This window comes from Antedon mediterranea, chromosome 2 (genome assembly GCF_964355755.1).
Source record: "Antedon mediterranea chromosome 2, ecAntMedi1.1, whole genome shotgun sequence".
Classification (NCBI taxonomy): Eukaryota; Metazoa; Echinodermata; class Crinoidea; order Comatulida; family Antedonidae; genus Antedon; species Antedon mediterranea.
Genome location: NC_092671.1, coordinates 19,830,349 through 20,317,935, shown reverse-complemented (window position 1 = coordinate 20,317,935; position 487,587 = coordinate 19,830,349). Strand labels below are relative to the sequence as shown.

The following is a 487,587-nucleotide window of genomic DNA, read 5'->3' as shown; positions in this document are numbered from 1 at the left end:
CTTTCTTATAATAATTGTACAACACATGTATGTGCTACTAATTACTTCCTGGATAATTCACTGACTTGCTGTAGGCCTAATTGGTTTTAAAATATTGTTGTTTGTGTAGAAGTTTATGCTAAATTAACCAATCTGTTATGTCGATCAATTTAATGTGGAATTGATGTTTGGTGTCTGACTAATCAACATTTTACCTTGACTTTAAAAAAATTGAAAGTTTGAAAGTTATTATGCAGGAAAATGGCACACAAAACAAAACCTCACACATATCAATGTTAAAAGTGTATTTTTATTTCTAAATTTGCAACACAGTTCAAAGGTTCTATTGGTTTAAAAACAACATTATACATCTGACACTACTGATCTAATCGAAAATTGATACACATGAAATACTGTATTACTATTACTGGTAACATTTGAAAGTAAAGTACTAAAAACAGTGGAATAACACTAGATGTCAAAAAGTGACAATTTAAATATAAAAGATAATATGAAAAACGTTGTCTTGAAGCTTTTTAAGCAACAGATAGGCCCTATTTAATTTAATTTGTCAGAAAATGCGAAATAGTTGGTAGGTTCGTATTTACCTATAGGACAGGTATTAACAATTGTGGATAATATTGTGCAAACAAAAATATTTTTAAGAATAACACATAAATCAAGTACTAACTTACTTGGCAAATTTGACTATATGTATATTATGCTTTTACATTAAATGAGATTCATCAAGTTTCTGTTGTTTCCTTTTTTATTCTGACTTCTGTGTTCTTATTCCAAATAAAATATAAATGTTAATATGGTGTTAATCTATAAATATCTAATAAAGTTTTCTTTGCTTCTTAAAAAGCAAAAACTAATTGACTGTTACTTAAAACCATGAAATTAAACATTATTTAATTAAATTATAAAACAAAAGTTTAGGTCCAAATATCTTCAAGGTATCTGCCTTCTTGTCTTAGTTTCATAGTTACTGATTTTGCGTCTTCCATAGCAATACCTTGATGTTGGCTAATGATAGTGACAATGGTGTTATTGACATCTTTACTCATATTTCTTGCATCCCTTGAGAGGAAAACAAAATTGTGATATCACAACAAAGTTTTAGTCTAAATCAGCACAACTGTTTTTTTGGCGATTGATATGGTATATTTTTAGAGTGTATGAGGGCCCCTTGATTGTTAGCATAATATGCTGTTTAGGTCAAAATAAATAAAATACCTAGGAGCACTGGTGTTCTGAGAGATAGCAGAAATAACTAGAAGGGCATTCCGAGAGCGCAAACCTCTGCCCAGGCATATATATATATATATATTTTTTTTTTTTTAATTCAAATTCTCACAAAAAATGTACATACAAAGCAAGAAAAAGACATAACATATATAAAGAACAAAGTACATTCAGTGAAGGATGGGACCAACAGGTGGTAAACACCTCTAGAATCCCAAAAGTTAATAACATTATAATAAATATTTAAATATAGTAAATAGTAATTTATAAATTTGTATAATTTAAGATTAAACTAAGTTGGTCGACATTTACAGCAGCGACAACAGGACACCCATGTGCACATATTGCCAGTTTCATACGTATTGGTAAATAAGTCGTTAAAATATTTCTTAGCCCCTAGCTTAAACCTGTAAGACGTAGGTGCTTCTCTAGTAACTTGATCTAACTGATTCCACATGGGAACAATGCGTTGGAAATACATCCATTTATGTTATTCAGTATGACCATTTCTGACAGTAAGATTGAGGTCATCAACAGATGATCTTGTTGCACGACCATTATTGTCTCCGGAAAATGTAACAAAATCTTTGATATTAAGATCATTCATGTTAAGCAAGCATTGATGGAAGAAGTTAACATCCATATATTCTCTTCTATATGATAGGGGCAGTAAATTGAGCAAGGTTAGACGTTCTTTGTAATCTTGATCGGAGTAAATCAAAATGTATTTGGTAGCTTTACGCTGTACACTTTCCAAACGTTGCATGTTACATTTGGATGTGCCACTCCACAATGAGCTAGCATACTCAAGGTTGGTTCTAACCAGGGAGGTGAATAGCGTCCTAGTAATACTGATAGGGGCATTGTAACCCATAGCCCGTTTAATCATACCAAGTTTGCGATTACATTTAGAGACAACTTTGGTGACGTTCTCATTCCATTTCAGATGATTAGATATTTCGATTCCTAGATCATTGATACAATCAGATCTAGCGAGAGAAATACTATTCATCCTGTAGTCATATATTACAGGGTTTCGTTTTCTAGTAATAGATATTATTTGACATTTAGATGGATTAAAACATAGATCCCATGTTTTACTCCATTTGTACAACGAATTGATATCGTCTTGTAAAAGATTACAATCGGTCACTTGATTAATAGATTTCAAGCCTTTTGCATCGTCTGCAAAGAGAGCAATTGTTGCATTCTGCATATTTACAGTATTTATATAAAATTCCAAACATAATGGAAGCTGTCAAGAATATTTGAATTCAACTACTATATTTGATACAGTAGAATATCATTAAGGGAAAAAAATATACCACATAAGTATGGGTATCCCTAATAGGAGTTGTCTGTAGTGCTGATAGTTGCCAATAGTTTTACGAGAAAGTGTCACCGTAATAGGGGTTGTTGGAAAAATACTTACCCACATACATAAACGACAGCATTTTGTTCCAGAAGCAACTTACATACTGAATCAGAATGTAGAAGTATGTTATCTTGAACATATCGTGCAGAAGTTGAATTGTCTCGAGAAAATGAAACTGAAATATTTGAAAGTATGCCAACTTCATGAAATCTTTCTAGTTCAGACCTATATGATAAAAAAAAAATAAAAACAAATATATTTTGTTCAGTGATTTCATACAGAAATAACAATTACTAGCAGTAACCCGTGCTCCGCACAGTCTTTTTCTGCTTTAATATGTTGTTATATACTTTACATGGGCAAGTATAATAACAGCGCACTTTGATAAAAGTACTTTGACAAATTATTAAAATAAAAACAAATTGTATCACAAATAAAATTCGAAACTACTGTAAATACGGCCATTGGTTTGTTATACACTATTCCTTCACTTCAGCCTCAGAAAGTGAGGTAATGTTATCAAATTATTGGAATAAAAATGTAGTCAAAATTTGGGTGTATTTTTTGTTGATATTTTATATTTAGCGGAAACACGACATTTGGATTCGTTTTATTTTGGTTTTTTTTTTAGTTTGTTCATATACATTTTTTAAAATGTTTTGGGTGTGTATTTATTGGTATCTTTTTTGCTAGTTTTGTAATTACATTACAGTTTAGTTTTGATTTTTAGCTTTCAACGGTGATACTTAATTATTACACATGTCGCGGATTAAACTCGAACCTATACTAAGCATTGATATCAATGGTCCTGGCGATTTGCTCACTGAGCCAAACCGTGATTTACAAAATACATTCTGTTCCAAGGATAGGTGTAATTAATTAAAACTTCAACGGCGCGATCATTCGATACGGTTGACTAAAGACTGTTCATTTAGCGGCCCGGCATGATATTTGTAGATCGGGCCATGGCGGTACACAACAGAGGTGGCTGTGTAGTTTATACAGTGACGTAACATGGTTGCTGAGACGTAAAATTACTGCTATTTTTTGCCTTTTTTAGTGTTTATCCTTAAAATTCAGTGGTTTTGGAAAAGATACGTAAAATTATGCGAACAATTTAGTAGCATTAATATATAGATAGTAGTACTCAAAATAAGTTTTACAATACAATGTAGATTATGTACAGTAGGAATTAAATTTCTAAATTTTGTAGTCTTTCATTGGCTGTGTGAATTACATTGACTTGCTAGCTACTGTATTTAGTTTGTGATACATGTTGTTCATTTAATCTGTTAATCTTTTAATTTGCTGAAGATTTATTAGTGTGGACTGTTGATTTCAGGTTATGTGTAACAACAAGCACGAATGTGCGATACTCGGGGTACAGCAAAAGAAGTTGACGTCATAAGGCGGGATGTAACGTCACATACACATCAATAACCTCGCTACCAAATACGGATAACCCATTTTTTTGCTATTTCCGGGAGCATAAGTGACGTCACAATATCATAAATAGGTGCTTACTGTATGTATTCTTATTCTCCAAGTCAAGACCTTTGAAATTCCATTCTGTAAGGGGCAGGTTTCCCGCTGTTGAATGAGTATGAATAAAATAAAATAAAATAAAAATAAATGACATCAAAAACACGGCTATATTACAACGAAAATCGTTTGGCACCAAGGTACCATCCTCGAGACGTCATATGACTGCATCCGGTTTGAAATTAAAAAATCTGGCTCTATAGCCTTTAACCCATGCCAAATCCCAGCTCAGTACAACAAGGGAGGAGTAGTACTTTATAAATTGCAATTTTTTTGATTGGTACCATGTGTATGACGTCATAATTCTGCATCCGGTTGAAGTACGAACATTTTCTCTATAGTTTTGTTCACCTACTGTATTACCCTAGTATATGCATGCCATGTTTCAGAGACGTCACACGACGCGTAAAGAACTAGGACTTGAAAGTTGGCTCAATAGTGTCCGGATGAAGGAGGAAATGGAAGAGGAGAAGATGAGCGAGTCCTAGACCCGGGTACCCCGAGTAAAAACCCCGATGTCTTTCATGTAATTGACAGGTTCCAGAGCTGTAGTCCCCAGGTGATATGTGTATTTGGATTTTGTACATCAAAATGCATTGTTTTACACTTCGATTCGTTAAACTTGGGTAACCATTTCTGTCTCCATTGTTGTCATTTTGTAAGGTCAGCTTCGTTGTCAGAAATGGATTTAAAAAATAGCGGTATGCACAAGAGCTAAGATGTGTCTTTTTTGTGAGCTCATATACATGTGTTGAGACTGTGCTATTTTATTATTTCTACTGGAAAACTGGAGAAGTACTTGGAAATGTCCAACTCAAAGAAAAAGAAGCCAGAAACACAATATGTTAGACAATCGGAGAGATTGCAAGGCGATAAAAGTCAGACAAAGGACCATGCACCAAAAGTCACATAGTTAGTGTACAGTCGGGTAAGGAGGACATGCAGGGCATTAACTAAAAAAAAATTGAAAAGAACATTAGCGATTTAGATGAAGGTCTAGTTTTTGTAACTAAAGAAAATGAGGACATAAAACATAATCAAAAAGATAGTACCAGCCATATAATCAATGATTTAGAAAATAAAATTGATGAGTTGGAAAATCTAACGAGGAGAAATAATCTATTTTTTGGGGTATCCTGGAAGAGAAGGAAGGAAAAGACCAAGATTAAATTAGTTATCCATTGAAGGATAGAAGAGCAGATTCCATAACTTTTTAATTTGTTAATTAGTCGTAGATACGGAACAGTATCAAGACTTTTTTACAGTCGAGGTAAATAACGACTGGATCTCTGTCATGTCATCAGCTGCATTGTGAAGATCTTGAAAACATTCCAAAAGTTGGGTTAGAAAGCCATATTAGTGTATACCGAAAAAAATTTTTTTTTCAGTTTTCTTTTCTAAAATTGATTTATATTTTTAATGTATATTTTCTCTATTTAATCATTTTGATTACTCTTTGTTTTTACTTTACAATGTTTGTTAAGATATTTCCAATTTGAAAATCACTAGTACTGAAAGTGATTGCAGAATAAAGAATAAATAAATAATATAGAGGTAATGCCAGCACTAGACCACATTCTTTCAATACTTTAGATGAAAGACGTCAGGACCAGCACACTAATTTTCTTTTAACTGGTTGATAGCAGTTAGAACATCATCAGGTGAAAAAACAACATTGAGAATTTCCAGGGTAAAGTGGGTGTTAAACTGTGGAACTTCAGTACTATTTTCAAAGGGTACACACCTTTTGCGCAGCAGAGAATTTTAAAGTGTAAGTAAATTGTAAACAATTAAGCAAGTATGACTATAATATATTGTATTTTTTATATTAGTATAAAATATATCCTATGAGGTATTGTATATTTCTTCATGTTTTAATAACCACCTAAATCGTAGTGTCTATGTTGTATTCTGGTTTATGGCTTCTATTCAATGAATAGTCTGTCAAAATTCAAAATATTATAATAAGGTAAAACAATTTAAACAGTAGTATACTCCAATAGAATAGTCTATTGATAAAGAAGGCAAGGATTTAAAATCTATAAGCAGTTGAATATCTGCAATATGCGTAAGGAGTCTTAGTGGCAAAGTATAGCAAAGATTATGTTATTACTATTGGACACAGTCAAGTTAAAAAGTAAATTAAATTTAGATATTTTATATTAAAATGTAATTTATTTAAAAGCTGAACCTAGGTGAGTTATGTATTTAATTAAAAAACTATATCATACCTGTAAAGGTAATCCCGTTCGTTGTGCCTGCAACCAAAGAAAAGCCAAATTGGTCCACAAAGTAGATCTTGATATTGCTTAACCTGGGCTTCTCTGTGCTGCAAAAATCCAATAAATGGAGCGAGTCCTGTGCCTGCTCCAATTAAAATCATTGGAATAGATAAATCACTGGGAAGATGGAAGCTTGAATTCTTTCTTCCATATATTGGAATCTGAAAATTGAATTGCATGATAAAGCAGCTATCCATTGTCACAGGAGCTTGGCATGGCTTTTTTCTAATAGCGATAAAAATCAGAGTCTGTATTTTATAACAAGAAAGGTAATTTACTAAATGTAATTTACTGTACATAACAGTATTGCAATAGATTTATTTGTCATCATTGCATTGATGTAGAGTCATGGTTGATTAATACGGAAGCCTGTTTGGGCCACTAGTTAATTATATTTTAAGAGCTATTATCTGGTGTCCGCCACTTATTATCTGGCAGCCGTCACTTAATTATCTGATGTAAGCAAGATAACAGCTCTAAAATATATAATTAAATATTTTAAAACATTTATACTTTTTTTCATCAGAAAAATGATAAATAGTGCAACAACAAAGATTAGTTTGTATTCCCCATATGAAAATGTTGTACATTTCCTTCTTTAACTCCTTTTCATCAGAAAAATTGTAAATATTTCAACAACAAAGAATATTTGTAAATTATGTATGAAAAACTTTTTTTATGGCATTTCATTTATTATTATTTGAAATATTCCAAATTGTTCAAATTTATGTAATATGTTTCTTTGTTCAAATGTAGGGGAAAACCACTTTCTGTTATCATTCTTACCTTTGACTTATTATTACAATCTATTTGTGATGAACTTAACCAGCCAGTACAGACACCTTTGCGAGAATATTGTCGGCCTGATCCGGATGGTATTTCAACAATATTAAACACAAAATTGAGATGTTTTCTAGAAACCAGTGGTGAACTGAAGAAAATATAAAAGAAAATGCAACTGATTTCATTCTTTCTTACTTACTTGGCATTGCTTCACCCTCTGTACTACTGTATAGTGATGGTGTAAGCTACAGTATGAGCTCCTAGTGCCGATACATTGATGCAAAATTCCACACACATTAAAAAAAATGCCTCACGTGTAGGCTACGATGGGTTACGCATGGGAACGAAGCAGTAATTAATAGCTGTACTTTGGACAACAAATAACAATTTTAGTTTATTGTTGTTATTTACATATTGCATAGCTTAAGTAAATGCTAACATGTGATTGATCATACACATGATCATAAAGTGACAGATGATTTCTACATTGGATTGGGTCCCCTCAGCAAACATGCCAGGCAACCAGCCTCATGTAGCAATCAGATTCTAGGCCTACTTAATTTCTAAAATATGGCATCTTTAAGCTGACTTAAATCAATAAGTGGAGATGAAGAATAATTGACAAAAAGGATAGCGTAATAATTCATTGGTAAATTTGCCGAGTGAATATTGTAAGAGACATTCGAAAATTACACAGTACACAGCACCTGAGCGACGTACTGCACGTGTTCATTCTTCGCTGAGGCATGTAAGCTTAGGCTACACAATATAACAGATAGACTGCTTTTTTTGATGCATTATACAATTTGAGATCTTATTGGGAATCTATATATTAGAACCAATCAAATTTGAATCAATATTTTGGGGGAAAAATTGATTAGTTATGAAAATAGATGAACAGGTACAATGATAAAACTAATATTTCAAATTTTTATGAAACCTGTGACTACTATAATAATCCCAGGTTGAATCAAAAGCAGATAATATACCTGGAAATCGAATAAGGTCTTGGTAAAAGTCTTGGCAAATGTTCAAGTATTCTTTCTATTGGTGGGCAACATGATGGAAATGCTTTTAAAATGTCTAAAAGTGAAAGATTAGGCTCTCGAATAAAATGTGTATATTGTGATGATCCCTGCCTACTGCATAACTCTTGAAGACGAGCCTTCTCTAAAGTATTTGGTGTGTATTCTGCAAGCATCCGGATAAATCCCTAAGAAAAACAATATGGTGTAATTACATTTGTATTTGATTTGATTTGAATTGAATTTATTTGGAAAATCATCATAAAAAATACATACAAAGTGATAACATAAATTACGGACATTACAAATAATACATTTATAAAAGATTTTCCAGGATAGCCCAAAAAGCTTATCAGCTTATTTCCATTGGGATCCTTTTACAATCTAAAATAAAAAATATAAACATTACAAAGTATAGCATTAAACACGTAAATATAACAAAAACAATAATATAAAAAACAAGTTAAATTAAAGACTATGATTGACTTATAAAGTTATTTGGTAGAACAGAAATGTGATTTAACATTTTTCTTAAAATTAAATTTGTTTTCTATTTGTTGAATGGAATGAGGTAGGTTATTCCATGCCTTTATGCCTGTATAATAAAACGTTTTAGATATTTGACTATCAGATTTAGGAACTGAAAAACCATTGACACTACTTCTAGTCATATAATGGTGGTTAGATGAAACTCTTTGAAACTTTTCAGTCAAATAAGGTACTGATTTTCCATAAAAAATCTTATGAACATGATTAAGTTTGAGTTGGCAAATTCTATCCTCTAGACATAATTGACCGATTTGGTTCAGCTCGTCTTTACCAATATGTGCACGATTATTTTTATTTAATATAAACCTAGCAACTTTATTTTGACTGGTTTGGAGTCTTTGTTTAAGTTTTTTAGAAACACCGTAAAACCAGGAGCAACATGCATAGTCAAAGTGACAAGTAATCAGTGCCGAACATAGAATTTTACGAGAAAAGAAATTTAGACATGCAGAATGTCTATACAAAAATTTAAGTCTTGAATTAGTCTTACTAAGAACTTTTTGAACTATAGATTCTCCAGACAGGTCTTCATCAAGCAAACAACCAAGATATGAGATCATATTCTTCTTACATATCAACTTATTTTAAAACATAACAGCAAACTAGTTGGCCGGAAATGACGCACTTGCAATTAGCAAATGATCGTAGCATACTTTTTTGGCCAGTAAACACACACGGTTAAGGATAACATTTGCGTTCAATGTTAACGTCAAGGGGTTCTCCCGAACCATAACAAGTTTCCCCGGCTAGGGCCTGAATAACATCACTATGAGTGTAACATCATTTGGGATGGACCTGTTTCTATTGAATGTTCATTTTAACCAGTTGGTAGGTAAATCTCAACTAGTATATTCACAATAAACATGTGCCACGAGGGGCTGTGGCGAAATGAATTTAGTTCACTAGCACTCCTAGATGGCTGGAAATATTACTCTTAAATTATGATGAATGGCACCTCTGTTGGCCAGAAATGACACTCTCATAGCACGCTACAATATCTATACATTCCATTGGTAACCGAAATCATATAAAACAACCTAATGGTGGATAATTATTTGTCTGTACTACCTTTTTATGAGGTAGATTTTGTAGATGTATTTAATGCTTCATTTAAACCCTCTGAAATGTATATTAATTTTAACCCATTAATAATAGATGATGAATTTAAATTTGACCAACAATCTGATATGTTAATTAACCACATCAATTCCAGATCATCCACTCTTGACCATTGCAAATATTTCGACATTGACCAATTTAATAAACTTACAGAAACACTAAATAGCACTAATAATTTATCTCTTTTTCATCTTAATGTTAGAAGTGTTTCTAATAAGTTTGATAAATTGAATGAACTTTTTCATTGTATCAATCTCAAATTCTCTGTCATTGGTCTTTCCGAGACTTGGTTAAATGACCGAAAAGTATACCCATTTCTAGATGACTATACTTTCTTATGTAGTAAAATCGACTTGGTAATAAAGTAGGGGGTGGTGTCGGCATTTTTGTTAATAACTTAATTAATTTTAAAATAAGAAATGATATAGTATTACCTAATGAAATATGTGATTCCCTCTTTATAGAAATTGTTCATAAAAATAAAAAAAAAATTCCATAATTGGCGTTATTTATAAATCACCTGAATCAAATATTGAAAATTTCTCTAAATTAATAAATGAACTGCTTTCCAATATAAGCTCTGAAAATAAATTCTGCAATATAATGGGTGACTTTAATATTGACCTTATTAAATTTCATAATAAAGATCTAATTAATAATTATCTTAACGTTATCTTATCTAACTCTTTTTTCCCTACTATTTCCATACCAACAAGAATTACAAAAGATAGCGCAACCCTTATTGATCATTTTTATTCAAATCATATTAATTCTGAAATCGTTTCTGGTATTATAATTTCCGATATTTCCGATCATTTAGCAATTTTTGAAATAATTGATTATGATTTACAAACCAACACTAATACTATTGATTATTCATATTTTATTCGTGATTTAAATTCATTTAGTTCTGATCTCTCAGAAACTGATTGGTCCCATGTATATGATTGTAATACTAAATCCTCTTTTGATACATTTATTGAAATATTTTCTTCTGTTCATCAAAACCACATAGTCACCAAAGAAAAACCCATGCAGAAAAAGAAATGCAAACAGCCATGGATGTCACCCACTCTTCTTAAGTGCAGTAAGCGTAAACATAAACTTTATAAACAATTCATTAAATCTCGAAACATTCATGATAAAAGAACATACAAAAAATATAATAACTTGTTTACTGCTCTTTGTCGAACAGCCCAAAAAAAATATTATGAAGAAAAATTTAATCAAGTTAAAACTAACATTAAGAAGGTATGGGAAGTGATAAATTCAGTGATAAATCCTGGTAAAAAATCCAATAAACGACCGACAGTTTTGAAAATCGGAGATGAATATGTTTATGACACAAATTCTATTTGTAACTATTTTAATGATTATTTTTCAGAAATAGGTAAAATATCAAGTAACTCCATACCCGACAATAACATTGATCCGCTTAAATATTTACCACCTCCATCCCCAAATTCATTCTTCATAAACCCTGTAACAGAATCTGAAGTATTAAATATAATTTACAACCTTGATTCCAATAAAGGATCAGGACATGATTATCTAACACCATCAGTTCTTAAAAAAGTAATTCCTTTTATTCTAAACCCCCTAACAATTCTATTTGTAACTATTTTAATGATTATTTTTCAGAAATAGGTAAAATATCAAGTAACTCCATACCCGACAATAACATTGATCTGCTTAAATATTTACCACCTCCATCCTCAAATTCATTCTTCATAAACCCTGTAATAGAATCTTAAGTATCTATATATAAATTTACGTAAGGGCAAAATTCGGTAAATCGCGCCTTACTTTTAGAATTTTTACTCGATGGTATATAAAGTTGGTTCGTACTTTCGGTACTGATTTTAACCGCCTGATGTAACCCTGTTTACTAATTAAATTAAGTTAGATAATTAGTTATTGACGATTAAAACGAATTTAGGTTCAACGATTTGCCCCAAATAGGGGTGTTTTCCGATCGTGGTATACACTGTCTAATGGATGTCCATCTTGAAAAATACCCGCCACAAAAATGCGAGGAGGCTTCGCATTTTCCTATCTCCTCCTACGATAATTGTTTTTAATAGCTGAAAACCGGTTGAACAGCTCGAGTACAGTATCATAATGTTGAAGACAGGCCGATTTTCTTAAAAAAATACTATTTTGATAGATTTAATATACGTTTATGCAAATGTATTGATTTGAAATGAATGGAACATTCCAATCTCTGTTCCACAAGTGTCTATTCCCTCAGGCGTCGTAAAGGCAAGTACTGTATACTCATAACAGAAATTCGATCCATTTTTTTTTTCAATCTGTGCTGCAGAGGTTGGATATAGATATTTTTTAACGGATAATGAGCTAGCGTTTTCAGTCGCCGTATATTATGTACAAATCTTTATTATTGCAGTTAAACCACCCACGTGACATCATCACCCTTCCCTCACTGGCATGAGTAGCGTTGTAAAGCCAGTAGAGGATAGGCCTACGGTGCATCACATGCCCTAAACGCAGAACAACTTTGGTGGGTAGGGTTAGGAACCAACTTAAGTATGAATTGGCTCTAAGAAACAATTGAAACCCATTAGGCCTACTAATTAAGTTGAGTTAGATAATTTAATATTTATTACTTGAATTTATGGTTTGCCACGAATAGGGGTGGTTTTCACAAATTGTTTTACATTATATAAACATATTATACACGTCGTAGTGATGTATCGTTACATGTACTATACTATTTCAATCGACTAGGACGGTGATAGTTTCAACAAAGTATTACATCGCAATGTTTTACTGTGTTTAGTGGTATATTATTTGTAAAACATGAAAACAATTAATATTTCGTTACTACATGGATAAAGAATATATTTAAAAATTGTTCCTCTTTGCACCCATCCTCTTTCCCATCCCTCAACCCTAATGTTACATACAAAACACAAATTAAGTTTGTTTAAATTTGACTTAAACAATTGGTCTCATTTTGTGACAAGTTTCTCTTTCGGAAGTAATTCCCAGGGTGCTAATTTTAGTTCAGTACATAAATCACAGTGTCTATTTATTAGTTCCTGTAAACGACATGTATTATTGTCCTGCGGTACGTACATTTGAAATCGCCAGTTTTTTAACGCTGAAATTATTATGTATTCGAGAACCATCTGTGGGCACGACCTAGATGGTACGCGAGCGAAGCGAGCGTACCATCTAGTTAAATATAATTTACAACCTTGATTCCAATAAAGGATCAGGACATGATTATCTAACACCATCAGTTCTTAAAAAAGTAATTCCTTTTATTCTAAACCCCCTAACGCATGCTATTAATTTATCCTTCACCACAGGAATTGTATCAAATCACCTAAAATTAGCCAAAGTTATTCCTGTTTTCAAAACTGGTGATACTAACTTACTTAAAAATTACAGACCCATTTCTATTTTTCACAAAAAAAAATAGAAAAGCTAATGCATACTCGCCTTTACACATATCTTATTGAATATAATTTATTAAATAACCACCAATATGGATTTCGTAAAAATCATTCCACTAGTCATGCTATTCTTGAACTTATAAATTATGTTAATATTGCGTTTGAAAATAAACAATTTTTATTAAGCACTTTTCTTGATTTATCTAAGGCTTTTGATGTTGTGAACCATGATATTTTACTTTCAAAACTGTTTTGTTATGGTATTAGAGGTGTTTCATTTTCTTGGTTTAAATCTTATCTTAGCAATCGCAAACAATATGTTCAAATTGAAAATTGTAAATCATCGGCGAGCAGTATGTTGTGTGGTGTGCCACAAGGGTCCGTTCTCGGACCTTTATTATTTTTAATTTATGTTAATGACTTAACTTTAGTTAGTGACACTCTGCACACTGTCTCTTTCGCCGATGATACTAGTTTATTTTACTCCAATAATAATATTGATTTGTTACTTAATACATTTAATGATGAATTGTGCAAGATTAGTGACTGGTTCAAAACAAATAAGCTATTAATTAATACCTCAAAAACAAATTTTATTCTATTTCATAATCGCCATATTAAGCATAAGTTGCAAAACAAAAATGTTGATGTTTTTCTAAATGGTGAAAGGCTAGAAAGACGGAGCGAAACTTTATTTCTTGGGGAATTAATTCATGAAAATTTAAATTGGACTGGGCATCAAAAACGTATTTCTAATAAAATCTCTAAATACATAGGTATTATAAGCAAACTGAGATATTTTTTTCCTCAACATGTTCTACTTTCTTTATATAATTCGTTTATTCTACCATATTTATTATATTGCAACATTATTTGGGCAGCCGATTACCCTTCAAATCTACACAAAATTCTTATATTACAAAAACGTGTCGTTTGCTTAATAACTTTTTCGCCATTTAGAACGCCCTCTGAACCTCTATTTAAGAAGTTAAACATCGTAAAAATTAATGACCTTCACACAATTCAAGTTACTTCGTTTATGTTTCAGTACGTCAATAATTTGTTACCTATATCGATTTCAATGTTTTTTTCTAATCGCTTATTACTCCATACATATAACATAAGGAAACCTAATTTATTACTTGTCCCTTAAGACTGAGGAAAAGCCAATTTTGCATTACTTTTTCAGGTCCCACACAATGGAATAACCTAGATACAGCCACTATTAACGTTAAATCAATTAAACTTTTTAGAAGAAATATGAAAATGCAATGTTTATCAAAGTATCAGTCAGATGACTGATAATTATTTGCGCAATCTTTAGTTTTTTAGTATTTTATATTGGTTTATTTTCTTTTTGTTTTTTGTTTTTGTTTGTTTTTTATTTGGGGTCATTATGAGACTAAGTATTTTTACTTCTAATCTTGATCCCCTATTTATGGTCTTTTGTTTATCATTAATTGATTATATTGTATGTATTTTGTTTACATATGTATTGTTATACATTAATGTATTAATTTGACCATATTTACAAATAAATATATTGAAAGCTAATATTGATTTACCGTTATAAGAAGCACAATACAGTTTTTATCTTAAGAGAATATTTATATACTGACAAAATATAGAGCACTAGCCATAATGCACTTACTATACATATATTACATATATTTTCCAGTTCTGTGTGTTTCTAAATGGTTAACCGTCGCCGTTTGTGCTGAATTTGGTTTTAAAAAAAACATTTTATTTTTCCTGCTTTTAATCGTATTTGGATGTTTCTTGTACATTGTGATGTTTTGTGGATTTTGTGACTGTAATTTGGTGATTTTATTTTTTATGTATTTCTGCTAAGCCCGAGTCAACAATCTGGTACTAGTAGTATTCGAATCTGCCGCAGCAAATACCGGACTTCAAGTCGTCCATTGTTATACAAATCACGCAGCATGACATGCCTGAACCGGAGAGATGTACTGAACACAGACGAGCAGCTGTGGAATTGTAATTAAACTCAATACGAAGGAAATCGCGCCGATAATTTTGTCCAAGCTGGTGAATCGGAGACTGTTTATAGTAATACTATGTGTCTTAAACAGAGAGGTAGAAGGGGTGGAAGACACTGTCGCAGACCCATACGGCCAGTCATTTCTTGACGGGTCTATCGGTGAAACAAGGTACCAGGTACGAATTGAACCCTCGTCAATATTCCCCTCATTGATACCAAGGTGGTGTCTTTGAATAAGTTAAACGAATCAACACAACATAGTCCTAAGTCTATTCCAACACGCATTTCATTTCACGCAACGAACTTAACTAACATTACAATTGACTGCAATATTAGAACACACAAACAAAATTATTTGAATACTCATTTATGGAATGCGCATTCTGTGTGTAATAAAACAATAACAGTGTTCGATTATATTCTAGAATTTAATGTGGATATACTCGTAATTACGGAGACATGGATTAAAAATGGCAACTCTGTAACCACCAAGGAATTACACCTGATGGATATACATTCTTTAATATCCTGCGCAAATCAGATCCTTCTTCTTCTTCCAATTTAGTGCAAACTTCAGACTTGAAGACTATAGCACTTTTGGTGGGATGTGGTGCAAGTGAGTAATTTGCACAGTGGCTGTGTGTGACAGTGGCTGTGTTTGTGTGGACTAGTACACCGGGGTAACCCTACTCGTCTCGAAAGATGTACTAGGTTCTTTAAAGTGCGCATGAGCTATGTGTACACTGGACCTACGGTTTATAGTCCTTATCCGAGAAGACTCGTTCTACCACCAGAACCATGGAGCGAGTGAGCCTTGAACCCTTGCCAATGTTATGGCTACGTAATTACGGTTCCACTGTCTTAACCGCTCGGCCACTCACTCTGGTGAGATCAATATGGAGGTGAATTATTAATCATCTATAAGTCGTACCTGAAACTTGTAAGTTCACCACTTAAATCCGATTTTACTACATTTGAACATGCGTGCTTAACCGACCCATTGAAGACGTATCGTTTAGTCGCAGTCTACAGGCCCCCTACATCGCAAAGGAATGGACTTAAAACCTGCACATTTATCGAAGAATTCAATAATTTTCTGCATGAAGTTTTGGCTGGTCCGGAAATGCTATTATTATTGGAGATATAAATGTTCATGTGGACACTCTAGATAAATGGGATACTTCTAGATATTTTACCCTGATCCATGACCACAACTTTATCCAACTAGTAGATGGTCCAACACAGCAATCTGGTCACAATCGAAAGGATGACGGAGCTGTTTTAAATTGTGTAATATCACCTAACACTTATGGATCAGATCACAATATGATATCGTTTCGCCTACAAGCAGGTAACCCAGAACAATCAAAATTAACAGTAACATCGCGTTGCTTTAAAGGCGTATACATAGAGTCGCTTAAAAAGGATCTCGAAGCAGAAATTTACCCTATACTCGCAACTAATGACCCTAGCACACAAGTCAAACTTTATAATAAAGGAATTCACTGTGTATTAGACAAGCATTGTCCAGAAAGGACTATCATAAAAAAAGTTTCACAAAACCCATTGTGGTTTACCGACGATGTTAACCACGCCAGAATTGACCGTAGGAAAGCTGAGCGTAAGTGGCGGAAATCGAAGCAGCTAGCGGATAAAGTTATCTTCGACGAAAAGCAAAAGTTTGTCATCGAACTAATAAAGAAGGAGAAAACATTGTAGTATACGTCCACATTTGAAAATTGCGACGTTAAAACCATGTATCGGACTTTATATGGACTTTTAGGCAAACCATCTCACACGTTGAATATTTCTAACCATACTCTCTGTAACGAATTTGCCAAGTTTTTTAGTAAGATTTCTAAGATTAGGGCACGCATTGATAATCATGGATAATTTAGATGTTGTTCCTATCCTTCATATTAATAGATTTAATGATGATGACAATAATTGTTCCCCACTTGAACAATTCCTCTTCCTCCAATTAATGAGGATATCCGCTGTATTATTAGCAAAATACCTTCCAAATCCAGTCCTCTTGACAATCTCCCTATGTGGCTGATGAAAGAATGTGTTGATCCACTGGTTCCTTTAATTACCCATATTGCTAACTGCTCTTATGTGTCGGGGGAGTTTCCCTCTGATCTAAGAATGGCAGCAATAAATCCTATAATTAAGAAACCATCTCTCGACAGTAACCAACTTAGTAAAAATAGACCCGTATCGAATTTGCCAACGTTGAGCAAGATCATTGAACGTCCAATTGTTAAGCTATTTAATGATCATCTGCAAAGGAATAATTTAAATGAACCCCTCCCATCGGCATACAAACTAGCACATAGTACCGACACATCTCTATTAAAAGTTAAGACTGATATTCTCAATGAATTTGATAAATTGCGCGTGGTTATTTTAGTTTTATTAGACATGTCTTCAGCGGTCGACACTATGATCACGTTACCCTGGTTGATAGATTGAAAAATGATTTTAATATTAAGGACAAAGCTTTAAACTGGTCCAAATAATATGTAGTGAAACGGTATTGCAAAGTTACCATATACTTGGATCAGAATCAGAATGTACTCCTCTGGATCATGGAGTGCCACAGGGATCGACTTTAAGTCCATCATTGTTCACTGCATATACTAAACCAATCTCAGACATAATGCAATTACATTGTGTATCATACCATCTATACGCGGATGATACCCAGATGTATGTCAGTTTTGATCCCAGAAAACCATGCGATTTGAACGCAGCAGTAAGCAGGCTGAATAAATGTATTGACGATGTAAGGAAATGGATGTGTGTTAACAAGCTAAAATTAAATGACTGAATTAGTAATCTTATGTCCAACGAGGTGTAAGTTTGATAGGAAAAATATTGAAATTAGGGTGGGTGAACTCATTATAAATTCCAACAAATCTGCTCGCAATCTCGGGGTTGTATTTGATGAAGGACTTAACATGACTGCCCATGTTAGTTCAATCTGTAGTAGTGTTAACAACTGTCTTCGAGGACTAGGGAAAATTTGCAAATACATTGATGTGAATACATGTGCCCATGCTGTCCGTTCTCTTGTATTGAACAGGCTTGACTATTGCAATTCTCTCCTTGGCGGCGTCACTAAAGATAACATTAATCGTTTACAGAAACTTTAGAATCGTTCGGCAAGATTGGTCATACTAGCCCGTTTCTGAAAGAATTGCATTGGTTGCCAGTTGAACAAAGGGTTAAGTTTAAAATTTTAGTTCAAGTTTATAATTGCGTAAATGGTCAAGCACCGGTTTACATGTGTGACTTAATTAGTAGGTAAATTATCAAAGAGCAGGTTTTATGTCAGAACACGATCCGACTAAACTCAATGTTCCTCGTGTTCACCGATCATCTGGTGAACATTGATTTTCAAAGCTAAGCCCAGACCTTTGGAATAACCTTTCAAGCACAATTCGTGACTCATCTTCAATTATAATTTTTAAGAAACTCTTGAAAACCCATCTTTTCCCGAAATAACTATGTTCACCAGATGATTGGTCAATGTAAAGCGCTTTGATCCTTGTAGGCGCTATATAAATTGAAATGTTAATGTTAACAACCGAAAAATACAATGAAATCCTATATGAAAAATGAATGTCATTGTCATTTAAATAATCAAAATAAATTGCTCCCTTTCTAATATTGCTATACAAATTATAACGTAAATCTGAATAAAATGAGCATTTGATTAAAAAATGACATTTCTTCAATCTTCAATTTCGCATCTCAACATTGAATCGTAGAAAATAGTTTTCAGAGAAAAAAGAATTTTGAAATAGGCAATAAGTGCCCATCTTCGACTGATTGTTGTTGATATCATTAGTCATTAAATTAGGCCAACAAATAAGAAATTGTTCGTGTAACTGGTCATGGTCTAATTTTATGGTAACTTACACAGAACTAGATGAAGCTTTGAAAGAAATGAACCTCGACCAGTATCAAAGTTTCTACTGAAGGAAGGATGTGACAGCTTTGAGTTCAAGATGAATGCACCTTCCGCCAGTCACACAGGAGGTGTTTGTGACCGTCGGATATGCTCAGTGCGCAGAGTACTTGCATCAATAATGAAACAGGCCACCTAGTTAAATGATGAATCACTCAGCACAATATGTACGAGGCAGCCGCTATGGTGAATGGTGTCCATTAACAGTCAATGGTCCAGTCGATCCTTAAGTTTCTCGACGTTTCGATCAATATGCTTTGATCGTCCTTAGGAGTGAGAATGACTATGACATGACTATTGTTATATGTTATAGTTGACCCGGTTACCATTGTATATTCTATTGTTATATGTTATAGTTGACCCGGTTACCATTGTATATTCTATTGTTATATGTTATAGTTGACCCGGTTACCATTGTATATTCTATTGTTATATGTTATAGTTGACCCGGTTACCATTGTATATTCTATTGTTATATGTTATAGTTGACCCGGTTACCATTGTATATTCTATACTGATTTATATTGCTTCTTATTGTAGTTTTCAAGTAGCCTATTGCGAGAATAAATCAAGCAGCATCAGTCGAGACTCTTGCATGAAATTACAAATCTCCAGTGTTTTCATTTCTAACACACTGTTCTTTTTAACTAAGAGGCACTAAGTGTATTTGGTTTTGTCCAGATGTCACCTTAAAATTGAAGTAGAGTATCTAAACCACTGGACCAAGTAAACAGAGTTATTTGATTGCAAGTTTCTGTTGTCAAGCATCGAATTGATTACCAAAGAGTTAGTGTCTTTCATACATCATTGAGATTGAATTCAATTCAAAAGACACTTTTTTTAGGCCAAAAGACAAAGACAATAAGTCAATTTTTTGAAAAGAAATATTCCCCCTCCTAATTATTACCTTAGCGGTACAACACTTAATGTTGTTTCGTATATGAAGCTCCTTGGACTTATAATCCAGGATGACTTGAAATGGGATAATAATGTCAGTGACATGGTAAAAAGAGCATCCAAAAGGTTGTATACGTTATATATCCTTAGAAGGGCCAATGTACCAGTTCATGATATGATATCCGTTTATGTTTGTTATATTCGCCCAATCTTAGAATACGCCTGCCCTGTGTGGCATGGAAGCATCAATAAGGCCCAAATATCGACCATTGAAAGAGTGCAAAAGAGAGTTTTACGTATTATTCTGGGTCCCGCTTTCCTTACGTATGATTCAGCTCTTGAGCTTACTGATATGACCACTCTCGCATCCAGACGAGAGACGTTGATTCAAAAATTTGGAGAAAGGCTCTTGAAATCGGAATTGTACAGAACTATTTTGCCCGACTACCGCATTATTAATAGAGAGCTTAGATCAACCACGGTAGATAAACCCCTAATTAATATACCTGTTTGCAGAACTAACCGTCTTAAGACTTCGCCTGCCCTTACCATAAGTAGAATCCTTAATTCAAACAGTACCTGATCACGCTGAAGATGGCTATGTTATAAATATTTACATATATTGGCCTATGCATTTGTATATAAATTTTGTAATCTTTTTAACATAACATAATTTTATTTTTTTAACTGATTTTTTCAAATTTTTTAATGTTTTGTATAAATTTTTGTATTTTTTTTAAATGTTTCTGTTTCCATATATTTATATATATATTTTTGTAAATCAACAATTTCAGCCTTCGGGCTGCATGTTTTTTATTGTATAAACCTGAATAAATAAATAAAAAAAAAAAAAATAAAAATATAATGACAGATTGAGATTTAAAAAATATTAATTTAAGATAATAGTAGCAGCAGTATACAAGTTGAAAAAAATAAAGTAAAATTACATAGTAATGAATAAAAAAATTTCAAATGAACAAATAAATTAAACTAGCAAGTAATGTAACATGGAAAAATGACCAAGAACATATCTAACATATTGATTTAAATAATGAGACAAAAAGTGATCTTTAATTTTCTTGGAGAATGAGTAACAGGTGGCAGCACTAGAAATTGAGGGGGGGGGGGGGGATTGTTATACATGAGGAGCAGGGGTCGTCAAACTCACGGCCAGCCTGTGGTTCTTTTATGGCCAGCCTGTGGTCCGAGGGCGCTAGACATTTGGCCAGCCTGTGGTCCCGAGGGTGCTACACATTTCGGTCAGCCAGAGAGAGCCATAGACAGAGAGATGTAATAAGAACACTAGAGGGTGTACTCCAGACTGAAAAGTGATTCCAACAGGAGGGGGAACCAACAAGATGGCAGCCGTAAATGTGTCCAAAAACATTAAGACCCATAAATTACAACACATATTCTTGTCAAAGCACAGTGAAGTTTTTATAAAATGAAAACAGCTGTAGAGGGCTCACTTTAGAAAAGCATGGAAAAGTTGTCTAGCGCCCTTGGGACTACAGGCTGGCCAGTATGTCTAACGCCCTCGGACCACAGGCTGGCCAAAAAAGAATCACAGAGCTGAGACGGGCTGTGTGTTTTCATGCTAGCGCCCTCGGGACCACAGGCTGGCCAAATGTCTAGCGCCCTCGGACCACAGGCTGGCCAAAAAAGAACCACAGGTTGGCCGTGTGTTTGACGACCCCTTTAGTACATGAGTGGCCCAGAATATCTTATACTGTGTTGAAAGTAAAGTAAAGTTTTATTTACGAATGGTGTTATTGGGAGTGAACAGGTCGTTAAGATGACATGTGAGAATTGAATGGGTAGCCAAAAAATCGCTATTAGCTCCTCAAGAACGGCTATATTTTTTATTTTTTTTAAATATGTGGATAAAAATAATGATTAAATTCCTAAATATTCACAAAATGTTAAAACGTTCATTCGAAAAAACCACGGTGGAAGCCATCAGAAAACAAAAGCGTCAGCCAATCAGAGAGCGTAATTTATCTCTATAGCCAATCATAGTCAAGGATTCACACATTCTTGTTAGCAATTTTAGCAACCTAACAGCTTAATAAAACCAATTTCCATTGGCTAGATTAAAAAAAAAAATCTTGTTAGAAATTGTGGTAGCTGATACATTTTCGAACAGATAGGTACCAAACATGACGTCATTCGTGTTAGCGGTTTGTTTACAAAAGCGCCATAAAGAAAGTTGATTTTTTTAGTGAACAAAAATACAATTTCCTAATACATTTTCAATGGAAACGACTTAAATAATTGCAAAATAAACATACTTGTGATATTTTTTCATGAACAAGAGTTTGATATCTTAAAGATAAGTGTTTATAGTATCGTTTTTTATTGAAATTTTAAAATGGATAGGTTAGGCCGTTTTTCACATTCTGAACTTCAAGGCTAAATATCTCAAAAGTTCGGGTTGCGACTCTGCCCCTCATATGGTTTTACAAGTTTTAATTAATGTAAAGGTTCCCCAATATAGCTTGACCCAATGCTATGGATGTTGGTATTTTTCAAGTTCTGTAATAAATACGGAGACCATACCTCACTTTAGAAGCTTACTGTTGTAATGTTTTTACAGCCGTTACAAATGAACCAGATGGGATAAAGATAATACTCAGGTAGCTGCATTCTTTTCAATAACAGTATTATTGACAATCTACCAGTGGAGTTAAATATCATAACTTTGGTTTTGTCTATATAAACAGTCAATTTCCATTTATTACAATAAGTAGCTAATTTATTGAAAGATGCGTGTAGTCCCGTAGCAGATTCTGACATGATCATATAAAAGACATTAAACGATAATTTCTCACTCTTGATGGTTATTTGATCAGGCTAGGTTGATAAACTACAAGGTAAATCATAAAGGAATAAACTAAACAATAAGGAGCTGAGATTACACCACGAATTGAATTAAATGGATTTGTAATTTTGCCACCGCATTTGGTGGAGAATGAGATATCACTATAAATATTGCGAATAACGTTTAGGAATTTACCACTAACAACAAGATGAAGTTTAATACAGAGAGCATTGCGCTAGACGATATCAAAATCCAGTTATTTGACTGTGTAAATTGGTCTTTAGGGATAACCTGGTACTGTTTCATTTCAGCTCTTTTTGTTAAACACTGTGTTGGGCTGACAACCCTGTCAGGTCAAGTGAGCTTAATGAAGATGAAAAGGGATTAACTATCTAACTTACCTTTTTTATGGGTGTTCTAATATCACAGCATGTAACTAAAAGGTGTCTAATAGTTGTACGTGTTGGTAGGAATGGAGGGATGGCAGCATTCTTTTTTCTTGTTCCCTCTTTCAACTTTAAGTAACATACAGAATCTGCAACATTTGTAACTGAAAGCCTTAGTATAAGTTCTTCTACTTCATCTCTACTATTTTCGCAAACAATTCCAAAGGAGTCACCTGGTTCAAAGGTCATTTCAGATTCCTATTAACAACAACATTATTTGAGAAACTATGAAGAAGAGTTTTTAGCACATTTCTTATTCGAAATTTAATTAGCAGATATTATTGTAAAGAAAACATTATTAAAGTTCAGAGGTTTTTTATAGGGAAATAGTACACATTTCCATTGGAAAGATTTCTTATTACATAAAACATGTTGCAATGCATCACTTGACAATGAACTAAACTTATCTAATTGCCAATTTTCTTGAAAAACTCTCATAACATTAATAAAAATTCATTAAAAAAAGCATATACATTATTACTAAATCATCTATGCCTCTGGTTGTAACAATTTCTGTAAACCTTTTGACCATATAACATATGTATACTGTATATAATTTAAGTGGACACATGCCATTTTTCAACAAATACAATTTATATACAAAAACTGTATGCAAATACTATTGAACACACAAACATCAAATTTAAAGAAATAAAAATTACGATTTCCAAAAAATTAAGACTTGGATTCCTTTAGATATTAGGTTAAATATCAGTCTCTTTTGCACATAAATAATTTGGCCCTATAAACTTAAATTATTGTATGCAGACGAATCTTGTAAGTTACACTTTTTCCTGTCCCCAGGGTGTGTGCTTTTCTGTGTATATTAGCTTTTTTCATATGCTTTATTTCTTTTTTAAAGGATACCTCCAAGTTTAAAATGCCTATTGTTCATTATAAAATATAAACCACCTTTCCTACAAAATTGATAATATAACCCCAGGAAATTGTTACCTAGTTATGTACAGACATTACCGTAATTTCAAGTTGAATTTCAAGGGCAGTTTTCACAGCATCCTGTCTTGTTAATGTAGACACATTTACAATATTTGCCATAACTATATCTGTAGTAGCTGAGGGTAATGCTGCTCCGTTTTGAATACATAATGAATCAAGATCCTATTGATTGTAGATTAAAAAAAACATAAGGCTTGCAAATGAAGTCAAATGGAAAACAGTGGAAGGAAAACAAAGAATTAAATCTAGTATATTAAAATTTAATTATTTATTTATTTATTCTAAAACCAAAATATCAATGCATGTTAAATCACATATAATACTAAACTCACAATGCTTTCATCTTCAGAATAATGAACTTCAAGAAATGAATGAGGTAATGCTGGGACAACAATTTGTCCTTCTATTGGAGGTATACTTTTCACCAATGATGAAACTTCAATTGTTTTTTCATCAACCTTGATGTCAGCAAGTTCCTTTTCAGTTGAAACTATAGCTAAATCCACAGTTGTAAATTCATTTGCTACATTATCCTGTTTATTATCATCTTTTACACTATCAGTTTCATCTATCTGACGTTTTAAATTTAAATCTGTTTGTGGGTTTTTGTCACTTATCGCATGGTCCAATGATGATGATTTTTCTGAAAATTGAATTTTCAAAGCAGACAGCAAACCGTCGATCCATGGTTCAACAACAATTTCTAACCTGAAAAAAAAAAACAATTTTTCCCCATCCATTCTCTTAGGACATTTTAGTTGGTCTTCAGATGTCCTAACTACAATTGACTCAAATTTATTATTTCGTCTAGTTACAATTTTCTGATCATTTACAATGGTTCTTTTTTGGCTGATTTGGTTAATTGCATGAGGTTTGAGATGGGTCATTAAGTGAAAAATCCAAAATGGAAAAATGAATTTGTGTTAATTATGTTTTTTTTATCATGTTTTATTATGTAGCCTAAATAATACATATAATCTTTAATTTTAAATGGACACATAGCTTTTATTCTCTAAAAACAAAATCACTGCATTTTTTAATTTTTAGAAATCAATTCATTCATCCACATGCCAAAAAGTTTAAAAAAAAACACCCAACATACCCAATGGCATCATCTGCAAATCCCATTGAATAAAAATGTTGAGCTCCAAGCTGTTGAAAACGTAAGTCAAAGTTTTTTGGATTCTGACAAAAGTTTGAGTAGTTACTGTCACCAAGACCTAATATTATCAGCATTTAGAAAAGACAATATCAATAATCTTGTATAATGAAAGTTGTTAAATGAAAGCATAAAATCAATAAACATTAATTTACAGAACACATGTATTTTACTTAAAAGGAAATAGGTAAGTTTGAGAATATCTTGAGAGGTGCTGCACAACTTTAGTGAAAAATATCAACATTTTCAATCGCTTTTTTCTATGTAGAATTATTTTGTATTAATATTTGTATCCACCATACCTAGAATGGTATAGCGAAGATTACCAAGGTAATCGCTTCCCAATGTTTTCTTTCTTATTCTTCTCCAAAACTTGAGAGCTGTGTCTGGAGGTTCACCGTCACCAGTACTTGATATCACAAGCACCAATAAAGTCTCCTTTTCAATGTTGAACTGGTAAAAACAAAAGCAACATTTACCTAATCCAAATCATATATACCGTATATTTCGGTGTATAAGACACACTTTTGACGCGCAAATTTGACCTCTAAATTTTGGGTGCGTCTTATACACAGGTAACTTCCTCACGCACCCTTAAAAAGCTAGTTAACAGTGTACAGTAGCCTCAATAACTAGCTAGTAGGAGGCCTACGTAGCCTATTAAAATAGTGTACTACTCCTGTAATGTAGGCCCTAGCTAGTTACTCCTGTCTAATCACGGTGGTAACAAGTTTATTGAATTTTTAATTAAGGTAAATTGTCATCCTCGAGTGTATTAATTAATATTTACACTACTTGCATTAGATATTCTACCAGGCCAAGTACTCTCGGAACTTGCGGGTGTATATTCTAGAACCATTCAGCATCACAGCACAACACATTTATAGAAGAGTCCATTAATTACGGTGGTGTCATATTTTAATTACACAATAACTATTTCCCTTGATCACGGTGGTTTATTGTATTACATCTCTATGTCAACAATCACATAATTTTATAATAATGTAGGCAATAGTTCGTATGTCAAGTTATTGTGTTAAGTAGCTTCCCCTAATCTCATAATGTATATGGCCAACAGTGCTGGCCAGGCAAGGAGCACATGGTTAGGGCTCTCTTTATACATATACTAATGCATGCATAGGAAAGATTTTCATATACCGTACATAATATTCCTGCTTCATTTTCAGCCCAAAAAACTGAACATCGTTTAGATTGATTTTATATAATGGCCATACACACAATAAGAAGGTATATATTTAAATAATATGAAATTAAAGTTACTTAAGTAGACATAAGCTAGCCCTACCCACACAGTGCATAATAACTGAAAAAATATGGGGATTTCCCTTTTCATTGAATGTTCAGTTGAGAGACTGATTACGATGTAATAATAAAGGCACTCAAACAAAATTATATCATTTGATTTTAATAAATGTTTCAAATTTCATTGTTTTTATTAAAATACCATTGTTTTGATTGTAAAATGTTAAAATTTCGGCCTAGAAATAAGTGCGTCTTATACATCGACTACATAAAAAATACTAATATTTCAGTCTCCGTTATGGATGCGTCTTATACACAGGTGCGACTTGTACACCGAAATATACGGTATATATCATATATCCACATCACAAAATCAATTGATAATAGCAATCAAAAAAGAGGGATGACAAATTTAGTACCATATGGATATAATCCCACTTCCAACTTTATGATCCCAGTTAGTTAGTCCCAGTGTATAATTGCCAAACACAAGATATTAAAGACCAATTAGCGATGGCTTAGACCTTAAAGCTCCAGTATAAAGGTTGTTCGGATAAATTTCACGATTATACTAGGGTGGCTTAGATCTTAAAGCTAGTCTTTAGAACCCACTTTCTAAAGCATTGAGAAAAGGGTTACGTGTAATTTACTGAAATATCCTTAATCCGAATACAAAAAAAAACTCTAACTCTAACTACGTACTATAAAAACCTACTTCCTTACGTAAATGTATACATATACTCTTGAAATTGCCCAGATGGATCTCGAATACAGGAACTTTGGCATTAATTTTAATAACTGGAAATTGTAAAAATGAACACAGAGCAAATAAATACAGTCAAACACGATGTAATGTAGCCAAATATAATTGTCGTCATGAGAATTTTAATATGAAAAATAAACTTTAGACTTGTGTCTGTATTGCATGGTATCGGCCTGCCACATTCCTGTCTCATTATTTTATTATGGAGTTGTATCTTCATATTATAAAATTTGTATCAAACATGGATTGTTATTACAATCAATGTCTTGCAATTAAGGAATATTATTATATTACTACAGTAGCAGGTACCCGTCCAATGGGCGGGTATATTCTTAATGATTGTAAGGTTCAGGAATCAAAAAGATAATAAAGAGTAATATAGTAAAATGCTGTGTACACAAATCTATAAATGGATGTATAGTGCAGAGAGGTGCATTATACAGCATTTATATTAGAAGGAAGATAAAGTTAATAAGCATACTGTATACTGTACTGTATATTTTAAATACAAATGTACAGAGTCTTCGCAAATAATAGTGCTCACTGTAAAAAAAACAAACAGAATCTCGTTAACATCTGTATATTTTTCTTCTTATTTTATTGATTAATATTTAATTATGCCAGTTTCTTCCGTACTCATGTTTGGTGTAGGACATAATCCTGCATTTCATAGTCGTCTGGTAAATTTTCATGTTTGTAAAAGCTTCCAAAGTATGTTAATATCATTTCTGAATGAAGAACAGTGACTTAGTTTAATCTAGTTGAATATTCTTGCAGTCTCCTGTTGTTTAGTTAAATGTCTTGATTTGTGGTGGTAAGAATGTTTGGTGGTTTGTCTTTAAGATGAACAACAATGTATGTTTTCTGGTGGTGTAGGCCTAATTAGAAAGAAGTAAATATGATTGCAACTTCATCCTCCTTGTTTGTACGTCCTTGTAGGCCTACACCCCTTAAAAAAAATTACATAAAATGTATATAATGTTATCATAATGTACCCTACAATATTTCATGATAAAATATTGCCTATAGCAGCTTTGCAATATTATTTAGTAAGAAACATAACCTAGCCTAGTGTTATCACTGCATTTGTTGTTTGGAGAAATGGTAAAAGGGGTGCTCTTATGTTTGGGAGGTGCGAGAAACATGTGCAAGAATACAGATTGACACTTACCGCTCCTTTTACTTGGTGCACAGCCGCACTACCGAAATAATGTTTTGATTATTTGACAGTGAATTATTATAATACTGGCCTATGTTGACAGCAAGAACAAAGTCATTATTTTATTGAAAGAGATTTTACAGATTACTGTCTACAGCAAAGTTTTTGATTGACTGTCTCTCCCAGATGTGCTTTTGGGTTGGTAATTTTAGCATGATCCGTCCTAGTTTACAAATTACCAAAAATGTCGGCCTCTAGAACTATAACTGCTGCTTGCTTTAGCTTCTGAATGAGTAGTCCTCTTGGGACGTAGCTGGCTAAAGCAGCAGCGTGAAAATTTACAGTACTGTACAGTATGTGCAAAACTGTATAATACATAGGCCTAATTTCCTCTGGCCAAATTACTTAAACATCCTTGTACCTGCTTCTAAATAGTTGCCTATTAAATTTCTAGAATAGTGTCTCGAATCTCAAAATGCTTTTAGCAAAAAAACGGCCTGTTAGTGTTACAAATCTTATTCTTTGTCTACAGTACTGTTAAAGCTCCAAGGTAAATTTAACACTGTGGTAAAATATGCAAAATATTTTGAATACAATACCTTCTTTTCTGTCTCATTAATATTGTGTAGATCTGGTTGAAAGCCATGTTCAAGGGCCTTTTCAAATATCTCCTCTGCTACGGCTTGTGACTGTCCAGTTTGAGAACCAAATAGAAGCAAAAAGCGTCTCTCCATTACTAAAAAAGGGAAAACAATATATTATTGTTATGATTGGTATATACATTTACAAAACTAAGTTTCAATTGTTTATATACTGTAGTTTACATGCTACAGTGAATAAATAAACGGAGTTTAATTGCAAAAGCTCAGCACATTTTTAGACCCTCATGGTCATGTTCAGAAATCCTGGATCCACCAGTGACAATCAGCAACCATATGAATGCCAATGACTTTCAAGTATGTCTGAACAAGAATTGTTCAAGTAATAACTAACATATTGAAAATTGATAATGGATACATGATACATGCTCTCTATTGAATGTGATGAACTGTGACGAAATACTGTAGATAAAAATCCATTTTTTAGAATTAAGTTGGTCATATTGATTACGTCTAAATTTTAAATGAATTTCTATCCACAACTCATTGGCTTTTATGATAAGTTAAGTCGCCAGCAATCCTGAAGAGCTATAATTGATTAACAAAGTTTGCATAAGATTACCCATTTTCAAGAGCACAATTTTTACAGTTTGACATGGTATTTTATTAAACCGGTCAAGTGCACAACACATACACATTCATCTGCTGGCCAAGTTAAACTGAACAACTGCTTTCGTCATTTTAGAGATTTACAAAAAATGAGCATAAAAAATTAAAGGGAGCTATAGCCTAAAAAACCTACAAACGGAGAAAATGTATCTAGCATGCCCCATAAAAAAGTCAATTTTTTAAAATTCATTTTTTTAAAGACCCCTTCCCTGCAATTTTGGACGTTTTTTGGAAAATAATACATATATATCACTTTAAAAACATTAAACCATGTCATTCCTTGTCTTAAATGTACGTTTTATGGTAAATTATGATAAAAAGTGAGAAACAATGCACTACCTAAGTAGCTCGCGGCGATCAACCTCTCGTGGACGGTCTTAGGCCTAGCCTAGCTAGGCTTAGTTTTGTAGGCCTAGCTGGTAAACATCGGTAACGTACGAACATCGTACGCTAGCTATATACCTAGCCTGACGTTGTATAGTTGCTGCATTAATTGTCTTTCTATTTTTGCCAGACTCCGTTGATACAAATTGGGGAAAACCCGGTATTTTCGCTGAAAAGTTAGGAGTCTTCCATTTGTTTTGGCCTCACGATCGATCGAAAAGTGGGCGAATTACAAGTGAAAAACAAAAATATCAATCAGCGCGCAATGCATTTTGGGATTTATAGCGGGCCGCTATAATTATTAGAATCGACTTATTTTTCACATTTTTAACCGTTTAAAGACAAAAAAAAAAAAGACGATTAACTAACACAACTGAAAAAATATAATATACAGTACCCAAGTCTTAGTAAAATGTTGAAATTTTCAAGTATGCAAAATCATGATCGCTGAAACCACATGTAAAAATGGAAGAATAAATATGGTGTTCCTCTGTAGTGGTTAAAATGAGATCAATTAACGAAGTAGATGTAGTTGTTGTTCTAGTTGGAGATTTGATTAGCTGTGGTAGGTGAAAAATGTCCATAAGATCTTTAAGATGGTTATGATTAGTTGAGTCCATCTGGACATTAATGTTGAAGTCTTGTGTAATGACGACATTTTGTGACTGGTGTGTCCATACTGTGAAGCCTTTCTCAAGATCCACAAAAAACGATACATTTGAATTTGGCAGTTGGTATACTGTAGCAATAATGCTGCTGTTTCCGGATGGTGGTTTTACATGTATTCCTAGAGATTTGATAGTGGAACATTCAATTTCTTGAACTTGTTTAAAAATGACAAATTGGTGGATATACAGAGCTGCTACTCCTCCTCCTCGGGTTGGTATTTTGAAATGGTTTTGGTGTTAAATTGACCAGAAGGTACATGTTTGTATTTAATCTAACACAAAGTTTTTCATGAAACTTAACAGTTACCAAGATTTCTTTAGAAAATGTGTTTTTTTAGGACAAAAAGCATATAATCCATATTTTTGCAACCATACAGTCTATTGAAATAATTTTTGTGTCAAGTTGATCAGAAGATGTAGAAGTATATTTGCTTTAATAAAGATATTTCCGAGAAATGTAATTTGTATCAAAATACTTTCAATAAAAAGTAGTGAGTGAGTAATTTCACTTTTGAAATGATCGCTCAACCGTGACTTGGTGATGACATCACTTTCCTACACTTCTAGTATTGAAACATTTTTAGTGAGTATATTATACACACTTTAAAGTGTGTTTTTAGTTATTTTAGAATTATTTTATTAGTATATAATTGTAACCTAATACACAATAGTATTGTAAGATGAACTAGGCATTCATTATATAATGATAATAAGCTAGGCCTGCCTAAGCCTAGCCCAGATAGGTAGGATAGATAGATAGATAGTCTGCTCTGTGAGAGTGGGGATGGCCTACCTACCAGCCAAAACAAAATTGCAAACTTGCATTCAAAACCATGATATACAGACTAGACTAGGTTAACATCAAATTAAGTTATTTAAGATAGTAAATATGATATTCATGGTTGTATTCAGAAGTACTGATGAAATATGTTTTAATTTAATTTAATTTCCACCACATGCTATACATTTACATAGGCCTATATGTGCACGATTTATCATACTGCCCTGTGCTGTACATACAGTAGCAGCATTACTTGTGATGAAAAACTAAATTTAATCACAATTCCAATGTTTATTATTTTAAATTACATTTGTATTGTAGATTCTATTCAAATGTAGGTAACCTACTTAATTACAGATGATGATGATAAACAATTGTTTTATTCTTCAGGCAAAATGTCTTCCAAGAAGGTCAAAATTGTAACTGTTAATGGAGATAAGAGAAACATAACTGACTGGTCTAAATGTTTTATATGTGGGAATGAAACACCTGAACAATTAACAGATCCAAAGAAAATATACAATAGTCACTCATCCAAACACCAATCAAAGGGTCTTAATTCCATTTCTAATATGCTGATACAGTTTCAAAATACCGGTTTCATGCCAAAAGGAATGGAAAGTTTTAACTTAAGTAAAATTCATGAAGATGAAGAAGGTGTTGCAAAGACATTTAATCGAAAACAATGCAAAGTATCATGTTTCATGCCGACTTAAATTCTCCCAGAAAAACCTAGAGTCATGTAAGTGTAAACGAAAATCGGAATCATTGGATTATCAGTAGATACTTCACTAACTGAGCATGATAAAACCATGTGTTTTTTTTATGGCCCAGACAATCCATCATGTCCAGGAGAAGTCATTCCCGGTGACAAGAACTCAAGAAAGGCTTTAACAATTCAGATTACAGACCATGTTAAGAAATGTGCTTTGAGTTTGCGACATACAGCTCTAATAGCTAAACTAGCAAGATGAGATATGAGTGCTCTCGATGCTGTGTATCACACAACTTGTTTAGCAGGCTTGTATAATGAACAGCGAGCTTGTGAGAGAAAAAGAGAACGAGAAAACACCAACAGCATCTCTCTTCACTATCACAATCACTTGCATTTGCAGAAATAGTAACAGAAATTGAAGAAAAGAGATATTGTGAGGTTGAACCTGTTTTTATGCTGTCCCAATTGTATAACAGGTATTGTGATAGGGTGGCTGAACTAGAAACCAATGCATATCCAAGGAGAGAACCTAATAGAACACGGTTAAAAAAGAAACTCATAGAAGCATGTGGCTTGCGTGATGAAGTTGATGTTAAAGGACATGTCTTCCTTAGTTTTAAAAAGGGGAATTTGGCAAAGGCTCATCAGAATTTAGATGATGAAATCCTTATTCTAACAAAAGCTGCCAGTATATGTCGTCGTGATAAATTCTTTGACACCGAAACCCACTTTCAAGGCACATTCAACAGTGACAGCTGTCGTCAGACATCTAGTAATTCCTTGCTACTTCTATTGGATATGATCATTCGTGGACCATATACTACTCGGAAAAAGTTAAATAAAGATAATGCTCGAGCACCCATAATACATGGTCTATGTCAACTGATAAAATTTAATGGTATCAAGAAACAAAATAATGAAGAAAGGTCAATCCGCCATGCATCAAGTAAGGAATCACCACTACCTGTATTTCTCAGTTTGTTGATATACCAACATACCCAAAGTAAGGAGCTTGTTCAAAAACTTAACAGTTTGGGACTTGGCATTGACTACAAACGCGTCCTTCAAATTTTAAAAAATATTGAAAATCAGTTACTAAATATGTATGACAGTGCTGGTGCAGTTTACCCTACAAACCTACCAAGACAAGCATTTGTCACATGTCAATTTGATAACTTAAATAGACAGTCAAAAGCTAATAATGCATCAGAAGACTTCAATGGAACTGGTTTCAGTGTGGCATGTCATGTAGATGATGTTAATGCAGGTATATACATTGAGCCACCAAAGATTACTAGCGACTCAACAGGACACAGGAAACTGCCAACTAACTACACCAGTATCGTACCAGCATTCCTAACTGACAAACCAGTTATTCCATCAGTTCCTGATAGTCATGTATTACTTCAAGAACAAAATCTATATGGAGTAATTGATGATGAAGTTAGATGGCTGAATGAAATTTCAAATCCAAATTTCCCATCATGGATTAAATTTCATTCAGATTATCAATCTACCAAAACGGAGAGTACCAAATGCATTGGCCAAAATGTTACCTTTGTGGAAAGAAAAATCGGATACGCCAGCAATGGTAAAACATATGTTTAAAGTGTGTTTGAATGTAACGAATATTATCAATCCGCAGCAGGTGCCGATATTAACTGGGGATCAACCATTGTTTGCTATTGCAAAGCAACTTCAATGGCAACATCCACAGCAATTTGGTGAGGACAAGTTAGTAGTAATGATGGGAGGCCTGCATATTGAGATGGCAATCATATCTATGATTGGGATATTGCTCCAAAATAGTGGTTGGGCGGAAACATTGGCAGAGGCTAAATTAACTACACCTGGAAGAGCTGAATCACTAACATCTGCTAAGCATGTTAAGCGTGCTCGTTATGCACACCAGGTAACAATCGTCGCCTTAAAGAAATTAAAAGATGATGCGTACAATGAGAGATTGGATAAGGTTGAAGGAGAAACGAAAGAGACATGGGAAAAGAAATGCAAAAATCAATATCCACAATTCTTTTTCTAGGATATGATAATGAAACTAGAGATGGTCTATCTTGCCTTTGTTAGATCATTGCGACAACGTGATTTTCAGTTATACGTTAAAACCATCTCAGCTATATGCCCATGGATGTTTGCCTTGGACCGAAGTCATTACCAGCGTTGGCTACCAATACATCTTAGAGACATGGTGTCATTAGAAAAAAAGCATCCAGGTATATGGGCAGAGTTCATGAAAGGAAAATTCACAGCAAACAGGTCTTCAAAACAGTTCTCAAGTATGGCCTTAGATCAGGTAGGTTACTGCAGGTTACTGTCTATTTTATGCTTGTTACTTTATTTTAATATTACTTGTATTGTCAAATTCATTGTTAACAAGTCAATTAAATGCGAGACTGGAATTTTGGATAACATCATGAATGACAACCACAGGCATGTTTTAGAAATCGCTGGACCAAATGTTGCATGTGCTTTACAGTCATTTGTAAGGGTAAGTAAGGTATTATATTAAGGAAATACTTAGGAAAAATAAATTGTAATATCTGTCCTTAAATCAATCGAGTCATATTTAAAGTGATAATGTTTCTATTTCAGGATTCAAACACATGAACACTACCATAAACTGTAAACATCATGAAGATAATGATACATACAACAGTAAATTTAACTGCCATGTAAAAGATCTTTACGAGACGCTACAGAAACTAGGTAATCAATTTTCAGGGAACAGTTCCGACTTGATGAACATTTACCACAAAGACATAATGGATGAATCAGTAGCAACAGCATTGCAGAGCATCGAGTCTGCCGGACAAAAGCAATATCATGAGTATGTAGAAGCTATCATCGTAGATCGAAAGAAGTCACTTGCTGACAAAATTACAGCATTAAAAATCCCATTATTCTCTTCCAAAAGAAAAAAGAGATTGTCAAAAGAAAAGGTCGAAAGGACGCTGCTAAAACAAACCAACAACCTATTTGCAAATCTTTTCCTCTCATCTCAGGCCAGAGGCGAACCCCCAGAAAATGTTTTCAATTTTGAGAACCACGACGATCCCCCTTCACTTGGCTTCGGAGGAGAATTAAGATCAGGTCAAAAGTCCGAACTCATACAGTGTCTCACAACAGATGTTCAATGTATCACTATTCTACCAGATAACATCACAACCACTGTCCTTGATGGTGTAGCTATAGTCTATTTCATTGCTGGAAAGGCTGGTACAACATTTGCCGATTATGCCAAAGACTGTTTCATTCCATATGTGATAAAGCGCCTTTCGCAACAGGTAAATCAAACATTGTTAATTTTAATTCACTACAGCTAATTTAATAATGTATGCCCTTCTGCAAACACAGACACAACATTTCAATTTCCCCATCCATATTAAGCCAAAAGAAATCTGTTTTTTCTCAAGGTATTACGAGTTGATGTTGTTTTTGATATCTACTTACCTGAAAGTCTAAAACAACAGCAACGGAAGAAACGAAGTGCTTCAGTTGGAATAACAACTCGTCGGAAGGTCGAACCAACCTCAAAAATCCCCAAAAATTGGAATAGTTTTCTAAGTCTGGTAAGTGTTTTTTAGAAAATGTATTGATAAATTGCATGTACTGTATTTTTTTTTCATTGAACATGTAACAACTTTGAAAACCATAAATTTGTTTTTCACAGGATGCAAACAAAGAGGAATTGTAGTTACATCGTTAGAACATGTCTTTACTTCTAGAAATGTGGATGTGTCCTCTATAAGCCCGTGTAAACAAGAAGAGGCCGACAGTAGAATAATGTTGCATGTACAACATGCTTCAGCATGTGGGCATCGCTGTATTTCAATTCGAACAGTAGACACAGATATTGTGGTTATTGCAGTATCATTATACAACAACCTGAATCTGGATCAACTGTATATTGAGTTTGGCACTTAAAACAGTTATCGTGTTCTTGCCATCCATGAGATAGCAAATAGTCTAGGACCAGAGAGAGCCGGGGGATTGTTGTTCTTTCATAGTTTCACAGGGTGCGACGTTTCTTTCTTCAAGGGAATTGGGAAGAAATCTGCATGGAAAGTATGGACAGTCATGAATCTCTTTCATCCCCAACAGTATCAGATGAAATGTTGACGGAGAGTATGAATACACTACAGAAGTTTGTAATAGCTTTGTATTCCAGAACGTGCAGTCAAAATACAGTTAACAAAGCTCGCCATCAACTATTTGCAGCTGGTAGGCCTATAGAGAAAATCCCGCCAACTCAAGGGGCATTGCTCCAACATGCAAAGCGTGCAATCTACCAAACATTAGTGTGGGCGAGGAGTTTATGGAGAGAACAGAACTTGCCATCACCAATGAAATATGGTTAGACATCTACGGGTGTCACGAAAGCTCAGACCACGAAAGCTCAGACCCCCTAAGACCTAAGATCACGAAAGCTAAGACCCAACACCTAAGATTACAAATACTAATAAGATATACTACAGCTTAAAAATAATACTTGTTTATCCATACATAATTTTAAACACAGTAGGTTTTATTTATTACCATAAATATAATTTAATACTACCCCAAAACATAGATAAACTCACATTATTTTCGCCCGTTGAGTAAATGTATATTTTTTCTTTACAACAAACAAACTTGACGGGTTGTTTGTTGGTATATATTTACTCCATTGTGTTGCTTCAGAGGATGTTTTTCTTACGCACCTGCCTTTCTTGTATTTTGACTCCAAATTTGTTGACTAACTTTATCCTGAACACCACACTTTAAAATTAGGACTTATAAGTACTTTCAGAAGGAGAAACACATAATAACAAATAAATAAATCCTTTAAATTGATGATTTTACAGATGTGTTTCTTTGTATACTGTAATGTAACTCGTCGAGCTCCCCATGCTCAATGTTTTTGTTTCTATGGAGCGCCAAAAGAGCAACAATAATAGTACAAGTATAAAAACAGAAAGAAAACGAAACAAAAAAACTCATCATGATTTTTAAATTAAAATTTATTTGCCAGTATTTATTTCTTCGTACTTGCATGATTATACTATTATCATTACAATTTTAATTTTACATTGTTCCATCCACACTGTAGATGGACTCCACAGAGTTTTCAGCCCTCTATATAATTTTTGCTCTTTTGACGTTCCATAGAAACAAAAACATTGAACATGGCCCATGGGGTAGGCCTACTGTACTGTAGGCTAGGCTAGTCATTTTGTGTGCGAGAAAAACGTCTGTAAAATCATCAATTTAAAAATGTATTTGTTACTTTATATGTGATTCTTTTTCATGAAAGTGCCAATTCTAAGGTGTGGTATTCAGAATAAATGTTGGGAGTAAAATACAAGGCAGGTGCGAAAGATAAATATTTTAGGTGTTGGGTCTTAGCTTTCGTGATCTTAGGTCTTAGGGGGTCTGAGCTTTCGTGGTCTGAGCTTTCGTGACACCCGGGACATCTACAGCTAAGGGAGTAGATCCAAAATGGTCAGAGTTTCCAGTTGTATCAGATGCCATGCGGCAACTTGTAAATTGTAAATGCAAGAAGAGATGCACATGTTTGGGAATTCACATGTACCCCTTTGTGTGCCTGTTTAGGAAAATGTTACAAGGATTAGGTTTAAAGAGTTCGAAAACACTAACTAAACAAGGTAAAGTTCATAAATGACATTTACTTTCATTTATGAAGAACATGTTCCATTAGAGAATATATAAATATGTATGTTCTGAACAATTTGAAACAAATTACAAGTATTTCTGACCAGTAGTTCTTGAGATATAGTATACTAAGGTCAAAGGTCAAAAGTTCAGAAATAGCATTTCTGATCATTTTTGGGTGAAATGTTTCATTAGATCAAATACAAACATGTACCTTCTGGTCAATTTAACACCAAAACCATTTCAAAATACCAATCCGTTGTAGAGATATACCTGTTTTGGTGTTTTAGATAAAAAATACAAAAATTGAGGTCAAAGATCACAGAGGTCAAATCAGATTTCCAGTAACTTTGTTTTGGCATCCCCATATCATGTTCTATCAACATGCCAAATGTCACACTTGTATCCACTACGGTAATGTCATTTCCCCTTAGGGACCGGACTACTGGTTACGGGCCTGCTAATGCCTACATGGATGACACCCGATTGCAAAATTTTTTGCGAATGGTTACATATGATAATATCTAAAACTGTTGATGTATACAGTAATTCGAGTTGGTTCCTTTATCAGGTGGGTAAAGCTAAAAGTTTCAAGAGTTGTTTCTAACATTTTGTATATTGATGCAGATTCATTTTTCAAATTTCAAATCAATAACTTCTACATCAGGTCGAATAACAGCCAATATATTTTCAAACGAGTCAATAAATAGTTATAAATAGACGATAAATTGATCCAACAACAATAGGACGCGTCCTCGGAAACAAAATTTCCATCCAAATTGATTCAATACTTTCAGAATCCAGGTCCCGGCGTTCACGAATAGATAGTCTTTCCTTAACAAAAAACAAACACCTCCTCCAGACCGATTTCGATCTCAACGGAAAACGTTGTATCCTTCAATGTTGAGCTCCGCATCAGGAACAGTATTATCCAACATAGTTTCACATATAGAGATAACGGCTGCATTGGTTTTTATTGCAAGAAGGCGGAGTTCTGATATCTTTGGCAGTATTGCTAAGGTGGCAGCAGTGTGTCTAAATTGTTCTTGAATTTTCTTCTAAAATTTGCGTTGTTTTCTGATTTAAATTTCTTGATGTTGTACTGATTTTACTTTAATTGTACCTGTTGTCTGTTTTCCTAGTCTGGTGAAGTTTGAGACTTTTTTTTCCTTCTGTAACTTTTGTTCAAATTTACTACACTGCCTAGGCCTAACTGTTTACCTGAATATACTGAGGTTATATAGGAGAAAGTAGTCTGTTTGAGGCCTCCTGCTTTAATTCCAGACAAGCCTAGACTGACCTGTTGTTCAAGTCTAGTCATGCTCAGCTGATTCTTTTGTTTTAGCTGAACTGAACTTTCTGCGAACTCTGGTTTTTCATTGCATACAGTATTATCGGCATTTCTTGCTCGGAGTGAATGGCTCAACTCATCTGATTTGCATTCATTATGAAGTCACTTGTACGTTACACGTTGAATGAAATCAAGAATATTGGCAAACAAGTAAACAGACCACAATCTTTTAGTCAACAATTATGGCAGCGACTGAGTGACCTCGGTATTTGTAGAAAGACCGTACGAGGACGTAGAGCTGGCGTGAAAAAGCGACGACAAATAAAAGTCCTTACGACATCACGCTTTTCTGACACAACTGATGTATGCTCTCAGAGGAAGTTGGAACTTCGCGTCATTAATTATAATAATCTTGTGCAAATAAAAGCGGAGAGTAAAAAGTATCTCGATGTTCACTGCTGGAACGCACAATCTATCGGTAATAAAACTCAAACAATTTATGACTACATTCTCGACAAAGATGTTGATGTTTTGACTATCACAGAGTCTTGGTTGTCTGAAGAAGACCCTGTTATTATTGGTGAATGTACGCCATTAGGGTACTCTTTTTTAAACTTTCCAAGACCTGGTGATAGACACGGCGGTATTGCAATCATCAGCAAATCAAGTCTGAAGCTAGGTATTTCACCTACAGGAATAGATACCGTCACTTTTGAACATGCTTCAATAACTGGCAACTCAAAGTTTGTTCGTTTTATTGCTGTATACCGACCACCACCAGTGGCGGATCTAGGGGGGGGTGAATAGGGTGGCTAGCCACCCCCCTTAATTCTCAAAAAAAAAAAAAAAAAAAAGATGCAACCTAATCGCGATTGACCGTCGCTAGACGTGGATTAATCTTTTAATTAAGAAGAGTAGGCCTAGCTAGGCCCTACTAGAGCTAGGGTTAGCATTAATAGTTGTGTGTAAATAGGCCTACACAGTGAAAGAGCTATAGAGTTTAATTAGGTGATCATTTAGAATAAAATGATCACCTATTGTTATTGTACAAAATCTTTATTATTGTTATTATTCTTTCTGTACACTTTTTGTTCGTCAAATATCTCAAAAAGTTGAATAGCAATGATCACAACAATTTCACAATGTCTTTCAAATACTTTAACTTAGCCATAATAAGCTTTTCAGCGTGATCACTCATCCGTGACGTCACGTATACGCCATTTTGTGAAATCACATTATCAATCATATATCCATAATTCATTATCACATATTTATGAAATTCACTACACGTAAACTTCAGGTCAAGGGTAAAAATATTAGCAAGTAAAAACGCGCGCGCATGTAGGGTCATGCGCGTGGAATCGCGCAGTAAAAATTTAAAAAGCTCAAAATTACGTTTTAATCAATTTAGAGCATGAATTAGGCCAATTGCGTGTTTCAAAAAATTACTGCGCAAAAAAAATATTTTGCGCGCGCGATACTTACAAAGCGTAAAAATTGCAATTTTGTTATACAAATCGCGTTCTACTCACCATCCTTAGTACATTCACCAAATTTGAGTAAGTTCCGACTGAAAATAACGCTATACGAGCAGGTTAAAAATAACAAAATGCGCAAATTAATTGCATCAAAGTGCTGAAAATGGTGAAAAATAAGGCCTTTTTAAAATGAATATAACTCTTCAGAATGGCAGGTGACCCCCAATTTTTTTAACTTATTCGGGAAGCCATTGGGTTGTAGATACATATTCATGTACACATTAGACGTACAAAATGGTATGACGTCATCAAAGGGCCACTTCAATTTAAAAATTAGTAATTTTTATCTTTTTGTGTGGGTTATCACATTCAATAGAGCGCATCTCTGCTATTTGAGCCCGATTTTCGCCGAAATGTTAGTATGTGCTTGCTCAATTAATTATCTTTCTCAAGAGTTGTCAACATTTTTATTTTGATGACGTCATCATGTGTAAAAACTTTAATAACGTAGGTCGTGTAATTTCAGCTACACCTTACATTTGAATATATTATAGCTCTTCAGAATTAAAGGTGACCTTGAAGATTATAACTTATTATGAAAGCTGATGTAATGTAGATATGAATTAATATAAAAATTAAGCCTATCGGATGTTGTGATGTTATCATATGGCCAGTTGAAGTTAAAACGTTGTTTTTAAATTTCTTTAGTCGAAGTTATACAAATTTCAAAGAGCGCGCATTGCGCTTCTACGTGTCAAATTCTCTTCCAATCCTAATATTTATTTGCTCAATTCATTATCTTTCGAAATTGTCATCTTCGAGTTTATTTTGATAATTCCATCATACCGACAAATTTGAACATGATGTGGGTCCAGTAATTTCACCTATGCTACACTGTATATAGATACAGTATATACTGTACATAATAGGTACAACTCAGCACTATAAGTGTATATGCATCATGTCATAGGATGGCGTACATCAGCTTTTTACGATCGTATGTTAACGTACGTGCATGTTTAAAAAATGTTAATTTCATTAAAATGATAAAAATGATCACCTATAATTCGTCAAAGTGACGAATTAAATTCTAGTTACTATTTTAGTTGTGTGTAAATAGGCCTACACAGTGAAAGAGCTATAGAGTTTAATTACTATTATGAATTCAAGAGTTTAAAAAGAAAACACGATTTACAATCTTCGGAAAATACCCATTTTCAAAACACACGCACTCCTAAAACTACCAGCGTCACGTTGTCAAGCTCGCTCCTCGTGTGAATGCTGACGTCATCACTCTCCAAAATACACCATTTTCCATTGCAGTTAATTTCCGCCGCCCTGGTCCGTGTGTGCACAAAGCGTTGGCGTGGTATATTTACACCCCTGAGTGGAGTGTAATATCGGGAACTTTTTTCTCGCGCATGAAAGTTTTTTGTATAATATTATGGTATGCACTATAAACGATAAAAATAAACGAGAAACATGGTGTTCTTTTATTATTTTATAGGCATAAAATAAACATGAAAGGTCTTGTATGTACACACGGGACGGCCGAAAAAAGTATGTGGCGTATTTGGCGTTTTTTTTATTTGTGTTATAGACACGGCGATTACTGCGATCATTGTATACAAAATTACATTGAGTTATTCACCCGGCTGTAGGGTATACTGTATATCTCTGAGGTTAACAGACCACCACCAAAACACGGTACACAACACATGCACTCTATCGAGGCATTTTCGGAGTACCGCATTACCAAAATGTTCATTTTGTTTGAAGGTTTTTCGATCAAAGTTTATTATTAGTTCGTCGAAAAAGATCCGTACAGTATTTAGGAAGGATGTATTTAACTTTACATTATGTAATATTTGTTATTAAGTGTGATGGAAACAGTTTCTCTAGCCTATTAAACAGTGTGTAAGCATCTATTTTTTCAAAAATTTTCGGACCCTCGGGAGGGGGACACCCCCCCCCAAACCCTCCCCCGCTCGGTGCTACGCACCTCGTTTGCCATTTTCGTGGCCACCCCCCCTCGTCAGATCCTAGATCCGCCACTGCACCACCCTCAAAGAAAAATGGCTTTACACATAATCAATTTTTTGAAGAGTTTGACAGTTTCCTGGGTGTTGTATCTACACTCCCTGGCAAACCATTGATTATGGGTGATCTGAATGTTCATGTCAATGATCCTACAAAACAAGACGTGTCGCGATTTTTAACCTCTTTGGCAGAACACAACATGAAACAGTACGTCAACAGCCCAACGCATAAATGTGGAAATACGCTTGATCATGTTATTTGTCATCCAGAAGATGATCTTATTACATGCGAGTCATACATTACTGTATCACCATGCAGATATGGATCTGATCATAACATGATAGAGTGTAGTATCAATAGGTTTAAACCATGTCCCAAAAGAAGAATTATCACCCGTAGATCTTTTAAAGACCTAGACATGGAATCTTTCATACCTGATCTCGATCGTGCGACGAAGTGTATTCTTCTGACAAATGATCCCAATTCTCAAGCTGAGTTATATAATAGTTCTATTCGCGAAGTACTTGATAAACATTGCCCGGAGAAATCACGGTCCCTGAAGCTGATCAGACAACCTAAATGGTATACTGATGATGTAAAAGACTCGCGTCGTGAGCGTGGACAACTTGAACGCAAGTGGAGAAAAACTCTCTCTGGTGAAGATCGTGAAATGTACCTGAAGCAAAATGTTAAAGTTACTAAACTTATCAAGGAACGTAAAACCAACCTTTTCCAAGAAACACTAAATGGTGCAAATGCTAAAACAATGTTTAATACTCTTAATAGTCTGTTAAATTCATCTGTCAGTAAACGGGTGTCACGAAAGCTCAGACCCCCTAAGACCTAAGATCACGAAAGCTAAGACCCAACACCTAAGATTACAAATATTTATCTTTCGCACCTGCCTTGTATTTTAACTCCCAACATTTATTCTGAATACCACACCTTAGAATTGGCACTTTCATGAAAAAGAATCACATAAAAAGTAACAAATACATTTTTAAATTGATGATTTTACAGACGTTTTTCTCGCACACAAAATGACTAGCCTACAGTACAGTAGGCCTACCCCATGGGCCATGTTCAATGTTTTTGTTTCTATGGAACGTCAAAAGAGCAAAAATTATATAGAGGGCTGAAAACTCTGTGGAGTCCATCTACAGTGTGGATGGAACAATGTAAAATTAAAATTGTAATGATAATAGTATAATCATGCAAGTACGAAGAAATAAATACTGGCAAATAAATTTTAATTTAAAAATCATGATAAGTTTTTTTGTTTCGTTTTCTTTCTGTTTTTATACTTGTACTATTATTGTTGCTCTTTTGGCGCTCCATAGAAACAAAAACATTGAGCATGGGGAGCTCGAGGAGTTACATTACAGTATACAAAGAAACACATCTGTAAAATCATCAATTTAAAGGATTTATTTATTTGTTATTATGTGTTTCTCCTTCTGAAAGTACTTATAAGTCCTAATTTTAAAGTGTGGTGTTCAGGATAAAGTTAGTCAACAAATTTGGAGTCAAAATACAAGAAAGGCAGGTGCGTAAGAAAAACATCCTCTGAACCAACACAATGGAGTAAATATATACCAACAAACAACCCGTCAAGTTTGTTTGTTGTAAAGAAAAAATATACATTTACTCAACGGGCGAAAATAATGTGAGTTTATCTATGTTTTGCGGTAGTATTAAATTATATTTATGGTAATAAATGAAACCTACTGTGTTTAAAATTATGTATGGATAAACAAGTATTGTTTTTAAGCTGTAGTATATCTTAGTATTTGTAATCTTAGGTGTTGGGTCTTAGCTTTCGTGATCTTAGGTCTTAGGGGGTCTGAGCTTTCGTGGTCTGAGCTTTCGTGACACCCGTCAGTAAACTTCCTGCAAGTTCCTCTAACCTGGTTCTGAGCAATCAATTTGCACAATATTTCACTGATATGATAAGGTGTCTAACATTAGATCTGAACTTGATCAAATGTGCCATATAAATAATGATAAGAATGATAATGTATACAATGTCAGTCAAAACGAAATCTTAAATTCTGACAATAATATCCTTAGTGCAGGCCCGTATGCAGCATTTATAATGGGGAGGGGGGGGTGCGAGCGAAGCGAGCAACAATGGCTGGGGGCAAGGGGGCCGCCAAGGGCCCCCGGTCAGGGTCCAGGGGCCGAAGGCTCTGGAAAAATTTGCGTTATTTGACGTTCTAAAGACTGATGTAAGACTCTCTGTTGTGGCTTGGGCTAGTTGAACGATGGACACCAGAACTTAACGCTTTTATGATGAGGCCAACTCAGCATACAGGGGTGGCGCCAGGATCTTCCCGACGCGGGGGCTACATTCCCCGACGAGGGGGCTATGCGAGCGAAGCGAGCATCACTAGTCTGAGGGCCAGGGGCCGCCAAGAGCCCCCCCTGGAAGCAACGCGTTCTAGCGTCATTTGAGGTCTTTTTAATCAGATTTAGGGTAGCCATTTTTTCCATTTTTTATAATGCAAAAATAAAATACTGCGTGCAAAAAAACGATGCGCGATGACTGTTTCAATCCATATTTTTCAATTTAAAAAATAAAAGTTCAAAGAAAATTTAGAAAAATAGAGTTGGAGGTCGCGGAAATTGGACTTATTATACTTCAAAACATGAAAAAAAATATATAAGTCCCTATCATGGGTTGTGACTGAGCTAAGAAATGTTTGAAAAAATAGAGATGTTAGGTCCCGGAAAATGTACTTCTTGTTCTTCGAAATATGACCAGCTTTATTGTTGGGGCTGAGCTAAGAAAATGTTTAAAACTAGAGCTGCAGGTCTTCAAAAAATTGCATTTTATACTTTGGAAACATCAGGCCTAGAGGCTTAAAAAACGCAAGCGTAGACCTTTTTCAGTCGGGGAAAAAAGTTTATTCCTCCCAGGTGTATGCATGCGTACCATCTGGACTTCCGAGTGGTGAGAAATTCATGACATACAGGATATTGAAGATGTAATAACTATAGCTATAATGTTGGCTAAGCGAAAATGGCATGTTTTTTTGTTTAGTAATAGATGAAAAATTTATTTTAGGTGCCCCACGGTACAGAAGGTTACTTGTAAATTAAAAAATTGGTGAACAAACGAACAATTAACATAATTCGTTTTTGCTGTAGTGTAGCGTACGTCGACGCAGTACACGACGTAACCGTCGGTAAACTTCGCCTGGAAAATAACACATTACACATTTTGGTCCCTGGATGAAACTTGATATCACGTGTCTCGACCCAACGTTGAACGATTCGTACAAAGGGATACCGCCAGACAAGTGCGTACCTAGCTATTGTTTAGTAGTAAGCAAAGAATATAATCACAAGAATGAGTATTCCGCGATTTTCCCTGTAACAGTAATATTGTCCATGTGGTAGGGCGCCGCCATAAGTGTGGATGTATCTGGGATGTATACAACTTTTTGTGACGGTTTCACTAATCAAAGGCTGGACCACCAGTAGTATTTTCATGATAAAAAATGTTATCAACTACATGCCAACATCATGTTAAATACTATTTGAATATTTAATTGTTCGTTTTATGCAATTTATTTAGTAAAAACTGCCGTATAAACAGTTTGCTTTATCAACCGGGCGCTACGATAGCGTGACCGGGCGTGTTGGTGTTTACGCGTTTTCACGTAGGATAGTTTAATAATATTCCTATATTTAACTTGTTTCTGGTAAAACAAATAAATGTTAATGACATTTAACATTTTTTCCTATTAATAACATGTATCTTATACTAATTTATATCATAAAAACAATACTTAATTTACCGGGCGTAGAGTAGTACACGGGCAATGGTAAAGAATAGGCCGTGCTGAGTAAGAATTCGTTGACTTTTGGTGTTGCTGTGTTAGGCCTTTTTTGTGAACTAACTTAGCATGTTAGTAAATAATTGTCTGTAAAAGTGAATGTACACTAGTTTGTTAATAAATATGTATTATAAAATAGTTTACAATTGCAAAACTATTATCATAATTCTATTTAATGTGACATGTATAATATCTATTAAATCAAGTCTTATTTAGTATGTATACATCCGCCCTTATGAGGGCGGGCATCACTCTCTGGAGCTCTCTGTTACAAATTTCTCATGCAAAAATCACTCATTCTTGTGATATATATTCTTTGTAGTAAGTTAGATCGCTGGCAATAATGAATGCATATAAAGTGCATAATATCACTCTGACGTACTTTCACGGTCAATGAAACGTCGCGGTTTTCTAGGCGCTGAAGCTAGCTACGAAGTGAACGCGAACGCTTTTTACTGTATATTATATTCCCCGACAAAAAGTACACGTGTTCCCTTCGGTAACCGTCGGTAAACTTCGCCTGGAAAATAACTACATTACACATTTTGGTCCCTGGATGAAACTTGATATCACGCGTCTCGACCCAACGTTGAACGATTCGTACAAAGGGATACCGCCAGACAAGTGCGTACCTAGCTAATGTTTATTAGTAAGTTAGATCGCTGGCAATAATGAATGCATAAAAGTGCATATTAGCCCTCTGACGTACTCTCACGGTCAATGGAACGTCGTGGTTTTCTAGGCGCTGAAGCTATATGAAGTGAACGCGAACGTTTTTTACTGTATATTATATTCCCCGACAAAAAGTACCCGTATTCCCCGACGTTAAGTTGTCTGTATTTCTCCAGCAAACACTTTACCGCGTACCGCGTACATGAAGCGCTAAGCTATTGCTTGTCGTCACATGATCGACTGCGCATGTTTTACATCGAGTTTGTAGTCAGTTCAGATTCCGTAATTTAATTACCTTTTTTTTTTTCATTTTATATTAGCATATTTTTGTTTGTATACCATTGATAATGTAAATTTTGTATATATATAATGATATTGTCTTTAGTTAAACAAGACAAGAAAAAATACCAACCGAGGAAATAGTGGACCTTTTGGGACTTGGGGGGGGGGGGGGTGCGTCTGCACCCAACGCACCCCCCCTGGATACGGGCCTGTTAGTGATAAATTAAGTAAGTGTGTAAATACTTTTACTTTTGTAAAACTGAACGAGGAAGATGTTAGGAAAATTATCACTAAACTTCCTAATAAAACAAGTCCACTGGATCCTATGCCCACTTGGTTACTGAAACGCTGTATTGATACATTATTGCCGAGTATCACGTCCATTGTTAATAATTCTCTGAGAGCAGGGATATTTCCTATTATCCTTCGTCAAGCGATTATTACCCCTTTGATTAAGAAACCAACCTTAAATCCTGATGTGTTTAAAAATTACCGGCCTGTCTCCAACCTCCCAACGATAGATATTCAATTATTTTAACTAACGTTGGGAGGTCTCTAGTTTTAAAGAGCATCTCCAGAACAACGATCTTACTGAACCGTACCAATCTGCATATAAATCATCTCATAGTACGGAAACTGCCCTTTTGCGGGTTAAGAATGATATATGTTAAATGAACTTGACAAAGGTAAATCAATTATGTTGGTCCTACTAGATCTCTCCTCTGCATTCGACACCATAGACCATGACATCCTTGTAAATCGAATGCAGAGTGAATTTGGTATCTCCGGTACTGCATTAAACTGGTTTGCTAGTTACCATCATGAACGTGTAAATAGAGTCTGTGTTCTAGGTGAATACTCGCAGAATCATGTTTTGAGATATGGTGTACCTCAAGGGTCCATCATAGGTCCATCTATCTTTACTATGTATGCGCAACCTATTGCAGATATCATTAGGCGATTTGAAGTAGCGTATCACATATATGCTGATGACATACAGCTTTACGTTAGCTTTGATTAAAAGTCGGAGGAGGATATCTCCGCCGCTAAGTTTAAACTTACCGAATGCATTACTGAAATACGTTCGTGGATGATGATCAACAAACTAAAGCTAAATGATTAAAAAACTGAGTTTTTCGTGATTTCATCTAATAGGCATGTTAAGGCTATACCCCAACTTGATTTGAAAATCGGTGAATCTTTTATCACCCCATCCAGTAAGATTAAAAATCTTGGTATCATGCTTGATAACCAACTCTCTATGAAAAATCATGTTAGTACATTGCGTAGTAGGGTAAACTTCCATCTTCGTAATTTGAGTAGGATTCGGTGTTTCATAGACCGCTCTACTTGTACACATGCAGTAAGATCTTTAATTCTTTCCCGACTGGACTATGGCAACTCTTTGCTCGGTGGATTGGCTGTTTCAGACGTCCGACGTTTGCAAACACTGCAAAATAGCGCTGCACGTCTTATTTTTCAAGCTAGCAAGCGCACCACTGCGTCTCCTCTCATTGAGGAGCTGCATTGGTTGCCTGTCAAGCAGAGGATTGAATTCAAGATCTTAGTGCATGTGTACAACTGTCTGTATGGCTCAGCACCTGGTTATGTACAGGACCTTATAAACAAACACCATTCTGGTCGGCATGGACTTCGATCTACCCAAGACCATACCCGTCTTGCCATCCCCAAGACCAAGAGGTCATTTGGCGATAAGTGTTTTTCTGTCATCGGTCCTAGATTGTGGAATAACTTACCATCTTATATTCGTGAAGCCCCAAATGTGCAATATTTCAAGAAAATGTTAAAAACCTATCTCTTTCCTAAATAATGTTAATGAAATTACGGTAACTTTTTGTATAGGCCCTCATAGTTTTTTATATATATATTTTTGTATTTTCATTCCATTTTCTATTTTTTGTAAGTTTTGTTGAGTATATAGTATTTTCTATTGTACAGCGCTTTGGTCACTTGGAAAAGCGCTATATAAATCCAAAATTAAATAAAAATTAAATAAAAAATTGACCTTACGTTAAGATGAATGAAGTGAAGGCCCTTCCTTTAAAAACCTTGAAGTCTTCCTCCATATTGAGATGGATTCCGGGTCCCAGGTTTGGAAAAATATCACCACATTTAAGCAAGATAGCAAAGAGTAAGCCTTTCCCTCTAAGATCAAGAGTCCGGTGTATGTGGGACGTACTCTTCCTCGTTCGATAATTACCGGAACTGTAAATATAGGCAGGCGATACAAAAATGACACTTGTTGCAGCGACCGCAAAGTTAGCGTTGGAATGTTTGCATCTGGTAAAAATGGCTGATATGTCGTACCTCTCGTCGACGGTGGTGTTAAAAAACTGGTCAACAAGTTGAAAATGTTTCACATTGTTAATCCAAAAAACAAGCACTGATGCATGGATAATAAAGGAAGCCATACTAAAAGTCATACTGGAAGGTCAAATATTTGTAACAGAATATTTGTAACAGAAATCAAGACGAAAAAAATACAAAATTTGTCCTAGACTCGGGTACCCTGAGTAAAAGTCCGGCTCTATAGCTTTGAGGACATATTCATGCCAAATCCCAGCACAATACTACAACAAATAAGAGAGGAGTAGTACCTTTTACTCAATAGTGTCCGGATGAAAGAAGCAGAGGAAAAGATGAGAGAGTCCTAAACTCAGGTACCCCCCGAGTAATAAAACGAGATATACTCTATATCATATTACGTATACAGTATATTTCACCATTAAGGTTTAAGAAAAATGGGTTTCACCAGGGCTCGAACCGGGGACCTTCTGCGTGTTAAGCAGACTTGATAACCACTACACTACGAAACCTCTTACACCAAAAATGTGGGTTAAATAAAGTTTTTTAATCCATTTAAATTACAAATAAATATGGTAATAACTCAAAGCAAAATAAACATGTGTAAAGTGATAATTACCGATTACACAAAATCAGTATTTACAACACCGTTTATTTTTTATAGCTTTTTAAAATGCCTCTCAATTTACAAAATTTGTGTACAAAAGAATAGAGATTTTACTGTGTAATTTGAACTATCCCCCCACTGATAAGAAAGTGCTTCTTTTCAACAAGCTTGTGTAACACAAATAAAATCCCCAAAAATATAAAACATAGGGGAAACTATAGATCTATAATTATTAAAATGTATGATCAATAGAAATTTTTTGCCCGTACCTGGTGTCTTTAATATGTGGATTTTGGCGAAACTTTGACTTAAGATTTATGATTTATAAAATGTATTACATTTTTAGATATTGGTAACTAACTTGTTTTTATAGGCCCATCGATGCATTTATTTTACTATTACGATTTACATATTGATTTGAAAATCCTTCTTGGTACCATTGTAAAGCTTAAATCTTTATGATTATTTTAGTCTAAATTACATATAATCAGATCACATACATAGTTTCAATCAGCTTTAATAAAAATATCGAAATTGGCTAAAAATACTGGAAAAACCTCTGGCAGTCAATGTGTCAAGGATGTGTTAGAATCTTTTTTACAGATTTTTGTACAGTATATGGTCTGTAACTTGGATAAAACCAAAGCATAGATAGATAGGCTCGTAAAAACTGTTAAAAATGTTCAATGGCTCCACTATGGAGAAGAGTTTAATAAGGTTCTAAGTATATCTTTTTCAACAAAACTTAATTCTATCGAAAATTTGATCTTTCAGGAAAAAATAATTTTGTGGAAATGTAGACTTCTCTCTCTCAAGAAAATATTTCCATTGTTAAAAGCTTGATTTTATTTTTATTTTCTGTGTTTCCGTCACCCTCGGATTCTTTTTTCAAACAAATTGATTAAAAATAATATGGGTTTGTTTTGAATAATAGAGAGGTTTCGCAATCTTACGAATACATACAAAAACGGATTTGTCACGCACACATATTCCTTTTCGTAAGCCAGTAAAAATCTGTTTCGCATGGCAACGAAATATTGAGGGCGCCATCCAAATATGACTGTGGTAAATTTGAGCGAAGCGCAGGTACATGTTACTTGGCTGCCTAGGCCTAGCGTAACATCAAAGCGAGTGAGGACTTTAAAAACTGCTATTTATCAAAATTGACCTGGCATTTTAGTAAATTACTTTAGTAAATTACTTTCAATAAATCTATAATTATATAATTATGAATCATTCCTGATTCAAATGCAAAATGTGCAAAATAGATCAAAAACTATACTCGTTTTGTACTGGTGATATTCGTCAACAGGAATACGCTTTAAGAAAATGAAATGGGGATCAGCTCAAAAGTTTCACAAATGTGTGAAGTATCAGTTTTCTTTATCGTATTCGTAAGGTTGCGAAACCTCCCTATTGGCCCAAACAGAATTAAAAGAAGCATTATTGTTCGCACAATACAATAAGGCGTCTAAATATGCCTCATTTCACCTTCTTTAGTCAATCCTTTAAAAAAGTCAAATGGATTCACAAAATTGTAAAGGAAGATGAAGAAGTAAAATAGAAAGACCTTTTTTGGCTTCATATACAGTAAGCATTTTGGAGGTATACAAACATTAAAATGTAGTAGAAAACAGATTATTTTAGTGAAAAAAATTAAGAATCCTTTTTGGAAAGAATTATGTAAGATTTGGTAAACAATTTTTCCAAATCCACAAAACAATGAATGATCTTCTTTTTCAAACATTGTGGAATAATCCATGGGCGTGCCATAGATACTCTTATTTGGTTTAAGTTTTTGTTGCTAAATTCATTGATTTTTAACATAAATTTGGGATGATTTTTGCTATAAAAGTTTGGTTTTTATAATTAACTAGAAAGCCACTCCAAGAGTTCGTAACCTATTGTAAAATTCTCCTACATAAGATTTCTCCGGGAAAATATATATTTGGCTGTGTGTGATTTAGGCTAATTTCACTACAAGCATGTGTATGTGTACGTACATCACTTAAGCAAAATACAATGAATTAAAAATAAAAGACAATTTACAGTTTAAGTAGTACAGTAATAATTGAAAATACTGTACCAGAACTCAAAATAAAGAGATGTCAGTATAAAACTCTATACTGCAACAATACAAAACATTACATTCTATCTGTGGTATGGTTTTTCCCCAGCAACAAGGATTGACCAAGAGGATTAGCCTTGGTCAGGTGACTGGGCCAATATTAGGATATGTTCTCATGTTTCAATTCTCTTTTCCTGATTATGCCATCTGAAGTGCTGGTCAAGTATTACAAATTAAAATATGCGACTTTATTTAAAGCTAATACGTTTTACTGTACTACAGTATAATTACATTACCGAACCAAGTTTTAAGTTCGCGTTGATTGGAAGTTTGTGCTAGTTTGGCATATTGCACTCAAAAAAACTATATTTGATCGACTGTACTGTACATATTGAAGACTGTTCGTTGAATTTTAAATATTGACTCTCTGTACAGGTGAGCGTTTGAACACCAATTTACTTTGCTCTATATTTAAAGTTAATTATTGTATAAGTACATTACTGTTGTTATTGTTTACAGTTAATGCTGTTTTATGTCTACTATACTGTAATGACTTCCATTTTAATGGAAGTCATTACAGTAAAGTAGACATTGTTATTAATTATATTTTTATAAATGGAATGCTTCCATGATTGGTCTGTTAGGGCAGGGTTAGGGTAAGCAGGCTCAAGATAGACCTATTATATCATATAGGCATTGTATAGATCAGCAAATTGTTATTTTCTTCTTTTACTTATTTATTGTTCTTTAAAGGGGGGTTCCGGGTTTAAAATGAATAGTAAAAAATGTAAAATATATTTGTTTGTCTCTTGAACGGTAAAAGTTTCAATTTATATAAGCGCCCAGTGAAGCAGAACGAAGGCTGTGAAATGAGGCCAGATTACAAGTGCAGCTACGGCAAAATCACACTGTGGTTACAGAATACGAAATTCGTGAAATGGTCAATCTTCCGACGACTCGTTATCAATAACCATATCAATTACTTTTGTAAAATTATACTTATCTGATGTAATTTTAGTCGGTCTTCCCATTTATAAAATCAATTTTCTATGAAAATCCATCAAAACAGTGAAAAATTAGATAAGTTTGCACTTTACGTTTGCCGATTTTCGCACTGACTTAGGGAAAGCCTTCAAAATCAATGAAGCGTAACGTATACATTCCTGCTGAGCGAGGAGAGCGAGACGACGATACACGTGCTCTCTCTGCCCATGCCTGGCATCGTCACGTGATAAGCAGATACAGTATACAATACCAAACTGGTCGGGTCGAGTATACCCCGTCTATATCACAACATGAACGATGTACAGTATTTGATTGAAGGTCGACTCAACCTACCGGAATGGTATAGATAATATAGCTCGAATGAGAGAGTTGGAATATTTGTAAACATAAGTACAGTATTGCTAATTTTAACAAGTGTAGCCTATAGTAAAAGGCCTGGTAGTATCAATTCGGTCTACTACACTAGCTAGCTCAATTTTTAACTGGGCCGGATCGGCTAGGCTAGGCTAGGTCTCCTTCCTACTACCGGTCTACTTGCTTGATGCAGTATACGATTTTTTGGAGAGTAAACTAGGCCTACTTATTAGACCATACGTGTGGACGGCGATCGGACCTTGTTTTGCCTCAATATTTACAGCCGATTTTTGTAGAACGTTTTAGGTTTAGATTGTTTAGGAGTTTGGTTGATAGGATGGGTTTGGAATCCACTGAGTTTTGTTATTTATGGGCCAATCGTTTAGTAATAGGCTAGCTAGGCCCATGAATGATGGCCATCGTGGCATGGAATCCCTAGTCAGAAATGGCTCTCACCCCGGCATGAATAAAATGATTTAGTCTAGGCCTAGCCTAGTACGTGAAGCCGATATACGATCTGTTACTATTAATTCGAGGTATAAAAATAGTATAATGACTCCGTAATCTGTACTAAATTTTGTATTTCATTAAATGTCAAATAAATATATGCTACTGTTATTATTACACTTTAGGCCTAGCTTCTTAGCAAATCTACAAAAAATGTATTTCACAATGATCGGGTGGTCGTCGTTTGACAGAGGAGAGAGAACACAACGTACAAGCTTGACGTCGCGAGTTTGGAATCCACTGATGACGTGATTTTGTGAATATCTCATGAATATTAATGAGCTTCCCTAAGCTGCTGAAAAACAGACTTTCCATGAATTTACCCTAAAATGTATATGAAATTTAATTTTTTTAATTTCTCGTTATTACTTCTTCATTCTGACATGTCTATATTGTTATAATATTTTTTATTTAATAAATAAACGATATTTAAAAGCAATTTTAAACCCAGAATCCCCCTTTAAGACAATGTTTTATTTTACCTTTTCATTAGGTTATTTTTGAGACAACGATTGCCATAAGTCGTTTTTTGACTATTGCCATGTAAGTCTGATAATGTACTTATGGTACATTCAATGTTAAACTATTTTAGACAGTATACTGTATTATATAACACCTAAATAAATTCCTGTCATTTGATTGGACGAATGTGGGTCACATGGCGTTTAATAGTACGGACTATTAAACGATCGTTTAATAGTACTTTTTAGAACATTTTTGTGTACGAAAAAAAAACACGTTTCGCGGATGAAAAAAAAATCTAGTATATATTTTTACTGTGAAATACAACAGCGCCACCTGTCGTCTGGCCTCAGATTCGTTTGTAAACACAACCGCGAGATATGCAGCAGTAGATTTTTGTGTACGATTTGGAGATATATATGTACTAGTCTAATTTCATTCAAAAAGGCATTTAAATTAGCTTGAGATTGTTTTTAGAATTTTGATTAATTAATGGGAACATCTGTACAAGACGTGGAATCGTTGGAAAAAACATAATTAGCCTGGATTATTTCCAGTTGCCTGTCGAAGTTTTGTATTGCTGTCTTTCAGCCTAGGCCTAGTAGTAGGCCTTGGCCTGTTAGTATTAGGCTGGGCCTAGGCGTTTTAGCCTTGCTAGGCCTAGGATTGTTTGGTCGTTTGTTGACATAATTAACACTAAAAGTAGGTGCATTTATAAAATCCATTTAAATAATAATATCTAATATAATTATTAAAAACCAAATGTTACTGTTAATCAATGTGAAACAAATGTAGGCCTTGGGTAGGCCTACATTTTATTTCATCGCCTCGTTGAAATATAACCTTTCATCATTCACCTCGTGCCATTATTTGTACCATTACACTCATAAACATTCATTATTTGTATATTATTATACTTTTTTTGCCTCTCTGTATAGGCTACCGTAGAACCACCAGTTCTCGGACACAAAAATTATCTGTATAGACTGTATTCATCAACCGTAAGGCGAAAACCGCAAGACGGAGATCAAGATTGCCGTTGGAAGCGGTAGCTACCTTATCTTTAATAACCTTATCGGCGCCTTAGATAAGTTGGTCATACTTTCCGTTCTCTTTTGTTTAATTTTAATTTTATTCTAGTTGGGTTGAATAAACGTGTTCTGTAAAATTTATATTCTGATGTTTTTGTATTTGAATTACGTTTGCGCTATATTTATTCATTAAGATTAATTATAAAGTTGCAGAAACAAATCTGGGTTACATGTATGATTTATTATGAAATTACAAAAACAAAAGTTGATTAAGTCATCATTAATTGCATATTAAATTTGAAAAAATTAATTTCGAATCAACGAATTATAACATTTTCTTAGGCCGAAATAACAAACTTAACATTAACTTTCTTCCTTAACATGAATATACTAAAGGTTGAATTATATAGTTTGACATTGCATCATTTTTAAAAATTTTAATAATATATCTGCACCAAAGTGGTTACTGCATAGTAAATACACGGAAGAATCTTTATACAACTTTTAGTCAGTTGTGTATGGCTCGGTGGTGCTCGTGTCTATGGCATTCAAGGTACTGAGATCGAGTCTTACAGATGAAAAGTAACTTACAGTATGTCTTTATTATTATGTAACAAATGTGGTTTTATGACATTATACGCAGAGGGATCTTTGATTGGATTGTGATACCGGCTATTGTATTTGCATTAGCAAGATCCTATCATATAATATTATAAATAATTAAAGATTCTGAGAAAATCAATCAATTAATTTATTTTTATTTAAATCAATGCATATAAATTATATTTAATTCGTCACTATATGACGAATTAAATATACTTATAGATTATATTAAATTTTCCATTTTATTTTGTCAAGGCCTAGCTAGGCTAGCCGGTGAACAGACAATCAGGGCCAAGGACGATCGGGACCATCATAGAGACGATCGGGCCCATTTTTTAATGTTTCTTTTTTACATTTGGCCCGATCAGCTTAAAATTGGGCCCGATAGCCAAGTGCAGCCTTCGAAATTGGGACGAAATGACCTCGGCAAAAAAATGCCGACGTAAACGAAGCCCACCTCGGCAACACGTCGGCATTTTTTTTGTTCAGCCCCCAAAGCTATTTTTAGTATTCAATCACACACACATTAACTGTACTGTACCTAAAAATAGCTGTGTTATAATGTACAGCGCATTTGCGGCGCGGCTTGCTCTCTAAATAATAACCACGCAAACAAACCACGTGGTTTTCAATCCCCAATACAAGTTGGACTCTTCCATTCTCTCAGATCAGCCAAGTAACAATAAGTCATGTGATTTGTCATGCCTCACTAAACTCACATCATACGACGATAGAGCTGCTGAGTGTGGTTCGTTGTTGTTGTAAACGCCGGAGCGGTCTAGGCCTAGGCCTAATAATAGCTCCAACGTACAGTACAAATATTTAAAGATATATTTAATTCACTTGTAACGAAGGTAAATTTGAAAAAAACTGTAATACAGTAGGCATAAAACTATCTATTTGCTGTGTATGTGGTAGCCTTGATTTTACTCCAAGGCCTAAATCAATAAAAAGAGCCTCGGCAAATCAATGCCGTGGTAAGCTAGCAGGACCTCGGCATTTACCTCGGCATTGCCGAATGCCGAGGTAAATTTCGCGGGCTGCAAGTGTATCGTTTGTAAATCCTTTCCACTATAGTTTATAATTGAGTTCCCGGCAGTTGTAGTATTTTCTTTCTGTACTGTACATACTGAGATGAAGTGAAATACGTGTTTTTGACCGGGGATTTCCATTTTACATAAAAAAACATGCATTAATAGAGTGTGTGAAATAGACAACGCAATAATGATTTTTTCCATTAAACTACCGTACTGACGCGGGTATAAGCCCACCCCCCTTGAACATGAAATCACGTCAAGTTTGGGGGGTGGGCTTATACCCGAGGATCCAAAAATGCAGATTGTCAAAAACAGCACATGTATACACTGTGTATTCCACCATGCGAGCGAGCGCCCTCAAAATACACGAGGTGTAGAGTGTCGGAAAATTAAGCTTATACTTATAGTTCGTGTAATTTATCGTAGAATATCTTATTTTAAACATCAATTGAACAAGAATTTATCAAGCAGAAAAGCAAGTATACAATGTTCGTTAAATAGAAATGTACCAAAGAAATTTAATAAGCTTGTTTATGGCAGCCGATACCAAATAGTGGTTTTCCGTTTTGGCGACTTGTAGCGTGTGAAGCGATCTTCGACCGCGATGGAGTGTAAACAAAACAGGACCGCTAGGCCTCATATGGCGTATATTAGCCTAGCTTGGTTATGATCAAAGGTAGGTGTAGACGTCGCCAAATACAAAATAATGTATTACGACACACACACTATAGATCTTCGAATTAATGGTTGGGCTTATACCCGAGTGCCTCATTTTTCATGAAAATTAGTCAAAAGTCAGGGGTGGGCTTATACCCGAGTACTGTATGGGCTTATACCCGCGTCAGTACGGTATTAGCACTTTTTGCGTTCCATATTTGAATGAGGCCGAGTTTACCTAGTAATTTTTGGCCGATTTGATGTGAGGCCGAGTTGGCTTGAGGCCGAGATGACGTGAAGCCGAAAAGATTTTAGGCCGACTTGACTTATTAGGGCAGAGTTCACGTAGGGGCGAGTTAATGGTGGGGCCCGACTTGATTTTGGCCGAGACGGTTTAAGGCCGAGTTGACCTGACCTAATTCCTACCTTAGCTTTCAACATAGCCGTAATATTCTATGGCATATATAATAATAGCCTAGGGTAGAGGGCGCGCTACCCGGACATTGTTGTTACTCGGACACGTGACACTGTTTACTTATGAATGTATAAAATATTGACCAATCAAATAATTTTTCCTCATGAATTATTCATTACCGATGTCACGTCGCTGGGTAACCAAAAAAAATTACAATTTTCCATGAACATCGCTTCTAAAACCAATAATTTATGTAAGGTAAAGTTCAAGGTCACACATGATTTTGGGTTTTTAAAGAAACTTATAAGGTCATAGGTCTATAAAATCTACACCAAACTTATTTAAAATGTGTAAAAGTAACCCAAAATTTGATTTTAATAGTTGGTTCTTAACTCTTACTTCGTTGTTAAAAAAATAAAAAATGGCCGCTACACGTGGATATGGCTGATAGAGGGCTTCAAATACCAAGAACCAAAATGGTACCCCTGTTTTAGAAGTCGGACAGTAGGTGGCGCTTTTTTTTTTTTTATTTTATTCAATTTCCAGGTAACATACAAAAATCATAAACAAGGTACGGCATCATTCAACAAAACAGAACAAAAGTACTATCAGCACCTGCGGGTAACCAAAAGTGGATCAGTTCAAAAGAACTGCACTGTCGAGTGGCTTTCCCAACTAATAGTACGAAAAACGCAATAGACATAAAAACACAGTGATAGTCTAGATGAATTCGATATCAGTAATACATTTTTTCAAATCCCTTCTAAACCCCCCAAAGTTAAACAGGACTTTGTTACGAACTTCATGCGGGATACATTCCCATATTCGAGGGAAATTAACAAACAGGGAGTATTTAAATGCATTAGTTCTAGCATACATGTGTTTAAAGGTGAGGGACTCTGGATACCGAGAATTAATTGTAAGGTATTCAAATATATCAAAATCAATTAAATTATGCAAACACTTAACTACAAAAATTATACTATGAAATTTCATTCTTTGAACCATATCTGGTAAATTTAGAATCTTAAGCCTGTCAGTGAAATCGCCTTCAACACACAATTTAGTAACCCGTCTTAATGACTTGTTAATAGCTATATTATGTTGTTTTTGATGTGGATCCCACACAGGAGCACCATATTCAATAACAGGTCGACATAGTGCATTAAAAAGTCGTAGTAAAATTTCGGTGTCATTGAAACCTACAAACCGTTTAATAAACCCAAGCATTCTCATAGATTTCATCGATACATCATTAACGTGAGCAGACCATGTTAAATCACGTGAGAAGTTAATACCAAGATATTTATGTGAATTAACAGCTTCAATGGGATTGGATTCGATTGTATAAATAAAATGAGGGATATAATTACGTTTCCTAGTTATGTGCATGACTTTACACTTCTTTGCATTTAATTTCATTTTATTATCCTCACACCATTTGGAAATTTTACAAAGATCCTGTTGTAAGGTAAGTGCATCATGACGACTGAATACAGGTTTATAAATTACTGTATCGTCTGCATACTGCTTCATAACAGAAGAGGTATTTAGAGGTAGGTCATAAACAAAGAGATTAAATAGAAGCGGGCCTAACACGGATCCCTGAGGAACACCCGAGCCCACTCTATCCCAATCCGAATGCTCCTTATTAAGAACAACACGTTGGAATCTGTCACTGAGAAAGGAGTGAAGACACTTTAGGAGAGATCCACATACTCCCATGTTGTGCAGTTTCTTGATTACTAAATCATGGGGAACACGATCAAAGGCCTTCTCCCAATCAAGGAATATTGCATCAATTACAGGAGGTTGTCTAACATCCATTGTTTGTGACCAATCATGATATAACGCTGAGGCCTGAGTAATACACGATCTACCTGGATAAAACCCGTGTTGCGTGGGACTTATAAATCCAAAAAATTGAAGATGAAAAAGAATGTTATCTGCTATAATACGTTAAAAAACCTTACCTATAATAGAACATAGCGATATGGGTCGATAATTATTAACATCGTTCCGATTACCTGACTTAAAAATAGGAGTGACATTCGCGAGTTTCCAATCTTTTGGTACAAAGCCATCCGTTACGAACTTGTTAAACATTTTGCACAACACTGGGGCAATAATTGGAGCTGACATGGATAACATTTTAGGTGTAATCCCGTCTGGTCCAGGGGATTTGTTGGGTTTCAATGACAATAGAGCCTCGAAAATAGTTTTTTCAGTAATATTAATGTTATTAAGGGGAACAATATCTGGGTGAACACAATTACAGATCTCATGGTTAACATTGAAATTACGATTAGGTTCGTTAAAGTTTGACGCAAAGAAAGTGGAAAATGCATTTACCGCATCAATATCGGAAACCAAGGGTATACCGTTAAAAACAAAGTTTTTGACTTGTCCAGTCTTACGCCTAGTCTTAACATAACTAAAAAAACGTTTGGAGTCACCATTTACACAGGCGGCACTTAATTTCCTAATATATTGTAAATGAGCTTTTTTTGTTAGGTTTCTTAATTTATTACTAAACTTTCTATATTTGTCCATCTTACTTGGGTTATGAGGATGACGATAAGCCTCTTTTAGCATTCGTTTCTTTTTACGAGCCATGATAACCATTTCTTGAGTTATCCAAGCTGGCCTGTTTCTTTTTTTACTTTTGACTTTAGGGATACAATCGTTGATAGTGGCGAGAAAGAGGTCTTTAAAATTTTCCCACATTTCCTCAGTTTGATTGTTCCAGGCACAGTCCCCAAGGAACCGCCCCCAACGTTGTAAAAAGATCGTCATGGTCACATTTACTATATTGATAATAATATCTATCTACAGGTTTAACTTTACTGCATCTAGCGTTAATATTAAAATAAACCCCAAGGTGGTCACTTGTACTGAGACCGGGATGACTTCTGAAATTACATACAATGTCAGGGTTATTGCACAAGACCAGATCAATAATGCTACTTTTGGTGTTAGATACACGAGTAAAAAAAATCAACAAATTGTATAGTATCAAGTGGAGCAATAATTTCTTTAAATTTCTTATAAACTAAGGGACTATCAACACCGTAATCATAATTAAAATCACCAGTTAAAATTATACCACAGTACTTATGTAAAATAGATAGGATAAAATCAACGACATCGTGGAATTGATTGAGCCAATCGTCATTTGAACTCGGTGGCCTATAAACAGCACATATTAAAACGTTAAAATTGTTATTTACAGTTATTTCAATAATTTTGACCTCAATGTTAGTAGGAAAGTCAACAATAGAGGATTTAAATGCGTTCTTCAAAGCTAACAGAACACCACCACCGTGTCTTGAACGGTCTTTTCTGTACACAACGAATGAGTCTGGAAACAGTTCCGTACTATCAATAGAGGAGTCCAGCCACGTTTCTGTGACAATCAAGATATCCAATTCATCAATTGCGATACGCGCATGGAATTCTTCGATCTTATTCACCACACTTCTGGCGTTAAATAAAGCAACTTGAATAAGGTTAGTTTCAAAGATGGAAGAATCAGTTGATGTATTGCTGGATGCAAGTGACAATATACTGTTGTTGATCAATGAGTTGTAAAAAAATGAGTCCGATAGTTGTGGTAGGGAGCAGATGTTACACGCCCATGGATTATCTTGATAAAACACATAACTATCGCTGCTCATAGGTATGCACTTGATATGAAATATGTGATGACATTCACAGCAAATCAGACATTTTTGATTGCGTCTCGTCGTTTTAGCGCAAGATTCACATGTATTCTTCGTACTATTACCGTTTCCAATATGCTGGCTCTTGTTCCTATGCATCAGCTCTGGGCCTGGGTGAGGATGAATGTCGCCACTAACCAACAAACATAGGTTAAAAGTCGAATAATGATTGGCGTAATATCTCACAGGCCTACTTATATATCGTTTTCTTGTGGTGTTATTAATGCTAGCACATGTATGCAAAAAAAGAGAACATGACTCACCGACACGGATGTTATAGTGAACATTTTCGTTATGATAGCTGAGTTGACGAACCAGACAATCAAATGAACCTGGTTGAAATATGATTGATCTCAGAAATAATGTGCAGAGTAATGTCATCAAACAACTAAATAGAGCCATTATGTACATAATAACATGGAATATATAAAAACATGGAATTAATCACTAAAATTAATTAGTGGATCGCATTTTTTAAAGTAATTCAATATCTCTATAAAAATCAAATATTATAAAGAATAAAATGATTATATTTGTATATTAAAAAAAAAAAATTTTTTTTTTAATGAAATAATGTGAAATATAAACAAAACATTGAGGGCGTCCGAGTACCAAAAAACGCATCCGAGTACCGATCCTTGAAGGCTTAGGTAATCCAGGGCCCTTCTAGATATGAATTTAGTTGCTGTTTTTGGCGACACTAAATTATTATTACAGTTATATTTGTAAGTTTCTATTAAAATTCTAAAAGTTTGTCTAAATGTACAATTTTAGCAATTGTGTACATTATAGTGTTATCCGTTCGAGTACCGCACCCCCTACCCGGTAGGGGGTGCGGTACTCGGACAGTTTAGACGAAAATTAATATAATTACTTAAATTGAATATCTTTATCACTTTGAACAATATAACCGATAATATAATATGTGTTAATAATAATCACCAAATATCACGGGAAAAAACCATTGGGTAACTACAAGAGGGCCAAAATGGTACCGATGTCTTCTAGGCCCGGTACTCGGACGCGTGGTTCGTACACTATTTTATGTATTATACCGCGTTTTTCCTCGCTTTAAGATATTTTTATAGGTAACTTACCTCGTAAAAAATAATTATAGAATCTTTTAAATATTCTTTGATGTTATAAATATCTATTTAAAAAAAAAGTATTTTGGTATAGGCCTATGTACTCGGACAGGTGCGTTTCCGTATTCGGACACCCTCTATTTTATATATTATATCGCGTTTTTCTTTGCTCTATGATATTGTCGTAAGGTAATTTACCCAGTAAACAATAATTTTAGAATGTTTAAAATATTCTTTGATGATATAAATATTTAAAAAAAAAAAGGGTTAGTACTTATTGGTTGTTTTATTACCTGTATTTCGATTTTCCGTTTGTTTGTTATAGACAATTCCTGAACGTCATTATCGTGATATATTTTTTACAAAGTTTATGTTCACATTATTTTCATTTTCTTCACAGATGATCGATGGTTGCAAATGCGTTTCATGCCCAAAACAAGTTTATCCCTGATGTATAGTTAATTACTGACGAAAGTTATTTTCAGCGTTTTATCATTTCTTAGTGAACTTTTATTAGTGTACACAAACACCACACTACACTATAATCCAATTATAGCTGTATTATTATAATGTAATACTAATGATTCACAAATCATACTGTAGACCTACATATCATTTATACAATATATTTATATAATATATTGGAAGCCAGATTCATTATTATTTTTATCATTTATTTATATAAAGACGATGAGATTTGTGCATAAAATTCCAGTTTATATGTACCGATATCAAAAGTGTTAATTAGCGTGATTCTTAACATTTAATTTAAACCTGACAAACACATTTATTACAAACATTGATCACACTTCCAGTCCAGGTCGTTAATGTCGTCGTCCGTCAGATCATCTACGTCCATTATGTCGGTACACTGTCGGTGGTACCATCGTAAACATCCTTCACATCCAATCCAATTGTCAGGGTCGTCGTCATAGTTCTCGTGGCACTTGGCACACTCATTCTCGTCAATCGTTGTTTCCTGTCGCGTTGTCTTTGTTTTCTTTATTTTTTTGCCATTTTTTGATTTTTCATTTTTTTGTTCTTCTATTTTTCTTCTTCTTTCTTCCTTTGCTTGTTCTTCTTTTTTCTTTTGTTCCTTTTCTCGCAGCATCTTCATGTAAGCCTCCCCGGATATTACATGAGGGAGGCTCTTCTTTTTCTCCTGTGGCATGGCCCGTTTCGGGTATACAAGATGTTCTTCCAACGCCAGCGACACGTATGTTTGATGATCAGGGTGTCTGCCCATTGATGAGGATGGAGGGGGGTCCTGGTCTTACTGGGCCCCGACCTCAGAGTTAACCACGTTTCGTACATGTGGTCAGGGATATCATACCCCTCCATCTGCCGGCGTTGGAATTGGGAGACCGTTGCTTCCCCCATGGCTGCTTCGAAAGTACGAAGTGCGGCGACCTTGGATGCAGAGGACGACGATAGCGATGCTGTCTTTGATGATGTCGGTCTTGCTGGTGAATGTCGTGTTGACGGTGTTGTGGGTGCTGATAGTGGTTGATTTGGTTTTGATGTAATTGGCGTTGATGGCCCGGCTGTTGATAATGGTTCTGTCCTATGAAAAACAGAAGAAGGTGCAAGCTTCGCTTGATCGATGGCATCTGGGTTAAAGGGATACAGCCCACTTTTCCGGAAACCAGAAACTGCGTGCTCCTTCTTGGCACCTTCCTCCCAAGCCAAACCAAAAACTGAAGCAAAAGATTGCTTGGTTACATATTGTCCGGGATGGTCAATCATCCATCCACGGACGGCCTTACCCCAAGAAGCCTTAACGGTCTTGTAAACGGCCACATCCAAAGGTTGAATAAGGTGGCTAGAATGTGAAGGAAGACAGTATAAAACTATCTTCTCCCTTACACACAACTCTGCAGTCTCGATGTTGATGTGAGACGCATGGCCATCAACAAATAAAACAATTGGAAATGAAACATTTAAAGACTTAACGTAAGGCAAAAAATGATTAGAGATATACTCAAAAAAAATTTCGGAATTTACCCACCCAGTTTTTGATTTGGCAAAGGAGGAGTGCTCGGGAGCACCCTCTAGCGGATTGTATCCGAATCTCACCCCCGGAAATATAATTAGGGGTGGGATAAAGGACCCAGCAGCGTTGCAACCACCTACTACGGTTATTTGGTGACGTGTTGAGGATGTCTGCTGAAAGACATCCTTTGCACCCTTGGCCGCAAGCACTCGTTCGTTCTTGACACCCAGAGGGAAGCCCGTTTCATCAACATTATACAACCGGGTCGGATCCGCAAACGCTTCTTCTAACTTTTCCTTCGCTATGAAGCGTTGGCATTCTTCAAACCACCCCGCTATCTTTTCTTTTGAGACCGCAGCCCTCTCCACTCCTAGGGACTCTGGGAGTCTCACAGCCAGGTCGGGGTGGCGTTTCATAAAGTTGCGCTGCCATTGCCGTCCCGGCATGTTGTCTTTGAAAGGAGTCTCCCGGCCGTCACTCTCTACGATTTCTTTCACCGTGAGCTTTAGCTCATGGTGAGTGCGGCCATACCCTATCCGGGCCATGCTCTTTAACCATTCAACGACTTTATTTTCCTCTGCCACAGTTAGATATGGGTCTGGTTTTGGAATTTGGTAAAGTTTGGCGGCCGATCTCACTGATATTTCACCATTTCTGATGCGCCTTACTGCAATTTCAACTCTTTCCCTGGTGTAACCACCGAGTTTTCTCTTTGTGAAGTTCTCTTGTCCAGGCATTACCTATCAGGTTTTTATAAAAACAAATTACTGACACAGGTATATTGAATTGGTCTTTCTTTACAGGACATCAAAAAAGTTCTTTTCATTAGTTAATTATTTTTAAATTAGTTAATTATTCATTGAAAATAAACTATACAACATTTTGAATACAAAACAAATCAAATTATGATACTCAAAATAAGTTTCATTATAGAAAATATCTATTTGCATTGACTGCAATCTTTTTAAACATACTACTACAATTCGGCGAACTTCGATTTGTAAAAATCTAGATGGGCAGGTTCAAAATCTGGAAGGAAAAAAAAAAATTAAAGTATAATACATTATTGTCCTGATTTAGGTACTATATATAATATATATAAGTATTTATTAAATATACTAATGTTTAACTATTATACCTACATAACAAACAAAAAAAAAAAAAAATAATAATAATAATAATACAAAAACCGATTATCAATAAATAATCAACGCCTAAACAGTACGTGTGGTATTTAAATATATAGCGCCACCTACTGTCCGACTACCCAAACACACACGTGCATTACGTCATGGTAATTTGACACCCCCCTATCGGCCGTATCCACTAGCAACCTCAATTGTTGACGTTGACACCGAAGTGCAGACAACTAAAGGGAACTCCAACATTAGATTAGGGTGTAAATCTACGTTATTTATTAAAGGGGGGTTCCGGGTTTAAAATGAATAGTAAAAAATGTAAAATATATTTGTTTGTCTCTTGAACGGTAAAAGTTTCAATTTATATAAGCGCCCAGTGAAGCAGAACGAAGGCTGTGAAATCAGGCCAGATTACAAGTGCAGCTACGGCAAAATCACACTGTGGTTACAAAATAGGAAATTCGTGAAATGGTCCATCTTCCGACGACTCGTTATCATAAACCATATCAAATAATTTTGTAAAATTATACTTATCTGATGTAATTTTAGTCGGTCTTCCCATTTATAAAGTCAATTTTTTATGAAAATTCATCAAAACAGTGAAAAATTAGATATGTTTGCACTTTACGTTTGCCGATTTTCGCACCGACTTAGGGAAAAATCAAAATCAATGAAGCGTAACATATACTGTACATTCCTGCTGAGGATCGAGCGAGACGACGATACACATGCTCTCTCTGCTGCCCATGTCTGGCATCGTCACGTGATAAGCAGATACAACAATACCAAACTGGTCGGGTCGAGTATACCCCGTCTATAATCACAACATGAACGATGTACAGTATTTGATTGAAGGTCGACTCGACCTACCGGAATGGTATAGATAATATAGCTCGAATGAGAGAGTTGGAATATTTGTGTAGTGCAGCCTATAGTAAAAGGCCTGGTAGTATCAATTCGCATAGGGTCTACTACACTAGCTAGCTCAATTTTTAACTGGGCCGGATCGGCTAGGTCTCCTTCCTACTACCTGGTCTACTTGCTTGATGCACGAGTATCCGCTTTTTTGGAGAGTAAACTAAACCTATTTATTTTAGGCCTACTTAGACGATCGGGACACCATACGTGTGGACGGCGATCGGACCTTGTTTTGCTTCAATATTTACAGCCGATTTTGTAGAATGTTTTAGGTTTAGATTGTTTAGGAGTTTGGTTGATAGGATGGGTTTTGTTATTTATGGGCCAATCGTCTAGTAGTAGGCTAGCTAGGCCCATGGGCCCCATTGTTTTAACGTAGCCATCGTGGCATGGAATCCCTAGTCAGAATGGCTCTCGCCCATATTATTATTAGGCTAGGCCTAGAGTAGTATTGTACGTGAAGCCGATAATACAATCTGTACTATAGAGGTATAAAAATAGTATAATTTATGACTCCGTATCTGTACTAAATTTTGTATTTCATTAAATGTCAAATAAATATATGCTACTACCGTACTGACGCGGGTATAAGCCCACCCCCCTCGAACATGAAATCACGTCAAGTTTGGGGGGTGGGCTTATACCCGAGGATCCAAAAATGCAGATCGTCAAAAACAGCACATGTACACTGTGTATTCCACCATGCGAGCGAGCGCCCTCACGTGTACGACGTTGCCTCTAAATACACGAGGTGTAGAGTGTCGGAAAATTAAGTTTATAGTTCGTGTAATTTATCGTAGAATATCTTATTTTAAACATCAATTTAACAAGAATTTATCAAGCAGAAAAGCAAGTATACAATGTTCGTTAAATAGAAATGTACCAAAGAAATTTAATAAGCTTGTTTATGGCAGCCGATACCAAATAGTGGTTTTCCGTTTTGGCGACTTGTAGCGTCGTGTGTGAAGCGATCTTCGACCGCGATGGAGTGTAAACAAAACAGGACCGCTAGGCCTCATATGGCCTAGCGTATATTAGCCTAGCTTGGTTATGATCAAAGGTAGGTGTATTCGGTGTATGGACGTCGCCAAATACAAAATAATGTATTACGACACACACTGTAGATCTTCGAATTAATGGGTGGGCTTATACCCGAGTGCCTCATTTTTCATGAAAATTAGTCAAAAGTCGGGGGTGGGCTTATACCCGAGTATGGGCTTATACCCGCGTCAGTACGGTACTGTTATTATTACACTTTAGGCCTAGCTTAGAAAATCTACAAAAAATGTATTTCACAATGATCACAATGGTGGTCGTCGTTTGACAGGGGAGAGAGATGTAAATATTAGTTGACAAACACAACGTACATGACGTCGCGAGTTTGGAATCCACTGGTGACGTGATTTTGTGAATATCTCATGAATATTAATGAGCTTCCCTAAGCTGCTAAAAAACAGACTTTCCATGAATTTACCCTAAAATGTATATGAAATTTAATTTTTTAATTTCTCGTTATTACTTCTTCATTCTGAAATGTCTATATTGTTATAATATTTTTTATTTAATAAATAAACGATATTTAAAAGCAATTTTAAACCCAGAATTCCCCTTTAAGTTATGGCCTAAATAGTCTAGGCCCATGTTCTTTTATGAAATTCATAATACGTTAAAATTTTAACTCACCTTGACCTTTTAACTGGAGAATTTTGAATTTAATTTTATTGTTGTGAACGTCACTGGCTTTTCTGGCGATCGGCTCAATGACGTATACGAGCGAATTTTATCAATGAATGCCTCAGCGAATAAAACGATTTGATTGGTCATTTTTTTACAGAGTGACATACATATTCATGATGGTCCTTTAACCCGGTGTCCGATTACCAACAATGTCCGGGTAGCGCGCCCTCTACCCTAGTAGTATTAATTACCCCGCAGGCATAGGCCCCCTATCTGAAAATAAAGTTTGGGGAAAAAAACTTATTTTGTGCTTATAAAATGCATATCAAAGCCGATAAATTTAAGTGTGCCGAATCGTCTCAGGCCGAATCGTCTCGCTCAGGGCCGAATTGTCCCGTTACCAACCGGCCTAGGCTAGCTAGGCTTACTACTATCTAGGCTACTAGGCCTACTAGTACTAGGGGCCTTAGGCCTAGCCTAGAGTTTTAGGCTAGGCCTATTATATTATTAAATTAGTAGAGTCCATTTATATGCGGTTTTAATTAAACCATACTTTAAGCCTAGCCTACCTAGCTTAGACTTACTGTTCAATTGTCAAAGTACAGTTTTATTCTTTGCCTTGGCTTGACGGGAATCCGGCTTGACGTAGGCCTAGGTAGGCCATGAAGATGTCACACTCAAAGATACGAACTTTGGTCACATTCTCCGCTCCCTCTGCCGCGGCTCCGAGCCTCCCGCCGTTTTAAAACATTACAGAACCGCTCGAGATAGGGCGCCTCTCACGACTAGTAGGGATAGAGAGCTGTGAGAGAGAGAGAGTGGGGGAGGGGGGGGGGGGGGGGGAGAGAGAGACGACGAGACGACAGACGAATATCCCAAACATGAGAATCGCGCAATTTAGTCCAGGGGCTATGTCATTTTGTAGGCTTTTGATGTTAATTGTCGGCACCAACGATTTTCCGACTCAGAATTTTCCGCTGAACAAGAAAAACTTTGGTGCCATTTTTTTCGACCATGGCAAGTGGGCGTGTAGGAACTTCACACACGTACATATTTGCGTGTGTGCGCTCAACGCGTAAAGCTATGCAAATTGCTGTTGTAAATATAGCGAACGCGCAACGAGCGATCTCTCTCTCTGTCTGCGTCTAGTTTTCAACGAGAAGACATCGACATTTTTATGAGCAAACCATTGCGAGTTTTAGTACAAGTTTTACGATAATAATTAGTTGTCCTAATTATTAGCACTATTACATTTTGATATTTAGCGTTTTAACTTTACATATTTTACTACGTGTTACTGTATGTTATCGTCTTTCAATTATTGTACCGTTGTATATATTATTGTCCTGAACTAGCCTACCCTAACCTTACACTGCGCACGTACGTACGCGCTTTGTGTGGATATGTGGTTTCTACACTCCGTATAGTTTATTTACTTCGAGCCTAGGATACTTCCAGCTTTGGACATCGTTTGACTGCTACAATACTCCATTACCGTATTCTAAATAGGGTAAGTAAAGACCGAATTACTTATTCCCTAAAGTGGTGACCCCGACGTGATTCGTATGGACTACTACTAGTGGAGTATCTGTAGGCTGTAGCCTACTTCTTGTATGTAACATTTGTATTATTAGCGATACTCGGCCTATCTATGTTTTGAAAACATTTCTGTTACACAGTTTACTTTTAATTATAAGGTAGGCCTAAAACAATTATTAATTTTTTGAGGCGAAAATGGAAGATCCTCCTCCAGCCGAAGCAGCAGTTGCTGTGGATCAAGCGGGAGGTAATGCTGGGGTACCAGTCGCCACGCAACGCGCATTACCTTTAGCGGCATTTACCCTCAAGCTACCACCATTTTGGGCTAACGATCCCGCGATATGGTTTGCCCAAGTGGAAGCGCAGTTCGCAACTCGCAATATTACCACGGAAGCTACGAAATTTGCCTATATCGTGGCGTCGTTACAGCCTTCGATCTTTCAGGAGGTACGTGATCTGCTCTTAGCTCCTCCTGCTGAGGGGGTCCATACAGCAAGTTAAAGGAAGAGTTAATTAAGCGGACCACTGCTCACTACGGAGGAATTGGGTGACAGAAAACCAACACAACTATTGCGCAAAATGTATCAGTTGCTAGGCAGCCGCACATTAGAGGATTCGATCTTGAAACAGTTGTTCATTCAGCGATTGCCCAATAACGTGCAACTGATTTTAGCCGCAACAGGCGGAAACGTTACCGTCGCTCAGATAGCGGAATTAGCCGACAGAATTTTAGAGGTGTCTCCCAGCCAACCCAGAGTAGCCGCAATCTCTAACCCCACAAGTGCTAACGCCGACCGAAACGAAATTCAAACGCTACGAGCTGAAATTAACAAGTTGACCGCAATGGTATCATCCTTGGCAAACGATCAACATCGGGATAAGAGCAGGAGCAGAAGCCGAAATCGGAACCGTTCTTCCAGTGCTAAACGAACACAAACCAATGAAAATGACTCAGAGCAGTGCTGGTATCACACCCGGTTTGGCAAGGCAGCACGTAGGTGCAGGTTGCCATGCAGTTTCCCAACTTCGGAAAACTCCAAAGCCGGCGAATAACTGCGACGAATTCGTCCGGCACCGTTTCTGATAGTCGCTTATTTCACATTTATGATAGAGATACTGGACTAAAGTTTTTAGTAGATACAGGAGCCGAGATTAGCGTCCTTCCTGCAACAAAACAAGACCATCAACAGCGAAAAAGTGATTTTGTTTTGCAAGCAGTTAACAACTCTCAAATCAACACCTATGGTGAACGATCTTTAACACTTGATTTTGGTTTTAGACGGACATATGCAGATGGGTGTTTACTATAGCCGATGTTCCCTCAGTAATTGTCGGCGCAGACTTTCTGCAACATTTTGGTTTGTTATTCGATGTTAAACACCGCAAGTTAATTGATTCTACTACTAATTTAAGTGTGCAAGGTACTGCATCTAAGCTCTGCTCGCTTAGTCCTGTTTTGCCTCGACCTGTGATTGATTCACGTTATGAATCAATACTAGGTAAATACTTTCCCAAAATTACACGTCCGAGTTTCAAAGAGGCCAAACTAAAGCATGATGTCACTCATCGTATAACTACCAAAGGTCCATCGATCGCTGCCCGACCTTGGAGATTGGCTCCACAGAAACTCAAGATCGCACGAGCTGAGTTCGACCATATGCTTCAGCTGGGCATTATTCAACCGTCAAAAAGTTGCTGGTCTTCGCCGCTTCACATGCGAAGCAAACAGAAGGTGATTGGAGACCATGTGGAGACTACAGAGCCCTCAATAATGCTACAGTTTCGGATAGATATCCAATCCCTCATATTCACGATTTCACAGCTACGCTTCAGGGAAAGAAAGTTTTCTCTAAGATTGACCTGGTACGAGCCTATCACCAGATACCTGTTGCACCAGAAGATGTGCCGAAAACTGCAATAACGACACCATTTGGGATGTTCGAATTTTTAAGAATGCCGTTTGGACTTAGAAACGCAGCACAGACATTCCAGCGGTTCATCGATAAAGTTTTACGTGGTTTGGATTTTGTATACGCATACATCGACGATCTTCTCATAGCCAGCAATGATGAACAATGAATGAATTCACCTCAAGTTGTTGTTCGACCGTCTTGAAGAATTTGGTATTGTAGTTTATCCTGTCAAATGTGAATGGGGAGTTTCGTCTTTGACATTTCTGGGACATCATATCGATGACATGGGTATCCGACCACTACGTTCCAAGATAGAAGCTATCGAAACATTTCCTGTACCCGACACAGTCCGTAAACTGCGTGAATTCTTAGGATTAATCAACTTCTACAGGCGTTTTATTCCTCGATGTTCAGATATAGTTCATCCGTTGACTGATTTACTGGCAGGTAAACCTCGAAAATCAATTACATTACCACCGACGGCGATTACGGCCTTTGAGACTGTTAAGGTAGCACTTGCAGAGGCAACTTATCTGGAACATCCCGATTCATCCGCCACATTATGTTTAATGGTTGATGCATCTAACTTTGCGGTTGGTCGTGTGCTACAACAGATGGTAAAAGACGTCTGGCATCCTATCGCATTCTTCTCGCGCAGAATGAATCCAGCTGAAACAAGGTACAGCACATTCGGACGAGAACTGTTAGCCGCTTACCTTGCTATCCGACATTTTCGTCATTTGCTTGAAGCAAGGGAATTTTTCATCCTCACAGACCACAAACCGCTCACATTTGCACTGAAAGCAAGCTCGGACCGCTACTCACCTCGAGAGATTCGTCACCTAGATTACATTTCACAATTTACCACCAATGTCCGACACGTTAAGGGTTCGCAAAACGAAGTTGCAGACGCATTATCTCGCATCAATCTTAACACCTTTAACACACCTGTCCTTACTGCAAAGTCGTCAGATGTCATTGACTTCACAGTCATGGCCGAGCAGCAGAAGAATGATGAGGAGTTACTTCGTCATTTGCAGGAGTCAACTTTTGATTTACATGACGCACCAATAGCCACCAGTGATAGAACTATTGTATGTGACATAAGTACGGGCACTCCTCGACCTTTCGTCCCTAAGGAGTTGCGCAGGGCCGTTTTCGATTCGTTACATTCACTATCGCATCCTGGAATTAGGGCTACATTGAAGTTAGTGAGTACTCGATACGTTTGGCCTAGCATGAATCGAGACGTACGTAACTGGGCGAAGTGTTGTGTTCAGTGTCAAAAGGCAAAAGTACATCGCCACACTATTACACCGTTGGGAACTTTTGCCACACCAGACGCGCGTTTCGATCATGTCCACATCGACCTTGTTGGTCCGCTTCGACCGTCTGATGGCAACAGCTACCTATTGACATGCATTGACCGTTTTACGAGATGGACAGAAGCCATACCTATTCCCGATATTTCGGCAGCAACCGTCGCTAAAGCTTTCGTTTGTAAATGGGTGTCCATGTTTGGGGCACCATCGACCATTACTACCGATCGTGGCAGCCAGTTTGAATCATCGCTGTTTAATGCGCTAGTGAACTTACTGGGTACGAAACGCATACACACTACATCATACCACCCAATAGCAAATGGATTAGTAGAAAGGTTCCATCGCCAACTCAAAGGTTCGCTTAAGGCCCTCGACGACCCTCAGCTATGGTCAGATGCTTTACCGCTAGTACTTCTTGGTCTTCGCACGGTGGTCAAGGAAGACTTGGGGCTATCGTCAGCAGAATTAGTTTTCGGCACCACGTTACGTTTGCCAGGGCAGTTTGTTACGCCTTCTTCCACTAATGCTGACTTGGACCCTAGTAACTATATTCATCGACTGCAGCGCATTATGCAAAACATACGTCCAACACCGACGCGACAAAATTCTCGTAAGGTACACGTACATACAGATTTAGCTATGTGTACACACGTTTTCATTCGCTGTGATAAAGTCCGCAAGCCTCTACAGTGCCCTTACAATGGCCCGTTTAAAGTTGTTAGCAGGAGCGACAAATTTTTCGTTGTACAACTTGCAGGAAAACAGGACACAGTACTGACTGAAACCGGCTTACTTAGATACGGATCAAACTAATTCTACGGACCTAGTCAGGCAGCAACATCATATACGACAGAGACGCACATTGCAATCGCACCGTCGCCACCCCGCCAAACTCGCTCTGGACGACACGTACATTGGCCACAAAAATTCAATGAGCATGACTGTACCTGAATACTTTTTACTAACTTTATGAACTTATTTTTTTCTATCGCTCTCACCTAGCGGCAAAGAGCTAGGGGGGAGCTATGTAGGAACTTCACACACATATTTGCGTGTGTGCGCTCAACGCGTAAAGTTATGCAAATTGCTGTTGTAAATATAGCGAACGCGCAACGAGCGATCTCTCTCTCTCTGCGTCAAGTTTTCAACGAGAAGACATCGACATTTTTATGAGCAAACCATTGCGAGTTTTAGTACAAGTTTTACGATAATAATTAGTTGTCCTAATTATTAGCACTATTACATTTTGATATTTAGCGTTTTAACTTTACATATTTTACCACGTGTTACTGTATGTTATCGTCTTTCAATTATTGTACCGTTGTATATATTATTGTCCTGAACTAGCCTACCCTAACCTTACACTGCGCACGTACGTACGCGCTTCGTGTGGATATGTGGTTTCTACACTCCGTATAGTTTATTTACTTCGAGCCTAGGATACTTCCAGCTTTGGACATCGTTTGACTGCTACAATACTCCATTACCGTATTCTAAATAGGGTAAGTAAAGACCGAATTACTTATTCCCTAAAGCCGCCATTTTGATTTTCAAGATGGCGGACTAACTTTAACAAAAATGATCGTGAGTAGTGGTATCATTGGAAAGGGAATTAAATACTGATCATTTATTTCCATTACACCAAAGAATATTATATTACAAGAATGAGTAATCCGCGATTTTCCCTGTAACAGTAATATTGTCCATGTGGCGCCGCCATAAGTGAGGATGTATCTGGGATGTATACAACTTTTTGTGACGGTTTCACTAATCAAAGGCTGGACCACCGGTAGTATTTTCATGGGTGTCACGAAACCTAAGACCACGAAAGCTAAGACCCCCTAAGACCTAAGATCACGAAAGCTAAGACCCAAGACCTAAGATTACAAATATTTATCTTTCGCACCTGCCTTGTATTTTAACTCCCAACATTTATTCTGAATACCACACCTTAGAATTGGCACTTTCATGAAAAAGAATCACATAAAAAGTAACAAATACATTTTTAAATTGATGATTTTACAGACGTTTTTCTCGCACACAAAATGACTAGCCTACAGTACAGTAGGCCTACGCCATGTTCAATGTTTTTGTTTCTATGGAACGTCAAAAGAGCAAAAATTATATAGAGGGCTGAAAACTCTGTGGAGTCCATCTACAGTGTGGATGGAACAATGTAAAATTAAAATTGTAATGATAATAGTATAATCATGCAAGTACGAGGAAATAAATACTGTCAAATAAATTTTAATTAAAAAATCATGATAAGTTTTTTTGTTTCGTTTTCTTTCTGTTTTTATACTTGTACTATTATTGTTGCTTTTTTGGCGCTCCATAGAAACAAAAACATTGAGCATGGGGAGCTCGAGGAGTTACATTACAGTTATACAAAGAAACATCTGTAAAATCATAAATTTAAAGGATTTATTTATTTGTTATTATGTGTTTCTCCTTCTGAAAGTACTTATAAGTCCTAATTTTAAAGTGTGGTGTTCAGGATAAAGTTAGTCAACAAATTTGGAGTCAAAATACAAGAAAGGCAGGTGCGTAAGAAAAACATCCTCTGAACCAACACAATGGAGTAAATATATACAAACAAACACCCCGTCAAGTTTGTTTGTTGTAAAGAAAAAATATACATTTACTCAACGGGCGAAAATAATGTGAGTTTATCTATGTTTTGCGGTGGTATTAAATTATATTTATGGTAATAAATGAAACCTACTGTGTTTAAAATTATGTATGGATAAACAAGTATTGTTTTTAAGCTGTAGTATATCTTAGAATTTGTAATCTTAGGTCTTGGGTCTTAGCTTTCGTGATCTTAGGTCTTAGGGGGTCTTAGCTTTCGTGGTCTTAGGTTTCGTGACACCCGTATTTTCATGATAAAAAATGTTATCAACTACATGCCAACATCATGTTAAATGCTGTTTGGATATTTAATTGTTCATTTCATGCAATTTATTTAGTAAAAACTGCCGGACAGTTCGCTTCTTCAACCGGGCGCTACGTATTGGTGTTGGTATTTACGCGTTTTCACAAAGGATAGTTTAATCATATTCCTATATTTAAATTGTTTCTGGTAAAACAAATTTAATGAAATTTAACATTTTATCCTATTAATAACATGTATTTTATACCAATTTATATCATAAAAACAATACTTAATTTAATAGGCCGTGCTGAGTAACGATTCGTTGATTTTTGGTGTTGCTGTGTTAGGCCTTTTTTGTGAACTAATTTAGCATGTTAGTAAATAATTGTCTGTAAAAGTGAATGTACACTAGTTTGTTAATAAATATGTATTATAAAATAGTTTACAATTGCGAAATATATTATCATAATTCTATTTAATGTGACATGTATAATATCTAATAGATATTGAGTTTGTCAGTGTTTTGAATAACGTTCTGCAGTCTGGCAACATTATTTCAATGAATGATGTCACTAATACTTTAGACTTGCCCCAAGTCTGTATTTATTGTCTTTTTTTATATTTATTTGTTTTTATTTCGACCGCAATTTTCTCTGAAAATACAGACTTGTGAAACACGTATAGAAATCGATTTGCAGACCGCAAACATCCGATAAGAATGACGTAGGTTATCATACCGTATTTGGCTATATGGGGCGGGCGGTATGTAAATATGGATTTCGAATCAACCAATGATCATTTTGTTTCAAAATGAAAAAGATAGAGTACGTACAGTGCTGAATGTACGATCGAGACTGAACAACTGTTGAAATATAAAATCGTGTTGCTGTTATGCGCGATTTGAACGATTTGCGCAATTTGAAATTGCGCAAAAAAAATCCTTGCGCAATTTGAATTGAAACATGTGTTTCAAATTGCGCAAGCAACGTATTAAATTGCGCAAGTAATCTGCAAATTGCGCAAGGTTTTTCGACAAATTGTGAAATCATGCACACCCAAATTTTTATAGTAATTTCTAAGAATGATTCAAAATTAAAGATAAATATCGCATTTCCTTATTTTAGTAGTGCAAATATTGTTGTAAGTTAGCATACCGTCGAAGAACCGACGAAGGAAAACGAAGCGGTGGTGTTCCACCAGGCGGGCGCGGCGCGGGCGGCCGGCTATACTACTCTAGCCTAGCTAGGGTCTGGACTACTGATACTGACTAGGTTACATGGCCTAGCTTAAACTAATATTAAAAACTTAAAAAGTGAGTATTAAACATTATCTTCATTGAAATGGTCTTATTTATTTATAATAAAATACTAAATTTTAAACTCCTTGAAAATTTACAGTTCGTTTTCAAATTGCGCAAAGGTGTCATATTGCGCAAGAACTATCTTGCGCAATTTACAAATTGTGCAGCGCAATTTGAAATTGCGCAAAGATTTTCTTGCGCAATTTGAAATTGCGCAAGTTGATTGCGCAATTTGAAATTGCGCAAAACAATCCTTGTGCAATTTTAAATTGCGCAAGAATTCTTTGCGCAATTTCAAATTGCGCAATTTCAAATTGCGCAAATCGTTCAAATCGCGCATAACATTGCCAAGTTGTTTTGTTTATTAATTGTTTAGTCCTGGCCTAGGCCTCCTTCGTAGGGATACTCAACTCGTACGTATGACCTGCCAAATAGAACCCCAATAAGGTACATACCACCACCGACCGGCACACAACAGGGCTACACCGGCACACAACAGGGCTACACCACCACAAAGAACAGGACAGGGTATGGATGGGTGGGAAATAAATTAAATTATCTCCGCATAATAAATGATCCATTCAATGTTTGATTTGCGGAGAAGCTAGGCTATCATATCAAGACGAGTTTTCATGTTCTTGGGAAAAATCCCATCAAATGTTTACCAGACTACTAGGCATATAAAATCATTTCTAGCTTTCAGAAACTTTCATCAATGTACCTAAGTACACATTGTCTAAACGTAATATAGCGCATGCGCATCGTCTTAGATGTTGAGTCTTTGAAATTCTGAGATATGAATATTAAAACAGTGTACGAGTGAGTAGCCAATCGCATGCAGCTGAAACGAGTCAACCGGATAATCGTATGCACCAAGAATTCTTGGTGTCAAACCACGTGACTTGTGCGTGTTTCCCCAGACGGAGTATCCAAACTCAAGTAATACACGTATGAAACGCCATATGTGCAAAAATATTTATATTTTTACTAATATTAAGACAAAACTCCGTCTGGAGCCCAGACTAATACTTATACTGCCATCCGCAAAATGCATGGTTTGGAAGACAAGTCTATCGGCAACAAGTATGTGTTAAAAACCTCATCATGACCCGCATGAAAGATATCAAATTTTCCCGGCCAAACAAAAGAAAAGCTGAAATGGTATGCTCCAATAAGGCCAAAAATAATGCCATCAAGAAGGAATCTGAAACACCAGAAGAGGATATGAAAAGTATTTTCCACAGTGAGAGTATTTTAAGAAAAGATATCCTTCAAAGCAGAGAGGCGCCATGGTTGTTTGATGGGACATTAAACAGCGATGAAAGACACAACAACATTCCGGCGTCCATAAAGACCTTTTTGAGATGGCTAATTCAAGGTCCATCGACATCAATGAATAGTTGCCGTTCAGAACAGATAGAGAGGTCATGTCTAAACATTGCACAAAGCATCATATACTAGGTCAAAACTCAACGGCAAGTAGCCCATATACCTAAAAGCGACAACAGGTACAGGCACACTTGTGGAAATGAAAACGTCCTTGCAGTTGGTTTGAAAGTCCATACATACAGCAGTAGCAAACATTTGGTTTCTTATCTACATTCGTTGGGATTGTCAGTCAATTACAGTCAGATACTACGCATTGAAACTCAACTGGCCGATGCCGTAATTTTACGAATGGCTGCAACTGGTGGTATCTACATTCCACCAGGGCTTCAGTATGGTAGACCATTGTTCTTTGCTGCGGATAATATAGATTTCTCAGAAGACACCAACGATGGGAAAAATACCCTACATGCTACTGTCATGGTTGCTTTTCAACAGGCCGCTGAACGTAATTTACCTGCTGACAAATTAATCATTTCATCTGAATCATCATCCAGATCGCTGAAGGGCTAACAGGAGTAAAAACATACGATAGTGGTATTTGTGGAAATCCCAAACCAAGTAACAGTCCAAAATATCCGGATTACACAAAACAACAGCAAACAAACAACTTCAACATTGCAATTAACATGGATCGTTCCTAGCTTGTAGCTAAGTATAAAACTAATGAAGAAAACCATCATTCTGAAAGCTCATCGACTGAAACTGTAAACACTGATTATCAAACGTCAACCACTGAGTTTATACCACCATGGGCGGCTTATAACTCTATTGTAACAGATGATGAGAGACCATTTACACAAATACAAACCCTTCCACTATACCAGCACCTGCTCATGAATGGTCCACATTGCTTACTGTGTTAAAGCATGCGCCGCACATAAATTGTCAGATTGTTGGACCAAACAGAAAGACCATTGTTACATTGGACATGGACCTGTATATGAAGGCAGTCAAACTACAATCCCTAAAACCTGAAATGACAAAGAACTGCATTTTAAGAGTAGGCGAATTCCATACAGTTCTATGTGCACTTCGTGCTATTGGTAGTTCTATAGAGGCCAGTGGAATTGATGATGCATGGATTGAAGCTGATATCTATGGTCCTACAACAACCAGACAAATACTTGAAGGGCGACATATGAAAAGAGGCGTAATAGCACATATCATTACGCTACAAGCGTTGCATGATCTTCTAATGGATGAATACCAATCCTCCAACGGGTCACTCCCCGAGACACTTACTGCAAAATCAGATCTTCTGCAGACAGCATGTAGTGAAAATGATTCAAGCACAGCAAAAAAGATCTCAAATGATCAATTTTAGTCAGTGACCTACAAAAGAAATTGCATTTATTCACTACACAACGTAGCGCTTCTTCGCCAACATTCAGAGTAATGTTAATGTACATGGACATGGTTCTCACTCTTATGCAGTTCATAAAAGCATCCCAGCAGGGAGACTGGATTCTTCATCTCACTTCACTGGAGAAATTATGTATCTATTTTTTTAGCCAAAATAGGTTAAAATATGCACAGCACGTCCCAGAGTACCTGTCAAAGATGTACAGCCTACAAACAACTGACCCTGATGTATGGAAACAATTTTTAGAAGGGAATTTCTGTGTTAAGAAAACAGACCTCAGTTTCTGTAGTTTGGGTGTGGATCATGGTTTAGAGCAAGAGAACAGGCGATTGAAAGTTTTTGGAGGCTTAAAGGGCATTACACAGAAGCCGGCAGCTCTGCAGCGGTTCTTCCTAATTGCACCAGAATTACAGAAATTATCATCTGAGACAGGGATTTTATCGAGAAAAGCGTAGCGTACATCATGAAATGTCTCCCACAGTTAATCGAAAACAAGAATTAAAGGTTACAAAATTGAAATCTGTACTACAGGAAATGAATCCATTTTGGCAATCAACTAGTCAATGTCATTACCAAATCTGTTATACCAGACACAATTCGAGATGACATTCTCAGGCAAGAGACTTGTGGAATCGATGCTTATAACGACTTTGTCCAAAAGAGAATCATTGGCGATAAAAGCTTATGAGATAAAGTCACAAAGGTTAAATTGCAGCGCTGGACATCCGCAGGAAAAAAATGTTCTGTGACATTTGCACAACAATCATTTGAATTGAAAGAGAATCGATCGCTTTTTGCCCGTATGGCAATTGTTGCAAGGTCACGTCCAGAAATTGATATTGAAAGCGCAGTTGGTCAGTATGAATTTTCAAATGTAGCTCATTCATTGTTTGCAGCAGATGGTACACTGTTACCTTGTAACGATAAGTACAAGCTTATGGACGAGTTGGAAGATTGTACTGTCAATAATGAAAACCAAATGGACACATTTGTACCACGCCAACAAGCTCTGGTTATTGTTCAACAACTTGGATCAAGTGACACGACGTCATGCAAAATTTTAGCTAACAAAATTAATCAATGGTTAACCAAAAATATACAAAGTCACCAGTCTGTTCACATGGTATTTGACCACTATGATGTACCAATTTCACTGAAGCAACAAACCCGAAATCGGTGAATGACAAATACAAAAACTGGCGTGGATAAATCACATATATGTACCGATGCCACACCAATTCGGACAACGTTCAAGCAATTCATAGCACACAACATGACAAAGGCTAGTTTGACCTACTATTTAGCAAACACAATTATATCACACTTTGAATCACATAACACAGAAGTAATTGTATCAACAGAACAAGGAGCTATTTCTAACAAGGGCGATGTTGATAATCTTTCAAGCACACAGGAAGAGGCAGACACATTACTAATACTTCATGGAGGGTATTCACTAATACCCTCCATGTGGCCAGTTTAGATAAAGAGGTCAAAATAATCTCACCATATACCGATGTTATGTTGCTTGCATTAAGGCGATATCCCGACTTAGGACAGAATCCTTCATTCATTACAGGTGTTGGCAACAAGAGGCGCACTAGACCAATCTATGAAGCAATAGGTGCTGTTCTGCCAGGCTTCCACGCATTTACCGGTTGTGACACAACTGGTCGTTTTGCTGGAAAAGGAAAAACAAGATGGTGGAGACATCTAAAAAAGTCATGTGATAACGTACAATCAGTATTCGCACAACTGGGCACCACAGACACAGTTTGTTCTGAAATGAAGAGAACATTAGAAACATTTGTTTGTCAGTGTTATGTACCAGGTACTAATATGAATGAAATTTCATCAGTCTGATGGCAAATGTTTAAAAAGTCGTTTGCAGAATCCGAAAAATTACCACCAACAAAAGGCGCACTCGAACAGCACATTAAGCGTGCTCATTATCAGGTGATGGTGTGGAATCATGATAGAATAGCAAAGCCACAACTACCAGATCCATCAAACTATGGATGAACCATTGACGACAAAACATACCGTCCTGTCACCTGCACCAAAAGCTGTCCTCGAACTTGTCAGGTGCAAGTGTGCCAAAAACAGATGTTCAACCGCACGCTGCTCCTGCAAATGAGCAAATGTTGTTTGCACTGAAATGTGCATGTGTGAGGCATCAGAGGAAATGTGAAAACACTCAACCATCTACCGCCTCTGATTCAGAGGAAAGCAATGTTGAACTTTGATCAGGTTAGCTAAGTGTACCCAATACACAATATTGTCAGTCAGTTTGGACATGGTCACGTCAGATATGGAAATGTTATTATCTTGGTATATTTTATATATCCCACTGAAGTACTATACATGGTGACATACTGTAGGCTTCATTTATACAACTAGAGGGTGAGCTCGCTTCGCTCGCTCCCCCTCTAGGAAGTGTAGACGATGGTTCTCGGAATGATAATGTTCTCCTTATACGTTTTCTGTCGGTTACCATTATTGAAAATGCTTGACATTCGTAAAACTAAACTACTTCGTTTCACAGTGTTAGATGATTAATAACATTTGAAAGTATAGTTTTTATTGTTTGGTAGGGCCCTTTGTGGAGGCGGATGTCATTTGAGGGAGGTGCTTATTCGAGGGATATATGTTAAATTTTTTAGTTTTAATAATGGTAACATTTATAATCAAATGAAATCCTCTAATAGATATGAAAAGTGGTAAAAAAGAATAACAAATGCTTGGTAAATTGTAGATAACAGTGCGGTGAATTCTACTACAAATAGTATAATTGTGTTATTATAAATATGTGGATGGACGTTTATTAGATAGTTGGGTTGGGGGTGGGGGGGGGGGGTTATTATTCAAAGTGATGTTTTATTGGAGAGGCGTTTATTCAAATGAATACCATCCTAATAATTATTAATACATTATTTAATTTAATCATCTTTTGAAACTAACTGCCGTGACAGAGTGGGCCCAAGAAAGAAGACATGGGCAGACATCTCGGTCCTAACGGGACACAGGAAGATAGCCTACAGTTATGCCTGCAAGCTTACTCAATAAAACTCAGCTATCAGGATTTCACTCGAAAAATGTCTTATCATCAAATCTCCCTATGTAATTTTATAATACTATTCCCCACAATATATTCTGATTCTTTATGGCGTATATTTAATTTGATCTTTATTAATTTGCAGTATAATTCCTATTATTTAACTACTGTACCTTCACACATGCGCGCGGTATGTTTTAAAATAAACCAAAAACTGAAATGGATATATCTGAGTTTTTTTTCGTCTTCCAAAGGGACACTGTATTGATTGATGGAAAGTGCCTGTTTCCAGTCACCTTTAGGGTCAAATCTATTATTTTAACTGCTCCCTTGTGTATAGAAGAGAGAAAATATTTGAAACCAGGTTGTTGCAGTGAACTTATCTTAAACCCGGAAATTACTTTGACCGGGAAGAATTGAAATTGAGATGAAAATCTAATGTTGAAATCATAAATTGTGTTAAAAAACTCTTTATAACATCTTCCTAAGATAGAAATATGGAACAATAGCGTCGCTGTGAACACTAATGTTATCAAATCTACGTTTCGCGGTACATCTCAGATAGATAAGGTAGGTATCCAAGGCGGAGATTTGTACCGAAGTTTTTGCATTGTGCTCGCCTATGTCAGAATTAACCATAATTTATATATAGATTATTAATTATATATTAAAATACTAGGTTTAATTATTATTATCGTTAATTATAATTTGCAGTTTATTTTATATTAGTCTTATTCTACTCCAATTTGCATTTTAGGTATATTTAAAACTTGTCGGTAAACGACCCAGTCACGAGGAGTGGAAATGGTTCCGTAGATCCAGGTTGTTCGGTAGTAATCCATCAATTCGCGAAGTGCTGAAACATATCAACCACCTCATCCTCGTTGTCCATGTACACTTGTTCAACATATTCAACACAAGCAACAGGCAGTGTAATCAGGCGGCGAACAATCATGCGAGTGCCAGGATCCGTCCGTTATGCTTTTTCTATACAGGAAATGAAAATCCAGCAAGGTTACGCTGGTTTTAGTAGCGACAGATTTCAGATTAACTATATAGTTCTTCCCACTTTATTTTTGTTTTTTGCCCTTTAATTTGGAATCAATTAGATACCAATATTGTTAACTCTTCCTCTCTGTAATGTATTGTATTCATGATCATGTAGAATAATGATACAGCGCCCTCTATCCGATGTGGATTGATGTAATTGGTTGGTGAATAAAGCACTCCAGCACACAAGGCAAAATGAGGTGTCCATTGTATTTTTTTTTTCATTAGTGAATCACACATATTAAACATAATATCGGACATTGCATGGTGTCAGAAGTACAGGAACTGTGAAGTAAGTACTGGTGACCACAAATATGGCGGAATTAACAGGAATTCCAATACCTACGATAGATTGGAAGGCACAGAATTTGCCGGAAGCACTAAAGAAGTTCAAGCTGATCTTCGAGGGCCCACTGACTGACAAGCCAGACAAAACCAAACTACTACTCCTCCTACTTTGGGAAGGCGAAACGGGACGTGACATTAAAAATTCTTGGAACCTGGCAGATGGGGACGAAACTGTGGATAAGCATTGGGAGAAATCCGAAGCATATGTCACCCCAAAATCAAACTTCCGGGTAGCACGATTTCAACTCAGAGCGTTGAAACAGAAGGAAGGAGAAGCTATTGACAGTTTCATCACAAAAGCCAAAATCATACTGGCAGACTGCGATTATACAAACAAGGAGGAACAGCTGCTAGACTGTATCATAGCCGGGGTTCACAATGAAACCACCAGAAGGAAACTCATCGCAAAGGCCAAGAACATGACGGTAGAACAAGCCCTGACCATGATCCGAGCACATGAATGTACAACCCGTCAAATGAACGACATTCAAGAAGCCTAGTTCATGAAAAAGCAAGAGCAAAAAAAAAATAGATACTGGCTCTGAAGCTAATGTCATCTCATCTGATGTAATGTCTTTAATTGATGCTGAATTTCAGTGAAAATTGATAAAGAAACAGGATACAGTAGGTTATTTGGTGACAAAATAGTCAAACCAATGGGCCAAATTCAAATTCTTTTTAAAACTAAAGTATCAAAAGCAAATGTTGAGCAGATGCTAACATTCCAAATTATAAAGGGGCCTTGTTCGCCTATACTTAGTTTAGAATCATGTGAACAACTAGGCATAATTAAGCGGGTGGAATCCATTGAGAAAGAACAAGTAAATTATAATGCCAAAATCGAGTCACTACTACAGGCAAACAAAGATTTGTTTGAAGGGTTTAGGCTGTCTTAAGAACTGTGAATTCGACATTAAGGTAGACAAGTCAATACAGCCCAAGCAACTCCCACCACTTCAATTACCGCACAGAATCAAAGATAAAGTTAAAGAGGAGTTAGAAAGAATGACCAAACTCGGGGTAATAGAGCGCGTTACTGAGCCCACAGAGTGGGTCAGCCAAATCACATCTGTTGCGAAGAAGAACGGTAAAGTTCGAATATGTTTAGATCCTAGAGAATTGAATAAGGCCATATTTAGACAACATTACCCAATGAAAACCGTGGAAGAGGTTGACCTGAAGCTAAAATGGGTGCCCGGTATTTAGGCGTCATCTACAAATTATTTCAGACCACAGAGACGCGTCTGAAAACTTGCAACCCATCAGACGCGTCTGTCCAATGCTGAACCTCATTAACGATCTATTATGAATATTCATGAGCTACCCAATCGCGGCGAAGACGCGTCTGTGTGATTAAAACCCGTCTTCCCTGTTTAGTAGGTAAAACAATAGAAAACGCGTCTGAGTGATTAAAACCCGTCTGTATTGCTTGTATGGTGAAACAACATTGGTATCATTTCACAGAACCAACAAATCTGAGACTAGGCCTAGGTTATCCTAATTTGGACGGAAATTTGCCGATGAGACGACATCGGGCCTGGCCTGTGGACCTCAGCTCATGCAGAGAGAAAGAAAGTCTAGTCTAGCCTAGTTTCGGCGGCCTAGGCCTACACTAGGCCTATAAATTATTTAACGCTCCTACCTTGCCTTGGGTTAGCGAATTATAAAAACAACGACACCTAGGCCTAGGCTAGGATATGAAAAATAAATATATATTCCATATTAAGATTTAACATAGGCCTTTTAAAATGATTACGACATGTGTAAAGAAAAAGGCGCGACCAGAATTTGGAGGGGTAAAACATGTGAGCAGTTTAGAGCTAGAGGAGAGAGTATTATGTTTCATGTCATGTGACACAAAATCCAGGTACACGATCTTAATTACTGTTTTATCGTCGTCAGACGCACGGCAGCCGCCAGAGTATCGCGTTTCATGCCATGTGACAAAAAAAACTAGGTCTGTATTTATTACGGTCTTCTGTCGGCAGTCTTTTTGAGCGACCGACTGAAAACGTTCTGATACTATATTTAGAATGAATTGTTTACGATCTTTTTTTCTCGGCATCATTCTGGATGGACTGGACATTCGCTATAATATGTTTATTAGTTGGCCTGTTCGTTGAGGTTCACCTGTGTTGGATCGCGCGTCTCTACGTTTACATCGTGGGAAATTTATATTTATATTCGCCGTTGAGTAGGTAAACACGCACGAAGGAAACGATTACGATTAAAAAAATATTATATATTTACAACTTGGTCCTCCGCCAGTTAAATTTAACACATTAATTTCACACCTTCTTACTTCACTAAGAACATCGTAGGGTTGTTTATTTAGGTTACGAAGTTCAGAACATAGCTCATTGAAAGTTGTTTATTGAGGTTACGAAGCCAAACAATGGAACCTACGAAGCCAACAACGTAGCCTACGAAGCTACTTCGTAGGTAAAGTTGCAATATTTTCTTTCTGTACTGTAGGTCAATAGTTTGAGTGATTCCATGTTCCAAAAGTTAACTTTAACGTTTTTGCATGTGGTAAATTCACTCTTTAGCACAAGAAAAATAAAATCGCAAAAATAAAAGGTCGCGAATAAATAGAAACGAAAATTTGCGCTTTACAGTATACTCTGTCGGCGGTTAAAGGGTATACCTGTACTGATTTGTTTGTCTTACTGCCGGTTGTAAATAATAATTTAATATCACGCTCTCAATGAATTCACTTGTAATTTGTATGTAGCGCGTTTAACACCAGTACAGAGTATAACAATGTGCAGTCAGCCGTATATAGGGGCGGGGCCATAGTCGAACATGCATATTGGCGTCTAGACGCAGCCAAATCAGACGGGTTTTGAGACGCGTTTTTGGGTAAACAATAGAAAACGCGTCTGGACGCTGATTTGTGGTCTGAAATAATTTGTAGATGATGCCTAAAGACAATGTAATCGCGGATACATTAAGTAGAGCAACCCTTAACGATAAACCGAAAGACAAAGAAGAAGACAGCCGTTAGTGTTAAGCGTAATCTCGCAACTACCCATCTTTGATGAAAAGCTCCAACAAGTCAAACTAATGACAAATAACAACAAAACACTCGCACAAGTTAAGACATTAATTCAAGTGGTTGGCCGGAACACATTAAAACCCTAGCCAATGATTCGCCAGCAAGGCCATATACAGGAGCTACCTCTCATGCTGCGACGACGTCATATTTAAAAATAATCAAATAGTTATCCCAAGAAAAATGCAAGAAGAGATGCTAAAAAAGCTACATGCAAGCCGGGTGTCACGAAACCTAAGACCACGAAAGCTAAGATCACGAAAGCTAAGACCCAAGACCTAAGATTACAAATATTTATCTTTCGCACCTGCCTTCCCAACTCCCAACATTTATTCTGAATACCACACCTTAGAATTGGCACTTTCATGAAAAAGAATCACATAAAAAGTAACAAATACATTTTTAAATTGATGATTTTACAGACGTTTTTCTCGCACACAAAATGACTAGCCTACAGCACACTAGAAGTAGGCCTACCCCATGTTCAATGTTTTCGTTTCTATGGAACGTCGAAAGAGCAAAAATTATATAGAGGGCTGAAAACTCTGTGGAGTCCACCATCTACAGTGTGGAGGGAACAATGTAAAATTAAAATTGTAATGATAATAGTATAATCATGCAAGTACGAAGAAATAAATACTGGCAAATAAATTTTAACTTAAAAATTATGATAAGTTTTTTTGTTTCGTTTTCTTTCTGTTTTTATACTTGTACTATTATTGTTGCTCTTTTGGCGCTCCATAGAAACAAAAACATTGAGCATGGGGAGCTCGAGGAGTTACATTACAGTATACAAAGAAACACGTCTGTAAAATCATCAATTTAAAGGATTTATTTATTTGTTATTATGTGTTTCTCCTTCTGAAAGTACTTATATAAGTCCTAATTTTAAAGTGTGGTATTCAGGATAAAGTTAGTCAACAAATTTGGAGTCAAAATACAAGAAAGGCAGGTGCGAAAGAAAAACATCCTCTGAACCAACACATTGGAGTAAATATATACCAACAAACAACCCGTCAAGTTTGTTTGTTGTAAAGAAAAAATATACATTTACTCAACGGGCGAAAATAATGTGAGTTTATCTATGTTTTGCGGTAGTATTCAATTATATTTATGGTAATAAATGAAACCTACTGTGTTTAAAATTATGTATGGATAAGCAAGTATTGTTTTTAAGCTGTAGTATATCTTAGAATTTGTAATCTTAGGTCTTGGGTCTTAGCTTTCGTGATCTTAAGTCTTAGGGGGTCTTAGCTTTCGTGGTCTTAGGTTTCGTGACACCCCATGCAAGCCACCAGGGTATGGTAAAATCTAAATCAAGGCCTAAAGGGATAATGTTCTGGCCAGGAATGAACGCCCAAATAGAAGAAATCGTCTCACAGTGTGAAACATGCATGGAGATAAAACCACAAAGGCCAAAAGAGCCGGTGATTCCACACGAGTTGCCAGATGCACCCTGGGTTAAAATAGGAACAGATTTGTTTGAGATTCAGGCAAGGAACTGATACTAACAGACTATTACTCGAAATTCCCTGAGGTCATAGAAATACCAGATAAGACTGCAAGCTCAGTATTAAAGCTATTGGACGTCTTTGCAAGACAAGGTGGACCACAAATTATCATTAGTGATAACGGTCCGTGTTATTCGAGTGAAGAATACTCAAACATGATGAGAGAATGGGGCATTATAAGCATATTACAATCAGTCAAACCCACTCTCAATCCAATGGTCAAGCCGAAAACAATGTTAAAACTGTAAAAAACATAATCAAGAAGTGCACTAAATCGAACGAATGTGTTTATAATGCCCTTCTCGAATTGAGAAATACACCACTGGATGGAACATACGGATACAGTCCAAGCCAGTTACTAAATGGAAGACTTTTAAGGTCAAAGCTCCCCACTAAACCTGGACTGCTAAGACCACAATACATACCAATTGTGTACAAGCAACTATGTGCTAGACAGGACAAACAAAAGTACTATTATGATCAACATGCATCTAAGCCCATACCTCTATTGAATGAAGGACAGAAGGTTAGATTTCAAAACGGAAACAAATGGGAGTATGGAAAGTAGAAAGCAGCAGATGTAGAAAATTCAAAAGAAATAGCAAGCACATTCATCCAACAAAAGAAAAAAATGGACCGTTAGATAGCAGTAAGATAAGTAGTGATGTTGAGGATGAGCCCAATGAAGGCCCAAGTACCACTATATAAAAACCAATAATCAGAAGTATGACTCTGTGTCAGCGCGATCTAACGTAGTAATAACAAGGAGTGGGCGTGAGTCCAAGCAGCTAAAAGGCTATATATAAGGAAAGCGCATAAAGAAAGCAAGTAGTAAGTAGTATCTTAAGTAGCAATTGTTAAAATGTAAAATATAAGAAAATGCCACAATGCAATAACTCATACTATTGAACATCTTTTCAAAATGTCAGTTTATCACAAACTACTGTATGTACAAACTAATTTTTTTTTAAATATTAAAAAGGGGCATGTATTCATGATCACGTAGAATAATGATACAGCACCCTCTATCTGATCTGGATTGATGTATTGGTTGGTGAATAAGGCACTCCAGCACACACGGCAAAATGAGGTGTCCATTGTATTTTTTTCACACATATTAAACATAATATCGGACATTGCATCTCTCATTGCAACTTTTCGTAAAAAACTAATTTTCATTGTACTTAAACTAGACCTTTAAACTATTTTTGTCATGACCTTTTTTATTTTATATATATAATACATACAAATTTATCAACGATCTTCCTTTAAAATTTAATCATTCCGAGTCTCTTTTATTTGCTGACGATCTGAAATTGTTTAAAGTGATTACCACTCCACAGGATGCTTTTTCACTTCAGGAGGATCTGGATAGTCTCGTGGAATGGACGGAGAAGTGGGGGATAAAACTTAATGCTAATAAATGCAAATATTTATCTATAACACTTAAAAAAAGGCCTGTGCTCTTCAATTATAATCTGAGTGGACATGATCTTGAGATGGTTTATGTATGGAAAGATTTAGGTATTTTTATTGATAGTAAATTAAATTTTTGTTCACATATTAATCATGTATTACTGATATCGAATTCATCTAGACTATCACTGTGTTTTTATGTCTATTGCGTTTTTCGTACTATTAGTTGGGAAAGCCACTCGACAGTGCAGTTCTTTTGAACTGATCCACTTTTGGTTACCCGCAGGTGCTGATAGTACTTTTGTTCTGTTTTGTTGAATGATGCCGTACCTTGTTTATGATTTTTGTATGTTACCTGGAAATTGAATAAAATAAAATAAAAAAAATAAAATGTGTTGTCAAAAGCTAATAGAATGATGGGCTTAATATGGAGAAATTGTAGGTTTATGAACGACGGCAGGGCACTTTTATCTTTATACAAATCTATTATACGTCCTCACCTTGAATATTGTTCCGCAATTTTCAATTCAATTTCTCCATGTCAGGCCCGTCGAATCGACACTGTTCAACGGAAGTTTGTTCGATTCCTGTCTTATAACTGTGTTAATTTTGCCTTTTCCATTGATTCTGTCAGCAATCGTCGAACGATATCTGATATGGTTTTTTTATATAATATTTTAAATTCTAAATATGACTGTTCATTAATTTCACTATTTAGTTTAAATGTTCCTGGTCGTACACGAAATAGACATTTATTGCATATTCCTTTTAGCCGTGTCGACTGTACTAAGAGGGGACTTTTTCATAGACTACCTTATACATTTAATAATCTAAATAGCAATCATATCGATATTTTTAATGATAGACTTGGTTATTTTAAGAGGACGATGATGTGTTCACTTCTTGAACAGCCTGCATAACCTGTTTTAATTGAAATTATTTATGGCATGCCAATCTATGTTTTATATATATATATATATATTTTGAGATCAAATAAGTTAAAACTGCCTCAATATAGATTTATTTTAACGACATGTTTCGGGCATAGCCCATCATCAGGTGAAAAGAATTGTAACAAAGGATAACATATATATGTGACTTATATATGTTATCCTTTGTTACAATTCTTTTCACCTGATGATGGGCTATGCCCGAAACATGTCGTTAAAATAAATCTATATTGAGGCAGTTTTAACTTATTTGATCTTGATTTTTTTCTATATCCTGCCTATGCAGCTCTTTGATTTATATATATATATTTTATCTGTATTTTATTGTTAACCGTTTTTGATGTTGTATTGTTTTATGTTTCAAACCTGTTAGTGGCGGTATTTATCGCTGTTGGTTTTGATTGAATAAAATAAAATAAAAATAAAATAAAAAATAAAATAAAACATTCTTTTAATCAAGTATCTCTAGTGGACAAATTTTTGTAATACCTCGAATTACATCTCCATTGTTAGTTTTCACCTTAACTACCCTTACATGACCGTCTGGTCCTTTATATATTTCTTCTATGCTACCCAATGGCCATTGATCACGTACCCTACCTTTCTGAACTACTAATACCACTTCATCAACCCTAAGATCCCTCTTGGGTTCCCTCCACTTGCATAGTCTACTGCGACTCTAGTAAACGCCTTTAAACTCTCATTTCTAGTTCTATTCTTAGGTAATGGAGCCATTATTTGCTCCCCTTGTTTAGCTAATCTACGCCTACATCCCATACAATTTTTTTCACATTCTCTTATTTTTTCTCTAGCCGCTTGTACCCAGTACTTCTCAGATAATAATGACAGTGTATGATTTGTACCTATTACATGATTTCTTAACTCATGATACATTTTTACAATTAATTTAGTGACATGATGTTTCCTCGGTAATATAATGGGATATCTTACATCATATGATATCGCCTCATTTAGACTTAAACGTCCATTTGCTCTAAGCAAATAATCAACATCCATTCGAGGATTCAATCCACTTATATTACTCTTTGTACTTAGTATTTCACCCTTACTTAATCTCTTAATTTCGTCTGAGAACTCATCACCCTGTGCCTTTTGAATTATGGCAATTTCCGAGTCCTTAACCTCATCTACATTTAATGGTCCTCTGACTTTGTCTTTTAACCTACAGTTATTTATAAAACGCATCACATACACAAATACACACACTAACTTATTCCAACTAGAGTACCTTATTGGGTTTAATCTCCAGTTATCACTTTTCACTCTTGGTACCACTTTACTCAATAACGTTTTCGTTCTTTTCTTAATCTCTATTTCATCTATCACTTTCTCAATCTTATTTTCTGGCCATTGCATCTCACAATCACTCAAGAATTCAGGACCTCGCCACCAAAGTTCATTCTGCTGCAACTCTATAACAGTACATCCTCGCGAAGCCACATCCGCAGGGTTTAATTTAGTGGGTATATATCTCCATTGACTAGGTTTTGTTTGACCTTGTATTTCACCAATTCGATTAGCAACGAACGGCTTAAAATCTCTACTATGACCTTGAATCCACCACAATACATTCATACTGTCACCCCAAAATTTCACTTCCTTTAGTTGACATTGTAACGGATTTAACAGATTTCACAAGCTTTAAACCTAACATTGCTACCATCAACTCCAGTCTGAGGATACTCATGGATTTAAGAGGAGCTACTTTCGTTTTTGACGCGACTAATCTTACATTTCTTTTTTTAACATCGTTATCATTCTGTGACACTGAATACAAAACCGCCGCATAAGCGTCATTTGACGCGTCAACAAATGTATGCAACTCTTGATTCTCGCGCTCACCTGGGTTTATACATCTTTCTATTTCTATATCTTTTAATTCGCCCAAATTTGCTATCCATCGTTCTAATTTCTGACCTACATCAGGGGACAAATCTTCATCCCAGTCTAATCCATTTGCCCAAATCTCCTGCATTATTATCTTGCCTGCGACTACTACAGGAGCCAAAATCCCTAGTGGATCAAGCAATTCTACTCAAAGCTAATCTCTTGGTTAACTTACAGACATTAGAAGGACCAGAACCTCCTTGAAACTTAAATGTATCTTCCTCGGCTTTCCATATTAAACCTAAGGTTTTTGCTGAAGGTAACTCGTTCCCACTTAATTTGATTTTTTTAGCTCTATCTACTTCTGGTATTTTTTCCAGTACCGCTTTTGAATTTGAAACCCATTTTCTAGCACTCATACCCGCGTTTCCCCATAATTCTTTCAGCTCTCTATATAACTCTATTGCCTCTTGCTCATTTTTAACCGAGGTCATGGTATCATCCATGTAGGTAGAGTCTAAAACAGCCTGTGCTGCTAGGGGATACTCTTTAGAATTTTTTCGTGCATGTTCCTGAGTTACAAATTGAGCTAAGAATGGCGCAACATTAAGACCAAACACTAGTCGATTGAACTCATAAATTTCTGGCATCCGCTCTGTGTCTAAATCTCGCCACAAAAACCTACCGTAAGCATTTTCCTATCTTCCGGTTGCACTCCAATCTGGAGATACATTTCTGCAATATCGCAAATAATCGCTACCTTTTCCTTTCTAAATCTTAGTAACATCAAATAAATCGTTCTGAAATTTAGGCCCGGGATAGATCATATCATTCAAACATCTTCCCCCATAACGCGCCGCGGCGTCAAACACTAACCTAACTTTCGTTGTTTCCCTATCGGGTTTAACTACTGGGAAATGTGGTAGAAACCATTGATTTAGTTCTGTTAGGGATTGGTCTATTTTTCTGACATAGCCTTTGGATCTGTAATTATCTAAAACGTTCTGATAATTATCGCCTAACATCTTGTCTCTAGTTAATTTTCTTTCTAGACACTCTAATCTCTTAAAGGCCATCTCATAATTGTTATCCATATTTAATCCTTCTTCCCGCCACAGAATATTCACACTGTATCGCCCATCAACAGCTGTCAATGACTCTGACACTTTTTGAATCACTATTTCATCTTCAGCTTTATATATTTTAAAATCACTTACTCCATAACTATCTACTTCCCAAAACTTCCTCATCAACTCGTCCACATCATTACTTCGTTCCCTACTGGTTTTGTAAGTATTCACATGTAGTGATGTTGTTCGCCAACTTCTACTCAAAGGACCAACACACGTCCAACCTAACGGTGTTCTTCTCGCAACAGGTTTTCCGGGACCCCCACATTTTTCTTCTAATGCTGTATGCAACTCTGGACAATCCACTCCAATTAGTAAATCTATCTCTTTTCTCTGAATACTTATCACAGGAAATTCTATGTCACTCAAATGATTCCAATCCTTACTAACACCACTCCAATCTGACGCTTCTTGTCTACAAGTAACATCACTTTATATAGTCACTGCATTCACTTTGATCCATCCAACGGTAATACAAATATCTCAACTGGCGTAGTCACAAATCTTTCCTCCTTACCACTTAACAAACTCACAGCCATCTCTTCTGTTACTCCACTGAGACCCAACTCTCCACATAACTCTTCATTAACATATGTCTGAGTACTACCATCATCTAATAATGCATTCACCTCTATTCTTTTCTTTCCATTACTAACTATGATTGGTATGGTTCGCAAAGCAATAGATTGGTTTTTACTTAACAATGTAGTGTTTGTCCCTGTTTCTGTTTTAGTTACTTTATGCTCCCCTTCCCTGGCAACTCCTACCTCTACAGTTTCAAAATTACTTTCTTTTTTAACTTTTTCTCTATGTAACAACCTATTATGGTCATTCTTACACCCATTTATACCACAGGACATAACCCGTTTACAATCAACTGCCCTATGTTTACTTTACATAGACACTTAAAGCACAATTTTTCTTGGCTAGCAATATTCCATCTTTCATTGATGGATAGTTGTCTGAATTTTACACATTCCCATAACTTATGGTTTTTCTTACAACATACACATGTAAACAAAGGTGATTCACTAGGCTTTTCCCTTGTGCACAACTATGACTGTAAGCCTTTTTACCTCTAAAATCTGTGTTTACTACTCGAAATTTATTACTCTTATTTTCATTAGCTGTCAGGGGCGGATCTAGGATATTTGAATAGGGGGGGCGTAGCTTTGCGAGCGAAGCGAGCAAACATAGGCTGGGGGCCAGGGGGCCGCCAAAGGAAATTTTGGCGTTCTAGCGCATTGTAAGTCGTTTAAAACGATTTAAAACATCTCATAATGCCATTTACCAAACACTCTAAAGCTCGCAAATTACGACATGTGGAACATGCAGCTGATACTTTCCCAGGGTACCAAAGCAAGCTAACAACTTGCCTGTACTTTACATCTAAATTTTTACAACGCGACGATGTTTTTCAGCTTTTTATAAGCATTAAACTTGTCCTAGCCTAGGCCGGTATTATTTTCTTACATGCCGGGTCGATCGACGATCGCGGTTGCATGTGTGTGTGTGGCCGGCCTGGTTTAAACGATCGTTTAAAAATTAGCGGTCCGGCTCGATCATCATTAACATTATATTTAGTGATTTTAAAAAAACAAAACACCTGCAACTCTTTTGTCATCGCGATTTGTTTACGAGAAATGATCGACGGAACAGCAAATAAAACAACAATGGTCATGAAATGCTGCAGCATTGTTAATATTTTAATAGTAATACGTTTTAATAAAATCCAGGCCTAACGGGATAATTTTCATTGCACATAGGCCTACCGTCACCAAAAAAAAAACCCATTTACGTTAGACTTATCACATTAACGGACTCTACATATCTCCAAGTGGATTGATGAAGAGCATTCTTCTAGGGTGTCTTCTGGCATACATATCTATAATTTTATCAAAATCAAGATTTATGTCTCTGTGTACAAACATCGATATTAGGGCATTCAGGCGTGGTTCGCTCATGCGGCTACGGTATTGGTTCTTAATATATTTCAGTGAGGAATTGGCCCGCTCAACACTTGCACTTGTTGACGGCATAGTTAGAAGTATCCTCAATATTGCAAGTATTTTTGGATACAAGTTTTCCAAACCGTTATGCTGTACCATATTTAGGGTTTCTATGATGGTATCAGGTTTCGTGGAAGATGGCGGGACCATAACCTTAACTCCTGGCTAAAGTTTGAAGTACTGGGCAGGTCGTCCTCATAATGCTCAATTATGGGAGCCTCAAAACTATCGCTTTTTCCTAAATTATTTGGTATAAGGTAGAGAGCCTTCATTGCAGATGATGCTCTACCCAGAAACCTGGCATTTAACTGACTAATGAGACAGTCAATAAACGGAAGAAATACTGTTCTTCGCCAGTACTCTTCCGGTGATGTACTCTCCACATTTGAACGCAATGTCTGATAGATTACAGTGCGCGGTTTTGTAACGACTTTTCCAACTTTCTCAGCCATTTCTGTACAAAGTTGAAATATTTCACCAAACTCTTTCTCTTGTGAATGGCGGACTGCTTCAAGTTCTTTTGTTACTAAATCAACATGTTCGTATGCACGAACAATGTCCATAATTGTTCCCTGAAGTTGAACAGAAAGCGATTTAGTGAAGCCCAAAAGAAACCGGCATACATAAAAAGAAACAAAGAATTTCGATTCAGTGAGCTGTCTATGGATTCCATTTGCCTCTGTCACTGACAGATCCCACATCCTATCGGCATTGCGGGAAATGCGGATCATGCACTCTACAATATATTCATAGAGAATGTGTAAATCTTCAAAGGCAGTATGGCGCTCTACCCATCTTGTTTCACACAACGGCTTTACCTTTTTCTTCATGACATTAAAGCGCTTCTCATCTACTTTACTTTTTATTATCTGTTCAAGAAATCCTTGGCGTTTCGCAGAATTAATAAAAAATCTTCCTAAGGTTTGAAGAAAGCAAACCATGTTATACACTTCTGGAACCTTGGTTGACTTGGATAATGCAAGATTGAGCTCGTGAGAGGCGCAATGGTAGTAGTCGGCCTTTTCATTTCCAGTTTTTACTTTGAATTGCGCAGCTGCACCGTTTTGCTTGCCAGCCATATTTCCGGCTCCGTCATAAGTTTGTGAACAACAGTACATTACATCAAGCCCAGCGTTATTCAAACAAGTAATTATGAGATCCGCAATAGTTGCACCTCTAATGTTCTCACACTTCACATACTCTATCAACTTCTCAACTGGTACATTATCTTTCCTCACATAACGAATAACAATACCCAACTGTTTCCAGTTAGCACTGTCATTTACTTCATCGGCAATAACTCCGAAATAAGGGCCGTTTACCTGGCTTTTAACTTGATTCACAATATCTGCCTGTATTGAATCCCGAATGCAATCTAGAAGGTTGTTTTGGGTAGTTTTTGAAATGTAAGATGCATTCTTGTTGCATGTTTCTAAGTGGCAGCGCAACGATTCGTCTGTCTCACACATTACATTTAATAAAGCCTTAAAATTCCCCTTGTTTATGTTATCTTCGAGACCTACTCCGTCGTCCCGATGCCCCCTAAATGCTAATCCTTGCCTTCCCAAATATTCAACAGCCCGCAAAATAGATTTCAAGAAACGTCTGTTTCTTTCAACAGCAGCGGCTGCTCCGACAGATATACTTTGATCAATGCGAGTTGGAGGTTCATTATAGGTAGACATAAATGAGTTCATCCTAGTTAAAGAATCCTTATGGTATTCATGTAAAGAATGTGTTGCAAAATGTTCTAGCGCTTTTTTCCAGTTTTGATATGGCATTTCAATAAGATTTTTTGCACGTGTTCCTTGATGCGCATTTACAGGGAAAAGTACGCAGCAGATACAAAAAAGACCATCCAACGCGGATGAATAAGCAAGAATTTGTATTTATCAAACCATTCGTGCTTACAGTGTCGCTTCATTTCACCAGATTTGTTACGTTTATCTTTATAAATTTTCGCTGGAAACTTAAATGCTTGTTTAGGTTTCCTATTGTTGATAAAATAAGCCTTCATTTCATCGTTATCTACATTTATGGTTCCATCCACGACATATGCGATGTCCTGATTTCGAACCTCCTGTATTGGCTCTGAAATTCACGAGAAGATTCATGAAAGAATGTATCCGAAATTATTATAAAGTTTAGTACAGAAGACGAATATTATTAAATTCAATGAGAGTATGTGGGTATGAGGAAATGGTATGTGTCTGCTCACACACAATTTTCTTAAAATATCTAAAAAATGAAATACCTGTATTTGGTTCGTTGTCACGGCCCACGATTTGTAAATCGGCACCAGTTTCCACTGTCATCAGATGAGTCCTCAACACTAGTATTGTCATCCTCCTCTACTCTAGCTGTGATGGAAATTAATATAGTATATTAAAATTGTTATAATACAGGCGTGAGCATTTCCTATTACCTGTATTATTTGAATTATAAGAGTTCAAGTTAACTGTAAATCCTACCAAAAATCTAGTCTAGACCACAAAATGACATGTGGATATAGGTCTAGAGATCCTAATGAGTCCGGGTTTGAGTAAAAACTGATTAACAATGATTACCTACCAACTTTAGGCACGAAATATGCCGTTAGTGAAGTCTGTCCACCACGTTTAGCAGCCATCTTGGCTTGATGAAATATTAATAAATATAGTAGGCCTATACCGGTATCAAAGTCGTTCTAATACAAATCATGTATTCGGACAAAATGGTGAAAAACTGAAATCTGCAAAGTTGGTATGTGTATATATGTAGATCAAATAAACCGCAGTACGAATATTTTTGACATAAACAAATGAGAGAAATAGAGATAATATAAATTGTATATAATTATACCTAAATGAACAATGTCTTCTCTGTTGCATGTGGTTAAACCCTCTCAATCAAATTCGATAACACCCTACATTAACATGCTGTTTATATCAGTTTCTAACGACGTCACTTTCGTTTTCACAACGCGCGCCACACGTTTCTACGTGCAGCAATTTGGTCCAAAACAACATATTAACAGTCATTTATGCACACTAGATGACAAAATGATATTTAAACCAAATATTTTAATATAATAAGGCCTAGCCTTTGTTTTTATTGTACTTAATAATAAATGGGCGCGTAGTATAGTAGCACTTCGTGAAAACTGACCACGTGGCTTCCTCAACTCTATTAATTGACTGTGATTGATCGTCGGAGGTACCGCTAGTCTACAATACGGGAGTGACGATCACAAAGGATGCCGACCTGCTTATTAGTGGAACGCGACCAAGCTCACACGTGGCTTTTATCAAATTGCTTGATCGTTGGTAACGCTAGAGATTGATAGTACACAAGGGATGTCGACGTACCAGCTTGGTGGAATGCGATCGAGCTGACAATGTGCTTTATCAATGTACAACATATTATTTTCACTATGAAAATGTGCAAACCATCGTTGATTGATGACCGTCGAAACAAAAAAAATCTTACAAAAATAGGGGGGGGGGGGCATACGCCCCTTAAGCCCCCCCCCCCGCTAGATCCGCCACTGGCTGTAGTGCTAATATTTCTTCCAAACATATTGCTGTTTACTGCAGCTTGACTCTCTACAAATTTTAACATATCCAAGAAACTTGGTTCCCTTTCACTAAGTATTGATTGTGCAGCATTAGCCCATTTAGCTTGCCTTCTTCTCCTAATAGAGGACAACTTACTATACTTTCCTTTGCCTTATTTTTACATAACTTTAGAAGGTATTGTAATTTTGCATTATCTGATGTTAACTTACTTGCTACATTTATCTCAACATTTTGTATAAAAGCCCAATAGTTTCCCGGATCCCCATGGAATTCTCTCACTTCCGCTTTTGGAAGTTCTAGGGCTAATTTGAATGCGGCCATAGCATCCATATCATTACTGTTAACCTTATTATTTCCATCTTTCTCTGATCAACGTTTTCACTGTCCTCTTCTACTATAACTTTGTCAGTCTCTTCTGTCACTGTTCCCCTGACTGGCGGCTCCAGCACCCTCTTAGTCTCATGTATCACCTCTAGAAAATCCCTTTGGCAATCTTGCATCCACTTCTCCGCTTCCTCAAATTGTTCTTCATCTTCCAAGTTTATCATTTCCACAATCTTGTCGTGAGCCCTCTCTACTGTTTCAAATACCTCGTTTGCTTTCTTAAATAAGTTCTGTATTAACTCAATGTCTCTCTCTAGTTCCTCCTTCTGACAGAAAACATTTATTGTGTTTGTAATCCTTGTTAACTGTCCTTTTCTATTTCTTCGTAGTATTTTTATATCTTTTTTTCGTTTCTCCATGTCTTACATTTTGTTTATGACGTTTCGCTAGAAGCATGCACATGCACTTTACTCACGTGCTTCGTTGCAACTATAGGCTCACAACTTTCAGCCTAAAAATGTTGGTTCTTTAAAGTTTAATTTGTTTTAATTGGTCTATCTAACCTCGCTAGCTCTGCTACCATTTTCTTGTACTGAAGAAAGGCCCATAAATAATATATATGCAAGAACTTTCTGATTTTTATTATCATTTACAATACAATACAATACAAATCTTTCTTTATTCTGGAATAGCTCTTTCAATACACAAGTACTGGTCTCCCAAGAGGTCCAGATTTGGAAAAAAATACAAGAAAAATAAAAGTAAAAGCAATATTAAAACTATGTACAATAGAAGTTATACAAGATGTTTAAATTCAACTTGACTAAATGTCTCATAATTTTTACGGATATGTACAGGAAGATTATTCCATAAGGTTGATGCTCTATAATTAAACATTCTCTTTCCATAAATATTGTTCCATGCTGGAACATTTAGAGTTTTAGTTGATTGACTTCTTGTATTTTTTGTGTGAAAAGTGTCCATAAATTTGAATAGATTTGCTAAATAAGATGGTGCTAAACCCTGTATGCATTTAAATAACGTAATTAATAAATCATTTTCCCATCTGTCATGGACACTCTTCCATTTTAGTGAGGACATCAATTCTGTTATAGGGGTGTACATATCAGCATAAAGAATGATTCTAGCTACTCTATTTTGAAGTACTTGAAGACGATTAACAAGTTCTAAGTTACAATTTGACCAAACATTACTACAGTAATCAAAACAGGGTAATACTATTGCATTAGCAAGTAGTCTTAAAGCAAAATTTGGAATATAATATCTTAATCTACGAATAATACCGATACGTTGTGATACTCTAGAAGCTACTTGTTCAACATGCTGTTTCCATGACATAAATGAATCAAATGTAAGTCCAAGATATTTAAAATTGTCAACTCTTTCGACATCATTGCCATTAATAGAAACAGAAATATTATTGAATTTACTAAGTGATATTCTAGTTCCAAATAACATAAATTTTGTTTTCTTTATATTGAGGGTTAGTAAATTGTTATCAAACCAGGTAGTGAACTTACTAACATTTTGATTAATCATGTTCTGTAGAAGAACTGGATCAGATGAGGAACATAATATTGTTGTATCATCTGCATACATGATACATTTATTATTTATCACATCTGGTAAAGAATTAACATAAATTATAAAAAGCAATGGCCCAAGAATTGACCCTTGTGGTATACCAACAGTAATAGGTTTAGAAAATGACAAAGATGATTTGATATTTACAACTTGTGATCTTCCTGATAAGTATGATATAAACCAATTTAAGGCATTACCATGCACACCGTATTGTTTTAATTTACTAAAAAGCAGATTATGATTTGTTGTGTCAAAAGCCTTTTGCAAATCTAAAAAAATAGCAGCTGTAACATTACCTTCATTTATATTTTTTAGAATGTAGTCAGAAAAATCAATGAGTGTTGTATAATTAGTTGAATGGTTACGTCTAAAACCAGATTGACAAGGGTTTAAAATATTATTTTCCGACAAGTAGTAATAAAGTTTATTGTGTACTATTCTTTCAATTATCTTTGAAACTATAGGCAATACTGAAATTGGTCTGTAATTTCCAACATCAGATGTATCTCCTCCTTTGAACACTGGGGTAACTTTAGCAGTTTTCCATTTACAAGGAAATGTTGCTGTAATAAACGACAAGTTTATTATGTAATTAAGTGAGTGACATACAATGGGACCAGCTAATTTTAAGAGCTTAACATCAAAACCATCCAAGCCTGAAGCTTTGTTATTTGAAAAGCTATTGATTATATCAAATACACAATCAGGAGTTACAATGTGAAAATCAAAATTGTTTAAAATAATGTTAGTAGGGTTAGTGTTAGTATTACAAGGTAGATTATGTTTCTTAGCAAGATTATTACCAATAGAAGAAAAATAATCATTAAATTTATTAGCTATTTCTTTATCATTATTTGAGAGTCCACTACCAACCCGAACAGAGGAGATAGCTTGTTTTTTATCAGGAATAATTTTTTTAATGGTTTCCCACAATTTTTTAGAATTTGTGGTATTTGCTGTTATAGCATCTGTACAAATTTTCTTTTTAAGTGATCTATTTAGTTTATTTGCTTGATTCCTCAAACTTTTTGCCTTATTCCAGTCTGCCTCATCATTTGTTTTATGAGCTTTCTTAAAATAATAGTCTCTATCTTTTGTTAATTTTAGGTATTCTTTAGTAATCCATTCAGGCATTGAAGTTTTTACTCTCTTAATTCTACGAGGTGCATGTTTATTGCAAGCATAATTAAATAAATTTGACCAAATATCCCAAGCTTTATCTACATCAGAACATTCCATGACTAAACTCCAATCTTGTTTTTTAACAGAGTCAATGAAATCGTTCTCATTAAACTTTTTAAAAGACCTAGAATTTGTTGTTTTTGGTTGACCTTTTATTTTTTTATACTTGCGAATTAAGTAAATTAATGAATGGTCACTTATTCCAAGACTATAAACTCCTGATTCAGAATACTTCTTGAGATTTGAAACAAAAATAAGATCTAATATTGTTTTACTTGAATCGGTGATTCGTGTACTCTCATTAATTAATTGTTTTAAGTTACTATGATTTTCTAAATTCTTAATTTTAGTTTGATTTACCTTTTTGGAAATATCAAGGTTGAAATCTCCTAGTACAATTACTTCATCATATTCAGATGTATAATGTTGGAATAAACTATCAATGTCTGTTATGTAATCTATATTGGCACTCGGGGGTCTGTAAACTGTTCCAACAAGAAAAGGCTTAGTATGTGGTAAATTAATTTCTATCCATAGACTTTCAACATTGTCAGCAATGTTATTTGTTATTATTTTATGTACAATACACTCTTTAATATAACACAAAATTCCACCTCCTATTTTGTTTTTCCTATCAAATCTACAAATATTATACCCATTTATAGTGAGCTCTGTGTTATCAATATTCTTATCAAGCCAACTTTCAGTTAAACATAGTATGTCAATGTTATTTTTATCTAAAAGTACATTAATTTGATCAACTTTGTTTCGCAGGCTTTGAATATTTAGATGCGTAATTTTAAGCCCTTTACCAAGATACAGATCATTGTTTATAGGATCATTAAGAAATGGTAATTCAGATACAGTATTTTTAATAAAGCAGGCGGAACACCACCAATTGTCAAAGTTATGTTTAACCATTACGCAGTTTACATGAAAATCTAATGTGCAACATTTACATGAAATATGTGATTCACATGATTTTATGTACTTTAAACAGTCGGCACATGTACCAACTGTTACACCTTTATTTGTTTGTTGAGATTGCTTTATGTTTGCAGGATGTTGTATGCAAGATCTCTTAAAAAAGCAATATAGTTCATTGCGATAAGTTTAATACCAGACCCATTCAAGTGAAGTCCATCCTTGGCAAGATGTTGTAGACTGATGTTTGAGTTGTCAATGAATGCCCAGTTGAGTGTACTGCACTTGTCATGTAGCCTAGCATTGAATTCCTTGACCCAAGCATATCTACCTGCGTTTTGATGCATAATTAACGAAGAGATTGCAATATGGATAGATGTGTCGGCGTCCCTGATACAGTTACATAACAAAGTAATGAGTTTGATGCATTTCATCGGCATACAGTCATTTGTGTTGTTTGTTCCACAATGTATAATAACGCTTGATGGGTTTTGCTCTTGTATTAACACAGGTGCTAATTTGATCCACATTTCCAGTTTGCTTCCTGGGATACAGCAGTTGATCACTCTCATACGACTAGACATTCTTCTCCCAACTAAATGTTTTGGAATAGAGTCACCGATTATGAGCACAGTTTGTTTTCTACCACCATGTGATGTTTTAATTACTGGTTGAGGATGAGACGGGGGTGCTTCATTGTGACGGCTAGTCACTGCATCTGTTGATGGATCTTCACAATTCTGCGTACACTGCTGAACATCAGATTGATCATTTGATGACGGTCTCAAAGGCATAGATTTTGAAGGCTTTGTTTCAGGTATATTCATCACTGTAGAAGTGACCAACCACGCTGTCGGTATTTGTTTTCTTTTTCTTTTCTATCTATCTATCTATGGCACGCCAAAACGGCCTTTTACACATTATAAAATAGCGCCCTCATTATTCTTTTGTTGTTCTTCAGAACAGTAGCCCTTGATGGTTCTGAAAACAAAGAAGTAAACGTCGAAGGCAGGGGCGCAGCCAGTCACAGGGTCCTGACCCCCTCCCCCCTTTTTTTTTGGAAAAAAAAATAAAAACTTGAGACAACAATACAGATCAAATCATCCTGGAGACACTGTGGAAGATTACTACTGAGCAGTATTACAATTCAACTTCTTGATCATTTACAAACCAAGTTAAAACAGGCCATGCTTTAAAATATTTGGCGTAGCACCCGAGTCTATGAATTTTGGTACGATGATCTGCCAAGACACGAACATCTTCATTACGAGCTTCAGCGATGGAAGCGACTGTGTTCGCAGCATCAAGAGCTTCCTGTTACAGTACATTAACGGAAGCAATTGTAAAATTAACGGATCCTGATGTGTTCCCGAATATGTGCGTTTACTTCTTCAGCTTGGTTCCCACTAGAACGTAACGCAAGAACGCAAGAACGTAAACACAACGCAAGCGATTTTTTATAGACAGTTAGCAATCACAAGCGAATAAGCCATAAGCTTGTGATTGGTCAATTCACTTGCGTTGCGTTACGTCCTTGTGTTGCGTCGCTAGTGGGAACCACGCTTTCTAATCGCATGTGTACTGCCCGTAACGTCTGCTGAAGCTGAGCGGAGTTTTTCGACTTTACTTAGAACGAAAACCTATTTGTGAAATCACATTTCTTATGAGCGGCTTTCGGGATTGTGCCTCATGAAAATTAATACAAAGAAAGTCATTCGCGAATTCTGTCTACAAAAGCCAAGAAGAATGTTAACAAATGCACACTTATTGTTTAAAGATGCATCCCGCGATGTCTAGAGCGTCGTTAGTAACTAAAGTAAAATGTATAATACTAAAGTTAGTTATTAGAATTATGTATTAGGTATCACCTATACTATACATTCGAACAAAATAGGTATATTTTTAAACAAAATATTGTATGTACATACATGCGATAAATATGTTAGTGTAATGCGTATAATACGGATGGGTATGAAGCGTCCCACATACACACGGAGCCAAGATAGCTTCTTGGACTTGCACAGTGTATGGACTCTAACCTTACAGTACGGTTCTCATTTCACTCCACTATCATTCTAATTTCTTTTTCCAAACTGTTGCATCTCTACGTTTATTTCATGCAACTTTTGTATTGAGTGAAAAGGGAGGAATTCAAATAATTCCTTCTCTGAGTTTACAGACTCTCTACCCAAATCAACAAACAAGCAAGAAAAAAAGTATTTGTAGGCTTTCTGTGGCAGCCTGGATTTTAACAATGTTCTGTAATGAAAATGAGAGTTGTTTTTTGTTTTTTTTTGTTGCAGTTTATTAGTGTTAACATTGTCATATTTGTGTGTGCGTAAACCGATTCAAATGATCTAGATTTCCCTAGACCACCAAAGCTTCCAGGGGGCTTCGCTCGCAAAATACTCACATATTGGATGACACCCCCCCCCCCCCCCGCCTTTATTTCTTTGCTGGCTGCGCCCCTGATGTGATGAGATTTTCAGTAAACAATTTTATTTTTGGTGGTACATACAGGCCATTCTTGGCTACACATAATATACATACACAGAATTACAGTATAAAGAAATGGCAAGTATTTTATCCAGTTGATTTTACAACCAGACCATTTAGTATTATTTATTATTAAATATTTTCAGTGATTTATTTAATAATTTGCTTGATTCTTATCTAGCATATTACATCCATGTAATAAACAAATAAATATAAATTATTTTGCTTAAAACATAAACATTTTTTTTAAAGGGGTATTACTATCCTTCATTTCTTTCTCACAAATGCATTTAAAATCAAGGTAAAATATTATTTTTAATTTATTCTTTTTTTTTTTTGGGCAGATTAATTTCAAATTACTTATTATTAATTTATTTGCAACAGTGATGGTGATAAAAACATTTGCGAATTTGAAAAAAACAACCATATTTACATTTTAATTAGGTCTATCTGTAGCTTTTACTTACTAAACCAGGTACTGTATATTAATAATAATTATTATTATAGTGTGTGTTGTGAATGTAGAGTACAAACAACTCATTAAACCAAAAATAACATTCTTTTGTAAATTGACCATCTGTCTCTGTTTTCCCATATTTCATCACCTACTACCACAAGAACACAACAATGTCAAGCCTCTGCTGTCTGTATTTACATATGATAGTTTATAGTTATACAATCATGTTAATAATAATATTTATTAATAAATATTATTAGTTTACATATGATACTTTTAAAAAAGCAATATTAAATTCAAAAGAATACCAGAAATATGTTTTCAGACACTATATTTTTTTCCAAACAACTCAATAAGAACATAGAGCCTGGTATATTTATTTATTTGATACCCACAGCATTGTCATCTTTTCCACTAATTTGCATTTAGATATTATAAGGGTATTCATTCTAATAAAAGTATTGGAATTATTTATAGAGTAAAACATTTACTAAATACATCAGCTTTATTTAAATTATATAATTCATTAGTTTTGCCTTATTTTACATATTGTTGTGAAGTCTGGGGTAATACCTTTAAAACTAATTTAAATTGTTTATACATATTACAAAAAAAGGCACTCAGACTTGTTATGAAAGTCCCATACACCAGTCCAAGTAAACCAATTTTAAATTTTTTTAAAACTCTTGATCTTTATAATTTAATAAAACTATATACCGTTTCTCTAATGCATAAAGCTTTTCATAACTTACTCCCAGTGATTGTTCAAAATAATTTCATTTTATGCTCAGCTATCCACGATAAATACACGCTACAAAAACACCATTTCTACCCACAATTTAAAAGAACCACTCAAAAATCATTAAGTTTAGTTAGTAAAGGGGTTGAATTTGGCGTGATATACCTGAGACTCTTAAGTTACTTAAGAATCCTATAACTTTTAAAATAAAATACAAAAATAAATTACTTTTGCAATACTCTGATTAGAACAAGTTTTTTTCTTTTTACAATTACATCTTACTCTCTGAGAAATCTTTTTTTTTAAGATAAAAAAAAACAAGAAACTTGTTTGCTTTTTTTTTTCTTTTTCTTAAAAGTTACATTTTGTTTGCCTATGCCGTTGTGCCTTTTTTTCATATTACTATTTATAAACTGTTTTGTAACAGGGGGTTTCTACTTATAAGCTGTGCTTCAGAGATTCCCCCTTTCCATTCTTTCATTTTTGTAATGAATATTTATGTGTGTTAATGGTTTTTTTTTTGTTGTGAATGGAAATAAAGAAACAAACAAACATTCAAGAGAAGTATCAAAACTTTTTATTTAATAAGTTTGATAAGTAAGTTTGTATTTCCTGTCTGGTTTTTATTTCAAATTTTAATAACACCACTATTGTCACGCAAAAACATGAAAAATAAAGATTAATAAAAATCAGACTTTGAATAGATTATTTTGTAGTTTTAATAAAGTAAATCACTTTCATAGAAAAAAAAACCTGAAAAAATTAATGTTTTCACTTATAAAATAATATGATCCAATTTTTGGTGACATAAAATGGCATATTCAAAAAAAGGACAATATTAAATTAATCTGGCTAATTACTAAAAAAAGAAATAGTATTTTACCTTGATTTTAAATGCATTTGTGAGAAAATAAATTGAGGATAGTAATACCATTTTTCATAAATAGCTTATTGTTTAAGCAAAATACATAACAATTTATTTGTTTATTACATAATGTAATATGCAAGATACCCGGATTTTAAATGCATTTTGTTAGAAAGAAATGGAGGATAGTAATAATACCCCTTTTTAATAAATGTTTATTGTATTTAAGCAAAATAATTTAAATTTTGTTTTCTTTATATACTGTAATTGTGTGTAGGTATGTATCACCAGAACATTAAAAAATGGTTTACTGAAATTCTCATCCACATCTTAGAAATAAACCTCTTTTTTATGTAATAGAATAATCTAATTCTAACCATTAAAAAGTCACTAAACATACATTACCCTTGATATAATGGTACAACCTACCATTAAAAAAAATGTTAGGTCTTAGTTTTCTAGATATTAGTTTTCTAGACACCCCTCCTCATCAAGGTATGACTGGAAAGTGGCTTGTACACGTAATGAATCTCAAAATAATGTTTTTCTGAAAATTTGTTATGTCTAGAGATATGGTACCGTATCCATACTTCTAAACACGGTATGGTAATTAAAAACAGCGTTACATGGTAAGCAAATAGGTTATGGAAGTGGTTTCTTGCAAGCCAGCTGTGTGGCGTGAGGCTATGGCCTAGGGTTTTCGGGATCGATTCTCTGCTAGGCCTCACATCTTGCTAGGCCTGCTAGCCTGATCCTCTAGATTAGTCTAGGCAAGGCCTAGCTAGTGACCACCTGCATGGTCTACAGTAAAGTAGACAAACACGGCAGCTACGATGTATTTCGGGGTAAATTTAAGGTCAACCTTTCGGTCCCGTACCGTACGTAAAATGAAGGTTCTACTGTATTACTTTTCCTCGGCAGAGATTGTCCTGAAGCACTAAAAGTAAGAGAATTTATAAACGAAACTAGAGGCACACCGTGAGCCCAACAAACCAACCTTAGCTGGACAGTCTCCGGACAAATATGTACCGGCGTAGCTGATGGAAGACCACACCCTCTCAGTCAAATATTCACTATTATTATTATTCAATGATCAGAAGGTCCCTTTATCGTGGAAAAAGGCAACTGTAATACCTATCTTTAAAAAAGGCAAAAAGGAGGACCCGGCTTACTACAGACCGGTTAGTTTAACGTCGGTTATAGGGAAAATGATGGAAAGGATTATTAGGGATAAAGTATCTTGAGAGAAATGGTCTTTTGTGCAATGAACAATTTGGATTCAGACAAGGTAGATCATGTGCATTACAACTACTTGATGTCCTTGAGAATTGGACTACTAACTTGGATAACTTTGATAGGTTTGATTGTGTTTATTTATGAGACTATAAAAAGGCTTTTGATAGTGTGCCATACCAAAGGCTTCTTCTAGTCAAATTGAAAGGTTTTGGTATTACGGGAAATCCACTAGGTTGGTTCTCTAATTATTTATCGAATAGAACACAACGAGTTAGTGTTAATGGTCAATTTTCATCACAGGCTCCAGTATTAAGTGGAATTCCACAGGGTAGTGTTATGGGTCCAATTTTATTTTATTTATCAATCTTCATTAACGATTTACCTGATGTTGTTTAGTCTAGTTTTCGTTTATTTGCAGAGGACACTAAGTTGTATAGAGTGGTCAATAACATTGAAGATGCGGATTTATTTCAGAGGGACATTGAGAGTGTCATTAAATGATTGACAAAAAAATTAGACCAATGGGAAGCACTAAGTGTAAGGTATTTCACGGGTGTGACGAAACCTAAGACCACGAAAGCTAAGACCCCCCTAAGACCTAAGATCACGAAAGCTAAGACCCAAGACCTAAGATTACAAATTCTAAGATATACTACAGCTTAAAAACAATACTTGTTTATCCATACATAATTGTAACCACAGTAGGTTTCATTTATTACCATAAATATAATTTAATACCACCGCAAAACATAGATAAACTCACATTATTTTCGCCCGTTGAGTAAATGTATATTTTTTCTTTACAACAAACAAACTTGACGGGGTGTTTGTTTGTATATATTTACTCCATTGTGTTGGTTCAGAGGATGTTTTTCTTACGCACCTGCCTTTCTTGTATTTTGACTCCAAATTTGTTGACTAACTTTATCCTGAACACCACACTTTAAAATTAGGACTTATAAGTACTTTCAGAAGGAGAAACACATAATAACAAATAAATAAATCCTTTAAATTGATGATTTTACAGATGTGTTTCTTTGTATACTGTAATGTAACTCCTCGAGCTCCCCATGCTCAATGTTTTTGTTTCTATGGAGCGCCAAAAGAGCAACAATAATAGTACAAGTATAAAAACAGAAAGAAAACGAAACAAAAAAACTTATCATGATTTTTTAATTAAAATTTATTTGCCAGTATTTATTTCCTCGTACTTGCATGATTATATTATTATCATTACAATTTTAATTTTACATTGTTCCATCCACACTGTAGATGGACTCCACAGAGTTTTCAGCCCTCTATATATTTTTTGCTCTTTTGACGTTCCATAGAAACAAAAACATTGAACATGGGGTAGGCCTACTGTACTGTAGGCTAGTCATTTTGTGTGCGAGAAAAACGTCTGTAAAATCATCAATTTAAAAATGTATTTGTTACTTTTTATGTGATTCTTTTTCATGAACGTGCCAATTCTAAGGTGTGGTATTCAGAATAAATGTTGGGAGTTAAAATACAAGGCAGGTGCGAAAGATAAATATTTGTAATCTTAGATCTTGGGTCTTAGCTTTCGTGATTTTAGGTCTTAGGGGGTCTTAGCTTTCGTGGTCTTAGGTTTCGTGACACCCGGTATTTCACTATGGTCGTGATAATTCCAATTTCTTGTATTCAATGGCTGGTAATTTATTACATGAGGTAAAGCAGGAGAAAGATCTAGGTGTAACCTTTGATCCTGGTTTAATCTTTAATTTGCATGTAGCGGATATTTGTAAAAGGGCTAATAAGAAATTAGGAATAATTTATAGTCATTTAAATTCCTGAATAAAGATGGATTTTTGAAGCTGTATAAGTCTATTGTCAGGCCAACACTTGAATATTGTAATACTGTATATAATCCTATTAGAAAAGCGAGATCAGGATTTACTAGAGAGATTCAGCAAAGATTGATTCCTCATTACCGTAACATCCCTTATGAACATTGTTTGAGAATTCTTGGTCTTCCACCATGAGATATCGAAGGCAGGGAGCGGATTTTATCCAAGTTTTTAGGATTGTAAAAGGTTTTGATCGTATTTCGATTACAAACTCTCGTACCCGGGGGCACCCATATAAACTCAAGTTTAAAAGCTCTTGTCTTATATAAGGAGGGACACGTTCTCCAGGAGAGTTATTCTCTTATGGAATGCTCTGCCTACGGATGTAGTTTCATGTGCTACGGTAAACTCGTTCAAAGCAAAACGTTGCATGGTCCAACCACCCGCTGAAGTTTTTATCGTTAAGGGGGGCTTTAAGCACTGAGTGCTTCGCCTCGATCCTGTAGACGAAAGTGTACGGGGAACAAGTAAACGCTGCGGTCAAGCAAACAGTCTTAAAAAACACCGACCAATCCACAGCCACAAGTGTAAATCATATCTACGACATACTCACATCCAAAGTGGTAACCCTGCCTGATATAATTGTAGAAACAACTGGTGACAACAGAAAGGCCATGTCGGTAGAAGACCACAGATTTAAAAGACAGATGGAAGATGGCGCAAATACCAATGAACATAGAAATTTGGAGTTTCCATTACCTTTTACATGTTTGCTGAACAACCGAAGCCAATCTTTGAAAAATGCTTCGGCGCAAGCCTGAGATGATGAAAGAATACAGAAAATTCTTTGAGAAAATATTCTCTAAAAATCATGCTTCGCCAGTACCAGAGAACGAACGCCGTGCACCACATGGAACTGTCTTACCGTACTTACCGTACTGACGCGGGTATAAGCCCACCCCCCTTGAACATGAAATCACGTAAAGTTTGGGGGGTGGGCTTATACCCGAGGATCCAAAAATGCAGATCGTCAAAAACAGCACATGTACACTGTGTATTCCACCATGCGAGCGAGCGCCCTCACGTGTACGACGTTGCCTCTAAAATACACGAGGTGTGGAGTGAGTGTCGGAAAATTTAGCTTATAGTTCGTGTAATTTAACGTAGAATACCTTATTTTAAACATCAATTGAACAAGAATTTATCAAGCAGAAAAGCAAGTATACAATGTTCATTAAATAGAAATTTAATAAGCTTGTTTATGGCAGCCGATACCAAATAGTGGTTTTCCGTTTTAGCGTCATGTGTGAAGCGATCTTCGACCGCGATGGAGTGTAAACAAAACAGGACCGCTAGGCCTCATATGGCCTAGCGTATATTAGCCTAGTTTGGTTATGATCAAAGGTAGGTGTATTCGGTGTATGGACGTCGCCAAATACAAAATAATGTATTACGACACGCACTGTAGATCTTCGAATTAATGGGTGGGCTTATACCCGAGTGCCTAATTTTTCATGAAAATTAGTCAAAAGTCGGGGGTGGGCTTATACCCGAGTATGGGCTTATACCCGCGTCAGTACGGTACTTACCATATTTTTTCCGTCTGCCATCACAAGAAATCAAGTATAAAGAGTTTTAATACTGAAGACCAAAGTGTTGAAGTCAAAAAGGGTAAACAAGCAGCAAGATGTGACAGAACAATTGCCAGAACAGCCGTTTTTGATTGAACTGCAACGTGCGAAAATGATCATACTAAAAGAGGTCCAGCACCAGTCCTTCAGCAAAGAAACATTAGAACTGACAACCGAATATGAAATTCAACCTACGATCAAGACTGGCCCTCTTCAAAAATTAAGTCCCTTCATAGACCAAGATAAACTGCTCAGAGTTGGTCAGCGTTTTAAGACCTGAACTGACCTCGAACTTGGAGGCAAACTCCCAGTTCTCCCGAATAACAGCTACGTCTCTAAATTGGTCGCAGAACACTTTCAATAGCAAGTGCAACATCAAGGTCGTCAGCTGACAACTGCCGCTATTCGATCAGGAGGAATGTGGATACTTGGAGCAAAAAACCTGGTAAACAAGGAGATTTCGAAGCCAGTAAAATTAGACAAAGAGAAGTGAGACGAGTAATTAAAAGAGATAAGCAGAACTATGCCAAACACATTGAGGACACATTTAAGTCAGGTGATATCAAGAACGTTTGGAAAAGTATGAATAAAGTTACGGGTAATTACAAAGTTGCAGTAAATAACAGTAAGGATACTGACATCAAAGCGGATAACCTAAATACTTTTGATGTCAGGTTTGAAAAAAGTGACTTTTCGGATTTAAGGGAAAAACAAAATGAAAATATTATGGGCTAAATCAGAAAAGAAGGAAATAACAATATCCTAATTAATATAACTGATGTGGAACAAACCCTAAAAAAAGTCAAGTCAAAGAGAGCCACAGGGCCAGATCAAATCTCAGGGAAAGTTCTGAAGACCTGTTATTTTCAATTAAAGTATATTTTTCATTACCTATTTCAGTGGTCGATTGATGTATGTCATGTACCAAAACTTTGGAAGTCTGCTATTATCACACTGATTCCAAAAAATGATAAATGTACTGTTTGCAATGACTATAGGCCAGTGGCATTAACAGCCATCCCCATGAAATGCTTTGAGAAAATTATAAAAAATATATTAAATAATGAGACAAAGGGTATGATTGATAGCAACCAATTTGCTTATAGGGAAAAAAGGGGCGTAGTTGACGCAGTTATGACGCTCACGCAAAAGGTGTATGGTCATCTTGAATATCCAAATAACTATGCTAGAATATTATTTTTAGATTTTTCTGCAGCGTTCAATACAATTCAGCCTCATTTACTTACAGATAAATTATTAAAGTTAGGAATAAATCCACGATTAAATCTCTGGATTTCTGATTTCCTAAATGAAAGAACACAGATTGTTAAGTTTAGGGGTAGCGTATCTAAGCAGTTAACTTGTAATACAGGTGCACCACAGGGATGCGTTCTCTCACCCTTACTTTTTTCATTATATTCTGATTTTATAGTGATATTGACCCAAGTAAATCATTCAATGTTAAGTTTGCAGATGATACTTGCCTAGTTGGTTTAATTTCAAATAATAATACATCCCTGTTTAATGAATATGTTGAACATTTTGTAGTCTGGTGTAAACAAAATTTTCTTGAACTAAATGCCAAAAAAACTAAAGAGGTTATTGTCGATTTTAGAAGGAAAAATAAAACTAATCATGTAAATATTGAAATCGATAATGAAATTGTTGAAATAGTAGAAAGTCATAAGTACTTGGGATTAATAATTGATAATAAACTAAATTGGGAGAGCAACACTAAAGAACTCGGTACCAAGGCTAATAAGAGAATGTACTTTATATACAAAATGAAACGGTTTAATGTTAGTTCTCATCTCATTCATATGTTTTATTCCTCTGTTGTTCAATCAATCTTTTCTTATTGTATTATTGTTTGGTTTTCTCATATCAATGTAAACAGTAAAAGTCAAATTCAGAGATTAGTAAACAAGGCCAGCAGAGTTATCGGTGTAGAAGTGAAATCTTTAGATGAAATGTTTAATATATTCATACTTAAGAAATTTGACACAATTATGCAAGACCCATCACACCTATTACATTCAGACATCATTATAAGTAGATCAGGAAGGGTTAGACTGACACAGGAAAAAATATCCGTTTCAGATTTTCACCAATGTACATAGCATGCAATTTATTTAACAAAAACTTTTCAAGATAGTCACTTGTATCATTTGTATTTATTTATATAGTTATCACATCGTATTATTTATTCTACTCAGGTACAAAACATATCTCGAAATTGTTAACAATTTTGACAATAAAGTTATCTTGTATCTTGTAAGAAGTATCGTGAACAAGTGTGTTGTGTGCAGAAAACAAATGGCAGACTTACCCAAAGACAGACTAGAGGCAACTCTGCCATTCACTGACGTATTCGATCCATGGCCTCTTAAAACAAGAGAGAGAAAAGAGACTCCAAGAGATAGGCTGCAATCTTCAAATGCCTCTGCAGCAGAGCCGTTCATGTTGAAATAATTGAATCAATAGATACATCAGCCTTCATTATTATATACGTCGTTTTATTGTATTATGAGGACCAGTTTCCAGACTCAGAAGCGACCAAGGCACCAACTTCATTGGGGCAAAGAACGAGCTTGACGCTTCACTTAAACAGATGGATCAGACACTTGTTGAGAGGTGGATCTTTAACCCACCACATGCATCACACTTCGGAGGAATTGCATCTTAGAAACAATGTTTAATCAACTGGGCGACAACCAACCGACACCGACATTAATGGCTGAGGCATGCGCAATTGTTAATTCACGTCCCTCAGCCCCTCCATGCCACTATACATCCACCCCAGGAAACTTTGTAAAGGAAGATATCTATGGAAGGAAGAGATGGCGTCAGGTCCAGTACCTGGCAGACCAGTTCGGGGCTCGCTGAAAAAAAGAATACTTCCAAAATCTTCAATCTAGACAGAAATGGTTCAAACCAGGCATTTCAGATGATGATGTCATATTTCTTCATGAAAAAGACGACCCTAGATGCAACTGGCCACTCGGACGTGTAATTGAGACATACCGGATCGGAAATGTCACTATAAAGTGATGGTCGTACGCTACCGCTCTTTACCAGCTAGGCCTACAAAACTAAGCCCAACTAAGCTAGGTCTATCAAAAATGACATGTCTTGTGTAATATCATGAGCTCAGGCATGAAATATGCAAGCCCTATACTTTCTGCCTTTAACCTAATAGGACAAAATTCCCCCTTTCCCCCAGCCTAATGTTGCTCGCTTCGCTCACAAAGTATTTCATTTTTATACGTTCCCCTTCACCCCTCCCACTATTAAAAACGGATCTGCACCGTTGCCTGGAGCATCCTCTATCGTGTCTATCATTACTGAATTCATCTATGGGCAAAACATGAAGGAAACAATCTACAATACGGAGGATCAACACTTTATAGAGACTGGGACACTGGACAGGAAAGTGGCAGTTGCAACTGGTGTTGTAGCAGGAGTGTCATACTTACACAAGGATAGTCCTCAGATAATCCACCAGGATATAAAGTCTGCCAACATTCTTTTAGACAAAAAGTTTCAGTCAGCTAGGAAGTCATGTGGTGCTGCATCAATTATTAGTTGGGTTGAAAGGGTTACTTATGTGCAATTTGTGATGAAACATGGCTAGTTATTTTTAGTGGGTCAAAGTAACCCAGAAAAAACGCTTGCCCAATCTGTAACCCTATGGGGGTTTCCAAATATTAAAATAACTTATCTTCATAATGGCTCTATCTCAGTAACTAATAATCTGAGAGACATAAAACAAATGCAAATTGCTCAGGGCAATTATTATATTAATATTTAACTTTTTTATCCAAAAGTGAATAGAAATATTTTTATTTACCTTTGACCCTGACCTTCTTCTATATCGATAACTACTGGTCATAGAGACATATATTTGGTCCTAAATTGTTCAAAACAGGTATATTTATATTCATTCATTCATCAAAATTTGGCATAAAATTACTATATTGACCTTTGACCTGGGTTTTCTTGTATCTTAATGTTATGCTGGTCACAGAAAGATAATATTTGTCTTTAAATCCATTAGCCTATTCTTTATCACTGTATTCAAGTATACCAAAATGACTGTGGTTGAGAACAGTTAAACAGCATCGTACATTAATGTTATTTGTTGTATTGTCGAGAACAGTGTTAAACTGCATCGTACGTTTATGTTCTTTGTTGTATATTTTAAGTTTATCCTATTCTTTATGACTGTATTTAAGTATACCAAAATGACTATAGTTGAGAACAGTGTTAAACTGCATCGTACATTAATGTTATTTGTTGTATATTTTAAGTTTATCCTATTCTTTATCACTGTGCTCAAGTATACCAAAATGACTATAGTTGAGAACAGTGTTAAACTGCATCGTACATTAATGTTATTTGTTGTATATTGTTAAAGATGTATTGTCCCTTTGACTAATTGCAAAAAAAAAAAAAAAAAAAAAAAAAAAAAAAAAAGTGGGTCATTTTGAAGTATCAAAATAGTTTATCTGAAATACAGACGTTTTTTTGGTTAAAAAAATAACTTTGACTTCCAGTCAAAGTTTTCGATCATAACATATCTCATAATGCAACACGCTTTTTTTGGCTACTCTGTATGCATAATCATAAAACTTCCTCGCAATCTGTGTGAAAACACCTTCTTAACCATGACGAGTTGTAAAAAATCCTAATTATAGCATCATGTATAATGCATACTCATGGTTTGAAATCTTTGTTTACTTTCGCTCATGACTTTTTTCCAGACGAAATGTAATCAAATTATTTTACCTGTTAATTACGTAAACTTGTTGTTTTCGACTTGAATAACTTTAATATTACTTTGATATGGCCCATTTAAATTTAGAATATTTTGACCTTTATTTTTTGTGTTTCAAGGGACAATACATCTTTAAGTTTCCTATTCTCACTGTGCTCAATATACCATACCTTGTTGTATATTGTTAAGTTTATCCTATATTCTTTATCACTGTGCTCATGTATCAGGCACGGGTCCAGAGCTTTTCGGAACTAGAGATAGATGTGTTGCATCTGGCAAAATGAAAGGGGGCTACCTGTACATTTATAGATGTTGTGCCACTGCACAATAATTAAAAGATGAAGGTGTTTGTTGAAGGCATGGTGAAGGGATTTCAATCTACTGGTACATGTCTTGAACTGTTTTGATGTTGCACATAATTTTTTGTGTTATGCTCCTGTGCTTGGAGAATGATTTTGTTGTTGATGAAGAATTCTGGTGGCGAGAGGATGGTGCACTCTGGATCCGCCACTGTACTTGTGTTATTTATTGTATATTGTTAAGTTTTTCCTATTTTCTTTATCAATGTGTTCAAGCATGCCAAAATGACTATTTTCTAGATAATGGTTGCAGGCATAGGCCTATATCTTCCAGTACATTTACTTTACTACCAATCAGAATTCAGTAATTAAATGTACCCCTAAGGTTAACAAGGAAGTTAGCCTATACGATTATACCAGTAGACTTTGTCATACAGACGTACTGTGGCAATAGTCAAGAATTCTCAATAGTCAAATATTTTATATATTTGAATGTACATGGCTGTTCTTGTGACCGGCACCTTTGAATGAACGAACGTGCACATGGAAGTATATTTTGTAATTTAACTATACCAAATTATACAGATGATGATTGAAGAAGAATTGCGGCCATTACTGGAGAAACAATAAACAAATTTGCGTGAACCAACTGAATATAGGAAAAGACTTGCAGTCGCAATATGGTGGTTTTAACACCTTCCGAGTACCAACAATTGTAAATATGTTCGGTATTGGAATTTCAACACTTTGTAATATTGTTTGGGAGGTTTGTTCGGCAATCATAGAAAATTTGTTTCACCGTTAAATTTCTCTACCATCTGAATACTGATTAGACAAAACAAGGATTTGCCAGCAGGGTTATCCAGTATCCATTAAAAAATGGCTATGAAAGGATTCAGTTACAACCAACGTTCATCAAAAACGTCCCATTCCCTACGTTTTTAGATCTAATTTAAGGTCATAAACTACATTTAATAACCTAAAAATAAATATTATATGGTCCTATTGAGATAAAATTTTTGTCTTAATAAAAGGTTAAAAATGTGAAAAATAAGTCGCGGCCCGCTATAAATCCCAAAATGCATTGCCCGCGGATTGATATTTTTGTTTTTCTTCTGTAATTCACTCACTTTTCGATCGATCGTGAGGCCAATACAAATGGAAGACTCATAACTTTTCAGCGAAAATACCAGGTCTGGCAAAAATAGAAAGACAATTAATGCAGCAACTAGGTTTTAGCTAGTGTACAATGTTTGTATGTTACCAATGTTTACCAGCTAGGCCTAAAAACTAAGTCTAGCTAGGCTAGGCCTAAAGACCATCTACTTTTTATCATAATTTACCATAAAAGTACATTTAAGACAAGGAATGATCTGGTTTGATGTTTTTAAAGTAATATATATGTATTAAATGTAAATGGTAGTGAGTTACAAATGTACATAGATACAAAAGCTGATGACACAATAATGAGTATCAATATTTACAATAAGAATTTTAGTAATATTGCAATCACTATATGATGATATCATACCGCTCAAAACTTATAGTGGAGAAAGTTTATAAGTAAAGTGTAATGTTATTGATTGTGATGGTAATGTACACAACTTAACTGCTAATGTGGTTGATTACAGTAATAAACCTACACTACTAGGACTAGATTGGCTTGCTGTTGTAAAGTTAAATTCGAAAGGGTTAAACTCTAAAACTGTAAATAGCAAAACGAGAATGTAGAACAACATAACACATCTGTAAATACGGGTAAAAATGATGTTACAACGTTGAATGGTTTACTGAACAAATATGGTAAATTATTTGAAGATTTGTATGAGGGCATGAAACATGAGCTTGCTCACATTAATGTTAAAGAAAATGTTACCCCTGTGTATGTTAAAGCAAGATTTGTCCCCTATGCCAACAAATGTAAAGTTGAAGATGAGCTTAAAAAGTTGGAAGAAAATAGTGTGATACACAAAGTAGATAAGAGTGATTGGGCAACACCAATCGTAGTTGTTCCAAAAAGTGATGGCACAGTTAGAATCTGTGGCGATTATAGTGCCATTATATAGCCTTCTAAGCTCAGATTATTTATATGCAGAGTTAGCGGGAAAATGATTTTTACTAAATTAGATTTATTCCATGCATATGCTCAACTAAATCTAGATGATGAGAGTCAAAATTATGTTACAATTAACACCCATAAAGGTCTTTACTCATACAACAAACTACCATACGGTGTAAAACCAGCCTCAAAAATATTCCAGGGTAAAATGGATAAGATTTTGAATGATATTAATAATGTGTTATGTAATCAGGACGATGTGCTGATTAGTACAAAGACAGTCAAGAAAAACTTGGCAATAATCGAAGAAGTGTCTCGACGATTTGACCATGTTCGTTTGAAGAAAGCGAAATGCAAATTCCTAGAAGATGAAGTAATATATCTTGGACATAGAGTTGACAAACAAGGAATCGCACCGATTGACGACAAAGTTTAACCAATCAAAGATGCAGCGAGACAAGAAACTGTTACACTTCGATCATTTCTTGGCATAATGCAATTTTATTCAAAATTCATGCCAAATCTGTCTACACGCATACAACCGTTGAACATGCTGTTTTGTGACGATGTCGAGTGGCTTTTAAATAGTGCAAAGAAAGCCTAAGCAGCGAATCATATCATGTCGGACACACTATGATACAAAGCAAAAAATAATTCTTGAATGCGATGCTAGTCAGTATGGAATCGGATCGGTAATAATGCATCAGATGGATGATGGATCGAGGTTACCCATACACTATGCTTCAAGAACATTAACCACTGACATGAAATAAATTACAGCATGATAGAAAAAGAGGCACTTGCCATCATCTACGACATCAAACAATTTTACAAATATCTTATGGGTAGAAAGTTTACCATCAAGACGGACCATAAAGCACTTTAGTCCAGATCCCTATGTATTTTCGTGTGCAGATCATGGGGAAAGTGTAAACATTGTGTTTTATGAATATTTGAATCATGCTTGTTATAAAAACCCATGTTGTCAAATTTCTAAAATTCATCTTTGACCTCTGACCTCAATTTGAATGTTTTGACCCATTGAAAACAAAATGATCATATCTTTGCAACGCTTAGATTAAATGAAATAATTTTAGTGTCAAATTATTTGGGAGATGCATATTAATATTCATTCTAATGGAAAAGTTTGTCCAAAAATGGCTGGAAGTATGATTTTTGGCATATTTGACCTTTGACCTACATATCATATAACTCCGTAACTAATAGTTGGACAAACTTTAAATAGGGCTCAAATTTATCTGAAGGTATATGTTTCTATTCAGTCCTATAAGAACTTTTACAAGAAAATGACCTGAAATATTTGTATTGACCTTTGACCTGTACTGGTAGTACATATTTCTATAATCTCAAAAACTATTGGCCGTAAAATGGTTGTTTTTGTGAAATGGTTCGAACAATTTACATTTATATGTTGTATAATAACAACATTTTATAGAAATGTAAAAGAATTCTATTTATGATCACTAACTTTATAATTTATTAACATCACTAGCATTTGTTATAATATTAAAATGTGTTATATTTGCTGATTTTAAGCACTTCAAATGAATTTATCAGAATTATGTGTATTTAATATAAAGTTTTTTTTTTTTTATATAAAGAAAATTTAATTGTCTATCAAATAAGACTATTTTCAAATTATTATGGCTAAAACTTAATTAGATACAGGCAAAAAAGTGTATTTTTACTTGTGTGAACAGTGCCCTCAATCTTCATTTTTTCCCAAAAAATACCACATTTTTATGTGTTTTCCTGAACTTAACAGGTTATAACTTTGTTTTAAAGACTTTTTACAGTAACCTGTAATTTACATACCTCTTTTATAACGTACTAGGTCAGTTTATGAAAAAATTGAGAAAATATTCCGATAGCTTGATATTTTTGTTGAGGTTATTACATGATACACACAAAAAAAAATATTTTAATTTTGAGCTAAAAGTCCATCTTTTTGGTTTAATAAAATCTATCTAGCAGATATTAATACACAAAATTCATATTTTATTGGATGGATATTATGATTATCTTTCCAATAAAATATGCTGTTTGTGTAAGATTGGCTGTACAAGATTGTTTGTACTGGACCAAAAAGATTGATTTTTAGCACAAAATCAAAATCTTTTTTAGCATGCACCATGTAATAACCTCAGAAAAAATATCAAGCTATAAAAATATTGTTTTCATTTTATCTCAGAAACTTACTTAGTATATGGTAGAAGGTGTATGTAAGTTACACGTCACTGACATACAAATCTTTTAAAAAGTTACAACCAGCTAAGTTTATGAAACCGCATAAAAATGTGGTATTTTTTGGGAAAAAATGAAGATTGAGGGCGCTGTTCACATAAGTAAAAATACACTTTTTTGCCTGTATCTAATTAAGTTTTAGCCATAATAATTTGAAAATAGTCTTATTTGATAGATAATTAAATTTTCTTTATATAAAAAAAAATAAACTTTATATTAAATACACATATTTTCTGATAAATTCATGTGAAGTGCTTAAAATCAGCAAATATGACACATTTTAATATTATAACAAATGCTAGTGATGTTAAAGCCCCATTCCCTACGTTTTTTAGATCTAATTTAAGATCACAAACTATATTTAATGTAAAAATAATACTATATGGTCCTATTGCGATAACTTTTTTCGTCTTTAAACGGTTAAAAATGTGAAAAATAAATCGATTCTAATAATTATAGCGGCCCGCTATAAATCCCAAAATGCATTGCGCGCGGATTGATATTTTTGTTTTTCACCTGTAATTCGCCCACTTTTCGATCGATCGTGAAGCCAAAACAAATGGAAGACTCCTAACTTTTCAGCGAAAATACCGGGTTTTCCCCAATTTGTATCAACGGAGTCTGGCAAAAATAGAAAGACAATTAATGCAGCAACTATACAACGTCAGGCTAGGTATATACAGTAGCTAGCGTACGATGTTCGTACGTTATCGATGTTTACCAGCTAGGCCTACAAAACTAAGCCTAGCTAGGCTAGGCCTAAGACCGTCCACGAGAGGTCGATCGCCGCGAGCTACTTAGGTAGTGCATTGTTTCTCACTTTTTATCATAATTTACCATAAAACGTACATTTAAGACAAGGAATGACATGGTTTAATGTTTTTAAAGTGATATATATGTATTATTTTCCAAAAAACGTCCAAAATTGCAGGGAAGGGGTCTTTAATAAATTACAAAGTTAGTGATCATAAATAAAATTCTTTTACATTTCTATAAAATGTTGTTATTATACAACATATAAATGTAAATTTTTCAAACCATTTCACAAAAACAACCATTTTACGGCCAATAGTTTTGAGATTATAGAAATGTGTACTAGCAGTACAGGTCAAAGGTCAATAAAAATATTTCGGGTCATTTTCTTGAAAAAGTTCTTATTAGACTGAATAGAAACATATACCTTCAGATAAATTTGAGCCCTATTTAAAGTTTTTCCAACTATTAGTTACGGAGTTATATGATATGTAGGTCAAAGGTCAAATATGCCAAAAATCATACTTCCAGCCATTTTTGGACAAACTTTTTCATTAGAACGAATATTAATATGCATCTCCCAAATAATTTGACACTAAAATTATTTCATTTAATGTAAGTGTTGCAAAGATATGATCATTTTGTTTTCAATGGGTCAAAACAATCAAATTGAGGTCAGAGGTCAAAGATGAATTTTAGAAATTTGACAACATGGGTTTTTATAACCAGCATGATTCAAATATTCATAAAACACAATGTTTACACTTTCCCCATGATCTGCACACGAAGGCACTTTTTTTGACATAGGGATCTGGACTACTTCTGAAAATCTTTGGTCGAACAAATGAAGTCTCAGTAATGGCTGCAGGACGTATCCAAAGATGGGCTCTTCTGTTAAGTCAATATGATTATGTAAGTCCCATTTATCACCCAGCTAGCAAGGGTGCAGCTGAAAGGGCAGTGCAGGTTTTCAAAAGTGCATTAACTAAACAGGTACTAGATAGAAAGAAGTACACTATGAAACATAGATTAGCTAAATTTCCTATTAAGGTATAGACTCCACACACTCCACTACAGGACTTACTCCTGCTGGGTTATTAAGGAAACCCAAGTTATACATACACGACTATCCTTAGTGAGTCCAAACATGGCTCAAAGGGTCGAAGAAAAACAAAAGTCACAGAAAGTGCAAAGAGATAGTCATGTTAATCAAGAAAGACAATTTCATATTGATGATGATGTTTTAATTAAGAACATGCGACTCAAATCCAAAGAAGTGGTTGAAGGGAGTCGTAACCCAATGTTTAGGACCTAGAAAGTATAAAATCCACACTTCACACGGTGTCAAAGTGATGCACCCTGATCATATGATTGTTGATACAGGTAGTACACAATCTACTCAAAATGTTGAGAGGAGTGATGTGAATGTATTTAAAAGTCCTTATACTAAACCACACAGAATTAAGTGACCAAGAAGCAGGTTGATCGAAGAATAATTTTATTAAAGGTTCAAATTAAAAGTGTTGGTTATTGTTCGAAGTGTTTAACAATGAATGAAAATGATTTTAAGTTTTATTTTAGTTTTAAGACATATGCACTGTATCATGTACTTCACCGTAGTTATAAAACATCACAATAGTATGTACAGGTACTGTAGTTTTAGACTTTATTTATACAAGAATACGAAAGGCATATGATTGTTATCGTTAGTGTTACATTACAATGAAGTTGTATGAGTTTTATAATGTTTTGAAGTTTTGGTTTCGTTTTAAACAAGGTAGAATCTGACATAACTCGTAAAATAATAAACACTGTCTGTCATACTTGTAGAAGGAAGTGATGTGATATATCAAAATAACGGCTGTAACATAAAGTCTAGTTACAAAACACATTCATCATGGCGCATAACCACGAGTGTCCGTGTGACTGATTCTGCATAATACAAACCGTTGTCTTCATCATAACCCACAAATATAACACGCACTATTAGGAGGATACAAAAATACCTTTCCCGAGATGCGACAGACTGTGGTATGCTTTTGTGACCTCATGTTTGGATTTTGGAAATTCCCTCCTTCATGGTATTACTAAGGCAAGTATCCAGCGCCTCTAACTGTTGCAGAATACAGCTGCTAGGATTAGGGACAAGCAAATTTGAACACATCACTCCAGTTTTACAGGAGTTGCATTGGCTCCCTATCCGTTATAGTATAGTATTTTCAAGATACTCCTGATTACATTCAAAACACTAAATGGTGATGGTCCAGAGTACTTTCGCGAGCTGCTCATTTGGTACATACCTTCTCGAAGACTTCGATCCGGTGACAAGTTTCACCTTGTTGAGCCCAGATCTGCATGTTCATGGGGTGATAGGTATTTTTCTGTTTCAGCTCCTCGTCTGTGGAATCGGTTACCTCTACACATTCGTTCAAGGAAGTCTACAGTTTCTGGGGCAGATCCAGGGGGGAGGGGGTCCTCCCCCCTAAATTTTAAGGGTGCCCTTTTTTTAGAGGTTCAATATTTTATTCGTGTGACATATTTGTGTGTATATTAGTATGCACAGAGTAGGCTACACTAACCCCAAAAATAAAAACAGAAATTTATCACAATGCGCGCGATGTTAAGTTACGGCGGCCAATCAAAGAGCATCGTGAGAGGTGGTGACGCGTGATGATCTCTACTTAAACTTCTAAAAATAGATCGTTTCACATCCTACAGAGGGCGCATGTAAATTTAGAATTAGAAACGGAAAAACTGCTCATTTAAATCAAATAAATTCAGTAATCAACATGAAAACAATGTCGAATGATAGATTACATGCATCATCAATTGATAATAATGAATTATTATCATTTATGACCGTATCGGAAGTACGTTCATCTGGGACTTCCCCCGATGTCTGCATTGAACGCAACAAAAAAAGATGTATCTATTGTTAGTCGCCGCGTGCTTAGGCTTTAGTCTATGCTCACTTTGCTGTTTGCCAGCTAGCGCGCTAATAAAGTGTCATTTCCGGTGAACTAGAAAGGTGCCATTTATCATGGATTTTGCGTGCGAGAGTACCATTTCCGGCTCCTCAAAGACTGAACCTCTTTGTCGTTAACGCGTAAAGACGTAGACTTCCAGTGGGGAAGTGAACAGATCGATGCATTCCAAAATATTAAAACAGCTCTTCGAGAAGCACCAACAATGGCCTACTATGATATAAATTTACATACCGAGTTAATAGTAGATGCATCTCCTGTTGGGTTAGGAGGAATATTGGTGCAATATGATGCAACAAAAATCCTCAGAGCTCAATCACTAACACCCACTGAACAACGTTATAAAAGCCAAATTCAATGTGAAACGTTGGCGGTAATATGGGCATGCGAACACTTTCATATTTATATTTTTGGAGTACCCATAACTGTTATCATAAGCCACTAGTAAAGCTTCTAGGGAATCCGAACGCAAAGTTACCGTTGAGATTAGAGCGATGGCGGTTGAGATTGTTGCTGTACGACCCAAAGGTCATGTACAGGCCGGGAATAGATAATCCGTCTGACTATTTGTCAAGACATCCGGTAGACTCGGGAAGTAGCTCTCGGGAAGAAAAAGTTGCCGAACAGTACGTTAATTTAATGGAACAAGCGAGCATTCCAAAAGCTATGAATCTAGTAGAAATTGCAGAAGCTACAAATGATGATCCAACTTTAAGTGCTTTAAAGTCACTAATTGCGACAGGCCAGTGGAAATTAATCAAAACAAAGTTTGAAAATTCAAAAAATGTAAACATCAATGATTTAATGATATTTAGTAGAGTTTCAAACGAGCTCACTATTACAAATAATGGACTAATTTTCAGAAACACTCAAGTTATTATGCCGGAAAAGCTAACAAATAGAGCCTTGTGTTTGGCGCATGAAGGCCATCAAGGCAAGGTAAAAACAATAGCACTTCTAAAAGAGAAGTTTCGGAACTCATAGATAAGTGTGTGGCATGTACTGCTACAACAGACAAAAAACCAAGAAAACCACTGAAAATGTCTGAGCTACTGTACCAAATGGTAAAAACAATCATCTAGCCGCAGATTTTTATGGTCCACTACCATCGGGCGAGCACCGGCTAAAACTGTAATTCCAGTTATTGACAAAATATTTTCGTCTCAAGGAATTCCTGTTACATTTAAAACAGATAATGGTTCCCCGTGGAACAATGAAGAGTTTAGAAATTTTGCGGATTATATGGGTTTTGAACACCAAAAAGTAATAACATACTGGCCAGAAGGCAATGGTTTAGTGGAAAGGTTCATGAAAACCTTAGGTAAAGTATGTAAATGCACAAATACCGAAGGGAAAAGTTGGAAGCAAGAGCTTTACATATTCCTACGATATTGCAACTATTGCAAATGGTGAAGCATTAAGGGTTAAGCTACCACAAATGCAAACAAGTATGTCTAAAGCTAAGACCCACAAAGAGTTAAAGGAGAAAGACAGTGCTTCTAAAGCAAAAATAAAAGAAAACGCTGAAAAGCGAAGAAATATCCAAAACTCTAATGTTAGAATAGGAGACTATGTTCTGATGAATAATATTAAGAAAGGAAAGTTAATTCCTCTGTTTCAAATTGAACCCTTCAAAGTAGTAGACATAAAGGGTGATATGATTGTAGCTAAAAGAGGAGAAGAGAAAGGCAAGAAATAAATCCCACTTTAAAAAGATAGTAAATTCTAAACATGGTCACAAGAAACAATTAACACCTATAAAACTGTCAATAATAGACCAAGAAGAGTGGTGAAAGCACCCAATAGATTTGATCTGTAATCAGTAAATGAACAGATATTGTTATGTGTTATAAAATATGTTTTGAGTTTTATAGTGTTAACAAGAGTTTTGAGTTAATTTAGTTAAACAAAGAAATACTGTATGTATGGAAAACTATTATTCACAATATGAAATACTGTATAATAATTCTAACTAAAGTGGAAAGTGGAGATGTAGTATTGTGACAAACCATAATTATAGTAAACCCTAGAGGGCGGTAGATGTAGGACGGGATAGTACATACAATGGACATTGTGGTTGCTAGGGACAATGCTTTAGTGTGTCTGAACTGACCTGGACAACGTGGAATGCCTTTGACTCCATCCTTTCTACAAGTATAACCTCGCATATTGCCAACTTCATAATCGTACCACAACCAAGGACTTAACAATACATCATGTTCAAGTTATCTTTTAGCAATGGAGTGGGGTTGATATGTGTACCGAGGATTGGGGATGGAAGATAAGATGATGGAAACATGGTTCCTCTACACACAGACTTAAAGCTAGCATCCGAGTATCTTCTTGAAGCATTCAGGGGTAACTAGAACTATATGTGGTGAATGCAATGGCATTGCACTGTACTAATACCCGAACAAGAAAGTGATACTGATGACATATAAGTTGTGAGTCCTTTTCTATTTGAAGAATTAAACAATATATAGGTTAATACATTGATACTTATATCATCAAAAATCTATATAGTATAAAATCATGATTTGTTGATTCTAAATTATCAAGAATCAATAGTACATACCGCTAATGAATTTCAATGTTCTTCTAGCTAGCATCATTTTTCCTATTTCTTATGACGATAGGTACAGAAAAAATACAAGTTTCATCAAATACATCGACAATTATGGAATATGACGTTGCAGTCAATGACCTTTTGACCTCTAGTTACGTGTAACTGTATTAATTGATTTTTAATGTATATTAGTAGCATATATATACTCTACACATTGGTACTAAAGTTATTTAGATATGAGTATATTATATATATATATTATTAAAGGCATAAACATTACCCCCTACCCCAAAATTGTTTACATTACATTAAGAATCAATTTCAATTAAAGAATAGTACATCAATACTTATAACATTAACATTATTTTTCCTATTTTATATATTGATAGGTACAGAAAAACACAATTTTGATTAAATGCATCCGCAATGCATTCATGGGATACGACATTGCAGTTAATCATTTTTTGAAGAAAACAATTAGTTTTTGTAAAAGGTCAATAACCTTTTAACCTCTAGTTATATAAATAAGTGTTGTATTATTTTGTTTTAAATTGCATATTAGAAATAAATATATATTCTACACATTGATATCAAGATTATTGAGATTGGATTATAAATCCACAAATTATGGGCATAAATGTTACCCCCTACCCCAAAAATATTTACAGAATAAAATCACTATATAGTGTTGAGCTTTTGTAAAAAATAATGTGTTCAATTTTCGGCGACTTTTAATATGTCATTTTAAACTACATTTGGAATGAAAAATCAATGTTTCGTTACTATTGCAATTTGTGGTGGGTTTACCTCTAAATATCAATAGATTGACTGGACTAAATTATCTAACTCAACTTAATTAGTAGGCCTGATGGTTTTCAATTGTTTCTTAGAGCCAATTCATACTTAAGTTAGTTTCTACCCTCAAAGTTGTTTTGCATTAGGGCATGTGATTCTTGCTACTCATGCCATTGAAGGGAGGGGTGTCCCAGTGGGCAAAACACGTTGGATTGACGTTGGATCAACGTAGAACCCTGATGTCGACACGCTGTTGAATAGACGCTGGATATGAAAGGTGGATCGACGTCATTATGCCAACGTCGGATATCAACGTTAATTTGACGTCTAGTCACGACGTAGATGATACGTTGGATTGTAGTTGGATTTGACAGGTGAATCAACGTCCTTTTTGTGACGTTATTTCAATGTCGAAAATCAACGTTACATCGATGTCCAACCACAACGACGATGATACGTTGGATTGTAGTTGGATTTGAAAGGCGAAACGACGGCATGTCAACGTCGGAAATTAACGTTACATCGACATCCAGCCACGACGTCGATGATACGTTGGATTGTAGTTGGATTTGAAAGGTGAATCGACGTCAGCTTCTTGACGTTATATCAGCGTCAGATATAAACGTTACATCGACGTCCAGTCGCAATGTCGATACAACGTTGTTTTGTACTTGGATTTGAAAGTTGAATCGACGTCAGTTTTCAACGTCGGATATCAACGTTAAAAAGACGTCCAGTCACGACGTCGATAAAATGTTGGATTTTAGTCGTCTGTTTGACGTTGTTTTAAAGTCAAATATAAACGTTACTTCGACGTCCAGTCACGACGTCGATACAATGTTGAAATGCACACTTGGATTTGAAAGGTGAATCGACGTCGAGCAACGACATCATTACAAGTTGGATTAACGTTGTGTTAAACGTCACGATTTCAACATTTTATCGACGTCAAATTTAAACCATTACACATAATAAAAATTATTCAATTTTTTTGGTTAAAAAACCAAGTAATATCGCTTTATTTCATAAACAAATTGCAGCAACTATAAATGAAAAATTGTAATAACTAATAGTAATACAGCATAATACAATACAATATAAATCATATAAATAACTAAGAACCTTCATGATTTAATACTGACACTTTGCCTACCTGTAGGCCTGAGGTATTAAATTACATAATCCTTCAAACAAAATAAATGATGACATAATATACCTAGCCTACCTAGGCCTAAAAATCATTTTTTTTGTATAGTTTTTTAATCGTATGTACTGTAAAGGATAACTTGTGTAAGTAGTTTTGTAGTAAGTAACAGGCTTGTGAAAAACACCAATATAGTGATTCAAGTGTTGCATTCGTTTTTAAATAAAGTTGTTATTATTATAATATATATATCTGGGCTATATGATTAGATTTGTTTCACTATCCAGGCTACAAAATTACCAATAATAAAGTACTGTAGTAGGCTTAGGCCTACTAGTGTGAAAATAAAACTAGTCCTATTTTTAAACTTCACGACTACAAGCAATATTGCCCTGCCAAGATAATTGATACACCAATTCTAATTCTATATGTAGTAAAGACAAAGTATATTAATATTTATTGATTAGGCCTATCCTACTAATTATTAATAATAATAATTTAATAGGCAACAAACAAACAATCAATAGGCCTCCTATAGGCATAGGACCTACTGTACCTAGGTGTACGTGATGCTACGCCTGAGGGTGCACTACCATATTTAATGTACACATGGCTCGCTCTCTCTCGATCGATGTAGATGATGGCGAACATATCATTATATGTGCTGTAATAAATACTTGAATAATCACAAGTACAAGAGTCTATTCTCGTTTCTTGTATAAGGGTATGACACACGAAACATGGTGGCAGCGGCGTGAAACAAAATTAGACAACTAATAGAAAGAAAATGTTGTGTAAGTACTCACGTCAGCATACCCAAAGAATAAGAACCTAGGCCTAGGCTAGATAGAATAGACAATGGAAGGAGAAGAGCAACAGCGCCGCCAGGCAAAACCGCTAACAAACATCCATCCTCCAGCCCCACTTAAACTAAAAGAGGACAGTGTAGAGGAATGGAAAATGTTTAAGCAGATGTATAAAAACTATGCAGTGATAACAGATCTGTCAAAACATAATAAAGAATATCGTAAAGAAGATCTATAACAGTCTCACATTCAAAGAGAGTGAAGACGAAAATGACGTAGAAGTCATTACAAAGAAACTAGATGAATACATAATAGGCGAAAAAAATGAAACATATGAAAGGTACATTTTCAATAAAATAGACCAAGACAGGGGAGTCTATGGAAGCATATGGTGCAGCACTACGCTCCTTAGCCAAAACATGCAATTTTGGAACAATCGAAGAATCTCTCCTTAGAGATAGAATTGTTATAGGTATACAAGATAGTGAAACAAGAAAAACTTTACTACAAAAGAAAAACCTATCATTGCAAGATGCAATAATAATCTGTAAAACTGCAGAAGCAACATCAAGTCAATTGAAAGACTTAGAGCCAGGAACAATAAAGAAAATAAGTAAAGAGAAGAAAAAGAAACATACCAAAAAAAACCAACAGCCAAACATGAGTATGAGAAGACAATTGATTGTAAATACTGTGGATATGTTATGCGCGATTTGAACGATTTGCGCAATTTGAAATTGCGCAAAGAATTCTTGCGCAATTTCAAATTGCGCACGGATTTTCTTGCGCAATATTAAATTGCGCAATCAACTTGCGCAATATCAAATTGCGCAAGAAAATCCTTGCGCAATTTCAAATTGCGCTGCACAATTTGTAAAATTGTCAAATTGCGCAGCAGAATTCTACCAGAATGCGTGCTAACGTCGACGATCGGTTAACAATAATAATTTATTCAAAACTATTAACTCAAAATGAAACATAATAAATGCGAAGATAACAACATAAATGGCATACACAATTAAATAATATTATCACTCATTGTAACTTAAAATAAATCAAAATAAATGTAAAAATAACAAAAATTCATGTAGTAATACACAACATAGTCTACCGCCACCAACGTTTAGACTTGCTATCAAAACATAGCCAGTAGTAGGCTAGAGTAGATTTAGCCGCCCGCCGTGCACGTGCCCGCCGTGCACGTGCCCGCCGGGAACACCACCTTTGTGGTCCTTTGTCGGGTTTTCGACGGTATGCTAACAATAACAATATTTTCACTACTATAAAAAATAAGGAAATGCAATATTATCTTTAATTTTGAATCATTCTTAGAAATTACTATAAAAATATGGGTGTGCATGATTTCACAATCTGTCGAAAAAAACCTTGCGCAATTTGCAGATTACTTGCGCAATTTAATACGTTGCTTGCGCAATTTGAAACAGATGTTTCAATTCAAATTGCGCAAGGAATTCTTTGCGCAATTTTAAATTGCGCAAATCGTTCAAATCGCGCATAACAGATATTATATAACACCTATATAAATTCCTGTCATTTGATTGGACGAATGTGGGTCACATGGCGTGCAATAGTACGCACTATTCAACGATCGTTAAATAGTACTTTTTGAAACATTTTTGTTTGTTATTTAGATGTTATATAAAACAAATAATGAATGTTTTGTATTCGTGTAATGGTACAAATAATGGCACTTGGTGAATGATGAAAGGTTATATCAACTCGGCTTTGCCTCGTTGATATAACCTTTCATCATTCACCTCGTGCCATTATTTGTACCATTGCACTCATAAACATTCATTATTTGTATACCATTACACCCGAAAGAAGGAAAAGTGTCCAGCATGGGGGAAAACATGCAGTAAATGCCAGAAAAGTAATCATTTTGCTAAGAAATGCAAAGCCAAAACAAAGAAGTATGCACCTAAAAGAGTACATGGCATAGAAAATGATACTGATACGGACGCCGATACCGATAATGAGTATACATCAGACGAAGATGAATGGATAAAAAGCATAAAAACCAACAAAGATTTGAAATGCAGAATGAAGATACATGGAGAAAATATCATTTTCCAAGTTGACACCGGAGCATCAGTAAACACATTACCAGAAAAATTTGCTACGAACATCACAAGAAAAACAAAGATGTTGACAATGTGGAACGACACAAAAGTAGAATCGATTGGGATGTGCAGATGCACGATACGCAACCCTGCCAATAGGAAGAAGTCGAATTTGTAGTCACAGACAATAACTTCACCCCAACTATTAGGATACAGAGCAGCGCATCAAATGAAACTGATAAAGGTCAACACCGACATGATGGATAGAATAGCAGTAGCAAGAAAAGATACTCAAGACCACAAAGTGTTCAATGGTGGACTAGGAAAGTTACCAGGACTTGTTACCTGGCACACAAACCAAACCATACAACCCACTATCATGGCAACACGCAGAATACCAATTGCAGTTAGGCCAAAACTAAATGGATGTCATTACGCCGGTAAAAGAACAGACACCGTGGATGAGTGCTTTAGTGGTAACACCAAAAAAGAACTCCGATGACCTAAGGGTATGTATAATTGACCCTAAGGAGTTGAATAAAGCCTTGATCAGAGAACGATACACGTTACCATTACTGGAAGATACTGTACACACATTGGGACAATCAAGAGCGTTTACCAAGGCAGACTTGTCGTCAGGATACTGGCATGTGCAGCTAGATCACAAATCAAGTCTTTTGACAACATTCCAAACCACATATGGAAGATAAAGATGGAAACGTCTACCATTTGGATTAAATGTATAATCAGAAATCGTCCAACGGAAACTACTTGAAGCACTGGATGGTCTGGAAGGTGTTGTGTGCATAGCAGATGATGCTATCATACATGGAAAAACTACATTGGAACCTGATGAAAACCTGAAACCTTTAGAACCAGGTGACACTGTAAGAATGCAACTATCAACTCTGGAAAAAAAGAATGGAAACAAGCGACAGTGGCTAAACGAGTGAGCTCACACTCATATGAAGTTGTCGCTGAAAATGGGAAAAGCTACCAGAGAGGACGGAGATTCCTAAAAAAATCAAGAGATGAAAGCAAATCACAAGAAAAAACACAAACAACAAATGAAACACAAGAGGGTTAAAAAATATTATATATTATGGGTTAAAAAATATGGTTAAAATATGTGAGCAGTATGGTTTAGAACATAAAATCTGTCTGTATGGTTTTTTCTCCAAAGAAGAAACATGGTAAAGTGGTATCAAATATTATGCTAAATAATGATATATTATCTTACGTCAATGAAGTGACTTACCTAGGTCATATTTTACTTAATAATGATTCTAATGGCATTAATCGCCAGTATCAAGCTCTTTGCATTCGAGGTAAACACTCTTTGTAGACGTTTTAGTAGATGTAATGAGAAGGTAATAAATGTAATCTGTTCAGGTCGTTTTGTACTAATCTGTACTGTTGTATGTTATGGTCTAACCACACTGTTAAGATTATTAAATCTTTGGAGGTGTGCTACAACAACTCATTGAGAATGTTGCTAGGCTTACCTAAGCACTGTAGTGCTAGTAACATGTTTGCCACAAGAAGAATTCCCTCTTTCTACGAGCATGTACGCAAGTGCGTCTATGGTTTTAGATTAAGAATTGTGAATAGTGAAAACGATCTGGTTAGGTGTACCACAAACTATTTGTTCCGATATTCAAATCTCTACACTAAGTGGAAAAAACTCCTATTTTAGTTTGATTTTCCGCTATTGTATTATTTGTTGTATATATAGTATATATGGAATATTTATTCTGAAATAAAGTGATCAAATCAAAATCAAATCAAAATCACAAAGAAAACAATGACACCAACTCCAACAATAACCAAAACAGCAAAAGATCCAGAACCTCAACAACTACCTAACCACCAACAACAGTAAAAGGCGAACATTATGTAACCCGCTCAGGCAGAATCAGCAAGAAAGCAACAAAACTGGATCTATAATCCTCCGAAATGAATATAATACTTGAACACTTACAGAACTTTATGAATACGCAACAGTAAATAATCACTTTTTGACAGAAATCCGACAAAGAATGTATATTGTATTGGATATAGATACACTGTAAATAATTAATAAACCACTTCATAAGTTAAGGAACCTCACCAAACTATATGCTATCTAAGCGAAACAACTCGCATAAATCAAAAGTGTTGTATTAATTTACGTTAGTTTTTTATTCCTTACGTTAGCTAAAGTTAAAAAGAAAATGAGATAAACATTAACTTTATTAAAGAAAGAAAGATGTTACGTGATGCTACACCTGAGGGCGCACTACCATATTTAATGTACAAATGGCTCGCTCTCTCTCGATCGACTTAGATGATGGCGAACGTATCATTATATGTTCTGTAATAATACTTGAATAATCACAAGTACAAGAGTCTATTCTTGTTTCTTGTATAAGGGTATGACACACGAAACACTAGGCATAGGCTAGCCTAGATATTTTTTTATTTTTTTAAATATAAATTTTAAATTTACAAATTTCCCTTCACTCTCTTTTGCAAGGTTTCTCAATTTCAAGAAGACATGTCTTGAACTGAAATTAAAAAAACCCGGATTTGTTGTGTAGGCCTATCTCCCAGGAATGTCTAAACTTAGACCTTGTTTCGTTATGTTTCACGAAATCAGCCATTTATTTAGTGGACATTTTCACACAGATCAGGGATAACACCGCGTCGGTAATATTACCGCAATTTGACATGTCCGGGGGCAGTCTAGCAAAAGCGGTCTTCACACAAAAGCCGGCGTTCGAGAATTACCGCAATATTATCGTTTTACAGCTGTTCTGCAAACAAATTGATGACCAAATAGTTGTACCACAGGAGTACAGAGAACACATAATAAATATAGCGCATGATAAAACTGGACATCTAGGTGTCCAAAAGACACAGGATAGGATCATCCAACACTTTTATTGACCTGGAATACACCATCAAGTTAGAGAACACTGTAAAACATGTCCTCAATATCAGTATTTGACAAAAACAAAGAAACAAAAACAATTATTGCGACCATTACCAATCATTGATATCCCATTTAAAAGAATTGGGATAGATATATTGGGGTCTATTTTCTGTTACAGAGGATGGGAATACAGTAGATATCTTTTAGTATTGTGTGACTGCAACTAGATATCCAGAAGCTATACCAATACCCGATCAAATGGGGGTAACTGTAGCACAGAGTTTAATTACTGTATTTTCTAGAGTTGGTTTACCTAGTCAAATTATTCATGACCAAGCTAGGTACCAATATGTCACAAATTATCGTAGAACTATGTAAAAAACGCCTTATCACCAACAGACTAACGGATATACGGAGCGTTTTATAAGTACATTGAAACTTATGATAAATTCACTGTCTCATGTCCAACAAGAAAACTCCATGTGATAGATATATCCATTTATTTTCTTATACAGATGTACCGTGTGAATTCACAGGATATTCACCATTTCCCTTACTATATGGTAGACAAATATTCCTTGGTGAGAACAGACATATACCACACCTGGGATAGCTCAAAACTTAAATAAGTGGATGGCTAGTGCAAATCAAACTTAAAACAGAAAAAGCAACAGAAAATTAAATCTTTATTATGAAAGAACTGCAAAAGATATACACTATAAAGTCGGTGAAGAGATCTTAATTTTCCTCCCAGAAGGCACAGGAAAGTTGGATTCCAAATGGCAAGGTCCATATAAAATTACTAAAAACATTGGTGAGGTGGATTATGAAATACATATTTTGATAAACGTAAATCTCATAGAATTACACATGCTAACTTAATAAAAAAAATGGTACACACAAGAAGATGCTCGGCAAATATCTCAATGTTACTGTGGGACTGGGGTAATTCAAGAAACAGGCAATGAATCGATTGTTCAGCCTGTTGATTATGACCTCGAAACACAATTTTTCGATGACAGTATAGGTTCATCCTATAAACAAACACAAACATTGAACGACGTAAAAATTGCAGACTCCATTTCTACAAAACAAAAATGGGAAATAACCAATACACCAAACATACGAAAGCTTTTTTCTGATGTGCCTGGAAAAACTAATAATACTTACACATACAGTAAAAACTACTCATGAAACACCAATCAGACATGCTTACAGAACACCACAATCAATGATGACAAAAGTCAAAGAAGAGGAAGACAGTATGTTGAGTTTAGGGGTCATTGAGAAGTCAACTAGAGTGCATATGCGTCTCCTATTGTTGTTGTACCAAAACCTAACAGTGATATTCATGTGTGCACTGATTACTGTGCATATTGAACAAGATAACTGAGTTTGATCCTTATCCTCCTAGGATAGATCAGATTCTTGACGATGTAGCAAAAGCTAAGTATATCTCAACCCTAGATTTGACTAAGGGATTTTATCAGGTACAGTACCTCTAGATCCGCAAGCTAAAGTAAAATCAGCATTTGTGACACCATTTGGGCAGTTTTCATATAGGGTCATGCCGTTTGGTATGACGAATTCTAGTGCAACATTTAAAAAACTAGTTGATACGGTATTGATAGGATGTTCCGCATTTTGCAGACAATATATTTATGATATTTCAATTTTTTCTAATACGTGGCAAGATCATTTAAATCACTTAGACATTGTATTAAGTAAAATTTCAGAAGCTGGTCTTACTATTAAGCTATCTAAATCGAAATTTGCTAACAGCACTGTAAACTACCTTGGACATAAAGAATCCCAATGGAAATAAAGCTAATAAGCTTTTTGGGCTATGCTGGAAAATCTTTTATAAATGTATATTTGTCAGTAAGTTATGTTATCAATTTGTATGTATTTTTTATGATGATTTTCCTAATAAGTTCATTCTACACTATGATGACATAGCAAAAGACCTTTGATAAATTTAACTAAGAAAGCAGAACCAAAGAGAGTAAAGTGGACGCCAGAGTGTGATCAAGCATTCACAGATATAAAATCTCAGCTTATTGCTCACCCAATTTTAAGAGCACCAAACTTTGATAAACCATTTTTACTCCAAACTGAATTGGAGCTGTTTTAATTTAGTTACATTTCTGATTGAGAGCAGTGCAACAGTGAAATGAGTAGCGTTGAAGAAAAACTTTTATGTAATTAATTTGATTGATATTTTACTTTTAGTTTTTGACAGTATGATTTTTGAAGAAAATTTTATGATTTGAAAGATAACATTAAATTTAACACAGTGGACACCATACCATTGATGAACAATGAATTTTACATTTTGATGATGGAGCAGTAGAAATTATAAACAATGCATTATTAATACTGCAAGCTGAACATTTGAAACTACTTTGAACATTTTCAGTTTTATATTCTCATGTTACTCCTCTTACAGTTACACATATCATATGGTACCATGTGGCCTAGAAAAAGAAGCCACAGACAAAGTTAACAGTAATTTTGTCTCAATTTTTGAAGAAGGCTAACTAGTCAAACTACTTGGAATATTGTTGGCCAATTAGAAGTCAGGGTGGGTTTCTTAAATAGTTAAGATGATATATGTTAAGAGCCTACAGTTTTAGTTTTGGTAGGAAGGTGAACAGACACAGGTCAGCAAGACCTCATTAAAGAAATATACTTTTACTTTAACTTTACTGAATTTTTTCTTTACCTAATAACTTTACTATATTAAACCACTTGGACGTTTCTCCTATCTGACTACATGAGTAAACCGCTCGGACTCATGCGAAGCCCATATGACAATTACAGTACAGCATGCCACAAAAGCTACTTTAAATGCGTTCTCTGAGAATGGACAGTGAGTTGTATAGGACGGAGAAGTAATGCCATCACAGCCTTTTGCAACTCAGTACTTAGAGTGACAAGATAAGCATGGATAATTGCTTCCAGAAGTATGGGGATAATCTATAAAGGAAGTAAAGTCTTCGTCCAGTTTAATGATACAGACTGCAATGTATACAAGTTCTCATCAATATCATAAGTTAAAAACACAGGTCGGTGTCCTTAATAAACTTAAACATGCCTTGCCTTCCTCTGTTTTACTATAAATTTATAAATCACTTTTTTTGCCTCATTAAAAAAAAAATTAAAAACAGTTTGGGGTTTTACTTCAAAAATTAATTTAAACCGTATTTATATTTTGCAAAAAAGAGCTTTCAGATTAAGAAGTTTATAATGTACATTACCTCCACCATTCAGCTCCTCTTTTTGTTTTATTTAATACACTCAATATTTACTACTTACTTACAAAAAATGTTGCTTTATTTATGTTTAAATTCAAAAAACATAATCAACTGCCTAGGATTTTTTATACTTATTTTCAAACTTTTAGTTCAGTTCATAATCATAATACCAGAAATAAATTAGATTATGCTTATGATTGTTTAAATACGGAGGTTGGCAAGCATGATATATCTTTTCAAGGACCCAAAATATGGAATACTTTACCAGAAGAACTCAAAATTATCAATTTTCTATCTTGTTTTAAGTCCAAATTACATTAATACTAGCCTAGTAGGCATAGGCCTAGGCTATTAATTATAATCTGAATTGGGTGGGGGGGGGGGGAGGTGTTAGGGTTAGGGGTGGTGGGTGATGTGTAATATAAACATTGAATAAATCAAAATTTGGTTATGCTAATTTATATTTTTAATGTTATCAAAAAATATATTTAGGCCTAGACTAGGTCTAAGTAGCAAGCCTCAAGGGGATTGCACAGAATGACTTTTTAGTTGGTCTTATTTCTTGTGGAATATGTTCTTTAAGTGCTGCTGGCGACCCGCTGTTGCAGATATGAGTTATGCGCATGTGCCATTCAAACAGTCAGTACTGTAGCTTGATGTTTAATTAAAAAAATGGTTGAGAATGTAATGATATATGTTATCCAACATTTTCATTAAAAAAATAAAGAAGTAAGATGCAAAAATATTCAATTATTGCTATCATTACCCTGTATTAGCTATTTTTAATGGTTCCATTTCTTTCCACAGTTTCAGTCAGTGCTTGATAATGGTGCAAAATGATTTAACAATTTGCTACCCAACCTATGCAGAACTACTAAACGAGTTGAAGAGGAAGCAAAAACTATTAATAATTAGCATAACTGTACTGTTTGCACTGGTTATTTGTATTTTTATTTTCGACCTTTTGGGCATATTGCGTTAAGGTAAGATCGATTTTTCATTCTTTAATCTTAACGGGCCTACTGAATCCTACTGTTGTATTTTCCATTCCATTTTCCATGCACCTGATGCACATGTGCCATTCAAATTGCTTCCGTGATTATAATTGAACTAGTTGTTTGCTGAATAGCTAGCACATGAATATTATTGTTTCACCATGCTCGCTCAGTACATGGTTTAATATCTGATATCTTTTTACACTATCACCGATGAAGTTTGATAGGCTTAACAGTAAGCATGGAGACCTTCATGTGTGGCCTAAAAGTATGTTCTATTAAACTATTTCTAAACATTTTTTTTTATTGCTATTTGAATATTTACCGTAATATCTGACTGATGATATTGTTATAAGTAGATGTTGTTTAATGTCAGAAGGTTTGCTAACTGAGTAACACTATGGCTAGGTTAACAGTAATATAAGTTAAAAACAAAAGATGAAAATAAACTTTTTTTGGAATTTTACAGCATACTGTACAGGGCCGTAGCCAGGATCTGTCAAGGGGGGGTTTGCACACTAAGTATTTGGGTCACCCCACCCCCATACCTACCACCCCCCCCCCCCTGGGGTGGGGCCTGAGGAGAAGAAAATTTTGTTAAATGACACCCCTAGATGGCCGGAAAAGACACTCTCATGCAGCATTCTACCAATGAGCAAAACGATTGTACTTGGAATCGTGGACTATTTAAACGATAACATTTGTTGCCGTATGTTAGATGCGCGTGCTCTGTGCGGAACCGCCGATTGTTTGATCATTTACTCGATATTTTGTTTTGCGTTCAAGTTCAATGCGAACGTACGTCTAGGAGAAGCCCCGAAAAAAGCACACTGGGTGAAGGCAAATGCAATTCTTATTATAGCTCTATCTATAATATTTATTTACAGCAATTTGTTGAGGAAATTAAATATGCCAATGTAAATAGGTGATATTGATACATTTCAGTACGTATCGGCGAAGCAAATTTTGTTAAATGGCACCCCTAGATGGCCGGAAAAGACACTCTCATGCAGCATGCTACCAATGAGCAAAACGATCGTACTTGGACTTGTGGACTATTTAAACGATAACATTTGTTGCCGTATGTTAGATGCGCGTGCTCTGTGCGGAACCGCCGATTGTTAGATCATTTACTCGATATTTTGTTTTGCGTTCAAGTTCAATGCGAACGTACGTCTAGGAGAAGCCCCGAAAAAAGCACACTGGGGGAAGGAAAATGCAATTCTTATTATAGCTCTATCTATAATATTTATTTACAGCAATTTGTTGAGGAAATTAACATTAGGCGCAGGAGCCCCGGATAGCGTTACGAAGTCGTTAACTCTGTCAGCCCATGGTCAACCCAACTAATGTGTTTTTCCCAAGGACAACTTATCAATAACTAAACTTTGTCACCACCCATAAGTGTGCTGTTCATTTCCTATTGACCAATGAACACCAATGTAACTGGACCTGAGTTTCTTGCTATTCGACCTTGGGTGCAAATTATACAATTAATTGATGTTAAGGCCACTGACTTCTCTTTTCTGTATAGAAACACTGAATTGACTGAATAATAAGAAAACCCTACAATAATTTCTACTACTACTTGATATGGTGTTATACAAGAACTATATTAAAAGAATTGAATGTATGGAGAATGAAAAGTTAAACGTTATAACTTATATGTAAAACATCACTAAGGTCGTGTTTATACAACACCCTAAATTTGAACACGGCTTAAATTTTTAGCGTGTTGTTCGGACCGAGGTCAACCCACCTTAACGTTTGCTGTTATACTAGAAATCACGATACCGTGTTGTACCGGAAGTTTCATCAACACGCAGTGCATGCTAGGACAAAAGGTCAAATCGTTGATCGCTTGAATTGAATTGTTGGCTGGGTTGTTGTCAACAAATCATCGTCGCCTCCTCGCTGTCCGATGTATTCGCGCGGTTTTTACCATTTTCATTATTGTATTCGTTCACGTTTGCATTGTTGTTTATTTTGTTCTCGGTTCATTTAAATTAATAAAAGTTATTTTAAGGGTGTCATTGTTTCATCTATACACTATGGAAGAAGATGCCATTTTTGCGATGTTATTTTTTATTCTGTTTGGAGTGGGAAACGATAGTCTATCTATAGAGGCCTACTACCACTACGAGTTGGCCCTACCAGGCTAGGCGTAAGACGTGGTAGGAGGATGATTGCTGGCAGCGAAGCAGCAATAAATGGGCCCAATCTTGTTAGACGTCGCATGACATGATTGATATTACGACCTGTTTTAACGAGAGGTCAAAATATACCCTGAGGACACTTCCAACACGGTAACGGCGACCGGGAATCCACCAAATTTTAGGATTCAGCCAAGTAGCCTTTTTTGCAATTAAAATCTCATTACACGGAATCTCTTTGTTGTTATACAACACACTTTTCGTAGGCGTGTAGAATATGCGTGTAATAGCGTGTTGTATAAACGCGCCCTTAGATGATATCTATCAGATATATCATTTTCTAAAAATTGTTTCATTAGTTAGAATAGATCACGGAAAACAAATACCAATACTGATCTGGACTCGGAAATTCAAAATGTAGCAGGCAACGTTTCACCAATGAAAACTTTCAAGACAAACAAAGTATCATAATTATCATGATATCCATTTTTATTTAATAACGATAAATGGATATAAATATTTCGTCTTTTTTGTTATTTTGTGATGGAAAATATATTGAGTGAACATTGGCACTGAGCTTAAATGTTCCCCGTCCCCTTAATGTCCGCTTTATAGGAGTGTCCCCTCAGTAAGGATTTGCTGTTTTTCCCCTTAATAATAAATTATGATGTCCATCTTATCCTCTCAATTTTAATGTGCTACACCCAATAATAGAATACACATCTAGCTTGTGTGTACTTTAAAGAACCTAGTACATCTTTCGAGACGAGTGGGGGGGTTACCCCGGTGTATTAGTACATCACAGCCACTGATCACCAACTGGGCCCTCTGGGAGACCAGTCTTTGACTGAAGAGGTTACCCAGTATAAATATATATTTCAATTCAATTCAATAGAATAACTGTACAGTAGGCTCCCATTTGATGCAATGTGTTACCCAATGTGCTCAATTTGATTGTACTACCCAAATCCATGCTATCCATTTGAAATAATTTGCTATCCATTTGAAAGAATGTGCTACCCGATAATCCGTATAGAATAATGTACAGTACAATTATATCCATTTGATTGTGCTACCTAATGTGCTATCCATTTGAAATAATATGCTATCTATTTGAAAGAATGTGCTATCCATTTGAAAGAATGTGCTACCCGATAATCCGTAAAGAATAATGTACAGTACAGTACTATATCCATTTGATTGTGCTACCCAATGTGCTATCCATTTGAAAGAATGTGCTATCCATTTGAAAGAATGTGCTACCCGATAATCCGTATAGAATAATGTACAGTACTATATCCATTTGATTGTGCTACCTAATGTGCTATCCATTTGAAAGAATGTGCTACCCGATAATCCTTATAGAATAATGTACAGTACTATATCCATTTGACTGTGCTACCTAATGTGCTATCCATTTGAAAGAATGTGCTACCCGATAATCCGTAGGCTATAGAATAATGTACAGTACAATTATATCCATTTGATTGTGCTACATAATGTGCTATCCATTTGAAATAATGTGCTACCCGATAATCCTTATAGAATAATGTACAGTACTATATCCATTTGATTGTGCTACCTAATGTGCTATCCATTTGAAATAATGTGCTATCCATTTGAAAGAATGTGATAGTATACCCGATAATCCGTATAGAATAATGTACAGTACAATTACATCCATTTGATTGTGCTACCTAATGTGCTATCCATTTGAAATAATGTGCTATCCATTTGAAATAGTGTGCTATTTGAAAGAATGTGCTACCCGATAATCCGTATAGAATAATGTACAGTACAATTACATCCATTTGATTGTGCTACCTAATGTGCTATCCATTTGAAATAATGTGCTATCCATTTGAAATAATGTGCTATCCATTTGAAAGAATGTGCTATCCATTTGAAATAATTTTCTATCCATTTGAAAGAATGTGCTACCCGATAATCCGTATAGAATAATGTACAGTACTATATCCATTTGACTGTGCTACCTAATGTGCTATCCATTTGAAATAATGTGCTACCCGATAATCCTTATAGAATAATGTACAGTACTATATCTATTTGATTGTGCTACCCAATGTGCTATCCATTTGAAATAATGTGCTATCCATTTGAAATAATGTGCTATCCATTTGAAAGAATGTGCTATCCATTTGAAATAGGCCTAATGTGCTATCCATTTGAAAGAATGGGCTACCCGATAATCATAGAATAATGTACAGTACTATATCCATTTGATTGTGCTACCTAATGTGCTATCCATTTGAAATAATGTGCTATCCATTTGAAAGAATGTGCTATCCATTTGAAAGAATGTGCTATCCATTTGAAAGAATGTGCTACCCGATAATCCGTATAGAATGCACAGTACAGTTATCCATTTGATTGAGCTATCTATTGTGCTATCCGTTTGAACTAATGTGCTGTCTGTTTGAAATAATTCAGGTTTTTTTTAAAAAATATGTTTTGCTATCCATTTTAAACGTGCTAAACAAGTTACATATTTGTTGATATAAATTTGCGGTACACCACGTAGGCCTATATTAGTTCTGAAAAGAACTGTTGAGTTGCTTGACGTTTCGATTTAGGCCTACTCCAAAGTCAAAGTCTCCAAAGCTATTCCATCATGTCGTATTCGGGGAATCGCCCACAAGTGTTTTCTCAGAGAAGGGTATGTTCTGTATGGGGTTCTGTATGCTATTTGTTAATAATGTACAAAAAATGAAATGAAAAATCATATTAATTATCGGTATGTACGGAGGAAGCTCGAACAAGACGAAGCGCGAAACAAATAAAAGCGCAGCGCGAAACATCTGAAATGATATACAATTTCTCAAAACATGAAAACACAGAATATATTATATTAATATAACTTTTTAATATTTCCAAAGGCTCGGAGAAGGAAGAAGGGCCTTAAAAAACTGAATTGCTATATGTTAGACCACATTTCCATAACTTTTCAAAACTCATCGAACCCTCTGCTAGTATGCCTAATTAATATAGGAGCGTATCGCCAAATCATTAGAGAAAAAAAACATGGCATGAAGATGTAATTAATCAAACAACGGCCAAAGAATACCAACAATTTTAATTTAGGTTTCGATTCGTAATTACTAATGTGGTGGACTAAGCCTAGTTTGAAACTATAGTGACCATTTATTTTAGAAAGATAGACAAATTTGTTTCCATCTCCATGTTATTGTTAATACCAAGGCACTTTTCAATTAAAAATTCTGGCCTAGTATTCTTGCAAGGTCGTCACAGCTCCAGTTACAAACGGTGATACAAAAGTGTCAATCATTTGACCAGTGAACAGCCCACTGGTAGGATAGTCCTTGAAACCGTCCGTAAAACACATTAATCACTCACATCAGTCATGCCGCTAATGGTTGAAAACCTCACTTTTTGGGGTTTTCAAACGTAACGCTATCCGGGGCTCCTGCGCCTAATGAATATGCCAATGTAAATAGGTGATATTGATACATTTGAGTACGTATCGGCTGGTGGTCTAGAAAAAAATAATCGGATGCCATAATGTGAACTACAGTACATGATACCATAGATTTTATAGTGTAAAATATTAATATTCACTATAATCCTCTATGATACATTATACTTCATAGCCACACATAAATACTGATGTATGTCGGAAGGCTATATACTTTATGCATGCTGCCTGACTGCCAGTGATCTAAACAATTGGTACGCAGTTGTCTGGCGGTGTCCTTTGTACGAATCGTTCGTCCCCCAGCTCGCTGTGAGACGCGTCAATATCATGTTGAATGCAGGGACCAAACATTTATTTTTCAGGTTAAAATCGGCAATTCATTTGCAACTCTTAGAAATTTACAGACTATATCGCTCGAAGTACGCTCATGCAGGGAAGAAGGTACTGTATGAGTTATTCCGAACGAGTTTACGAATTTTTTAATTTACGAACAACTTTTTGTACTGTTGGGCACGTATTTGGACGATTTTCGGAGATGAGGGTGAGGTATTGGGCATGTCGGGGATGGGGGTTCGCAGTCGGTTAAGGGGGGTTCGCTGTAAAGGGGGGGGGGGTTCGCCCGAACCATAAAAACCCCCCCTGGCTACGGGCCTGCTGTATGAGCCATAATAATGTCCACAAGAAGCAGAAGATACTTCAATCCGAAAGTGAGTAGTTATTAGTATTATTTTGTTAAATTTAAAATCTAATCATACGAGTCTATTCTCACAATGTGGTAGAGATCTTTGATTAAAGCAGTGCTGTTGTAACCCTCCAAATATACAAGACATAACGTCCGATAGAGGGCGGAAGAGAAAAGAAAGAATAATAAGACAAATCACATGTGTAGATATAAAAGGAGTGAGAATAAAACATCTAAAACCACTATACATATTTGAAGTGTGTATTTTCATTATTATTGGAGTCCGGAACATAACATAAAATATCAAATATATATTATATGTTATATTGGTGTCGTGACCAGTTTTCTTGTAATTTACATCGGCAAGACTACATCGAATCGCTGTAGCCTGACTCCAAACATTCACGTCACACAACACAGCACGGACTACACCGTACGTTCGCCGTCTGTGGAGCCGTTCCGATACGGATGTACGCTTGTCAGAATTTCATTTTATTTATTTCGGATTGTCTACAATTAACGGTACAGTATATGATTTCATTCATACTTCGATCATCTTGTTACTGCAGTTACATACAGACATTAATTATTCGAATACTGTGTAAGATTAAAAACGATCGACGTGTTTATACTTGCCCAGCCATAACCAAGTGGGTAAGATCCTGTTCATTTATACTGTACATGGACACACGTTGCATTTTTAATTGTTAGCAATGGCTACATCACAAGAAGAGAATTTACCTCGTATTCAACAGGATACCAAACAAATGCATCGCTCTGTTCCTGAAACCACAAGATGTGGTAGAGTTGTTAAATTACCGAAACGTTTTTTAGAGTAACGGTTACTCTACAGTTTTATTTATTTATTTGTTTATTTCTTTATTCATTTTTTTTTGCGGATGCCGATAAGGACAAGATATACGCAGAGGGTATGATTTTGCCGTGCGCGTGCGTAATTTTTTTTTGCACAAGTGTTTGTTAAAGTAGAATAGATTTGTTTTATCCATGTTTTTAGTTAGTGGTTGGGGGCCTCCTCCTGTTCCTATTCAGTCATCGATCTACATTTACAGTCAAATATGTTTTCATCAGCCTGATTATTCCAGAATATTTTGAGATTGTTTATTGTGTTTTTATTGATTATGTTTGAAGATGGCCTGTACTGTATGCTGTTCATACAATATGTAAGTGTATGTTTTATTGATTGTCAGTTTATAAGGTACGCTGTTCGTATGTTATTTAGACAGAGAATGAGTTTGAATGAATGTTTTGTTTCGTATGCAGTTCATATGTTTCAGGTAGAGGTGCTGATGTACGCTTTTCGTATATTATATGATTGGAGTTTTATTTTTATTGTTGCAGAGAGTGATAGATTTTTTGGAGAATGTAGATTTGGTGGAGAGAATTTTATTTTAGATTGAGACCAATTTACCAATCACCACACCTACCAATCAAGTTAGCAAGTTACCAATCACCAAACCTACCAAACACGTTTACCAATTACCAATCCTTTGACACAGATGTCCACTTGATGTTATTTAATATACAATTGCTAAAATAACCTATATCAAACTATTCATAATATGGATTTCTAAATACCTGTACTAATTTAATGTTCCGAATAATACTGTAATTATTCTATAATTTGAAGAAGTGGGACACTTCTCAGTGAGAGGGGGAATAATGTAACCCTCCAAATATACAAGACATAACGTCCGATAGAGGGCGGAAGAGAAAAGAAAGAATAATAAGACGGAGCACATGTGTAGATATAAAAGGAGTGAGAATAAAACATCTAAAACCACTATACATATTTGAAGTGTGTATTTTCATTATTATTGGAGTCGGCCGGAACATAACATAAAATATCAAATATATATTATATGTTATACTGTGCAGAGAAGAATATTATGGCAGATTTTGTGACATGTTACTTCTTTAGATACAAAGAGGCCTATTAGTCCATGGGATTTAGAGTTTTAACTCACACAAATTGCAAGAAAAGTTTTTTTTGATGAAATGTGTTCTTTAGACCCCACTGAACTCATTTATCAACGTTAGGACATTTTTCGACAACGGAAAGTAGCCTAATTTTTTTTTTTTTTTTTTTTTTTTTTTTATTAATAATATAATCATAAAATTTATTTTAATTATCTTAAATGTGTATAAAATAATATAGGTTAACCAAAACGACATGGACTAATCATTATGACTATAATAACGCGGAGCATCAATTCTATATAGACTCTTCCACACATAATGTAACAAATAAAACACTAATATAAACACCGTATACTCTCTCTAACCAATTTTTCAATCTTCTATCAACTAAAGCCGAAGTATAGTCGTTATCTCGGAACCGTTTCTATGGTTACCACCAGGTAGGCTTACTTCATCAAGGCTTCTATGAATGGATGACGAGTTGGGAGCAGAAAAGCTAGTAGACCATAGCCAGTACCGTTTTGATTACGATCAATCGGGAAATTACCTCATTGTTACACAATCTTCCTCGTATTGGACTTGGAATTGAAATTGAATTGAATGTATTAAAAATATTTTATAAATAAATTATTTATTTAAAAAAAGATAAACATCTCACTACATTAAAATTTTTTGTGTGTGGTCAAAATGAGTATTTTTGTTTTTACATTGCTATTTAAGTTTTATGTTAGCTTGATGCCACGTACCACTAGATTTTTCAATAGTAGCTAGGCCTACTGTTTTTTTTTAAAGCAAACACTATTTCCTACGGATGCCTAGTGGAAAAAAAAAATTACATTAGGGTCTGAGTGAAACTGTTAAAACAGTAATGGATTATATATTTTAAATTTTGTTGTTCAGTAAAAGTTCTAAATAGGTTTTTTTGAACAAATGTTTATAAAGGGATCATTTCTGCCAATTTAATAATAGATTTCTGTTTGATTAGAAATTATCAGTATTCACAAAATGTTGACAACTGATTTTATACTGGACAATATTATAAACATTGTACTGTGTTGGAATTGTTTCTAGTATTTTTATTATCATGTTTAAAAACTTAAACATAACTACATGTTCTTCAAAAGCATAATTCCTGGTAATACAAATTTCCGTAATAATTACAAAATGTTTTGCAGTCAATATTTTGTTTTTAAACAATTAATAAAAGGATTATTATTATATTCTGTTTCAGTTTTATTGTTTCAAGTTGTGTCCTCAACAGAATAACAGTCTGTATCTATAGAGTGTAGTAACATTTGATAAATGTCTTGTATAGACTGAAAGTATTATAGGAATTTTAATAACCTTTTTTTAGGCTAAAAACCAAACTATATCTGTGTGATGATGTATAAGCAGTCAACCAAGTCATCTACAGGCAGTTGTTAATTAGGCCAATCTCTCCAATTCTGTACATAAGAAATATTTCACTGTAACACCTTGGAACACCCTCTTACAGTAAGCTTGCAAAAGTAATCTCGAAATGAAGCCAATTTTTCAAGATAGAATGGGCTTCTTTTGCGATGTAGACTTTAAAATGAACCGACTAGAATAAATGATGGCATGAAAGGCTCCCTTGTACTGTGCATGTGATGTACCTGTACTGTAGATTTGCTAAATGTCAGAATTTATCCTGTCTGTATTATTGTTTAAAATATGTCCCAGTGGTCTACATTTTTCAATTATGCTAGAAATTCTAAGAATCTTCTCTCTTTAGTTTGCAAAAGTAATCTCTAATAGAAACCCACCCAAAGCTTGGGGTGTGTAGAAAGCGACGACCTCGAATTGGACGACCTAGAATTGGACGACCCATAACACGAAACCGACGACCCCTATAATAGCCTAGCCTAGCCTAGCCTAGGCCTAAGTATGGTATAACATCCCGAAGCCGAACATAACCAAAGATCTTTAAACCATACCTTATATAATACTCGCAACCAAGCAATTGATTGAAAAAATACAGAAATATCGCCATTTGATACTGAATGTGTCAACACGAACAAACGAACAGATATGGAACGCCAAGAGTGCATCATTAAAACTGCATTCGACTCGATTAGCACACGAAATATCATAAACATGGCAAACCAGGCCCCCTTTTCAGGGGCAGGTAAGGCTATTTTACCTCCATGGTTTGACCAGCTCCATGGTTTGACCATGGAGGTATAAAAATATTTTTATACCTCCATGGTTTGACCGTATACAATGCATGTGTGAAATGTAAAGCTTTCTTATGGCCCTTCCCATGCAGGATTAGGCCAAGTTGAGCCGCGCGCGCCGACAAGTTGAGGCGCCGCCAGAAAAACGTTATTTTCTATGAAACGCCAAATGCTTACTTTCGCCGGTGCTCGTTTCTATTTAATAGAAGTTCTATTTATATTAATTATTAGATATAACGATGTATATTCCAAAGTTTATATATCACGGTTTTTAGTATATATTATTAAATATTATAATTAAAGAGAAATAATGAATATCTGACTTGTAGATTCCAAAATATAAGGCCTAAAACATGACCGAAAATGATCGTTTTTAGCCAAAAATGACGTAAACATGTTGCCCCCTCAGGCGGCAGTTGAATTGAAGTAAAATAATTGCATAAAATCACCGTTTTTTAGTAAAATATTTTGTGTATTAACATTGTAAAATTCAATAAAATATGATATTAAAAGATAGTAAATAAAAAATAATAATTATTTAACCTCATTCGAAGAATATCAATACTCTATTAGTCCTGAGAGACAACGTGATTTTACGTGGTAGGCATACACGCGAGAAAAATATTATGGAGTGCACTGCATTTTTACCTTGAAAGATTAAAAACAATTAAATTATTAAATATGACTACTTTCCTTTGCTGTTTCAAACCAACAAAATTGTAGTATGTAATTATTATTTATTTTCATGACACAATAAACCTAAAGACCATGAACTTTTGTAGGGCCTACTTACTAGGACACCACTCTATCACTACGCGAAATGTCGTAAAAGACGCACTGGCCGTTTCATAGAAATACCGGCGGCTCAACTTGTCGGCGGCCCAACCGGTCATATTATCCCCCCATGCACATGTTACGCTGCTTGGTAGGCCTATAGTGTTCGTTATAAGAAGACGAGATGTAATTATACGTCCATGGTTTAACACCATGTATTGTATAATATTTATTTCTTTTTAATTTATTTTTAATATGTCGAATGCAGTTTTAATGATGCACTCTTGGCGTTCCATATCTTTTCGTTTGTTCGTGTCGACACAATCAGTATCAAATGGCGATATTTCTGTATTTTTTCAATCAATTGCTTGCTTGCGAGTATTATATAATAAGGTATAGTTTAAAGATCTTTGGCTATGTTCGGCTTCGGGATGTTATACCACACTTAGGCCTAGGCTAGGCTAGGCTATAGGGGTCGTCGGTTTCGTGTTATGGGTCGTTCAATTCGAGGTCGCCCGGGTCGTTGGGGTCGTCCAATTCAAGGTCGTCGCTTTCTACACACCCCCAAAGCTTGGTATTTCTTGTCTTACACAATGACAATTACAACATAAAATATAACCTAACATCTTTAACTTTGTATTGTACGCAATCCCAGTCAGAAGTGTTTGTCTTCAGTTGGTAGATGATGTCAAATATGTGTGTATTGTGTCTCCTCATTTGTAATGTGTCCTCAGTTGATAGATGAGATGTCAAATATGTGTGTATAATTGTGTGTCCTCATTTGTAATGTGTCCTCAGTTAGTAGATGAAATGTCAAAAGTGTGTGTCCTCGTTTGGAATGTGTCCTCATTTGTAATGTGTCCTCAGTTGGTAGATAAGATGTCAAATATATGTGTATTGTGTGTCCTCGTTTGTAATGTGTCCTCAGTTGGTAGATGAAATGTCAGTTGTATGTGTCCTCAGTTGGTAGATACGATGTCGAAAGTGTATTGTGTATCCTCAGTTTGTATGTTAAAAATCAACTAATTAAAAATTGTATTAATTACAATTATAGTGACATATTCATATTCTCCACATATAAAACAATGTAAAAATGTGTTTCCCGCCTAAAAATTGTTTCTTTTTAAGAAGTCCTCACATGTGGGGTTTCAAATGCAAGTCCTCTTTTTACACCGTATACATGTGTGTCTGTGAACAGCCTGGAGGCCACAGTTTTTATCCGATTCTCATTAAAACAATGATCTATGCCCCAAAAGCTCGGACGAGTTCGAATTTGAGGGGGAAAGGTCATAGGTCAAGGTCACAACTAACAAAAAACTATTTTACTGCCTAGAGACCACAGTTTTTATCCGATTCTAAAGGCCATCTCAGACAGCGTCGTACGACGAGGCCCGACGGATCGTCGTGAGACAGCATCGGGGGTAGTTTAGGTCGTCGTGAGCATATTAAACATGTTTAATTTTCACCTGACGGGATGACTCATTTGCTGGGTAATGACCAATCACAAGCGTTTAAATTATGACAGTAGGTCACGAGGGGAAAAGTTTTTATCGAAGTATGCTTCGCAGGGATTATTTCCATCGTCATGGCGGTCAATGGTGGTGGTGCACGTGAAGAAGAGGCCGAGTCTTGCCTTACTGACCTTTGGAGGAATGAAATTTGTCTATATGACAGTACCTCCAAAGAGTATAGCAATCGACAGCTTAGGCAAAAAAAGTAGAAGAATTCGCCGTAATATTAGGAAAAAGTGGTATGTCCAACAAATAATAAAATAATAAATATTTACTAACCTAGGCTAGGTTAGGCCTAGTTAAGTTAGGCTATGTTTATGACCTCCTTGCCTTGGCCTAGACTAGGCCTAGGTAGATGTGCCAACTAGCGGTTTGTCCAAGTAGTTAGGGGTAGGCTAGGCCTAATATTATTATGGGCTAGCCTAGGCCTGGGCCTAGTATTAGGCCAAATAAACTAGCCTCCACTACTTTGTTTGTCTTTACTTAGGCCTACTACCTAGCTATAGGCCTAGAGAGAATAGGCTAGGCTAGATTCATTCATTCACTTTCATTGCCAACAAAAAAAAATTAGCAAAATAGATAACATAAATAGGCTGCGCCAAGTATTATAGGCCCTATATAGAAATAGGTAATTTAATTATTAATAGTTGTATCAATATCATATAATCAGATACACAGTATATATTTCAAGTAAATGTAAACATTAAATAAATAGTGAAATATGATATAATTTTATTATCAATAATTGTATTTATATTATATACACAGTAAAGGTAAAATAAATTGTTAAATTTAAATAATTTAGTTATTTGTTTGTTATTTGTATCACTAGTTAATGAGTTTAGTTTTAGGCTAACATGTCCAAAAAGTTGATATGGCGCATTGCCACAGTGTGTTAATTTAATATAAGGTATGAAGACGATATGGAACGACTTACTTTTGTACATAATTTGTTAATATTAATAATAAAAAAAAACAATAAAAAAAAAGTTATATCTATCTGGTCATTGTCTCTCAAGAATTCTTATCAATCGGACATTTTAAATGATATATATGAACACATTTTTTTTATAATTTTGTTCAATATTATAAATTTAACTTGAATTGTATAGATACTCTAAATAAATAAATGCCTAGCTTAGCCTAATTTAGGCCTACATAAAAATTCCAAGGTTACGTATTGGCCTAGTAATTAAAAAATGAAAGCAATTGAACCGATCGACATGTGACTCTACCCTGTATCATATTAGACTTCCTATTCTGTATGTACTACTATGCCTAGATAAAGGATCTGGGTCTAGCCTAAGTTTCTACTAACTGCCTAGGCCTTAGGCCCTAGCTTAAGTGACCACATATTTAGATACTAAACTAATAGGCCTACTAAAAGGCCTGGCTAGGGGCCTACATGGGCCTACCAACTCTGTACTGACATGGATCCCATATGCCTAGTCTCAATTATTCAACAAAATATAAGCTTAAATTTTGGAAAGACAGGTCCAGACAATTAGACGTCTCGTCGGGCCTCGTCGTACGACGCTGTCTGAGTTGGCCTTAACCAAACTTAGCCACAATGATCGATGACTCATCATATAATTGTGGTTAATTTTGAAGGGTCAGGGTCAAAGATCCAGGTCCACCAAAATAATTTTAAAAAAAACCTCAGCGGGACTTGAACCAGCGACAACTGTGAGAGGCTGGATACATAACCATTACATCAAACTCTCATCCACAACTTTGTAGTGTGCAGTTAGCCTATACACTTAAAACTAATAAAAAAAAATTTTTTTTAATATATATATATATTCCGGGGACATTTTATTTAGGGGAATTTTACAGTAGGCGGAGGTTTATACTCTCGGAGTACCCTCTAGTTTATAAATTGTTTCGATCTAATACGACCGATATAAATGTACGAAAGTTGTTATTTGATCATTTTGTTCCAAAATTAACAAGACCCTGTTGTCATGATATTGTGATACAAATGTTGAAAGCACCACTCACTAGTGTCACCCTTGGTACGGTCACTTTAGAGACTGTTTCAATGAATAGTGTGCAGTTAGCCTATACACTTAAAACTAATAAAAAAAAAAATTTTTTAATATATATATATTTTCCGGGGACATTTTATGTAGGGGAATTTTACAGTAGGCGGAGGTTTATACTCTCGGAGTACCCTCTAGTTTATAAATTGTTTCGATCTAATACGACCGATATATATGTACGAAAGTTGTTATTTGATCATTTTGTTCCAAAATTAACAAGACCCTGTTGTCATGATATTGTGATACAAATGTTGAAAGCACCACTCACTAGTGTCACCCTTGGTACGGTCACTTTAGAGACTATTTCAATGACCCCTATTGATGGCAGTTTTGTAACGTTAAAAAATATATACATATGTATATATTATAGGTTTCATGTATACTGTTTTTTAACAATTATTTGCATCTAATTAAGTTCTTATGACTGGCACCAATTGTTGGTAAAGTGTTTACATCATTACAGGAGTTTAACCAAATGAATATACATTTCGTTTACAAATTATCAATTCTATTGATTGTCTTTTTTCTCTTTATGTTCTTAAGACCACCAATTGCTGTCACGTGTCTATATATCATTTCATAATCAATCATTAAATTGGCATACATTTCGCATTACCAGAATTATTTTCAGTATAGGTTAAATCTCACATGCATGCATTAGGTAAAACCCGGGCCTTAGTTTCCAGAGGCGTTGGCCATTTTTCCAAGAACAATGCGAGCAAATCCTCTAGTAACAAAGAATTGAAATAAAAGTGAGATGAACTCACAAAATCGTCCTATGTTAAAATATAGGCATTTTCCTCTCATTTTCTATGAAAACCATAAAAACAATATCGGACAAACAAGATTTTTTGATTGCTGTAAATATCCCATCAACGGATCCGGATATAAAGTTTGTCAAATTAATCAACAAAGCCTTAAACAAATCATTATTTATTATGATAGTCGATTTATGCTTATAAAGAAGAAGATGAAGAACCTTGTTCACCAAAAATGACACCAATAGAAGGGGCAGAAGTAATCAAGATTCATAGACCTATGATTGTCCAAAAACTTACGGCGTTTAAAGACCTAAGGATTATCTGTTCACAGATCAAGATTCAGTTTGTAGGTGAAGATGGAGGCGGATGCTTGAGAGTTGTCTCGAGACACATACTCTGAATTTTAGAAGCAATTCCTTCTGACCTCTACTTCAGGTGAAAGTGAAAGAGTACCGAGGTTGTTTCTTCAACACAATAATTAGAAACCAAACGCATGATTGGCATTAGGCAAATTAACAAATCAAATTTCTTAAGTTAAATTCTCTGGACTTCAAAGTGCATACGAAAGTTGATCTAGTCCTACTTTACAAATGTATCCTTATTGAAACTTTTCTATTTCAGGTCAGGAACAAATGAGGAATACAAGGAAAGGGGAAAAACTGAGTTATCCTGTTGGGACAAAATTAATTCATAATATTAGTTTACAAGTTTGTATAAGTTTGAATATTGAAACAGTGGGCCAGAACAGACGCAATTTTTAACAGAATTTGAAGAGGGTTATCCTAATGTAAATTTCCATCACCATGAGCAGCCTTTCTAGCATTCTAAAGAGTCTCATTGATGATATCAGAGGATTTAAATCCATTTGAAGATGACTGCCCAGAGCTGCTGACTTTGAACACCAAATATTGCGCAAAGAATCTGTTATTACGACCATTTAACAACAAACTAGGATAGTCACATCACAATACATTTAAGAAAGAAGTACAAAGACAAAGGCCAATTAACCAAAGAACAAAAATGACTTGTGATATCAAGAAAGCCTCAATGCAAACAAAATTACAAAGCAGGGAAGAGACAAAAACCTTGCTCTTTTTATCTCACATGAGAATCAATTATATCCATCTGCTGTCTGAAGCAACAATGGTAGTCTTGCTTTGGGACAAACTCAGAGTTATTGAAATGTCTTTACTTTGATGGGTCAATAAGACCCACCAAACAGGTTTGTTGCAAAAATATATACACACTTTCTCCATGGCGGATGGAGTGAATGATTGACAACCAACCGAATGCAGCGTGAGATAGATATGGAGCCACCTCCATTGAAAAAGCCCAAGCTATTTAGTGCCCAATTGTAATTTCAAAGACATGAATATTCTTAGTAACAAAAAAAGGGGATGAATCTTCTGTAACAAATTTAAAGAGGGAATGATATAGTTGTAATGTGATGGTAATTTTTTTTAAAAATCCATTACAATGAGTATCACAGATTTTTAAATCCTTTTGGTAATTGCGTTCCTGCATTCACATTTGTGATAACAGATACTGAAATAATATTAGGGATACCAACACAATAAATTTTTCAGTACAAATCCCCTTTAGCTGCAGAATTTGATTTTCACAAAACAATCCTCTGTTTGAAGTGAAACCTTGCATTTGAGAAGTTCGAAGCATTTTAATTTTCCAACAGTATGGAAAAAAATACATAAAACAGTTTACTAGCTGTTATAATCGATAAAACGTAAACAAAGATCTAATATGGTCGTGTGGCAGGAAACAAAGGACATAAAACTAAACTGTCTATTACAGTAGGTTGAAATGCATTCTTGCTCTCTAAATCAGGCCAGATCAGGAAAAAATAGATGACATAATTTTAAAAAGGCCAAACCATCACTACATGACAAATCATATACAAATAGAAAAATTCAGATGCCCTATTATCTCTGTGCACCTTCTGAATTACTACTAGTAGTAGCCTACCAGTAGTAGTGTTCAAACTGTCATTTACCTCCGCCAAGGAGGTATCCCAGGTAAAAATTCCAGTTGAGAACAGTTGGAAATTTCAACTGGTCCAACTGGTCTTCAACTGGTCTAACTGGTTTCCAACTGGTTCAACTGGTTTTAACAACTGGTCAACTGGTTTTTCAACTGGTCTAACTGGTTTTTCCAACTGGTCAACTGGTTTTTCCACTGGTCAACTGGTTTTTCAACTGGTCAACTGGTTTTTCAACTGGTCAACTGGTTTTTCAAACTGGTCAACTGGTTTTTCAACTGGTCAACTGGTTTTTCAAACTGGTCAACTGGTTTTTCAAACTGGTCAACTGGTTTTTCAACAGGTCAACTGGTTTTTCCAACTGGCCAACTGGTATTCCCAAAGCTCAACTGAGTTCAACTAGTCAACTGGTCCAATCGGTTTTTCAACCGGGCAAGGTTGTTTCAATTGGTTTTGCAACTAGTTTTTTTCCTAACAACCAAGGGAATTCGGAGAAGAGCGAAAGCGGATGGCTGGGTGTACGTCGTGGGAGTACGGGAGAGGACCCAGGGGAGAGGTGGGGGGGGGGGGTGTTCTGGGTTGAGGTGACGGGAATAGAAGCATGGTCCGTAATTACCATTCAAAATACAATTAATATTATTATTTGTAATCCTATATTATTGCAACAAACAATTATTTAAATTAAATCAAATAAAATCGAGTAAAGAATAAGAAATACTGCACAACTTTTTGAAAATAATGGAGCATGCGTCGTATAGGCCGGCAGACCGTAAACAACCAATCAGAAAACTGCAAGCCAACAGCCAAAAACGGCTCCCTTTGTTTTTGTGCCAGTGTAGCTCGGCGGCAAAATCGGCGATCACGCAGCACAGAGATGCCAGGTCTAGAATGGGTATTATTGGCTAATCGCATCAAATTAAGGATGAGGCACAAATGTTGCTGTTTTATAAAAGGTAGGCCTGACATATATGTCTATTATTATCTCTTATTACTATAGGCATAGGCCTACAAACTATGATCAAAGATCGACAACAAAATGGAGGCCTCGCCGCTCGCTGCATGCTGGCTAGTAAGCTAGGCGCTTCAGCCTTGGCTTGCCCCACCTTGCTAGCTGATTGATTACATGGCTGTGTACGACCGCAAATTGTCTTATTGGCCTCTACATAGTACTAGCCTATAGTAGGCTAGAAACAAAGCCCAACAATACTATATTATTAACCTATTATTAGCCTACATGTCATTACCACACAAACGAGATTTATTTCCATTCATCCATTCATGATCACTTTTGTTATTTTGGCCTACTAGGCTAGGCCTCTAGTAGTTGTAGGCCCAAACTAGCTACAGTAGTACTACTGTTCTGCATGTTGTATTATCACTACTCTAGCTAGTGTCGTGATGACATGCATGGCTGCTATTTAACATATCCTAAGCCTAGGCTAGCCTACTAATCTAATAATAAAGCAAACTAATCCATGCTGTTTTAGTCTGTCTCCGTTTCCTTAAACTAAATATCCTATATTTCTTAATTTTCCTTCAATTTTTTTCATACACAATTGCAGGTGATTTACAGTTTACTTGAATACAACAAACAAGGCTATAAACCAACCAAAAAAGTACAGCAGTACAATTTGAAGGGTAAATATATTTATGTATTGTATACTTTCTTTCTTGGAATGATCCAAAAAAATAGTTATTTATATGGCTTTTGGCCCAAATAATATACAATGTAACAATTCAATCAATAACATTAGAGTGCGTTTAAGAATTCTGTTCTACGTTAAAATGAAAAAAATATATATATTTTCCAAGCTTAGTAATGAGATATTTGTAGTAGACATAAGATAAATATATTTTAATTTAGAGGGGTTATTTGTATAAAATGAAAATATATTTAGTTCTAATATCTGAATAAAAGGGACAAACTAAAGTGAAATGATACTCATCTTCAATAGAGAGAAATGGCGAACCGACGCACGTCTAAAATCCGAGTGGGTATAAAATCATAACAAACCGTTGAGGGCGACACATTTCCTATGTTTATACACGTGAATCATGGCGTTGTCTAACCAATGTTGTTGCTGTAACGCTCATAATTCTTGTTGTATTTGTGTATTTACACAATAAAACAATGAAATATGTATAAAAGTCATCCATCATTCACAATCATATTCCTAAAAATATCTCATATCTGTAGGTCTACATTAGACTTGGCCTATAGTATTATAGTAGAATGGTGTTATCAAGCATCATTACTGGCGGTAGCCCCCCTGCAGGAAGCATCACTAGCCACATAACAAAATGGCAGTTGTCAAGCTGAAACTAATGCTAGTCCTACATCTACTAGAGAGGCTCTATTTAGTCTTACTACCTAGCTAGGAGACGCCTAGCAGCACCCTAGCTAAAGTAGTAGTAGTACAGTATGCAATAAAGAATTTCCAATATTATTATTATAATAACCGATAATCCGTGCTAGGCTCGAGGTACTACAGCATACATGCCAACTATCTAGGGCCTAGAGCTGGGTACAGTATATAACAAAAACGCGTCTTAATTCAATCCAAATTAAAATAAAATATGTTAAGATTTGCCCATATAACATTAAAATTGATAAGGGTGTTGCAAAAAAAAAAGATACTGCTATTATGTGTGTTTTAAACGTTCTTTTCTACCTTCCTTTTTAACTCCACCCATCGGAATTTCCCATACAAAAACATGTGGCGAAATGGTTTGTTTACAATCTATACCCACTCGGTGAAATTTGAGTGACGTCATCGCGGTTCGCCATTTCTCTCTATTGCTTGTAGAGAACATAATTTGGATAATCATTAAATAATAAATTGATTAATATATGATTCCATCTTCCTTTTTCAGTAAAACAGTATATAAATTGATACTTGAGATTTGAATTTGATTTATTCCTTGTACTACCAGTATATTGTTTATTTAATCAATTTGTTTTGGTTTTTCTCTTTCAGGACTAATTTTGTCAACATGACTAAATAAAGAAGGTGGCCATAACTTCATAAATATATTACTGAATAAATCTCCATTTTCATGGACCTGTAAAAAGGAAACGGCAGGGATATGCTGACATTTGTGTAGATGTAGGGGTTATGCAGGTCGTTAAGACCTTTGTGGGGTAATTAACTACAGTACTGCAGAATTGAAAGTAACTACTGTAATTGTAAATATTAAAGTTAATAAAATAAACAGTTAAACAATAAGTTCTGTAGTTTGTGTAATTTGTTTTTGTACTGAAATTTACCAGTTGGGAAAATTCTCAACTGGGAAAAATGTACAAGTTGGAAAATTCACAACTGGGATTATCAGACCAGTTGAGAAATTTACAACTGGTAAAATTTACAACTGGGATTATCAGACCAGTTGGAAAATTCACAACTGGGAAATTCACAACTGGTAATTGTCTCAATTCACAACAGGGAAAATTCCCAACTGGGAAATTTCCCAACTGGTCTTCAACTGGAATTTTTACCTGGGATATGTAATCAGTAGCGTGTGTTTGTTTGTTTGTTAGCAGGAAGATCTTTACCAAAATAAATATACAGATAGATATGTTGTCAAGGACCATTCCATTAAATGTTGGGACCATTTGGGACCATGGTCCCAATTCTGGACCACTTTTTTGAGTACTGTATACTTTTCAGACCTGCTAGTGTTAAAAGATAGGACAGAATTTTTCAAAAGCCGGCGAGCAGTCTTAAAGTAACAAGTAAACTGAAATTGCATTTTTTCAAGAACTACTTGTCCAAAAAACTTCATTTTTGTACAAGAGGCAAAAGTTATAATTTGTGATTTGTAATTTTAAAACATAATTTGACTTAATGTGCACGTTTGTTGATGCGAGCAGTTTAAAAAATCTATTTCTTTTCAAATTCACCCGTTTGATTTTCGAGTTGCTGTTCTTGTTAGTCAACTGAATCTATTGTTAATTGATAGGCTTGTTACATAACCATTACACCAAACTCGCATACACATGCTTGTAGTGAAATTAGCCTAAATCACAAAAAGCATTAAGACACACACAAATATACATATATATTTTTTTTACCGGGCTAGTGAATTAGATGATGATGAAGGGCTAGTGTTGCCCGAAAGCTCTGCTAACTTTTCTGGCTGTTTACTTTATTGTTTTGATTTAGCTTTTCGCTTTTTTTTTGTATCTCCATTGAGATCCAGCCACTGATACCCACAGCATTGTCATTTTTTTCAGTAATTTGCCTTTGGATTTATTTTTTTACCGGAAAAATCTTATGTAGGAGAATTTACTCTCAGAGTGGCTTTCTAGTTCAAAATGTTGAGGACTTCTTTAACCTGAAAACCTAAAGACACAAACAAAACAATCAATACTACTACTATGTACATGCACTGTACCTCAACTAAGGCATGTCATAACATTAAAAATGATACTTTTCAGTACATGCATATTAGGAGTTATGGGCAATTATTTATGTGCCGGCTTCCAGAAATGTTTAGAAACATATCAAGATGGCAGTCACTTTAACATGCCTAAAAACTGATTATTCCGTTTGGATTAGTAATAATGTATAATATAGTATATTTTGTTTGTATGATAGATTTTAACTTAAGTACACTGTTTTTGTTGCTGTCACCTCGCATAGTGTTTTACTGCGACATTAACATTAGTCTCCCCTCTTGTTTCCCTTTGTCTGAATAATGTCATCATAGATAATTATGTAAAAGGTTATGTCTACCGTGATTCATGTTCATTCTGTCTGATTGTGATTTTCTGATTTCTAATTGATTCTCTGACTTTATTTTTAAATAAGGTTTCTTTTTGTAGGATTTAAGTGTACCAGTTTGTTGTGGTTTAATTAAATAGCATGGTGTGTAATAGCCGATTAATGAGACTTTGGATTCAGATTTCTTCATTGTTCTGGTCTTTATGCATGTTGTGTTCCTTAGTACATCATATTGGTGTTCCATGATTCTTTTCACCTTGTAGTTAAGACAGGAAACCTTGTAGACACAGTCACATGTTTCTTTTTCTCTTGGATATACAAAGCCTGATTTTGTGGTTTGAAATAAGTTTTAATGTTCCACATTCTAAGTGTTCTTTTAATTCTTCAGCCATTTCTTGCATATGGGATCCCCACTGATATATACTCTTCTCATTTGGTTCTTTTGTTTAGAGATGTTTTGATATAGAGATATAGATGTTTTGATTTTTCCCTTGCTATAATTCAATTCCATTATTTTATTTCGTCATGCACTATGACTCGAAAATAAACACAATCAAACGCCCAAATATTAAGAGCTTGTCTGCGGTTTTCCTTTCTTGTTTCTTTTTCATCTTCTTCTGTTAATATGTTCTCGCATCATCTATTATTGTGTTGAAAATCTTCAAGTGGGTGATGAGAGAGTTGAAATCTAGGTATTGATTTGTGTGGGCTTACGATATAAGAGGTTTTGAGAAATTCAAGAAAGGTATCTGGTCACACTATTCAATTAAACCACACATCAAACTGTGACAAAAACTGTTACCAAAATAAACATCATGGTTTATAGAATGCCTGACAGCAGACACAAATTTTTACATACCTATGATAACAATATTCAGATTCAGGGAAACAAGAAAGGAGACCACAGTCAATGTCAAAGTAAAACACATACCCTTAACAACACCGAGGTGATGTATGGCCAGATTGTAACTAACAACAGTGTTTTTGCAAAATGTTGTCTTTTTTCATTTTGTACTTGTGTATAGTAGTTAAATTCCAAACAACAAAAAAGAAAATATACTCGTAATCCAATCTTCCTAAATTCTGATGATTCTGAAACCTAGAATTCTCTAGGCTCTAAAAGTGAAGTAAACAATTTGGTTGTTTTTTATATCAGTCATACAGTATGCATTAGTTTAGAGATCAAAGGTCACAAATTATGGAATTGCTAGCATACTTTTTGTGTTAGAAAGGACCTGATTGATATGGAAAGGCACGGGATTCTTGTTTTTAACAAATCATACATAGGATATGAGATGCTAGGTTATTCTGAAGTGTTTAGTGCTAACTATGCGTGTCGACTGTGAAGCCTCAAAGCAAATTACTTTTTTTCAAATTGTTGAAGATGAAACACTATTGAGAAAGGCAAGGATTACATGCTTGAGATATACTCTTTAAAAAAAAAGGTGAAATACAAGCCACTAAAATCAATAGGCTGTTGTTTGCAACAATTTTAGAATTGTTGAGAAAACTATGTCAGATAAACATCAGGTACAACATATTGAAAGAACTTTAATTGAGAAATCACTGATCAAGTACATTGCAATTGTAACCATGGATAGGCCAATCCAGCCACTGTATGTAATTTGCTTGGATGGGATATAATTGACATCAAATTCAGTTATACCCACAAGCCTATAATATGGTTCTTTTTTATTGGAATGATGATTGCCTATATTTTGCCAAAATAAATTACATTTTGATTGCACGGGAAATACTTTACTTTATATTAAACGAATGGGAAACAGCAGTAAATATTTATGTAAGCATATGCTATTATGAAAACTAATGAAGATATATATAATATCATATTCCATTTAATTTAATATAAATGCATCTGCTATATCAAACAAAATCAATACAAAAGATGTGAACCTTTGTGCATTTATTGCTTTTTTACAATTAAAAAAAAATACAGTGATTGACCTTGAACACATTACCAGTATCTGATAACATCTTTGAAGAGAATCTTGCATCCCAAAGAACTATAGATTATTCATGGTTTTGCTGTTTCTTTGGACGAATTATTGATGCATAAATTTGATGCATTCAAAGTCATTATTGAAGTCAATATACCAGGCTGAGGAAATCTTAATTTAGTTTGACCCAAATAAATACAGCACTATATTTACTACTCTAATGGAGTGCCTATGCAGAAGTCAATCTCCTGCTGTCATCATATTAGACTTTCACACTTTGAAGACAACTCATATAAATTCTCCAATCTAAATTGTCACGATCTAATAGGAGTGATCATTGGAGCAAATAATAATGGCGGATGGCTATGGCTAGTTTATTCAGGCAGCAATACTGCTGAGCACATCCTGATGCGTATATGCAATTCAGTTCAATTTCCTTACATCTGCAGCAATTACAAAGTTTGTTTTAGAAGTAATTCATATAAAGGACTGTACAAGAAAAAGGCTATGTTTAATCACAATCTTGTTAATCTATCTCTGTCTATCACCTTGTGTTTATCCTGTAAAAAGGGAACAAGGATGTATGTTCAGTTGATGCAACGACAGGATAATCTGGTGTTTAAAAATAACATAATCAAATTTTACAGTGTATTGCAACCATGCAATACACTTATCTTCAGACCATGAGTGGTCAGGAATAGAATTTACACTCATAAGTCTGGCCAAGTTATCAAAAGGTTTAAACAAAGGATGCTTCCGAAACCCATCTGTCATGCGTGTTGGGTACACACAAACCACTTTTCTGGCATTCATAGCGAGTTTGAAGAGGCTAAAAACAAAGGAGAAGCATGATCATGTTGTCATCGTCATGGTAGGGAGGTTCAAAGAGTCCAATCTTCTGCAATAAGGAATACAAATACCCTTGTATCCTTCCACAGGGTTCAGGAGAACTCTTGAGGACATGGTTAATGCTAAACAAGCAGATGAGATTGGTGGGTTCATGCAAGTAAAAATAGAATTTGTGAACAAAATAGAAATGAAAATCACTAGAAAGCCTAGTATAGATGTGAACAAAATGTAAATAAAAAAAATAGTGCTTGACTCACATAATCTCTCACCAAATTATACTTTACTCCATAAAGATAGAATCGGAAGATCAATGGAAGGGTTGCGATGATCTATCCAGTCTGTTAGACTGAATCGATTTTCATTGAAGCAAAACCACATCCTTTCCAAACCTGACCCTGCAATATTTAGCCTTATATAAGCCTGGCGCAATCAATGCGATTACCTTCATAACAGAATTAACAATTATTATGAAAAACATGTGATAATGGAAAAGTTTCATATTTATAAACTGGTGACTTTAATATCAATCTTTTATATAAAATTTAAAACTGATAGCACAGTAAAAAGACATGTTGATTTATTAGCATAAGAAAAATATGTAAGTTGCTTGTGCGAGTACTGTGGCAATATAAAACTAAAAAAAAAAAGTGATCAACTGTATTCTTGTTGGTTTGATAGTTATTATAGTAGGGCCATCGATCTTTACTTTCTGTGCTTAACCTGTAGCAGATATCATTAGACGGTATCAGGTATAGCATATCACATATGTTGATGATGCACAGCTTTATGTAACTTTCGATCCAAAGTCAGAGGAGGATGTATCTGCTGCTAGATATAAACTAACTGAATGTATTTTCTGAAATACGCTCGTAGATGGTTGCAAACAAACTAAAACTTAATGAAGACAAAGCTTTTCTTAATGGCATCTAAACACATAAATGCAATATCCCATCTTGATATATACTTAAGTCAAATCTTTTTTGAAAATGGAAAAATTCTGGTATCTACCAACATGTCAATATATTGTTTAAATATGCAACATTATTGTTTAAAAATTGGCTAAAATGATTAGTTACTAAGAATCAGAATTTATATACCTAACTATTTTAAGGTACATGTATATAGCTATAAATATTTGTCATAAAAGCCATTTGGTTCTGTTAACCGAATGTTAAAATCAGAAAATAACATAGCTGCTTATGTAGAAATTCATGGCTACATAGAGACTTTTACCAACAGTTAACCTCTAATCTTGGATGTTTAAAACCGGCAATATTTGCATGTGAGGCCAGATATCACAAAGTTGCCTAACACAATATCTGCAAAATCCAGAAAAAAAGTACAAATCAAGAAAATAAAAAAAAACAATTAACTCTTGAAGATGCCCACACATTTTCATTTGGTCATAAAGTTAACAGACTTGAAAGATGTGTATGTTTCCGCACTTCAGAAATCAGCATATAGAATTATAGAAGCAAAAACTAAAAAATTAAATTAAAACAATGTGAACAGTATACAAGGCTGTTAAAAGTGCATTTTATCTAGGTTCAACAGAAAAACTAAATGAAGTTGCCTTCTTGCTAAGGAATACTTTATTGGATGCATTCAATTTGCCATGGCCACCAACAGCATGTCTTGATAGCCAATTAGATGTTGTTCCAGATGACAACATTTTTAAAGTTGCATCTGTCAAATAAAATCATCTAGCAGAGCTGCTACCAATGGTAAGTGGAAGCTACCTAAGCACATTTTTGTTGGTATTACATTAAGGCACCTTTTCAGAAAACTATAGCTTTGTTCTGGAGCTTGAGCCCGCAATAGCTATTCAGCAAACAGCTAGTCTTTTGTTTGTTCAGATTATTTGCAATCCATCCTGTTTGTCAACATTTCACTAAGAATTTGATGAATACGTAAATGATCTTATTGGATCAGGCTCAGTTCACATTTTGAAGCAAAGGTATTGAAACAATCAATACTACTACTATGTACATGTACTATAGCTCAACTGAGGCATGTCATAACATTAAAAATGATACTTTTCAGTACATGCATATTAGGAGTTATGGGCAATTATTTATGTGTCGGCTTCCAGAAATGTTTAGAAACATATCAAGATGGCAGTCACTTTAACATGCCTAAAAACTGATTATTCCATTTGGGTTTTTATTTGTATGTACAGTAGTAGGACAGAACAGGAGATACCAGGTTGGGCAGGTTACATATCACTAACTGGAGATGTCTCATCTAACCTCACAACCATAGACTATTACCCAATCATACCTCAACCAATTACAGATTATGGTACAGTACAAGAGTGCTTAAGGTATTCTGAGCAGGCAACCAATGACGTAGGACAAAGGTATGACATTTTCGACTTGAATGTATGCAAGGTATATCAACTAATATGGAACAACTCGGAAAAGTATAAGAATCATATAGTGATAATTGGGACATTTCATCTAGTTGGTGCCTATCTTAAGATGATTGGCAAAAAGATGGAAGGTACAGGACTGTCAGATATTTTGCTTGAATCTGGACTAATGTCATCTGGTTTAATGTATGGCGTATTGTCTGGCAAAAGCTACTACAGTAATGAACTACCAAGTGATGAAGTTTACATGCTTAAATATATCATTTCTTTAACTATTATATCATAGACATTCTTTTTTAATCAATTAAAGTTCCAAAAGTTTTTTTAAATTGTAACATACAGTTTTACAGTATAATTATGCTGTTTAATATAATATGTTATAAGTTCAGTATAATCTAATCTTCATCCAACAGGGGAAGAACAGTGGTATTTGTTTGAGTTTTAATTTTAACTCTTTGCACAAACCGATCTTTGTTTGGAAATGTTTTCACTATTCTTCCTAGCGGCCATGTATCACTCAAGGAAAAGTCCAGAAGCAACCATCCCTGCAATCATCGACTCCAGATTTAAAGAGAACATCGCACGAAATCAACACACTGCTTTGGTGTAGCCGACAATGCATCGCCTTGAGTGGCGACAAGGAAAACTTGAATACGGACGGCAACCCGGGTAACTTCCTGACGCTCCTTAAATTGTTGGCCCATAATGGCACAAATTTAAAATGTCTTAGATTCACCAATTATAAAAAACGTACATATCTCCAAAGATCTAAAATGAAGTCATCAATGTAATAAGCGATGACATTATTCTAAAACAGCTATAGTTAATGAAATAAACTCTGCTCAATTTTACAGTGTGCTGGCGGACAAAACAGCGTCACATAATTAAGAAAAATTATCCTTATACATTAGGTAAGTTGATGAGTCTAATGATATCCAGGAAGAGTTTGTCAGATTTTTAGGATTAAGTCAGGCAACTGGCCAGCAAATTGCAGATGACATCAAGTGTATTCTAGCTGACCTAGGAATTGAAATCATTAACATGCGTGGCCAGGGCTTGCTGGTGTACAGCAGCGATGTCCAGCAAGTATATTGGTGTACAGAAACAGTTTCGAGATGATGCTCCAAAAGCAATATGCATTGCTGGTCAATGCCTGAATTTGGTTATAGGACATGCATGTTCCAACACCGATGTTCGCAAAATGCTAGATAAAATAAAGCTGTATGTCTGTACTTTAAACATAGTCCCCCGAAACAGCGGCACTTAGGCTCATCTTTAAGAAATAATATGCTCTAACTTGAAACGCAAGCCGTTACTGGACCTGTGCTGGGCAGAACGACAAGACGCATTCGACAACAGGGATGCTGCATTGTTTCTAAACACTCTTGAGACATTTGGTTTATATCAGCACATCCACGACCCAACTCACATCGCCAACCATACATTAGATTTACTTATCTCCCGCAAAGAATCTGACCTGCTTAGAAAAAAATCCATCCAACATAGTATGTCTTTGGACCACCGTGCCATAAAGTGTCAGGTTGACATCAATCGTCCTGGGCCCAGCAGAACACAAGTACTTTCACGAAATGTCAAAAACATAGACATCGTCAAATTCCGGTCAGATGTTCGTGATTCTCTCTCCCAATATTCCCTGGCTTCTGACATTGATTCTATGGTGAAGGGATATAATGTGTCATGGAAAATATTGGATTCTCATTCTCCACTTGTGCATGGCAGTCTTGTGCTTCGCCCACATGCACCCTGGTATACAGGTTAACATCATTCAATGAAGCAGGAGCGTCGACGTCTGGAGCGCAAGTGGCTGAAATCTGGTCTTATGGTAGACAAACAACTGTACCATAATTAGTGCACTAACTACAATGAACATCTTTTCAAGGCCAAGACGAAGTATCACAAAGATGAGGTATTAGGATGTGATCAACGCAAGTTATTCCGTGTTGCTGACAAGTTACTGCCATCTCTAGTCCTCTTCCCGCTCATGATGATGCTATTCTCTTGCAAATCTATTCTCTGACTTTTTTAAGAACAAGATTAAGAGATATATTGCAGCACTTTTTCGTCAACCTCCCCTCATACTGTTGAATCTCAATCATGTAAAAGTAATTTCAATACCTTTGACCCTGCTGATGATTTACTTAATGTCATTAGGTCAGCCTCCCTGGATCCGCTTCCTCTTAAATTATTTAAGAATTGTCTTCCTACCCTTCTTTCCTTCTTTACCAAAGTTGTCAACACCTCACTGAGCTTAGGTATCTTTCCATCTTCACTCAGCATAACACCATTGTTAAAGAAGCCATCTCTGGATACTGAGGAATTTGCAAGTTACAGACTGATTGATTGATTGAATTTATTTGGTTCATACATAAATACATTATAAAAAAGACGATAAACAGTACCGTATATTTCGGTGTATAAGTCGCACCTGTGTATAAGACGCACCCCCAACTGAGAGTAAAATATCTGTATTTTTTATATCGTCGATGTATAAGACGCACCTTATATTTCATCAAAACAATGTTTTTTTAAATTGTAATCAATATTATTGTAATAATATATGTTGTTATATCTACAACGGCGTCCTTTATTTAGGTTTTTTCTTACCTAGGCTCGGCCGCGCCCAGCCTCAACAAGTTCTTTCTAACTTGTTATTCATGAGTTTCGCCGCAACATCGAGTGCATGACCGTGTGTGTAACACGCACGTGTGTGGGCTAGCCTCGCTCGATCATTTCGAGAGGGCGCACGTTTTCACGGACAATCGTATTCGATTAGTATCTATGTATCCCAGAAGTGTGTACGCTAGGTCCATGCTGTAATCACCTGGAGAATATACTAGTCGAATACCGTACACCATGTGCCACCAAAAGAAGGGCTTGCGCTTGGGGTACGGCGATCGTGCGTATAACTACTGTATAAATAAATACTATTCCAATCGTACGACGTAAACGTTTACAAATGATATTTTATCGGAGCGCCATAATGAACAAATCTTTTCATCATATTTAGTATAACATCATGCTAAAATGACTTGAAAACTAGGCAGAAGCAGGTTGCCGTTACGTTAGTTAGTTACTGTAGCTAGGCCTAGCCTACTCAACTCAGGCCTAGAAAACGAGGTGACGATATCATAGCCTAGGCCTATGTACAATCTGTGTGGTGAGGCATTTATGTTCGGTGTATAAGACGCACCCTTAATTTAGAGGTCAAATTTGCGTGTCAAAAGTGCGACTTATACACCGAAATATACGGTACATCAAATTCAAAAGACAACACCAGAAAAGTACAACAAAACAGAAGGTGTGAAATCTTTCATTTCTTGGAAAAATTATTGAAAGGGTTGTGTTCAGTCAGCTGCAATCATATCTGAATAGCAATGGCTTATTTGCCACTAGACAATCCGCCTATCGTACAAACCATAGTGTAGAATCTGCACTTCTTGTGCATAATGATATTAGCATTGCACTTGATAACTATAATGAGGTTCTTATGGTCCTTTTGGATTTCAGTGCTGCTTTTGATATCATCAACCATAAGCAGTTATTAAATCGTCTATCATCACGTCTCTGGGATCAGTCATAATTGGTTTGCATCATATCCAAATGATAGGCCCCAGTAAATTGTCATCAAGGATGTTTTGTCGAACCCGACTCTGCTTACAATAGGTGTTCCACAAGGGTCTGTGGTTGGTCCTCTTCTGTTTATTTTAATTGACCTCATTGAATCTCACAATGTGAAGTGTATGGCGTATGCTGTTGACACTCAGCTTTATGTCATTGTCAACCCTCATCAGCATGATTCTGCTGTCAGTAAACTTGAATCCTGTATTGCCGAAGTCCGAGCATGGTGTCAATCTAACAAACTGGTTATGAATGATGCTAAAACTGAATTTTCATTTTTCCCGTTTTAAGCCTGCCTGTGGACTGCATCTGTTAAGATTGGTAATTCTTTCATTCAACCTTCGTCATCCTGTAGAAACCTTGGAGTGGTCATGGATTCAACGCTTAGTATGTCCAATCAGGTACATAACCTGTACCATACCTGTATGCTACCTCGATGCTTCTAAAGCCTTTGATAGGGTGAACCATTGGACACTTTTTAAGAAATTAATTATTAATGATACTCCATGTCCAATTGTTAGAGTACTGAAAGCTTGGTATAATATTCAGTGTTTTATTGTGAAATGGGGCAAATCCTTTTCGGAGCCCTTTCATGTATCAAATGGTGTTAGAGTGATGTCTCCCCATCTGTATAATATGTATATAAATGATCTTATCATTAAGCTTAGCAACAGCAAAGAAGGGTGTGAGTTAAATAATATTAAATTTAACAACCTATTGTATGCAGATGACATGGTGCTTATATCACCTTCTGCATCAGGGTTGCAACATCTAATTAAAATTTCTGAATGCTTTGCGGCCAAAAATGTGTACATTGTGTACAATGCTAAGAAATCATCTTGTATGATAATCTGTCCTAAGTCACGGAGGATTCAATTGAAACCTATTATTACCATTAATGGCAAAAGCTTAGAATATGTTGACTCAACCACATATCTTGGTCATGTGATGAGTTTGATATAAAGCGGCAATACAGATCTTTGTGTGTCCGAGCCAACTCCTTGGTCAGAAAATTTAGTATGTGTTCTATCAATGTGAAATATGTTTTATTTAGAACATATTGTGTAAATATGTATTGTGCTACATTATGGTGCAACTATAATCAAGGTACCTTGCGATCTCTCCAGGTATGCTACAATAATGGTTTAAGAATGTTGTTGCAAAGGCCTCGACATTGCAGTGCCAGCCTCATGTTTACGTAATGTAGAATTGCCTCTTTTTATGAATTGTTAAGAATATCAATATATGGCCTGATGTGTAGACTTAATGCAAGCAAAAATATTTTAATCTCAACGATTATAAGCAATGTCCTAGTTAAGTCGAAAATGCTCTCCAGATGGAATGCCATCCTGAGATGGTAGTAGTAATTTTGTTTATTTAATTTATTTCATTTATATGTAATTTACTTTCTATGGACCAGAGTTTCCAAAATAAAAGATTGAATGAATGAAAAAATGAATAACATCTGCTAATCTGGGCTCAACGCTATTCGTAAAATTGGAAGCATTCGGAAGTACCTGGATTCAAGATCAACTGATATTCTTGTTCACGCCTTTGTTGCATCAAGGCTAGACTGTTGTAATTCATTACTATATAGTCCAGAACACAGCTGCCGATTGGTCGTTAAAAGACCCATAAGGCAACATATCACACCTGTGCTCAGACAACTTCATTGGCTTCCGGTAACACAAAGAATTACCTTCAAGATCCTGCTATTTGTTTTCAAAGCTCTTCATAATTCTATATCCAAGTTCATTTCTGAACTTATTCAACCTTATGTTCCTAAGCGGTCTCTGAGATCAGGATCCAAGTCTCTTTCCCATTTATTTCATCCTTCCTCTAAGTTTTATAGAAATCGTTCTTTTTCTTCTGCATCCGTTTCTCATTGGAATGCGTTGCTTATTGACATCTGTGTCTTCGAATCTCTCCTCAAAACCCACCTTTTGAATTTTTAATTTTCTAAATTTTTCTGTCTATGTAAAGCGCATTGAGGCTTTCAGCATAATGCACTATATCAAGTACCATTACTATTATTATTATCACATTACCATACACGGCTGCAGGATTCCTTACGACATGTCCTGCAAAAGGGAGGTATTTCAGAAGGCAAGATGAATACTGGAACAGTTCATAAGGGGTAACATCTTTGAACAATTGCTGCTCGTTGATTTGCGTTTAAGAGAATTACAAGAAGGACCCCCAACATACCTTACCCTACTAAGAAAAGTGAGACGGTGGGAGGAAGAAACATCAAGTAGGCGGAGGAAGAAACATCAAGTAGGCAGATGAAGGCTAAAGGGCAAAGCCGCAACGCAGTGGCTGCATCTCATTCTGTCCAAAATAATGATTTGATTGAGCGAATGAGCAGAATTGAGAAGATGTTAAAACAGTCGATTCTAGGCAATGCTCATACCCAGCAACAAAGTCAACAATCGCAACCAGAACCAAAACCACAACAACAAATGAACCAATGGCAAGGTAGGGGACGACGACAACCATCTGACTTCCCAAAATTCTACTACAAATGCCACGTTAGTTAACGAGAAATTAATTAGCCATCTGTACAACCAGGGAAACTCCAATGGACATTTGAAGGGGGGGCATCCTTTTTCAGATTTAGTCTTATGGCATGGTGGTGGTGGCAAAATACCATACCCCAGATGGATCAAGGTTAGAATTGCTTTCCCCTCAAACTTTTGCTGGCACCAATAAGAATTTGGAAGTTCTAGTATTAGTCGTTCCAGACACTGAAAATTCACATGAAGCAATTATTGGTACCAACACAGGATTGTTCAATCAACTCTGCCAGGAATGTAAGAAAGGGGATGGTTCCCAATACCTGAGATGACTCTTCAATACGGCTTTACCACGTTGAAACACTGGTTTTCATCAGATCACCGAAGTTAAGCAACATTGGGCCTGGTTAGAGCTTAGATGGGAGACCATCTGGGAATAGCGGGTGCTGTATACGGAGCTGGGGTCCCATTAGGCATTTGAAATCAGCACTGCTGACTCTTATAGCAGCCACTGCATCTAGTATCTGCCTCAGACCCCCAAGGTGGGCACTGGACGAGAGAAGCCCTTGATCAATGTGCTTTAAACAGTCCTGGCTTTGTTTGTATCAAACCTGTTAGTGGCGGTAATTATATCGCTGTTGGTTTCGATTGAATAAAATAAAATAAATTAATACACATTGTGCAGCTATATATCGTAATGCTGATAACCAAGATAAGGTCAGCTGGTAGTGAGCTTATTGCTGGTGGTACCAACAAAAGCATTAAAGCTATAGTCAGAAAACCAACAGATGAAGTCACAGATTTTTTGTCGTAGACTGAATTCATTCAAGCTAAAGTATAGAACAGAGTAATAATATAGTTCCTCAAATTAAGTGTTGTATGACAATGTTAAATTTTAGAATTTGGTTGTTTCAATTACGATTTATACATTTATACAATTTTGTTTTATCTTACATTTCAAACTTTGAATGTAATAGTGAGAATTAAGAAACAATTATAGGAGTAATAATTTTTTATGATGGTTCGGTGTAATAGGGCTGTTCCCGCGACTGCGAGAGAACACATGTTTTTGGAGCGCTGATAACTGAGATTGACATTAATAACATCCGTTATTTATCTTTATGCTTCATATTAATTTAAACCGGTTAAACTTCAAATTTTAGATTTATATTACTGTATTTTGTTCTAAGGTACGTTGGTTACAGTAGATGATAAAAGTAGTTTGGATTATATAAGTAACTTTAGGCTAGGCTCGAATGAACGTTATTCACAGCCTAGTTATGTTGGAACTGTTCACTTTGTGCCAACAAAAGCAGCTAGTGTACCTCGCTGTCCGATCAGTCAGAGATATTGTTGCGTGTCAGTAATTGACCTATAAGTAATTATATTATTTAGAGAAGAGTATATTTATTGGTTTATGAGGATTTATTATGTTGTGAGGATTATGTTCACAGAACATGAGTTTTAACGATAAATGGTAGATTTTGTAAACTAGTTTTTAACCGATGAGGGCGTCATGTTGATTAAGATTTATTTATGATTGGTGGCGCTATAGTTGTAAACAAAGATTCAAGATGGCTGCGCCCATGTTGATCGAGCGTCAGATTTTAAATAAATATTTTAGAGTTTTTAGTTATAAGTTAATTGTATAAGACAGTAATAAATAATTAGGTTGATTGTTTAAACTATTCATCATTATTTTTAGTTTTTTGCACAACAAGTGAGATTTTACAACAAAATTGGAGGATAGTTTATCTCAAGTTGGGTAAGTCTGAATGGTCAAGTGCTAGATTGTTGATAAGAACATGTATTATTATGGGTACAATGCTACTGATTTAGGCCAAGTTTATGATGTTATTTTATCAGAAATATTCTTAATGTTATATAGATAAAGAAATGTTAAGAACTTATTGTTTGTTTAGAGTAGATATTGATATAGTCGAGACAGATAATGTATTGTTAACTTTAATACATGTTGTTACAGAATTTCTCTGATTGTTTTTTAGAGGTTTTTCTTTTTTTTTTCATTTGCTGATGTTGTGTTCTTCATCTTGAGTACCGATATTCATAAATAAAGAATACCAAATTGCAACCAATCTTATTGTATCGTCATTACTTCTGGTGTGTGCGTCCTGACAAGACATAAAAATAGAACCTAAACGATGACAAATGATACAAATAACAAAGTCAACCCACATTTAAATTCAACTATTTGCCTTAAGAAACTACCCAGAGGAAAACGTGTCACTGTATTATAGATGTTAAAAACAGCAGATCGAAAGATATCTATGTACATAAAAATAATATACTAGCAGAAGCCACTATCCCTAGTGTATTACTAACCTTTGTTCAACTAATTCTTCTCAAATTCCAAAGCAATTAAATGACATAAGTAAGTTAACCGTTTAAATGCTGATCTGAAGTTCCCGTAGATGTTAAAAGCCGAATGTTTAGCAGGTTCCAGAAAAAGACTGATGTTTTTGCCAAACATGAATTGGATTGACCTCTAAGGCCTAGCATGAAGTCAACTTGAACGACACTACTCCTTTTCGAGAGAGGACACGAAGGGTATCCCCAGAAGACTTAGTTGACTTACAAATACATATCCACTAACTTTTAAGTAATGGAATCATCAAACCATCAAAGAGCAGATATGCCTCACCGATTGTTATGGTCAGAAAGAAAAATGGCTCCTTACGAATGTGCGTCGATTACAGAAAGTTGAATGCAAGGACTGTGTCAGACCAGTATGTAGTAACTCTAATACAAGATGTCGACTGCCGCAGTGGTTCCAATTGGTTCTCTGTAATTGATCTAAAGTCCGGTTTCTATCAAATTCCTATGCGTGAGAGTAACAACAAAAACCGCCTTCACTTGCCCGATTAGTTTTTATGAATTCGAAAGAATGCCTCAAGGTATTAAAGGTGCACCGTCTACTTTTTAAAGATTGATGGAATCTTGTATGTCCGGCATGAAGACAGTAGAGGAGATGGAAAATCGTCTAACCAAAGTATTTGACCGCTTAAAAGAGTTTGGCCTCAAGGTTTCTCCTGAGAAGTGCAAGTTTTTTTGCAAATCTGTAACATACCTTGTACGATGGTAGGCCGTGTTCGCTAATTTTGACTTCTCCATTCAATATAAACCTGGTAGAACTAACCAAGATGCAGATGCACTGTCTGGTAGACCTTTCGCTTATGATGCTAATGCAGCAGATTAAGTTGATCAGATGAGAATTAAAGAGAATCTACAAACGCTAATGAGTGAAATCTCACCTAAAGAAGTCATAAATACCAAATTGATGTTGAGAGATAATGTACTGTACCGTAGTATAACCAGACCTCAAGACGGTAGTAAAGTCAAACTTCTTTTACCAAAGGCTTACTGAGTGAAGGCTTTGACAATGCTCCATAATGACTTATGACATCATGGCACTGAACGCACAGTAGCGTTAGTTAGAGAGAGATTCTATTGGCCAAAGATGTCAACAGAGGTTGTAGAGTGGGCCAAGCATTGTGGCCGTTGCCTAGCACGTAAATCTTTGCCTTCAAAAAGTGCACCGCTACACAATATTAAAACAAGTGGACCTATGGAGTTGGTCTGTATGGACTTTCTTTCTGTTGAGCCAGATAGCAGTGGTCAGAAGTCGATACTGGTAGTGACCGATCATTTCACCGGGTATGTCCAAGCTTTTCCAACAAATGATCAAACAGCACAGTTGCGGAGGTATTATGGCAACAATACTTTCAACACTACGGGCTACCAAGGACCAGAATTTGAAAGTAAATTGATCAAAGAACTCACTGGTCTATTAGGAAATCACATACCACTCCTCATCACCCACAAGGAGATCCACAACGCAAGAGATTTAATCAAACACTATTAAACATTAGAAAATGAAAAGAAAGTAAATTGGAATAAGCATGTCAGCTTGTTAGTGCATGCATATAATTGCATGAAGCATGACAGTACTGGATTTTAAACCTACTTTCTTGTTTGGAAGGGAAGCTCGCTTGCCAGTTGATATTTGTTTCGACTTGCACCCCGATGAAAACCAAAATCGTAGTCATAGCAAATATTCGTCTTCGTAAAGATCTTGAGAAAGCTTATAATATGGCAAGAAAAGAGTCAGAAAAGGCTCGACATGCTAACAAAAGGAGGTAAGTCTGTATAGCTAATGCAGTTCTGGATGGGCGGCCACTAGGGCCAAAATAGACAAATGTTGCCGTACGAACAATTCCGCTCCGGTAAGTCAAACAAATGGCGTTAAAGACATAATTCCCTGATTGACAAACAAATATTGCCGTACGGACACCAGCATTGCCGTATGAACATATTGGTGAAAGAACAAATTGCCGTATGGTTAATTTGATGTATGGTTAAACTGTCGAAAGGACAAAATTTGGCGTAAAGGACAAAAATTGGCGTAAGGACAAAATTGCCGAAAGGACAAAAATTGGCGTAAGGACAAATTGACGTACAGTCTAACTAAATGTTAACGTTGAGGGCAGCATGCAACCACTACGCAAACAGGAAACGAAACAAGAAACTTTTCGGTGGCGCGAAACTTTTGATTGATTAGAGTCATCAACTCCGAGTATTGTTCAAATTGTATGGCATACATAACCCATCTAAAATAAATTGCACTTGATTTAGATTAATTTCCTCATTTTCGAGAGAAGTTGCAAGGCACTGAATTCTGTTTCCAAAGTTTGTTACAATTCTCGCTTTCATGATTATTTTGTTAACCCTTCTGACCCCTCCCCCACCGACCCCCAGCAAAGTGTTTTTAGTCACGTGGTTTTAAAATACTTTGCTGCCCTCAATGTACTTTGACTGTTCGCTAATTTGTCCTTACGCCAATTTTTGTCCTTACGGCAATTTTATCATTAACCCAATTTTTGTCCCTTCGGCAATTTAACCATGCTGCAATATTTGTTTGTCACTCGAGGAATTATGTCTTTAACGCCATTATTTGGGCTTACGGGATCGGAATTGCTCGTACGGTAACGTTTGTTTATTTTGGCCCTAATGGCCGCCCATAGTTCTGCAACCAGGAGACCAAGTTCTAGTCAGAAACTTAGGACTTAAAGGAAAGAATAAGCTTGCAGACCGTTGGAAACCTGAACCATTTATTATTATAGAGAAATTTGTAGACCTTCTAGTTTGCAGACTAAAACAAGAAAAGGGCAATGAACAAACTAAAACTTTGCATCGGGATCATAATTATTCTACCTGTTGGTTACATCACAGAAGTGAGATAACCCTGGCCAGTTCCAGAAAAGAATAAACGACCAAAAACCCAATCACAAACAAAGAATACAACCAAGAATGAATATTCTTGTTCCGGTGATGAAGATGATGAATCTGTTGTAGAAGTATTAACTATATCAGTTCCTGTAGATAATGTAAATGATCAGGCCAGTGAAACTGAGCACATGGATGTTCTCAATGCTACTCCTGTACAAAATGATAATTCTGAAATAGATATCAGCATGGTTCACTTACGCCATCGTATCTAGAAACTCCAAGTAGGCCTATAATAGTACTTTCTACATTTCCAAATATGGATACCTCTGAATACACGCCTAGAACACTTATAAAGAGTATCACAGATTTCAGTAGTGGACAAGAGGAGCGAGTTCAGTGTGAAAACTGCAGACACAGCTAGTGGTGATACTAACACGAGGTCTGAGTCTGCTGATGGTGATCAAACAACCAATGAACCGGAAAGTGTTACAGAACAAGGCGATGACATCACTGTAGAAATGGAAGAATACAGCAGGCCAGTCAGAAACGGTCAAGTGCCTCGAAGACTCAACTATGATCATCTTGGAAATCCAACCTGGTATAGCAGAATAGCCACTAGTCTCTACGGTCTGTCAAATTTGCAACTTGGTCTTATAGGATTGCAACACATTAACACTAATTTTATTACTCATTTTTATACATAATGCATAATTCCAGACCACTTTGTCCATCTGTATATTGGGGAAGCTGTTGTCAAAATCATTTTTGCGGAGTTCCAGAGTAATTTTGAATAATACTGCAGGTGGAACCGTAATGATAATAATGTTTCACGTATTGGGTTGAACTGGGAATCTCTGGTATTGTGTAAGGAATAATTGGTATGCCCTCATCAAAAGTGATGTCTCATATACTGACGCATACTCTTAAACACCCTGATCGGAATCTGTTATTGTGACATGGATACCAAAAACAACATCTTACCGTGAATGTTCCTTTCCATCTGAAGTGCAAATTTTGGTCAGCATAAAATACAATCGCGTTTGGATTTGAGTATATATTTAATTTTAAGATAGTATTCGTACATTTTAACGTTAAAAGGAATGTCGAAAGAAAAAGAAGACCAAGTGGATGGCATTTGTTTTGACAAAACAAAGTCAGTCTTCCACAGTTGTATTATTTCATAAGAATTCCAATTATTGTAGAGATTTCCCCATTTTTTGATTGGTGGCGCTGCACTGCGGTGACCCGCTTGGTAAATTCGTGTCGTTAAATTTTGAATTTATATTTGCTGTTGTATTCTACTTTTTTGTAGAATTTGTGTTCTTTTACATTCTATGTATAGTTGTTACTTGAAATGTTGCACTTGTGGACGTTAATTGTTTTATTTGTCACTGTTATCAAAAATTTTCCTGCTAGGCCTACGTACGTGTCTATGATGATGGTGCGCTCAATGCGAATCACCTACACGGCAGACGAACTAAAATGGTACCGTAAACCGAACTACTCTAAGCCACTTGACCTTGTGGGCTTGGATTTAAATACTTGCCTAACAAAACGTAAACGTAAAAGGGGGAAAAAAGGTGGTATCCGTCAACGTCTAAGGAGAAGAGGAACTAAACACCCTCTACCTGTCATTACTTTTGGTAACGTTAGATCACTGCAGAACAAAATGGACGAACTGCGAGCTAATATACGATTTCTCCATGAATATAGAGAAGCTTCATTACTATGTTTTACGGAGACATGGCTCAAAGATGAAATCGCTGACTCAGCCATTGAGCTTGAAAATTTCACACTCCTGAGAAGTGATAGAACCATAAATTCAGGTAAAACTACAGGTGGTGGAGTCTGTCTTTATATTAAAGCCCCATTCCCTACGTTTTTTAGATCTAATTTAAGATCACAAACTATATTTAATGTAAAAATAATACTATATGGTCCTATTGCGATAACTTTTTTCGTCTTTAAACGGTTAAAAATGTGAAAAATAAATCGATTTTAATAATTATAGCGGCCCGCTATAAATCCCAAAATGCATTGCGCGCGGATTGATATTGTTGTTTTTCACCTGTAATTCGCCCACTTTTCGATCGATCGTGAAGCCAAAACAAATGGAAGACTCCTAACTTTTCAGCGAAAATACTGGGTTTTCCCCAATTTGTATCAACGGAGTCTGGCAAAAATAGAAAGACAATTAATGCAGCAACTATACAACGTCAGACTAGGTATATAGCTAGCGTACGATGTTCGTACGTTACCGATGTTTACCAGCTAGGCCTACAAAACTAAGCCTAGCTAGGCTAGGCCTGAGACCGTCCACGAGAGGTCGATCGCCGCGAGCTACTTAGGTAGTGCATTGTTTCTCACTTTTTATCATAATTTACCATAAAACGTACATTTAAGACAAGGAATGACATGGTTTAATGTTTTTAAAGTGATATATATGTATTATTTTCCAAAAAACGTCCAAAATTGCAGGGAAGGGGTCTTTAACCAACAATTTTGTAACAACTGGAAGGTTTGGTCGAAAGCCTGTACACCCGACTATGAAGTACTTACTGTTGGGATCAGACCTTTCTACTTACCGCGCGAATTTCCACAAATTTTTATTTTTATAGTATATATTCACCCAGGTGCAAATTATACTATCGCGTGTGAACACATTGCTGAGCAGGTCAATAATATTGAATCGCATTCCCCAGACGCTGTAAAAATCATTCTGGGAGATTTTAACCAATTTAACCTGAACACTGTTCTTCCTACGTTTAAACAATTTGTGCAGCAACCAACACGAGGAAATGCAATTCTGGATCTGTGTTATTCAAACATCCCCAAGGCTTATAATGCTAAAACATGTGCCCCATTGGGAAACTCTGACCACGACATCGTGATTCTAAGACCACTCTACAAGCCAATCTTAAAAAGACAGAAGCCTGTAGTCAAAGAAAGGCAGATCTGGAGCACTGAGGCAATTGATATGCTAAAGGGTTGTTTTGAATCTACGGACTGGGGTGTTTTCTCAGAATCCGAAAATTCTATCGATGTTGAAGTGAATGCTGTTTGTTCATACATAAACTATTGTGCTGATACCATTATACCTAAAAGGAAGACAAAAATGTACCCAAATTGCAAGCCATGGTTTTTACATGAAACGAAATGTCTCATAGTTAAAAAGAAAAAAGAATATGCAGCCGGTAAGAAAGATGAAGCGAAGCGAATTCAGAAGGAGATTGATGCTAGTATATTAAAAGCAAAACAAAAATATAAAGCTAATGTGGAAAAACATTTCAAGGATAAAGACACGCGTTCGGCCTGGAAGGCAATGTATATGCTCACTGACTACAAAGAAAAACCGAAAAAATACGTAGGTGAATGTGACAAGAAGTTTGTGGACTCCTTAAACAAATTTTTCTGCAGATTTGATGATGGTCAATATGAAACAGACATGTTGGCTACCAGTGAGAAACTTAACAATCTTAAAGATAATGAATATAATAATAATAATAACAATAATAATAATAAAAATAATAACAATATTGGTAATGATGATAATAATAATGTTCTTATTAATGAAGACGAGGTTTTAAGAGAATTTGCACGTGTAAAAGTCAATAAGGCAACTGGACCAGATGGGATTTCAAACAGAATTTTAAAAGTGTGCAATATCCAACTATGTCCAATTTTTACTCATATTTTTAATATTATTTTTAGAAATGGTACTGTTCCACGCATATGGAAAACTTCTATTATAAATCCATTGCCTAAAGTTAATAAACCTAGTGTACCAAAAGATTTTAGACCAATTGCAATTACTTCAAATTTAATGAAATGCTTAGAAAGGTTGATTGTTTCTAGACTTAAGGAAAATATTGGTAATGCAGATAAGAATCAATTTGCATACAAGAAAAATAGAGGGGTTGACGATGCTGTTAATTCTTATCTCCATGATACATATCATCACCTTGATTCAAAAAGAAATTATGTACGGTCTATATTTTTCGATTTCTCCAGTGCTTTTAATACTATTTTACCACATGTTTTAATTGATAGATTATTAAGTTTTAATGTCTCACCTCAGCTCGCCAAAGTTATATATAGTTTTTTGATTAATAGACTGCAGATGGTTAAGTGCAATGGTATCCTATCCAACAAAGAATTTACCAGTGTTGGAGCTCCTCAAGGATGTGTTATCTCTCCAATTTTGTTCTCTTTTTATTCTAGTAGTTTTAATATTTTAAGTAAAGATTGCAATATTGTAAAATACGCTGACGATACTGTAATTAGTGGTTTTCTTTGCGATAGTAAGCATAATGTAAATGAATTTGTTAATGAAGTTGGAAGATTTGTTAATTGGTGTGAAGATATGAACTTAATACTTAATATTACTAAAACCAAAGAGATGATTAATTAAAGAAACCGAGGTTGAAAGAGTAACCCAATACAAATACTTAGGTACTATAATTGACAACAAATTAAAATGGGAGTCAAACTCTCTCATGATTTCCAAGAAGGCATCTCAAAGGCTCTACTTTCTCTACTTTGTTGTGCGTTGACGATTAGACATGCGGCGTTGCATGTATTAGGGCCGGGAGCGATAGGCATACCCCCAAAACGTAAAATAGAACACGGAATTGTAAAAGTCAACAATCAGTTCAGGTGTTCACTTAGTGTCGAAAACACTTCAACGCAACTCGTGTCCGAGGTTTATTATGACTCAATTTTCCAACGACCCGTTGAGAAGGTACTCCACCATGTAAGATCCTCGGGTAAAAACATTGTTTAACATTGGGAAGTGTGATAATATAGCACCTAAATGAATATTCTAACATTTCTGAGTCACTACATCTTGATTCACACTGAAAACAACGAAAAACAAAATTGTCTGCAAGGCTTGTGCCCATAAAACAGCATTATAGAAATTGTTGCTCACATTGTTGCTCCATCGTTGGTAAACTTTAGGGAAAACTACAGACAGGATGCAATGGAACACATTTGCATAGTACAGTACAGTACGCAACCATAATGGAGACAACATTGATGTAGAAAAGGAGATTCGTTTTTGTAAAACTTTTATTATTTTTAAATTCTTTTTTAATTTTTTAAATTGTACAAAGTGATATCAATCACTCATTATGATAAACCGTAACAAACCAATAGAATAAAATAGGCCTTACAATTTTTACTAGAATTATACCACCAGTAGATTTGTCTTACCTTTTGTCTGCGTAGAACTATTGACTTGATAGTGCAACTATTTAAATGTGTTCCTTTTATTCCAATGTTAAGGATGTTTGTGTGTTTAGTTAGTAGTTTTCATATTTGGCTGTATTGTAACATGATGTTTGGTATTGGAATTGAAATAAACTACTTATCAATTATGATTACGTCACTCTGTCTTCATTGTGATTACCTAGTATGAAACAGTGGATAAACAATATTTTAATAATGGACTATAGATCAAGTTTGCCGATGATTAAATTGATTAGAGTGATCATAGAGCAACAAATAAAACCATATCTACAGCCTATAAATATTAATCTATACAATTATAAATTGATGCGTTTTTCAAACTATTGAATAATAATAATTTTATACATAATAATTTATATGTGCAAAATAGCATTTAATTCTCAAGATGAAATAATTAACTACTTGGATTTAATGGGTTAAATTACTCCATACTGGGAAACAGTCTTATGCATGTGTGTATAAGTGTTTATTTGGGGCTGGCTAATATCATAAAAAGCGCATTACACGGATCACTTAATAATTGCGGTCTTTGTGAAGATTCAAAAAGTCATTTATAAGACAAAATAGAAGTTGTTAATTACAAAGTCAAACAAATATATTGTAGTTAATTTAGTCATTTTAATATAGTAGCTCAAAATAAATGCCTCAGATGATGCTATACGTGCAGCAATATTAAAACAATTTTTACCTGGTAAAAAGTTTGAGAAGGTTCCTGTATCGGTTGTTAAAAGGTTTCTAATACACCAATACCCACATAAAACTACAGATCAGAAATGCGGGCGCCTCTTCAAGGAGGCTTTTTCTGGGATAGGCCATATAGTTCAAAGAATACGACCAGGTTCAAGGAAGGTAAAGAAAGAAATACGTTATTATTACGTTCGGAGCAGTCAATTTTAAAAACGATGATGAGGTTGGTGATGGGAGTAAGCGAAAAGGGCAATCCGGTGGATTCATTGCCACAACAGAAGAAGGCCATCAGGTTGATAATCATGAGGTTAATCATTTGAAAGCAGAATTAGATGAGGAAAGGGCAAAAAGAATGGCAGAAGAGAAAAAGGTGAACTCATTTAAAGTCAGATTAGAGCAAGAACGGGAGATGCGATGTAAAGCAATTTAAGAATTGACAACAAAAAAACCAAACTCTTCACATTCCGCATATCGATTGCCATCATTTAATAAATTTAAACACTAAAATTGGAAGTTGAACTTTTGGACGTGTTCAACTATATCGATCGTGTAGGTGTGAAGAAGTTTAAAAACATAGAGGGCTTTAGTCATGAAAAGCTAAAATCAACTGTTTTCTGGGAAGTAAACATGATGCTTAGTGTTAGGGGAGATGTGGGAGAGTTGAGCCACTGCGATGCTTAGTGTTAGGGGAGATGTGGGAGGGAGGGTTGATCCATTGGATTTTATATCGAAGTGGTAGATGATATCCACTGACTACTGCCCTCTAGTGTTAGTTCTGATCAGCACACATGTGCTCATGAAAAAACAGTAGATTTAAACCTGCTTTTGTTTTATTAGGTTGTATGCATGATATGCATATAACCTCTTGATTCTGTCAGGAGCTTTATTTATTTATTTATTTATTCTTTCCTTAGCACTATTTTGTCCATGAATTATCTTGGTATCAGTTTCATCTAGCTAAGTCAATTTTTCAGAGTATTATTCTTATGGCCAGGAATCGATGTGGTTATGTTTTCACGGTGCGGAATCAAAAATTAATTGGTCTACGCGCGATTTAACGAAATCACGTTTGTAATCATATCTTCACAAGCATGAATCACTTTTAAACAAAATTTGGTACTCATAAATTTCAGGTCATATTTCATCATATGGCAATACAATTACGTGCGTAGCGCATATAACGCATGCGTACGCGCGCTTAAAATGTTCAAAATTGTCAGAATTTATTTTCGATGAAATTAGAGTATGTTTCAGGCAATTTTAAGCATTTAAAAAATTGCCATGAGTGCACAGATTTTTGCACGCGCACAGCGCGTCCAACGTTAATGCGCACTGTTTTTTGTCCGATTACTGTTTTATAACCTTTCTTTGATAATATCATCATATTTTATTCACTTTTCAACGCGAAACAGCGTTATACAAGCACGTCAAAAGTGACAGGCTAGGCACATGTAAGTTAACAAAATGGTGAAAATATGCTACATTTTACAATTAATATATCGTTATAATGCTCTGGAACACCTATTTTTTATTTCATTTTCTTGAAGTGTATGTATCATATGTATGATGAAATTAAGAGATTGAGATTGATTAAGTCATCATTAATGGCATATTAAATTTAAAAAAATTAATTTTGACAATCAAACAAATTATAACATTTTCTTAGGCCGAAATAACAAACTAAACATTAACTTTCTTCCTTATTCATATATTAAAGTTAAAAGTATATAGTTTGACAGTGCATCATTTAAAAATTGTTTTTAAAGATGTCATCATAGTTAAACATTATAATTCATTGTGGTATGTAATAATCTATCTGCACCAAATTGGTTACTGCATAGTAAATACACGGAGGAATCTTTCCATAATTTTTAGTCAGTTGTGTATGGCTCGGTGGTCTTTGCTCGTGTCTATAGCATTCAAGGTACCGAGTTTGAGTCTCACCTTGGGAAACGAAACGAAATAAGATTTTTTTTTATTATCCGTATTGTTTGTTCAATTGTATTTCTTAGTGTATGGATTATACACATGATTTATAATGAAATCTAAATAAAAACACAAATGTGGTTTATGACATTATATACGCAGAAGGATCTTTGATCGGATTATGATACCGGCTATTGTATTTGCGATAGCAAGATCCTATCATATATTATAAATAACTAAAGATTCTGAGAAAATCAATCAATCAATATATCTTAAATCAATCAATTATCTTTATTTAAATCAATGCATATAACCTATAATTCGTCAAAGTGACGAATTAAATCTAGTTGTACATTAAAAGTGATTTTCCGCAAATAAGGTATGTGAATTCATAACACTTATATTCTATAGGTTATGGAAACAAATACAGCTTTAGTTATGGTTTAAGCCCTTTTATTGTGGCTAGTTGTGTATGATAAATGTAATTGACTCTTGAAATATGCAAGTTTAAATTCAACATGGTGGGATAGGGGTGAGTTGAGCCAGTCTTATAGGGTAGAGTTGAGCCATGGCTCAACTCTCCCTTTTAACATATTTTAATTGAATAAGTTATCACTGTCGATATATAAGAAAAACAGAGAAAGCTAAAACCCCAGAAGATATTCTAGAGCGGGCATCAGCTGCTGTGCAAGGAGGAAGAAGTGTGAGTTCAATGTGGGTCGGATGACACTTAAACGGTTTATTACTAAACATGCTGATAATGCAGGGGCTCTAACTGGTTATGAAAATTGTAAATTACGCAACATGATCTTCTCTCCTGAGATGGAAAAGGAATTGGCTAATCACATCAAATGTATTGCCAGTCAGTTTCATGGACTTTCAAAGGAGAAATGTCTACACTTGACGTATGAATATGCTACTCAAAACGAGTTGACAGTTGGATAAGAAACGTACACAATTAATGCGTCCGATGTTGTTTTGCCTTCGATGCTTACTTTCCTCGCGTGAACTACTATGACCATTTCATAAGGGGTTCTCCAAATGGTTCAATCGGGAGAGCAACAAAGAGTGGATGGATGAATGAAGAGCTATTCATTTGACTATCTCCAACATGTGATCACCCCTACAAGATGTTCTGTCGATCATAACATTTTGATGATTTTAGACAATCACAAGTTGCATATATCAATCCAATGCATTGATACAGCAAAAGAAAATGGCGTTGTACTTTTGACATTACCTCCACACACCAGCCATCGACTGCAGCCATTAGATGTATCATGGTATGGGTCATTTAAACGTACCTATGCCGTGGCAATGGATAACTGGATGCGTTCTAACACAGGGAAGACACTGACCATATATGAAATACCAGTCCTTGTAAAAGAAGCCCAATTGTCTGCTATGGTCCCACGGAATGTTATCTCTGGTTTTAGCAACACAGGAATTTATCCTTTCAACTCTGATTGTTTTACTGAATCGGACTACGCACCAGCAACAGTGACCGACAGAGAACTTCCAGAAGATCATCAAGTGGATGGAGTCAGTTGACTCAAGCACTGATGATGGGGAGACCAATGAGATCCAACAGGCTTACTTCATCAGATCAATTGTCAGATTGAGCAAACAACACAGATGAATCAGAAACATATGTTTCTCCAGCTGCTTTCCATCCACTTCCAAAAGCTGGTCCAAGAAAAGTAAAAACAGTAAGAAGAAAGAAAGGAAGCACAAAGATTTTAACAGATACTCCAGTATGTGAGAGTATTGCGATGGAACAGGAAGCTCGATTGCAAAAAAAAACCACCACAAAATGCAAAAGTTAAGTTGTTTGGGAAGACATCATCCAAATCGACAAACAATAACTCATCCGACAGCTCAAGTGAAAGCGATGTAGACATGGAGTTAATGGATGTTAGTGACACTCCTGATGAAGATTTGTTAAGCTTGCTGGGAAATCACAAATGGCCTTTTACATTGCATGCATAGAAAACATCAATGGGGACGACGTCGATGGTGTTTTTTGCCGCCGAGTATTGGGTAGAAATAATTTAGACCAGCCCACCTTCATTCTAGATAAAACAGATGCAGCATCATTTCCTTTTAATGATATTGTGAGAAAGCTACCAAAACCTACCAATGTTGGTAGTACATTCCGGTGCTCAAACCAGATCAGGTTTCAATACAGTCTGACAGAATGGAACTTGAAATAGGAAAATTAAACTCAATCAAAGTAGTCCCGTTTAAAACAGAACATTAAAAACCTTAAATAAAGGAATTATGATGAATAGCAATTGATATTTACTTTAATCTAGGTTAGTGAGATTCACACATGTACGTATGACTGGTTCTCCATTATTCCTAATAGGCCTATAACTTTTCAACTACTACAATATAATTATATACTGTGATTTGTTTTGACTTAATACTTTACAATAAACAATGTTTTATATTCATACACTGCATTATGTGTGTTTTAGCTTATTGAGTTTACAGTTACTATTTCTAGAAAATGTGTCAAAAATGATATAAGCTACCACATAGTATAATCTTTCTGCATTATCATCAACATTATTTAATATCCTTGGAAATTGAAAGTAGTGGATCAACCCTCCCCAAGTAGTGGATCAACTCTCACCACACCAAGGGAGACTTGAGCCATTTCGACAATTTTTTTAATAGTATTGTCACACCTATACCACTTCATGGTTAGTAGCCTATACTTAGTATATGTCTCATTAGGTGGTGTGTGTATTACAATATTAGGCATTATTCTCCACTTCATAGAATTGGGGTAATAGTGCATTGAGTGAAAAATGGCTCAACTCTCCCACATCTCCCCTACGGCTCATCCCAATATAATAAAAGTTTGGTATACACATACTACTACAACAACATTGTCTTTAGTCACAAGGCATGGCGACGGAAAACCACTAAGTGTGCTTTTAAAGACGGCAACAAAACATTCAGAAAAACGTGGTAAGTAGGCATTAAAAGTTTTTTTTACGTTTTTTTTACTAAAAAAAGAAAATCTATACCAATCTTGCTAAGTATATACATATGCCTTGTGTTTGATTGTTAATATTATTTTAAAGCATTCAAAACGCATTATTCATTTGCGATTCATTTTAGGTCTACCTTGGAAAGGAAAAATATAGCGAAAGGGATTATTGCTATGCATAATCATAATGTAGTCCATAATGACTGAATGAAAGAAAATAATGTAGGAAAATCAACATACACAGACAAGCCCAACTGAAAGAAATACAGACTGGTTTAAAAAAAGCTGTGGAGAATGGAAGCAAAAATATCAGTGGATATCCCCATAAATGATTGAAGAAAAGTTCCTCCTTCTCCAACCACTGACAGTTACTCTTTTGAGTTTGTCTGTAATTCTGTTTATGTTCACACCCATTCAAATGATGTGAAACTTAAAATGATCTGGGAATCTACTTATAAACTTGCTGGCCGCGCTATTTTGCCCGATATAATGCAATACTTTGATTAGTATCCACTGTTAATTATTTCTGAACAGTATACTGTTTATCGCACCTTTATTATTTTTAATGATTATCATACTTTCACTGATTTTATTTTTACATCCTTAAATTTGCATTTTTGTTTACGTCAGAATATGTTGTTTACAGTGATTTCCATTCTTTTTTCTTTGTCAATATGTTATGTAATAATTATGTATAGGAAATATATTTTGTTGTTTACAAACTGTATACTATTACTACTAACTGTAAATAATTGAATTTATGACATTAATGACTAGCTTTAGGCTGAAACAAACAAGTAAATGCTAGAGGCAAAAGCTCATGTTAAATAGGGCTTGTTTTTTTAATGTTAGATGAAAATAATGGAACTTGTCCGAATTCTCTGTATGTTGAAGAATGGAGGCAAATTTAAAAAAAGCTCTAGCACAGGTGTAATTATTTGAAATACCTTTATGTGATGTTTTAATGACTTAATTAATCGACATCCCAAACAATTTAAAACTTTAATAATTTTAAAGAAATGCATAAAGTATTTTTATTTGTCTAATTACCATGAGTAAAAATATAACTGTCAATGATTTACATATTTATTTTCATAATTACTTATATAATTTGAAGTCTAAATAAAGGCGTAAACCTTTTTCCTTATTAAACTATTTCTAATATTTGTTTTGATAGGGGTCTGATTGAGACAACTTAATACTTCTAAACCAGATCCCAGCCAAAAAAATAAGTAGAAATGTTATGTTAAAATGTTTAATATTTATGTTAAATAATATGTTTTTTGGTTGAATAAATATTACGAAACGAAACGAAAGTAAAAATCTAATCAATGTATGTCAAGCCAATCCTCAATTTGATGAAAGATACAAGCAATTCAACAGATGAAGAACTAGAGTGTAATAGGGGAGAGCGGGGCAGTTGGGACAGTGACTTGTCATTAAAATAAATTGGGAAAATTTCAGTAACTCTCTGCCAAACAATCCCTGCACCTTTATGCGAAGTTCCAACGTGATACTACGATTTCTAATTTATTTACCACAATCTAGGCCTTACTTTTGACTGTGTAAGTATTTTTTTACATGATATCAAAAATATTTGTATTTTCATCCAGATAATTATGATCAAATTCATCCTTACTTACCACTAACAAATATTTAGGCAATGTTTAATTGTACTAGGCCTCGAGTGATAAAATCCGAGCTTTTCACAGGGCTGGGGCATGTTGGGACACTCCGCATACATTTTGTGTTATATCCTGAACTGCATTATTCCTGAAATAGTGTTGTGCAGTATAAATAGTATGAATTGTTATTTACCATAGGCTAGTCCAGCCTACACTCGGTCCTGTATTTATTAATTTAAAAAAATATTACTTTAATTAACAGGCCTAGGCCTCGTTTTTAAATATTAATAGTATTAAAACTGAAATATGTGGGATTGGGATTAGTGTTGTTTCACCCTAATTAAATCATAAATATTTAGTAATTTGAATTGCATTTTGCAGATGAGAATTTATACTTGGAAAACTAATCATGGGAAAGATGCAGACCTCATCAAACGAGCTGTATGTGAAAGCTGGAACATTTTGTGGCTTTTTAGGAATTGATTATTAAAATTGTATTTTAAAGTTGTGCTTGTGACCGATTTTGTTAACCTGTGAACTTGTTTCATCTTAACTAATTAATTAATCATATTTGAAACTCAGCAAATTGACACATGCATGCAATATTTAAAATTTGAGGCATGGCATCCCCTGATGAATTTATTACATCAGTGACTACAATATTCAACAGTTTGGTAGTTTTGAAAGATGAAAATCTTTAATTGGGCACACTCGACTAGGGTATTGTTTTATTTTCATCAGAAAATATCATATTTTTTTCCCAACACACATGGTCAATCAGCCCTTGTTTTTTACCAGGACAACAGACTTTAGTTTAATGAAAATATGGTTGTGTAGCGCAACTATGCGCAATTTTCTGACATTCTTAAACTGAATATAAATTGAAAACTACTGTAACACAGTTTTTTTTTAATGACACTTGCACACATGTATGCTTCCTGTATCCTATCCTGTATTTTTCTCTATTTAGTTATCTAAGTCGCTTTGAGCCAAACTTTTATTATGAGAAACAAACTTTAAAGATAAACTGAAAGTTACTGGAATAATTTTGAATTAAGTTGCAATTTAAACACAAATTAAAAATATGTTTCTGATAATTAAGCAATTAAATCAAAATCACTTGCTTATGCTTTGTCAAACCATATTATTAATCATTCCATCCTCTCATAGTTCATAGCATAAAACACATTTGTTATCATTTTCCTGTTTGTCAATCTGGTGGAACTTACTCAACGAGCATGTTTCAAAACATTACCCACAGTAGACAAAACACTTCACCGAGCCTGTGCGAAGCGTATATTCGATAGACAACAATATATTCATTGACACTAGTTTATGTCTTACAATTTAAAGACGTTGACAATAATTCTTATATATAACTATTGTCTGATGGCTTTAAGTTCAAACAACATGGAGATTTCATGTCCTTTTAAATCAGTGGTCGGCGGAGCTTGTGGATTTGATAGAAAAGATTGCAAGCAGAGCACTAAAGTCTTACCTTTACAAGCATGCCGGAAGGAAATCGCTGCACACAGATCCACGTTTAGGTTTACGGGCATCGATAGTGAGGTAGACCTAATTTTTAGTCGAGCAGCCATGTTTACCTTGCCCGCTGATATTCATAGTTGGACTGTTTGTACCTTGCATCGATCGGAACTTGGGTTTAAGGTTGGTCTCGAGGAAATAACAACATATGTAGAGTGCCGTCTGATCTCTCTAATCACATCCAAAGCAAGGTAAAGGGGACACAAGTGCGATAGGGGTATTAGCAGAAGAAGAAGATTCGCAACTAATATTAAAGAAAACCGGAACTTTCCTGCAACTTGGTTCAGGTAAATATAATTTCATTTTATATTTTTATATATTTAATGTAATTAAAACTGTTAAAAAAGAACCTGTAGGTAAAAGTTTTACGTCTTTTATCAGGTATCTGTTCAACTTGCCGTAAGATGCTGGAGTCATCCAGCATCATCAGAACCTCGAACACTGAAACAAATTGCCCTAGTCTCGTCTCTCAGATGAGTGCACGCACATATAAGTTTAAAATACCGTACAGTACAACATTTATGTATACGCATTTATTGGCGGAAAGATTAAGTAAATTATTGTGTTTCATGTTTACTTTGTTCCTTTTATTTTGTATGTTGGTGGTAGGAGGAATATTGTCCGCATCCCCTGCCATTGTCATCATCAATTTATATATATCACGAATCAAATTTGAATCAAAGTCAGTAGTAATTTTTACCAATATTCTGATTTTCAGGATAGTAATAAGAATGAGTTATACATGCCATAAGCCACTCCAACTTGTCAAACACAGGCGTGTGATGTTATGGATACTCAAATGAGCCTATATCAATTATTGTGTTCCAACTTTTTTCTTCAACTAAGAAAAATTAAATGCATTTCTCAATTCGAATTATATATCCTTTATCTGCACCGCTGGAGCAAGTTTCAGACCGTACTAAACATTTCCACATGTATCTCTACGTGCCTGGAAGAAATCGCTCCTGGTCAGTCGACTACTCTACTTAAAGGCTTATCAAGTGATAAAACGACAGAGGCTGATGAAAGAACCGATTATTCTCTATTAGATGCTCTATCAGAATGCGATCTTCATACTAACCACTGGAGTACAAGACGTCAGATTTTATCAATCATGGTTGATAGGTAACCTTCAAGGAACTGCAGAAGTGGATACCTAACTTAACTAGATATCGTTTCAACGTTGCCATGAACACCATTTGTTGTTACATGGTAGAGGTTCTGTAATTCAACCTCTAAAGAACACTACAGTATGCGTACAGCCAGACTAGGAAATTGACCACTTTGTTACCTTTATAACAAGTTCTCACATTTCTAACCATTCTAAAGTTGCCAATCATTGTAGGGCCTATGCTCTTAGTTCTTGCGAAGACAAAGATTACCAGACTGTCTGTGATCATGACCACACAGGGGCGGTCGCAGAACTATTTTAAGGGGGTTGCCCACGAGTCCAGGTCCGTAGATAACAGGTTTTTGCGCCAGAGGCCCCCCATGGTGGCGAATTTTGTTAAATGACATAAGCCCGGAAATTGTACTGTCGCACGTAAAAAAAATAAAAATAAATAAATGGCACCTATAGTTCGCCGGAAATGACACTCTATATCGGGCTACCAAACAGCAATACCATCATATCCCGCCTATTTTTTCCGGCCTATAAAACACAGGCAGAATTTTTAAAGTCAGAGAAAGTCCCTAACGAAGCTAATAAATTCTGGAAATTATAATAATAATAATATTTATTCGGCAAAAGTATTCTGTTGTTCAGTTGAATGTCTGATTTGTGGTGGTAAGAATATTTGGTTTGTATAATGATGAACGACACTGTATGTTTTCTAATTAACTTCATCCTCTTTGGTTGTGCCTTCTTGTAGGCCTACAACCCTTGAAAATTTACAATCCCCTGATTCATCCCATCAAACCTGGGCCGAATCATCCCGCATTCAGCTATTGCCTATAGCAGCTTAGAAATAGTAATTACAGTAGTAAGAAACATAACCTAGCCTAGTGGTATCACTGCATTTGGTGTTTGGAAAAATGGTAAATAAAAAGGGTGCTCAATCTTATGTTTGGCAGGAGCGGTGTGCATGAGGTAGAAACATGAGCAAGGATACAGTTTTGTACTACGGTACCCGCCCCCGGTTTTCATTTAAAATGGCGCATGGCAGCATTGCTATAACTGCAGCTGCGCTGATCACATATGCTGCTGTCTCGATATCGCTAATGATCTAATTGTGACGTAGGAAAATAGCCGATGATTACCGATAACAGCGTTTGGCAGTTGCAAAGAAATTGGCCCAAAAACATATTTTCCGCACAAATTGTCCATTCTAATATAGACTAATGCATAAACGGGAATTTAAATGTGCCGGCCTTTAAGTTTAACTGCCCTGATTCGGTAAAGTGCATTTCATCCATTTTTTATATTTTTTATTTTTGTGACTAGGGGCACCTTATGGATGTACTCCATCATGTGAATTAATCAGATAGTTAAAAAAGTAACCATTAATATGAAATAAATATTAGGGTTGCGATTCAGCCCAGGGAGAAAATTTTTTTTTTCGTAGGTAAGTGAGGAAAAAAATTATGAATTATTCATGATATCCTAGTCAGAGTCATTTGCGCATGCGCATTACATTAATCGCGATTACGTCACCTTTCTCGCGCGACGTTATGAAAAAATAAAGTTACACAGAAGAAGAAAACTTTTTCGCAATATAAAAAAGATAAAAATTACGGTATCCAAATGCGAAATTTGTGATGATGATGAGGAAGATGTAGGACGCGATGTAATCTATGAAAACTTAGAGGTCAGTTATGCTTTATTATAATTTTGTTATATCGTGTTGATTTTTGCGCCTGAGGCTGCCTGCCTCTCTATCTATCTAGGCCTTTGCGCCTACCCTGAGGAGGCTAGTTTAGAGAGGATGAAAGGACAACGATGATGACTCCCTTTCCTCAGTCAGTATGAATGATGTCGGTGCGGTCGCGCCTCCTTTGCAAACGCTCTCAGGCGAGTTTGTTACCATGCCCACAATAATATAGGTCAGGCCTAGGCTAGGCCTATTATAAATATTATTTTTGTAGGATAAGAAGAAGAAATGGCATATTAAATGATTTCATCAGATTGGAAAACAAATAGAGGGTTGGGTAGGCTATGCCATTGCTACTACTAACTACACGCTGCAACAGCGATGAGCGCAGTTGAAATGTACTGATGTATTAATAATAATAATGATCAATAATTCATTTAATAATAATTAAATGTAATGATAATGATGATAATTAATGATACTAATAATAATATGAATATTAATAATTATGAATATATTAATAATATGAATAACTTATTAAAAATATTAAATAATTCAATTACATTCAGTTACGTCATCACTGTCAGAGAGATATCTGTAAATTGTAATATGTAATTAAATTAATGTAAATATTGTCACTTCCTTAGGCCATTCTACCTGCAGAATACCATCATGAAGTAAATTACACATGCCTTTTGCGGTTGAAGCTAACAACAGAGGAAGATGTACAAAAGTGGCTTGAAGCATTTCAGAGGTTCTCTTCTTTAAATTGGAGAAAATCCAAGACATATCCCAATTCTGGGCGTTACAATACATACAGGGTAAATATATTTACATTACTTACTTCTTTCCCCCTAAAGTTCAAAAAGATTATCAAAAAATAAATAAAATAAGAAAATACATAATTGGATGCTACAGTATATTAAGTCTTTTAGGGAAGAGGTCATGTGTTCGAATCGCTCCAGGTTGAGATTAAGCTTCCCTTTTCACTCTTGAAAAATCTAATTTTATCACCACAATATTAGAACATTAAACAAGACAAATCTGTAGAACAAACTAATAAGAACAAATTGTGGCTGGGATTATAATTTAAATAATAATGATAATTATGATGATAATGTCAAGTACTGGTTCGCTTTAAAAAAAGTGACAAACTAAGGTAAGTAAATTTTACTATAATTTAGTTGTGGCAGTTCCCTATTGCTTACTGTTTGTCTCTTGTCTTTAGGTTGTGAGATGCCAACACAATACCAGGTCATCAAAACCAGGGAAAGGGACAAAAAACACAGGCTGCCCTGCTACCATGAACTTGGTATCCATCACAAATTCAAAGTAAGTAACAGTTTCGCATTTTCGAAGAGTATAAAACATACTATGTGGGTGGGGTATTATTATACCGTCCGACTTGGACCTTCAGTCTGCTATGATATTTGTTTACATTGCTGTGTTAATAGAAGCCTTGTGATTGGCATAAGAAATTTTGCAGGGTCAAAAAAAAACCCCAATTTTTTTTTAAAATGAGAACAGTTACACAATTTGAAAAGGCTCTTCAACTATTTTTCAACAAAACAAAAATGATTGGTGTGTGGTGTATGGTGGAAAAACAAATATTTCTGAAACTAATCAAAACCATGTACTTTTATTTTTTTTAATGAAGCGGGTACACACCAAAGTCAAGCACAGTGGCGAAATGAATTTTGTTGACTCCTCTGGTAATTGCAGGATAGCAGGATATTCATTTTCCTGACATATTCATCTGCTGGTGGGCTATACCATTGGGTGTTGTAATAACTACTTCAGAGCAAAGCAACAATCACAACAGAGATCAAGCTTTTGCAGACGATTCTTCCCGATGGTTCCTATTTTGGCAGGGGTGCACAAGGGCCACAGATAGCAATGACAGATGACTGCCAAGCACTTCGGTTTTAGCCATCCATGCAGTGTATCCAGAAACGTCATTGCTACTGTGTATATTTCATCTGTTACAGGCTATGTGGCGCTGGCTATGGGATGCCAAAAACAGGATTGCCAAATGTGACAGACCTTCTCTCCTTGGCGTCTTGAAGAGTTTGGTCTATGCTATCGGCCAGAGAGCTTAATGAACGGTACGAAGCAGTAACCGAAGACCCAGCAGCAAGAAAGTACCATAAGTACAGAGAACACCTGGACAGCATATACCAACGAAAAGAGGCCTGGGCTATATGCTTAAGAAGCAACTTAATGACAAGAGGGAACAACACCAACAATTATGTTGAGAGTGCAATGCGAGTCGTAAAAGACAAGGTTTTGTACCGGCTGAAAGCGTATAACGTCACCCAGTTAATGGACTTCATCCTCACAAGAATGGAGTCTTAATGCACGATGACTTTTAGATGTTGCCAATAATCGCACAGCCAATATTCAACAATCACGGTACTTCATGAGTGATGGGAATATCAACTGTGACAACATTCTGAAGGTAAAGCAAAACAAACATTAAGGTGTTGCCCTTATGGTTTTTTTAACTGGCCCACCAGACCAGTAAATCTATCATTTAACTGGTTCGTAATCAAAAGGACTGTCCCAATTTATAAGCCATTTTAACTGGCCAAAGCAGACCAGTCGCTTGGGTATTTCACTAGCTCACCATGGATTTGACTGGCCGCTAACGCTGAACATTCAAGCAACAAAATTGAACATACATAGAATAATGAATATCATAGACAATAACTTTACTTTTTATTTGTTGTAAGAGGAAAATGCATCAAATTACTCAGTGCCAAGTGCTTCAACAGACAAGCTGTATCATGTGGACATCAGCATTGGCACCTGCACTTGCCCTGTTGGAAACACTGGTGGACCATGCAAACATCAAAATGCAGTAATGAAGACTTTCAACATCATCAATTCTAATCACACTCCAATTACGTCACCCTTTTTGAGGAAATTATATTATTCAATAGCTACAGGTAATTATATTGTTCCATTCAGAATTCTAGATCTGTATTGTAAAATTGTGTAATCATGTTTGCTGGTTACACAAGGTAGAATTAATTACCGATATTAATTAATTAATTAATAACAATTACAGGTATTTGTGGAATATTTAATGAATATGAATGCTATAAGCCAGCCCCTAATATTATGGAGTACATCCAATCAAGACATTTTTTTGAGTCACAGAATTTTGAATGGATGTGATGTATGTTGTTGACAACATCTGATGTTTTGCTCAACTTTCCGCGATAGGTTATAAAAGAATTTATATTTTATAGGTAAATAATAAAAGGCCTAAATATTGGATGCCTAATTTTTGGGGTATACAGGAAAACATTGAACTGTGGCAGACTCATGCAATCAATATTTTCGCGTATAGAACACAATTAGGCATCCTATATTATATAATAATAATAATACCATGGCTGGCTCTGAACAAGCTGGAGGCTTTGGCAGGAAAGGGCATGGCCTGTAATAAACATTGAAAGAACCGACCGACAAAACTAAGTTTAGAGATGCATAGTGAACACATCTTAAAAGAATTATTAAATTATTGTTTTTTCCTGCTGATATAGGTAGAGATGATATAGATTGAGACTGGTTAATGGGTCTTGGACATGATGAGCCTACTGCAGCTACCACTGGGAGCGGTCAGTCTGTCCTGCAGGATCCTCAGATTGTAAGGTTGGACTCCCTCAATCTACAGCGTTCTGCAGAAAATGCATTTCAGAATCGGGGAAGATGTACAGAAGCAACCGACGATGACCAGACTGAGGATCAAGAAAGATTGAAATCAATATTTGAAAAGCACAGCAAGAAGGTGAATGAACATAATGATGTTAAATACAAAGCCCCTTTAAGGATATTCATCTCCGCGTTTGACAATATCACTACGGATGCTGCTTTAGTCTCTGCATTGGCTACTTTCGGTAAATATAATTGGCACTCTGCTGCAAGGCAAATTAAAATCAGAGCGAAGAAATGCCTCCAAACGACTACCAAAATTCGGGTGCAGCAGACTGCCATAGCGAGGCACAGCATTACCACTTTATCTATTTTTGTCACCATTAGATAGATGTTTTTTATGCGAACTTACTATGAATGGATGTTGTCATATTATTGATGTTGTGATTCTCTGTGTTTAGAGAAGGATGCTTTAGACCAGGTCCGCCTTATTATTAGCCAATTAAAATCGTATAATTTTTGGAGGGAAAATGTTATCCTCCTCTGAAGCCTAAAATTTGCATATCCAGTATAAAAGTAGAATGTAATAGATATTAGAGGAGAAGAGAGAATAAGATCAGAGTAGATAAACGAGAAGAGAGAATAAGATCAGAGTAGATAAACGAGAAGAGAGAATAAGATCAGAGTAGATAAACGGAAAGTTGATAAAGAGAATATTAAGGCTCGACTGGTAGTGGTAGAAAGATGTATTAATCGAGTTACAAGGAATAAAAGTTCTAGTGGAGTTAAATATACTTTTTGTATGAGTTATCATTCAGTGACAGCTGTGTACGTCGCGTGGAAATATATACGCCTGAGAAAGCTCGGAACCAACTAAGATAAATTCACTACAGATGTATTGTTGTATAACTGGAACGCTAGTTGACCAACCACAGTACTGTTCTGATTACTATAATTCTCCACTACACAATGCCTTGGTATCACCATGGAGTAATTTACTCCATGGTATCACATATCCACGCGAACTCCTTCTAGTAGGCTAGCGCAGTTAGCTAGGCTGTTGTCCCAGCTACTTCTAGGCCTTACTAATATACAGTAATAGACTATATTACTTCAATTTTCGAGATACACTAAATTAATGTATCTTATATTTATTGCTAAAAGCGAATGGCTGTGTCCTCAAAAAGTATAGTTTGTTTATCCATGGAGCAAAAAACTCCATGGTTTATCCATAGAGAAAAGAATTATCCTTCGCGAGAGTCGCACATGCGCAATGGATGTAGTTGGGACGTCTTATGAATAATTCATACTTTTTTTCCTCACTTACCTCCGAAAAAAAAAATTCGCGCCCAGGAACTATTAACATTGTGTGCTAAGCTTGGCTTGGTCAGAATGCGTTTAGAGATGTCAGTGACTGCACAAGGCAATTTTAATGATTTATTACATCTGTAAGTATTTATACCGTTATTTAATATTATTCGACTAGGTAGGCTAGTAGACCGAAGCTAGGACTAGGCTAGGCCTAATGCATGAATTCAACACAAATGATATGACATATGACATATTTTGTACAGATAATTAATATTATAAAATGTTCTTTTTGTGTTTTGCTTTTCATTTTAGTTAAATAGTATTTATTAATTAAGAAATAATGATATAGTCTAGTAATAACATTATTATAATATCATAAATACAAGAGAAGATTACTTTATTTTATTAATTCTATAATGCGGCACCAAATTAAATGACTTTATACTGTAGATCAAAAGGAAAAACAGTGTTTACATGCAACCTCCCTTAAAATTTATAAAAATGTGTTATGACTGCGAAGTTTTATATATTTTGTATTAATTGACTGTATTTAATGAATATACTAGTAGAGGAAATACAAATACCCAGATGCTGTTCTAGTATTATTAGGATATTTGTTATTTAGAGGATCCTACTAAACAGAATCAAACAGGACTCAAAACGTTGCAATACCTACCAAATTAGTGTAGATAATTGTTTATTAATTATCAAAGCCCAATTTTTATAGCAAAAATCGTCCAAATTTATGTCGATTTATCAACAAAAACTGAAACCAAACAAGAGTATCTCATATTGCCTTTAAAATTAGTATTACATCAGCAGATCGTTATCATTTGTGTTCTTCTTGCTTTAATCGTTTTAACATAATATAATAATTTAGGAAAACATAACGTTGACATGACAGAAAACAAGGTTATCAGAGCCCTTGATATAGAAATGGCTTTATTATTTATTTTAGTATATAAATATACGAAATAAGTATGCGAATGTATTGTATTGTTTGGTGATTAAAAGGTTGTTTTTTTTCATAATTTAATCAAGGTACCATATGTTTGGAAAATATTCAAGCTTTATCATAAAAATTTCCCACTAAATTATGACCATGTACACTAAGGAAATTTGGGATAATGTATTTATTCACACATATATCATTTAATATATCAAAGGCTCTACTCTAGTAGCTAGATCAACTTTCGTATGCACTTTGAGGTCCAGAGAATTTGACTTCAGAAATTGGTTTAGGGTGGTCAAACAATCATTTTTGGCTTGGTTACACATTTTGAAAATGTGGCGAAAGGTCAAAAGGTCAGGGTCAAAGGTTATAAAATCAAACACCATTATGTCCTTAAATCTCGACAACCACTGGTCACAGCGAGGTAATTTTGGTCTTAAATTAATCAGAAGGTATACATTTATATTCAGTCTAATGAAACATTTTAGTCGAAAATGACCGGAAATGCCATTTCTGACCTTTGACCCATAAACCAGGGCATGTCTGTATCTCCGTAACTATTGGCCGTAGTGACTTGAATTTGGGCTCAAATTGTTCGAAATATACATTTAGTTATTTGTTACACATTTTGAAAAATGTTACAAAAGGTCAAAGGGTCAAGGTCAAGGGTTATTTGAACAAATAAAAAAGGTACTTGTATCTCGGCAACCACTGGTCGCAGCAAGACAATTTTGGTCTCAAAATGTTCAGAAGGCATGCATTTATATTCCATCTAATGGGGCATTTTAGTCAAAAATGATCAGAAATGCCATTTCTGACCTTTGACCCACATACCAGGGCATCTTCATATCTCTGTAAGTACAGGTCGTAGAAACTTAAATTTGGTATCAAATTGTTCGAAATATACATATTTACATTCATTGTAATAGAAAATGTGGTTAAAAGATGAACAGAAATACTATTACTAATGTTTCAAACAAAAAACATATCTACACAACTTATCCTATAGACAGTAATGTTATGCAATAACTGATACTTTAAATTGTTTTAATTTCAAGTTATTGCTGTCCCCGAGGACATTTTGATAGAAACGTTAAGCTCAACAGTTCTTTTCAGAATGCTAGAAGTAACTTGCCATATGTATCCGATTAAACGCTCCAGGCATTTATTGTTCAAAAGGGTTTTTAGGGGGAAAGGAGGCATCTTTATTTGGGGTATAATATGGTAACATGTATAATCAAATAAATACCACCTAGATGTAAAAAAATACTGCACAATTAATATCAAAAAGTGATAAAATTATGTCAAAATGCTTGGTAAATTGTAGATTATGGTAGTTAATGAAATGTGTTGACGTCATACAATTATTCTGTAAATGCATGTGGCGGGGCGTTTATTCCACATGGTGTTCTATTGGAGGGAATGGTGGGGTTTATTTGAAGGAATACTCTAATTTTAATAATTGTATTTCGTTTCTCAACTGATAAAAGGTACTTTACATGATTCGTTTTCCTCTTTATGCTTTTTAACGAAATGTTTCTGTCTTTTAAAATAAAAGTGATAGATTCCATTAAATGGATCTTCTCCTCCAGGTGCCAGTATAATGATATAAAACAATGACACATCATTATCCTGACACGATTGCACTCATAATGGATCTTCATTCTATCATCTATTTGTTTGTAACTACAAATAAACAACAATCTTTTGCATAGTTTTAAATGCCAATACATAGTTTCATTACTATTGTACAATATGTCCAGCTTTCCTGAAAACACCCTTGTGTACTGTAGTACAGTGTTGTAGTATGATTTTATCATGATAAACTTCTGATGCTTTTATTGTCAATGCATTCAGTACCTAAAACATGTCAAAGTTTCTAGTGGTATTGATAATAAATCTCCAGAAATATATATTGTTTTATTATCTACACTGGGAACAGACGTGTATGTATAAGTTTTGTCGTTGACATTCAAAACTATTATGCAACAGTGTTACGTAATAATGACAATGACTTGGTTTATTATTGTGGTCTCCGATACCTTTTATTACATGATTGTACTTCCTCCAGGATAGAATGAGGTTTAATCCCGTTATTATTCTTATTATATATATATATTTTTTTTATATATATATCTGGGGTGTATTTATTTGATTATACATGTTACCATTATTACACCCAACAAAATAAACACCTTCCCTGAATAAATAAATGCCAGAGGATTTTATTCGGGTAACTACAGTAAATTACTTCTAGCATTCTCAAAATGTTTGAACGTTCGGGGGTCAACAATACTTTCTAGCATTATTATAAGCAAAAGTACAATTATTACAAACAGTAAAGGATTTGTTTTAATTCCTACAGTATAATGAAATCATTAAGCATCAATTATTGCATAACATTACTGTCTAATGATAAGTTAGGTAGATATGTTTTTCATTTAAAAGATTAGTAATTGGGTCATTCCATGCCAAATCAACAAATCTGAACAAAATTTGGGCAGGTCACCTCTTAGATTTTACTGATTTTTTTTCCTAAGGTACCTCTATCTATATAATGAACATATGCAAAAAATTAGCCCTCAATTCCAAGTGGTTTCGGAAATATGGCCGTTTTAAATGTGGGCGTCTCGCCCCATTTTTCGTTCCAAAATTGCGGAGTTTAATATTTTGTGTTTTTGGAGGCTTATATTTCCGCAACGGACAAATATATTAAGCTGAAAATTTCTACCTATGGATAATTCCCACTCAATAAACAGAATCTGGTGTCAAAAAAAAGTTATCTCTACTACTTTGGAAGATACAGCAGTCCGAAAACCCATTTTCGTTAAGCAAAATTAGCTTTTTTCGATTTTCGGCAGCCCTGTATACCCACAATAGCATTCATAGAGTGTTCAAACTTTTTAATTCTGTTATATAAGTACATACATTTACTTTAAAACAATAATATAGTATTTTAAAGCTGAAATAACAAAATAACTAGTACCCAAAGTATGGTCCGGGGGAAAAAACCATGAAAATAGCCCATTTTCTCGTTGACCTTTGACCCCGTAGATGGATCTTAACAAACTTCAAAATTGCGTTAATTATTAAATACATACCAGATCTATATCTGATTCAAATTTGAAATTTGCAACTCCACTGCTTCATGGTTATCTAAATTTTTTAAATAGTGCTACTTTTTCATTTTTATATACTTTTTTTATACTATAGCCATTTTTCGTACTTTTAGAGTTCTCTAAACTGATAATTAGAACTATTAACATTTTGAAATTAATCAGTCTTAGCTAACTTTTTGTGCTGATTCCAAAAATTTAAATAGATTTATCATTTCTTGTTTTATTCCTATTGATACTGGAGCCTAAAAATGATCGAAAATGAAATTTATAGAATTTCTTTGTTTATTGAAACCACTAACTACATGTCACTGGGTGGTATCCTTCAAACATGGACATACGTACCTATGTCTGCCAAAAACATCAAAATGTGAAGCTTCTTATTGCAGCTCTTCCTAATAAACAAGAATACAAAGACCTGCTCGCAAGAATGGTATGCGACATAAGTAATCGGGACTGCATGATGCGGTCTTGTACCAACTGTCCTGGTAAAATAGCCCTCATGAGCTATTTGTCGATGTCGCAAGTGTGCTCAGACTACGAAGTTGACATGGAGGATTCTGTTAATTACAAGCAATGGATGCACACAGACAGAACACAACTTACAACTGTCAATTCAAGAACTCCTTCAGACACTATGCGATGCTTTAGATAAACTTTGTCAACACTATTTTGTAACAAAAGCCCAGGCTGCCTCCTACTTGCGAAACCTTAGAGCAGTTAGCAGCAGGAGATGAAGTCATCGTACTGTTAGACTTTGCAGAAAACTATTCTATTGGGACAATAGCCAGGCGACACTCCACCCATTTGCTATATACTATAAGGAGAATGAAGATCTCAAGTGCATTAGTGTCTGTGTTATTTCGGACTGCCTTAAACATGCAACATCAACAGTTCATGCATTTATTAAATGTGTTGGCATCTTATTTAAAAGAAATCTTACCACATACAACTAAATTAATTCACTATAGTGATGGTGCAGCAAGCCAGTATAAAAATTACAAAAACCTCACAAACCTATGTCATCACCAATCTGATCATGCATTAATGCCCAGTGGCATTTTTTTGCCACTAGTCATGGAAAAAGCCCATGTGATGGTATCTGCGGTACAGTGAAGAGGCTTGTTGCACGAGCAAGTTTACAGGCAACAGAAGGAAACCAAATCCTCACGGCTCTTCAAATGTTTGACTGGGTCTCTAAAAATATTGCTGGCATCAAATTCTTCTTTGTAAGTGATAAGGATGTACAGAAAAATACAGAAGCTTACAAACTAGAGGAACGCTATTTATCATCAAAAACTATTATGGGTACTCGCTCTCCCATCATAGCTTTATTCCGGTATATCTGCAGGAAAGCTTGAAATGCGCAGATTGTCTGAAGATGACTTTTTTTTTACAGCACTGTGTGTTTAGTTAGGTAGTGTGTGAAGAAGAAAACATTTCAATTCCGAATGATGACTGGTAAATATATTGCTTGTATGTATGAAAGGAGTGGTACATTGGAACTATAGATGAACGTTCAGATGAAAACAGTGATGTACATGTTAAGTTCATGAAAAAATCAATACGCACAGGCAATCTTAACTGGCCACCAGATAATCCAGCTAACCAATGTTATGTGCCGCCGTTTCAGGATATTATCTGTGGTATTAATACTCCAGAGATACAAGGTCGGCAGTAATAATTATTGGAAGCGGACCACAAACGTATTATAGCACTGTTACCAAATTTTAAATAGCTGAACACTATTATTATACATACATATATATCAAAATTGGCATGTGCATGGTTGAAATACAAAGTAATACCATCCAGTTTACATGTAAGTTGTGTTTCCAATATGTACAAAGAAATCCTATAAATGTCATTTTCGATCATTTTTAGGCTACAGTATCAATAGGAATAAAACAAGATATGGTAAATCTGTTTACATTTTTGGAATCAGCACAAAAAGTTAGCTAAAATTGATTAATTTTAAAATGTTAATAGTTCTAATTATCAATTTAGAGAACTCAAAAAGTACGAAAAACGGCTATAGTATAAAAAAAGTATATAAAAATGAAAAAGTAGCACTGTTTATAAAATTTAGATAACCATGAAGCAGTGGAGTTGCAAATTTCAAATTTGAATCGGATATAGATCTGATATGTATTTAATAATTAACGCAATTTTGAAGTATGTCAAGATTCATCTACGGGGTCAAAGGTCAACGAGAAAATGGGCTATTTTCATGGTTTTTCCCCCGGACCATACTTTGGGTACTAGTTATTTTGTTATTTCAGCTTTAAAATATTATATTATTGTTTTAGAGTAAATGTATGTACTTATATAACAGAATTAAAAAGTTTGAACACTCTATGAATGCTATTGTGGGTATACAGGGCTGCCGAAAATCGAAAAAAGCTAATTTTGCTTAACGAAAATGGGTTTTCGGACTGCTGTATCTTCCAAAGTAGTAGAGATCAAATTTTTTTTTCACAAGATTCTGTTTATTGAGTGGGAATTATCCATGGGTAGTAATTTTCAGCTTAATATATTTGTCCGTTGTGGAAATATAAACCTCCAAAAACACAAAATATTAAACTCCGCGATTTTGGAACGAAAAATGGGGCGAGACGACCAAATTTAAAACGGCCATATTTCCGAAACCGCTTGGAATTGAGGGCTGATTTTTTGCATGTGTTCATTATATAGATAGAGGTACCTTAGGAAAAAAAATCAGCAAAATCTAAGAGATTACCTGCCAACTAATTTGTTGATTTGGCATGGAATGACCCAATTAATAGTATTTCTGATCATCTTTTATCCAAATTTTCTGTTAGAATGAATGTAAATATGTGTATTTCTAACAATTTGATACTAAATTTAAGTTTCTACGACCTGTACTTACAGAGAAAAGAAGATGCCCTGGTATGTATGTCAAAGGTCAGAAATGTCATTTCCGGTCATTTTTTACTAAAATGTTTCATTAGACTGAATATGAATGTATACCTTCTGAACATTTTGAGACCAAAATTTACTCGCTGTGACCAGTGGTTGCCGAGATACAAATACCTATTTGTGTTTATTCATATAACCCCTGGCCTTGACCTTTTGACCTTTTGTAACATTGTTCAAAATGTGTAACAAATAACTAAATTTATATTTCGAACAATTTGAGCCCAAATTCAAGTCACTACGGCCAATAGTTACGGAGATACAGACATGCCCTGGTTTATGGGTCAAAGGTCAGAAATGGCATTTCCGGTCATTTTCGACTAAAATGTTTCATTAGACTGAATATAAATGTATACCTTCTGATTAATTTAAGACCAAAATTACCTCGCTGTGACCAGTGGTTGTCGAGATTTAAGGACATAATGGTGTTTGATTTTATAACCTTTGACCCTGACCTTTTGACCTTTCGCCACATTTTCAAAATGTGTAACCAAGCCAAAAATGATTGTTTGACCACCCTAAACCAATTTCTGAAGTCAAATTCTCTGGACCTTAAAGTGCATACGAAAGTTGATCTAGCTACTAGAGTACTCTGTTTTTGGTCAACAATTTTATGCTAAAAAGATTATGCAAGAAGAACACAACTGATAACGATCTGCTGTTAGATCATTACTCATTGTTCTCCTCTGAAAGGCACCATGGGCGTGCCATAGATACTGTTTTTGATTTTTGATATAAAAGATGGGTTTGGTAATTAATAAACAATTATCTACTCTTGTTTGGTAGGTATTCAAACATTCTGAGTCCCATTTGTATTTCTAGAATGTTTACTCGATGATATATAAAGTTGGTTCGTACTTTCGATACTGATTTTAACTACCTGATGTTACTAATTAAATTGAGTTCGATAATTAGTTATTGACAATTAAAACGAATTTAGGTTCAACGATTTGTCCCCAAATAGGGGTGTTTTCTGATCGTGGTATACACTGTCTATAATGCATGTCCATCTTGAAAAATACCCGCAATACAATAATAGAGGATGATTCGCATTTTCCTGTCTCCTCCTATGATAATTGTTTTTAATGGCTGAAAACCGGTTGAACAGCTCGAATACAACATCATAATGTTGAAGACAGGCTGATTTTCTTTAAAAAATACTATTTTGATAGATTTAATATATGTTTATACAATTGTATTGATTTGCGATGAATAGAACATTCTAATCTACCAGTTTGTAGGTAAATTTATGAGTCCTTGGTTTAACACAAGTAGGTAAATTGATGGGCCCTTGGGGAATAAACTTACAACTGAGATATAGTATTGTAATACTTTTACAATATTGTAATACGTATTAACCATTTTTGGTCGCCATTTGAATCGAAATTTTCTTACTGTGAATGTGGTTACTGTTAGATATATAAACACATATACAAAGAACATTTATTACTGTGACTGTGGGTAGCTCTACTTCTGGATATATAAACACATAATATACAAATAAAAACTGTATTACTGACATTTGCTTCTTAACGTTTGTATTAATTAATAATTATAAAAAATATAAACGTCGTAGTGGTGTATCGTTACATGTACTTTACTACAGTATTTCAATCGAATATAACAGGGACAGGCTCTACTTCTGGATATATATAAACACATAATATACAAATAAAAACTGTATTACTGACAGTTGATTCTTAAAGTTTGTATTAATTAATAATTATAAAAAATATAAAGGTCGTAGTGGTGTATCGTTACATGTACTTTACTATTTCAATCGAATATATGACATGAAGAAAAAGAGAGAATTATCTACAATTATGGCGCAGGCATATGCCGAAAAACGTAAGCCCGTATTCAGAAATGGACAACTGTTTATCGACGGTAAGCCATACAAGCCACTAAAATAACTATAATTAAGTCATTAAGCCAAATTAATTAATGTTCAATTGAACACAATTAATTAATGTTTATGAATTATATTTCATACCTACATTACCGCAGAGTCTATCATTGTCTTGTAGAACGTAGACTAATTATGTGATTGTAGTAGTATTTCTACCGTTATAAATTGTAAATAAACGAAGTTTGTTTGTTTATGTCGCGCACCTGGCTGTTAGTGTTATGTTCTGGATATCTCTGTCCATTCAAACTTTAATTCATGTGACCCACGGCAGGTGTGCGACGATAGTGTTACATAATGAGAAATACCAACAACAATTAAGTGGCTGTTGACGATGTAAGTTTCAACGTAGTTGTTTACCGGTTATTCATCGATGAGTTACTGGGTTGAACATCATGTTCTAGACCGTTTCAACGTAGCTGTTTACCGGCGATGTTTGACTTACCAGTGAGTAACGATAACTTGCCATAATAATACATTCTGGACATCGGTGAGTTAGATTGATCAAAATCTTTTAAGTTAACCAAATACTTAATTGGCGTCCATGATCATCATTATTGTTTCACTGCCTGTCGTTTAGTTGTTGTTGGTATGTCATGATAAAACAATTCATATTACATTGTATATATTGTAATTTATTGTACATACTTGTTAACTTAGGCTATTATGTGTTAACTATTCTCTGCTGTAAGCAGCTTGCTCAATTTTATTCATTTGTCATTTCCTTTTCTGTCTAATTTAAATGTTTGAATGTGACCTCTTTGATAATGTAAATGTGAGCACAGAATATTTTAACGAAGATAACTTAATTTCTTCACTTGAACATTCTAATTTATCATCAAACTTTTCTATATTTGGACTAAACTGTCGTAGTGTTGTTAATAAGTTTGACTTAATCTCAAACTATTTAGACTCACTCGTACATGCCTTCTCCGTTATTGCCTTCAGTGAAACCTGGTTAACCGAAAAAGATAATATTAATCTATACCAGTTACCAGGCTACAGTTTGATTCACAATGATAGGAAAGATAAGAGAGGTGGTGGGGTAGCGTTCTATGTTACCAACAAACTAACATATATTATTAGAAATGATCTGTCATCTTGTATGACTGAAGCAGAGACTATTTTTATTGAGATTGAGTTAGAATCAGGAAATAATGTTATTTGTGGTATAGTTTATAGACCACCCTCACGTTCCTTGCAAAAGTTTGATGATGAATTAACATGTGTAATGCAAATGATTAATCTAGAAAAAAAGAAAGCTTACCTTGTGGGAGACTATAACATAAACTTACTCCAACAATCTACCGACAACACTATCCAATCACACTTAGACACAATATTTTCTCAGTCATTTCAGCCAATCATAAAAAGTCCTACTAGAATATCCGATAATTGTGCTTCAATAATTGATAACATTTATTGCAACATCGATTCTTTTACTACGTCCCTTAAAAGTGGAATACTTATTACTGATATTTCTGATCACTTCCCAATATTCTGTGTAGATACTTTGGAAAAACATAATAAGCAATATCCTCGATTTGTATATAAACGACAATACTCTCCTCAACAAACGGAGTATTTTTTGCAAGAATTACAAAGTAATCAGTGGAATGATGTGCTATTCTCAAATAATGCGAATGTTGCTTATCAAAATTTTACAAACACTTTAAATAAAACAATTGATAATTGTTTCCCTTTAAAACGAATTAGAAATAAGGCGAACAAGTTAAAATCTCCTTGGATCACAGCTGAAATTGCCAGAGCTATCTCTCAAAAACATAAATTATATAAAAAGTACAAACAAAATAACACCACTACTAATAAAAGTACGTACATACATTTTAGAAACAAGTTAACCACTACTATTAGAAATCGGAAAAAAGAATATTATATGGTCCAGTTTGAACGAAATAAACAAGATATTAAAAAAACGTGGACAATCCTAAATGATATAATGGGTAGGAAAAAGACTACCAATTTGCCTACAAAAATAAAATTGGGTACTGAGACTTTCTCTGATAATGATGAGAAAGCTGATGCATTCAACTCTTTTTTTATTAATATTGGAGAAAAACTAAATAATAAATTTAGGCATGAATCTCAAAATGAAGAAATCACCCACAGAACTTTCTTAAAGGGAAATTTTACCTCTTCAATGTTTTTTAAGCCTGTTACTGAACATGAACTTAACCACTATATTAAAAACACAAAGAATACTTCTCCTGGCCATGATGGTATAAGTGCCCAACTCATAAAATCTGCTTCCCCGTTTATTTTAAAACCTTTATTGCATATTATTAATACGTCATTATCATCGGGCTGTGTCCCGGCTGATATAAAAATTGCTAAAGTTATCCCGGTATTTAAGAATGGTGACATCTCCGATATAAATAATTATCGGCCTATTTCCATTTTACCCTTTTTTTCCAAAATATTTGAGAGGATTGTGTATGATCAAACGATTTGTTACCTCTCAAAATATAACGTACTGAGTAAAACACAGTATGGATTTAGACAACACCATTCAACTAGTCATGCTTTAATACAATCGATTGAAAAAATCACAAACGCTATTGAGAATAAAGAGTTCACACTAGGAGTTTTCCTTGATTTATCAAAAGCGTTTGATACAATCGATCATGATATATTATTAGATAAGTTAAGATTTTATGGTATAAGAGGAGTTCCGCTAAACTGGTTCTCAAACTATCTTAAAAAAAGACTACAATACACATTTATTGTTAATACTGCATCTAGTAAAATGAGAGTAAACACTGGAGTTCCTCAGGGATCCATATTGGGTCCATTATTATTTCTTATATTCATTAATGATATTAGTCTAGCATGTAACCATGTAGACATGATTATGTATGCAGATGACACAAATGTGTTTTATAGTCACAATGATATTACTCAAGCTTTTGATACAATGAACCAGGAGTTATCTATACTTTCGGACTGGTTTATTGCTAACAAATTAACGCTAAATGTAAACAAATCAAAATATGTTATATTTAAGGCTAGAAATAAGTCAGCTGACACTACCTCACTAGAATTGAGGATGGGAAATGAATGTATAGTAAAAGCTACTGAAGTTAAATTTCTAGGCTTATTTCTGGATGAAACTTTATCGTTTAATTTTCATGTAAATGAGGTAGCAAACAGTATTTCTAGAATAATTGGTGTCTTAAACAAAGTGAAGTCTATGTTATCAAGTAACATCTTGTTAACGGTATACAATGCACTTATATTACCTAGAATAACGTATGCTATCACAGTATGGGGTGCTACTTCTGCTACAAACTTAAACCGTATACATATTCTCCAGAAAAAAACACTTAGAAATATTTGTCATGTTCATTTTATGCATCCTTCTCATCCACTTTTTATTTCAACCCAAACATTAAATATTTTTGACCTTTATACGAAACACACTGCTATATTTATGTATCAATATAAACATAATCTATTACCTGAATCATTTAATAACTTATTTAGTACATCTGCCTCATTCCATAATTACTCAACTAGAAACAGGTCAAACTACTGTCCACAACTAAAACGCACCAAAGTCGGACAGCAATGTATTTCCTACCAAGGAACACATATTTGGAACAATTTAACAGACTATATAAAACAATCCCCCACTTTAAGTTTGTTTAAACAGAGATTAAAGCAATATTATAACAATAGAAATATTTAAGTTAAGTAAATCACATTATGTTATTTTGGTTTGTTCTTTTTGTGTGTACTAATTGTTTGATCTTTTTGTTAGGGTTACATGCTTAAAGCACTTGTGCTTATTTTGTATCCCATTCCATTATCTTATTATTTGTATTGTATTTGTATATGTTTTTATTTTGATTATGGAATAAAAATGTCGATGAATTGAATTGAAATAACAGGGACAGTTTCAAAAAAGTATTAAATCGTAAATGTTTTACTGTATTTAGTGGTATATTATTGATAGGCCTATAAAACATTTAAAACACTATTTCGTTACTGAGAGGATAAAGAATATATTTAAAAATTGTTCTCCCATCCTCTTCCCCATCCCTCAACTTTAATGTTGTATACAGAACACAAATTGGGTTTATTTAAATGAGTTCAAATAAAAAATTTGGACTCATTTTAAAGACAAGTTTCTCCTTCGGAAGTTGGCCTAATTCCCAGGGTGCTAATTTTAGTTCAGCCGTCGTGTCTATTTATTCGTTTCAGTAAACGACAATGTACTATAGTACATTGGAATCGCCGGTTTTTCTACGCTGAAATTACTGCGTATTCAAGAACCATCTGTGTGGACACGACCTAGATGGTACGCTCGCGTACCATCTAGTTATTATTAATTTATAATTAAATATAACAGTATATTATAGGCCTATATGCTTTAAAATACCGTCATTATAAATAATATTTAATGTACCTAGGCCCAGGCTAGGTTTACCTTTATTATTATTATTTTCAAATTAAACATGACTATGTCATATTTTATTTAGAAGCATGGATACCAAACAATGTTTCATGCACTGCATGAATAAACCAGACTCTAGCTGGAAACCATTTACCGTATGTGATTAAATGGAAAGACTGCAATAACACAGAACAGGGTAAAATCTCCACCTCATTTTTGGAATCTACTGAATCTGATATTGATACAATTTCCCAACTGCCGATACCTGATAAGGGAGGAAGATATCAGCGTAGATGTTATCAGCGATTTACTGATACCTACAGACTTCAGAAGGCCAAGAAAAAAATAAAGAATACCAAATCAGACACGGAAGACCATGGTATAAAGACTAATCTTCCTTTTTTCACTGTCTACTAATTTAATTTGTTTAATAACTCAAATTTACAGAATGAATTATTGACTTTAATCACCTGTCGCTTCTTTGTTTTCATATCTTTATAGGATTTAATCCCCATCCATATTGCAAGATAAAATACTGTCGAGTAAATATTGTTAGGTATTTTTTTAAAGGCAATGTTGATGAAGTTCCACTGAAAAAAAAGGCTTCGTTGTCTGAGATCAAAGGTGTCTAGTAGTGTTAGTACCCCTGCTAGGAGTAAACATGTCCTTCCTGCTGTATGCATTATTTGCAAAAAACTGCGATATGGAAGAGTGGACCGATTTAAAGCGAGTAGGACCATGGAGAAATTGATGATGTGTGAACACATTAATGGTGGTACCCTTCTTGAAGCAGCGGAATTAAAACAAGATGAACGTTTGCTTCAACAAATTAAAGACCAAGATTGCATTGCAATTGAATTGAGGTATCACCGTTTATGCCATAAGGAATACACACAAGTTCTTTATCGGAAACCTCAAGCCAGTGATGCTGATATTTCAATTTATTCAAAGTCGTCAAATTGTGTATAAAGACCTTATTCAAAAGAAAAACATCGTCAGGTTGAATAAGTTGAAATAATTGTTTGTTCAAATTGTACGTGAGCAAGAAAATGTTGATGCCAGTGCATATAAAATTTAAAACGCCAACTTAAAAAAAGATAACCCCAGCTTTTTGAAATAATGAAAGCGAGTTTTTTATGTAGATGAGGTCAATGCTGGTATGTTAATTGTCGATATGGATATTGATTCCAGTATTGATACAACTGATTCAGAAAACATGCATGGAAGTTCTAATGTTATTAGACCCATAAATCATCAGAGAACATTCAAAGATATGTTTACATGTGCTCTCTCGATAAACATGGAAATTCATGACCTGTCCTCAAAGGAACATTTACCATGGCCACCGAAGCCAACAGATATCAATTTAGAACAGCACAAAAAATGATACCTGTGAAGTTGTTTAACATGCTTGCATGGATAACAGGTGTATCTTCTGATCCAAATGAAATAGAATGTAAAAGTATCTGATCATCATAGACGATTGCTCTCTATTGCTCAAGATATTATATACTTGGAATCAAGAGGTAGAAAAAGTATGCCAAAGCATACTTCCATTTCAATGGCATTACGCCATTTGAGTGGATCGTCTCAAACTCATTGGCTTGATGAATGGCTTTGGCCATTGCACTTCTCACTCATCCGTTCTTCAACATGACACAGCGTTAGCTACTTTGCAGCTCAAACAAGGGAATTCACTTCCGTCATGCCTCACAAAACAAATTCCAAAACCCTTGTGTGGGATAATAATGACTTCGGAGAAGAGACTTTGTCTGGAAAAGGATCAACCCATAACACCAATGGCATTGCCATACAGCACTAGTCTAAAGAAGAGCCAAATACATCTGTTGCACCTTCACCAAAGATGAAAAAAAATAGAAAGCATTCATTACCAGCACCACAGCATATTATTCACCCATTTTTTGGCAATAAAAAATCCACACCTGGAAAGTTTAGTGAAAACATAACCATTTCGAATAATCCATCATGTCAGAAACACACTAGAAGTTGATACTGAAAATACAAAATGTTAAGCAATATACGTCCATGTTATTTATAATTGTAGGCCTACACTTTGAGCCTATTACAAATTGAAACTTCTTGTTGTTGTTCGTAAAACAATGCTATTATTATTCTACATTGAAAAAAAAAATCCCTTTTGACATTTGAATGACCTTTACCCCCTTAACGTGCAACTTTTTTTGTTTTTTGGTGGAACTCTTTACTTTTTGGAATTTGGTAATATAGTGAACATGTTCTTGTAAAACTGTTGTTGCCCTCAGGTGTGGACTACGGAACTAAAAAACTAAAGGCCTTTTTTAGCCTTGGCCCACAGTCTAATACTTTAATATTTAATAAGATGTTGGCTTTAAGCTAATGTTATAAAACAAAAGATTTAAATGAATTGTGTAATTCAAAAGCCAAAGGGCACCATAAATTTCAGAATAAGAAATATTATAGGCCTATTGTCTTAAGGTCATGAAGGAAAGAAACTTGCAACAAGACTGAATACTAATGTTCAAGAGGAATTCCACATAAATTTAAGCATCAATAGACACGTTTCGCGCTCGCGAGGTCACCGTCAGTTTGACCTTTTAGTGGGTATACAATGGTAAACAAACACAGCGAGAGGTATGTTAAAGCATGGGAGAACTGAGAGATGATCATCTTAAAAAGCAATCGTCAAAACTAGCCTTTGATGGAATGGCATGGTAAGGTTGTTATTTATTTTCTAAACTTATGTTTTATATTCACTGTAGAATTATTTGGGCATTTGGTTCGGAATCATCGACTTTATTTATGTATTGTCATTTTTGGTTTGACACATATATATATTCCGGTGCATTTAATACATGTTAACTGTTGATTTTATTTACAAATGTTGCGTAAATATATTAATTATTATCTTTCATTCTTTTTCATGCTCCTATTGCATCTTCCATGTATTATGTGATGTTCTTCGGCGCTTAAACAGACACCCAAGCCTCCTAGGCCTAGTAGACGAAGTACCGCATCAGGCAACGCCACCGGGCAGGCGGAGAGACACGACGACATCGTGGACGTACCTTTCCTTGAAAAATTTCCAAGATTTTGCGCCACTATCCTTCGGAGCCGACGCAAACCACTCAGCAAGTGTTTGAAAATTAAAAACAGGAATATTATTCAGTGATTTTGTGTAGTTAAATTCACGATTTATCCAACATATACAACATTTATGATGCACCTTGCAACAAAAGCACTCGGCAGTCGCCATTTCGCTATGCTTCAACACGCACTAGGCGAGAGGTGTTCGGTTTGTTTACAAATCTATACCCATATTTCTGATTGGTCGCGAGCGCGAAACGTGTCTATTGTCCATTTGAAATCACCATTGAATACCAACTGCATGTAAAGAAACAGAACAGAATTACAGTAAGAATAAACCTTTTTACCTTTGATTGAATTTTATTTGCAAATATTTAAAATTTCAAATTAAATCTAAATGATTAATGAATGGACTATCAGGAGAGGCAAAGATTAGCAGAAGAAAAGTGAAATGTTGCTTAAAAGCATGCTAACTAAACAATGCAACAAAGCCAAAAATCAGGTAAATTCATTAACTAAATGCAAATGTGTGACCAAAGCGCTAAAAAGCCTTTAAAACTGAAAACGAATAAAATTGGTATATAAAAAGGAAAAAATGGTGCTAAAATAACTTTAAATGCACAAAAACTGATGAATCATGCAGCATGTCCATCAAATAAACAATGCAAAGAAACTGTATCATAAAAAAATTGTGGTATGTTAATGAACAAATTATATCATAATATATTTGGTAAATGGTAGATATCAATAACAATTTTTAGCGTAATATAGCATTAAATAAAAAATAAGGATAATATTTGTAATTATCTCTAGTAAAATCTCAGTAAAATTGTAACAAGTCTGACAGCTCAATCGTAAACAAACTAAATAAAATTTGTTTTTTATTAAACAAAAAGGCTACATAAGATGGTACTAACAACACACCACACCTACAGAAGCCATACTGACTTATGAAACAGATTGTTGTGGTTTTTTTAAGTTTAACATAACATACTGTAAATTACACTGGCAAAACTCCGGCTTGTTTTACAATAAGGTTTAAACTAGAAATATTTCTTTTAAAAAACGCGTCTTGACTTTTTTGACGTATTGTTTTCTTTTTTCTTCAGAAATAATGATTTATAACAATAATTTCTCAACAATCAGTAGTAAACATGTTGTGTAACATAGTCTGGCCTACTGTACAGAACAAAAATATAATTATAAACTAAACTCCAGTGTACATATTCCAGGGTAGGAGCATCACTCCCTAGTGACCCAGCCCATATATAGGCCTACTATCTATTGATAACAATTAACATTTAAATTGCATGTTAATATTTTGTTTCAATATTATAATAAAGAAAGAATTACGAAAATCTGACTTGCAGTTTTGAAAAATAGGGTCCAAAACAATGGCGAAAAATAATCGTTTTTTACCAGGAACGAAGTAAACAAATTGTGCCCTCAGTAGTCTGAACTCGGCCTACGCTATTTTTAGTAGTATATTTTGTATATCAACATTATAAAATTCATTCAACGAATACATTATTTTCCCGTATGTAACAGTTTTCGTAGACAACGCGACTTTACAGCACACGTGAGAAAATTCTTCCGCAGTGTGTTGATTTGCGTCAACCAATCAAAGTGCGAGAATCCAAATTCGTTAAACTGTGAGACCTCATAGACTCTCTTTTCTTTTTGTATTTTGGGTCGAGCAGCATGGACCTATAAATTAGTGGAGTTTACAAAATTCCTAAACTGTCGGCCGTAGATATATAGCTTTCGCTTTGTAAAAAGCTTCTAAATAAATATGTCCTCTGGGAATATGGCTGCCTAAAGGTGCGGTGCGAAAAAAAGATGCAACGGGAGAAAATTAAAAGCCTATTAAGATCAAAATGTTGGTATAACATTAGGGGGTAACTGCATGTTCCATAATACTTAAACACATTAAGTATACACACTCAGTTTAAAAAGAACAAAGATAGTACACACTTTGACAGCCATCAGTAGAATACCAATCAACTAATGATCACTGCAATGAAAGTCAAATAAAATTTATAATAGAAAAATATGCAAATAATAACTACCTAAAGGAAATTATGTAAATATAATATTTACATTCAAATAAAAATCAAACAATCTTTTATATCAGTAGTATTTTGAGTTTCGAGTAAAACAAATTTAGGTGCGCCGTATTGATTTAGGGTATGTTCCCACATCCACTAGGCAATGGCATGGTAACATCATCCAAGAAATGGCTAAAACTCCTTTTCTACCGGGAGATATTAACAAATGGGTGGCCATTATGTGCAACTAAATATAGCATATTGCACCTTTATGCCTTACATGCAATTTGTTTACACCTGCTATAATACATACAACCACATAAACTTGCAGTACTCAAATTTATCAAAAACTAGACTTACCAAATATATTTGCAGTTAGACTGGTTTAGGAGCCTCAGGTAGTTTAAGTCCAACTAATTTTGCACTTTCTTCTATGGAACGTTCTCCCCTGTAGAATGTTGCATGCAGTACCTAACATAGATTAAAAGCCTTTTTATTACAATGTGTAAAAGAAAAAATGATGTCTATACATGCCTCTGCCTGGTAAAACAAGTTGGTTGGCCACGATCAACATTGATTATGAGTGTGAAATTCAATGTCAAAATTAAAAAACTTCATAATTAAGTTCAACAAAATAACAATATTTATTTTTTAAGGTTGAAGAATTTCGTAGAAAATTCAAGTACTGTGCAACCACTAAAAACATACAGTAAAACATGTAGTAAGGTAGGAAGGAGGGGTTACCGGTCACCCCCATGATGTATTTTTTTAGTGTACATTTTTGTAATCCTGAATATATGTAATTATAATTTGTTGATGTTCCCAAGACGAAATATTGTCCCATGGGGTTTTTTGGGGGCAATTTTGGTGGCCATCTTGGATTTATCAAAATCCTAAATATAGATGGTACCTGAGAAAGAGTGATCATAGAGGTCTGATTTTGGTCTTAAATTGTTCAGAATATGCACATTTCTATGTACTACTATAATATATAATGAAAAGTTTTCGTTCAAAATGGCCGTAAATGCCACTTTTGACCTTTGACCTTGTTTTTACATAAGGGTCATCTTGGTAACCCCTTGTCATAAAGATTTTATTTTTGTCATAAATTGTTCAGAATATCCATATTTATATTAGCTTTAATGAAACATATTTTTGAAATTTGCCGGGAAATATCACTTTTGACCTTTGACATTATTGCACGACAATTTTCACAATAATTAGTTCTAAAAGAACACCACATGTGGTCAAATATGGAACTCCCGGTACGATGCCCGCGACATAGTTCAAACTACACAATAAAATCTCTATTCTTTTGTATACAAATTTTGTAAATAGAGAGGCATTTTAAAAAGCTATGAAAAATAAACGATGTGGTAAAAAATGTTATTAGATGACTAAATATGGGTAATACAACTTGAATTTTACATTTCTAGTATTTTTATTCAACTTCAGATTTTTATTTTCATGCTATAGCAAAAATTATCCACCGTATATCCACCATCTTTTTTCACCTTCTAGAGAGTCATGTTATTACATTAGGTAAAGTACCTAACTACTGAAAAAAAAGTCTTCCTGGTTTTTATGGAAGAATTTTGCATTCGACCATATTAAGGGAAATGAATTCTGTTTAAATATTTGATTTATGTACAACCAGATATTATATTTAAAATTCATTCCTGTAGCTGAACTTTAAAGCAGAATTTGTTTGACATCAGCCCATGTTTATAATGAAAACAAACAAGGTTCCGAAAATGGTAAAGTCAAAAATGAGGTGTGGAATTAATTCATTATCAACTTAAACGCATGTGCACTGTATCAGGCCTGTAATAAGAGACCTGATTTCCCATGGACGGCAAATGGTAAAAACTTTATATTTTATTTATTCGGCCTGTATGCGGAAGAACTCTACAACATGGTTTCGTGGAGTGATTAATGGTCCAGTCCGTAGCAGGGGCGTACATTAGGTAACGGGCTAAATGCATGCATGATACTGGCATTGTAATACTATAACAGAACTCTCCAGACGGGAAATGGTAAAAGCTGTGTGTTTGTATACCAGTTATAATTTATGAATCAACAAATTAAAAATACAATTCGCTGCAATTGAATTACTCAATGCAGAGTGAATATGGACAGTATTGCCAATGTTAGTACCTAACACACGTTTATTACACCCATGTATAACGTGTGGGCTTATTATAAGATATGTAGTCAGTACTGTATTAAAAACGATTCAAGGTTGGTTGCAGCTTCTCTTGACGTCCAAGGGAAGTGAAATATATTCGCCAATTTGGCAATCACCAATTGACTCATAAAAAAAAATATGCTGCCTTTTTTTTGTCAGTTTAAGGTAGGTAGGGGCCAATACAATATTTGTTTGTTTTGCCTAACTGTAAAGCCCAAAATTCTCAACATAATGCATTTCTCAATATTTTGCGCCCTTTTATTTTCGCATTTTAATTTTTCTTTTGTTTCAAAATTTGCACATGGGCAATTAAAATAGGCCAGTGATTTGTTCCTGTTAATATGCCTAGTTAAGACAGAGGAAGCCAGAAAGAACTTACGGTGACATTATTGATGTTTACATACCTCAAGTTCCCTAGTACTCCTTAACAAACAGTTGTAAGTATGTGCATTATGGTGGGCCTCATTTCTAGCTCTGCAGTTTTTTTCATTTGTTACTTTAAACTTTCTGAATTGGTCTAGTATATAACGATATGAAGGCTTTCTCTGTAAGGTACCCTAAAATGAAATTATTTTAGTGTTCAAGTGGCATTGTTTGCTTTAATACCATACAGACATGTGTACAAGCCAAGATGTTTTAGACCCACATTTTGAAAAATAACAGTTGGATTTTATTATTCTACTTTATCATAATTTTGGAAGAAATACTAAATTTAAACATTTTTTTGTTTTCCATTAAAAAAACATGAGAAATGAAAAGTTTTTCATACAAATACTAAATTGTTATTTAATTTTACAAATTAAAAAAAAAGTTTTTCCTGAAAATTACTTGAGAATGACCAAGAATATACTCTAAGTCTTTATCATGTTACATTAGTCAATATAATATACAAAAGTATTTCATCCTTTATTGTAATGACAAAACAGTAGAAAATAATACTTACAGACAAATGAAGAAGTCTTAATTCTTTCAATAAACATCTTAAAGTGGTAATAGGTTGATTTCCAGACATTTCACTAAAAAGAAAATTGTAACTTCATTTTTGCTTTATATTTTAAATGACAGCACAGTAAAATGTATTTCGAAAGTTCAAATAAACTGTTAATTTTGCCTGGGATGTACTTTAAATTCCATTTCGTGTATAAACTCATAGGTTATATTTTCATTTAAAAATTGTTTTGTATTTCATTCAAGTCATATCCTGTAAAATTATTTGAGCTCAATTTTACAACAATGGCCTAAACTGTTTACAATTGTGTGTGGACAGTTTTCATCTGGGTGTCTAGAAAACTCAGATCTAGAAAACTCAGATCTCAGATATATCTGAGTTTTCTATATCTGACTTTTCTAGTTCCAAAATGGAACTAGAAAACTCAGATCATCATTGGTTTGTAGGTCATTTGAAATATTAGAGTATTATTAAAACTGATTACTGTGTACGTTTTCTTACTAATATTGTAACATGTAGAAGCGGCCTAGGGCTTAAAGCCTGGTTTCCATAAAATCGCTACACGACAGAGCGTAGCGATTCTATGGAAACGCTAGAATTTATCGGGGATCTAGTACGCGAGTGCTAAATATTCTTTGGTACGCGGCGTAACGATTCATCGCCGACAAAATCGGCAAAGTTAAACATGGTTGAACTTTGCCGATTTGACTGCGATGAATCGGGGAGCCTTCCCGATTGCGTCGGCGACATCTGCGCGTGTAGCGATTTTAATGGAAACGCTGTAGCGATTTTAATGGAAACCAGGCTCTAATCATAAAGAAAATACAGTGCATGTTACCGTTAAAATATAAATATAGGCTTAAAAATGAGGCATGTGCGACTTTGGAAGCTTTTTCGATATCTACAACTGCTACGCGTTTTCGCTGACCGGGGGATTCCCCTTTTTTAAAAACGCAAATCATGGAAAAAAACGATATGTACGATCATTTTTTCTATGGTCAAATGGTAGAACGTAGGCCTCCGTCTTCGATTTACTAAAATGCGGTACCTGCACGTGTTTTTGTAACACGCGGGTACTTCTATTCATATCGGCAATGAGTTCATTTTTTAATATATTATTTTAATTATATTATATTTTTTATTTCTTCATTTTTTTTAAAGCGTGGATAGTAAGAATCATAATAATATTAAGCACTTTTTGCGTTCCATACTTTATTGTGGTCGAGTTGACCGCTTAGTTTTGGCCGAGTTGCCGTGAGGCAGAGTTGACTCGAGGCCTAGGCCTAGTTGACGTGGGGCCGACTTGACTTTGGCCGAGGTTGTTTGGGGCCGACTTGACCTGCACCCGTTACAAACCTAGCTAGCCTAGGCCCCTATAATTTAGTTCTATATAGACCTAGGCTAGCCTACTAGGAGCTAGGCCTAGCTAGTAGGCCTCCTAGGCCTATAGTAGTAGTAGTAGGCTAGTACTAAGTAGGCCTAGCCTAGGCCGAATACCGTCGTGTTCGGCCGCCAACGAGTTCGGCCACATGTATTTAGTATGGAACGCCAGGCTTGCTTTCATTGTTTATATTAAATGCATTGTTTAGATTGGCGATCTCCGTGGCTTATTCCATCCAAAAAATAGGGGTGCATTGCTTTACCGATTTTTCTCTACATTTGTATTATTGTATATAATATTACGATTTCTCTTTAGATACAGTTAGATTCATCACAGATAGAGAAAAATGAAAATTATTTTATTATATACAATCTTAACACATTTATACATACTTAATGTATTATTAACTGATTTAATGGTCATTTCTGTTTTCATTTTTACACATTACAATAGGCCTATATAACCAGAGTTTTAAAATACTTAATGTATTATTAACTGATTTAATGGTCATTTCTGTTTTTATTAGAACACATTAGGCCTGCAAGAGTAAATGTTTTATTGCCCGTTTAAGATTATTATTATAATAATAAAAAAACGTATATCTAAATCATTTAAAATAGATTCAAATATATCCACACCACAGCATTCTAAATAATACTTATATCACAGAAAGTAATATGATATTATACGCCGTACATTTTATGTCGGTCAATTTCGATCGATCACGTTAGAATGCACCCACATTTTTAGAATGGAATAACCCAATGAAAAGACCAGCAGAACAAACGGAAGTTGATGCATCGTTGGCGCTCCATACATAGCACCTTATTTATATGGGCATTCAAAACATTGCGGCCGAAACCGTTTGCGGCCGAACACGATGTACACCGCCTATACTAGTCTACCTAGGCCTAGATAGGTAGGCCCCTAGTCCAAGTTCGAAAACCCAGTTATTTGTCTAGTAGGCCTACAGTAGTGCCACTACTAGTGATAATCTGGGAGCTAATATAATAACCTTAATTAACAGAGGTAATCTGACTGTTACCTGTCTGGTTTTTCGCCCGTGTGTGGAAACGTACCTCCTCCTCAGGACTGGATCGATCGACTGGCTGGACATTTATTTTTCCCCAGCCCAGCTAACAATAACTATGAAACGCCGTTTGTGTATTTTTTACATATTCAGTGTTACTTATGGATTTTATGGTATATACATTTTAAATATTTTGTGAAAAAACGGCGTATTGTTCCTGGAAATCACTTGGTGGAGTTATACTAGGGTACCTCCTTAGTCATCCAGTATAAGTTAGAGTAGAACTACTGGTCATGTTTACTCAGACCTCATCTTTAAAATTTGAGCGTAACTCAATTACGATTTTTAAAATATAGTGAAATTTGAAACTTTATTCGTGAGAAAATGGCGGATTGTTCTTGGGTGTAAAGTATTGAAATATAATAGAACGCCCTCTATAATTTTGTGGATGTTGCTCCTAGGTCTAATATATAGGGGTGTGACCAAATTCCAGGAGAGATGAATTTTGGGTTTGAACAGCGACACATCTCCAACTCGACACTTTTCTAATTTTTTGTTGTGACAAATTGTTTATTTGGAACTTGTTTGTAACTTTTACAACTTGTTTGTAACTTTGACAACTTGGTTTATTGTATGAAACATTTATGTGTAATTTGGCAACATTTGTGATTTCGACAACCTTGATTCCGATTTTTTCTTTATAGAATACTTTATGTTTATAATGTTGAATAATCGATTATGACGTTATTGGGCTCGTGAGAGTCTGTATCATTATCGATATACATTAGTTGTTTTAATCATATATATTATCGTTCATACCGTAGGTAGGCTATAAACTATAACTATGCATTATATACCGTATATATATTTCTTGCCTTTGTTGATATTAGTGATTGTTTTAAATTCTCCAGTTGCGATAAGGATTTAATATGTCTAATTAGGATGTTTTTTATGATATTATTGATACATTATAGCAGTTGTATGCTATTTAGAATAACCTACTGTAGTTTGGAAATCTATACATCATTTGTATTAAGGTATAACGATTATAAAGTGTAATGCCTGAGTGGTGCCTCATTTCGATTCATTGGAGGGCAATTTAAGTTTTGGTTGCCAATAGCAACTGGATAGTTGAGAGGGGATGGGTTATAAATTATAAACAAGGATCGATTTATTTATATTGCAGCTGTTTTGAACTGGGAGTAGTTCAAGTGCATCTGTTTACTGTGATTGGTATATTTGAGGCGTCAAAGTCAAGTAGGTTTATATTTTGAACCCCATGGCTCGTTTTAACTTGTAGTGGTAATTGATAAGGAATACGTTTGTTACTTGTTGCTTTAATGGTAACATTGTTGTGATCGCTATTCTATTGATATGTTTATATTAATTTTAATTGGTACACTTATACACCTTTTCATTTAACTCATTATAATATCGCTGTAATTTCTTGAATAACGTTGTATTCTGTAACACATTATAGAAAGTAATGTAGTTTCCTTTATCTTCTTTTAGTCACCAGAACAGAACGGAAGATCGGTCTATTGTAAATAAATTGTAGATATTGTATTTGCTGGATCAGTGTCTTTTGTTATCTGCGTCGATTGACCACACACGCCACCAAGCGAACTCGCGTAGTACGCTACATTGGGTATGTGGGATTATACTAGGGTACCTCCTTAGTCTTCCAGTATAAGTTAGAGTATGACTACTGGTTTCGTTTACTCAGCCCTCATCTTTTAAATTTGAATGTAACTCACTTACGATTAATATTTTAAAATATAGTGAAATTTGATACTGTAGGCCTATTTGTGAGAAAATGGCGAATTGTTCCTGTGAGTCACTTGGTGGGATTATACTACCTCCTTAGTCGTCGTCCAGTATAAGTTAGAGTGGGTCCACTGGTCCCGTTTACTCAGCTTTCATCCTTTCAAATTTGAGTGTAACTAAATTACGATTAATATTTTAAAATATAGTGAAAATTGATGTTGTATCTGTGAGAAAATGGCGGATTGTTCCTCTTTAGTCGTCCAGTATAAGACTAGGACCACTGGTCCCTCATCTTTAAAAATTGAGTGTAACTCAATTACGATTTTAAAATATAGTGACATTTGATACTGTATTTGTGAGAAAATGGCGGATTGTTCCTGGGATTCACTTGGTGGGATTATATTAGGATCTTCTTAGTCGTCCAGTATAAGTTAGAGTGGGACTACTGGTCCCGTTTACTCAGGCCTCATCTTTAAAATTTGAGTGTGACTCACTTACGATTAATAATTTTTTAAATATAGTGAAATTTGAGGCATCATTTATCATCTCCAAAAGTACGAGACATATAGTTTACAATTTCAAAAAAGTTATATTATATAAATCAATTATTTATATTTTTATGATGCATGGCTATATAAAAATAGCATAGTTACCAAAGTGATTTTTAATAAACACGCATTTTGAACAAACACACGCGTGTGACTACATTTAGGCCTAATTTAATACAATTGTCACGCGTTTAATAGGCCCTACTAATAATACTATAGAAGATGCGTGATCATCTTTTATCACTAATTGAGAAGCAAATGCATTTAAATTAACCAATCATTTGGGTTTTCTAGTTCTATTCTGGAACTAAAAAACTCTAGATCTAGAAAAGTCAGATATCTGAGTTTTCTAGATCTAGAAAAGTCAGGTATCTGAGTTTTCTTAGGTCTAGAAAACTCAGATATAGGCCTATCTGAGATCTGAGTTTTCTAGACACCCTTGTATGGGCGCGTTTTTACAGTAATAAGGCCATATAGGCCGACATGGCTGCAGTCGCGTACTCAAGTTAGTGTTCATCAAAAACTTTTTTCACAAAACTATTTTTCTCGACTAAAAAATTAGTTGTTTGATTAAAATTGCTAAACAAAATTTTAAACTAAAATGTTCCCCTGTTACCTACTGTTACAAACTGCCAACACTGTATATGTAATGAATATTTCCTCCAGTGGCCAACCTCCTATCATATTATATCCACATTTTTATATACGGTATATAAAAATGTGTATAGTCACCGCACATTCTCATTTTTTACTGTTCATTTTTTTTTTCGAAAAGACGTGTGTACAATTAATTTAATTTCGGTTCCTACATGCTGTATTTTTGTATCGACCTACAATAACAATTTATGATCAGAGGTGGCCTTAACAGTACTTCTTATCATTTAAAAATGTTTCATAACAAGACTGTTGAAAAATAAATTGCTCAAGAAACCCATTTAGTATCCATAAATTGCTGCATAATTGCCGTTAAGTTTCCGTTACTCTGTTATCTTAGCATGTACAGTTCTAATAAAAAACCTATTACCTATTGTTAGATCAACTTAATTCAATTACTATGCTTAAAATAACCAATTTGGTGTTAAATTACATGTTATAAATGGAAGTTGGTTAAATAAATTAATCATACATTAAGTTTACGCTCAGTTATCAGGTGTAGTCTGTTTAGTTTGTGTTACAATGAAGACATACGGCCATTTTTGGATATTACCTTTTATTGTATTAATCAATTTTGTAAGTAGTGAAAATATTATTAACATAATATTAGTGTTAGTGAACATTTTATCGAAATTTGTTTTATACTCAATTGGAGGAGGAGGAGGAGCAGGAGGAGTCATCACGACGATAACAATAATCATAAACTTATGTAAATATTCTAAATTTAAATTGGCCATATCAAAGTAATATTGAAAAGTTATTATATTAACTATTATGATACTTGAAAATGACACCTTTTCTCGAAATAAAATATTTTTGAAATTACAGTAGTCAAAGGGACAATACATCTTTAAGTTTACAGTGCTTATGATTATGAATAATGTTGTTATTAGATTTAAAGTAGGCCTACATGACTGTTGATTGAACCGTTCATCAAAGTTATAATTACAACAGAACAGTGATAATAAAAAATTTGCTGCAAAATATAATCTTTCAGCATTAGTATTTGAAGTCAGTACAGTAGTTTCTTATTGTTTAATTTTTTCAAGATAAAATAAATTTGATTACTTTATTTTTGTATAGCTAGCATACCGGTATAGACCAAAATCAAGTAAGCTCACTGTTTAGAAGTATTAATTTTCATATCCGTAATTTAAGTAGAATCCGTTATTTTATAGATCGTTCTCCGTGCGCTTACCCAGCCAAATCTTTAATTCTGTCTCGTTTGGACTCTCTGCTTGATGGTTTAGCAATCTCAGATATCCAAAGATGGCAGACTATTCAAAATCAAGTCAACAGGCGCACTTTATTTTAGCGGGGTGCCTTAGGGTCAGAATCGTACACGGATGACAAAAATAGTCTCAAATTTAGGTAACCAACGAGCATAAAAACCTAATATTGGGCTTAAATTATGCAAGACGTATATTTATATTTGAACTAATGACAAAAATGTGTTAATGTTTGGTATAATTAATTTTGTTGTCCTAAATTGACCGGAAACCATACTGACCCTTGACCTGGTAGTCTCACATTTTGGTAATTAATGGGCATACAATTGTGATGTTAGGCATTTATAAGTATATACATATTTATATTTGAGATGAATTGAAGTAATGATAGTGACTTTTGACCCAAACAATGTCAACTACTGGTCATAGAGAGTCGCAGTATTTTGCCTATTCGACCCAATCTATTTAGCTATCATTCCAGTGACCAATCCAAAAAAATTACAATATTTGTTATAATAGTTTCTATATAAGAATAATAAACACTAACATTACAATGATTTAATCAATTACGAATCATTTTTACATAATTTAGAATGCTTTTATAAAATGACAAAATAAATATAGTTAAATTGAATCAAAAACCCATTGGCTGGCTGTTAATTTGACCATTTTTTGCTTTAAATTTCAGTTTTTTTCAGGATACATTTTTTACCCTCAATGTTTGGTCAAAGTAGATAACTATTAGTTACATTAAAATGGCGTATTTAACAAAAATGTTAACAATTATTTTTTTTAAAGGGGACAATACATCTTTAACAACTGGAAAATTGTGCATATTGCCATTGGAAGTTCAGCAACAGTAAGAAAATATAGATATCAAAAAGCGGTCTTCAAAAAGGCAGACAATTAAATACATTTTTTTTCATTAGTTCAAATATAAATATATACGTCTTGCAAAATTTAAGCCCAATATTACGATTTTATGCCCTTTGGTTACCGAAATTTGAGACTATCAATATTGTGGTTTCCGGTCACTTTAGGACAAAATATTTCATTAGAATAAATATTAACATTATGTCGTTAACAATTTAAGACCAATTGCATGTCATCTACTACAAGTAGTTATCAAGATATGAGCATACTAGGGTCAAAAGTCACAAACATTTTCTGACAACATTTTGTATTAGAATGAATAGAAATATAATATGTTCTGAGCATTTTGACGCTAAAATGAAATTTGCGTTCTGGCTGCCTGTCCAGCAAAGGATTGAATTTAAGATCTTGGTACAACTGCATCAATGGTTCAGCACCCGTCTATTTACAGGAACTCATTTTAGTATAACTCTGGTATAACCCTGGTCGCCAGGGACTCATATCCACACAAGATATTACTCGTCTTGCTGTTCCTAAAACTAGTAGACTATTTGGTGATAGATCATTCTCTTTTATTGGATCTAAGTTATGGAATAATTTACCTAATAATGTGCGTATGACTCCAAGTGTACAATGTTTTAAAAATGTTTTTCTTTCCCCTAATGAATGTAGATGTTCTATTTATCCTTGTATACCTCTCTAATTAATGTAATCTATTTTAGAATTCGCTTTTCTAAAAAAAATGTTAATATGTGATTAGGCCTAATGTTAAATATACATAAAACGAGACTCTTTAGGGTCAGCATTATTCACTATTATGATATTTCAGGACATTTGTCATTCGACGGCAACATTTTCACTTCGCTTAAAGAAGTACTTGAATCCTCAAGCAGACGGTACGAACTGTACAACTACGGTAGGAGCACGACATGGTTGTGACGTTACGTTTGAAGTCTCCATTCGCCAGTTACGGTAAGACAGTACATTTAGTTAACGTCTTTTCTTTGGCGTTCTAATGGAAACGAAGTTTTAACAATATAAAATATAGCCTTATACTGATTTTTTTATGTAATAAACTCCAATGCAATAATTTGCATTTATCATTGAATTCAAACCATCAGTACCGTAACATACCGTCATTTATTATTTGCCGTCTGTTGCATGTTAACAGATATAATCTTATAAATAAATCTGTTAACAATTACTATAATGTTGTAAACCATTTCACTAATTGATGTAAAGACCATTTCCTTAAATATAGTTTAGGGAGGGAAATAGGTTCACGAGCCCCTTAATATAGGAAATGAGTTAATTAAAGTTGTCCCAGAGCATAAATATCTAGGAACTATAATAGACGAAAAGCTGGACTGGTGTATTAACATTAAAAAACTCTATAAAAAAGGACAACAACGGCTATATCTGTTAAGACAACTTAGGAAATTTAATGCTAGCAAATTCTTATACTGTTCTACCAGTCGACGATACTTAGTGTTATATCTTTTTGTAGAATTATCTGGGAGGCTTTGTTTATATGAAAAAGATAAGGTATTATTAAATAAAATTACTAGAAGGGCCGTGCGGGTTATTGGAGTTCATGTATCCGTACTTAATTTCAACTATGATGCAGGTGTGTTCTCTTTGGTTAAAAGTATACTCTCCCAAACAGACCACCCACTCCATAAGGAATACACTTTTCTTCCATCTAATATTCGTATACGTCTGCTTTGAAGCCGTACTAAACGCCATAAAAAGTCATTTATCCCACAGTCTATTGTCACCTATAACACATTTGTCCAACGCTAATTCATGGATCATAGACTTTTTGATATTTTAGGCCTATATTTGATTTTATATAGATTTGTATTTTGTATGTATATTTTTTATTATCTCTGCAGTGTATATAAGAGGAATTTCTGATGTATTTGTTTATATTGGGCCAAATATAAAGAATCTATATATATAAATTTACGTAAGGGCAAAATTCGGTAAATCGCGCGTTATTTCTAGAATGTTTACTCGATGGTATATAAAGTTGGTTAGAATCTCGGTACTGATTTTAACCACCTGATGTAACCCTGTTTACTAATTAAATTTAGTTAACTAATTAGTTATTGACGATTAAAACGAATTTAGACGTAAGGGCAAAATTCGGTAAATCGCGCGTTATTTCTAGAATGTTTACACGATGGTATATAAAGTTGGTTAGAATCTCGGTACTGATTTTAACCACCTGATGTAACCCTGTTTATACACTGTCTAATGGATGTTCTCATGAAAAAATACCTGCACACAATAAACGAGGATACTTCGCATTTTCCTATCTCCTCCTACGATAATTGTTTTTAATAGCTGAAAACCGGTTGAACAGCTCGAGTACAGTATCATAATGTTGAAGACAGGCCGATTTTCTTTAAAAAAAAAACCTATTTTGATAGATTTAATATACGTTTAATTTATGGGCCCTTGGAGAATAAAACTTACATATAATATTGCAATACTTTGACAATATTGTAAATACTGTACATATTAACCATTTTGTTTGCCATTTGAATCAAAATTGTCTTACTGTGAATGTGGTTACTGTTAGATATATAAACAAGATATACAAAGAACATTTATTACTGTGACTGTTACTGACAGTTGCTTCTCAACGTTTGTATTAATTAATAATTATAACAAATATAAACGTCGTAGTAGTGTATCGTTATATGTACTGTACAATCGACTATAACAGGGACAGTTTTAAAAAAGTATTATAAATCGTACTTGTTTACTGTGTTTAGTGGTATATTATTGATAGGCCTATAAAACATTTAATATTAAAACAATATTTCGTTACTAAGTGGATAGAGAATATATTTAAAAATTGTTCTTCCCATCCTCTTCCCCATCCCTCCACTCTAATGTTATATACAAAACACAAACTAGGTTTGTTTAAATGAGTTCAGATAAAAAAATCGGACTCATTTTTAAGACAAGGCCTAATTCCCACGGTGCTAATTTTACATAAATCATCGTGTCTATTTATTTGTAAACGACAATGTACTATAGTCCTGCGGTACGTACATTTTTTACGCTGAAATTACTGTGTATTAGAGAACCATCTGTGGACACGACCAGCTAGATGGTACGCTCGCGTACCATCTAGTAATAATAATAATAATAATCTATTATTTGTTGTTTCATCGTTTTAGGCCCCGGATGGATATGTATAGGTTTGAAACATTGCCAATGAAAACAAAAGGGAACAATTTGAGATTTCCAGATGTTCTACAAGTTACAGAAAATACAAATGAAGTGAAATCAATTTCAAATCCTTTCCTCTTCAACGTTACATATTGGCAGGTAGGTCTATTTATTGTCCAGTTCTTAGACGGTATATAATGTCTAGCGACAATAAACAGTATCGCATCTGCTGATATATAATGCCCATTCCTCACACATAAATAGTATTTTACCTAGAAATAACTCTTTACTAACTCCACGATAGTGTTCGAACTAAAGTTTACTAATTGGAAAGTAAAGCACTATCTAGCCATTCAGCCAAATAATTGACTATGCTAGCCTAATTTAATGTATTTATAGTATCAAATTGAAAGATAGAAAATGCTTCCATTTTTTTAAAAGCTGATTTTTCTCTCTTTTGTAAAGGCTCGAGAGAAATTTTGCTAATAGTAGTACACTTATCATATCCAGGGTGTATTTAGATTAAAGATTGTGGTATCGGAAGTTCAAAATAATGAGAAACATAGGGTAGATGTACTACGTAAAGAATTTGAACTGGACCCAAGAGAAAAATTATCGAGAAGCGTCCTTGTTGGCAAGAGAAGCAACAAAATCAAGTAATTATCTATATTTGTTACTCCTTAAAATAGTTATGAGAAAATAATATTATTCATTTTAAAATGGTGTTATTTTTGCAAACAAAATAGCCTATCTAAGGCAACGGTACTTTTCATAAGGGGCCTACCACATTAAAAAAATAATGGTTGATTTTTCGTTAAATTGTTATGGTCTTTCTAAGGGTTGCGGAAGACTGGGTATTTATAGAAACTGTACTTGTAATAGGTATACTATTTGGAGTAATTTTTACAGGGAATTATACAATTGTATACTTTCCCCTTGTTCACCGATGGTTAAACTTTGTTGTATGTCCGGAAGAGCCGTAGTTGCGGGATTGGCCACTTGGAAGAGGGATTGGAATGTTCCATTCATCGCTGTCAAGCAATACATTTGAATAAACGTATGCTGTATTGTACCTGTCAGTGCACACAAAGGTAAAGTTTATTGTGCAAGTTAGAATTGTGCTTTAGCTCACCTGGTGCTCCAAGTAATTTTTAATGCAAATTAGGCTTGCCTAGTATGCTATCTTGAGCAGTAGACTGTTGGTAGTGTTAAGTGCTGTCTGTCTAGAGGCTAGATTGTAGCCTATGCTTTTAACTAGCATAAGCTAGTACTGTAGCTTACTGTTTTATACACTACTTTATTTATATACACCTTAATACGTATGATAAGACTTAGGCCTATAAGCTTGCTTTCGATCGCAGTAGTAGTTCGGCCTGATAGGCTAGGTTATAGTCTTATGTATAGGGGTACTACTATACTATTAATATACTGTATTGCATGTTAATACTCAACATTTATTTTGTTTATTACAGTCGATCAAGATTCAGGAATAAGGCCTTGATGATGAAACGCAATAAAAGAACTGAATTACAAACTTGTTTTGAAGTTTACTGAGCAGCTACAATAATTGACAAAGAGTATTAAAAAAGCAACCTGTATGTTAAGATGACGTAGTCGCCAGAAGTAAAATTAGAAAAAGGAAAAGGGTACCGCATATGAACTATAAGTATATAGGAAGAGAAAACGTTTTTCAACAAGAAGAATTAAAGCTGCAGATAATAATTGCATTACAAGAAAAATTGATGGAGGTTCGTCTTAAAGTAGGCTACTAGAGGACAAGAAGAAAGTAGTCAAGGGAGTGTGACGTCAATGGAGATAGCCGACGCTCCTGAAGGTCACGTAACATTTTAATACACTTACCGGCTATGACGTTGCCTTCTATGCCTACAATTACTCATACTGCTAAGTCTGTCATGCCTGTTCCTACCACTGTAGACGAGGGAACAAGCATAAAACAAGTAATAGTTACCATGCAGAAACGGAAAACAGAGATAAGGAAATTTGCTGGTCATGCATTAGAATTTAAACGATTTTTAGGGCATTCGAAGTCCTGGATAGAGGTACGATGTTCCAAAGATGAATGTATGCATTACTTGATGCAGTACTTGGACCAGTATAAAGTTGAGGAGGCTAACCTTATAGGTCGTCCTATCTAGATGCTAATGTGGGGTATCCCACAGCAATTAAGGAACTGACGGAGAGATATGGGGATCCAGAGATTATTGCCAAGGCCTTTGTAGTGACCTAAACTATGTTCTGTTAAAGAAATGAAGCCTTATATTAATTTTTATATGCACAATCTGATATTTATTTTATGAATAATTAATTAGTTCCTTTTTTGACATTTGTTTGATGCGTAAGACAATTTGTATATAATGGTTAGGCCTATGTTTAGAATTAAAGCTCTCTCTCACTATACATTGTCCTCTATTTCTTCATTCCGGTGAAAACGCTTCCATTTTGGCCTGGCGACCCTACCATTTGGTTTGCTCAGCTAGAGGCACAGTTCCTTACACGAGGTATCACAGCCGTTTGGATTGTTAGTTGACGTTAAAAATCACATTCCGTGTGATACCAATCCATTACCAACCTTTCTGTCAAAGATAAAAATTCTCGACATTCAGCATCGTCAACCCAAACTATCCAAAGGTTCATGGATGAAGTCATCCGTGGTTTGAACTTCTGTTATGCATACGGCGACGACATCTTAATTGCCAGTGATGATTAGGATCAGCACATTGATCATTTGCATCAAGTATTTGAGAGGTTAGAACATTACGGCGTAGTAATCGACCCCACGAGATGTGTGTTTGGTGTTGGTCATTGACGTTTTTGGGACATCACATCGACTTTAACAGTATTCAACCACATTCATTCCACGTTGTGCAGATATACTGTTTCCTCTAACATCTTTACTCTCTACAAAACGAAACAAAATTCGCAGCTTTGACCTTGATGATGCTATCAAGAATGCCTTTAGGCCTACAACTATAAAAGCTGCACTAGCGGAAACTACTCTACTAATACTACATCCAAATGCTCAGCTCAGCCTTGCAGTTGATGCATCTGATGTTGGTGTAGGTGACGTTCTACAGCAAGGAATCAAAACTGATGAGCAATGGCAACCTATAGCTTTCTTCACCCGCTCACTACGCCCAGCAGAGACGGTCGATGTTTTCGGGTATTTACAGATCAGAAGCCACTCGTCAATGCCTTCCAGTCTGGTCCAGTTAGATACTCACCAAGGGAAATTCGATATTTGAACTTTATTTATAGGTTCACCACAGACATTCGTCATATCAAGGGGAAGGAGAATGTTGTTGCTGATGCCTTATCTTGCAGTAATATTAACGCATTGGACAAGTTACTCACCAGTTGACTTTAGCGTGATGGCCAGATATCAGCAGAATGACAAAGAACTTACCAGACTAAAACGGGTATCTACTTCACTAAATCTAGAAACATGCATGTTACCCGAGTCAAATTCTATGTTAGTGTGGGACATTTCAACTGCTAGTACTCGTCCTTCCGTTCTTGTACCTCTTCGACGCACACGGTGTTTGATCAACTTCATGGTTTATCGCATCCAGGTATGCGAGCTTCGCAACGTTTAATAGGCGATAGATTTGTTTGGCCAGGCATGAGGAAGAACATACATACATGTGTACAATTATGCATTCCATGTCAGCGGAATCAAAATTCACACCTTGTATCAAATTTGAACATTCCACCATATTCATATAGACATCGTGGGACCACTACCACAATCTGATGGATTTTTATATTTACTGACATGTGTAGATAGATTTACTAGATGGCCTATTGCGGTACCAATATCGAATATTACAGCACGAACAGTAGAAAAAGCTTTTGTGTCTAATTGGATTTCTAATTTTGGTACCCCTTCTACACTAACTTACAATTGATCGTGGACGTCAATTTGAATCTGCCTTGTTCAAAGAACTTACAAGTACTGTATAATTGGCACTAAGCGTATCCGTACGACATCATATCACCTATGTGCGAATGGTATGGTTGAACGCTTCCATCGGCAGTTGACGTCTTCTCTAAAGGCCCGAGCGGAAGTGAGGTGGACAGAAAGTTTACCGTTAATTCTACTATCTATTCGCACTACCATCAACGCTGATATAGGACACTCCTCGGCTGAATTGGTCTATGGAACTACATTGCGCTTGCCAGCTCAATTTGTGGACTCAACACTCTTCAAGTTCATTGGATGTAGCGAACTACGTTCACCGTCTGAAAATTACCATGGGATCATTGCGTCCTGTTTCACCACGACCAGGTATTCGTACATCAAATATACCATCTAACTTAGGCTCATGTTTGTTTGTACTGATGCTGTTCGCAAACCACTGCAACTTCAATATCGTGTTGTACGCAGGGATGATAAGCATTTTACCATTGACAGGAATGGCCGAGAAGACGTCATTTCTATTGATCGACTGAAAGTCGCGTATTTTGAGTACTCTGTATTTCTGTTACCAGACCAGCCAACACGTTCAGGGAGATAGGTTCACTACCCAAGACGTTTAACTTATTTATAAACTTTATTTTCGTTCCTTTCTGCCGAATCTCAGTAGAGGGGAGCTACTGTAGTGACCTAAACTGATATTTTGTTAAAGAAGTAAAGCCTTATATTAATTTTTATATGCACAATCTGATATTTATATGATGTATAATTAGTTCCTTTTTGACATTTGTTTGCTGCGTAAGACAATTTGTATATAATGGTTATGTTTAGAATTAAAGCTCTCCTTCTCTCTCACCATACATTGGTCTTTATTTCTTCATTCCGGTGAAAACGGCTGATGTCACCATGGATTAAAGAATAGAAGGATATGCATCGACGGTGACATCAAACGATTTTACGACGCGCTTGCCTATACTAAAGCACTGTTGCCAATCAAACAAACACGCTCATTGAACTCCGTGTCTCTAACCGTGGCCCTCTGTAAAACGCTGCGAATCAACTGTTACATTTTTTGAGACCAAAACGTAACCATGTAGAAATCGTATGCGCAGTCTGAATGTTCTATTGACATGTCTGCGTCGATGATTAATTGACAACAAAAATATATTGCTGAATAATTCTGTTTTAGTTTCATCACAATCGGACTACGAAAAGTTCACTTTCTTACGACTGGTAATTTTAAGTAGTTGGTAATATTAATAAAATATGCAATTTTTATATTTGAATTATCATTATTTGCCTGCCATCTTCTGTCATTAAAAATTGCGTTAATCTATAGAATATTAAATTATGCATTTGACCATGTATGTTGTTAGCGTGGCCGGTGTTCACTCATACAACAATCGTGTTTTTAATATATGGCTAAGCAGTGGTTTCTTCATAAATCTCCTTAATTATCGATGTGATTATATTTAAATTGTAGTGCCTGGTGATTGGCTAGTGGTTATGTCATCCACATCACATCCAATCACCGGGTCTAATTGAATGAAAACAGCGATCCATGATCCGGGATTGGCTGGCTATGTATAGTTGCGATTCGTTACCTAGCGGTCGTTTTAAAAAGTACACGCAGGGCAAACTTAATCACGAACAAACGAAGTACAGTACCTATTATTATTCACACAAGAAGTAAGACAACGGTGAGTATATAGATCATGATTACACGTTGTATCTACTACACTTAAGATTAGCCTAGGCCTACCTACGAAGTATCAATGTCGGCAAATCATATGGTAAGCCTAGAAGGCCTAGGCCTAGTATCCTTGCTGATTTTGTAATTTTACATGTAGGCCTAGGCTGAGACAACAAATAGTTATTGTAAAAACATTAGCGTAGATCAATCGCGGCAGAAACCTATACTAATTACAATTATAGCATCTACAATTCCTCATCAGAAAGGTTATAACTAAATTCGTCGTCGTATAAATTGTTCGTCGCCATTGTTGCTAGCGCTAAAACATCATGCCACCAAAGAACGCGCGAAAGAAGCGTAGCCAACAAGGTTAAATATCGTTGCACATGTGCAGTAAACAATATATTAGGCACGCGACCGTTTCGTTGTTACCATGCGGTTAATTAATTAAACTGATAACATTGTGGGCGGTCCGCGGTCTGTCGGCGAGAGTCAAGGAACCATTGATCTCACGTCGATTCTTTAATCCATGATGTCACTAAACCTTCATCAAGAATCTGTTCCAGTGGCCTGTGATCCGTTCGGATGATCCGAAGTCGTTAGTTGACTTTGCTATAGTATTGTGGCAAAGCTTTCATTCAATTTACAAGATAGATGGTGGCGTAATGTCTACAAATGTAAAGCTGAAAAAAGTAAACCGATTCAATTTAAAACTTGTGGAATTCGGTAAAACTGAGGCCCAGAAAGCGACGATCCAGTATATGGTAAAGTTTCTTTATCTCAAACCAAACACCCATTACAAAAAATGTATAAATAATGATATTATAAAAACACTAATGCTTTTTGATGATGAACAACTCTAAAATGTATATAGGAAATGTTTTTGAAAATTTTGTATCTATTATGTTGTGTTTATTGTTTTATGTTTTTTATGTAAAAGGGTCCTGCGAAAACAGAAGTGTAAACTTCTCTATGCAGGATCCTTGCCATCATTTATGCTATGAAACTGTATTTATAAACGATGAGTAAATAAATGTGAATTACAAAATTAAGTAGCTGCTGCCAATGTAGAGACCAACTCTAAAGTGAAGTATTTCATTTCATTAGCGGAAATCATTATTCATTATTTATTGTCATTTGCATATACAGTAAAACAAAATATATACATAGAAATTGTGTTTGCTCTGAGACACAAAATACAGTTATATTTTTGGCAGCTTCAGCATCATGTTTGAATGTGCAAGGTTGTAGGTAAAGTCTTGCCAATCTCTACCAGTAAATTATACGAAAATAGACAAGAACAAATTAACTTCATGTTGAAGAATTGTATTAATATAATACCTTACCTCCTAGTGGTAACAAAAATAAATTTAAAAATTGCTTTTGATCGGCCCATTTATATTTGTGGCATTTACCCCGAAGTCGTTTCCCACTTTGTGTTTTTGTTTTTGTAATTTATACTTTTTTTTAAATAGAAGAATTAATGTATGAAGATAACCTAATCCTTTCAGGAATTGTAGACAGGGTGCAACAGCGAAAAAGCATGACAACAAGTAAAGTAGGCTGTGATACTTACCAGACTCCAATCTTACTTTAGATGCAATTTCATTCCACACATCTAGTTTTCTTCTTGATTTTTTGTACCCCTTGTCACTTAAATCATATAGTAATGAATTTTGTTCCATAAGTAATAAGACGTTCTATCGTTTGATCGTCCATTTTTCTATAAAAAAACATAACTGGTCAGTACAGTAAAACATGTAAACAATTCCAACTAGGCCTAGGCTAGCATAGCACTGGCCTAACGCCTAGTATAGCCTAGGCCTAGTAGCCATAATAATAATAATAGGCCTAAATAATATTATAATTGTAACATAACAGTAGGCTGTTAAATAAAGTTAATTAGGATAGCCTAGGCCTTAAATTAAGGAAAATTTGAATATCGAATAAGGTAAAAGTAACCAACTTCACTTCACGCCCGGTGTATTTCAGTAATAACCTAGGCCTGTCGTTAATAATTATTTAGTAGGCTGAATGTGGCGCAAAAAGGGGACAAATTGCGTAGCGCGCCTAACGGGTGTAGGTAGGCCTATGTCGTCTGTTTTTAGGTTGCATAGAAACATTAGACGCAATTATGTAGGCCTAGGTAGAGAAGAAAATCCGTACGATTTTACAAATTAAATGGCTTCCAAATCCATCAATCCGAATCCGTCTACCGGAGAAAATTCGTACAAAATTCAAACGGATTTGATGTGAACGCTTCTATTCTTTAACCTATTCCACGAATTTTTCTCCGGCCACCGGACCGGATCCGGGCTTGGTGTGAACGCGTTCGATGAGGAACCGCAATAAAAAAACTGAATTGCAAACTTGTCTTGAAATTTATTGAGAAGCTACACTTGATTTAAAAATAGTATTTTTGTCGTTTTTGCTGTATTAACCGGTTTTCGGCAATTAAAAACAATTATTGTGAATACAAAGCATTCTCGTGTTTTGTGCGGGTAGGCCTATTCTATGTTTCAGCATCGGAGCGAATCGATTAACCTAAATTTGTTTGTAATCGCAAATAGATAAATCTAAAACTAAACTTAATAGTAACATCGTAATTCAACATCTTCAATATATAGTTACAACTATTATAGGTTCAGCGGCAATAAAGACTAATCAACTTCACGGAGATATGAACACTTTTAATAAACAAACCAAAATAATATCAATCGACACTATAGGCCTACTACACTATCTTTGCTAGAACCAACACACACATGGCGACAACAATGTCACTCGATAGGGCGCAAGGTGGCGCACAACAACAACACACGAGGGCGTGCGAGTGTGGTGGCGCACAGAGCCATATATATGGCTCTGGTGGCGCACATGGCGACAACAATTTCACTCGATAGGGCGCAAGGTGGCGCACTGCAACAACAACACACGAGGGCGTGCGAGTGTGATGGCGCAGAGTGACTCCCACAAGAGAAATTCCACATGGAATTCCGACATAAAATTAATACTATTAAGAATTAAAGTTGTTATTATTTTAGAATTGAATTTGATGCTAACGTTTACTGTGATGATAACTATTACACCTCACGTTGTAATATATCATGTGAACCACCAGAGACTGATAATTACAGATGTGACAAGTTGTCTGGAAAGAAGATTTGCTCTGCGGGATTCGCCGGATTGGATTGTCTAGAAAGTGTTGATCATTGCTCCCCAAACCCGTGTAAACACGATGCTGAGTGTATCAGTCAAACGGATGGCTTCAAATGCAAATGTGAAAACGGAACAAAAGGTATTGAGTAACTTGCTTATAGGTCTATCTGGTACAGATATTTAAGATGTCAATATTAATAATTATAAAAATATTTTACTAACCCCGTATTTGACCATAGAGTATTAATTACTCCATGATTTGACTAACCCCATTTTGCTGCTAAAATCGAATATATTGTGTTTAAATAAATCTTAATTGACTGTCATTTGCTGTGTTTCTGCTGATGTTAAAATATAATTTTATAGGATTACACTGTGAAAAGGAAATAAGCGAGTGTTCAAGTTTACCATGCCAATATGGAGGAAGTTGTCAGGATATCTTAAACGGATTCCATTGTAATTGTACATCTGGATACACGGGCGAGTTCTGTGAATTAGAAATCAATGAATGTAACAGCAACCCGTGTATACATTCAGGCCAGTGTATCAATTTGATCGCTGAATTTCGCTGTGATTGCATTGGTGGTTACTATGGGCCCATGTGTGAGCATGATGTTGACGAATGTGAAAGTAATCCTTGTAATTCCAACAGTGTCTGTGTCAACGGACGTGACCATTTCACGTGTAATTGTTCAAAGGGTTTCGACGGACTTTTGTGCGAAAACGATATAAACGAATGCGAAAATTCACCGTGCCTTCACGGGGCCACATGCAATGATTTGGTAAACAATTTTAACTGCGAATGTACAACCGGATATTCAGGAAAAGACTGTGGTAATAACATAAACGAATGTGCTAGTAGACCTTGCTTTAATAACGCCCCGTGTATTGACGGCATTGGAGATTATACATGTAATTGCATTGATGGATTTAATGGGAAAAATTGTCAGTCTGAAATTGACGAATGCGAATCAAATCCGTGTGATAATCAAGCACTATGTAATGATACAGTTAATGGGTACAATTGTGTTTGCGTCCCTGGGTATTATGGAACAAATTGTCAGTTTGAAATTTACGAATGTGACTCAAATCCGTGTGATAATCAAGCACTATGTAATGATACAGTTAATGGGTACAATTGTGTTTGCGTCCCTGGGTATTATGGAAGAAATTGTCAGTTTGAAATTGACGAATGTGAATCAAATCCGTGTGATAATCAGGCACAATGTAATGATACAGTTAATGGGTACAATTGTGTTTGCGTCCCTGGGTATTATGGAACAAATTGTCAGTTTGAAATTGACGAATGTGAATCAAATCCGTGTGATAATCAAGCACAATGTAATGATACAGTTAATGGGTACAATTGTGTTTGCGTCCCTGGGTATTATGGACAAAATTGTCAGTTTGAAATTAACGAATGTGAATCAAATCCGTGTGATAATCAAGCACAATGTAATGATACAGTTAATGGGTACAATTGTGTTTGCGTCCCTGGGTATTATGGAACAAATTGTCAGTTTGAAATTAACGAATGCGAATCAAATCCGTGTGATAATCAAGCACTATGTAATGATACAGTTAATGGGTACAATTGTGTTTGCGTCCCTGGGTATTATGGACAAAATTGTCAGTTTGAAATTAACGAATGCGAATCAAATCCGTGTAATAATCAAGCACTATGTAATGATACAGTTAATGGGTACAATTGTGTTTGCGTCCCTGGGTATTATGGACAAAATTGTCAGTTTGAAATTGACGAATGTGAATCAAATCCGTGTTATAATCAAGCACTATGTAATGATACAGTTAATGGATACAATTGTGTTTGCGTCCCTGGGTATTATGGAACAAATTGTCAGTTAGAAATTAACGAATGTGAATCAAATCCGTGTGATAATCAAGCACTATGTAATGATACAGTTAATGGGTACAATTGTGTTTGCGTCCCTGGGTATTATGGAACAAATTGTCAGTTTGAAATTAACGAATGCGAATCAAATCCGTGTAATAATCAAGCACTATGTAATGATACAGTTAATGGGTTCAATTGTGTTTGCGTCCCTGGGTATTATGGAACAAATTGTCAGTTTGAAATTGACGAATGTGAATCAAATCCGTGTGATAATCAGGCACAATGTAATGATACAGTTAATGGGTACAATTGTATTTGCGGCCCTGGGTATTATGGAACAAATTGTCAGTTTGAAATTAGCAAATGTGTTAGTAGTCCATGTAAAAATAATGGGACATGCCGAAATCGAAAAAATAAGTATACATGTAAATGTGGCATTGGGTATAGTGGCATTAATTGCGAAGAAGTCAATCATTGCTTCAGTAACCCTTGTTATCATGGACAATGCATTAGTGAAACATTAGGTTATCGCTGCGAATGTTCAGACGGTTACGATGGTCGTAATTGTGACAATGATATTGATGAATGTGCTGATGTAACGTGTTTGAATGGAGGATCCTGTCACGATAGTGTTGCTAGTTATGGCTGTCTATGTGAAGATGGATACGAAAGAGACATGTGCAATTATTGCTCAAAGAATAACTGTCTTCATGGAGGTGTCTGTCTCAATTTTGGAAATGGATACAAGTGCCGGTGTCGAGATGGGTTCTACGGTAGTGATTGTCAGATAGGTACTATTATAATAATTATACGGTAATAATAACATTGTGGTTTGATTCAACAGAACAAAATATCTGCCTTTATAATCTCTAAATCAATCACCCCTAATATAACTTTAGCCCTGCAAGATTCTTCTATAAAAAACATTGACGATGTGTAATAATTGATGCGAGTTTTCTCTGAATTTAAGAAAAATTAAATCCGTTAAGTATTATTATTTCTTATACGTTTAATTTAGCCCTACTTATTGATTTATTTTGTTATCGAAGATGCTGGGGAGGATGGCATTAAGGTTAATTCTAATGACGGTGCAACGTTTGATAAAACTGATGTTAAGCATCGTGTGATATCATTGATTCAAATAATTTTACAAGAAGAGAAAACCATGGTCAACATTGATGTAGAGTTCATCCCAATGGCGTCATCCAACTCAGACGGCCAATCAAAGTACGTACAATGTCCCATACTTCATATATGAACATTTCTGCTTTTTTTTAATAATGCAAATAATAATATTATATATTATTAATTATATGGCAGCTTCCTACTTGTCACACGTATTAACAATACCGTAATACCAGCAGAAAAAATACGTGAATTTTTAGAAAAGGTACCAACAGAACAGTTACATATGGCACTGAGGCCCTATTACCTTGATGGATATGATGAAGAACTAAATACGAGTGAAACACATCATACAAAGGTAGGCCTAAATAGACATTGATTATTGCCATTAAACCTCCATAAAACATGACGTAGTGTTGATTATTGTTTTGAAAATCGCAAAATATAATTTGTTTCAGATTTGGATACACGAATACTGGGTATATTTAACAATCGGAGCTGGATTAGCTTTTCTTGTTGCAAGTGTCATTACGTTGGGTTATTTCCGGTATGTATCGACATTTTAAAGGAAGTTTCATTGTTGTTTATTATCATCATCACAGGCGCTGTCGTATATGTTACTGTACCATACCGTACCTTACATTTCACAAAATGCAGGACAATTGTGTTGATATTCAAATATTAAAACTGAGATTTCGCATGAATGATATGAATCCACAGAAAGCAGGAAGACACCTTATATATATATATTTTCATTACAGTACGTTGGATAAGAGATACCTGATTTAGCAAATCGTTTTTGAATGTATGTTGAAAATGATTTGAGGTTTTAGTCGAAAAAGTGACATTAATCAATATTTTTTTACACGACCTTCTTTGACGTTATGTGCAAATCCACTCTGCCCACTTATTTATTCATTAGCATTTGAATTAGACCTAATAGTGTTATTATAATGAAAAATAATTTTACTTGGAAAATGGTAACGTAATTGCTTTTATAAAATTATAAATGAGATGAAAAGACATGAATAGATTTTTTGTTTCAAAAGTAAGTATTATGCCCTTTTTAACATCATTAGCGATCTCATATGGCATGTCATTAACTTTGAACATATGTTTTACAGGGAATGGAGAAAGGGAAATTATATTGTTGAAGAAAAATCAAGTTCAGTAGTAGACGATTCGGTTGTCAAAATGGACGGGGCAGGTCAAGATATAACTAGTGTTTAAGTCTTCATAATCTATTTGCAACGTTGTTCATTTCGTGAATTTAAAACTGTAACCCATGGAAAGGAAAGATCTAACGTGTGGTCCAAGCAACATTATTATCTGAAAGAAAAGAGAAGATAAAAACAGGAAGAAAAGTCGAATACTTGAAAGAATTAGGCCTACAAAGCAATTTTATATTTAGTGGAAGAATTACGAAGCATGTACTAATGACAAAAACAAGGTTTTCATTTAATGTTACCTTAATTAAAACTTCTTAAAAAGTACATCAGAAAGTGGGTGTATATTGAGGTGCTTGACCGGTTTAGAAAGGCCCCCGCCACAGCCATATTTTTGGCGCAGTTTAAAAGAACTCGTCGTCTTTTACGTGTTGCAATCTTATTGCACTTAATATTATTATTATAGTTTAATGCAGTACAGCTGACATTATTTTTTAACTTTCAATAATATGAATCGTTATTATTATTTTTTTTCTCATTTTCTTGCTATTGTATTAGGGGAAAGTATTGTTTAACACCCTGCGATAATCTAGAATAAAATAATTCGTTGATAAATGTAAGCAATTCATGCAACTCATACTAAAAACATCTAAAATCAACAATTGCTTAAAAAGAGGTATGGAATGTGCTTGTTACAACCGCTAATGTAGAAAACGCCAGCTAATGTCGAAACAACCGTTAATGTAGAACAATCCACCGCTTATGTAGTAAAACCTCCAGCTTATGTAGAAACACCAACAGCTTATGTAGTAAATAAAAATCAACACCCGCTAATTTAGAAACGGTCAACAGCTTATGTAGTAACAAAAATTGCCTCCCAGCTTATGTAGTTACTATCGCCAGCTAATGTAGAAAATATTATATATTTTACAAAAATGTCTAAATCATGTGCAAATGCATCGATCTTTACTTAGTTATCTTTCCACCTCTCGTAAGCAACCAACTTTCTAAAACGAACACACATCGTAAGCAACCATCTCTGTTAAGGGACAGCTTTTAATAATCGACCATCTCTCGTAAGGTAATATGACCACTTCTATTGAACGACCACTGCCTCTGAAGGACCGCTGCGTCATGAATTCTACCACATCCGTGACTAGTGTCCGATTAAATCGTTAAATTCTGCCATCGGACTTCGGATTATAGAACGTCGTTCTGGTCTTGTCGGTGCTAAGCAATTTGCACATCTCAAAGTTTCTACTAGTCGGAGTTGTTTAGGTACTTCGTATTGAAGCACGAACTCCTCCAAAAACTGGTTAGCCACTGTGTTCGCACATTGATAAGAAATCGAATAAGCTTCCATAATAAAAATAATGATGATGAAATGAAGATGACGACGGCGATGACTATCCCCATGACGATGACGACGACGATGATGACGACGATGACGATAATAATAATGATAATAATATCCTAATGTTGTAAAACCTCTAAGCGCTGAACATTATTACCCCAGTCATTTTTTCCTGATTAAACACGTATGGAAACATGCTCCCATGATGCAGCTATAGTAATCAGTGTCTAGATATAACTGGGTTCCCATGTAAACATCTGGCTGGAGAGAGGCAAACGTAAGTAAATTATCTATACTAAGTATACAAGCAATGCGGCGATAATTGGATTCAAACCTTGATCTCACCATCAGTAGTCGAACGTCCAACATAATGCAGGTACTTGTTGCATATAGTTGACTGAGGCAGGGGCCCCAGAATGTCCATTGTCACTTGTTCCATTGGTTCATGCACTGCTGTTGAGGAGGTGTCACGAAACCTAAGATCCCCTAATACCTAAGATCACGGAATCTGAGACGCAAGACCTCCTAAGATTACAAAATTACAAAAAAATAATTGTTTATCTATACACAATTTTAAACATAGTAGGTTTCATTTATTAATGCTTTTTACCATAAATTTAATTTTAAAATACTTATCACTAACAGAAATAAACTCACAATTTCGCCCAATTGCGTAAATATATACCTTTGTTTCACAACAAACAAACTGGACTGTTTGTTGGTTGATATATATTTACTCCATTGTGTTGGTTTCAGGGGTTGTTTCCCTTTCGCACCTGCATTGTATTTTGACTCCAAATTAAGTCAACTAACTTTATTTTTAATACACCTTAGAATTAGCCCTTATAAGTACTTTTATGAAAGAGATTCACATAAAAAGTAACAAATAAATACTTGGTATTATCTATAAATAAAAATTGGTAATTTTACAGACGTGTTTCTTGCACACTTTCGAATACTCAACTTTTAAATTTTTTTTTCTTTGGAGCGCAACAATAATAGAGGGCTAAAAACTCGAAGGAATGCGTCTACATTTAATATATTTATTGGTGAAATTCAGGTTTAATTTGTTCAATATATTTTGTCAATTTGTCAATAAAAATGCTGTAATATATTACTGCTGATACTTCTCTATTTTCAAAGAATATTAATCGACCTTAAAATCAGCATCACTACTTACCCTAGGCCTAGTCATAAGGGCGACCTAAAGGGATATGATGAATTTGTCTATTCTATTCTTAAAGTTAATGAAACCGTGTAAACTATCAACGGTAACATTTTATTTGTATTGACAGTGACAAAATATATTAAATTGAAAATGATTTTCACCAAAAAATTAGTTAAATAGATGGATTTCCAATAGTTTTTTACCCTATATTAATGTTGCTCTTTTGGCATTCCATAGAAACAAAATATTGAACACAGAGTATGCGAAATTCGCATAAGAAAAACGTCTGTAAAATATAATTTATTTAAAGAATTAATTGTTATTTTATTGATTCTTTTTCATCTAATTCTAAGTTGTGGTAGGGAGGCAGGGGCGAAAGAGAACTATTAGTAATCTTAGGTCTTGGGTCTTAGGTTTCGTGATCTTAGGTCTTAGGGGGTCTTAGCGTTCGTGATCTTAGGTTTCGTGATCTTTTGTTTAGCACATACCACACTTTCTTGTGCTCGTACGTCCAGGTGAATTTGAGGCCAAGTAGCAATAGTATATATATGACAATGTAGTATTGTGTGCGCACGCAAAAGCATCGAACATCGACTTGGAACTATACGTACATAACAGTAAGTCACCGAGTTAACCAAACACTACAAGTAGCAATATTATATATGACCTTGACCTTATAGTATCGTGTGCGCGCGCAGAAAACATCGACGAACATCGACTTGGAACTATACGTAGGCCTACATAACAGTAAGCCATCGAGTTAACAACCACACATTACAAGTAGCAATTTAACCTTGACCTTGTAGTATCATGTGCGCACGCAAAAAACATCGAACATCGACTTGGAACTATATGTACATAATAGTAAGCCAGCGAGTTAACAACCACACACTACAAGCAACAATGATATAGTATGACCTTGACCTTGAATTATCGTGCACGCGCGCAGCAAATAACAAATATCGTCTTGAACTATTACGTACATTAAACCAACGAGTTAACAATGCAAATATAGCGCGCACGAGCAGCAAATGGTAATAATCCAACGAGTTAACGACGACGACTCAGACGTATCGTGAACACACACTTATTGAAACAACTCAATACAATGTATAAATACATTAACATTAACTCAATCAAAATTGTTTGGACCTAGCAATAAATTTGATTTGAATTTTTTTTACATTTGTGGGCGATGATCGTTTTCACATTTGTGGGCGCTGTTTTCACATTAATTTGTGAGTGATGCGTTTTTACATTTGTGGTTGTTTTCCCATTTGTGGGTGATACGTTTTCACATTTGTGGTTGTTTTCGCATTTGGGGGTTCAACACACCACCTAATGCATAATTACTAGCATCTGTGTCCAGAATGAATTCAGTGTCTGGATTCGAGTAAGAAAGGATAGGAGAAGTCTGTAACATCTGTTTAAGGGTAGCTAAAACGTCAGACGTGTCAAATGCGGAAAACGGTGCCAAGTCAATAATGCATGCATTTATTATAAACTTTCGGACCGATCTTAGCATGTTCTACCATCTGTCTATAAAGTAGTAGAAATGGTTTTTTTTTATAGCAGGAGAGCGGGAGGCATTATTTTTTTTCCCAGAAGGCAGAAATCATGAATAATTCATTAGCTTAATTATTTTCTATTATAAAGAATTGCAAGATAGCTGATCTACTTTTTAAATATACTAATCCTAACTCTCTAAATAATCTCTCTCAACTATAAAAAAAAAAAATGTTCTCGAAGCAAGGGCTCCAGTGTAATAGGTTAGAACCTTTACCACTAGACCAAACATTTCCGTTGGCAACCGCTGTTTAATCTCTTATATCTTCTTCTTCTGTAACCTATTTCTTTCCACTGCAGGACGACGAATGCCTATTAACCTTTTGACCATTCAATTCTGTCTCTAGCTACTCTTTGTCATGCAATGCCACCATGTGTTGTTAGTCCATATCATCTTTTGTCTCCCTCTGCCTCTGTTTTAGGAATCCAATTTGTCAGTCTGACTGTCCATCAGTTGTCATATCTCCTGGCCAGATGTCCTGCCCACCTCCATTTCTTTGATTTTATGCTGATTATTATGTCCTGAACTCCTAATTTTAATCTTATTTGTATTTGACAATTTATCTTTCTTTGTGACACCTATTAGTACTCTTTCCATTGCCCTTTCTGTTACTCTCAGTCTTTTTTTCGGGACGCTTAGTAATGATCCATGCGTAATAGCGCCTCTATAATGTTCCATATTAATTCATAATTATTCTAATGAATTATTCATGATTTCTGCCTTATTGCAAATAAGGCAAATAATAATGTGAGCGGGAGATGCCGAATATCTGGTAAAATTGTTAGGTTTCTACAAACTCGTGTTTAAAATAGTATTATTTTGTAATAAACCTCCTCGTATTTTGTAATAAAACTGTTTTGTTATATGATGTTGTAGAGACATTGCCGATCAGGCGATAAACGTGGAGGGAACTCTTGAAATCAGGTCGAGAAAGAATTCTTGCCGATTCGGACGGTTCACGTTAAGAAAAATTACTATTTACAAACCTAAAAAGTATTAAACTAATTATTATATCATCTACATTTGAATTTCTGATTAAAATCTTTTATCCATACTTTTTTTATATTTTTACTTATCCTTAACAGTTAATTCCGAACCATGCCAGATGAAGCAAGATTCAAACTCTATTTTCTTCTTTAAAGCTTTTTCGTGAAACTGTTATTATTATTGTGCATTTTTTATACCAAATGAATGAATCATAAACTTTAATTTAAAATAAGTATTAATTTATACGTTCAGAAAAATGTATAATGATATGTTTTATCAACAAAACCTCCGATAGAATCAATCATGACCAAGAAATACTATACAAGATGTATTGTCCCCCAAAAACATGAAAAATAAAGATTAATGAAATCAGACTTTAAATAGATTATTTTGCAGCTTTTATAAAGTTAATTATTAATTAATATTAATAATTTTTCTGTAGGAAAAAACTGGAAAATATGAATGTTTTCAATACAAAAAAAATGGTTAATTTCAACCAAAAACCCATTGGCTGGCAGCCAACTTGACTATATTTTCCCTTAAATTACATTTTTTAGGTAAATACTTTTTTTTTCGATCCAATTTTTAGTCAAAGTGGATAACTAATTTGGTGACATTAAAATGGCATATTCAACATAAAACATTTTTAAAAAATTAATTTTTCAGGGCGACAATACATCTTTAAATGTTAATGATTTAATATTAGTAACAAAATATATACATTTTTTGGTCTATAGAATTCTGCAGAGTTTGCTGGTATGAAAAGGTGTATTGATTTCTTTTCCGAAGCGGAAGTATTTAGGAAATCGTTTAACTTGGTGAAGACGTTTTTTTTTTAAATTTTACTTTTAAAAATCCATCGGCGGACGTTTGTTTGTACAATTGGTTGTTTTTACATAGTTACATAGATTCTGAACTATGGAATCCAGAATCAATAGTTCAAAAATACCTCAATTTGGTTCATTAAGTGAATTAAGTTACTAATGTCCGACCAAAAGCTAGGGAGTGTATATTGGAAAGCGATAGTTTGTTGTTGTTGTTAAAATAAGTATTAATTTATACGTTCAGAATAATGTATAATGATATATTTATTAGAATCAATCACGACCAATAAATACTTAAAGGTTAATGATTTAATATTAGTAACAAACTATATACCTATAGCATTCCGCAACGTTTGCTTGTATGAAAAGGTGTTTGATTTCTTTTCCGAAGCGGAAGTATTTAGGAAATCCTTTAACTTGGTTTTTCACAAATGAACTCAATAAGAGGTCAATAAAACTATGGTTTAAGGTAGTTGAAAATACGATCCGGTAAACTTCACACCCTTTAATTAATACCTGTTAAAACCATGAAGAATTTTGTCTCACTGTTATTATTATGTGTCTGTCTTTCATTCAAAGTTATCCTGGTAAGTAATTGTATATAAATTGTTAAATTATTATCTGATATCGTTGAAGGTGGTACAGAATGTATTTTACTGCTAAACAATGATTAGGCCTACATTCTATTGTCATGTTTATAATCAACCAGATCAGAAATGGAATTAAAGTATGCACAATTATGATTTACCCGTATAGTATTATAAATAACCAATAACAGGTTTCTAGGCCAACAAAGACATTATTGAGATATAACATTTTAATATATGTTTGGTTAGTTTGAACTAAAACTTCATTTAGAATAACCACGGTGTATGTTAATAATATACCACTAGTGGATCTTCAATCATGCGAGTTTATTTGAGATCACCACCATTATTATAATTATATTATCTTTATTTTTTACTTGAAACAGCTCCATTCATTTCTAGTTAGCAATCACATTAGCATTGAAAGTGATAGATTTTGGATTTAAATAAGGCGCACCTATTTTAAAGTGGATTTACATGAATAAATATACACTGAAATAATGATACAAATATCATTGTTATTATTATATTGCAAGTCATTTACAAACTAGAATAATTGATTTTCCGTAGACCAATTTTATTCTTTTAAATCTTCTTTTTAAAATGGGAAAAATAAACAAGAAATTATCTATATTTTTATCTTTATACAAACATCCTACCAAATTAAGAAACAAGTAAATTATCCGTGGTGCCAAGTAAATACGAATTTAAAAATGTAGGACTAAAGTAATCATTTGTTTAATCTAAACAGTTTTTTTATACCCACTTTTTACTAGTAAATTAATTTCATGTACAGGTCCTAACCTCCCCTGCTCCTTGTGGGAAGCTTATAATTAGCCTAGATAAGTTTCAGTTCCCTGTCGAAGTTTGATAGTGCTGTCTTTCAGCCTAGGCCTAGCGAGGCCTAGTAGTAGTCCTAGGCCTGTAAAAATTAGGCCTAGGCTTGTTGGTCGTTTGTTGACATAATTAACACTAACAGTTGTGCATTTATTAAATCAATAATAAATAATAATATCTAATGTAATTATTATGTGAATCAAATATAGGAATTGGCTAGGCCTACCTTTAATTTGATTCAAATGACAGGAATCTATTTAGATGTTATATAAAACAAATAATGAATGTTTATGTTTTTCACATTTGGTAAATGATGGAAGGTTAAATATCAACTCGGCTGTCGCCTTTTTGATATATAACATTTTTTCATTCACCTCATTCCATTATTTGTACCATTACACTCATAAACATTCATTATTTGTATACTATTGCACACCGTGTGACCCACATTCGTCCAATCAATTGACAGGAATTTATTTAGGTGTTATATATATATTGATATATGTACAAATAAATACAAAAGACCACATTAAAATGAGTTTATTTTTTGGCATAGAACAATCATTGAAAATTTGAAGAATCAAACAAATATTGGTAGGTTTTTGAAAATACACACAAATTGACAAAAGGGCAGAAAACCCATCCCAACTCTCGGGGAGAAAAAAGATCATTCTGACATCGAATTTCTCTTTAAATAGTAATCAAAACGTAATATTTAAAACCAGAAAAGTGAAAACATTAACAGTAACACTTTCTGTTGGCTATAATCTACTAGGAAGGATCTACGGATGTGGTAGTACAATGCTATAGAAATACTGCTTCAAGGAAATATACGTATTGTTATCAAGGACACAAATTATGCTATGTTAATTTTGAGGTTTACTATTATGATCTTGTTAAAAGAACACCTGTCATACTCACTTTAAGTCTGTCTATCTTAAATATTATTCAAGTTCAGGCTATATTAAATGTTATCTATGCACTACATCATTGCACTCTTTGTAATTATATCCATTTATATGAATGTTACTTTAAAATAAAATCGTAATACCAATATTCCAAGTGATATATTTCATAATTCCAGAAAGTAAATGCGACAGCAAGTATTCAGGTTGGATTGATTTTGTATGATAGCACAGGGCGACTTAAACACGGTCCTCGATGCGAAGATAAATCTGCTTGTGATAACAAATTTTCAATTTGTCTTCATAATGGAAATAGGTATGTATGATACGAAAATGTCAATGCTGTTAAAACAGTAAAATAAAAAATAATTTACAAAAAATGTGTTATCCATAGCTAATTTAACCATTCTAAGCTTATTATCATCTAAATTAAATATATATTTCCAAACAATCTATATATAAATTATGGTTAATTCTGACATAGGCGAGCACAATGGAAAAACTTCGGTAGAAATCTCCGCCTTGGATACCTATCTTATCTATCTCAGATGTACCGCGAAAAGTAGATTTGTTAACATTAGTTTTCAGTTCGACGATATTGTTCCAGATTTCTATCTTAGGAAGATATTATAAAGAGTTTTTTAACAAAATTTATGATTTCAACAGTAGATTTTTAACTCAATTTCAATTCTTCGCGGTCAAAGTAATTTCCGAGTTTACGATGAGTTCACCTTGCAACAACCTGGTTTCAACTATTTTCTCTCTTTTATACACAAGGGAGCAGTTCAAAATAATAGATTTGACCCTAAAGGTGACTGGAAACAGGCACTTTCCATCAATCAATACAGTGTCCCTTTGGAAGACGGAAGAAAAAAACAGATAGTAGGACTGGCCATTAGTCATAGCCATTTAAGGTTTTTTTTTTTATTTTAGGAACGGACCGCGCGTGTGAAGGTACAGTAGTTAAAAAAATAAAAAATTATACTGTAAATTAATAAAGATCAAATTAAATATGCGCCATAAAGAATCCAAATATATTGTGGGGAATAGTATTATAAAATTACATAGGGAGATTTGATGATAAGACATTTTGTTTAAAATCGAGTGAAATCCCGATAGCTGAGTTTTATTGAGTAAGCTGGCAGGAATAACTGTAGGCTATCTGTGTCCCGTTAGGACCGAGATGTCTGCCCATGTTCTAAGCCGTAATGTCTCCTTTCTTGGGCCCACTCTGTAACGGCAGTTAGTTTCAAAAGATGTTTAAATTAAATAATATTAATAATTATTAGGATGGTATTTATTTGAATAAACGCCTCTCCAATAAAACATCACTTTGAATAATTATCGCCCTCGCCCCCAACCCAACTATCTAATAAACGTCCCTCCACAATTATACTATTTGTAGTAGAATTCATCGCACTGTTATCTACAGTTTACCAAGCATTTGTTATTCTTTTTTCCACTTTTCATATCTATTAGAGGATTTCATTTTATTAAAAATGTTACCATATTATTTTATCTACAATTTACCAAGCATTTGTTATTCTTTTTTACCACTTTTCATATCTACTAGAGGATTTCATTTGATTATAAATGTTACCATTATTAGTAACACTAAACAAACTAAACATATATCCCTCGAATAAGCACCTCCCTCAAATGAACTCCGCCTCCCCACCTCCGCCCTATAAGGGCCCTACCAAACAATAAACACTATACTTTAACATGTTATTAATCATCTAAGACACTGTGAAACAGAGTAGTTTAGTTTTACGAATGTCAAGCATTTTCCATAATGGTAACCGACAGAAAACGTACAAGGAGAACATTATCATTCCGAGAACCATCGTCTACACTTCCTAGAGGGAGAGCGAGCGAAGCGAGCTCACCCTCTAGTAACAAACAATTAACGATATTTAAACATTTTTACATAATTAGTTGAAACTTAGGGACTAAAAAAATATATTATACTTGAAAAACAATATTCATACGACAATGACATTATCCTTATCCGGACTTAAAAGCAACATTTTTCTCAATTGTAATACATTAGTAATTTTGGTAACAAATTAAATACATATATAATCTTAACTATAATCGTTTTTTTCCAATACTATATTTAATTTGTTTAAACAACAACCATAATAATAATAATAATAATAATAATAATAATATTATCATTTCATTATTTATTTATTTATTTTATTATTTAATGTTTATTGTGTTCTTGTTTTGTTTTATCTCTGTTGGTTGGGAATTGAATAAAGTAAAAATTAAGTTAAATAAAACAACATTGATATTCTTGTTCTCTTTGTTGAGTGTGTCCCACATTGATTCGCATTCATACAGTTATTGTTTATATATAGGTTTATTAGGTTTGTTGATAAGAAATGTGGTACGATTTAGTATAATCAAATTAACTGTCCAGTGTAAAATTATGACACTAAGCTTACAACGACTATTTTATTATTTTTTTCAGATGGAAGCAGGAACAGACAGACCCTCCTTGTATAAGCACTCCTGTCATTTATTTTAATAAGAATAAATTCAGTTTTCCCAATCAGTTAAAAAATGAATCTGGAGAAATAATATTTGAAAATCCATTGGTATTCAAATTACAGCAATGGCATGTAAGTTTTTGGGTTTAAAAACGCGTTGATCAAAACCATTCCAGTTTTTATTTATTAAAGCTAGCTACAACAAAACTAAAACATTTTAACAATTAGTTTGTTATTTATTGATATGTCGTCAATCAAGATATGGCAAATCGTTGAACCTAAATTCGTTTTAATTGTTAATAACAGATTACCCATCAGGTGCTTAAAATGTGTACCGAAAGTACAAACCAACTTTATATACCATCTAGTAAACATTCTAAAGGTAACGCGCGATTTACCGAATTTTGCCCTTACGTAAATTTATATATAGATATTAAACTAATAAACTAAATTAAACTATTTTCTTTCATTCCTAACCAGGGAAGCATTTGGCTTAACCTTACAATATGGGATGAGGACAGAAGGAATCCCGATGACTTGGTAGCAAATGTTTTTTATCATCTAGATGATCTTAATTTGCAACCAAATAAGTCAGATTTACAAACTTCCCGTTACGTAATAAGGGAAGGTCCACTTCAGTAAGTACGACGATTTACTCAGAATTAATTATATTTTATATCTTATATCAACAAAAATGTGCGAATAATCATTAATCAAAATAAATAATACTTTATATATTTTGTGTTTACTTTTGATCATTATTCATATTCACAGGAAACCTAAAAGTAGTACAACCATTGATGTGGCAGTATACTGTGACGATGATTTTTACGGACCAACATGTTCAAAGCGTTGTGTTCCTCCAGAAAATTTTGTCTGCAACATTGAGACAGGTGAAGAAGAATGTGTTACTGGTTATGAAGGACCTAACTGTAGTACTGAAATAATCGAATGCAAGAATGCGAATACTGAGTGCTATACGAATGGAATGTGTATAGACCATATAGGATGGTATGAATGTAGATGCAGTTTGGGTTACTATGGTAAGAACACAATTAACTTATATTGAATTTCATTACTATGTAACGTCAAACAAGATACTTTTCAACTGACTGAGTCGAGTGACTTTGTGTTCATTTAATTATAACAAATAATTAGTGTATGCTTAATAACAATGCATTATACCTATTTCATACTTTTTTATATTTTTGAATTCATATTTTAAAAGGGGGTATTTTTAACTTAATCATGACGCCCAGAGTGTATTTTAAGCTAATTTATTACTGTACAAATAGGTAGTTTCAATACTGAGGTAAAAAAAAAACCAAAACATGGTACGGTATATTAGCAAAATTATTATATATTTTCTTTGATTATCTGATTACAAACCCATTGGTCAGAACAATTATTAATGTTTTATACAATATTTGTAATTATAGATTCTGTAATTCCCAGTTTTAGTGTCATTTTCAACGTTATATCCTCTGAAAATTGTATTAAATTATACCAGATCGTTGTGAATTTTAATATTTGCAATAGATTACTCCTCTCTTATTTTGAAGCTCCTCTTTCATTTTTTACTTCTTCTATTTGCTTACCTAAGCAGATCACACACAACTACAAAAAGATAACAAACTAACTACTACTACTCTACTTGTGTCGATCGTCCCGCACTTTAGAGTGTCAAATTCATGCAACCAAGCACCACCCTTCTTTCTTCACAAAACTACCACACTGCCGCTACCATCGTCCTCCCAACAAATAGACGAATTCAAGCTCCACCAACACCCTCTCAATACCCCCTCATAAAACACAAGTTTCAAAATTGCAATGCAAAAGATAGTACATAAAGTTAAGTTCGGGTCTTTATTTTTTAGACCCTCTCATCCACCCACCTCCTAACTATTTTAAAATCCTGTCTCCACCACTTCCCCCTCCCTTAAATTTAGCCAATCAAATGTCAATGATATACTCAGGTATGTTATAATGCTACATAACAAAAATTGAAGCCCTGACGTGAAATGCATTTTTACTCTTTAAATTAAAAAGTTTAATTTAATTTAAGGTCAGCACGTAAAATATCGCATTTTATAATAAATATTGGTTTATAGTTTATACTGTAATAATATTACCCCTTTAAATCTAAAAAAAAACAATTAACACTTCTACGCTGACTTTGTTTCTAGAAAAGTTGTATTTCAACTTTACTTGACCTCAAATTACCAATTGTTTTCACTGTGATTGTTCAATTCAGTAGTGTTATAATTGATTAATAATTGTATTTATGAAAACCCCAGATTTTGATTATTTGATTGTCATTACAAGTAAAATTTAGATATTATGTAGATTTTTCATACTATTTTATACAAATATTAGAGGACTATAATCAGTTTAAAAAACATTTAAAAGCACTATATTTCAAACAATGTTACGATAATAATTGATGTGAAGCGCCGCTGATTATAATTAAATGTTGTATAAATGTGCGCTATACAAGTAATAATAATAATTATATTATTTCTCCCTATATTATTTATTAAAAGAAAAATTATCTTTAGTTACGCATAGAAACAGGTTCTAAAATAACATAAATAATAAATGTTGACATAATTTGACTCCAAATTACCTATTCACATATTGAGATTGAGAAAAGTTAGAAGTGTAAACTATGTTTTGTAGTCATGAAACCCCGTAATTAAATATTTAACAAAAATTTACTTGTACTTAATACGCATAGAAACAGTTGCTACGGTTCACTATAGGAAAAAGGTTAACCTCAATTTTACCTCAAATGTAAAATTTATTCAATTATTTTTTTTCCTGAAAGTCTCATATTTTATTATAAAAATTATCCTTAGTTACCCATGTACAGAAACAGGTTTAAGATAACTGTGATTATTAGGATTCAGTAAAGTAAATTTGGGAAAAAGTAGAAATGTAAAACCATGTTATAAATTATTTGTATTTATGAAAACCCCTTAGTCTAAAAATATTTTCCTTAGTTACGCTTAGAAACAGTTACTACCTCATTTTACATAAAATGACCCTTTTACATGGTCATATTTGTCTTCACTTATCTGTGATTATTAGAATGCAGTAGAAGTAAACTTGAGAAAAAGTAGAAGTGCAAATGCAATCAATTGTTTGTATTCATAAAATCGCCATAATGTTGTTATTTATAAAATTAGTTTTCTTAGTTACACATAGAAATCGTTGCTAAGGTAAAAAATGAGATTTGTTGAGAATTGTTATGAACTATTGTCAATTTCGATAAAACATTACTAGTAAAGTGAACACCTGTCCTTGAGGTATATACTTTAAAAAAAATAAGCACCCCTTTTTAAAATAGTGGTATCAACCAAACTACATTTTGTAATTTTTTTTCTGCATTAAATGAACTCTCAATACTTTTGTCTACACTGCTATAAACAAAAACTGTATAATGTAAGTTTTCTTTGGTTTAAAATAAGTATACAAGTTATGCTTTTTCACTATAGGAAACCTATCAACATTTGGAAAATTGATCGTTGACATGGCAATGAAGGCTAAAAATTAAAATGAATGTTGTTGATATGCTTTTTATTGAAGTGCCTATCCATGGTAAAAATTTGAGAGAAATCCATTTTTTTACATCTACAGTACCACCAAATATTTGATTCTTGGCTTTTAATAACGTACTTTAATAAACTATTTTTGCTTTAGGTAAGAATTGTGAAAAAGAAAGCAACGAATGCGGCAGTGACCCATGCAAAAATGAAGCAACATGTGAAGACAAGGAAAACAGCTACATATGCAAATGTTTAAAGGGATATGAAGGTAAAGCGTTTTTAAATTTATTTATTTAAAGCATGGGACAGATGAAAGCACCAACATATTTTTTTAAAATAAAAAATAAATCAGCTTATGTAGTAAACATATATTCATTTTTGTTTATTACTGAATATAGGTACAAATTGTGAAACCGATATTGACGAATGTGAAAGTTCACCGTGTCAAAACAATGGTTCTTGTACTGATCAAATTGGTCATTTCTATTGCACATGTGCACCCGGTTATGAAGGTATGACATTGTGTTGATATTAATACTATAAACAAATTATTATCAATTTTAAGGTTGAAAGTTATAATACCTACAGTTTTCTTTGTGAATAATTATTGTAGCATAATGTAATGCAATTTATTTTATCAGGTCAATTCTGTCAAACTGAAATAAATGAATGCACCAAAGAAGTAAAACCATGTTTGAATGGAGGAGCTTGTAACGACAAACTAAACGGTTATACCTGTACATGTACTGAGGGTTTTGATGGCGATAAATGTGGTGACAATATTGACGAATGTGCGAGCATTCCATGTCACAACAACGCAACGTGTCTGGACAAAATTGCTGGATATTACTGCACATGTCTTCGAGGTTATGAGGGGATTCACTGTGAAACAAATACTGATGAATGTGCTAGTTCTCCTTGCAAACGAGGTCTTTGTGAGGATGGAATCAATGATTTCAGTTGCAACTGTATGCCTGGTTATAACGGAGAACTGTGTGACCAAAATATTGACGAGTGCCTAAGTAATCCATGTGCAAACAACTCAACATGTACAGATAAAATTAACCATGTGTATTGTACCTGTAAAGACGGGTTTAATGGACAATTTTGTGAAAACGAAATAAATGAATGCAATAGTAATCCATGTAAACATGATTCTACTTGTATCGACCTCATAGGAATGTACAACTGTGCATGTACAAAAGGGTATACAGGTGAAGTCTGTGATATTGACATTGATGAATGTATTAGTAATAACTGTACGAGCGAGTCAACGTGTGTAGATGGCATAGGTGATTATTCTTGTATTTGTGCAGATGGCTTTAAAGGGAAATATTGTGCGGTAGACATCAATGAGTGTTTATCTAGCCCTTGTGTTAATAAGGGTACTTGTACGGACCACATAAATGAATACGTTTGTTTATGTCCAAGTGGTTATAAAGGTAATCATTGTGAAATTGATGTAAATGAATGCGAAAGCTCGCCCTGTAGAAATAACGGATCGTGCTTTGATTTTGTGAACTACTTTAACTGCGATTGTAGCGGTGGTTTTGACGGAATCTTCTGTGAAAACGACGTTAATGAGTGCACCAGTCATCCATGCGTCAATAATGCAACATGTATAGATGGAATCAATCATTTCAAATGTGACTGTTCTCCAGGATTCACCGATCCCCATTGTGGTACTAATATCGACGAGTGTGAAAGTAGTCCATGTCATAACAATGGTATTTGTCATGACAGAATAAACTATTTCGAATGTTTTTGTTCACTTGGTTTTCAAGGAACACTGTGTGAGATCGAGATAGATGAATGTGATAGTAACCCCTGTCAGCACGGAAGCCAGTGTACTGACCTTATTGGTTCATATATTTGTAACTGTACCACAGGTTATTATGGACGTGATTGTGAATATGACATTGATGAATGTACCTCTTCACCATGTATCCATGGGCAGTGTCGGAACTTGATCAACCATTTCGAATGCTATTGTGGAGGAACTGGTTTTCGTGGTGACTTATGTGAAGTAGAAATAGACGAATGTTCTAGTTCACCATGTATTCATGGAGGAACGTGCAACGATCAGATAGCGTATTATTATTGTGACTGTTCACAGGGATTTAACGGTACAGACTGTGAAATTGACCTCAATGAGTGCCTTAGTAATCCATGTCAGAATAATGCCACGTGCGTAAATGGTCACGGAGCGTTCAATTGCCTGTGCCAACCAGGCTACAATGGCACAAGATGTGAACACAATATTAACGAGTGTTTAAGTAACCCATGTCAAAATGACGGTGTTTGTCATGATCGTGTAAATGGATTTTTGTGTTTGTGCCCTTCGGGATATTCAGGTGACGTCTGTGAAATAGATATCGATGAATGTTTTAGTAATCCTTGTGTGAACAATGCAACTTGTCATGACCATATAAACTACTTTACGTGTGAATGTGCGTCCGGCTACCATAGATTAACATGTGATGTCGAGATCAATGAATGTGATAGTAACCCCTGCTATCATGGTATCTGTATCGATATTTTAAACGGTTACTACTGTATTTGCGTCAATGGGTTCAATGGAACATTTTGTGAAATAAACGTGAATGAATGTATTAGTCATCCGTGTTTAAATGGAGGAAAGTGTGCTGATTTGGTGAATCAATACCAATGCGAATGCACTGGTATATTCACAGGGGGAAACTGCCAAATTGGTAAACATTTTTCTCATTTTAACCAATTATGTTGTTTGTGCGACAAGAGTAATTACAAAGTGCCACAGGTTACAACAATGCGACGCAATAAACGCTATCACTAGAATATTTAATATTTATAATAGTTCGTACAATGTGAATGCATATACCTTATAAGTAATATTTATAATAGTTTTTGATTTGACCATATTGTATGACCATCGTATATGGCATAAAGGGTAGCGTACTTTATAAACATACGTATTTTCTGTTCTTTATTTAAGATTCGCAGAAAAATGGATATAAAATAGACATAGAAGGATCTGCCATTAACACAAACGAACTGGAGGAAAAATTCGCGACGTTACTTAGTGAAAATAACAATATAGATGGCGCTACAAAGGTGGAATGCATAGTTATCTCAACAAGTTTAAATGACCAATCGTAAGCATTTTGAATGTTGTAATATATAGCATGTTTTAAAGTTTATTTGTTAAAATACCGTGATAACATAAGAGTAGGATTTACAACATTTGTTGTTGCTTTAAACAACTTATAATGTGTTATTAAGTTTGTGGACGACATGGATGGGATGTAGGAATACATAGTTATAATTATATAGTAAAATAAATATACAATTCATCTGTATTTATCTGTACTGTGTTTCGTTCTAGAAACGTCATTACAAGTGTAGCGTTTGTGGTGTTCGTAAATAATAGTTTTGTGCCTGATAGTAAGATTAAAAATATGGTTGATGAACTACCGATGGGAGAAGCTGAAAGACAAATGTATCCCTATAAACTATACACAGATTCAGGCACTAAATATCAAGTAAGTATGCCTAAATGTATAACGAATTGTTAAAGGAAGGAAGGAAGTTAAAGCAATATAAGTACAACTAATTTAAAATTCAATATGAATACAATATATATATTGTCATCGTACATATTGTCATCGTACATGTACAATGAATTGATGATATTGGCTTGGCTAATCTAACATTAAAGACCCATTCTCTACAACTTTTTGTTTAAACAATGTATATATATTACTTTAAAAACATTAAACCAGGCCATTCCTTGTATTAAATGCTATATGTACGGTTTATGGTAAATTAGAAACGATGCACTATTTAAAGATGTATTGTCCCCCAAAAATATGAAAAATGAAGATTATTTAAATCAGATTTTGAATAGGTTATTTTGTAGTTTTAATAAAATTTAAAATTAAACAAAATAATGTTTTTACTTGTAAAATAAAATAATAAATGGTTAAACTCACTGGAAGCCAATTTGACAATGTTTTGCTTTACATTACAGTTTTTCAGGTAAATAATTTTTTTTAGATCAAATTTTAGGTCAAAGTGGATAACTATTATGTGTTATTTTTTGAAACAAAAGTTGTTGACAATGAACTAGTATGCGGTGATGAGCTCAGGATACATCATAAATATTCATGATATATGTACTCTATAGTTTCTGCCTTAACCTAATAGGAAAAACAAATGCTACCGGACCTCTTAAATTATTATTCACATCTTTAACCGTTTAACGACGAAAAAAGTTATCGCAATATAGGACCATATAGATTTCTACATTAAATGTAGTTTGTGACCTTAAATTAGATCTAAAAAACGTAGGAAATTGGACATTAAATTGCATACACATCAGCAAAATAACTATATCATTATTAATCACCCACAATGTACTTGGAATTATAAGCAGCTTAACAGACCGAAAAATGGAATATAGTAGGCCTAAAACGAAACATTTTTTTATATCGCTCAACTAAAAAATGGTTAATGAGTTTTTTTACAAAAATTTAAATAATTTATATTCTATATACAGTATGTTTCATTAATAATGTTTGTTCATTTTTTTTTTTATTACGTGTCACTTGTGATAAATAAATAAATATGCATTTAAATCCCAATCTACAGCAACTCCTACCTAATCAAAATGTTCCGGTTTTTTTCTTCAGGATTGGACAGAAACATACAAACAACTGTTTTTTATTTTTGCTGGCATCATAGTTACTCTAGTTGCTATGATAATTGTTATTGTATTTGTTTGGTCAAGGTAAGATAACGTTCATTTTGGTGAAAATGAGCAGACAAAAATTAATCAAGAAAACAATAATTGTTTAGTATAGGCCTACTGTATAATATAATTACTATCATAATGTCAATAGGTTTACGCAATCTACGTAAATAGGCCTGATGCATTTTTGTTTCAATTATTTTTAGAAGGCGAAGAAAGCACCGTCTTATGTTCCCAGAACCGATGGAACTTACATGTCCTTCGTACAATTCTAACCAATCCACGATAACATCATCTGATTGTTAAACACTTATAGGCCTAAGTTTCTTAGGAATATAGTTAAAGCGGTAGTCTATTTCCATGGACTTTGTTACTCATTTTCATTAGGATGTTAATACTGAGTAACGAATTGCTTCAGTATTTGCGTTTTTATTTGAAGAGTACGATGCTATTTTGTATACTAGTTTCTAAAAAAGGGACTGTTGTACGCTATTGCATCGTCGTCGTCGTCGTCGTCAAAGCAACTCTGATCAGAGCGTGGCTTCTCGAACTTCTCCATTACACGTGCATATGCCATGTCGAGAGAGTGTCAAAGGCTCGATCCCAAGTGGTCTAATGTAGTATGTCCGTATATCAAGCAGAACATTCCACAAGAACGACTAATTCTCACATATTTCCTCATCTTAAGCGCTAATAAATAAATTAATTTCCACTAATATCACTAAATTGATAGCTATTATTGCAAGAGCGTAGGCCTATACTGTTATTAGAATTTCATTTGGTGTATTGTTGTACCTATTATAATTGTTTTTTTTTGTTTGTAATTATATGTATGTGATTTAAGTAAATATTTGCCCTGGCATAAGCAGAGATAATAGTATAATAATATATTAACATTAAGATTTAATCTTCACTCCTTTATTAGAGAATGTAAATTAAGTAATATCTAATAAACCTAATATCAAATCAAAATAAATCAAGGAATATATGTCATAGAGGCAATGACTTCACTTATAAAAAATGCAAAATTAATTTTCCTTCTAAAAACTATTTTCCCTTCCAATTAAGGTTTTCAGGTAAAAATGTTTTTCATCTATTTTTGTGTTCATAGTGAACAATTATTTTCCAGGGGACATATCTAAAATCTGTGTTACTAATGGGTCAAATGATTGGTAAAGTTGTTCATGAAATACGTATTATCACTGTTTGTACAAATTATTAGATATATTTCAAATGTCATTATTAAGCCTATGTGTAAGTAAGGTGTATACTGGTAGTTAGTTTTTTATTTTTTATTGTTTTGTAATGTCGATCGTATGAGAAACTGTGTCGTAAGACCGTATGTTGTGTATGTCAAGTTAGTTTATGTTTTGAAAACAATATTGTGGTCCAATGGAACATTGGGAAAGTTCTTTGAAAATGAATGCGTATGAAATACGTTTTGATAATGGGTAATGTGCAATGTAAATACATACAGTAATTGGAATACCGTACCTGATAGAATAAGCCTTTATAAGCACTTTGAAAGCTTGTTCAATCTTTTACGGTATATAAAAATAGTTTATGTCATTGTAAACTGAAAAGCGAAACATATTGTCAATAAAATAGATAATAAATCCATCAATTGTATTATTGTTTATTTGTTTCAAAGTAGAATTCCAACAAAGGACCTTCTGGACCCCCAAAAAAATTGTCCTATTAATAGGGGTTAATAAATGTTGATTTTTCCAAACCGCTTAAAATTAAATTAAAGAAGTGAGAAAAACAGATTTAGGCTAGTCAATCTAGCATTTTGAGTGAAACAAATTGCAAACAGAGATTTTTTTTTTCTAAATAGTTACATATGATAAGGTGATTATTTTTTGAGCATCACACCTCTGACACTCATCCCGAAGGTATGCAAATTAGCTTAAATATGCAAATTAGGGTGAAATTACAGTGTTACCATATCTTAAAAACTACTAATCGTAGACAGTTCATTTTTGCACAGTCTGGTTCAGAATATATATATTTATATTTGCTCTTATGAGACATTTTACATAAAAATGTCCGGAAGTACCAAATTTTGACTCTTGACCCCATTTCTCAACATTTACATAAATATGTGATTAAAATGTCTGTAGAGACTTTATTTTTGACCCAATGACTTGGATATTGTTTTTCAATACCCACCATAGAACTGTATTATAATTCCTAAAATCACAACTTCGTCACGCACCTCGAAAGTATGCAAATTAGTAGTACAAGTAATATTAAATATGCAAATTAGGGAGTGAGATTACAGCGTTGCCATATCTTGAGAACCGCTAATGCTAGAGTGTTGATTTTGTCACAAAAAATATTTAAAATGTATATATTTATATTTGCTGTAATGAGACATTTTACAAACAAATCCCCGGAACTACGACATTTGACCCTCGACCCCATTTCTCAATATTGCATATATAATGAAATCTAAAATGTCTGTAGAGACTTTGTTTTGCCCTCAAATGACTCGGATACAGGTTTCTAATAGCCAACATAGGAATGTTTAGTAAATCTCAAAATCACATCTGTATCACTCACCTTCAAAGTATGCAAATTATTAGTACAAGTTACATGAAATATGCAAATTAGGGGTGAAATTACAGGTTCCTATATGTATCGAAAACCGCTAAGGTAGAGAGTTGATTTTTTCAAAAACTTGTTCAGAATGTACATATTTATATTTGCTCTAATGAAATATTTTACGAAAAAATGACCGGAAATACAACAATTGACCCTTGATAATTTTTTTGGACTCAAATGACTCGGATACAGTTTTCCTATGGTCAGCATAGGACCTCTTTGTAATTCCCAAAATCACATCTTTGTCACATACCTTGAAAGTATGCAAATTAAATTACAGTCTTCCCATATCTCGAAAACCATTAATGCTAGAGAGTTGATTTGAATTCAGAGTTGATTCAGAATGTACATATTTATATTCGCTGTAATGAAACATTTTACGCAAAAATTGTCTTGATTGAATTATGACATTTGACCCTTGACCCTATTTCACAATATTTTCATATAATTCAACTAAAATATCTGTACAGACTGTTTTGGCCTCAAATGACTCAGATACAGGTTTTCTATAGCCAGCATAGAACTGTTAGTAATTCTCAAAATCACACCTTTGTTACTTCCCTAGAAAATATGCAACTTAGTAGTACAAGAGGTGAAAGTTGCCATATCTCTATCGGTCATTAGCGTTTTTCGAGATACATAAGGCTGTAATTTGCATATTTCATATAACTTGTACTAATAATTTGCATACTTTCGAGTTGCTTGACTTTTGGAATTACTAAACGATCCTATACTGGCTATATAAAACCTGTATCCAAGTCATTTGAGGCCAAAACAAAGTCTGTACATACATTTTAGTTGCATTATATGCAAATATTGAGAAATAGGTTCGATGGTCAAATGTCATACTTTCGATAATTTTTTTTTTCAATAATGACCCAGATACAGGTTTTCTATAGCCAGCATAGAACTGTTTAGTAATTCTCAAAATCACACCTCGGTTACTTCGCTTGAAAGTATGTAAATCAGTAGTACAAGAAAGTTGTCATATCTCTCTCTCTCTCGGTCATTAGCGTTTTCGAGATACATAAGGCAATTCACTGTAATTTGCATATTTCATATAGCTTGTACTACTAATTTGCATACTTTTGAGGTGCTTGACTTATACTGGCTATATAAAACCTGTATCCGAGTCATTTGAGGCCAAAACAAAGTCTGTACATACATTTTAGTTCCATTATATGCAAATATTGAGAAATAATAATAATAATATCCTGGATTTATATAGCGCCTAATGTTGTGAAACCTCTAAGCGCTGTACATAAACTAATACGAAAAAAGAGAATTCCAACCATGCCAAAACGAAGGCGTGATTTTGGGAATTACAAAGCGGTCCTATGCTGACTATAGGAAACATGTATCCGAGTTATTTGAGTCCAAAACAAAGTCTCTACAGACATTTTAGTCGCATTATGTATGCAAACATTGATAACTGGGGTCAATTGTTGTATTTCCGGTCATTTTTTCGTAAAATGTTTCATTAGAGTAAATATAAATATGTACATTCTGAACAAGTTATTGAAAAAATCAACTCTCTAGTCTTAGTGGTTTTCGATATATAGGAACCTTTAATTTCACCCTCTAATTTGCATATTTCATGTAACTTGTACTAATAATTTGCATACTTTGGAGGTGAGTGATACAGGTGTGATTTTGAGATCTACTAAACAGTCCTATGTTGGCTATTAGAAACCTGTATCGGAGTCATTTGAGGGCAAAACAAAGTCTCTACAGACATTTTAGTTTCATTTATATATGCAATATTGAGAAATGGGGTCGAGGGTCAAATGTCATACTTCCGGTCAATTTTTTGTAAAATATTTCATTGGAGCAAATAGAAATATGTATAATCTGAATACGGCTGTAAAAAATCAGCTCTCTAGCATTAGTGGTTTTCGAGATACAGGACAACTGTAATTTTTTCCCCTTATTTGCATATTTTATTTAAATTGTACTACTAATTTGCATACTTTCGAGGTGTGTGACAAATATGTGATTTTGGGAATTACAAAGTGATCCTATGCTGGCTATTAGGAACCTATGTCTGGGTCATTTGAGGGCAAAATAAAGTCTCTACAGACATTTTAGTCACATTGTATATGCAAACATTGAGAAATGGGGTCGAAGGTCAAATGTTGTACTTCCGGTCATTTTTTCGTAAAATGTTTCATAAGAGTAAATATAAATATATACATTTTGAATAGATCAGTGAAAAAATCAACTCTCTCGGACTAGTAGTTTTTGAGATATGGTAACCCTGTAATTTCACCCTAATTTGCATATTTAAGCTAATTTGCATATCATCGGGATGAGTGACAGATGTGTGATGCTCAAATTTTGATCTCCTCATCATATATGACCATTTAAAAAAGAAAAATCTCTGTTTGCAATTTGTTTCCCTTTGGCCTGTTTTTTTTGCTAGATTGACTAGCCTAATTGAAATTATAAAGAATATATAGGCCTAAGATAGGTTTTTAAAAGAAGTTTGAAAAAAATGCAATAGAAGGTGCATTATGAAGTGGCTTAGGAAGATCGTTCCACTGTTTAGGAGCTGCGCCTACAAAAGCTCGATCATCATCATAGGTCGTCAGGAGACTAAGTGGAACAGAAAGTACATATTATGTACTGGTCGACCAAAGAGATCTTTTACAGATTGAAAATCTACGTATAATTATGGTAAAAATATATGGTGGAGATTTGCCATGAAGTGATTTAATATCTAATTAACATTAGTTTGAATATAATTCGTTGTTTAATTGGAAGCCAGTGGAATTTATTATAATATTGGTATAATGTGAGAACATTAAAGTGCCTCGTTACACTAAAAACACTAAAGTGTCCTCTCATATAGGCCTATATTAATTGTTGTACATGGCACTATACCTTTATGAATATGTTATGTCCCTTGAAACAAAACAAACATTATATTTTCTTTTGAATAACAATTGCTTATTAATATGATTTGTATTGTATGAGAGACGCCTTAATGAGTGGCGATATTCATATCCAAACAGATGTGCATTATGTAACGGGTACGCACATGCCTAATGTTCTTCCATAGATCCAGAATGGTACTGTACGCCATGTAATATTTCTCTATTTCCGTTTAATCATATACTCAATGATGATGAGTTCAATTTCACGTAAACCAATTTGTTGAGTTTGACCATTTAAATTCATTAAGTATTAAACCTTTTGACGTAAATATATCCATTCCTTCTACATGTAGATATCATCTCAGCGATAACTTTAATAGTTCCATTGAAAATATTGATTAAAATGTTAGTTTTATTTATTATTTTATATTTAATTCACGTAGCCTGGTAAAAAAAAATACATAAAATAACTGAATATCTTGAAACTCTAATCATAAATTTAATATATTATGTTTCACTGAGACCTGGTTTCGTTCAAATACTGTACATATTTTATATAACATTCCTGGTTATAAATTAATTAATTGTGATAGAGTAGATAAGAAAGGTGGTAGCATCTGTATTTATATTATGGAAGACATTAATTTAAGAATGAGAGATGATTTGAGTTCTTTAATTAATAATGAAGCTGAAAATATCTGCATTGAAATAGAATTAAAACCAAAAAATTATATTTTTTCAGTAATATACCGACCACCAGAAAAATCCATAACAACTTTTAATGAAAAAATATCACTATTATTTGAAGCAGTCAACACAGGAAAATAAAGTGTTTATGCTTGTAGAGATTTTAATATTGATTTGCTTAAATTCAGTTACCATACACTAACATCAGATTTTTTAAATTGTATATATTCAGCTAACTTATTCATTACTGATCATTTACCTATATTTTTTATTTCTCATACATCAAAACATAATAAAATGAATGACCATTGGTTCCTCGTTGGTATACCACGGTGTCGGCCTTTGTGTAGCAAACTTTTTCATAAAGTTTCGGTAGTATGTTTATGGTGACATGTCAAATGGAGTTTATTTAAACCATTTGATTTAATATAAAATGTCTTTCTTTTTATGTCGGACTATAGAAGTCCAGTAGCCATCCAAAACCAGTATGCCAAAACGCCATCAAACAAATCCAAAACAGGAAAAAACGCTCAAAAGAAGAAACAATCAGTCTCGGAGGCGATAGACTACGGAAACCTGGCACGGGAACTACACGCTCTACAACAAGCAGAGAAACAAACCGAGCCGTCGGACAGCCAAACAGATACAATTCTCGATGAGGTTTCTCCGGTAAACGACCCAACGCACCAACTTCCAGGTGAGGAGCTTTTGGCTCAACCCGACATTACCTTGTCAGAATCTATACCCCTCGGGGCAGGGGTCAGTGCCGCCATACGGTGAAAAATATGGAACGATACGTTCATTGAACTACGTTCGCTTCTTCCCAGTTACAAGGAACAACCCACGGTAACAGGCATGTCAGTGGGTAATGGTGGTAACATACATCTTCACGATGAGTCAACCCCACAACAACCACTGGATTTCCTGGATTGGTTAAAAGCTATGCACATTTATATAGCGATTTTATTGAGAAGAATAAGGAGGCAAGTAAGTCAATGCTCAAATATATCGCCAACATTTTAGATTTATATACGTCAGGTCCAGTAGCGGAATGCCCGACAACGAGGCACATGTTGGAACTGGAACGACGGAAAAGATTGCAGGAAGAAACCATGCACTCTCAAGTCTCAAACATGCATGCGAACTCTGTAAGGGGAACCACCCAAAATCCCGTTGTCAAAAAATTAACAAAACTAGGCAGTCACCATCCTTTATGTCTACCAACCCCAATTAAACGCACTAATCTAGAGTCATACTTAACAGGTTCCCCACAAGATATGTTTACATCCATTTTAGCGGGTTTTAAGCAGGGTTTTACCAGGGAAGAGTTAAATTAATTAATTTAACTCTTCCCTGGTTTTACTTTGGGGTCTATAACTCCACCTTATAAGCCGATGAAAGCCAAAACCCATAGGAGCTGCTTTACATACGTAAAGGCTGTAAATGGGTTTATAGAAAAGGGAGTACTCTTAGGGAGGATCGCAGGTCCGTTCTCATCTCCACCTTTTAAAAACTTTAGAATCTCTCCGTTAGGGGTTAATCCGAAATCTGAACCAGGTAAATTCGAGCGGGGTTGGTGAAATCTGTCCATAATAGGTAACTTTTCTGTCCATAATAGGTTACTTTCTGTCCATAATAGGGACTAGAGGGCGCTGTTGTTTGTCCATAATAGGTGACTTTCATAATTGGCTGTCCAAAATAGGTGACTTTTTGTCCACAATAGGCGAGTTTATTGGAGTAGTGCGCAATCCATTGTGTTGTCCATAATAGGTGATTTTTTTGGCGTACTCGTACATACGTAGTTTATTTCGCGAGTAGAAGTAATACTAATTTGCTTTCTGTTCAGACTTCGAGGCTACCTAGGAGGCCTAATTAGTATATAAATATTTAAGTCTTTCTAGCCTAGGCTAGGCCTAGCTAGGCTAGTCCTGTTAGTTAGGCTACCTCTATAGGCCTACTAGTACTACTAGCCTAGGCCTAGTCCATTTGTTATTGTCCACTAATAATATTGAAATGTGAAATTTATTCAGCAACAAATAATTTAATTTGAACTTCATTTTAGGTTTGATAGTACGGACAGACATTACGCAACTTACCATACTATTGCAAGTTTAAATAAATCACCAAATCCACACGTTCTTTTACAAAAATAAAAAATACCCCATAATACTCTAATAATAATATTGATAAAGTTTTATTTTTTTAAGATAATGAAAATGTAAACTGTTATTTTTATAAATGCATTGGTGTTTCAATGTAATTGTTGTATTTTTTTTTCTTTGGACTTATTTTGTTTTGTTAACAGTAATAATAAAAATCAATTTAATATTGAAAAAGACATCACAGTTCAGCACTTCATTTCGTCATTTTAGGTCCTCCCCTTCTGGATCCACATAGCTCAATGACAAACCATCCCAGTCTAAAGTGTATCAACAGCAGCACATCTCATCCATTTATTATATTGTTTAATTAAATGAATCAATTTTAATGTTTAATAATAAGAAATACGACAATAAAGCAAGTTTACATACACGCAGTGTACAAGCAACACCTTTGTTCTGTATTCAGAACAGTTTATTCAAAATCTAAATCACATTTAAAAAATACTGAATTATATTAATTTTAAAAGTGTAAAAACATGGTTAAACTACAATTTAAAAAATAGCAAGGATAAATAAAATGCACCATAATTATTATGTTTATTACTATAATTATTGATCGATGATTATGATAAAAAATAATATGTTGAAGTGATGTACTTTTTCATTTCAGCAGCATACTGTATATGAGCAGAATATCAAACATCCGTATGCCTATAATAAAAAAAAAGGAAGCATTTAAATACTATAATAATGTTTAAGTATTTTATAATGCAAGTAACTTCAATCTTAGTAATGCTGAGACAAATTTTCATGTTGTATGGTGGGAAACAGTATGGTGGGAAACAGTTATGTTTAAATATTTTATTGCATTTAAAAAAAGATATGTAGGATTGTTTTACTAAATTTAAGTTTATACCAGTTGTTAGAGTCAATTATTACCATACTCACTATATGAAAACTGATATTAAATGTTTTAAAGACAAATCCTTTATTGAATTATGAATGCTTTAATAATATAACATTCAATTAAATTTTGAAATATTTTCTGCATGAATTTGTTAGTGGATTTATCTATTCTTTGTACTGTGATTGTAATGTTTATAATGAATGAAAAAAAAATATCTACTTTTAATTTCTTAGCAATTCAAATGAATAGAATATTTCAAATCAGAATGTTAAAAATTAATTTTCATGTATTGTCAGTTTTTCTACTACGGTACTGATAAAATTCAGTTTGTCTCTCTGAAAATGTTTGACTAAATTGTATCCTTCTTTTCCGAAGATTACTTTTGCATACAAATACTTTTTCTAAATAGGCTGCTTCTTGGGATTTTACAGTATCTTGGTCATATTGAAAAATGTCCTAAAAGATGTAGGCCTAGTGGGTTGTATGTAAAGTATTATTCTTCAATTGTAGGTTGGGCCTATCTGTTACTTACCCTAGTTAATGTGCATGCTACTGTACTATAACATTGATCAGAAGATACACTACACAATCTTTAATACATGCAAAAAATATGGAAAAATTGAGATTTAAATAGGTGACATAATTAATAACATACAGTAACAATAGCTCTGGCTCTACTATACTGCCAACCTACTAACTGTCCGAACTGTCTGGATAAGACTCATTCATTCAAAAAATAATTAAAAAAAACAAAAATTTAAATAGGTCAATCTAGCAATCTAGATGTCTGTGATTTGAAGACAAACTACCAATAGGTCTAGTAGTAGACTAGGCTAGTAGTAGCTGATTTCAGTCTTCAAAGTATAGTAGTGGGCGGTGGTGGCAGTGGTATTAGTAAAAGACTGTATAGTGACTAGTCCGCCAGACCTGACCTGCAGTTAGACAGTATAGTTACGAGTAGGCCTAGGCCCTAGTCTGTAAAATAGTCATATTAAAAAAATGAAATAATAAAAAAACAGATAATGAGGATAGGCCTAGTTGTTTGTAGTAGGAAACCTATCTACCTAATATGAGCCCATGTCATTTGTATTCCTCCCCTGCTGTAAGGTAGGCCTAGAAAAAAAAGCTCACTTTTCATTAGTAGACAATAACAAATGGACTCCAGCTAAGCTAGTAGGCCTAGTAGTACTAGCCTAGCCTAACTAAAACAGGATTAGCCTAGGCTAGGCCTAGAGGCTAGAGAGACTTAAATAATTATACTAATTAGGCCTAGGCCTCCTACTAGCTAGGCCTAGGTAGCCTCGAAGTCTGAAGAGAAAGCAAATTAGTATTAACTAATAATACTACTGTATTACTTCTACTCGCGAAATAAACTACGTATGTACGTCGAGTACGCCAACAAAATCACCTATTATGGACAAAACAATGGATGGCGCACTACTCCAATAAACTCGCCTATTGTGGACAAAAAGTCGCCTATTTTGGACAGCCAATTATGAAAGTCACCTATTATGGACAAACAACAGCGCCCTCTAGTCCCTATTATGGACAGAAAGTCCCCTATTATGGACAGAAAAGTAACCTATTATGGACAGATTTCACCAACCCTATTGGTAAATTCCGAATCATTCACGACTTATCCAAAAGGGGATTCCGTCAACGACACAATAGCTACCGATGAAAAATTAGTACAGTATGACAACATCGACACAATTATCAAACAAGTAATATCGTTTGGGGTAGGCAGTCTTATGGCTAAAACGGATATCGAAGAGGCCTTTCGCATTATTCCGATCACACCTAAAGATTACTGGCTTTTAGGGTTCTCGTGGGAAGAAAAATTGTATTATGACAAATGTTTACCGATGGGAGCATCCAGTTCATGCAATCGTTTCAGTTTGTTTACTGACGGATTAACATGGATAATGCGAAATAAGTTCCATACCAAGGGTATATCCCATTTGTTAGATGATTTGGTTTATTGGGGAAGCCAATTCCGACACATGTTTAAATTCTCTGACCAACTTTATGTTTTTATGTTCTCAAGTGGAGGTCCCGATCAAATACAGCAAAACGGTTACACCACGGACATGCTTGACCATATACGGCATAGAAGTAGATACTTTAGCAATGGAATGTAAACTTCCTATGGAAAAGGTCATAACAATTCGGGAAAAACTGTCTTATTTTCTTTCGAGAAAGAAAGTGACCTTAAAAGAATTACAATCTCTGTTAGGTCTCCTAAATTTTGCTTGTTGCGTGGTCGTTCCCGGCCGTCCATTTTTACGCCGATTAATAAACCTAACAGCGGGTAACACTATGAAACATTCAAATTCAAGAAGACCACTGGCTACGGATTTTCGGACTTTAACTACAGGGACCAAAGAGGATTTAAACACTTGATTAGAATTTGCGAACAACTTTAATGGGAAATCTATGATACTAGAAGAAATTTGGTTATCTTCGTCAACCCTTCAATTATTTACTGATGCAGCGGGCTCAATTGGATGCGCAGGAGTCCTTGATTCAAAATGGTTCGCGTTTCGTTGGCCAATTCATTTGCAACATCACTCGATCGCCACGAAAGAAATGTTCCCAATCGTTTTAGCACTTGAATTGTGACACCTTCTATCAAATAAATACATTTTATTTCAGTCCGATAATATAGCAGTGGTGTACATAATAAATAAGAAAACAGCTAAAGATAGTATTCTCCTCCGTTTACTCAGGCGATTAATTCTCTGCTGTCTCAACTATAACATTAATTTCAGAGCGCAACATATTCAAGGGGTAAAAAATGTCATGGCAGATTGGCTATCACGTTTAAAAATCGATAAGGCCTTGATGACTTTAAAACATTTAGAAAAATGTCCAACTATTGTACCCTCCACGTTTATTTATATTTAGTTTAGCGTTTTACAGATGTTTTTCACCTCTTTTCCATTTATAGGACCTTTAACATTGGAGGACCGTACGATATATTTTGGCTACACGTGCGGACGACCTGTCACAGACAGCTCGTAAATTAATCAAATCGTCCTTGTCAACTTCATCTCGTAAAGCGTACGCTCGAAGTTGGGAATTGCTCAATAGGTGGTCATAGGTAAAAATAATCTACCGCTTCTCCCTACCCACCTTTGTAATTTCATCGCATTCTTATTTGAAAAAGGGTATGCACCAAGCACGATAAATTTACATGTTTCGGCTATCTGTTTTATCCACAAAATTCACAGTTTCTCAGACCCATCAGATTCTTTTCTTGTCAGGAAAACACTTCGTGGTATACATGCTTCTTCACAATCTAGGAACACGCGCTTGCCGATTACAATTGACATTCTCAGAAAATTAATCAGAGCCCTAGACTCAACAGTTCTGTCTTTAAAAATTAGAAATCTTTTGTCAGCCTTTTTCTTGACCGCGTTCCAGGGTTTCATGCGAGTTGGCGAGTTAGCCGCCCGAACAGGCATGGAAGCTAAGGTACTACAGCGCGAAGACGTTAATTTTTCTCCCAAGGGGATGAATTTAACTTTGCGCCATTCCAAAACTTCGACGGGAAAACCACCTATTACTATCCATATTACTTCCCAAAACGATCAGGGTTTTTGCCCGGTGCACCATCTCCGTACGTACTTAGGCATGTTCAGCCATACCAACGGCCCTCTGTTCCAACACATAGATGATAAACCGGTAACTCCACAATTCATATCAACATGTCTTAAGACAGCAATTTCATTTATTTAATATAAAGGTCACAGTTTCAGAATAGGGGCAGCTATACATGCCGCGGGTCTTTGGCTGTCAGAACATATAACTCAAAAAATGGGTCGTTGGTCCTCTGATGCCTTTAAAAGCTACGTACGTACGTATGCATTCGTTTAATATTTAAAAAGTACAAAATATATTATGGCGTTTGGCCGTAATACAGGGCGTTTGACTCAAAAGATAATAAACCATTGAGCGGGTGGCTCAGGTTACATTATAGGTAGGCCTATATATTAATTTTGTTTAGATTGACTATGGTATGCTATGGATTGCATTCCATATTTAAGTAGACGTTTTCTTTCCTCTGCTCCTTGGCTTGTGTTTGGGTGCTCCCATTTACAATGGGTTCTGGCCTTTTTTGGCAACCACTATCAAGCATTTTATCATTATATCATTCTATCTAACTTTATATGATGGATGTTAACTAATTAACTAATTTTAGTTTCCCGTTAAGTTATATCTATCTATGTGATCAATTAATTTACTAATTTATATTAACATTATTATTACTATTATATTGTACTATTATGTTAAGGTAGAGAGTGATTCGCATTTTGTAGGGAAGCACAATACTCTCATGTTTAGCTGTAATTTAGAATTGGGCGCTTCCCTATTTTGCGTCATTATTGAATAAAATGACATTTTACACTATATTCATTTCTGTGTTTTTGTGAGAGCTATTTGACACAAAATAAATTCTTCCGAGTCGACAGTATACGTACCAAGGAAGAAACATTTGTGTCAAACACAATTTATTACTTCATTTTAAACTTTATTTTCCTTCTTTGTAGTTTAAAGATGTATTGTCCCTTTGACTAATTCCAAAAAAAATAAAAAATAACAGATTTCGAAAAAAATGGGTCAATTTGAAGTATCATAATAGTAATTTAACTTTCAATAAAAATTAGTCGAAAAAAAAATCATTCAACTGAATTACAAACGGTTTTTTGTTAAAAAAATAACTGTGACTTCCAGTCAAAGTTTTCGATCAAAACATATCCCATAATGCAACGCGCTTGCTAATGAATTATGCATACGACTCCTTTTTTGGCTTGTTTATTTCTGTACGTACCGCAAGAGAACACACGTGTGAGTTGATTATCATCGTTCATCGCGAGAGAGACGAACCCGTGGTAAAGGATGGGTAAACGAGGCCCTTATTCTGGATTGAGATCATCGGAAAAGAAAAGGCGCAAACTTACACGTAATGTAGCGTCAAATGCTCGCAGAATTTTGCTAAACTTCGATACATTTCAGAGATGGTCCGTAGTAAAAGAAGCAAATAATTTAGCAAGTAATTCTGATGTTGCAAATTTTTTGCTTGACAGGTAACTTCTCTCTTTAGTACAGTGTCCATCGGCTCTAGGGATTAGTTAGGGCCTTTTATTTAGTAAAATAGGCAATACTAGTAAGTAATGATAATTATTATTATTGGTACTATAGTTCCACAGAGTTATAGATAGCCTAATTATTTTGAATTTAGTATAATACTAATAATAATAAATAGGTTAGGTTAGACCTCCAGGCTAGGCCTAGCCTATCTATACTAACTACTATATAGCCTATACTAATTCGGATGCTAGTCAAGTCGCCCCATCGCAAAGTCGCCCCATACAAAGTCGCCCCATACACAGTCGCCCCATCGCAAAGTCGCCCCAAAACAAAGTCGCCCTGACACAGTCGCCCCATTGCAAAGTCGCCCCATCGCAAAGTCGCCCCAACGCAAAGTCGCCCCATCGCAAAGTCGCCCCAACACAAAGTCGCCCCATCGCAAAGTCGCCCCAAAACGTTAAAAAATGGTTTAAAAGTGCGTAAAATGTCGCAATGATACACAAAATAACACGGAACGTGTAGGCAAAGGGGAAGCCCCACCATGTAGTCTCAGGTCACACGATCGGCACGCTCCCCAATCATCAGAGAGGAAGCCCCCAACTAATCACTCCGCGGTCGCACTAACGTGCTAGCTCTCACCAGAGGGAAACCCCGTAATTACTCCGCCGTTGTCGCACTACAACGCACCATCTGAAGATGGGGAAACCCCGTCGGAGTTTTACGATGATATCAGTCGCGTTCGAAATCGGTGGCGTTTAATTTTGGTCGCGATAAAATGATGTTATACGATCTAGATTATTTTTACTTTGGTCGATGAATATTTATTATTATTAGACCTATATTAATAATTGATTTTTGTTTTTATTTTACACTGAGGTCTATGATGAGAGAAAGATGTGTGCCTTAAAAATGACAATTTGTAAACATAGTTTAAGATTATAGTAAGCCTATTATTCAGCATAATGTCATTTAACAGTACATATATTTAAATGTGAAATATTTTATAGGAAACGTAGGCTACGTCTGTGTCTTTTATTTTTTATATGCAACAAATTAGGTAAAACAATTTATTTATAAACATTCAGTTTACTATTATATACATAGTATTACAATAATGAACATTGATTATAAGCATGGAAATGCAATCCCATCATTATATCCATTATAAAATTGCATCATATCGCCACTATATGTCGTAAATGATGACGTGCATGTGTATTCGTCGTACGTCCGTGTACGTATTATTCCGTGCCTCTTCACTGTCTTGTTTATTAAAATTAAATAAACACCCGATATGAGGATATTTATTAGGCATGATAATTAGAATGTTCTATAACCAAAAGGGTTGAAAAGAATTTCTTCAGTAAAATGATCATTCTGCTGTTGAATAAAAAGCGACTCGCAATCTGAAACATTCTCTGAAACCAATCGGAGCTGCTCCTTCTGGTATCTGTTTCCTTCTCACAGCTGCTACGTCTTTCTGCTGCCCGTCGGGGATTCCCCTTTTTAAAAAACACGCACACGATAATCATACTGTACGATGGTTTTTCCATGGTCAAAATGTAGCGTTTTAATTTTACTAATATACCTGCATGTGTAAAACGATCATATCGGCGAAGAAATCCCCTTTTTTTTATTTCTTTATTTTGAAAAGTCATAATTAAAATTAAATAACTATAGGCACATAACTTGTCAATAAATGCAAAATGATCAATAAGTAGCCTATAAAACATTTATTGTCTTACAACGCTGTTATTGTTTTAACTACTGTAAATATACGAAGGCCTACTATTTATACACTTATTATATTATCCTAAAAAATGAGCTGGTATCCACGCGTAGGTTGAAGAAAGATTCGTAATTGTGGCTCTGGTAATTTTAAAATCATATTAAATTAACATTTTCGAAACTATAAATCAGGGATAATCTTTTCGAAATCTTTTTAGAACTTTCAAACAAGGGACTATTTTTTAATGATTTTTAAAAAGCACATCACTCCATTAAAACCTGTAAAATAAAAATTAAAACACAAATTATGTATAGGCCTATAATAGGATAAACATTATAATGTATACGACATTTAGCGCGACCAAAGTAACAACGCAATCGATATCAAACGCAACCGCTATATGATTAAAACAGCGTACTACTAGCGGCGGCACTTCCGAAATAAAACCGTGGGCGACTTTGTGATGGGGCGACTTTGCGTTGGGGCGACTTTGCGTTGGGGCGACTTTGCGTTGGGGCGACTTTGCGTTGGGGCGACTTTGCGATGGGGCGACTTTGTAATGGGGCGACTGTGCCGGGGCGACTTTGTTTTGGGGCGACTTTGCGATGGGGCGACTTTGTATTGGGCGACTTTGTATGGGGCGACTTTGCGATGGGGCGACTTGACTGGATCCCACTACTACTACTACTACTACTACTACTACTACTAGGCCTGCCTACCTTTGCAATTAGATGAATCGTTCGAAAACAGGCGGATTGATAGGCCTAGCTAGATAGAGTAATACAACACACCTTTCGTAGTACAGCAGGTATTTTGAGACAGAAAGTATACTTTTATTTAGTGTTAGTGTTATATATAATCTAGCATAGAATAGCTAGCCGCTAGGCCTATGCCTAATTAAAATCATAGATCCGGTTACCTAGCTGAACATACACACAGCACAGGTCCTACCATTTTTTTTAATAAAAAAATTGGCCACCCATGACGAAAAGGTTTACCTCCTAACCATTTGACTTGGAATTTTAAGTAGATAATTGATTACAATACCATCTGTTTGGTAGTGAGGGCCTTCACAAACAGGGCTGGTAAAATAATTATTTTCCTAGCTAGAGTGGGAATTAACTTTGGTACCTCCTCTGTTGTTACATTACTAGGGCTAGCCAGTGTCAATTTTAGTACAGTATTAATTTGATGATTTGGTATATTAATTTTTTTTTAAATTTAAATTGTAAAATTGTTTTCCCTTATTCTATACCTCTTCACACTGTGCTTTATTGTTTTACGTTTAGTCATGCAGAAAGACATAGCACAGCTTCTGGGCCGACCAGGACAACAGTTTCTACTCACCTTCCTACAACATCGACGCCTATAGAAGGTGCTTATTTAAGAACTACACTATCTGGTGGTTCAGATACAAGGTATGAAAATTTAGATATAATACAAATTTTGTTATGAAATATATTACTAATAATATTAATACCGTACTTAAATTAGATCACATGGGATTCACATAGTGAACGGTTGCTTTCTACACTCACGATTACATGGCTTCAACACTCACTACTAACTGACTTCTCAATAGGAACTCTACAAATATAACTATAAAATATAGAAATTGTCATTGATCATAAATTGTTCTTTAGAATTTCTTCAATATCTGGAATTGATAGATTTAGCAGTAACTCAAGTACTGTAACCGCTTTTCCAAGTGCTTCTGAAGATGGAAGGTAAGTTTAAACTAAAATTGCAGCGCTTTAACTTTTCTGTTTCACTTAATTCCAATGGAATGAACACAGCAAAATCCTTGTCTGTGGCTTGATAATACCCTGCACTCTTTATACACTATGCCAATCTGATTACTGTTATTGAGAAATAAAATGGCATTAAAACTGTTATTTTTTTAGTATAAGCAACATTAAAGAAGAGGACAGACCCAGATGCTCTGCTGAAATATTAAAGTAAATGAATTCTGTATACTTTTCATTTTATATGTTACAATGTATTAATTTTAATTACATAGTTTAAAATCCTTTCCCCCTCGATTGCTAGTGTTTCTAATCACACAATTAAGAGGTTGACATCATTGCACAAGTATTACTATTATTCTTTCAGTATGACCATTGACATTAACTTGTCAAGTGAATCTGAGTCAGAGAGCACTTGTGATGAAGATGAAGATTATGATTTATATGAACCATCATTTGACATAAGCCTTTGGTAAGTCATCATCTATTCCTTTAACCTAAACTTCATTGTGATGCAGTAAAGCATCATTTAAAAAAAAATTAATGTTTGAAATTAAGTCATACATACATTTTTCAGTCCCAACAATGCACTTAACCTCAGAGAAACCTCATTCGTTGAAGAGGAATTTGAAATTGAGGCAGAAAATGATGATCCATCCAGTCAGATTGAGGAGGACATTGAAGGGGTGGAAGTTGAAAGCCCTTATGTTAAACACATTGATATTATGGAAGAGTCTGACTTTCTTATAAAAGATGAAACCTGCATAGTGTACTTAAACTGTTTGAAAACCTTGGCAGAAATCAAAATCAACAAATCTTGTACTAGAAAATCCTGTAGTAGTCCTGTTGATCTGCATTCAAAGTTTGTTGGTTCTGCTGTGTATTTCAAATGGGTAAAAAGTCTTACTTTCAATTTTTGTAAACATTTTATCTTAATTTAATAATTCATAATTCTAATTAATTCCTGAAACCAATTTATGAACAAGTCTATGGTACCATCAAACAATGATGGTTGCTATGTAATGTGTTTCAGCTTGTCAAATGACTTATTTTATGAAATTGGTTTAATGGTTTATTTAATAAATATATTATTGTGATCTACTTAGATTTGTACAAATGGCCACCTGAACAACAAATGGTGTTCTCAACCAATTCTAAAGAACAAATTGCATGGAGGGGATTTGTTAATGTCTACGGCACTTTTAGCTTCTGGAAACAACTATGCAAAGATTGCTCTTCTGGCCAAGTTTTTAAAACTTCATATTCTGAATGTCAACACCTACTATAGAATTCAGAGAAAATATCTTGTGCCTGCAGTTACTGAATTATGGGAAGATACCCAGAAAGAAATCTTGACAGCACATGAAGGAAAAGATGTTGTACTGCTTGGTAGGTATTATAATATAAAATGGAGGTGTATGGAAAAAAAATAAATGTGACTAAACTAAAGTTCATAGGTCAAGGCTTCATTGTGCAAATGAAAATGCAGGATGGAACTAAATTACTGAAAAACGCTAATATTGTTTTTGACGAGTTATAGTGAAGAGAAATTCTATTAAAAACTGTTGTTAGTGGTAGTCAGGTACAAATCTACTTATATACAATACAAGAACGTTATTACTGTAAATATTTTTTTTTCATAGGAGATGGAAGGATGGACAGTCCAGGACACTCTGCCCAATTTTGCACATATACTATGATGGACAATGCTGACAAAAGTATTTTGTCAATTATGACAATTGATAAGCGGGAGACAGAGGGCAAAAGTAGGATTTCAGAAGAGTGTTTCATTTCTCAAACAACAAAATGTGAATGTCGTTGAATGTGTAACCGATGCACACTTACAGATTGGCGCATTGATGAGTATGTTTTATTTTTACATCGTAATTCTAGATGATCACCAAAATCTAAAATAAATTTTTGATTAACATGTTTTTATTCTGTAAAATATGGTTTATTTTTATATTTGTTTTTCTTCATCACTCTAGAAAACGAATATCCAGACATCAAACACTCACACGATATTTGGCATGCTGCCAAGAATCTAGCAAAAGCATTGGTTGCAGTAAGTTTTTTGGTAATTTGCAGACAATGTAAATTATTTTATTATAGTTATACCCTAATTTCATAATATGTAAAATAGGATATTTATTATACAAATTAATACTAATCTTTTGTTTCATTGGTATTTTTTATACAATTTAACAGGCTGGTCAGAAGAAAGACTGCAAAGTCTTATTAAGTTGGAGCAAAGATATTGTAAACCATTTCTGGCATACCTGCGAGACTTCAAAGACATATGATGAATTTCTTGTATGTACATGTTTTAATTTAATGGTGCACATACTGTATATACACTCTCAAAGACAAGTTATATTGTTCTTGAACATAAACTTTAGCACAAGATCTTCTTAATTGTGGAATTAATTTCTTTATTCTGGTTCTACTATGTTCATCAATTTTAAAGGCTCACAGCTATCTTCAGATACTGACATTGTCATATTATCTCTGTGTGTATCTGATATTGTATCCATTTTTTCCATATTTAAAAAAAGAAATCTGTATTTGAGATATGTATTTTACTGATTTTCTTGTTCAATGATAGGGAATATGGTGTGGAATTCTTCACCATGTGGTGGATGAACACCAGTGGGCTTTATCATATAGTGATGTTGGTACAGCCTCCTGTAGTCATGGACCTCTTGAGAGCGAGAGACAAAAGGGATGGATGACAAAGGGTCATCCAGCGCACGATGCACTACGAAAGATCGTCCTAAACAACAGATTCCTAAAGAAAATCCCATATTGGCTTAATTTTCGGTGAGCAAATTGATTAAAAATAGAGGAATGGTTTAGACTGTACAAGCATTTCTGTGCATATTCTGTAGTATTGATTAAAGCTAAAAAAAAAAAAAACAGGTGCTCTAAACAATAAATATACATTTCAACAGAACAATATACACATAATAAACACATTTATTAGTATTACTTTAAAACTTGCATATTTTATTGCATTTGACAACAGTATTGACTTAGCTATTTATATATACATATTGTGTATTTTTAGTGGAACTGCTGAACTGGAAAATTTCCACCAATGTATTTTGATGTATGCGGCCAAAAGATTCCATTACAGTCCACCAATGTACAAAGTAAGGAATCTTCTGGCAGCATTGGATTACACAGCAAACCATCAACGAGAGATCAAGAAAAATAAAGATGGGACCACAAGGTACATTCCATAGTTTTTTACAGTTGAATATTAATTGGCTATATTAATTACTAAATACCGTACTACATATGAAACCGACAAGTCTATTCTTAAATCAATTGTATCTTTATGCCATGTACAACGGAACTAGCTACAGGTATATGGGCAAAAGAAATTTGACAATTAATTTTAAAATCGGTTTTCCCGAATTGCAATCTAAGCAAAATATTCCAAATTGCTGTCAAAAATTATAAACAATTATTTTCTGTTGTGTAGATATCAACGCTTATTTAACAAAAAAAAGTAAGAGGTGGACAGTGGTGCCTGTTAAAGAAGAAAAGGATTACAGCTACATCCAGAAATTGGTGGAAATGGTTGTATACAGAAGACTACTTGATGAAACTAGCATGTAAACAGTAACAGGCTTAGGAGAAGATGACCCAAGAAGGCTCAGCAGAAACATTGCTTCAGTACCAGCACCACCAACTCATCAACTAGTTGAAGAGAAATTGTCAAGATTTTAAACAAAACTATGATGTATCAGTTACCTTTCTATTCGTGCAAACAGTACTGGGCAATTCCTGTTAAGTTTTTAATGTATTCAGTTAAAAATGATTTATTTTTTTCTGTTATGGTACTAAAATGAGCAATTAAATTTGGAAATCTATTTGTGGGAATTGTACAAAGGGACAATACATCTTTAAATTCGTCCTGGTTGAAAACCAACATACTGGCCAAATGCATCGGGGTATTTGTCCCGTACTGCCCATACACAACTGGGTATTATATTCTGATGCCAATACCGAGACGACCATGTGGTCACAAAACATACTGCCGGTAGGCTGTATGTTTATGACCCCTATTCCATTTGTTGTCCATAGGCGCTGCTAATATATCTTGATGATAGGCTCGTGCCAATTGCAACATTGCTTCATTTAGAATGAGCAACTAAAAGTCCTAAAATGAAAAAAAAATGTTTATTTAGTATTTTTTGTTTAGTTTATGTTATGCACTATTTTTCAAAATAATATAAGCTGGTAACAGGTCTGTATTTTAACAACAGTACTTATTAAAAATAAAGCAGAACTTTTAAAATTAGTTTGACAAAAAGACAATTCTTTTTGTGTTTTTTTAGATACACTATATCGACACTTTATCATTGTAATGCATTTTATCAATAAGTATGTTAAATTAATATACTGTAATGTTTCACACGTGCAATTACCTGAAATTTGTTGTGTTTTCGTGTGTATAGCCACAGCCCACTCTTTCATTTTCAGTTTGAATTTGCCAGCAGTTGTTGCAAACACACCAACTTGGTGTAGTTGCTGGTGGTACAGGATGATGACCTCCCTCTGGTACTTTTTCTCTGCTGCTTCCTTTAGTTAGTAGGTCTTTAGCCTCTACCTCTGTCAATGCATTAATTTTAACCTAAAGTAAAATAAAATTGTTATAAATTGTTTACTGCTAAATATGGAAATATGAAATATTTATCGTGAGGAATCTTTGCCATTTGCCACCAGAATTTCAAATGTTGAACCAGGTTTCACAATATCTTTTTACCTTTATGTATTACTGGTCCATTGACAAGTAACATTAACAGTGAAGCTAATTAGTTGCGAATATTTCTAAAAGTATTGTCACAAAAATAGTAAATAACCACAGATCCTATAGATTTTTATATATATTGTATATGGAAATTATAGTATTAATTATTAGTAACATATTTCTAATTAAAAAATCCCAAGGATATGATTAGTGTATTTCTTTTTATATACAGTACAATTCAATAGTTAGGCTACTACTACTAGTAATAGGCTAGTCTTTAAAAATAGAACTGGCATCTCTCGTCAAAATCACGAATCAGTTGCCAGTACAGTGGGCTAACTTGGGCACATTTTACTAGCCTATACTCGATAATTAGTAATGATGAACCGATCGGACCTGGCAAAAATTAATACGGGTAGCCAACGAATACTTAAAAATGAGTTTAAAGCATAGGCCTAATATTAATAAAAAGACAACGTGAACCTGAAAGGTAGACCTACCTACCTACCTAGAGTAGCCTAGGCTAGAGTAGAAGGCTAGGCCTACTATCCTAGGTAGGTACTGTGCAAGTTACAGCTTAGAGCTAGGCTTAGTAGTAGTAGTAGCCTAGAGAATCTGAACTAGGCCACAAGTATACATTTTATTTGAGAGAAACTAAGTAAAAAAGAGTAATATATTTACCGACAAATCTATGGGTTTCTTGAATACATTAAAACAAAATTCGTTCCGCAACTAGGCCTAGGCATACACTGCCGGCCGCGCCGGCGGCGCGCGTTACGTACAGTTTGGCTATATTATATGCATAATCATAAAACTTCCTCTCTCGCGCGATATGTGTAAAAACATCTCCTCAACCGTGACAAGTTGTAAACAATCTTAATTAGCATATCATGCATAATTCATACCCGTGGTTTGAAATCTTTGTTTACTTTCGCTCGGAATGATTTTCCAGACGAAATTTAATCAAACTAATTTACCTGTTAATTACGTAAACTTGTTGTTTTTGGCTCGAATTTTTAACTTAAAGTGAATAACTTTAATATTACTTTGATATGGCCAATTTAAATTTAGAATATTTTGACCTTCATTTTTTGTGTTCAAAGGGACAATACAACTTTAAGTTAGCATTTACCCCAGAAGAATGAACAATCAATTACTTAAGAATATATGCAAATCATTGTAATAATTGTTGAATTGACATATGCTCTAAAGTTAGCTTTTACACTAGAACAATGAATAATCAATTATAAGAATATATGCAAACCATTGTAATAAACGTCGAATTGACATAAAATGTTCTACGTTAGCTTTTACTCTAGAAGAATGAACAATCAATTATTAAGAATATAGGCAAACAATTGTAATAAACGTCGAATTAACATATTATAATGTTCTAACGTAAGCTTTCACTTTGGAAAAGTTATCTCTAGCGCCCTCGGGACCACGGGCTGGCCGATATGTTTAGCGCCCTCGGACCACAGGCTGACCAAAAGAAGAACCACTGACTGGCCGTGTGTCAGAGCCATATATATAAAGAGTTACGACATTGAAAATTAGAAGCCATTTTTGTGTCTCTTTTGTATAGCGTTTTCCTGTAGTTCCATGCATTATTTTTAGATTTTGTTGTCAATGAAATAACGCTTAGATTCCGTTTTTATTTTAGTAAATAATGTTATTAATGGTATTAATTTGGTAACATATATATATTGTGTCTATAATAACAAAAGAATAAATGCTAGGGCCTACATGCAAGTCAGGATACATCAAAGCATGAACCAATACAAAAAACACACAAATTCACCCCTCTTTTTATACAGTATATGGTTCTCTGTGTGTTTTTGACACAAACTTTCAGAGACTCGTTCATCATTTCATTTGTAATAATTTGCCTTTATTATTTTAATATTGTTCATACCTATTCAATATATTAACAAATATATCCACGACACTTTATTATTTTATTTAGTCATCAAAGCATGCATTATGAATTGAAAATATTACCAAAGATAATAAAAGGAGAAGATACAACAGTTCCGTTGGCGGTGTAAACCACATCCGGGTTACTATTTGTCTACGCCTGAAGGTGGCGCACTTCTTTTTCGCTAGAAGAAGTGCGCCACCTTCAGGCGTGGGTAAGTTAAAACTTTTATTGTAAATATCTATAAAAATGCAAACGATGATTATTTATCAAAATGATTATCTAAAATATTAATAATATCAAAATTAGTTGAGCACAGACGCGAGAACATCAGATCATCACGATCCATCCAAACGTGGGATTAGACGGGAACCATATCTAGAGCCCGCCGTCGTTCGGCTGCTGGATTCTTACGCGTCCATGAATAAGCGTCCGCGTTTCCTATCCTTCTATGTATAACAGCGCGTACTGTTGATTCTTTACCTATTTATATTCTTTGATATTACATAATTGTTATTAATGGGACGTAGTTATGGGATGTTTTGTTCCAAAATCAATAAATCGAACGTTATAATGTACTAGCGTACGCGCGCGCAATATTCTTTGGCGCAAGTGGTTCTGTACGCTGTGCACGTCGATATTCCACCGTAAAATGTGGAAAATTACATTTTTTTTAATATAAGAAAAAGTTTAAAGTAATTTCTTGCTCCTATACTTTACATGCATTAACGGAGACAAGTTTGACACAAATTGATCTGCATATCACGTGACTTAAATCCAATGTCGTAACTCTTTATATATATGGCTCTGCCGTGTGTTTCATGCTAGCGCCCTCGGTACCACAGGCTGGCCAAATGTCTAGCGCCCTCGGACTACAGGCTGACCAAAAAAGATCCACAGACTGGCCGTGTGTTTCCCGATGTTGTAAAATTATAGTTATTCACGTATCAAACAGCACCTAATTAATCATATACTTATTCCAAAAAATGTTATAACCATCTGCATCTTTGTTCTCTCCTTATAATTCTTGGTATACATAATAAGCTGTGTCATTGTGGCAATTCATACTCGATGGGTCAAGTAATTGTAAAGATTTAGCTGCAATGACAACCAGGGTCATTACCGGTATCATAAATGTAAGTACACGTACTTAAGAATGAAACGCTGACGACAAATTTACTGGCTCATTTATGCTGTATTACAGCCTTTATTTCTTCATATATCTCTAACCTCTAGTCTCTAGCCTCTAGCCGTAAATTACTGAAAACAAACAAGTATAGCAATCAGCAAAGCAACCTCAAACTGAGGTAAATACAACATTAATCTTAGGAAGAGAACAATGACGTATCTCAACCATACATGACGTATCTCAACCATACATGACGTAATCTATGCTTCGTCAAGCGGAACGACCGCTCAGATGTGCACAACACACCATGTGACGTGAAGCGAACTGTGTGATACATGATGCAAATCTGCATGTCTTAAATAAATTAAATAACTATGAAGTAATCTTAAAGTTCACGTCATAACTTCTACAATCATTGTACAATCAGTAAACGTAATGATATAATCAGTAAATAACAATTTAAATAAACAATGCAAACAAACAAACTGAGTGAGGGCACAAAGGTGGGCGCCACAGAACACCCAGGACAACCTGCTCCGATCCATGCCACTCCAACCCTCCATGCTCAAGGCGGCGAGTCTAAACGACCTCGCCATAATGCCAATCTGCCTGAGCAAGAAGGAGACACGAATTTTAAATGTATCATAACTAAAGCTAAAAACATCTATAACAAAGCATTACCGGTTCCGATATCGTAGCTCAAATTCAACATAACAACTTTGGTTTATTATTATGTCCTCTAAACAAACAATTAGTTATCACGTTATCATTTCTGTCCAAAAAAGGACCCGCGCGATGGCACTATACAAATTAACCTACTGATTAGAAATAAGTACAATAAACATTACATTTATCAAGTGTTAAAACGTGTTTTACATTTGAGTCAATGGATTGGAGATTAGTTCATGGTTTTCCACCAACCATTTAAAGATGTATTGTCCCTTGAAACACAAAAAATGAAAAAAAAAATATTCTAAATTTAAATTGGCCATATCAAAGTAATATTAAAGTTATTCACTTTAAGTCGAAAATTCGAGCCAAAAACAACAGTTTACGTAATTAACAGGTCAATTAATTAGATTACATTTCGTCTGAGAAATCGTCGCAAGCGAAAGTAAACAAAGATTTCAAACCATGAGTATGCATTATGCATGATGCTAATTAGGATTGTTTATAACTCATCACGGTTGAGAAGGTGTTTTCACACAGATCGCGAGGAAGTTTATGATTATGCATACAGAGTAGCCAAACAAGCGCATTGCATTATGGGATATGTTTTGATTGAAAACTTTGACTGGAAGTCAAAGTTATTTTTTGAACAAAAAAACATCTGTATTTCGGTTAAAATAATTTTTTTTTTGACTAATTTTTGGTGAAATTTAATAACTATTATGATACTTCAAAATGACCCACTTTTTTTCGAAATAAAAAAAAAAATTTTTTTTGGGAATTAGTCAAAGGAACAATACATCTTTAATGAAAATGTCAAAACTTTACAGAAAACAATTGTTATAATGGCTTATAAAATATTCTGGTTGTGCGCACCAAAATGGCCGGATAGTAATTCATTACAAATCATTTATTTATTAAGAAAGCGGTTAAACCCAACAGCCTACCTGTGCCGTGAAGGTTATTTAGCCATTAAATCATATTAAACCCGTTGAAATATTTTTTTGTGTAAAATTGCAAAATCTAAAAACCAAAACCAAAGCTAGACAAGTCCAAAAGTAGCTATTGCAAACACATCATTTTAATCTAAAAAATTAATGTTAATACCTTATTTATTTTTATTACGGCGAAGTAAAAGGTAGTACTGTATTGATGCTTTTACCCACTTTATTTGCTTTGTGGCAATGCCAAAACTAGAAGGCAACAAAGTACTGGGAGAGATTATTTAGAGGGTTAGATTCAGTTAATAATTTAGACAGATTTATTATTAGAGGGCCGGCTAGGTTCAGTTAATAATAATTAGAGAGATAGATTCAGATCAGTTGATAATTAGGGTTATGTTACTGGTGATTTCAAATGCACGTATGGCGCAGGACAATAATACGTTCATAGGAACGAATAAATAGACAGGGTGATTCGTATGTAATCAAATAAATTTAGCACCCTGGCAATACAAAATAAGACAAACCCAATTTGTGTTTTTGTATGTATAACATTAGGGTTGAGGGAAGAGGATGGGTGCAAAGAGGAACAATTTTTAAATATATTTATCCACTATAGTATTGAAATATTTGTTTTCATGTTTTATAAATAATAAACCACTAATAAGACATTTGCGAGTTAATAATGTGTTATTAATTAATTAATTAATTTTTTAAACTTATTTTATTCAGTTCACAACCAACAGCGATGAAACCACCACTAACAGGTTAAATCTAAACATAATAAACTATAATAATATATTCATATTAACAATAATATAAACATTAAAACTGTCACTGTCATAGTCGATTTAAATAGTAAAGTATGTAACGATACACCACTACGACTTTTATACCTTTTTGTAATTAATAATTAATACAAACGTTGAAAAGCAACTGTCAGTAATAAAGTTTATTTGTATATGTGTTTATATCTAACAGTACCCACACTCACAGTAAGAAATTTGCGCTTCAAATGGCGACCAAAAATTGTTAATATGTATTTACAGTATTGTCAAAATACACTACTTATAACTATACAGTGTATACCACGATTGGAAAACACCCCTATTTGGGGAAAGTCGTTGAACATGAATTCTTTTTAATAATTTAGTCAATAACTAATTATCTTACTCAACTTAATTAGTAAACAGGGTTACATCAAGTGGTTAAAATCTACGGTGACTGATTTCCGCCAAAGAAAACAATTAATAGTAGGCCTATTAGGGCATTATAACGCTGTATTAGGGCGTTTTAACGACGTATTAGGGCGTTATAACGCCGTAATTAGGGCGTTATAACGCCCTATTACAAATTTAGGGCGTTATACATCAACAAACCTCTTGGCGCATTCACATATTTTAGAAAGTCACGTGGTACATTACTGGCCATCTTTGTGTCCAACTATGCCTATGTAGTGTATGGAGTCGAGTTGTTATTTGCTTAAAAAATGTATAACATTCACAAGGTTTTAAATATCTAATTTTTAATATCAAAACAATCAATTTGTTTACAAGTTTTTGTTAAGATAACGCAATCATAAAGTTACTGCGAAGATGATTTTAAACAACAAAATGTAAAAGCAATGCATTACTTTAGAGAATCGCTGTACAAATTAAACGCGCACGCGTAGAGCGTGCATGGAGCGCACAGCTAGAGCTGGTAAATTAAATGGATTAAAGCTATTTTTTGTTGTCAAAATAATGTTATTATTATTTTAACAAAAACCTTTAAACAAATTGAATCAATCCATTCAAAGTCGCAACTCTTTATGGCTCTGGGTTTGTTGATGTACTGCGCATGTACGTGTGAACCGGGATTATATAATAATAACGCCGTATTATTATAAAATAATTGTGTTCTTTTGGAGGAAATCAGCCACCGTAAAAATCAGTACCAACAGTACGTATCAACTTTAAATTGTAAGTTAATAGTTAAGAAAGATTATTTAGAGGGTTTATATTAGGTTAAGTTTATAGTTCTGACTACTGACTGTAGGGTAAAAACCATCATAAAGCAGTGCCGCATAAAGCAATGCAGTACTCCAGATAGTGGAAACTATTAAAAAAAATACAGTCAAGTTCATTTAATTTGTTATTTACGTTATATGTTTTGAGATTTTGCTGTTTATAGTTATTCGGTGTTTGTTTTGAATCTAAACTTTAAAAATATGTCACAAAATGATAAGTTTATATTTATTATGGGTGCAAATGAGTAGAGCGGCCAATGTGAGCTTTTTCATCATGGGGGGAATTTTCTGTTAATAGCAGGCAACCATGTGGAATATATCCCTTATGGGATGACAAAAAAGATAGGGGTGGACGCCGCTCTCCAATTTCAGGTCAAAGGTCATTTTCAAGGTTATAAGGTCAAATATGGTAAAATAGAGGTTTACGCTGTTTTCAACAACGTATAAGCTAATTAAAAGAAATGTAATCATTATCGGATCATTATTGACATATTGCTGTAGATGGACAAGTTCATCAATTTTTCAAATTACAAGTTTAAAGGTCATTTTCAAGGTCATAAGATCAAATAGAGCACAGACCTGTTAATTATCGGTATTAATAATTGAAATAAATATAATTTTCATGATAGCCTGGGCTGATGATTATAGTGTGGTGTCAAAAAGACCAGAATTGTACTGGGAAGATTTTAAACTTTTTAAGTCACTCCTGGAAGGTGTTCAAGGGATGGAGAGGAGGAGTCCTAGAGTATCAAAATAACCAAAATCGGAGACCTACTGGAATGTCTTAAATTTCATTTAAAAACGGTTTGTGGGTTGGGAGTAATGGGCGGCATGGGCCCATGCCAATATTCAAGTTTTTCCTGGGGTAGGAAGGAGGTAAACGCTCTGAGGTGGGTATTTCTTCCAGCACTGATATATAATGCCTACTGGCCATCTGGGTAACGGCAAACGATTGAATCACAACCACACATGCATGCTTTCGGTAACAACTTCTTCTGGCTCTTTAGTTCACATACACATGTAACAAGTTCCAAACTGACAACTGGGTTATGGGCTTCCAAACGACCCGATTCTGCGTGATAGTTGGCTCGTATGTTTAGGTTCTATGATGTCTGTATTCACCATAGGTGAGTTTTTTAAATTCTAAGTGTTTCCCTAAGTGGAAATACAGTACTTAAATATTTATTGAGTCAAGTGAAATACTTAATATTTAAGGGAAATATATATCACTAGTGTTAATGGTATATGGTCACTGAGTCTAGATGGAGGTAGCATTTCAAGACCTTCCAAAGAGTAGTCTGTTATTATACAGTTATCTGCTCAAGAGTACCATATATTTGGCAATATTAAACTTTACTGTACACTGTACGTGCAAAGTCTTAATCTTAATCAATTCCATTTACAAGGAGTGGATGCGTTACAAATGATTTCCAGTAGGACCTCTTCCATAACCAGCAAATAATGACGTGCTGCAACCTGTAATGGCATGGAAGCTGGTTAGATTATTCTTGATAGGTTTTCAACCACTTTATTGTTCACTATACCAGACATCTCCCATACTTTTGTACGGTTGGTATTGGAGTTACAAGTGCATATCATTATACATCAACTTTCATGTATAATTGCAAGCTCTTTGTTATTGACGAAGAAGAATGTCTGAAAACTTTGTGATATTTGTTCTCCTCAAAACCGATGAGTGTGGCCCAAAACACATACGGAAGTACAGATTAGTACATTGGGACTATCCTTTCAATCGTGTCACTGCTTCCACCCCTTTCCAATGTAATGATCAAATACAACAAAATGACAAATATCTAGGTAACTTGCATAAATACTTGCATTGTCACCAAATGTTTTACAGCCATGTTTACTGAATCCTATAGTGCATAACCATCATGTTTTTAAGTTTTCTTCTGGAAGGAACATCTGTGGGTATTTTCAACGCCACCATCCATCAAGATATGTGAAGTCATATTTGGTTAAAGATATTAAAATTGGGCTATGATCATACTCCAATGGTTGATCAGCAGATTTTCAGTAAGTTTTTTGGTTTTTATATACTTTATCGAAACAGTTGCCTTATAGAAATCCGCAAAGGTTTAGAGCGATGCTTTCTCAGTGGCTCATGAAGTTTTAAGTTCTGTTTTTTTTCAATAAGTTGTTACTTTAAATATAAGATCTTCCTTATCATCTGTCAGTTTGAAAGAATATTGTGTATTATGTGTGATTCGTGATCAGACTGACCATGTCATGCAGAACCTTCAATGAATTACAGCGTTTCTTGTTATACCCATGATTCTATTTTGAATCGATCAATCATGTCCACTCAGTGTTTAGAATATTTGGTTCTGATTAGTTTAGATAGGTAAACTTGTTTACCCTTTTAACCTCATTTCTACAACGAATCCAATCGGTTTTTAAATGTGTTGGTGGTTTCAGAAATGACGACTTCGGTTGGCAAACTATTCAAATATATAATTACTCATTGTGAAAAAGTGGATCTCCTATCAGTCCTTTGTGAAATTTAGGTTTGAAAAATCTAAGCTGATGTCCTCGTGTATTTCTGCTTCGATTGCATCTCATTTGAAGGAAGTCTTCATTGGCTACACCCACGAAACCTTTTAAAAATTTTCAATCAAGTCACCACGAATTCGTCTGTCATACAGGGTTGTTAGGCCAAGAAACTTTAAACGATCTTGTTATGAATAAGAATGGATAGCTGGAATTTGATTTGTCGCATGACGTTGTTCTCTTTCAAGTGCGTTTATGTCTTTTTGGAGAAATGGATTCCATACCTGGACACAGTACGTAACGTAATGTTGGTAAATAACGTTAAAACCGTCTTTATCCATGTTTATAAAGGACCTCTTAATTACTTAAGGAGTTTTATATCTGTTATCACCGTCAGCCAAGATAGCATAGATGCGAAGGCCTCATGAAGAAGAACCCATTTTCCACTCCTTCCAACATTGATAAAGTCCAATAGTTAGGGTTTTTGAAAACAAAGACTCGATACCCAGGTTTCTCTTTCGAGCTTTCTTGAAACAACAAACAAATGTTTAAATAATTACATTATAGGGAGTCTCTGACCCAACAAAAACATCTCGACATTAGGTCATATAGGGGGTCTCTATCAAATTTCTAAATATTATTACATTATTATAGGTAATAATAATTTTTCTAAAAACAAATTTCTAAATATTATTACATTACTATAGGTAATATTAATAATATTATAGTAAAAGACAAATCTTTTGGCACATATGGCGTTTCATACATATAACACATGACCTACTTTTTCCGACAAAAATCAAAACGATGACTGGTGGACAACATAAAAAAGAAAAATTTACAACAGACTGGAAAAAGCCTATTAAAAAACTGTATGTACTTTACAGAAATATGTGAAAACAACATTTTGAGAAAATGACACTTTTGTATTTAATTTCCTATGTTTTTATGTGTAAAATACAATGTTTATCTCATAATTACTATAATATGAAGCATCAGTTGATCTTCAAATATACTTCTTTGGATAGATCTGATGATGTAGATGATTTTCCGTGAATAAAAAAAAATCCTATATTTTGACCTTGTTTGACCTCTTGACCACATAAACTGACCTTAAAACCCAAAACTGAAGATGGCATCCACTCCTATCGTTTTTGTCACCCCACAAAGGATAAATTCAACATGGTTGCCTGCTATTAACAAGAAATGCCCCCCAAACTTTTTATAAAGGACTTTTGTGTATTTGGCCTCTCTACTTTATATCTTTGTTCTTTTTTTTGGGTAAATGTTGTTGCTTAACCATACCTTAATACATTTTGAATTTGAAGCGCAGAGGGCACATCATCCGTACTTACAATTTGTCAATTTGTCTTGGGTTAAGCCTGCCTTTATGTACATTATATAAAATATAGGACAAAATATTAGACTAATGTACCGTAATGTACTATTTTCTCCACCGTATTTAATTTAATACCTAATAAATGATGCAACGAAAAGGGACTATTTTGATGATAGTATTATATTATAGTGCTAGTGACAGGTTATCTCCATAAAATCATTGAACTTTCATCAGTTACACAATGTGTGCGATCAATCATCAACATCATAATCAACATCATCATCGAGTGCATTAGCACACTCTCGTGCTTCTTCTACATTTTCAAAATGGACCTAACATAAAGGTGTCTAATCATTCGTTTAAAAAATTGCCCTTTCACACATTCGCAATTATTTTGTTCCATCGCTCTCAAGGCTATTTTTGTATTTTCTCTGTTTAACCGATTATTTACATATTGCCATGACTTTTCTGTAGGCCACACACAGTCGATTTTATATATTATTGGTGTCTTTCTATGCTTCTATACAGTAAGTCTATACGATCAAAAGGATAAATCAAAAGAAACCTATGAAAGTAAGATAACGAAAAAGAAACATAACAAGGGGTATGTAGCTAGGCCTACACTACTACAATTTTTCATTTACATTTGTATCCATGGTCACGTGCCAACGAAACTAAAGTGTCACCTATTGTGTGTAATACGCCCTATATTAATGTAGTAATCCCATTCATTGGGAGGAAAATACAGGTACTTATCTTATCAAAGGACGTATTGTATCATGCTTCTCCAATCACATGGACGCTCCATCCAATGTAATTGCGTCTGTAGTATAGAGAGCGCTCTATATGAGTCTCAGTATAGTATACTATATTGGCAGATACAGCGAAGACACTACCGAACCGAACGCCCATCATCACTGTACAGCACTGCAATACTCATTTTTCTAGCGTAACAATATTTCTCTTGGGATTATAATGATTTTCAAAATTTACCTCGTTGCTTGTATAATAAACTCGTTAAGCGTGGTAAGTACCTTAGGTTGTATCAATGTATACAACGTGCTTCGTTGTTATCTTCATTATTATATGAATGTTCACTAGGAGAGGCTAGGCACTAGAGTCTACATATTATATACATACTTCTGTAGAGCAACATATGATTTATAATTATAGGTCTGCCTCTGAGAGGCTCGTCATTGACTGGTCGATTGCACCATTCTCCATAATATTTCGCATTATGCTTAACGTATATTCCATCTTTATGATACAATTTCGTAATAAAGCACAATCTTGAGGAACCCCACCTACCACTTAAATAAATACTCCTATGCAATTCATTCTGTCATTAATGAACCGTCTCGTATTATCTTGCTTGTGTCACTGACACACTATATGCACATGTATGCCTACACTGAAAGCTCAATAATATAATGACTTATACTGTATAAATCAATTCCTCTGTGACAATCGTGTTACAGTACCACTTTGAATTGACAATTATTTCATACAAAAGCAAATATTTTAATTCCTGCAAGATGAATTGAGTGTTTTCAATGAACGTAATTTTGTAAGATTTTGTAGGCCTACCAACCTTAGATTATACATGTAAAGTAGAGAAAAATGTGATTGCGGCATCCACTGTTTTTAGTTACATTCAAATTATTATGTCTTTTAATATAAATTGCATTGTCATAAGTATAATTAATAACAAGGAGTAAAGAGAAACAATAATAGGTCTATATAGGAATTTTTCCAATCACAGAGCTTGTTTTTAACCCGAATAACGTGTACACGATGTAAATCCCATGACACTTGATTTGTTGCCCTTTACACGTTATATTTTGTTATTGACAGGAGTAGGTACAAGTCTGACGTATTGACTGATGGGTTATTTACAGTATTCACATTTATGATATGCATTTCGGTTAATTAATGTAAAGGGGAGGGAGCGCACTAACGCAAGGAAGGATTCAACCTGTTAGTGGCGGTTTCATCGCTGTTGGTTGACAACTGAATAAAATAAAAATAAAAAAATTAAAATTTGAATGTATAATTTGTGGGAACTTTCACTCAAAAACTCATAGTTGGGTCGTTTAGTGAGACACTATAAGTGACAATTGTAATTACTGTACCGATTTCTACAATGTGTCATACAAGCCTTCAATGGTAGTTATTCCTTTTCGCTGTCACTGACAAGCTTTGTATACCATAGCGAAAGAAACTATACGGAGAGGAATTCCTCCATAATAGAGTAGACCTATTACCGAATGCATGGTAGTCCTACTGTCATTAGGTTCAATGTCAATGGATGGTAGGTTGCAGGCGACCTAATAACATTATTATTTTTCTAACTTTATATGAAAAACGATATGTATACAAATAATGATAATATTTAATAGCACAGTGTGGTATATTATTTGACCATGGAGGTACAGGGCTTCGGCTTTGAAAATATCATATCGCACATCCTGTTAATTGGATTAAGCAGATTACATACATTCGAGCTCTCTCCTTCTATTTTTATACCTCCATGATTTGACCCAGTCTGCAGTCTTAGTGCCAGTACGTAAATGGTACATACAGTATTATTTTAATTGAAGTGATGAAAGGAAATTGCATAGTTTTGTTCCGATATGGTTTCTTCCGGTTTCAGCTTAAAACTGCATTTATCCGTTTTCGTATTATTTCTACAAATTGCATCAGACTTTTTAAACTTGATGTAAGTTATAATTTTTAACCAATACATGTTTAGTATCTGTTGTATACTTCTTATACTGTTATATCAACAGTATTTTATGTACACACACTATCCGTATTTTATTACCGTTTTAGTTAGAATGAGCGTGGTCGGATGCAAACAATATTTAAATCATTTTATAAATATACAGTTTTCATATATATCATTTACAAAATAAGATAACAATTGAATTAAAATTTTACAAGGTTAATAGGATTTTAAAAAGAAGGATTTTCCGTAACCAGAAAAAGTACGGTACTCACTCATCGTACACGTAACAAGTACGCTACAATGAAACATTCAATTCAGGATGTAATCAACTCCATTGCATTATTCCAGTGTCAGTCTGTTCCACACTCCAACTTACATACTGGTATTATATTAAGTAGGCCTAGTGTATTTATAGAAACATCCATTTGACAAACAATTAATCGAGTCAAATTTGTTTTTCAAGGGAAGAGTATTCTTTTACCCATCCTAGTAAAATCTAAGCTTCCTTTACACTTATTATTATTATTATTATTTCCGCCGTAATGTAATCTATTAGCTTCCTGTGTACAAACACTGTAAACTAAAGAAATAACAGTAATACAATAGAATTAATGTAAAAGTTACGAAGAACAAGCCAAACCTATTGGTCAATAATTATTAAGCATATTCATATAGGTTATTAGTTTCTTACTTTCCTGACAAAAGAAACATTGTCAAAATGTTTATCTAGAGAAAGATACAAATCTAAAAACGTATTGTTCATAATATCGCAGACATAATGATTTTTTTTTTCTATTGCAAGTAAGCACCGATAAAACGAATTAAAAATCATGGTCCATTATTAAAGTATATCAGTGTTTCGTACTTATGGTTGGTACAAGTCTAAAAAGGGCAGTTCAAGGTCATTTGTTCAACATTTGGTCGGAATTCAAAATTTACAACAGTGTGTAATACTTTTATATGAATGACATTACTAGTGTATGAATGATTCAGTTCTTCAATTTTTATTTAAGTATGTAATTTACTTCTGAATTGTGTGTAGGCCTACCAGCCTTAATATTCTGAGAATGTAAAATTCCTTGTTTATGATGGTCATTGCTCTACTAAAAATATTAATTATGCAATTCCTTGTAGTCAATAGCAAATTAATTATAACCATGTAGGCCTAATAGTGTATTATGTTCAAAATTTGTTATCATTATTTTATATTTTTTAAAGATTGCTCTAATTATTTAATCATTACTTATTACTTACTTATTTCATTAATATTTGATCGTACTAGATTATTGGCCGTTGTTCACTGATAGCGGAAATCGAATTGGTGTCTTTTACAAGCGATGGCCGACTGGATCATAGTGGTATCAGATGTGATAACGGCATGTGTGACAACTACTTTAAACTATGTGTACTAAGGAGGTGAGCTCGAGAAACATTGACACAACGTCAAGGATGTGGTGGTAATATTAGCAACACCCATGTCTATATCATTTACACAAATGCGTACGATACGCCAGCCTTACAGCCTTTATCCGTATGTGTGCTCAATTTGAATTGTGAACATGTAATGTTCATCTACAAGATTCTATGTATTAAATCATGAAATCATACTTCCGCATACTTTTTTACTTTAATGTTCTTCTATAATGATAAATATATAATATACGAAATTTTATATTTTTTCAGTGATATTGCAGACAATTGTGTTAAAACTGATATTGTGTATCGCAATAATGATAACTTCGCCTTTCCGTCTGAACTGCCAAATCACAACTCGTCATTGCCGTCAATACCAAATCCATTTGAAATACATGTCCCAGAATGGCCGGTAAGTATAACCTATACTATTTCCAAACCTTATCAAAACACTGCATCAGCCATTAAAAAGTACCTCCGAGTTATTTTTATAGGAAAAAGAAACAATATAGGCACTGCATCCGTTGATACCGTAATAACACCCTTGTGTTTCACCCAACATCATGAATTTAAGTAATACTATAGTGTTTAAAGATATAAATTGTATTGGTTTTTGGTGACATGGAATGTTGTTAACCGGGTAATAACTAGTTGTATTTCAGCGTACTATGTTTACACATTTTTCCAGATATATACATATTTGTTTAAAATTATTAAAACATTGTTGGTATATGGTTGCAAAAGCTTTATATTACAGATTCGCTAACCCGGGTTTTGATTTTTTTTTGTATCAGAAAAACTGTATTAATTGTAATTCTGAATATTATTACCTCGAGTGTACTTACAGAATAAAAAAAGCGTCATTGTTTTTTCACAGAGTAAAGATTCCGATAAGATAATCACAATAGAAGTTCATGATTGGGACAAGAGAGAAGACGATCTTTTATATCGTAACAGTACCAACATAAGTGATATTCAAACGTTTGGAAGTGATTCAGAGGAGCCACAAGTACGTGTGTTGCAAAACAGTAACGGAAAAACCAGGTAAATGCAAATTAATTGACGATGTATGTACATTTTCGTCTCACGCAGACTGCTTGCTATCTCAACTCGTTTTCACTTCCTTTGCGTTGTTCAAATATTTGCCCCGAATTCGAGCCTCTCGACTATGCGATCTTATTTTATTCTTAAAGCCGTACAGCTAAGTATGCGCCAAATCACATAAAAGAACAACTCATGTAGAAACTAAAAGAAAGAAAGGCATTTATACCCGAATTAGCAGGTAGTATTTTCTTACAGCTTCAATCACCTCAACTGTTGTCATCTCCTAAGGGTTATACATTAATATGCTCATGGATCAACGCAATTCGCATGGCACTTACAAAATGTACATATTATTGGTGTGCGTTGATTTATAACGATTGTACCTGATGTTTAATATGTATAATGACCTTAAACTTCGTTAATAAGTCAAGGTCTCATAAAATTAATAACACTTAAAGGTTGGAGCCAATAATGACATTTCTAACATTGTATCACCTTGTCAACTAATGTTGATTAAGGGAAAATAACTTCTCAAAGAAAAATTTTGCAATAAATATAACCTGATTAAAAAAAAGATAATTTGATAATTTGTCTTGTTTCCGGGTAAAACCTTTTTTCAGTGGTTAGGAAATTTCTATGGAGGTCATTAATATCCATGAGCTTCTTGGCATTTCCTGTTCGGTATATTATGATACCTCTACCGATGATTCTAAGGGCGCGTTTATACAACACGCTATTACACGCATATTCTACACGCCTACGAAAAGTGTGTTGTATAACAACAAAGAGATTCCGTGTAATGAGATTTTAATTGCAAAAAAGGCTACTTGGCTGAATCCTAAAATTTGGTGGATTCCCGGTCGCCGTTACCGTGTTGGAAGTGTCCTCAGGGTATATTTTGACCTCTCGTTAAAACAGGTCGTAATATCAATCATTGCTAACAAGATTGGGCCCATTTATTGCTGCTTCGCTGCCAGCAATCATCCTCCTACCACGTCTTACGCCTAGCCTAGTGGGGCCAACTCGTAGTGGTAGTAGGCCTCTATCGTTTCCCACTCCAAACAGAATAAAAAAAAATAACATCGCAAAAATGGCATCTTCTTCCATAGTGTATAGATGAAACAATGAAACCCTTAAAATAACTGTTATTAATTTAAATGAACCGAGAACAAAATAAACAACAATGCAAACGTGAACGAATACAATATAATGAAAATGGTAAAAACCGCGCGAATACATCGGACAGCGAGGAGGCGACGATGATTGTTGACAACTCAGCCAATTCAAGCGCGATCAACGATTTGACCTTTTATCCTAGCATGCACTCACCGGAAGTTTCATCAACACGCAGTCACTGCGTGTTGATGAAACTTCCGGTATAACACGGTATCGTGATTTCTAGTATAACAGCAAACGTTAAGGTGGGTTGACCTCGGTCCGAACAACACGCTAAAAATTAAAGCCGTGTTCAAATTTAGGGTGTTGTATAAACACGACCTAAATATGCACTGGCCTTGACAAGGATAGGCTTAACTCCTAACTTTATTCATTTCATCTCAGTAGCCCTTTATAAACATTCCCCGTCATTGCAACACTTGTTATACTGGACAATTATCATAAAATTTAATAATTTCATTGTGTTTTGTCTGTACAATGTTTATTCCATCGAGTTCTCTCTGGTTTTCTCTCGCGATGTATTTTTATGAGCTGGGCCAAACTCCCCAGCTAGTTTGCTGTATTGAAAATTGGGTCAGAACATTTTTCCTGTAAAAATGAGATAATGTCATGAAAATTGTTCGTATATTGTCTCATAACATTTCTCAGTGGCATTCTTGTGTTATAGATTGCTTTATTTACCGGCGTTTGACGTTACCGCCGCTGATATGAAACATTCCCCTGTTTATAGACCAGACATCGTACTAGAATCGCTTTATAACTTTATGTAGGGTTGAGGGTTAATCATACAATACGTACTTTTCTAGATGCTATTTTGATTAGTGGCGAGACTCGTATATTAAAACGCAATTTTCTTGTAAAATGTCTTGGTCGCTTGTAGTAGTGATTCATGTTTACAAAACATGTTCCCTTGATTTGTGTCTCTACAAATGATGCTGCAAGAATTTATTTCTGATGACAGATTGTGATTTTTGTTAAATTTTACAGAACTACAATAAAAGTTAGGTTATATTGCGAAGTTGGTTTTACTGGACCTGGATGTTCACAGAGAGATACAGAATGTCACTCAAATACTTGCTTCAATAAAGGAAAATGTATCGAGACTGGGAAACGTGTCAAATGTCATTGTGCAAGTGGTTTTACAGGTAAAATTCAGTAATTTAATATTAATAATAATATTTATAATAATAATGATTTGGGGTCCATGACATGGCCATTTTGATTTTTAATTTATTTATTTTAAAAAACACCAATAAAACATTACCAATTGAAGTATTCTTGTCAATTTGAGACAAAGCCTATGTGTGGCCTCTTGAACTTGTAGAAAAACCCTCTGGCAAAACTTGACCGCTACCATAAATAGCCTTAATCTCGACAATGACCAATTGTAGAATTATAAAGCCTAGGAAAATTGTTTTAGATAAAAGGTGGGCCTTCAAATACTTCTTTTGATACAAGAATTGTATGATTAATTTTTGTTGATCTTTTTCAAAAGCCTTTCATAGTCTTCATGCTAGAATGATCAATGATTGAAGCTGAAATTTTGAATGAAATAACGATTTTGCCATATGTTCACGTGATTGAATTTCCGTTGGCACATCCTTTATGGTACACTCTTTAATGTTTACAGGAGACCGATGTGAAGTTCGTCTGGATCCATGTAAACTAGGAAACTGTAAATATGGAAATTGTACATCTGCATTAAACACATATACATGTGAATGTTTTCCGGGATACTCAGGTTAGTCAATGTTTATACATCTTTTATATGAAAATTCAGAAATTCGATAACGACCAATTGTACTGTTCTGTGAACAGGATCGTATTATTATAAACTAAACATCTTATTTATTTTCTAAATTATGTTATCCTGCACGTTTAAATTTTTTTTAAATACAATGGACGGTGTAGATCCTTTTAAAATGGTATAGACCTAGCTCATACCTACAATCATGTAGCTCATGCCACACGATGATGCAGATCCTTCTACAAAGATGTAGCTCCTTACTACAATGATGTATACCACAATGATGTAGCTTATTGCGAAGTATAAAACCGTAAAATGTATCGGCTTAAATCAGTCCGTATTTACATAGACTTTTTAAAGCTAATTTCTACCTGTGACTTCTTTTATGTTTCGTATTTTTAGTATCGGATCAAGTACTAATGCATGCACATTGTTCATCAATATCGGGTTAACTTATTACAATAGAACCATTGGTTTCTCAAATTCCGTTGCACATTCATTTAATGTATTTACTGTATCACAGCGTGAGTTAATTACACCAGGGAATTGTAAAATTATTAAATTATTAATATTAATAATTATTATTATTAATCAATACAAACGTTGAGAAGCAATTGTCAGTAATAATAATGTGTTTATATATAATACCAGTACCCACACTCACAGTAAGAAATTTGCGTTTCAATAGGCGTACATATAAACGTATATTAAATCTATTAAAATAGTATTTTGTTATGAAATTTGAACATTATGATGCTGTATGCATGTTATTCGAGCTGTTTGACCGGTTTATAAGCTATTAAAAAAGTTTTTGTAGAAGGAGGTAAATGCATCCCTGTATTATTGTGTGCGGGTATTTTTCAGCATTGACATCCTCCATTAGACAGTAACGCCAGATTTACCGAATTTTGTTCTTACGACTTACGTAAATTTATGTATAGATTCAGATGTGTGTACGACGTGAATATTTGATAATGCACGGCAGTTGTAAGCCTTTGACAATCAACATTTTTTAAGGTGTACTGTAAATGGCGGATTAATTGAATACAAGTTTACTTCAGGCCAACATGCCTATTATAAAACAATAATGAGTCAATTGTTCTTTGAGTAAGAGATAATATGTAATTCGTCAAAAGTCTGACTGTTCAATTCAACTCGGCTCCGTCTCGTTGAATGAGCCTTTCAATGAACATATTCCGATCCCCATTCATTCAAACATTTTATTATTTGTATAGTAAAACAGTATTCTCTTTTCCTTAATTAGGGTTTTCTATTCAAGGAGATATTTGTTCCTACTAAGTATTAATAAAGTACGAATATCGTTTGATTTCATGTTTTACTGCTATTAAAACAGTACGGTACAGTTACATGAGAGCTACGTTATTTTCAACCGTGAAAATATCCATAAAAGTGATTGAACTTAAAATTTAACATAAGTATTGTTTAAACTAATCGTCATTCTTGGGTTTTCCTAAATCAACCAAAAAAATCGTCTCGTCACACGAAGATTAATCTCACTCTACACAAATTTATCATTGTTGTGAAACGCACTCGTTTAGTAAATTAATTTAGATGCTTACCTCGAAAAAAAAAACCTGAAGGAAAATTACTTAAGAATAATATGCATCCATAATGACATGTATTGAATCTGACTTTCTATAAGTCAAGTGAGCTTTAGGCTTATCTGTGTGTCTCTCTGTGGTTTATTGTGTAGGCTCTTTCATTACATAACTCTCATTCATGCCTTCTTTTGTATCATGCCTTTTAAAATACGCTGAAGTTGAAATCCTGCAACCTCTCATGAATTAACTTAAAGCTAATTCAATCGAGACTTTAAGCCGATTAGTAAATCTTCAGTAAGCCCACTTTCAGATTATGTTGGAATGTTGGTCGTTTTTAAAATCTGTTCTGAGTATAGTTAATCTGTGCTGGAAGCCTACCTAATTAAGTTGAAAACCTACTTTTAAATCAACCGTATTTTTAGTCTGTTAACCCAGCAGTAAAAGTTCAGTGGGTAAATACTATGCTCAGACATTGTAATCATAACAAATTATATATAATATATTGTACATGGAAGAGGTTTTTAACGCGCTGTTCTCTGTTGTTGTTGTTGGAAAACGGGATTGGTAAGCTCCACTTTATCAATAAATAAGAATTCGGGTTGGAATTTTCAAGAAATTAAGAACAAAATGAAAAAAAAATATAAGTCATGGAAACTATATTATTAGCCTATTAGTCTAGGCATGGAATATTACTCCATGGTACAGGTTACTATTAGGCTATAATTGCTGTATCGTTTAAACGTTTAAAATCGGGACACAAGAAATGGGAAAATTATTGTCTTATAAAAAGATAGTATTTCAAACAATAACAACACATGTTCATGAAATGCGTTCTTATAAAAGTTATTGGTATATTTTTTACAACTTTTATTTATGTAATTTGCTACAATTTTACCCCGGTATATTGTTTTGAAAGGTATGATTGTTACCGTATATTGTATATTATTATAGGTGATGACTGTGATCAAGATATTGATGAATGTGACACGTCTCCATGTCAAAATGGAGGAAATTGCATTAACCTGCAACCTTTGTTTAAATGTCAATGTCCTTCAGGAAGATATGGTAAGCTTTGCGAACACGACGCTGATGAGTGTACGAGTAACCCCTGTTTGAATAACGGTATGTGTACCCATAGTATTGATCAATTTAATTGTGAGTGCATCGCTGGATTTGAAGGAGAACTATGTGAAATCGACGTTGATGAGTGTGATAGTTCACCCTGTATGAACGCTGGTATATGCATAGATGAAATCAACAGTCACAAGTGCGTTTGTCATGAAGGCTTTGAAGGACAGTATTGCGAATATAACATTAGGAAATGCTCAAGTTCTCCATGTTTGAACGGTGGGACGTGCGTCGATGACGTTGGTACGTTTACGTGCATATGTCAAGATCCGTTTGTAGGAGAACGATGTGAACTAGGTGAGTTCGGTGATTTCACTAAATAAAGCTAAATTCACGCCTTTTTCGTGTTACGCTGTTTTGTTAAAATAATGGAAAATCACGAATAATACTGAATAGCGCCGTATTTCTTTCCGTGAAATTAAGTGAATGTAGTTTTATACTGTTTTGGCTTGCGTGACCATGTCATGTACGTGTAAACATATGTAAATCATTTTTTTTTCTTGTTCTTCAGATTCTATGGAAAGTGGAATTGAGATCTCGGTTAAAGATACAAATAAGTTAGATCTGACAGAATTAGAAACGAAGTTTTCAAACTTGATCAAAGAACACATTCCAGGAACAGAAGATGTATTCGTTCAGACATTTGTCCCAGCAAACCAGAATCAACAGTGAGTATGCATTTTCTTTAAAACCCTTCAATGGTATTGATACCATAAACATATTGTACACAAATAAAATGGATTAAGTATTTAAATACAAAACATCGGAATTAACAAGCACAATATCGTTTTTAGATAGTACCGTATGCCATTCATTTGTTTCCACGACAAAATTATAATAATAGTACACTTGGTTACTTTCATATTGAGAGTATAATAAACACTCAATGTAATTACCTCTCACGAGACACTACTGTAATGTGAAGTGTGAATATTAATTATGTTAAGCCTCTCTGGGAATTACACTTTAACATACAGACATCATCAATTTATGCATTATTAAATATTATCAGTTAATGGGCCATATATTCTAACGTCAATATAAATTATAATAGGGCCATGGTGAAATAAGTTATTTTTTCATGGTAGGCCTATTTCAGGTTTTAACGAATATATAAATAAACAAGGCCAACAGCCATAAGTTGCGTGCTAAAACGCATAGTCATACCGGACCGACAGACCGACCGACTGACATAGTGAACTATAGAGTCGCGTCCACGCGACTAAAAATAAACAATATTCCACGTTAACATCATGCAAAAATTCGTCGTGACAAAGTTTATCACTTATAACTAATATTGATCTCGTATTCCTAGTGACGATCTTACTCAAGTGGTATTTGTGATCTACATAAACAACACAATGATAGCGGAAAGTGATGCCGATAAAATAATAAACTCAATACCTGAAGGTGAACGAGCCAAACTTATGAGTCCAAATACAATAGCCGAAGACGACGAGAACGGGAGCGCTAATACGAATACGGAGGTAAGGCTGTTCTTCGTATGAATTAGTACGGCGTAATTTTACGAATGTAATGTTAATATTTTATGTTTCCAACATTTTTATTACTATAGGTGATTAAAAATTGTAGCTTTTCCACATACAATACATTTTATTTATTAACTGTTAAATTAAGTAACTTTCTCTCTTTTGACTCTCAGAGTTCATGTTATAATTAACACGATGCATTGATACGTACATTTTAATATATGTTAATATGGATCATTCATAGACTGTACACGTTGATTTATATTTTGCAGGTATCTTCCGACAAAAATCTTTTGGAAGGAATGATTTTAGGGATTATTGTGTTCCAGGCAGTAATAATACTCCTGATTCTCGTACGGTGGAGGTGAGATATTTATTATGCGACACGTTCGTTTACTACAGCACTTTGTATCAGCGATATTCCCGAAATGAGGCCGTTTTAATCGATATTTTGTTATGGCACATTTTACAAATTAAAACCGTTGTTTAAAAAAAAATATGTGACATTCATTCATTCTTTCATTTGAACTTGGATGGTGTGAACCGAAAAGGAAAACCACTGAGATCGCTTTCTAAGACGTACAACTGGGAATTATTTTTTAATGCTGTGACATAATAAAGTTCAAAATAATATTATCGTATAGCCGTGGGCCGGACCTTTTAGAAAAGGGGAGGGGGTGGTGGGGGGGGGGGGGGGGGGTGGTTTGACGTATTTTGAGACCACTTTAATCGGTTATACACAGTGAAAGAGCTTGATTTAAGGATCTATTATATTTTGTTTATTCAAGAAAAATTTGATTCAAAAATCACTTACAAAAGCCCACCTAGCTATTTTCAAAACACATCGCACGAGGTCCTGGCCCGTTACTTACGCGTTGTACAGTAAGACATACATTTAATTTAATTTAGATTAGATATGTTACATGATTATATTCCCCAACAGAAAATACTCGCGGGGTGAGATAGCCCTTTACGTGGCACCACCACAATGTTGGTGTGATCCAATTTTTGGTTTAAATGAATATCTATAAATCATCGTTATGCGACATTAAAATGGCATATTATATATATTTATTTTCATGGGGACTATATATTTAAAATGTATACGTGATTTTAATTGTGTACCATCCCCAGTTTCACATCTTTTTATTATGTCTACTTTTTGTTTCTTATCCACAGGAGGAATAAAAGGTATGTGACTGTTGAGAGGCAAGATGAACCTAGGTCGGAAGAAACATCACCAGTATAGCAGGTTTTCTGCACACAAGATGAATCCTGTAATCTTGAAAAACATGGCAGTAATCCTCCCTTCCGACATGACACGCTTACCGATAATCCGTAAATATATTGCATGTGTTATCTTAGTAGTGTATCAAACAACACATTTCTTATTTTATACTGCTTATGAATATTGAACAATGACATTTTGAAGAACTAGAGTTCACCCTTCAAATTGACGCGACGTAAAAGCTCGCATGATTAAATTATACCGTACTTATCGAATGAAAGTAGGGAGGCAATATACCTCACACTCAAGAGAGGTTACAAAATGCTGTATAATTATGGTAATTTTCAAAGTTAATGATGACTTAATAAATATTAATTATAAAGATAACGTATTTATGCCTGAAATAACCCATGACATGCTATGTGAACAATTCTATAATAGTTAGTAATCTATCTAATTGCAATCGTATAGGCGCTAACTACTAAAAAAAATAAAATAGTATTTTAGAAAACATACAGGAGTTTTATGTTATGTGGTTTATTTATTATTATTAGGCCTATTCGCGTTTGAAATATCATGGTTTATAAAATTATTCCGTTCAATTTCTTAACTGTAAGTCTACAAATATATACATCGTACAGGAATAACAATAATTCATTTAAAGCTGATAGTGAAATGTAGAATAACTGATATATGTTTTGTCACCTTGATTTAATATTAGTAATGGTAGAGTTTGAAAAAAAAAACCCACTACAACAACTAGAATATGCGCTCAGATCATAACGTGGATCGACGTAGACAAGATAACCATTGAGACTGTTATATTTCTTTATATTTTATTAATAACGTTTTGTACAGCATAGGCCTAATACTTCAAAATATGTACAGTATGTATAATGTAAAATAGTGTTTGTATTATAATTTTTAATATATTTATAAATAATTTACGTTATTTTATGAGGAATAAAAATTGAAAATATCTAAGCAATACTGTATATTGCCTTGTTATTTTTACAACATGCATTCATTTTTTTTGTGGTTTATGATTGTGTGGACCCCCGATTTCCATTACTTTTAAGATTGATATATCTAGGCCTTGAAAATACCGAAATTTCCGGAATACACTGAGTTCGGCTCGCTGGTTTCATTACATACTATAGGCCTAGTATTAGTAAAACATCTGACAAAATTAAAGAGAACTCACAATCGGGCAAAGCCGAGTTGAAATATAAACCTTTCATCGTTCACGAAATGCCATTATTTGTACTATTGCACGAATATAAAACATTCATTATTTGTTTTATATAACATCTAAATAGATTCCTGTCATTTGATTCAGATTGAACAAAAAGTAAGCCTATGCCTACATTGATTCACATTGTTGAAAGAGTAAAATTTGGTTTTTAATAACATATTAAATATTATATTCATGGAGATTTTATAAACACACCTACTGTAGTGTTAAAATCTTAAGCCTAGCTAGAAAGGCTAAAGCGCATATGCTAATACTAACAATGTGCTTTACAGCAACACCTGGAAGTGCAGAATCCCGTCGTGTCATTAATAGCAAGTTTGGTGTTATCGGATCTGGATCTGCAACATCACTGGATGCGTATCCCAAAGGTCTGGCATTCAAAAGCCCTTCAACTTCTACTATTATAGTCGCAAGTAATACCTCACTAATTACTCTATCTTTGAGACAGTATTTTAAGGAGCACCTGGTGGATTGAATTTAAATTCAATCGGTTGTTTAGCAAGCCGTTCTCGCAGTTCAACTCCCATATTATTAAACGCTTCATTCAGCTCTCTCTCGGCACCTTTGAAATTAGTTCCGCAATCCGCAAGGATTTCTTTTGGAGTTCCACGTCTTACAATGAATCTTCTCAACGCTAACAAAAAAGTGTCCATTCCACTAACTATTTCTAATCGCCTTGTTAGGCATTTAAAAATCACTCCCCATCTTTTTTCTTGTGATCGTTTAATTTTTATTAGCATTGGTCCAAAGCAGTCTATTCCTGTAGAGAAAAAAGAGGTTTTTCCAATTCTTAATCTTGCTTCTGGGACATCTGCCATCTTCGGAACAGTTTTGTAATGTTATGGTTGGGTTCTAGCAGAACTGGGGAACATCAAGTTCCAAGTTACCACTACTCTTTCTTAGTTTCCCACCTACTCTGATAAGCTTGGTACCTACATCATACTTGGGATCTAGTAAGATCAAGTTACTGTTTTATTATACTTCTTTTCCTCTCTGTAATGCTTTCAATTCGTCTCCAAAACATTCTTGTTGAACCCTTCTTAGTAAGATCAATTCAAGCTCTCTTAATTTCTCAACATTTAATGCTTCAGACTCAAGTCCATAAAGATGCTTTCTGTACTCTTCGAGCAGGATCTCCCATGTTTCTAATCCATCTAGCTTAACATTAGAAGCATCAGCGATTTGGATGTTCATGCATAGTTTTGCTTCATCATCTTCTTCTGATTTTCTCATTGGGCCAGTCATTAATATTCAACTTAAGAAACTCTGGTTTTGAGGTACATATATCATCCATGTAAACATCATTCTTTAATACCATTGCTGCTCTTGGATATCTGTCTTCATTTTGTTTCGCTGTTAACTTCAAAGCTGTTTGGGCCATAGCTGGCGCCGGCTTATCTCCGAATGTCAATACTGTCTTAACATAAACGTCAGGATTTCTCTTAACCTCCATGTCTCTCCATAAATATCTATGCAAATGGGTTTTTTTGTCTTATGTAGGATCGACCCACTTTTATTTCTTCATCAATAAAATGTTCGTTTACAATGCATTGCACATGAGTAATGTAATGATACAATGCAATATAATTGACATTAAATAACTTTCAGTACATCTGATATCTCACTCCTACCATTGCATTTTATATATAATAGTATAAGGAAAGAAAAAAAAAAATATTTTCCTCTATGTTATACACTCGTTACACGTTTTTCAATCCTTAACAATGTACGTATAATTTACACAGAATTCAATATTTTATAACTCTTTTTATCTCTTTCAGGCAATAAAAAAAAAGAAGTTATATTTTACTTTACCTAAATATCAATTTTATAAACGTTAATTTTATACCTTGCTAAATTGTTACGGTCCATACACATATCTGACCACATTTTTTTGGCCTTTTCTTTATTTATTAAAAACTCACAATTTATTATACCTTCTAACTCCGCAGTGAACATTAACCATGGACATTTTTTTTAAAGTCCTAGTCTATGTTTAACTTTACTTTTATAAACACAGAAAGCACATGTTTGTCGATTTCTGGGATTAGCACGCGATGATACATTTTTTAGAGATATCACTAACAACGGCAACTTTGTTTTCTCGGAACCGCAACATCACTCCCTGCAAACTGTTCAATAAGTCTGGGCCCTTTATCCAATAATCAATTATTGACTATCTATTATATACATTTGAGGAATTAAAGACAATCCTCACAGGGGTGCTTCGATTTTCTGGACGTAAGACCGCATGGTATGGGATATAATGAACTCTGTAGTTTTTTACTTCAATGTCAGATAATTTTCTTGAGAAGCCCAATTGAACCATCTCTTTCATTTGTTGCTTATACGCACTTGCATAATTTTCACTTTTGCTGAGTTTTCTTTCTAATCCTTTCAACATTTTCTCAGCTTGTACTCGGTTATCTTTAAGATTACCAGGGTCCTTCATCCAGGGGTTAGGCACCATCCACTGGTTTCCAACCTTTGAACATGAATCCTCTATCAATCTGTGTTCTATATGTTCGTTTGCACTTTCTTGGGTTCTGTTAAATTGACATGACGCAATGTCAATTCCCATTCCTAATAAGACATTTGCAATTTCTCGTTTCTTCTAACACCTCTGCTTGTAAAACTGGAAGCATTGCTTCTTTTGCTGAGCCAGTAGCCACACATACTAAATTGTCTTTCGCTTTCAATTTTGCATCGTACAGTAGTTTATGGTGATTCTGCTCACATTGTTTGCCATAAACTATTTCTGGACACTGCCTTTTTCTTGTGCAGTTTGCCATTCTATGGTTTCTTCCGGCTACCTTTAAACAGCTAAAACACACATAATTTTGTTTGGCTAACATTATCCGATCGTCTGGATTTTTCCTTTAAATTCCTCACATTGGTCTAGCCAATGGTCATCGGATTTACAGATCCAACATTTCACATTTTCTCGTTTTGATTCAGCGCTAAACTGATATATCCGTATCCGCTTTGCCGAAGTACTACCACTGGCAACTCCCGAATACAGGATAATTTACTTCACTTGTAGCTGCTTTTATGAATGCTACAACATCTTTCAGTTTGGCACTAGCTTCATCCTCTTTTGAATTAATTTTGTAATTCTCTCGAGCCCACCCATATTTGTATGAACTTCGGAAGTCTTTCAATAATTAACTTTAAACTTCTCTGGTTACTTAAATCTTCAACAAATCCCAAGGCACTTAGCGCTTCATAGCAATTCTCAAGATCATCGGAAAATACTCTAAGGTCATTAACATCTACCTTTGGTTTTTTAGGATCTTGTCAACCCAGGCTTGAACAATTATACCGGTATTACCATATCTTTCTTTAAGGGGTTTCAATGCCATACAATATCCCTCTGTTGTCTCTTTCATAACACAACATTGAATGGCTTCTAATGCATTGCCTTTACAGAAATGTAAAAGAGTATTTAATTTGACACCATCATCGGTTATTCCTGAAACTAGTTCTTTAAAGGTCGTCATAAATGAATGGTACTGTAAGGGGTTCCCATCAAAATAACGTGTCACTGATTTGGGAATAGACATAGCTTTAAATATTCCTTCGATTTGTCTATCATTTATAAATGTGTTACTTGCATTAGTTACTACATTCATGTTACCTTCATTACGTGTATCTACGTTACTCACATTATCCGTATTATCTACAACTGCATCATTAGTTATCTTAACGTCTTCATTAATTTCTATTTTACCTTTGATCTCCTTAATTCTACATTTAACTGCTAGCATCTCCGACATGAACTCTTCTTGACATTGACCCATCCATTTCTCTTCTTCAGAAAACTCGTGCTCATCCTCTATCAAAGACACAAGTACGGCATGGGCTTCTTCGATTGCGGAAAATATCTCATCTGCTTTCTTTTAGCTTATCAGTGACTTCCTTTTCGTCATAATTTTCTTCGACTAATATATTTCTTATACCCTTCAAGGTCCTGGTCAAGTTACCTTTGGTATTTCTTCTTCTTCGTTTACTCGCCTTCTTTTCCTCAGCCATCTTTCACTACTTCCTATACTTTTCGACACAGTACCTACAAATAGTAAATTGAATTGTAGGAAATTTGATCGAGACGACTGCACGGATACATGTGCTCATTTTAGTCTCCGTGCAGTCGTCTCGATCAAATTTCCTACATTCCCAGTTTACTGGATTTTCTGCATTCTCAGTTCTGAGGATGAACAACGTATGGTTATTTTAAACTCAATTTTCTAACTTTTTGTTGCTTTTTAGTGTGTGATTTAACTTTAACACTCGAGGCGTAAGATACATCACCTAACCTTTTGTCTTTAGACATCTATAATAGTATTTATCACTATAACATTACTTTTGTTATTAGAGATTAACCTGTTGGTTTTTATGAACTCTTGTTAATCATACTTTTAGTTGTTGGTTTGTTTTTACCACAAACATAATCTATATCGACGAATAAGATGTACTTGGATATGGTCAAAAGTGTGATTTGTATATAAAGTATCAGCAAATTGGAAATGAAGTAAACATTTTTTCTGCTGCTAAAACAAGTAAAACAATATACACTTTATGGTAGTCAAAACCACTAATAATAGAGAGAAATGGCGAAACCATTTCGCCCATTTTGTATGGGAAATTCCGATGGGTTGAGTTAAAAAGGTAGGTAGAAAAGAACGTTTAAAACACACATAATAGCAGTATCTTTTTTTTTTGCAGCACCCTTAACAATTTTAATGTTATATGGGCAAATCTTAACAGTGGGAAAGCCACTTCGCGTTTTGACCGTTAAATCGTGTAAAATCGACTTACTTCCGCATTGACGATTTTGAAGCGCCACCTATCGTTGAAAACTGAAACCACAATTTTTCGTCGCCCAGCAAATAAGTGCTGTTTTATTTTAAGCTCTCATGAATATTTAAGAACCGCCCAACATTACCTATTATGGTAAAAGCATTTCCTAATAAGTATAATTGGATAACCAATCGGTTTCCTTCAAAGAAACCGAAGCTAATACCATACATTCTGCGACATTGATAAATGTGGTACGATTTGACTACGGTTTTGTTGTCCATTTTAGGAATAGTCGGAGGTGCATCCCAACAAATTACAAAAATTATAATCAATTGTTTTATCAAGAATAATATTAGTTTAATCGAGTGTGATATATTTCTATCCTGTTCAAAATTTGTTGGTGTATTCTCATGCCTCGAAAGGTAGGTACATTTTCTACTGTAAGCGGCAACGCGAGACACAGTGGGTCAGTATAGGCGATAGCGAGACGTGTGTTGTACTGTGTTAATGCTGATCCGATAGTCGTTAAGTTGTCCTGATTACGAGTATCATTGGTCCTGGCCGGCCAAGCTTGGTGATCTGATCCCCCCAAAAAATACTTTTTTCAATCAGTATTAATATTATTATTTTATTTTTCATTTATTATTTGATTTATTAGGCTCAATAGATGCCTAGCTAGGCTACAACTAGTAGGCCTAGATTATATAAATAATAATAGTAAATACTGTAATTTAAATAATAAAATACAGCCCCCATTTTACTTTTTAGGCCATCATATAATATTATAATTATATATACAACCAGACATTAACATTTTTTTAAAATAATATTTATTATTTTTTCTGACATTTTCAGGAATCGTTGATGATGCAGAGTTCTTCGTCTTTGTGACTTCAAATTGAGAGTGGATAAAAAGATGACACCGGTACCTACCGACATTGTCATACCCAAACTATAATTTAATAATTTAAAACAAAATGTTGAATTACAAATAATATGTATGTTGCAGAGGATTTAGATGAATTACAATACAAATGTTTTATGTTGAATGCAAACCTACTACCACTATACTTTGTAAATTATGTTATTGTCATGTGGTAGACCTTAAAAATTGAATATTTATTGTATGTTAGGCCTATATTATATTTTATTAATACTATTACCGGTACTGTATTACTATTATTTATATTATACAGTACTGTACTAGTTTGTACATGTTTTTACCAAAAAAAATGAATAAATAATTTGTTATCGATAACAAAACAATTGTAAGCAAGTAACAGTTCTAGTTAGCCGCTTATTTCAGGTCATATTATTAATATTATCTAGGCCCGACGCGCCCGATCACAACGTCACTAAGTGACTTTCCGCCCCTGGAACAATCGCTCGCTAAATAGGGCTAGGCTTGGACTCGTATAAAAGCTATTATAATAGTTATGATAAATATTCCTCAACTAAAATGTATATTGTAATAAATAAACAATTAATAATATACGTTGTATTGGAATGTATTTATTTATATGAATTCTTATACGCGGACAATTATAAACATCGCGTATATCGTTCGCTATAAATAAATTCATAAACACGACGACGACGTGTTTACAAAATGGCGGTTTCGCTAGTTTTCGATGGAACAAATAGAGATACCTTTAGTTTGAATAGTCGAAGCTGCATCCCAACAACCGAATTTTGTATCTTAATATCGTATTCTGTAGATTATTAATTTTTCTAACAGGGATTTTAAATTCAGGACTGTTCAATTTTTCTAAATATTTTATTTTAACGATTTTCTAGGGTACAATTTCGGAAAAAAGACATTGGTTGATTTTGCCGTTAAATTACAGATTATCGTTTTGTTCAAATACATTTAATTTTACATGACAATATATTAAAACCATTTATGAATTTATTTCACTAACAATATTTTTCCGATAATCAGCTAAATTTACAAATATTGTGTTTTTCAAACACCCTAAAATTTAGCAATTTTGAACTAAATTAGAAAGGTAGGGCGCCCTCTCCGAGTCGAAATTTGACACCATTTGTCGACTGGCTTTCCCACTGTTAACATATTTTATTTTAATTTGGATTGAATTAAGACGCGTTTTTGTTATATACTGTACCCAGCTCTAGGCCCTAGATAGTTGGCCTGTATGCTGTAGTACCTCGAGTACTCGAGCCTAGCACGGATTATAGGTTATTATAATAATACTATTGGAAATTCGTTATTGCATAGGCCTACTGTACTACTACTACTACTACTTTAGCTAGGGTGCTGCTAGGCCTCTCCTAGCTAGGCCTAGCATTAGTTTCAGCTTGACAACTGCCATTCTGTTATGTGGCTAGTGATGCTACCTGCAGGGGGGCTACCGCCAGTAATGAATACTTGATAACACCATTCTACTATAATACTATAGGCCTATTCTAATGTAGACCTACAGATATGAGATATTTTTAGGAATATGATTGTGAATGATGGATGACTTTTATACATATTTCATTGTTTTATTGGTTTATTTTCAGTTATATAATGCCACACTTGTACTACTGTATTGCATTTGGTTGCAACAATGTGTTAGACGACGCCATGATTCACGTGTATAAACATAGGAAATGTGCCGCCCTCAACGGTTTGTTATGATTTTATACCCACTCGGATTTTAGACGTCGGTTCGCCATTTCTCTCTATTATACATATGTAATTGTTAAGTTTGGTTTTTCAATCGTGTGATTAGGTCCAACATATTAAACGGAGTGACGAAGAGGTTTAAATTATTATGAATGAAATTATTTTTTCGAACTTCTAATTAATATATGAAATATAAGATTTGTTGGATAGTTGGGGGAATATATTACATTTAGTTGATGCCTATGTTTCTAGCGATCAAAGTGATGATTGTATTAATAGGTAACTGGACGATTCGGCCCTGACACGATTCGGCCCGGGACGATTCGGCCCTGGGACGATTCGGCCCGGGACTATTCAGCCCTGAAACGATTCGGCACACTTAAATTTATCGGCTTTGATATGCATTTTATAAGCATAAAAATAAGCTTTTTCCCCAAACTTTATTTTCAGAGAGACGATGGGGTAGTACTACTAGGAATAAAGATGAAATAAATAGTCCGGTGGCAGGAGGGGGGATATCACCACCCGAAAGGGGACAAATTGCCATCCAACTTTTCTAGACCAGAATTTTCCGTAGATTACGAATATGGAAGGTAATCGATCAGGATAGGAAGCGTTTTCGAGATATAAGGGGTCAAAGTTCAAAATTGACCAATATAAAAACATGCTATATCTCTGGAAATTCTAGACGTAGTGAGATAATTTTGGTGTCAAATTGTTCACAATGTATATGTTTATATTAGCTCTAACAGAACTTTTTTTGAAAAATCGACCGGAAACCTCATTGTTAGCAATTTTGACCGTTGACCTCTTTTTGCTATATCTAAGTAACGGCAGGTCGGAGAGAATAAAAAATAGTAGCAAATTGTTCCCAAGATATACATTTATATTCAGTATAACAGATGATATTGCTTGAAAATGACCGGAAGTGTGGTTATTAACCTTTGACATAATTGAATAAGGTGATAAAAACATAAATTAATAAATATTTGTCGTAAGAAGCCAATTTTGGTGTCAAATTGTTCACAATATATATGTTTATACTTGCCATAATGCAACATTTTTTTCAAAAAGTGACTGAAACACCTATTTTTCTGTAATTTTAACCTTTGACCTGTTTTTCTCATCTAAATAACGACATGGCATAGAGATTTCTAACGGCAAATTGTTTATAATAGATATTTTTATTCAATCTAATAGATTATACTGTTTGAAAAATGCAAGTGTGATTATTGCCTTGAAATCTTGTGCATAAGAGCCTATCAGGGCGGATTTAATTCAAAGAGGTGTGGAAGGGGAATAATACAATGTCTTTCTTTTGAGCAATTTCAATCAGGTACCCATGTATCTCCAATAAACGGAATGTACGGCTCATAGAGAATTCAGAAGTTACCCTTGGTTCATTTTGGCAAATCCATATGGGTTCCTTTTAAAAGGATTGAGGGTGCACAGACAGGCTTTTCCCATGGCCTAATATTGGAACCTACAGTTTTAGTTACCCGATATATTTCTAACACAGTAACTTATGTAGCCAAATGCATTGATCCGATACAGGAGCCAAATGTAGAACTGAACATACAGTAGTAGAGAACCACAGAAGGGTCTAAATAGATGACCTGCTGTTGTTTCATTTTAGGCAAAATCCAAATCGGTTCCTTAAGGATCGAGAGTGCACAGGCAGCTTTATTCCATGTGCCTGTCTATATAAACCCACATTGTCACCCCTTATATTTCCATTATGAGGCCTAATGTCCATGGATGACCGGCCTTTGGGTTAATTTGGGCAAATCCATACATTTTTCTTAAGGATCGAGAGTGCACAGGCAGCTTAATTCATGGGCCGCGCCTGTCTATATGAACTCACAGTGTCACCCCTTATATTTCCATTATGGGGCTTAATGTCCATCCATAGAGAACGACCGGCCCTTGGGTTCATTTGGGCAAATCCATAAATGTTATTTAAAGATTGAGGATGCACATTTAGTTTTATTCAATAGTTCATCTATAAACTATTTACCCCATACTAATTTCTAATACAGGGCCTTATGTAGATCCCAACAGGGTCCTTAGAGGGTTCATTCGGGCAAATCCATATAGGTTATTTTAGAATCCTTTGTATACAGGAAACTCTTTCCTGTATGGGCCAAACTATATAAAAATTGTGGTCTGTCTGTGTAGTGAGTTGTGGATTGAGTTTGGCCACCTGGATCTGCCTATGCCCTATCCTGTACGAATTGGTATTCTCTGGTTCTGATGAATAGTAGTTTATTTTCCAAAAACGAATATTGTAGCCCTAATAAATGCAACTGTATAGTGGCAAATCATTGAAGGTCAGCGCAACATTTTAACATCATAACATTTTAATCGTCATAATATTAATTTTATTATTTATTTTACAGTATTATATTAATACATTTAAAATAATGCGCACTAGAAAAAATATAAAAATACCATAACTTCACTGATCAAATAACGTGATTACATTTATGAACATCGATCTCATAGTTTGAATAACTTTGCATTATTTAGTATATCATTTATTCACATGTTGACCTTTGACCAATGTCAACTTGTGTAATGATAAATGTGCTCTTTTGATTTTGTATGATTGATAGATGTTTTAACAGAATGATAAAACATAACATTTTGTCTTAAATGTTAGTTTTTATTTGGTTTTAAATGCAAATTGTGTGATTGGTCAATATTGACATTTGACCTTTAATTGTATTTGTTTTATAAGGCGACTGAATAACACCATACAATACCTATAACCATACAAATGTATTAAAAGAACAAATTGAACTTTAATAAATTGGTTATAATACATGTATATAATACATTATTATAATTGGTCAATTTTGAACTTTGACCCCTTATCTCTTCCTATTCGCTTCTTATCCTGATCGAAGTCTGATTTGATTAAATACAGTATTATAATGAAATAACATAACTTTACTAATCAAATAATTTGATTACTTGTAAAACCATCAATATCATTGTTTGGACAACGTTGCATTTATTTGTTAACTAATACGCGTATTAAAATGTTGACCTTTGACCTTATGTCAACTGATGAAATTGACCTTATGTCAACTGATGAAATGATGTATTTGCTCTTTTACATTGCGTATGATTGATTAACAGGATGAGAAGACATCCAATTTTTATTAAATATTAGTTTTTATTTGGTTTTATAGGTACGTTCTATGATTGGTCAATATTGACATTTGACCCTTAATCACAAAGGATTTTTTTTTTATAAGGTGATTGAATAGACACTTATAATCATAAAAATGTAATAAAAGACCAAATTGTGCTTCAATAAATTTGTTATAATACATATACATAATACATTGTTGTAATTGGTCAATTTTGAACTTTGACCCCTTATATCTCGAAAACGCTTCCTATCCTGATCGATTACCTTCCATATTCGTAATCTACGGAAAATTCTAGTCTAGAAAAGTTGGATGGCAATTTGTCCCCTTTCGGGTGGTGATTCCCCCCTCCTGCCACCGGACTAAAAGCAAACATTTTGAAAACATTGTCGAAAATGATCATTTTTAGTCACGCGAACGATGTAAACAAGTTACGCCCTCTGTTGGCCGCTTGGCGAATGCACGAAATAAACAAGTAATAAATTGAATATAAAATTACGTTTTTTTAGTAATTTATTATATATATTATATCAACATTGTCAATATCAATAAAATACGGATTTATAAACACCTTTAAAAACTTGATAAATACCCAAAAAATAAACATGAATTTGGTGATAAATACCCAAAAAATAAACATGAATTTGGTTTAAAGTGAGACGTAATCGGGGTTTGTAAATGTTTCAAAGAATACACAATTAGAAGTTTATAGTAACTAATTTATTTTCATTTTTTCCATATTTAGGCTAGACTAGGCCTGATTGTAAACAACATCGTTTGGAATTTCGCGATTTTCGGGCGCCCTTTATTTTCGCGATCTTTGTTTAATCAATGGAAAATAAAGGGTGCGCCAACATTTTGGGCTTTACAGTATATAGGCATATGTTTGACTTTATATTTGGAAATATATGTTTGGTTTTTAATATGTTAAGAATTAGTTGCATTTTAACCAGTTTGAGATGAATTGCAAAGGTCGTTGTTTATGCTGTTAAATAAAGTGTTAAGATTAGCATGAGAATCAAAAATGTTTGTATCATCGGCATAAAGAATAAATTTAAGTATTCTAGAACTGGAGATCACTTACAATAGAAAATACAAGTGGACCTATGATTGCACTTTGAGGAAGGTTGCATGTTATAAGTGAGTAATTTAGTATGCAACTCACTCACTCTCCCTACATCATGAATTCCCGTGTGTATAAACATTGGATATTTACCGCCCTCAACGATTTCTTATACATATACCGATATAATAAATCCAGAGGCAAATTACTGAAAAATGACAATGTTTAAAAAATAAAAAATAAAAATGATAAAGTAAAACAGCCAGTAAAATTAGCAGAGCTTTCGGGCAACACTAGCCCTTCGTCAGTGAAATAGTATTATTATTAGTATTATATATTATTATTCGTTCGGTCAAAAAGATACCAAACTATAAACATGAATCGTATTAATGGTCCTTCAAGCTATGCAAAATAAATATATTTATATAAGATAGTGTCGAACGGTAGTTTTTAAAATACATACAAAAAAATTATTCGAATCTTAATTCAAACAAACAAATCACAATTACTGAGAGCTAACTGATCGGTCGAGTGAATCAAGTAATATACTTAATACTGTATATATTTTAACAGATAATTAATGTGCTTGCAGTACATTTACAAAACTGAAGAGAAATCGAGTAGGCTACACACCACATATGAACCGAAATACTGAAAAAACTGAATTTTTGGTTGGAATTTATCTGAAATGTATTTTTATTTCCCAATAGATAGCAATTTCCGATTTTAAATGCCAATATCATCTGCAGTAAAATTAAGTCAGTAATCGATTTTGTGATATGAAATTAAGATTGTAATTTTTAAGGTTGCTGTCTTGAGATTACACATTTTAAATAAAGTAGCCCCGGAGGGTAGGCTCTTCATAAGCTGATATGAATTTATATTAGCTTTTGTGTGCGGGTATGCATATTCGAACACAGCTGTGTAACACTGTTTCCCCAGTTTTACCAAGACAATTCGATTACATTAATTTTATACACACGTCATCGATTGAGTCATCGCTATAAACGCTCAGATCACTGCATATCCTATTTATAATAATACATGGTAGTTTAACATTCTAGAAGATAAAATTGTACATGGCGCCAACAAAATATATCGTGGTTAGGTAAATGTTCTACTAGGTGCACATATAACGATGTCTATGCAATTTGGCTATATCAATAAAAAGCAGTCGCGTGCTCAAATTTGAGTTAGTGTTTACCGACCGACCAACCGTCCGACCGAAATAATAAGCTGTAGAATCGCGACCCCTAAGAGTGAATCTAATCATGGAGGTACCTCCATAATGATCAGTCTTTTGTTGTAAATAGCATTCACGTGTTTAATTCAAACGTTCAACGATAATTCTGTAAATTGTGTTTTACAGTTTTTTTTTATTTTCAACATGGCCCTACATTTTGGCAATTGATTGGATTACCTTTTCCTTGTTTTATTGTTTTAACTATATTTTAAGAAAGTGAATTTCTATTTTAAATGGATCTATACAATTTCTACATAAAATAGCAAATTTTTACAAAATGGAATACCCAACGTGTTAATCGAGTAGATAGGCCAGAACTCCCTTTAAGCTTTTACTTTACAAGATGAAGATTAATGTATCGGATGCAATTCAAAAACAATTATAATGTAGATAAATGGGTATTGCCGTCTTTGATTGTGAACGTGGACATTAGCATTCGAAACACAGAAATATGCAATACTGGTCATTAATCACCATGTTATTTCAATGTATTTCAATTATTTAATAGTTACCGTATCAGTTTATAATACATTGAATGATTTGGCAAAATCATGATAGGCCTATTGTTTATCTCAGAATGCATGAAAACGTAATTGACGAATACTTAGGTGAACTATATATCCTGAGATTATATAATTCTCAAAGCAAAGACTAGTGAAATATATAGGCTCGATATAGAAAAATAACATTCCCAAGGAGAGATGTCAATTCGTAGGCCTATAATTATTTCACCCATCTGTTCTATATAGCCATATAATCTGCTGGTTGGCTAACTTGGGCCTTGTACATTGACAGAAGAATTTCCGTCAACAATTTTCCAGTTTACAGTAATTTACGATAGTTTCTTCTCCGAACCGATTCCAGATGTTTACCGCGCAACGCATACACGTGGGTATTTAATCACAAACGGTCATTCGTCGCATTTAGAGAGGGCGCATAACAAAATAAGTGAAATATTTTTGCAATCGGATCGAGTGTGTCGCAACGAGTAATTCGTCGGCTAGTGAAGAATGTAGGCTAATATCTTCGTGGATTCAAATCATTGGTCTTTTATTTATTTGACGGCAGACAAGAGTTGCTACTGGAAAATTACTGTCAATATCAAACTCATTGAGATGTCGCTGGATTTTATATTTTACTAGCATTAGTAGGCCTACTCGTCTTTAACGGGTGTGAGCCCGACTGACCAACCACACCGAGAACACTTAACCGTTTTCAAACTCGCAACTCTTCTGAAATCATGTACGTCCTACGTTGTAAAAATATGGTCCTCATTATCAGCCAAGTTGTCCTTTAATATTAGTAACAAGATAAATATTTTGCAAATATGGCGTTTCATACGTGTACTGTGCTTGGACACTCCATCTGGGCACACACGTACAAGTCACGTGGTTGACACCAAGAATTCTTGACTAGTTTCAGCCGGATGCGATGGACTACTCAATATAACATATATTATTATGCATTTTTGGAGATTTCAAATATCAGACCCTGTGTGACTGTGTGGTAGCTGTGTGCCTGTTTTTTCCTATTAGGTTAAGGCAGAAAATATAGAGGGCCTGAATCCACACATATATATATTCATGATGTGGCGGCAAACCCTGGAAATAGTTTTTACGCGGAAACCGAAAATGATCTCTCGTTGCGCTGCTGCTACTGTAGAGTAGCTGCTGCAAAATGCAAAAACACTTACCAATCATATACCCGCACCAACTGCTAATGCAAATCAATAAAAATAAAAACGTTATAATATAATATGTTGCTTATCTTTCTGAAATATTTATTTTTTGACATCCAACAATGTACATAATTAAATCAATTAATTAAACCTCACACATAACCTTAGAATCAATTGTGATTATACAGGTTTAATTATATCATAGCTCGGCGGCTTAACGGATTCTGCCGGACGCTACCGCTCTTTAACCAGCAAAACTAAGACCAACTAAGCTCTCGACGCGAGCTACTTAGGTAGTGTATTGTTTTTCTCTTTTTATCAAAATTAACCTTAATAGAACGCATATTTAAGACAAGGAATTACCTGGTTTAATGTTTTTAAAGTTATATATAATATATTATAATCATTAATTTTTTACAAAACGTTACAAATTGCAGGTCTAGTATCTTTTAACAACATCCAGAAAAAGAGTACAGTATTATTAACGCCGATCTGCACTGCGAACGTGCATCCGACAGTGTGTTTTGCAAGTATGACGTCATGAGCTCAGGCATGCATCATGAATATTTATGATATATGCACGCCCTCTATAGTTTCTGAATAATACTTCTGGTGGTATGTACTATTTATTGGCAGGTGATACGAGTACGAGGCTCAGGCTTAGACTTGATATGTAGGCATAACTAATAAAAACACTCGGCAACACTTTATGTCTATTACAATATATTAATTCAACAGTTATTATTTCAGTCTCGTCGTACTTATACGTACCTTTTTTGAAACCAAATGACGTCCGTTTGATCATTGGTTTATTCAAAATTCATATTTATATACCACTACGTAATTCTTCTGAGCTCTGCAAATCGATTTGTATACGTGTATCACAAGTCTGTAGATCCAGACAAAATTGAAACATCGACTGGTGGACTAACACAAAAAAGGACAATAAATACAGATTTGGAGCAAGTCTACAGCGCGTGTCTGAGGAACGTTTTGAGTGTGATATGGTTCAGTGATTCCATTGCGTCATCATCTATATATTAGATGATTATCTATATATATTCTTTCCATCTACTATACGTTTTATATCAAGAGTTTTAGTTAATACAATAATTTTCATCTTTATCTAATATTGTTTGTGTGCCTTTCTCTTCCTAATTCTTTCACTGCTGTAAATGATTTATTTATACTTCTTCCCTTTTTATGTAATTTACCAATGTCCTTACACTTTCTGCTGATCCACGATTTTTCTTTGTCTTGTCAGTTATTCATCGTACTGACTGTTTAGACTTCGGTCTTCCTTCTTCATTGTTTTTGTTTTTCCATTCTTTCTCTCCTCCATTTTTTGATCTTCTCTTCAATAATCCATGTTTGTTTTGGCCTCTGTTAAATATAACTTTCTTTATATGACTCTACTTATCTTTAACAATACCCGTTTCGTTTATTTCGGCAATATCTTCATCTATTTGTATTTTAAATTCCTGTTCGGTGGTATCACACTACAGGGCCTGAAGATTCAACTTCTTTTTAACTTTCTTGCTTGTATTCTTTTTTAGTTTGAATATTCTTTAATGTCATAGAAACAAGGTTATGATCTCATCCAACATACTCCAAAATAACTATGACAATTTTTCACTGCATTTTTGTAACTTTCTCTGATCATTATAATTGATCCTATTTTCCATCCTGGTGTATCTTCCTCTTAAAGATTGTTGGAAAAGTTTGTTGTAAACTACAAATCAATCTTAACAAATTACACTATTTATCTCCTCTCCCTCACTTCCTTGTCCAGGTCCATAATTCCCAACACACTTCCCTTCTTTCTCTTTTTCTCCTACTATTAGTATTGAAATCATCCATAAGTATAACAATCTCTTTTTTACAGTAATCCAGTAAAATGTCTATACATTCTATCTACAACTTACTCATTACTCTTTGTTGTTTGCATATACACTTCAATAACCACTGTATTGACAGGAATTCTTATCATTATAAGTCTTTCGTTGACATATTTAATTTCCATAACTTTATTTGCATTCTCTAGCATGATAAAAAAGTTGTTGTTTTTCACTTCCAGAATATATGAATATATATCCATTTTCAATAGTAACATCACAATTTGTTGCTAACTTTTCTATTTTCTATTTTCATTTGTATCTGCACATTTTCTCCTATTTTTTATGTGCCAATTTTTATTTGGGATATTCGCTAATTGACGACTTGGCCATCCCCATTACTGACCATGCCGGACGCGACTTCCAGTACTTATATTTTCTTGGAATCCGTCTTTCCTGTTATTAACTGTCGTCATTTTTCAAAGGAAAACATTTACAGTGAGGTGGGTTCCCGTTGCCTTCCTCACTATCTTAGCCAGCAGCTGTCAATCAAGTTGTCATCTTTTAGGCATCTCTAGCCTGGGAACATTGCCATGTATACGTTATCTTACATGCCATTTGTTGACTTATTCCAGCAACACCTTTTCTTTCAGGTATTGGTCCATTAGAATTCGGTTTTCACGTAACCTTTTCACCACAAAGCAGTATTATTTATCAAATCTACTCAATGGCAGCTTCCTTTTAATAATTATAAATGATGTACCTGAATAGTAGCCGACAGTTGGACATAACATCGGCAAAGGTTCGAGGCTCACTCGCTCCATGGTTCTGGTGGTAGAACGGGTCTTCCCGGACAAGAACTATAAACCGTAGGTCCAGTGTACACATCTAGCTCATGTACACTTTAACAAACCTAGTACATCTTTCGAGTTGAGTAGGGGGTTACTCCCGTGTACTAGTACATCACAACCACTTATCATAACTGGGACCCTCTGGGAGACCAGTCTTTGACCAGTCAATAAAATATTTCAATTCAATTCAACATCATGTAATTTCTATATAATAAATTCACAATTTCTTCCTCTAAATAAAATTCCTTTTTATCTTATTTTATTTTCAGTAATATTCTTGTTTCTATTCTGTTTACTCGCTTTCAATACTATTAGTTAAATGACATTTTCTACATCTTTCATTAAAGCGTTTAATTACAAATTAATTGTATGCTATTATGTTATCATTTCAACACAGAAATTCAAAGCAAATCGTTTGAGAGGAAATGGTTAGGTTTTTTAAATATATTGTATGTAATGTTCTGCTTTTTATAGAAATGTTTGTGTTATATATATTTTGAATGAAATAGAATTTAAAACAAAATTATTTCAATGAATTTTGCTTTTGTATCTACCTTTTTATGTTGCTTGGATCCTACAATTACAGCAATTGAAATACCTTACTCAAGATTTTAGTTACTGTTATTATTATTAAAGAATATTTCACTGTTTTTAATTTGAATTGAATTGAAAATGTACATGCATACAGTAATAATTAAATGAAAAATGACAATATCCATAATCCTCTCGAATCGAAGCTGCTTAGTAGTAAAATAAAAGTATTTTATGATTTATCTTGAGAGGCAGGTTCTTACTCTCCTATTCCCTACTACATTTTTAACTTCAATTTTGTATGGGGAGCTTTCCTGGGCGTACTAGAGACTCACCGAAATAAATGAGCTTTACAGTACACTTGTCTGGCAAATTAGTTGTATTCTGCAGTGCGAACTATTCAACATACATCTAGAGTCATAGCTCTGCACGGGTTCCGGCCCGTTGCCACCTGGTCTTTTTCAACTCGGCCTATGCCAACCGGCCTTTCACCACCCGATCTATCGTCACCGGCCTATTGTCACCCGGCTAATTACTACCTTAGGTATTTTGCCACTCGGCCTGTTGCCACTCGACCTTTTGCCACCTTTTGCCACCCGGCCTTTTGCTACCCGGCCTTTAATTAAGCCTTCTATTTTCCGTTATTGAAGTAAAATATCACGTATGCTTTTATATTATATAAATATCCCAAAATATTGTATACCACCGTTTGTCATAGACAGGTGGATCCCAGACGGTACAAATAATTGTACTGAGAGCGGGGACTAACCGTATATATTAGCCCAGAGACGCTACGCGCCTTTGTCGCAATCACGCCAGTTTGCCAGTTCCCCCTATAGGCCTAATTGTTCTTTAAAATGAAAAGTGGGTGGAAAATGTGGCAAATGGTCGGGTGGCAAGAGACCGGGTGACAACAGGCCGGGTGGAAACAAGCCGGGTGTCAACAGGCCTGGTGGAAACTGACCGGGTGGCAACAGGTCGGGTGGTAACAAGCCGGGTGGCAAATATCCGTTGGTGGCAATTGGCCGGGTGGCAAAGGGCCGGGTGGCAAAGAGCCGGGTGGCAAAAGGCCAGGTGGCAATGGGCCTAGACCCGCACTGCACACAAATATAATAATAAGTACAAAATGTTGGCATTTCTATAATTAATACTATAGGTTTTCGTCCATAAGATAAATCAAACAATTTCGAATGTTATTATGTACATAATTTCGTTGCGTCATTGACTTGTATATTTGATATTAGGTAAGGTTGGTTAAAACGACAACGTATAATATACTACTTCGAACTATACAGCATAGCATTTATAAATCTACGCAAATTTATAATTAATAAGATGATGTACAATCATCAAGTACCAGTGCAACAGTACAACATTGATTTTAATTATAGTATATATGAAAATCATTATAAATAACAGAACGCGTTCTTTCGATGTTCTATTTTAAACTAGGATGGGATCATCGATTGCTGTGCTCTCGCGGTTTCTGAAATCACTGGTGCGTTAGCGGCGTATTACCGTAGCACAGCCCACAATGCTGTTAAATATAAGCCAGCGGCTATCGTTTCCGGAGCTAAACTAATCAGACTACTATAAAGTTATGATGAACTCAATACAGCGTCCAGGAATATTCACATATTATCTATTATCTATGTCATAGTCAATATCAATATCAAACGGCTTTTGATATCACGTTTTGGATAGGACTGCGTTTCCTTGTTTAAAATGTTCGTTTTGTCAATCCAATGTATTTTGCTAATTTAGATATGTCAACAGATAATTGTTACTCTCGTCAAGTCGTGGTGATTCGTATTCAAATTTAAAATATATTTAAGCAATTTAAGAAGATGTTTCTAAACACGTTTTTTCAACTGCTGTTATTAATCTATTCATATTGGGTAAGTTGTGCCTTTTGTTTATTTTGTCACCTGTAAATACCTATTGGTTCCTAAATAGTGTGTTAAATGTGTTTATAATTATATGTATTATAGTAGTAATAGTAAGATACTTATTTTCTTAGTGTAATGATTTTGCATTAGTGTAGGCTGTGTCGTTATAATGTTTCATTTGTTTTTATATAGCGTATACTACATTAACATTGGCAAGTCAAAAAGTACAGCCTCTAAACTGCATACCATGAACACTGCCCTAAAACCATCGAGAGAGCGGTAAAAGTCTGAACGCGAAAACAACATGCTTGCTAATGACGTAAATTTAGAGATTTTGCATTTGCCTCTTGTAATGCCTAAATTTAACCGTAATATCTAATGCACCGATCCATTAACTCCTTTCAGAAGCCATGTCGTGCAATAAGTCTTCTCTCAATGGTCACATTAACAACAAATGACCATACTTTGAGCTACCCAGAGGCTCGTGTGACTCATTTAGCTTGAATTTATAAATCTTCTTTGAGTCGGAAAACAGAACGATCAACTATGTAATAATAAATATTTACTTATTAAATATTCCCTAGTAAGCTACTAGTCAATATACTTTACCTGTAACTCCCATTTTGTTAATTATTGCTGTAACTTATAAATCATATTATCAATCTTTAATAATATTGATAGTTAATGTGTTTTTGACATCTAATACCAAATCTGTAAATCTATGTCTCTAAAAGATGGAACTCTTTGTTTCTAATATAGCCTAATATTACAGTAGGGTGGCCAAATTATATATCCATACAGTGATGGGGTACTGATGCCAATATTTAAAAAGTCTAAATAAAATTGTGTAGAAATATTAATGTCGAGTAATACGGGCGTCATGGGGCTAATGTCAACGTCAGAATGTGCGAATGTTACCATAGAGATCAAGTTTATGATAGACGCATTACGTGGTAACCATAGTAAAAGAAGGAAAATTGCACAAGAGTGGAACATTAGTTAGTGTGTACGTCTTGTTTGTTTACGGTATGGATTGTTTCTGTGAATTCATAAGTAACATATTTAGGTTTCCCCATTTAAATTCTGATCCAATAATCATGTTTAGGTCATAGCCATTAATCCCAGATTAATGTATGCCTAAATACAGTTATTTTCAGTTATAAAAGCACCAAAATAGATTGTAAAATATCCATCCCATAGATCAATGCCGTATAACATTGAATATATAGGTATAACTTTTAATTACATTATTTAAGCGTAATATCACATCTACTAAAATTAGTTATTACTATCATATATAATTCTGCATAGGAAAAAATTTCACATCCAGGTAAATGTTAAACCCATAACGTATTCTTCAATATAATTACAGTCACCGAGTAATGATGATGTCATTGATGGTCATACGCACCATAGCACACATACAATATTATAAATAAATTTCATCCATGATCTACCATTATTTCCTCTTTCTAATATAATAATTGATTTTTTTGTTTGTTGTTCAATTATAATAATAATAACATTGCATAAATTCCAAGCAAACTGTGTTGTTTTTGCATCTAGAATTGCAATATACCCCCCCCCCCCCCAACCCCCCAGTGAATCGCTGCTTTTAAATAGAAATAAGAATGGAGGAAATAGTTGCAGTTTTATGTTGATCAGACCTATGATACTGCTGTACATACATATAAAAATGATGACGTTAACTAGTGAAGATGTTGTAACATATAAGTTAAATAAGCCTTAGTACTGAAATATAAGAATCATAATGTCTGAAGATAAATCATTTTCTCAATACATGCGATTAATGCATCATCTCTTATCTTTTAAAAATAGAAGATATGGCATACTGTTTCTGAAAACTTTCAAAATCTAGAATCTACAAATTGTACGAAGCAGATTTCTTCTCATTTGTATGCATGTGCCAATATCGATGCCCCTTGTTTTGATTTGAAGTTAGCCATGATATGACGTGATTTGGGTTGAGAAATGTAAGGTTCAATGAAAAAACACCCCGAATGTGTAACAGAGCGAATATTATGGAATCTTCGCGTATGCAAATTACAGTAGGTCAAAGTTGAAACACATACTGTAGTTCAATAATTATTATAGGCCAGTATTTTTTAGTATTACAGCAACATGTTACCTAAACATATAGGTCACGTTAAACGTTAGGTGAAAATGATTATTAGTGTTAGTATAATTATAAAGGTATCTATACCGTAGTTCATATCCGTTTAAAAAAATATTTTTATTTCGTTGGATGGAATGAAATAAAACTACGCCCTGCCTTAGCAATCCTAGTATCATTTTGTTTGTTTCACGCTATTTGAATAATATTAATAATATAAATAATAATATAGTGTAGGCATATGAACACAAAGGAGAAAATGTATTGTAAAGATGGACGATCGTTTATGGAAGGTCACTACTGTATATTAACTATAATTACTATTCCATATTATTTGTATATCAGCAGTTGTTAATGCCTTTGTTTTGAACGTAAGGAATAGTAAAACCATTAAGAATATTAATCAATATTAATTTGTTATAATATATATCCCAATCAATACCTTTTCACTAATAGGCTTATCTATAGTTAAAATTCGTTTTTTTTTTACTTCTACTAACTTTTATAACCAATCCATTTAAGCATAATGCATGACATAAATCAGTCATTAAATTCGATTTGGCACGATTTACAAGGCCATATAAAATCTACCTATTATTACAGTTACACTTAAAGAGTTCTGCGACATTACTACAGTGTGATGGTACGGTATTAGGCTAACATAAAATATGTATTTCTTTTAAATAAATGATATCGAATATGTTGAAGAAAACAACAACTTCAATAATGGTGTACAACGTTATGCATACATAAGATTGTTTCCGCAAATGGCCATTATTCTTTAGTGATTTTTTCATCGAACATCGATTAACAATATATCTAATATTAAGGAGCGGCTGATATTTCCGCCAGATGGTACATACATAAACATACGTCTCGAAAGCATGTTGACTGTTAACGCCCGTATTCTTAAAAATAAACTTTAAATATGGCGTTATTTTTAATTCATAAAACGAACTCTAACTAAATATGTGACTTAAAACTGCCTAACTCAAAAAATCGTTGCGGATTTTGAGCAAAAATTGTTTTAATCCACGAAGAGAAAGTTAACTCGCCAGCTTTTTAACAGATGATGAAAACCGTGACCAATATTTAGTTGATTATCCAATCATTTGAACATTTTTTTAATACAAGTTAACTTTTGTTTGTAAATGCTATCAATTTGGATACGATCTTTACCTGCGTCACTCCAGAGTGCATTTCCATACGGGAGTAGCACGATACACACATCGCGACGACAGCGTTTTATCATTTAGCTGTACTTCTATCTGATTGGCTACATCATCAAACTCTGAATGAAGTAGTTAGCCTATTTTTTCTTAGTTCAAACTAGTACCTTTCCAAGACCAAGTTTGAACTAGACTAAGGTTCGATTAGGAAATATGGGCGTAAGTGAGCAAGAGTTACCATTTGAAATTTCCATATTTTTCTAAAATAGCCAAAATCCTGCCCACCAAATTGACAAAATACAAACAACCTATCCATCTTAAATGTATTCCTTGAAGTAGCAATGATGTTCTAAATAAAATGAGTGATAAACTCTGACAAACCCCAACCAGAAATACTTGCAATTGTAAGGAGAAAAGGTAGTGTAGTAGTAGGTGCCCCGAATACAAGAAGGCATGCACACCCTAATGTAATTATCACACATCGATGTGATTGTGCTAGTTATACTTATTTATGCGTGGTTAATGAATAGAATGAATGCATAAACGCTATAACATAATTATTTAGAAAGATTCATACTCGGGTTTTTCGGTGCTTTATCTTTACTTTGAGTATCTTACTAAAGTTTCATAATGCACATGTTCCTCCTAACAAGTTCCAGCTCTTAGGCTATAAACAATGACCTGTGTGACATTGTATTTTGCAGGGAAGAGTAAATTTACATGACATTAGCCTAGCTTAAAGGAGATTAATTAGTTTTAGCAGTGGTTGTAAAAACAAAAGAAAGTTACATTCTTATATGGTGAGGTTATAAATTCTTCGTCCTGATGTTTAGTCTTATAAACGGATTATTTAGGCTAAACAATTTAGTCTAGGCCTATCTATCTAGTCTGTTAAAAGGTGTTTTAACAAGAAAAGAATAATAATAATGTTCTTATTGTTGTATGTTGTGATAATACTGTATAATAATCGACATACGCCATCATAAGAGAATTTTTTCATTAAAAAATCAAATAATTTCATAACATAGCCTAATATTCACGGTTATTCTCTTAAAAATAATAGCCGGCAGCCAATTTTAAAATGCGCATAATATAATGTTTGTAAATCAGCCAAAACCTATAGATGCTACAATCTAGTTTTCATTAATAACTTATTGTATCCTTTATGAGCAATTCAAATCAGTATTTTCCAGTTTAACGAGTTAGAATCCCATTTATTATAGCAACGTTATTGATTTCATAAGACTTTGAAACCTTAAGTTCGTTCTCCAATTTCTTTAACATTAGTTAATAATACTTATTAATTATAGTAATTATTTTAAAATGAATACGAAGGCCTATTCATATTTAAATCAAAAGTGCTGTATATCAGCACGTTAGGAGGTGTAAGTTCTTTGTGTTGCGCGTTGTTCCGGTGGCGTGCACAGCTTATAAAAGCGAACTGTTTTGTTTAACATACAAACCTCAATCAGCCAAAAAAAAATTATAAATACAAATCCTTAGCGAAAGAAAAGAAAAGTTCTACTTTGACTATACCGAATACGTAAACGTCTAATAGGTCTAAACACACGTGTAAACATTCAAAACGGCAATAACATTTTATAACCATGAATCATGCGGCTCCTTTATTTTATTTTTCATTTATCGTTAAGGGAATAGAGAGAAGTGGCAAAGTCCATTTACAGAAAAATATTTATGTCCTTGTAAATTATGGTCTTAAATATTCTATGCCTAATTATTGGATTATATAAAATACCTGAAATAACTATATAAACTTTACAACACATTAGTTACCTAAAGAGATAGTAATCCGTGTCATTATTTTGCGTCTTGTATTAGGCCTAACAGTTTCTTCAAAACCATTCATACACGTGCATATCAAGTAATCACAAATAGAGAATGTATATACATAAGTATAGTTTATTTTCCGCATGAGCATATTCAAACTAAACTACATCAGTTGTTTGCATCAAAGCTAAATAGTAAATAATTAAAACTAAAAAAATCCAAAAATTAGGAATATTTCAATAAAACAGTTCTCGGTACGTACTGTATAAATTACTAACTTCTAACCAAGCTTTTTCATCATCGTGGATGAGTTGATGGAGGGGTAGACTTGCCCCAAGTCTGTATTTATTGTCTTTTTTTATATTTATTTGTTTTTATTTCGACCGCGATTTTTCTCTGAAAATACAGACTTGTGAAACACGTATAGAAATCGATTTGCAGACCGCAAACATCCGATAAGAATGACGTAGGTTATCATACCGTATTTGGCTATATGGGGCGGGCGGTATGTAAATATGGATTTCGAATCAACCAATGATCATTTTGTTTCAAAATGAAAAAGATAGAGTACGTTCAGTGCTGAATGTACGATCGAGACTGAACAACTGTTGAAATATAAAATCGTGTTGCCAAGTTGTTTTGTTTATTAATTGTTTAGTCCTGGCCTAGGCCTCCTTCGTAGGGATACTCAACTCGTACGTATGACCTGCTAAATAGAACGCCAATAAGGTACATACCACCACCGACCCGCACACAACAGGGCTACACCGGCACACAACAGGGCTACACCACCACAAAGAACAGGACAGGGTGGGAAATAAATTAAATTATCTCCGCATAATAAATGATCCATTCAATGTTTGATTTGCGGAGAAGCTAGCCTATCATATCAAGACGAGTTTTCATGTTCTTGGGAAAAATCCCATCAAATGTTTACCAGACTACTAGGCATATAAAATCATTTCTAGCTTTCAGAAACTTTCATCAATGTACCCAAGTACACATTGTCTAAACGTAATGTAGCGCATGCGCATCGTCTTAGATGTTGAGTCTTTGAAATTCTGAAATATGAATATTAAAACAGTGTACGAGTGAGTAGCCAATCGCATGCAGCTGAAACTAGTCAACCGGATAATCGTATGCACCAAGAATTCTTGGTGTCAAACCACGTGACTTCCCCAGACGGAGTATCCAAACTCAAGTAATACACGTATGAAACGCCATATGTGCAAAAATATTTATATTTTTACTAATATTAAGACAAAACTCCGTCTGGAGCCCAGACTAATGGAGGGGTAACGGAGTTAGGTCATTATTGTATAGGCTTTATGCATTTAAATGAACATTTCTGAAATATCTCAATTGCAGACCTTTCCATTTTTTAAGGTAGGCTACGTATTTCATAACAAATACCAACTTGAAGAACAATGTGGCTGCTGCGACCCTAGTATTAAAACCTATTTTAAAAACATGCATTTTAATTGAGTACATTTACAATAGTTGTTGTACATAGAATAAATTGAAACTAAGTTATTATGATGTCATGCAATAAAGCCATTTCGTTGTTTAAACTTTAGATGGTATAGGTCTTTTTTCTGAAAATGAGCATGGTCAATGCTTTGAGGCGTATACAAGGTGATATGGTTGTCTAAATTAAAATATTCACCTCCTCGTTCTGCTAATTGGAATAACAACAAAATGGCAGCAAAGTCAGGCGTATTGTAAATGTTTAGATCCTTAAAAAAGAAAGACGACTGCATAAATATTTTAGGGTAACATCGGTACGCTTAAAAAACTTTCGACAGTGCTAGTATAAATAAAATAAACAATTCAGTACTAAAGTAAGTAAATGAATAAATGTAAACAATCTAGTAGACAATATTACATTATTGTTTCACTTTGTTTCAGACATTTACAGACGGAGCAGCGACACTCAATTTCTTTCTGAAGGCTTATTCAAACCCTACAAGTAGAATGTTCAATGGTGAATGCTGTGATGCAGCTAGAAAAGAAATAGAATGCAAAAGCCAATGTGATAATATGTTTGAAATTTGTTTCACAAAGGAACCAAGGTACTGTACTGGTATTCTTTTTTACTGATTATGGTATGTTTATAAATCAATGCATCTACATACACTGATTTTTAATATAAAAGATTCACTGATTAGTTAGGCCTACAGTATACCTATGTTACGCTATCTTACTTGATAATGCATATTTAAATTATTTACAAAGTATTTATCTAAAGAAATGGTACAGTACAGTATCATTTATACTGAATTAATCATTCCAAATTTGTTCGCGATATTATTAAAGTTGTTAAAATAACAAATCATTTATTTCATAAATGCTATTTAATTACAATGTATTGATTTAATTTGCGGTGTAATTGAAAGGCTAAGATTGAAACAATGGCAATTGATTGAACATATTTGTATGCATAATTTATGTGGAAATGTACAAGCATCTATTAAATGTTTAATGGGTCGTTGTTTTGTTCAATATGTTAATTATTGTCACGTAGCTTAGTCCCATATGTTATTTTAAAATGCTATTATTAAAGCGACTTCTACACTGTTCATTTATATTCAACACTTTGCTTCTACCGGTAAAAAAAAAATCAAAGATTGACCTAAAAAAGCTTAGTTGACAAATTTCTAGTTACAGAACCAAAAGCAAACATGGCCATATGAGCTATTTTAAAAGAAAATTATATAACGTTTAATATACTATTGTTACTACATGGTTGTTCATAACCATTATTCTTTAAACAATGTCCAACTCATTTACAATTCAAACTATAATTGTATTAATGGACCTTCTCATTAAGTCAGAATGAGTAATTATAGACAATTTATTTGTACCTTCTGTTTTACAATTAACAATTATCAAGGATTAGACATTTCCCTTAATGAAATTAGTATGGCAGCAAATTAACATTTGGTCAAAATTGGCTAGGTCTACGCACAACTCCCTGGTCTACGTCTCTTCTCAATCCAATGGTGTGAACATAAGTCCTTTTTTCTACAAAAGTATTGGTATCTATGTTTCGTTATGTTGAGTCATACTAACCATGTGAATTCATTACGATAAAAAAAATTCCGTCAAAATTCTAAATGTCAGACTATTCTATAATTTTAGTGGACTGCGTACAATGGATTGTGACGTCACATTAATAACGGGAAAGATATTTCGCAATGAGGATACTTTTGATTTTCCTGACCGTATATCAACTAGAGATGAGTCACAAAAGATGGCCAACCCATTTCAATTTAAATTTACAAACTGGACGGTAAGATTCATACTTAGCTACCAGAGTGGAAAAATAATATAATTAAATAATTTTTAAAAAAATTTGAGAAAGATATCATGCAAGTTCACAATGCGTGGTGCTGTAGGAAGAGATAAATACAATAGCTTTACTTTTTGAAAGAAAATCTAGGATTAAAAACTAGAATTTTTTAAACATCCATGAGATTTGCGAAATGCTTATATCATTATCATAATTAGTATTATTATTGTTATTATTATTATTATTATTATTATTACAGGGGGATCTTTTCTTAGACGTTAAAGTATTGGACCATGATAGCAAGGATGATCCAGATCTCGTCGACCACTTCTTACAGCAAATAATTCTTCCTATTAATCAGTTAAAACAGACTCATACGTTGAAGGGCCGCGTATCAAAGTAATGTAGTATCTTTTTTATGCATACAACTATAGATACCATAATTAGATAAACGTAGTAAAATAATATGATTCTAATTTAGGTTTTGACCACCGGTAAGTATTGGTAATTATATAGATAGAATTATATTAAATAATATAAATCCAAAGAGAAATTACTGACCAAAATATGAGAATGCTGTGCGTATCAGTGGCTTATAGTATTTTTTTCGTACCAGGAACATTAGAGATAACATGGGCTGTTTTGTTTCAGTTAACAGATTGGTTGAATCATTTTTAAATATATTCACTAACTGAGTCTACGTTTGATCTTATGTTTATTATTATTACCGTAGTTTAAGCATTATAATGTATAGGAATCATCATTATCATAGCATATTGTAACATTCGTATTGACACAAGATTCAGATTTTTTATATACATTTATTGATGATGGCCTTGGGTAGCTATAAAAGATACAAATTTATTGCAACCATAAATTTATGTAAATTATCAATTGCGCCTGTCATTAATTTTAATTAGGCTAATTAATCAGTTCCCGTAATGGGTCAGCAAAAGAAACCAATTACTGAATATATATTTTCATGAATATAAATTGCAGCACTACTGTGGAATTGAGTATAACATGTGATCCTGGTTATTACGGAAGAAACTGCGAACAATTCTGCGATGCTTCTAAGGGTCAGAGTCGTTATATATGTGGGACCAACGGACCTGAGTGTTTTTCTGGGTTCAAAGGTGATAACTGCATGATAGACATAATGTCATTTTTGTAGTTCGTTTCCATGTAATTGGCCTTGCATGTAATTGTTCACATTGGACTCCATGTTATGCGCATTATTATAAAAATAAACCACAGCTCAATGTTCATTTAAGTTTAAGTTGGCCGTTGTCAAATAAAAAAAAAATAACATGTTTATAGGCTAACCAAGCATTCTGTTTGCTAATAAAATGTATGGTTGACTTTGGAAATACTATTATATTATATAAAAATAATGGCCACTACTATTCTTATAGCTTTGAATGTTTAGCTTTTATATCAACAACGCTTATTAGCAATTAAGGATCATTAATCGCTTCACATTAGAAACCTAATGATTGGTGTCAGAACATATATAACACATTTTATACATTGTAACTAGCCAAGTCTTAATTATGCAACTGAGAATATTAAAGCACATTGGTACGCACAGAACCCCTTGTATTTCAGGCCATGTGTGAACTGTACTCGTGTCATATTTTGACCTCATAATATTCCCGCCGCCGACACGCGATACAATACAATACAACAATGTGCTGCTTTAAATGATCAGATAAACTAATAGTTAATGTCAATGTCAGTACACTATACATTTACATAACAATTGCATTATACTACTTACGTACAGAAAAATTGTTTATAGTTTGAATTCTACTTCCAAAAATATTATTTTGATTTTTTGCATCTGATAGAATTATGAACAGCACCAAGCGTCTGCTGAATCATGCTCTAACTTAAATGGTCTATTATATATTACAAGTTTTGGTTCTTCATTCACCACAACGAATGTAACTCATTACACTCACAGTGATTATAATACCTTTATTTTTCTGTTCTTGCGTATGTGAATCAATTGTCTTTCTGCTAGCCCTTTACTAATTAAATGTGACATGCCTGTAAGTGCTTGGTATTGTTTTACGCAGCTTTTATTTCTTGTAATTGAATGCTTGTAAATTATGTTTTCGTTTAATATATTAAACAGCTGCTTACATCTTTTGATTAATCAAACCTGAAACGAATACATATCTTGTATTAAATAAGAGTTAAGGAACTAATACGATTATCATTGTTATTATTATTATTGCAACTATATGTGTTTTTTTTTAAAGTAATAATAATTTAATGTTACATTGGAAATGTTTCTTTGATTGCCTTTTTCATCAAAAGGGAGTTTCCGCTCCGTTGTGCAACCCGGTACTTCGTCATACATTCGTCCTCCTGGAATCTTTCGCAATTATAAATACTTCAAATTAATAAAAGTAGTAAAATATGTATAAAGGTGGAAATACTTTATATATGATTAAATTAGATTAGCTTTTAGCCTAAGAATTTACCTTTTTTCTGCATACGTTTGTAGCATGATCATGGTAAAGATCGCCTTTCAATAACTCATAATCCTATCCTATTTTGTATACTGTAGGTTCAATATGTGAAATAAATGTGAATGAATGTGAAAGTGACCCATGTCTTAATGGCGGCACATGTGAAGACCTCATCAATTCCTTCAACTGCGCATGTCCGTTCGGCTATACAGGTATAATCTACATTCACTCCAAATAAACTTCCGTAATATTTGTAAAAATGATCAAACAAATTACATGTGTTTAAAAAACCATGGTGTCGTAGCTGAAAAAAAAGGAAAATTCAAATTGTATAGACATTATATTGATAACTGAATATGAAAAATATAAAAATGCATGTTTTGATATACACTTCTCTAGTATGATCAATACATTGGCTTGAGTTTGCTAAATCATATCGTTTAGAAAGGACAATTAATTATTGCCTAAGCGAATATCTCATACTTTAGTTTATTTAATAATCACTATTGAGATATGCATAAATAATATTTCGAGTTGTTTATGAATAGAGGGGGTCTTTATCTCGATGGGTCCTTGATTGAAGGAAACCTGTACATATATAATACTGACACCAGTAAACACGTACAATGGTTTACCGACTCAATATTCACATGATTATAACATGACAACAAAATTCCGACGGCGTTCTAAAGGAAACGAACTAGGCCTAATTCCTGCAAATGTTGTGTTTATGGCACAGCGGATACAAAATGGAAGTAAATTCTGAAGCCCGTGAGCAACAATACAAAAAAATGCATACCATGGCACTTAGATATATGATAGACGTTCACCAACTTAAGAATAGTGCAATTTATGTTAAAATGGTATGTTGTATAAATATGATACGATAACATACTATAAAGGAATCTAGAGCAAATGGTCAATTTAGCATCGCAGTTAAATTCTCCTCCCTTTATTATAGCGTGACTTGTCTTGCAACATTACGCTTTTCACAATTTGTCTCCAAAACCAATGAATAATTAGTATGGTTTTGTCTTGCCTGGCGGCGTCTGAGTTTGGCTGTTGGCTTACCAATTCAGTCGATGTTAGAGTATAAATAAGCCAGAAAATAAGTTGTTTTATCAGCAATTCAATATTCTCATCGTCCTCATCCAAAATAGTCAATGCGGACGTGTTCTTTAAAATAAGTTCATAAAGAAAAAATATAATATAGCATAATGTAGGCCAACATGAAATGGTTATGTATTTTGATTGTGTTTATGCAGGTTCAGTTTGTGATCAGGAAGTCAACGAATGTAGAAGTGACCCTTGTTTAAATGGAGGACGATGCGAAGATGGCAAAGACCAATATACATGTTTATGTACTGCAGGATTCAAAGGTACATATCAGTATAGTTTCTTTACAATATCATGTTATGTTTCAACTTCAAAACAAACTTCCTTTGTTCTTATTTCATGTTATTTTGTCAATGATAATAATTGCTTTACAATAAAGTGAAGCAATAAAAATAACAAGCTTAGCTATGGATTGATTTACCGGTGGATTGATTGGTTGTGACCTACTAATTGGAATTGATTTCTGTTCAATACGCAATATTTTCCAGGTTTTAATTGTGAAAGTGACATAGATGAGTGCCAGAGCTCACCTTGTGGTTTGGGTAGATGCGTAGATCAACCGAATTCATTTTCATGTTCATGTTTTTCTGGCTATACAGGTAATTGTATATAGTAAAAAGTTAAAATTATATTACATAAAGTTATAACTCTGATGGTAAACATTAAAGGTGTAGTGTCCCACAAAAACATAAACAATTAAGAAAAATAACAGATTTAGGTTAATCACCTCCGTAGAATGAAAAACTATTAAAAAAAATGTCTTCACTTAGGCTACAAACAGACAAAATAAACGGTTAAGCCTAAATTCCAAAACCGCATTGATTTCCAGTCAATGCAACTATTTTTTTTTTAGGTAAATAATTTTTTTTTCTATCCAATTTTGTATTATGTGACATTGAAATGGTAAATTCAAAACAAAAAAATATATATATACGTTTCAGGGTAACAATATACCTTTAAGCATTATTCATTTAAAAGAACTATGGACTATTATTTTATACTCTTTAACAGTTTTATACTTTGTTTATTTCTTTAGGAATGCTATGTTCTGAAAATATTGATGAATGTTTAAGCTCACCATGTAAAAATGGGGCCACATGTTCTGATTTAATCAATAGTTTTTCATGTGACTGCCCAGCAGGGTTTGAAGGTAAGTAAGAAAATTATCATATCAACTGCACCACAATTAGTAGAAACATGTAATTATGAACTAATAAACCATTCGTTATCAGTGTGGTGACAATTTCGATACCAATGTTCTTTAAAAAAAAGATTTGATGTAAAATGACAGGCAGGGTTGTGACAGACAGACAAACTACTAGTGCAGTGGTATACATAGTTCCAGTTGTCCGTGTACGACAGTGCTCAGTGAAATCAGTGGTTCTGGTCTATGGTCTGGTCTGCGTCTATGTCACATCGTGTCGTGTCATAAATGTAATTCATGTGCAATTATAATAGGCCTGATATGTAAGGATTTTCAAATCACTTACGCAAGAATATGTTTGATGATAATCGTCATTTTCTCAAATTTACACACAGAGCATGCTATTAAAAAGTGTTTATTCTTTAACGAAACAAATAATTTTCGTAATTATTTTTTTAAAGGGATATTATGTGAAATCAATATCGACGAATGTACTAAATACAAACCGTGTAAAAATTCAGGAATTTGCAAAGATGAAATCAATGGTTATGTTTGCACATGTTCAGATGGTTTTATTGGAAATACATGTTCAACAGAAATCAACGAGTGTTCCAGTGATCCTTGTTTTAATGGTGCAACTTGTAAAGATTTGGTTAATTCGTACGAATGTGATTGTTTTCCGGGATACGAAGGAGTGACCTGTGAAAGTAATATCAATGAATGTCTGCGGTCTCCGTGTATTTTCGGCACATGTGTTGATGGACTGAATGCGTTTATTTGTAAATGTCAGGAAGGATATTCCGGAGAACGTTGCGATGTAAATGATGACGATTGTAACACTTTTTCTTGTCAGAATGGAGCAAGGTGTATTGACTTGGTAGCAGACTTCAAGTGCGAGTGCGCTGATGGTTTTATTGGACCCTCCTGTCAAACGAATATTGATGAATGTGCTTCACAACCATGCCAAAATTACGGTACATGTAATGACATGATTGCACAGTACACATGCATATGCGCAAACGGATTTTCAGGAAGTACTTGTGAAGAGAATATTGACGAATGTCAAAGTTCACCGTGTAAAAACGGAGGTTCTTGTAAAGATGTGATTGGAGCGTATACCTGCACATGTGTAGACGGCTATGCTGGTGTTTTTTGCGACGAGAACATTGATGAGTGTGCAAGTGCACCATGTTTAAATAATGGCTCTTGTATCGATGGAATTGACAACTACACGTGTACGTGTGCCACGGGATATCAAGGCGAATCCTGTGCTTTAGAAATTAACGAGTGTGAAAGTAACCCATGTACAAATTCAGCAATATGTATAGATGAAGTTGCTAAATACAGCTGTCAATGTACAGAAGGTTACTATGGAACGCTGTGTGAAAATGAGATAAATGAATGCATTAGCAACCCATGTTTGAATAATGCGACTTGCAGTGATCTGATTGCTATGTATACATGTTCATGCGTAGATGGATATTCTGGTCCAAATTGTGAAATAAATATAAATGAATGTTTGTCTAATCCATGTCAAAACTTAGGTGTATGTACAGATTATGTCAACAGGTATCAATGCACATGCACGGAAGGATTTACTGGTACTCGTTGCGAGATCAACGTGGATGAGTGTAATAGTTCTCCCTGCAAAAATAATGGCACATGTCAAGATTCAGTAGCAGGTTATACTTGTAATTGCCAAAACGGTTTTGATGGAACAGAATGTGAAATTGATATCAACGAATGTCACAGCGAACCTTGTAAAAACAATGGATTGTGTGTTGACAGAATAAATAAGTACAAGTGTCGTTGTAAGAATGGCTTTACGGGAAATAACTGTGAGGTCGACATTGACGAATGTGCAAGTGCACCATGTAAACAGGCATCAACTTGTATCGACCATATCAATTCCTATGTTTGCGAATGTGAACGCGGATATAATGGCAAAACATGTGATATAGATATTAATGAATGCATAAGCTCACCCTGCAAAAATGGCGCTACGTGCAATGACCTGATAAATAAGTTTTCATGTGAGTGCGCAGATGGATACCAGGGTACGCAATGCGCAAGTGATATTAACGAGTGCCTGAGTAGTCCTTGTTTAAATAATGGCACTTGTTATAATCTTGCGAATTCGTATAACTGCCATTGCGTATCTGGATACAACGGGACTATTTGTGAAAATGATATTAACGATTGCTTTAGTTTACCATGCCAAAACAATGGTGAGTGTACAGACATGATAGCGAACTATGAGTGTACTTGTCCACCGGGTTACAGGGGGCGCAATTGTGAAATAAACATAAACGAATGTGATAGTTCCCCCTGTCAAAACAACTCGACATGCCAGGACTCAATCAACATGATTGAATGTATTTGTACACCCGGTTTTACAGGAATTACATGTGTCGATGAAATAAATGAATGTATATCTAAGCCATGTCAAAACAACGGCGTATGCAGAGATTATATCAATAGTTACGAGTGCGCATGCCAAGATGGTTTTGATGGTTTCAACTGTGAGAATAATATAAACGAGTGTTTCAGTCAACCATGTAATAACCAAGGGAGGTGTTTAGATAGAATTAACAGCTTTGACTGCGATTGTGCACAACATTTTGCTGGGCTAACTTGTTCTATTGGTTTGTATAATAAAAATACTAATTTCAAGTAATTTTTTAATGTAGGTCATCGATTTGTTAATTATTGATTTAAATAATATGGTAAATTCCATAAATGCCAAAACATTTTTTAACACTGTAACAATAACTATAACATCCTTATGTGGGTTACTACGAAGAAGAAAGAAATTACAATAAGTACTGTAAGGATCGTGTAAAAATATTTTGTTAATATAATGATATTAAAAAATGTTCTTATTTTTGCAGATTCCCGAACCGATGGACTATCAATGTTGTTTGAAGGACGTAATTTAGATTTAAGTTCACTTGAATCTAGTTTTTTCAAGATCATAATGAATGAAATTGTTAATGACGGTGTAAGGGTTGAGTGTTTTGAAATCCCTACAACAGATGTTAATATTGCGTGAGTCTGTATTTTCATCAAATTGTCCAAAGTGATTGTTTAAATCTAAATGAAATAATGTATAGCTAATTCATTTTACTACATGACGTACAATGATTTATTTCTAAGTGATCCGCATAGCGCTGATAACTATAGGTAGTACGAATTTCAACACAAGCTGAAACAAAAATCCAAATCATCTCTTCTAAATCTATTGGTTTTGATTATACAACTTTTTATTCGAGGAACCATGGTTTAAAACCATGACGATTATAAAAGTAGTTTTACACAAATATTTACATGAAAGGTTGTACCATATTGAAATTGTACTCTTCCTCATCCTCGTAATTACTTTGCATAAGTACCGTATTCATTAATCAAACATCCATTGTTGCAATAAATCAGGATTATAATATGCTTTTCACAGCAAACTAGTGACGACGATTGTGTTTGTTGTACACATTAATGATTCATTTATTAGCGGAGAAGATATCGAGGAGATAATTGATCTGGTGCCGATGGAAGAACTACAAATAATGATGCCATATCCAATTTACAGCGCACAACCAGAAAGACAGGTTACTATCCTATTACCAGTTGTGTTCTTTCTTCGAGTAATTTAATTTTAGGCCCTATATATTGTAATGTTGTAATACGTACATTTGAGTAAACTTTTAAGTAAATACTCAATAATGAATTTCTTTATATATTTTAATGTTGTTATACGTAAATTGGAGTAAACTTAAAATTAATAAAACTCTTGATTTGGGACACTTTTCATGGACCCCACAGTACAATCAACACATACAGTATTTGACTGAAAGCGCTCATTCTATATATGTATATTATTTATTGGGTTGCTTTTTATTATTTTTAATTACAGTTTTATAACCTTTCCATGATATAATTATTGTTATTGCTCGATTATTCAGTATATAAAGTTAACGTTGATCTCATTTTTAGAACTGGTTTGAAGTTTACCTGGTATGGATTTTAGGGGGCGCTGCATTATCCGGGGTAATCGTAACGATTTTTCTAATAGTCATTTGCTGCTCCCGTACAAAGTAAGTGTATATTATGGAAATGAATATTGTATTATTATACGGATTTCCATCATTAACATATAACATTTTATTCTTAATTTCTATTTAAAACAAACTTAAATGAGTGTGTAATGGGCAATAGACTAGTTTATTCAACATTATATTTTTAAGTTCCAAAATGAAATGAGTAACACGTACATACCACGTGTAATTTCACTTATCAATAACAATGAAACATAAAAACTACCAATCTCAAATACACATTTACCTGTAAAGTAGTCCTTATAATACTATAGTTTATTTATACCGTTAGTACTGTTCACAGACCCTCATTTCAGTAATTTTTAATAAATAACAGTATAGCCTATTTATTAAGTTTGTATGACATGCGTTTAGGTTTAAAACACTTTCTTTTTTTCTTTTTATTCGCTGCTGTATAAAGATCTAAAAAAGAGAGAGATTATTCATTCGACAATAAATCAGACGACCTATGGATAACAACACGTACAATTGGAACAGTAAAAACACCAAAAAGCAGTCTTGCTGAAAATGATCAGTTAGAATGTAGAGTATAGATATCAATCGAAATTCATTGTCAGCAGCTGTTTAAATATCATTAAGGTTTATGGAAAATTGCTGCAAATTGTAAAAGTTTTCAAAATCCAATAGCTTTTAGCAATCAATTCTAAAATAAGATAGCATTACATTTAAAATATAGTTTGTGGAGCAAAATTTCGTTTCGCAAACTGACTGATCTATAGTCAAGTTATAGATAATTACCATGTTAAGCTTCATGTTTATTTAGTTACTTTAGAAATGAACATTAGCATTGACTTTAATAAAAGTGTGTATTATTAGTTATGCCTAAAATGCTATTGCGAATACTGATCTAGTGTAAATATTACATTTCGGAAGCATTTTTAAGAATTTCAAAAATTATTCTAGTGCTCTAACTATTAAATTTAAGATTAAAAGCCAGTGATGTTTACTGTTGACCAAATCTGGGAAAGTATAATAAAAAGAAGTAATGCAGTTAGGCATAATACAGTTGTAACAAAAACAAAAGAACAATTTAAGAGATTTGTAAATCTATAATTTGATATTGGTAAACCTGACTCAATTTAATATGAATTTCCTTAACAATAGTAAAATTATACACTACATTTTACAAAAGTGAATACAGCAATAATGCTTAAATGAATGAAGGGAGTTCGACTTAATTTTGTGCACGACATTTTTACCTAGACCAATGAGATTTCAATTGTATTTTCGAGTCATATTAGATAGTACATTAGGCTAGGTCAGGTCCCCTGTACCCCTACAACCCTATATTGTAAAATCAAATTTAACTGCATTTCATTAATATTCTAGACAAAAATTGAAACCAGAAATATGAGCCTTGTGTTGAGGATAGTTACTGTATGTTGAAAACGGTCACAGTGTAGAATCGATTCAAATGATTGTTATACTTTCAAAGAGTTTATATTATGACAATATAAAATGTAAAACGTTATATGTTTTCTACTTGCTGTGTACATATTTGCTTATGTGCATAACGATTTTAATGAATCACCCTATGCTATGCTATAATATGATAATAATTGTGAAGCGTCGAAAAGTTGAAAAAAAAATACGATTTAAAAAAATGAAATAACACATCGGGAATGAGAATATGTAATTATCCTATCCCATAAATAGTACCACGCTGTATTATTTCAACGTGGTTGATAACCTATTTCCTTGTTGATGCTGTAACATTGTTGTATCCAACAACCAATATTGAAGTGTAAAGAATATATCGATACTATTCAACCTCATAGAAGAACATTTTGATAATTATATGAACATATTTTGTTTTGTCGATTTGTATACATAGAATAAAACCATTAGATTTTATACAAATGACTGTCTTCTGGTTTGTTATTTTAATATGTAAAAAAAAACATAAATTGTTGTTTTGTGTCGGAATTATAATACTTTTTTATTATTCAAATCATTTTTGCCACTTACAGAATACGGTACATTAATTATGTATATTGTATGGTACTAAAAATACTGATTACATTATTGCTATAATTTTTTGATAACTCAATATCGTATAAAGATCAATCATTAAGTCATGGTAAAATTTAATTTAAACATGTTTATTGTTTAAGATTATTAAAATAATGTAAATAAAAATAAAAACATGGTAATCAATGATGAAAAATTACCAAATGCTTTAGTACATTCTACTATATTTCTATGAACATTACCGTTTACTAAGGTTGAATTGCCTTTGGAAAAGATACTTTTATGTATGGATTCGTTTCACAGTGATGTCTGCCGCCACTCGGCAACAGAGACTTTTGACTAGTAGCAAATGCAGGATTGGGAAACGACGTATCACCTAAAAAGAAATAATAATATTAGAAGTTTAAGACACTGTTTTATTTGAACTAGTGACAATTGCATGGCAACTGGAAAAAGGTTTGACTCTATTTCACTTTACGTCACATTATTTGCATAGTTTATACAACCACATTTTTGTTTTAACTGAATCGCGACTATCTATTAATGCAACTAAATTTGTTGCCTACCGGGTAATTTTACGTATCTCCTCCGAATCCACTGAACGATACGTGATCACATTTGGCACACTGATGTTAATTGAGGGGTCGCACACGATATAAACATTAAAAAAGGCAAAAAATTACAATAAAGCGTGGTTCCCACTAGCGACGCAACACAAGGACGTAACGCAACGCAAGTGAATTGACCAATCACAAGCGATGGCTTATTCGCTTGTGATTGCTAACTGTCTATAACTTCGCTTGTCATTGGTTAAAACGCTTGCGTTGCGTTTACGTCCTTGCGTTACGTTCTAGTGGGAACAAAGCTTAAGTAATTTGAGGTCTCATCGACCATGTGTTACGTCACTGTATAAACTACGCAACCTCCTCTGTTCACACAGCAAAAAGTCTCATATCCAGTATTGCTTTCATTTTGTAGCTTACAAAACCATTGAAATAAAAGATAAATAAAATTTATAAAAATGAACACACACAAACAAAACGATTCCAAATGGTTTGATATAGTGTTGAACATAAAAACAACTTGTGTTTTCATTCGATTTATGTCCACTTTATTATTTTATCTATAGGTATCAAATTAGTATACGAAAAACACCCAAAATAATATAGTTTGGCATGTTATACTTTCGCTAGTGTTTGCACGCATCATCTAATTCACACAGGACAAGTTTTCTTTAGCGTCTTTCATTTTTGTAAAGTCTGAACAGTGAAAACTATAGTCTAAAGTTTCATATCCAGTATTGCTTTAATTGTTTAGCTTAAATATATTTCAAAGTGAAGGGATAGTGTATAACAATGGCCGTAAATACAGTAGTTCCAAATGTTATTCTTGATAAAATTTGTTTTTATTTTAATAATTAAAAAGTACCTTTATCAGAGTGCGCTTTTATTATTCTTGCCCATGCAAAGTATATATCCACATATTAAGGCAAAAAAAACACGTTAAGTTACTGCTAGTCAATATAATTATGATAACATTACGATATACTATGATATTTAGAGCCATTGAAGATTCAGTACCTAAACTGGAAGAATTTGACATAAATAATTTCGTCCATTTTAAATGAAAAGCACCTTCCCCATCACATTTGGACGATTTGTGTTGCTAATTACAAAATTGTTGGTTTACCAGAATGATAAAAGACTTGTATCGACCTTATCTCAAAATTACACTGTCCATTGCCGCCATCTTGATTTTTCCGATGAAGATTTTATTTAGATGACTTTCCGTCGAAAATCAGTAGCAATGTGATTGCAAAGGAACAGGAACATCGTATAATTATGATACTTTGCAAGAAATTGTATGTGAAGGATCAGGAGAGTTGGGTTGTTTCAATTTGCATAGATTGGTTGTGACGTAGATGAACTAACCCACTATATAGCTACAATATTTAATTTGTTCATAATTTGTAAAAAATTATAAACTGATAGATTGATGCAGCCTATTCATAAACACACAATAATTGCACACCACTGCTCATGGCAAATATTTAATAGCCTATGTAGATGTACCTTATAACGACGAGTTTTCAGGAGAAATATAATAAATTATATAATAATTTATTACAAATTACATATTATTCTAATACTAAATAATTAAATGGGACGATTTTAATAAAACACATTTTAAATAGTATTAATCATTTACATACATTTCAATTGAGCAATCGGAGAGTGCAAACGATTTTATACAAGGGTACGAACCAGTGTTAATATTAATAATAATGTAATTATTAAGTTGATTTGTAACCATCTATAGAGGGCCACGAAAAGGGACATGGATTTCAAAGAGATTTGTTGATACAGCAGTGCTTTAGAATAACCTGGTGGATCAGATTGTTCTTTGATTCTACCATCGTCCAAAGTCATTTTGTTTCATTTGTTCACTCTTACCGAAAAGCAAACGAGAAATGAGAAAAATATTTATTATTTTTATAATTTTGTTTTTAATTTGGTGCATAGATAGATTCTGGCGCTACCATACTGTTCCTAATTTCAGCCCAGTTTACAAGCCTGGTAGGAGGGTCTATAAAAGATACTATATTTTGAATAGTTCCTACTTTAAGGAAAAGAGCAGGATGCAATTAGTGATTATGTGTAATAAAAGTCTGCAAATTAGGCTAAAAAGGAAAGAGGCTCGCCAATAAAAAACGATACGTACCGGATGAGGCAGATGTCGGTGAACTTGCAATTGAACTAGGCGGGGTAGCCACCAATGCTTTCGGAATGTCTTTATTACTATGTAATATGAAAATGAAAACAACAATTCTGCTTTATGGTTTTGTTGTGGTCTCTAGTACAGCAATAATTTCGTTTCTGCTAGATAAGGATATCCGTGTGTGTCAACAATCACGTGTTTCACTTCTATCCTTCTTTATTTACAACATTCCCTAATAGAATTATGCATGCAAGTATTTGAAAATAATATTTCCCTACATGTTTTATGATAAGATTACGAAATAATTACATACTTACATATCTGTACGTCGTTTTGGTGTATAGCTCACACAAAGTATCATTGTAAGAGCTAGCAGTAATGTAAAACAGATACCAGCAATCAGATATACAGAAATGTTGATATTATTTACATCTAAAAAGCGAATATAAAAGCAAAAACTTACATTAATATACAAATTAAATAATTTATTAATTTATGCATTTTAAAACGAATATCATTAACGTTAACTTACCAGTTGGTTCTTTTGTTGCTGAAATCCCTGGAAGTGCTGAAAATTATAACAAATAAATATATTTCAATTAAAGGAATTTTCCACTTACGAATTATTTTACATTTTAAAATGGTATTTTCATCACAAAATCAAATATTTAAAATTGGCAGAAAATACTATTATTGTAGTAGCAATTCACAAAATGTACAGCATTTCGAATTCATTTTAAAGAAAAGAAAAGAAGCTCACCTCGAAAAGAAGCCCACCCAAGAGTACTAAAAAAGTTACTGTTGCTTCTTCGTGCATTATTAATAATTATTATTAGCATTATTAAAATATTGTTACTTACATAAGCATCCAAGTAGGTCTATGCGTAGGACAATTTGGCTCTGCCACGTCAGTGGATACACACGTAATGATCGCATATGGACCGGTGAATCAAAATAATTAATGGCCGATGAATTTCCGTCCGAGTTACCTATAAAAACCTATATATTTTTTTAAAATATACAATTATTTTGCATCAGTAAGATAATTACCAATAAAAAATAATAATATAAAAAGTTAGGCCTAACATAATCTATATCTCCATCTGAAATTGTTTTATACTGGCGTAATTTGTTTAATTTAGGTCAACTCTACACTTTATCTAATGATTATATCGTATGGGTTCAATTACCACTTGTATTTGATAATATGCACGTTATATGCTCAACCTTATTAGATAAATCTTTCTAAAAATGTAGCTAAATTATTTTGTTGAGGACAATTTGTATAAAGGACTAGTAATTTTACGAAACAGGTCGAAGAGGGCGTCGATTTAAGTGCGCTTTAGCAGTGCGTGTCATAACGCAGTCTTGCTTCGTATGATTATAATAATGACAATTATAATAAAGAAGAACGTATTAATCAATTACGTACCCCATTTTCATTATCTAAACCATCGACTGTTTCCCAATATTCATTGTCTGGGCTAACCAACACCTTGTAAGCCGATACGAAATCATCTCCAAACGCATTTCCAAATGTAACTAGCCCAGAAATATGATGTTTTTCCATTAGATCTACCTGTAACCATGGTAATGTATCATTCTCATCTGGTTGCCAACCAAAGTAAATATTTTTTTCCGAGTAGCCATTATTGGTTACCAACCTCGCTTGTTTTGCTTCCATTCCAAATATATTTGATGACGCTGAGAATGCATTACTGTTCTCCTGTGTTAAAAACTCATGGCACATTCCTATAGTATAAGTTATATTTAATAGTGATCATCATTTCTTGGGAATGTATGTATTTGGGCATATTATTTCACCAGAGAAATCGTACACGTCTGCCCTAAATTAAGGCATAATGTTGACTAAATGAATGTCAAACCGGGATCGTATCTGTGTTCGCGTTGTAAACATCTTATCTATTATGTACTTATTTCATTTGTTCAATTTTTATAATGAAACAAACACAATTTTCTTTTCTATAGGGTTTTTATTTTAAAAGCATCTTACCTGTCTGGCAAGTTCCGCAATCGCAATACACTTTTCCGAATTCACCAATTACTTCATCGCAATCACCACAGCCAGCACTGTTTGAAAATATGTAAAAACGTTATGTAAATAATTTTCCACAACAAAATAAATATAAAATGCATTTTGTTTTACAGAGAGTTTTAAAAGTAATATAAAATTAATAGATGTTCTGTTCTCTCAATTCTCTTCAATTCGTTTTAGGCAGATTTACACCACAACGGTATACGTGATCTGAAAACGATAATGTCTGTAATACCATGGTCCGCGTGGCATCACTGACGATCTATATGAAAAATAACTATTTAGAATTATTAATTTATTGAAACATCACACAACCCTGTTGCCGATTTTAAGAAATTATGAATGTGTTTTTATAAGAGAATATTGTATTTTCCACTTCCTATCGGAACTTAATGCGTTGACGTAAAGTTCCGCTGGAATTGTTAAAATAACAATATGGTTTGATTTTACAGTGACAATGGAAATATAGCTTTTAAGCTATATTTTATTAGTAAATGTAAACGTCTGCATTCTTATTAAGTGCCTCAAGGAAGTAAAAATAAACAAAAATTAAGAAAGTATCTGTCTTGCTACATGTAGTGTCTTTCAGTGCCTCTAAGTTAAACTTAACTAAAAATGTATTTTTCTAATTGCATAAAAAAAAGCTTTTATCGTCAATACATGTTCACAAGTTGAACAATGTGAAAGTAATATCAAGTTCAACTGGGAATTGTAGAAGGTAAAGAAGGTAAACCGGACACTATAATGTTTTTTGTAAAAAAGAATAGAAGGAAAGCGTCCCGGGAAAAGAAAATAATTATGTATTACATAAAGAGTGGAATAAGATGACGAGACGAAGTCGTCAGTGAAGAGTAGCAAAAGATGTCAGAAGAACTGCCTGTTAGAGGAAGATTACATTTGATAATTAAATGCTAGAGTGATTAACAACAATAATATAATTTATAAATGATAATTGTTTTTAAAAAAATACTTCAATCAGAGTTTATGGATAAATGAATTTGGCTCAACATCGGAAATAAATTTGGTTTACCACATCTTGCCGTTGCTATTTGCAACCGCTAACTTTATCTTTATTGTCATAAAGTTGTGTTAAGGCTACAACATTTGTTTACACCAACTTGTTTTTGTGAGTACTCCGTATTTGCGACCGCAAACATTACCTTTGTTTGACAAGCAACTATTCTCAATCTAATTATGGTCGGGCTACTACTACTACAACTACTCTGATAAGCGACGTACTATCTCCCGTAATCTCGTTATTAAGTACACTAATTGTGAATGATACAAATTTATGACGAATACAATTATGTCATTGTTGATTAGTTTGTGTAATAATAATGAATTTTACATTTTCCACGAGATTAGCGACTAGACAAGCCAGTCATTTTGTCTCCGCTACTTACCTTTTTTGCTCCGTGGGTGAGACAAGTTTTTACAGGGGATTATTTGGTCATTGGTCGTTTCCCGAGTGAATGGAAACACAGCTGTACTAATAGCAGGCTTTCATTTGTTACGTCCCTTTATCCTGCTGCTTCACTATTTCATAAATTACTATAGTTTATTTTATTAGACAATGATGCTTTATACATAAATAATGTGATATGAGATTCATACGTAAACAAATCTCAATAGCAATAATGAAAGCTTTATAATAATGTATTATATATCTCAATTTAGCAGTTTTTTCCCCTCTAGTACACTAGAGATTTTATTAGAATGTTTTAAACAGATGTAAACATGTAGTATCTAGCGCTCGATAGTGTTATTAAAGTGTCGAATACATCGGTCGATACACTTGTCATTATATTACCATAAATGTAAATATACTAAGTATGTGGCACGATCATGTTGAATAATATATATATAAACACATTAGGCATAGAACATTAATTCTAAACCGCCCGGTGATATACTGACATTTAATTAATTAATTTGAAACGATGATGATGAGGAAATCTGTGAGAATGAGAAAAATTCACCCCAACCGAGACTCGAATCCGGAACCTTCTGCTTGATATTCAGATGTCCTAACCATTAGACCACTTGGGGCTTTCATGGTATTGTTCAAACTCGATTGGATAGAGACTCTTTATATATAGATTTCCAAATTATGTTGGGTGTTCTCTTATGAAGGATTAGGCATACTTTTACTGGGACATTACTGCGTCAACCACCATTGCATTGGACAGGCCATAATTCACGTAACAAGTCAAGATATTACTGTATTGCCTTTAGCTGTGTCTATTATTAATATTAGCAATTATTATTATTTAATATTAGTTATTATTATTTATTATTATTCATAATTATTTATTAATATTTATTAATATTTATTATTATTTCTTATCATTATTTTTTATTATTTACTATTATTTGTACATTGTCATTATTATTATTATTATTATTATTAATAATATTATGTTAATAAAAATACAAAATTGGCTATTTAAAATACTGTAATTATAGACAAAATTGTATAAAAGAAATAAATATATAGGGCTACAATATGAGTTCAATATTCTGCACGCTAGTGGAAATTTTACTCTTAAGTTGACATTTACTTACTGTATGCTATTGTTGTAGTTTATATAATAATTGTTAATGAAGTAGTTGCCAATTTTGATTATACATTGGATATGATAATTGGTTTGCCTTGCCAAAGTGGGTTGTTAGCCCTGTCATTAATTATAAACAATTTTAGTATTAATTTTCTTAATTCATTATTTTTTTCCTTTTCGCTTAGAGTCATTTTCCATAATTATTTTAATGCACATATCTATCAACATGTTATTGTAAACATATGTTGTAGAATGTTAGCAATTTGAAGTCGTATCACAGTGCTAATGGTTCTAATTATTGTTAGACCTATTTCCGTTTTTATATGAATGCCTGTCGTAAGCTAAGATGAATATTATATGTATAGCAAAGATGAGAAAAATCGGATTAGCCGTATTTACTATATAGCTTTCCCAATGTATCACTTTCTGAATTCTTCAACCTGTAGTGCTTAATGTAAATGTGATTTTCTTTTCCGACAATACATGGGCTAGTTAGTTGTATCTCCTATCAACATAAGACAACGAATTAGAAACATTGATGTTTACTAAATAAAACATTTGAGTCAATTTAAATGATTGATTAATTTATGTTCAAACTGTTGAAACTGTATATACTATATTATACTACTATATATACAATGATGAGAGCTTGCTCTGTGTATTATAATTTGTATAATTCGTATTTTTTTAAAAGCCCGATATATAATATTCCCTAAGGGTTTAGTGAATTAGTTACTTGTTTTAAAAAACATCACGTATTGATACACGTAGCAGTTTTCACTACACGGTCAGGCACAAGTGCATCTATCTTATTTAGATCTGATTTTATTTCAATACAAGGCAAAACATTTTGATCAGAAGGTATTAATTAGAATATCTGGCTATGTTGGCTGCCTTTCATTCTACCCCCTAACTTGATTCATAGGCCTTTTTTTCAGATGTTTCCTAGACTATAGGCCTATAGCTTTAAATAGTATTCTGTTACAATTGCTAGTAACTTTACCGATTCATTGTCATCAATATATTTGCAAATATTAAATCTTTTTAAAACAAGATATAGTATAGGCCTACAGTAGTATAGCAATAACCATAATTAGGTAAGAAAATTTAAGAAAACAACAAGAAAATCTTACCCTTCCTCAGTACAGCATCCATCGTCATTACATTCGGTCCATTCTGGTTCCCCTACCACAAATGAAAAAATTAGACATGAGCAAATGAACCAGATGAAGTGCATTATGGTGCTATGAGTATTAAAGTTCGAGTTCAAATGAGCATTTAAAGGAACCACAAAGGCCACTAACTACACAGTCACTAGTTCCTTTATTATGTCGTCGTCCTATTATACGTCATCGATTCCGGAACAATGTTGTTAAAATATTCGGGAAGACACCCTTTAACTGCCACAAAAATAGACACTTTCAGACTTACACAGTCGATTCAAACTTATTCAAAGCAGTCATTTCCCCTAAAAATACCAGGCGCCATCAACGTCAACTGAACGTATTTTGAGTTCGAAATACCCATAAGACGACAACCGGAAGACGAGGTTATGTGGGATTAGATTTTGGTTACATCAGTTCTGGGGTTGTCTTTAACGTACCTTTTGAATATAATAATAATGATACATTTTGGAAATACGCCGAACGTTTTACAATTTTTTAAGTAGATTATACCAGCTGCTGCTTTTTACGGATTTAGTTGCTGATGACGATGATGTTGTTCGGCGTAACAACGAAACATGTATGCACAAATGGTTTTTTTTTCAAACTGAAGTTTATTTTAATTTTGTTATGCTGTCGGAAGTTCGGCAACATTATTCACGATACCTTAAAAACTTCGGTGTCAATCAAGGACTTACGAAAGTTGGAAAAGCTCCCGAAAAAAATCCGTATATAAAATAACACCTAAGAGAAACTATAGTCTATATTTAATTATTGTGCAAACGTACGTATGGTGGACACGATTGTTGGCATTGTACCGATTAATGAGCAAGTTGGAATGCTGATGCACCGATGCATCATACTTTTTTTTCTGAGAACTTTTTTGGAACAGTTTGAATGATATGAAAATTTAGTAGCCTTCTAAAAAAACAGTAGCCTTCTAAATGTGATTAAAGAAATAACATATGAAGATAAAAACATTACTGATTAATTTGTAATAGCCTATTGATCATGATTTTACTAATAAAAGTGGTAATTCACGACACAAAAAAGAAAAACAAGATGAGTTGGATGTTTATAAATAAATAGTTCAGCATCAAACAAGAATGTAGACGTTTGGAACGACTCAAGAAGCTTGCTCAGGCAGTAGCCGATATCGATTGTCCATAAAACACGTATTTAGGCCTATTGCATACGAACCCAAACTTGTTTGCCTATACAGACTGTATTAAGTCGTACAGTTCTTTATAGTGTTATAGTCTAACACAGTGTTATCTAATTATTTATGTGAGTGGCCGATCGTTAAGACAGTGGAACCGTAATAGTCATAGCATCGGCAAGGGTTCGAGGCTCACTTGCTCCATGGTTCTGGTGGTAGAACAAGTCTTCTCGGATAAGGACTATAAACCGTAGGTCCAGTGTATGCATATTGCTCGTGTGCACTTTAAAGAACCTAGTTCATCTTTCGAGACGAGTAGGGGCTTACCCCGGTGTACTAGTTCACACACACACACCCACCCCCACCCGCCCACACACTGTCGTGGACAGACGTAGTAGAGTCGTAGTAGTAGCCGATGACACGATGTGACTCTTAGGGGAGAAGAATGCTGTCCATGAAATAGCGCTATATAAATATCGCATTACATTACATATTTATTAATTTCTATTAAACTGAAATAATCATGCCATTGTTTTGATCAGATCAGGCCCTTATCAACTTGGTCACACCACGTCAGTCTATTGTGATTACCTAATCTTAGACTGGTTACTATATATTGGATTCATCTTTAATTGCCTTAGCATTCTTAGAAGACAGCTGTTGTCAACCTTACTTTATTGGTATTGCAAAACTAACTTGTATTTATTCGTCATGCAAACCTTTAAACAAAAAAATGTTTTTAAAAGGAAAAGAATAGTTGATTTTTTAAAATGTTAAATTATGATTGTGTTGTAAAAAGAGATTACACGTAGGTGTGTAAATAAAGTTAAATTAGACAAAAATGTGTTATTTTGTGTTAAGGGATAATGTAAACGGGATATTATGAAAGAAATTAACACAAGTGAATGTATGTAAATAAATCTAAAAACAAAGTTAATAGGAAAAATATATAATGTTAATGAAATATGTAAAGAAAATATGTATGTAAATAAATGTGTAAAATAAAACTAACATTGTGTTAAGAGATAATATTTATAAAGAAATAATACAAGTAGAAAATATATGTAAACATATATGAATGTCGAGGAATAAGTGTAAAGAGACAGATACAAGTATGTTTGTAAATGTAAAAAGATTGATGCAAGTAGGAAACTATGTATAGTGAATGTAAACGGAATGGATATGTTAGTAAAATAAAATAAAAAAACAATTTTAATAGATGTAAAAATATAAATACAAAATAATAATTTATCACAATGGACAAAAATTAAAATGTCTTTCTTACTTTTGATTTGTTGTTTGAATAAATAAACTTGAATTTAGATCATTCTGCCGATAATAAAAGCCATTATCCAGAGTTAACGGAACTAGATGGTAGGTGGGATAGTAGAATTATAACTGTAGGCGGTAGCCATTCATTGAGGCAGGGTAATAACTACCTACCATTAAACTAATTTGGGTGAAATAATAGCATAATGGAGTACAGTATTTCATGCTATTCAATTATACTTTGAGTGTTTGATATTATACAAATAATGAATGTTTATGAGTGTAATGGTGCAAATAATGACATGAGGTGAATTAATTTCAACGAGACAAAGTCGAGTTGAAAATAATATATATCTTTCACCAAGTGCCATTATTTGTACCATTTCCCGAATATTAAAAAATCATTATTTGTTTGATATAACATCTAAATAGATTCCTCTCATTTGAATCATAATAATTATAAGGTAGGCTTCCTAAAAAATAGAGTAGCATAGTGTCTACACGAACATTCTAGAATAAGAGTACGGTATGTTTAGATTTAAGAAACCATGTATAATTATTATAAGAACAATAAGGAACATTCTAGAAGTGCTATTAATAGAAACTATAATCCAATAGAATAAAAAGTATAAGGAATGATCTACAAAGTTATGAATTGTATAGTGTATATAAAAAGAAGTATGACAATTGTAAGGAGGGAGAAGGATTTTTTATTGAAGTATTTATTTTGAAGAAGGTTGGAGGTTGGATTAGAGGTTGGATATTCGATTGTAAAAGTTATTGTGAAGCTGTTGTTTAAGGTGCTTACTGGATTGTTAAAAGTTGATTGAAATTAAAGCTTTGTTTTGAGTTATTTTACAACTTTGTGGATTTTTGTTGTATACTTTTATGTCACAAGGGAGTTCATAAAGTATTTTCAACCGCTCGGAAACATACGTAAAAATACCAACAACGACGTACGCTACTTGAAACATCTCTTAATTTTTGTTATTATTTGACAATATTTTGGACTCTTATTTGGAGTTGGACTCATAGTGATAAACAAGGAACTCATAAAGGAAAGTAACACTTTTTATTATAGAAACCATTGTTAGATCCAAGTGATTTAGACCTTCAACACCTAGGCCCACGGATAGAACAAAAAGTAACCATACAGGGTTATTTTGGCCCTTTTCATTTCTGGGACCTCAAACGATCGTACCGCGTCTTTTCTGCCTTCAGCCAATCAGTGCGAGGCGTCGTTGTGCTAGGCAACAGTACTATCTATTGTCTTCTTCTGTCTATTGAAATCGTACAAATACCATTGCATAGCGAAATGGCTAATGCAACAACAGCAATGCAACACATAGCAATGGCTGACAAACCAATTAAATCCAAGAAAACTAAAAAGGTTTATGCCGTTGCTGTCGGGAAACAATCAGGCATCTATTTATCCTGGCTGGAATGCCAAGCAAACACTGATGGCTATCACGGATCTTTATTCCAATCATTTTTTAGTGTTAAAAAAGCTAAAAAATATCTCAGCGAAAATGGGGTGTGCAATGACTTAGAATGTACTGATGCAACTAAAGTCAATGATGCTGAAGTGGAACTACCTTTAGTGAATACAGCTATTGAAAGTAACAATAATAGATACTAAATGTAATGATACATTACATGACCTGGTTACCACTGATGTAAATGACCTCCATAACATCCATTCCGCTTGCACTCAATCACATGTTGATCATTCATTAGCTTCTCCAAATTTATCTGATTTGCTAAAAGAAAACTTCGAACTCAAAATTATAATGTCTGAAAATGAAAATAGAGTCCTGAAAGATAAATTACTAGCTAAAAACAATGATTGTGCTATTTTGTTTGAAGCTTTAAAAGATATTCATTGAATTTAATGAATTTTAAAAAGAGGTTAAATCCCTACAAGAAAATAGAAAATTCAGAATATGAATATTAAATTCGAAGCTCTTAAGTCCGATGTAACACATTTGCAGCATACTTTACAACTTTTGCAGCAAAAAGATAAGGAAGTGATAAAACTACATGATCTACTTATCTCAGCTCTAAAGATGCTGCTAAAGCCAAAGATGAAGCATACGATGCGAAACTAACCCAAGTTGCTATTGACACATCTGACTTTATTACTGTGAAGGGACATATTATGTTACTCAACATAATACCTGTCCCCAACTTGGTCTGCACGAGGAATGTCACTTTCCTCAAGAACAGTCTATACATCCAAATAATCAATCTGTTTCCAGTCAGAATTATCTGACCTCATTGGACCTCCCGAAACAAAATCGGTATAATGTAAAACCAAATTATGATAGTAAAGCTATTGATGATTCTCGGACTTATTCTGAGCAGCTAATTGACACTTAACTCTCTATAACGCATTGTAAATGACTAGCCCTACTAATGATGTAACGAAGAGTACTGGAAAAGTTGATTCTTATCAACTACAGCTTCATCAATACCGTAATAAACAAAAAGCACTAAGCGACAAACAAAAAATTGCTGATGAAACTGCTAGTACTCAAGATTACGCAATTCCAGCTGACGTTCTGATTATAGGCGATTCAATGATTAATGATCTTCGTCCCAAACGATTAAGTAATTCTACTAAAAAAGGTGATATGCCACACTATGCGTGGTGCAAAAATAGAAGACCTCGCGCATTGTGCCAAGCGTCTTGCAGTGAAACAATGTGTTGAAAGAGTGACTGTTCATGTGGGAACTAACAATAGAAATTACACATTGACCTCAAAAACGACATCTCTGTGTGAAACATTGAAGCCAATAAAGTGCACATTTTCCTCCATAATACACCGACGCAACCAGTCTCGAAATGCGATGATGTAGAGAGAGCAAATCACCATATGAAACTCATATGCAAAGAGAATGGCTGAGGATTTATTGATAATACAAATATTCCATTCATGAAACTATCTTCTGATGGAGTTCATCTTAGGCCACGAGGAACAAGTACTCTGGCGAAAAACAGTATTGATCACATAAGTAATGAGTCGGCGATGAGTCCACCTCAGTCATCTTTTCTGCTCTCAAGTCAGTACCAACCAAATCGTCAGAGAGAATGCGTCAATCATCAACAAGGGACTCTGAAAATCGATCTGGAAAAGAAAAGAGTGGTTCAAGTACCTGGAACTTGTACGAGAGCTGCTCAATCCATGAAAACCTACCCACACAAATTAAATTCAAATTCTGCAAATTCATCACTTATATTTTGTTTGCTAAATGCTCGTTCATTGCGTGACAAAAGTGATGAATTCACAGACTTTGTTGTTAGTAATGACATTGATATCGTGGCTGTGTCTGAAACATGGCTTCGGCTTGATGACAACCTCTCCATTGGAAACATAACTCCACTGGGATATTGTTTAAAAAATGTACCTAGATTGGATAAAATCGGTGGAGGGGTTTGGAATTTTATTTAAATCTAGTCTAAATGTTCATTTGAAAACATACATTTACAGTTTATATTAAGTTCAAAAACAATTTTTATTGTATGCATCTATAGACCACCGAGTTTGTCTGTCCGACTTTCTTAATGAATTTAAAAATATGATTGATTGATTATCTTATTATTCCATCAGAAGTCATTTTTTTGTGGTGATTTTAATATCCACATTGATACAAATGAGAATATCGCTGCAAATAAATGTAATCGTCTATTGCAGTCTTTTAATCTTATAGAGCATGTAAATGAACCTACGCATGATGGTGGTCATTGTCTTGATCTCATTATTACTAGAGATGTTTCTTTGATCTCGGGGATCACTGTAAAACCGAGTATCTCTGATAAATTGTTTATACTTTGTAGTTTCGATTTCAAGAAATCACCTCTTCCTAAATCTAAAATTAAAATCCGAAATATAAACAGTATTGATACAACTAAGTTTTCAAATGGCATACAAGCTCGGTTGTCTGATATGCATGATGCAAGAAAATATTGAAAGATACTGTTCTTTAAGAGAAGTTATGGATAAACACGCACCTTTAAAAACAAAATGTTTCAAACTAAATTCTTCAAAACCGTGGTATACTGATAAAATTAGATCTGCGAGAAAACTCCGTCGCGTATTTGAGAGAAAATGGATGAAATCCAAAAATACCTTAGATAGACAGAAATATTGTCATCAGCGGTGTGTTGTTAATATGCTTGTTGAAAGAGCTAAGAAACGATATTATTCTGCCCTGGTCGAAGATTGCTCAGGTGATCAGAAGAAGCTGCTTAAGGTTGTAAACAATCTTTTACACCGTTCTCATTTCTATTTTTTCATTCAGATGAGTTGCTTGCAGAAATATTTTCCGTATTTAAAAAAAATAAAATTGTTAATATTCGTGAAACCTCTTGACGTATGCCGTGAAAATTATAATTGTCCCTCCCTTTGTAAATTTGAACCTGCTAGTGAAAACAAAATTTCTGAAATTTCCAAAAACTGGCCTGCTAAATCTTGCAGTCTTGATCCAGTTCCTACTCTGTTAATTAAGAGAAATGCTGTTGTTTTTGTTCCACTAATTACACGCGTCGTTAATCTGTCTTTGGAAACTGGGGTTTTCCCTGACATTTCTAAAATCTCGCACATACGTCCTCAATTAAAGAAATCGGGTCTTGATCCTGAAAAGCTATCCAATTACAGACCAGTATCAAATCTGTGTTTTCTTGGCAAAGTAATTGAAAAGTGATATCTAAACGTATACTATCACATGTAAATGATAATTATTTACTTGACCCGTTTCAATCAGCGTATAAAGCACATCACAGTTCTGAAACTGCACTACTGCGCGTTAGCAATGATATACTTCATGCGATGGATGTTGGAAAAGTAACTGCTTTAATTTTACTTGATTTTAGTGCTGCGTTTGATACGGTATTCTGATTGAAAGGTTGCAGGCTTCTATTGGTGTTGAGGGATGTGCACTACATTAAGATGGTGTCAATCATACTTGGCGGACAGACCTGAACGCATTTGTATTAGAGAGGCAATCTCTCAACATACCACTTTTAATTTCTCTGTTCCACAAGGATCTGTTTTAGGTCCACAATTGTTTATTTGGTTTCCCACATAAACAACTGCATAGGCTTCAGCTCATACAAAATGCGGCTGCACGAGTGCACAAATTTTCGCATATTACAGGCACCTTAAAAGAGTTACAATGGCTGCCTATTAAACATAGAATTGTTTTTAAAATATTTTTAATGGTTTTCAAAGTTAATAATGGAATTGCTCCAGAATATGTGACTGATATGCTGGGCTTATACTATCTTAAATGTAATTTACAATCCAATAATAAGTTGCTTTTATTTCAACCGAAATCTCATCACTCGTTTGGAGATCGTGATTTGTCTATTAATGCTCCGCGTCTGTGGAATGACATTCCTGAATGGATTAGGCATTGTCATACAATTACAATCATACCTTTTTGCTGAGGCGATACCATTGCGACCTGGAACTGGAACTCATCTACTGTAGGCTAATCCTGTTTTTTCCAATGATTCCACGTCTTGTAAAGATGTTCCCATTAATCAATCAAAATCATACAAACGATTTAAAGCTAATTTAAATGCTCTTTTTGGACTAATTAGTACATATATATCTCCAAAAAAGTACTTCTATCGCGCGAAATGTCATAACATTCAATGTTCGCGGCGAAATTACAAAATAGGTGGCGCTGTTGTATTTAAGAAACAAAAGTATAAAACTAATTTTCCCAACGCGAAAAGACAACCGTTGCCGTACGAACAATTCCGCTCCGGTAAGCCAAACAAATGGCGTTAAAGACATAATTCCTCGATTGACAAACAAATATTGCCGTACGGACACCCACATTTGCTGTATGGTGAAAGAACAAATTGCCGTATGGTTAATTTGACGTATGGTTAAATTGTCGAAAGGACAACATTTGGCGTAAGGACAATAATTTGCGTAAGGACAAAATTGCCGTAAGGACAAAAATTGACGTAAGGACAAATCGGCGTACAGTCAAACTAAATTTAAACGTTGAGGGCAGCATAGTTTTTTTTAAACCACGTGACTAAAACCACTCTGATGGGGGCCGGGGGTATGGGGGAGGTTAACAAAATAATCATGGAAGTGAGAATTGTAACAAACTTTTGAAACAGAATTCAGCGCCATGCAACTTCTCTCTAAAATGAGGAAATTAATCTAAATCAAGTGCAATACATTTTAGATGTAGAGATGCCATACAATTTGAACAATACTCGGAGTTCATGACTCTAATCAATCAAAAGTTTCGCAGAAAAGTTTCATGTTTCTTTTCCTGTTGCCTAGTGGTTGCATGATGCCCTCAACGTATAAATTTAGTTAGACTGTACGCCAATTAAAAAAAATTGCCTCCTAGCTTATGTAGTTACTATCGCCAGCTAATGTAGAAAATGTTATATATTATACAAAAATGTATAAAATCATGTGCAAATGCATCGATCTTTACTTAGCGATCAGTCTTTCCACCTCTTGGAAGCAACTAACTTTCTAAAACGACCACACATCGTAAACAACCATCTCTGTTAAGAGACCGCTTCTCATAATCGACCACTTCTCGTAAAGGATCACCTCCTCTCATAAGGGACCACTTCTCATAAGCGACCACCTCTCGTAACGACCACACCTCTCGTAAGTGACCACCTCTTTTAAGGGAGCACGACCTCTTTCTCTCTATCAAAGGACCGCTTCTCATAATCGATTATCTCCCGTCACAACGACATCTGTTAAGTGACCACCTCTATTGAACGTCCATCGTTTCTGTTAAGGAACCACTTCTTATAATCGACCACCTCTCATAAGTGATCACCTACTCTCATAAAGGAACCGCATTTCATAATCGACCACATCTCGTAAGCGACCACCTCTCTTGACGACCACACCTCTCGTAAGGGACCACGACCTCTTTCTCTCTATTAAAGAACCACTTCTCATAATCTCCCGTCACAACGACCGCTGGTAAGCAACCAAATCTATCTTTTAAGGGACTTTTATCATAATCGACCACCTCTCGGAATTGATCACTTCCTCTCTTAAGGGACCGCTTTTCATAATCGACCTCCTCTCGTAAACGACTATCTCTCTTAACGACCACACCTCTCGTAAAGTAACCACCTCTTTTAAATGACCACCCTATTTGTGAGCTTATCTATAAATTCTATTGTTCCGGCAGGTAGGCCTACTTCTTAAGGTTGATTCTGGTTGATTGCTGCTCAAAACTGATTGAACATTGATTAATTATTGTATTATGATGAAAAGGGTACAGGGATTAAATACACTTTGTTCTTCAGGGAATTAATTGATTCTAATATTCTACAATGAATATTTTTTAGAGTAAGTGTATTTTGAACTTTTTATAACAGAGGTGGTCGATTATGAGAAGCGGTCCATAAATAGAGGTGGTGGCCCTTTAAAAGAGGTTGACGAGTGGTGTGGTTGATAAGATGGTCGCACACGAGAGGTGTTCAATGATAAGAAGCGGTCGCTTAACAGAGACAGTGGTCGTTCAATAGAGGTGATCACTTTCGAGAGGTCGTTGTGATGGGCGATGAGCGATTATGAGAAACAGTCCTTTAATAGAGGTGGTGGTGGTCCTTTAAGAGGTCGTCACTTACGAAAGGTGGGGTCGTTAGGAGAGGTGGTCCTTTAAAAGAGTCGTCTGACGATTATGAAAAGCGGTCCTTTAATAGATAGAAAGAGGTCGTGGTCCCTTAAAGAGGTGGTCACTTACGAGAGGTGTGGTCGTTAAGAGAGGTGGTCGCTTACGAGAGATGGTCGATTATGAGAAGTGGTTCCTTATGAGAGGAGGTGATCCTTTACGAGAGGTCTCTTAACAGAGATGGTTGCTTACGATGTGTGGTCGTTTTAGAAATTTAGTTGCTTCCATGTGGAAAGACTGATCGCAAAGTAAAGATCGATACATTTGCACATGATTTTAGATATTTTTGTAAAATATATAACATTTTATACATTAGCTGGCGATAGTAACTACATAAGCTGGGAGGCAATTTTCGTTACTACATAAGCTGTTGACAGTTTCTACATTAGCGGGTGTGGATTTTTATTTAATACATAAGATGTTGGTGTTTCTACATAAGCTGGAGGTTTTACTAAAAGCGGTGGATTGTTCTACATTAACGGTTGTTTCGACATTAGCTGGCGTTTTTTACATTAACGGTTGTAACAGGCACTATAATTCGACTTCACGCTATATTTGTTGACGTTTCAGTAAATTTAGACATTAGTTCAAAATCAAATTACCATAAGCTTGTTGTAGCAACACAGTGAAAATAATTAAGTGTCTTGTGGTAGATACCGTATTGCAAGCTTATGAGAAGAATACCCGATTCTCAATGTATCTGAAATCACACTTACTATCTAAGAATAACCATCTTTTGAAAACAAAATAATTATGTAACTTTTAAATAGCACATTTGTACACAACCGATGCTACTATCTATTTACTAGTCATTGGCAACTGAGCTCATCTTTTAATATTGTACAATGTTGTGATCAGTAATAATTTGACAACTAAACATGTTAGTATCTGCCCCGTCAATATTATTAATTAAAGTTCACATTTATTTAATGAAAGAAAAATCAACATGGACCTTATACAGTAATACCATAATAATATAATAAAGGCATATTACAATATTGAATATGATCAATGTTGTCATAAAAGAATAACTGAGAAATAACACACACCCCTTTCCACCCCCATCCCACCCCGCCTTCAGAAGTTAAAATTGAAGTTCTTCCAACGTTCTTAGTAATAATTTGGTAAGGAAAAAAATACAATTCTTTGAACTGACATTTTTATTTAAATTGCACATTTTAAGTCACCTTAATTGCCTACGAACAAGACTCCAACGGAAAAATAATTTCAATCTAGAATAACATGCTATAAAAATTATAATAATATTATTGTAATTATGTTTAATAATGTTATGATTGTAACTGTTATTATTGTTAGTGTTTATTTCTTAATATATCTTTAATGCAGACCTCATAAATCTTTAAAAGAAAACAATTTGTATTGTTAAGCAGCACAATGATTAGAGAGGGATGGAGTTTTATTAGTTTCATTATAAATGGTTTTAGTAGTTTAATTTTACAACAATATTCAACATATTACCAATAAATATGTTTCCACAAGTTTACAACGTCATAATTTAATTTAATTCTATACATATTTTTATAATCCTAATGGTCCCATGTTGTGTCTTTCTACTTTGTTTTATTATTTATTGTTTACAATAAACATATTAATCATTACAGTTATTCATATGATACACAATTCTCAAAATCTGAATAGATCTTTAGTAGATCAACGAAAAGGTATGTGTCGGTTAATAATCTTCGGTGGTATTAACTAATATATTCTTTAAAAGGTATATGCCTCCTTAATAATAGAATATGTTCACCAATGTATTACCACCAAACTATAATCATAAATTAGGGCAGAAAAACGTCAATGAAAAGAGATCGATACGCAAAATAAAATCCGACAGAAAAACAGAGACATAATTATGAGTAGTATTATTTTAAGAGATATAAACACCAACTAGTAATAATATTATTATAAATTTAAAAAATAAGCAATCCGTTAATTACAGGCAAGGATGCATTAAAAAAACAGGATTTCACGAAAGAAGCATCTCTTCGTGTCCTTCTATGCAATTACGGCCGGTATGATCAATCGATGTAAAAAGGTTTAGTTTGGTGAATGTTTAACGCATTGAATCGTTCATCAAAGACCAAATACAGCAGCGAGCATGCGTAGAAGTCAACAATGAAAATCAGAACTACTATGGGAATAGGCCTAATAATTATTAGTGATGTAGCCAGAAATCGAAGAATGTTGTATTACCATGATACGCCTATGACACTTCGGAAATAGATACAGTACCGAGAATCGGCTGATATGTCACACACGCGAAACTCAATTTAAATAGGGCTGGGATTGTTTCATCACTAAACTTCCCGTTTTTAATTAATTTGTTCTAAGTTGTTAAGTTGGCTTCATAAAAAATAGTATGTTTGATGTGTCTGTATAAAAGTTAAGTTAAATAGTGGCATTGCGTCACACTGAGAGCAAGACTGCCTCTCTACAATTTCTAACTTATTCTAGATCACCGTAATTAAACGGTAATCTACAGCCAGGGTGCAGCGTAGTATTCAATTGGAAAATGAAATTCACACTGTACTGTGACAATAAATATATACATACTTTTTTTTTCTTTTAAGCACTTGCTTTAAACTGTGTTAATTACTGTTTTTAAACTACAGCATCATAATTACTCTTTAAAAGATCACTTAATTGTATCTATATATAAATTTACGCAAGGGCAAAATTCGGTAAATCGCGCCTTACTTCTATAATTTTTACTCGATGGTATATAAAGTTGGTTCGTACTTTCGGTACTGATTTTAACCACCTGATATAACCCTGTTTACTAATTAAATTATGTTAGATAATTAGTTATTGACGATTAAAACGAATTTAGGTATTCAACGATTTTCCCCAAATAGGGGTGTTTTCCGATCGTGGTATACACTGTCTAATGGATGTCCATCTTGAAAAATACCCGCCACAAAAATGCGAGGAGGCTTCGCATTTTCCTATCTCCTCCAATGATAATTGTTTTTAATAGCTGAAAACCGGTTGAACAGCTAGAGTACAGCATCATGTTGAAGACAGGCCGATTTTCTTAAAAAAATACTATTTTGATAGATTTAATATACGATTATACAAATGTATTGATTTGCGATGAATGGAACATCCCAATCTCTCAGTCTGCCAGAGTTTGGTTTAACACAAGTAGGTAAATTTATGAGCCCTTGGTTTAACACATACGGTAGGAAAATATATGGGCCCTTTGAGAATAAACTTGCAATACTTTGACAATACTGTAAATATCTATTAACTATTTTTGGTCCTCATTTGAATCGAGCATTTCTTACTGTGAATGTTCGTACTGTTAGATGTAATATAAAAATATATACAAATAAACTTTATTACTGATATTGTGGATAGGCTCTACAAAGGATATACAAATAAACTTTATACTGACAGTTCCTTCTCAACGTTTGTATTAATTAATAATTACCAATAATATAAACGTCATAGTGGTGTATTTGTGACATGTACTTTAATATTTCAATCGATTATGATAGTGACAGTTTTAACAAAGTATTAAATCGCAAATGTTTTACTGTATTTAGAGGTATATTATTGTTACTGAGTGGATAACGAATATATTTAAAAATTGTTCCTCTTGGTACCTATCCGCTTTCCCATCCCTCAACCCTATTACATACAAAACACAAATTCTAAAAATTTGGACTCATTTTGTGGTAAGTTTCTCTTTCGGAAGTAATTTCCAGGGTGCTAATTTTAGTTGACTACATAAATCATCGTGTCTATTTATTCGTTTCTGTAAACGACAATGTATTATAGTCCTGCGGTACGTACATTTGAAATCGCCAGTTTTGTTACGCTGAAATTACTGTGTATTCGATAACCATCTGTGGGCACGACCTAGATGGTACGCGAGCGAAGCGAGCGTACCATCTAGTACATACAATTAAACTATTGATTTGTACGTTGAATAATGACTAGCTAAATAACGTTATGTCATTGTTTTTATCTAATCAATTGAATCATGGATATGTTAAGCACATACTCATTTATGAGTCTGTTTTAAGCATTTACTTAAAATTGTATAAAGCACGCGTAATGTTTATTATTATGTTGGTATAAGTGTATAATAGGCCTACCTAGGTATCTATATTATAAGTGAGGGAGTTAGTCTGTCTGTTTGTTTGTCTGTTTGTTTGTTTGTTTGTTCGTTATACAACATTTTGTTACTGCACATAATCTTACATATGGGGTATCAAAATGACCGCAATTGTACCGGGAATGTTCTAAGCTATATTTCAACATCATCCGCCACCTAGGATCCAAGTTAGGGACCAAAATGTGGTCAAAACTCCCACTTTCGATGTTTGTTCGTTATAAAAATTTCTGTTTCTGCACGTAACCATAGGTATGGGGTATCAAAATGATGGCAATTGTACCCGGAAGGTTTTAAACTACATTAAAAAAAATTCCCCCGACTCCTAGGGTGGTGGTTTGTGATGTCATTTTTTGCTAGGGCTCGGGGTTGTAGGCTATCGAATTGTAAAATTATACTACAAAAGGTTTACAGTATTTGAATTATCCTCAGCAAGGCGTTTGGCGAAATAAAGATATAGATATACATATTTTATTCATTAACCAATATGACACCTATTCAATTATACATTTAGCAAAGTACTTTAACCATATCCAGCTATGTATCGGTCTCTTGGATTGTCTCATTACAGACATCCATACCTGTGTGAACATACACATGTTGTTTACTGTTACTGTGTTCAGCTACATCACCAATCCTCCAAGGAAAAAACGTCCATTGTGGGAGAGTGGGGTTGGGAGATAGGGTTTGGGAGTTTGGGTTCAGGGGATAGTGGGGATTTTGCTTACACCAGAATTGTGGTTGGAAAGTGTTAAAGTATTTAATCATCCCTGGGAAGCGGATGGGAGTTTGGGGTGGGGATGTAGGCCTATCACCATGACCGAAAATGTATTTGGAATGTTTTAAACTACATTTGAAAACTGCCGCTGAGGGATTATGGGTTGGGAGTGATAATAACATAATTTGTACTGGAACCGGCTTCAACACATCACCCAGTGTATCTGGGGTGTGTTTGTAGGGGGAGGAGGAGCGAAAATACTAGCGTAATGAATTAGCCTATATGATTGGATTGAAAAGTTACTAAATTTGAACTGCAATTATTCAGACACCCTATCATTATGGGTAGTCGGAGGCTGGGTGAGAGAACAAACTTCACTGCTGTAAGGCTATCACAGCCTAGCAGCTAGGCTAATAGCATCAGTACATACCTAGTAGGCCTAGGCCTATCTGTATTGAATACATAGCCACCAGTAACCTCTTTCTCAGATCTCGTTAAATTTGACATTTTAGTAATAATATCACAATCACATCATTAAACTGTGAAAACATTATGGGGTCACATCATGATGAGAACAGATCGCTATGCCAATTTCACATGATCATACTCCCAATTGACCCTTACAGGGGAAAGTGTCTGTTTACGCAAAATTGCGCAATGTATACTCAATAAAAAATACCATAAAAAGAAAGATCTGGAAAAATTATTTTATTGAAGAAGTTAATTTTTTAGGATTATTCAAATATACCCCCTCCGAAAATTACAAGGTATCTCCAACCACCAAAATTGAAAACACTACTGGTAAAACCCACTGAATTCGGCTTATGAATATTTATAATTTCAGGCTCTACCATGTTTTCAAAGGTAGCTATACAAATATTACAGTATTACGTGCCCTTTATTTCATTTTTTGGAAACAAACTGAAATAAAAAAAAAAGTACGGTACTCATTAAAATCACTTTAAAACCCTTTATAAATTTAAATCACACAAAATGAAATTTGATCTTGATTTTTGAATGGTTGTAGGTTTATTTATTTATTCTTTTCAGTGAAACATAAACATAAAAAGGGGGAACTGAGGAAAAACAAAAGCTGTAAAAAACAACTAGCGCCATTCCAAAAAGGGGGAAATCCTATTTTCACCAAGATAGTTGTTAACGTGGTAGTACAGTGAATAGGAACAACGAGTTATGTTTCACCTTGTCAGAGCTGGTCACATATTGTCAGTATTTACAGTATAAAATACCATTATATGATACATTTTAATTCACATAAGTTAAGAGGTATATTTTAGATAGAAAATTATTGGAACTAACGGTCTTATAGACTAGAATATGTACAGTATTGTTAAATGTCGTCTTATGTGACAGTTTATCAATGGCCCATTAGCTGTCATGCATTACTATTAAAATAACCTGATGGTTTACATTATGTTACATTATATTACATGAAATATGATACATACACCGTGAGCGAGTCCTGCCTCCTCTTCCCACGCTAAACAATTCAAATACCGCGCATAAAATATGTGGCCTTGTGATTGGTCCACCTGATTGATTTGCATGCGGTACATACTTCAAATTATGTTATCATAGCAACAATAGCAATTATCTACAACTAAAACGCCTACGCCTGTTTTCACAATAAACATAAAATGAAAGGCAGTATTATCTGACTTTGCCAACATTGCTGATGAAATATTGTATCCACTTCGACATAGACAATTCAAAACGTTGATGTGTAAGTCCTATTTAGCATTGTGTGAATTAGATTTGTGCTTATATATGACTATCGTAATTAAATATTGAGCCTTCGTTACTAGAAATTATTAAATCACTATCGATTTCAATTGCAAACTTTCATCATCTGATTTAAACTGAATGGTCATTTGCACTGTTGTCTGCAGGGTGCCTTCAATGTCACAGATATATACATTTTAAGGGGAAACCCATTGCTACAAACCCTGAATACGTTTTACAAAAACATAACATAAACAAAAAAACTGTTGAGAAGAAAAAAACACATAACTTACGTAGGCAACCTCCTGGAAGCTGCAAATCATGACATATACAGTTATATCATGACACCACTTTTCTATGTGTACAACCAAGTATCCTTATCTTCTATACTAAAAGTCAGGTTTCAGGATCCATCCTATTGCCACCATCAGATTTACCTTTGTCAGTATTCGATCAATCTCAATATCATTTTGATTTTTACAACCATTCACGTAACATGTTCCACGATGTTCGCATGCATCAGTTATTTAGTATTGTGTAATACTTTTAAACAGTTGCTTTCAGTATTCGTTTACTGTTGACAGATTGAACATTGTCGATTACCTGCATAGTTGGGTTGTTTTTTATAACAATGGACTGTTGGAAATTCGTCTGCATTTTTCTTTCAGCTTTGCTCCATATAAGTAAAGAAGGTACGGTATATGTTACTATTGTAATTAATACGTTTCGTTGACCTATAAATATATCAATTTACTTGGCTATTGTACACAACGTTTTTTTTTACAATTTGTATGTATTTGTATGTTTTTTATGTAATATTCACAATGTTTTGCTTTTTGCTAATACTTTGTGATTAGTATATCGTATCGAAAGTAAATAAGATATTCATTTCCAAGATAATAGGCCTATATGTTTATTCCCACAATATTATGTTACTATTGTAATACGTTTCGTTAAAAATCTAATAGATTTATATACAAATTACTTTTTACCTATTAATAAAGATAGGGAGGATTACATTTTAACCATATTGCACACAATGGGTTTTTGTACAATCTTTATGTTTCTTATGTATAAAGTTTAATGTGCTTCACCGAGACTCATTTAAATGAGAATATACCCGATAATGTTCTGGCGTTACATTACACAGGTTTTTAAAACAAAAATTCTTCCACTGCATGGGAAATCGGACCATAACATCGTGCTCCTGTCTCCCCGCTATATGTATAGAAATGAACAATATTGAAACTGAACTTATGCAAATAGAGTGTGGAGATAGAAAATACGCAGATGGCATTTTTATCTTTGATTAAAAATAAAAGTGACTGTGGCATATGAAAATGAGATCCATGGATTTGTAAGATGGTCCCAGCATAATTACCTTTCTCTTAACGTTAAAAAAAAAAAACAAAGGTGATATTTGATTTTAGAAAGCATCGTCCTGAATACAGTATTAAGATAAGCGATGATGTTATTTCATGGTAGCGTGACCCAATTTGTATATTAAGGAATTACTATTAATAATGACCTAAAATGGGACACGCATTTTACTAATCTAGTGAAAAATTAAAGCCAAAGTATGTATTTTCTAACGATCGTTAAATGTGAATCAATCAATTATACAGAGCGTACTGGTTTGTGGTATCGTATGCATTTAGGGAAACTTTGGTGTTCAACATAAAACACTAATGGGAATAGTTTGGAAAACTGCGCAGAAATGTATTGGAATCGACATATAATTAATCTATGTTAAATATGTTAACAATAAGCTATATGCTATTTTGAATTATCAATCTCATCCACTTGCTGGCCTCTTTAGTTACATGAGATGGGAGGTCCGACTACGTGTACTTAATGCTAAGGCGGATCGGTACCGGTATTCGTTTGTGGTAAATGCAATCCATTTACACAACGAAGGTGCAGTGAGGTAGTGGACACAGTAGCAGCTAATTATCAGACGATGGAACCACTTACTTTTTGTACATAATTTGTTAATATTATTAATAATAATAATCAATAAAGGGGGCAATAATAATAATAATATTAACTAATTTCTAAGCTGTGCATATTTACATTTACTTATTATAATGTTCTATATTTTATATGTTGTTCTTACGTTTTACTCATTATTTTATTTTGCCAATGGAAGATGAATTTCCTTTTGTTATATTTTACAAGAAGGACAATACAAGTTATATCTATCTATCTATTTACAATGTTTTCTCTTTGCTAACACGTTGTAATTAGTATTGTATCGAAAAGAATTAAGTTATATATTCTCAAGATTTATGTCAAGTCCATCTAGCATTTTCCTCAGACTTGTCAACAAAGGACAACAATTTCCTAAACTATAACATCCATATTAAAGACGCTTGGCCTGTCAAAACTTGTTTATGTTGCAAGTATTATAGACACGCCTGAAAGTGTTCTAAAACGTGTTGATAACATAATTTTTGACTTTTTGTGGGATGGAAAAAGAGAAAAGGTTAAAAGAGTAGTTCTTATAAACGAATATGAAAGTGGTGGTGTTAAAGCGCCTGATTTCAGGTCACAGGTTAAATCTTTAAAAATATCTTAGCTTAAAAGATTGTATAACAATGAGGATTCAAAGTGGAAATGTCTGCCAAACACATATTTTAATAGAATAGGCCCAAAAGATATTATTGAAAACATATCATATATTGATAAGAAAAATGCTATTTTTAAAGCCATACCCGATTTCTATAAATCTATACTATGTATTTTAGTCAAACTTAATAGCGGTATGACTAAACGTCAATTATGTTATGATGATATATTGCATCAACAACTCTGGTATAACAAAATGATTTTATACAATGACATGTCAATATTTTTTAGAAACTGGATAAGGTCAGGTGTGCGAAATATTAAGGATATTGTAATTGAGAATAGGTTCATTAACGCAAATGAATTACTTGATATGCTTAGGTATAAATCAAACTGGATTGCTGAATGGCAAATTGTATTAAACGCAATTCCAAAAGAATGGAAAGAGAAAATCTTTTAAGGGATAAAAACCAAAAGCACTCAAAAACAACACACGTTCGATGTTTGAATATGAGTAGCAAACAAATATGTTCTTTCTTTATTAAGGAAAAATGTCTAGAACCATCCAAAAGTAAAACAAAATGGGAAACATATTTTAACATGGAGAACGATTGGTCTGTAACATGGAAAAGAAAAATTAAAGATATTAAAGATAATAAACTTAAACAGTTGAACATCAAACTATTGCATTGTATAACACCTACCAAAAGAAGGCTGTTAAAATGGAAAATAAGCAACACAGATACTTGCCTACAATGCAACGTAGTAGAGGATGATGCCCATTTCTTTTATGAATGCACTGAAGTAAAACCCTTATGGGAATATATTAACGTTTACACCATGCACAAATTTGGGATCGAGGCAAATTATCGAAACATTGTACTAGGTACAGGAAACAAATATGTAGACCACATGTTCTCTATTGGATGCTTCTGCGTTTACAAGGCACATACTTTGAAAAATGTAAACAAATGGACCGGATCATTGTCTCGTCTTTTTATGGCGGAAAAAAACAAAAGATCTTACCTTAACCACCTATTATAATTTATATTGATGTGAATCTGATTATTTAAAATATATTACATAATAATGTTGTATAATACACATAGGCAGTTTCATTTTATCTTATATGAAATATAAAAAAAAAAAAAAAATTGTATAAATTAATATTGAAAACAAAAAAGAAACGTAACGCAACATAAGTAACGCACGAGAAGATAAGCAAACAAATATAACCATGAGACATAAAACTAGACACAGGAGTAAGAAAAGCATTTTTAATATTTTTGTTTTTGTTTTTTTTTTTATATTCGTATTTTAAAATAATGTATATAATCTGTATATAGGGTATAAATGAATTATATGTCAAAAATACTACCAAAAATAACTATACAACATTAGTAAATGTATCTCATACAGTACATTTATTAGTTAAGTGTTCACAATGTTAGATGTTGAGAATTATAGAACAAAAAAAATACTAGAAAATTATGAAAAAAGGTGGATAACAGAAAAGAAATAATGCTCTGATTCCAAGAACAGTAACGTTGATAAAATAAAAAAAAATAAATATATATATATATATATATATATATATATATATATATATAAACACATTAGGCAATGAACATTAATTCGAAACCGCCCGGTGATATACTGAAATTTAATTAATTAATTTGAAACGATAAAGATGAGGAAAAGAAACGTAACGCAACATAAGTAACGCACGAGAAGAAGTATTCGACTTCAATATATATATATATATATATATAAACCAAACAAAAGTAAGAATAACAATGAATAGTTATTATTATTATTAGAAATAATTGTATTAATCTGTTGATGAAATGAAATGAATAAATAGTGGTTAACGCCACAAAAGAGAGAAAAAAAAACTATAACATCCATATTACTTTAAGATAATAACAAAAACAATAATATCAATAATAAGATTTAAAATGTTCTAGTCGGTTTAACTTTTGATTTGAAGTTCATTTGAAAAATAAATGACATTACTGTTGGATTATAAAAACTGAAGCTTTATCTCTACTTTCAGAATCCTGCAATAATGATCTTGGAATTGAGAATGGTAAAATTCCTAATAGTCAAATGACTGCATCAAGTTTCTTTAACACCGGCAGTCAAAGCAATCATCCGTATAAGGGAAGACTTCAAGGCAGTGGTTATTGGGCACCTGCAACAAAAGATAGCACTGAATATATCCAAGTTGATCTTGGTAGCTTATCACAAGTATCTCAAGTGGCTACTCAAGGATCAGGAGGACTTAGTGAAAGAGTAACGGAATACAACGTAAAATACAGCACTGATGGCAATAACTTTATTGAAATAACGGCTGTAGGTGGCGGAGTAAGTATTTAACAATAAAATGTGTTATTATTAAATACGGTAGTTGGCAAAAAAGGCCAAGAGGAAACCATAAGCCAATGACACAGAAGTTTTAATTGAACAATTATATTAGGAAAAACTGAACAATTGACAACAAATTGAAAAGCAGTAATTTGATTCATGTCACATTATATAACTTTGATTATCTCGAGCAGATAGCCTATTCTTAATTAGATGAGATTAAACAATATCGAATTAATCATAATATTATTTAGCACTGCTTTGCAGTTTGATTGTTGAAGTAATGAATTTCAAATTCTTGTAACAATATTAAATATAATATAGTACCGTAGTTAAAACAAGAGCTGCCATCCCGATTTCCTGTATTTTGGCTCAACACGAAACATCAAAACTAAATGAGGGTACTACTACTCCAATGTACTGGGTGCATTGTTTTGGCCGTCATAAGTAATTTCAACCAAGGACTTTTGCATCGATAAGCAATTATGTCAACCACAAAGCCACAGTTCCACTACGCGCCTTGTTTGTTGTTAGGTTTTTTAAAATTCTAATTCTAAATAGGATGAAGGTATTGTTTTTGCAAGATAAGGTCTATGATTAGTTGTTTATTTATTGTATAAGCGACATTATTATGTTGTTCATTATGTTAGCAACATTGAATTCGCCTTACTTATTCAACATTTTTTATTTTATTTTAATTTGTTGGATATACTCCACTGTTCATACATACATTATTTTGAATAACAATCATAACACAACATTAACCTATAGTATGTACATTTACAAAAACGGAAAATGTGATCAAGAAATTTCAACCGCATTGTCTTTTACAGTTCACCCTGGGCGGAAAATATTTTCCCATTTCCAATAGTTGTGAATAATTATAAATTAATTTAAAGATTTTGAATAGGCCATTTTGCAGTTTTATTAAAGTTATTCACTTTTGTAAAAAATCAACAAAAATAATTATTATTATAATAATAATAATTGTTTTATAATAATTATTATTATTATAAAACAAAACAAAAGAAACAGTGAATTTTAACAAAAAGCCATTGTATGACAGTTAGGTATATTTTGTTCAGAGGATTATTATTTTTCGATCCAGTTTTTTTTTGTCAAAGTGAATAACCATTATGTGGCATTAAAATGACATATTCAGCAAGAAAAAGTTAGGAATTTTTTTTAGGCGGACAATATATCCATATATTTAAAAAAATGATTTTATAAATGTTAGAGGTTTCCAGGAAATACTGATGGAGATGGTGTTGTGACCAATTCTTTTTCTTCTCCTGTATATGCTCAATATATTCGTATTTATCCATATGATTGGAGTAATTGGCCAGCTTTGAGAATGGAACTTTACGGCTGTGCAGGTAAATAGTTAAAATTTTAATTTTAGTTCTATTGTCAAATCTGGAAAGTTTTTAAATAAATTGTTGTTACAGTTTCTAACAAATATCCGTACCTGATGTTCATTTTGTTCCTACAACAATGGTCTTACTATATTTCATTGCCATAGATTTAATTTTGATTTTCACAAATTCTTCCTTTAAATCTAAAAATTTAACGACACAAACATTACCCGCACATATTATACTCTTATATTATACTTTGAGAATGGAACTTTACGGCTGTGCAGGTAAATAGTTAAGATTTTAATTAAAGTGTTTTCTATTGTCAAATCTGGAAAGTTTTAAATAAACAGTTTCTAAAATATATCAGTACCTGATGTTCATTTTGTTACTACAAAAATGGTCTCACTATATTTTATTGCCATAGCTGTAATTTTGATTTTCACAACTTCTTCCTTCAAATCTACTAATTAACCTCAAAAATTACAATTTATTTCATAAACAATTCACATCATATATCATTGAAACCTCCTCCATTTCCAGCGAATGTGGCTTTGGTAATTTAATTTACTCCCCCTTACCCAGTATATTAAATTTAAAGCCCTGGACTACCAATTAGATAGATTTGTTTTCCTTAGGCATTACATTTTGGGGATCGATATTAAAAAACGTTGGCTAAATAAAGTTTTCGGCGCCAGAAATAACTAAAGCCCGGAAAACGAGGAAAACTGACAATTCCAAAGACGGGGTGAAAATCCTCCCATTCAGAGGAGTACTGTACCTTGTCGTCTTCTGAAATTGCCAAGTTTACATTTCCCAGCTTGACGTTCAAGGATGTTACAATTTGCACTTAATTTGAATAATGCTGTACACTAATAGGATGTATTATCAATAAAAATAGACACAACACAGTAAATTCACAAAACCTTTCAGTGATACCATGGAGAAAACTGATTTCTCCATGGTGATACGTAACACCTTCTTTCAGTTATTGTTAATATCGATTATTAATTGCTTACTATCATACATAGAACGTCATTGATGACATCATTAATATATTAAGGTGAACATAATTAGTTGTTCGGAGAGGGTGAGATATTACCATTTTTAACCTCTATTTTTTTCTCGCTCAATTGAGCGAAATCCACTAGCTTGTGTTGTACAGTTAACAGCTGTGTATTTATATTTATACGCACGGCACATGATCCACAGATACACCCCTACCCTATATACAACAACACATAATTGCAATTATTTTTTTTTGTGTGATAATTTGTATTTTTTTACATTCCAGTTATTGACGCTAATATGGATGCGGGTGCAAACGTTGAAAATTCGGCATCACATTATGGAGTTTTAGATGAAGTGAAGACAGATTTATTGGTAAACACTACTGGATTGATATCCGGAACAAGCCTCAACGTTACCATTAAAGCTGACAATATGCAGGTATTTGGTCAGAAAAGAATATGAATATGCATTACTGACAGAAAAGAAGTAACCTCGGATACGTGGTATTCCACGAACGTCGCGTTGTGATATTCATGAATTATCAGCGTAATGACTTAATTTGATTGGTCAGTTTTTACGATCGTATCGAAATCAATTATTGTAATCGTTGAATTGTCAGCGTATTACTGTAAAATAGTAAGAGTTATCGCAATTCTACCTCGCCTGGAAAACAGGCTTTAGTGAGCGACGCAAGTGCACACTCTGGTACATATCATTTAGTGACACTGACTTTATTCACTATTTTGCTGTTATTGATTATTTTCTAACTAATTAGGTGAACTAAGATCACCTATTGTTATTGTCTACACCATTATTTTTTTCTCCTGTACAGATTGTGTGTCGATTATCTAAAAAATCATTTCTCTCATATAGACCATACTATTCAACAGAGCACTTATCCGTGCCAGCTTTTCTCTCAATATGTTCTTACTCAAACAATTATCTTTTAATCAACTATCTTTTTTCTCATATCTAACAATCATGAATCGCACAATTTCACATTTACTGTATATTTGAATATAATAACTTCTCAGAATATTAGTCACATCGCATTAAAAAGAGGCCGCATCTCGCTTCAACGCGTCCAATTTTTTCTTGCTTATATAATTGTCACTTCATGTTTCATTTAGATGATGTCATCATATCAAACAAATTAGAATATTTGTGGGTCCCGTAATTTCACCTATATTGTACTGTACAGTATGTACTATATAATCTATGACAGAAATAAGACGGCCTAAACAATGCATTCATATGAACATGTTTAAACGTACATTAATATTGCGTTTGCGTGGATTTTTTTTCATTATTAAATGTCGGGTAAATTATCTTCTATCACAAAAATCAGTATTTAAAATCTAGTTTAAATACTCTTTTTTTTTTATTACCAAAAACATGTAAAGCTATTATTTAGAGGTGTGGGATGTTTGTGTTTTTGATTGAGATTTTTTTCGCAAATACTTTCTCTGAAAGATACATGAAAGATAGCCAAACTAGGCCTACTTCTTAAATAAAGCTAAACCTAACCCTCTTAATAATCTCTCTCACTATAAAGTAAATAGAAGTGGTCATGGGATTCGAACCATAGTCTACATAGTCGACTACACATATTGCTTTAGGGAAAGCGTATTAAAAAGTTCATTCATTCATCCCTAAAATGGAACGCCCTCTCTCGGATTTTCAGAGAAAATCTTTGGGAAAATATTTTGGCAGACGGGTCAGGATTGGTGTTTTGATTTCAATATATAAATGATATATATACAAATAATGAATACATTTTAAGAAAATATTGACTGTTTCTATATCAATAGAGCTCATAGGTAGACGTTTTTCTTTCAGTTCAACTTGTCTGCAGATCCTTTTTTCGTGTGGAAACTAACAGGAAAAGAAGGAGAAATCAACCAAACTATGACGGTAAGATGTTCTGGTGTTTTCTAAAATTGCTCTGTTCGTAGGCATAATAAATAATAATTACATGATTCTTATGAATCGTGGGATAAGCACCAAAGTAATAAGATACAATTATATGATATGTTTGGCATTTCCAAATAAAGCGCTTCTTGCAGATTTCTCACGTTTACCATTTCACACTAACTTGATTTAAGCTTCCATTCATTGCCTGTAGACTAACTGTATTTATGCATACCTTAATGTTTAGATATAAATGTATGTAAATGTTTTTCTCTAGGACGACTTTCAAGTCAGCTTTGGCTCTCCTGAAGAACTTTTTTTGTCATTTAGCAACGATGAATATTTTACGAGTGACATTGAATTCATAGGGAGCATCAATTCTACTGTTAATGGTATTTAAACTGTATATTATAACAAAAACAACATACTAATTTTAACATATTACCTAATTAATAGATTGGTATGTTAGTCTACTATACGTTACTAAACTAAAATTATACTGTTTAAACGAATTTTGTTATCCAATCATATAATATATGATTTTTTTATACAGTATATTACATACATTACTACATAATATATCCAGCAAATTGACTAGGCATACACCGCATACATCAATTAGGGTATTAAACACACAACACATGGCAATGTCTGATTAATTAATGGGAACCAAATATTTTTCTGAATTTTTAAAAAAACACAATGTTTTGTTTTAAATTGTTAAGTTTCTAAAAATCGGGGTTTTTTTGTAGCTTATTTAAAACCTGGAGTTCTTTTACGAGTTACCATTAAGGCTGAAATCAATGACTCACTCAAAGGCGTTATTAGAGCAGAAGGAGCTACTAAAGCAGTTTACAGTAAACTACCGCGTTTTGTGATGAACGTTACTGAGCAGTCTGCAGATGGAAGTGTTTATGTTAACGTTGGTCAAAAAGTGCATATAAACCTTATTGTTGAGTTTCCAAAAGGTACCGCTGATCCTACACTTGAAGTCACGCTGCCATACAACTTTTCAACAAATACAACCAGCAAGCAGTGGAGTATTAACAAAGTGTCGGTTTCGTTTGTTAGTAACACTTTACTCTGTACATATTCGACAGAGTTCTGCTACTACGCTATTAAGACGCAGTACATTGCTAATGAAGATGACTACGGCATCCTTAAGGACTGGTCGGTGACACAGTTTGACGGGTTTATTGAGGTGACCGACCAAGACCGTTCTAGTAACGTCTTAGCGCTAGAAGTAGAGGCTGTACTGGACGATACAGACGCGGTGGTCAATGGTTCTGAATACTCGTTAGGACTTGGGGTGCAGATTGGCGACGGATATCACGTCTGGGTTGGAGAAGTACCAGTTCATACGCTAATTAATAAAGTTCCAGAACCTAAGATGACCTTCAAAATATCATACGAACCTAATTCATTTTATAAAGAGTAAGTTTTTTTATAGACTGATACTAGCAAACCTTAAGAGGATATAAGCATATTATTATTTATTCTAAATCAAATAATTAAGACATGATGGTGTCTTAAAAAATCAAATTTAATCGTCGGATTTATTGCTCGTTGACGACTTTTAATTGCAATTACTTTGATGACTTTTAGACTTTGACCTAGCTAAATACTGTACTAAACATTTGGACTGCCTAACTTTTTCCACTGAAAGTCCTCCTCTTATATCAAAAAGTAAAATAATCTTTTATTCAATTTGATGTGCTACAAAATAGAATAATAGTATTTTGGTCTATTTTCTAGTGATGATGTCATAATATTGGTTACCATTTGGCATGAAGACGATTCAAAGGGAAAAGCAGTAGACACAACCTTCACATTGCTTACGTCGAAGAATGTCCAGTATATTAGCCTGGAATCAGAATACACAGAACTGTTTCAGCCACCAGTGGTAAATACAAGTATGCCTGGCCCAACACCCATCCGATTTGATGTAAGCAGATAAGATAAATAGTTGTTGACAAAAACGAAATTTGTTGCTTTGATTAGGATTTGTTTTCGATGTTGTTTTCCTAAATGAAACCAACGATAAGCGTTAACAACAAGTTAGTAACATTTCTTATTTTACAGCTTGGAACTATTCAGATTGCTGCAAAACCAACTTTCCGTGTACGCCTAAGAATCTACAAAAACAGAACCAATGCTCCGGGAACTCATCGCTTTGTTGGGGTGGCAGATTTGTTGTGGTTCTCAACTTTTGATAACATCAACGTTCTAAGTTTCACAAATCTCTTTCAATTTAAGTATTCGGATAGACCAGATATTGGAGGTGGTAAGTGGACGTCGTATTGAGTCTGTACACATTTAATTAGGCAAAATATGCAAACCCTCGTTAAAAGAGTACGTACGTCTGATCGACCTGAAGAAAGGTTTTGTTCTGGTGCACATTGATACCGTATACCATTGTAGTTTGACAATAGCTGGATGTTTGCTCAAAATGCGTATCCCTGTTATCCACTAAAACTACAATTTCTTTCGATTGTTTGGTTAATTTTGCTGATTATATAGAAGAAGACCAAAACATTAATTGCTAATGCTTTTTCTGTTTATTATAATGAGTGTAATGTGGCTAATGTATGGGAAATTTCCGGTAAAATTTTTATATAAAGTCACTTGTATCTTATAGACCCAACGGAGTGGAGTTGTAGCTTGGTGGATATGGTGTTTGACTACCAATTCAAGGGTCCTAGGTTCAAGTCCTGTCATATGTCAGGATTTTTTCTAATGACAAATTACAACTCCACTCCAAAAGACTTTGTTTATGTAGAGCATCTTGTGTTTGTTTGTCTTGTGAACAGGATTGCCACCTTTAAGAATGGCAATGTGTCTATATATAAAAAAGAAAAAAAAAAGAGATAGATCCAACCAAACTTTTGGCCGATAAGTACAAATAATGCCATTAGTTGACATACAATAGCAAAACAATAAGATTCGAAAATTATTCTCTCTCTCTCCCTATACATCAAGAATTGTGTCGGTCAGGTTATACACCTTACATGAAAACGTGTTACCAAGTGTTCAACAGCACGCTAAAAACTTGGGATGCAGCAAAAACGGCGTGTGAAGAAGACTTTGCGCAATTAGTCATGATCGACGATGCGTTTGAACAACAATTTCTTCGCGATCTTGTTCCAGTACTTTCTCCTTATAAGTACTGGATTGGGATAAAAGATGTGGGTGTGAGTATGACATAACTATTTGATTAGGTGCATGAGTCATGGTGTTAGCCATAACCATGATTGAAGACTCATAAAGACAGTCTGCACTACCTTACATAAATTTACTGACCGATCTATTATACGAAGAAAACGTTGGAAGTAACTTACGGTCATGGCATTGATAATGCTGAATACCACGGCTACGTTTTATATAGTTAATGAGATAACATGACTTAAAAAATTATAATGGTTTTGCATATCATTTTATGAGTTATTGATATGACTATGTACATCTTTAGGGTAATAATGTTTTTAAGTGGACAGATGGTTCATCAGCGTCTTATACAAAATGGCTACCAAACAGACCTGGGAACAGCCTGACTGAAGACTGCGGAGCTGCGGCTTTTATAGACGTATATGATACAAGGAACGTCAGTACTGATCTAGGGGACTGGGACATTATGAACTGTACCTCTATCCTACCAGCTATCTGCGAATATCCTATTCAAGAAGGTAGTTTTAGAATTATTAATTTATTAAAACAGAGAAGTTGGGTCGTTTCAGAGTTTTCACAATTGCCAAGTACCCTAATGTCAAAATAATTGCGCTTCAAATCCAAGCTTATCAAAAAATGTTTAAACTAAAACCAGGGGTTGTGAACATATCGCACAAAAAAAAGACATGAAGAAAAATGCAATATTATCTAATTTTATACCTATATACTAAGCTTATATGAACATGGTCATCTTTTAGCTATAGCAGCTCTTATTATTGTATATGTTTGTAAATATGTCAAAAACAACACCTGTAAGAAAAGGGGTTCGGCAAAAAAACTGAGATTGCCAAACATCATTCATGGTCTAATCAGATTATTAATTTTCTTTAGAGGAGCCCGCAGTACCAAACCCTGCAAAAGAACCATTGATGAGGTACAGCAAATGGGCGAACACTCAGACATGTGTATGCCATTACGACTCGGGATCTAATCAATGCGACTGTTGCGTAGCTGGCGCTTATAAATGTGAAGACGGAAACCATACCGTGTGCGTCAGTAATCCTAGTAACTGTCCGGTTACAGGCAAGTTGGAATAATGAATTTGCTTAAGATAGGTCAAATTACTCCTCTTAGCAATGCTAAGTAAACAAATTATTTAAAAGAGTTAAAACATTAAATAAGTCTAAACGAAACGAACAGGTTTTCCACATCATGGATTCTCTATCTACATCGATGGTTTTTGTTCGCCTTATTTTTGACAGATTATTATGATCGAGGTTTTGTCATAACTAAGAAGTTGGACGATCCGGTTAGTGAGGTGATCTTTGCTTGTAATCCGTCATTTGGACGTCTATATTACAAGCTTGTTCCGTCCTGTTATGTACAAGATGATCCACCAGATGGAAGCTGGAAAGGTAAGGCAGTGATGCTTGAACTGACAGTATATGTCCTCAAACAACAATCCTCAAAATATTCAATCATTAATGTACATATCTATCATAGCCCACCATTTTGACTACTGCAATGTTGTGTGGGGTCGTTGTAACAAAACCCTCAAATATAAACTCGAAGTACTCCAAAATAGAGTAGCCAAAATAATTACACATACATCTAGGTATGACTCTAGCTCACGGGCGCTCAAAATTTAAATTGGCCTACTTTGGAAAAAAAACAATATTACAACGAAGCAGTCACAATGTATTAATAATGAATAACTTAACACCATCCTACTTAAGAAACATATTCTATGTACGCAAACAAACATATAATACTAGATCAAAAGATATTCTAAGTTTACATAAGACAAACACTGAGTACAAAAAGAAAAGTTTCTCGTATTCTGGCGGAAAGCTATTGAATAGTTTAAATGCTATAAACTCAAATGCAATTACAGCTCCTAATATACATATATTAAAAAAAATAATAAATGACCAAAGATAAGATATACTTGTAACTCTATGTTTTTCATGAAATCATTTGTTTTTTAATCATTATGTACTGTAAATGATAACTTGTAAATAGTTTTGTAGTAAGTAACGGCCTTGTGAAAAACACCAATCTGGTGATCCAAGAGTTGCATCCGTTTTTAAATAAAGTTGTTATTATTATTATTATTATTATTATTATTATTATAACAACATTGAACAGGTTGAGCCTCAAAACATACATATACATCATCTCACCTAAATCTCAAAGATGAACTGCCACGGGTCATCATTTAGTTAAGATAATCACTATAATTTAGCTGGAGATAGAGGATCTCTTTGGGTTTTTAGAATTAACAATGTACGGTTATGCAAATCTCCATTTCTTTTACTTAAATATTTTAATAATATTTGTCTTAATTTTTGTTTCTCATCTTCTTATTTTATTTTGTACGTAGAAGCGGTTTTCAAATTACATTAACTAATTTTAGAAATGCCATGTTTCTAAAATTATGTTAAACATCTCCGAGTATAGCATTATTATCATAATTGATATAAAATTATGAATATTCTCTATTAGCTCTGCCTATGTACATGCACAACATCATTGGCTCGGACCAACTCACAGGACATATCTATGGTATTCACATGGATATGCGCAGTTACATGCACAGTAAGGATCATGGTGCAACGTGGGAGTTTATCAGTAAAGGCGCCTGGGACTCTATTACAAAAAGTTTGCCGGACTTCAAGACTGCTGGGACGAGTGAGGACAATTGGCTTTGTGAGTTTTTCTTTTTTTCAATAGAAATGTTCAGTCTACGACTGGTTTAAGGAAAATTATGTTTGGGAACATAATATACGCACATCGCAAGCAACGTGGCAACAAATTGACGCTTGTTCATGTCGTAGTAACATGAACTGTAATTTTTACTGTTTACTGTACATTGTATTATTTTATTAAAATTGATGGTTGTCGTCGAGTATGGCATACAGAGGGAAGAAAAACCTCAGATATATAAGAATCGAACAGAAAAATACGTTATATCATCGCTCTCCTTGATATTATTACATTTATATTATTTAATTTATATTAGTTATAAGCATAAACAGAGTAGTATAATAAACTATGTTCTTACATTATCATAACGGTTATCATTTCTATCTCTTCAACAGATGATGACAATGATCTAAAATATAACAACGTCTTGAAATTTAAAAACGATTGTTGCTAAATTATGGCATTTTAGCTGGCCGAATACAGCTTTCACGATTGTTATGCAAATTATGATCTGTAAAAATGTGGCTTTTCGATTTTTTAACAACAGCAATTTTATTTTAAATTTAAAGGTAATTGTTTTAAAATTAAATAATGATTATGTGTATTGAGTATTTAAAGCAACTTGATTTAGGTATAACATTTACTTTGTCTAAATGTAAACATGTAATTTATACGGTAAATGTAAACAGGAATAGTTTAAACATCAAATAATAATATGGTAAATGTTTGTATTACGTGAAAAAGTGTAATAAACATATTGAAAAATCGTTTTGAGGTAACAATTACATTGAGGAAACATTATAGTAATATGGATTATGTTTCAAATGATTAATAACTTACCGGTACTTATTATTCCAAATCAATTAGTTGGTCATACATCAAACCAGAGAAGAGTGAAATTACAATTGTAGGCCTAATTTCACCCTTCACAGATCACTAATAATGTTCTACAACTGTGAACCCATGAATTTGAACTCTCAAAACCAGTTTAATTTGATTTATTGTTATGATAGTGTAACTTGGGATCTAAATGTATCAAACAAATCATTGAAATATGGTAATATTTCCTGATAATATTTTTCAATAAATGTATTTATCTATATCTGTTTATGGAAATAAAGGGAGACTTTGAAGGATGAATTGAACATTAAACAAATATGTTAGTTACAGTATTGATTAGTTGTCCCACCTCTTTATATTGATTAATCATGGTAGATTATAAGACAGATTTATAAATAATTAAAAGTAAATTAAAAGTGTTTTAGATGGTTTATATCAGAGAAAAATTCAATATAATCTTCTTTTTACTACAATTTACCTAATCTATGGTTGTCTGTCCGTCTGTCCGGTTTTATTCAGTATTCAGAGACTAATAATCGCACGAGTCTTCAAACTTGGCAGGTGGATGCCGCGCTGTATCAGAAAGAACGAGTTTGCGTTCATTTGGTCGTCAAGGTCAAAGGTCAAGCTTAAATCTCAAATTTATCCGATCAAGCTGAAACTCACGAGAATAGAGCGAGTATTAATCTGATGTCGAGGCAAGATCATGTGATGTCAACGGTCAAGGTAAAATTTTAAAATTGCTTCCATCGAGCTGAAACTTGGTTAAGTAATCATGAGGATATAGGACGAGTATGAATTTCTGGTACGGGTATAGTTGCTAGTCAATATTTTAGGTTGCAAGTTTTTTTTATATATCTTTTAATTCAGTAGGCCTATATTAATTACGAAGCGTGATCTCCGAAGAGAGATAAATTAAACAGACACGAAATTAAAAACAACCAGGTGACATCCTGAAATTGAATTTGATAAAGATGATGAAATCAATGAGAATGAGGATTTTAAGTCGGAGCTGTTTGATATAGGCCTACTTTGATCTTTTGGCCATTAGACGTACCACCAATGGTATTGTTCAAATTCAATTGAGTTAGAGGGAAAGCTCGCTTCGCTCGCTCTCCCTCCAGGAAGTGTAGACGATGGTTCTCTCGGAATGATAATGACTCGGCTAGAGAGTTTTTAGAAGGCCTAGATGTTTTCGGTCGGTTACTATTATTGAAATGCTTGATATTCGTAAAACAAAACCTATTACCAACCTGTTTCACAGTGTCGAGTCTTAAATGATTAATAGCATTTTAATGTATAGTGTTTATTGTTTGGTAGGGCCCTTAGGCCTATAGTGTGGATGTGGGGAGGCGGAGTTAATTTGAGGGAGGTGCTTATTCGAGGGATACGTTTATTTTTTTAGTTTTAATCAAATCCTATAGTATATATGAAAAGTGGTAAAAAGGAATAAAAATGCTTGGTAAATTGTAGATAACAGTCCGATGTAGTGTACTAAAAATAGTATAATTGTGTTATAAATATAATACAATATTGTGTGTATAAATGTGGATGGGCGTTTATTAGATGGTAGGGGAGAGGGTGGTGGTCGGCGATTATTAATTTAGGCCTAAGTGATGTTTATTGGGGAGGTGTTCTGGGCGTTTATTCAAATAAATACCATCCTAATTGGTATAATTAATACATTCCGCAACACAGTGGGCCATTTTTTCCTAAGAAAGATAATGTTTTAGATGGCTTGCATGCAACATTGGCTGGTATCCCCGGAAGACGGGAGACAGATAGAGCACAGTTTTACTCAACAACTCGGCTATCGGGGTTTCACTCAATTTCAAACAAAAACTTCCGATGAAATTTTATATACTTATTTCCCACAATATCCTCCTATGCTTTATGAATATATTTAATTTGATCTTTATTAATGTGGGTCCTACTAATATACCTTCACACGCGCGATCAGGAATAAACAAAAAACTAAATTGGCTATCGCCACCAGCGGCCAACTTAGTTGAAAGCATGCAGGAAGTTGCAAGGCAATTGACTCACCTGACCGTGAACCTGGAAACTACTTCTACCGCGCGCAGGGTTGAAAATATACCGATGAAATCAGAATTTTTGTTTTTAAACCCTTTATAATAATCTTCCTAAGATAGAAATATGAAACAATATCGCGAGAACTAATGTTATCAACTCTATTTTCGCGGTACATCTGAGATAAGTATCAAAGGCTGATATTTGTGGTCCCGAAGTTTTTCCATTGTGCTCGCCTACCGTATGTCAGAGTTATAATATTATATAATATTTATATATAGATAACGAATCTTTAACACCTTTGGCATGGTACAGCGGAACAACACTCGTTCTTAGAAATCATATTTATACGCCCTCATCTTCCAGTATCATTATTAATTACCGAAGCGGGATCTCCGAATATAGACCTATATTGATTTTGTCACTGTTTGTTCTGCATGCCCCTTATTCTTTCTAGACATTAATAAATATTGCATTCGTTGTCATACATAGTTTCGAAATTGCTTATATTATTTGAGACGGTTCACGATGGGACAGATACTGCAAATACAAACATAAAAAAAAAAGAAGGGATTTTAGCTTTGAGTGTAATAAGAACCCATAGAGGACACCTTCGAGACCCAATACATTGTTCCTTAATAGGGGGTCTAGCGGAAGAAAAAGATACTAAATACCAAAATGAAAACCAAATTTGGATTCAAGACTTGAAACTTTAGAGGCCAATGAAAACTGTAAAAAGCAAGAGAAAGGATCATACTTATTATGATATCCCTGTTTGTATAAAAAACGACATTAATGAATATAATTATTTGGTCTTCTTTGTTGCTTTGTGATTAAAAAAAAACTTTCATAACAATACACTAGTTCGAATACTGTAATACATAAATAATAATGTATTTGTTTTGCATTTCAGTGGCACGCTTCAACTGTTAATTAAGCTGAATCCAAAACAACATTAACAAGAAAACACAATACATAAACCACTCACAAAATAATTGCTTGATATGTCAAATAAATATATAATGATTAATAATATTATCATTAAATATTTTACCGTTCTTTATAACGAGTTGACAAAGCTTTGTGGTAGGCCTATTTGTGTACTGTATAGTATTAAATATTTCCCATTAAAAATCTGTGTACACTGCACACTCGAAAAGGAGGTGTATGTAATCAAAACATTCAGTGTCCACAATAGGTTGTAAAAGACGCAATGTAATATCATCCACCGTTTTTTTTATACAAAAAGTCAAATTTGGGGTGTGCCATTGTTTCCTAAATTTACATTATTAGTTATTATTAGTTTTTCAAAACTCCTTATCTTAAGTGACGCCCGGAGTTCCAATATCCAGAGAGAGAAACAGACTAAGTCACACTTCCATGCATCAAAACGCGGTATACTATTTTAATTAACATTCCATACACGTTTTGGTCTTAAAATGGCTAATAATGAATACAAGTATAAATTCAGAACATATTAAAATCGATATTGAATATGTACGCAATACAAGGTGGAGCCGAAAATATTCACTCAATTCAACTCATCCTACATTTACTTATACAAACATTCAATAATTATTCAAACGAATTATTCATTCTGGTTGTTATGGTAATACATTGTTTTTCAATTTAATTATGTTTTTCTCTTCGAAATATGGTGTTATTGTCATTGTATGTTAAACAATTTTTAAATACTTAGAAGTATTTAAAACACAATTGTAAACCTACTATAATAGCATTACTACGGTTGTTTATCATAATTATCGTATCATGGTAGCTAGGCATTTGTCAACTACCGCAAAACCCCGAAAAAAGCAAATGGGCTTCTTCTTTTTTTAGGAATCTTGAGTGGACTTCTTTTCGAGATTACTTTTTCAAATTTGGGAGGGTGGTTTCTTTTCGAAATGAATGCTGACAGATATCTTTTTTTTAAATATTACCTACAATATTATGTTTTGAGAAATTCCCTGCCAATTTTACAATCATATTTCTATTCTTTTTACATTCAAATACAGTTTATTTCGAAAAGAAGGCCATACTGGCTTGAAATGAAACCTATAGGCTTGATTTCGAGATGGTTTTTTTTATGAGATGACACGAAGCACGGTACTGTAGCCTACATGTCTGTATGTAACCATGGACTGTACATCATGCACGCATACACACATCTCCATACATTTATTATAAACATTATATTAATTTACTCTTTCATTTTGTGTTGAGTTATTTATATTTTACAAAGTGTTACTTTAAATGTACATATTTTCTCGTTGCTAAAATAGGATTGCTAAGTTTACAGAATCTATATATAAATTTACGTAAGGGCAAAATTCGGTAAATCGCGCCTTACTTCTAGAATGTTTACTCGATGGTATATACAGTTGGTTCGTACTTTCGGTACTGATTTTAACCACCTGATGTAACCCTGTTTACTAATTAAATTAAGTTAGATAATTAGTTATTGACGATTAAAACGAATTTAGGTTCAAAGATTTTCCCCAAATAGGGGTGTTTTCCGATCGTGGTATACACTGTCTAATGGATGTCCATCTTGAAAAATACCCGCCACAAAAATGCGAGGAGGCTTCGCATTTTCCTATCTCCTCCTACGATCATTGTTTTTAATAGCTGAAAACCGGTTGAACAGCTAGAGTACACCATCATAATGTTGAAGACAGGCCGATTTTCTTTAAAAAATACTATTTTGATAGATTTAATATACGATTATACAAATGTATTGATTTGCGATGAATGGAACATCCCAATCTCTCAGTCTGCCAAAGTTTGGTTTAACACAAGTAGGTAAATTTATGAGCCCTTGGTTTAACACATACGGTAGGTAAATATATGGGCCCTTTGAGAATAAACTTGCAATACTTTGACAATACTGTAAATACCTATTATAGATTAGATTAGATGTAATATAAAAATATATACAAATAAACTTTATTACTGACATTGTGGACAGGCTCTACAGTTAGATATATAAACACATTATTATATACAAATAAACTTTATACTGACTGTTCCTTCTCAACGTTTGTATTAATTAATAATTACCAATAATATAAACGTCGTAGTAGTGTATCGTGACATGTACTTTAATATTTCAATCGATTATGACAGTGACAGTTTAACAAAGTATTAAATCGCAAATGTTTTACTGTATTTAGAGGTATATTATTTATAGAATATAGGCCTATACAACATGAAAAATATATTTCGTTACTGAGTGGATAAAGAATATATTGAAAAAATGTTCCTCTTTGTACCTATCCGCTTTCCCATCCCTCAACCCTAATGTTACATACAAAACACAAATTGGGTTTCTTTAAATGAGTCCAAATAAAAAATTTGGACTCATTTTGTGATAAGTTTCTCCTTCGGAAGTAATTCCCAGGGTGCTAATTTTAGTTGACTACATAAATCATCGTGTCTATTTATTCGTTTCTGTAAACGACAATGTATTATAGTCCTGCGGTACGTACATTTGAAATCGCCAGTTATGTTACGCTGAAATTACTGTATATTTGAGAACCATCTGTGGGCACGACCTGATGGTACGCGAGCAAAGCGAGTGCTTCAAAGTAAATTTACGTAAGGGCAAAATTCGGTAAATCGCGCGTTATTTCTAGAATGTTTTCTCAATGGTATATAAAGTTGGTTCGTACTTTTGGTACTGATTTTAACCACCTGATGTAACCCTGTTTACTAATTAAATTGAGTTCGATAATTAGTTATTGACGATTAAAACGAATTTAGGTTCAACGATTTGCCTCAAATAGGGGTGTTTTTTTTAATGGATGTCCGTCTTGAAAAATACCCGCAGACAATAATGCGAGGATGCTTCGCATTTTCCTATCTCCTCCTACAATAATTGTTTTTAATGTCTGAAAACCGGTGGAACAGCTCGAGTACAGCATCATAATGTTGAAGACAGGCCGATTTTCTTTAAAAAATACTATTTTGATAGATTTAATATATATACGTTTATACAAATGTATTTGATTTGCGATGAATGGAACATTCCAATCTCTGTTCCACCAGCGTCTATTCCCTCAGGCGTCGTAAAGGCAAGTACTGTATACTCATAACAGAAATTCGATCCATTTTTTTTTTCAATCTGTGCTGCAGAGGTTGGATATAATTTTTTTTAAATGGATATTATGAGCTAGCGTTTTCACTCGCCGTATATTATGTACACATCTTTATTATTGCAGTTAAACCACCCACATCATCACCCTTCCCTCACTGGCATGAGTAGCGTTGTAAAACCAGTAGAGGATAGGCCTACGGTACATCACATGCCCTAAACGCAGAACAACTTTGGTGGGTAGGGTAGGAACCAACTTAAGTATGAATTGGCTCTAAGAAACAATTGAAAACCATTAGGCCTACTAATTAAGTTGAGTTAGATAATTAAATATTTATTGACGATTAAATCGAATTTATGATTTTCCCCGAATAGAGGTGGTTTTCACAAATTGTTTTACATTATATAAACATATACACGTTGTAGTGATGTATCGTTACATGTACTACTATGACGGTGATAGTTTCAACAAAGTATTAAATCGCAATGTTTTACTGTGTGTAGTGGTATATTATTTGTAAAACATGAAAACAATTAATATTTCGTTACTAAATGGATAAAGAATATATTTAAAAAGTGTTCCTCTTTGCACCCATCCTCTCCCCATCCCTCAACCCTAATGTTACATACAAAACACAAATTAAGTTTGTTTAAATTTGACTTAAACAATTGGTCTCATTTTGTGACAAGTTTCTCTTTCGGAAGTAATTCCCAGGGTGCTAATTTTAGTTGAGTACATAAATCACAGTGTCTATTTTATTCGTTCCTGTAACCGACATGTATTATTGTCCTGCGGCACGTACATTTGAAATCGCCAGTTTTTTAACGCTGAAATTATTATGTATTCGAGAACCATCTGTGGGCACGATCTAGTACATTATAATTCATAGTACAAATATACTCATTTATATTAAATATTTTGTTAACAGACATTTATTATCATATTTATCTTTATCGTTTTTATATTTATATCCATTAAACCTATATAAATAATTATTATTAATGTAACTTAATTTCTCCCAGATATTAAAACTTGTTTCAAGTATCTTTTGTAGGAGTTACAAACATTTAATTTTGATGACGTCATCATGTTCAAAAGTGTGAATAACGTGGGTCACTTATTTTCATATTTACAGTAAATTATTAAATTAAATATGTTATAGCTCCTCAGAATAAGCGATACTCATTATAAAAACAGTTTCTGGAATTGTAGATATGAATTCATGTGAACATTTTGTTGTCGGATGTTGTGACGTCCTCATATAGCAAGTTGAATTTAAAAAGTCATATTTTCATCTTTTGCGTCATAGTTCACCACATTTAAAAGAGCGCGCATCTATATTCTACGTGTCCAAATTTCTTCAACACGTTAATGACATTATACGTTTATTGCCAGTAAATATGGAATATTTGTTTGAATGTTACTACTTCATAGAGGAAGTTAATTATTTTCTCCCCATACCTGAGAAAATAGGACAATAAACGTTTTTAGGACCTAAAGAATAATTATACCGAAGATATGTTTATGTATAACTTAAACTTTTCTACTTATTTTATTTTATTCCAATTCGTATTCTAAAAGAACCACCTAATTTAGCTTTAGATTTTAAAAGAAAGCTTATAATATTAATTAATTGATTCCATTAGACGATTAGCAAATCAACCCCTCTCCTCCGACAAATGCATATTTCTTAGTCATCCTGTTATGAAAACATAGCTAACTTTTGCAATTGAGTCATACATACATCGTTTTTCCTAGAAGTTTAAAAAAATAAATATCGCTATTTATTACAAAATAGACTACAAATGTTAGTTACATACGTCGATATAAATTATAAGATAGGTATAATATGTTCATAATTCCACGTCAAATACTGTAAAGTGCATAGTGTGGTACACCACCCATGTAGTCTCCTCCCCACACAATTTGATTTACAATTTGCACCAAAAGAAGCACCTTGTTAATGATTACCAATCGTCCAGGAGATAATTGTCCTAAGTTGTAGTTGTCCTAAGGAAGTAGTTTTCCTAGTGGGTATAAGTTGTCCTAAAGGGTAGTTGTCCTAGAGGGTAGTTGTCCTAAAGAGTAATTGTCCTAGGAGTAGTTATTCTAGGGGATAATTGTCCTAGCGAGTAATTGTCCTAGAGGGTAGTTGTCCTAGAAAGTAATTGTCCTAGAGGGTAGTTGTCCTAGAGAGTAATTATCCAAGGAGATAGTTGTCCTAAGGGATAGTTGTCCTAATTGGTAGTTTTTCTAGGGGGTAATTGTCCAAAGAGGGTAGTTATCCGGTGGTAGTTGTCCTAGAAGGGTAATTGTCCGGGTGGTAATTGTCCTGGTGGTAGTTGTCCGGGTGGTAGTTGTCCGGGTGGTAGTTGTTCCAGGGGGTAGTTGTCCTAGACCTTTAATACTTATCAAACCCGGGATATTGACAAATTATAGATCAAACTATAACCACCACCATAATATACAATGTCATACCTCCAATTACAGGAGTCCTGTCAGATGAAGATTTAAATTTATTGTATCTATAGGAAGGGGCTGATAAAAATGATATAATTTTCGATTGAGTGGTGCAGCTAGGTTAACTGTGTTCCTATATTTCTATATGGCACCTTCAAAATTGAAAAGACTTAGGTGTAGGTCCCATGATATTAGTTATTCTAGAGGTATTGTTGTCTAGAGTGTGTTGTTGTTCTGAGGGGTAGTTTTCCTAGGGAAATATTCAATTCAATTTATTCCAGATTTTACAATACAAACTAAATAACACATACATCACACCAGGGTTAGAGTTAAATTAACTCTTCCCAGATCACACATGCTTTCGATGGGACGTCACAGCCAGCATTGACACACCTTTACAAATTTAATATAATTAAAATAGACTGGTTAAGACCAAACATTGGTTAATACTTCAAACTCATAATAAATAGGATCATAGATACATAACTAAATAATATAAAACAAAAGATAAGCAACACTAACACTAAAGTTTAACAGAAAAGTGTTAACATAAAGTAGGTCAACGATTATGTCCAGGATATCTGACAGGATTATGTCCCAGATCCGATGGAATCTAAATAAAATACAAGTTGTACTTGGAGGTAGTTATCCTAGGGGATAGTTGTCCGGGTGGTAGTTGTCCTAAGGTAGTAGTTGTCCTAAAGTGTTTTCCGTAGTGCGGTAAATGTATGTTATTCCTGATTATTTATTGGTTCTTCTGCATTAAAGTTGTGATAGTCATTTTATTTAGGTGGGGAGAGACAGTCTTTGTTCATATACTTATACAATTGCATTTAAGTATATTTAATATCCCCTTTCACTGTTATGAGAGGGATGTCAGAAATCCTAGAGGGGTGATAGTTGTCTTAGCGGGTAGTTGTCCTAGAGGGTAATTGTCCTAGGGGGTAATTGTCCTAGGGGGTGATTGTCATAGTTGGTAGTTGTCCAAGGGGTGGTTGTCCGGGTGATAGTTGTCCGGGGGTAATTGTCCATGGGGTAGTTTTACCGGATACTCAATTAGTTAGAATCATCTATCTTTTTAAATATATCTGGAAATAAAATTACACATTTTGATCATGTAAGTTGGGGAAAACTGGTAAAAACGTGTCTATTGTTATTAATTAATTTGCCGGCTATTTAAATATTATATGCATCCTTGGTAGCTTCAAGCTTATTGATAATCATAATTTCATACCAGGAATTCTATAAGACCCACAATGGTCACTGGTAAACATAACATTAAACTACAAATAAAATCAATATAAGTAATAACCAACAAGTCGTTTCGTGAGAAGCAACATATGCGTCTGGCGGTTAATAATATAATAGGAATATTTCAACTCGTCGGAAAATTGGCAAACATAGTAGCTCAAACTGTAAAAATTGTGGGCTGAAACATAGAAACAGTTATTTTCGAATGTTATTTAATTCACATTTTGGACTTGCAAGTGGGGAATAAAAATGCGTCCATTATTATTAATTAAATTATATAGTTGGGTAGACTAACATTTAGTGTGAGAATTAAATCTTGTTCCTATGAAGAATTCTATGAGGCCTAATGATCACCAGTAAATATAAAACTACACATAAATCAATATAAAACTATATTAATTAAAGACCCATTACATACAATATATGATTTTTTTTATTGAAGTCTCCTGATGAGTGAGTTGCACGACTCACGAAACAGGCCTGTAGAGACCAAACTGTAGTTTGTTCTCTTTTTCCAAACTCACATCACTTTACAAACATTAAACAAGGTCATTCCTTGTCTTAAATGTACGTTTTATAGTTAATAATGATAAAAATAGAGAAACAATGCACTATCTATAGTAGTAGCTTAGTTTTGTAAGCTTAGCTTGTAGAGAGTAGTAACGTACGAACTTCGTAGGCTAGCTATAGGCCTAGCCTGACGTTTTCTAGTTACTACATTAATTTTCTTCCTGTTTTTGCCAAATTGGGGGAACCCGGTATTTATGCTTAAAAGTTATGATTCTTCTGTTTGTTTTGTCTTCACGATCGATCAAAAGTAGGTGAATCAGAAAAGAAAAACAAAAATACCGATACGCGCGCAATGCTTGTTGGTATTTATAGCGGGCCGCTCAAATTATTAGGATCAACTTACTTTTCACATTTTTAATCGGTTAAAGACGAAACTATTTATCGCAATAGGACCATTATAGTATTTATTTTAACATTAAATGTAGTTTGTGACCTGAAATTAGATCTAAAAGACATGGGAATGGGACTTTAAGAAATCGTGCTATTGTTCGATTCAAGAAAGAACATACTGTAAAACCTAGCCACTGGGCGTCTTTTCGAAAAGAATGCCCATCTCAAATTCAAGCCCAATGGCCTTCTTTTCAAGATAGATAATTTGAATATTAAAGGAACAAGGTGATGTAACGCTAGATAACTTGTGATACAGATATAATGTATATGATCGAGTTTGTATCTCATCTATCATCTATAACATGTGTTTGAAATAATCGATAATACATTAAAGACGTGTCACACCTCATCCTTGTACCAGCTTGCCTCCTATAGTAACATTGAATCGCACCCATATTGTATTAGGTAATTAATAAAATAGCATAAATAATGAGTTAATTACTAAAACAAATTGTAGTTCACGTAAAGGCACCCACATTTGATTGATGGATACTCACTGGAAAACACTGAAGCCTTAAATTTTAAATTAGCGTCTAGACCATAGACGGATTACCACGTATTAGCCTAATTCATTTTAAATCCTGGAAATAATTCTATTCCTAGAAATACTGTTTATATGCCTATCATGTTTTATGCTGATGATTTATCTATCGTTTAAAACCACAATGACACGGAGTGAATTATCAATTGACTTGAAAATATAATTTAAATCCTGCAGCCGCTGACCAACAGCTTGTCAGCTTGCGTCTGGGTGTGTCATAATGTTGTGTAATTCCAGGGAGTTGTAAACAACTCCCTGGTAATTCGTTGTTATTTGGTCTAATAAACAACTGCATAGACTCCAGCTCATACAAGATGCGGCTGCACGAGTTGTTACTAACTTCTCATCACAGGCACCTTAAAGGAGTTTCACTGGTTGCCTACCGTATTAAATGTAGAATTGTAAACAAAGGTGGTTTTTAAAGCTATCAATGGAACAGTTCTTGAAAATGTAACTGATATGCTAAGCTTATATTCTTCCATCTGTAATTTTCGATCAAATAAAAAATTACGTTTAAAATCGTATCACTCGTCGCTTGAGACACCGGTGTTTGAGATCGAGCTTTTTCGGTTGATGTTCCACGTCTTTCGAATACTGTTCCTGAACGGATTAGTTATCTCCATACAATTCATTCTTTTTAAAAAAGCATTAAAATCACACCTCTTTTCTGATGCATATGAAATGAATGGATAAATAAAAGAAATCGGATCATAAATCAGCTACAGTATGTGGTTGAGCGCACTTGTTATGTGCGCTATAGCAATTATTATATTATTATAATTATTACTCTTAGGCCGATAACAAAATATTACACATTAACTGAATGTTGTTACTGATCAATTAATAATATGTATTCTAAAGATCTTAATACACTAACCATCTTCATATACCGTTTTATTCAAAGTTAGTGTTCGGGAGGGTTTAAATGGTCTTTTATTCGAAGGAGGCTTTATATTATATGGTAACATGTAAAATCAAATAATGCCTTCTAGTTCTATGGAGTGATTGCTGTTTATTAACGGCGTTTATTCAAAGCGGAGTGTTTATTCGAATAAATACGGTATAATTACATGATCACAATAGAATAATTCCCTTTATAACAATCAAATATTCTACAGTATACTGTACAATTAGGCCAAGAGTCCGTAACATATGATTTCACCCCATACCACACAGAAGGTTTGACTCCTTGATGTTGTTAAAACTACCAAAACATTTAAACAAGTTTCCGCCTGACATCGTGGGTCAGGTCTAGTCTCCAAAGACGGTTTATTTCACCCATCTTACCTATTGACAAACATTTTACAAACATAGAAGTGTGTGAGTACAAAAACTCTCAGGTCGGAAAGGCCATGTCAGCCCCCTTTAAAGTTATAGACCGGCAGCCCAGAGACATTTGGTTAGATAAACTAGGTACCAATATCTAACTATATGGTGTAGAGGGTTACCAAAAGTAAATAAAAATGGGTGTATGTCGAGTAGGTTATTTCTGTAAAACTACTCTACTCTAGTAGCTAGACCAACTTTTGTATGCCCTTTTAGGTCCAGAGAATTTGACTTCAGAAATTGGTTTAGGGTGGTCAAAGAATCAATTTTGGCTTGGTTACACATTTTGGAAATGTGGCGAAAGGTCAAAAGGTCATGTGAAAACACCAATAAGTCTTTCAATCTTGACAAAAACTGGTCACAGCAAGGTAATTTTGGTCTCAAATTGATCATAAGGTATACATTTATATTCAGTCTAATTGGAAATGTGTTGTGATACAATTATTGTGTCCTCACTCCTGAGGACAATCAACGCATATTGATCGAAACGTCAAGAAACTTAACAGTTCTTTTCTGAACTAATATACGTGGTGTAACGCAAACTTTATATCAACATGAGATTTTATTATTTAGCTTATATACATTTTTTCCTTTATAATGCTTTTAATTTTTATTTATTTCTAATTTGCAAATAGATTATTGCACTGATATACTTTATTCAATTAAACTTGTTTTTGTTTTGATTTTTTGCGGGAATATTGGTATTTATATTCTAATACCTGCAAAGGACAGTCCAGATGAGCTAAGTACCTTATATTCAAATGGGGATGATAGAACTTAGGCAGTAAAGTATATACAGTAGGTACTGTAATCTGTAATAGTTCATTTTATATTCCTTACAATGTGAGTAGGTCTCTATTTGGGGGAAGCGGGGGTGGTAAGGGGCTGTCAGGTTCAAGGCAGTGAAGTAGAGGTGGACTGTAACTCTACAGTAGGTCTTTTGGTATTCCTTACAATGTGCTAGGTCATATAACATTGGTTGCTGGTGGTATCTAAAAATGTAAGATAGCCTCAATAGTTGGGGAAAAGGGAGGGTCTCTACTCAAACTTAAGGGTGTCTGGTACTTTCGGTGCAGCGGACAATTAGTCTGTCGTTACCCGTTTGGTATTTGAACTCAACTATCCCTATTTCCAGGCCCTCTCCGTATAGAAGGGTCTGGTGGGCCCATTGTCTGTTGTTTGTGAATTTGTTATAAGGATGTTAATAGGCATCTCATGGTGGTAAAATTAGGTGTCTCATCTAACTGGTACCGCCGCCAGTCTGGTGGGCTTATTGCAGCGGGTAAAATGTCTGTCGTTTGGTGAAATTAGGTGATATCCTCTCGTCTATCTGGTACTATTTTGAAGGCCTACGTGGTGGTGCCCGGCAGACTCACATTTTCTTTGACTTTAGGTAACCCCTACACACTTACATAGTCAGATATTGGTACCTCGGCCATCTAACCAAATGCCTCTTGGCTGCCTATCTATTATATCCCTTTCCAAACACGTTAATTTAATGTAGTGTGTCAGAAAGAAAAATCCAACTGACAAAATATCCCCCTTCACATTAATTTCAACCCACCTCATCCATACCAAAATCGGTAAAAACATACGTCATCACATACCAAAAATTCAGAAACTGACAAAATACCACGTTGTAAAGGTCATGTCAGAGCCTCTTACAGTTCCATTCCTGTCTACCCCGGCACACCTTCCCCACCCCACGTGCCTTATTCAATTTTATTACATAATATATGTTTGTGTTTAATCATTGGAACTATGAGATGCTCTTTACAACGTGGTATTTTGTCAGTTGCTTATTTTTTGGTATGTGATGATGTACTATAATATGTTTTACCGATTTGTGTATGGATGACATTGTTTGAAATTAACGGGACATGGGATATGTTAAGGGCAGTTGACCTTTCGGACCTGATATTTTGTCTTATTTTATGTATTGACACACTACAATGTTTTTACACATTTTGGTTCATGAGTGAGATGGGGTGATAATAACGTGTTGGGATTGGTGACTTTAAGAAGGTCTGGTTTGACCTTTCCATAATTGAAAATGATTTAACAATTATAGAAAGAGAATTATTAAGACAATTCCGTATAGAAATTCTAGAGGTTGAACAAGATAGATTGTATGATATTAAACACAAAAATATATTGTGTAAAACCGTAATAAAATTGAATAAGGAACGTGGGGTGGGAATCACCTTTAGATTGCCTTCTTTTGCAGCACGTTTATTGAATAGATGATTTGGAAACACGAACGCAGTGCCGTTTAGAACTTACGATCACAGTACCGTCTGTTTGCATGCATCAGTTATTTAGTGTCGTGTTATAAGAAATTGGTATATCAGTATTCGTTTAGGCCTATTGTCAACAGACGGAACATTGTCGTAGTTGGATTTTTTTTTTAAATAATTATGAACTGTTGGAAATTCGTCTGTGTTTTTCTTTCGGCTTTTCTCCAAATAACTATAGGGGGTAAGGTGTATGCTACTATTTTATTTAATACTGACAATAATGGTCGTGCTGTTGCAAAACTAATATGTTTTTAAAAATACCTTCAATTGTGGATTACTATGTACTTGTTGATTTACCCAGAAAAAATTTCACTCTTCCCTCTTTACCGAATGCATAATTATGTTATATATGCACTGCTTTTATAATACCATGATAAAACACAAAACAAATTGATTTCTTCACCATTGCAAATGCCCCAAATCACGAATTAGGCCTAGCAGCTGGTTTGGTTTAGTAGGCTTAATATGTGGCTTATAAAATGCAACTAAACTAAATTTTTACTTTCAGAATCTTGCAACAATGATCTTGGAATTGAGAATGGTAGAATTCCTAATAGTCAAATGACTGCATCAAGTTTCTATAACACCGGCAGTCAAAAAAATCATCCGTATAAGGGAAGACTTCACGGCAGTGGTTATTGGGCACCTGCAACAAAAGATAGCACTGACTATATCCAAGTTTATCTTGGTAGCTTATCACAAGTATCTCAAGTGGCTACTCAAGGATCAGGAGGACTTAGTGAAAGAGTAACGGAATACAACGTAAAATACAGCACTGATGGCAATAACTTTATTGAAATAACGGCTGTAGGTGGCGGAGTAAGTATTTAACAATAAAATGTGTTATTATTAAATACAGTAGTTGGCAAAAAAGGCCAAGAGGAAACCATAAGCCAATGACACAATCGTTTTAATTGAACAATTATATTAGGAAAAACTGAACAATTGACAACAAATTGAAAAGCAGTAATTTGATTCATGTCACATTATATAACTTTGATTATCTCGAGCAGATAGCCTATTCTTAATTAGATGAGATTAAACAATATTGAATTAATCATAATATTATTTAACACTGCTTTGCAGTTTGATTGTTGAAGTAATGAATTTAAAATTCTTGTAACAATATTAAATATAATATAGTAGTTAAAACAAGAGTTGCCATCCCGATTTCCTGTATTTTGGCTCAACACGAAACATCAAAACTAAAGTATGTACAATACTGGGTGCATTTTTTTGGCCGTCATAAAATAATTCAGAAGGAATTTGAACCAAGGACCTTTGCATCGATAAGCAAGTATGTCAACCACAATGCCACCGTTCCACTACGCGCCTTGTTTGTAGTTAGGTTTTTTTTTAATTTACACTCCTTTATCACTGGGTTCTAAATAGGATGAAGGTATTGTTTTTCCGGGATCAGGCCTACAATTAGTTGTTTATTTATTGTATAAGCGACATTGAATTTGCCTTACTTATTCAAAATGTTATTTTAATTCATCCTTGTTTTTTTTTAATTTGTTGGATTATACTCCACTGTTCATTTACCTACATACATTATTTTGAATAACAATCATAACACAACATTAGCATAGTATGTACGTTTACAAAAACGGCAAATGTGATCAAGAAATTTTAACCAAATTGTCTTTTACAGTTCACCCCGCGCGGAAAATATTTTCCCATTTCCAATAGTTGTGAATAATCATAAATTAATTTAAAGATTTATATTGTCCCCCAAAAAATGAAGAATGAAGATTAATCAGATTTTGAATAGGCCATTTTGCAGTTTAAATAAAGTTATTAACTTCCGTAAAAAATAAAAAAAAATTATTATTTCACTTATATTATAACAAGACAAAAGAAACAGTTTAACAAAAAAACGATTGTATGACAGTTAGTATATATTGCTTTAAATTACATTTTGTTCAAGGAATTTTTCAAGTGAATAACCATTATGTGGCATTCTCTCTCTCGAAGTGCCATATCATGAGACTTTGGCGATCATGTTGACATGTGCCACAATTCTCTGTCTATTGCCATATTCAGCAACTCCACTTCTTTGGTATTCTCGCCTCTATTCCGAATCCATTCAGCTATGCTGGCCAACCAAGTGACTCTTTTCCTCCCCCTGCTCCTTCTTCCTTCTATTTTCCCCGTTAATGCCAAGTTCTCCAGACCTCCCTTCCTCAACACATGTCCCATGAATCTCATCTGTCTAATCCTAATATCCTTCAGTAGTTTCCTGCATACTCCAGCTCTTATCAATACATCTTCATTACTAACTCTATCTGTCCATGGAATTCTCATCATTCTCCTTAGAAACCACATCTCACAGCTTTCCAATCTTTTTCTGAGGTCAGTTGTGATTGACCAAGCTTCACTTCCATACATCAGCACAGGATAGATGTAGCAGTTTAATACACGCAACCTGGTTTCCATACTCATCGCACAGTTCTTCAAGATATTCTCCATTTCTCCAAATGCGGATTTCGCAAGGACTATCCTTCTCTTTATCTCCGTTACACACCTGGCATCATCTGTTATTTTGCTCCCAAGATAGTTAAAAGAGGATACCTGCTGAATTAACTGGTCTCCTGCTTGAAGGTTACACGTTGGACTCTCCTTTTTTGACACTACTAAACACTCTGTCTTACTACAATTTATAGACAGACCCATCTTTTCGCTCTCTACTACAACCACATCCAGCAACCTTTGGAGATCTTCAGCTGACTCTGCCAGTAGAACTGTGTGATCTGCATATCTGATGTTTGTAATATTTCTACCACAAATTCTCAAACCCTTCTCATTATCTAGCTCCCTCAAGATCAACTCGCTATAGTAGTTAAACAAGTCTGGTGACATTACACAGCCCTGTCTCACTCCTCTTCCAATACTTGTGTAGTCACTGCACTCCCCATCTACTCTCATGCATGCAGTCTGTTTCCAGTACAAATTTTGCAACAATCTAAGATCCTTTCCATGTAGGTCAAGCTTGCTAAGTTCTTGAAATAGCTGCTCATGCTTTACTTTGTCAAATGCCTTGGTGTAGTCTATGAAACACATGTATACATCTTTCTGCATCTCCACTGCCCTTTCAGTTATCATTCTTATCACAAAGATGGCATTCCTGGTGCCTGAATCCTTTACAAAACCAAACTGCTCACTCCCAATCTCTGGTTTTAATCTGCTTCTTGCTCTCATAAGTAGTATCCTCAGAATGATCTTGGTGACATGACTCATGAGGCTGATTGTACGATGTTTTTCACATTCTACAGCACCTGGTTTCTTCGGAAGGGCAATAAAAATGGACTTACTCAAGTCCTCAGGGAAGCTTCCATCCTCGTATATCTTATTGATCACTTCAGTTAACTTTTCCACTTCATACTCTTCTAATGCCTCAATCATCTCGATGACTACACCATCCGGTCCTGCCGCCTTATTCTTCCTCAACCTCTTGATTGCTGTTCATACTTCTGCTTTCAAGATCTGTGGTCCTTCTTCTGAGTCAGGAAAGCTTGGCATTGCTTGTCTAACATCAAAAAACAGCTCCCCGATATACTCTGTCCATCTTTTCAAAATATCAGTCTTTTCAACAAGCATTGTTCCAGAGTTTGAGCAGCCAGACTTCCTTCCAGTGATCTCATTAGGTCTCTGATAAATCTTGTGGTTGTTGTTCTCTAGTCCACTCTCAATCTCCTCACACTGTGTGTTAAGCCACTTTTCTTTTGCCTCCCTGCACTTTTGCTTAATTTCTCTATCTAGATCTTTATATTCTTTACTTGATCTACTACTAATCTTCTGTCTATCCCTCATCATTGATAGTATCTCTTCCGACAACCATTTGTTCTTCCTTCTTCTCTCTTTCTTAGGTAAGGATTCTTTGGCTGTCTCAACAAGGATGTCTCTCATTGCATCCCACGTAATCTCTTCACCTTCATCTACAAGGATGTCAAACTTATTCCTCACTTGAATGGAATATTCCAAACGGATCTCCGGACTGTTTAGCTGCTCAAAGTCTAATTTCTGTACATTTTTGGCTTTCTTCACCTTTTTTAACTTTGATTGAAGTGTGCAAACCACTGGAATGTGGTCACTTCCACAATCTGCCCCTGGATATGTTTTTGCATGAGTCACTGCCCTTTTCCACCTACTGTTTACTGCAATGTAGTCAATCTGATTCCTCGTCACATCACCAGGGCTCTTCCATGTGTATATTCGTCTGGGATGCTCTTTAAACCATGTAATTGTTATGGTCATATCCTTAGCTTTACACCAGTTCACCCATCTGTCGCCACGCGCATTTCTTTCACCCATCCCATGCTCTCCAACTGTGTTTCCATCTTGTTCATGGCCAACCTTTGCATTCAGATCACCCATGATGAAATTTATCTCATCTGATTTGCATTGGGATTTGGCCTGGTCTAAGGTCGCATAAAAGTTATCTATCTCTTCATCTGTGCTGTCAGCTGTAGGTGCATAAACCACTATGATAGAGATATTGAAGGGTTGTCCCTGCAGTTTGACCAGCATAACTCTTTCACTCACAGACCAATAGCCCAGCATACATTTAGCCATATCACCATCCAAAAGCAACCCTACACCTTTTTCATGTTTGTCTCCTCCAGCGTAAATCATCTTGTAATTATCAATCATAAATTCACCATTATTTGTCCAATGAGTTTCATTTATCCCTAATATATTGATATTGAGTCTTATCATTTCCTGCTTAACATTTTCAAGTTTGCCATCTTGATACAAGGTCCTCACATTCCACGTTCCTAGTCTGATTGTACTTCTCTTGCGGACAGTAGCTTGATGACGGTCAAGCTCCACCTGTCGCACATGAGTCACCCTACCGGGCGAGGATCCTCCTTCATACGATGGATGTACCCCCTTTACGCCGTTAGCTTTCATTCTTGAATTGTGACACTTCATAATTGTTCTTGGAAAAATGATAGTGAAGTGGTTTCCCGTTGCCTTCTTCACCGCAGTCTATCAGCCATAAATGGGATCACCATCTTGCCTGACAATGTGTGCTGAGGTCTGCCGTTGTCCTAGAAATGGATCTTCCGCCGAGACACCCATACTGCATCACTGCTGCCTAATGCAGGGCATGGCTAGGCCTATTTAGAGGCGGCCTAAACTCGCCTCTACTGCAGAACGTATTTGGGGATATGCCGGTTTTATGACCCTGTTGGTGCCACCCAACAGCGCCCGACCCCCTGCTGTTACTGCAGTCCTCCTTTAGTCGCCTCTTACGACACGCAGAGCTTTCGTGGGGGGTATTCTTTTATCAGACCCCTCCCCCAGGCCTATTTTTTATGTAGCATTAAAATGGCATATTCCGCAAGAAAAATTTAAAAATTACCTTTTAGGGGGATAATATATCCATATATTTAAAAAAATGATTTTATAAATTTTAGAGGTTTCCAGGAAATACTGACGGAGATGGTGTTGTGACCAATTCTTTTTCTTCTCCTGTATATGCTCAATATATTCGTATTTATCCATATGATTGGAGTAGTTGGCCTGCTTTGAGAATGGAACTTTACGGCTGTGCAGGTAAATAGTTACAATTTTAATTTTAGTTCCATTGTCAAATCTGGAAAGTTTTTAAATAAATTGTTGTTACAGTTTCTAACAAATATCCGTACCTGATGTTTATTTTGTTCCTACAACAATGATCTTAATATATTTCATTGCCATAGATTTAATTTTGATTTTCACAAATTCTTCCTTTAAATCTAAAAATTTAACAACACAAACATTACCCGCACATATTATACTCTTATATTATACTGTCCCTGTATGTCGTGCGATAACAACTCGCACATTTACTTTCGCCTTATATGTTTAATTTTGAAATATTGTTTCAATTCAGTTTTAAATTTAGATGTGTTGGAAATTTGTTTAATATAGTCAGGAAGGTTATTTCATTCTCTGATTGCATTAAAATAGAATGTATTGCATTCTATGCCTTGGACTTTAGGTACAACGAAGTTGAATTTACTACCACGAGTGAAGTGACCATGTAAGTTATTAACTCTACGAAAGTTTTCATTTAGGTATGAAGCACTTCTGCCCATAAATATCTTATGAACTTGGCTAATTTGCAAGAACTTTACTCGATATTCAATCCATAATCGTCTAATTGATCAGCACCTATATGTCTTCTGGGTTCAACTCCTTTTATGAGTCTAACCATTTTGTTTTGAGCAATTTGTAGTTTTCTTTGGATAGCTTTACTGGTTCCACAGAACCAAGAAGATGCAGCATAATCAAAAACACATTGGATGAGAGTAGAGCATAATAGTTTACGATTCTTACAACTTAGTATCTTACGTTGACGGTATATAAACTTAAGCCTATTATTTATTTTCTTAATGGTTTTACATGCATATTCAGAACACGTTAAATTTTGATCTATTTCAATACCCAGATACTTGACACAATTACTAGTGTAGATATTATTACCGTTTGTTGAGACATTAAAATTGTTAACATTTTTAGTTTTTCTCTTAGAACCAAATAGTATACATTCAGTTTTATCCATGTTAATTGTTAATTTATTGTCCACAAGCCAATCACACAAGGAGTCTAGTGTTGACCCTAGCTTCTTAGAAATAATATCTGGATTTCTGTGTGAATAAACAATTGCACTGTCATCAGCGTATAGAAGGAGTTTACAATCAGGATCAATACAAGTTACCATGTCATTAACAAAACATAAGAACAAAAGGGGTCCAAGGATACTTCCTTGAGGAACCCCGCATGTAATTAACAGTACACGATTGAGAGCAATGATCATTCATGTATTCATGTATACTAACTGCGACTCAATTCTAAACAAGAGAGATGAATTTAAGTTAAGAATGAAAGACTCTGATCCAGATATAATTTTGCTAACTGAAATATTGCCCAAACACTCTTTGTACCAAGTACAAAAAAATGAATTGGAAATTGAAGAGTATAATTTTTATTATTCTGAGAAAAAAAGAGGTATTGGAATCTACGTTAAAAGTCATTTATCAGTTTCCGTTGTTGACTTTGAGAGCGATTTTGAAGAATCACTGTGGGTTGAAGTTTACGTTGGCAGTCAAAGAATGGTAATAGGATGCATGTACAGAAGCCCCAACAGCACCATGGAAAATAATTTTAAAATTAGAGAGCTATTTGGCAGAGTGAATATGATCAAATGTGATTACTTAATTGTGGCCGGTGACTTTAATTTTGGTAACATTTGTTGGCCAGATGAGAAAATTTATCAAGGCGAAAAGATTGAAAGTCAACGTTTTCTTGATATTATTAAAGATCTATTCTGGTACCAGCACATTACAGTAACCACTCGATTTAGATCGGGCCAAGAACCAAGTCTACTAGATTTAATTTTTTCCAAAAATGTAGATGAGGTAGAAGATATAAATATTAAACCGCCTTTAGGAAAAAGTGACCACGCAATTGTTACCTTTAAAGTGGAAGTTGAGGGACAGGAAAGAAGGGAACATACGGAGGCTCGAAACTATTATAGAGGAGAGTATGATAATATGAGGCAAGCTTTGAAAATATCAGACGTTAAACATTTTTATGAAATAAATAGTGGAATTGAAATGAGTAAAGCGATTGAAAATAAAATTAATGAGTGTGTTTCAATATATGTCCCACTACGAAGAAAAAATGTAAATACAAAAAAAGAATGGATGAACAACGAACTGAAAAACGAAATTAAGAAAAAACATAACAAATGGAACAGGTTCCAAAAAAAAAAGAATAAACAATCATGGTCCGAGTTTACCATCCAAAGAAATAGAACCACATATTTAATTAAGAAAACAAAAGCAGAGTTTGAGCTAAAACTAGCTAGAGATGTCAAAACCAATCCAAAAAACTTTTGGAAGTATGTTAAAGGGAAAACAAAAAAGAAATCTGGAATTCCAACTCTAACTGATAATAATGGCAAAAGTGTAACAGAAGATACTGATAAAGCTAATCTACTAAACGATTCTTTTGCATCTGTTTTCACAATTGAAAATACTGAAGATATACCTATACTTAGTCCACGAGTAGATGATATTGTACTAAACATAGTACATTTTTCTAAGGAAGGTATCGAGGAATACCTCAATAAGTTAGATATTTGTAAGTCTCCTGGTCCAGACAAAATAAACTCTCGAGTCTTAAAGGAAACAAGTTTACAATTGGCTGATCTCTTTAAGCATTTATTCACTAAATTGATGAAGCAAGGAGCTATCCCCCTATCTTGGGGCCTCGCAGACGTTATACCTATATTCAAAAAAGGAAATAAGTCTACACCTTTGAATTATAGACCAGTGAGCCTGACTTCACTAGTATGTAAAACTATGGAAACATTCATTAGGAATAATATAATGGATTATATGGAAAGCAACAATTTGTTCACCAAAAGTCAACATGGTTTTCGGCCGGGTAGGTCATGTAATACAGCACTACTAGAAGCGCTAAATCAGTGGACCAAATGGTTAGATGAAGGCTCACGTTTCGATTGCGTTTTCTTGGATTTCAAGAAAGCTTTTGATAGCGTTCCACATAAAAGATTAATCAACAAGCTGAAAGCATATGGTATAGGAGGAAACTTAGTGCAGTGGATAGAGGCGTTTCTTACTAATAGATCACAGGTAGTTGTTGTAAATGGTGTTAGGTCAAACAGCAAAAGAGTAACAAGTGGAATACCTCAAGGAAGTGTTCTAGGACCACTGCTCTTCAACTTGTATATCAACGACCTTCCTGATCAAATAGATTCCGAGATAACCATTTTTGCTGATGACACCAAGATTTTTAGAAAAATAAATAATTTAGATGATGCCAAAAAGTTACAAGAGGACATTGACAAGCTGTTTAAATGGTCTATAAAATGGCAACTACCGTTTAACTTAGATAAATGTAGTGTCATGCATTTTGGTAGGAAGAACAATAAATTTCAATACAAGATGGGCCATGCAGAAAACAAGAAACTACTACAATGGGTCTCCAAAATGACAGATCTCGGGGTCGTAATTGACGATAAATTAACTTTCGAATCCCATGTGGCTCAAGTTGCTATGAAAGCAAATAAAAAGCTGGGCATCATATATAGGTCTTTTGATTATTTATCCTGTCACTCCTTATCTCTTCTGTACAAATCGATTGTAAGACCATCCATGGAATATTGCAGTACTGTTTGGCAACATGTTTTTTTGGAAAGAATCTGATAAGTTGGAAAAGGTTCAACAGCGTGCATCTAGAATGATAGCAGATTTACGTCAGTATGAATACAGTCAACGACTTTCCAAAATGCACCTTCCTACTCTAGAATACAGAAGATTGAGATCCGCAATGATTCAAGTATTCAAAATGTTCTACGGTTTCACTAAATGTAACAATGAGGATTTTTTTTAAGTTAACCACTGAATCTAGAACCAGAGGACACTTTTTGAAAATTAACAAACCTCGTACTCACTTAAGGATACGGCAGAAATTTTTTACAAACTCTATTATCGACACATGGAACAACTTGCCTCAGGATGTAATAGAAGCTGCAAATGTTAATCAATTTAAAAACCGACTAGAAAAATTTTGGAATCACCACCCACTAAAGTTTTCCCCGTATGATAGAACATGTAATAGAATATACCGGAGGGACACACAAGCATTGCTTTAGATGTCCAAGATCAAGGTAAATCAAGGTAAAACAGTTACTATTTGTTTTCTTATTGACAAGTAAGATTTGAACCATTCAATAGATCCAATACCCATTAATTTAAGCTTATTACATAAAATGTCATGATCCACAGTGTCAAAAGCCTTCTTTAAATCGACCAACACCATACCCGAGAAATTTCCCTTAGAAGTTTGGGTGTTAAGGGAATCAACTAATATCTATCAAACATGTGTCAGTAGAGAAGGCAGCTCGAAATCCAGATTGATATTTATACAATACGTTGTTTTCAGTAAGGTATTTTTCGATTTGAAGAAAAACAGCCTTCTCTAACATTTTAGACATTGTACTGAGTATACTTATAGGGCGATAGTTTCCAATATCGGTTCTACTACCTTTTTAGTCGCGTGGAAGCGACTCTATAGTTCACTATGTCGGTCGGTCGGTCGGTCTGTCGGTCTGTCGGTCTGTCGGTCCGGTATCACTATGCGTTTTATCGCTTTCTGACCTTATCTTGATATCAGTTTAATCTAGCTAAGTCAATTTTTCACAGTATATTCCTTATGGCCAGGAATCGATGTGGTTATGTTTTCACGGTGCGCAATAAAAAATTACGCGGTCTACGCACGATTTAACGAAATCACGTTTGTAATCATATCTTCACAAGCATGAATCACAATTAAATAAAATTTGGTACTCATAAATTTCAGGGCATAAATCATCATATGGCAATACAATTACGTGCGTAGCGCATGTAACGCATGTGTACGCGCGCTTAAAATTTTCAAAATTTATTTTCGACGAAATAAGAGTACGTTTCAGGCAATTTTAAGCGTTTACAAAATTGCCATGAGTGCGTAGATTTTTGCGCGCGCACTGCGCGTTAAATGTTGTTGCGCAAACTTTTTGCCCGATTTCTGTTTTCTTGACTTACTTTTCAACTCGAAATTACGTTATACGAGCACATAAAAAATGACAGGCTACGCACGTGTAAATTAAAAAAATATAACTGTTTTTAAACATTTCAACATTTTTAAACATGTTCAGTAATTTCGGTCAGTTGGTAGGTTGGTCGGTCGGTCGGTAAACACTAAGCACGCGACTGCAGCCATCTATATGGCCTTGTTTATAAAGAGGTATGACCTTGGCCTTTTTCATGTCTTCTGGGACTGTACTGGTACTAATTGATAAATTAATTATGTAGGTAATGGGAACTTTTAGAATTTCAGACCCATCTTTATGAAGCTGGGAGGTATCTTATCGACACCCGTGCTTTTTGTCGCATTAAGTTTGTTTAATTCACTATATATAAAGTCTTCGTCCACTGAGTTGAGCATAAAGTTAGTGCCACTAACGGTTCTATAGAAATCCTTAAGTTTGGACGACGTAATTGTTAGGGGATGGAAGTTTACTGACCAAATTGGCTGCAATAGTAGTAAAATATTCATTGAAGCAAGAAGCAATTTTGGCTGGGTCGAAACATTTAGTACCATTGGGCAGGTCAATAACCGCTTTAGTACTATCCTTAGATTTATTACTATAGCCTAGACCTTTAAACATTTTCCATAATTTGTTAGGGTTATTTTTATTTTCTTCAGTCTTGTTTAACAAATGATTTGATTTAGCTTTATTTATATCACGCTGTATTTTATTTCTTAGTTTGCAAAATTGTATTAATAAGTCGGTATTATTCTTGTTTTTATTATACATATTTAATAATTTATCTCTGATTTCAATGTCTTATAATATTTCTCTAGTTAACCATGGTTCCGTTCTTTGTTTCATCCTAATGTTTTTAAGGGGGAAATGGAATCAATAGCAGCCAAAAGTAATGCATTAAATTTATACAGAGCTTCATTTACATCTCCGATAGCGGTAACTACTGACCAATCGATATCTATTAGTATGTTTCTAAATTGATCAACGGTATAGTTTTTTAGTGATCTGATATATACATTTTTATGTCCATTGAACTTAAGTTTAATAGTTTTCCGTGTACAAAATGTCATTAAGTGATCGCTTAGACCTGTTGCGATTGTACCCGATTGGCTTATCTTATTCTCGTTATTACATAATATATGATTGAGGCATGAAGCAACTGTAGGGCATATCCTAGTTGGTTCAGTAACTTTATTACTTAAACCATGGAGAAATCTGATTTCTCCATGCTTAAACTAAACATATTTAGAATTTGATTATAGCTATTCAATAAAGATGACTTTGTTAAAGTACATACATTAAAATCGCCAACAACAATTAATTCACTGTCCATTCCAATATTTTCAAACAGAGTTAGAAAGTTCGTTTGCTTTGGTGGTCTGTATACATGTTCCAATTATAATAGGTTTGGTTTTAGGCAGGTTCAGTTCAATCCAAAGTACTTCAGCTTCGTCGGATTCAAATTCTGAACGCCGGTTAAACGCGATGTCATCTTTTATATACGTACATACGCCACCGCCTTTGCGGTCGCGATCTCTTCGTAGAACTGAATATCCTTCAATTTTAATTTTGTTGTCAGATACCGAATCATCAATCCATGTTTCGCTAATGGAGATAATACCAGCTTTACTTTTATATGCAATATCGCGCAGTTCCGGTAGTTTGGGGATCATTGATCTTGTATTTAAATGTAGAATGTGTATTCCCCTCTGTTTAAACCGCGTGAAGTCTTCAGGAACGACGTTATAATTAAATAATGGGGGTGGCGTTCCTAATCATAAGTCATCGGATTTTGCTTTAACCTCTTAGGCCTAAGCCTGGGTACCCTCATCTCCTTTCCACGCTGTCATCAATATGGATCCTTTACAGAGAATCCTAACAGACCTGAAACATTGGAATGCATATTTCCGAACCCAGGTCTGTTAGGATTCTCTGTAAAGGCTGGTTTCCTGTCGACGTAAGAACATCACTTTTGTTGCGACTACGTCGATTTGTCGTAAGAAATGCGGATTTTACAGGAAACCGATTACGATCGAAAATTTATAAAATCGACGCAACGTAAGAAAAATGGTAACGACAAACGATTTTACAGGAAACCGATGACCTAACAATTGTTGCGTTACGACGTTTTCTTCCGATTTTACAGGAAACCGGGATTTTTTATCTTACGCTTGAATGAACGCCCTTGCGTCACGTTTCTTACGTCTCTTACGAAAGTTGACTTGAAGTCAACTTTCGCAAGAGACGTAAGCGCAATCGTAACAAGCAACCAATGAGCGACAAGAGTTATGACGTAATGTGTATGTCCTTATAGTGAAATAAAGCCGGACAATAACATTTGTATGTATTTACTACTATAATTTTAGCCTAATCATGTTCTAATCAGGGAGTTTTAGGGTTGAGGGATGGGAAAGCGGATAGGTGCAAAGAGGAACAATTTTTAAATATATTTTTTATGCACTCAGTAACGAAATATTTTTTTCATGTTTTATAGGCCTATAAATAATATACCTCTAAATACAGTAAAACATTTGCGATTTAATACTTTGTTAAAACTGTCACTGTCATAATCGATTGAAATATAGTCACGATACACCACTACGACGTTTATATTTTTGGTAATTATTAATTAATACAAACGTTGAGAAGGAACTGTCAGTATAGTTTATTTGTATATAATAATGTGTTTATATATCTAACAGTAGAGCCTATCCACAATCTCAGTAATAAGTTTATTTGTATATATTTTTATATTACATCTAACAGTACGAACATTCACAGTAAGAAATGTTCGATTCAAATGAGGACCAAAAATAGGTAATTATGTATTTACAGTATTGTTCAAGTTTATTCTCAAAGGGCCCATATATTTACCTACCGTATGTGTTAAACCAAGGGCTCATAAATTTACCTACTTTTTTTAAACCAAACTCTGGCAGACTGTATGAGATTGGGATGTTCCATTCATCGCAAATCAATACATTTGTATAATCGTATATTAGATCAAAATAGTATTTTTTAAAGAAAATCGGCCTGTCTTCAACATTATGATGCTGTACTCTAGCTGTTCAACCGGTTTTCAGCTATTAAAAACAATTATCGTAGGAGGAGATTGGAAAATGCGAAGCCTCCTCGCATTTTTGTAGCGGGTATTTTTCAAGATGGACATCCATTATTAGACAGTGTATACCACGATCGGAAAACACCCCTATTTGGGGCAAATCGTTGAACCTAAATTCGTTTTAATCGTCAATAACTAATTATCTAACTTAATTTAATTAGTAAAGAGGGCTACATCAGGTGGTTAAAATCAGTACCGAAAGTACGAACCAACTTTATATACCATCGAGTAAAAATTCTAGAAGTAAAGCGCGATTTACCGAATTTTGCCCTTACGTAAATTTATATATAGATTATAGGCCTGTAAATAATGGGTATCTTACTGCGGTAGTAGGCCTACTATCTCATGCTCGATTAGATATGCTTATAGGCCAATAGGCCAATGCCTAGTTTAGGGCCTAGGTAGGTCTAATAATAATAGGAATCTCGAAATGATTTGCCTTTTTTTAATTTTGAAAACTATTTAAGGCTAGGCCTAGAGGGCCAGGATAATTAATTCATATTTTGATTCATACAAATAATACATAGGCCTTCTAGCCTAGGCTAGTTTGATTATTTGGTCAAATCAATTCCTATTAGTACGGTACCGTACAGTATTAATTAAGTATTTTACTAATACTGGCCTAGCTTATCTACTGAAAATAACATGTTGGTGTGCTGCACTGACAGGTAGGCTACAATAACAACATTCAACATTTTGCGCGAAAAATGATAAAACCCGCTCTAAAAAGAAACACCAATCAGAGATGTTGTTTCAAATACGTCATAAATCCGACCGACGTAAGAAAAAAATGTTCAACTTTCGTAACAACACTAAAATCGACGTAAGCATACGACGTGTGTTTCACAGCCAAAATTTCAACTTTCGGGAGCAGCATAACTACAGATGTTTCTCTGCGGCCCGACACGATCTTGACTAACGTCAACGACGTCAATTTTTTCTCAACTTTCGTAAGAGACGTAAGAAACGTATGAAACGCAAGAATCGTTGCAAAATTCGACTTCTTACGTCGACAGGAAACCAGCCTTTAAGGCAGCGTGGAAAGGAGATGAGGGTACCCACGCTTAGGCCTAAGAGGTTGAGAAAAAAATTGCGAGCGGGAATGACATACGCCACCAATAGTTTGACTTTTCAACTCAATTCAAACATTTCATTCAAAACATATCATTTAAAACATTTCATTCAAAACATTTCATTCAAAACATTTCATTCAAAACATTTCATTAAAAACATTGCATTCAAAACAATTTATTCAAAACATTTCATTCAAAACATTTTATTCAAAACATTCAATTCAAAGCATTCAATTCAAAACATTTCATTCATATATCGCGCCATTCAATTCATATCGATGCATTTCATTCACATATCGCGTCATAAAATTCATATCATTGAAATGTTGCGTAAACGGCGTTCCATAATTATATGTGTCTTTGATTTAAATATTGGATCAACCTACCGAAAAACCGAAGACAATTTTTAAAAGTTCACCAATTATGTTCTAGACATCGTATAAACCGGGGACATGCTTTGTTGACAACCTAAAGCCCTTGGCAATCTAATTGCCAATCACTTCAGGTTGTTACGGAAACTCCAATCAAAAAGCATCATACTTTTAGATCTCCAAAAATGGGCGGTCATAAACTGCAAACAGGGATTTTCCTCATCATTTTCATGAGGTGGCCAGCTGTCTTGTTGTATTTCATTGAATAATTTATATTTCTGCGAATTTTCAACAACATAATAAAAATCTACATTTACATTATAACTCACATCCATGCGTTTCTTTCAGTATTGTTTATTGGCGATGTGTTAGTACAACCAGGGAAGAGTTAATTTAACTCTTCCCTGGTACAACTTTGCTCCCATTGCAGTGCACGGTAGTGGAGCCCTTGGATTAGCCTTGGGTGGAAGGTGCTGATGCTCAACATATAGACTTGCCCCAAGTCTGTATTTTTTAAAATTTATTTATTTGTTTTATTTCGACCGCGATTTTTGTCTGAAAATACAGACTTGTGAAACACGTATAGAAATCGATTTGCAGACCGCAAACATCCGATAAGAATGACGTAGGTTATCATACCGCATTTGGCTATATGGGGCGGGCGGTATGTAAATATGGATTTCGAATCAACCAATGATCATTTTGTTTCTAAATGAAAAAGATCGAGTACGTACAGTGCTGAATGTACGATCGAGACTGTTGAAATATGAAATCGTGTTGCCAAGTTGTTTTGTTTATTAATTTTTTTAGTCCTTAGCCTAGGCCTCCTTCGTAGGTCCTACTCAACTCTCATGTATGACCTGCCAAATAAAACGCCAATAAGGTAGGCCTACATATAATACCACCACCGGCACACAACAGGATTCACACACAACAGACAGGGCTACACCACTACACAGAACAGGACAGGGTATGGGTGGGAATTAAATCAAATTATCTCCGCGTAATATTAAATGATCCATTCAATGTTTGATTTGCGGAGAAGCAAGACGAGTTTTCATGTTCTTGGGAAAAATCCAATCAAATGTTTATCAGACTACTACTAGGCATATAAAATCATTTCTAGCCTTCAGAAACTTTCATTAATGTACCCAAGTACACATTGTCTAAACGTAACATAGCGCATGCGTACCCTCTTAGTTGTTGAGTCTTTGACATTCTGAAATATGAATATTAAAACGGTGTACGAGTGAGTAGCCAATCGCATGCAGCTGAAACTAGTCAACCGGATGCGGGATGAGATATTTTTTTACGCTCAACGAAACTGCTAGCTAGCCAAAATACTGTTTTCTGATTGGATGTTGATGTCACGTGAGATGTTCAAATCACTCAAGCATGCAGTTCGCCTCCTCAGTAGGTAATTCCTCCTCGCACTCTCAGAGCGGTTGCGACTCGCACTGCTCTAGGCTAGCAATTTACGTGTTGTAGGAATCGTACATTTCAATGGCTCGCTGCCTGAGAGCGCGCTGACTGAGACAACTACTAGCTCCTTGCACAACAGACAGAGGCTTACAATTTTCTGCATTTTTATCGTGTCGCCATCGTTGAAATGTTTTTTCGTAACATTTATTGCTCTTTTCTATGTACAATGTTTGAGATAAAATAATTACAGTAGGCCTATAAATAAGAGCGGCTAAACCCAAAAAGTGGAAACTTGTGAAGGGTTTCTTGAATTGGAAGTATTTACTTTCTCTCGCCATGGAGTAATCTATTAATTAATTAATTTAATTTCCATGGAGGAATTTACGGTGGCCTATAAGTGTCCCGGCAACTTTAAAAAAATATCACGACAACTTTTTCAAAAAAAGCCACGGCAATTTGAAAAAAGCCACGGCAATTTGAAAAAAGCCACGGCAAATTAAAAATAAAACATCACGGCAAATTAAAAATAAAACATCGCGGCAATTTAACAAAAATACCACGGCAACTTAAAAATGAAACACCACGGCAAATTAGTATTGAAACACCACGGCAAATTAATAATGAAACACCACGGCAAATTACAAAATGCCACGGCGGAAGTGAGTTACCACGGCGGAAGTGAAACCTTTGGAATCTTCGATTTTTTCTGAGGTAAGTCATTATTTGTGCATTGATGTAAATATTATTATTATTATTATTATTACTTGTATAGCGCACATGTATACAACATTAATTATAATCAGCGTCGCTTCACATCAATTAGTATCGTAAATATTATATTATATTAATATATTTAACTGCAGCAGTTTACGTCTTTATTGCACTCTTCTTGAACTTTCTAGGCCGGGCTAGACCATAGGCCTTATTACAAGGTAGGCCTAGGCCCTATAACATTCTACAATGTTTTAATATATTTACAGTATAAATCTGTTTTTTATATAACAAGTTTTTTTTACAGTAGACCTAGCTACTACTGTAGGCCTAAGGCCTATGCCTTAGGCTAGTAGTAGGCATAGCTAGACCTAGTGCAATAAACACGTAAATGCTGCAGTTAAATAAATTAATAATAATATAATAATTATTTATTTACTTCAATGCACAAATAATTACTTTACCTCAGAAAAAATCGAAGATTCCAAAGGTTTCACTTCCGCCGTGGTAACTCACTTCCGCCGTGGCATTCTGTAATTTGCCGTGGTGTTTCATTACTAATTTGCCGTGGTGTTTCAATACTAATTTGCCGTGGTGTTTCATTTTGAAGTTGCCGTGGTATTTTTGTTAAATTGCCGCGATGTTTTATTTTTAATTTGCCGTGATGTTTTATTTTTAATTTGCCGTGGCTTTTTTCAAATTGCCGTGGCTTTTTTCAAATTGCCGTGGCTTTTTTCAAATTGCCGTGGCTTTTTTCAAATTGCCGTGGCTTTTTTTGAAAGTTGCCGTGATATTTTTTTAAAGTTGCCGTGACACTTACAGGCTACCGTAGGAATTCGCCTCTCTCAATGTTTATTTACGTTTCGCGTACGTTTCATGCAATAATTTAAATTTCACGTGGGAAAACATGGTTTATGCGATGCGATAAGCAAGTCGCGCCGCGGTAATCTTTTTAGGGCCTTCATGACGGCAACATCGGGTTGGCACGGTCGAAATACACTTTTCTCATCGTCATCCTTTTTATATACTGACAAAAAAAGACTCTATTCCTTTGGAATTGTCTATTCAAGATTTATTAGATTTTTGTAAAGTTACAGGTGTAGGCTACATTACTATTTTATTCTTGGTCTACACATCCATGGTCTACATATGGCGATGTTGTCATGTATATGAAGGCCCTAAAAAATTACCGCGGCGGCTTATCGCATTGAAATGTACGATTCCTACAACGCGTAAATTGCTAGCCTAGAGCAGTGCGAGTCGCAACCGTTCTGAGAGTGCGAGGAGGAATTACCTACTGAGGAGGCGAACTGCATGCGTGAGTGATTTGAACATCTCACGTGACATCAACATCCAATCAGAAAACAGTATTCTGGCTAGCTGACAGTTTCGTTGAGCGTAAAAAAATATCACCAACCGCATAATCTATGCACCAAGAATTCTTGATGTCAAACCACGTGACTTTTGCATGTTTCCCCAGACGGAGTATCCAAAACTCAAGTAATACACGTATGAAACGCCATATGTGCAAAAATACTAATATTAATAAAAAAATTCCGTCTGGAGCCCAGACTACTCAACATACTGCCATGAAGTATCTGCGTATACTTTCATGGGAGCATCGTTGTATTTATGGTGTGGTCGTGTTTATACAACACCCTAAATTTGAACACGGCTTTAATTTTTAGCGTGTTGTTCGGACCGAGGTCAACCCACCTTAACGTTTGCTGTTATACTAGAAATCACGATACCGTGTTGTACCGGAAGTTTCATCAACACGCAGTGCATGCTAGGATAAAAGGTCAAATCGTTGATCGCTTGATGAATTGGCTGGGTTGTCAACAATCATCGTCGCCTCCTCGCTGTCCGATGTATTCGCGCGGTTTTTACCATTATTTTCATTATTTTATTCGTTCACGTTTGCATTGTTGTTTATTTTGTTCTCGGTTCATTTAAATTAATAAAAGTTATTTTAAGGGTTTCATTGTTTCATCTATACACTATGGAAGAAGATGCCATTTTTGCGATGTTATTTTTTATTCTGTTTTGAGTGGGAAACGATAGAGGCCTACTACCACTACGAGTTGGCCCCACTAGGCTAGACGTAAAGCTTGGTTCCCACTAGAACGTAACACAAGGACGTAAACGCAACGCAAGCGTTTTAAACAATGACAAGCGAAGTTATAGACAGTTAAGCCTGGTTTCCTGTCGACGTAAGATTTGGAAATGCTAACGTTTGTTACGATTGTTGCGTTTGTTACGTCTCTTCCGTTAAGTTGAACAAAAGTGAACGTCGTTTTGATCGTTCTGAACCGCAGGCTCACGAGCCGATAACGACCCTTACGTAAAGTTGACTTTTTTAACTTCAAGCGCTTACGGTCGTCTTATGATCGTTACGTAAAGTTGAAATTTTTTCTTACGCTTCTTCGTTTGCTCGATCGATGGTTGCCCATGTCAGGCAATTGTTTTTCAGATAGGCAGCCTAGGCTTAGAAAGGCATACATGCTGTGTGGCATATACTGTACATAGGCCTAGCTACATAAAACGGAACATGCTTAGGCCCAGGCCCAGTCCTACATCATAACCACTACTATTTTACTGTAATATAGGCAAGAGGCCTGTACTAAAAATGTCCTAGACCGTAGCCTTCTTGTAGGCCTAGCCTAGGCGTACTTAGTAATACTAGGCCTAGGCTAGCCTACTACTAAAAGCCTTTTTTAGGCCTACCTACTATATAGCCTAGGCCCTAGTAGTACTTTGTAGTAGTAGGCCTCCTATACTAGCCTACTAGGCTAGGCCCTACAAACAAGTACTAGGCCTATCCCAATTAAGTGGACCACCATCTGTAGGCCTAGGCCTAGGCTAGCTTTGGAATTAGGCATAAATTCTCTTTTTTTTAGTGTGACTTTATTTTATATGATAGGCCAAATTAAAAAAAAAACATTTTAACATGTTAATGTATTGGATCTACACACTCTACACAATAATTCCAACTTCTAAACTGCAACAAAAATGATCTACAGTGAAACTCTTCTTTTACATGCCCTTTGGTTGGAATGTGTTTAAAAACTAAATGTTTGTAACTAAAAATGTTATCATACTGTACACATAATTATAACTAATAGTAGTTCAGCAAGTGAAACCCACTTTAAATATGTTTAATTATTTTTCTTTGATTTAAATTAATTATTGAAAAGCTTCAACACACTAGTTTTAAAATGTTAAATATTTTTACAGAGCAAATTTTAAACACAAAATGAGGCCTATAATGATTCCAAAGTAAATACTGCCCAGTACATATCACACTTATTTATTATTAACATTTTTACATGTGAACAGAAAGTCTGCTTCTAGTACCACTGAAAATTAAACAAAACATTGATATTAACATTGATAATGTATCAACATTGAAAGTGTATGTGTTGCATTTACAAATCGTTTTGCTTTATTAAATAGATATACAAGAATGACACCAGAAAGATTGAATCAACTTGTGTCCTTAATTCAGCCCCATCTAAAAGAGAGAAATTACAGTACAGTGTACCACAGTTTCAGAGTTTAAAAATATGTTTATAGTTTTAGTACTCAACTTTTTAGATTTATTTAAAGATTTAATTTCCTGTATCATATATATTGTGTGACACAGTGTATGCAAAGAAAGTTACTGTATATCACTTAAGGTAATCAGTAAAAGTGTTTGTGTTTGCTTTTTTTAAATGTATTTAGTTAATAAGTAAGTAATTATAGTATTTAGTTAAAGGTTTGATTGTCGGTATTATATATTCTGTATGCCATGGTGTATGCATCTATTGTTTTTGAGAATTTATATAAATGGCCTAATCCATAAAATAGTATTGTGCAGAATGTATTTGTAAATAAATTTATTTAACAAGTATTTACTGTATGCTTCTTATTATTAAGTGTGGAAGGATATTGAATGGCAATATTATTTAATAACTTTATTATTATTACTATTATTATCATTATTATTAATTGTTATTAAATATCTTACCTTCTGTATTTAATATTACATCTACTGCATCAGAGTCTAATAGTATTTTCGTATCTATTAAAAATAGGCCTATCCTTTTCCATTGTATATCTTGCGCTTACGACTATTACGCTTAAGGCTGGTTTCCTGTCGACGTAAGAAGTCGAATTTTGCAACGATTCTTGCGTTTCATACGTTTCTTACGTCTCTTACGAAAGTTGAGAAAAACTTGACGTCGTTGACCTTAGTCAAGATCGTGTCGGGCCGCATAGAAACATCTGTAGTTATGCTGCTCCCGAAAGTTGAAATTTTGGCTGTGAAACACACGTCGTATGCTTACGTCGATTTTAGTGTTGTTACGAAAGTTGAAATTTTTTTCTTACGTCGGTCGGATTTATGACGTATTTGAAACAACATCTCTGATTGGTGTTTCTTTTTAGAGCGGGTTTTATCATTATTCGCGCGAAATGTTGAATGTTATTGTACCTGTAGCTACTCAGCAGCAGTGTCAGTGCAGCACACCAACATATTATTTTCAGTAGGCTAGGCCCTAGTATTAGTAAAATACTTAATTAATACTGTACTAATAGGAATTGGATTTGACCAAATAATCAAACTAGCCTAGGCCCCTAGCCTATTATTATTAGACCTACCTAGGCCCTAGGCTAAGCATTGGCCTATGGGCCTCCCTATAAGCATATCTAATCGAGCATGATATAGTACTAACCGCAGTAAGATACCCATTATTTACAGGCCTATAATAAGAATAAATTTAACAAAACAATATAAATTATACAAAATCAAGCAAACAATTTTTTTTTAAAGTTACATAATAATATTATATTGCTTACAAAGGGGCTTTCTATATCTTATCTTGTTGCAAATGTTGATTTTCGCGACGTTTCTACCGATGCTGATTGTTTATTGCACGTCCATAAATAAGAGTATTAGATTTTGATATGAGTTGTAAACCAATTCAATTCAATTCATCGACATTTTTATTCCATAATCAATATAAAAACATATACAAATACAATACAAATAATAAGATAATGGAATGGGATACAAAATAAGCACAAGTGCTTTAAGCATGTAACCCTAACAAAAAGATCAAACAATTAGTACAAACAAAAAGAACAAACCAAAATAACATAATGTGATTTACTTAACTTAAATATTTCTATTGTTATAATATTGCTTTAATCTCTGTTTAAACAAACTTAAAGTGGGAGATTGTTTTATATAGTCTGTTAAATTGTTCTAAATATGTGTTCCTTGGTAGGAAATACATTGCTGTTCGACTTTGGTGCGTTTTAGTTGTGGACAGTAGTTTGACGTGTTTCTAGTTGAGTAATTATGGAATGAGGCAGATGTACTAAATAAGTTATTAAATGATTCAGGTAATAGATTATGTTTATATTGATACATAAATATAGCAGTGTGTTTCGTATAAAGGTCAAAAATATTTAATGTTTGGGTCGAAATAAAAAGTGGATGAGAAGGATGCATAAAATGAACATGACAAATATTTCTAAGTGCTTTTTTCTGGAGAATATGTATACGGTTTAAATTTGTAGCAGAAGTAGCACCCCATACTGTGATAGCATACGTTATTCTAGGTAATATAAGTGCATTGTATACCGTTAACAAGATGTTACTTGATAACATAGACTTCACTTTGTTTAAGACACCAATTATTCTAGAAATACTGTTTGCTACCTCATTTACATGAAAATTAAACGATAAACTCCCTGATTAGAACATTATTATGCCTATATTGAAACTACTGTGCATTTGTAAAGTATGTAGGCCTACAACATCGTAAAGTGGGCTAAAATTATAGTAGTAAATACATACAAATGTTATTGTCCGGCTTTATTTCACTATAAGGACATACACATTACGTCATAACTCTTGTCGCTCATTGGTTGCTTGTTACGATTGCGCTTACGTCTCTTGCGAAAGTTGACTTCAAGTCAACTTTCGTAAGAGACGTAAGAAACGTGACGCAAGGGCGTTCATTCAAGCGTAAGATCAAAAATCCCGGTTTCCTGTAAAATCGGAAGAAAACGTCGTAACGCAACAATTGTTAGGTCATCGGTTTCCTGTAAAATCGTTTGTCGTTACCATTTTTCTTACGTTGCGTCGATTTTGTAAATTTTCGATCGTAATCGGTTTCCTGTAAATCCGCATTTCTTACGACAAATCGACGTAGTCGCAACAAAAGTGATGTTCTTACGTCGACAGGAAACCAGCTTTTACGTAAAGTTGACTCCAAGTCAACTTTACGTAAGAATCGTTAATAACGCAACGCAAGTGATCGCAAGCAATAAAATCCCGGTTTCCTGTAAATTCGGGATAAATCGACGTATCAGACGGAGATTCGATACCCCGGTTTCCTGTCGATCGTCTATTTTTCTTGCGTTTACGTCGATTTCACCAAAATATTGTCGTAAGCGGTTTCCTGTCAAATGTTGGTTTCTTACGTAAAATCGACGTAACAATCGTAACTGACGTTAGAAAAACTGACTCTTACGTCGACAGGAAACCAGCCTTTAGCAATCACAAGCGAATAAGCCATCGATTGTGATTGGTCAATTCACTTGCGTTGCGTTACGTCCTTGTGTTGCGTCGCTAGAGTGGGAACGACGCTTAAGACGTGGTAGGAGGATGATTGCTGGCAGCGAAGCAGAAATAAATGGGCCCAATCTTGTTAGCAACGTCGCATGACATGATTGATATTACGACCTGTTTTAACGAGAGGTCAAAATATACCATAAGGACACTTCCAACACGGTAACGGCGACCGGGAATCCACCAAATTTTAGGATTCAGCCAAGTAGCCTTTTTTTCAATTAAAATCTCATTTACACGGAATCTTTGTTGTTATACAACACGTATAGGCGTGTAGAATATGCGTGTAATAGCGTGTTGTATTAACGCGCCCTCTTTGGAGACTCTTCCAGGGAGTCCTGGTTGAACCATTTTTTTTTTCTCAGTTTCATGTGGGTAAGTGAAAATTCTTCCTTTTTTTCCTGCACTTTGGTGGGCTGCTCTTAGCGGTGCCTTGGCACCTGCCGCGGGCTATTTTTCTCTGAGCATCCCTGTTGTGCTTACTTTTAGAATTGGAAAATTATTGCTATATAAGTTACATTTGCTTATGACTTTTATGTGCAGTTTTACATGGGTGAATGTTCATTTACTAATTAAACTATTTAAGCCAGAACTTATGTTGTATGCGTCTTTATTTATTATTCTATGAGTTTTTTAATTGCCGCAGTCTCCGAGTAGCAAAAATCACGAATTGGGTTGGTTGGGAACACAATTCTATTTTGAGAACGGAGAGGGCGGGTTTTCGACCTCTTTGATCAAGCATCCTCTCTGTTAACACGATCACATTAAGTTGAAGACAATTTTCCCTCCCTCCCGCCCAATATTTAGACACTTATAGCAATAGGGCTATTTTTCTCTGAGCATCCCTGTTGTGCTTACTTAGAATTGGAAAATTATTGCTAAATAACTTATATTTGCTTATAACTTTTATGTGCAGTTTTACATGGGTGAATGTTCATTTACTAAAACTATTTAAGCCAGAACTTATGTTGTATGCGTCTTTATTTATTATTCTATGAGTTTGTTAATTGCCGCAGTCTCCGAGTAGCAAAATTACAATTATTTATGTCATAAACAATTTACATCATATATCATTGAAAATGTTATTTTTGTTGTTGTATTTTGCGTTTTCTTTTACCAAACTCCACATTTCCAGCGAATGTGGCTTTGGTAAATTAATTCATTAATTAAATCACGGCACATGACCCACAGCTACACCCACCCCTACACAACATATAATTGCAATTATTCTTTTTTTGTGTGATAATTGGTGTTTTTTTTTCAGTTATTGACGCTGATATGTATGCGGGTGCAAACGTCGAAGATTCGGCATCACATTATGGAGTTTTAGATAAAGTGAAGACAGATTTATTGGTAAACACTACTGGATTGGTATCCGGAACAAGCCTCAACGTTACCATTAAAGCTGACAATATGCAGGTATTTGATCAGAAAAGAATAATGCATATGCATTACGGACAGACAAGAAATAACCTCGGACACGTGGTATTCCACGAACTCCATAATTGTAAACGTCGCGTTGTGATATTCATGAATTATCAGCGTAATGACGTAATTTGATTGGTCAGTTTTAACGATCGTCTCGAAATCAATTATTGTAATCGTTGAATTGTTAGCGTATTACTTTTCTCCTGCAAAATCGTTGAATCTAGTTAATTTAACGCAAATCAACCTCGACTGGAAACATGCTTTAGTGAGCGACGAAAGTGCACACTCTGGTACATATCATTTAGTGACACTGACTTTATTCACTATTTTGCTGTTATCGATTATTTTCTACCTAATTAGGTGACTTCATCTAAGATCACCTATTGTTATTCTCTACATCATTATTTTTTTCTTATTTGTACCATTACACTCATAAACATTCATTATTTGTATAATATTCAACAGAGCACTTATCCGTGTAAGCTTTTCTCTTAATAATGTTCTTACTCAAACAGTTATCTTTTTATCAACCGTCTTTTTTTTCAGAATCATATCTAAGAATCATGGATCGCATACTTTCACATTTACTGTATAATTATTTGAATCTAATAACTTCTCAGAATATTAGTCACATCGCACAAAAAAGAGGCCGCATCTTGCTTCTACGTGTCCAATTTTCTTGCTCATAATTGTCACTTCATGTTTCATTTAGATGATGATGTCATCATATCAAACAAATTAGAATATTTGTGGGTCCCGTAATTTCACATATATTGCACTGTACACTATGTACTATATAATCTATGAGTCAGTCAAGTCAGCACTAAACAATGCTTTCATATGCACATGTTTCAACGTACATTAATATTGCGTTTGCGTGGATTTTTTTATTATTAAATGTCGGGTAAATTATCTTCTATCAAAAAGATCAGTAGTTCGTTAAAGTTACGAATTTAAATCTAGTTTAAATACTAATTTTTCTTATTACCAAAAACATGTAAAGCTATTATTTAGAGGTGTGGTACTTTTGTGTTTTTCATTTATACGGGCCGCGTAAATTTTGTCTTAAAGACTTTCTCTGAAAGATACATGAAAGATAGCCGAACTACTTCCTAAATATAACAACTAGGCCTAAACCTAACCCTCTTAATAATCTCCCTCACTATAAAGTAACAAGGCCAACAGCCATAAGTCGCGTGCTCTCAGAAAAAAATGAACTTTCAAAAAGTAATGTACATCAAAACAGTTAAAAAAGTACAGAAAAGCGATAAAACGCATAGTGATACCGGACCGACAGACAGACCGACCGACCGACATAGTGAACTATTGAGTCGCGTCCACGCGACTAAAACGAAGTTGGTAATGGGATTCGAACCATAGTCTAATCCATTCGACTACACAGATGGCTAGACGGAAAGCGTAATAAAAAGTTTATTTATTCATCCCTTTCAGAGAAAGTCTTTTCGCAGACGGGTCAGGATTGGTGTTTTGATTTCAATTGTATACAAATAATGCACCCGATTCTGCTACTGTCCACATGTGCTATCTGTAAAACTATAGCAAGTTATACACGTTGCTGTCTGCTATAAATGCTGTAGGCCTACTTTTAACACACGGTACACTGTCTGTAGCACAGTGTGTGTTGACAATTTACAATGATGTACAACCATAGGCAGGTTTTCGTACTGCCATGCAAGGATGGATAGGTGTTTTCCGCCGCTTTTAGGCCTTCTAGTCAATTATTGTTATTATACGAATTACTTAATTAGTCTAGTAGCTCATCTACCTTTTTAGCAGGGCATAATGAATATTGTAGCTAGGCTTACTAGTCTAGCGGGAAATCAACCAATTATTTGGTTGGATACGAGTTTAGGGTAAGAAGTTAAGTACGAGTTGGCATGGGTACGAGTCGACCAGGGGTGAATCGACCAGAGTACACCCGGCCGGCCGCCCTACTAGAGCATAGGCTACAGGCCGGCAGGAATGGGAAATCTGTCCTAGCTATAGGCATAGGCCTACATTGGGACGCCCAAAAAAGCCATCCTATGAGCATAAAAAGGCCTCGTAGAGCCAGACATGTTAACATAAATACTACACAGTACTAGTACGTCTACCATTTATTATAGTTCCATGGTACTACGGATCACTACTATCTAGGTCTAGTAGGCTAGGGTAAGGTTCCAGTAATTTCGGTCGCGTTTTTTCAGGAGGGCATGTCAGAGGTGAGATAGGTTAGCCCAGCTAGGCTAAACTAACATGTAAGTAGTATTCTACCATGGGATGGGAACGAGTCGGCATGGGGGTACGGGTTGATCTTTAGGCGCTAATGCAGTTTCGTACCCACCCCTTAAAATTAATTACGCCGTGGTTAGGATTCCGGCACCGGAACCCAACTGCCCAGCGTTAGGGAATCCGACACGCTATTGCGCATGCCCAGAGCGAGGTAATCGGCGACTCTATACTATACCAATTCTTTGACTATACAGCGATGGATCATTTCATAGCTGCGCCACACGGCGAACTAGCCTAGATGCCTACTAATGCGGGATCCACTAATCTAGGCTAGGGCTACCAGTTAGGCGTGACCAGTGGGCCTATTTATTTTGTAATTAAAAAGTGGTTGTTCATTCATATATAAACTTCATATCATTATGAATTATATAATTACATGACTAGTTTTATGATTTTTCATAACGCATTTAATATACTGTACATAACATGCAATCACAAGTTGATTTGTTGACGGCAGCCACCGCGTGGATGTGAAAAAACTGTTCGGAAATTCGGGGTCGCAACGTTAAAAACAGCATTACGATTCTTAGATAGATACCGATTCTTATTAATATCATTATAATTATTTTAACGCGTGGCGTAGTCGTATTTTAATTATTAATTCATGTATGGCATAGGCCAAGTTTTATCCATCTCTCGCTCGCGCAACGACTCGACTATCTAGGCTACAGTAAATCCCTATAACACTCCGACTCTCGGTGGTGTGGTGTGTGGCACTATTAGTGCAAGCTATAATTCACTTCCCAGAGTTCTGGGCATGCGCAATATCGTGTCGGATTCCCTAACGGTGGGCAGTTGAGTTCCGGTGCCGGAATCCTAACCACGGCGTTAAAATTACTCAAAATCTTCATCCAACCTACTCACGAGTTGTCTACAACATTCTGCAATCATAAAATTGTAAAAAATCGATAATTTTTTATTTAAAACTATTTCTAATCAATTAATACTGAGCACCCTTCGGAAATACATCGCCAGCTTAGCTTCGCGAAAATCATCGCTAGGCCTGCCGATAAAAGTACGGAGGCCTCACAGGACATTAACTCTATTAATAGAGTAAACAGTTGCGTTCTATAGAGGGCGTAGTTACTAACGTTTAAAGCACGCACCAAATAATTATAATTTTCATTATTATTTCCGACATGCGTTTCGTATTTTTAATAAAGAAAAAGAAATACTATACAATTGCTGTATTCATCATTGTGGGTATCATCATAATTATGTTATGTTTTTAATTTGTTCTTTCATTTTACTAGTAGAATTTCACACAGAAAAGAAGATAAATATGGAACTGCTGACTCTTGAAGATATAAGTACTGACCAATTTTCCTCTGTTTTAGTTTATTTTACATTATGGTTTGTAGGTCAAATAAATAAATGAAATGAATAAAAAGAATTACAGTACTTCATTCCTGAGTTACATTGTTAATGTTATAAAACAATAATCAAGCTATGACGAATTAATTGTTTTAGTATTTGTTATCACTAGCTATACTAGAAACGCTAATGGTTTCCCTGTTTTAAGATTTTATAGAAGTATATTATTATTAATTAACATTTTTTATTCACCTATGAAAGACCTCTTCAAATACATGGAAATAGGAAATGCAACAAAAACAGAAAGATATAATTTATTGAAATGTAATGTAAAGTAATACAATAATTATAATAAAAATGTTTTCCATCAATTACTAGAATTTATTTTACTTCTGCTGACACTGAATACATCATTTCATGTCTTTCATTTCTTCTTTTTTATCTTCTTTCCTGTTGTGTTTATTAAAATAAAATCAAATAAAACATTAAATAATGAAGCAACTATTCATTAATTTATTTCAACAATATTTTATGAGGGTGGTCCATCCAGCCGAAGCTGATCATTAGGGACCCTTACAAAAAATATAATTTGACAAGACAATAACACACAACATTCAAAATAAATAGAATTTCTAAAAATTAACAACATAATTAAACACAAAATATTTCTTTATGAAAAAAACTTAAAATCCGTTTCATGAGGAACATGTAAAAAATATTTTATTATCGCCATAATAATATGATCATAACAGCGTCCTCTATAGATCGATGCCCTATGAGGCCTCCGTACTTTCATCGGCAGGCCTAGCGATGATTTTCGCGAAGCTAAGCTGGCGATGGATTTCTGAAGGGTGCTCAATTATTAATTGATTAAAAATAGTTATAAATAAGAAATTATCGATATCTTACCATTTTATGCTTGCTGAATGCTGTAGACAACTCGTGAGTAGGCTAGATGAAGTATTGAAATCATTTTGAGTAATTTTAAGGGGTGGGTACGAAACTGCATTAGCGCCGATCTTTATCCGTATTCTAGGGTGCTGGTCAACCCGTAACGTACCCATGTCAACTCGTACCAAACTTGGCTAACTCGTACCCAAATAATTGGCCAACTCGTACCAATAGCTTTATAGCTTTATTGATAGCTGGGTTCAAATCTAGGTTGGGACGGTTTTTTCTCATTCTAAAACAGATTTCCTTAATAATAAAATAATATCGACCTATGAATTTAACTGTATTGTATTGTATACATAATATTAGTAGTAATAGTAATTCCCATTGCATTTATTATTATAATATATTTTACGGTTACCCCTTAATTATACTATACTAGTATAACTTCCTTGTTATATTTTACAATATTTTCTTCATAATTCAACAATTTTTTTTTCACAGCTAATTATCAAACTGAATCATCACACACCAAATCTCATGAAATCTCTAGTGTATTTCTCCAAGCTAATCCAGCTACATGGTATTGCCTTGAGGCTAAACTACACTGTATACTGGGCACTACCATCATTCCTGGCCCGTCAACCTGGACCACATTATGGTCCAACACAGTCGTGTACTACTGATTCCAAATAGTGAATTACATCCTGTGGTCAAGGATTTATTTGCACTTATGCTTATTTCCTCCAACATACAGAGTACGTAGGGCTTTTAATTTGCTTTTATACCTGTTAATTAAAAAATCGTTTATGCCTATTGTTGAAATTTAGAATGTAAATACTGGGATGATCACCCTAAATTTTCTTTTCCATTTAACAATTTTATATTTCACAGCCAGAAAAAAGCATACAGAGTTTTTTTATTCATAACTGTTGAATTGCATCCCAATACATGGTACCTATTGGTATTATATCTATAAATATAAAGTACTCTCTTATAAATAGATGTATCTCTCCAAACTACTCCAACTACCTAATCTAATAATAGTACTATTAGCATACTACTGTACACTTTGTAGACAAGAAATAAGTTGTATCCACCTAGAGGACTTATGGTAGTACTGTACAGTCGATCGTCCTCTCACTGGCCAGGTCAACATAATCTATGCCTAGCTTATTACAGTAATTAAAAAGTACATTATTACAGAGATTTTTTTTTTGCAGAAATCAAAGTTATGTGTATAGAAAACAGTACTCGTATTAAAAACTAAGCAGGTTGTACTGAACGCAAACTGGCAGGATATTTTGAATATTTTTTGTTCATTTTCCACGAACTGGAGACAAAGACATATTACGACCCTTTTATTTAAATTTATTTGGATAGACCTCCATGTAAATTCATTAAAGGCTATATGATTGTTTTATATTTTAATAATGTGATAGTAGAAAACCATTGTGCATAATGAGGACTATGAATCTAATATTTATTTGCATTCTCATCTTTTTAACATTTTATTTATAATGCTGGTAATGAATTTACTATTGAAAAGGTCATGTTTCCACTTATCTCAAATGTTGGCACCCACCTCTAACCTTGGTAGAACTGACTGTGTTCTACATGTAGTAGTGTTTCCACCAGACTACTTCAACCTAGTAATTGAATAAATTTCATTGGGGTAACATTTAAACTAATTATCACCTTTAACATAAAGTATCCTCCTGAAACATGTATTTGTACTGTACTTCATCTAATATCCATTACTTATTTTTTTTTTTTTTTTTTATGTCTTTAGGCAATGTGGCCAAGGATTACCAATAGTGAATTAATCACTGTCCTATCAGATAGGTGGTAATCCCCCTGATACAGGGGCTATTGTGTGAACCAGTTCACCGGGGTAACCCCCTACTCTTTTTCGAATAATGAACTGGGTTTCTTTAAAGTACACACAGGTTATGACTGTGTACACTGGACCTACGGTTTATAGTCCTTATCCGAGAAGACTTGTTCCACCACCAGAACTAGGAGCGAGTCGGCCTCGAACCCTTGCCGATGTTGCTGTTGTTGTTAAAATGAACCTGAAATGGATTTTCGATTTTTTTCATTTTAGAATGATGTTTTGGGGGCTATTAGGTGTTACTAGAATGTATATTGTTACAAAATATAAATTGGCCCTTTTGGGGAAAGCCCCATTTGAAAATAAAAAAAAATCGCGGGTGACGTCACTTTGCGAATATATTCCTATCCCTCCAATGGACAATTTGCAGTTTTTTGGCTATAACTCTTGAAATCTATGGAGTGTTTTCTAAAAAATGCTTGTGCATTTGCAGAAACGTATTTAGAATTTTGTTAGATAAAATTATTACCGTATAAACGGTTATTCATCGAGTAAATGACGATTTAAAATCTTAAAATCAACGGTTTTTTTCTGGCAATACCGAAGTTGGCCTGGCAACGTTGTCCGGGATACAGCTCCGTGCGCAATGATGCGTATCCATATTTTCCGTTCGTGTATTTTGTATCGTTCGTAATTTATACTGCTAAAATGTGTTAGTTTCTTTAGTTTTTAGTTTAGCAGAATTAAATTAGTAATATGAAATGATAATTTATTTGTCACGAATCAGGCAGTTCGAACACGAATTTTATTCATATTTTACTTTGGCTTGACAATGAGCGCAGCAAGTTGTTGATATCGCTTTGGTCCTTGTTGGATGCACATGAAACGGAGCCTCGCCGCATGATGTGGGTGGTGGATCGCCTCCGCGCACTGGATTGGGGGCCTAGCTAGGCCTAGTAAAGGATTGGGAGGTAGGCCTTCTAAATTCGGGTTTTAGAACAAACGAAGTACATTTTAGGGACCTATATTTCAACAACATTAGATATTGAATAAATTAGTATTAGTGTCAACGCTTCGCGTATCTTTCCAGGCCGTCGATCATTCACTGACTATCGGGCGGCATACACGCTCTCGATATCATCGTGTGTATATGTGACGTCGTGAATATAGAGGCTTCCGACGGCCGTTGAAATAGAATATTGCAATGGCGTGAGTAATTTTCGCTAATTTACCATGGTATCTTAAAATTTCGTTTTTACTCAAAATACTATACATTTGGTTTTTATTTGTATGAGTTTGTGTTAATTTGATACATTTAAATAACATGTGTGAATTTCTTGAAAATCGAAATTCCATTTCAGGTCCATTTTAATACTAATTTATGTGATTTATGTCTAACTTCAGGAATGATCTGAGGCTAGAAGGACGAATTTCGGTACACATATAAAAAATAAACTAATGTTTTCCTAATAATTTAACCCCTAGGTTGATAACTAACAAAGAAATTATTGAAATTATGTTCTCACAATATACAGGTGTACTGTATCTACATATGCATGCTGCTGTACTTGTTTTTAACCGCATAATGGCATTGAAAACAAGAATGTTTTATAATTATTATAGGTTATTTCCAAATATTAAAGGTCTGAAACAGAAACTAAATGTTACCAAACTATGTTTTTGAAAATCTCTATGATATAATATAATAATATGAACATAATATTAAATTATATTGATAATCATGTTCTTATAAATTTATTTATATTTCTTTTGTGTAATATAGTTCATATATTATGTATTAAATAAATTGGTAAGGCCCTATACTGTTTATATTTAAGGAAAGTTTATATACACTATTATTTTATGCCTACCAATATTAGTATTAATTGTTTATGTAACTATTTTGTCTAATTGCATTGATTTTTTGTATAGGCCAATGGCATTAATGTTTTTCTCAAAGCAAATTAGCCTAATAATGCCATGTTTAGACACATAATTCATTGATTTCTGATATTCTGTACTTGTGTATGCATTACTAAAATAGTAGTTATTTTATTTCATTTATAATGTATGTATAAACATTTATTCATTTTTTTTTTACCTTTTTAAGTTTAAAAAAATATTAAAATACCTACCAACCTTTCTGTTATTGTTACTATTATAATATTTTTTGCAGAAGATTGATTTCAATAAAAAAATTTATAACATTTAATTTGACTTATACTGTACTATGTTAGTTCAGGAGATGAAGTGTGTGTTGGTAGAATCTGGTGTGTTTGAGGTTGGTGATGTGAGGTGTATTTTTGTGACTTTAAGACCTAAATTAGATGTTTTCTGAAGAAAAGAAGCGAATAGGCTTCCCAATAAAATAGTATGTAATAGTGTATATTAAAGTACATTGAATGAATTCGAGCGGAAAAATAACACACATAAAAAAACATTCATTTCCTTGTCGAAAAGCGCCTCTCTAGTTTTCTATTAATTTATTAATAATTATTATTAATTAATGAGTAATATAAACATATTTTTAACATTTGATGCTGGAAGCTGATTCTACTCCAAACAAAGTTTCATACCTCCAAATTTCATCAACGTATTCAAAGCACTTCAACAGATATCACATTGAACATTAAAAATTAGGGTTATGGATAGAATTTTGCTTAAAACATATACAAAAAACATTGATAAAAAATAGTTTTTGTATTCAAAAACATTTGATACTTGGTATAAATGTTCAATATAGGTTGCTTCATCCATATTGCAAAAAAAAATAACTATCGAGCCATATTACTGATTTTTTCAATTTACGTTTTTACAAAATGTACATTTATGAAAGACCATACAATTCCAATGCATTTTTTAAACCTAATAACGATTTTGAAAAAAACAACCAACAAAAAACGTTCATGAATGAAATTTTGTTTCTGTGAATAGAGCAACCTATATTGAACATATAAAAGAAGTTTCAAATGTTTTTAAATTCGAAAAGTATTTTTTATCGATGTTTTTTGTATATGTTTTTAAGCAAAATTCTATCCATAACCCTAATTTTTAATGTTCAATGTGATATTTATTGAAGTGCTTTGAATACGTTGACGAAATTTGGAGGTATGACACCTTGTTAGGAGTAGAATCAGCTTCCAGCATTAAATGTTAAAAATAAGTTTATATTACTCATTAATTAATAATAATTATTAATAAATTAATAGAAAACTAGAGAGGGCGCTTTTCGACAAGGAAATGAATGATTTTTTATGTGTGTTATTTTTCCGCTCGAGTTTATTCAATGTAGTGTAATATACACGGTTACATACTGTTTTATTGGGAAGTAATTATTTTTGTGTGAATCTTCTTGGAGTTGTTTGAAAGCCTATCCACTTACTTCTTTTCTTCAGAAAACATCTAATTTAGGTCTTAAAGTGACAAAAATACACCTCACATCACCAACCTCCAACACACCAGATTCTACCAACACACACTTCATCTCCTGAACTAACATAGTACAGTATAAGTCAAATTAATTGTTTAAAATTGTTTTTATTGAAATCAATCTGCCTCAAAAAATATAATAGTAACAATAACAGAAAGGTTGATAGGTATTTTAATGATTTTTAAACTTAAAAATGTAAAAAAAAACTGAAGAAAAGTTTATACATACATTATAAATGAAATAAAATAACTACTATTTTAGTAATGCATACACAAGTACAGAATATCAGAAATCAATGAATTATGTTTCTAAATATGGCATTATTAGGCTAATTTGATTTGAGAAAACATTAATGCCATTGGCCTATACAAAAAAGCAATGCAATTAGACAAAATAGTTACATAAACAATTAATACTAATATTGGTAGGCATAAAATAATAGTGTATATAAACTTTCCTTAAATATAAACAGTATAGGGCCTTACCAATTTATTTAATACATAATATATGAACTATATTACACAAAAGAAATATAAATGAATTTATAAGGACATGATGATTATCAAAAATAGTCAATATAATTTAATATTATGTTCATATTGTTATATTATATCATAGAGATTTTCAAAAACATAGTTTGGTAACATTTAGTTTCTGTTTCAGACCTTTAATATTAGGAAATAACATAATAATTATAAAACATTCTTTTTTTTTATGCCATTATGCGGTTAAAAACAAGTACAGCAGTATGCATATGTAGATACAGTACACATATATTGTGAGAACACAATTTCAATAATTTCTTTGTTAGTTATCAACCTAGGGGTTAAATTTTTAGGAAAACATTGGTTTATTTTTTATATAAATTATATGTGCAGAAATTCGTTCTTCTAGCCTCAGATCATTCCTGAAGTTAGAAATAAATCACCCAAATTAGTATTAAGTAATTAAATGAATAGTAGATGCAGTACAGTACAAATACATGTTTCAGGAGGATACTTTATGTTAAAGGTGATAATTTTACCCCGATGAAATGTATTCAATTACCAGGTTGAAGTATGGTGGAAACACTACTATATGGCAAATTAAATGTACTCATATAGAACACAGTCAGCTCTTGAGCACTCTGGAGTGGTATGTGCGCTATAAAAATCTTATTATTATTATTATTACTAGATGGTACGCTCGCTTCGCTCGCGTACCATCTAGGTCGTGCCCACAGATGGTTCTCGAATACATAGTAATCTCAGCGTTAAAAAAACTGGCGACTTCAAATGTACATGCAGGACAATAATACATGTCGTTTACAGGAACGAATAAATAGACACGGTGATTTATGTACTCAACTAAAATTAGCACCATGGGAATTACTTCCGAAAAAGAAACTTGTCATAAAATAAGAAACAAACTGAATTTGTGTTTTGTATGTAACATTAGGGTTGAGGGATGGGGAAGAGGATGGGTGCAAAGACGAACAATTGTTTAATATATTCTTTATCGATAAGTAACGAAATATTAATTGTTTTCATGTTTTACAATAATATACCACTAAACACAGTAAAACATTGTGATTTAATACTTTGTTGAAACTGTCACCGTCATAGTCGATTAAAATAGTACAGTACATTTAACGATACATCACTAATACGACGTTTATATTTTTTTGTACAGTAGTTACATTATTAATTAATACAAACGTTCAGAAGGAACTGTCAGTAATAAAGTAAACACCTCTATTCGGGGCGTCGGGCAAATCGTAAATTCACTTTAATCGCCAATAAATAATTATCTAACTCAACTTAATTAGTAGGCCTAATGGTCAATTGTTTCTTAGAGCAAATTTATACTTAAGTTGTTTCCTAACCACCAAAGTTGTTCTATGTTTAGGGCATGTGATCCTTCGTACTGTAGGCCTGTCCTCTACTGACTTTACAACGCTACTCATGCCAGTGAGGGGGAGGGTGGTGGTGTGGATGGTGGTTTAACTGCAATAATAAAGTTGATTGTACATAATAGACGGCGACTGGAAAGGCTAGCTCATTATGCGTTAAAAAAAAAAGATTCCACAGATTGGAAAAAAATAGATCGAATTTCTGTTATGACTCTACTTGTCTTTACGACGCCTGAGGGAATAGACACTTGTGGAACAGAGATTGGAATGTTCCATTTATCGCAGATCAAAACATTTGTATAAACGTATATTAAATCTATCAAAATAGTATTTTTAAAAGAAAATCGGCCTGTCTTCAACATTATGATGCTGTACTCGAGCTGTTCAACCGGTTTTCAGCTATTAAAAACAATTATCGTAGGAGGAGATAGGAAAATGCGAAGCATCCTCGCATTATTGTCTGCGGGTATTTTTCAAGTTGGACATCCATTAGTCAGTGTATACCACGATCGGAAAACACCCCTATTTGGGGCAAATCGTTGATTGAACCTAAATTCGTTTTAATCGTCAATAACTAATTATCTAACTCAATTTAATTAATAAACATGGTTACATCAGATGGTTAAAATCAGTACCGAAAGTACGAACCAACTTTATATTCCATCGAGTAAAAATTCTAGAAATAAAGCGCGATTTACCGAATTTTGCCCTTACGTAAATTTATATATAGATTACCAAGGTTAGAGGTGTGCCACAATTTGAGATAAGTGGACACATGACTTTTTCAATAGTAAATTCATTAGGCCTACCAGCATTATAAATAAAATTTTAAAAAGATGAGAATGCAAGTAAATATCAGATTCATAGTCCTCATTATACACAATGACTTTCTACTATCACATATTAAAATAAAACAATCATATAGCCTTTAATGAATTTACATGGAGGTCTATCCAAATAAATTTAAATAAAAAGGTCGTAATATGTCTTCGTCTCCAGTTCGTGGAAATTGAAGTTAGGATTCCATAATTTCAACAACAAAAAATATTCAACATTTTCCTGCCAGTTTGTGTTCAAGAGTACAACCTGCTTAGTTTTTAATACGAGTCGGCCTACTGCTTTCTATACACATAAGGAGTGGAGTTGTGGCTTGGTGGTTATGATGCTTGGCTACCAATCTAAGGGTCCTGGGTTCAAGTCCTGTCATATGTTAGGGTTTTTTTCTCATGACAATTTACAACTCCACTCCCAAAGACTTAATAATAAGTCTTTGTTTATGTAGAGCATCTTGTGTATATGTTTGTCTTGTGAAATTTTAAATAGTTTATCCATCCGGTAATTGGCGGGTTACTCGCTGTTGGATGAGTATGAAATAATAATAAAAATAATAATAATAACTTTGATTTCTGAAAAAAAAAATCTCTGTAATAATGTACTTTAATTACTGTAATAATCTAGGCGTAGATTATGTTGACCAGACCAGTGAGAGGACGATCGACTGTACAGTACTAACATAAGTCCTCTAGGTGGATACAACTTATTTCTTGTCTACAAAGTGTACAGTAGTATGCTAATAGTACTATTATTAGATTAGGTAGTTGGAGTAGTTTGGAGAGATACATCTATGTATAAGAGAGTACTTTATTATTATAGATATAATACCAATAGGTACCATGTATTGGGATGCAATTCAACAGTTATGAATAAAAAAAAACCTGTATGCTTTTTTCTGGCTGTGAAATATAAAATTGTTAAATGAAAAAGAAAATTTAGGGTGATCATCCCAGTATTTACAGTCTAAATTTGATCTTTATGCAACAATAGGCATAAAAGATTTTTTAATTAACAGGTATAAAAGCAAATTAAAAGCCCTACGTACTCTATATGTTGGAGGAAATATGCATAAGTGCAAATAAATCCTTGACCACAGGATGTAATTCACTATTTGGAATCAGTAGTACACGACTGTGTTGGACCATAATGTGGTCCAGGTTGACAGGCCAGGAATGATGGTAGTGCCCAGTGTACAGTGTAGTTTAGCCTCAAGACCATGTAGCTGGATTAGCTTGGAGAAATACACTAGAGATTTCATGAGATTTGGTGTGTGATGATTCAGTTTGATAATTAGTTGTGAAAAAAAATTGTTGAATTATGAAGACAATAATTATTGTAAAATATAACAAGGAAGTTATACTAGTATAGTATAATTAAGGGGTAACCGTAAAATATTTTATAATAATAAATGCAATGGGAATTACTATTACTACTAATATTATGTATACAATACAATATTACAGTTAAATTCATAGGTCGATATTATTTTTTTATTATTATAAGGAAATCTGTTTTATTTTCAATATAAAATTTATTGACAAAAAGAGAGATCGACGTTTCGGTACCATCATAGAACCATTTTCAAGATCAAGTGAATACAAAACAATAATAATTATGTGCACTAAGCACCAAAGTTGGTGACAGGAAATGCTAATTTGGGGCTAATTAAGTAATTAGCTCCTCCTACTGAGTTAGATAAACAATTTAGCTTTGATGGAATCCGATTGTTTATTGAGTGTAGGTTTTATCTCTTTGATCCACAACATCTCCTTAATAGGCAATCAAACTTATTGTTGCATTTAGATAAGACTCTAAAGTATTCTGAGATATCACCAGTTATGCCATGTTGTTTTAGGTGATCGCCTATAATACTTTTGTTATGTTCATTAATGCGTTTGTAAAGGTGTCGGCAAGTGTAACCGACATAGTTTGTATCACACAAACCACATTGAAATGTGTACACAACGCATTGTGAATTAATGATTCTGGGTTTCATTTCTTTAGGTTTTAAGGTGTCACCTATCTTACGACTAGTAAATACTGGTAAAATATCATTTTCAATCTTCGCACTAAGTTGTTTAAGTTGTTTAGTAACCGTGTTACAACAAGTTTGATCCTTGTACGGTAGTACAATCCTAATAGGCTGGGGAGATTCATCAGTTAGCATATCTTCATTAGTATTACTAGGAGTCACACAAGTATTAATGGATTGGTTGAAAGCCTTAACAATATTACTAATAAGATCTAAAGGATAATTCAACTTTTGAAAAATCTTAGTTACATTATCAACCTCTGATAGGAAAATGTCATGCGTAGATGACAATTTGTAGGCACTATTAAGCATTGTGTGAATTAGATTACGTTTATGTTTGATATCCACATGGTTATCATAATGTAATAATAAGCCTTTATTAGTGGATTTCTTATATACTTTGGTTTCAAGAGATACATCGTTTTTTGAGATAGTCATACCTAAAAAATTTATTGAGTTATCTCTAGCAATTTCCATTGTAAAATCAACGGCATCGTGTGAATTGTTCAAAGTGTTCAAAAAATTCTGTGCTGAAACCTGGCTTGGCATGAATACGATTGTGTCATCAACGTAGCGACGATAGAACTGCGGCATTTTCCCTGTTGCTTGTAAGGTATCTTCAATGTAACACATGAAAACATTTGCCATCAGAAAATCTATCTATTAGGCCAATACTCTCAGCCACTGGCACTTACAATTTTAAATTAGCACAATGGTTAGATGAGAAGCTAAAACCATTAGCCAGCAACGAATACTCTATACCAGACATTTTTGATTTTGCTAAAGAGTTACGTTCTACTGAAATTGGTTCAGATGATGTTCTGGTCTCTTACGACGTAGTTTCTCTATTCACCAATGTTCCACTTGATGAGACCATTAACATTCTTGTTCATAAGGCCTTTAAAGATGACTGGTTTAACATTGAACACGGTTTATCTATCGATAAACAAGGTCTTAAGGACCTACTTACAATTGCGACCAAAAATCAACTTTTCCAATATGATGGTGATCTATACGAGCAGGTTGATGGCGTAGCCATGGGTTCACCGCTTGGACCACTGATGGCAAATGTTTTCATGTGTATACATTGAAGATACCTTACAAGCAACAGGGAAAATGCCGCAGTTCTATCGTCGCTACGTTGATGACACAATCGTATTCATGCCAAGCCAGGTTTCAGCACAGAATTTTTTGAACACTTTGAACAATTCACACGATGCCGTTGATTTTACAATGGAAATTGCTAGAGATAACTCAATAAATTTGTTAGGTATGACTATCTCAAAAAACGATGTATCTCTTGAAACCAAAGTAAAGAAATCCACTAATAAAGGCTTATTATTACATTATGATAGCCATGTGGATATCAAACATAAACGTAATCTAATTCACACAATGCTTAATAGGGCCTACAAATTGTCATCTACGCATGACATTTTCCTATCAGAGGTTGATAATGTAACTAAGATTTTTCAAAAGTTGAATTATCCTTTAGATCTTATTAGTAATATTGTTAAGGCTTTCAACCAATCCATTAATACTTGTGTGACTCCTAGTAATACTAATGAAGATATGCTAACTGATGAATCTCCCCAGCCTATTAGGATTGTACTACCGTACAAGGATCAAACTTGTTGTAACACGGTTACTAAACAACTTAAACAACTTAGTGCGAAGATTGAAAATGATATTTTACCAGTATTTACTAGTCGTAAGATAGGTGACACCTTAAAACCTAAAGAAATGAAACCTAGAATCATTAATTCACAATGCGTTGTGTACAAATTTCAATGTGGTTTGTGTGATACAAACTATGTCGGTTACACTTGCCGACACCTTTACAAACGCATTAATGAACATAACAAAAGTATTATAGGCGATCACCTAAAACAACATGGCATAACTGGTGATATCTCAGAATACTTTAGAGTCTTATCTAAATGCAACAATAAGTTTGATTGCCTAATTAAGGAGATGTTGTGGATCAAAGAGATAAAACCTACACTCAATAAACAATCGGATTCCATCAAAGCTAAATTGTTTATCTAACTCAGTAGGAGGAGCTAATTACTTAATTAGCCCCAAATTAGCATTTCCTGTCACCAACTTTGGTGCTTAGTGCACATAATTATTATTGTTTTGTATTCACTTGATCTTGAAAATGGTTCTATGATGGTACCAAAACGTCGATCTCTCTTTTTGTCATTAAATTTTATATTGAAATTATATAGTAAACGTCTTTTAATTCGAAATCTGTTTTAGAATGAGAAAAAACCGTCCCAACCTAGATTTGAACCCAGCTATCAATAAAGCTATAAAGCTATTGGTACGAGTTGACCAATTATTTGGGTACGAGTTAGCCAAGTTTGGTACGAGTTGACATGGGTACGTTACGGGTTGACCAGCACCCTAGAATACGGATAAAGATCAACCCGTACCCCCATGCCGACTCGTTCCCATCCCATGGTAGAATACTACTTACATGTTAGTTTAGCCTAGCTGGGCTAACCTACCTCACCTCTCACATGCCCTCCTGAAAAAACGCGACCGAAATTACTGGAACCCTACCCTAGCCTACTAGACTAGACCTAGATAGTAGTGATCCGTAGTACCATGGAACTATAATAAATTGTAGACGTACTAGTACTGTGTAGTATATGTTAACATGTCTGGCTATACGAGGCCTTTTTATGCTCATAGGATGGCTTTTTTGGGCGTCCCAATGTAGGCCTATGCCTATAGCTAGGACAGATTTCCTATTCCTGCAGGCCTGTAGCCTATGCTCTAGTAGGGCGGCCGGGTGTACTCTGGTCGATTCACCCCTGGTCGACTCGTACCCATGCCAACTCGTACTTAACTTCCTACCCTAAACTCGTATCCAACCAAATAATTGGTTGATTTTCCGCTAGAATAGTAGGCCTAGCCTAGCTACAATATTCATTATGCCCTGCTAAAAAGGTAGATGAGCTACTAGACTAATTACGTAATTCGTATAATAATAACAATAATTGACTAGAAGGCCTAAAAGCGGCGGAAAACACCTATCCATTCTTGCATGGCAGTACGAAAACCTGCCTATGGTTGTACATCATTGTAAAATGTCAACAGACACTGTGCTACAGACAGTGTACCGTGTGTTAAAAGTACAGCATTTATAGCAGACAGCAACGTGTATAACTTGCTATAGTTTTACAGATAGCACCTGTGGACAGTAGCAGAATCGGGTGAATAATGAATACATTTCAAGAAAAGCTCATAAGTAGCGGGTTTTTTTTCAGTTCAACTTGTCTGCAGATCCTTTTTTCGTGTGGAAACTAACAGGAAAAGAAGGAGAAATCAACCAAACCATGACGGTAAGATGTTCTGGTGTCTTCTAAATATTGCTCTGTTCGTAGGCATAATAAATAATAATTACATGATTCTTATGAATCATGGGATAAGCACCAAAGTAGGAAGATACACTTGTATGATATGTTTGGCATCTCCAAATAAAGCGCTTCTTGCAGTGTCATGACGTCATTTGTTTTCAATTTGTGAGTTGCGTGCCAGTGCGCGTACTATACGCAGGCTAAACAAAATTATATACAATTTGGTATCGTGTGAGATATTCATGCAGTGTAATCATCTTTATTTGTTATTTGGAACACTTTGGACAACCCAACACAGTTGTTGAATAATAAAAGTAATAAAGACAACATATTGCAACAACGTGTTCACCTAATTATTTCTCACCGATTCCACAACAGCTTCAACAACTAGTGAAATAATTACAATGGCAGACGTAAACAAACTGAAGCTTACCAGACGGAACAGCAAAGGTCAGTTAACAAGGACTCTGTGGATGATAGAATCCCTACTTAAAGAAAATTGCGAACCAGATGTTTTAAAAACTTACATTATCAAGGCGGAGGAACAGTTCCGAAAAGTTGAGTTAAAACACTCTGAACTGATTGATGTAATTGAAGACCAGGGATAATTTGAAACGGAAGAGAAATGGATGTCAGAATGTGAGATGGATTTCCTTCAAAAGTTGGTATGTGAAAAACGGGAGATTACCCTGCGCCACTCACAATCTACAGTCGATGTACCATTCTCAACTCCTCTTCAAACATCAGCCTCAACGCAGCCTGCTGGTACGGTTGCCTCGCCGCCTGCATTCAGTTCACCTACACCTCGACCTGATATGGCAAGGTCAACGCCTACCATGGCAAAGATGAAGTATCCTACATTTAATGGCAACATCCGGGATTACAAAAGATTTAAAGAATTATTTACACATTGTGCAACTAATCTAACTGAGATTGAATGTTTCTACCAGCTAACTGAATCTATGATTAACAGCAAAGAAAGAAACATGGTTAAAGGATGTATCGATGTTGCTAGAGCTTGGGAAGTGTTAGAAGAACGCTACGGAGACAAGACAGAGTGGTTGATAGTCTGTTGAAGGATCTAGAAGAAAACAGAATAGCTTACTATAAAAGCGTTAGGGACAACGACACAGGTCATTCTCTCACTGGCTTGGTTAAATGGCTGTACAGCCAATTATTGTTACTTGAGAAAGCTATGCCCATGACGGAAACTGAATCATCTTCATCATCAAAGAAGGCTTCAAATGCTGCTGTAGTGTCATCTGGAGAAGGATACAAGTCAGACTATACTACAATAGAAATCCCACGTGTGCACTGCATCCAACTGCGAATACTCATTTCTTAAAGAGTTGTAACAAGTTTCGAAGTTTGTCTCAAAAGGAGAAATATGAAGTGATGAAAAAGAACAGAATCTGTTTTAGATGTGGTCACAACAATTGCTCTGCTGGTAAACCTCCATATGATAAGAATTCCTGTCAATTTACCACACCTTGTGGAACTCCATCTTGTGGAAGTAACCTTCACTTTCCGGCGGTTTGTCCTGTCTTGTATGAAAGAAAGGATCAACCCAATCTTAATTGCAATGCTCAACCCTTTCAACCAGCGAATCCAACCACAGTTGTTAAGCAGGCAGGCATGGTCACCCACAATTGAGAAAGTAAATTATAAGTGACTTTACCTACTGTTATGGGGTATCTGAGATGTGGCAAAACCCGCCGTCTAGTGCGTATCTTATTGGATGGTGGAAGCCAAGCGACACTTCTGAGATCTGGACTCATTCCACTTACTAATCAAGATGTTTATCAAAAACACGATCTGAGTCTGGTTGGTGGTAAGAAAATTACCAAGAAACTACGATTGCTGAATTGCTACATTGAAGACGTAAATGGTACATGGTCTTGTCCACTCACCGTCACAGAAATAGACGAACCCTGCGGAGATGCTCCTATAGTATACCAAGAACAGCTTAAACAATACAGTCATCTAAATGAAATTGATTTACAAGTTGCTCCATACCCAAATAGTGATGTACGTGTCGATAACACGCACTTAATAATTTGGGAAGAGTACCTCTGAGGTCAATGTATCAATGAAGCTGTAGCCGTGAAATGTCCTTTTGGATGGTTTATCCAAGGAGGGCAACTCACCACATCAGCACTCTTCAACTATGTTAATGTTTCTGCAGTTGGACCAATGAAAGATTTTCTTGGCATTGAGACAATGGGTTTAGAACCAAAGAAGTGCAAATGCTCTGAACATCTTACAAACCGCAAGGCAACGGAAGCAATTGATCAGAGTGTGAAACAACTGCCAAATGGAACTTATGAAATTAGATTGCCTTGGAAAAGGGCACCAAATGACCTTCCAGATAACTATGGGTATGCTGTGAAGAGACTGAAGAGCCTAGAAAAGCAATTTGAGAATAGGAGCATAGAATGGGAAGTGTATTGCGAACAAATGAGAGATCAACTGAAAAGAGGTGTCTCTCGTCGAGTGACAGAAGCAGAGCTACAAAGAGATAGAGAGGCTGGAAGGAAGATGTGGTTTCTACCACACTTTGCCGTAACCAAAGAATCCAAAACAACACATGTGAGAGTAGTATATGATGGAAAGGCAAGATTTCAAGGCCATTCTCTTAATGATTATTTATATAATGGAGAAAATGTTAATACTGATCTATTTAATGTTGCCCTACGATTCCGAGAAAACGAAGTTGGTATAATCGCTGACATTAGTAAGATGTTCCAGGCTATTAAAATCAGTTCTGATGATGCCCGCTTTCATCGATTTGTGTTCAGAGAGAATCCTAACCATCCAATTCAAGTGTACGAGTTGACGACTGTTAGTTACATTTGGTGACAAGCCATCACCAACTGCGGCTATTGTGACTTTGAGGCATGTAGTACCTGAGCATGCGCCCGGTGGTGATGAACAATTAGAAAGAATTGTTACTGACCAGTTTTACATGGATGATTTGAATGAATCTGTTACTGATGCTAATGAGGCTGAAAACTTAAAGTCTAAACTCACTGAGACTCTGAAGAAACGAAACTTCAATATCAGGAAATGGCAATCCAACGTTAGGAATTTGTGTGACGAATCAGAAGACGCCACTGCTGCAACAGCTTTGGGAACAAAGTGGGACCTTGTGAACGACACTCTAAAGGTCAAAGAGGTAAAACTAATTCAAGGTCTAATCCCAACTAAACGTAGCATCCTGAAACAAACCGCTTCTTCCTATGACGTATTCGGTATGCTTTCCGGTATCCTTGTCCGACCGAAAACACTGTTACAAAAACTGTGACAACTAAACATTGATTGGGATACACCACTTAACAAGAGAGGTGAACTTTGTGCTATTCTCAGTGAAATCAATAAAGACCTTGAAAAAGCAATTGACATAGAAATTCCAAGATGTCTTATTCCAAAGCCATTTAGAGGAAAAAGACCATTACCAAAAGTATCTCTGCATGGTGCAAGTGATGCTTCAGAAGATGCTATGGGTATCGGAGTTTGGCTAAGGTCGTCACATGAAGAGTCATCTGAAACTTATTTGTCGTTTGTGTGCGCCCGAGCCAGACTAACACCTCTTAAACAATCAAGCATCCCCAGAAAAAAACTTCAAGCAATTCTGCTGCTTTCAAGGCTGATGCTCACTGTAAAGAATGCTTTGAGGTTTGACATAGTTTATTCAAAGATTTGGACAGACAGTATGACTGCCATCAGTTGGCTGAGAGGTCAATCTAAATCTTTCCGATCGTACGTTGCATACCGTGTAGGTGAGATCACTTCTGAATTTGACCCGATCAAAGATATTGCCTTTGTACCATCAGAACAGAACACTATAGATATTGTTTCAAGAGGAGGAAACATTGACGATATGAAACAAGTCATCGATGGACCAGGGTTCCTACGATCATCACCAATCTCTTGGCCTAAAACTCCCACAAATGTTCAAGTAGCTCCTGAAGATGGAGAACAAAAGAAATTCCATGTCCGTAATGCTAAGACACTAACACTCAAAATAAAGGCTATCCCTGAATTTGAAAGAATACTTGATCCCACCAAGTTTTCTAGTTGGCCAAAACTTAAGATGGTCACAGCAAGAGTTGTGTCCTTAAAGCAGTTACCAAAGAACCAATGGTTAACGAAGTTAACTTCACAAATTTCTGAATGGCCTTCACCACATGCATTGAAGGAAGCTGAGTTGCTTTGGATCCGACAGGGACAAGCTGAGATAAATTTCAATGATAACAACATCATGAAGCTAGATCCAGTCTTCGATGAGAAAGAAGGAGTGTACCGTGTTGGTGGACGGATTAAGAATGCACCACTGTCGTATGACATAAGACACCCTTACCTACTACCGAAGGGAAGCCATATCAGTTTACTGATTGTTCGGGATCGACACAGACACTCTTTACATGGGGGCCACCTGCAAACCGCATCAGAGGTCAGAAAGAAGTTTTGGATTATTGGGGATATCAACATCTCAAAAACAGTTGTACGACAATGTACTATTTGTATGAGACACAAAGGGAAGCCAATAGAGCAGAAGATGGCTGACCTACCAGACTTCCGAGTGAAACCATGCTCACCGCCATTTAGTTCCACACTCGTAGACTATCTGGGCCCAGTTAACGTAAAACTTAACAAAAATACCACCACAAAAGGATATTGTGCAGTTTTTACATGTGCCGTAACTAGAGCTGTACACTTAACCTGTGTCCAAGATCTTACTACTCAAGCGTTCCTACAAGCAATAGAACGATTTGTAAGCATCAGAAGAGCACCATCTTTGTTAGTGAGTGACAATGGCACATGTTTCAGAGGGGCTGACAATACAATAAATGAGTTGAATTTGAGACTAGACTAGACGAAGATACGAGAACAATGCCAACGTTATAATGTGCAGTGGAAATTTGGACCACCAGGTGGAGCTGTTGAGCGCTTGGTTCAAGAGGTGAAGAAAGGCATGAGACAGTTGGTGAAAGCTGATAGACTAACATTTGTTGAATGGGAGACGGTGTTCTGTCAGATATCTGGTCTTATCAATAGTCGACCTTTGACAGCCAAGTCATCATCGCCCCTGGATCACCCGCCATTGACTCCTAATCATTTCCTGATTGGAAGATGTGATTTACAGTGTCCGGAAGTACCGTGTGAAGAATTCTATGGAAATTTGAGAAAACGAGAGAGAAATGTGTAACTCTATGGTGAATGGTTTCTGGCACCGATGGATAGAGTGTATCCATAAGCTCTCACCAAGACTTAAATGGCAGAAATCAATGGAGAATGTAATGGAAGGCGACATAGTGCTTGTCATTGGTGAGAACAAGAAACGTGGTAGTTGGAAAATGGCAGAAGTCAGTAAAGTTTAGCTAGGGAAAGATGACCTTGTTAGGATTGTTGACATAAGATTTGTAGATGGTACCAATGCTAAGAAACCGGTTACTAAGTTGATCATGCTAATGAAGAGCACCGAACGTTTAGACATGTAGTGATATGTGGATCAGATGATGTTCCTTGACCACTGTGATTGATGATTTAAAGTGTAATTGACATTTATAAACTTTTCATTGTTATATTTAAAGTTGTAGACTTACTTATTGTTACTAGTTGTGACCATCCGTCACTTGTTTAGGGGGCTAGGATGTCATGACGTCATTTGTTTTCAATTCGTGAGTTGCGTGCTAGTGCGCGTACAATACGCAGGCTGAACGAAATTATATACAATTTGGTATCGTGTGAGATATTCATGCAGTGTAATCATCTTTATTTGTTATTTGGAACCCTTTGGACAACCCAACACAGTTGTTGAATAATAAAAGTAATAAAGACAACATATTGCAACAACGTGTTCACCTAATTATTTCTCACCGATTCCACAACATGCAGATTTCTTACTTTTAACATTTCACACTAACCTGATTCGTTGCCTGTAGACTAACTGTATTTATGCATACCTTAATGTTTAGATATAAATGTATGTAAATGTTTTTCTGTAGGACGACTTTCAAGTCAGCTTTGGCTCTCCTGAAGAACTTGTTTTGTCATTTAGCAACGATGAATATTTTACGAGTGACATTGAATTCATAGGGAGCATCAATTCTACTGTTAATGGTATTTAAACTGTATATTATAACAAAAACAAAATACTAATTTTAACAAGTGACCTATTTAATAGATTGGTATTTTAGTCTACTATACATTACAAAACTAAAATTATACTGTTTAAACGAATTTTGTCCCATCCCATCATATAATATTTAAAATGATTTTTTATATACAGTATTACATACCTTACTACATAATATATCCAGTAAATAGACTAGGCATACACCGCATACATTAATTAGGGTATTAAACACACAACACAGAACAATTTATGATTAATAAATGGTATCATCATATTTGTCTGAATGTTTAAAAAAACAAAATGTTTTGTTTTAAGTTGTAAAATTTCTAAAATTGGGTTTTTTTTTTAGCTAATTTAAAACCTGGAGTTCTTTTACGAGTTACCATTAAGGCTGAAATCAATGACTCACTCAAAGGCTTCATCAGAGCGGAAGGAGCTACTAAAGCAGTTTACAGTAAACTACCGCGTTTTGTGATGTACGTTACTGAGCAGTCTGCAGATGGAAGTGTTTATGTTAACGTTGGTCAAAAAGTGCACATAAACCTTATTTTTGAGTTTCCAAAAGGTACCGCTGATCCTACACTGGAAGTTTTGATGCCATACAACTTTTCAACAAATACAAGCAGCAAGCAGTGGAGTATTAACAAAGTGTCGGTTTCGTTTGTTAGTAACACTTTACTCTGTACATATTCTACAGAGTTCTGCTACTACGCTCTTAAGACACAGTACGTTGCTAATGATGATGACTACGGCATCCTTAAGGACTGGTCAGTGACACAGTTTGACGGGTTTATTAAGGTGAATGACCAAGACTCTTCAATTAACGTCTTAGCGTTAGAAGTAGAGGTTGTCCTTGACGATACAGACGCGATGGTCAATGGTTCTGAGTACTGGTTAGGACTTGGAGTGCTGATTGGCGACGGGGGTAACATATGGGTGGGAGAAGTGCCCGTTCATACACTAATTCATGTAGATCCAAAACCTAAGATGTCGTTCAAGATATCATACGAAACTAATTCATTTTATAAAAAGTAATTTTTTTAATTGAATTTTATTGAATACTAGTAAGGTACATAATAAGAATAGAGACTGACACTGGTGAACAAAATTAGAAAATATGAGTATGAGGAAGTGATCTAATTATTTTTTTTCAATCAATTAATTAACAAACGATGGCGTCTTTATAACGTCTAACATTTTGATGTATTATTTAATCATTGACATATTTCAATAATCGTGTTTTTTATTGATCGTTGACGAACTGTCAAACGTAGGCCTAACTACATACTGAACTAAACATTTCAGCTGCACAGTTGTTTTATCCAATGAAGGCACTATAAATAAAAAAATATAATAATAATAAAAATTAAATTTATTGATGTGCTACAGAATAGAATAATAGTGTATGTTGGTCTATGTTCTAGTGATGATGTAATACTACTTATTACAATTTGGCATGATGATATTTCAACGGGAAAAGCAGTAGACACAACTTTCACATTGCTTACGTCGAGGAATGTCCAGTATATTAGCCTGGAATCAGAATACACAGAACTGTTTCAGCCACCAGCGGTAAATGCAAATATGCCTGGCCCAACTCCTGTTCGATTTGATGTAAGTTGTTCTCCTGATTGTTACAGTGACATCAGACATATATATGGCTCTGCTGCCATTCTAAAAATAACATGCTTAGAATTAAACATAATTATTAATTTACGTAAAAGCGACATTCAGTAAATTGACGTAACGTTTTCAGTTTTTATTCAATGGTATAGACAATTGGTATACTGTTCTTCATATGAGAAGTATATATATACACCCATAGGAAAAAAATCTTTTGTTCTTTTTTTCCCCTTAAGGAGCGATTTCTTTTTTTCTTGAACATATATATATATATATATATCACTTTAGTACAGGAAAGATATTCTCAGAATCAGTAAAAGGTTGAAAAAATTGCAACAGAATTTTTTTCATCACAATGCATTTCTATAAGGTCCCTATATGAACATACTAAAAGTCTAGAAAAATCCAGGTAGGGGAAATAGGTTTTTTTTAAACAAAATGGCCGCCAATGGTGAAAAATGTCTAAAAATGAACAAAAAACATATCTAATTACCACTTGATAGCAGTTTTTATAATGCTTTTTATATTTCTTTAGTGTCAAACATTTAAACTGCAATATACATATTAATTTAAGTGCTATTTAGCAGCAAAAACACAAATTTAAGTATCAAGATATCACCACGGTTATAATAATAGACAACGTAGTCCTATGCATTATAATGCAGGACTATGGTGTCTAATAAAACAGTTCATTTACAATAGAATTATACAATTTTACAATCTATTAATCCATTCATTTTCATTGTCCAGTTATCATCCTCTGTCTATAGGTAGGAATTAAGCATGTGCTGATGATGCCGTGGTATTCGTCACAAACAGTGGTAACTGGTGGTAAATTTGTCATCAATGGACACATCACGCCATTTGTAACTTTCCATCCCCCAGTCTGTGGGTTGAAGAGTATTTTCTATCCACTGCTGTACCATGGTAATATACACGCAGGGAATGACATTTTGCAGCATTTGTTGTTGGGGGGAATAGACTTTATTTCAAGTGCGGTTTTGCTTTTTGCTACTTTCTCCTAGAACGTATTCCTCCATAGCGCTACCAATGCCAATTCCTCTGAAGCGATGGATTCTTTTTTTTTTTTCAAGACGTTTGGTTTTACAGAGTTTGTAAGCATACTACTGCCCAGGTGACTTTTTAAGATTAACACCTTTTTTTTTAACAAATAGATGGGATGTAGCATCACATCCCTGGATCCCATGTATAAAAAGCAAATTAATTTTTACAGAGCTTCACACCAAGGAAAGACTTTACATGCATTCACAGTGCTCCCCCATCGAGAACATACAGTATTAAATCAATGAAAGCAACCGTGACAGAATATTAATTGAACAGGAAAGAACATTATTACACATGGGTCAAAATCAACCATATTCATCAATAGAGAAGCAGTGCACATTCCCTCACATATACTATTTCATCATTGATGGCTATGTGAGACAGTCATACACAATGCATCATTTGTTGAAAAAGAACCTTGTACTTTTCCTGCAGCCCTCTTTTACTCCATCGACTCCATACACACTGCTAGACTACTCAGAAACCTTCATCTCACTGCCCACTGTATGTTATCAATGGGGGAGCACTGCTACATCAAACCTCTTGGCCCGAAACAGCAACATTTCAAGACATTTATTATGTACCATGTATGTTTGTTACGTTATGTGAAGGCAAAGTAAACTCTTGTGTTTATATAATTATGGGCCGTAAGTAAATTTGGTTTAGGAAAAGCTGGAAAATCATCACAGTTGGAGTTGTATGTATTTGGCATTGGTAGCTATATATGGAGGGAAGTCAATGGAGACTTTAGACAGCCTACTTTTCTTTGAGAAAGTTGCAAAAAGCAAATCTATTCCCTTGCTCCAAAATGTTATTTCGTGAGTCTTTATTACCAGGTAGGGCCTATAGCAGTGGATAGGAAATACTCTTCAACCCACAGACTAGGGATGGAAAGTATTGATGACAAATTTACTACCAGCACCAGAGAAACTATTAAAGTTGATTAGATGTACCTGTAAATAAGGTTGTAGTAAAATGAATTGCAGTTGCAGAAAATATGGGTTGGACTGCTGCTCCACTATTTTTTAAGAATGCCACGGCATCAGCACATGCTCAATTCCCCACCACCAATATATGGAGGATGAGATACTGACAAGATGAAAGTGAAATTACCGCATTTATTTGAATAAATGCCCTTGGTGGTTGATTTTTAAGGAGGGTAGTGGGGGCGTGTAATCGTCGTGAGGAGTTTATTCGGAGAGGCGTTTATTTTTGTGGGTGTAATGTGTTAACATGTATAATCAAATAAATACACCCTTTAGATATGAACAAATACAACACCATCATGTCATTCAGTGAATTCTATTACAAATAGAGATGTGTTAAAACACAATATTATGTATAATATGAATGTGGTGGGTCGTACATTCGACGAAATAAATTCAAAATGATGTCCGATGGGGGCAGGGGAGGGGGTGCGCTGGTGTAGGTTATTCAAAATGATGTCTTATGGGGGAGTTTGTTCGATTTTTCTAAATGTAGCATTTATCCGAATAAATACAATAATAGATTGTAGTCCAGTGATGGCACAAGGATTTTCCCGATAAGGGGGCTGGGGGGGGGGGGGGAGAGCGCAGCTAGCATCAATTGGCTGGGCCATCAATGGAAGCGCACCCAGAAGTTCCGACAATATTATACCAGTAAAGGGTAGTTTTAGTCACTTTTAAAAATGAAAATCCTTGAAACAGCACTCAATGGGGTATGTTTTATATTAGGAAATATCATCATATTGTCTACATATACTCCCGAAAATAGCCAATTGGGGAGAGGGGATGGGGGGCCGGACAGACTCCCTCACCCTTCCCATATGATCTCGCATCCCTATACCCCTCCCCACTGGTACCACCAATGTTGTAATATATTGTTATAACAGTACAAATGTAAATGAACTGATTTATTATTAGACACCGTAATCCTATGCATTAAGCATAGGAAGGACTACGTTTTATATATTATAACAATAGGGATATATCTAGATACTTAAACATTTGTTTTGCGGCCATTTTCTAATTAACAGCACTTAAAATAATGTGTATATTGTAGTTCAGATCTTCAAAACTGTAAAGAAATATAAAAATCATTGTAAAAACCGCTATAAAGTTGATTATTAAATTGAATTAGATCTACTATTTATGTTTTTTTGTCCTCTTTTAGGCATTTTCGACATTGGCGGCCATTGTGTTTTAAAAAACCTATTTCCCCTACCTGGATTTTTCTAGACTTTTAATATGTTCATATAGGGACCTTATAGAAATGCATTGTGGTGAAATAAATTCGGTTGCAATTTTTTCAACCATATTTCATAGTTTTCCTGTACTACTTGCACTGATGAAGGGCTAGTGTTGCCCGAAAGCTCTGCTAACTTTTCTGCCTGTTTACTTTATCGTTTTGATTTAGCTGTTCGCTTTTTATTTTTGTATCTCCATTGAGATCCAGCCACTGATACCCACAGCATTGTCATTTTTTTCAGTAATTTGCCTTTGGATTTATATATATATATATATATATATATATAGATATATATATATATATATGTGTGTGTGTCAGGTATCGTCACCATTTACATACTTTTCTTTTACATCGTTCTAATCATTCGGCCCCTAAAGGACTTCAATTTTATGTCACATCTGGTATTCGATTTGCAGATAATGACATGCGTTCTCGTTGGAACGCTGTCCTTCACAAAAATGCTTTGTCAACTCAATGAGATCCAAATTGGCAATTGCTGCAAAATCCTCACTGAGTTTGACGTTGAAATTCACTCTAGAACTAAGAAGTTGAAAAGAGAACTTCCTGCATCCGAGTTTCAAAACAAACTCAGTATTATCGCCAATGATGGCCGTAAGCAATCAACGGTAATGGCCCAAAGGGGACATCACACATTTGGTCTACCTGCAGACTTGGTCATTTCAACACAAATGACTCTACCTTCGGATGATTTCAGGGCTTTTAGGAAACCCTGCAGAAGGTTCGTTCGGACTTATAACAAGAATCGGAGCAACACCTCTGATTCAGTTGTTGAAATTAATTGCCGACTTTCTGAAGGAGAGAACAAACTTCTTTCCCGAGGACTTAAATTCTGCCCAAAACCAAGGCAGGTCGGCGCACAACAACTATCTTTGGATATGGAGTCTTTCTCCAGAAGATTACGATTACGTGAACATTTTGCTAATTCAGACAGCAGCACCACGCAAAACGAAGGCACCGCTAACAAATTTAAACCAAAAAGTTCCTGGAATCCACCTAAAAATCGTTGTCCAGCTTTAGAAACATTTATTCAGGCTATTAAGGAGGATGTACAAAACAACTTCCCGAGGCAGGCCATTGCCAAATTGCGTCAGCGTAATGATATTATCATTAAACCCGCTGATAAAGGTTCTGCCACTGTTGCCATGGACATCAAATTTTATGAAGAGGAGTCCTTAAGACAGCTAAACAATCCTCTTCATTATCGTAAACTTACAACGGATCCCACCCCGGAAATTCCAGATAAGGTGGCCAAATCTGTTTCTGTGATGGTTAAAAAACACTACATCGATCCTAAGATTGGACCTCATTTGGCACAGGTCAATCCAGTTCCAGGTAGATTTTATTTCCTATCTAAAATCCACAAAGCAGGCAATCCCGGTAGACCCATTATTTCGGGCAATGGCACTGCTACAGAGAAAATTTCTGAATATGTGGATGATTTACTTAGACCATATGTGACTGATCTCCCTTCATACATTCAGGACTCCACGGACTTTATCCGCAAAATTAACCAAATTCAAAATTTACCTAATAATTCTGTTCTGGCTACATTAGATGTTTCATCATTGTATACTAATATCCCTCACGAAGAAGGAGCCGACACATGTATTTTCAATTACAAACAAATTCCAGGCCAAACGCCTACTAAAGCTCATTTACGAGAAGTCGTGTTGATTTTAACCAACAATAATTTTATTTTTGAAAATGACCATTACCTTCAAATTCATGGCACAGCGATGGGCACAAAAATGGCGCCATCTTTTGCAAATTTATTTATGGGACAATTTGAGGCCAATTTTCTGTCCCTCCAACCAAATAAGCCACTTGTTTGGTTTAGATACATTGACGACATCTTCATGATCTGGACCCATGGTGAAGATAATTTGGAATCTTTTCTTCCCAATATTAATTCAGCCCACCCAACTATCAAATTTAGAGCTACAAAATCCACTAGTAGCGTTGATTTTTTTGGACACTATAGTGACCATAGAAAATGGTACACTCAAAACTGACCTATTCCGTAAACCCACGGATAAAAATATGTACCTGCTCCCTAGCAGTTGTCACCCTCGACACTGTACTAAAAACATACCGTACAGTCAAGCATTACGTATCAGACGTATCTGTTCTTCAGATTTAGATTTTCAGAATCGTACCGAAGAACCATAGAGATATTGAGTTCACTATAATATCTCTATGGAAGAACTAACCGGACATCTCCGGAATAGAAATTACAAGAAAGCAAAAGATATTCCTCGGTGTCAAACACTGACGTACAAACCACGTGTGCCAAAAAATTCAAAAACCTATCACCCTAGGTTGCCTCCATTACGGGCTATTATTGAGAAACATATGCCCATTCTACAGTCCACAGAACGTCTCAGGACTGTTTTTCCGAAACCACCCATTATTGCATTTCGTAGACCTCCCAACCTTCGTGATATATTTGTCAGATCCAAATTTAAGAGTGAAATTAACTCTCATGACAGCCAAAATTTGGGCAGTCACCTTTGCGGCAAATCTTGCAAAACTTGATCATTGGTTGATTCTACTGAGTAACCAAACTGGCCGCATTTTTCGGATAAGACAATCAATTAATTGTCTAACCAAAAACGTCATTTATCTCATATACTGTAATATTTGTGGCAAACAGTACGTCGGAGAAACAAAAAACACTCTCCGTATGAGAATGACACAACATAGATCAGCTATCAAAACATTAAAGCTTGATCAACCTGTAGCCAAACATTTTAATTTAGCTGGTCACTCGATTGTAAATTTCAGAGTTATTGCAATAGACCGCGATGTCAAATGGAGCGACAAAACTCGCAAAGACAAAGAAAACCAGTGGGAATTACAACTTAAACCACAAAACCTTTTGGACTTAACATTAGGAACATACTCCCTGATCGGTAAAATTATTCCATTGACTACCAAAATATAAGTTTTAATATTAACCACCATTTAAGCTGTTTTTTTAGTTTCATTCCAAAATTGTTTATATCTCTACCAAGCTACCTTCTATGTTTTCTATTCTTATTCAGTCTCCCCCCACCATTCAACACCCTGTCTCTTTTTGTTGTATTTCTTTTATTCCTGTCCACCCAGGCAGCACTTGCAAGTTCTTATACTATGACGTTATCCAAATTCCTTCACTTGCACTGATGAAGGGCTAGTGTTGCCCGAAAGCTCTGCTAACTTTTCTGCCTGTTTTACTTTATCGTTTTGATTTAGCTTTTCGCTTTTTTGTTGTATCTCCATTGAGATCCAGCTGATATACACAATACTATCTACACCCTCTATTCACCACGCCTTATGCCTCTATTGTTTTATTTCTTTTATTCCTGTCCACAGGCACAGAATAGATCCTAATTATATATATTATACTTATTCCCATCGGCGTAATTGAACAAACTTGGATATCATGCACAAAGGTACACTCTTTACCTTTTGCTGATTTTTCTATGTTTAACAATTAAATTGTTATGTTATTACAGATTGCTGGGTCGTTTATATTTCTGTAAAAGTCTTAAATGAATTATATATAAGTAGGCAGAGGTTTTCTAAAAATAAAAGTAAATAACAGTGTAGTATTAAGTAACATTTCATATGTATTTTGCAGCTTGGAACTATTCCGATTGCGGCAAAACCAACCTTCCGTGTACGTCTAGGAATAGACAAAAATGGAAACAGTGCTGCAGGCACTCATCGCTTTGCTGGGCTGGCTGATTTGCTGTGGTTCTCAACTATAAATAGTGCTAAAGTTTTAAGTTCCACAAGTCATTTTCAATTTAAGTATTCGGATAGACCAGATTCTGGAGGTGGTAAGTTTATGTTGTACACATTATTAAGAGTTTGTATAGGTTGAACGTGGAAACCTCGTAAAAGGAATGCACCAAGCCGGCCTGGAGACTGGATGTGGTGAAATTCTGCGGCACATCAATTGTAATAATAATAAATAATAATAATATAAAAAGAAAACTTGTATAGCGCCGTGTCCCCCACCCATGTGGAGCTCATGGCGCTACGGTATCTACCATAGAGATATTATAGTGAACTATAATATCTCTATGTATCTAGTAACATAAACAAATTATAGATACAGCGTCGCATGTGTCTTATAAACCCAGGCAATAAGTTTTATTAGAGAAATTATCTGTGATACTGAGTGGACTAACAACAACAAAAATCAGAGTATTGGATATTTACTCTAGTAATAATATAATACCTCTTATACTTCGACTTAGATTTATGTCGTTCGGGTTATACACCTTACATGAAAACGTGTTACCAAGTGTTCAACAGCACGCTAGAAAGTTGGGATGCAGCAAATGTGGCGTGTGAAGAAGACTTTGCGCAATTAGTCATGATTGAAGATGCTTTTGAACAACAATTCCTTCGCGGTCTTGTTCCAATACTATCTCCTTACAAATACTGGATTGGCCTGAAAGACGTTGGAGTGAGTATGACATGGATATTGTGTTTTACTTCCATGCGTCATAAAGTGTCAGTCATAAACAATGATTAAAGACTAATAAGTACGCACTACCTTACAGAAATTAACTAAACTAACTATTAAGTACAAATTGGTAAACACTGATATGGTCGTCGTTGAAAATATCCCACGGCAAAGTTATTGCCATATAATTTAAGATACCAGTAACAATAATTTAAATATGATATTGTACAGTTTAACATAAGTCTGGTTTATTGATATGACTATGTACATTGTTTTAGAGTAATAATGTTTTTAAGTGGATAGACGGTTCGACAGCGTCTTACACAAAATGGCTACCAAACAGACCATGGAACAGCGTGACTGAAGACTGTGCAGCTGCGGCTTTTATAGACGTATATGATGCAAGAGATGTCAGTACTGATCTAGGGGACTGGGACATTATGGATTGTACCGCTATCCTACCAGCTATCTGCGAATATCCTATTCAAGAAGGTAGTTTCATGGTTATTTAATTGTTCAACACAGAGAAGGCGCCAAATTGGTTCGTTAAATGTTTCCACAATTAAATCGTTAAAACACTAATGTGAAAATCTATACGTTTCTGAGTCATGCTTACCAAACCTTTTATGTATTTCTGTTAAATACTTTAGTACGTATTAAAACTTAATGGCCAATTCTTAAGTAAAAGTGATACCTATACATCACTCAACAGAATAAAAACAATAACATAGAAAAAAATATAGAACCCTGCCAAATTGTTTATAGGCTTTTTTTCCAACAAAGTAGCTACAATGCTCTACTATCGTAAACGGCTGTAAATATGTCACACTATCTGTTAAAACGATTTCGGCAAAAAAAAGTTTTATTTATCGCAATGGTATTTTTTCTTCAGAGGAAAATGTATGCCCGCCAAACCCTGCGAAAGAACCCATGATGAGGTACAGCAAATGGGCGAACACTCAGACATGTGTATGCCATTACGACTCGGGATCTAATCAATGCGACTGTTGCGTTGCTGGCGCTTATAAATGTGAAGACGGGAAACATAGTGTGTGCGTCCGTAATCCTACTAACTGTCCAGTTATAGGTAAGTTGGAATTTTTGAACGATCCGTCCCTTGGGTCAAATTACTCGTCAATTCTAAGTAAATACATTATTAAAATGTTACAAATGTAACGCATATTTAAATTAATGTAGTATAAAAACAATGTAAAAACACCCATGGGAAATAGTAAATCTCGTGAGTATTTACGGAGAAATTTTCCACATAATAATTGCATATAATTCTGCAGATTATTACGATCGGGGTTTTGTCATAACTAAGAAGTTGGACGATGCAGTTAGTTACGTGATCTTTGCTTGCAACCCTTCAAGTGGACGTCTAGCAGACATTGTTATTCCGTCCTGCTATGTACAAGATTATCCACCAGATGGAAACTGGAAAGGTAAGGCAATGGATAATAGTCCTTCAAACATTGACAATGTCTAAGACACTCAGTACTTCCCCTACATTAAAGCTCACAGGTCATTAGGGATACCTGACATGTGAATCGATTTAATAACACTAACGAACAATGCAGGGTTAGTGGCTCTGGTATAAATATAGGTTTCTTTTAATTGTCAATACATTTTGACCTGAACGCCTAGCGCGCTCTTACTGTATAACTAGTATTTGTTTTGATTCTGTATTATTACTCACCTTTCTATGTTAAAGTACACATGTTTATTTTAACAGAGAATTGCAAGTTCAAAAAAATGCTATGTTTCTATACATTTCCCAATACAATTATTACCATATACCGCAAGTATCAATATTCTTCATTAGCTCTGCCAATGTACCTGCACAATGTCCTTGGTTCCAACCAACCCATAGGACATATCTATGGCATTCACATGGATATGCGCAGTTACATGCGTAGTAAGGATTATGGTGCATCGTGGGAGTTTATCAGTAAAGATACCTGGGACTCGATCACAAAAAGTTTGCCGGACTTCAAGACTGTTGGAACTAGTGAGGACAACTGGCTGTGTGAGTTATTCGGGTTTTTTTTCACTAAAACATTTAGGTACATCAGTCTACGACTGGGTAAGGCACTTATCAATTTCAATTGGTTCGGTACACAATGTAACCCATTCGTAAGTAATTCGCCCAATCACAATTACCGAATAGCGCTTGTAAACGCGTTTCCGGCACTTCGATTTATAAGTGACATGAGATAATTGTTACTTTATATTGCCGTGTTCAGTATGGAATTAAGTTTCCTGCCAGTTTATTGCTTGGTATTTCGCTGCAAATACATTATATTATCCCGGTGTATTTTCATACAGTATCTTTTGATATTTTAATACAATTAATTGTAATTTTTTGTTCGATATGTGTATCACGAGACATTTGGTTAGATGACCTAAGTACCAATATCTGAATATGTAAGTGTTTAGGGGGTTACTTGAATTCAAAGAAAGTCTGCCGAGTACCCCCCCCCCCCCCACACACACACACCGCTGCGTATAGACCGGGGGACCACGAAAGGTGCTTAGCAATAAATGGTACCAGAGAGACGAGAGAAATACCACCTATTAAATGTCACCACCATGAGATGCCTATTGACATCCTCATACCAAAATCACAAACGACAGACATTTTATCCGCTGCAATAGGCCCGCCAGACCCCTATACAGAGGGCTTAAAAAAGGAGGATAGCATAGGTAACACTCACAAATACAGTAATGCCAAATGAAAAAGAGTTCATACAATACCTAATGGGTAACAACAGACTAATTTTCCACTGCATCGCAAGTACCAGACATCCTAAAATTTGACTAGAGACCCTATCTTCCCCCAACTTGGCTATCTTATATATTGTAGATACCACCAGCAATCAATATTATATCATTTACCACATTGTAAGAAATACCAAATGACCTATCACAGACCACTTATACACTTGGCCCTGACAGACACCGATAAAGTTTGACTAGAGACACCCCTCCCACATCCAGTCCCCACCCCCAACTAGCTATCTTAGATATTGTAGATACCACCAGCAAACAATATCATATGATCTGGCACATTGTAAGGATAGCAAATGCCTTATTACAGACCACCTAGGCACTCCCTTGGTCCTGACAAATCCTGCTAAAAATAAAATAGAGACCCCCACAAATAATTGCCGATACCACCAGCAACCAATGTTATATGACACATTGTAAGGAATACCAAAAGACCTACTGTAGAGTTACAGTCCTCTACTACACTGCCTTAAACCTGACAGCCCCTTATCCCCCCACCCCAAATTAAAATGATGGCAAGCATAACACTTGTATGAGGATGTCAATGGGCATCTCATGGTGATGAAATTAGGTGGTATCTCTCTCATCTAACTGGTACCGATTTTTGTAGCACATTTCGGGGTCCCCCACGTCCATACGCAGCGGGGGTACCCCATTTTTATTGACTTTAGGTAACCCTCCACACCATTATAGTTAGATATTGCTACCTAGTTCATCTAACCAAATGTCTCTGGTTTGCCGGTCTTGTGTACACTATGTTTATGGATTTTGGTTTCTTATTGGTCATATGCGCATTTATCTACAAACATAATCATTATTAAAATAATAAGGTATGGTTTTATATCATTATATTATAATTTCTATCTCTTCAACAGATGATGACAGTGGTCTAAAGTACAACAACGTTTTGAAAATGAAAAACGATTGCTGCTAAATTATGACATTTTAGTGGCCTCGCCTCTTCTACGCATTATCATCTTTGCTTTTGTTGATTGTTTGTTTTTACATCGAAAATAAAATCGAAAATCAGTTGAATCTTTTAATTAACATGCAACATTTACTATTTATAGGTATTTGTTTTTAATTAAGATATTTAAAGTAATTTCAATTACGTAATTTTTATTTTTAGTCGCGTGCAACGCGACTCTACAGCTCACTATGTCGGTCGGTCGGTAAACACTAACTTGTATATGGCCTTGTCTTGATATCAGTTTCATCTAGCTAAGTCAATTTTTCACAGTATATTCCTTATGGCCAGGAATCAATTTGGTTATGTTTTCACGTTGCGCAATCGCGGTCTACGCACGATTTAACGAAATCACGTTTGTTATAACCATATCTTCACAAGCATGACTGCAATTAAATAAAATTTGGTACTCATAAATTTCATGGCATAAATCATCATATGGCAATACAATTACGTGCGTAGCGCATTTAACGCATGCGTACGCGCGCTTAAAATTTTCATTTTTTTTCTCGATGAAATAAGACAACGTTTAAGGCAATTTTAAGCATTTAAAAAATTGCCATGAGTGCGCAGATTTTTGCACGCGCACTGCGCGGTAAATGTTAGTATACACTTTTTTTGCTCGATTTGTGTTTTACAACCTTTCTTTAATAATATCATCATATTTGATTTACTTTTCAACTCGAAATTACGTTATACGAGCACGTCAAAAGTGACAGGCTACGCACGTGTAAATAAAAAAGATAAAAAATATGTTTTTTTCAACATTTTTATACATGTTCAGCAATTTCTGTTGGTTAATCGGTCAGTTGGTCGGTCGGTTGGTCAGTAAACACTCTTGAGCATGCGACTGCAGCCATCTATATGGCCTTGTTCCTATAATACATTTATTATCGACAAAGTTTGGAACTATTTATATTATTCTTAACAGCATTTTGACTTCCCGTGCGCATCACGCTTCATTAGGCTACTTGTCAGGTCCGAAAAATGGCCTAGGTTAATGATTTAATTTCAATTTTTGACATTTTGTAACAATAATGCATATACACCTTTAAAAACATTAAACCAGGTCATTCCTTGTCTTAAATGTACGTTTTATGGTTAAGTATGATTAAACAAGAAATATTTTTTACAAAAAACACTGCTCGCTTATTGACGTAACAGTTTTAAAGATATATTGTCCCTCTGAAAAATATATTTTATTTCAAATTTGATTTTAAATGTGTCATTTTATTGTCACATAATAGTTATAATTAAACGTTTCTTTTCTCTTTTTATATGTGTATAAATATTATTTTTTTGTTACAGAAGTGAATAACTTTGATATGAAATACAGACTCAATTTCTGTCACTTTAGTACAAACATGGAACTATAATTATAGTTCCATAGTACAAACAAAAACTTTCATGGACTGTTTTGATTTACAGTACTCATAAATACCAGAAATGCTTTGGGATTTGTCATTCAACCGTTAGACTCTTTTCCCAGACATTTTTTGGGTCTAGCAGCTAAATTATAGTGGAGTTTTCATTTTCGCAAAAATGTCAGTCCCTCAGTACTAAAACTGCTGCTTGCTTTATATCGGATTACGTCATCTCTTGTGACGTAGCGGGCTAGAGCAGCATCGTAAAAAAAGAGAAACAACGCACTACCTATAATTAAACGATTCGGAACACTTAAATTTATCGGCTTTGATATGCATTTTATAAGCATAAAATAAGCTTTTTCCCCAAACGCCCTCTGTTGGCCGCTTGGCAAATGCACGACATAAACAAAGTAATAAATTGATTATAAAATTACGTTGTCAACATTGTCAATATTAATAAAATGCGGATTGTTAAACACCTTTCACAAAAATGAATATGAATTTGGTCTACAGTGAGACAAAGTGGGAGTGGGCCAAATCGTCTTGGACCGAATCGTCTCCGGGCCGAATCATCCCGGATTCAAATTTTCTTTCGTAGAGGGTCTAGGCTTAGGCTTAGTTTTGTAGGCCTAGCTGAGCAGTTACGTAGTAGCGCCTACTAACATCGTAGGCACGCTAGGCCTGACGTTGTTATTGCAAAATCTGCTATATATAAATTGGAGGCCTGTTATTTTCGCTGAAAATTTACGGTTCTTTTATTTGTTTACCCTTTTCACGATCGTTCGAAAGTGAGTGCATAAAAAATAATGAAATATCAATCCGCGCGTGGTGCATTCTGGTATTTATAGCGGGCCTCTTAAACTATTAGAATCGACTTATTTTTCACCTTTTAACGGACAGAAAAAATTATCGCAATAGGTTCATATAGTATTTACTTTTCACATAAAATGTAGTTTGTGACCTTAGGTCTAGTGGCTTTAAATTTTACGTCGTTTGCTCTCTGCGAGTGAAATGAACTTCTGCAGGAAACGATTATATACTGTTATGTATAATCCTTGGTAGTTCTAATATTCTAATTTTTTTAAACCATATTTAATGAGGGTGATCCATCCAGCAATTGCCGATCATTAGGGACCCTCAGATGTTCACAAGACAAACATATACACAAGATGCTCTACATAAACAAAGTCTTAGAGAGTGGAGTTGTAATTGTGTCCTGACATGTGACGGGACTTAAAGCCAAAACCCTTAGAGTGGTAGCCAAGCATCATAACCACCAAACCACAACTCCACTTTCGGCGTCATTGAATCACTCACTTGCGCTTTGCAATTTCTAGTTTAATATAAGCATTATAATTAGAATTTTAACTAATTATTTTTGCCTAATTTGAATTAGGCCTATCTTAAATGAATAATGAATTGTTATTTATGCATCGAGGCATCTCATTTTATCTCTTATATCCTCTCAATTTGTATTTCGACTGTGCAATGAAAGCAATTTTATTATATGTTGAGATTCAAATGTATGGAACAAAATAATTGAAAGATGGTAATTTGTCCTGATTTTCAATTGAAATACCAACATTTTTTTTACACAATTCATTTTTGAGGCAATATAAACAAATAAGTGCCTTCTTCTGAAATACAGTACATGCATTATGTTGATTAGTGTTATGTATTTCCCGGTTCTCATGAGAGATTTGTAAATTACTAGAAGAAACCTGTCAACACAACACCACACTACACATTCCCCGAACAAAAATTTGGTTTTGTTGGTATCCCATTACTCCCCACAATCCATCCGTGCCGGTTTTAAAATGAGATTTAAAACATTCTCAGTACGATTTTGGTAATTGTTATACTTCATTACTCACCTCGAACAGAGTGATTCAAATAGTTACAACCTTCCTAGTATAATTCTGGTCATTTTGATACCGCTACCCTAGCCCCAGCAACTCATCCAATACCTCGACCCCTGCACCCGAGGATTTTTTTAAAATATAGTTTAATGCGGTCATTGACATTAATACCCCATATGAACGCGTGCAATAAACATATTGTATAATAACGAACAAACATCCTATAGAGGAAAAGTGGGGCATTTAGAAAAGAAGAAAAAATGTGGCTATATTGAAAGGTAATTTTGCATGTAGTAGAAAAAATGTACTGCATAGACAACAATAAACAATTCTCCCCCCCCCCCCCGACTCTTTTAAAATTACAGATGAGAAGTAAAATGGTATGATAACACTTTTTTAGAAGGTTTATAGCACTAATGATTTTTGATATTTTACTTGCAATTTGTATTTACTAATAAAGCTTAAATTTTCATCTATAAACTTGTGTGTTTATAACTTTTCAAGACTCTTATTGGCACTACAGTAAGTAGCTCTTTGTGGTACCAGAAGACATGTGCAGCAGCATTACATCGGATTTGTTATATAATGTTATATGTAAAGGAAAATCAAAGAATATCAACCAGTGGTGGTGTTTCTACCTAATAAATAAAAAGTTGATTTAATAAACCATGTTACAGTATATAACATAGTTATTTTGCGTACATCACACCACTACATTTCTCTAGTTCCTTAAACAACTCGATTTCATTATTCAATGCATGTGATATTATAATATAATCCTAGTTTTGGATTGCGACCTTGACTTCCAATCATACTGTCCTCAAAATGTAACCACCCCAGATGTTGTGGGGAGATTCAGATAAAACGTGTAGCCTGTAGGCGAATATTTAGGCTAAAATAGTATTTTGTAGATTTTGACCTTTAACAAGGAAGAGTGAAATTCACTCTTCTCTGCCTTTACGTAAGATTTTGATCATAGATCATTGAGTTCAATTTTGTGAGTTTCGGATAATAACTGTGACTTCATAAACAAAATTAAAATACTAACTATCATTTTTCCCAATCCCTGGCCCTAACAGGTGTTTATGCTTAATAAGCTTGGGTAAAAATCATTCTATTCACAATAAGTACATAATCTGTCTTGAACATCGCAGCGTTGTATGCACGGATAATGCAATAATTACTAATTTAACACTTTATTACAGTATTTTTAACTTTATTATTTAAATTACATATCTATATTTTACAACGATTTCATATTATTTTATAAAACTGTATAATTATCAAAATCACATTATTTACAGGAAACCTAAAGCATTGTAATTACTATTATTTCAACGTTTCTTTTAAATACTGTCGTGACCAATTATTATTAAACTAACTTTAAAAAAAAAACTCTCTATAAACTCATTATAAAATAAAAGTTTGATCTTAAATAGAATACTTTTTGTTGACTCTTATTGGAATTTTAGACTTCATCTCGATGGTGATTGATTGTTTCTGATCTTTTTTTGAATTTTCTAACTTTTCCAAAGTAAAGGCTGATTCAGGTTCATTCGTGATTTTTAAATCTGATGATCTGGAATGCACTTCTTCAGTAGAATGACTTTTTAAGAATTCCTTGTTTTCATTTTTTTCTAGTTTCTTTACAGATTGATTTTGTTTCTTTATAAATGGAATTGTTTCCAGATATTTTGATTCAAGTTCAATATTAGACTTGGCGGCATTGCTTTCCTTGTTATTTTCAGTAATTCTCACTTGTAAATATTGGTCATCTATGTTTATTTTCTGTCCACTGACTTCATTTGTTAGATGAAGTTTATTTAGATTTACAACTTTTGTTTCTAGATAGTTTGAATCGCATTCATCTTTTGGCTGTTCATTACGTGGTTGTGTATACACTTTATCAAGCGATGAACTATGACCAACGGAAATTTGTAAAGAATCGTATTCATTTTCACTTTCCGCTATTTCTCGACTATATGAACGCTTTGTTCTATCGACTTTGTTATAGCCTTTTGAATCGCTTTCATTTCCAGAAGTGTCGATGTTAAAAGCAACGTCTAAAGTGTTGTCATATACCGTTGCAGGTTCTTCATCTGAACTCGTAGACAAATTTCCAGTGTTAACAGAAAGATAATTATGAACTGAGGTTCGTTTCCTTTTTCTTTTTCCAGACTTACTCTCTATTTCCTCAGAACCACTGATATTCATCTCATCAAATTGATCACTTACATTGATACTTGGAACACTCCTAAACAAGTATTCGTCTTGATCACTTGAAGAATCACTTCTTCCAACAAGTGAGACACTACACGAAGAACCTTGTGAAACAGCTAATGGAATTTGTGAAATAACCGCAGTCAAATTTTCGATTGATCTTCTGAGTTCCATGTAATCTTCTGAAAGCAAAGCTCTTTCCAAATCACCATTTATATGATATTCAAAACTAGTAGAATCATCGTTTATGTTTCGCGGAATCTCACTACTGTTAAGTTTATGTGGTGACGCTTTCGTAGCTTTGGGCTCAGTGTGTATATCAACATTTGATCTCACAGAACCATGTACTGCTTTTACGGACAAACTAATCGATCCTGAACTATTTACAGGCTTTTCACATTGCCAATGTTCTACACGATCTAGTTCATTGTCGTCAACATTTTCAGATTGAACTTGACCTCCACTAACTCCTTCGTCTTCTTCTGGTATTCCAGGAAGCTCTCGTTCCTGCACTACTCGAGTTGGAAACATTTTATTACTAGATGTTATTGAACCAACGTCAGTATCAATACTATTACGACCTGAACCAAATAATTTAAATCTATTTAGGTTAAAAAATAATAGCTATTACAGTTTAAATTGCCAAAGATTAAGTAATTCATTAACCTACTGCATCTCTACATAATATATATTACAAGGGTATGTACTCTGTTCAGTTACAACTTACCAGATCCAAATTCATAAATGATATCAAAATCGTTCAACGTGTCTTCAATATCTTCTTGTTCCCTGAAATAAAACAAAATAATTAAATGAAAGATTAAAGAGACTGGACACATTTGTTAATATTATTGTTTTTAATACATATATATTCGTCGACAATGGACGCAATTTTTGTAGAGAAAAGAATGATAATATCAATAATAATATGCTGTGTTTGTAACTTACATTTCCAACACTACTGTTATATTGTCATAATTAATGTAATTATAGTTCTAGTTAATTGTTCCTAAATTTATGATGATATATAAAAGTCGGTAATATGCCAGTTGGTACATATTTAATAAATGGTAAACATGATGAATAAAGCTTACTCAACGAAGGCAACATTAGAACAAGAAATAAATATTGACGCGATCTGAGCTGACGAATGCCAAACCAACTTTAACAGAATATATAGAAAACATTAAATTAAATGCTCATCTTCCCAACTAAATCGCAAACAATCTTCTCAATAAGCGTTTACATTTTAAACACATTGCGTATCAAACGAAACCATCAGACCATTAAAAAAACACAAAACACAAAAGCAACAATTTTTTTTAAATGCCATAATACAATCAGGGAAGTATTTTGTTTATCTTCAGTTTACTACAAATTAACTGTTTTAAATTCGTTTGTAAAGATAATGTTCAGGTCTACCTACAAGTAATTTAAAAAAAAGTAATACAAAATTATTGTTACTAAAATACCTAGGTTTAAATGTTCTGCATTTCTTCAAGAAATGTTTTTGATTCCATAAATTCCACATCAAAATAAGACATAATATGAATAAAATAATACCAAGAAGAACTCCAAGCGTAATAGCTGAAATTGTCGCAGCACCAACATTGTCTGAACCTATGTCAAATAGAAAGGATTTATCATTAAAAGAAAGTTAAAACCGTTAAATTATTCTACTGTTACTCGTTTTGGACAAATTAACAACTGATTATATATCTGTTATTCAATCTGTTGGCATCATGCCAACATATTTAAATTGACAGTTGTCGTCTAAATTCTGACAAGATATTCAACTGGTATCTGAACGAATTTTACTAATTAGAAAATATAACTTGCGGATATTGTGTTTACTTTTTAAAATACAGTCACCAGTATCGGATTTACAAGATTCATCTCCACAAATACATGGAATTGAACATGATGGTCCATAGAGTCCATATTTACACTGAATACATGTACTGCAAACAAGTAAAAAAAGACATAAATAAGGTTATTTACTAAATGTGTGTGAGCTTAAACAAATTCTGTGACATTTAGGCCTATGTAAAGCTCCCTTTTTTCTGCATTATGATGGTACCGTTTCTATTTATTAGTTTATAGGTTACACATGTTGTTTATATTCTTTTAATCATCATGAATGTAAATATTGTAATAATTACTGCGATATCTTTTAATAAACTTGAATTAAAAGGCAATTTCCACCAACAAAAATCAACAGTACTATTATGCAACTATTCTGAAAAGAACTGTTGAGCTTGACGTTTATATCAAAATGTTCTCGCAGCAATAACTAGTACTTGAAATTGAAACAATTTAAGGTATCAGTTATTGCATAACATTACTGTGTAGAGATATGTTTTTTGTTTGAAACATTAGTAATAGTATTTTCTGTTCATCTTTTAACCACATTTTCTATTACAATGAATGTAAATATGTATATTTCGAACAATTTGATACCAAATTTAAGTTTCTACGACCAGTACTTACAGAGATATGAAGATGCCCTGGTATGTGGGTCAAAGGTCAGAAATAGCATTTCTGATAATTTTTTACTAAAATGCCCCATTAGACGGAATATAAATGCATGCCTTCTGAACATTTTGAGACCAAAATTGACTTGCTGCGACCAGTGGTTGCCGAGATACAAGTACCTTTATTTATTTGTTTATATAACCCTTGACCCCGACCCTTTGACCTTTTGTAACATTTTTCAAAATGTGTAACAAATAACAAAATATATATTTCGAACAATTTAAAACCAAATTCAGGTGTCTACGACCAGTAGTTACGGAGATACATACATGCCCTGGGGTGTGGGTTAAAGGTCAGAAATGGTATTTCCGGTCATTTTTTACTAAAATGTCCCATTAGACTGAATATAAATGTATACCTTCTGATCAATTTGAGACCAAAATTACCTCGCTGTGACCAGTGGTTGTCGAGATTTAAGGACCTATTGGTGTTTAGTTTGATAACCTTTCACCCTGACCTTTTGACCTTTCGCCACATTTTCAAAATGTGTAACCAAGCCAATAATGATTGTTTGACCATCCTAAACCAATTTCTGAAGTCAAATTCTCTGGACCTCAAAGTGCATACGAAAGTTGATCTAGCTACTAGAGTATATAGGTCTATAGTAAAAACTATTTTGGGGATTATGATTTTTCAGAATTAGCACCAAATTAACAGCAAAAATGCTACAATACTTTAAAAGCGCCGAGACAGCAAATTGAAATATAGCATCGTCTTACCTGTTAGTTTTACATGTGCACTTTCCTGTGAAAACATCACACGATGCATTTTCACCACAAGTGCACAAGTTGATACATCCTATACCATACGTTCCGGGTAGACAATTTGAATTACATGAATCACCATTCCAACCCGCATAACATCTGCATTTTCCAGTATCCCAGTAACCTCGCCCAGAACAATATTCTTTTAAAAAAAAAACACACACTTTAGTTTCTTTTGTGTGACTATAATTTGTAGTAGACTTTACATGATAACAAAAATCAATAGATTTCTTAATGATTTTATTTAAAATGAGTATATTTTAATCTAGTTTTAATATAAATGTTTTTAATAAGTTGACATGGGGGTAGGGTTTGACAGTGGCAGATCCAAGTCCTAAACATTACAAACAGTGCTGAACTTCTTTCTATCAAATTTGCATTGGTGGTAGTGGTGATGAAAGTGATGCACGGTAGTAAATATTATTGTGTTAATTAATGCATGTTTTATGTTTAAAAACTTAAAACATAATTATAAAAAAGCTAGACTTATTGTTGTTTCCTTGGTAATGAGCACAGTGCATTTCATTATTGACCACGTACGTACGTACGTAATTGTACGTACGTGGAATAACGTAATACTCTCTGATGATATTTCGACGCTGGAATAACATTTTTATGCGAAAAATGTATACATTATATTGGCCTAACACTGCACCATATTCCATAATTGTTATATTGACAAAATAAACTGTCTGGATATTTAAACCAAGATTGCGCTATTTTTGACATTGTAGTTGTTCATCTACGAAGCGACCTATCTGTACTATAATAGCTATAGGTCATAATTAATAAAAGGAAATACAATAAGAATTATTCATCACATTCAAAATGCATCTGTTTCAATACTTCCTGGTCAGGGAATGCCTTAATCTCGACATTGTGTTTTTGTTATCAAAAGTTTGATTATGGTACTGATCTTCCTCATACATAGTTCAAATACATATGCTTTCAGGCCGATTAACATTATTAGCAGATGCAATTATCATTGTTCCAGGATTTGTTGTGTTAACATTCTCGGTGTGGAAGACGATGTTTCAGCTGAAAATAATAGTAGGCCAGACCTACACAGTTGTAGCCTACGTACTCTTCCAAATAAAAGTTGAATTGAACGGAGCACTGTCGTATATAATACAGTATATATAATCAATGACATGTTTAGGCATATCAGGTTGTTCATAAACCTTAAACATATTTGACAATACACTGGGAAATTGAAAATTACCTACCTTCATGTGTCGAATTTGACATATTCACATTTTCCAGAAAATGACCACATACAGAGACCTGATGGCTTTCTTGCTTAAATATTTCAGGACGTCTTCCACGTGTAAAGGTTACTAAAATTTGAGATGTATATGCGTAGGAAACAGAAACCGCTATAAAAGTTCAATGTGTCTGCAAGGTCGACGCATAACAATATAATACTCTCACACATATCACTGAACTATATAATAATCTCTGAGGTTCAATATGGATGATGATGACGTGGTAAACGGGAAACCTACAACAAAACAGTATAACAAGGTCAATTGTCAGGTAAAATACAGGATTAACAAGTCTACCATCCGAATCCGACTAGATATTTATTCAATCATTCCTTTTCATCGTAAAATGATAGTTTGAATCGCGATTGTATTCGTTCATGTAATAATCTGCTCTGACAAAGGCATGTATTATGCCTACTCAGACATATTATATGTTTAAATGATTTATCACAACCAAATTCACATTCCATTCTAAATTCATGAGCCTGGAAAATGTGTTGACATCCCGGGCCCTCGGTGGAAAAAATAAAACTACACTATAGGCCTACAATCAATCCGTTGGGACGCATTTCTCAAGTCTCAGATTCTGGAATGTATCGCCTTATCATGATCTAACCCTTAAACTAACCTTCCATGATACTAATAACATATTGTAATATAGTACTGTATGTGGAACTGTACTGGGATTCGGATACATATCCAGAAGATCCATGGTATACTGAATTTATCAATTAAAAATTATAGTTTTCTTTAATGAATTTCTTTCTAAATTGTAGATGTTATTGTTATTTCGTTAAGCAGACCAGGATACGGTAACACGAGCATATTAATTTAATACTCTATACCAAGGCCATAATATCCATGTTGCATTTGAGATTACAAGTTGTTTCCATTAGGTTTTTAGATACATGTGGCCAAGGATTACCAATAGTAAATTAATCACTGCCCTATCAGAGGTGGGAATCCCCCTGATAGGGACCAGTGGACCAGTTCACTAGGGATAATTAACCTTACTCGTCTCATGATGAATGCACACGAGTAAACTGTGTAGGCCTATACTAGGCTTACGGCGTATGTATAGCCTTTATCCGAGGAAAATTGTTCCACCACCAGATCTAAAACCTCAAATCGGCCTCAAACCCATGTCAAGATTGTTGGCTCTTTTAAACGACGCCCCTGCCTTAATCGCTCTGCCATTTGCCGAAAATTTGGCAGATAATAATAATTATCATTAGTTTTAATTTAATTAATATTTTAACAAGTTTACTCGGAATCTAATAATGTTGTACAGAGAAAGAAAAAACTGGATACAATCAAGTCAGGACATAATTAATTCGAAAAAAAGAAATGTGATTCATCCTAATAACCTTGTAAATCATATATTAGTAAAACATTAATAAACATAAACATACCTTTTACATAACCTTTTAAAAACAAAATCGAAAATTACGTTTGTTAACACTTCGTTCGTCTGTTAGTAGTGTACGTACGTACCAACGTTATGAATTAATTTCCTTCCAAAGCATTAACTTTCTTTGTCCTGGCGTTATATGTAGGACATCAAACATGTGCTTCATTTCCGGTACTGGAAATACTTAAATATCAATGGGAAATATTGTTAAACAGATGTTCATGAGATGTACAACAATAATTAAAACTCCTTGGTAACGAATTGGACCACAATATAAATGTTATACTTGTGCTTACGAAGTATATATAATGGTTCAAGTAAATGTTTTTCTGGGCAGGGTGTTTCTTTAATAATTTGATAGTCAGAAAAAAAAGATATTTGTGCAAGATAACTCCTCCAATCAGTACAACCAAGCACGCAAAGCAAATTAAGGTTTGACTACAGGTGTGAGATCTTCGGGAAGTTGTTCAGTTTTAAGGGTGAAGATCTAAAAATTGAGCCGGGTAAACAGCAGATTTGAATTCAGCACCCCAAAATTACCCTAAAAAACATTTTTTCGCTTTTAACACGAAGTGCCTACAGCATCTTATTAAAGTGGAAATATATGACTATCTGGACTCTAGTAGAAATAGTAGGTGGTCCTTTACCAGCGATTATGAGAAGCGGTCCTTAAATAGAGGTGGTGGACCATTAACATAGATCGTCTTTGTGGTCGCAAGTTCAATGATGAGAAGCGGTCCATTAACAGAGGCAGGGGTCGTTTAATAGAGGTGGTCATATTCGAGAGGTCGTTGTGATGGGCGATGGTCGATTATGAGAATTAGTCTCTTAATAGAGGTGGTGGTCCTTTAAAAGAGGTCTCACTTACGTACGTAAGAGAGGTGGTCCTTAAAAGAGTCGTCACTGACGATTATGAGAAGCGGTCCTTTAATAGAGAGAAAGAGGTCGTGGTCCCTTAAAAGAGGTGGTCATTTACAAAAGGTGTGGTCGTTAAGAGAGAGGTGATCCCCTTACATATATATATAACCGGTGGCGCTGTCAGCACTGCTTGACATCGGTCTCTCGCTTTTATGTTATTTCTTGATGTTTTTTGTTATTCCTGATTTATGGTTTCGTGATATTTTGTACTTTGAAAGGTTGTGCTACTGAATTGTGATGTTTATATATTGAATTATGTACTGTATGTTGTTGTTTGTTGATTTCAATTGCTAAGCCAAAGGACCTGTGTAGACTCATCACATCGGCCATATAGAACAATGAACACCGGCGTGATTTACATACCTACGAACCGTCAATGCAGAAATTTCTCTAATTGGCGACACAGGCCTATAGGTAAACGCGGTGGACGTAATCTACGTAGGAGAATTAACGTTAGAATAACTGTCCGTAATAGAAATTCTAATAAATACAACCGTGAGCGGAACCCAGTGAACTTGATTAACATCAAATGCCGGAGATCCGATATTAAAGATGTATTGTCCCTTGAAATACAAAAAATGAAAAAAAAAAAATATTCTAAATTTAAATTAGCCATATCAAAGTAATATTAAAGTTATTCACTTTAAGTCGAAAATTCTAGCCAAAAACAACAAGTTTACGTAATTAACAGGTAAATTAATCTGATTACATTTCATCTGGAAAATTGTCACGAGCGAAAGTAAACAAAGATTTCAAACCACGAGTATGCATTATGCATGATGCTAATTAGGATTGTTTACAACTCGTCACGGTTGAGAAGGTGATTTCACACAGATCGCGAGGAAGTTTTATGATTATGCATACAGAGTAGCCAAACAAGCGCGTTGCATTATGAGATATGTTTTGATCGAAAACTTTGACTGGAAGTCAAAGTTATTTTTTTGAACAAAAAAACGTCTGTATTTCGGTTAAAAACATTTTTTGGGGACTAATTTTTGGTGAAAGTTAATAACTATTATGATACTTCAAAATGACCAACTTTTTTCGAAATATATTTTACACATTTTTTTTTGGGAATTAGTCAAAGGGACAATACATAAGTTCCTTGTCCGAAAATGTTGTACACCAACGCTAGATCAATTTGCAATAAAGCGGACGAATTTTATTGTACTTTAAAAAGATATGATGCCAAGATTGCTGTTATAACTCAGTCATGGATGAAAGACGAGACAGAAGAATTTGTTAATGTACCTGGTTATGGAATTAGTGCTAAAAATCGTAGAATTCGTAGAGGTGGTGGTGTTGCCATTTTTGTGGACGAGAATTTACATATGAATAGAATTGACGCGCACCACGAATGCCGGTACGAATGCATCTGGAATAAAATGTCTTATAACACAGGCAAATGTTTAGAAGATATTTACATAGGGGACATATATTATCCCCCATCAGCTAATTATGGTGATGACCTCCTTGATCACATTTTTACGACTGTTGATGGAATTCGTATAAATATAACCAGTCTGCTAACATTTTAATATTTGGCGATTTTAACCACCTTAATACTGACACGTTTTGTAGCGACTTACTAATGACACAGCTAATTAATTTTAACACAAGGCACGGTGCCACACTGGATAAGGTGTTTGTGTCTAATCCAGATATGTTTAAATCAACGCGTCGGTTAGTTCCTCTTGGTAGAAGTGACCATTGTTGTGTCCTCATCGAACCGAAAGTCGCTTTTAAGTGTTCTACATCAAACAAAATTTCTGTCAGACCCTACATCGATTCTGCAGTAAGACAATTTGGGCGATGGATAACAACACACGAATGGAAGTCTCTTACCAGCAAAGTTGATGTCAATGTTGCTGAGTTTATGTCAATACTTAACGGGAAATTTTCATCATGCTTTCCTAGTAAGATATTAAAGAAGCGTTCAGCAGATAAACCGTGTGACTACGAAAGTTAGACAACTCCTTGATGATAGACAGAAAGCAGTTAGTTGCAATCATACACAGCGTTGGCGTCAACTTAGGAACTCTGTGCAGAAGGCCATATCCCACGCCAAAGCCACTTTCTACAAGAATTCTATTCAATGCCTCAAGCCAGATGACCCCAAGAAATGGCATGATGGCATTTCTAATTTGTGTAACCTGAAGAAAAGGAAAACGTTTAGTATTCCGGGCCTTTCTCTTAGTGAAACCGTTGAATCTGTCAATACGCACTTCGCGAGTGTCTGCTCTGAACTACCTGCTTTGCAACCCTCACAGTTACCATCTTACCTTCCAGCGTTGGAGCCACCTGTAATCCATCCAGGTCAAGTGAAAGCTGTTATGGATAAATTAAAAATCAACAAATCAAGCCATCCAGACGACCTCCCACTTAAGCTGATAAGAGAATTCTCACCCGAGTTAGCCCCTCCTCTTGCTGAGATTTTCAACTCTGCGTTAAATTTCCTAACATTTGGAAGACTGCTACCATTGTACCGGTTCCGAAGGTTCGCAATGCATCTAACGTTAATGATCTTTGCCCTATTTCGTTAACACCCATTTTCGGTAGAATCTTTGAATCGTTTCTAACGGCCTGGATCATGGAGGATATTGTTAATGATATCGATAATAAACAGTACGGAAGTCGCAAGAACTCGTCTACCACGCATTACCTTGTGGACCTTATTAACACTGTCTTATCGGACATTGATTCAGGTGGAAAGTTTGTGAATCTATGTGCCATAGATTTAATTTCACCAAGGCTTTTGATCGTGTGGATCACACGATTCTGATTAGTAAATTAATAAATATTGGGGTTCGTCCGTCTATAATTCCAGTTATTAGTAGCTTCTTAACCAATCGAAATATTAACACCAAAATGTGTCAATGTGTTTCGTCCACCGTAGGCATCACGTGTGGTGTCCCCCAGGGGACTAAGTTGGGTCCCATCCTTTTTTTAGTGCTTGTCAATGATGTTGCCCAAGATACTCCTAAGAGGTGGAAATATGTGGATGATCAAAAAATGCAAACTATCCTTAGCAATGTTGACACTTGTGTTCTAGCAACAGCATGCTC

The 487,587-nt window shown here is 34.5% G+C and overlaps 22 protein-coding genes, 1 long non-coding RNA gene, 1 other non-coding gene and 2 pseudogenes across 29 annotated transcripts; 15 read left to right on the top strand and 11 right to left on the bottom strand.

The window, feature by feature from the left end:
• Nucleotides 1-308: 308 nt before the first annotated feature.
• LOC140040710 (methionine synthase reductase-like) lies at nucleotides 309-221,094 on the bottom strand. 4 transcript variants are annotated; one of them, XM_072086841.1, is made up of 13 exons: nucleotides 70,048-70,193; nucleotides 62,915-62,983; nucleotides 29,367-29,503; nucleotides 25,885-26,035; nucleotides 25,526-25,643; nucleotides 24,756-25,131; nucleotides 24,442-24,585; nucleotides 23,422-23,664; nucleotides 8,199-8,422; nucleotides 7,213-7,357; nucleotides 6,376-6,587; nucleotides 2,660-2,827; nucleotides 309-1,062 (listed from the first exon to the last, which is right to left on the bottom strand). In XM_072086841.1, exons 3-13 carry the CDS (start codon nucleotides 29,499-29,501, stop codon nucleotides 918-920), a joined length of 2,061 nt encoding a protein of 686 aa, XP_071942942.1. In that variant the 5' UTR covers nucleotides 29,502-29,503; nucleotides 62,915-62,983; nucleotides 70,048-70,193; the 3' UTR covers nucleotides 309-917. The 4 variants fall into 4 exon arrangements, with proteins under 4 accessions (XP_071942942.1, XP_071942941.1, XP_071942943.1 ...); XM_072086840.1 differs by lacking the exon at nucleotides 62,915-62,983 and adding an exon at nucleotides 43,497-43,738; XM_072086842.1 differs by lacking the exons at nucleotides 62,915-62,983; nucleotides 70,048-70,193 and adding an exon at nucleotides 221,070-221,094.
• Nucleotides 50,623-50,695, bottom strand: Trnav-aac (transfer RNA valine (anticodon AAC)). Its single transcript has one exon. It is a non-coding gene; the product is annotated as a tRNA-Val (tRNA).
• On the bottom strand, nucleotides 63,488-66,869 carry LOC140040704 (uncharacterized). Its single transcript, XM_072086832.1, has one exon. It carries the CDS (start codon nucleotides 66,464-66,466, stop codon nucleotides 64,871-64,873), a length of 1,596 nt encoding a protein of 531 aa, XP_071942933.1. The 5' UTR covers nucleotides 66,467-66,869; the 3' UTR covers nucleotides 63,488-64,870.
• On the top strand, nucleotides 75,275-86,467 carry LOC140039763 (uncharacterized). 2 transcript variants are annotated; one of them, XM_072085373.1, is made up of 2 exons: nucleotides 75,275-75,739; nucleotides 84,977-86,467. In XM_072085373.1, the coding sequence occupies exon 2, from the start codon at nucleotides 85,584-85,586 to the stop codon at nucleotides 86,115-86,117; it is 534 nt and encodes a 177-aa protein (XP_071941474.1). In that variant the 5' UTR covers nucleotides 75,275-75,739; nucleotides 84,977-85,583; the 3' UTR covers nucleotides 86,118-86,467. The 2 variants fall into 2 exon arrangements, with proteins under 2 accessions (XP_071941474.1, XP_071941475.1); XM_072085374.1 differs by lacking the exon at nucleotides 75,275-75,739 and adding an exon at nucleotides 84,638-84,789.
• On the bottom strand, nucleotides 96,781-100,984 carry LOC140039762 (52 kDa repressor of the inhibitor of the protein kinase-like). The gene is made up of 2 exons (XM_072085372.1): nucleotides 99,791-100,984; nucleotides 96,781-99,627 (listed from the first exon to the last, which is right to left on the bottom strand). Exon 2 carries the CDS (start codon nucleotides 99,315-99,317, stop codon nucleotides 97,647-97,649), a length of 1,671 nt encoding a protein of 556 aa, XP_071941473.1. The 5' UTR covers nucleotides 99,318-99,627; nucleotides 99,791-100,984; the 3' UTR covers nucleotides 96,781-97,646.
• On the bottom strand, nucleotides 105,033-105,960 carry LOC140039761 (uncharacterized). The gene has a single exon (XM_072085370.1). It carries the CDS (start codon nucleotides 105,953-105,955, stop codon nucleotides 105,254-105,256), a length of 702 nt encoding a protein of 233 aa, XP_071941471.1. The 5' UTR covers nucleotides 105,956-105,960; the 3' UTR covers nucleotides 105,033-105,253.
• On the top strand, nucleotides 160,372-162,791 carry LOC140039760 (uncharacterized). The gene is made up of 3 exons (XR_011842578.1): nucleotides 160,372-160,517; nucleotides 161,127-161,202; nucleotides 162,543-162,791. It is a non-coding gene; the product is annotated as an uncharacterized lncRNA (long non-coding RNA).
• LOC140042497 (5S ribosomal RNA) lies at nucleotides 175,959-176,076 on the top strand (annotated as a pseudogene).
• On the top strand, nucleotides 179,100-179,504 carry LOC140039352 (uncharacterized). Its single transcript, XM_072084955.1, has one exon. It carries the CDS (start codon nucleotides 179,100-179,102, stop codon nucleotides 179,502-179,504), a length of 405 nt encoding a protein of 134 aa, XP_071941056.1.
• Nucleotides 189,812-190,282, top strand: LOC140039351 (uncharacterized). Its single transcript, XM_072084954.1, has one exon. It carries the CDS (start codon nucleotides 189,812-189,814, stop codon nucleotides 190,280-190,282), a length of 471 nt encoding a protein of 156 aa, XP_071941055.1.
• Nucleotides 199,218-202,206, top strand: LOC140040713 (uncharacterized). Its single transcript, XM_072086848.1, is given in 7 exon segments — nucleotides 199,218-199,430; nucleotides 199,433-199,632; nucleotides 199,635-199,792; nucleotides 199,794-200,063; nucleotides 200,065-200,170; nucleotides 200,447-200,660; nucleotides 201,264-202,206. Coding segments are annotated over 7 exon segments (1,515 nt in total). The 5' UTR covers nucleotides 199,218-199,363; the 3' UTR covers nucleotides 201,764-202,206.
• On the bottom strand, nucleotides 219,944-226,806 carry LOC140040712 (protein FMC1 homolog). The gene is made up of 5 exons (XM_072086847.1): nucleotides 226,707-226,806; nucleotides 224,275-224,347; nucleotides 223,736-223,888; nucleotides 221,504-221,614; nucleotides 219,944-221,109 (listed from the first exon to the last, which is right to left on the bottom strand). Exons 2-4 carry the CDS (start codon nucleotides 224,341-224,343, stop codon nucleotides 221,519-221,521), a joined length of 318 nt encoding a protein of 105 aa, XP_071942948.1. The 5' UTR covers nucleotides 224,344-224,347; nucleotides 226,707-226,806; the 3' UTR covers nucleotides 219,944-221,109; nucleotides 221,504-221,518.
• Nucleotides 226,807-235,526: 8,720 nt separating this feature from the next.
• Nucleotides 235,527-248,728, top strand: LOC140040701 (uncharacterized). 2 transcript variants are annotated; one of them, XM_072086829.1, is made up of 7 exons: nucleotides 235,527-235,604; nucleotides 243,620-243,873; nucleotides 244,101-246,380; nucleotides 246,639-246,816; nucleotides 246,910-247,072; nucleotides 247,173-247,261; nucleotides 247,839-248,728. In XM_072086829.1, exons 3-7 carry the CDS (start codon nucleotides 244,334-244,336, stop codon nucleotides 247,942-247,944), a joined length of 2,583 nt encoding a protein of 860 aa, XP_071942930.1. In that variant the 5' UTR covers nucleotides 235,527-235,604; nucleotides 243,620-243,873; nucleotides 244,101-244,333; the 3' UTR covers nucleotides 247,945-248,728. The 2 variants fall into 2 exon arrangements, 1 of the variants encoding a protein (XP_071942930.1); XR_011842754.1 differs by lacking the exon at nucleotides 246,910-247,072 and having other exon boundaries at nucleotides 247,839-247,965.
• Nucleotides 248,729-254,257: 5,529 nt separating this feature from the next.
• LOC140040700 (uncharacterized) lies at nucleotides 254,258-268,498 on the top strand. Its single transcript, XM_072086828.1, has 12 exons — nucleotides 254,258-254,367; nucleotides 256,289-256,425; nucleotides 258,589-258,739; nucleotides 259,088-259,245; nucleotides 259,382-259,650; nucleotides 262,310-262,423; nucleotides 262,554-262,667; nucleotides 262,797-264,866; nucleotides 265,130-265,289; nucleotides 265,520-265,676; nucleotides 266,826-266,923; nucleotides 267,091-268,498. The coding sequence occupies exons 1-12, from the start codon at nucleotides 254,308-254,310 to the stop codon at nucleotides 267,188-267,190; spliced, it is 3,588 nt and encodes a 1,195-aa protein (XP_071942929.1). The 5' UTR covers nucleotides 254,258-254,307; the 3' UTR covers nucleotides 267,191-268,498.
• Nucleotides 268,499-283,920: 15,422 nt separating this feature from the next.
• Nucleotides 283,921-288,798, top strand: LOC140039349 (uncharacterized; annotated as a pseudogene).
• An 11,993-nt stretch (nucleotides 288,799-300,791) lies between these two features.
• LOC140040702 (uncharacterized) lies at nucleotides 300,792-314,171 on the top strand. The gene is made up of 11 exons (XM_072086830.1): nucleotides 300,792-300,931; nucleotides 303,916-304,049; nucleotides 304,317-304,458; nucleotides 304,924-305,090; nucleotides 307,254-307,411; nucleotides 307,897-308,007; nucleotides 310,527-311,000; nucleotides 311,215-311,371; nucleotides 312,019-312,190; nucleotides 312,466-312,557; nucleotides 313,373-314,171. Exons 1-11 carry the CDS (start codon nucleotides 300,881-300,883, stop codon nucleotides 313,440-313,442), a joined length of 1,728 nt encoding a protein of 575 aa, XP_071942931.1. The 5' UTR covers nucleotides 300,792-300,880; the 3' UTR covers nucleotides 313,443-314,171.
• A 957-nt stretch (nucleotides 314,172-315,128) lies between these two features.
• On the bottom strand, nucleotides 315,129-315,494 carry LOC140039348 (uncharacterized). Its single transcript, XM_072084953.1, has one exon. It carries the CDS (start codon nucleotides 315,492-315,494, stop codon nucleotides 315,129-315,131), a length of 366 nt encoding a protein of 121 aa, XP_071941054.1.
• Nucleotides 315,495-334,048: 18,554 nt separating this feature from the next.
• LOC140040699 (uncharacterized) lies at nucleotides 334,049-352,121 on the top strand. Its single transcript, XM_072086827.1, has 14 exons — nucleotides 334,049-334,362; nucleotides 341,353-341,516; nucleotides 342,586-342,736; nucleotides 342,996-343,135; nucleotides 343,736-343,872; nucleotides 345,315-345,428; nucleotides 346,482-346,595; nucleotides 346,821-346,931; nucleotides 347,369-347,482; nucleotides 347,938-350,121; nucleotides 350,368-350,524; nucleotides 350,931-351,081; nucleotides 351,467-351,567; nucleotides 351,989-352,121. The coding sequence occupies exons 1-14, from the start codon at nucleotides 334,312-334,314 to the stop codon at nucleotides 352,119-352,121; spliced, it is 3,822 nt and encodes a 1,273-aa protein (XP_071942928.1). The 5' UTR covers nucleotides 334,049-334,311.
• A 1,308-nt stretch (nucleotides 352,122-353,429) lies between these two features.
• Nucleotides 353,430-362,378, bottom strand: LOC140040703 (lactadherin-like). Its single transcript, XM_072086831.1, has 8 exons — nucleotides 362,025-362,378; nucleotides 358,292-358,368; nucleotides 357,710-358,029; nucleotides 357,138-357,276; nucleotides 356,810-356,845; nucleotides 356,595-356,709; nucleotides 356,281-356,357; nucleotides 353,430-353,935 (listed from the first exon to the last, which is right to left on the bottom strand). Exons 1-8 carry the CDS (start codon nucleotides 362,126-362,128, stop codon nucleotides 353,808-353,810), a joined length of 996 nt encoding a protein of 331 aa, XP_071942932.1. The 5' UTR covers nucleotides 362,129-362,378; the 3' UTR covers nucleotides 353,430-353,807.
• A 5,040-nt stretch (nucleotides 362,379-367,418) lies between these two features.
• On the top strand, nucleotides 367,419-395,120 carry LOC140039347 (uncharacterized). The gene is made up of 16 exons (XM_072084952.1): nucleotides 367,419-367,916; nucleotides 368,094-368,289; nucleotides 383,386-383,696; nucleotides 384,934-385,072; nucleotides 386,346-386,500; nucleotides 387,902-387,976; nucleotides 388,251-388,365; nucleotides 388,726-389,407; nucleotides 389,729-389,918; nucleotides 390,056-390,257; nucleotides 390,953-391,164; nucleotides 391,443-391,656; nucleotides 392,030-392,221; nucleotides 392,401-392,553; nucleotides 393,644-393,847; nucleotides 394,240-395,120. Exons 1-16 carry the CDS (start codon nucleotides 367,419-367,421, stop codon nucleotides 394,296-394,298), a joined length of 3,597 nt encoding a protein of 1,198 aa, XP_071941053.1. The 3' UTR covers nucleotides 394,299-395,120.
• Nucleotides 395,121-413,109: 17,989 nt separating this feature from the next.
• LOC140039346 (craniofacial development protein 2-like) lies at nucleotides 413,110-414,558 on the bottom strand. The gene has a single exon (XM_072084951.1). The coding sequence runs from the start codon at nucleotides 414,556-414,558 to the stop codon at nucleotides 413,110-413,112; it is 1,449 nt and encodes a 482-aa protein (XP_071941052.1).
• A 1,886-nt stretch (nucleotides 414,559-416,444) lies between these two features.
• On the top strand, nucleotides 416,445-418,868 carry LOC140039345 (uncharacterized). The gene has a single exon (XM_072084950.1). The coding sequence runs from the start codon at nucleotides 416,445-416,447 to the stop codon at nucleotides 418,866-418,868; it is 2,424 nt and encodes an 807-aa protein (XP_071941051.1).
• A 30,366-nt stretch (nucleotides 418,869-449,234) lies between these two features.
• Nucleotides 449,235-450,170, bottom strand: LOC140039344 (uncharacterized). Its single transcript, XM_072084949.1, has one exon. The coding sequence runs from the start codon at nucleotides 450,168-450,170 to the stop codon at nucleotides 449,235-449,237; it is 936 nt and encodes a 311-aa protein (XP_071941050.1).
• A 468-nt stretch (nucleotides 450,171-450,638) lies between these two features.
• Nucleotides 450,639-451,571, top strand: LOC140039343 (uncharacterized). The gene has a single exon (XM_072084947.1). The coding sequence runs from the start codon at nucleotides 450,639-450,641 to the stop codon at nucleotides 451,569-451,571; it is 933 nt and encodes a 310-aa protein (XP_071941048.1).
• Nucleotides 451,572-455,855: 4,284 nt separating this feature from the next.
• LOC140039342 (uncharacterized) lies at nucleotides 455,856-458,099 on the top strand. The gene is made up of 3 exons (XM_072084946.1): nucleotides 455,856-456,065; nucleotides 456,231-457,694; nucleotides 457,806-458,099. The coding sequence occupies exons 1-3, from the start codon at nucleotides 455,856-455,858 to the stop codon at nucleotides 458,097-458,099; spliced, it is 1,968 nt and encodes a 655-aa protein (XP_071941047.1).
• Nucleotides 458,100-476,649: 18,550 nt separating this feature from the next.
• Nucleotides 476,650-483,724, bottom strand: LOC140039759 (uncharacterized). Its single transcript, XM_072085369.1, has 7 exons — nucleotides 483,606-483,724; nucleotides 482,155-482,429; nucleotides 480,884-481,070; nucleotides 479,484-479,590; nucleotides 479,102-479,249; nucleotides 478,357-478,418; nucleotides 476,650-478,210 (listed from the first exon to the last, which is right to left on the bottom strand). Exons 2-7 carry the CDS (start codon nucleotides 482,174-482,176, stop codon nucleotides 476,841-476,843), a joined length of 1,896 nt encoding a protein of 631 aa, XP_071941470.1. The 5' UTR covers nucleotides 482,177-482,429; nucleotides 483,606-483,724; the 3' UTR covers nucleotides 476,650-476,840.
• Nucleotides 483,725-487,587: the final 3,863 nt, after the last annotated feature.

What these genes read in the sequence shown, in the direction of transcription:
- LOC140040710 (XM_072086842.1), bottom strand. Translation starts at nt 29,501, where the DNA reads ATGGAGAGACGCTTTTTGCTTCTATTTGGTTCTCAAACTGGACAGTCA. An exon ending in TTAATGAGACAGAAAAGAAG is followed by an intron (nt 26,036 to 29,366) that starts GTATTGTATTCA and finishes TGTTTTTACCAG; the next exon opens with TTCAACATTGAAAAGGAGAC. An exon ending in GAACGGGATTACCTTTACAG is followed by an intron (nt 2,828 to 6,375) that starts GTATGATATAGT and finishes TTTATCATATAG; the next exon opens with GTCTGAACTAGAAAGATTTC.
- LOC140040704 (XM_072086832.1), bottom strand. Translation starts at nt 66,466, where the DNA reads ATGCCTGGACAAGAGAACTTCACAAAGAGAAAACTCGGTGGTTACACC.
- LOC140039763 (XM_072085373.1), top strand. Translation starts at nt 85,584, where the DNA reads ATGGCGGAATTAACAGGAATTCCAATACCTACGATAGATTGGAAGGCA.
- LOC140039762 (XM_072085372.1), bottom strand. Translation starts at nt 99,317, where the DNA reads ATGCCATATCAAAACTGGAAAAAAGCGCTAGAACATTTTGCAACACAT.
- LOC140039761 (XM_072085370.1), bottom strand. Translation starts at nt 105,955, where the DNA reads ATGAATATACCTGAAACAAAGCCTTCAAAATCTATGCCTTTGAGACCG.
- LOC140039352 (XM_072084955.1), top strand. Translation starts at nt 179,100, where the DNA reads ATGTCAACAGAGGTTGTAGAGTGGGCCAAGCATTGTGGCCGTTGCCTA.
- LOC140039351 (XM_072084954.1), top strand. Translation starts at nt 189,812, where the DNA reads ATGAAGAGCTATTCATTTGACTATCTCCAACATGTGATCACCCCTACA.
- LOC140040712 (XM_072086847.1), bottom strand. Translation starts at nt 224,343, where the DNA reads ATGTCTGGAAATCAACCTATTACCACTTTAAGATGTTTATTGAAAGAA. An exon ending in TAAGACTTCTTCATTTGTCT is followed by an intron (nt 223,889 to 224,274) that starts GTAAGTATTATT and finishes ATTTCATTTTAG; the next exon opens with GGTACCTTACAGAGAAAGCC. An exon ending in GGAGTACTAGGGAACTTGAG is followed by an intron (nt 221,615 to 223,735) that starts GTATGTAAACAT and finishes AATCTATGTTAG; the next exon opens with GTACTGCATGCAACATTCTA.
- LOC140040701 (XM_072086829.1), top strand. Translation starts at nt 244,334, where the DNA reads ATGTGTGAGCATGATGTTGACGAATGTGAAAGTAATCCTTGTAATTCC. An exon ending in AACTCAGACGGCCAATCAAA is followed by an intron (nt 246,817 to 246,909) that starts GTACGTACAATG and finishes ATTATATGGCAG; the next exon opens with CTTCCTACTTGTCACACGTA. An exon ending in ATTACGTTGGGTTATTTCCG is followed by an intron (nt 247,262 to 247,838) that starts GTATGTATCGAC and finishes TATGTTTTACAG; the next exon opens with GGAATGGAGAAAGGGAAATT.
- LOC140040700 (XM_072086828.1), top strand. Translation starts at nt 254,308, where the DNA reads ATGAAGAATTTTGTCTCACTGTTATTATTATGTGTCTGTCTTTCATTC. An exon ending in TGTCTTCATAATGGAAATAG is followed by an intron (nt 256,426 to 258,588) that starts GTATGTATGATA and finishes TATTTTTTTCAG; the next exon opens with ATGGAAGCAGGAACAGACAG. An exon ending in ATGCAGTTTGGGTTACTATG is followed by an intron (nt 259,651 to 262,309) that starts GTAAGAACACAA and finishes TTTTTGCTTTAG; the next exon opens with GTAAGAATTGTGAAAAAGAA.
- LOC140040702 (XM_072086830.1), top strand. Translation starts at nt 300,881, where the DNA reads ATGATTTTCAAAATTTACCTCGTTGCTTGTATAATAAACTCGTTAAGC. An exon ending in GCGCTAATACGAATACGGAG is followed by an intron (nt 312,191 to 312,465) that starts GTAAGGCTGTTC and finishes TATATTTTGCAG; the next exon opens with GTATCTTCCGACAAAAATCT. An exon ending in CTGATTCTCGTACGGTGGAG is followed by an intron (nt 312,558 to 313,372) that starts GTGAGATATTTA and finishes TCTTATCCACAG; the next exon opens with GAGGAATAAAAGGTATGTGA.
- LOC140039348 (XM_072084953.1), bottom strand. Translation starts at nt 315,494, where the DNA reads ATGGCAGATGTCCCAGAAGCAAGATTAAGAATTGGAAAAACCTCTTTT.
- LOC140040699 (XM_072086827.1), top strand. Translation starts at nt 334,312, where the DNA reads ATGTTTCTAAACACGTTTTTTCAACTGCTGTTATTAATCTATTCATAT. An exon ending in TATTAATCTATTCATATTGG is followed by an intron (nt 334,363 to 341,352) that starts GTAAGTTGTGCC and finishes ACTTTGTTTCAG; the next exon opens with ACATTTACAGACGGAGCAGC. An exon ending in TTGAAGGGCCGCGTATCAAA is followed by an intron (nt 343,136 to 343,735) that starts GTAATGTAGTAT and finishes TATAAATTGCAG; the next exon opens with CACTACTGTGGAATTGAGTA.
- LOC140040703 (XM_072086831.1), bottom strand. Translation starts at nt 362,128, where the DNA reads ATGCACTTCATCTGGTTCATTTGCTCATGTCTAATTTTTTCATTTGTG. An exon ending in AGCAACAAAAGAACCAACTG is followed by an intron (nt 356,710 to 356,809) that starts GTAAGTTAACGT and finishes TTCGCTTTTTAG; the next exon opens with ATGTAAATAATATCAACATT. An exon ending in CCAAAACGACGTACAGATAT is followed by an intron (nt 356,358 to 356,594) that starts GTAAGTATGTAA and finishes CATATTACATAG; the next exon opens with TAATAAAGACATTCCGAAAG.
- LOC140039347 (XM_072084952.1), top strand. Translation starts at nt 367,419, where the DNA reads ATGAAACTATCTTCTGATGGAGTTCATCTTAGGCCACGAGGAACAAGT. An exon ending in TTAAAGCTGACAATATGCAG is followed by an intron (nt 386,501 to 387,901) that starts GTATTTGGTCAG and finishes TTTTTCTTTCAG; the next exon opens with TTCAACTTGTCTGCAGATCC. An exon ending in GAGTGAGGACAATTGGCTTT is followed by an intron (nt 393,848 to 394,239) that starts GTGAGTTTTTCT and finishes TCTCTTCAACAG; the next exon opens with ATGATGACAATGATCTAAAA.
- LOC140039346 (XM_072084951.1), bottom strand. Translation starts at nt 414,558, where the DNA reads ATGAAAGCTAACGGCGTAAAGGGGGTACATCCATCGTATGAAGGAGGA.
- LOC140039345 (XM_072084950.1), top strand. Translation starts at nt 416,445, where the DNA reads ATGATCATTCATGTATTCATGTATACTAACTGCGACTCAATTCTAAAC.
- LOC140039344 (XM_072084949.1), bottom strand. Translation starts at nt 450,170, where the DNA reads ATGGCAAATGTTTTCATGTGTTACATTGAAGATACCTTACAAGCAACA.
- LOC140039343 (XM_072084947.1), top strand. Translation starts at nt 450,639, where the DNA reads ATGCCGCAGTTCTATCGTCGCTACGTTGATGACACAATCGTATTCATG.
- LOC140039342 (XM_072084946.1), top strand. Translation starts at nt 455,856, where the DNA reads ATGGATGATTTGAATGAATCTGTTACTGATGCTAATGAGGCTGAAAAC. An exon ending in ACACTCTAAAGGTCAAAGAG is followed by an intron (nt 456,066 to 456,230) that starts GTAAAACTAATT and finishes CCACTTAACAAG; the next exon opens with AGAGGTGAACTTTGTGCTAT. An exon ending in GAAGAGCACCATCTTTGTTA is followed by an intron (nt 457,695 to 457,805) that starts GTGAGTGACAAT and finishes TATAATGTGCAG; the next exon opens with TGGAAATTTGGACCACCAGG.
- LOC140039759 (XM_072085369.1), bottom strand. Translation starts at nt 482,176, where the DNA reads ATGTCAAATTCGACACATGAAG. An exon ending in GTCAAATTCGACACATGAAG is followed by an intron (nt 481,071 to 482,154) that starts GTAGGTAATTTT and finishes TTTTTTTAAAAG; the next exon opens with AATATTGTTCTGGGCGAGGT. An exon ending in CATTTATGAATTTGGATCTG is followed by an intron (nt 478,211 to 478,356) that starts GTAAGTTGTAAC and finishes TATTTGGTTCAG; the next exon opens with GTCGTAATAGTATTGATACT.